At 43.5% G+C, this 468,402-nt stretch overlaps 7 protein-coding genes across 13 annotated transcripts; 3 read left to right on the plus strand and 4 right to left on the minus strand.

The window, feature by feature from the left end:
* Positions 1-21,719: 21,719 nt before the first annotated feature.
* Positions 21,720-33,282, minus strand: LOC119656187 (fas apoptotic inhibitory molecule 1). Of its 6 annotated transcripts, XM_038062543.1 has the most exons (8): positions 32,949-33,282; positions 32,814-32,893; positions 23,507-23,642; positions 23,123-23,454; positions 22,626-22,706; positions 22,365-22,512; positions 22,148-22,197; positions 21,720-21,903 (listed from the first exon to the last, which is right to left on the minus strand). In XM_038062543.1, exons 4-8 carry the CDS (start codon positions 23,327-23,329, stop codon positions 21,751-21,753), a joined length of 639 nt encoding a protein of 212 aa, XP_037918471.1. In that variant the 5' UTR covers positions 23,330-23,454; positions 23,507-23,642; positions 32,814-32,893; positions 32,949-33,282; the 3' UTR covers positions 21,720-21,750. The 6 variants fall into 6 exon arrangements, with proteins under 6 accessions (XP_037918471.1, XP_037918466.1, XP_037918465.1 ...); XM_038062538.1 differs by having other exon boundaries at positions 23,123-23,642; positions 32,814-32,882; XM_038062537.1 differs by having other exon boundaries at positions 23,123-23,642.
* Positions 33,283-41,898: 8,616 nt separating this feature from the next.
* LOC119655754 lies at positions 41,899-42,511 on the plus strand. The gene is made up of 2 exons (XM_038061811.1): positions 41,899-42,036; positions 42,115-42,511. Exons 1-2 carry the CDS (start codon positions 41,920-41,922, stop codon positions 42,454-42,456), a joined length of 459 nt encoding a protein of 152 aa, XP_037917739.1. The 5' UTR covers positions 41,899-41,919; the 3' UTR covers positions 42,457-42,511.
* A 52,744-nt stretch (positions 42,512-95,255) lies between these two features.
* LOC119654233 (protein unzipped) lies at positions 95,256-433,131 on the minus strand. 2 transcript variants are annotated; one of them, XM_038059458.1, is made up of 4 exons: positions 432,431-433,131; positions 108,244-109,041; positions 107,837-108,183; positions 95,256-96,181 (listed from the first exon to the last, which is right to left on the minus strand). In XM_038059458.1, the coding sequence occupies exons 2-4, from the start codon at positions 108,980-108,982 to the stop codon at positions 95,711-95,713; spliced, it is 1,557 nt and encodes a 518-aa protein (XP_037915386.1). In that variant the 5' UTR covers positions 108,983-109,041; positions 432,431-433,131; the 3' UTR covers positions 95,256-95,710. The 2 variants fall into 2 exon arrangements, with proteins under 2 accessions (XP_037915386.1, XP_037915387.1); XM_038059459.1 differs by lacking the exon at positions 432,431-433,131 and adding an exon at positions 159,226-159,262.
* Positions 433,132-433,411: 280 nt separating this feature from the next.
* LOC119654234 (enhancer of yellow 2 transcription factor) lies at positions 433,412-434,154 on the plus strand. The gene is made up of 2 exons (XM_038059461.1): positions 433,412-433,578; positions 433,783-434,154. Exons 1-2 carry the CDS (start codon positions 433,523-433,525, stop codon positions 434,006-434,008), a joined length of 282 nt encoding a protein of 93 aa, XP_037915389.1. The 5' UTR covers positions 433,412-433,522; the 3' UTR covers positions 434,009-434,154.
* A 6,707-nt stretch (positions 434,155-440,861) lies between these two features.
* LOC119655749 (60S ribosomal protein L27) lies at positions 440,862-441,976 on the plus strand. The gene is made up of 2 exons (XM_038061801.1): positions 440,862-440,980; positions 441,470-441,976. Exon 2 carries the CDS (start codon positions 441,478-441,480, stop codon positions 441,883-441,885), a length of 408 nt encoding a protein of 135 aa, XP_037917729.1. The 5' UTR covers positions 440,862-440,980; positions 441,470-441,477; the 3' UTR covers positions 441,886-441,976.
* A 7,303-nt stretch (positions 441,977-449,279) lies between these two features.
* On the minus strand, positions 449,280-456,527 carry LOC119653863 (probable histone-lysine N-methyltransferase CG1716). The gene is made up of 7 exons (XM_038058920.1): positions 452,009-456,527; positions 451,728-451,910; positions 451,269-451,641; positions 451,111-451,208; positions 450,600-451,039; positions 450,343-450,529; positions 449,280-450,279 (listed from the first exon to the last, which is right to left on the minus strand). Exons 1-7 carry the CDS (start codon positions 456,383-456,385, stop codon positions 450,100-450,102), a joined length of 5,838 nt encoding a protein of 1,945 aa, XP_037914848.1. The 5' UTR covers positions 456,386-456,527; the 3' UTR covers positions 449,280-450,099.
* A 34-nt stretch (positions 456,528-456,561) lies between these two features.
* LOC119654119 (probable histone-lysine N-methyltransferase CG1716) lies at positions 456,562-467,511 on the minus strand. The gene is made up of 4 exons (XM_038059282.1): positions 467,137-467,511; positions 466,745-467,004; positions 456,671-459,124; positions 456,562-456,594 (listed from the first exon to the last, which is right to left on the minus strand). Exons 2-4 carry the CDS (start codon positions 466,949-466,951, stop codon positions 456,562-456,564), a joined length of 2,694 nt encoding a protein of 897 aa, XP_037915210.1. The 5' UTR covers positions 466,952-467,004; positions 467,137-467,511.
* Between the last annotated feature and the right edge of the window lie 891 nt (positions 467,512-468,402).

Genomic DNA, 468,402 nt, shown 5'->3' on the forward strand with positions numbered 1-468,402 from the left:
TTTCTTAAAGTAGTTATTGCATTACTTATTCTAATTATTAAAGGATATATTGTATTAATTAGTATAAATTTGTGTTTATGCTTCTTTCAATTGTACTTTTTCAATATATTTTTCCTACAATTGTTTCCACCAGAATTTTTCTATTTGAAAATGAAATAAATGAAGTTAAAAAGTATAAAAACTCTTGGTCTTTCATTCAATTTCTTATGCAACATCTTTCTTTATTAACCGACGACATTCAGATATTTCAGATAGACCTAAATGAGGATATTCTATGCCTTGTCTTAATGGACGCAATATTTTTTAAAAGCAAGCCTACCCATTTCTGGTATACTCTTATTTCTGTGCGCCACGAGGGGAAAACATGTCAAGACAGAATGAATGAATAAGAATTGTCGTTTTGTATCATTATAGCGGCTTTCGACGTCTTATGCCATCTTTCAAGTATCCCATTAGACTGCGGGTATGAAACTCCGCCATGCTATTAACGTGGCATGCTAGTTCCAAGCTCAGTTAAAGAAGGAGGTCCTGAGCCAACCTGCTTTGTACTATCCTCAGCAAAACAAAAATAAAATGCAGAGATCAGTGGAAGAGATAAATAAAGTATAGTCGGAGTTATTCCCCTATGTTAAATCCTTCTTGATGACAGGCCGACCAAGAAAATGCATCCAATGTCGATAGAAACAAGATGATCGTATCGAGCAACAAGCCTCAGATAAATGCTAGGGCGTCCATCTCAATCGACGCGGTAGAACGGGTCCCGGTCCTATCGAGAAATGGGCAAGGGTTCTTCACGCATGGGCGGCGTCAAGACGTAAGTAAGTTCGTCCGAGCAAAACAAATATGTGTCTAGACATTAAATATTGGCACCCTCACTGAAAAGACCGAGGAACCCGCAAGTGCCTTCGGAAAAGGCGCATTAATATTTGCGCTCTGCAAGAAACCCCATGTTCTGGTGCCAAAAACTGCAACATTGAACACGAATGCGGTAAAAATGACTATAAACTTCTCTATTTTGGTAATCCACACATTCAATATGGTGTTGACATTGCCATCTCAGATAGTTTCCGTGATACCAAGAAGTCAACCGATTTGATGATTGGAAGCTCACCATTGTGTCAGCTGATCGCACTATTCACTTCTTCACCGCAACTTCTCGACGAAAAGATTTGCGTGCTTGCTGATGACTATATTATCATTGCCGGCGACCTTAATGGTCATGTAGGCGAAAAGACAGATGGTAACAGGTTCCATATGGGAAAAAGGTTTGAAGCGCGCAATGAGGGTGGCGAGCGTATAATGTCTCATCTTCCTACATTTTATAGTGGGAACACCACCAACATCGCGCGTTGATTGCCGTTTTGCGAGTCAAGCCACCGGTAACACAGGGTGGGGGAGCGCACTGGCGCCATAAATCGTAAAACGAAGTCACAAATCTCTCGATTATCCCGTAAGGGATGGTAGCGGCCGACTCCTCATCGATGACGACGAACTTAAGAATTGGAAGGAATATTTCACCGCGGTTCTCTACCGTATAACATCTGGTGAAGTTCCTTGGCTTGTGGATGAAGTGGCTAGTCACCGCAACGTGCAGATACGGACTACTTTTCCAGACAAAAAAGAAATCACCTCGGCCAACAAAGCGCCCAAGGGGGTCCAGGCCACTGCGCTTGAAGATCTCTGCGCGAAACTATTCATCCTAACTCCTATTGTCGCTCCAAAGTCTCTTTTTCCACTCATCCGCAAATTCTAGAAATCTAAGATGTTTCCAAAAAAGTGGATGAAGGAAATATTCGTTATTATTCCGAAGAAGGGAGCCCGTCTTGAGAGCGATAATTGTAGGGGTATTTGTGTGCTATATGCCGTCAATAAGATAATAGCTAAAATTATCTTGGAAGACATTAAAGGACATATCGAAGGCATAATCGAATTAGAGCAGACTCATCATCAGCACTCTTTCGATTATTTTAAAGCAAGATGCGGAGTTCGGATCTCCGCTTCAACTGGTTTTCAACCATTTCCATTCCAGGGATTCCTGAAAAGCTAATAGCTGTTATCAGAGAGACAAATATGGCGCGATATTACGTTTCTTCTGGACGACATGGAAGGTTTCAGTGGAACATGACATCTTTCCTCAAGCACCTCAGCTACGCTGATGACATTTGTTGGCTCCCTCGGCAAATCATGAGCCTTAGCTTCGCTGCTTTGTCTAAAACCAGAAAATGCAGATACCTCAAAATGGACATCAAGTTGAGGTTGCTCCACACCAATGTTCTCTCTGTTCTTTTATATATAGCAGCACAGGAAAAGTGATCACTATTGTAACTAATAAGGTTAGAGTTAGGTGATTGTGTTGATTACGGGGCAGAATTAGCTGTGGATAAGTCATAATTTAAGAAAATGCGATAATAGCGTTACTCGCTATACCATGCAATGGAATCCATTGTCATGCTGACAAGTGGGTCGTTCCAGGAATAAGTGACGCAGAACTGTTAAGAAGAAGTGTAGGCTTCTCATGAAGACCTGAAGAGAACTTAGGCGTATTTCTCGAACCGTAACGATCGCGTATATCCGCGGTGGACGGGCTACTGTATGTATGTGTATGAGTTAAATATGAATACGCGAAAAGGGAACATTACCTTGTAATCAATCAATCAACACAAAAAGCAAGTTAGTCCGCACACAACGAACAAAACAAATACGTGTCTGCACGCTAAATGTTGGTACCCTAACTGGAAAGACGGAGGAACTCGCAAGAGCCCTTCGGAAAAGGCGCATTGACATCTGCGCTCTGCAAGAAACCCGATGGTCTGGTGTCAAAAGCTGCGACATTAAACGCGAACGCGGTAAAAATGGCTACAAACTTCTCTATTTTGGTAACCCACACACTCAATATGGTGTTGGCATTGCCATCTCAGAGGGTTTCCGTGATGCCATTAAAGAAGTCGAACGATTTGATGATCGGCTGATGAAGCTCACCATTATATCAGCTGATCGCACTATTCACTTCTTCACCGCGTATGCACCACAGACAGGTCGACCAGATGCCGAGAAAGATGCCTTCTCGATGGCAACTTCTCGATGAAAAGACTTGTCACGTGCCTGCTGACGATTACATAATCATTGCCGGCGACCTTAATGGTCATATGGGTGAAAAGGCAGACGGTAACAGGTGTCATGGGGGAAAGGGGTTCGGAGCGCGCAATGAAGGTGGCGAGCGTATAATTGATTTTGCGGACACCCATGACCTTGTGCTTATGAATATATGGTTCATCAAACGATTGTCTCATCTTCCCACATTTTATAGTGGGAACAATAAAACGCAAATCGACTATATTCTCATAAGACGCCAACATTTTACCACTGTCACTGATTGCAAAGTCGTTCCCTATGAGACCATCGCACCTCAACATCGGCCGTTGATTACTGTCCTGCGAATTAAGCCACCGATAAAACAGCGTGAGGAACGCACTGGCCCGCCGCGCATTAAATGGTGGCGATTTGGTGAGAAGAAAGAAGAAACGGTCTCACTCATACAATTGCCAACCATTACGAATGTGGAAGAATCATGGAACCAAATGAAAGACACGATCCACAAAGCGGCCTCTGCAACCCTCGGGGTCACCAAGCCGGGTAAACGGTACATCAACCGAGATACTTGGCTTTGGAATGATGATGTTGAAATGAAGGTCCCTGAAAAGAAACGCCTCTACCACAAATTTCTCGACGATAAAACACCTGCTAATTGGCAAATTTATAAGAATGCCAACCGGGAAGCAAAGAAAGCGGTCGCTGTCACCCGAGCAAACCATTTCAAAAATCTTTACGATAAACTGGACACTCGGGATGGCGAGAGAGATCTTTATCGACTTGCTAAAAGCCGTGATGAACGCACACAGGATATCGAACATTTCTGTTGTGTTAATGATAAGAACGGTACTTTGCTTACCAACCGTCGAGCCGCAACGGATAGATGGCGAGAATACTTCGAGCAGATTTCAACTGAAGAATTTGCTCATCCTCCACTTCCACAATCATTGCCGACATTTGGAGCAGTTCCACCAGGAGGCAATAAAACAAATGAAATCGGGGAAAGCAACAGGACCTGACGACATCGCATCTGAGCTCTGGAAAGCGAAGAGCTGGGACCCAACACTGTGGCTCAGTGAATTCTTTAACCGGGTTATTCAGGAAGGAAGAACACCATCTGACTGGCAAGAAAGTACCACTGTTCCAATATGGAAAAAGAAAGGTAGCCCAGCAGAATGTTCAAATTACCGTCCGATCCGGTTACTTTCCCATACCATGAAGATTTTTGAACGCATTCTTGACAACCGTATTCGCGAAATCGTTGAAATAACCGTGAATCAAGCCGGATTTGTCAAGAACTGCGGAACTACTGACGCAATACACGCTGCGTGGTTACTCATGGAGAAACACCGTGAGAAGCTTCGCCCTCTTTACATTGCCTTTCTGGATCTAGAGAAAGCGTTTGACCGTGTACCACACGAACTCATCTGGTATGCTTTACGACAACACTTCGTGCCAGAAGAACTCGTGCGCTGGGTTCAATTGCTCTACCACGATCCGAAAAGTAAAGTTCGAAGTATGGCGGGTGTATCAAAACCGCTTCGTGTCACTGTTGGTGTTCATCAAGGAAGTGCCCTCTCACCACTCCTCTTTGTCCTTGTTGTGGACACCGTCACACGGGATATCCAACGTCCAGCGCCCTACACACTGCTTTATGCAGATGATGTTTTCCTAGCATCTGATAGCAAAAATGATCTCGAGCAACTTGTTCAAAAATGGAATGATCGCCTCATGCAACACGGTCTCAGATTAAATTTAAACAAAACTGAATTTTTGACGACCGATCCCCATGAAACAGGCACAATCACTGTCAGCGGCAGTGATCTGCCCAGAACTGAGCGATTTAAATACCTCGAGTCAACGCTATCAGCCAATGGAGAGCTGCGTTATGAAATTGCTTCACGCATTAACGCAACCTGGATGAAGTGGCGTTCCACAACTGGTGTCCTTTGTGATCGACGTATCAACGAACGTCTCAAATCTAAAATTTACCGCAATGTCGTTCGTCCAGTCGCGCTCTATGGTTCTGAGTATTGGCCGACCATAAAAGACAATGAACGGCGTCTTGCGGTGATGGAGACGAAGATGCTACGTTGGACTAGTGGCGTGACACGTTTAGATCACATCCGAAATGAGGATATCCGCGATCGTTATGGGGTTGCACCGATCGTGGAAAAGTTGCGAGAGAGGCGTCTTCGATGGTATGGGCACGCAGTTCGTGCAAACGAGAATTCACTTGCCAAGATTGGTCTGAACATCGAAGTCGATGGCAAACGACCAAAAGGCAGACCTAAGCAACGGTGGCTTGATACGCTGGATGGCGATTTGAAAGCCTCGAGATTGCACCCAGATCAGGCATTCGATAGAGCCAAATGGCGAAGCCTATCACGACGGGCCGACCCCGCTTGTGAACGGGACAAAGGCTGAAGAAAAAGAAGAAGAATCAATCAACACAAATATAAATAAGACCCCATAGATACTAAAGACAAGCTGCATTACCGCTGATCATCTTGCTCAAAGTAGCAAAAGCAGAGGGGATAACTCGAACATTCCATCTGCCTACTCTCTCTGAATCAGTGATATTCATGAAGAAGGGCAAATATAAAGCTACCCTCTTTCTGCTTTAATGCGGTGTAGAAATATAAGTAACTATAGTTTTATTCGATTACTGGAAGAGATCCAAGTCGAAATTCAAGACGGTGGAAAAGCGTATTTCCATTCAGGAATCCACTGTTACCTCTGGTAATAGATATTGTAAAAGAATAATAAAAAAATGCCTCAGTGGGCCGCACATGGCCACGAGAGCATTTACCAAATTCATCGATGACCTATTCCTCATCCTCCCTGGAATAGAAGTGAACAACATTTTCCAGGACTAGAAAGTCCATGATAAATTACAATTCACTCTAGAAATTAAATCAAACCATCAATGACCATATTTAGGCATGCTTGCATGCATAAAGTTAAGCTGCCAACGACAAAAACCGCAGCAAGCCGATTAATTCACTTCAGATCCTTCCATGCTAAAAAGGAGAAAATTAATGTCGCTTACAATCTAATTCTCAGAGCATTCGTACTGAGCGACGTGCAGTTCCATGGTTCAATTGAACCCTCATCACTAGTCTCCCTTTTTTCGCTTTCCATGTTGAAGGAGGAACAGGAGGTTCTGACAAGCTAGGTTAACCCTATTATTCCCCTTCTTACTGAATAAAGCTTACTTCTACATTGCGTTTCTCTTCCGTTTTCTCTGATATTTAGACAATAATACTAGATGAGCCAGCCGTATCCGAGTTATTCTTTTAGAAGAGTTACTGTAGTCACCTTTTCGGCTGGCTGCACCATCCTTCTCTCTCTCTCTTCCTTCAGGCCTGGATTTTCTTCAGATTTGTAGAGAAATGTTCACTTTCGAGCCCCTGCACCTTCCTTTCCTACAAATGTAAAAACCGATACTGTTTCCGAAAAGTACTAATCGAGACCTTTCATTTGATATCCAACATGACTATATTCGATGAACAAAAATGTACGCCCTCTCTTGCATGTATGAGGACCCCTCCCCCCTTAAGGAAAGGAAATCTATCGCGTAGATACTGAAAAAGGTGAAATCTGATTCCGACCGAAAAGACCTCGGCGGAAATGTCAGCAAAATCCGGAAGAACCAGGGCAGGGCACCCGCACCCTGGAACCCGAAATCCAAAAGAAGACCAGGATGGTATGCAAAAGCGGTAGATGAACCGACATTCATGGAAGTGTGGCCAGACCTGCCTAGCAAAGCAGGCACCTACACGAATAGAGCTCTCCGTGCCACACAAAGCATCTCTAAAGCATGCGATGCACTGACGCCTAGAAGATCCTCATTCCCCACTGGAAAATCCACTTATTGGTGGAATAATGAAGTTGCCAGCCTTCGATCGATTTACCACCAATTCAGACGAACGGCTCAGAGAGCAATAGGTAGGATCGATCAAGGGCAAAAGGAGCATGCCTATACGGAAGCCCGCAAGAATCTCATGCTCGCCATCCAGCGGAGTAATCGGGAATGTTTTGAGAAGCTCTGTTCGGAAGCGGATGTAAATCCTTGGGGTCGCGCCCATAAAATCGTATCACGACGATTCAGAGATCAGATCTCCGCAGATCACGTGCCGTATGCTGTTGTTAAAAAGAATTCAGTGATTACTTTCCCGGGAAGAGGGCGATACTCACCCCGCGCGCCGATTGCACCAGTCACCAGAGACGAACTTTAGCAGATCTGCAGTCCAACAGGCGATAGCAAAACCCCGGGTTTAGATGGAGTACCAAATAAAGCCCTTAAGCTTATCGTCAAATGTAAATTGGATATGTTCGCGGAGTTGTTCGAAGCGTACTATACCATGGAAGCGGCAGAGGCTTATGCTGCTGCGTAAGGCGTCAAACCTCCAGACCCATATGTCTCATAGACACTATAGAGAAAATGTTGAAGCGTTTAATTTATAATAGATCATTCTCGGGGGCCTTTCAGATTGGCTAAGACCATTGGAGACCATTGAAGCCATCAAAATTGCTACTGGCTTGACCAAAAATGCAATTCACGGAAGGGGGTTGTACTATCTAATATTGCGTGGTGGTGCCCCTGAATGTGAGGAATGCATTCAACTCGGCCAATTGGAACCTTATACGAAAGTCTCTGACGACGATTGGTGTTCCCACCTAAATCGCTGCTATTGTTGATAGCTACTTACAAGAGTGCACGCCCTGGTATCATAACGATGATTGACTCAAGGAGTACATTATCTCCGCGGGTGTCCCACAGGGCTCTGTACTGGGCCCACTACTGTGGAACATCATGTATAATGTGCTTAATCTTGCAGTTCCGGAGAAGGCCACGGTGGTGAGTTACGCCGACGACATAGCACTGGTTGTGCATCTCAAAGATGCTGAGTTGTACTCAGGTGAAGCAATCAGCGCTGTAAAGGCTTGGTTGGAGAGTGCCGGACTTGGAAAAGACGGAAGCGGTCCTCATTGCTAAGGGCCGTAAGAGAAATCACGCATGTATTAGAATTGAGAATCATATCATCACTTTCAATTCGGCCATCAAACACTTAGGAGTGATGATAGAAGAAAAACTCAATTTTAATTAGCAAATAGTAATCTTGGGTAAAAGCATTTGGGTATGGCTCTGGCAACGATGATACAGAACGTAGGAGGACCGCGGTATACTTCCAAGCTGCTCATAGCCAGGCTGGTGAGTTCTATCTTGTTGTATGCAATCCCAGTTTGGGGAAAAAGCGCAGCATGTTTTAGGTAATGCACATAAATTGAGTACGCTCTACAGAGGAACAGCCTTAACAGCGTGTTCTACTTTCAACACCGTCTCAGATGATGCAGCGTTCATCATCTCGGGAACGATGCCAATTGACACCCTCGCAACCGAGATGATGTGTAGCACCACCAGGTTCATCTTTTCTTTATCGCAGATGAAAAAACCGAAAGGGAGAGGTCCATCAGCAGATGGCAACAGCGTTGGGACCAGTCAGAAAAGGGTCGTTGGACTTACAGGTTGATCCCTTCCATCCATCCGTCAACACTTGTGCATGTTTAAATTGGACACCTCACCTGATTGTCCACAGGACCAACGCACATATTCTTCCAATGTCCTACGTTCGTGGAAGAAAGCAGGAAACTAAAGGAAATTCTAGGTAAAGTGCTACCAGGCTCAGTACTCGGGCCAGAGTCTTTTGAAGATTTCTGTAAGAAAAGGACAGACAGACATTGAACCGATTTTAATAAGATTTTGTTTGTAAAACCACAAACAACAAAAAGTTTGCTATTTAATTGTTTTTCTCTATTACTGCATTTACCTTTCATTCCATTCCTATTTCACTGAATTCGTAGCCAATTTCGAATAAATCTATGTTTTTTACATTTAGGCACTTCTAGCCTGGGAAAACCTTTCCATCCCCATAAGCTGTGCGAAGGTACTTTCATCAGCTTAAAGCTGCTCCACTAAATTTAAAAGCCGTGATTTAATATGAAATTATATAAAGCTGGTCCACCGGGGAAAATATTTTATTCCTCTATCGTGGATTTCTGCATTTGTAAAATTATGCTTTAATTATTCAGGAAATATTCCGTTCAATAATATTCAAACAATTGTTGCATTAATCCGCTACACTCAGTAACGCCCAACATATGTATTCCCTTCCTATTAACAGCGTTATACCTGCGTTTCCACCTGGGGGACAGGTGGGAGGCTTATTTTCACATCTGCATCGTATTATGAACAATCCCTCCTTGGAAAATTGGAAAAGCGGACAGATGTAATCATATTTTTTGTTAAATTGTCAGTTGCAAGCTGCAAGGATTAATAAATTTTTCAATATGCCCCACGGGATATTTTTTTATTTGCATTACAACAGCCTTTACGCCGATGATCAGTTTATCACATTTCCACCCACGCAAAATGTAATTATGGAGAGGTAGTGGGCCATGTATTCGATTATTTAATTTTTAATTATTTCATTAATAAGTTTCTTTCTGGGTTCTTTCAGGTGAAGGGAATCCTGATTAAAATTCGTATTGTACTCAGGTGCTCACGTAGTGCTTTCGGTCAATTTGTCAGTTTTAATCATGTCGGCAGTATGTGTCCATGTGTATTAATATGATTAAAATGATTTCTCGATGGACAATACCTTGCACTTTCAGATTGGCCCAAAAGTAGATGAATAATGTTGTAATGTAGGAGTGGATTCACCAGAAATGATGAATGGGTTATTGACATATTTGCTTTGTGTAAAGATATTGCTTCAGAAAGTATACGTAGGAAGGAATAAATCGACTGTATTTTCGGCCTCCCACTATCACAGGAAAAAATATTACATTTTCCGTTATCAAGATGATATAATACGGAGCGAATTTTAAAAATCGATTGGTTAATTCAAAAATATGAAATAGTACGAATCTGCTAAAGTACAAAAAGCACGCCCATTTGTGTGTTCATACCTCCTGAGGTAGCAGCCAAGAAGTTCATTCAACCGAGGCAACCTAAACCAAACCTGTATTGAAGACGATTACAAACACTTTTTAGTCAGTAGTTCACCAGGGGAATCGGAGGATGTGTAATTACTAAATGGATATTGCGGTGGTCAAAGATGGTCATCCTAAGTGGCCGGAGACGACCAAGAGGGGAGAATTCTCCCAAAAACCTAAAAAGTGGGCGAAATTGATCATGAAGGTTGGCCCGCAAATTTTGAAGCTCCACTGAAGTGCTCCATCGACACGTGCTTGCACGCCTCTGTGCTAGCCAGGCACGGGAATGTGAAGTCCTTTGAGCGCTTTGTATAGAAGCACAACTTTTACCTATGATAACTTTGTTTATAATAGTGCGATTTTCACCAAACTTGTTCCATGTTCTATATTAGAAACTACATTGCTGCAATTTCATGATTCTAGAAAGAACTTAAGGGGTGTCTTACAGTCAATCATAGTAATATACTACTATTAACTTTATTTGAACAAATATCGGTATGGAGGGTATTTCGAAGCCTAGGTGCCATACAGTGACAGCCTCTTGATTTTTTTCAGATTTTTCGGTTGGGTAGTTTCAGAGAACCGGTCCGTTTGACTCCCCATCTTTTCAATAAATGTCAAACCTATCGGCTTCGAAAAGCACTATCTGAGACCTTTCATTTGATATCCTACATGACTATATTTGGTGAAAAAACATTACACCTCCCTTCTGCATGTATCGCGACCTTCCCTTAAATTCGACGTAGAATAATGTAACTCACTGTATCCGTGAGCGTTCACAGTTCGCACCTTTCCATCAGTTTTGGTGTCAATGGCTATAACCGTTTACGAGAAAAATGCATGTGACCAACACACAGGCCTGTGAGGAGTTGCCAGATCTTCCATCAGGCACGACCCCAGTTGACGGATAGCGGCGTACCTATTGATGTGTAAATATGTGTTCATGCACTTTCTTTTCTGACAGTGTATGGCCTAGTGTTTGCTCATCTCTCGTGCGCGGACCAAAATGACTATGTTCAAGATGCGGGAGGTATTCCAGGACCAAAAACGGGGTCCATTCAAAAGAATCTCGCCAACTATGAGATCTCCACCAATGTCAAAGACGATAAAAGATAAGGTACAAGCAAGGCCAATAAACGCCCAAAATGAAGAAGGCGTAATCCTGTCGGGGCTTATAGAGAGCAGAGTCCCGATTCGGAGGAATAACCCTTCACCCAGCTCTGGGAAAAAATAGTTTGAGCTGTCCGAATTTATCAAGGAGAAGCACAATGTGCACCAAGCCATAAAGAATATGATGAGGGCTATTAGATTCCTTTATAATAGATCAGACATATACGATAAGAATACTAAGGATACGCCGAACCCGGTGCGCCAACAGTGTCACAAGCGACCCAAGTGGCGCATAACCATATTACCATCAAATCACGGCAAAATGAACGAACGGCAACCCTTCTTTCTGGCCTGAAGCGGGTAAATTTCAGGGCAACCCGCCTGCCTCGCCGAGCTATATAACTGGATGCATGTTCACTGTCCGTCTGTTTTATCAGAATGTCAGGGGTTTAAGAACCAAGCTGGGGGCCTTCAATTTATCCGCGCTGGCTCAGCAACACCATGCCATCTGTATCTCCGAAACCTGGCTAGACGATGCCATATTATACTCCGAGCTCCCCGAAGGGTACTCCACTTTCCGTTGTGACAGGGACCGGGATGCTTCTCGTAAGTCCACTGGCGGTGGAGTCCTAATTGCTATAAAAGATTCACTCCCCGCTGAACTCGTCTTCTCCTCCTCTGGCTTTCCTTTTGATTGTGTTGCTCCTCGTGTCTCCTCGCTCAACTTCCTCCCGTTCATTGTTTCTTGTGTATATGTCCCCTGTGCTAGCCCTTCTCGCCTGTATGAAGAATTGTTTGACAGTTTGTCTGAACTCCTTACCGTCAGATTCCCTTCCCTCCCTTTCTTCCTTTGTGGAGATTTCAACCTCCCCATGCTCAACTGGCCTAATCATCCTAGTCTTCCAATTCCTTCCAACAACCTCTCCCATTCTTCCCTCCCACTTTCTTCCTTTATGTATACTTGCTCTGCCCTGAATTTCTATACCACCAGAAACTCCTTGGGCCGCACTCTCGATCTCATCCTTTCCAACCTCCCCGAGCGCCACCTCTCTTTATTTCCTGACACATCCCCGTATGTAAAAACCGGCGTTCACCATCCCGCGGTTGAATTTGAAGCGGAGCTCCCTCGTTCAAAACCCAAAACCAAGCGTAAACCCACTAAGTTCAACTTTCGCAAAGCCAATTTTGACGGTCTGAACTCAGCTTTAGCGTCTTTCAACTGGGTACATATATTAAGTAATTCATCGTGTGATCAAGCTCTTAACACCTTCTACAATATCCTCTCTGATCTCCTCTCCTGTTATGTCCCTTCTTCCCCTCCCTGCCTACGTTCTTACCCAACTTGGTTCACAACGGAACTTCAAACATACACTGCGGAAGAAGTTTCGGGCTTCTAAAAATGACGCCGACCTTGCTCACTTTAAAGCTATACGATCTACTGTGAAGTCAATGGTCAGAAAAGCGCGTAAAAGGTACCTATTGAGCGTCGAAGCCGCCCTTGCCCGCGGTAATTTAAAACCCTTTTGGTCTCACGCTCGCAACTCTCGTAATCGAACTCAATCTGTCCCTTCTATCAGCTTCGATGACTCCACTGCCAACTCCCCACAACAATCCTGCGACCTTCTCTGCACCTACTTCTCTTCAGTATTTTCTCCCTCGAGCCCTTCATCCTCTACACCTTTCATAACCACAGACTCCTCCGAATCACTAGCCATTCCTCTTCTTACGCCTTCCTTCGTTGAGTTCCTCATTGGTAACCTTGACCCCAATGTCGGACCTGGCCCCGATGGGCTTCCTAATCTCTTCCTCCTTAACTGTAGAAAACACATTTCCCTCCCCCTGTGTATAATCTACAACAAAAGTCTAGACGAATGCTAGTTTCCCCGTCTCTGGAAAGAGGCCCTTATCATTCCTATCCTCAAGAGCGGAGACCCTTCCCTTGCTGTGAACTACCGCCCCATTTCCCTTCTCTTCTCTTGCTCCAAAATCCTAGAAAGATACGTCAACGACTGGTTGACCGCGCACTTCGGCCACCTCATTGTCAAAGAGCAGCATGGTTTCGTGAAACATAGATCAACGGCTTCAAATCTTCTGGTCTTTACCAACTTTGTTGCTAAACGCTTGAATTCACGACAGGAAGTACATGCTGTTTATACTGATTTCTCCAAAGCCTTTGAGACCGTTGACCATAACATTCTCCTCTTTAAACTTTCTTCGCTAGACTTCCCTCCCTCAGCCATCTCCTGGCTTTCTTCCTAATCTCATACCGTTCCTGCAAAGTTTCTTTTCATGGTCACTCATCTGGTTCCTTCTCTCCTTCCTCTGGTGTTCCCCAAGGCTCTACACTTGGCCCCCTACTCTTCCTGTTTTTTATCAATGACCTCGCCTCCATCCTCACCTGTCCGTATTTGCTTTACGCAGACGACCTTAAATTGTTTGCCTCTGTTTCGTCTCCATTGGACTGTGCTCTCTTACAATCCAACCTTGATAATTTAGCCCGTTGGTGTTTGGTCAACAAGCTAACACTGAATGTCAACAAATGCCACTGGATGCGCTATTCCCTCCCCTCCCCATCATCCTTTTCCTATTCTCTCAATGGTCAACCCCTTTCACTACTGACCTCCTTCAAAGACCTGGGTGTAATATTCGACGATAAACTTCGTTTCAATTCCCACTTCGTTGACATCATCAATAGAGCTTCCAAAATGTTTGGTTTTATCCTACGTTCCTCCTCCGACTTTACCTCAATCCAGCCCTCCTTAACACTCTTCAATTCCCTTGTCAAAAACATCCTTGAATATTGCTGTGTAGTCTGGTCTCCCTACCGCATCCGTGACGGCCGCGCTCTTGAAGCTGTACAACGCAAATTCACCCGGACCCTCTTTTACAAAAAGAACCTTCCACGGGTTGATTTTCCGTCACGACTCCGCACCCTCAATCTCCCCTCCCTACAGCAACGCCGTATCTTCCTTGATATGTGTACTCTTTTTAAACTCTGCAATGGTCTGATGGACTGCTCCGCCAACTCGGATATTACTTTCCGTATCGCCTCGTCTCATAACACACGTAATGCGGAGCTCGAGATTTACTTTCACTCTCCGATCCCGAGGTTTTGCCGGTCCTACAATGCCCTACAGCTTGGTTCCTTTGACTCTATGTCCCTCTCTAGCTTTAATATGCCGTTTACTTGCTCTTGGACCCTCTGAATAATCAGCGGGCAGAGAAAAAAAGAAGGACAGACAATTCTGAAGACAAGCACGAATAGTTCAGAAAGAGGAAAGAATACAGTGAATGTAGTAAAGTTGGCCAGCGTTGTGAAGATCAAGACGAATGAAAACGATGGATGGACTAAAGTTACCAGCAAAAAGGGGAAAGGAAAAGTGTGAATTTGTCCAAATGCGATTGTCATCTCCAGTAAGGGCAATCTGTCCTAAGCGGAGATAATCAGAAAGGTAAGCTGATCTCGACTTAAAAGATCTGAGCGGAAATGTGAACAAAAAACCGAAGAACGCAGAAAGGGGATCTCATGTTCGAACTGAAAAGGTCCAGTGTAGGCAAAACTGATGACTTTCGCACTCAAGTCAATAACTCACGTGGGAAGAATGATGCAGTGCGTGCCCAAAACATGAGATCTGTATATACAATGTAAGGATCTCGGTGAAGTGAAGGCAGAAATTTGGACTACTCTGATGGAACAATTCAAGTTGTAAGAACTTACCGAGGAGTCTGTTATGGGTTTACGAAAAGCCTATAGCGGTACTCAAACGGCGACAATACGAGTAGCAGCGGGGGCAGCGCAGATGTTGTTGGCGGCCGGAAAAGTTTGGATTGGGTGGGTTGCCTGCCGTTTAAGAGAACAAACTTCACTAAAGAGATGTTTTAAATGCTTCATATTTGAGTACTTCGTGAAGGTTTGGACCAACAGAATTGAGCGATCCGATCAATGCAGAAGCTGTGGGGAGAAAGGCCATATTACCAGTTAGTGCAATAGGGACCCCGAATGCCTATTGTACGAAGTAAAAGAAGGACAGGATAACCGGTACATTGCCGGAAGTGGTAAATGTCCGGAATTTAGGAAGGTGCTCACTGCAATGAGAAAATGAGGTTTATTCAAATAAACGTCAATCATTGCAGGATCGCTCAGGATTTACTTGAGCAGACCACTTTCGAATCTGAGATCACGGTGGCATATGGTTCACAGATTCGACTGGTGGAGCGGGGTTATGGGTTTGCGGTCAGCAGGCCATGCAATGTACGCCGAGTCAGGCAGCCAGTCGCTTTGTATGAGCAAAAATAAGTGGTGAATATGTATACAGCTGCTACGTCCCACCAAGTTTGACACTGTCTGAATTGGAGCAAATGCTTGATAATCTCGTTCTCGATGCAAGGGGATGAAGTTCAAAGGTTTTTGCTGGTGATTTCAACGCTTGGGCCCCAGAGTGGGTTATCAGGGAATCAAATGCCCTGGGGGCAGTTTATTAGAAGCTTTTGTGCAGATGCACATAGCTTTAGCTAACGAAGGTGCCGTAAGCACTTTTTAGAAAGGGGGTCAGGTTCAGTTGTAGACCTAACTTTTGTCAGCCATGCGCTGGCGCGTGGTATGTCCTGGTGCAGCAAGCGCTACACCCACAGCGATCACCAAGCAATCTTCTTTGAGACATGCGTCGAGCCACAGGGCAAATCACGCTTCAAACCGAGAAAGATTTCAGGCTGTTCAAGAAAAGCTTTGGATGACCCTACTGGTGGAATACAAAACTGGCCAGCCTTCGATCCGCCTGCCACCGAGCCAGAAGAGCGGCTCGGAAGGCGGCTGGTAGAGTCGATCAGGGGCAAAAAGAGTGCGCCCGCAAAACCCTCAAGCTCGCCATCCAGCGAAGCAAGAGGAAATGCTCTCGGCAGGTCACGGGTCCTACACTCTTTGCTGAAAATCACCCAGGGGTTATTCCCCCAGCAAGAGGAGCGCAACGAAACATTCCAAACGCCTCTAAATGTGCCGCCGTGCATGTCCCAGGGGATTTTTCCAGCAAAGTTGGTGTTCTTGCCCAAGCCTGGTAAACCTCCGGGTAAACCATCCTCATACAGACCGATATGTCTTTTCAACACTGTGGGAAAAATGTTAGAGCGGGTAATCTATAATAGATTATTCCCGGTTGTTGATAGCCAAGGCAGCCTTTCAAATCGGCAGTATAGGTTATTGGCTTGGCCGAAGATGCAATTCACGGAAATATTGCGTGGTGGTAACCCTGGACGTGGAAAATGTTGTACATTCAGTGCGGCCAATTGGCATCTAATACGCAAATCCCTATCGAAGGTTTGTATTCCCACATATCTCGCTGCTATCGTTGATAGTTATTTAACTGAAAGGAGGCACTGGTATGACGCCGATGATGGATCCCAGGAGCACATGGTTCCCGAGGGTGCCCCGTAGGGGTCCGTATTGGGTCATCATGTACACCGATGTAGTTAATTTTCCCTTTTCGGGGGAAGCCACGGTGGTGGGTTACGCTGACGACATAGCACCGATTGTTGTCGCAAAGCATCTCCAAGATGCGGAGTTATACTCAGGCGAGGCAATCGGTGCTGGTAAAAGTTAGCTAGAGAGCTCTGGTCTGACACTTGCGGAGGAAAAATCAGAAGCGGTCCTCATCACAAAGCGCCGGAAGAGAAATTATGCCTGTATTAGATTTGGAAATCATATCATCATCATATCATCATATCATCATATCAGCCAACTATCAAATACTTGGGGGTGGTGGTAGATACGAAGCTCAGTTATAGGCAATACGTGCAGTATGTTTGCGGCAAATCATCTCTTACAAGTATGGCCCCGGCAGGGATGATGCCGATGGTGGGGAGGGACACGGTATGCCTCTAGGTTGCTTATAGCCAGGGTGGTGACCTCAATCATGCTCTATATGACCCCGGCTTGGAGGGAGGCGTTGCGGATGTCAGTTAACGCTAACAAACTGGGTGCAGTCTACAGGAGGATAGCCCTGAGGGTATGATCTGCCTTCAGGACTGTCTCAGATGATGCAGCGTTCGTCATCCCTATAATGATGCCGATTGACATCTTAGCAGAAGAGATGGCCAACATATACAATGCGAATCGCAGACGAAGAACGCTGAAAGGGAGAGATCGGTAAATACTTGTCAAGAGCGGTGAGAATGATCGGGAAAGAGTCGATGGGCTCAAGGTCTCATTCCTGCCATCAAGGAGTGATTGGAGAGACGACAGGGCGAGATTAATTATAATCTCACCCAGTCCCCAGCAAAAATCCCGCACACTAGCGTATTCAGACCAGTGTCATTTGAAGATTTCCACCTCCTCAAAAAAAAAATGACAGACAGAGAGTAAAGTGAATTTAACACCAAATTTCGGACCCGAGTGCCGCGATCGAAAAGAAGGATCCACCACGGATCATGTCCTTGACCCATGCTTCGTCTGCCTAAGATTTTTTGTGAGACGCGACCTCTGAACTTTCCGCCCAGCCTTGACATCCTCAAGCCATGATATTGAAGAACGTCCCTTTTGAAATAAGACTTTTACTGGGTTAAGGAGGAAAAGGGAAGAAGTGAGGCCGCAAATTGTTGTGAGAATTAGTTCATATTCAAAATTATATTCACGCAATAAATAAATAAATAAATAAATGGTCATGCAATTTCAATTTGAAATAAATTAAAATAACCAAAAATAGAATATGGACAAGTTAAAAAAATATATAAATGGAAAAATAACTGATTTGAAATTAAATAAATAAAATAAAAGAAAATACTACTAATGAAAGAAAACAAATAAATGAATAGAGAAAAACATAAAATGCCTTACCGAGAGCTCTGTGTGATCACAATTTTTTCCCAGTAATCTCCCTACAGATTCTATATATAATAACAACAAATGGCAGAAGTTGACAATTTATACTCGAAATATTCCGAAATTTGTCAACTTTAAAGCACACAATTTATGAAAAAAAGTCACTTCCTCCGTCTTAGCGAAAATAAATGGCAATTCTTCCGTTTTGTATGCCGGTCGTACGGAAATTCTGCAAAAAAGGATCTTTGGACGATCCGTTTCTCATGCGACCAAGGACTTTTAAGGAACTCAGCATTTCTCGTTGGTTACTTTTGGCTTTTTTTTTCGGTTTACTACAATAAATATCACATGAAAACACTTAAATTTGTTAATTCTCCAACTTGGATATTTCAATCTGAATCGCGGTGGTTACACTTCTGCTTTACCTCCTTCTTTTTGCGTTTCTTAAGGAATTCCTGCAAAATGTTAGTAGCCTGTCCCACTTGAATTTGAATTCTTACTTGCAAAATTGAGCATGCCATGCTTGCTTTGGTGAAACGAATTAGTCTTCCTGGAATGCCAAACTGGAGCATAACTTCCTATAGTACGTTTCGATAGGTGTTGTTGCATATGGCTGCCCTTCACCCCTTGGTGAGGTAATCAACCATACCTACGCGTCATTGCTCGCGTTTTCCTGAAATACGCCTCAGCTTACCCCACGACTTTCTGAGATGCTCCCACTCGTCCCCTACTATTTTACGCCAAGTGCGTTGGGGGCAACCTTGGGAGAGTGGATTATACTGCACGGCATAACCCGCAATGCAATTGTCGCCCCTCTTCAATGTGTGACCTATCCGCTGCCACTTCCCCTTCCGATCACATGGCGTACGAGTGCCAAGCCTGTACGCGACCAAGCTCGTTTGAAGTAGTGTCAGGTCAGCGTACTCCGATGATACGACGCAAACAGGTACTGACGAAAGCTTGGAGCTTTTGAGTAACAGTGGAGTTCACTTTCCATGTGCCACTTCTATATAGCAACACAGAAGGAACACTAGCATAGAACAGTCTCTGCTCGGTCTTGGTGTTGAGATAACTGCATTTCCAGATTTTAAGCAGGGGAGCGAGAACGGATCTAGCACTGTGAATGCGTCGGCCAACGTCTAGTTCTGTGCCACTGTCAGCAGAAACCACGCTTCCTAGGTATACAAATTAATCGACGATTTCGATGCTTTGTAAATTAAGGCATAGGGAGAGCTCGACGACCCGTCAGAGTGAGAATCTTGGTTTTTTTTGTAGTGTTTATTTTCAGTCCAACTGCACTTACCTCTATTTCCAAATCCAGACCCATTTGGTCAAGGTCCATGACCTCGCGAGAGAGCATACAGATATTATCAGCGTAGTCGAGATGTTTGAGGAAAGATGTCATCGTTCATTGAATTCCTCTACGTCTTCCGGACAAGACAGCATGAAAAACGTTAAGGATAATAAGAAGAAATAACATCGGTTACAGGATGCAACCTTGACGGACTCCGCTTTGGACCTCAAAGTCCTCCGAGATTTTACTGTCTGCGGTTTGATTTTACACTCTGGTGATAACTATTAAGTTCTCCGCAATGCCCCTCCTGCGCAGAACACTCCAGATACACTCCCTATTCATGCTATCGAAAGCTTTCTTGAAATCGATGAAGAGCAGGTCCAACGAAGATCTATATTGTGCGCACTGTTCCAAAATGATCAGTAGGGTGTCGATGTGGTCAATGCAGGAAGATCCGGAGCGGAAACCAGCCTGCTCTCTGCCGATCAGCTTTTCGAGATGTTCTTTGATTTGTTTCAGGATTATTTTAACTATTATGCTATTGCGCCGGCAGTGAGCACGCAGATACCCCTCCAACTGTCATACTCAAAACAGGTGCCGTTTTTTGGAATCATAACGATCATCTCATTCTTCCACTCTCTGGGAAAGGTTTCGGATTCCCAAGATTTCCGTATGTATGTTGTTGTATGCTAATTTGAAATCGAAGAGTTGCTTATTCGAAATGCAAGAATATTTAGTTGGGATCGACACTGAACTTACCGCGTCCCCTCCTGAAGTCACCCAGGTATTCCTCGATGATCTTTTTGTATAAGGCTTCAGCCTGTGTTCCAGTATTTTGGTGAAAAAACATCGAGACGCCCTTGTGATTGTAGCATGCTTCGCTTTTGAAGCCTCCAAATATGATTTGACTTTACTTCACGATCGGGTTCCAGGGTTCGGTCTACTGCCCCAATATCGCAGCCTTCCTCTGTAGCGATATGAAAGTTTACGAAGCTGATGGCTCGAGATTTGCCTCACAGGCACAGAGTACATAACCACTCACTTATATTTCAAAGCCGATGGACAGAGATCTAATTTGTTGGCTGATTAGGAAACCAGGTAGCGGTCCTTGTCCTGTAATACAGATATATCAGCCTCATATTGGAACAAGCAGTTGGCTAGTTTCCGAGCGAATCTTTATATAGGCTAAACGTTCCATGAGAAAATGTGCAAAGATTTGTCCTATTTCTTCGTCAGGTCTGTCCTTCCATACCCATTCAAGTCCATTTCATGACAATTTTTCCCGGATATGGTCGACAGTTCTGCACTACCCCTCCACGCTGACAATCAGTTGGCGTAGTTTTCCCGATTTTAAATAGGTGATATTCGGACGGCCCAACTATCAGCCTACGCTGACGATATTGACATAATGGGAAGAACAACCCGAGATGTACAGGCAACCTTCATCCAGTTCGAGCAGGCGGCGCGAGATCTTGGGCTGCACATTATTGAAGGCAAGACGAAGTCCATGGCGAAACGAAAACAATCAAAATAGGAGACAACAACTTTGAGACCGTGGAAAATTTCTCCTATCTAGAGTCGAAAATCACAACCGATAACAGCTATAACGATAAAATCCGCGTACGGTTGTTAGATGCCAACAGAGCCTATTTCAGCTTACAAAACCTGTTCCGCTCGAAACGTCTCACCATAGGGTCAGCTCTTACTGTACAAAACTATGATCTTGCCAGTCCTTATGTATTCCTCGGAGACTTGGGTTCTTACCAAAAAAAATTGCGACCTCTTGGCTGCGTTCAAGAGAAAAATCCTCCGAAGAATTTTTTGGCCCCCTACATGAGGATGGACTATGCCGACGATTCCGTAGTCTACATAACGACGAAATCTATGAGTGATATCACGACCGTCAGGTTGTGGATAAAATCCGGGTCAATAGGTTCCGGTAATCGGGTCACTTAATCCGTATGGATGAAGATGATCCTGCCCGAAATGTCTATAAGGGCAATATCTATGGTAGAAGAAGAAGACGAGGGAGACCCTGCCTGAAATGGAACGATGGCGTATGTCAGGACACAAGGCAGTTTTTAGGAATATCGAATTGGTGGGTCTCGGCTCAAAACCGGGAATTTTTTAAGGGGGGAGTTCCTTATTAAGGCAGGCCTAGAGTGGATACCGGTTGTTGCGCCGTTGGTGATGATGATGATTCAATTTTGGAGAAAGTTTGAACCTCTGGCCCACAACTGTAATCAGTGCAAGATATTCACCATTTTGGAGCAGCATGTGTTGGGAGTGGAAGAAAAACCACTGAAGAGTTTCTTAATATTGCTAATTCAGAAATTAAAGGAAAAAATCATTTTCTGGATTTAAATCGATTATATTACGTATATCATAGGTCAAAATTCATACTCCACTAACATAACAATTTTTACAATTCACATACATTTCGTCACTCAGCGGTGTGCTCTGAAACTTCTTCTCCGTTCGCGGTTAGGGTATAAATCATAGTGTCCTTTTTATTCCCACTGGCTCGCGCACTTAGAATAAATGTGATTCCGTCCTCACTGAACTCTGTGTCAGTGCCTCCATCAACAAACTCACCCTGAAAAGAATGTATCATAATACATCCGCTTTCACTGCTTCGCAATAATCAAATGAAATTATAGACTATGAAAAGCAATCAATGATAACTCCTTGCGATGAACTCCTCTCAGGAGATTATTGTCCTCCACCACCTTCTAAGACTACTCGACTGCAGATAATCGAAGCAACAATTTGCATGCTTGTTACGAAACCAACCAGCATAACCTGCAACCCCTTAGGCTAGATTACGTTCAATTGCTTACCACTTCCTCTCGCAAGTTCCCATTCAAGAATATGTTTAAGGACTCTCTCTCTATGTTCCAAGTAGTCAGTTATTTGTCCAATTACATCGCAGTCAAGATGGGTCAGATTGCACAGAGGCATGAAACGAAAGACAGACACCGAAGAATAAAGAACATTTCAAAGTCTAATTAATCTTAAAAGTGCATTGATAGGGATATCGAACGTGCACCCACTTACCGAGAACAATTCTGTATTCCTTGCCATCATCGTCAGCTCTAACGAGCCATGTTTTGAGTACCCGAGCCTGGTGCTCTGTGAACTGCTCAAAAGGATGCCCATCGACGAACAACTGATAATAGTACTTGAAGCCAGGTGCCGGATCGACCTGAACAATTTCAATTTTCATTAGTCAGGGCAGACCAGGCGAGCCCGGATGTAACTCGACACAAATTGCTACTCTTTGCTTGGTATGCTTGGACGGACTTTGAACAATCTTACCCGAATGATGCATCGAAGACCCTCCAGTGTGAAGAAGTCCTCACCCACCAACTTGAACATCCATTCACGTCGAGTGACCTCCTATGAAAGATCAGATTGCTGCTTAGTTGATTGGAAAAGAACTTCCATTGGAAAATAGAGCCTTTTTGAGAATTGCTACTTTAACTGTTCTTCACTCCTCCATGACCACCTCATCTAACACAATGGAATGAGATGAATATGCAGTTGCAAAATAGATATGCCGAACTCATTAGCTTCCCGAAAGTCAGCGAGCAATGAGCGCCATTAACCATCTGCTCCATTCCTCGATGCATTTGATTCCGCCATATCTCCATTAAGCCAATAAAACCGCTCTGAGTGTCCTTTCATTTTATGGCCTCAGGTAACTTTTCAAAAACTTTTCGAATATCCCCTCACCCAGTGAATTTCTGCACCATCTGTTCCATGCAAAGCATCGATTCTCTGGCTTTCATTAAGGATTAAGCTCTAAAACTCACCTGCCCGTCGACCCAAATGACACGTTTCCCGCTCGTGGTACCGTGCTCGAACTCAATACGATGCACTTTGCCATGCATCGGGACTCTCCATTCCGCCACAACTTCTCGCCGTTCGTAGCGCTTGGCCTCGGTGTCCTCGGAAGGGTCTGGCACGGGACCCGCCAATATATTGTCTACTCCTAAATTGGGCGAAAGCCACGACATCATGAAAATCCGAGCAGGATCTTAACTGCTTATGGCTGCTTTATTTGAATTCTGTTTCGTGATTAAAATGAAGCCAGAAGCGAACGTGGATAAGGATGAGGTTCGGATCCTTGTTAGAGATTGCGGTTCTGAAATTTCAGTTTTTAATTTCTGGTCACTACGTGACCGGAAGATGAGTACCGAGTACTTTTCAGGATGCGCTTCGAGTTGAGTCCTGTAGTTGTTTAGTATTCCAAACAGAAATTGATTGAAGGGATCCAATCAAGGCGGCGAACTTCAAAACAATTTGTGTTCAACTCTGCTTAGTTCATCGCATCTGAAAATAAAGGATGGTTCGATTTCATTAGCACAAGTTTAATTAGTAATGAAGAAGTATTCAATTTTGAGAACTTTAAATTGAACCTGCAATTTCGGGCAAGTGAGGCTTCTTCGAATAATACTGAAGTGAAATTTATATAAGGAAGCATATTTTTTGGTCTTCATTGATGACATCCGCGGAGAAAAATGGTTTCTTGTTAAGTGTACTCAAAAAGATCATTAAATTTAGCCAACTCCTTTGAACCACGATATATGTGAAAGATTCATCATCATCACAGGCGCAACAACTGGTATCCGGTCTAGGCCTGCCTTAGTATGGAACTTCAGATATCCCGATTTTGCGCCGAGGTCCTCCAATTTTATAAAAGCTGTCTGGCGTCCTGACCTACGCCATCGCTCCATCTCAGGCACGGTTTGCCACGTCTTCTTTTTCTACCATAGATATTACCCTTATAGACTTTCCAGGCTTGATCATCCTCATCCATACGGATTAGGTGACCCCCCCACCGCAACCTGTTAACCCAAAAATTCTTAGAAGGATCCTTCTCTCGAACGCGGCCAAGAGTTCGCAATTTCTTTTCCTTCTTCTTCTTTTGCATCAGCCTTTGTTCCTTTCACAAGCGCGGTCTGCTCGTCGTGATCAAGCCACCGTTGTTTCTGCCGGCATCTTGATCGCTTACCATTGACTTAGATGTTCAAATCAATCTTGCCAAGTGAATTCGCGTTAGCATGAATTGCATGATCATACCATCGAAGACGCCTCTCGCAGTTTTTCCACGAGCGATGCAATCCCATTTCCATCACGGATATCCTAATTTCGGATGTGATTAAAACGTGTCACGCTACTAGTCCAACGCCATCTTCGACTCCATTACCGCAAGACGCCGTTCATTGTCTTTTATAGTTGGCCAACACTCGGAACCATAGAGAGCGACAGGACAGACGACATTGCGGTAAATTTCAGATGTGAGATGTTCGTTTATACGTCGATCACAAAGAACACCAGTTGTGGAACGCCACCTCATCCAATTCTCCATTGGCTTATAGCATTGATCCGAAATATTCAAATTGCTCAGTTCTGGGCAGGTTACTTCCGCTGACACATGATTGTGCTTATTTCGTGAGGATCGGTCGTCGTGTTGCATGAGGCCATCCATTTTTGGACAAGTTGCTCGAGATCATTTTTGCTATGAGACGCTAGGGAAACATCATCTGCATAAAGCAGGGTATAGGACGCTGGACGTTAGGTGTCCCGTGTGACGGTGTCCATAACAAAAGCAAAGAGGGGTGATGAGAGGGCGTTTCCTTGATGAACACCAACAGATACACGACGCGGTTTTGATATACCCGCCAAACTTCGAACTTTACTTTTCGAATCATGGTAGAACATGGCGCACCAGTTCCTCTGGCACTAGGTGTTGTCGTAGAGCATACTAGATTAGTTCGTCGGGCATACCGTCAAACGCTTTCTCTAGATCGAGAAATGCTATGTAAAGAGGGCGATGCTCCGGACGGTGTTTCTCCATGAGTAGCCGTTCCGCAGTTTTTGGCAAATCCCACTTGATTCAAGGTTATTTCAACGATTTTGCGAACACGGTTATCAAGAATGTGTTCAAAAATCTTCATCGTATGGAAAAGAAACCAGATGGGACCGTAATTTGAACATTCTGTTGGACTACCTTTCTTTTTCCCAGCTCTTCGCTTTCTAGAGCTCTGATGCAATGTCGTCAGGTCCTGTTGCTTTCCCCGATTTCATTCGTTTTATTTCTTCCTCGACTTCAGTTGCGCTGACAGGTGGAACTACTCGAAATGTCGGCAATGGATTCGGATGAATAAATTCTTCAGTTGAAATCTGGTCGAAATATTCTCGCCAACTATCTGTAGTGATTCGACGACCGGTAAGCAATGTTCCGTTCTTATCATTATCGCAACAGAAGTGTTCGACATCGTGTGTGCGTTCTTGTCGGCTTTTGACAAGTCGATACAGATCTCTCTCGCCATCTCGAGTGTCCAGTTTATCGTAAAAATTTCTGTAATGGACCCCTCGGGTGACAGCGGTCGCTTTCTTTCCTTCTCGGTTGGCATTCTTATAAATTTGCCAATTGATCGAAAAATTTGTGGTAGAGGCGTTTCTTTTCACGGACTTGGGCTTGGTGACCCCGAGGGTTGTTGCTTTTATCTGCCCTACCACACATGAATCCCTCCATTTCAGTAAAGAGCTCCCCAGCACACAGCCATCTGTTCGACAAATGCAAACCGACAAATGGTTTCCAAAGACAATTCACGTATTTACCTTGCATTATCTTTGACTTCCATTCATCGATTCGCTCTTGGTCCGACTTCACCCCACTCAGAGGATTGAAAGATCGATCCTTCAAGTTAAGTGGAATCAGTCTACATTCTGCCTTACAAACAGCCGCATTCGAAGGACTCGCCTGCTCTTTGTTGTAAAAATAGGCGCGCAGCGAGTTGACTTGGCGATGATATTGTGCCGCCATGTCAACCACACCACGACCTTCGATGTCACGTGGTAGGTTCATCCGCTCCACACGCATTCCAAATTTGGACATAGTAGTCAGTATCCGGTTTTTTTTCACGGCAATATTCCGAATGCATCAGCCAGTGAAGCGATAGCGAATACATTCAATGCGCTTATCTTATTCTTCCCCGACAAATGCGATTTCAATACCAGCTTTACACTCGCAGAAATTCAGCCAGCAGAGAAACATTCAGATCATCAACTCGAGCATGGGTCCCTTGCAGAATTCTTAGGTACTTGTAGAAGCCTGCCTCGAATATAGCTTGGTTGTGGAGATCACTATGTGTTACTTTGTCCGGCACGCGGCTCGTGATGACCTTTGCAGATGGCTTGGATCCGACACTTGTTTAATCCAAATTCCATCCGAATATCACGGCAGATCACGTCCATTATTCGCAACAGACTTTTAAGATGGTCGTCAGTATCAGCATACACCTTGTGTATCAACTCGCACTTAGCACGTCATATTTGATTGCAAAATCATGTCATCTGGCATCATTTAGTAGTCAGGAAAGGGATTAGCTGCCACGCAAAACCAAAGGGGACTAAAATCCGTATATGGATGGGCTCTGAGGTATTAGCACCCTCAGATAAACGCCCTGATAAGGTGGTATGCCACCCTTCCATGACTATCATCAAGAACTTTATTAGTTTGAGATCAACGGGATACACATGCAGGACATCGATTAGCTAGGTAGGCGGTACGCTGTCGAAAGCCTTGGCATAATCGATATAGCAAGTAAAGAGATTTCTTAGGGCTCTAGTTCCTTGTCCTGCAACTACCGAGTGGACAATGAGTCGATCATTTTTTTTTTGTTTTTGGGGTAAGGTAGGTGAATGCATTTAGGCACACAGTGTTGGACTCCCGATTCGGTACGTCGTCGGACTACCAACTAAACACTTCCCCGTCTTCAGAGAGCTAGCCTGGAACCGTTTGTCACATTACTTCGGTCCAGCCCCCGAACTCTCCCGCCTTGCGGAGCCTTCAAATCAGGGAATTCCTTTCACGAACGGGAGGGGAGAGGAGGAAGGGAACTATCAGTTCAAGGAACCCCCTGCCATCCGGCTCCTCCACCGGTCGAGTTCTATCTTCTTAGCAACGAGAAGGGCCCGAACGTAATGGGCAACACGGTTCCAGCTGTCAGCAGTCCTCAGCATCTCTTCCACAATGTTGTCTGGAGAGAGATCCCCTGTGTTTAAATAGAGCTGCTGACGAACCCCATCCCACCTTCCACAAGAAAAAAAAGTGTGGTGGGCATCGTCCACAACTCCATTGCAAAACGCACAATCCGGAGAACGCGTCTTTCCAATCTTGTGCAGGTAAGACTGAAAACTTCCATCCCCACTTAAAAATTGGGTAAGGAAATAGTCAGTCTCACCATGCTTCCGATTCAGCCACGCACCTAAGTTGCCGATGAGCCGCGCAGTCCATCTGCCTCTAGTTTCATTTTGCCAAGAGAGCTACCACTCGTCTAGAGTGTGTTGCCGAGTCGATAATGAGTTGGTCTTTGCAACCCGTTGACTCAGCTCGCAGCCCTTCTGCTCCTCGGACAGAATGTTGTTGGTCTCGAGGTGCGTCTTGACTCTCCACTAATAATGGACATTTGTAGAGGGTTGGTAAGCAGTCTTGCGCCAGTGGGGTTCTGCACAGTGTCTTTTTTTGGGACAAGGTAGGTAATTTCCGGAGTGGCAAAAGGTGGAAATTCTTCCGGCCGGCTTATAACCTGATGTATGCTTTGTACCAACCGACTGTGTATACTGGTAAATTTCTTCAACTAGAAATTTTGCACACGATCCAGACCAGGGCCCCTCCAGTTTTTTTCAGCTGTTTTTGGCTCGTCGAACTCCCTCTTCGGTAATATTCGCGAAATTCATGCCGGGCGTAGGGGCATGCCGGATGCCTTCGGCGATGATCCACTTAGCATGCTGGGCGGGAAACCTCCAAAGCCCACTCCAAAACTGTACGGTCTGGAAGCTCTGTTGGCATTTCCTAAGTGATCTGAAAAAACTTCGCTGGTTCCTCGCGTATGTTGAATTCTGTACACGTCTGGAGTGACTTTCGTCATACACATATTACCCATCGCAACATGCTACACAGGATCGAATCTGGAATGTCATTTTAAGGGAAGAAATCAGAAAACGGAGAAGGGGAGCTTAGAAAAAATGATAAGAGCTAGATACCTGGTGTGTAGGAGTGGTGATAATAACTATATTTCGGTGGCTGACAGATGATCAGCCGGTAAGTCCGAAATCATAACGGAATCCCCCGGGGATGTTATGTGGGAAGTAGTAAAAAGGGTTGACCACATTCCGCTAGCGCACGCCCTTGAGTATTGGGGAAACCTTCCCACAAGTTTCCCGATTGAGGATATGTTTCGTCGTGGATCATCCTTCTCGACCGCTGCATTCGTGTCCCCAGATTCGTAGCTCACCTCTACGTTAACTGACTGCATATGATAGGAAGTTTCTGCTTTAGTGTGTTCAGAATTTCAACTATGGATGTCTCACTGGAGATGGCATAGTTCCTGTAAACCCTCTGCAATTTATTCTTCACCCCAGAACTGATCTGAATCAGCCTAGCAATGTCCTGCCTTGGTGAGTCCCACCGATGTTCCAGACGAATTTTCTATGGTGGACCTCGTCGGTCACTCAAACCACTAACACGATAGCGAGTCTTCTGACCGTGCAATCTGACAACCGTAACTGCACCGCGATACACAAGTGATTGTAGTTGTAACAGCGACATATCAGTACATTGCCGATATGCCATCTCATCATTGATTTGAGATATAATTCTTGAAGTTTCTGGAGATTCATAAAGCCGGGGAATACCTGGTCTATGCAAAGGATCCATTTCCGTGAATTCTATAAGCGCACTTTGTAATTCGACCCGACAGTGCTTCGGTAAGTATTGAAACTGTTATCTGCAGTACAGCGTGGTGTTATTGATGCCGCCGTCTCTGCCCCCATTGTTCACCAGTTTCTGCGATGACCTCAAGTCAGACACGCTCCCTGATGATGGCCGGGATTGTGTCACTGCGAGTTATAAAGCGGTACTCGTCTGCGACTCGCTGCACAGTCAAGTGCGCGAATTGCGGGAAACACTCGACGAATATCTGGTGCAACAAGGTGCGGTAAGATGTTGTACCCTTCCCCGCCGTCATTTCTAATTATTGCTTGGATTATTCTAATTTTGTTAAGTTATTTTTTTTTTATTTTTTTCCATTTCTTCATTTCGTATGATATGAATATATTGCCATAAAACCAAGCTAATTCTTTTTGATTTAAAGACCCCGTTTCCCCCTCCTCCTCTCTAGTCTAGCAAAACTCTCTTTTATAAAGAAAAATCTCCAATATCATGAGGATGCCAAGGCAGGGTGAGTAACGCAATGGTCAGTTCGGTAGTAGTAAGTGGGATACTCTCTTAGAGCATGAAAGCATGAAAGCTTGAAAGCGTTATCATGCTGTCTCACTCTAGCACACAGAACCCATTGGAAGAGTATCCCACTTACTACTACCGAACTGACCATTGCGTTACTCACCCTGCCTTGACATCCTCATGATATTGGAGATTTTTCTTTATAAAAGAGAGTTTTGCTGGACTAGAGAAGAGGAGGAGGAAACGAAAGCTTGAAAGCTTTATCATGCTATCTCACTCTAACACACAGAACCTATTGGGAGAGTATCCCACTTACTACCAAGGTGAGAACCTCAAAGGACGCTTCTCACAGTATATCGAGCTGCGAATCTAGGGACACGAGTGCCGCGGTCGAGAGGGAAGATCTACGACGAATCATATCCTCAATCGGGAAATTTGCACGAAGGTTCCCCAATGCTCGGCTACGTGCGCTCGCGAAATGTGGTTAACCCTTTACTGGACAATTCCAATGATCCAATATTGATTGGTCTACTTTGTTATTAGCCTCGAATATAGGCTGGATTTTGATAGACGACGAGTTGAATTATTAACACGCACACTTCTTTGATTAAATCAGTAAAAAGTTTTTATTTTTCAAAATAAGAAAATACCCGAGCTTTTATGCTTGAGTCCAAGTTTCATCCAATCGACTTAACCTTTTTTTTATCACAAGTGTTACCTTCCACGGTTGGAGACAGAAGAGACCGGCTTATTTCCATGCGGTCCTTTCTGTCCCAACCAACGGCTCTTTCTCACCGCTAATCCTCCACTCTCGTGGCGAGTTCTAAAATGAGTGGCGAGTTGTAAAGTGAGCGGAGAGTTCCGCGCCATCTACCCGTCCGCATCCGCAACATTCGAAATAAATTTCGAATACTGCGGATCCTGCCGCGCCACATCACTCCGCCCCCAGACGAAACCTAAGGGGTTTCGGCGACCGATCCCAGAACTCCGTTCCCCGTTAAACCACAAAGCGGACACGACGCTGCTTCGGGGCGCACACGGGTTTCAGTCTGGACAAAGAGACCGCCTTTTTGTGTCCCCCGATCTCGAGCTGGAAGAAATGTTCTCCCCTCTCGAGAACGCGGTACGGGCCCTCATATGGAGGCTGCAGCGGCTTCCGGACGGCATCCGTCCTGACCAGAACGTGCGTGCAAGTGTCCAGTTCCTTAGGCGAACAGGCAGGTGTGGGCGAGTGTCGCTGGTGGCGCTTTGATGCGTCGGAGATTGTCCCTCAGCAGACGCACCAACCCCGACTCTGTGAGACCCGATCTCTTGTCGAAGACCGGATCGCTTGGGAGTCTTGGGTTCTCCCCGTATACCAGCTCCGCGGGGCTGGCAGCAAATTCCTCTCGGCGGATTGTACGTATGCCGAGTAGGACGAGAGGTAAGACTTTAGTCCAGGACGGATCGTCGCGTGCCATAATGGCGGCTTTCAGCGTCCGGTGCCAACGTTCTAGTATCCCATTGGATTGCGGGTGGTATGCAGCAGTCCGCTGGCGTTTAAAACCCAGGAGTTTGCCTAACTCCGAGAAAAAGGTGGATTCAAATTGCATTCCCTGGTCAGTGATGACCACTGCAGGGACGCCAAAGCGAGGTATCCACTCTCGGCAGAGGGCTTCGGCACAAGATTGCGCCGTAACGTCTTTCAGAGGTATTGTCTCAGGCCACCGCGTGAACCTGTCGATGATTGTGAGGCAATACTTGTAACCGTGCGAGTCTCGCAAAGGCCCTACTATGTCGAGGTGTATCGTGTGGAAACGCTTGGTAGTGCGGGGGAATGAGCCCACTTCTTTCCTTACATGCCTGGAGACCTTACACTTCTGGCATGCGATGCACCCTCTGGCCCAGAAATTGATATCCTTGTTCATGGAGGGCCAGAAGTATTTTCCGGTGACTAACCGATTTGTTGTCCTGATGCCGGGATGCGCCAAGTCGTGAACTGCGTGGAACACTTCCTTGCGAAATGTGGCCGGAATGTATGGCTGAGGTCCCTTTTCCGAGTCTTCGCAGCAGTCCCACATAACGGTGGGGAATTCCGTTAAGATTTCAGACTTACCGGCTGATCATCTGTCAGCCACCGAAATATAGTTATTATCACCACTCCTACACATCAGGTATCTAGCTCTTATCATTTTTTCTAAGCTCCCCTTCTCCGTTTTCTGATTTCTTCCCTTAAAATGACATTCCAGATTCGATTCTGTGTAGCCTGTTGCGATGGGTAATGTGTGAATATCTGGATGGGAAGTAGAAAGTAGAAACGAGAGTAATGGAAGTAGTGTTGAAAGTAAAGGTAAAAGTATAAGGGAATATGCTGCATACAAAGAAATGAATCTCTTGGCAGCCCGTCACAGGACAATGCAAATGAAATGATGCACATTGTTAATTTGATTTCACTGCACTAAAGATCGATGTTACTATAATTTACTATTAGAACGGGCGGTACAAAGATCATAGTACCTCAGCAGAGAGTATACGGAATCCTCGTAAAAGAGATCACACAGGTATCTTTCTATTAGATTCAAACAAACTGAGTAAATACATATCACATCTGGATTCATCTTCTCTCATTGGCCATAACAGAGTTCACCTTCCCAATTTCCAAATAATAATTGTCGACGCGTTCTTCATTTGAAAGTTCTGCTAGGACTTTCATGGACACTTTGTACAGGAACCTTGTGCTAATGAGCTATCGCGATCTATGAACTCCTTGTTGAGTGGGAAATTCAACAAGATTGAACACCTTGTGAGTAATTGGTACATACACGGGCGCTACAGTAGTAGCGAGGTAGTCCGTAGTGGGACATGACGGGAACGTAGGCTAGTTCGCTTCTTTAATGAATAACTCCGCGTCCTGTTTCTTTTTTCACTTTAGGATCCTTACCAGTTACAGATCCCAAATTACCATTAAGGAAAATGCAACTAAAACCACAACAACAGATTACATTATTCCAGGGCTTAACACTTAACACTTCTCGAAATAAGACTCTCCTTCAGACTGATCCAAACCGAGCCATTAACACCATTTGCTTCTCACTTTGTGCCTTGCACAAAAACACTTTTCCGCATTCAAAACAAATTATGAGAAAATATGGCCAATTCCATGTAAAAAAATATCAATCTCCAATGCAGAGGTAACACGCGATGTGGGTGCCAAATAGGGAAACGTTCTTGATTTGATTGGTAGCGAAAAACCTATCAACAGGAGCACTTACCTCGAAGTATGAAAGAAGTCATTCTGGGAAGAATGATGAGCGTCTTTGGCATTCAATCGTGTCCTAGACCTGGAAAAAAACTAACGTGAACACGTATTATACCGTGAACTTGTTCTTGAAAGCCTAGTGCCTTACCCGTCTGCTCGTTGGCCGTGATAAAATTGTCGGACCAGGACTGACCCTGAAGTGGAACCGATATTCCTCCTTGGCAGCCGTTACAAGGTAGTCGGAGTCTTGTATTGTAATGTTGTGTTTCGGTAGTAATGGGGCTGTTAGGCCAAAAAGGAACAGTGTAGGTGGAGCCTTTGAACACACTCGTTTTATCGCCAGTTATTGGTTGAAACTAGGAAAAGCCTCAACAGGGAAAGAGTATGAAAGAATAGTTTCAGATATTCCAAAAATTATAACTCGTTTGAACTTTATCCTGGAACTATTTTGCTTACATCCAAAATAATGGTCAATAGTTGTATTGCGCACCAATAAATGTGTTCCAATAGCCGCCCATTTCTGCCCCCACCGCCACTTGGCAATCAAGGCCAAAGTTGATGATATTTACCCTTATTAGAAAAAATACGCCTTTCATACGATTGACCTATTAATGTGGAAGAAAATCATTAAATCGAACCAAACGTGGCTTAGCTATTGCAAGGTAATCGCTTCCGATGCCCCCTGATTACAAAGCCACAAGCCACTCTGCCCCCTCCTTACTAATTTGTGTCATATCTATGGAGATAGACTGACCAAAACAAAATCACTAAAGTGGGCACAACCAAATTGCCCGCAATTTCCTATATTTGAATTCAGGGAGCGGCGGGGGGCGCCCATAATCGCAGTACAACTGAAATCAATGCAATAAGGAAGACAATAAGCAGTCAAGGACTGCATATGCAAGTTTTCTTGAACGGTTGCCTTCTAAGCGTTCTTGTTCCTTGAAAACGGCGAGGTCACGATACAAACTGTGTTTAGAGCTTCATTAAGGACCGTGGGGTGAATCAACTGCACAACACACCCGATAATGGGGTTGTGAGTGGTAGTCTAGGCACACTTTTCGGAGTAGTTCGAAGTAGGTTGGTGAATGTGGAAGTGGTTGGTGTATGAATCAAGAAATGGGTCAAGTATGAAACGGATAGATGGTTCGTGTGTAAAAAGTTCGGTAGTTTAGCACACAACCATTTCGAAACTGAAGTCACCGTACTAAGAAGAATCGTTGGGAAGGGGGTGAAGTTCGTAATTCGAGAACTCTTAATGAGAATTGTAAACTACAGTGGCTCCCAGATTATTTGATAAAGTCATTGTTTTTAATTTAACATCACTGTAATATCAAAACTAGGAGATTTATGGATAAATTTGAATGCAGATCTGTAGGTGCATATCAAATAAACGAGTTTCGAATAAGGGGAATCACACAAAATTATGGTTCATGGATACTGGACTGGTGTTATAGTCGTTGTATATTTCAAATATTGGTTTATTTGATTTTTTTTCGACTGCTGTCCGATCTATTGTATAAATCAATTTTTTGATTGAATTGAATATTTCTCGACTTTTGTCGGATCTTTGGCTGTAACTTCCAGACTCACTTATTCTCGGTTTTCGGTTTTAAAATCATTTATTGAAAAAACGAGTGACTTACATTGAATACGTAGCGTTTGTTTTCTATTTCTAGCCTAAATATAGCTTATGTATCATAATTAAATATTTAAACAAGTCGGGAAACCGGAAGCTTGACGCTTCGCGTATAAAAGGTTTTGTGTTTCCCTATGTGAGGAACATAACGTAGTTCTCCATTGGCTTATAGCATTGACTCCGCTTGTGAACTGAAGTGGATGAGTGGATTGGAGTGATTCTCTGTTCTTTCGAAGAATCTTTCTAACAGGTTGAGAGTGAACTCTCGAAGAGGTTTAACTTTTGCTCGCCTGTATACCGACGCAGTGTTCCAAAATTCTGCGCTCGAAGGACTCGCACTTCTTCATAGCTTTGGTCGAGCAAAAGATCCATATAGGGGCTCCGTAGCAAAGAATCGGTCTTATGAGGACTTTGTATAGAGTCAGCTTAGATTTAGTGCAAAGTACTACTTTTTTACGAATAATAGAGTAGATATTACTTAGTGCATCGCGTGCTCTGCTGAGAGCAAGATTAAGGTAGGGGTCAAATCGTAGGTGTTCTTGTAATAGCATTCCCAAGTATTTCGTTTTTTGTGAACTGTTTACTACGGTATTCCCGATGCATAGTTATAAGCGTTTAGCTTTTCTGTGTATCCCAAGTATCTGGATTTTCTCCGAAGAGTAATAACCTGTGTTTTGGCCTCGTTGATTCTTATCCCTAGGTCTGGTAGATCTTTTAAGTATTTCTTTATAGCATTAGCTGCCTTACCAAGGCTCGACGAAAAGATAAGCGTGTCGTCAGCGAACTATAATAATTCTGTGCCGCTATTTGGGATTGGAGCGTCGGCCGTGAAGATTTTGTAGAGTGTAGGTCCTGAAACGGATCCCTGCGGTACTCCAGAAGTGACCAGTAAGAGATCGGAATAATCATTTCTCACGCTGACGTATAAATGCCTATCTTCAATGAAACTTATTATAAGTCTGATCACCGGGATAGGGAAATCAAGGCTGATTAGTTTGAAAATGAGTCCGTTGACCCACACGGAATCAAATGTCTTTTCAAGATCTAATGCACACACTACTGTGGGTTTGTTATTGACGTTAAATCTGCTACTCACTGAGTAGTGAAGATACCTTAATGCGTGTTGGGTCCCGGGCTTTGCCCGGAACCCAAATTGATGGTTCGGAATAATGTTTTTCCGATCGCAATGTTGGACTAATCCCACTGCCCATGCTTTTTCGAAGAGTTTGCCCAAGTTGTAGAGAAAAGAGACGAACCTGAAGTTTTGTGGTTCGTGAGAGCCGCCTTTTTTCTTAATGGCGATTACCTTTGCTACTTTCCAAGTAGTGGGAAAGTAACCATTATTGATGCAGTTGTTGAAGACTGCAAGAGGGAACTTCATTGATGCCCTAGGGAGGTTTTTGCTGACAATAGTTGCTATGTCATCTGGTCCGGTTGATTTTTTGCCGTTAAGGCTTTTAGAGAGAGCTGCGAGCTGTGATAAGCTCAAAAAGGTTTTTGAGTCATTTGGTTTGTAGGATGTGTTAGAGGTGGAGACGGTAGTTAATTTGAGTGAATGCTCATGAAGAAAGCCTTTGATTGTTGTGTCTACAACCGAACTGGCGGTCTGTTTGTTACTAGACGAAGGAGAGTTTAGTTGATTTAGGAAAGACTCCGCGAGTATTTGAGCTTTCCTAGCGTCGATGCCGATGTTTGTATTTATGTGGTCAAACATATTCACATATGCTAGATTGCAGGTGAGTTCCTTGCTATGGAATTGTTCCACCGCTTGACGGATTAATGTACTGTGGCATTTAATCCGAGAAATTAACACTTTTTATTCCGTGTTAGCTCTGTTGCCATTTTTGTGGAAGTTTCGCTTGAGATTTCTGCGCCAGATTTGCTTGAATTTCAGGTGTTTTATTATCTCGTGCGGCAGTTTATTGAACTGAATCTCATCGATTTTGAGGAGCTTTGTGTTTCTGCGTGTAGCAGACATGATGGCATCAGTAGTCAAGATGACGGCCTCATCGATTTCTTTGTCCGTTGATTTGGCGAGACGGCTTGACTTTCTCAAGCGAAATTTTCTGGTGGAGAATATACTTCACCTTAAACGCTTCATTTAGCTCTTGTTCTGGCTCGAAAGTAGCCATGTGGTCCTCTTATGACATTTTAGATATCAAATGTAGATGAATATAATCATACCGGATGTCACAATAAAGAGAGGTTTGCTATACCCATGGCGTCGTACCTGGTTCCAGATAGGTTCTTCTATACTGATTATGTCCTCTTCTTCGAGAAGGTACGAAAACAAATGGCTCTGATGCTGGGATGATTATAGGAGCGACCAGCTCGGGGCCTTTCCCGGATGTATCGAAGCATTGATTGTCTAAGGCATGGGTTTAATGTATACAGTAAAATTCGATGAGGGTCTGCTTTGATCAATAGATAGTATAAAGTCGTTCCTAATTAAACTGCATTCTTCCTGGTACCGTTGAGAACGATGTTAGTTCCATGGCCCTGGCACGCAGTTTGGCATGGTACTGCGTGTGGTGTTACAAACATCCATGTTTAGACTTGATATAACTTGAGCAGCAAAGAAAGTCTATTGACGATTTACTGGGTGAAGACTAGGGGTCGAGAAATACTGAGCTTAGACTGCTTCGTAGAAATCTCCAATATCGTCAAATTTTACTCTCAAGATAGCTGAACCTTTTGAAGTCACGGTTGGCCTTTTTAAAATAAACGTAAAAAGCACAGTTTAAATAATTTTATTAATATAAAATTAACGAAAAACTTCACAACTTTTTATCATCTGTTCTCTTCATTGAAAATCAAATGTCAATATTAATTTCCTAACTTCCATTATTTTTTTGCGATTAAATCCGCCCCTAGATGAAACCTAGGGGTTTCAGCGACTGAACTCGGAACTGCGTTCCTCATCATTCGGCGAAGCGAACGCGACGTTGATTTCGGGCGCAAACGGGCTTCAGCCTGGATAAGGAGACAGCCTTTTTATGTCCCCCGATTTCGAGCTGGAAGAAATGCTCTCCCTGCTCGAGAACACTGTACGGGCGTTCGTATGGAGGTTGCAGCGGCTTCCGGGCACCATCCGTCCTGACCAGGACGTGCGTGTACGTGTCGAGCTCTTGTGGAGACGCTGGCAGCTGCGGCCGATAATGTGAGCGCGCGTCCAACTATAGCGGCCGTTCAGCAGTCTTCTGACAAATTTTGCGGGCTGAAGCGCGAGATGGCCGCATTAGTGGCCAGTATGGCTGAAATGCGGGCGACCCTGGATGCTCAGCGTTCGGGCGGCAGGTCGCGAGCTCGCTCGCGGTCTGCTACCTGAAAAGGGCGATGGGGTAGCAGCTCGTCAGGATGGATCGAAGTATTTGTTGGTACCATCGTAGATTCTGCGATAAAGCTACCAGATGTAGGATCTCATGTAAATTCGCGCCTACCACAAAAAACTAGGTCCGTGGGGGGTCCTGGCGACGGCCACCTACAACGCAACGCCACGTCGTGTAACAATTTATGACCCTCTCAGCAGGCGCAGTTATCTTGTAGATACTGGTGCGGAGGTTTCGGTTATTCCCGTACCCCGGCATCATCGGATATTCCCTAAACCTTTGAAACTTGTGGCGGCGAATTCCCCGCGCATTAAAACCTACGAGTACAGGCAAGTGGATGTGAGTCTTGGCTTACGTAGGACGTTTCCGTGGCGATTCATCCTGGCGGATGTCAGCTTCCTCATTTTAGGCGCAGAGTTCTTGTGTCACTATGGGCTGCTGGTGGACTTGCAGAACAGGTCCCTTATAGACTCCACAACCAACCTTAATTCGTCAGGTCAAATCTCATCTCTTCCCAACAACAATCTTTCTGTACTTTTGGAGGACATTACTGACTCTCGTGTTCGGCACACCTCCAAAATTCAGCCAGATTACTACCGGATGTAGTCCCTGACATGAGGCAATCGATATGCGAACTTCATCAGCGACTTCTCTGGTGGTGATTCGGTGATCGTTCATAACCATTTTCTTTCACCGATTGCTCATGTGCTGCGGCGTCTGGGCTGTTCTTTGTAAACTTTTGTTTTACTCATAGTAAACTCACCATCGGCCTTTTTAACATTTCACATACTTTACTACATTGTTCGTAACCGCGCCTTTGCTCACTTCTTCTGCTTTTCGCAGTTTATCCTGGATCACTGCGATCATGGAATTGATCGCATCCCGGACCTCCTGGGAAGCATTCTCCAGACAAAATTTTCCGGTGATAGCACTTCACCTAGAGTTTCCTCTAGGTTCCTCTTTTCTTCCACGAACATAGGACATTAGAAGAATACGTGTGGGCTACGCTGGGTCTTCTGGGACTCCGTCGCAGTTTGGACAATTAGGCGAGGTATCGAATTTAAACCTTTACAGGTATTGACGGTATCCTCTATGGCCCGTGAGAAACTGGGTGAGATTATAATTGATCTCCTCATGCTTTCTCTCCAGCCAGTCCCCGATGGTATGGATCAACCAACGACCCTTTTCTGACTGGTCCCGTCGCTGTTGCCATCTGCTTATGGATCTGTTCCTCTCGCCTTTTTTTCTCCTGCGATAAGGGAGAGATGGACCTGGTGTTATAAATGTTTATCGTTTCGGTTGACAGGATGTCAATCGGCATCATTCCCGAAGTGACGAACGCTGCATCATCTGAGACGGTCCTGAAGGCAGAACACACCCTTAAGGCTATTGTTCTGTAAACCGTACTCAATTTATGTGCATTGCCTAAAACATGCAGCGCTTTTCCCCAAACTGGGACTGTATACAGCATGATAGAACTCACCACCCTGGCTATGAGCAGCCTGTAAGTACGCCGCGGTTCTCCTACGTTCGGTATCATCCTTGTCAGTATGCTTTATGTGCTGCTGAAAATTGAGTTCTTCGTCTATCATCACCCCCATGTATTTGATGGCCAGATTGGAAGTGATGATGTGATTTACGATTCTAACGCAGGAGTAATTTCTCTTGCGGCGCTTAATGATGAGGACCACCTCCGTTTTTCCTTTGCGAGTGCCGGTCCAGTACTCTCTAACCAAGCCTTAACAACACTGATTGCTTCGCTTGAGTACAACTCAGCATTTTCTACCTTAGCTCCATCATCGGTATTATGCCAGAGTGTCCGCTGTTGCAAGTAGCTATCGATAATAGCAGCGAAGTACGTAGGAACACCAATCGTCGCCAGAGACTTTCGTATAAGGTTCCAATTGGCGTGTTGAATACATTCCTCAAATCCAGGGTCACCACCACACAATATTTGCTGGTACAACCCCTTCCGTGAATTGCATTTTCGGCCAAGCCATCTAGCTATTATAAATGACCTGCTCCAACATTTTCCCCATAGTGTCTAGAAGACATATGGGTCTATAGGAGGACGATTCCCCTGGAGGTTTGCCAGCCTTAGGCAACAGCACCAGCTTCTGCCGCTTCGATGGTGCAGGAAAGAAGTTTCCAACAGTTCCACGAACATTGTTCGGTATGCCGTCAAGATCCGGGGCTTTGCTGTCGCCTATTCGACTGCAGATCTCCAGCAACTCGTTCCTGGTGACTAGTAGAATCGGCGTTACGTTCAAGAGGCGCTAGAAGGTGTCAGTAACCCCTCTTGCTGGGGAAATAACTCCTGGATTATTTTCAACAAGAGCATAGGGCACGTAATCTGCGGAAATGATCGGTCTCTGAATCGTCCTGTCACGATTTTATAAACTTCGCTTCCAAAAAGAGCTTCTTAAAACATTCTCTCTTACTCCGCTGGATGGCGAGCTTGAGGTTCTTCCGCGCTTCCCTATAGGCATGCTTCTTTTGCCCTTGATCGATCCTACACATTGCCCTCTGAACCGTTCGTCTGGCTCTGTGACAAATTGATCGAAGGCTGGGAAGTTCACTATTCCACTAATAATTGGGTCTTCTAGTGGGGAATGAGCATCTTCTAGGCATCGACGCGTCACATGCTTTAGCTCTATTCGCGGAGGTGCCTGCTGGGCTAGGCAGGTCTAACGACACCTCCATGAATGTTTGCTCATCCATCGCTTTTGCAAACCATCCTGGTGTTCTTTTAGATTTCGGCTTCCGGGGTGCGAGTCTCCTGCCTTCTGGCTGCATCGTTAGTTCAAAGGTGATTGCCTGGTGGTCGCTATACGTGAAGTCCTCGCTAACTTGCCAGAACATGTCACTTGTTAGCGTAGGGCTGACAAAAGTTAGATCTGCAAGGTCGGGGCAATAATAATAATAATCGTTGGCGGAACAACCCATATTGGATCAGGGCCTTGAAGTGTGTTAGAGCATTTCATTCAAGACCGTAACGATACACGACAATAGACTGTAGGAGACATTGCGGTCAGCATTGTGCTTGCCTACGATTATTACCCTGATTTGACGCAAGTGGATCGATTGGTATCCGACATCTAGTCACGATAAAATACCTACCTACCGGGATTCGTCGCTATTTACTTAATCCAGTTAGAGGCTTTATTTTTGACTTCCTAACAGATTGTCAGCCCTATACTAGCCGCCAATTTGGAAAACCAATTAGCACAGTTTTACGCGCTTTTGGGTGCTGCAGGTTGGCCTTCGTTTTTCTTCGTCTACAGTTTTTTCTTAAAAAAGGAACTCTCAGTGATCAAGACGAGGAGATGACGATAAGGTTTGAGAGCAAAGCTGTTGATGTTTGTTCAGCAGGAATGCCAATCCACGCCTTGGAGCCTATTTCAACCTGTAACCAAGCTAAACTTATCTGTTTATGATAGCACACCTCCCTTCATGAGGATGAACGATTCCGTAGCCTACAAAACGACGAAATCTATGAGCGATACCATGACCGTCAGATTGTGGATAAAATCCGGCTCAATATGTTCCGGTGGGCGGGACACTTAATCCGTATGGATGAGAATGATCCAGCCCGAAAATTCTATAAGGGTGATATCTATGGTAGAAAAAGAAGACTGCATGAGATGGAACGATGGCGTAGGTCAGGACGCCAATCAGCTTTTAGGGATATCGAATTCGTGGACCTTGGCGCAAACCTGGATATCTGAATGTCTTTATTAAAGTAGGCCTAGACCGGATACCGGTTGTTGCGCCGTTGATGATGATGACGATAGCATTTTGGTTGTTTTCTAACGGATCGTTTTGTGGTGAGATAGTTGAAGTGATTACAAATACGCGAATTCCAATGAGGATGTATATTCAGTCCCCACTCTCTAAACAATCTTCAATGAATATTCAGAAAATGGAATGTCTCCTACATACTATTTCATTATGCTTAACAAATATTCCAATTTTGTTATCTATGCATGTTTCGATTATCACATATTGCGTACTTATGCTATAAAAGATACAAGCATGAGCTTTGGAATGCATAGCTCTGCTTGCACAAATCGTAACCAAAATCATAAAGAAATAATACATATGTTAACCCTGAAATACCTTACATTCAACAACTATTTCCTGGTAAATCGATGGGTATAAATTCTGTACTGAGACAGGATTGGTCATCAGTTGAAGTCAACTACCTTATCACAAACTTCAGGATGAATTCTGCGACAGTTCTCCTACTTATCGTTTTGGTTTCTGCGGTATAACTCATAAGAAATTATTCTCCTTCTTCTCTAAAACAAGTTGCAACCAAATACCAATTTTATTATACATTTCAGGGTTGCGCTCTTTCAAATCCCGCCACGCCTCCAACAACCCTTGAAGAGGATTTCGACAAAATTTTCTCGATTTTCAAAAGACTCAACAGTGGCACCAAGAATAATATGCTCGTCCATGAACTCATTACGGGGGTTGATTGCCTGATGAGAAGACTTTATTACAATTGGCCTGGGCCCCAAGTTCGCGAGGGTCGAAATGCAGATCTATCGGATGAAAAGTGTACTATTTGCGTTCTATGGAGTCATTTCATAGATCTTGTCGATGCTCTAAAAGGAGCTCTCCCTAATAATACAGGACCAACCAGCACAACCAACGCAACCAGCACAACTGTGGATGGATAGGGATCACGGAAATCGGGTTTATCTGGTTTTTGAATAAAATTGTTGCATCGATAAAGTATTGTTTTAATTTGCGTCGAGAATATACTATAGCAATGGTGGTGCATTATAATGATCGCTAATAAGTTAAGAGCTGCATAAAAAGCGCAGGGCCGTCTCCTCCTCCTTCTAACATCGGCTCCACATAGCCGAAACCACCACCCCAATCTTTTCCATATGGTAGTCTAAGGAGCAGCGTCCCGTTAAAAGCGCTACTATGATTTTCATGTCCTACTTCTTAAGGAACAACAAAAATGCCGCTATAGCGACGCCAGGTTCTTTCACAAGAATTTTCGCCTGCCGGCAAGAATTCAAATTTCTCCTCTCGCCTGCGTGAATTTTTGCAATTTCACCCTTAAGAGTAGACTTGACAGTGTATGGCCGGATTCTAAAAACTGGTTCTGGCCCCACCATTGTGGATCCAGACCCTCGACAAGCCAGTCTGTCAGCTTCCTCATTACCAGCGATATTAGAGTGCCCCGGTACTCACATCAGGAATGTTTCGTTCAGTCGGCCAAGTTTCAGCAGCACCTATCGACACCTCCACACCAACTGGCTTGACTTGTCGTTGCTGTTCATTGCTGATAATGCCGCCCGACTGTCTGAACAGATTCGAATGGTGCGACCCCTCCATTTTTGTCGCAGACATTCTTCTGCTGCCCATGAAATGGCATATATCTCCGCCTGAAATATGGTCGTCATTTTTCCAAGAGTTCGAGTCAGTTCCAAAATCGGATTCTCCAAGAACACCCCTGTGCCCGATCCGTCCTCCATAACTGACCCGTCGGTGAAGATTATTAAGTCTGAAATCTGAAAAGACTCATGACCATTTATCGACCATTCTTCTCTTTTGGTGATTACGACAGTGTATGTCTTTTCAAAGACGAATCAGGAAACCATATGATCGGCCAGCATCAGAGCTACCAGATGTTTGTCAAGGAATTTCCAGATAAAGGCATGACCGTGTGATTGTCCTCCTTTCCACGCTCCAATGGTATGGAGTCTATATGTGTCGTTGGCTACTTTCCGTTTTTTCTACGAGTGAATGGGGGGTAGATTTAGGGTAGCTTCAAGTGCCGCAGTTGGCGTAGTACTCATTGCTGCAGTTATACTTAGGTAACCCTCTGAATCTGCGTTAGCAGTTCCCTGCTGTTAGCAAAGTTCAGTCTTGGCCACCAGACGATACATGCATAAATCAAAATGGGCTTTATTATAGATGTATACAACCAATGCATTCATTTTGGTGAAAGTCCCCAGATCTTACCTATCGCAGTTCTGCAACACAAGAGCAGTCTGCAGGATTTCTGATATTGTTCCTGGATGTGCTACTTCCACTGGGACTGATTGTGCCAGCTGGATTTACGCGCCTGCTAAAGTGGGTAGCGTATAGCTGCCCCCTGACGTTCCTAGTAAACATAACTAGTCCAGTCTTCCTAGCATTCACCGTGAGTCCATTGCGGAGGCTGTGGATTTCATGCAGAGTAGCATTCCAGCGATCACATACTGTATCCGCAAACTAGATCGACAGCAAATGCTAGCGCGAAGTCTTTTTGGGCCTCCAGCAGCCATAGCAGGGTATCCATTACCAGGGGCCACAACAAAGGGGAGAGAACCCCTCCCTGTGGGCAGCCCCTAAGACATCCGGCCTCAATAGACTTCTGGCCGATCAAAACGTGGATTTTTCTCCACTCTAGCATGTGAAGGATCCAACTAATTAATATCGGTTCTTCTTGCAGCATCACAAATTGCTGCGAATGAGGCATAATCGAAGGCACCTTCGATGTTCACGAATGCACCTAAGGCGTATTCTTTTTCGAACATGGCCTTTTCAGCTTTTGCCGAGAGTTCATGAAGTGCGGTCATCGTGGATTTGCCTTTCTGGTAGGCGTATTGCCTATGATGAAGTGCCCAGTTAGGAATGTGTGTATCCCTTAGGAACTGATCTACTAGTCTTTCTAATCCTTTTAGCAGAAAGGATGTTACACTAATCGATCGGAAGCTTTTTGCTTTTTTGGTTTCCCTGGTTTGGAAATGAATAACACCTTCACATCATGCAATTTAATTGGAATATAAGCATGCGCTAGGCATGCGCGAGATATATAACCGAATATGTATACCCAGGGCATCTGTGGAACGAGTTAAATGCCTATTTTACGCGCTCTGGTGATACTACTTTGCACGCCAGATTCCAGTTTCTCAGTTGAGGGCTGTATGCACCTGTCGGCTCGCAGATGAGATTTTGGTTGCTGCCTAGAAAGTGAACTTCAAGTAAATGGTTTGCCGTTTCTTCATCGCTTTTATGCTCTTCTTTAGAGCCCTCTGTGCATCTTTATAGCGATTCCAGCCTGCGGCTGAATCACACTTCAGAGCATGATTGAGGAACACCCTTGTTGTTCACCTCTGTTTTGCCAAAACTAAGTACCACCATGGTGTTTTACCCTTGTTTGGCATCTTGAGTGGACAGCTTTCTACGAAGGCTTCTCTCATGCTAGTTGTGATCATCTGGGTTGTCTTCTCAATTCCAGCAATGGATTTGATGCGCTTCCCAGGGATCGTGACTCGGACGCCCAATTCTATTTTATACATCACCCAATCTGTCTTCCTCGGATTCAGAAATGGGGTGGGTGGAGGTGGATCCATGCCCATTACGAAATCAATGCGTTTGTGATCCGAGAGTGTGATATCGTTTGATACTCTCCACTCTCCGACCAGAGCCGCGATGTCAGGGGATGCCACCATGATGTCGATGACCTCTCCCCTGACCACGTTCAAGAAAATGGGTTCATTACCCAAATTAAGGATCTGCAAATCGGTTCATATTAGATACTTCAGTAATCTCGATCCTCTTGTATTGGTGTTGAAACTTCCTCAGCATATGTGGTGAGCGTTGACTTCATATCCTGCTATTACCCCCATGCTTCTACTTTTTGCATATTGGATAGCTCTGATGAATGTTCCACTGGGAACGTCTTCTGCGCCATAGGGGAAATATGCAGAGCACCATAGTATCTCTTTATGTTATCTCCCTGTTCACTTTTCATGGTTAGCCGATGTGGTGTCGTTATCCCATAGGTCGTTAACCAAATTAGCCTGGAAGTCTTTTAAGACTATTATGCAGGAGCTAGGTCGATCATTTCCATTGGCATACAACAGGTCAGCATGTTGGAAGTTTAGGCCCCTGACTACCCCACCAACAACCCACGGTATATAAATTTCTTGCAGCTATTGATCCGACGACTGATAAGTGCAGTCGCCGCTTTATAGTGCTGCAAATTTATTTGCGAAATGTGGCACCTCATCTACGCTCCAAATAAAGATGCCGAGGGCTGCACGTCCCCTTCAATAGTTTTAGGAGCCGACACTTGTAACGTGACAGTCCCTAGCTCGCAATAGAGCGGGCAACCCGATTTCTCCCGTAACTAAGTCCTGGGAACAGAACTGTCTCAGCATGGTTGCCCCTAACCATCTTAACATCAGGACACAAGCTCTCGGTCCCTTCACTGATCCAAAGCCACTGATTCTGTTAAATCGAACCCACGACTCTTGTACCAGAAAGATGTAGGGGAAGTCTTGCAGCTTTGTCAGCCTCTCTGCCTACAGATAGGAAGAGGCTTCGCATGCTGCAGGTTGATTTGACTAATCTTTATGTTTTTCAACATAAACTTACTATAATTTGTTATGGAAAGCAGTCCGCGTGCGACGGGGTTGCCCCCACACCGTACCGCTAGAGATTCGATCCCATCGTGTTTGATTTCTCTGAGGAAATCCGCACTTGGAGATACCGCAGTTCTCATGTCCTAATCCATGCAAAATCTCATCTCATCCCGCAGAGCATTCGTCAGTTTTCCACTTATCACCTTGATTGGTTTGCGTAGATTCGATCACTTGAACTGGCATCAAGTCAGTTCCGTTCACGTCTCTGGTTTCCCTTTCTTCCGCCTGTTCCTTGGAAGGTGTAGAAGAAGTTACTAGCAGGTAGGATTCACTCTGTAGTCCCTTCACCAGTGTGAACCCTCATTTGGGGGTTCCGCCCTTGTATGCACTGTCCTCTGCGCGCAACTCCATATGGGAGAGCGCACCGAAAATGGTTCAATTTGCCCTATATTGTGTGAGTCGAAGACCATCATTGTTCTTCGTTCTCAAAATGTTTGTAGATTTGTCCTTCCTGGCATTCATAAACTTTAATCTCCAGTGTCCAAAGTCCATGGCCGGGTTCTGTTCACCCAGCATGATGATGCCCTCTGTCTTCCTTCGAGGGCCCAGTAATCAACATCCGATATGTTCTGTCCTGCGTAGCAATAGTGAACTTGGGCCGTCCGCCGGAACTCAAAGCCCAGATTGCCTGCTGGAGTCAGTTTAAGGCAGCCTCGTCAGTGCACTCCAAATGGGGAACCCCATCGCGAAAACCTTGATTGTTAAATCGTGGCTTCGTTCCGGGCTCCATAATTTTTTTCCACAGGCATTCCCGAAGGATGGTAAATTGTCCCTCTGACATTTTGCCATCTTAGGAGGAAACTCCAACGGCAGCAGTCAGAACAGAGGCTGCAGCTTGCGCATACGTCCTCTTCCTTTCCGCCTTCGTATCCGTATTCCTATGGGAGGGACCAGTTTCATTGAGATCTCTTTCGCTGATTTGATCATCTCCTGGTACACCGGTCCTAATCCCCAAGGGACGCGTAGAAGTAAGCCCTGATTCGAAACACAATAAAGCGTTGGCTACAACAGAGCTGTTGGTCTTACGCTTCTTGCGCACATTACCGCTGACAGAAGAATCTGATGCGTCCAGTGTGGATCTCGCCGAGGTTTCCAGTTTATCCCCACCTTCCGCTGAAGATTCCGCTTCCTTGCGTCCGATTTCTCTGGACGTTACTGCAACTAGTGGTACAGCCACGTCCATGTCCTCATTCACAAGGAGCTTCATCTTCCATCACAGTGCCCTCTTCTGCCGCCGGCTTGAGGTCTTTTCAGGTTCACGGTGTCCAGGCCGCTTGGATCCATTTCTTCCGCTCTTCCCGGTAAGGTTGAAGGATAAGGTTCTGACAGGGAGGATTCAGCCTGTAGTCCTCCTCCTTAGTGGCCGAAATTCCCTTCTACCTAGCCTTCCTCTTCCGTTTTCGGGTAAATTTGGGCTTTAGTACCGTGGGCGGGCCGACCGTAGTCGAATTTCCAGTTTCTCCCAAATTGAGAGTTACCATACTTTCCTTTCTGGCTAATTTCGCCGTAGGCACTAAATACAAGTCGAAAAGCATGCCTTCCACAGATTTATCTACAGGGGGGTATGAATGTGGTGAGACTTCCAAAATCCACACCTCGGCCGCGACACGATGCTCTTGGTCCCGGGTGGATTCGAAGTCTGTGACTTCTTATCACTTGGAGAGTTTAAATCCTTCGTTTCCATATTCATGTTTTGGACACCGTTAGTGGAGTAGTAAACTACTATAGGTTCCCCCACCACGGCAAGGTGGTGTCCGAGGGGGAGTCAGTGACAGGTAGTTTTTCATGTAATTATCATCAGGTAGTCGAAAGGTAGTATAGGTCCCAGGGCGAAACGTGGATGGGTACCCACGATGGAGCATAAAACCTGGGAAACGTCTGCTGAACCAACACCAACAGCTCTACTCCCAAACCCTATCTCCACCTCCACGTGGTGACTGCTGGGAGTTATTTCTTAACGAAAAGCTGCAGGTGGAGGCGGATGAAGGCAAGTCTCCCGCGCCTGGAAAAGGGACAAAATGCACCAACTGGTCCTCCAGGTTGGGGGTTGGGTAGGGCTGATAACCCTACATGGAAAACCGATGTTACGAAGCCACGAAAGGAACCTCGGACAGGATGGATCTTACAACTACGAACCCGGCAACGACATCGAAATAACGATTTGCGCATTTTCCCATGGAACGTGCGCTCCCTGTACAGACCGAATGCTGCTCAGTAGCTAGCCGATACCCTGTTCCAATATAAGGCTGATGTAACACCGTTGCAAGAGATGCGATGGACAGGGACCAGTTTCCTGGAGAAGAGCCGCTACACCATATATTATAGCGGCCATCCAGTAAACCTCCGAGCCCATGGTTTACTGGATGGCCGCTTAGGTTTCTTAGTCAACCAAAAAATGAAGCCTACTGTTATCGGCTTTGAAAATATAAGCGAAAGGCTATGCACTCTGCGTTTGCGAGGCAAGTTTAGAAATATAAGCCTAATAAACGTTCACACCCCTACAGAGGAGACTGCAGAGTCGGAGAAAGATACCTTCTACGAGGCAGTTGAGCGGACTCTCGAAGCCTGTCCCAAGTATGATATCAAAATCATACCTGGAGATTTCAACAGTCAAGTAAGGATGGAGCCCGTATTCAGGCGATACGTTGGCTCGCAAAGCTTACATAGGGATACCAATGATAACGGATTGGGCGTTATGAAATGGTTGTTGGAAGTACCTGGTTTGCGCAGAAAGCAGCCCACAAACAAACGTGGGCCTCTCCAGACGGGACCACTTTCAACCAAATTGACCACGTGCTGATTGAACGCCGCCACCTCACAGCCTTGATGAATGTCAGAACATATAGGGGGGCAAATATAGACTCGGACCATTATCTCGTTGGTATGGTGCTCCGAGCTCGAATTACGACACTATATACAATCCCCTCTGACAATCAGATGAGAGTGAATACTGAAGCCATCCACAACATAGCCCTCCGCACACCTATAAGAGGGAAATAGATGCCGCAATAACCACAGTCAACAGAGGTCCTGGAGATGAAGCATCAACAAATGATCTTCACAACCATCTGAAGAACGTTATCATTGATACGTTCACAAAGATACTTAGCCCCAGTCGCAAAAAAAGTCGGAACGGCTGGTTTGACGATGAATGTAAGCTAGTAACGGAACGGAAGAATGCCGTATACCGAGTAATGCTGCATTCTCAGAGAACGCGGGCATGCGCAGAGACTTATCACGAACTCCGTCGAGTGGAGAAGCGACTTCACAGACGGAAAAAGGAAGCCTGGGAGAACCAACAAGTCTGTGAACTGGAAAAGTACAGGAAGCAACTGCACCAGGCGTGGAAGTTTTACCAACAAGTCAGCAGGATGAAGCTTTATACACTTCGATGCTCATCCTGCCGAGATAAAGAGGGAAATCTGATTTCCGACAGAATGGGCATATTGGAGTGATGGGTTGAGTACTTTGATGAGCTACTGAACAACCAGAACATTGGCGAGTTGGAGATCCCGCCAACTGAAGACGACGGACAAATACTGCTACCACTAAGTATAGGAGACACAATCCGTGGAATTACAGCCGAATTGATTAAATATGGAGGCAACCAATTACACCAAGTGGTTCACCAACTGATGCTCAAGGTATGGGACAGCGAATCAATGCCTGGCGATTGGCAACGAGGCATTATCTGTCCCATACATAAAAAGGGAGATATCACATAGTGCGGCGATTATAGAGGTATTACGTTGCTGAGTACCATCTATAAGATATTCTCCGCTATCTTGCTAGGTCGGATAGCCCTATACGCCCAGAACATCATTGGCCCATACCAAAGAGGGTTCACTCCAGGCAAATCAGCAACAGATCAGATTTTCTCTCTGCGGCAAGCGATGGAAAAACTGTTGGAATATGGACAACAGTTGCACCATCTGTTCATCGACTTTAAAGCCGCCTATGATAGCATAGCCAGGGTAAAACTGTACACGGCCATGAGAGAATTCGAATTCGACGAAATTGATAAGAGTAACTAGGATGACCCTGACCAATATGCGAGGCCAGATAAAAGCAGCAGGATCACTCTCAAGACCATTCGATATGAACAACGGTCTACGACAAGCGGATGCCCTATCGTGCGTCATCTTTAACCTGACCCTCGAGAAAGTGATCCGTGATGCTGAGGTAAATGCAAGAGGTACGATCCTCTTTAAGTCTACCCAACTACTGGCCTATGCTGACGATATCGACATCATGGGAAGAACCACCCGAGACGTGCAAATCGCCTTCATCCAGATCGAGCAGACGGCGCGAGATCTTGGGCTGCACATCAGTGAAGGCAAGACAAAGTATATCATGGCAACGTCAGCACCGAAGACGAATCAACCAACAACATCAAATCGCACTGGTCAAACCGGAAGAATAAAGATAGGAGATTACAACTTTGAGACCGTTGATAATTTCTCAGCTACAATGATGAAATCCGCGCACAGTTGTTGTCAGCCAACAGAGCCTATTTCAGCTTACAAAAATGGTTCCGCTCGAAACGTCTCACCATAGGGTCCAAGCTCTTACTGTACAAGACAATGACAGTCCTCATGTATTTCTCGGAGACTTGGGTTCGAAAGAAGAATCCTCCGAAGAATTTTTGGCCCTCTACACGAGGATGGACGATTCCATAGCCTACATAACGATGAAATCTATGAGCGATACCATGACCGTCTGGTTGTGGATAATATCCGGCTCAATAGATTACGGTGGGCGGGTCACTTAATCCGTATGGATGACGATGATCCAGTCCGGAAAGTCTATAAGGGAAATATCTATGGTAGAAAAAGAAGACAAGGCAGACCCTGCCTAAGATGGAGCTATGGTGTAGGTCAGGACGCCAGACAGCTTTTAGGGATATCGAATTGGTGGACCTCGGCGTAAAACCGGGATGTCTGGAGTTCCTTATTAAGGCAGGCCTAGACCGGATACCGGTTGTTGCGGCGTTGATGATGATGATGATGATCAGCCTTATACAACTCTCAACCTAGACCAATTGATCCACTTTTTTCCGGAAGGTTCCACTTCGTCCTTCCCCGTTTGTGGTCTTCCATTAAAAAATAATTTCCAGTGACCACAACGTGGTCCAGTCCACTCTTTCATCATGGAACCTGTGCCACCCTTTGCACTGTTATTGCATAACTCAATGTAGAAACGATAATTGGATTGAACAACAAATCGGTTACTGCTTCGTCACTTGTGTCTCAACTAGTTGTAATTATAACTACTAATTCTATATTGTAATATGTACATGTAGAAATATCTCAGATCTTTGCCGTAATCGGACGTACTTGTGATTAACTCCAATCAGTCAGTTTGTTATATTCATATTCCAACTTTCACTTCCTCTGAACTAGAAATAATTATAGTGCAGCAGGGAAAAAACCTAACTAATTGGAAAAAGAAATCAATCAAAGCAAATCAGAACTCTTGCTTTCATCTACGATATACATATATCTTGTTTGCCTATTAACACTCCTTACCTAGCTTGACTTATTTCTCACTATCATTCCACATCTATCGTAATCATTCGAGGTACTGCTCGTATGTATTGCATGCATCGCCAGAAGCATTAAACTATTGCAGGTAGGTCTAATTTGCGTATTACACCGGATAAGCACGCATCTAACAGAAAGCCATGACTACACTTAATTTGCAACCAAAGACTCTAATCTGTAACTCATCATTATGCAACGCTGCCCCGGAGAGTAACTTGTAAAACAGTAAATTGCATGGTTGCATCAGGGACGGCTTATCAGCGCATGGAATCACAATAAAAGTATGGAAAGTGTTAACGGCGGCTACAACAATCTACGAGCAGTCCATAAACCTGACACCTTGGATATAGTTGCAACAATGCGTAATGCATGTGCAACATTTTGCCTTCCATAGGGCGAATCCGCCGAGTTTGGAGTAGGAGAAATAGGAGGTGCTTCCCATAGCAAAGGCTGAAAAAAACCATCAGAGCCTTTTTTAAAATGATCCCATAGGATATACCGGAGAATATCTTTTCTTGGAATTACATGGGAAAGCAGTCATTTGGTATTCTACTACATAATTGCTGCAGCAACCTATAAAATAACAAGATTGCAAAAGCAGAAGAAAAAGACTCTAGTAAGGGATCCCAAGTTCCAGGTTCCCCACCATTGTCCTCAGAAGAAGTAGATGATGCAGATACAAATCCAGATTGTATGACAGATTCTAATAACTGCTTTGAACCCAGTTTTCTCTATGCAAGCGCCGGCGAAAATCAAATGAGTTTCCTTGTCGGGACAAACGTAATAAGCTGCAAACTGTTCCGTATCAGATTACCTAGTCTGTGCACCCACAACTCAAGCAACGTCTTTGTCCCTATTTTAATTAAAATGCGCCGGCCATGACGTGATTTGTCCACGTACTGGTCCGTGGACTTTTCCTGACAACTTCAGACCAGACTAGCATGCAGAATATTAATAACTGCAGCACAGAGAGTAATTCATATATCACTTTGCTTTCCACTCCAAAAAATGCATCATGAAATCTCAGTTACATGCACGGGTCCCTGCCTTCTTGGATGCAGTTAGTTTGCATGTGCATTTCTTTTGTCTGCAACGATCTGAAAGTTCCTCTACAGTGTACTAGCATTTAAGATGCAAATGAAGATATCCATTGTTGAGATCTTCATCCATTCATACTTGACCTAAAAACCACGAAAACATGATGAGCATTTTTCATTAAATCCGCAACAAAACCGCAATTACTCGCGGTCATCGCACATTCATATGAGTCCAAGTCATGAAATCAGCTTCAATTTAGACAATAACCTCCCGCTGTCCACAGTGGGTTCATCCTAAAGATTTTGATAAACCATCGTCGGCCCCACACGACTCCTACAGATTGGGAGCCGTTTTGTCGAGATTCTGAGCAACTCAATTAGTTTTCTCTGGGCGAAGTGTGGAGTCTGTTCGACTCATCAATCCCTCCCAAATGTAGATTGGGTGTCTACAGGAGAGTGAGAATTCCGTACATCAATAGGACTTGGAATCCAGGCCAACGGAAAATCGATACAGAAACGCAAACCATATCCTAGATGGACTTTATCTTGTCAAGGACGTACGACGACGTGAGAGAAATGAAATGAAGTCTAGCGGCGCCTTGCGTACATAAGGCTCATTTACATTGGGTTTAAACACGATGGCGGCCCCACAATAAAAATGCCAATAAAAGTTTTGTTTGTTTTCAGATCCTTTTATGGGTTGCCGTAACAAAGAAGATAAAGGACCAAAACAGGGATACACATTTCGGTACTCAGTGAAGCTTGCAGAGATCGCAAAACTGATTAAAAAATACAACTAGATGCTCAGCATAGCTGGGATTACTTCACCATACTAAATCCTACCTGATCACACCTCTTCGCCAAGGAGATTAGCAAAATACTTTCTTGGGTAGGCTGGGTGAATGCATTTACGCATTGAGTATTGGGCTCCCACAACAGCAAGCTGTCGGACGGTTCATGGAAACCTTCCCATCATGATAGGCACTTTACTTTGACTATGTTGTCCGAAGAGAGTTTCCCCTCCCTTCCACAAGAAAAAAAGTGTGATCAGCGCCGTCCACCCCATTGCCAAACACGCAGTCAAGTGTTCCTGTCCTCCCAACCTTGTAGAGGCATGACTTAAAACCTGCGTGCTCACTTAGGCAAAAGTGTATGTTTCTGTTCTCCACAAGGACTTTCATTGAGTTCTCTCCCTTGTGCATTCCTTAACAAGGAAGTCATCAGGAATCATTTCCGCAATCACCACCACAGCCGGCTTTGAGACAGTGCAATAGGCAGATACCACTCGCTAACCTACCGATCTCTGGACTTAAGCAAGACGCTTACGATATACCACTTTGTCAAAAACTTCAGCCCATATCTCCGCGTATACCACTCATGAGAAAACATCTCCTGTTTGAGGCAGAGCTATAAACTTTTACTATTAGCCGACTTAAGACCGAAGCTCCTGCTACCATCTTGTCTGCTGCGGTATTCTCTTTTTAGTTGGTTCGCTTTTTTCCAGTCCAATGCTGAAACCATAAGCAGTCATCCATCCGCTTACCCGTGGTATCAGTATGCCCAGTCTGCTTTGCACTTGTTCTACAGTACATCCGTTTTGAGTTAGGAGATTATTTGTTAGCCTGAAGTTAATTAAAATTAAATATGTATCGCTAAGAAACACTTAGGAACTCCCCGTCTTCAATGTATTCTCTTCTCTGATCACGAATGCCGTAAAACCATATGCATAATCGACCAAGCGCCACTTTCCTGGCATGTCGAATGTTAGGAAGATAACTATCATAGGAAGCATTCCTGGGACCCGCGCCTAGGATAGATCCCCGCGCTACCCTGAACATGATTTCCGATCTCCTCTAGCCTTTCAGCGTCTCATAGATAATCCCTCAATATTTGCAAGAAACAGCCGAACATATCTGACTATCATACGAAATTGAAGATATACATATCTGGCATCGATAAACCTTATCCATGACCCTCATGAGAAAATCCATTGTCACACAGGATAAGTCTTCGGCAGCACGCATCGCTTTGGTGAGTCTACTGCTGATGAGTTTTTCAGCTGGGTCAAACATATAGAGTGATCAATATCCAATCGCAGTTCAGAGTTTCCCTTACCTTTACTGATCAGCGGCAACTTCATCACCTTCCGGCGGTAAGAAGAAATACCCTCCTCCAGGCAAGCATTGAATCTACCGATCAAGGATCATCATCATCATAAACGGTGCAACAACCGGTATTTGACGTAGGTATGCCTTAATAAGGAACTCTAGATATTCCGGTTTTGCACCGAGGTCCACCAATTCGACATGCCAAAAGACTGTCTGGTGTTCTGGCCTACCCCATCGCCCCATCAAGTGTCTGCCACATCTTTTTTTCCTACCATAGATATTGTCCGTATAAACTCTCCGGCAGGATCATCTCCACCCATATGGATTAAATGACCCACCCATCACAACCTATTAAGCCGGATTTTGTCAACGACCAAGCGATTATGATATCACTTATAGGTTCCCTCATTACAGAGACTTCCGAATCGTTCACCCCCATGTAGAAGACCGACAACTCTTCTGAGGATTCTTCTCTCGAACACGGCCAAGAGTAAACAATTTTTCTTGCTAAGAACCCCATAAGGACTGGTAAGATCGTTGTTTTGTACAGTAATAGCTTTGACCCTATGGTGAGTTGGAATAGGTTTCGTGAGTTGAAATAGGCCCTGTTGGCTGCCAGCAAGCGTGCTCGGATTTCGTCGTCCCTAGATAGGAGAAGCTATCAAAGGTTTCAAAGTTATAGTCTCCTATCTTTATTGTTCTTATTTGACCAGCGCTATTTGATGTTGTTGACTCTTTGGTTTTTGGTGCTGACGTTGCCATCACATATGCCGTCTTACTCTCACATGATACAGAGTCGAAGATCTAGCACCGTTTCTTCAATCTGAAATAAGACAGTTTGTACATCTCTGGCTGTTCTTTCCATGATGTTGATATCGTCAGCATAGGCCAGTAGTTGGGTAGACTTGAAGAAATTGGTGCCTCTCGCATTTACCTCAGAATCACGGATCACTTTTTACAGGGTCAGGTTAAAAAAAGTGCACAATAGGGCATCTCCTAGCCTTAGACCGTTGTTGACATTGAGTGGTTTTGAGAGTGATCTTGCTGCTTTTTTCTGACCTCGCACATAAGTCATGGTTAACTCAGTCCTCCTTATCAGTTTCGTTGGGATATCGAACTCCCTCATGGCCGTGTACAGTTTTACCCCAGCTATGCTATCGTAGACGGCCTTGAATTCGGTGAAAAAATGGTGTAACTGATGGTCATATTCCAACAGTTTTTTCACCGCTTGCCACAGAAAGAAAATCAAATCGTTATGCTCGTTTAGCTGGAGTGAAGCCTCTTTGGTATGGGTCAGTGATGTTCTGGGCGTATGGGGCTATCCGGCCTAGCAAGATAGCGAAGAATATCTTATAGATGGTACTCTGCAATATGATACATTTATAATTGCTGCACTGCGTGATATCACCCTTTTTATGTATGGGACAAATAATGCTTCTTTGCCAGTTATCAGGCATTGATTTGCTGTCCTACACTTTGAGCATCTGCACCCCTTCGTTTAGTTGGTTTTTAAGCATATGAATTGCACGGACTGTTTCTTCTATGTTTGGCGGTGGCAGCATTTGTCCGTCGTCTTCAGTTGACGGGACCTCTATCTTGCCGATATTTCGATTGTTGAGCAGTTCATCGAAACAGTTAACCCGTCGTTCGAATATACAGCATCGAGGTGCTCGAGTGTAAGTTGTTGTGTTGCTTCTCCCAGGCTTCCATATTCTTTCTTTGAAGTCACATTTCCACTTGACAGAGTTCGTCATAGGGGTGCCCGCATTCTTTGAAAGTGCAGCATACCCCAGTATGCGGCATTCTTCCTTTCCGTTGCTAGTTTACATTCATCGTCGAACCAGTCCTTTAGATTTTTTGCGACTGGGGCTAAGTATGCCTGCGGCGTATCAATTATTACGTTCTTCAGGTGTTTGTGAAGATCATTTGTCGATGCTTCATTTCCAGGAGCTCTGTAAACTGCGGTGATGGCGGCATCCATTTGCCCCTTATAGGTGTTACGGAGGGCTTTGTTATGGATACCTTCAGTATTCACTAGTCGGTCACCACCCCGTTGCAAGACATCCAGTCTGGAGATCGTGCATTCCCAATTTTGTGCAGGTAAGACTTCAGACCTCCATGCGCACTTACAAACTGGGTAATGAAATATTCAATCTCACCATGCTTTCGGTTCATCCGCTGACCTATGTTGCCGATGAGCCGCGCAATTCGTCTGCCTCTTGACGTTCTCTTCACGAGCACCTCAACCCCCCCCCCCCCCCCCGCAACGACACAAGTCGGGATTCTCTGTGTAGTCGGTCCGGTTTTTTCTACCGCAAAGCTGAAATTATGATCAGTCACCCATCTGCCGGTTTAAATTAGGAGGTTGTTTGTTAACCCAAAATTAAACAGAATTAAAATGGTTGTAGCGAATATTTCCTTCATTTGTGAAATTGTATCGCGAACAAACATATGTACAGCATTTCCAGAATCCAATGTCCCCTTCTTCTCTGCGCTCTATTATCTGGTGACAAGTACCGCAACATCATCTGCATAATCTACCGCCTCTAAGATAGACCCCTGCTATGCCCCGGACGTCATCTCCCTCTTTCTCTTGCTCTACAGAGTTTTATAAAACAGGGAACTATATTTCAGATTTTCTTTTTCTTTAGCCTTTATCCCGTTTATTCGGTTGCGTTGTTTTACTCGGTCAAAGATCTGATCTAAATGCAGTTGCGAGGCTTTCAAATCACCATTCAGTCTATCAGTTCAGACCAACTTTGGCGAGTGAATTCTCGTTAGCACGAATTACATGACTATACCATTGGTGCAACCCCATATCGATCGCGAATATCCTCATTTCGGATGTGATCTTTGCGTGTTGCGCTACTATTCCAACATAATATCTTCACCTCCATTGCAGCCAGGCGCCATTGACTGTCTTTTATATTTAGCCAACACTCAGAACCTTAGAGAGCGACAGGGTGAACGACGCTGCGGTAAATTTGATTTGAGACGTACGTTGATATGTCGATCAGGAAGAAATCCAGTTGTGGAACTCCACTTCATCCAGGTTGAACTAATGGGTGAAGCTATTTCATTACGTATTAGCTGATAGCATTGATCCGAGATACTAAATCGCTCAGTTTGGCAAGTGACTGCCACTGACAATGATAGTCCCTGTCTCATTGGGATCGAACGTCAAAAATTCAGTTTTATTCAGATTTAATCTGACACTGTGTTGCATGTGGCGATCATTCCAACGGTAACGACCTCAAGCCGACCAATTATTATGTTGGAACCTGGAATATGTGTACACAACAACGTACCACTCACAAAAAAAGTCAACAAACTAGTATGCGAAAAATACAGAGTCAATTTTCGAGAAGACGCTCAGACCTTACACCGAAAATATGATGAGCCAATATCAAGGTGGTTTTAAAGCTGAGTGATCTGCAACAGACCAACTATTTATCGGGGAATGGGCTTTTGAGAAACACAGGAATGACAGTGCTAGCATGTACCAAATATATATTTGTACATTTGAAATGGGCTTATGACGACATTAACCGCTGAGCAGTGTAAAAAACATTCCTACAATTTGACACTCCCACGAAACTAGTCCGATAAAATCAACGATGGCATGAAGTTCCTGGAATTTAACATGAGTACCTGCCGCGTAGGCATAATCCCACGGTCTTCTTCAGACACGGATTGAGGAAAGTCACAGTGCGCTAATTGGCACATTCATCACTCAAAAGCGTTAAGTCAAGGAGGCAGCTGGTCTTTCTGCTTTTCAATTTAGTCAGTGAGGAAGCTCTCCATCGACAGAACACGAACACAAGAAATTGACGAAATAAAGACAAGATCCATCTGGCGAAAAACGTTAATTTTGAGTAACAACTTGTTCCTTCCTCGTAGAGTATGGAGCCCCTTTTTAAGGTTTTGTGTAAACACAAAACCTTATTAAAATCGGTTTACTGTCTGTCTGTCCGTCTGTCTGTCTGTCTGTCTGCCAGTCTGTCTGTCTGCCAGTCTGTCTGTCTGTCCGTCACACGCATTTTTCTCGGAGACGGTTATAGCGATTGACACCAAATTTGGTAGAAAGGTGGGAACTGTGAACGCTCACGCATACAGTGAATTACATCCTTTTACGTCGAATTTAAGGGGGGGTCCCCATACATCCAAACGCGGGGTGTACAATTTTTTTTCATCAAATATAGTCATGTGGGGTATCAAATTAAAGGTCTCGATTAGTACTTTTCAAAGCCGATCTTAGCTTTGTCAATCGTTGGAAGGGTGGGGAGTGCGGAGGGTTGAAAGTGATCACTTATTTAAGGGGGCCATTCTCAGAAACTACCAAACCGAAAAATCTGAAAAAAATCAGGAGGCAGCCACTATATGGTGGCTGGGCTCCGAAATACCTTCCATGCCGATATCTGTTTAAATAAAGTTAATAATAGTATATTACTACAATTTTTTGTAATTGGTTAGAAACCCCTCTTAAGTTCATCCTAGTACCATGAAATTTTGCAGTGATATAGGCTATAATATAGAGCCTGATCTTACCAAGTTTGGTGGAAATCGCACTATTACTAACAAAGATATAATACCTCAAATTTGTTGCTTCTTTGAAAATTGAAGACTATGAATGTCAACATCACCCGAAAGTGGATACTCTCACATAATATATGGATATATTACGTGCTACGTACTAAGAAATACACAAAACCTTTCGTACCTGAAGCGTCCAGCTTCTGGTTTCCCGACTTGTTCTTAGATGAATACCCAGGTTTCCAAAAAAGTTTCTTGGCAAAGGCAACTCATCAAACGCTGCCTCGCTTCTACCCCGGTAACACTGTTCGGCAGGGGGGAAGCAAGACAGCGTTTGATGACCCCTGCCTTGCCTGGAATGAAAAGATAGGAACCTGCATTCATCGCCGTCAGCGAAATCCTATTAGGCCCCTTACAATAATACCGCTACCGCATCCGGCATTTGTCTGACCTAATGAGCCACAGCTTGTTGTCATAAATCATTCTATGACCTCAGACAACTCAAGACGTTATCCTTAGCATCGGAAAACCCTACATTAACAATGCTTATTCTGTTTCTCATCTAATGGAGGGGATATGGTTTTTAATTGTAAAAAAATGATAAGATATTGTTCAGCACTGCCTTATAGAAATCTAATGGCAAAAATGCTTTGAAATTATACGAATAGCTGCAAACTACCCATCGCACTGGACCTCTGTCTACTCTACTGCTGCGTATCTGTTGATAGGTCTTACTATTAAAGATTTGTAATAAACCGAAAATTTGGGGATGATCAAATGATCAACCCGAGGAAAATTTGGGAATTGTGCCCGTATCTAAGTGATACTCCAACGAAGTGGTCGGCGTTACAAGAGCCCTGCTTAGGATGTAGATTTGTTGTACTCACTGATAATAAGGGAAAGAACTTCATCTACAATAGGCTTTAACCGATCACACACTGTCAAATAGGCAGTTCAGATTCCGAAAGACAAGATCTACTGTCAATGCCATCAGTACGGTGACGAAAACTGCTGAGGAAGCAGTCTCGACGTGAAGAATGCGTTCAATACGGCAAAAAAGAGCAAAATAATTGCAGCTTCAGCCAAAGCTGCTCCTAAATATCTAGTGCACATAGTCATGGAATTTCTCCGAGAGAGGCTATTGTATTACGGTTCGAACGATGAACCTAAGACGCATAGAATAACTTGCGGGGTTCCAAGAGGATCAGTCGTCGGTCCTCCCTGCGGATAATGCGGTACGATGGAATTTTAAAGCTGCAACTGCCCAAAGGAGTGACAATCATTGGGTTCGCAGACGATATCGAAGTGACTATCGTGGCACCAGATATTGTGGACATCGAAGCCCTCATAATCGAGGCAATTTTTGAAATAACATCTTGGCTAGAAGACGCTTGTCTGATGCACGCAGAGCATAAAAGCGAAGTAGTTTTGATCACCAAGCGAAAGAAGCAAACGTCGATAAAGATCAGAATTGGCGAACACATCATACATTCGCAACCAACGCTTAAATACCTAGGAGCCATGACCAAAGGCTGAAATTCAAATCCCATTTTAAGAATTTGACAACAAAGGTTTCCGGAGTTGGCATTGTTGTTACCGAATTCAGGTGACTCTAGGCAAAACCGAGTAGCAACAGCGAGAGTTGCCAGCTCCACCTTGCTTTATGCAACTCCTGTCTGGACATCGGCATTAAAGCTAGAGGCAAATAGCAAAAAAAATCGCAGCCCCATATCGATTGAATGCATTTCCAACGTCGTCGACCCCTCTATGATCCATCTTATGCAATCGAGAAGTCCTATACCTATCGTCGGCAGTTAGCACCACGTAAAACTATTTTCGTGTGGCAAAAAGATGGGATGATTCAACTAAAGGACGCTGAACTCATAGGATTATTCCTGATGTCTCAGAATGGATCACACGAAGGCACGATAAAGTTAGCTGTGAACTTACTCAATTCCTAAGCGGATACGGAAGGTATCGTACATACCTTTATCGCTTCGGACGTGACGACTCGCCATATTGTCCGATGTGGAGGATGATTCCGGAGGGTGCGGAGCATGTTGTTTTTAACTACCCGAGGTCACGGACAGACAAATATTGACCCGACCTTAATAAGGTTTTCTTTTACACAAACTCTTAGAAGGAAGTTCCCTTTCCTCTTCAGACAAATTGGGCAGTGAAAGGTTGGTGGTGACCAGTTACACTTGGAAGTCGCCTGTTGGCTCAAATCCTGAATGTTTTTTGTGCTTTTGTAAATCCTACTGTGATATTATCACTTCTTGGTCAGTGTTGATTGAGGAGAGGGGGCAGACCATGAATAATGTGAATGTTCTGGCAACCGTGTTGAAGGAACAGAAAATGCACGTTTAAGTAAGCTTCAGACATAAGTGGAGATAAGAACCCACCTCTTGTGTCATCTTGTTGCTTTACGCCGAACCCAAAGTAACCAATTATGTGACGGGCTGTAGTGGAGCGGAATATTTTGTCATTGGTGAAGAAAATTTTTTTAGTGATTTATGGAAAATGGCTAACAGCTACAACTAATTGAACCACCCTCATTTCTTCCAAAAATGACTATGACAACTCAGGACACAACAAGAATTTAGTAACAACTTCCTTCCGACAAAGCACACATATAACTTACAAGTCATAATATCCAAGCTATAAATGGATCGCTTCCTACCCAAACTCCCCCATGGGGACACAGTTGGTGAAAGCGTCCTTGGGATAGGAATGTTTTCCCATGGGGTGTATGTTATGCTTGTAATTGCGGTTCGGTCACGATGTGAATTTTAATAGGATTCTCTACAATCGAGGAAATAGGACTCAATCGGATTTTAATTGGCTATTTTGTGGGCCCGGGTTGAAAGAATATAAGGAAATATGCCCTCGCTCAGAGGACATTACCCTACGGAAGAAAATATGAGAGAATCAGAAACAAATAAAAACTTAGAAAGTCCTGTTTTTCTGGTGAAATTTTTGAATGAAAAGTTTTCAAATACGTTTAAAATCTCAAAAACGAAAATGGGAAAGAATGGTTAAAACAATAGATGGAGAGTAATTGTATCGAAGGAAATGAAGTTAAAGTTTCTAATCAAGTTCTCGTCAAAGGAACGAGAGATCCTTTAGATTCAAAATTATTTACGAGGTAAGTTCCTTATAACAGGCACTAATTTCCTTCCCTCTGCCACACTCTTCCAGTCCGCTCTATTACTCTGCGACGTTTTAAATTACGAAATGAAACTTCATTGTCAAACTTGGTATCATTAACCTAAAATACCGCCTAGAATGAGTGCCAATTTTTTATTTAATTTGACAACAAAGGTTTCCGGAGTTGGCATTGTTGTTACCGAATTCAGGTGACTCTAGGCAAAACCGAGTAGCAACAGCGAGAGTTGCCAGCTCCACCTTGCTTTATGCAACTCCTGTCTGGACATCGGCATTAAAGCTAGAGGCAAATAGCAAAAAAAATCGCAGCCCCATATCGATTGAATGCATTTCCAACGTCGTCGACCCCTCTATGATCCATCTTATGCAATCGAGAAGTCCTATACCTATCGTCGGCAGTTAGCACCACGTAAAACTATTTTCGTGTGGCAAAAAGATGGGATGATTCAACTAAAGGACGCTGAACTCATAGGATTATTCCTGATGTCTCAGAATGGATCACACGAAGGCACGATAAAGTTAGCTGTGAACTTACTCAATTCCTAAGCGGATACGGAAGGTATCGTACATACCTTTATCGCTTCGGACGTGACGACTCGCCATATTGTCCGATGTGGAGGATGATTCCGGAGGGTGCGGAGCATGTTGTTTTTAACTACCCGAGGTCACGGACAGACAAATATTGACCCGACCTTAATAAGGTTTTCTTTTACACAAACTCTTAGAAGGAAGTTCCCTTTCCTCTTCAGACAAATTGGGCAGTGAAAGGTTGGTGGTGACCAGTTACACTTGGAAGTCGCCTGTTGGCTCAAATCCTGAATGTTTTTTGTGCTTTTGTAAATCCTACTGTGATATTATCACTTCTTGGTCAGTGTTGATTGAGGAGAGGGGGCAGACCATGAATAATGTGAATGTTCTGGCAACCGTGTTGAAGGAACAGAAAATGCACGTTTAAGTAAGCTTCAGACATAAGTGGAGATAAGAACCCACCTCTTGTGTCATCTTGTTGCTTTACGCCGAACCCAAAGTAACCAATTATGTGACGGGCTGTAGTGGAGCGGAATATTTTGTCATTGGTGAAGAAAATTTTTTTAGTGATTTATGGAAAATGGCTAACAGCTACAACTAATTGAACCACCCTCATTTCTTCCAAAAATGACTATGACAACTCAGGACACAACAAGAATTTAGTAACAACTTCCTTCCGACAAAGCACACATATAACTTACAAGTCATAATATCCAAGCTATAAATGGATCGCTTCCTACCCAAACTCCCCCATGGGGACACAGTTGGTGAAAGCGTCCTTGGGATAGGAATGTTTTCCCATGGGGTGTATGTTATGCTTGTAATTGCGGTTCGGTCACGATGTGAATTTTAATAGGATTCTCTACAATCGAGGAAATAGGACTCAATCGGATTTTAATTGGCTATTTTGTGGGCCCGGGTTGAAAGAATATAAGGAAATATGCCCTCGCTCAGAGGACATTACCCTACGGAAGAAAATATGAGAGAATCAGAAACAAATAAAAACTTAGAAAGTCCTGTTTTTCTGGTGAAATTTTTGAATGAAAAGTTTTCAAATACGTTTAAAATCTCAAAAACGAAAATGGGAAAGAATGGTTAAAACAATAGATGGAGAGTAATTGTATCGAAGGAAATGAAGTTAAAGTTTCTAATCAAGTTCTCGTCAAAGGAACGAGAGATCCTTTAGATTCAAAATTATTTACGAGGTAAGTTCCTTATAACAGGCACTAATTTCCTTCCCTCTGCCACACTCTTCCAGTCCGCTCTATTACTCTGCGACGTTTTAAATTACGAAATGAAACTTCATTGTCAAACTTGGTATCATTAACCTAAAATACCGCCTAGAATGAGTGCCAATTTTTTATTTAATTTAGGCAGCTCTCTGCTGCTTCCTACAAATTTGGATGCCTCGGATAAGGAATGCTTTGTTCAACTATCGTAGATGAACACTAGTAGGATTTCCAAAACCATCTTGTGTACTCCTCGACAACGGTACCTTTCTCCACATTGAAGAAGATTTCCAGCGTTACAAACTGGACATTGTGGGATCAAGGAAGATTAGATGGTGGGACTCTGGAGAACTCCCCTCTCCCTCCTTTGACACTGTGCTATTATAGCCTGGCGGAAGTAAATGTTAACCCAGTGCCAGACTAATGCTTGCGGCAATCGCAAGGCGTGTCCTCATTACTTGGGAGGCAGTTTCTGACAGGATACTGGCAACCAGATTCCGGTCCAGAATGAGGAAGAAACAGAAGGCTCTATTAAACGTTGTGAAGGGTAGCAAGTGTGACTCACTCTAGTTCCGATACCGTAACAAATAACAGGGAATACAAGGTAATACGCACCTAAACAAATGCTTATTATTAAACCAACCAAGAAAGCAGAAGCTGCCGAAACTGATAACGATTTCGGAACCGTATTGTTTTGTGTAAACACAAAACCTTATTAAAATCGGTTTACTGTCTGTCTGTCTGTCTGTCGGTCTGTCTGTCTGTCCGTCACACACATTTTTCTCGGAGACGGTTATAGCGATTAACACCAAATTTGGTAGAAAGGTGGGAACTGTGAACGCTCACGCATACAGTGAATTACATCCTTTTACGTTGAATCTAAGGGGGGTCCCCATATATACAAAAGGGGGGTGTAAAATTTTTTTTCATCAAATATAGTCATTAATTGTCATAATTTCATACCCCATCAAATTAAAGGTCTCGATTAGTACTTTTCAAAGCCGATCTTAGTTTTGACATTTGTTGGAAGGGTGGGGAGCGCGGGGGGTTGAAAGTGATCACTTCTTTAAGGGGGCCATTCTCAGAAACTACCAAACCGAAAAATCTGAGGCTGCCACTATATGGTGCCTGGGCTCCGAAATACCTTCCATGCCGATATCTGTTTAAATAAAGTTAATAATAGTATATTACTTCAATTTTTTGTAATTGGCTGGAAACCCCCCTTAAGTTCATGCTAGTGCCATGAAATTTTGCAGTGATATAATATAAAGCATGATCTTACCAAGTTTGGTGGAAATCGCACTATTACTAACAAAGTTATAATACCTCAAATTTGTTGCTTCTTTGAAAATTGAAGACTATGAATGTCAATATCACCCGAAAGTGGATACTCTCACATAATATATGGATATATTACGTGCTACGTACTAAGAATTACACAAAATCTTTCGTACCTGAAGCGTCCAGCTTCCGGTTTCCCGACTTGTTTTTCTACTCTATTTGATCGATGATTGAGTAACAATGTCGCCGAATATTGAACCCCGTTGGAATAGACGGAACAAAATAGAGTAGACTTCCCGTCATGGATTGATAGTTGGGGAGGGTCCTTCCCGCAAAAAGTCTTGGATTTTCGAAATTATTATCAAAGCGACATATGATGACGCAAAACGTCACATGCTGCACCGAGGTCAAATTGCGGAGGATTTTGTGGTCTCAAGCGGAGTTCGGCAGGGTTGCATCCTACCCCCGATATTATGTCTTCTTGTCATCAGCGACGTTCTTCATGCTTCCCTGTCCGTAGGAGGTGGAGAAATTCAATGGTCAATAACGTGTTTTCCCACACACCTCGACTACGATGATGACATTTGTTTGCTCGCTCACCGGGTCATGGACCTTGACCAAATGGCTGGATGTGAAAAGAGAGGCAAGTAGAATTGGAGTGAAGATAAACACCAACAAAACTAAGGTTCTCAGTCTGACGGATCATCGCGCTCTCCTACACCACATATGATAGGAAGGCGGAAGTGGCAGTGGATAGATGACACATGAAGGAGGACGACAATTCTTCTTCTTTTTCTTCAGCCTTTGTCCCGTTCACAAACGGGGTCGGTTCGTCGTGATCGGTTTCGCCATTTGGCGCTATCGAATGCCTGATCTGGGTGCAATCTCGAGGCTCTCAAATCCCCATCCAGCGTATCAAGCCACCGTTGTTTAGGTCTGCCTTTTGGTCGTTTACCATCGACTTCGATGTTCAGACCAATCTTGGCAAGTGAATTCTCGTTTGCACGAATTGGGTGACCATACCATCAAAGACGCCTCTCTCGCAACTTTTCCACGATCGGTGCAACCACATAACGATCGCGGATATCCTCATTTCGGATGTGATCTAAACGTGTGACGCCACTATCCCAACGTAGCATCTTCGTTTCCATTACCGCAAGACGCCGTTCATTGTCTTTTATGGTCGGCCAACACTCAGAACCATAGAGAGCGACTGGACGGACAACATTGCGGTAAATTTTAGATTTGAGACGTTCGTTGATACGTCGATCACAAAGAACACCAGTTGTGGAACGCCACTTCATCCAGGTTGCGTTAATGCGTGAAGCAATTTCATAACGCAGTTCTCCATTGGCTGATACCGTTGACCCGAGGTATTTAAATCGCTCAGTTCTGGGCAGATCACTGTCGCTGACAGTGATTGTGCCTGTTTCATGGGGATCGGTCGTCAAAAATTCAGTTTTGTTTAAATTCAATCTGAGACCGTGTTGCATGAGCCGATCATTCCATTTTTGAACAAGTTGCTCGTGATCATTTTTGCTATCAGATGCTAGGAAAACATCATCTGCATAAAGCAGTGTGTAGGGCGCTGGACGTTGGATATCCCGTGTGACGGTATCCATAACAAGGACAAAGAGGAGTGGTGAGAGGGCACTTCCTTGATGAACACCAGCAGAGACACGAAGCGGTTTTGATACACCCGCCATACTTCGAACTTTACTTTTCGGATCGTGGTAGAGCAATTGAACCCAGCGCACGAGTTCTTCTGGCACGAAGTGTTGTCGTAAAGCATACCAGATGAGTTCGTGTGGTACACGGTCAAACGCTTTCTGCAGATCCAGAAATGCAATGTAAAAAGGGCGATGTTTCTCACGGTGTTTGTGCATAAGTAACCGCGCAGCGTGTATTGCGTCAGTAGTTCCGCATTTCTTGACAAATCCGGCTTGATTCACGGTTATTTCAACGATTTCACGAATACGGTTGTCAAGAATGCGTTCAAAAATCTTCATGGTATGGGAAAGTAACCGGATCGGGTGGTAATTTGGACATTCTGCTGGGCTACCTTTCTTTTCCCATATTGGAACAGTGGTAGTTTCTGGCCAGTCAGATGGTGTTCTTCCTTCCTGAATAACCCGGTTAAAGAATTCACTGAGCCACAGTGTTGGGTCCCAGCTCTTCGCTTTCCAGAGCTCAGATGCGATGTCGTCAGGTCCTGTTGCTTTCCCCGATTTCATTTGTTTTATTGCCTCCTCGACTTCAGTTGCGTTGACTGGTGGAAATGCTCCAAATGTCGGCAATGATTGTGGAAGTGGAGGATGAGCAAATTCTTTAGTTGAAATCTGCACGAAGTATTCTCGCCATCTATCCGTTGCGGCTCGACGGTTGGTAAGCAAAGTAGCGTTCTTGTCATTAACACAACAGAAGTGTTCGATATCCTGTGTGCGTTCATCACGGCTTTTAGCAAGTCGATACAGATCTCTCTCGCCATCCCGAATGTCCAGTTTATCGTAAAGATTTTTGAAATGGTTCGCTCGGGTGACAGCGACCGCTTTCTTTGCTTCCCGGTTGGCATTCTTATAAATTTGCCAATTAGCAGGCGACAATTGCATTGCAGGTTATGCCATGCAGTAGAATCCACTTTCCCAAGATGGCCGACGAGTAGGTAGACCAAGGGCGCTTGGCGAGTAGAAGTAGCGAACGAGTGCAAGCGCCTCTGGATATCATAATGAGGGGGGGAGGGGGGAGCTGAAACGCATTTCAGGTAACCGCGAGCGCTATGACCCACCAAAGGGTGAAAGCGAACCATATAACTAAGGATAGGATGAAACAAAGAAGGATGAATTTCATAGCACTTTAGAATGGGCATGCTATGCATTGCTTTCGAACAACATAAAATTGGTACAAAGGAATTTGAACTCAAAGTAGACGAAGGGCACAGTCTCTACGAAACAAATAAGTATGGTCAGCGGTTGGTCGACTTTCCTAGCAGCAACAAAAGTTAAAAGCTTATAACCTCGAATTTAATGTCCGAGTTTTTCGTGGAGCAAACTGTGACTCGGACCACTATCTACCTAAAAAGGGCTAAAAATCGCTGCTGTGTTGGGAAAAGGTTTTAATTATCAGAGAAGCCGAACAAGAATGGGTGGTGTGGACAACTGGTTAGCGACGGAATATGTATCAAAACTTACAACACACTTCGAAAATGTCCCCTGAATAGAGACCGAGAAGACTAAATACAGGAGGAGCAAATCAAGTGTCTAGGAAACACGAAATGCCATTGCGCATCCGTAGCGTAGGGACGATGGCCGCTAACTGGCCGGTGACCCTTGTGGTTTTGATGATCCTCTTCAAGTCCACCCAACTACTGGCCTATGCTGACGATATCGACATCATGGGAAGAACCACCCGAGACGTTCAAACTGCCTTCATCCAGATCGAGCAGGCGGCGCGAGGTCTTGGGCTGCACATCAATGAAGGCAAGACAAAATACATGGTGGCAACGTCAGCACCGAAGACGAATCAACCAACAACATCAAACCGCACTGGTCAAACACAAGCACGAACAAGAATAAGGATAGGGGAATACAACTTTGAGACCGTTGACAATTTCTCCTATCTAGGGTCGAAAATCACAACCGATAACAACTACGATGATGAAATCCGCGCACGGTTGTTGTCAGCCAACAGAGCCTACTTCAGCTTACAAAGACTGTTCCGCTCGAAACGTCTCACCATAGGGTCAAAGCTCTTACTGTACAAGACTATGATCTTGCCAGTCCTCATGTATACCTCGGAAACTTGGGTTCTTAGCAAGAAAAATTGCGAACTCTTGGCCGCGTTCGAGAGAAGAATCTTCCGAAGAATTTTTGGCTCCCTACATGAGGATGGACGATTCCGTAGCCTACACAATGACGAAATCTATGAGCGATACCATGACCGTCCGGTTATGGATAAAATCCGGCTCAATAGGTTACGGTGGGCGGGTCACTTAATCCGTATGGATGAAGATGACCCCACCCGGAAAGTCTATAAGGGCAATATCTATGGTAGGAAAAGAAGACGAGGCAGACCCTGCCTAAGATGGAGCGATGGCGTGGGCCAGGACGCCAGACAGCTTTTAGGGATATCGAATTGGTGGACCTCGGCGCAAAACCGGGATGTCTGGATTTCCTTATTAAGGCAGGCCTAGACCGGATACCGGTTGTTGCGCCGTTGATGATGATGATGATGATGAATGTGTCTGTGGCACCTATATCGTTTCTTGTGTTTATTTCTCCATATCACATGGCAAGCTTTAAACAAATGTACAATACCACATTCTCGAAACCACGTGGTCGCACATTAGTGTACTGCATCGCATACACGACACTTACACCAGACCTGATGGGCGGAATTTTTCTCGCACATTTACCATATAAGGTAGAACATGCGCAATGATTTTTTCCTATCATAAAATTTCGAATAATGCGCTGGCAGGTGGATCTACTGTGCTTAGTTTTTCTGGTTGAGACAGACACATCATAACTTAGGGACAACCGTGAACGCATATCAGGCACTAAACCACAGGTAGATATCGTCAGATTTTAAAGGCCTATGATGTGTACGGATGAACTTCCCCAATACATTCGAAAGTCCGGTCCATTGAGTGTGGCTCCTACCAATTAGATATACTCTGATAATGACGTTCATACTGCACAGACAAGGACGTAGGCAACACACATGCCTCTTTTTAGTACAGGTACACAGACCTTCCCCTGGAAAAAAGGGATACAATATTAGTAGCCTAGCCGATACAAATCTCGGGATGAATTCAAATCTTTCAAAGAGTTGCTGAGCGTGGAAATAACATAGTTCAGTCACGACCGCCATCGTTAAGTGAGGCTGAATCCGCCCTAATGATCAAAGCAGTAACAAAGCCTCTATATCGACGGGACTATAGAAAAAAGGCGGAGTCATGATAGAATACATAATGAATGGCCCATTATATAAGAAAAGAGGGTTGTGTCCGTCATACTGGCGAAAATGATTGAAAAAAACTTAGAAAGATCTTTTTCGACCAAGGGCGACCTGCGTTGATCTACTTTTCTCAGTAAAATAGGTGCTTGAAAAGTGTTTGGAGTTTAACATTGACGTGCATTATATGTAATTTCAACAAGCTCACGACACGTCGAATGACGAAACTGACTATGGACACCACACAAAAGGCTGCCAAAATCCAAAGAGGACTCTCACAGAATACAAGTTTGGATTTAAAGCAAGGAGATAGTCTCGCATCACTCTATTCAATATGGTTCTGGGCCATGTCAACCGCAGAATAACTGTCAACACAAAAGGTATGCTACTAGTCGAACACAATCAATGCAACTAGCAGTATCTCCGTACGATTTTAACATCATCGCATGCTCGATACCCGAAGCCAAAGCCACTTTTCTAGATCTGGAGTCAGCAGCAAAGGAAGTTTGATTAAGGTGCAACGAGACCGAAACAAAATCTATGATGCAAACAAGAAACACAGTAGTAACTGACAAAACATGACAGTAGGGGGAACGCAACCTCGCAAATATGGACAGTTTCATATATCTTGGAGTGGACCTAAGACAGGACCACAAGGCAAACGATGCAATTTAGAGGCGTCAAAAACAAGTAAGGATTCTCATGATTCTGAAATCAAAAACGAACACAAGAATGACAAATTCCACATATGCATATATGTATATCACCAGAACTGTGTTTCTATTTAGGTATGAAACCTGGACCATGACAAAAGCATCTGAAAATATCTGTAACATCTTAGAGCGAGTCGTGCGATATTTGGTCCGATACGGAAAAGATCACATAGGCAAACCAAGTACAAAGTCTCCAAGTGCTCGTTAAAGGTGACACTGAAGGCACATGACCACAAGCAAACTACGAAAAAAATGGAAGGACACGATACACGCCTACAGCAGGTTTTTGTTAGGATTTGACAATTGGAAGACGAAATGGGTGGATCGACATTTTTGAAAGCAGTCTATTCTGGGGGTCAAAATTCGATTTGAGCTGATGGGGATGAGGATGAGGATGCTGATGTGTTGTGACAGTTTTTTCTTCAAGCTACCCCAAAAATGTTATCCATGAAGCTAAAAAAGGACGTGCCCACCGTGGGATTACTACTTGATCTATCTTTTTTGGATAACAACCCGGCGCTGGTATAAATATACGTAGTATTTAGGACAAATTCCATCCAAGCAGCTCTATTTTGGCCACCATCCACGACCAGACCGGCCTATCAATTACAGATGAATAGGCCGGAGTTGGCCGTCGACTGGAATGGGAACCTTGTTTCGATATTCATTGTTCCAAAAACTTATTCTAAAGGGAAAGTTTCTTTGTCCAACCACTTAGATTGGCCAAGATTACTTCAACTCAAATTAACCAACCAAAATAATGATAAGAAAGGCTGTAATAATGGCCTCGTGGACCGACTTCCTGATCATTCTAGAAAAAGGCTCTTGAAATTTTAAGTTTTCCACTTCAGAAATATCTAGTTCGGAGGATATTCAGCTCTTCCCTTTTCTTCCCTATTATATTGTAATTAGCTAATCCACTACAGAAGCTGTGCCAGACCCAGATTCAGAATTACGTACCAGTACATTTTAATATTTAAGAATCCTGAATTATTCAGAAAAAAAGTCCTTTAAATGGTTCAATTCAATCAACTTCAATTGAAAGGCAGCGAAAACAATTGCATTAAACCATACACCGGTAGTGATAGTGAATTAATAATGAAACCCACAATTGCCACCAAAACTCCATCCACCCGCTATGGAGGTTCAATTCACCTTCATTCTTAGTCAATTAGTTTCCAACTTTGCCAGCCTCCACTCAATTAACTACACAGAAGCCTGGAATAATGGAAAGGATCAAGTTTTGTTTCAAGGGCACGTTGCCTGGCTGTCTTCGTTTATGGCTCAATTAAAAGCGGAAATTGCGTGTAACCGAGCGGGAGGAAATCAAACCATGAACATTGTACTTTATGAAAGGACGAAATATGAAACGTTTTTAAAAATGCACATCAAGTTGACGCCGATCAAACTTTATCAGTCGTTAAGGGCCCACTCGTAACCTTTATCTCGAAATTCATGTCAGAGGAACGAGTTTCATATCATTTTTAACCTTTACCGGAATCTCCTCCATAAAATTCGCTGACAGGGTAAAAGAGATGTGTGGTTGCATCCACTCGTATATTTTTGAAAACAATAAATTTCACATGGAAAAATCTGTAAACGAATGGATATTAGAGGAAAAAAGTATCCCACTTTCTCCCGCCATTGACGTCAGAGTGAAATTATCTGAGGTTGATGTCCGTTGAGGACCACTTGTTTGCGTGTGTTTTGGACATTTATCTCTCTGAGGTTGTTGGTCCATATGCAGCGCACGGCTCTCTAATTTTATTTTCTAATATGTGAAAAACGGATTCTTGTCAAATGCGTGGCGCACTTGGCTTTTGATCAAGGGGTATCTTCGGAATTTGAATTGTCTGACAAGTGGTTCATATCACACACCAAAATATCTCTGTGGAAAGAATTATTATCTATTTTTCACGTATAGATAAACGATTGGTTGATGGGAATAGATACCTTTTTTGAAGTAGAATTCAAAAAAGAAAAGAAATGTTGACTATTTTTTGGGTATGTTGAATTAGAACGAAATGAGGAATGGGGACTTATTCTGAACAATTTTCTTCGTTGTAAGAAAGCGCAATCCATGCGATATGCACTACTTTCTGAAACCTCTGGTAAATTCGAAATCTGATTGATGCCACCACAGCTACGAGAGCTTCTTGTACCGTGGAGGGAAATGTTACACAGTATTTTGATTGGTTAACTAAGTGAGCTTCGTAGTAGATTCCGGTTATGAGAAACTCAGTGCCGTGTCAAACAAGATTTTTGCAGGCCAAGGTTCTATGTGTTAGGTGATTGCGTTATTATTGTTGCGTAAATCGTGGATGCCGGATTTTCATACTCGAATTGGTTATGGTTTTATAAAGACTTCACACTTCCCACGCCCGTTTTGCTTCAAACCCCAAGACTGTTATCAGAATCCTTATAATTTGTCAACATTCATACAGATTGCATCCATCGCTTCATCCAGCCTTTGGGTCAGTTTGATCCAAATTGTAATTTCAATTACTTACAATTGAGTCAAAATATGATATCATCAAATTGACTTGAGATTTTGGCTCAACGAGTAAATTACGGCCTGTACAAAAAAAACCGTGTGTAATTTTCGATGCTTTGGATGTGTTGATCGTTTTTAGTGTTCATCACGAACGAGTGGTGCAGGCAGTACTGCTCCTCCCTCAGCGATGTGCAGGAGGGTGCGCGACTAACCCTGAAAAGGGTCTCTGCGCTGCCATCAACTTGGTGTCCAGAGTAACCTCAACACCACCACCTAGATGCTGCTAGGCAGCAAAACAGGAGAGAGAGCCGATAGACCGGGAACTTTTTTCACTATCGGCGTTCCCGAACCCGATGTTAAAAAGATTCGGGAACAATCGGGCTGCCGGCTCTACTACGGGCTAGGAACCGTCACGTTAGAAGCGTCGACTCATAAAACCATTTGCCGGGACGTGCAGCCCTCGGCATCTTCATCTGAAGCGTAGATGAGTAAAGCGGCGACTGCACTTATCAGTCGTTGGATCCAAAGCTGCAAGATATTTATATACCTCATACAAGAACCGTGGGTTGTTGGTGGGTTAGTCAGGGGCCTAAACTTCAACATGCTGACCTGTTGTATGGCAATGGAAGTGGTCGACCCTTCTCCTGCATGCTAGACTCAAAAGACTGTCTCTCAAGAGGCAGACTAGTCTGGTTGACGACCTATGTGATGACGACACCACATCGGCTAAACTAACCATAAAAAGTCAACAGGGAGATAAAGAGATACTAAGGTGCTCTGCATATTTACCCTATGACGCAGAAGAAATTTCCAGTGGAAGATTCATCAGAGCTAACCAATATGCCAAAAGTAAAGGCATGAGAATAATAATAAGATGTGGTGTTAACGCCCATCATATATCCTGGGGAAGTTCCAACATCAACCCGAGAAGATCGAGACTAATCGAGAATCTGGTAGGAACTGAATTGCAGATCCTCAATTTGTGTAAAGATCTATCCAATATGCCAAAAGTAAAGTCATGGGGCTAATAGCGGAATGTGATGTCAACGCTCACGACATATGCTGGAGTAGTACCAATATCAATACAAGAGGATCGAGATTACTGGGGTATCTAGTAGAAACCGATTTGCAGATCATTAATTTGGGTAATGAACCCACTTCCTTCAACATGGTGAGGCGGGAGGTTATCGAAATCACGGTGGCATCTCCTGACAGACGCATTGATTTCGTAATGGGCATGGATCCACCTCCACCCGCTCTATTTCGGAATCCGTGAAACACAGATTGGGCAACGTATAAAATAAAAATCGGCGTCTGAGTCACGATTCCTGGGAAGCGCATCAAATCCATTGCAGGAATGAAGAAGACAACCTAGATGAACACAATTAGCATGAGAGAAGCTTTCGAAGAAAGGTGTCCACTCAAGACGCCAAAGAAGGGTAAAACACCATGCAGGAACTCGAATTTGGCGAAACAGAGGAGAAAGACAAGAATGCTCTTCAATCTTACTTTGAAGTGTGATTTAGCTACTGGCTGGAATCACTATAAAGAGGCACAGGAGGCTCTAAAGAAGAGGATAACATCGGCTAAACGATTATCATTGAGACGCTTTTGCGAAGAGACTCACTCTCTTGAGGCAGCCTCAAAGCTGTAGCGGATTCTTGTTAAAGAACCTAGCCAGAAGCTGGGTTATTTACGTTTACAGAACGGGAGGTACAGAGAAAGCGATGAAGAAACAGCAAACCATTTGCTTGGAGTACATTTCGCAGGGAGCATCCAAAATCTAATCTGGGGGCCGAAAGGTGCATGCAGCCCTCCACCGAGAGACTGGAATCTGGCATGCAAAGCAGTATCACTGGAGCGAATAAAATGGGCATTTAACTCGTTCCTTAGATACAAGTCTCCAGGTCCGGATGGCATCATTCCTGCGCTAGTAATAGATGGAATGGATGCCCTGGGTCTACATATTGGGAATATATATCGTGCATGTCTAGCACACGGTTATATTCTAACCAGCTGACGTGATGTAAAGGTAATAGTTATTCCCAAACCAGGGAAACCCACCTGCAAAAAACTTCCGACCGATCAGTCTAACGTCCTTTCTACTAAAAAGATTAGTAGATCAGTTCATAAAGGATACCAGTTGAAGGTTAATGATTCCTTATCACTGGATCGCGTAACTTACTAACAGAAAGCAGTTCTGTAAATTGTATACAATCGATCTTTTCACAATTAATTAAATAATAATTAATTATATTTAAGGCGTATTTATAACCGACGAGTTTTACTTGGTTCCTCAAACTGAACTGATCCTGAGAAAACAGGCAGCCTGGTCTGACGTCAAACAAGAAAAGAAGAGGTGCATAGCGTGCAAGGGGTCAGACATCAAGCAACCTCTACAAACAACGAAGCAAAAATGCCTAGCCGATGGAGCACGCTCGGGAAATCCTGGAACGACGTGACCAAGAGTTACTTACGGGTGGCGTAGCCGAATGGTAATTCTCTTACTGGCAAATTGGCGCCGTAGGTGTGGACCACCGATGAGACCAGGCTGTCGCAGATAATCATCGAGCATATCCTCGGCGGCAAGAGGGAAAAGGGAGATGTATCCACTGCTTTGACTTCTCCCAGGTAGTCAGGGGGCATCACGTCAAAGCATGCGAGGACCGATTATACTAAGGACTTTCTCAGATCGGCGACGCCTGGGAGAACAGAAAGTTCAAGATTCTCCCATACGACGAGATTTCCAGGAGACTAGTGGCTTGCATCCGCATAGATGACGACAAGGTCGTCCAATCCTTAGAATCCGCATGGACACCTGGCTAGTAACAAAAGAGTAGAAATCGCAAGCGAGCATTGGGAAAGGTGAACTACAAAATGCAGTTTGGAATCGAAAACGCAAATGTGAAAGTATTTCACTTCGCCGCCAACGAACCCTTGGAGAATAAGTCAATCGACGGTCCAGGACTGATCTGCCTACGGAAGCAAATCATGCTGAAGGTAGTGCAGACAAATGTCGAAATGTACCGCAGCTAATGAACTGGTCTTCCCCATAGTAGCTCTGGATCGGAGGAGGCCAAACCATCAAATGGCTCCAAGGCAAGTCCGCAGCACAAGGGACGTTGATCAAGGCAGGTCCAGAGCATATGTTCCCACCAGAAAGAGCATACAAAGTTTTCTGTGTCCAAATCTGAGCTTCAACAACCTAAACATGGTTAGGCTGGAGAAGGCGCGAACGGTGAACTTGCGCCTTCCACAACTCACGACCGATTGCAGCGAGGAAGTTAGTCAACTTGTTGATGAGCTCCGAAACCACGCGAGGGCTTAAATACCGTAGACTCTCAAGGAATTCAGCTTATCTTCAATTTATATGAGAAAACCAGGTGTTGTTTTTATTGGTGTTTATATGAAAAATTCAGATAATTACATTATTTTGATCATATCTCTGTTATTATTTATCGCATTGACTTCATTTCATCTCCTCAACCTTTAGATAAATTTCCACTGAAAGTTGTTACTGGTTGTGTCTTATTTCACTTTCAAAGTTTTTTTTAGACCATTTAATCGATTTCTGTGGTTATTTCGGAATGAAAAGTGTACCACATCCCTCCAGGGGGAGGCGCGCCTCGGCGCTATATAACTTTTATTTCTTATGTCACCCTCTACCCCACCCTCAATTTCATGTCAATCGGTGTTAACTGAAATAATTCGGAGGTTGAACCCGATTTTCAGCTTTAATGACTGGACTAAGAGGAGAACCGTCATAGGTGCCTCTGATTACTTACGATATGATTCTTTGTGTCACCCGCTGTGAACGCTAAGCATATATGTTAGGGCAGTAGCAAATGCAATCCTAGAGGAGAGAAGCTGTTTGATTTTGTCACTTAAGCTGGTCTGATGATCGTGAACGTAGGATGCGCCCCAACGCTCGTTGGGCCAAGAAAAAATCAAGTAATTGACCTAACAATCTGCACTCCAAAGTTGTAAGAGTTGGTTAGATACTGGCGGGTACTAGATGAAGTCTCACTCTCAGATCTCCGTTACTTAGAATTTAGTCAGACGATTTCAGGCAAACGGTCTGAAATACAAAGACAGAATCCTAGGAAAATGGATTGGACAAAGTCCAATGTACTGATAAGCAACAAAATGGAGTTCCCTAGGCGAATGAGGACTTCTTCCTGGTAGAAGACCAATTGGAAACTATGAATCGAACATTTTTAGAGTGCTTTGAAGAGGCTTGTCCTTTTTGTCGAGGCCAAAGCAGTAAAATCGTTTCATGGTGGAACCAAAAACTACAAAGACTGAAGACTGAAGGAAATCAACCAAATGGCTTCTAAATCGTGCTTGCGAAAGCAATAAGGATTAACACTGGTAAAATTTCCGGTGCTCACTGCGTGAATATAAAAAGCGCGTAACACGTTTGAAATGAGACTACTTTAGAGCATACTGTGAGGAGAGTCCTTTATAAGGATAAGTCGGCCAAGTTGGAATGTCTTAGAAAACCGAACAGTAAATTCAAGAGCTCCAGAGTCGAGTCTAAACAGACCCTCTTGGAAATACGCCACTCGAGAGAACAGGTCTCAGAAGTAGGAGATAGAAAGTTGGCGGTTTCTGCAAACAAATAGCCGTTGCATGAGAAATTGGGAGACTGCGGGAGCGGTTGCTCCCAATGAGAAGGCAAAAGTTGCTATACTTTCCTTTGAACACTTCAAAGCACCTGGCGTGAATGGCATCTATCCAGTGATGCTAAAGGAGGGTATAGAGCACTTCCAACGAACTTTAGAAAAATCAGCTTAAACTCATTTTCCCTTGCATGTCTGGAGAGACCGGTTGAGAGTCACATTCACGAGAAAGCACTAAGGGCGCATCCACTAAATAAAAACCAACAAGCATACCAGCGTGAAAGTCTGCTCTTTAATCTTTGGTTTCAAAGATAGCGGACGGAACTCTGAAAGGCGAGTACGCGATAGGGGTGTTCGTGGACATTCCAAAGGCCCTGTGGTACCGCCGGAGAGCATGATGTAGATGAAATTTTAATTAAGTGGATCTATGCTATGTTAATCCAGAGTAACTGTACGCTGAAATAGGTGTTGATCGCTACCTACGAGTTATGCTATCGTCACATAATTTTGCGCCGAGGTCCACCAAATCGATATCCCTAAAGCTTCGTGACGTTCTGAGCTACGCGTTCCATCTCAGACAGGGTCTACCCCCTCTTCTGTTTCTGCCATAGATATTATCCGTTTAGAGTTTCCGTGCTGGATCATGTTCGTCTATACGGGTTAGGCCACCGTAATCTGTTGAGTCGAATTTTATCCACAACCAGACGGTGGTGGTATCGGTGATAGGCTACGAAATCGTCCATCCTCACGTAGGGGGCCAAAAATTCTTCGGAGGATTCTTTCTTCGAACGCGGCCAAGAGTTCGCAATTTTTAATGCTAAGGACCCAGGTCTCCGAGGCATATATGAGGACTGGCAAGATCATTGTCTTGTAGAGTAAGAGCTTTGACCCTATGGTGAGACGTTTCGAGCGGAACAGTTTTTGTAAACTGAAATAGGCTCTTCAGGCGGTTGTGAAGATCATTTGATCACTTGATGCTTCATCTCCAGGACATCTGTTACTGCGGTAATTGCCGCATCCATTTCCCCCTATAGGTGTTATGGAAGGCTGTGTTTTGAATAGCTGCAGTGTTCACTGTCACCTAATTGTCAGAGGGGATACTAAACGGTGTTATTATTCAAGTCCGGGGCACCATGCTAGTACTCTGAATCTATATTGGTCCCCCTATATGTTCTGACATTCATCAAGGTTGATAGGTGGCGACATTCAATCAGCACATGATTAATTTGGTTGAAAGTGGCTCCGTCTGGAGAGGCCCCCGTATGTTTGTGTGCCGATTTATGCGCAAACCAGGTACTTCCAACTGCTAACTGAATAATCCGCAGTTAGCATTGGTATCCTTATGTAAGCTGTAGGAGCCAACGTATCGTCTGAATACGGGCTCCGTCCCTACTTGACTGAAATTTCTAAGTATGATATTTATATCATAATTGGGACAGGCTTCGAGAGCTCGTTCAACTGCCCTATAAATGGTATCCTTCTTCGACCCTGCAGTCGCCTCTGTAGGGGCGTGAACGTTTATGAGGCTTATATTTCTAAATTTGCTTCGCAAACGCAGAGTGTATAGCCTTTCGCTTATATTTTCAAAGCCGATAACAGCAGGTTTCATTTTTTGGCTGACTAGGAAACCTGCTCCGAGCACATGATTTACTGGGTAGCCACTATAAAACGTATATGGTGTAGTGGCTCTTTTTCGGGAAACCGGTCCTGTTCAGCGCACCACTTGCAGCTCTGTTACATCAGCCTTATATTGGGACAGGGTATTGGCTGTTGACCAGCATTCGGTCTGAACAATGAGCGCACATTCCATGAGAAAATGCGAAAATAGTTATTCCATTGTCGTTGCCGAGTTTGTCGTTGTAAAGTCCATCCTATCCGAAGTTCCTTCTGTGGTTTCGTAACGTCCGTCCCTACCTAACCCCGAACCTGGTGGACCAGTTGGTACAATTTGTCCCTTTTTAGGCGCGGGAGACTCGCTTTCATCCTTCCTCGTCTATAGTTTTTCATTAAGAAGGAACTCTCAGTGATCGCTACATGGAGGGAAGATAGGATTTGGTAGTAGAGCCGTTGGTTCAGCAGTTGTTTCCTAGGTTTTATGCTCCATCGTGGATACCAATCTACGTTTTTCCCTGGGCCCTATACTACCCTTTGACCGCCTGAGTGGTCTTTACTTTCCAGAAATGAGGGATATAGCCGGTCAACTCTCCGAAGAAATGAAGTATCTGGGAGTTATTCAAGACAGGAAGCTTTTTAGGAGGAAGCATGTAGAGGTAAAGATGAAACGAGCTTCACAGCTTATGGGCTGTGTAGGCGGACCTTTGCCTCGACATGGGGACTTAGGCTTGGGTAGTAATATAGATATGTATTGATATCATTAGGCCGATGTTCTCTTATATATCCATAGTGTGGTGGGTTAAGATGAAACAAAAGAGTTTTCCTTGCAAACTAGCCACACTGCAAAGAATTGCAGAATTTGCAGCCCCTAGATTTATTTTGCTCTCACTGCAATGAGAGCAGGTCATAGACTAATTCGAATAGATTTATGGGGAAACAATGGACGTGAGCGGCACAGGGCATTGGAAGAATTATTGGGATAACTGGATCCAGTTTTCGGAATGCCATCTGATTCTTGAACTAAAAAAGAAACTTCAACGAAATATTCAAGATTTAACTAACTTCTCTTATGAAAGCATCTAAAAGTGGGCGGTAAAACCAAGTGTTGATCCATCTCTAAAATGCTACTCACCCGGGCGTTAGCCATCAGCCGTTGCCCTCAAACAGGATTTCAACCAAACAGCGATCCAAATAGATCTCGACATATACACAATGTTTTTCTTTAGACAGAAGCAAGCGATAGGATTGCATTTAATAATATGCAGCATGAGCAAGCCTATGTGAAAGCAAGAGGTCAACGATCATTCCGTAATATTAGAAAATTATTTAAATGTTCTTCGATTTTAAAGCTTTGGAGAAAGGTACAAGGTAATACTGATATGAAAAGAAAGAAAATTAATCATTCTGAAAATCAAGTGAACGTCGGGATGGAAATTATGAAACTGGAAGTAGTGTATTGGAGAAGCTAAGGGCTATCGTGATAAAAAGAAGGAAAGCAGCAGCTTTAACTAGGCCTATCCTGTGGCAAAAATCATTCTAATAAAGAACTTTTCTTCCAATCTACATTCAAACATACAATTCTTTTCGAATTATAATCAATTTTATTTTTTCTTAGATCCTTCACATATATAAAGTTTATTATTATATCTGAACATCGTTTATTGTACGAGTACAAGATTTTGTATTTGATTCGTTTGTGATATTCAATAAGAATTAAATATGTAACAAAACTAATGAAGCCTTTCTTATTATTTGCTTCATTTTCTTCACATGCTTCAAGATAAATCTTTACAGAAAGGGGGTTTGATAATGAACCGAATATTGCAATATCTAACTATATATTGATTAGGAAAACAAAACTTTTTCACTTTTAGCGAGAAAGATATTTTCCACGATCTGGTGAGATAAAATCAAAGCATTTAAATGAAAATTTATGAATTACAAAACACAGATTTCTCATTTGTCGTTTTTTTTTTTTAAATTTCTGTTAAGCGTGGAAAAAGAAAAAAACTATCATTTCATAGAATTATATTTGAATGATTAATGAATTGATTTAATAAAAATTTTGATTTTTTCTTGAATGAAATTTCCATATTTGCTTTCATATTGATTTAACTATATTTCAAGAATATCAGATTTATATAAAAAGCTATAAAAAGCTACAGAGCTTGGAAAATGGACAGTTAGAATAGAGGTACAACAATCAATTTACAATTCTCCAATTATCATTTATTTGGGTATCTTCATTCCGCTGTTAATTTAGTCAATCTATGGGGGCCGAGCTGTTGACTGCAAAAAACCTGGACCATAGAATAAATTTTATGTATAATGATGGATCTGAGTCCTTGTTTTTGATTCTCAAGTGTCATCTACAGATATAATGGTTTGTTTTTGATTGTTTGAAATTGTTCTAGAGTTCCTACGAAGAGTGGTGAAAAGACAGACAGGGCAGCAGGATAATATTGTTTTTCGGAGTATTGGTTAATTTTTTTCACTTCTCGTTACTTCACATTCAATAATTATGGGAATATTTTAATGTATATTTGGTTGAACTACATTTAATCTCAAATTACGTTTATAAGATCTTACATATTGCAGATTACAAAAATAGTTTACTCTCTCGATCTCTTTGTTTTACTATTTATTTCATGTACACTTTTGCAATATTTTCTCCCTATTTCTGTGTTATTTTCTTCTAGCCCACGATTTACATAAATCTGTTTCGTTCCGTGCTATCCATAACTGTTTTGTCATTCTTGCTACTTTTCCTAAAAAGATAGTGTATCAAAAATAAGGGTATAATTCATGCAACACAAATTTGATTTTCCTCCCTTAACTATACAGTTAAAACTAATCGCGTGTCACAATCTGAACTTTGTCATACAAGCATACATAGAACTCATGCTCTGGGGCGTGATTTTATTCTGTGATGAAAACTAAGATTCTGTCGATTACACGCTTGCATTGAAAAAATTACATCAATGAGAAGGTCATCTAAATGCTCTCCCCAAAATTTGTTGATGCATATGTGCTCAATATTTACTTCTATAATTTCTACGCAGAAAATCAACAACGCAGTACTTAACCAAGTTTCTCGGGAATTAGAAAGTAAAACTGACAATCTAAATTGCAGGTGGATTTGTTGAAGTTCGCATGTTCAATGCCAATCTAAAGTCTGCTCCTCACTTTACCTCAATCTACATGTTTTCTTATCCCCCTCGGACTTGTCGTGGTGGGGGAGCCTGTAGTAGTTTACACCTACACTAAGGGTGTCAAAAATACGAATACGGAAACGAAGGATATACCAGGTGTACTCCTAATTAATTTCCGGTTTTTTTTTCGATAGATGGCGTTCTATACTTGGTGTCGCTGTTGGTCACACATACCTGTCATTTTGTTTAGTTGTCGAATGTCTAAACCGCGTTGACGTTTCCCCAAAAAGTTCCTCCAGCAAGTTTTTATTGCGTGTCAAAAATGTCGGCATTCGTACCGAAGCGCCACGCATTGCTTTTCATGTTCAATCAAGGAAAAACAGTGTCACTGTGCACTTGCGGAAGTTTATGGCGATCATGCATTAACACTTCGAGCATGTGAAACGTGGTTTCGACAATTCAAAAATGGAGATTTCGACCTGAACGACGCCGCACGCTCCGGCAAGCGAAAATCGATTGATGACGGCGAATTGTAAGCATTATTGGATGAAGACAACACACAAACGCAACGATAGCTTGCAGATACGTTGGGAGTTCAGGTGAAGCATCGACATCGACAGCACGACCAAATCGTTACGGTCGGAAGGTCATGCTGTGTGTGTGGTGGGACCAGATCGGTGTGATCTACTTTGAACTGCTGAAGCCTAGTGAAACTGTGAACCCCGTTCGCTACAAAGAACAAATGAAAGATTTAAGCCGAACGATTGCGGAGAACCGACCAGAATATCAAGAAACCCACCCACCATCGCATAAGTCGGAAGTCGTTCGCGACACGCTGGAAAAACTCAAGTGGGAGGTGCTTAACCATGCGGCCTACTCACCAGACCTGACCCCATCAGATTACCACCTCTTTGCCTGATTGGGCCACGCACTTTCTGAGGAGCGCTTCGACTCCTACGAAAATTTACGGAAATGGCTCACTGAGTGATTCACCTCCAAAGACAGCCAATTCTGCTGGCGTGGTATTCACAAATTACCAGAAAGAGGGGAAAATTTGTACAAAGCGACGGTAAATATTTGGAATAAAATAACTATTACGATTCCTTTGGAATTATGTGTTTTATTCAAAAAAAAAAAAACCGGAAATTAAGTAGGAGTGCACCTAGTAATTGGTAAGAAGTCACAAATTACAACTCCAATCCTCACCAACTTTTTACCGCCCAAGTCCCAACCTAAACTTTCTCCCTCAACCCCTTATCCATGCCGATGTACACGATGACGTTTCTCCCATCCACTTTGTCAGCCCAAGTTCAGCGGAAGCTGTAATTGTAGCCTCCAAGAACAAAAAGTCAATGGGTCTCGAAAAAATCCCTTCCATAGTGTTGAAAAAATGCGCTCCCAACCTTTCCACCACACTTTCCTCTATTATTAATCATTGCCTCCTGAACGCCTATTTCCCCACCGATTGGAAAAATGCTCGCATTGTACCCATCCCAAAAAAGAACCTTAATCCACTTAATCCTGATAGCTGCAGGCCTATCTCTATCCTATCTTCCTCCATCAAAATGTTCGAGCGGGTCATTAAATCCCTCATAGACGAGCACTGTATTTCGAACAAAACACTACCTGAGATCCAATTCCCCAACCGAGCTAAGCATTCCGTTGGGTACGCGCTTCTTATCCTCAAGACTGATATCCTTTTAGGTATCAATCGGAGGACACCCACCATAGCCCGTCTTCTTGACCTAAGGGAAAGCTTTCGACTCCGTATGGCAATATGGACTCGCGTATAAGCTTTCCGAAATCCTCAATTTTTATCCGCACCTTTGTGAGCTAATTCTTAGCTTTCTAGATGGGCGTCAATCCTTAGTCAACATCCAACAGCACCTTTCCTCGTCCCATACTTGCCCCGCCCGCATTCCTCAGGTTTCAGTCCTTTCTGCAACCCTTTTCTCCCTGTTCACCGCAGACATTCCCAAACCAACTCTTGACACGTGTCATATCCGGATGCTTCAATACGCGGATGACCTAATCCTTTATACCGCCACTAAAGGCATCTCCCACGGTGAAGCGCGTCTGAATTCTTATTTAGACGAACTTTACCATTATTTCACCCGTTGGAAACTCTCCTTAAATCCCGACAAATGCGAGACCATTGTCTTCCAAGGAAACATGAGAATGACACCGAAAATGTGGATTGACAGTAGATCTTTGCCTCTTACAATCCACGACGATCACATTCCTACTGTAAAAGAAGTCACTTACCTCGGAGTGACAATGAATTCCCGCCTCCCCCACGTCCCTCATATAACGAAGGCGCTAGGCCGTGCAACTGATGCCCTCATATTCTTGTATCCTATCCTTAAATACAATATCTCTACTTCAAAAAGGATTAAGCTGTTTTGTTACAAGCACCCTAGGGAAATGAATTGGACAAAGTTCAATGAACTTATTGGCAATAAAGTATAGTTCCCTAGGCTACTAAGGACGCTGGAAGATGAATTGAAAACTCTGAACTGCACACTTTTAGAGTGTAGAGAGTAAAACGGTTCCTTGGTGGAAGCGGGAACTGCAAAAACTCAGGAAAACAACCAGGCGACATTTGAACCGTGCTTGCAAAAGTAATAAGAACGAAGACTGGTTAAATTTCAGGAACTCACAGCGTGAATATAAGAGGCTCGTTAGGTGTTCGAAACGAGACTCTTTTAGAGCGTACTGGGAGGAACTGGACGGCGAAAGAGAGACTTCAAGGCTGTGCAGAGTCCTCAAAAGGGGTGAGTCGGCCAAGTTGGACTCTTTTTGAAAACCCGATGGTACTTCCACAAGCTCCAGACTGGATTCAGTACAGACTTTCCTGGGAATACACCACCCGGGAGAACAGGTGAGAGAAGTGGCAGGGGGAGAGTTGACGGTTCTTGCAACCCCTTCAACACGCAAGTGCTGTAATGGGAACTGGAACACTGCGAAAGCCGCTGTTATCCATAAAAAGGTGAGAGCTGCCATACTGTCCTTTGAACATTTCAAAGCACCTGGCATGGATGGCATCTATCCGGCAATGCTAAAGGAGGGTATGGAGCACTTAGAGCAACCTCTAGGAAATATTTTTCGATGATGTCTTGCTCTGGGCTACGTGCCTTCCTCTTGGCAAAATGTTAAGGTAGTCTTCATATCGAAACCTGGGAAAGACGACTATTCTAATCCAAAGAACTTCAGACAGATCAGCTTGATTTCATTCTTGCTGAAAGGTTTGAAGTGGCCGGTGGAGCGTCACATTCGTGGAAATGCACTTAGGTCGCACCCACTTAATGAAAACCAACATGATTACCAACGTGGAAAGTCCTGTGAGTCTGCTCTTCATTCTTTGATCACAAAGATAGAGGATGCAACTTTGAATGGTGAGTTCGCGATAGGGGTGTTCGTGGACATTGAAGGGGCTTTTGACTGTGCACCTTTTCAAAAACTTTGTGATGCCGCCAGAGCGCATGGTGTTGATGATGCTTTAATTAAGTGGATCCACGCTATGCTAACGCAGAGATTGCTGTGCGTTGAGGGTGAGTGTCGATCGCTATCTGACTGCAGAAGCAACGAAGGACTGCCCCCAAGGAGGTGTGCTTTCGCCACTTCTGTGGAGTATGCTGATCGACTCACTACTATGCGAACTACAAAATTTGCCAATACACGCTCAAACTTATGCTGATGACGTGGCTGTGCTTGCTGTTGGTCGGGATCTTGGAATGGTGTGTAGGAATATACAATGGACCGTTGATTTGATAGACAGTTGGTGCTTCAGACATGGTCTTTCAGTTAATCCAAATAAAACCACAATGGTATTATTCACAAAAAGGAGAAAACTGGATGGACTTTGCCTCCCTGAGATGAGGAGTACTACCCTTCAACTCTCCGAAGAAGTGAAATATCTGGGGGTCACTCTAGATAAAAAAATTCTTTGGAACAAACTTGTAGATGTAAAGATGAAACAAATTTTCACAGCTTATGGTCTGTGCAGACGGACCTTTGCCTCGACATGGGAACTCAGGCCTCATGTGGTAATGTGGATATATGTTGCCATCATTAGGCCGATTTTCGTATATGCATCCGTAGTGTGGTTGCTTCAATGAGAGCAGCTCATAGACTGATTCGATTAGATTTATGGGGAAACAACGGATGCGGGGGACACAGAGCATTGGAAGAGTTACTGAGAGAACTGAATCCACTTCTTACAATGCCTTCCGATTCTCGTCTCCCCATACATCCGTTTGGAGGAACTGGGAACTCCCAGAGGAATGCGTGGGGGTATATACGGAAGTCTTCTACACCGATGGCTCAAAAACAGAACAGGGTTCGTGAGCGGGATCCTTCCTCTCAAATAAAAACGAGAAGTAGGCTTTTCCTTTGGAACAATATGCAGCGGCAGGCGCATCGCAATCTGCAGTGATAGCTCAACTGTATTGAGGGCGTTGAGTGTCCTTTAATCACCTCGAAAATCGTTCAGGAATGCAGAATCCGTTTGAACTCTATCTCTAGATTCGATACGGTGGAACTACTCTGGATACCTGGTCACTGTGGCGTAGAGGAGAATGAAATCTTGGATGCCTTTGCGAAAGAGGGGTCAATCTCCCCTATGCCGAGACCGGAACCAGCAATTGGAGTATCAGTAGCATTGGTTAAGTCTGTTTTTAAAAACTGGAAACAAGCTCCCCACAATGACAGGTGGCAGAGCCTAGCCCCCGCAAAGTTTATCCTGTCGAAAAGCAGGAGGACTTGCAGGTGTATTGTGGGCATTCTGACAGGCCATAATTCACTAGCTGGACATATGTTCAGAATAGAAATTACCCAAGATGATACGTGTCCCTCCTGTAATGAGGAAGCAAAATCCACGGAGCATTTCCTATGTGAATGCCCCGCCTATGGACGCCTCATCAGATCTTTGGTGCCGATGTTCTCCTGTTGCGACGGAGGACCAATACATATTCCATTAGACGGGGGTGGCGAGTACAATGAGCCTGAATGCTCAGAAGCTGTAGCATCCCCCACCCCACACACACGCATGTTTTCTTGAAAATATGACTCCAGCGTTTTCATGCGCAATAGTTAGTGGACACTCAATCCATCATTTCCTTCGAATATTCTCCAAAATAAACAGAATCATTGACCATTGCATCTGCATTGCTTAGTGTGCACTCAGCATCAATTTTATTTTTCCAAATGAAATTGTCCTAGACAGCAAGGTGACCTTAATACGCGTCTGAATTGAAATTAACTCGGCGTCGTCGCCCAGAAATATCGCCACCCTCATCGGGCTCAATGGATGGCTGTTTGCGTTGTTCGCTATGCTATGCTATCTGATGCTAACAATGCAATTTTCATTTCAGATTAATGTTTAAAATGTGGATGACATAATCCAATGAAGCTCTGGAGCTGTGAATGTGGCCTTTTGTAAAATCGTTAAATATTCTCGCAAGCTTCGTTAATAAATGGAGACGAGACCCCACGTTTAATCGAAATCAGAATGATTTGTTGGTGCTTTATGATTCTGCGTGAAACAGCTTGGAATTGTATCTTAATAGGCAAATAGATTGTTTGGAACGCAAATATGCAATCTTTCTTTAATTTCTGATGGAATATTTCAAACCAAACCAAATTTTTTTGACCAAAAACGGAAGGAGCTCTTTTTTGCAGGCTCGATCAAAACATACCTGGGACCATTCAAAAGTATAATGACCCCAATCCAAAAACATTCCTGCCGAAACCATAAAAGATTATGCAACCGTTGGCTATAGTATCAAGTTCAAAACCATTGGCAAAATGCCCAACATTTTCTATTCTTCCGTTCATATGAACTTCCAAATGATGTCGCTCTAACATAGACCATCCGAGATAGCCTCTAGAATCTTCTCTTGATTTATGCACAATTTTTTGGATTGTTCTGCTACTGAATGTTATGAATGAGCTATTATTATTATTATGCAAATCGAGTGTGGAGACAGCTTGCCGGTATCGTACTCGTGCATACTAGATAGTTTTAGTGAGACAGAATGTGCATGAAATTAATGGGATACTGGAGTCTGATGGCCCTGGAAGCATGCTGCCAGCAATATGTAACACGACAATGCGTTATATAAGGTTGTGATACATAAAAACGAGCACTAATGAGTAATTTATTATTCAGAAATATGCGGTCAACTTAATTTGCATTCATCCTTCATAGGCAATGTGCAATTTTGGTGCATGTGCTTACCGTAATGGCAGCGGAGATATGTACCTTGGACTATCTCAATGGAGCTATTTTTGCACCATGAAAGTAAAGTCATAGATTTTGTTATTCTCTTACAAGCGACTTCTATTGACTTCTACTGAAATCTTCCACGCTGATGGCTCAAAAACACAACGATTTACCAATATCTTTCAGGCTAAGGTATATATGGGACCCTAAGAGTAGCAATCTAAGCGATTAAAGAACGAGCGCATCGCAATCTGCAACGATAGCCAACTACCCTTAATGATTCTTCCATTATCTCAAAAATCAGAAATCGGCGGTCAAAGGGTAGGTCCCATGGCGAAACCGCCAGCCGGGAAAACGCCTACGGAACCACCACCAACAGTTTCTCTACCAAACTGAACTTGGTGACCTCTGGCAGTCCTTTCTTGGTCAAAAGGATGAAAACGAATCTCTCACGCCTTGAAACAGGGCAAACTTTGCAAACTAGTTTGGTAGGGCTGATAACCTACGGAAAATGACGACGACGAAGGAGCCTCAGAACGGACTAACAACGTAACGACGGACCTGACATAGGAAAGGGATTTGCGGATTTCCCAATGAAACGTGCACTCTCTGTGCAGATCAAGGTTATTGCGTTGCAAGAAAAGCGCTAGATAGCGACCGGTTTCTAGTCTAGCGGCTATTTAGTAAGCCATATGCTCTGAATGGGTTTTCCAGTCAGTCAAAAAGTCAAAATTTATAATTTTTTTGACGTTCATGCCTGTGCAGAGGACATGGTAGAGTCGAAGAAAGTTATCTTCTATGAGGCCATAGAACGAAGCCTGGTCCAACTGTGAGATAATTATCGTTCTTGTAGACTTAGCCAAGTAGGGACGGAGCCCATATTCAAGCCATATATCCACTCCCATGGCTTGTATAAAATTACCAACGCTTACGGACTGCGTATCCAACTAGCAGTGTCACACAAAATGATCTTTGGATATATCAGCTTTCGCAGAAAAGGACTCCACGCAAATTTCGGTCCCACCAACCAGGATACTTTCAACCAAAGTGACTACGTGCTAATCAAATATCGCCACCTCTTAGCCTTGTTTAATGTCAGGATACTTAAAAGGACCAATATATATTCTAATCATCTCATTGGCATGGTGCTACAGTCTCCTAGAGTGACAACACCACCTCTGAACACCTCCGTACCACCCTAAGGCGAAATGAATCCTGCAAAAACTGCAACTATCCGATTTTTTAGAGCTGAATTACTGGCAAATGACTTCCGCAACCACATGGATAACATTGTCATTTGTACGGCCACAAACATATTCGACTCCAGACGTAAAAAGGCGGAACAACTGTTTCAACGATGATTGATGGTTAGCTACCGAACGGAAAAATGCCGCATACCGGGAAATGCAAGAATCCCAAGAATGTCGCAGTGACTTATCACGAAATCCGTTGAGCAGAGAAGCGACTTAAAAGACCCAAGGAGGAATCAACAGATTTGTAAGAAGTACAGGACCAACCGCACCGGGCACGGAAATTTTACCCACAAGTCACAAGATAGAGCCATATACACCTCGACGTATATCCTGTCGAGACAACGAGCGAAATGGTTTTTGTTTTGGAATTAAGGAAGCCCTGGATCCGCCATCTACTTCTTAGGGGACCGGACCAATCATAGAGAAAATTTGTCCCACTTTTCTGTTCCATAGACGAATTCTAACCGAAAAGCTTCAGCTTCGGCCGACTTCTATGCGATTTTTAAATTGAATATAATCCGCACTCATCGCGTGTTAACCAATTAAAATAAGGGAGTGAACAACACTCTTGAACCACTTGTGGCACACTGCCCCAGAGTAGAGGCGAGGCAGCGTTTGATAAGTTTCCTCTATCGTAGATGAAATTCTAATCGTCTGTTCTTTTTCACGGACGCAAATTTCGTTCGAATGGGCATATTGGTTAAATATGGAGGCGATCAAGTTCACCAAACGGTTCATCAACTTATGCTCAAGGTTTGGGGCATTTGGGGAATTAATGCTTGATAACTAGCAACGAGACTGGATACGGCTACGAAATCCGTGCACGAGGTTTAACACCCAACGGAGCTTGTTTCAGCTTAAAAAATCCAGTTCCGCTCGAACAGTCTCACCATGGGGCCCAAACTCTACTGTAAGAGGAGAAACCTCCGTCGAATTTTCAGCCCCTTTAAAAGAATGGATGATTATATATAAGGAAAAAAATTATAAAGGGCTCAATTTGGCTGAGGTGGGCGCGTCATTTAATCGTATGAGTGTGGATGATCCAGTGCGCAAAGTCTGTAGGAGCAATATCTATGATAGAAACAGCAGACCTAATCTCTCTTGGTGACAGGTCCTGCGGCATGCCGACCAAGAAAATGCATCCAATGTCATTAGAAACAAGATGATCGAATTAAGTAACAAGCCTGGGAAAGACGCTATGGCGTCCACTTCGGTCGACGCGGCAGGACGGGCCCCGGTCCTTTCGAGAAATAGGTAAAGGTTTTTGACGCATGGACGGCATCAGGCCGTAAGTAAGTTAGTCGGAACAAAACAAACACGTGTCTGCACGCTAAATGTTGGCACCCTAACGCTCTGCAAGAAACCCGATGGTCTGGTGCCAAAAGCTGCGACATTGAACGCAAGCTCGGTAAAAATGGCTATAAACTTCTCTATTTTGGTAACCCACACACTCAATATGGTGTTGGTATTTCCATCTCAGAGGCTTTCCATGATGCCATTAAATAGATCGAACGATTTGAAGATCGACTGATGAAGCTCACCATTATATCAGCTGATCGTACTATTCAGTTCTTCACCGCGTACGCACTACAGACACGTCGACCTGATGCCGAGAAAGATGCCTTCTGGCAACTTCTCGATGAAAAGACTTGTCACGTGCCTGCTGACAACTATATCATCATTGCCGACGACCTTAATGGTCATGTGAGTGAAAAGGCAGACAATAACAGGTGCCGTGGGGGAAAGCGGTTTGGAGCGCGCAATGACGGTGGCGAGCGTATAATCGATTTTGCCAACACCCATGACCTTGTACTTATGAATAAATGGTGAAATAATGGTTCGATTGTCTCACCTTCCTACATTTTATAGTGGGAATAGTAAAACGCAAATCGACTATTTCCTCATAAGATGCTGACATTTTACCACCGTCACTGATTGCAAAGCCGTTCCCTGTGAAACCATCGCACCACAACATCGGCCGTTGATTGCCGTCCTGTGAATTAAGTCACCGATAAAACAACGTGAGGGACGCACTGGCCCGCCGCGCATTAAATGGTCACGATTTTGTGAGAAGAAAGAAGAAATGATTTCACTTACGCGATTACCAACCATTACGAATGTGGAAAAATCATAGAACCAAATGATGGGGTCACCAAGCTAGGTAAGCGGTACATCAACCAAGATGCTTGTTAAAATGAAGGTCCGTGAAAAGAAACGCCTCTACCACAAGTTTCTCGATGGATAGATGGCGAGAATACTTCGAGCAGATTTCAACTGAAGAATTTGTTCTTCCTCCATTTCCACAGTCATTGCCGACATTTGGAGCAGTTCCACCTGTCAGCGCAACTGAAGTCGAGGAGGCAATAAAACGAATGAAATCGGGCAAAGCCAGAGGACCTGCTGACATCGCATCTGAGCTCTGGAAAACGAAGAGCTGGGACCCAATACTGTGCCTCAGTGAAGTCTTTATTCAGGAAGGTAAAACACTGGCAAGAAAGTACCACAGTTCCAATATAGAAAAAAAAAGATAGTCCAGCAGAACGTTCAAATTACCGTCCGATCCGGTTACTTTCCCATAGCATCAACATTTTTGAACGCATTCTTGACAACCGTATTCGCGAAATCTTTGAAGTAATCGCGAATCAGGCCGCATTTGTCAAGAAATGCGGAACTACTGACGCAATACACGCTGCGCGGTTTCTTATGCACAAACACCGTGAGAAACATCGCCCTCTTTACATTGCATTTCTGGATCTGCAGAAAGCGTTTGACCGTGTGCCACACGAACTCATCTGGTATGCTCTACGACAACACTTAGTGTCAGAAAAACTCGTGCGCTGGGTTCAATTGCTCTCCCACGATCCGAAAAGTATGGCGAAGTTCGAAGTGTTTCGAAGTATGGCGGGTGTATCAAAACCGCTTCGTGTCTCTGTTGGTGTTCATCAAGCAAGCACCCTCTCACCACTTCTCTCTCTTCTTGTTATGGATACCATCACCCGAAACATCCAATGTCCAGCACCCCATATACTGCTTTATCCAGATGATCTTTTCGTAGCATCTGATAGCAAAAATTATCTCGAGCAACTTGTCCAAAAATGGAATGATCACCTCATGCACCACGGTCTCAGATTGAATCTAAACAAAACTGAATTTTTGACAACCGATCCCCGTGAAACAGGCACAATCACTGTCAGCGGCAGTGACCTGCCCAGGACTGAGCCATTTAAATATCTCGCGTCAATGTTATCAGCCAATGAAGAATTGCGTTATGAAAAGACAATCAACGGCGTCTTGCGGTAATAGAAACGAAAATGTTCCGTTGGACTTGTGGCGTGACACGTTATGATCATATTCGAAATAGGATATCCGTGATTGCTATGGAGCTGCACCGACCGTGAAAAAATTGCGAGAGAGGCGTCTTCGATGGTATGGTCACGTAATTCGCGCTAACGAGAATTCACTCACTCAACTCGAGGAAATGCATCAAAAATTTAGTATTTAACGACCGAGATTGGTCAACAGAGATGGTGTGATATTCCTTCACGACAATGCACGACCTCATGTATCCAGAACCACGGTTCAAAAGTTGAACGAATTGCAGTATGAGACTCTGCCTCATCCACCATATTCACCGGACCTTTCGTCAACCGACTACCACTTTCTTAAGCATTTGGATCATTTTTTAGCGGAAAAACAATTTAGGAACGAAGAGGCTGTCAAAATTGTCTTCGACAAATTTATCAACACCCGACAGTTGGACTTCTACGAAACTGGCATACATGCTCATGAATCTCGCTGGGAGAAGTGTGTTGAATCGACTGGCACCTTTGATTAAATAAATAAATTTTTGTAAGCTTTACAATCGTTTCAAATTTTAGTACCAAAACGGCCATTTCATTTGCAACAACCTAATACAAGTTTTATTTCTTCTCGAATTTTTAAATAAAAACAACCGGCATTTTCGCACTCGGTATAAAGAAAAATATAGATTTGAAAACTCCAAAAGGCCCCCCAAATATTAACCGGCGTACGACTGGCTCTTACTCCATCTTTGCTGCTATCTGCATCGAAAAAAGCGATTCATATCGACGCAGTCTATATCTAAGATTCGTGCATTAGAACAGTATTCGTAGAGAATCATGAAAGTTAGTAGCTGTATCCAAATGTTTGTAGCTTTTATATACTTCCTTTTAGATAGAGCCCTTATTATTCTCTTCTTTGACCAACGATCAAAATTATTTTTTCCCCGGAAAGCTACTGTTAACATATTCAGGTTAAATGGGAAGATAATGGAAATGGCAATGATTTTTTGTTAATAGCTAAAAATAAATAAACAAACGCCTTTTAAGATAATTCAAGGTAATATACAATTTGAGGAGCAGATGAATTTCCGTTTTCAATAGATAACTAGAACTGATTATCAAAACTTGATCTATTTATGGAAAGTAAGAATAATTCAGGCTTACCTTTCTCTCCAACAAATCCATCAGCAAACCTCTTTCTTCAGAAAACATTCCCGCGACTGTACATTTCTATAAAAAGCAGCCAAACCGAACTACAAACATGTCCGTGTACGAATGCATCTAATAAGAACAATATTCCTCTCACATCTCATGTATCTTATTTCTCTTAATCTTTCACTATTACATATTACAGCTTTCATTAAATGTTTTTTTTTTTTCGTTATTTTTATATTTCATATTTCATTTGACCTTACTATCAACTTTATAAACTAGAGAAATTATAATATTACATACTTCAATATTATTACAAAAAATAATAGAAATAGAATATTTTTACAAAATATTTGAAAAAAAATAGATGTTCATATCTTTACTTTCTTCTTAAAAATTAAGGAATATTGGAATAAGAAATTGTTTAATTTTACAACTTTAATAATTTAAAAAAAATATAAGACAAAATAGAGTACAAGGATTTATATCATATAATGCATCCTTATATCGTTTGTAAATATAAAAAAAAGAATTGAAAGGACCTAAAACTAAAGAGCTTTTCTGCTTTATTTATATTTAAATGCGGACAACAACAGTAACTAGTTCAATGAGGTCACGGAAGTAAGAAAAAAAATCAATGACGTCATTAAACTGCAACCCAAAAGTGTAACTAAAGATTGTTGTTGTCTACTGTTGGCGCTATCTTTTGCCAAATTCGCAGGATTCTGCTCTACATTGGTGAGTTTTAGGCTATCCCCACCAGTGTTGGTGACAGGACTTGCGTCACCATTCAATGCATTGCCTGCTTGCATGTCTTCGATGTCGTTAGGATTTTTCTTGGATTCAGCTACCGAAGCGTCATTGTGGCCACCATCATTGGATGATCTTGCCGAATCAGCAACATGTATAAGAGGTGGTACAACAGGTTCAGGCTCTCGGGTTGATGTGGTTGTCGGTTCAGTTGTAGTTGTGGTCGTTGTCGTTGTAGTAGTTGGTAACAGGGTTCCATTCTCAAGCCAATACACGGGGCTGAATTCGAATTTGATGTCCTGCATGTAGTACTTTTGAACCTGAGAGAAAAAGAAAGGATATTTATTAGATTTGAGCGATAAGCGGTTAAATTGCTAAATATTATAATATTTCTAGAATCTTACAACACTATAAATGAATAAAATTGAACTACAAAAAAAAAGATGTCAGACGGGAGCAGAAGTCACAAGAAAGGAGTCCCTCCAATAGGATCCTGGCAGCAACTATTATTGGTCAGTATCCATCCCTGCTTTGAACACATCAATCAGATGAAAAATTAATACCGTATTTACGGCCTTTTACGTATTTACGGACGTTTGTTTATAGCGAGCGTAAGACAATATTTCCCAATCAGATTATTGTATAATTCTTCCGCCTTTTTATGTACGCTGAAATCTTCTTTTTCTTCAGCCTTTGTCCCGTTCACAAGCGGGGTCGGCTCGTCGTGATCGGTTTCGCCAGGACCAGATCAGGCATTCGATAGAGCCAATCGAATGCCTGATCTGAGTGCAATCCCGAGGCTTTTAAATCCTCATCCAGCGTATGAAGCCACCGTTGTTTCGACCAGCCTTTTGGTCGCTTACCATTGACTTCGATGTCCAGACCAATTTTGACAAGTGAATTCTCGTTAGCTCGAATTACGTGACCATACCATCGACGCCTCTCGTAGTTTTTCCACGATCGGTGCAACACCATATCGATCGCAAATATCCTCATTTCGGACGTGATCAAAATGTGTCACGCCACCAACACAACATCTTCGTCTCCATTACCGAAAGACACCGTTCATTGTCTTTTATAGTCGGCCAACACACAGAACCGTAGAGAGCGACAGAACGGAGGACATTGCGGTAAATTTTATATTTGAGACGCTCGTTGATACATCCATCACAAAAATACCAGTTGTAGAACGCCACTTTATCCAGGTTGCGTTAATGCGTGAGGCCTTTCTTTGCTTCCCGATTGGCATTCTTATAAATTTGCCAATTTAGCGTTTTATCGTGGAGAAACTTGTGGTAAGGGCGTTTCTTTTCACGGACCTTCATTTCAACATCGTCATTCCAGAGCCAAGTATCTCGGTTGATGTACCGCTTACCTGGCTTGGTGACCCCGTTGCAGAGGTCGTTTTATGGATCGTGTCTTTCATTTGGTTCCACGATTTTTCTACATTCGTAATGGTTGGTAACCGGGTAAGTGAGATCATTTCTTCTTTCTTCTCACCAAATCGCCACCATTTAATGCGCGGCGGGCCATTGCGTTCCTCACGCTGTTTTATCGGTGGCTTAATTCGCAGGACGGCAATCATTGGCCGATGTTGAGGTGCGATTGTCTCATAAGGAACGACTTTGCAATCAGTGACGGTGGTAAAATGTTGGCGTCTTATGAGAATATAGTTGATTTGCGTTTTACTGTTCCTACTTTAAAATGTAGGAAGATGAGACAATCGTTTGATGAATCATGTATTCATAAGTACAAAGTCATGGGTGTCTGCAAAATCGAGTATACGCTCGCCACTCTCATTGCACGCTCCAGACCCCTTTCCCCCATGGCATTTGTTACCGTCTGCCTTTTCACGCACATGAACATTAAGGTTAATTAATACAAGGGAGCAAATACCAGCTTGTCACCACTTCGGTGACGCTGCTCCGAGGGTAGAGGTGAGGTAACGTCTGATAAGTTGCCTCTGCCCTTGGACGAAACCGTAAGTCATATGTATAATAAATGCTTGTCCAAGGATGAGGGCTCCGTGGACCACAACCGAGAAAGTATGTTGCTTTCCAACTGCTCCATTTCGCCAATAGGTGGATGGCGGACTTAGGAATCCCTCGATTCTCAAACAAAAATTTTACCACCACAAAATATTACACTGCGGGGTGGATTTAGTTGTAGCTACCTCTACTATCATCCACAAGGATTTCTTCACCAGTGGTTAACCGCATTCTAATTTTCCTGGCATGCGAGGATTTTCACGACTAGTTTTTCCGATCCTACCCAATATATTCTTCAGATCCTTTTTTCTCGATGATTCTAAAACAATGGAAGAAGGGGTGATGCAACTGGGACAGTAAAGCGAACTGGCAGCATCCTCATGAATTATGAGAAATTATAGTTTATCTCTCCATGCCTTCTCTGCGCCCAAACCTTGATGCTGGAAATTAATCTATGTGTCCATCGACCCATTCCGGCCAGCCTCTTCCTCCATTGGATAGATGCGCGCCATCTCATCGGCCGTCTTGTCAATCAGTATCATTCCAACAATCACGCGTGTCGCATCGTTCGACACAACCCTGAAATTTGAAAACCGGCCAAGGTTCTCTCATCACTCAAAGCTTTTTAATTGCTGGTTTTGAAGTTTTAATATGGTTCTCTATTCTCATGCGAGCATTTGTTTTCTACTACGCTTCGGGTGCTCAGAGGTGGCGGTGAGGAAGATGGGGCGGCAACCCTGTCGGCTGAACCAAAACCAAGTGGACGAGGAGGATCTCCATAATGGTGGCACCGGGAGACGCTGTCTTCGCTTTGGCTTGCCGGCCGTGATGCAGTAGGCGAATGCTCCAAATGCTTAGTCAGGGCGATCAGACCCGAGTCTGCACGGGGACTCATCTAAGGTGGCAATTGGTCACGAAACCTTACCAGGGGTATACTGGTACCATGGCAACCGGGATAGCCCCTGGACTCTCATACTTCGGGAGAATCGCTGTTGTATGTGAAAACAGCTCGGTTATTTGCGGTGGCCCCCTAGTGGGAGTTTCATGGGGGTTGTGGTTATGCTCAAGCGAGAAGAGACCTTCGGGCCTCGGCGTGGTGTTGCGTTTCAACACGGGTGCCGTACTCCTTAGTTCGGTAGAGATTTAGGTGGGTCTTGCATCCACCAGTATGAATGCTAAGACATGCACTTTGAATAGATTGGTACCGTTGATGCTTGTCACAGCGGGGCTCTGATTGTGGTCACAAAATCAATCCGTGTCTTAAGAAGACCGTGGGATTATGTCTCCCTGACAGGTGCTCACGTAAAACCCTCATGGACTCTACTACGCTTCGCGATTATTACCACCTCCGTTTTGTCCTCTACGGATACCAGGCTTACATTTTTCAACCACTCCCCTGCAATAGTGATTGCTTCAGATAAATACAACTCGATATTCATGAGCTGATTTGCGAATTATAACACTGCTACCTGCGTTATCATGGCATAGAAAATTAATGATATCATTAAAAATGACGATCTACAATAGCCAGATAATTAGGCGCTCAGCGAACTCCTTTACTAGTTTGATAGCTTCAATGGTTTATTTAGTGATATGGAAGCTGAACCGATTTGATCTGATAAGCCTCCCAACCTCTCTGTGGATTATTCACTTTTTCATTTCATTTTTTCATAGTTTCAATATTTATATAGATCTGCTCGATGATGATTCATCAGGATTTTACTAGCTTTAAAAAAGAACAATAACCTCTGGCTTTTGCTTCATGTAAGGAAAAATCCCTTTCACCAAACATCTTCCCTTTCTTCAGCCTTTGTCCCGTTTACAGGCGGGGTGTCTCGTCATGATCGATTTCGCCATTTTATTTTATCAAATGCCTGATCTGGAAGCAATCTCAAGGCTTTTAAATCCCCATCCAGCGTAACAAGCCACCGTTGTTTTGGCCTACCTTTTGGTGGTTTACCATCGACTTCGATGTTCAGACTAATTTTGGCAAGTGAATTCTCATTAGCGCGAATTGCGTGACCATACCATCGAAGACGCCTATCTCGTAGTTTTTCCACGATCGGTGTAACCCCATATCGATCGTGGATATCATCATTTCGGATGTGATCAAAACGTGTTACGCCACTAGTCGAACGCTACATCTTTGTCTCCATTACCGCGAGACGCCGTTCATTGTCTCAAATAGTCGGCCCTCAGAACCATAGAGAGCGACATGACGGACCACATTGCGATAAATTTTAGACTTGAGACGTTCTTTGACACTTCGATCACACAGAACACCAGTTGTGGAACGCCACTTCATCCAGGTTGCGTTAATGGGTGAAGCAATTCCATAGCGCAGTTGTTCATTGGTTGATAGCGTTGACCCGAGGTATTTAAATCGCTCAGTTCTAGGCATATCACTGCCGCTGACAGTGATTGTGTCCGTTTCATGGGGATCGGTCGTCAAAAAATCAGTTTTACTCAAAGTCAATCTGAGACCGTTTTGCATGAGGCGATCATTCCATTTTTGGACAAGTTGCTCGAGATCATCTTTGCTATTAGATGCTAGGAAAACATCTGCATAAAGTATATCCGGCCTTGAGTTAATAGCCAAATAAGGAGATTGGTATATCATCAAAGTTTCATGCCCCTCTGTGAAACTGAGGAAGTAATCCCTAAACTATTTTCAGGAGATTAGGATATATGATTCGCATAGATTCTTGGCCTGAATCTTGCTATTACAGCTCTATTAGTGCTTACCCATTAGTTTATAATCGCCTCTGCCCAGAGTTATTTCAAGCAGTTGTTGATGCTGCGATGCATAGCTAGCTTGGAGTTTCTTTGAGATTTCTTGTAACAATATCTGGTTAATCATACCTCCTGCCCTCTGTCAAATGAGCGGCCATTTGGCGTGGCGACACGATGATGGAAGATCAAGCAATTCCCTTGTCCACCATCAATTGGGTCTTCTACTGGCGAAAATATAACGTTTTGATATTGATGAGTCTCATACCGTGCCGATGTACTCTGTGATAAGGGAGACTCTTTCGAGGGTCAACCTGATATTGTGACTTGATCCAACCACACCCCCATACATTTTTATCCGTCAACTGCTTGTGCAGACCAACCTGATGAGCCCCTAACCTAACCAGGCTCTTCTTTCAAGTAGCCTGATCATTGTTAGTCAATATGATGTCTAACTGCGGATTCGTCGTGTACGCGATGTACTGCATTTAGACGCCTCTTTTTCTGAGCTGCTTGTAGCATTAGATGTCATGATGGGCTCCACCACCGATGTATGGTAACAGAGAGATATCAGTAACCGGAAGCTTGTTTCCCCACTCACAAAAGTTGACTGTGATGTGGTTCGGAGTCCCCTTCTCTCGTCTTCCATATTGGTTTATTGTTCTGACTGTCTTTTCATAGAAATTTTTGTGTAGCAATCTAGCATTTCTTCACAAGTTTCTCTATCTGCCTATTTGTCACACGCACTTTTCTTGGATATCATCACATCTGTTGACACGAAATTTGGCAGGGATATTGGAACTGGGAGCAACCACTACCGACATATAAAAAAGGTGTTTAAAAATTTCTTTTCCGAATATAGCCATGAAGGGTATTCAATTAAAGGTTTCAATTGTAACTTTTTAGCTGATCTTAAATACAATCTGGCCGGATAGCTTAGTGGTTAAAACACAAGCCTGTCGTACAGAAGGTCGCAGTTCAAATCTCACTGGTAGCAGTGGGCTTCAGATACCAGTCGATTCAGTTGTAAATTGATACCGGAGTCAAATCAGGATAATAATCTCGGGCGAGCGTAATGCCACCCACATTGCGTCCTACAAGGTACTGTAATCCTGTAGTGTAGTGTTCATTTTGAATGAAGTGCTCCAACACACTTCAAGACCTTGACCCAATTGAATTGTTGCGCAAAGGATTATTATTATTGTTAAATACAAATTCCGCAGCCATCATAGACAACAGCGTAGAAACTGATACGAGACAGATTGGTGGAAATCCCACTATGTTTAACAAACTTGTAGTACGAGGGTAGTTCAATAAGTCCTTAGAATGACCAACGGATGGCGCGCGAATCGCCCTAAATCATTTGCTTTCAGTCAGCGCCACTCCCGACTAGATATATAGTGCAGTCACAGTCCACATCTTCTGAGTTTACGTGTTTTTATAATCAATTGAAAAAAAAATTGCTTGTTAAAAAAATGGAAAAAAACGAGTTCAGAGCGGTAATAAAACATTTTCATTTAAAGGGCTTAACTCCATATGAGATAAAAAATGAATTATACTCGGTTCATGGCACATCTGCCCCCGCCTTAGCAACGGTTTATAGTTGGGTAAATGAATTGAAGTGTGGTCGTAAATCAACAAGTGATCACGTTCGTGATGGAAGGCCCGTAGAAGTGACTACTGCCGAAATCATCAATAAAATCCACGATATGGTGTTGAAGGATAAAAAATTAAAAGTGCGCGAGTTAGCTGTGGCCACAGGGATATCAATAGGTACAGTTTTTTCAATTATACATGAAAAATTAGGCGAGAAAGCTGTCAGCAAGATGGGTTTGCTCTCAGCTGCGAATAAACGAAATAGAGTGGTCACCTCTGAGGCTTTTTTGGCGCGCATAAGTCGGAATCCTGAGGAATTTTTTCGTCGGTTTGTGACTGTGGATGAAACATGGATACGCCACTAGACTCCTGAGACGAAGGAACAGTCAAAACAGTGGATCGGCACAGGTGAACCAGCTCCAAAGAAGGCGAAGACCGTAAAGTCAGCTGGTAAGGTTATGGCTACAGTTTTTTGGAATGCCCGTGGAATTATCCTTATTCACTACTTGGAAATGGGTAACACAATTACTAGTGAGTATTATGCATCATTTTAGGGCAGCTGAAAGAAGAAATTAAAAAAAACGATCACATTTGGCGAAAAAAAAATCCTTTTTCATCACGACAACACCCGAGTTCACACATGCTTCGTTTCAATGGCTAAAATTGAAGAATTAAACTTTCAATTGGTCGAACACCCACCGTATTCACCAGATTTAACCCCCAGTGACTTCTTCTTATTCCCAAACTTGAAAAAATGGCTAGGTGGACAGAGATTTACGGACAACGAAGACGTCATTGCCTCTGTAAGTGCTTATTTTGAGGAACTTCCGAAAACGCACTTTTCTGAAGGATTAAAAAAAACTTGAAAAACGATTGATTAAGTGTATAGAGCTCCAAGGAGATTATGTTCAAAAATAAAAAAAAAAAATTACTCAAAAAAAATTGGTTTTTCCACTTTATTCTAAAGACTTATTGAACTACCCTCGTAGGACAAAGTTATCTCTGAGATATTCCTCTTGTTTGGTTGGTTTTTTGTCGATATTTCTCATTATATGCTCCTAAAAATTAATCAAATACTAATCGTCAACTAATGATAGAGACGTTCGTCCTTAATTAGATACAGTTAGAATTTGCAGGTCACTGGTCAACAGATTTCCATTCCTTTAATTAAACCTTTGTTACTAAAAGGGGAATATTGTAAAATAATTTTAATTTTATCATTTAATGCCTACAACAGCTGGACAGGCACAAAGATGAACACAAACATACATGACAAATCGATATTCAAACCTTGTGCAGCAAGATTGAGATATTAAGGTTCAACTAACTCGCTTATCGGTATTACATCCGAGTTACTAATATCCAGCATTCGTTGCACCTACATTTAATCATAACTACTTCCAGGAAAACCCGTTTTTCCTCGGTCATTCAGTTTAGGTAGGTGAGAGTGGTGGGGGCAACCGTAGTTCCAAATACTCAGTGCCTAATACATCTATTCAGAGAGTTCCATGCCTGTTATGGATCGGAGGTATCCAGAAAACTGCATACGAAATGCAGAATTGTCTGCTCTTTTTATCAGATAGGTTACAGATAGTCAAAGCCACCATACCCATGTCCTCAAGGTTTTCAATTCTCTATATTCTCTTTTAACTGAATTTTGGGTCGCTTTTGGCAAAGTTAGCGAATGGCTACTGTAAATAAAGTATTGTCTAAGGTACACTTAACGATGCATGTCACAGTGGCAGACGGAGTGCAACCGCTCACCAGTTGTTAGACATCTCGCTGCGGAAGTAAATGCTGATCTAGTGCTGATTAGCGAGCAATACCGAAACAAGGACCCGTCCTCATGGCATCTCGACTTATCGGGCACCGCTGCCATCTGGGTTCGGGACGACGTTCGACTTCGTGTTCTTGCCGAAGGCCGGGGGGACGGATTTGTCTGGATCCGGTGTTTAGGGATAACGTTTTTTAGCGTTTACCTGACGCCGAATGAGTCGATTCCGGACTTTCGGCGCCGGCTTGATGCTTTGGAGGACGCCGTTTCGAGCATGGAGGGACGAATCCTGGTTGGCGGTGATTTTAATGCCAGGGCTCTTGAATGGGACATGCCTCAATCAGACTCCAGAGGGAAACGGATTCTGGAAATGGCATCGAGAACCGGGCTCGTAGTTTTAAACACCGGATCCACGCCAACGTTTCGGCGCCTAGGTTGTGAAGGAAGCATTCCTGACATCACTTTCGCGTCGGAATCTCTGGCATCATCGGTGGACGGGTGGCGAGTCCTAGAAGACTTCTCGGCAAGTGATCATCAGTACATTGCGTTCGAAGTGTTTGACGCTACTTGCCGGCGAGCACCAACACGACGTTCCCCCTGCGTGTGGAAAGCCGCGAGGGTGAACATCGGAAGGTTCGTCGAAGCTCTTGGAGCAGGTAGGGCCGCGCTGGGGGGCACTCCGGGGGGTGGTGGTGTCGCAGCTGACACCGTCGTAAATTCGGTGATGAATCTGATAACGACGGCGTGCGAGGCTTCCATGCCCCGGAGAGGCCCCAGGCGCGACAAGTCTTCTATGTACTGGTGGACGGCAGAAATTGCCGACCTACGGAAGGAGTGTCATAAGCTCCGCCGTTTGGCACAACATTTGTACGCCAACGAGGAAGCATGTGCCATAAAGGCACAATATAGATCAGCAAAAAGGAAACTCCGCAGCGCTATAAATAAAAGCAAAGCTCGCGGCTGGCAAAATCTTGTTAATGACGTGAATGATGACCCGTGGGGACTTGGCTATAAGCTTGTCACTCGGAAAATCGGGGCTCTGCGGAAGCCATGCATATTGAGCACCGACCAGATGGACCGCATTGCGCGCGCATTGTTCCCCAGACACCCTGTACGGGTTGATGTAAATAGCGCGGAAAGCGTCGTGGATTGCCCCTTTTCACAATGGGAGAACTCGAAGAAGCGGTTTTCACTATGAAAAACAGGAAGGCGCCAGGTCCTGATGGCATCCCGGCGGAAGTTTACAAACTGGTGTTCCGCCAACGGCCAGAATTGCTGCTGGAAGTGTTCAACGCGTGCTTGAAGGAGGGCATTTTTCCTTGTCGCTGGAAAATGACCAGACTCGCGTTGATCAGTAAGGGTAAAGGAGACCCGGAGCTCACGTCTGCATACCGACCGCTGTGTATGCTTGACACGGCCGGAAAAGTGCTCGAGAAGTTCATCAGGGGTAGACTCGCTGAAGCGATCCGTGCTACCGGGGACTTATCCGCAAGGCAGTTCGGGTTTAGAACAGGGACATCTACAATGGATGCTGTTATGGAGGTCGTAGATGCGTTTAATCGAGCCGAGGCACACAGCCGCCGATCTCGACGGATAGTGCTCCTCATAACGCTTGATGTCAAAAATGCCTTCAATTCCGTAAGATGGACAGATATGCTAGGCACACTAGAGAACTCCTTTCATGTGCCAAGCTATCTCTTGCGGATATTGAGGGATTATCTGAAAGACCGCTCCCTGTTCTATGAGACGCTAGAGGGGCAGAGGAGGATGGAAATCACGTCGGGAGTAGCGCAGGGATCCATTCTAGGACCGGACCTCTGGAACGCTTCCTAAGATAGTCTGCTGAGACCCGATATGCCCGAAGAGTCGCGCCTGGTCGGTTATGCAGACGACGTTGCGGCACTTGTTGCCGGATGCACTGCTGAACAGGCGCAAAGCAGACTTGGCATATTGATGCGACGGGTAAGCGGATGGATGACTGCTCACGGTTTCAACCTTGCGCTGGAAAAAACCGAAGTAGTCATCCTGACCAGAAGGAGAATCCCGACCTTGCGTCCTATATCGATCGGCGAATTGACTATAGAGTCAAAACCAGCGATTAAATACCTTGGTTTAATGCTCGACTCGAACAAGAGCTTCTTCGAGCAAATCAAAGCAGCCGCGGACAGGGCTGCAGCAGGAGTCGCGGCCTTGAGTTGGCTAATGGCGAATGTCGGCGGTCCTATATCAACTAGGAGACGTCTCCTCATGGGAGCAACGCAGTCCGTCCTTCTCTATGGTGCGGAGGTATGGGCTGATACCCTTGACAAGGAGGTGCATCGTAAACGCCTCGCTCAAGTGCAGAGGCGGGGAGCTTTGCGAGTGGCGTCTGCTTATCGCACCGTCTCCGAACCGGCTGTGATGGTGATTGCGGGAGTGATCCCCGTTGCCCTCCTTGTCAAGGAGCGCAAAGCTATCTATCGCCGTAAGGACGAAAACTTAAGAGAAGTAGTTGCCCGTGAAGAACGTCAACGCACCCTTAGCGAGTGACAACTTTCTTAGCAAAATGAGCCAAAGGGCAAGTGGACTGCGCGGCTCATCGACAAATTCGACCCATGGTTAAACAGAAAGCACGGTGAGATTGAATACTTCCTTACCCAACTTCTAAGTGGGCATGGAGGTTTTCAGTCTTACCTGCACAGGGTTGGGAAGGCGCGATCTCCTGATTGTGTGTTCTGCAATAGAGTGGCGGATGACGCTGAACACACCTTTTTCTCTTGCGAGAGGTGGGACGGCCTCCGCCAGCAGCTTTATGTAGACACAGGGGAGCTCTCTCCAGACAACATTATCAGAGAGATGCTGAAGAGCGCTGGCAGCTGGAATCGTATTGCGCATTATGTTCGGGCTCTTCTTACTACGAAGAAGATTGAACTCGACCGGCGGAGGGATCGGACGGTAAGGGGTTCCCTGAACTAACAACAACTCCCTTCCTCCCCTCCCCTGCCGTTGGTGAAAGGAATTCCCTGACTTGAAGGCTCCCAAGCCCGAGTCCAACACTCTGTGCGTAAACGCATTCACCTACCCTACTCCCAGAAAAAAAAAAACCATTTCCATGTCCACAAGGTTTTCAATTCTCTATATTCTCTTTTGACTGAATTTTATTTTGGGTCGCTTTTGGCAAAGTTAGCGAATGACTACTGCGAATAAAGTATTCTCTAAGGTACACTTAACGATGCATGTCACAGTGGCAGACGTCCTAAACTTCTTGTCTTCGTTTATTAAGATAATCAATATTACGGCGTTATATATAACTTCTCAAGTAAAATTAAAAATAATATTAAAATAGTAATATTAAAAACCAAATAAAAGCAACAAACAACTGCAAGAAAGAAACTGTTACAGTTTTCCTTAAAGATTCTCACGCATTATAGCCTTCGAAGCTTCAACAGTTTTCTTCAATCAGATCGAAAAACAAACAGCCATAAATAAAACGACAACGAGCAATAATTTCGATATATATGGGAAGGGCTATCTCTTCCAAAACAAGGAACCATTATCAGTAATTCTTCTCATCAATTCTACTTTATCGTCCTTTATACCGCAAATGTTCCCTTCAAATCTCATCATTTCATTCATGTCATTGATATAATCGAAGTGCTTTTATTATCATTTGCCGCTCATCTTCCTTTCAATAGTTCCCTGAAGTGTTTCCTCTTGAACCATCACTGAAACTACTTGACCCATTTCGACAACCATTGTACTGATTCAATTCCCTTTGCATTGGATCATCATAACTTATCATAATCTCAAGGAATCTAAGGACTTCCAAAAGGCCTTCAAAGTTCTATCCAGCAACAATCAGACTCCGAGGAATACCAAACAAAAAGTGAATGAATAAAAGTACTTACATTAGCTGAAATCTTCCTTGAAATGCTGTCATCATTGTCCGCATAGTAAGCAACAAGGGTAGCTTTGTAAGGAGCATCCAATGTTGTATAGTTTCCTTTTAATGTGACGTTGAGTGCTGTTCCTGGTTTCAATGTCGTGCTGACGGTCTTCACATCGACCACCTTATCGCTGTCTTTCAGGCCCCAACGAATCTCGTTGACTGGTTGCCCAACCTCATACACTTTTGTGGGCAGTCCACGTGCGACCCCATCATGAACACCCCAAATTTGAACTTTGTCATATGTGAATGAGATGACCGTCTCCACTAATCTTGGCAAATCGTCTGTGTTAGATAGAACAGCCGAACCTGGGGGAGGAGGGAAAATAATTTTAGAAGCTGTGAAAATAGAAAAGAGAGAGTGCATACCTAAATATGTTTGGTTTACTTTTATGTCGGTCCTCCATTTATCGATCTTGATTTCACGCAGTTCATACCGGACTGGTTCGATTTCAACTAAAATTTCACCATCTTCATACTCCTTCTCTGAGTTTCCTTCGCTGACGACAATTTTTCCCAAACGGTTATGAGGATCTAACCATCCTAAATTATAGTCTGGTCCATGTTGTACTGCGCCGTTTGTCTCTTGGTAAAGCTTAGTCTTATGCCGGGCAACGAAGAAGGCTTCAGTCAACTGCCCTCCGCAACTGACTGCTCCCGTCGGAATGTAAGGAGTGAATTTCGTCCATGACATCCAAATCAATTTTGCTCCTTGTCCTTTGTTAATCAGTATATCAAAAGCATGATGCGACTTCACTTCACTATGCATGGACACCAAGCACAAAGTTCGTTGTTGCCTTTTCTCAGTGTGACCACTTGTATAAATCCCATCTATTATTGCTCTACAAACGTAGATGGGATAGTGCTCTTCATCCGTGAGATATTTCCCACCATGAACGGCATATTCTAGCTGCTTGGAATCACCCACGAAAGTTTCCCATACTAGGATACTCGATGTGACTCCTTGACTCAATAGGTCTGACACATGTTTGTAAGTTTGGACACTTTTAACGTTTGCTATGACTTGTGTTACAAGGGAACATGTTAAAAATAGCGCGAGGACTAAATGGGTGCGGAATGTTTTCGATAATCGAGGTGGTAGAACCATTTTGTCCTTATTAAGATTTGTACTAGTTAATTTTGGCTGAAATTTTTTTGGTGACCGTTCTGGAAAGAGATAAGATTAATAAGCAATTAGTTTTTGGAAGTACAGAAAACAATTTGTTTAATGTATAATGGGAGCTGGTTTCGAGTCCTTTAAGTGTCCTTTCATTCAACTTAAATTCCTCAGTTCAAAAAAGAGGAACGTCCTGGAAACATATCCTTTGCAACAAACAATGACAACTATAACTATCATAAACTGACAAAGCAATAAATCATACCCTCCTCGACATATCTAAACCATAAAATCCGAATATATCCTTCCAGTGTTATAAAAAAACTGTTCTCCACAAAACAAATTTATTCCAAAATATTCGTTCATTCGCTTCCCTCAAATCATGTTTTATGGGGTTCGTTACTGCTTCGTGGAGAAAGTTTAAAAAGGATCCCATTTTTATTACTTCCCCATTACCATATACATGTATATGTATATTAGATTCGAGAATTTGAAGAGGAACAACAATGGTACTAAATAGCTTTGCATAATGCGACAAGGGACCAGAAATTATCAAAGACTCCAGTTTTATTTCATCACCGTAAAAACGATTCGTTTCCTGGCCGCTCTATTAAAACAAACTTTAACAAAATATCCTAATAAGGATTTACATTGATGGAAGGCAGGGCGAACAGTGAAGCGGGAAAATATTAGTGTTGAAATAGGTGACGATAATACATATGAGCCACACCTCAGAGTTGAAAAGGGCAGAAGACACTAGACACCTTGCATTTCATAAAATTTTACATTTCATTACGTTCTGGTGCTGCCTGTTTTCAGACAGTGCATACCTTTATCAAATTTGCTACAAACGACACCAAATGCAATCTTGCACTCGTGGACCTGGATGAAGAGTCAGATGTTCTCGTCACCGATATTTTGGGCGACGACTCCAACGCTCGACGCAGAAGCAGCTCATCTCTTCGCGTAGCAGTGTGCGACTCCCTTAGCAGGCATAATTTTCTGGTAAACACAGCTGCAGAAGCCTTGGTCCTCCTTGCCGTGAGTTACAAGAAATTAATTCCGCAAGTAGATTTGAGTCTGGGCTTGCTTAGGACCTTTTTATCGCGCTTCATTTTAGCGGCCATCAGCGTCCCCATATTAGGCGCAACCTTCCCGTGGGTTGCTGGTGGATATGCAGCATAGGTCCCTGATAAACCTTATAACCGCTGTTAGGTCGTTAGGGAAAATTTCAACCTACTAGAACAACAACACTCGTATTCGCGCCCTCCTCCAAAAATACTGCAACAGTACAATCGAATCTGGTATATCCCAGCCACTACTAGCTCCCCAATTTTCTCAACGGTGCGTGCTTCACCATCCCAGAAGGTCATCTTCACTTCATATGGTTCCGAAGCCTAATGGGGAATGCCAGCCTTGTGGAAATTACAGACTCTTCAATGTTCAGACGATTCCAGACCGATAACCCACAATATTGCCATCATCCAAGACTGCATTTTTTTGCAAACTATCGTGTTTTGTCGACCTTGGATCCCGCCAAGGCTCTCGACTGAATCCCTGAAGCTCCCGAGGATATTTCAAACTCAGCAATTTGCACATATTTCGGATTCTTCGATTATACACAGATGACTTTTTTCCTGTGCAATGCGGCACAAACGTTCCGGAGATTCATCTACTCTGAACTACGAAACTTAGATCTCTGTTTCATCTATTTGGATGATGAACTGGTCGCTTCCGCCAATAAATACAAGCATTTGACACATCATTTTTCGACAGCTCCTTTACAATGGCCTAGTTTTCAGCATTGAAAAATGCAGATTCTTCCAGCAACATTTTTAGGCCATTCCATGACTCTTGCCTAAGTCAGTTAAAAATCGGGAGGTCTTGTGGTCTACAGAAGCTATACTGGTGTTTGAAACCAATAATCGCAATAAATAGATGGCGAACGATAAACTTTTGGCATTTCTTCACCAGGAAGCACCCCTAGCCGCGTTCGTCGATGCCTCAAACCTCTTCACCAGACAGTAACCAACGCTCGTTGGGTTTTTTTTTCGAAGCAGTTAAATCTCGATCAGCAGAACTACACCACTTACGATTGTGAACAATTAGCCCGTATCTATACATCGAATATTTTCGTTTTTGTTTTAGGCCATTTACCTTGTTCAGGGACCATAATTTCTCACTTTTGCCTCGCAAAAACCCGACAAAGCGTCCCCGCGCCAACTTTGACACTTCATTAGCTATTAGCTAGTTCGAACATTCACCATGTGTCCGGTAAAGACAACTTAATCGCTGACGCTCAACTGTTAACTTCTCCCAAAATCCTAACATTCATTTAAATATTTCCAAATTTTAGTAGAGCTATCTTCCAATATTCCGAAAACGATCATTAACCTTTTTGTTGTTGCTTTCACATAGGTCTGTTTACGTTCTTCTTTTTCTTCAGCCTTTGTCCCATTCACAAGCGGAGTTGGCTCGTCGTGATAGGTTTCCCTATTTTATTTTATCAAATGCGTGATCTGGACGCAATTTAGAGGCTTTTAAATCCATTGTCTTTTATAGTCGGCCAGCACTAGAGCCGACAGGATGAACGACATTACGGTAAGTTTTAGCTTTGAGGTGTTCCTTGATACGTCCATTACAAAGAACACCAGTTGTGGAACACTACTTCATCCAGGTTGCGTTAATGCGTGAAGCAATTTTATGGCGTAGTTCTCTGGTCGTCAAAAATTCAGTTTTATTCAAATTCAATCTGAAACCGTGTTGCATGAGGCGATCATTCCATTTTTGGACAAGTTGCTCGAGTTCATTTTTGCTATCAGATGCTAGGAAAACATCATCTGCGTAAAGCAGTGTATAGGGCGCTGGACGTTGGATGTCCCGTGTGACGGCGTCCGTAACTAGAACAAAGAGGAGATGTGAGAGGGCCTTTCCTTGATGAACACCAATAGAGACCAGAAGTGGGTTTGATACACCCGCCAAACTTCGAACTTGACTTTTCGATAAAGCAACTGAACCCAGCACACGAGTTCTTCTGGCACTAAGTGTTGTCGTACATCTCGAGCTCCGCGAAGGGTACTTAAAAATGTCCGCACTACGTTTGTTATGAAAAGCGGTGCGGAAAGTAATATCCGAGTTAGCAGGGCAGTTCATCAGGCAATTGCAGAGTTTGAAAAAAAGGACACATATCATGGTAGGTACGGCGTCGCTGCAGCGAGGGGAGATTGAGGGTGCAAAGTCGTGACGGATAGTCAAGGTTCTTTTTGTAAAAGAGGGTCCGGGTGAATTTGCGTTGTACAACTTCAAGAGTGCGACAGTTACGAATGACAAGGGAGTTCAAGAATGTTAAGCAGGACTGAATTGCGGTAAGTCGGAGGAGGATCTTAGGATAAAACGGAACATTTTGCAAGCTCCATTGATGATGTCAACGAAGTGAGAATTGAAACGAAGTTTGCCGTCGAATATTACACCAAGGTCTTAGGAGGTCAGTAGAGGTTATCCACTAAGAGAATAGGAAAAGGATGTTGGGGAGGGTTTAGGCGAATAGCACACCCAGCGGCATTTGTTGACATTCAGTGTTAGCTTGTTGACCGAACACCAACGGACCAAATTATCAAGGTTGGACTGCAAGAGAGCACAGTCCAGCGGAGACGAAACAGAGGCAAATAATTTAAGGTCGTTTGCGTTAAGCAAACACAGGTAGGTGAGGATGGAGGCGAGGTCATTGATAAAAACCAGGAAGAGTAGCGAGCCAAGTACAGAGCCTTGGGGTATGCCAGAAGATAGTTTTCTATAGTTAACAAGGAAGAGGTTAGGAAGGCCATCGGAGCCGACAAAACTGATAGAAGAAGGGAGAGATTGAGTGGGATTACGAGAATTGCAAGCGTGAGACCAAAAGGGTTTCAAGTTACCGTGGATACGGGCGACGCTCAATAAGGACTTTTTATGCGCTTCTTTAATCACTGACTTCACAGTAGAGCGCATGACCTTAAACTAAGCAAGGTCGGCGTCATTCTTAGAAGCCCGAAACTTCTTCCGCAGGCGAATGTTATTAAAAATCTCCTGCGAACAAAATTGGGTACGAACGTAGGCAAACAAGGGAAGAAGGGACTTAACAGGAGAGGAAATCGGACAGGATATTGTAAAAGGTGTTTAGGGTTTGATCACACGTTGAGTTGCTTAATATATGTACCCAGTTGAAAGATGCTGAAGCTGAGTTGAGATGACCGTCAAAGTTTGCATCGTGGAAATCCAGCTGACGCAAACAGTCAAGTACTTAGGAGTACATTTCGACTCCAAGTTAACGTGGAAGCATCATATCCAGGAACAATATTAGAAATCATGCAGATTCCTCTGGTGCTGTAGGAATGCGATAGGTAAGACCTGGGGACTTTCACCTAAACGGATATACTGGATGTATACATCCATAATAAAACCCATTTTGATGTATGCATGCATCGTCTGGTGGTCAAGACTGAACTTTGCTAACAGCAGGAAGCTGCTAACGCAGATTCAGAGACTTGGTTGCCTAAGTATTACTGGAGCAATGAGTACTACGCCGACTGCGGCACTTGAAGTTATCCTAAATTTACCCCCCATTCACTTGGAAGTGAAACGGAAAGCGGCCAACGCCGCATATAGGCTACGATAGGACGATACCATTGGGGCGTGAAAAGGCGGCCAATCAAACGGTCATGCGTCTATCTGGAAATTCCATGAAAAACATCCCGTAGCTCTGATGCCGACCGATCATATGGTTTCCAGATTCGTCTTTGAAAAGACATACACTGTCGTAATCACCGAAAGAGAAGAATGGTCGAGAAGTGGCCATGAGTCTTTTCAGATTACAGACCTAATTATCTTCACCGACCGGTCAGTCATGGAGGATGAATCGGGCGCAGGGGTGTTCTCGGAGAATCCGATTATAGAACTGGCCCGACCCCTCGGAAAAATGACGACCATAATCCAGGCGGAGATATATGCCATTTCATTGGCAGCAGAAGAATGTCTGCGACAAAAATGGAGGGATCGCACCATTCGAATCTGTTCCGACAGTCGGGCGGCATTATCAGCACTAAATGGCAACAGCATATCAAGCCAGTTGGTGTGGAGTTGTCATCAGGTGCTGCTGAAACTTGGCCGACTGAACGAAACATTCCTGATGTGGGTGCCGGGGCACTCTAACATTGCCAGTAATAAGGAGGCTGACAGACTGGCTCGACGGGGGTCTGAATCCACAATGGTGGGGCCAGAACCAGCTCTTGGAATCCGACCATCTACTGTCAAGTCTACTCTGAAGGGTGAAATTACAAAGATTCACGCAACCGAGTGGAGAAATTCGGACTCTTGCCGGCAAGCGAAAATCCTTGTGAAAGAGCATAGCGCCACTAAAGCGGCATTTTTGTTGTCCCTTAAGAAGTGGGACACGAAAACCCTAGTAGGGCTTTTGACGGAACACTGTCCCTTAAACTACCATATGGAAAAGATTGGGGTAGTGGTTTCGGCTGTGTGCAGCCATTGGGAGGAGGAGACGGCCCTGCACTTTTTATGCAGCTGCCCGGCATCCTCAGATCTCAGACGAAGACACCTTGGCAAGGTTTTCTTCAATGAAGAATCTGCACACTCTCTGCCCCTGGAGAATGTTCTAAGATTCGCTAAAGCCTGCGAACACCGTAGGCGAGAAGCCATTGAATAGGCAAGTTACAGGGATAGTACAATGGGCCTAACAATGGCCTGAGTGCTCGGAGTTGCGGCGCCCCCCAGTTAACTAAACTAACTGGCTTTGTGGAAGTTGAACTTAGTAGACTGGTGTGCGGTTTGCAAGTTTGAACGAGGGAGCACCGCTTCAAATTCAAGCGCGGGGAACTTGACACTCCACCTAATGTATGGTTTCTAACGTTGAACTTTTTTGTTGTCCTTAGTGTTTCAATGAAACGAAAAGTTTGCTTTTTGACTAGGGACAATCTAGATTATAAGCACTGAGGAAGGGAGCAAATGGCTCCCGAAATACTGATATCCTCAAATAAATACAATAAGATTGACTCCACTTTAATGATATATAAATCAGCGAAAATTTTGTTGAAAAAAATGCTGGCTCGTAGTGTGATAAATAGTCCTTCGACTAACATAAAAGAATATTTCAAGGCATTTTGTTTATAATGCGTTAATTCCAATTGAAAAAAATACGGCCTTGGCTTATTGAACCCAAATAATGAATAATCAATGGAAATAGGGCGACTAACCAAGGAATGTCTATAAAATTCAAATGTCAAAACGTCCTCTGGATAAAGTAAAGGAACTGATCCGTTCCTACATTGAAGTATATCCCCATACTTTCAGTTACCACTTTGTGTAGAAGACAAATTACCATAGCTCCTCTTTTCAACCACTGAGACAGTAAATAAATGCATGTAAAGTTTCCCTGGAAGAAAATCGATATTTCAGGAACACGAAGCCTGAAAGTCACAAAAAGTGTCTGTATTCAGTACAAGCCAGGACAGGGTCAATCTTCTAAGTTTGCAAGATAAGTGAGGTGCATGAAAGCATTTGCTTCTAAAGGAAACTGAAGCATATCCGAGCATAGGAGGTGTGGCAGTTTGCTTACCCTGAACCCCTTTGCTGATGCTGTCCAATATCTCCTGACCATAAAATCTTTTTTTAGTCTCATTCATTGATTTCGCCTAGATTTCTTCTTACCCTACCTTTTCCTATTTATAGTCACTAAGCGAAAGGCCTCAAAGGACGTTTACCTTTCAAAAAGATTATGGTCCACTTTAGCTAAAGAGGCCTCTTGGAATCGTTTTATTTTGGGATATTGTGGATTTGTGCAAATTGCTTGACTTTCTTCCTGGCGGTGGTTTCGTGAGGATAGTTTGGTGTCGCATTTTAAAGGGTCTAAATATTGGTATTCTTTAATAGGGGAGACGTAGGATTGCATTGACAAAATATTAAATTCTATGACATTTTGAGTTCGGGGAATTCTGGAGATAAAAGATACAATGACAATCTTAATTACAACAGGTAGAATCTTTCATACAGTTCTGTTCTTCTCTCATTGAGTGGTCAAATTGGCTGCAATCAATCAACCAAATTTCTGTTGTCGCACAAATCTAGATATATTTCCGCTGGTAAGAGGAAATTCAGCTCCATATTCATGCTGGTTACCATTTCCAACAATGGACGTTAAGGACCAACTAAGCTTCCAAGCAAAGTACTTACCGTGACCCATAATTCCTACTTTCCTCTAAGCAACCGTAGCCGGTCAAATGGTGAACGTGATATTTTCTCAATAAGGAAAAGCGTTATTGCCATTAAGCACGTTTTGCACTTTACATGAGAACGACATCGCTTGGAACAACGGCGACCACTTCTTTATTGAATGCGTAAAGCATGACAGGCTGGAACTGAAGGAATGTTGCACTATATAAAAAACAATTTAGCGGGCACGGGCTGAATTAAGTGGATTTGTCATCAGACTTCAGATGGAATGGTTGCATTCAATATTTTCCTTGTGGTCTTTTGGATGGAAATGACGACGTGACATCATTTGTTGCTACTGGAATTGCTTGAACTGAGATTGTTTTTATTGTTGGGATATGATTTCATTTGCGATTGGATCTAGGTTGTTGTGTTTTGGAGTATATTTGAATAACTAAAAATTTGGAAACATGATAGAATTTTAATTAGCATTTGACCTTCCTATTTTGGAGATCATCTCAGAATATTTTAGAGCCGAAAAAGGTGATAAGCTAATATGGTCTGTCTACGGACTTTTAAATTATTCGATTGATTCACAGGTCCCACCTTCCTACCAAATTTCGTATCAATAGTAGTAACCGTTTCTAGGATATAAGTTGTGGCCAACAGACAAACAGACAGACGGACGGACAGACAGGCAGACAGACCTGTGAGGAGTGGCTAGGTCTCCCATCAGGCGCGACCCCAGCTGGACGAAAATGGCTATGGGAAGGATACCTAGAACATAAAACCACTATGGAAGACGTGAGAAGGAGGAAACTTACGGTGCAGGGGCTCGGAAATCCCAGTACCGGCGGCTTTTATGAGTGAGCAAGAGGGCTTCCGGTCGTCGATATCCCTCGCAGTGCCTCGATGGCGGACAACTTGGCCACCGTGGCATCTAATGCTACAAGTGTTTTAGATTTAGAAAAAGAAGTGTTTAAGCGGCGTACCACTCTGCCGAGAACACCAGTAACAAAATCGAAGAAATATGAGTTGAAAGCAGATCGCTGGATGACAAAAACGGCGACAACACCGACCGCACATATTCAAGATGAAAGATAGCAGGAGGTACTCCAGGACCAGGAAAAGGACCCATTCAGAAGAAGTTCGTCAACTTTGAGATCTCCGCCAATGCCAAACAACAAGATAAAACGGGGGCAAAGTCAATGAATGCCAAATGTGGAGGACTATTTAAAAGTGGTAATCTGTTTAGGAGGAGGAATTACCCTTTACACAGTATGGTCCAACAATAGGGTAGCTGTCCGAGTTTATCAAGGATAAGCATAACGTGCACGAAGCCATAAAAATTATGGTGATAGCTATTAGAATGCTCTACAACAAATCGCAGCAGGAGGAACGAAATTCCAAAGACAAATCGAAATCTGCTGCGTCAACATGGCGACCCAAGTGATACCTATCGTATTCCAATCAACCTGCCACCAAACAAGAGAATGCGGAAAAAAGATGTGGATCTTCTGGGAAATCAGCAGACGCCTAAGAGAAAAAAGGCCATACAAATAGTTCCAAAAAACAGAACTAAAGGCACCGAAAAGAGAAAGCAGGTCCCCCCGTGCAAGCTCCGGCAATCGAATTGGCAAAACCCAAGGGAAATGAAAACCGTAGATGGACCAAGGTAGTTAGTAAAAAGGCGAAGAAAAAGGCAAAAGTGCGAATTCGCCCAGAAGCAATTGTGATACCCAGCAAAGAAAATTTCTCCTATGCGGAGATATTGAAAAAGGTCAAAGCTGACCCCGACTTAAAAAATTTAGGCGGAAATGTCAGCAAGATTCGAAGGACCCAGAAGGGCGATCTCATATTCGAGCTGAAAAACTGATGGCTTCCGAACTCAAGTTAAGAACTCACTTGCGGAGAACGGACCCAAAAGGTAAGGTCTATATATCGCGCAAGGATCTCGATGAAGTGACATCCAAACGAGAAATTTATACTGCCTTGATGGAACAGTTCAAGTTAGACAAGCTTGCCAAGGAGTCCATTGTGAGCTTTCGGAAAGCCTACGGAAATACTCAAACGGTCACATTGCGATTACTAGTGCCGTCTGAGAGAGCAGATTTTTCTAAAGAGGTGATCGGTTCGATCAATACGGAAGTTGTGGAGAGAAAGGCCATATTGCCAGGGAGTGCAATAAGGACCCCAAATGCTTATTATGCGAAAGACGAAATAAACCTTAATCATTGCAGGATCGCTCAAGATTTACTCGAGCAGACCACTTGAGCGAACCCTACAGAAACCGGTGGTGAATGGTTTACAGATTCGACTGGTGGAGCGGCGATGTGGGCATGCCGTCAACAAGCCATCTAATGTACTGGGAGTAAGACAGCCAGCGGCCGCGGTTACGCCCCACCAAGTCTGACACTGTTCAAATTCGAGGAAATGCTTGACAGTCTTGTTCTCGACGAAAGGGGTCGTAGTCCAAAGGTGACTGCTGGTGACTTCAATGCTTGGGCCCGTGAGTCGGGTAGCAGAGACAAATGCAAGAGGACGCAGTCTAGTAGACGCTTCTGCACAGTTGGATATAATTCTGGCGAAGGTTATGTAAACACCTTCCAGAAAGGGAGGTCTCCCTCAATCGTAGACCTAATTTTTGTCAGCCCTGCACTGGCAGATGGTTTGTCTTCTTTGGACTATGAGTGGAGTCACCGGGCAGAAGACCATCATGTCCGAAACCGGGAAAGATATCAGACTGGTCTGCTAACGCTCTGCATGAGCAGAAGTTCATAGAAGTGTGGCTAGACCAACCTAATAAAGCAAAACCGTCAAGCTCGCTATCCAACGGAGCAAGAGGGAATGCTTTAAGGAGCTCTGTTCAGAAGCGGACGTAAACCCGTGGCGAAGCGCGTATAGAATCGTGATGGGCCGATTCAGAGGCCGTTATTCTCCGCAATCACGTGTATTTGTTAAAAATTATTCAGGGGCTATTCCTCCAGCAAGAAGAGGGAACTGACAGCTTTCAACGACCTCTAAACGTGACGGCAGTACCACCAGTCACCAGTCGTAAGCTGCTGGAGATCTGCCCTAAAATAGGAGATAACAAAGTTCCGGGTGCAGATGGCGTACTGAATAGGGCCCTTAAGCTTACCGTGAAATCCAGACCGGATATTCTCGCTGAGTTGTCCGAAGCGTCCATGGCTGAGTGGATATTTCTCGCATCATGGAAGCGACAGAAGTTAATATTACTGCCTAAGGCTGGTAAACCTCCAGGTGAGCCAACCTCTTACAGACCTATTTCGACACTGTGAGGAAAATGCTAGAGCGAGTAATCTATAATAGATTACTCCCGGTTGCCAGAAGCCAGGAATGTGGTCTCTTAGATCGGCAGTATGGGTTCCGTAAGACCAGATCAACCATTGATGCCATCAAAATGGTTACTAGCTTGGCCGAAAATGCAATCCCCGGAAAGCAAATATTGCGTGAAGGTGACCCTAGATGTGAGAAATGCATTCAATTCGGTCAATTGGAACCTAATACGGAAATCTCTGGCGAAGATTGGTATTCCCGCTTATCTTGCAGCTATTTACAAGAACGGAGGCTTCGGTGCGACACTGATGACGGATCCCAGAAGTAGGTTGTCTCTGCGGGTGTCCCACAGAGCTCCATACCGGGCCCACTGCTGTGGAACATCATGTACAACGATGTACTTAATTTCCCCCTTCCGGAGGAAGTCACGGTGGTGGGCTATGCCGACGATGTAGCGCTGGTTGTGGTAGCAAAGGATCTCGAAGACGATGAGTTATAATCATGCGAAGCGATCAGTGCTGTTAAGGGTTGGCTACAGAGTTCTGGTCTGACACTTGCGGAGAAAAAAACGGAAGCGGTCCTCATCACCAAGCGCCCGCATTCAAATTGGGAATGACATCATCACTTCTAAGCCTGCCAGCAAATACATAGCAATGATGATAGACGGGAAGCTCAGCTATAAGCAACACGTGCAGCATGCACGACAAGGCATCCACCGCAAGTGTGGCCATGACAAGGATGATGCCGAACGTGGGGACACACCAATATATATATTAAATATAATCTTCGAAGGGTCAAAGATGGACGGCAGGATTTTTACTATTGAACGTAATGTATAATGGTGTTTTACTGCTTCCAGTAGCTAAACAAGCCGTTGTCGTCGGATTTTAAGATGATGTTGGAGTGGTCATAAAATCCAACTACCCCGACGAAGTACAGATATGCAAACGGACGATCAAGTCTTGGCTTAACGACCACAGGCTGGAGCTTGCTAAACACAAGACGGAGTTGGTGCTCTTTACAAAGCGGCGGAAATAGAAAACTGTTAAAATTTGCATGGGGGCACATGTTGTTAGCTCTCAGTCATCGCTGAAATACCTGGGAGTAACATTCGACTCCAAACTGACCTTTAAACCCCACTTAAAGTTTACTGGTTAGAAAGCGGCGACTATCAGCTCATCACTGGTAAGGATATTTCCAAATGTACAGCTTCAAGCTGCATATCGACTAAGCGCTCTCCGAACATGTTGCGCCTACCGAACAACATCTTATGAGGCAGCATGCGTGATGGTGAATATTCTAACCGATGAGGCAAGTCGTCTGTACGAGTATCAGGAAGCAAGCCTAAAGAAGCAAAATGAGCATATACGGTCATTACCTGTATGGCAAACAGCATGGGACCTGGCGGAGAATGGCCGGTGGACACACAGGCTTATTCCAGACATAAGTATGTGGACTATGCGGAACCGCGGTGAGACGAGTTACGATCTGACTCAATTCTTAACCGGCCACGATGGATACAGAAATTACCTCTATAGGTTCAGTCTAGATGAATCGCCCGATTGTCCTACATGTGAAGGTGCAGCCGAATGTGGAATACGTCTTCTTCACTTGCCCAAGACTTAAGGTGGTAGTCTGGTAACTTGAGTTCAAAAAATCGAAAATTTTTTTTTTGCTTAATTTGAAAGTGCAATGTCTTGAGAATATACTGTGAAAATTTCAGACAGAAATTCGAAATATTTCGGGAGTTATAACGAGTTTCCTAGAGCGCCTCGGAGTCCAACCTTTCAAATTGACCCACAGCTGCAACCGCTTGGACCCTTCTTTTGTTTGCGCGCATTTTTATACCTGGGTTAGTAGTACCTCGTAGTAGTTAGTATACCTCGTTAGTATTTGATCGTGCGTTGACACGTAAGCATCTAAGATGGATAGGAAAGGAAAAAAACGTGGTACGAAAAGTCCTGGAGATCCAGGCATCAAGCGAAAATTTCACGGTAATAGATACACTGCTGAAAAAGATGTAACATGTGTGAGCAAGTCTGCTGAAAAATTAAAAAATGAAGAAGATATTGAAGTAGCCATTGATGAGAGCTCAACTTACGCTCTTTTAAGTTTTACTTTAGTATTCAGTGCTTTAGAAAGTGTTCTGATTTGTAAAGCTTGCAAGAGTGATATAAAATTTCTAAAAAAATCTCAAGTTGGATTGGGATTTAACTTGTGTATAAAGTGTAAGTGCAATGAATTCACTACTATTAATTCTTGCCCAAAAGTGAGGAATGCGTTTGAGGTCAACAGACATCTTACTTTTGTTATGCGACTACTCGGTGTTGGTTTATCGGGTATAAACATTTTTTGTGCCATGATGGATTTGGGACCAGGGTTAAGTAAGAGCGGATACTACAGTATCCTTGATACAATACATATTGCTGTTAAAAGTGTTGCTAAAGTTTTATTTCGTAAAGCAGCACAAGAAGAAAAAAAAGCAAATGAGCAAGAAGGAAATATTGCAGATGAAGTAACAGTTTCGGGTGATGGTTCATGGGCAAAACGTGGCTTTACGTCACTACTAGGTATCGTTTCTTTAATCGGAAAGTACTCTAATAAAGTTATAGACGTTATGGTTAAATCTAAAGTTTGTAAAGCTTGTGAAAAGTGGGTGGGTAAAGAAAATAAAGATGAATATTTAGAATGGTACGAGGATCATCAGACTGAGTGTACGGCGAATCACGAAGGAAGTTCTGGTAAGATGGAGGTTGACGGAGTTATTGAAATGTTTCGACGATCCGTTGAAGAGCTCGGTGTAAAATATAAAAAATATATTGGTGATGGGGACTCCAAAACTTATAAAAATTTACTAGAAGCAAATATTTACAACAATGATCCTAAAGTTGAAAAAAATGAGTGCGTTTTACATGTGAAAAGGCGTATGTACAGACGAGTCAAAGAAGCTAAAAAAACTTTAACGCAGCTCCAAAAAGCTAAAAAAAAAATAGAAGCTGCTGAAGAAAAATCTAAAAAAACGAAGAAAAATTATAAAGAAGAAAAAGAAGTAACAGCAAAGAAAGGAGTAACTCCGAAGAAAGGGACGACACCAAAAAAAAAAAAGAACACCAAAGAAGGATACCATTGATACCGAGAGCACCAAAGCTACCAAAAGTCTGACACTAACTAATAAAAAACATTGTTTTTCTTGTCGGCCCGGGTCCTAACTTTTTTTCTACTGAACCGATTGCTTTCAAATTTTAACAGGCTGTTCTACACAGGTATAGTTCTCGTCGGTACTAAAGAGAATTTTTTCCACCCCTAACTTTTTATTTTACAACCCTTTCTTTGCTAAAATAAAAGGACTTTTTTTTCAAAGTCCGCCATTTTGTGATTTACGCTTGAAATTTAACTTCGGTAGATCCGACCAGAATGAGATGTCTATAGATTAAGAATAATCAAGAATATTTGATTTCAGATGACATCAAGAGCCAAAATCACCCGGGCCACCCATGTGCATTTTTTTTGAGGTTCCAACTTCGAGTGACAATAATAATAGTTATAAACTATTAAATTTTTTCAAATAAATTTTTTTTTATATTTTCAATATGTAAATAAAAACACTCTAAATATTCAAGATAATTCATTTTCATTTTCCTATAAAAAACCAGCCTCCAAAAAAGTCATGAAAATAGGCATAAGTTACCAGACTACTACCTTAAATGCTCAAGAAGAAAGCTTGAAATATACATGTTTAACGGTGCAAAATCTGATAAGGTACATGGTGCAATCAAATACAGCAGGGGACGCAGCGCAACGGAAACATAGAAGCGAAGCTACTGTAATTAACACCTCGCAAAGCGGTAGCAGCTCACTTAGAGTGAACAGCCCCGCGAAGCAATACCAGAGCGGTGGTCCCGCGGGGAGAGTGTGGAGAAAATAGAGGAGGTTTTTGTCGATAAGAGTCCGGCATGCATGTCCTGGATTCCAAATACGTATCCATGATCGATTTTCCCAAGCCAAAAAAACGGACGGACAGATAGACAAATGGACAGATAGACAGACGGACAGTAAACCGATTTTAATAAGGTTTCGTTTCACACAAAATTTTAAAAACAGTGTACATGCTTCACCACTGCTCGGCAGTAAAGAGTCAACCATGGTTGCCATTCAACCTACTTCCTTTTCTTTTTCTTCAGCCTTTATCCCGTTCACAAGCGGGGTCGGCTCGTCGTGATCGGTTTCACCATTTGGCTCTATCGAATGCCTGATCTGGGTGCAATTTCGACGCTTTTATGTCCCCATCTAGCGTATCAAGCCACCTTTGTCTAGGCGAACCTTTCGATCCTTTACCATCGACTTCGCTGTTCAGACCGATCTTGGCAAATGAATTTTCGTTACCACGAATTGCGTGACCATACCATCGAAGACGTCTCACTCGCAATTATTCCACGATCGATGCAACCCCATAACGATCGCGGATATCCTCATTTCGGATGTGATCAAAACGTGTCACGCCACTAGTCCAACGCAACATTTCATTGTCTTTTATAGTCGGCCAACACTCAGAACCATAGAGTTGTGGAATGCCAAATTGTCGCGTTACATGGCTGGGGAATTGGTTTTTTTTCGAAGAAGGAAAAAAAAAGAAGAGGAAGAAGGTGATGAATGCGGAGTGGGCCGTGCACGTTTTTTAAGGTTTCGTATAAAACGAAACCTTATTAAAACTGGTTTACCGTCCGTCCGTCTCTCTGTCTGTCACACGAATTTCCGCACACCAAATTCAGTGAGAAGGTGGGAACTGTGAATGCTCACGCATACAGTGAGTTGCATCATTCCACGTCAAATTTAAGGGGGGAGGGGTCCTCAAACATGCAAAGGGAGGGGGGGGGGGGTGTACATTTTTTTTCCTTCAAATATAGTAATATGGGATACCAAATGAAAGGTTTCCAACGCGTATCCTAGTTTTGGCATTCGTTGGAAAAGTGGGGAATGCGGGGGATCGAAGATGATCATTTCTTTAACAGACCCATTCTCAGAAACTACCCAACCCAAAAATCTGAAAAAAAAATCGGGAGGCTTCCACTATATGGTGTCTAGGCTCCGTTCAAATAAAGTTAATAATAGTATGTGACTATAATTTTCTGTAATTGACTGCAAAACCCCCCTTAGGATCAAACTATTACTGAAAATTAATCAAGAATCAAGCTTGTCATTCCCTCATGAGACTATGATTCAGTTACATTGTGATTGCATTGAATGCTGTACAAATAGAAAGCCTAGAGCAGCCGAACAAACGCAATGAATGCAACCAGGATTTGAACAAATCAGAAGTTGTAAGATAAAAGCTTCTCTCATTACAAATTCTTCTTTCATTGCAGCAGAATTTCACAAGATAGAAGAATCAATGTTTGAAGCGCCTAGCTCTCATTGAGAACGAAAAAGAGCCTGACTCATCGCTTATTTTGTATGTGAATCCTGCAGCTCTACTAAGTACTGTCGAAAATGTGTTAATTCAATAATGACTGAAACGGCGGAAAAGTAGATAAGACTTAAATTCGAGATAGTATCTTACATACCTATTTATATCCGACAACTCCCATACGTTCCTCTGCGTAGCTTTACAGAGTCAAAAAGCAATCAGCATTAACACAATAAATGCATAAACCACAAACAACATCAATATTGTTAACAAAGTGTTTATTTCAACACATTTCAGTGTTTTTCAATTAAATTGTTCATTCAATGTCTAGCCGAACGGTACAATACCAGTATCCGGAAATTCAGAGCGCTAATCTGATAGACAACGTGTTTCGCTCCAGCACCTATGGCCAAACATATTCATTCCTCTGCGGCCTAACTAAAAGTCTGCTAACTAAGCGTCCGTTCACTGAATTGATTTTCCATTATTTGAAATCATATAACCGTGAAGAGATTGATACCAGCCAAGCGGTACATGAAAACAATACTCCACTAGATACTATCTATCTACACTATTATGTCGAGATAGAGATTGTTCTAAGCAAAAAGCAGTGAAGCTGAAATGTTATTGCGCTCGCCATAAAACGGACAATTTGTAGACTGCATGTGCTGCAAATTTAATTTATGATACTCTGGGATTACTGGTAATTCGATGCTATAATATACTATGCGGTCGTAAAGAGCAGTTTATTAAAATTTTAATTTGAAAATTTATTGGACTTACAGCACTCTCTGAGTGGGAGGTGCATAGAGAAATCATGGGCATTTTCTCATTTTATAACTATGCCCATATTTGTGAATCATCACTCGTGGTAAACGTAATTCCAGTGGCCCAGACCAGAGAACAGAAGCTATTATGGTCAAAACCTGTTGACCTGTTAAGTGTCATCAAAAAGAAACCAACATTTGGACATCCAAAAACAAACTGAGCATGACAGACCACCACAATACAATTGATCGTTTACTAAGAAATTTACTACTCACTGAAAACTACCGCAGCCATGAGGGACATAACATGCGCTTTCAGTTTCCTGAAACAATTAGACAATAGCCCGCTTTTGTAATTAATCTAACAATAGTATCTGGAATGCAAATAAATATTTAAAACCACCCGAAATTACCATTAGCATATAAAGATTGTAAAACCATTGCCAAAATAAGAAGTGACAATATCATTCTCCATATGCTCATATCCATACGTTGATTGCTTCTCAATTTAATTTGGCGCCCATGTCATTTGTTCAGCGTTCCAGCCACACCTTGGTATTCTTTTCAAAAGAGCCACTTTTTTATTTCTCATACTTCTTGGCTAGCCGCCATAATCTTTCACATTATCATCACTAACCGCCCACCACGATTTCGCCTGTTTCTCCGGTTGGGTTGCATAACCGGAAAACATGGTATATTGGGCCAGAACTAAGGTAGTGCTTCCACTTCTCCGGTCGCACATATGAACTAATTTAAATATTGGTGAAAAGGTTGATTTCGAAATTCTTCAGACTAAATTGCCTTACTTAGTTTTAAAGGAAAACTGCATGAAAAGGATTAATGGATCTGCATTTTGGATGCTCAAATCTGGGTCATCCACAGGAAAGTGAATTCGGGCCAATGCTCTTCAGGATATTAATCCAACATTAAATCCCAGAAGCTGGAAATGCTGAGGAAATAAAGAAGTTTGGAATTAATGTTCTGTCATATCCTTGATTGTAGCCAAAAAATCTTGTAAAGGTCAAATTCATGTTTTTTGGATAACTGTTGACTACTTGAAACTTGCTAGTTTTAACTTTTATTTTTTAGGAAAATATTTATTTTATTTATTTGTATTAGAAAGATTGGATTTCAGATTCATCCGTTTTTTTGCCACTGTGCCTTCCCTGGTATATCGTCTAGGGTGATCCATTTTGACATGGCGTTTCTCGGCTAGTTCCAAAAGTAATACATGACTCTCATTCAATCAGTTATGAGCCAGCGTCCTTTTAAGCCCTTTCTTGTTCTTTAGATCTGATTTATGTCCTTATCTTCTAATCATACTCATTAAAATTGATTGGTTATTCCCAAATAAACGAGCTCACATTGTTTGTTGATTTTTCCTCGCGATGGTATCTTGTAGACCCCATTGGCACTGCTGAGGATTGACTCCGGGTGTTCCAATTTCAAGAGTATCTCCCCACCTTATGTGGAGCTCTGTAACATACTTTTTGTCAGTGGAATCATCTATGATTTTCTCCAATTTGTTCGAGATCGCTGGCACGTATTTGGTATGGAGGTAATGGTTGTTTACTGTATTCCTGTGGTCTCTTCGAAAGCGTTGGGTAGGGTTTTCGATATCAGACATTTAATTTTTTTCGGAAAGGCATTGTTGATTAGATTTCGAAATAGCCTTCTTTGCGCCAAGAAACTTCATGTCACGTTTTGCCTCCTGGGATGGGAGTATCGAAAGTGAGTTTAGCTACTGGATAATGTTGTCTACTTACGTTTTTTGGAAGATCATGAGGAATATCACCACCACCACGGATGGAAGTGGGTTCCCCATCGGAAGTCCAAATACTTGTTTGTGTATATTCTTGTTTAAAAAATTTAGTTTTAGAAACTTTGGTGTCATTAGTAATGAGCGGTCACTTTTCGGTGATGATTACCAATGCTAATTTGATGGGGACGTTGATAAACGATCTTCTCGCGTCGAAAGGCACCATTATTTCATCAGCTCTGATGAATAAGTTTCTCATTTTCTCTCGGAATTCGCTGGAATTCCTAATGTTAAAATTCAAGTCCGTCATTACATAGTTGAGAATTTGCGCGATGACTTTTGACAGGCCATATGTGGGGTCTGCGTAAGCCTAATACAATTAGTCTTAATTGGCAGCCTACCTTCTGAACTTTTGGAAATGCATCAATTTTGGGCATAACAGCTGTGTAGTTTTATGCTGTTGTTCTTTTCTATACCTCCTGCCAAGATTTAATACAGGAACTGCTTCTTGTTTGCAGTTCGATTATTGGATCGCATTTTATATTGTTCTATAAAGGTTGGTCGTCAAAAAGCATTTTGACATGTATTCGCTCTCGCCCCACGAAAATGGCCCCCGTGTTATTTTCGTGAGGTTTTTGTACTAATAACTAGTACTCTACAACAAATCGCAACAGGAAGAACGAAGTTCCAAGGACAAACCGAAACCTGCTGTCCCAACAGTGTCACAGGCGACCCAAGTGACACCTAATCGTATTGCAATCAACCTCCCACCAAAGAAGAGAGTGCCTAACAGCATCGGAGCCAGAATGCAGGTCGCGCAAGTGCGAGCTCCGGCAATCGAATCGGTAAAATCCAAGGAGAGTGAAAACGGTGGATGGACTAAGGTAGCTTATAAAAAGGCAAAGAAGAGAGTAAAAATGCAAATTCGCCCAGAGGCAATTGTGATCTCCAGCAAGGGAAATTGCTCCTACGCGGATATTGAAAAAAGTTGATCCCGACATAAAAGATCTAGGCGGAAATGTCAGCAAAATTCGAGGGAACTAGAAGGGTGCCTCATGTTTGAGCTGAAAAATCCAGTTTTGGAAAGACTGATGGCTTTTGAACTCAAGTTAAAAACTCACTTGGGGAGAATGTCACAATGCGGCCGAAAAACATGAGGCCTTTATGCATTGCAAGAATCTCGATAAAGTGACATCCAAAGGAGAAATTTGCTCTGCCTTGAAGGAACAGTTCAAATTGGAGGAACTTGTCTAGGAGTCCATTGTGAGTTTGCGAAAAGCTAATGGGAATACTCAAATAGCCACATTGCGGTTACCAGTGGACGCAGCGAGGAAGTTATTAGCGGCTGGGAAAGTTCGAACCGGATGGGTTGTCTGCCGTCTGAGAGAACAGACTTCTCTAAAGATGTGCTTAAAGTGCCTCATGTTTGGTCATTTCGCGAAGGCGAAGGCAGCATTGATAGGTTCGATCAATGCAGAAGGTTTGGGAGAAAGACCGTATTGCCAAAGAGTGCGATAGGGACCCTAAATCCTTATTGCGAGAAGGAAAGGTGGGATGGGATAGCCGGCATATTGTCGGAAGTGGTAAAAGCCCGCTAACTTCAATAACAAAATGAGGTTTATTCAGATAAACCTGAATCATTCCAGGGTCGCTAAGGATTTTCTCGAGCAGACCACATACGAATCCGAAGTGGAAATTGCCATCATTAACAAACCCTATGGAAGCCATCACAGTGGCTTATGGGTTACAAACTCGACTGTTGGAGTAGCGATATGGGCACGCGTTCGACAAGCCATACAATGTACTAGCGAAAAAAAACAGGGTATATGTATACAGCTGTTACACCCCACCAAGTTTGACTCTGTCCGAATTCGAGAAAATGCTTCACAGTCTTGTTCTTGACGCAAATGGCCGTAGTCCAAGGGTGATTGCCGGTGACTTCAACGCTTGGGCCCTTGAATGGGATAGCAGAGAGACAAATGCAAGGGGCTGCAGTCTATTAGACGCTTCTGCACAGTCAATTATAATTCTTGCCAACGGAGGCTATGTAAACACCTTTCAGAAAGGGGGTTTCTGCTGTTAGGATTACCTAACCTTTGTCAGCCCTACACTGTTGCGTCAACGAGGACTACATCCACAGCGATTACCAGACAATCTTCTTTGAGCATGGATGGAGCCACAGGGCAGAAGATCATCATGCTCGAAATCGAAAAAGATGTCAGACTGGTCTACAAAAACTGTAGATGAGCAGACCTTCATAGAGCTGTGACTAGGCTAACCTAAAAAAGCAGAAGCCTCCACGAAAAGAGCAGTCAATGTGACCCATCGACAAAGAATGTGACACGTCCACGCTTAGGAGGTGCTCATTCCCCCAGTAGAAGACCAAACTACTGGTGAAAGGGTAAGCTGTCCAGCCTTTGATCAGCCTGCCACCGATCCAGAAGAGCGGCCCAGAGGGCGGTAGGCAGAATCGACCAAGGGAAAAAAGAGCGCACCTATAAGGAAGCCCGGAGAACCCACAAGTTCGCCATCAAATGAAGCAATAGGAAATATTTTAAGGAGCTCCTTTCGGAAGTGGACATAAATCCGTGGGGGAGCGCCTATAGAATCGTGATGGGGAGATTCAGAGCCCATTCAACTCCGTAAATCACGTGCTTTCCCTCTTGTCAAAAATCATCCAGAGTTATTCCCCCAGCAAAAGGGAGGACACTGACAGCTTGCGCCAGTCGCAAATGACCAGTTGCTGGAGATCTTCAGTAGAATAGGATATAACAAACTTTCGGGTCTGAATGGCGTACCGAACAGGGCTCTTAAGCTTGCGTTAAAATCCAGACGGAATATGTTCGCTGAGTAGCTCGAAGCGTACATGAGAGGCAGAAGTTACTACTACGGCCTAAAGCTGATAAACCTCTAGGTGTGCCAACCACCTCCAGACCTACACGTCTTTTGGACATTGTGCGGAAAATCCTAGAGCGAGTAATCTACAAAAGATTAAAGATGCCTCTCAGATCGACAGTATGGATTCTTTAAAGCCAAATCAACCATTGATGCCATCAAAATGGTTACTGGCTTGGTGGAAGATACAATTCACGGAAAGGGTAGTACTAGCAAATATTGAGTGGTGGTGGCCCTGGACCTGAGAAATACATTCAATTCGGAACCTAATACGGAAATATCTAGCGAAAGTTGGTATTCTCGCCTATCTCACAGCTATTTACAAGAACGAAGGCTCTAGTATGACACTGATGACGGACCCCAGGAGTACGTTGTCTCCGCGGGTGTCCCACAGGGCTCCGTACTGGGTCCACTCAACATCATGTACAACGATGTTGTTAATCTTACGGGGTCAGAGGAAGCCACGATGGTGGGTTAGGCCGATCTCGAAGATGCTGAGTTATACTCATACGAAGCGATTAGTGTTGTTAAGGGTTGGCTAGAGAGTTTTGGTATGACCCTTGCAGAAGAAAAAACGGAAGCGGTCCTCATTACCAAGCGCCGTGAAAGAAATTATGCACGTATTCGAATTGGGGGTCATATCATCACTTCTAAGCCTGCCATCAAATACTTGGGAGTGATGATAGACGGGAAGCTCAGTTATAAGCAACACGCACAGTATGCTTATGGCAAACAGTCGCACCGCAAGTGTGACCCTGGCAAAGATGATGCCGAACATGGGAGGGCCGCGGCATGCTTCCAGGTTGCTTACAGCTAGGGTAGTGAGCTCGATTTTGGCCTATGCAGCTCCAATTTGGCGAAAGGCATTGCAGGTCATATTTAACGCTAACAAATCGAATGCAGTCTACAGAGGAGCAGCTCCGATGGACATACAGGCTCATTCCTGCCATGAAGGAGTAGTTCGAGAGACGGCACGATGAGATTAATTAAAATCTTACCCAGTTTCTCACGGGGAATGAACGATCAGTACCTGTACAGATTTAAACTGGATACCTCACCCAATTGTCTACAATGTAGTTCCAGGGCACCCAGAGCACGAATTTTTCCTACTGTCCTGGCCTTAACCTCCAAAATAAAAGTCGCAGCGCCTCGTTATTTTCGCTAGTAGAACCCTCCTTACTTATTCCCATATTTTGCAAACATATTATCCTCTTCATTAACATTTTGTTTTGATTTTGATTTTCTAAGATAACATTCAATCTTACTTCTTTACTTTCGGATAGAACTCTAGAGGAACTGTCTTACCAATGGTTCCTTTACCCTATTCAGCTCTCTATTAACATTCTTTTATGAATGATTTTCTTACTATAGAGATCACGGCACTATGCATATATTTTATGACATAGAACTAGTGCCATTCAACCTCATCCTCAACTCAAAAGGAAAAATATTTCATTCGTTTCTTTATTTCTTTTCTAATGATTTAGTTTATAACTTCCACCATAAACACATTTACTTACTTGCTTGGAACAAGAAAAGTTGTGGAGACAGAAATCCAGGTGAACAGGATTTTAATGAATTCATGATAAATGATGGGATGATCTTTTGGTCTACATATAACACAATGTTTGTGTATGTATTTTATGGACTATTTCCAAGAAAAACGGAGAATCGAAATGAGTTGTTGGTAAAGGATACTTTTTCAAAATATATGACAAAAGATATATTTTGCATAGTTCAATATTGCCACTTTTTTTTTGCAGAAAAGTTGAATAATTTAAAGATTTTAACTGAGAAAGGAAATTTGAGAATTGCAAAAAATGCTGCTTTAATGACGGGAAGCAAGAATGAATAATTCCCAAGGCTATATACAGAATTCTACATTGAAAGTTAGTATGAGTATGTAAAAAAAGATATTTGACATCATACTCACCAAGGAAAGCATCCAAAAGCAGGTGAAATGCTATAAACCTATACTGTTGCCGAATCTATACTGAGTGCGCGTAATTTCAATTCGACATCATATTGCCAACGATAAATTATTGTGACTACACGGTACAACATTTTGCATCTTTAGCTTTCCTGTCTCTGTATCCCAAATCCCTTTTTCAAATTTATTATGACAACTTCCTCGTCGACTTAAGGTACTCTGATGCAATTCAACTGCTGCATCAACACACGGCGACTTTAGCGTCGATTCAACATGATGTTTCAAAATCACTGTCAATTCTGCTCCCTCAAGCTGACTGGCTCTGCTTATACCCTGCCGGCGACTGCGGCCAAAAATACGCCATACCTAAGTCACCCCAGTCGACTAATTCTCTACCTCTATCTGCCACTGTGTCTATAAAAGATTGTATCAGGCTGACGACGTCCGCAAACCAACTCCTCCATCCGAGGGACATGTTCCCTAATCAGCATCGGCTGCGATACGCACTTCTGCCGATTGCCCCACTGTCGCTGTATTAGCACCACCTTCCTGTGCATCATCGACGCCCGCGACCGCTGAATCGTAGGCCCTTCCGACTTCATGTCACCCGAGCGGGCCCCAATTGAACGTCGCCTCGCCGACGAAACGGCTGTTCGGGAGAAGGCTAGCGTACTCCACTACGTCCGACGAAATTCTGGTCTATATCAGAAGCAAAGCCAACTCAATTTTGTCACCGCTCTCATGTGTGAAGCTGACGAAGGATGGGTCGCCTGACCGAGTGATAGCTTCCTTCAAGGTGACATATCCCCACGACTTCGATGCTATCGTCTAATCTTCCTTTTGGCCACAGGGGTTCCTCGTCAGGCCTTATCAGAGAACTAAGCTTCGTGAAAATTTTCGGCCCGCCCGCCTACCTCGCCGAACATAAAGGATTCCCATTACAATCTTTTATCAAAATGTAAGGGGTTTAAGGACCAAGCTGTCGGATTTCAAACTGTCTGCCTTAGCATTCCAACATCATGTCATCTGCATTCTGAAATCTGGCTGGAAGACTGGATTTTAGATTCGAAGCTCCTCGAAGGTAACTCTGTCTTTCGTTGTGAGAGAGACTGCACTGCGCTTGGCAAGACAACCGGCGGTGGTGGTCTATTAGCGATTAAGTTCCCTCTCCGTGCCGAAATCATCTTTCTATCCTCCATTTACGATTCTGTCACCAGTCATTCCACCAAACGTATGCCCCTTTATCATATCGTGTGTATATTTTGCCTGCCTAAGCCCGCCTTCTCTGTACGAGGATTTCTTCAACAGGTTATCAAAATTCCTAATCGTTTTGTTTCCCTCACTTCCTTTCATCCTCTGTGGTGATTTTAATTTTCCCATGCTCTCCTGGCCTTCCCTCCCTCCCTAATAACTCCAACCACACTTCCCTTCCTCTATCCACTTTCATGTACACCTGTGGCGCCCTCCAGTTTAACCTGTCTAGAAACCATTTAGGTCGCACTCTTGACCTTGTCCTCTCTAACCTTCCTATGCGTTGCCTTTCCCAATGCCTTCATGCCCCGTCTTACGTTGCCTCGGACACCCATCATCCTGCTCTCGAGTTCGATGCTCAGATATCCCGACTTCCCTCTCCTGTCACTCGCAAGCCTACCAAGTTCAACTTTCGTATGGCGAACTTCAAAGGTCTGAACTTTCTGCCCTGACGGCAATCAACTGGGTTTCCCTCCTCTCTCCATTTACGTGTGACCAAGCACTCAACACCTTCTACACCATTTTATCTGATATTCTTCCTTGTTACGTCCCCTCCTCTCTTAAGTACTTACGCTCTTATCCCGTCCGGTTTACCACTGAAGTCCACTACGTGAAAACATACTGTGAAGACGAAGTTCCTGTCTTCTAGAACCTATGCTGACTTGGTTTTTTCAAATCTCTACGTTCCTCGGTGAAATTCCTAATACGTAAATCCAGAAACGAATATTTGACCAGTGTTGAAGACTCACTAAAGGGCGGAAGCCTCAAACCTTTCTGGTCCCACATTCGCAACTCCCGCTGCCCTACCCAGTTATCCCCTCCGTCCATTAAATTCTCTGGCTCCTCAGCTAATTCCCCCAACTATCTTGTGATTTACTCTGCCACTACTTTTCCTCAGCCTATGTTGCCCCTCCTTCCTCTGAATCCCTCCCGATAGTGGATGTAGCGTACCCCGCATCGCCTCCCATTCCCCTTCTTACCCCTTTCCTTGTCGACTACCTCAATAGCAACCTTGATACCAATGCCGAACCTAGCTACGATGGTCTTTCAAACCTCCGTTGATGTAAATAGCGCGGAAATCGTCGAGGATTGCCCCTTTTCACAGTGAGAGAGCTCGAAGGAGCAGTTTTCACTATGAAAAACAAGAAGGCGCCAAGTCCTGATGGCATCCCGGCGGAAGTTTATAAACTGATGTTCCGCCAACGACCAGAATTGCTGCTTCAAGTGTTCAACGCTTGTCTGAAGGAGGGCATTTTTCCTTGTCGCTTGAAAGTGGTCAGACTCGCGCTGATTAGCAAAGGTAAAGGAGACCCGGAGCTCCCGTCTGCATACCGACCGCTGTGTATGCTTGACGAGGCCGGAAAAGTGGTCAAGAAGCTCATCAGGAGTAGACTCGCTGAAGCGATCCGCGCTGCCGGGGACTTATCCCCAAGGCAGTTCGGGTTCAGAACAGGGAGATCTACAGTGGATGCTGTTATGGAGGTCGTAGATGCGATTCATCGAACCGAGGCACACAGCCGCCGATCTCGTCGGATAGTGCTCCTCATAACGCTTGCAAAAGGAGGATGGAAATCACGTCGTGAGTAGGACAGGGATCCATCCTAGGACCGGACCTCTGGAACACTTCCTACGATAGTCTTCTGAACCGCGAGTTGACTATAGATTCGAAACCAGCGGCTAAATAACTTGGTTTAATGCTCGACTCGAAGATGAGCTTCTTCGAACAAATCAAAGTAACAGTGGAGTCGCTTGAGTCGCGGTCTTGAGTCGGCTAATGGCGAATGTCGGGAGTCCTATATCAACTAGGAGACGTCTCCTTATGGGAGCAACGCAGTCGGTTCTGCTCTATGGCACAGAGGTATCGGCTGATGCTCTTGACAAAGAGGCGCATCGTAAACGCCTTGCTCAAGTGCAGAACCGGGGAGCTTTGCGAGTGGCGTCTGCTTATCGCACCGTCTCCGAACCAGCTGGGATTGTGATCGCGGGAGTAATCCCCGTTGCCCTCCTTAACAAGGAGCACAAAGCTATCTACCGCCGTAAGGGCGAAAACTTAAGACAGGGGGTTGCCCGTGAAGAACGTCAACGCACCCTTATCGAGTGGCAACTTTCTTGGCCAAATGAGCCAAGGGGCAGATAGACTGCGCGGCTCATCGACAAATTAGACCCGGGGTTGAACAGAAGGCACGTTGAAATTGATTACTTCCTTACCCAACTTCTAAGCAGGCATGGAGGTTTTCAGTCCTACTTGCATAGGATGGGGAAGGCGCGATCTCCTGATTGTGTGTTCTGCAATGGAGTGGTTGACGACGCCCATCATATTTTATTCTCTTGTGAGAGGTGGGACGGATTTCATCAGCACCTTTATGCAGACACAGGGGAGCTCTCTCCAGGCAACATTGTCAGAGAGGTGCTGAAGAGCGCTGGCAACTGGAATCGTATTGCGCATTATGTTCGGGCTCTTCCTCTTGCGAAGAAGATAGAACTCGACCGGCGGAGGGATCGGACGATAAGGGGTTCGCTGAACTAACAACTCCCTTCCTCCCCTACTCTCCCGTTGGTGAAAGGAATTTCCTGACTTGAAGGCTTCCAAAGCCGGGAGAGCTGGAGGGCTAACCCGAAGTAATTTGTCAAACGGTTCTAGGCTAGTTCCTTGATGACAGGGAGGTGCTTAGCTGGTAGTCCGATAGCGTGCTGTTGCGGGAATCCAACACTCTGTGCGTAAACCCATTCACCTAGCCTATTCCCAAAAAAAAACCTCTTTTTGATCAAAACTGGTAAGTCCATCTCTCTTCCTCTATCCGTTATTTTCAACAAAAGCCATGAAGAGAATCATTTTGCCAGCTTTTGGAAAAAGGCTCTCATCATCCCCATACACAAAAGTAGCGATCGTACGCTTGCCGACAATTATCATTCCATTTCCCTCTTCTCCTCCAGTTCCAAAATCATGGCAAGATATGTCAGCGACTGGTTGTCCGCCCGCTTTGGCCACCACGTAGGGAAAAAGCAACACGGCTTTGTTAAGTGTAGATCCACTGCCTCCAACCTGCTTGACTTTACCAACTTGGTCCCCAAATGTCGAAATTCACGGCAAGAAGTACATACCATTTGCACTAATTTCGCTAAAGCCTTCGACACTATAAATCAGAAGATACTTCTATCCAAACTCTCGTCTCTAAGCGTTCCCATACCACATGTTTTATGGCTTGCCTCTTACCTTTCCAACCGATCCTGCCGCGTCTCTTTTGACGGCCGCACTTCCCGCTCCTTCTCCCCCTCTTCCGGCATCCCACGGGGATCCATTGCCTCGAAGTCACCAATCGAGCAGCAAAATTGTCAGGCTTTATACTTCGCTCCTCCTCTTATTTTGACTCGATCCAACCTTCCTTGGTTCTCTTCAATTCCCTCGTGAGGAATACCCTCGAGTACTGCTCCGTGATCTGGTCACCCTCCCGTAACTGTGATTGTCTTGCCCTTGAAAATATGCAATGTAAATTCACCCGTTCATTCTTCTTTAAGAAAAACTTCCCTCGTGTGGACTGCCCCTCGCGCCCTTGATTTCTGAACCTTTCTTTCCTACAACAGCGTAGATCCTATCTGGATCTATGCATATTTTTTATACTATCCTTGGGTCTGATGGACTGCTCCGCCGCTAACGGCATCAACTGCCGTCCTGCGTCTTATAACACTCGTAACGCAGACATTTTCAACGTGCCCTTCGCAAAGCTCGAAGTCTACTTCCATTCCCCGAATCCTAGGCTTTTTACAGCTTGGTCCTTTTAATTTCGCTAAGTAGTTTTAAGCACAGAATAAGATTTTTGCTTTCTCCTTCTCTTGAGGACAATAAATTGGAGTTTACTCTGGTTGTTGTCCTTAAATTAAATAAATAAAAACTTCCTCAGCTGTGGTACTAGGAGGTTACTCCATTGAATATTGTTCTTACATTAGCCCCAATTTATGGAAATATATAAACTGAGCTAGTTGGTGAGAAATTAATGATTCATGCAATCTCCCACTGAACATTATATAATATTCCCAGAACACGTTCCAATAACAGCCTCCACACCCTCAAATGCCTGCCATCTAAATGAATTGACGCAATGTAATTCTGAAAGGAACGATTGACGCTTCAATCAAAACTAGTCCACTATTTGCCTGATACTAATGACATGATGGTGGTTTGTCGGTCCAGAACAAAACCCTGCCCGCCTAGTCCAGCACAAAGCTCAATAATGACATTACATCAGTTTAACAATTCCATCAATTTGGATGGTGAGAGCACCATGGAAGCATCTCGACCGTCCTTCGTATTCACATCCACCATATAAATAGTTCAGATTATTCAAATAGTCGTTTAATTGCGGAGACATGCTTCCATCTGAGATAATTGTGTGTGGGAAATGGTGAAAAGGGCATACTTAAGCCACGAAGGTTTCAAGTTCAAACACTTGATTATGATTTTCTGCCACAATGCGTGCTCGGGACCCCAGAAAGAACAACGAGGGCATGAAATCATCGCCAGATTAAGTCAGATTATGACATAGTAGTTGCCTGCGGAAAGGCACTTGTTGAGATAATTAGGATTCATAACCATTCGTAGCATTCCGATGAGAGCAGAAGCGTACTTGATCCAAAATTAAATCATTCCCTACTTCACATTGTTTTTGAAGTACTCCATACTATTTGATTTAGTTGTACGAGTACGAACTGAAATCAAGATTCTGCAAGGTTGAGTACGTGCCCGTTAAAAATAACCCAGTAATGAGGTTGGAAAATATAAGGTGGAACTCTCAATCACACTTTGAAAAGCGCATATCCCATGGAAATTGTCATGACCATTGACCATGAATTTTTGGAAAATTTGGTGGGTTGTGAAATGTAAGGCGATGTACGGAAAACTTCAGTGCAATCAGATTTGGAACGATTTATCGTAGTGATCATCATAGCGGGGATTTTTTCCTCGTAGGGCGTAAAGCAGAAAGCTGTTTCAGACGAAATTTCCAGGAGCCAGGTGGCTCGTCCAATCGTTGCGGCTTCAAATACCAGGATTCCCATGAATGACCGATCAAGGAGGCACAAATATTTTCAACTTGGTGTAAATGGACCGATTATAAAGTGCAATTCGAAGTCAGGAACGCAAAGGTGAAAGTGCTCCATGAAACCGGACGATAACCTGGACCCAGTCGATGCGGCCAGCAAACTGTTGGGAGCGACCAAAACCCGACGATCCGACGGGGACTGACGATCCCCTCAAGCAAGTAGATCATGCTAAGGGTAGCGCACATAAATCTGCAGTACTCGATGTGGGCCTCAGTTAATCTGCTGGTGCTTCCAGCGGAAGATATTGACATCACGGATCGGAAGAGGCCGAATCATCAAAGGACTTACAATTTATTCCACATTACCTGGGACGCTGATCTTAACAGACTTTGACCGTATATCTTCACTAGAAAGAGCCCGCACGGCTTTGTGTGTCCGGACCTGAGGTCCAGCGGCCTAATCATAGTCAAACTGAAACAGGCAGTAACGGAGAATGTGTATACCATCGCGGCTTACATAGCGCATAGCGCATAGGTGACCGGGCCAGCCAGGGTGGACATTCTTCCCGGACTACTCGTGGGACCAAGACATGGACTCAATTAATAAAAAAACCAAAACGACGATAGAAGAGGAGGCGATGATGCCAGGCGCATCATCGGAGGACGAGCTGCTGGCCTCCAGCCAGGAGACAGTGGCAGTCGAGAGCAGTACACTCGGTGCCAGCCGTAGCACCGTTATGCTGAAACCAACCGTAGGGACCTCCCGGAGCGAGGCGTCAGACGGACTAGTGGCTTCTAGCCTGGAACCCACTGCCGTCAGGATGGGTGTAGCGAGTACCAGACATAGTACTCCTGACCCGAAGCCCTCAGCGTCGGGGGATCCCTCGAAAGCGAAAACCGACAAGAATCGCCGGAAACCGGCTAAGAAGCGAAGGTCCACGGGTGTCCTGCTCAAGAGTCAGCACCAGAAGGCCATGCATATTCTCGGCAAGATTGCCAAGAATAAGGAGGCCGGTACTGTCGACGAGCGGGATGAAAAAGACCTCGCTAAATACCAGGCGATTGTTGATGAATACAACAGCAAACGCCGGGCTGACGAGCAGAAGGCGAAGCCCATCGCTCTAAAACGCAACCGATCTCAAGACGAGGTTGAACAAGATAAAAAGCGGAGTAGAGTGGGCAAGAGCGCAGACGCCAAGCAACATACGAAGGAAATTGTACAGCAACCGTCAGCCGGCGGGCCACGTACTGCGAAGACCTTCAGCGATGTGGCCAGGAGTCACTTATGGGTGGCGCTGGCGGATGGCAATTCTGCTAGCGGCAAACTAACGCTGGAGGTGTGGACCAGTGTTGAGACTAGGCTGTCGGGCATGGTCTATGAACATCTCGTGGAAACCGGAGGCAAACACCCGGGACTCACTCCCCACTTTGATTCATCTCATGTGGTCCGTGGGTTCTACGTAATAGCTTGCATGGACCAGTTCTCTAAGGACTTTCTCGGCTCGTGCGTCGCTAAGATCAGCGACGCTTGGGAGGGCGTTAAGCTCAAGACTATCCCTTACGACGAGATTCCCAGGAGACCGGTCGCTCGCATTTGGTTGCCGAAGATCCGCATGGAGAAGGACAAGCTGGTCCATTTCCTGCGCCTTCACAACCCCGGGATTCCCATGGACGACTGGGTTGTTATAAACGAGGAGGAACCTCAGATAAACAGCCAGCCCGTACTACTCCGCATAAACGAGGAGTGCCTGGAGGCACTGAAAAAGGCCGATTACAAAGTGTGGTTCGGAGTCAGGAATGCCAAAGTAAAAGTGTTCCGCTCTGCAAAACCGGACGACGACCTTGACCCAATCGACGCCGCCAACGAGCTGTTGGAGGAGATGACGATCGACGGTCCGACGGGGGCTGACGAACCCCCCACGCAAGCAGATCATGCTGAGGGTAACGCAGATAAATCTGCAGCACTCGAAGTGTGCCTCGGCTAATCTGCTCGTCTTCCTCTTAGAGGAAGACATCGACATCGCATTAATACAGGAGCCCTGGGTCGGAAGCGACCGAACCATCAAAGGGCTCCAAAGCAAATATTTTAATTTATTCCACAGCACAGGAGACGCTGATCAGGCTAAACCTAGAGCATGTATTCTTGCGAGGAAGAGTCTGCACGCTTTTCTGTGCCCGGACCTGAGTTCCAGTGACCTAGTTGTGGTCAAGCTGGAGCAGGTGGGGGCAGAGAACATGTATATTTCCTCGGCGTACATGGCTCACGACCGATCAGCTCCGCCAGAAGAACTACAACATCTGACGAACACCATAACACCAAAGAAAGCCAACCTGCTGATAGGCTGCGACGCAAATGCAAGGCATACGCTTTGGGGCAGCTCTGAAATCAACGAAAGAGGTGAGTAACAGGGGCAGTACACCAACTTTTCATTTCCCCTGCTCGGAGAACTGTGACGGTTGGGAGGAGGTCCTTGATATCACCCTAATAATCGACAACGGGATTCTTAGGGTGGAGGACTGGAGAGTGTCTGACCAGAGATCCTTCTCTGACCACAGTTGGATACTCTTCAGTCTAGACCTCGCCGCAGAGGTCTCCAAGCCCTTTAGAGACCCCAGGAGGATCGACTGGAGAAAGTTTGGTCAGGTAATTAAGAACAAACTCTCCGGTGCGCAAATTGGTAGGATTGGCACGACAGACGAACTGGAGTCAAAATTCGGGGCTCTGGAGAAGGCTTTTGATACCGCCTTCAAAGTCTCGTGCCCTGCTAAGTACAGCAAAAAGACCCTGCCACCGTGGTGGAATGAAGATCTCTCTAGTCTCAGGAAGTTGACCAGAGAAATCTTCAACATCTGCTACAGGCAAAAATACTGGCAGCCATACAAGGACTGCCTAAAGAAGTATTATACAAGTCGGCCATCAGGACCGCCAAGAGGCGGTCTTGGCTAGACTATTGTCAGAACATTGAAAGCACTAGTGAATCCGCGAGGCTCAATAAGATTCTGTCCAAGGAACATAAGAGTCCATCCTTCCTTAAAAAGTCGGAAGGCTCCTGGACGGAATCTTCTAGTGAAACCTTGGAGCTGCTGGTGCAAACGCACTTTCCCTCCAGCGAGGAGGACTGTGAGTCAGAACCTCGCTTGGAGGGTTTGCGGCAACCCCAGCTGTGCGAGACTATCAAATCGGTAATTACCGGGGATAGGATCGGCTGGGCTATAAACAGCTTCTCCGCATACAAATCTCCTGGCCCAGATGGCATAATGCCAGTCATGCTACAGAAGCAGCAGGAAAGGGTTGTGCCGTGGCTTGTTGAGATTTACCGGAGCTGCATCACTTTAGGATACGTACCGCAGTCCTGGAGGCGCACGGGTGGTTTTCATACCGAAAGCGGGCAGGCGCGGTCATGAGTCCGCGAAGGACTTTCGGCCAATCAGCCTGACCTCATTCGTGCTGAAGACCCTAGAACGCGTCTTGGACATTCACTTAAGGACGATTATGGAGAGAACGCCTTTCTCTAAGTCCCAGCATGCCTACCTCAAAGGAAAATCCACAGAAACCGCCCTTCACGAGGTAATTGGCACGGTTGAGCGGTCGCTGCAGTACAAGCAGTATACCCTTGCTGCCTTCTTGGATATAGAAGGAGCCTTCAACAACGTCAGTACCAACGCCATCTAGGAAGCCGTGACCGGTGTTGGATTGGAGGGGTATCTCACGCATTGGATTATATCCATGCTGAGTACCAGGATAATCCAATCCGATCTGGGAGGCAACCACTTGACCAGAGCTGTGAACAGAGGCACGCCCCAGGGTGGTGCTATCTCACCGGTGCTCTGGTTAATAGTAATGGACAAAATTTTACGTACATTAGACAGCAGCGGGGTGAAGGTGGTGGCGTATGCCGACGACTTGGTGATACTAGTATCTGGGATGTTTCCTTCCATTATGAGCGACATCATGGAAGGAGCGTTGCGAAAGGTGTGCCTGTGGGCCGCAAGATGCGGACTCAGCATAAACCCAACCAAAACGCAACTGATGCTATTCACCACCAAGACAAGGATACCTGAATTCCATCTACCACGGCTGAATGAACAAAGATTGGTTCTTTCCTCTAATGTGAAGTATCTGGGTGTAATCCTGGATCCTAAGCTAAATTGGAGGTTGAACATAGAACTGAGGGTTAAGAAGGCCTGTATAGCCTTCTATGCCTGTAAGAGAACCTTTGCAAAGAAATGGGGTCTCCGGCCGAGGATGGTTCTCTGGATGTACACCGCTGTAGTGCGTCCGATCCTGACGTACGGATCTATTGTATGGTGGCAGGCTTTGAAGAAGAAATACAATAGAACGAAGCTTAATAGGATTCAAAGAACCGCGTGTGCAGGTGCTACGGGGGCTCTGCAGTCTTGCCCGGCAGATGCTCTCAATGTACTCCTGCATCTCCTCCCCCTTGACCTCCACATCAAATATGTTGCAGCGTGCAGTGCCGTCAGACTACGTGAGTCCGGATGCTGGGCAGCGAAGTCCTACGGCCACAGCAACATTCTAGATGAAATACCTCGAGAAATCTGGGCATCCCCCACGGACTATGTCACACGCAAGCTGAACTTCACGAGAAACTTTGCTGTGGACCTTCCAACCAGGGCAAAGTGGAAGACCGGCGGCGTGTTGCAAGACTACGACACGGTATTCTTTACGGACGGATCAAAGATGGCCTATGGAGTCGGCGCGGGGGTTTTCTCGAATACACACGCATTGCCGAAGCTGCGGAGAAGGAAGGGAAACCCTCATGCACTTTCTCTGCGATTGCCCGGCTCTGGCTCGAGTCAGGCTGCGGACACTGGGTAAACCATTCTTTGGGGACCTCAGTGAGATTTCTGGTTGCAGGGTCGGAGAGCTGCTTTCCTTCGTGAATGCTACGGGCTGGCTCTGAAGATCCGAGCCAGCTGGACTCCGCTTCCCTGTTCCTATAACAACAGTCACGGTCTTAGGAGATTGTGGCATCAAAACGGCGCACCAAAGCGCTAATTGGGCTCCTCGGAGCGGCCACTGATACCTACCTACCTAATGTCCATTATTACAGGGAAGAACGTCAAACTGATGTCCGACCAAATAAACAGCTTCTATTTCCCTTTTTGTCAATGATTTATATTTATTTTCCCGAATACTATTTCGGCAGCCACTTGCTGTCTTCTTGAGTGGAATAATTTCAAAATTGTCCTTAATCTAAATAGATATACAAATTATATCTTAACTAACATATCCCCTTTGTGGTATCAGTGAATACAAATATGAGTGCGCGTTACCCATATCTATATTCAACCGGTGCTTCTGAGGGTCTTTTCCAATGAAGAAACTCTCGTAAGGGTCCAATTTGTTGGGCTTCACTTCTTTTAGCAACGCAACCCTCGCCATTTGAAGGTCATGTTCTAAAATATGCCAGACGACTGCAGAACTGCCCCGTTTTATAAGCTCAGCTTTATTTAAATGTTCCCTCACCCGAGGGACAGGCAATCTTCACAAGATATCTTGTAGATGCCGCTTTTTCCCTCTTCCTTCTTCCGATCTTTTTCATTGCCTAATTGCGTTTCGAGGGTGTGAATCCTGCTCGATCCTACTGCTTCGATGACTTCTTTGGCCAAAATTCGTCGCAAAGCTGGGAACATTTACATTGAATATGTTATGCTGGCTCGTTGTGGATCCATCTTAATCCTCTTTTGTTCGAACAAAATTGTTAGACGATATCGTTCCTTCGTACCTTATATCTCCGTAATCAAATCTGGATTAGAGTTGGCCGAAATCCATTTTTTTGGGCCTGTATCCACAATGTATGAATTTTCTTTTCGAAGCCTTTCTTTAGTAAGTGGTATAGACAAAAGTCTGTGCACCATGGATCCGTAGGCGGACACTTTATGCTGATGTGAGTGGTTAGCCGTCCTGAGGACATATATAGGAAGCCATCGAATACACAATGTACCATTGCCATTGAATTTTGGCCAACTCTAATCCAGAGCTTAATTAGGTAGATGCAAGGTACGAAGGAACGAAATCGCCTAACAACTTTGTTCGAACAAGGGAGGATTAAAATGGACATACAACCAACCAGCATAACATACTCAACGGACATGTTCCCAGCTTTGCGGCGAATCTTGGGCAAAAAATCGGCATCGAAATTCTGGGATTATTTCGCTGAAGAAGGCAGCAAGTGGCTGCCGAAATACGTATTCGGGAAAATAAACAAAGATCATTGACAAAAAGGAAAGTATGTATCTGTTTATTTGTTCGGACATGAATTCTGCCAATGCAAATACGCTGGACGCTACTCGCAATACCGTCAAGCTGATGATAGGATGCGACGCCAAAGCAAGACATACATTTGAGGCCGGTCGGAAATCAACGAAATAGGCATCTTTAATTTAATTTAACACTTAATTTAATTTTTAACACAACCCCAGCTCCGAAAACTGTGATGGTTGAGAAGAGGTCTTTGTCTCCCGGTGGAGAACTAAAGAATCTCTAACCAGAGTTCCTTCTTGGTCACAGTTGGAAGCTTTCCAGTCTAAATCTCGTTGTAAAAGCCTCCCACCCTTTCAGAGACCCGAGGAAGAGCTGCTGGAGGAAGTTCGATTAATTTATCAAGAACAAAATCTCCGGTGGGCGGTGAGTGGTAACATCGGCACGACACACGAACTGAAGTCAAAGGTCGGGCTCTGGAAAAGGCATTTAAAACCGTCTTCAAAATATCGCGCCGTTCAAAATTCAGCAAAAAGTGATTGCCGCCATGGTGGAATGAAGATTTGACTTGAGGAAGCAAATATTGGCAACCATACGGGAACTGTCTGAAGAGTTATAAATCGGCCATCGAGACTAGTAAAACTCCTATCAAAACATTAAAAACACTAGCAAGTCTGCGAGACTCAGTAAGATTCTGGCCAAGCCCATTCTTTCTTAAGAAGTCGGAACGCTCCTAGAAGCAATCTTCTGGTGAGACCCTGGAGTTTCTAGCCTATACGCATTTCCTGCCAGCTTATTTGGAGGGTATGCAACCCCAATCGTATAATATCACCGAATCAGTACTAACCACAAATAAAATCAGCTGGGCTATAAAGAGCTTTTTCCCATATAAATCTCCGGATCCACTACCCACTACCCCGGTGGCATAAGTGACTGGATGCCAGTGACTGGAATACCAGTCGACTCAGCTGTGAATGAGTACCTGAGTTAAATCACTGGCAAGTGCATTGCTAACCCCATTGCGTCCTACGATGTAGTAGTTTTCTAGTGTATCGTTATGCTCTTGAATGAGGTGCTAGAATACGCTTAAGGCCCAGATCTAAGCCTCTTCGAGAATTCAGTTGCCGCGCCAACGATTACTATTACTGTTTTGGGGAGGGCAAAATACAAAAGGTGCCATCCTTGTCAAACCCGCCGAACTATTTTCCCATGCTGACAATATTGACACTATGAGAAGAACAGCCCGAGAAATGCAGTCTACTTTCATCCAGATCGAACAGGCGGCGAATCGCACGAGATTTTGGGCTGTACATTAAGGAAGTCAAAACGAAACACATGGTGGCAGCGTCAGCACCAAAAACCAAAGAACCAACAATATCAAATGGCACTGGTCAAATCAGAGCAATGAAGATAGGAGCCTTCACCTTTGACAACGTTACTTTCTCCTACCTATCTCTATCTCGTTGGTAAGTCTGACTAGGCTGATCCTAACCAATTTGCGAGGCCAGATAAAAGCAACAAGATCACTCTCAAGACTATTCAACATTAATAACGGTCTAAGACAAGGGGATGCCCTGTCATGCGTCCTCTTTAACCTCGCCCTAGAAAAAGTGATCCGCGACGCTGATGCTATTCCAAGAGGCACCATCCTCTTCAAGTCCACCCAACTACTAGCCTATGCTGACAATATTGATATTATTGGAAGAACAACCAGAGATGTACAGTCTACCTTCATCCAGATCAAGTAGGTAGCGCAAGATTTTGGCTATACATTAATGAAGGCAAAACAAAGTATATGGTGATAATGTCAGCACCAAAAACAGAACCAACAAAATCGAATCAAATCAATATAAGACTAACTTTGAGACCGTTAATAATTTCTGATAATAACTCGTAATCCGCGTATTGGCTATTCTTGGTATCAACAGAGACTACTTTAGCTTGAGTGAGGCTGATCCAGCCCGAGAAGTCTATAAGGATAATATTGATGGTAGAAAAAGAAGACGACGCAGAACCTGTCTTTGAAGGAGCGATGGATGGCGTAGACCAGGGCGGTAGATATCGAATTGGTGGACCTCGGCGCAAAACAGGGATGTCTGGAGTTCCTTAGTAAGGCAGACCTAGACCGAATACCGGTTATTGCGCCGTTGATGATGAAACACATCCATAAAATGTATTTTGGGGTCTCGATTTTATATAGGTGCTGGACAGGATGAGAAGTGAAAACGAGGAGATGGTGCGTCAGCCATCACAACATTCAGCACACTTGCGCCTGCCTGTATTTTTTCCAAGCGAGCCTAAACTATAGTAACTTTGCAATCCAACGTGACAGCGGGGAAGAACTGCGTTTTAACTAAGTCGTTGCTGCTCTCGACGCAAAGTTCGATTACCAGACTTAGCCAGATCCGCAATGGATGACCTTGTGCACACATTGTGGATGAGCTCATTGAAAACCAACACCAACCAACCAAGATATTCCCGCCACCCAAAGAGACGTCGCACTCAGCCAAGTAGCCGACGCTACCTCACACTGCATGTATTCAATCGATCCTGGTGCCAATTTTTGTGTTTTTTCTTTTTGCGGATGCTTGGAGTCCTGAGTCCGTATACACTTGGTGATGGACCGGAGCACTTGGGGAGCAACTTACTTCCTCTATTGTGGTCCACGGACTTTTGAACACGCAAGTTCAAAAAGAAAAGAAGGTGCGCCGAAAATGCGGAACCCCTTCAACTTGTATTTGGAGTCCGACTTCAGGCTCTAAAGAACTGCTCCATCCTTCTGGGTTACAGCGTTTGCTGAAAAATTGACTACGGCTGGGAGCAGTGAGCGGTTTTAGGTAAAAGTTTACGATGTCCACGAACCTTCTAAGGTCTTTGACAATCTTTGGCCTAGGAATTCTGCACTTTCAATCTTGAGAATTAAGCCGTTGAAATTGTTCGCGACCGCTCTCTCTAGCGGAAAGCATTTATCCCCACCGTCAGTGTGACGACGTTTGTCGTAAGCGCGCCATTTACTTTCCCAGTTCCGCTACGTTAGTGGTCTCGCAGGACACTTCGGCGACCACAGAGCTCACGTGCTCCTCGTAGATTCTGTTCGGGGTCGTGGGCAAAACTTCTAGAAAACCGTCGTCAGTATGCCGACGCTAGTATAGCTCCCGTTCCCTCCCAACTGTGCAATAGTCGAATTGTAGCCGCCCAGTGCTCGGCTCAATCGTATCAATTGAAATCCATACCAGTGATGCTTTCGCTGGGTTCGTGCCGCTTAAGTAGGGGAAAACAGGCAAAAAACCACACAAGGAACCCAAGCTTTTTATATTTTAATCATTGCCAAGGCATTTAGCATGAATCCTCGTCGAGCAGAGCCTCCAATTCAGCATTTCCGAAGTTTTTTAAAGTTCTTCACGCGGGCGTCCGTCAACATCTTTTTGAGGGGGATGGCTACCGCAATTTTTTAACGGAGCTAGAGAAAGGGGGGGGCTTTCCCTCTCTATCCTCTTTCCTTGAAGAGGTAGGGTTGAAAATTTGCTATGATGATATTAAAAAAACCCACTTTGAAGGTCCATACCTTTTTAAGGGGGGCGCCAAGAGTTTCCATTGGGTTTCAGGAGACAAGAAACCCCTCTTCCCTTCTCCTCACATTCTCCAGCGATGGGTTGGAAATTCAATATGTACCTGAAGTCAGAATTATCACTTATTTTAATCAATGTATCAAGCACTAGCCGAGCAGCGCTTTGCTTCATACAATGACATGAAAAAATGAGTTGATGAATGGTTCACGAAGAAGATGAAAGATTGGCGTGGTGTCCACAAATTGTTGACAAATATATAACTAGGAATAGAGATTACTTTGAATAAACCAGCCAATGTGAATGCATTCTTCCGGAATTGAAATCTTTTTGGAAAAAATCCATATTTTAAAAAACGATATTTAAAAATGGTATACCTCCTTATTCATCCCCTGTACGGGACTCTTCATAATTAACCCAGTATTGACAGGGTCAAAGCAAATAAATATTACAAAAAGAAGTTTAAATTAAGAACTGCTAACCAAATATAATGCGAAAAACAGAATGATAATCCAAATAATTTGCGGCCAGAAAATTTTTTTGTAAACAAACAAATGATAAGGAACATCATAGCTAAAGGTCGGAAGACATCAAGTCCAATTTGTGATACTGGTTTTCCCAACTTGTGCATAATCTGACGTTTTCCATATTTTCGAGGCCAGGGAACACTTCAACAACTTTAAATGTAGTTATGTAATAATTTAGCTACTTTTTTCTCATCTCCTTTTTAATTTTTCGATCTTCGAAGACTGAAAATCATTTAAGATAAGCTTAAAGAAAGCTTAGCCAGGCATTCAGGGAATTACCCAAAGATCTAGATGAGTTGACCATTGCCAGATCAGTGATTCATGATGTGCTCATTGTGGTTTACTCGAAACTGCCTCTAAAGCCGTCATCACCGATAACAGTGACAAATAACAATCCTTAGGATTTGATGACCAATATTATATCAAAACACATCATTCTGAGGGTCTAAAAAAATTAAGTAAACCTTTATATGTATCATCCATTTCTGAACTTCAAACGAAAAGAAAAATATCACCAATACTTTTGTCATACTTTTAGCCTCCACTATTCCATTATTCACCCATTAATCATTCTACAGTAATCAATCGAAAATAAGAAAAGCTGGGAAATTTGAGTAAACAATTTATTTACATGTGCCGCCCTGAAATTAGAATAATTGCTTCTAATTTCCAAGCTTAGAATTTCGTTTTATGTTTTCAAGGTATTTTCTTAGGTTTTATTTCCCACTTTTCCCACATGTGGCCATATTTCTATTCTAGCGAGCCTCGAGGAGCCTTAAAATCAGGGAATTCCTTCCACCCAAGGGTTCGCTTCAGAACTTGGCAATCTGGTCTCTTCACCGGTCGAGCTCAACCTTCTTCGCGAAAATAAGTACCCGAACGTAATGTGCATACGGGTTCATCTGTCAGTGCTCCTCAGCAGGTCTCTGGTAATGTTGCGCAGAGCTGGCTACCTCCATTGTTGTTGGCGAATCCCATACCACCTTCCACAAGAAAGAAAGATGTGATCGGTGTCGTTCGCCACCCCAAGCATAACACATAATCAGCGAATCGTGCCTTCCCTTGTGAAGGTAATATGGAAAACCTCCATGCCCGCTTACATGCTAGGTAAGGGAAATAATCAATCTTAGCATACTTTCGGATCTGCGACGGACCTAAGTTGCCGATGAGCCGCGCTGACCATCTGTCTGTTGATTCATTTTCCCTTATGGATGTTTGACGTTCCTTAGCAAGGAGACAAACGGCGATCACTTCTACGTCACTGTCACCCTCGGTCCTACAGCAGCCAAAGGTGACTCGTAACATTCATCATTTTTGTATCTGTACAAGATGCACAAACTCAAAACTTGGCGGAATAGTCTAGACCAGACCGTGTTGCACTCATAAGAAGATATTTTTGACATCAAGTGTTAAGGGAATCACTACTCGTCGAGACCAACTATTGGTGCCCCACCTTACTGAACAGCAATCACAACCTCCATGATATCCTCCCCTGCGGATCTCCCTCTCTCAAACTGAACTATGGTTTCTTGGCGGACGATATCAAGCAAACTTGGAGACTACAAAAGATCGAAGTTGTCCCAATGGTAATTTCCGCGACGGAATTCATCATTATCTATACATGGGGATGCAAAAAGCGGTCATCCTTGTGATCTGTGCTCCGAAGTCCGAAGAGTCCTGCCCAACAACAGTCTGACTTAAGGGGGTCCAGTTCAAATTCTGCTATCTAGCTAACCTGGCTATTCCCAAAATGGTGACCCCGAATTTAAAAAAGGAAAATTGCAGGGTTCAAGGTAATCGTTAAAGAAGTGGCAACGAGATAACTAGAACACACAAGACGTTTGCAGACAAGGTTATAATTGCGACGGCATTAGATTGGATGCCAAGTTTTTCCGACTTCAATCCCGATGACCCTGAGATTTTGTTTAAAATAGTAGAGGCAAACTTTGTGACGTATAACATAAAACACCCACAACATTAATATTTGCAAGTAATGGCGGCGTTGCTACTGCAATATGTCACCGAAGTCCGCTACATAGTTACAGAGTCCGTGACAGATAGCTCATATAACAGCTTACGCGAGGAATTAATAAAGCGGTTGTGTGCCAGTCAGGAGGAGAAAATGATACAATTTATGGAGGATATATATATGGGTTACAAGAAACTCTCTCACTTCCTCCGCCGCCTGCAGTGTCTCGCGATACTACAGTTCCGGAACCACTGGTGAGAAGTCTATGGTTAAGACGTCTGCCATCTCCTCTTCAATAATTATGGCGACGACGGATGGTCAGCCACTACAAACTGCACCCGACATAGCTGATAAGATCTATGTCAGACTTCCGTCAAGTATCGTAGAAACATCCTCGCCTTTAGCAAGGGAAACCAGTTTAACGCAACTAGTCCAGCAATTGTCAAGTCATCTTGCAGAGCGTGTAACTGGACGTCATCGGGAGCCGGTAAAGTTAGCAAACGGCTCCGTTTCATCATCTTCATGCTGCCTGTTAATATTCGACAAAAATACGAGAACACGGTTCCCCATAGACACAGGTTCCGATTAATGCGTTTATCCACGCTTAAAATTCCAAGGACCATATAGAAAGACATATTTCGAGCGTTTGGCTGCTAATGGAACACCAACTGCCACATACGGAATCGCTAACCTCACGCTCAACCACGGCCTTCGTCGGGATTTCCAATGGAGATTTGTTGTAGCGGACGTTTCTAAATCCATACTTGGATCAGATTTTTTTGCACATTACAGACTCCAGACTTCAGCACGGTTGTCTTCGCGATTCAACAACTCACCCGCCAAAGAGAGATGACAGAGTGTACAATCCCGACTATCACAACAATTACTGGAGGAACCCCTTATCATGATATCCTACATGAGTTTCGAGAAATTAGCCGTCCAGACGGAACTGGAAAAATGGCGTGTCACCGAACGAAGTATCAAATAGTGACAACACCAGCGCCACCGGTTGCTTTAAAATCCAGACGATTAGCTCGGAACAAGCTGAACATCGCGAAAAAAGAATTCAATACCATGATCCAGCTAGGATTAACGCGTCCATCAAATAGTCCGTGGGCTACACCGTTGCATATCCTGCCTCAAAAGAATAACGAGTGGAGACCGTCCGGAGATAATCGGAACATCCAAGATTTCGCCCAAACGCTCTGTGGTAAAAGCGTCTTTTCAATAATAGACCTGGTAAGAGCATCCAACTAGATCCTTGAAGCTGAAGAAAATATACCTAAGAATGCCATCACAGCACCGTTCGGCCTTCATGAGTTTCCATTTATGACATTCGACCTACGGAATGCGGCGCAAACGTTCCAATGATTCATCAACGAGAGTTTGAGGGTTTTGAACTTCTGCTATCTCTACATCGATTATATTTTAGCCGCTTCATCTTCGCGTGAAGAGCACGCCTGCAACTTAAGAACTCTGTTCCAAAGGTTGAAACAATATGGAGTAGTCGTGAATCCAAGCGAATGCTATTTTGAGCAACAGATCGTCTCGAAGGAGGGGACACGTCCCTTGCCAATCAAAGTCAAAGCGATTCAATCATACCCCGAACCAGCCGACGCGAAGTAGCTTACAGTATTCTTGGATATGTTAAATTTTTACAGAAAGTTCATACCCAAAGCAGCAGCAGTACAGGCACCACTCAACGAGGTTCTTCACGGCAAAATTAAAGGAAATTCACCAATAAACTGGATCAGCAAATCTTCGATTGGAGGAGTCCTCCAACAGCGGATTAATTGTTGCTGACAACCATTGGTTTTATCTTCGAGAAAGCCAGCGGAATATATGAACATCATATGCTTGAAGTAAGGGAGTTCACCATCTTCATGGATCACAAGCCATTAATCTTCGCCTTCCACAAAAAGAACGAGTGCTCATCACGTCAATTTCACCATCTAGATAATATTGGGCAGTTTACCATCGATATCCAGTGCATATCCGGTTGTGACAACGTTATCGCGGACGCATTATTGCGCATTGAGGATTTGCAATCAATTATCGCTGACAAAAAGGTTGCAGCATATCAGTCTGCGGACAAAGAACTCAAAATGTTACAACAAGGAAACACAGGGTTTCGACTGAAGCAATAACCAGGTTCCAGGGGACTGCTGCAAGCTATGTTGTGATGTATCCACGGTACCATCCCAGCTTGCATCACTTAACCATTCCGAAAAACTGTTTTCAACAGTTCACATTACTTATCCCACCCAGGAACAAACGCCACCGTTAAACCAGTAACACAGAAGAATGTTTGGCCATCTATCAAACCGATTGCCAGAATTGGACGCGTGGTTGCAATAATTTCCAGCGATCGAAAGTGACTACACCAGTTGAGACCTTTGCGCCACCATCATCTAGTTTCGAGCACGTTCATCTGGATCTTATCGTTATGCCGTATTGCGAGAGGCAACGCTACTGCCTGACGATGGTAGACCGTTTCTCATATTGGTCGGGGGTAGCACCAATCCCCGATTGAGAAACCATCACAGTTGCCAGAACGTTGCTTGACACACGAATCTCCAGGTGCGCATACCACTTCGGATCACCAGAAATCAAGGAAAACAGTTTGAATTAAGGTCGTTTCAAGAACTCAGCAACCTTATTGGTGGAACCCATATCAGAACTACAGCATACATCAATCGACTCAAATCTGCTTACGCGATGGCCGACGATATCGAAGAGAACCCGATCTCAGACCAACAACAGGAAGCCTCCTTGGCAATGCCCACTCCCGAAGGAGACATCCGAAAAATCGTTCAAGCTGAACAACCTGAAGTGGCAAACTCAACGAAATCTGGCAGAAGGGTTAGATTTCCTAATCGTTACCAGGCAGACCTTCAAAAAGTTTTCAAAGTTTTTCTTTTGTAATCATTCCGTCAGGTGCTTAACATTAACTACAAAACGCAACGTGTCAGATCAATGTCTAAAAAGTAAGGACTCTGACGCCCAACACTACTCCATAGTTTCGAAAGCACAATTAACACCAAAATCTCCGATTTCACGAAAAATCTCAGCCTGGCCCCTTAAAAAGATTGTCAACATCCAATCTATAGTAAGAAGATATAAAGTTGTATGTTGCACACGAATTGCACATAAAAGCAATCCGCTCCCGGTCATACGCCGTCAATGAAAGAATGAATTATTAAACAGACAACTCTACATTTCGAGATTTTGCACGAACTTTTAGTTATTTTAGATTCAAGTGGTTTCCACGAAAATTTATGACTACCCAATTTGGTGGTGAAAAGAATGGCAATTAGGCAGCTTTATTCGATAATAAAACATATTGAAAATATTTTCATTTCGATTGTTGGGAGAAAATTTTTTTTGGAGAATAATTTCAAATCTGCATATTTCATAATACCAATTATAAGCGAAGCGTTGACGAGAACTTTGTTGAAAAAGGAACATATTTGGGATATGTTATTGTAAGGCCGAGATGCCCTTTGGTTCTTTCAGAGAATTTTTTTCCATTTTGGTTCATTCTTGGTCTACTGTTCGCTAGATTGTTGGACAATTTCAAAATCGTATTCATTAGTCCACATCTCGATACCAGTAATAATGAGTTTGATGAATATAGGGTCTTAGCTATTTGACAAATCTCTCTTTTGCGACCTCTTCTTAATGTTTTTCTGCGAAAAATTGAAGCCTTCCGGTAGGAGTGTGACGACGACACACTCAAAACATCAACCATAACGTGTCAATTTGAATCATAATAGATGTTGAGAGCTTCTGCATGAGCCATGTATGTGCCGCAGTAGTGTATAAGTGTGACACTATATACAATCTTAAATGCTATAAAGTTTAAGTTAAAAAATTGTCTACATCTCCGCCATCAAATCCTATCATTATCTCCACGAAACTACTGAGAGTAGTCAGTCAGAAGACGTGGAGGAGTGACAATGGGTATTCTCGAACATAAAACAGAACCTCGTCATATTGGTGCTTCAGAGTGAGTGTTGGCCAAGAAAGTAATGACCAGCCCTCGTAGAAAACGATTTTTACGCACCCAGGAAAACGACCTAGAACTAGGCGAATTTAACGACAATTACTTCAACAACGGAAAATAGTTTGAACTTGGTATATTCACTCATTGAATAGGACCGGAGTCCTGAAAAAAAATTTCAAGATATAATATCAACATTCCATTGGTCTCCAAGGAGAAAATAATTGAGACATTGCCGGATGGACGCACATTTGGTCATATCTTAATCGAAAACCTGGTACGGATATAAGGCCACTTAAATTGTGATTCTTGCTCCTTCTGCTAGTAAGGATAAGGGTTCAGTGGCGAGTCATGAAAACGTACCACGCAAAACAGAGCAGGTTTGATTAGTAAGTTTAAAAGTAGGCGACAGCATAAATTGCAGAACTACCAAAGTACTTATTACATCATTACCCTAACTTGTAATCAAACAAACATGGTCAAAACTAACAGACAACTATCTATAATAATACAAAAACCGTGGGTTCTTGGTGGGGTAGTCGGGGGCCTAAACTTCAAACATACTAACCTGTTGTATGCCAATGGAAGCGATCGACCCCGCTCCTGCATGGTAGTCTCAAAAGACTTCCAGGCTAATTTGGTGATGGCGACACCACATCGGTTAAACTAACCATAAAAAGCCAACAGGGAGATAAAGACATACCATGGTGCTCTGCATATTTCCCCTATGACACAGAAGACGTTCCCAGTGGATCAGAGCTATCCAATATGCCAAAAGTAGAGGCATGGGGGTAATAGCAGGATATGATGTCAATGCTCACCTCATATGCTGAGGAAGTTCCAACATCAATGCAAGAGGATCGAGACTACTGGAGTATCTATTATAGTAGGAACCGATTTGCAGATCCTTAATTTGGGTAATGAGCCCATTTTCTTCAACGTGGTCTGGCGAGAGGTCATCGACATCACGATGGCATCTCCTGCCTGCGGCTCTGGTCAGAGGGTGGAGAGTATCAAACGATATCACACTCTCGGATCACAGACGCATTGATTTCGTAATGGGCATGAATCCACCTTCACTCACTCCTTTTCGGAATCCGCGGAAGACAGATTGGGCGGCGTATAAAATAGAATTGAGCGCCCGAGTCACTATCCCTGGAAAGCGCATCAAATCTATTGCTGGAATTGAGAAGACAACCCAGATGATCATAACTAGCATGAGAGAAACTTTCGAAGAAAGTTGTCCACTCAAGATGCCAAAGAAGGGTAAAATACCATAGTGGAGCTCGGATTTGGCAAAACAGAGGAGAACGACAAGGATGGTCTTTAATCGGGCTCTGAAGCGTGATTCAGGCGCAAGCTGGAATCGCTACAAAGAGGCACAGAAGGCTCCAAAGGAGAGCATAAGATCGGATCATCATGGAGTCGCTTTTGCGAAGAGACTAACTCTCGTGAGGCAACCTCAAAGCTAAGGCGGATTCTAATTAAAGAACGTAGCCAGAAACTGGGTTATTTACGTTTACAGAAAGGGAGGTATACCGAAAACGATGAAAAAACGGCAAACCATTTGCTTGAAGCGCACTTCCCAGGCAGCGTCCAAAATCTAATCTTGCTTATATTCCAATTACATGGCGTCATTCCCAAACCAGGGAAACCCACCTAGACAGACGCAAAAAGCTTACGATCGATCATTCTAACGTCCTTTCTACTAAAAGGACTAGAAAGACTGGTAGATCGTTTCATAAGGGATACATACATTCCTAAGTGCCACTTCACCATAGGCAAAACGCCTACCAGAAAGGCAAATCCACGGGAACAGAACTCCATGAACTTACGGAAAAAATTGAAAAGGCGATGTTCGAAAAAGAATACGCCTTAAGCGCATTCATTGACATCGAAGGTGCCTTTAATTATGCCTCATTCGCAGCAATTTGTGATGCGGCTATTGAAGCAGGATGTCTCAGGGGCTGCCCATAGGCAGGGGTTCTCTCTCGACTGTTATGGCTCTTGGTAATGGATACTCTGCTGCCGCTCTTGGAGGACAAAAAAAACTTCGCACAAGCATTTGCGGACGACCTAGTCGTAATAATTACACATACACAGTATGTGACTGCTTGAATGCAACTCGCATGAAATCCACAGTTGGTGACTCCGCAATGGACTCACGGTGGATGCTAGGAAGACGGGAACGCCAAGTGGAACAGCTATATGCTACCCACCTTAGCAGAGTCAGAAATCCAGCTGGCACAAACAGTCAAGTATTTAGGAGTACATTTCGACTCCAAGGACACACCAACATATCCAGGAACAATATCAGAAATCCTGCAGATTTCTATAGGTAAGACCTGGGGGCTTTCACCCAAACGGATATACTGGATGTATACGTCCATAATAAAACCCATTTTGATGTATGCATGCATCGTCTGGTGATCAAGACTGAACTTTGCTAACAGCAGCAAGCTGCTAACGCAGATTCAGAGACTTCGTTGCCTAAATGTTACTGGAGCAATGAGTACTACGCCGACTGCGGCACTTGAAGCTATCCTAAATTTACCTCCCATTCACTGGGAGATGCAACGGTTTACAAAATCTACAGACAGTGTCCGTAGATATCCTTAGCTTCCTCAGGTGATAGTGTAGCCTGCAATGATCAGTGAGTATTCCCACTCTGATCGAGAGGCTCTTCGTAGTGAGGTTTAAACAATCTTTCGAGCGCTTGAGCTCGTATCCCCCCATGACCACTCTAGACTATTCCATTGATGTTAAGTCCACTTAGTACATCTTTTCTTCGCTTTTTAGCATAGTAGCCATTTTCGACTGCACATTATGACTTTGGCCCGTATACCGGTGTCGCTTCTCCTTTCCTGACCAGCTAGTCCGCCGCCTCATTACCTTCTAACCCAATGTAGCCTGAAACCCAGAGCATTTTGAGCGAGCCGAGCGTGTTCAGTATGTTAAGACATGCCCATACCAGTTTCGAATTTGCCTGGTAGAACTTAAGTGCCTTAATAGACACTTGTCTGTCGTTAGAATAGCAATGTTCTGCTCCTAGTAGTTTCTTTCGAGGTTAAAGGAGGCATATTTATCTGGCATATATTGGGTTGGGGAAAAAGAAATGTCGTATTTTGTCAATAGATGGCGACACTTAAACATATCTTGTGTTGTACTTATCGCATCGGGTCATACTATACAGTGATTTGAACACGACAATCTTTGCTACAAGTGTCTCTTTGACAGTGTTGTGATCGTACTTTTCAGTGTCAAGTTATAGCGCATCAAAAATTGAGTCAAACAAGCAAGAAATTCGTCATATTTTACGTTTTTACTACCTGAGAGGTAAAAATGCAACGAAGGCGGCCGAAAAAATTAGTGACGTTTATGGGCCCGATACTGTAACGATTCTCATAGCACAGCGTTGATTCGATCGATTTCGTTCTGGTGTAGTGGATGTGGAAGATACACCCCGTACTGGTAGGCCAATCGTCGCAGAAACCGATAAAATCGTCGAAATCATCCAAGTAAACCGGCATGTGTGCATTCGCTCGATTGGCCAGGAACTGGGTATAGACCATAAAACCGTTTGGAACCATTCGCAGAAGATTGGATTCCAAAAAAAGCTGGATGTTTGGGTGGCACACGAGTTGAAGCAAAAAAATCTCTTGGACCGAATCAACGCCTGCGATGCACTGCTGAAACGGAACGAATTCGACCCATTTTTGAAGCGGATGGTGACTGGTGACGAAAAGTGGATCGAGTACGACAACCTCAAGACAAAAAGATCGTGGTTGAAGCGCAGCGAGCCGGTCCAAACCATCAGCAAGCCCGGATTGATGGCCAGGAAGGTTTTGCTGTGTGTTTGGTGGGATTGGAAGGGAATTCAGTCCTCTACTGAGAGCAACTCGACCGTTTGAAGCAGACGATTGACCGGAACCGGCCAGAATTGGTCAATAGGAATGGTGTTGTATTCCACCAGCATAACGTTCGGCCTCACAAATCTTTGATGACCCGCCAGAAGCTACGGGAGCTCGGATGGGATGTCCTATTGCACCCACCGTATAGTCCGGGCCTGGCATCAAATGATTTCCATCTCTTCCGGTCCATGCAAAACGCTCTTGGTGGCACTAAATTGGCCCCAAAAGAGGCTTGCGAAAAATTGCTGTCTGAATTTTTTGCAAATAAGGAAGGGGGGATAATGAACTCGCCTTCTAAATGGCAACAAGTTTGCGAACAAAACGGGGCATATTTGACTTAAATCGGATAATTCCAAGTATGTTAAATGGAGCGTCAAATTTCGATCACAAATACGACATTTCTTTTTTCCAAACCCAATACAATCGAATACAAATAAACAACAAATATCCACAATGGAAGCTAAAAGTTCCCTGTTCCTATTATATTTTATCTCACCTGTACCCGGAATAAAGATAAACTTTTTTCAATTCACCTGAAAGAGAAAGAAAAAAACTTGATTAAAATTTTTTTTTCTTGTAATATAAAAATTTCAATTTTTTGACAGGAACATAACTCTTTAAAGATAGTCAATTTTGGGGAACAATAGTTCTTTAAGGACGCGGTGCGACTTTCGCTTAACAGAATAATAATAATAATAGTCAATTTTGCAACAACGCTTAAATTTCACATGCCATAATAGAAAATTGTTAAGTGAAAATAAAAGAGGAAAATTGGCATTAAAAATGGAATGAGACCTTTATGATACGAAACTTTTGATCAAAAAATTTAAAAAACAAAAAAAAAATCTTAAGTAGTTTGGTATTAATATGATGGATTTCTCGCTTGAATTAGCAAATACACATGATTTGCTCTTGTCCTTGCGCATCCTTCGTAAGGTAGAATCGATATTTGTCAAACCTCAAGCATGGTTCGTCTTGCATACAGAACAAACATACACTTATTTTTCAGTGGCCTTTTTTTACCACCAACTCAATTCATAAAGCAGGCAACTACCCTTTCCACGCATCCACCACCTTCAAATTTAGAAAAATCCTAGCATTGGCGGGAAAATTGAACACCTTTTTCCCGGTGTCAAAGGTGAGAGAGATCTAACTTACTCGCAAAAAACAACAGCACCTATCATCCCCTTGAATTATGCTCGTTAGTAATGAAAGCCCTGAGGAAGTGGGTAAAAGGGAAATGTTCAACACGAGTGATAAATTATTCAATGCAGGCCTTGGTACTAAAAGCGAAGCATTTTCTCAATCTGCTTTCCACCGTTTTTTTTGTTTGAATCATAAACGTATGTATGCATGAATTCATATGTGTGTACTATTATTTCCTCCCCCTTTTGGTAAGCATTGCACTTGAATCTCCCTCTCGACGTACTGTGCATATATTTGCGAACATGAAGATGATGATGATGGCAATGGGTTTTCATCATTATGGGGTAATTTTCCGCCGATCCCTATCCTACCCATAAGTGTTTCCTTTTTCCCAACTTTTGTTCATCTAGAAATATTGCAGTTCGCAGAATGCAGGATCAGGAGAAATGTTATTTACATTTTATCAATGATTTCCCTTCAACAAACATTTTCAAATGAATCAATCATTTTTCAGTTCAGGTCTCCCACGTAGAGCTTAAGGGGATGCGCAATGCTTCTCGGCAAAAAATAAAAATCACTTTCAATGGAAGTTAAATAAATAAGAATATCTAAAATCTTAGAAGTGAAGAAAGCCCAATCAGAAATCAGATACAAGACCATTTCATATTTGTTTCAATTAAAAACTTAGTATCGCGTGGTTCATATTCAATAGGCGAATAATTCCTTTAAAGCCGTGAATCTTATCTTTCTTATTCAAAGTCGAAAATGCCAAAAAACTTCGCTGCTCCTTGAATAAACTTTGAAATTCAACTTAAACCATAAAATTAAAATTTCATAAGAATTTTGCGTCCACAATAGAATTTTCCTCCTATTAGGAGCCCGTAATATCTTTTCAAAAATAGCAGCAAAATGATTTCCATTTTTCATGGAGAAGCAACACCACATGCGGGAATTGGTTAAAGGTTTTAGGGGAAGGAGACCACTCTCAACACAGAGGGATTTATTATAGCGACTCTCGACCTTTTTCGTAAACTTTTAACAGATGAAATACGGGTTCAGTGGTATTGGGCTCTCGTGAAATTGTTCTTTGAAATAGGATACGTTATAAATCAAACGATGATACTTATCCTTATATTGGAATGTGATAAAGGGTTGAATTTCGGTTAATTTTGAATAAACTACGGATATTCAATGGGAATAGGGAAATTGATTTATTGTATTGTTCCACTTTATGGTTAAGTCGGAACAATCTATGCAAAAAATGCGTCGAAGACAGGAGTTAATATTCAAACGCTAAGAAGTTTTAGTCATAGTGCAAGTAAAGGCTCTTCTAAGATTAAATAAATAAAATATTAACCGACCTCCGATTTTCTTTTCAATGGAGAATATCAAGGTTACCTTTCTTGTCATAAAAGTCGATTAAAAGAGATAGAAATTTGTGGGCTTATGATCTGAAACTTTTGAAATCTTACTTCAATCGAAACGTCAACAGATACCTTAGATAAGGACTCACTTTATGGCTGGGTACTTTAGCTTTAGAAAATAGTTTGAATTAGGACGTAGTTTGGTAGCCGAAGTCTTACAATGAAAGATTGCGTTGGAAGATATTTTTCCTTTTTATTGGCTAAAAGTATCTAATTTATACAAATACGTACGACAGAAGATAACGTCCACGACAGACAGCAGTTAATTTTCCGTCGCAAAAAGGACAATTTCTTATTAGAATTTTTTTTTGTGAGATATTTTATGTGCATTTCGGTGTAATTTTTGTAAAGTGAAATAACATATTTAACATCCGGAAGAGTCAGCGTTAATTTTTTTTTGCAAAAAGAAAAATAATCCTCCGCTCGGCTCCCGTAATATGGTCACGTCCGCTTTGGCAAATATTAAAAAATTACATTATAGGGTCTGCGCAAGCAGGCGTCCGCTGTGTGGGGTTATAGTGGAGGTGTCCGTTTTCGATTTTCTCCACTTTTCGCGTCTTTAGTGTTTTGGATTCAGTCCGTGCGAACTGCGTACGGCCTGCGGTGTCGTGTTGTTTTTGGGGGGAAGGAAGCATTATTGCTTGAAATCTTTGTAAGACACTTCCGTGACTCATCGCGTGTCGAAGTAGTAGTTTTCGAAAAATGTCTGCGGAGCAGAAAGACACGGCTGGCCCATCAGACCCGCAGATAACAGCACTGGCCGTGTGTGTTCCCCCATTCTGCCGATCGAACCCGGAATTTTGATAAGAGGCACAATTTCAAATATCGGGAATTACAGCAGACGCGACCCGGTTTAACTACGCAGCGATGGGCCTAGATGAGGAGACCATCGTCCTCACCTCCGACATAGTCAAAGATGCCTCGTATATTAAACTCACGAGCGAATTGACCAAACGCCTGTCAGTAGGTGAGTCAGCAAAACTGGATCACTCGCTGGCAAGCTTAACATTGGGCGACCGAACCCCCAGCCAATTGCTTCATAAAATGAGGCAATTGGGCGGGAGTAAAATCGACGACGACTTGCTAAAATCACTCTGGCTGCTGCGCCTTCCGGAAGGCAGGAAGGCGGTCCTCACGTATGTTGCAGGCTCTGGCTGCCGCCACTGACAAAGTGCCCGAGGTGCACGCGCGTCCAGCATTATCTGCCATAGAGCAGCCCACCGAGGAATTGATATCATTAAAACGCGAAATGGCCGAAATGAGGCATATGTTGGCACCATCGTAGATTGGGGGATAAAGCTACAAGATGTACACTACCGTGCAACTTCGCGACTTCTACAGGAAACTAGGTCCTCGGGGGGTCCTAGCGACGGCAACCCAGAATGCACTGCCACGTCGCCTCACGATCCAAGACCCTCTCAACAGACGCAGTTACCTTGTGAATGCCGGCGCGGAGGTTTCGGTTCTTCTTATGTCCCGGAACCACCGAGTGTGGTTTGTAGCGCTCAACTTTTGTTGGGCTGTGTTTCAATGAAACGAAAGGATTGTTTTTTGATTAGGGACAATCCTATTGCGTTTATTTACAGATATCGATATTTCGGGAGGCAGTCACTCCCTTCCTCATTATTTACAAATTGTCAAAATTCTCCCTTCTGGTTCATCTATTGGTGTGTCGGTGTATCGATAGCGCCTTGTATGTATTTCCCCATCCCATGTGGCGATCACAGTCATGTGATCGCAACTACATGGCTGCACACAAATGATTTGTATCGCATACACAGCACTAACCCTAAAGCAAAAGCGTGAAATTTTTCATGCGCAAATGGTCCAAGAACGTCGAATATCTGCAATGCTTTTCTTCCAACATACAAATTTAAGCAATGCGTCGGGATACAAATCTCCTCTGTGTACTTTTCTTGCATCCAGCTGCCGCTCGACAATCGCCTTTATGAGTCACGCAAATTGGGCCTATCTAGCTTCTTCATTGCTCTTCACAGGGAATGAAGCACTGAGGAAGGGAGCAACTGGCTCCCGATATATCGATATCTGTCGCTAATCAAAAACAATCTTTTTATTTCATTGAAGGTTTGCAAGATTTTTTTAATGGAGTGAATTAAGCAAAAACCATACTCTATCCGATATAATCGAAGTTATTTCTTGGTTTGTCATTGTAATACTTCCTTTGAGGTTCGGAAGAGCGATTGCTGAAAGACTAAGGACATTCAATAGTTTCGACTATTTCCCTCATTCCGTATATGGGAAATAGAAAAATAAATTTCTAGTACTTTAAAACCAACAAAAAATGTTCTCATTGCGTCATGCTTTTCGATAGTGAGTTTCGGTTATTTGTTTTCATTGCATTACATTTATTTTTGGATGTCTGCAACGTACATCTATCAGGCAGAAGGCTCAAGACACTTCCTTGTAATACCCCACTTTGATGTTGGATTCCCGTAAGGTGAAGCTTCTTTGTTCAAAACAATGTGAACCACGAATTTTATCGGCATCCGTAGGCAGCTTTTTGTTGATTTTGTCGACGAAGCCTTCATGCCAAGTCAGTCGAATGCCTATGTAATATCAAGGAATCATCAGTACCTTCTACCTTTCAAAGCACAGCTTATCACAGAATCTAACTAATGAACTTGTTCGAAAGATCCATGGTTTCTTTTGAATCCGACCTGGTAAGAAAAGATATGTTCGCGTTTACCCAGCTTCGTGATCATCGGCAAACTAGCCAAGGCGTAAGATATATATTTTGGATGATGGCACATATTGGCAGTTCTTGGATCATTTTCGTATTATAAGGTCGAAACTGCGAGCCTTTTAGGGATCGATATAGTCTTGCGAGAATTTTAGCAATTTAGCAACTTTGAACCGAACCGGTAGGGATGTATCTTGGGCAAGCGAAAGTGGTACTTCTTCCTGCATTAGCTGTGAGTTGGGTCGAAAAATGCCTCTCAAGTATTGAACAAAGATTAAATCCTTCTCCGCATCACGCATCGCAGAGGATACTACACACACGAGGAATAAATCAAATTTCTAGGAGACACAGAATATCATTGCGTATTTATGGGGTAAGTGTGGAGTAGCTAACTATCCCGTGACCCTTATGGCTCATATATTCGTGTGGCTGTGTATTCATGGCGCCTAGATGCTTTTCTTGTATGTGTTTCCACATCCCATGTGGCAGAACATAAACAGCTGCGATCATAGCCATGAGCGTGCAACCACGTGGGGATACACTAATTCTTTGCATCACATATACGGCACTAACACCACAGTAAAAGCGCGAAATTTTTTTCACGCACAAATGATCCACGAACGAAAAATATATGCAATGTTTTTCTCCACCATACAAATTCAAGCAATGAGGCGGAAGGTGTAGTTTTCTTCCTCCTCGCCCAGCTACCGCCCGACAATCGCATTGATGAATCATTTAGGATTGAGCTTTTGAGGTTTTTCTTCATCACTCTTCAAAAGGAGTGAGTTATGAGTGGAAAAGGGATTAAGTTATCATGGAAGCATTATAAATCCATATGTTCCTTCTTTTCAATGTATGTTGTAGCACTATACTAGCTGCCGTCAGATTCTTTTTCGCCATTCACACTTCCGCTGCTATTTTTAAGATTTTGTGTGAAACGAAACCTTTCCAATATCGGTTCAATGTCTGTTTGTCCGTGTGTCTGTCTTTCCATCTGTCAGACGAGATTTACTATGAAACACTGACATTCAATCAGAATATGTAATCTGTGAAACGCTACATGTATATGGGATCATTTTGTGGTACCTTTAAGGGAAGCCCCCCATATATATGAAAGGGGGGAGCAATTTTTTTTACAGAATATGGTCATGTCGGGTACCAAACGAAAGTGTTCAATTAGTACTTTTCAAAAAAGATATTTTTTCTTACATTGAGTTAAACACAGTGGACTGAAAACTCAAAAGTGAAATAGGTATCGTTCTTAAAACGTACCCAACCACAAAAAATCTAAAATCTGAAACAAGTCGGGATACCGGAAACTGGACGCTTCGGGTATAAAGGTTTTGTACTGATCTTATATGAGAAACTCTCTATGCACGATTTTCCATACGTACATAGCTAAGAATACAAAATATTCCGTCATATTTTACCAGACTCCAGGATACACATATGTACATACATATCAACGACATAAATACTGTGTTCATTCTAAATAAACAAACATTGTCTATTAACGAATGACGATGCCTACATATGTATATATGTACATAAAACCGCAAAAATCACAGTAATGCATCGATACAAAATCTAGGCCTCAATACCAGCCATTACGATATAATATTCGAAATATTATCCATCATTAGTCACTACTTTCTTCCATCTTTCTGCCGCGGAAAAGCTTTCATCTTTTGAAGCCAAGAATGAACCGAGCCAATTTGAATTGCTTCTGAAGTGAAGCATATTCCCGTCAAAGTATTTTGCGTAGATCGAAATGGTAGTTGAAAGATCTGGACTATAAGACGGGTGAGTCGGAACTTCGTTTGATGGTAAAATATTTTGGACTTGGTGTCTGGTTGCATATTCCGGACGATTTCCAACTATAACTTTTCCTAAACGGAACGCGTGTAGAAGTCCTTCGTAATGGGTTTGACCAACCTGCCCTAAAGCGTAAGCAGGCTGCTGGAGACACTCAAAACCTCCAGCCTCGACAAGCAGGCAACCCTCGGGGATGAGCTCTTCTCTGCACACCTTTCCGTCCACGCCGTCGATGCGCGCTTGCCTCCACCTTCATCCTTTGCCCAAACAAACGGGGACCCGCTAGCCGAAGAACTAGCAGCGCTCTGTCTCGACATAGCGCAGCTTATCTTGCTGACTAGGCAGTTGATCCAGAGCCAATCCGCCGGTTTCGTCTATAAACAAAGAAGCCGCTTAAGATCAAGACAACGTCTACTGAGAGGCTGTCCCAATTCGCCAGCAACCAACCCAAGCTGGCGCAGGTATCATCAAGTATATGGTCCTCAAGCAAGAGAAATTCATAAAGTCACCTCCGATCTAGGTGGTAGAGGTTGGCGCTACAGTCTCTGTAGAAAACCAAACCATATCCACATCCACATTACAAAGCTGCCACTAGTTCAGGGGATGCAATACTGCCTAACGATCATCGACAGATACTCCGGGTGGCTGCTCGCCATCCCTCTGCCGGATCAACGAGCTGTAACTCAATGGATCTGCACTTTCGGCTCGTCGGTCCTGCTCACGCTCACTTCTGACCAAGGAACGCAATTTGAATCAGCGGTTTTCTCCGAGCTATCATAACTTTTCGACACCAGCCTGATTCGAACAACGACGTATCACCCGCAATCAAACGGGATGGTTAAGCACCTCCATCGAAAGCTCAAAACCGGACTGATGTGCAACCAAAGCCAATCTACTGCCAACAGTCCTTCTCGATCTCCGAACGGAATTTAAGGAGGACCTTCAGACATCACCAGCCGAAATGCTGTTTGGGAGCTACACGAATTCTTTTTCGTGGAAAACTTGCACCACCTCGCTAGGGCCATAAAAACCCCATCAGCAGCTAGACACATCGCGGCGAAGAAACTCCTTATTTTTAAAGATCTGCGGAATTGCTTCCACGTCTTCAAGCCCGTCGAGGCGATTCGGAAGCCACTGGAGTAGCATATACTAATCGTTTTCCCGTCGGCTCACAAAACTTCCAGAATATTGCATGAAAGTTACTTCCTTCGAAATTTTTGTATGGTATGGTATCCCCGTAGAAATTTGTAGTTTTCTCCCCGCATTCTAAATTCAGCTCGTTTTAATTTGACCCTTTCTTAAAGCTCTTCTGCATCCTTCTCCTTACTTTTGATTCATCTAAACTTCAGAGCCCCTTACAAGATTCTCGGACTTCATAAGTTCTATATTTTATTGGGTTTATGTATGTGCGGAGTAGTGATGGGTCATTTAGCCGCCTTGAACTTTTTTTAATAAGGAGGCAAAACCCGCATCATTTGCTAGAATTCAAAGAATATGAACTCTAGCCAATACTCTCTCTTATCTAAAAACTAAGCACATTCTACGAACTGGAGTGACATTGTCAGAACGGCTGCTGAAACCATATATGAATATGGTTGGCATACAAATGGGGTGCGAAAAGCATTAACTTGCACGCAAAGACCACGTTATAAGTTACCGGTCGCTCTCCATAAATAAGTCGTCCATCTTACGTACTATTTACGTTTACTGTGCAATAAAGTTAAACGACAAAGTACTCCGTTGCCCTTTACCACCATTCGTATTAGCAACCATAAACTTTTTAACTGTTGCCTGTGTAAACTATTTGTAGGTTACCACCCAGAGTGAGTCAGTCTCTTCTGCGATGCCCTTTATGTAAAAATGGCTTCAGAGCAACAGAAAAAGTTTACTCGTAACGTGAAGCCCATCCAACCATCAAGGCGCTCCCGGTCGGGTAGTGATGGTATTAAAACTATAAAATATTCATGTGGTCAGCAGTTTGGTAAGCTCCTCACGATTATGACTTATTAAGGAATGCATTAAGTGCTTACAATTTCTGTTTCACTGAGTTCCACCTGAGAACGACTGCTGTCTGGACTGGATTCACATTTCAATTGGGCACTCGCTATAGACCCCATTCCCGAAGTAGCCATATGGGGTTGTTGGATGGAGATCCTGGTTGTCCACGTTTGTTTTGTAGTACCGCCTAATGCAAATATATGTTATGTTGCTATTTCGTGTGTTTGCGGAAGCAGACGACTTTTGGGGGGAATTACAATACAATGTACTGTTCTACGGAGATAATTGATTAAGTCTCAAGGGAGCAATTATAGAAGCATCAAAACAGAAGCCAACACTTTGGCAGTCATGTTTATGATGTTTGGTTTGTTGAAGGGTATGTTTCGAAAAATGTCATTTTAATCAATGATAGATCCATGCATTTAGTCTAGACGAAATGGCTTGCACACGTTGTGAACTACCTAATTATCAAGCACCAAACTTGAAATCGAGGACTTAGAAATTGATGATGATTTATGAACCTTGTCAAGAAAGGATGCCGTCTTTTGCTACCGCTTTTCAAGGGGTAGTAATCAGCACTTGCACCAAGATGTGCTCGAAGGATTTGAAGGATTTATTTTGCAATAAATGGCAATTTAACAATGAAATGCTTGGGCGAAGAAAGGGACAAACGAGGAAATGACTCGAAGAGACTAGATTCCGGAGTGGAGTGACTAATCCTTTATTTCCACCAAAAAAGTGACCAGTTGACATGTGACTATTATAAAAGTATCTCATTACTTTGCACGTTCTATCAAATCTTCACAAAAATTCTGGAGACAAGAATCATACTGCATGCCGATAAGAGACTAGTGAATACCAAGGAGGTTTTGGGACTGGAAGATCGGCCATTGCTCAGTTATTTACGTCAAACAGGTCCTAGAAAAATGCTGGGAATTCAACATCGATGTCCATCAAATATTCGTGGACTTCAAGCAGGCATACGACAGTACTGATCGGAATGTACTATACAAAGTAATACTTGGCCTGTGAAGATCACCAAAACTGGTAAGCCTTACCAGAATGACAAAGTCCGATGCAACAGCACAGGTCATAGTCAATAATAGCCTGACAGATGCGTTTGAGAAAAATGCCTGATTAAAACAACGAGCTGGGCTGGCACCTCTACTATTCAATCTAGCTGTGGACAAAGCACGCTGCTCTATAAGTCCTGCCAAATCGTCGCATACACGATCTTTCACATCAGCAAAAGAGATTTTTATAAATCTCTATAAAATAGCAACCGAAGTTGGTCCACAAATTAATGAAAATAAAACAAAAACTATGACACAAATAAGAATAAGTCGGGAAACCGGACATTGGACATTAGGATATTGCTCTTATAGACTTTTTAGGCTGGATCATCCTCATCCATACGGATTAGGTGACCCGCCCACCGTAATCTGTTAAGCCGAATTTTCTCCGCAATCGTGGTGTCGTTCACTGATTTCGTCGTTATGTAGGCTACGGAATCGGATGCATGCTTGCAATAACCCACCTTGCTCACTGATACATTGGCTTCTATCCGCAAATTCAGCACCTTTTTAGTGCATCTACTTTACGCTTTTTGGTAAAGGAGCAGCGTAGCGTTCTACTATACAGGGATAAAAAAAACCATCACTAAAGGCAAATACTAACCAATATCACCCTCTACAATCCCAAGGCTCAATTTTATTAGTCACACAGACAAATTTGTGCTTGGCCAATGGTAGGCTTGGTCTTTAGAATGGGAACTCAGAGTACTTTGAGCACCTTCAGTTTCAAATAAAACCCCTGCCCTGGTGGCCGGGTTAGTCAGAGTGGACATTTTTCCACATTTCTCGTGGGAACATAGCATGGGCACAACAAACATACAAAAAAACGAACCATAGAAGAACAAATGGTGATGCCAGCCGCATCATCGGAGGACGAGCTGCTAGCATCCAGCCAGAAGATCGGTACAATCGGTACCAACCGTTGCACCGCTATGCTGAAATCAACCACAGAATCCTCCGGGAACAAGGCGGCAGGCAAGTTAGTAGTATCCAGCTTTGAATCCGCTGTCATTGAGCTGCGAGAAGTGAGTGCCAAGCATAGCACTCGAAACCGTCAACATGGACCTTCAAAAGCGAGGGCTGACAAGAATGTTGGAAACCAGCTGCAAAGCGGAGGTGTACTGGAATCTGCCATTATCATAGGACCATAGATATTCTCAGCAAGATTGCGAAGAATAAGGAGGCCGATGGCCGTGCGCCATGAAGAAGATCTCGCTAAATACCAGGCCATCGTCGAAGAATATAACAGTAAACGCCTGGGGAACGAGCGAAAAGCAAAGTTCACCGCCTTCAAGCGCAATCGAGTTGGAAAAACAACACAAGCGTAGCATGGTGTGCTAGGGCTCGGACACCAAGCAATCTCTACAAACGGGTAAGCAACAACAGCGGCCGACGATGCACGAACTGCGAAATCCTTCAGCAATGCGACCAGGAGTCACTTAGGTGGCGCTCTATCGGATGGCAACTCCATTACCGGCAAAATAGCATAAAACTAGTGTAAACCAATGTTTAAGCCAGGCTCTCGGAGACCGTCATCGATCATGGCAAAGACGAACAGGGGGATTTCTTCTCAGATAGTCCATGGGTTCCACATGAGGATTAAATCACAGAGAACTTTCCCAGTTCGTACGTTGCTAAGACCAGCAACGCCTGTGAGGACGTAAAGCTCAAAGTCATTTCCTACGAGGAGATCACCCAGGGACCGGTCGCTCACACCTGATTGCGAAAATTCGCAAGGATAAGGAGAAGCTCGTCCAATCCCTACACCCTCAAAGCTCCAGGATTCCCATAGTTTGCACGCTTTTTCCATCGACCTAGTCGTGATCAAACTGGGGCAGCTGAGAGCGGTGAACGTGTATATTTTCTCGACTTACATTGCTCACAGCAGATCAGCTCAACCAGAGGGGGTAATGTGTGGCAATACTATAAAGGACCGATGATGTCGAAATAGATGGAGAGGAATGGAAGGAATACGCCTACTTCCTTTTTTACGTGTTGTTGATTTCACACTTCTGACACGCGATGGACTGTATGGCTCAAGAGCTTACGTCCTTGTTCAGGGACGGGCTGAAGTATTTTCCAGTGGCTAACCGGTTCATCGTCCTGGTGCCTAGGTGCCCAAGATCGTGTGCGGCGTCAAATACTTCCTTGAGAAAATCGGCCGGAATGAATAGCCTAGATCCCCTGCCTGAGGTCTCGCAGAATAAATTTGTCCAATTGAACAGTCCCATTTGTCCCTTTAGTACGTAGCACGTAATATATGCATATATTATGTGAAAATATCCACTTTCGGGTGATATTGACACTCATAGTCTTGAATTTGCAGCTTTGACTTTGTTAGTAATAGTGCGATTTCCACCAAACTTGGTAGGACGATGATCTATGTTATAGCGTACATCATTGCAATTTCGTGGTACTAGGATGACCTTAAGGGGGTTTTGCAGTCAATCACCAAAAATTATAGTAATATACTACTATATATTAACTTTATTTGAATAGATATCGGTATGGAAGGTATTTCGGAACCCAGGCACCATATAGTGACAGCCTCCTGATTTTCTTTCAGATTTTTCGATTGGGTAGTTTCTGAGAATGAGTCCGTTAAAGAAATGATCATGTTCGACCCCCCACACTCCCCAGCTAGCGAACAAATGTCAAAATTAAGACCAGCTTCGAAAAGTACTACGTGACTATATTTGGTGAAAAAAAATTGACACCCTCCTTTTGCATGTCTGGGACCTCCCTTAAATTCGACATAAAAGAATGTAACTCACTGTATGCGTGAGCGCTCACAGTTCCCACCTTTCCACCAAATATTGTGTCAATCGCTACAACAGTCTTCGAGAAAAATGCGTGTGACGGACAGACAGACAGACGGACAGGACGGACGGATTTTAATAAGGTTTTGTTTTACACAAAACTTTAAAAATGACAAAAATAACGATACAACTTGGAAAATGTAAACAATTTTATATACTTAGACGAACAACTGACGGAAAATCGAAGTGAACTTGAAACGACGAATCCAGCTCGCAAATAGAGCCTTCTATTTGGTCCTTTCGATTTTAGAAGCCCGTTGTATACACAGGAAAGCGAAGCTCCGAGCATACTAAACTGTGTGCTATGCTGCAGATGTGAAACATGGACCCTAACCCAAACTTCCGAAAAACTGGTCAATACCTTCAAGCCGAGATCCTGAGGAGAATAAATGGAGCTACATGAGAGGGCGACCAATGACGAATCAGATGCAACCATGAATTGTGTCAAATATTTGATAACTCTGAAGTTTCCAAATCAATAAAACTTCGAAAGTTGGAATGGCCTGACCACGTTCAGTGTATGGACAACATTCAGATATCTAAAAGGGTATTCAAAGGAAGGGCAAAAGGACGAAGACCGGAAAACCCTGAAAGGCCTGCCCTGAAGGGGTAGATTCAGTTGATGAAGACAGCGCATCACTGCTCGGATTTCAACATTGAAAGACGCGATCGATGGATTGAGATGGTTGAAAGAAGGACATCCTGAAGGCCAAAACCCGAAATGGGCTGTAGTGGCTCGACGACGACGAATTCTTTATTTTACATAAGAATTTATACAATTTCTGCGACAATTGTTATTTGAATCTAAACTTTCTTTCAACGGCTTCATCTTTCATTATGCTAATTGTTGTATCAATTAACGAAGCTTGGTTTTTGGCCTTGCTAAGTAGATTATCTTCGTTGTCCTTAACTTCGAATATAATCTTTGAATTTCATTTTTATTGTGAATTTAAAATATTTCCGAAAAGGTTTAGGGCACCCCATGTCCATTTTCGTTGACAGCAATCTGTTGTCCAAGCATATTTCCTCGTTGATATGGTCTAGCTGATTGGTGACGGGAATGCACAGGTTTCGTTGCTGAAATTGCTCCTATAATTCTTACAATATTCTTGTATTGTTTCGTTTAAGTTTCTTGTCAATATGGTTTCAGACCGTAATACACAACCAGATTCCATTCGGTGGTGACGAAACTGATCATACCAATATTTTCGAAGTAGAATCCAATGTTTCTCTGCCTATAGGGCTGCCTTGACTAAGCAGCATATTACATTAAACACTGGAGCATTAGTACCATGAATAAGGTTGCGATGAGAGCGTCTGCCAACATCTTCCTTTTCTTTCACAGCTGATGACTGTCCGGTTTCTACTGGTGTTGATTTATGCTGGTTCCCAAGAAGGTCTGAGTATGCTGCTTCTGTAGCTCGCATCCAATGATGACGTCTCCTCTTCACTTTCATGTTGCTTTGTATCCTGGTCCGCATCTTCTATTAATGGGAAAACTACAAGCCGGTGTACCACCCTTTTCAATGTGCTTGTGGCGGGTTTCACATCTAGTACGTGAATTAGACCATTGCCGCCTTTGTAAGTCCTGACGATTCTTCCAAGGAGCCACTGCATCACAGATATTGGAGTTCACTCGCGTGACCATCGATTCCAAAATTCTAATTTTAAATGGCACACTAAATGCCATCTTATGGTTAAAAGCACTGACTGTAATCTACCTGAACCAATAGAGCTTCCCCAATCAGAAAATGCGCTAACATCAGGGCGCACTTAAACCATGGAGGTCAGCCGACATGGGTGTTAGCAGTATTGAGTTGAGAACAACTTCGATTTCGATGACCACAGTTCCTAATCCTTCGTCCGTTAAAAAAGCGGTTGAGACACTTCGGAATAATAAGTGCTTAGCTGATTTCACAGTTGCTCCCCAGTGGCCACCGAAACGCGGTGCTTTTGGTGGAACGAAATGAAAAGGATGCCTTTGTTAGTGCAATTTTTCTATTCACTTCTATCCACTTCTTGATTCCGAGCTCCTACCAAATTAGTTGTGTTATCACAGCATAAATTTCAGCAATGCCTTCGTCTGCCAACATCACGCTTGAGGGCTCCGACAAATAGTTCCGCTGAAAGGTGACAGTTCCATATCAACTACCTTTGTTGCAAAGAAGCAAAAAATCACAACGTATGTTTTGTTAGGCCGAAGTTTGTAGTGGACGTGGGTCCAAATGTGGATTTGACTCCCCAGTTGGTGAAGTATCTTGTCGGTATTATCCTGTTAAATTCCCCATCATTTGCTTCTTTGGTTTTGTTCTGACACATCGAACGCAGTGTTGAACTATTGATCTCTCTCTTGATTGACCAGAATCGTTGTCTCGATTGTCAGGGTTGTAGGCAGCCAACAGATCCTATTTCGGCTTACAAAAACTGTTCCGCTCGAAACGTCTCACCATAGGGTCAATAGTCACCTAATCCATATGGATGAGGATGAACCCACCTGAAAAGTCTATAAGGGCAATATCTATGGTAGAAAAAGAAGACTAGGCAGACGCTGCCTGAGATGAAAAGATGGCGAAGGCCAGGACGCCAGACAGCTTTTAGGGATATCGAATTGGTGGACCTCAGCACAAAACTGGAACCTCTGGAGTTGCTTATTAAAGCAGGCCTAGACTAGGCCAGAACCATGGGAAAATGCGTGAATTTGAATTCCTTTTGGCATTTCTTGTGCGAATATATGTCATGGAAGTTGTATATCATTAAGTGGTAGTAACTTAGTCCGAAATTAAATTCACTCGGTGTGTAATTTCAGTGGTAAAGCCTCATCAGAGTCAAACTAAAATTTTCAAAGTTCCTTAGTGAAGAGCTTTTCTGTGACAACTACCGGTGCCATTATGCTTAAAGGATCGAAGAGTTGTGCTAATTCGAAGACTACAATGCGTTTCGTAACTCGGTTATTGTTAAAGGAGGGACGAAGACGGCTACGGCTTGGTACCAGGGCAGGGGCAACTCATCAGACGCTGCCTCACCTCTGCCCTGAGAACAGCGTGACCGAAGCGGTTTGCAGGTCTTATACTACATGTTCCCTTTTCGCAAAACACGACAAGGGTGCAAATTATATCCAACATAAATGCACTCATAGTTCGGACCAAAGCTTGCCCGGAGCTAGATAATTTTTATTTAGGGATTGAGGAGTCTTAAGTCCGCATCCAACCGTAGTCGTCTTCGTCCTTCTTTTAATTTTTGAAATTTGCGGGTTAAATCCAAAAAGAGGAGTCCGTAGACCATACTCTCCATTCGGTCTGGTCCGACATGCGAACTCAATCCCTAAACAAAAATCCGTTATTGTTGCTAACTTTAATCTTAACAGAAGTGCCTTTACTCTGTCTTCTAATCCTTGTCCAAAATCTAGTTGAGGAGGATGAAAGTAATGTGCAGATGTCGATGTTGATGATGTCGACCTCAGCTATATGACCTAGCTTTATATATGCTGCCTTCAATTCCAGCCCCTTCGTTAGCTTCTTTTCTAAAGCCAAAAATCTGTTATAGACGATTTGTTGAGTATCGCTAACGTTTACTTGCTCGCTAAATGGTAATGGTACAACCAAACCCCCACTGCTGTCTCGTTGAACTTTCTGTGCAAAGTGATTTTCACATTGTTCCTCTGACCCTCTACCTCTTCCAATTTTCAGAATTTCTAGATTATGCGACATGTTTCTTCGTCATCTTCATTACAACTTCCCTATTACTATCCACCCCAACACAGTGTTTTGTGGTATTGGCAATTCAGGTGCTAAATAGATTTGACCAATTGACAGCAGTCACTGATAAAATTCAGCTCCCAGCAGAATGTGAAATCTCGGGTCAGCCAATGTAATGTTGCCTGGTATGGTCCAATTTGAAATATCCAGCTAACGATTTGGTTGAGGCGGAACAATTTTAACTAACGCAAAAGACTTCCAGCCACGTAGAAAACTCGTTCATCCTAGAATGAAGGTTTACGTTGACGTGACGCTACGATACCTTGGTTCCTTGACCAATTCTATGGATAAGTATTCGATCCGAGTAGTTTGTTGATTATATTTTCGGCTATCAAATTGAGGAGCACTTGGCATTCTAGCTCGCGGCCCCTATTTGAGCTTACTTTTAATATTATTGTACCTAGTACCATATGTATATCCTCGTAGCTATTGATCCTTAGCTAATGCAGTGCGCTAATGCAAAGGGGCTGCTGTTGCCTTTCGATGATTTGATCTCTTTTGGTGGATTGATACGTTTGTGTTCATCCATATTTCTGGTTGTACATTATTTTCGACTTCAGGTGACAAATGTAGGTTGTGATGTGTAGTTGGAGAGCACATTTCTCAGCATTATGACCAGCCTTCAAACAGTTGAAACACAATTTATGCTGTTTTACCAACCTAAGGCGATGGTTTAAACCTATTTCGATGAAGGTTTTGCAAGAGAACAATGGGTGTTACCAGCAGGTAGTCCTTTGTGGTTTCGTGAAGTGCTGTCAGATTATTGGCCGAAGGACTGTCGCTGGAGCAGCTTGGCTGAGATAAAATTTTCCTCACCAATGCTGAAACTTGAAGATTGGTGTTGGCATACCTGTCTTACAGGATTTGCCAGGCCATAATTTAAGTCTCCTCTGATAACTTAAAATGGCTCAACAACTTTTCAGCCTCTCCTGTCAAATTGGTTTTTAAATAACACATCTTTTGGCACTTTGGTATTTGTTATTGAGGCACCAGCAGGACATACAAACCTTAAGACAATCACCACTGAAAGTAGTCATCGAACTTAGAAAGGGTTAACTTTAGCAACCTTGCCAAGTCCTTTCCATTCGTTGGTTAAATTGACGTTTATGGGTGTTCGGATGCTTTGCTACTTTTTTCGTCACATCCTGCTCGTGTATGCCACAAGATTGTAGCCTTTCGTGTCGGTACATGGCATGACTCCCAAACTGTTTTATCATAGGCTTCAAGTTGAAGCCAATAGTAATGGAAGGTTTTCAATCTAACCTCATAATACGACTTCGACTGACTGTCGTCATGTATTGTACCCAGCACCGGCCTTAGTACTTCCATTGCTCATTTTTGGCCACGGATCAGGATCAGCTTTAGACTGGCTATGTCATCCTCAGATGGTGCCCAAGATACTCGCTCGATGGCCATTTCCCGAATTTTTTTCCCACTGGATACTGCTGGTTGTTCGTCTAGTGCCGGGCTTAACTTTATTTGTGCGGTCAGCGGTGAAATAGGCGTTCGAGAGCTGTAAGTTGAATGTACGCGACTTGCTGAGTGCGTCTCCTAAAATCTGTTCCATGCTTCCTCCAGACGCCACAATCTCTCCTTGTAGCACTAGTGACTTCCTTGCCGCTCCATCCTTCCGGAAATTTGCAATCACTTGCTGGATCGCTGTTCCATTGACTCGTTGTTGTTCGTTAGTCCGTCATATACAAAATATCAATCACCACATGTGGCGTCAAACCATATATTCCCCATTGAATGCGTATTAGCGCAAACAAATTGTTCACAGACAGTGATGATAAGTACACAATCAATCGCCTGCGTAATTATTTTCGAGGGACTGCCACAATCCAACCAAATATACGCACTACAATTGACAATAAATACAATCAATATAATCGTATCTTAATCCGAACTGATTTCCGATATTATCTCCCAAATATAGTATGAAACCATAAAGTGATTAGCGAAAAGAAAAATCTGGCGTGGGTTGCTTGAAATCCGTATTAATTTGTTAATGGATCTGTACTTGGTTATTCTGGGAAAAACAAACCATTTTTAACCCTACGTTAAGGTGCGTTCTAGATAAAGATCTAAAATTTGAATAAAACTTTGGTTAAACATTATTTTTGAAAGTACGCATATCATCCTCATCTGGCATAATTATACGAAATGAATGTCAGCATTTGGAATTCCAAGTGTTTGCCTTCTATATTTTAATCGGCTTTTGTAAGGGAATCCATAGACTCCCATATATGCTAGATTCTTATATAAGATACATTAGTCTACATATGGGGCTCTTAGATAAGATACTTTTGTGTACATTATAGCAGGCAATGGAAATTTAACATATCTTGAAAAGTTCTAACAACTCCAAGGATCTGAAATATTGAGTACTATTTGAAGAAAATGCTTCTAAGATTAAAATCTATCTTACAGATTCAAATCTACCTTGTCTTCTGGTGTTCATTGTAACTCAACTCAAATTAATTTCTCCAGCCATCCGAGCCTGCTGACCCAATTTCTCCTGTGTCGTGTTATTAAAATCAGTGGTTCGTACTTAGATCACACAATGATTAGTCATTGAACGGAACGACAGACGCGGCCAGATAAAGCAGTTTAGTCTCAGCTGGTGACAATTTAAGTCTAATTGATATCTAATTCGATTCTCCTCTTCTCTCTGTTCATCTATATCTTCATTTCGGATTTGTTTTGCTCTATGAGGTGTGAAATGCGAAATGCATGGACTATTTGTTTTGATCTGAATTGATATTGATATTTTATGACTTTAAGATTGAAAAAAATTATCTGGAAGAGTACTCCTGGAGCGATTTCGGAATGTAGGTGGATAGATGGATAAATAGCAAATATCAGATATCACACTCTTTCCAATCTTCTCAAATTAGCAACAGACAACTGACTGAATGCATTTGGAAATGTTTTGATTATGTATGATGTGTTGGGGTACAGCAAATTCATACGAAAAGCATGAATATGATTTGGTGTAATTCTGCTAATTATAATAAGATCTGCAGGAAATTGTTCGATACTGTTCGCTATGTTGAAAATTGTATTTGTACAAAGTTGAATTCGTCTGGTTTGAACTTGAGAACGATATCGAGTAAATGAAGTTAAAGTCAGAGGATGAGCAAAGCCCGACAATTTTGCAGCCCGATTGGTGACTTCGAGGCAGTGAACGTCAAAGCGGAGCTTATTGTCGAAAGTACCTCCGATGTGTTGATAGTAGTTCCGATTTGATCGGAATGTCCGTCAAAAGAGTAGGAGAAGAAAGTGGGTGAGAATTTAAGCGAATAGCACATAGTGTGAAACTTTTTAACGTTCAACACTAGACGCAGAGCGTCAGCGAACCAGGGAGGCACAGTCCATAAGCATAGAGTAAACAGGAACAAGTAAGGAGAGAAGGAAGGTCGCTCATAAACAATAAAAATAATAAAAGTGGCCAGAATAGAGCCTTGTGGGATCCCAGAGGAGGGGAAGAAGGAACGGGATGTGCAGCCATCAAAACAGACGTGGTAGGATCGGTTGGAAAGATAACAAGCAAGTCATGTTACAAGTGATATGATAACGTTAAGAGAGATGACCTTGTGATTTACAATTTAGCAGGCTTGAGCAAAGTTAACCTAGATAGTATGCACTCCCAACCGTGAATTTAGATATTTGGCCACAAAGTTAGTGAAGTCGACCAGGTTGAAGATAGTGGACCTACGTTTAAAAAAAGCCGCCTTGCTCTTTCACTATGAGGTGGCCAAAGTGGGCAGACCACCAGTAGCTGACATATTATATCTTTCCAAGATTTTCGAATGGGAAGAGAGGAGCGAAATGCTTCGGTAATTTTCGGCAATGATCGCCAATTTTGTAAATGGGAATGATGAAAGTCTATTCCCACAGGCTCAAAAGATCATTCTATTCGAGGCTCTTGTAAAACAGTGGAGACAATAAGGGAAACAGGCTGACTGCTTTTAATCAAAAAAGGTTAGGATGACCGTCGTAATTTAATTTAATTTAATGAAAGGAAGAGATAGCTGGGCGGGATTGCGGGAGTTGCGAATATGGGACCAACATTTTTTAGATTACTGCGGTACAGTGGGATTTCAACACTGACCAGATACTCCTTCCTGGACTTAGGTATTACCGATTTGACCAAAGAACACAGAGTTTTGAATAAAAATGAAGTTAGCGTAGGTTCTAAAAGACAGCATGTTCTACCTAATAGTAAGTTTTTGGCGGAGTTTTTCCTGGATTTCAATAGTAACCCAGACTGGCATACTGTAGTGTCTGCAGTTTCGCAGCAGGTGTATAATTTCTTTCGTTTCGTCCTGTGACGAGTTGACGAGCGATTTATTCACTAGAATGTAGCATTTTCCCTTTTTCTCCATTTAGCACCCCACTCCTCTCAATATTCTTAATCCCATCTCGACATTCACTTTTTTAAAATATTAATTTAATTGATTTTATTCATTTTTATTTTTTAAAACTTTTCGAAACCCTAAACATGATATTTGATCATTTTGTTGTAGTTTTCACCAAAGACGTGATAATGTTGCAAAATATTAAATGCATTTCTGACGCTTGTTTCAGACTAAGACGAAATGCTATGCATGCAAATACAATTGCCGGCAGAAACAATAATCTAAATCAGGCCTTTGACAAGTCGCTCCACATCTGAACAGGACAAAGACTGAAGAAAGGACAAATGCTACTGCGGAGATTTCGCAGAGATCTTACTTTTGTAAGGAGGTTCGGATCAGGATGTTAGTTGTGAATTTTGGGCTCGTTGTCTGTGCCAGAAAAACTCCGGGGGGATTGGCCAGCTATTATCTGAGACTTGGTTCGTGCCTGTTATGGGGGTAATGTCTTGAAATTTATACAAATTCAAAAAAAAATTGTTTAAATTTGAAAAAGTAGTAGCAGGAAATTACTTGGGATTTCGAAGGTAATAAATCGAAAAAGAAAAGAGGAAGGGGTTTTATTCATGTCTGCTGCTAGTCTAGCAAGCATTTTTGAATTTTTCAGTTTTAAAATCCGGGAACGAAGAAAATTAAGTGATTTAAGTTAATTTTAATTTTTTATTTAAGTGATTTAAGTTGGTTTGAAGACAAAACGACTTTCAGCCATTTGGTTTATTTCAACATGAATCATTAGGGTACCTGACAACGGAATATCTTGGGCAGTTCGGATCTATTGCCGGAGTAATGAAGTACAATTCTGTTTGCTCAGATCGGTTGCTGGAATAGCATAATCACCGTGATTTCCCAGCTTTTAAACTCTGAAAATAAAGGAGATAAATGGCATTTCCCGAGTATGTTAAAGAGTTCTTATGGGTTCTGTGGAAGAAATCTGAATCAGCAGAAGATGAGGAGCTAATCCGCCCCCCAAAGGCAATTTTCTGAGGTCAGAGAGAATATTTTAATCAATTTTGAAAAATTTTTCAACTTTCAATCAACTGACCTTAGGTTATATGGTGAGTGTGCTGCTACGGCGAGAATTACCAGCCGTTTTTTTTTAAACTAGGTCCCTCTCGGACGCCCGTACTTATGCTCCACCTGAAGCAGGAGCAACTTAATTAGTAGCGTATGAATTTACATAGGCCATATTTGAATCATAAGACTTTAAATTGACCTCAGAAACTTTAGTCGTTTAGAAAAACTTCAAGCAATTACTGACACCACTTAATTAGGCACTTGATATCTTTTACAATTTAAGCAAATTTAGTGAGAGATTCGACCATTCAGAATAATCTATATATAGTAGTATGAAGATGAACCATTTGAGGACTCATTCTTCACCTTCTTTGCTCTAACTTCTGCGAAGCTTCCAATCGTCCTCCTATATTATAGTCTGAGGTTGCCAGGCCCAAAGACCGCGCCTCTCGAATATCTAACCCAAAAAAAGCATCGATAAAGGATGTGATCCGTTGTGGATCTTTTCTCTTAATCGAGGCACCGCTGGTCCGACGTTTTACAACGCTAGGGACTAAGGAGTGGGGCATCAGCCTCTCAATTTCGCTGCTCTAGGTTCGAACCCCAGTTGTCATACTGAGAACCTTGGTTTCGTTGGTGTTTATTTTCAGTGCAGCTCTATTTGCTTATCTTTCTAAATTCAGAGCCATGTGGCCGAGATCCATGATCTGAGGAAACAGCAAACAGATGTCATCAGCCTAATCGAGGTGTTTTAGGAAGGATGTCATCGCTCATTCATTGAATTCCTCCACGTCCTCCGGACAAGGCAGCATGAAGAACATCACCGATGACAAGAAGAAATAATATCGATGACAAGCAACCCTGGCCGGCTCCGCTTTGAACCTCAAAATTCTCCGAGATTTTACCAGCACATGACATTTTGCGCAATCAAATGTCGCTCACTCTAATAATAGCTATAACTCCAGAAATCTGAGTGAAATTATACGCTATTTCCAACGATTCCCGAAATATTGGTATTTGCAAGAATAAATATTCACACCAATGAAAAAGAAACAACAAGTTTTTATTATTTCAGAACTCCAGATATACTCCCTGTTCACGCTATCGAAAGTTTTCTCGAAATCGATGAAGAGCAGCTGAAGTGCAGATCAAAACTCCGCGCACTGTTAAAAAATAATCCCTAAGGTGTTGACGCGGTCAATACAGAATGATCCGGAACGGAAACCAACCTGCTCTCTTTCGATCAAGCGTTCAAGATGTTTTTTGATGCGTTCCAGGATTATTTTAGTTATTATCTTTCAGACGGAAGGGAGCACGTAGAGATGCCCCCCTCCCCACTCCCCGCACTCAAAGCGGGCCTCCTCCTTTGGAATCTTGACGATCATTCTCTTTTTCCATTCTTTGGAAAAGGTCTCGGATTCCCAAAATTCCCGTACCAGTCAAAGCAGCAAGTTAGGACCATCGGAAAATTTGTGACCACTTGCAAGCTCTGGTGTACACTTCTGAAATCATTGCGTTCTGTGGGATTTTCCGTTTCGTTGATGAGTGCAATAGCAAATGCACTATTGTCACAGCACACACTACACTGAACTTCTCGAGATTTCGGTCTCTACTGGGGTTCGAGCGTGTCGCACCCGCTATCACTCACAGCGGTCAGTAGAGCCTTCGACGCCGTTCATTGATCCGCTTCCACGATTCCGCAGTCAGTCAGGTCTCATGTCAACGTAGTCGATGACCTGTGTAGCACTCGAGAATAGAGCATTTTTGATATCGACTCAATGCTCATCGACATTGTCAGGTGGGTTACTCAGTATATCCGTCGCTCGATTAACAAGATAACGAACATAAACGACCACCATCCCTTTCGAGGCCGATATCAGCGCCTCTCTTGTTACGCAAATCCAGAAAACAACTCCTAAATCTACTGCTGATGGCGAAGTGTCAGCTTTAAGAAGCCTCCTTCTAACTGCGTTTAATTGCTCATAGAAAGCCTCCACTATATCAGAAGTCTCCGTTGGTGCGTAGCATTATATGATTGTGGCGCTCCTTAACCTAGACCGAAATCTTGCAGTTAGAAGTCTGCCAGAAACCGACCCTCAGGACAAGAGAGCGCGCTTGCGGTCCCTGCCAGGTTCAACCCGTCACCAGATTGGCATCTGCTATCACTTGGCTGCTTTAGAGATTGCTAGCCCACAAATGTCTATCGCTTTTAGTCTGCTCTTACGACCAACAGAAATTATGGTCCATCAAATTGGGTAAAGTTTAAGTTTTAAATCCCAACTCTTGAGAGACAAAGGATGGAGAAGATAAATATGAAGAAAATGAAGATACCCTCTCTGAGCTCGTTAAAGAATTGCGGTAGCCCTCCCCCTTAAAAAATTATGGAGCAAGAAGTTTGAGAAATCCATGGAAACATAACGTTGTGGCACTAGCCACGCGCATTGTCATGGATATTACAAGGCAGTTTACAACGAGCAGCAAAGACAATTAAATATGTGCTCATCATTATGGACTAGTTCCCAATCATTTCGATCCACTAATCGCATCCTCCAATGTCGAAATTCGACCAGCGAAACGCTGTCTTTGCCAACAGAATCTGCCCAGTACTAAGAAAGTAAGAAAGACCACCTAGAGTTCTCAAAAAATAAGTGAAGTCATTTACTGGATACAAAGGGAGGAGAATAACAGGGTGGAATTGAAAGTAGTACCTGTAGAGACCGACCCATTTTAAAACATTAGGAAGATAGTGGATAGGTGATGTATGTCATATACCTGGAAATGTAGCATGACATTACTATTACAGGGCATAATCCAAACATTACCAAACATCCCAACATAACTTAATATCACCGCATCATAGACATGTGGTGATAATATTACTCTTGTGGTAAATAATGTTTTGTAGTGTCCGTGCAGATATGATATCACAATACAAGATATCATGAAACATCACCAAAAGAAACATCTAATGTATCGTTCGTGGGGATTCTTACTTAGTACTGTTGTGATTTCCTGTTCTCTTGGCATCTCTGGCATGGAAAAATGATTTCGAATTAGTGTGAATAATTTTTACTTATGGGTATTATTTGGAATGTGATGCCGTACAATTTACGTTTCGAATCTGATAAATGCAGAGCTCTAGTGATAAGTAAAATATGGTGATATTTAGACTATGAAATCAATTCACATAAAAAGGTGCCGCAATATTCAATCAATAGGGTCAATAGTCATATTGCTTTGATTGGTCGGAATTAGTTCTCATACGAATACTCTGTTGATTAGCATAGTTTCTTTGATCAATCAGAATATTATCCTTTAAATATTGGAAACGCAAAAATCCATATTAACTATCCTGCTTCTGTAGTAAAGAATTATTCACTCATTTATATATACCTAAATGATTATGGTATCTATAAGCACAAACCTCTTTATTATTCCATCTTTTCATGTGACAATTCAGGTCAGAAACAATACTTTAATTGCAAATATTTTCAACAATTTTTTTGATAGTCAAACAATTGTGAATCCAGGTGTTTTCAGATGGAAGCAGGTTACCCAGTTTTAATGGTGATATGCAAATGAGTCGAATCTATTAAATATTTTCAAAATTTTTAGGTATAAAAGCTGCAAATTAATTTTCAACCCCATCACAACAGTTCTAAACTCCAACGAAATATATTTCCAAATATCATGAGGACAACCTGGCTCTTCGTTTTGGTTGCATTTTCAATTGCAATTGTTTCATCCAAATTTGCCGATGAGTATGAAGATCCTGAATTAAGTCCAGATGTTCATGGCAGTAAGGGAAGTCTTATTGATTTTTTCAATGAAGACGTCGAAAGATCCCCAAGATCCGCTGGAGGTAATGACGATAATAACTCGGGTAATGATTTAGAATTTGGTTTGTTTTATTATTAATTTTATATTATTTATTTCGTCTAGGTAATTCAAAACCGCAGCGTCCTAATAAAAGGCCGAACAAAAAGAAGCCAAACAAAAAGAAACCTAATAAGAAGAAGCCAAATAAAAAACCAAACCGTTCATAAGGAAACTGCTTGAAGGACAGGGATTGATTGAAACTACTTTCTACGAGTATTGCTCATCTTTTCATATAAAAAAAGTACTAATTCATATCACAAAGAATTATCATATGTTATTCCTAGGATATACTATTTAAATACCAAATATAAAAACATTTTTTGCATGCTTTATATGCGTTGAATGATTTATTATAATTTCGATTAAGAGGGTAGGAAAGAATGGAATACCGAGTTCCCACTTGCTCGAATTGAGTTTCCGTGTCTGCCGCGAAGTGAGAAAGAGTTCTAGGAATGGGCACCTCCTAAAAGTGGTTGGGAAATCGGTGGTAGTTCACAACTACACTAAGAATGTCCAAAACATGAATATAGAGTCTCTGGGTATATTTCTCCAAGTGATAAGAAGTCGTAGAATTCGAATTCACCCGCCATCTTCGTCGGACCCTAAGTGACTACGGCGCAATCAACCAAAAACGAGGGTACAGAAACAAATGTGGACATAACTGGTTTGTTATCGCTATATGAAAGTAGGTCTATGCAGACCGGGAACTGGGAACGTGGGAAACTTTCAGCTAACAGAAGAGATAGACACTGTAGAAGAAAGCGAACCTGCTTGCTTCTATACCACCAGGCATGGTATTATCCAAAGGAAAACGGACACAAAGAAGCGGGACCTTTGGAAGAAAGTGGGGACATCAGTTGGTAAGTCCGGTGAGAGTCACATCAGATGCGAGTCTTTTCGATAAGCGACGATTGTGGGTAATCGGCCCAAAATCGACAAACCTGTGGTAGTTAACGGTTTGAAGTTTCCTCTAAAGTTGTTGAAATGTCAGAGGACCAATTTGTCGTCTTGCAAGAGAGTCTATTGAAAAAAATAATAAATCCTAGGCAGATGACATGACTTAATAACCCAAGTTTTCACAATGGGTTCCAACATTTGGAGTGTACTAATAATGATGGCTTAAGGTGGTTCCATGAATAAGCCAACAGTACACTAGGCAGAAAAAAACTTTTCGAAAATCGGACCCTCAGCCCTCGATGAAAGGCGATGGATACCGCTCGTATGTTTGATGAAGAGAACACGAGCATAGATTTCGGACTTTGCACGGTAAAATTCATGAGCAGCAAGGAGAGGTCCACAGACGTGGAGGGGTTCAGCTGGTGATTTGAACTGAGCCTAGACGGCAGGAAAGGGACCACCGTACATTTTTAGGCTATAAGCAGTGACGGTGGTGGAGTTAATCATGCTCTATATCCTATATTTTCAGTTTGGGGAAAATAGATGTAGATCTCATTTAACGCTACGCTAAGGCTACGGGCACAAATCCAATACTTGCGGTTTGACCGCAGTCGAAGAGGGCCAAAAGCGATAGATTTACAAATAGACGGCAAGAGCGATGGGAACACCCGAAGAGGGTCGTGGACACATAAAATGACGAAACGGCATGTTGAAATCAATTACAGAATCAACCAGTTTTTCACGGGTCATGGAGGATATCGTGGATAGTGGTTGCCTTTGGAAGGCAGACGGAGAGGCGTAAAGGTCCTGGGAATCTGACGGAAGCACCTGGCTTATACGGACACGGACTGAATTTGAGACCACAATCGGAACCGGAAAAAATAGCAAGTATCGCTGCCTCACCCTGCCCTGGGAGCAGCGTGACCGAACCGGCTCACAGGTGTTCTACGTTCTCTTTTATAATTCGAAAAACACGACAAGAGTGCGAATCCAACGTAGATCCGCCCACACAACTCTCCGGCCACGCTGTTCCCAAGGCAAAAGTGAGATAGCGTCTGATCAGTTGCCTCTGTCTTGTTTATAACTAGTCAAGAAGTTACGAGGAAGCGCCTTCAATCGATGATCATTTTATCGGTGCTAGCTAGCTAAGATTCATCTAAACATCCAAATTGATGAGAAATTACCTAGAGACTGACCGAAAAAGTGACTTCTACTGACCATGATTGGTTTCAAAATAATAAAAACCAGTTTTTCCTATTCGCTAGTGTTGATTTATTGGTCTTGCAAATACCGATATTTCGGGAACTACTTGTTCCCTTCATCAGTGCTAAAAATTCTACTTGACGAGTGGTTCCCGAAATACCGGTTTCTGCAAGACCAATAAATCCGGTGGTGGCTAGAATGGCTAGTCACCGTAACATGCGGATGCGGACTGTTGCTCCATGCAAAAGAGAAATAATTTCGCTCATTAATGTACTGAAACGGAGCAAAGCTGCTGGCCTTAACGGCTGGTTTTCGTTCCGGATCTTCCTGCATTTACCACATCAATACCCTACGGATGATTTTTGAAACAGTGCACGGAATTGACCAAAGAGAGGCAAGCAGAGTTGGACTGAAGACAAACACGAACAACACCATGGTTATCAGTTTGACATCACACATCACACATCGCATGAATGTTGGGGTAAATATGTCCTTTCACTCATGACGCAGCCAAAAAGTCGTCGTCCCATGCCTTGCATGAGTGTTCCTGAATGGCCTTCAGAACATCAACAGGGAAGGGCTTGACCATTTGCTGGCTTCTACATGGGCAAGTTCATTTAATGCGTGCCCCTCATGGGCCGGGCACCAGATAATTTTCAATGACTTAAAACAGGGGTCAGAAGCCAGGGCATGTATTTTACAAACTAGGAAGTGTGATCGCGAAGTTTCTTTGAGGAATTTACAAGTCTGGAGAGAGTCTGAACTAACATTCAAGGAAAGGCGTGAGACCCGAGTCCCGTCGGGACCAACCACTGCACAGACTGAACAATCACGCCTGAAGCTGGCATACGACGCCAGGACCAGAAAACCTTTAGATTTACATAAGCAGCCGCCACGTGGGCCCTGCCACAACTTCCTCCCAAATCATAAGACAAGACGACCTAAACCATATCTGAAATCACGGGAACATCATAAGGAATTAAAGTGTCAAACACATTCTGGAACGACCTATAGTTCGAGAACAGACCATTGTCAGCATCCGGGTTTCGTACCACCAAATTATAGGTTTTGGGATTCCTTTTCTTCAGTTTGAGAAATCCTTTGGTCGCCAAGAGGAATCTTCTAAAACGGAGCGGCGGCTCCTTAGCCAAAGCAAAAATCTGGTGCGGGGGTGGTTCTGGTCAGAACCAGGCATCTTCTCAAAATACAAGCCGATATAGAGTCTAGCTTGTTATTTTGCAGGGATGTTGTATAAATAATAATAATCGTTGGTGCAAAAATCCATATTGGATCAGAACCTTGAAGTGTGTTAGAGCACTTCATTCAAGACCGTAACGGTACACTACAGGATTACAGTACACTGTAGGAGGCAATGTGATCAGTATTGCGCTCGCCCGAGATTATTACCCTGATTTGACTCAGGTACTCATTCACAGCTGAGTCGACTAGTATCATATCGTCAAATTACGATACAAATCCCACTGGTTGGTTGGACAATATTGGACTTAAAACGCATCGTTTGAGGATGCCATTGGCAACTTGAACGCTGTCCAAGCCTAGCTGACGCCGTTGATTGGACATTATCCTTGACGCCCATAGAACAATTTCAGCAGGGAAACGGAAACGTGACATTATGTCATACAAAGTAACAAGACCTACTTTCTCGTAGGCATTCTTTACATCCAGCACCACAATCAAAACCGGCTGACCCCCCCCGTATCTACCGAGAGTAAAACAGAACATCATTAATGCAAGCAGATGTAGATGTACCTGCAGAATAGGCGTAAGAGTTGGCCGGTAGAACTTTGTATTCATCAATGAAATTATTGATACGAACCTTCATCATCGAATTTAATAGTTTGGCAAACACATTAATGAGGGCGATAGGACAGTAACTAGTCAAAAATTTAGGGTCCTTAAGAGCTTTGGGGATGGGTACCACCCGAATAATGGATCAATCCCAGGTAGGATCAAATTGCTCCAGATGAAGTTAAGCCCCTGTAGGAAAGCCGAGAGGGATTTAGGCGTCAACCAGCGTACATATTGATAAGTGATGTTGTCAGCACCAGGGACAGAGGCATGCTTGTGCTTAAGCGAAACGGCAGTAAGCTCCTCTAGAGAAAAAAGCAAATTCACTGTGGGATATCTGAGAACATCAAAAAAAAGGGAGGGGAGAGGTTGTATCGCCCAGCTATCTGATCAAGAATACCTCAATACCCGCCTGCGTCGTATCATCAGAGTACCCTGTCCTGACATATCTCAAACGAAGAACTAGGTCGGCGCACAGGCTTAGCACTCGTACGCACTGTGATCGGAAGACGGAAGTAGCAGTGGATAGGTCACACATTAAGCAGAGGCGACAATTGCATTGCGGGCTACGCCATGCAGTGGAATCCATTCTCCCAAGATAGTCGAAGAGTTGGTCGACCAAGAACACTTGGTGCAGAACGGTAGAGGATAAGTACAAGCGCCTCGGGAAATCGTGGTGGGAGTTGAAGGGTGTTTCTGGTAATCGTGATCGAAGGCGTGTAGACGTAGTTGTCGTGCTATACCCCACCAAGAGGTGAAGGACAACTGGGAGCAAATTCCAGTAAATTGGAGAATATATACTTATAATTCTCGGCATAAAGTTCAGGCATGCATTCACAGTGTGACACCATAACACATGATTTAGGGATGGTAGTATCAGTAACCACCTCATATGAGTGTTTTACACAGTTTTATTCATGCGAAAATTAATCTCAAAATGATGAACGTAAAAACGAGTAGAATTTCAAAGAGATCACTTGAAAATAACTGTATCCCATAGTACACACAATAATGTCTGTGGCATCATCATGAATGCCATTTACGCTGTTCCAGTGGTTGAACTTCGAATTACACATTCCATTTTCATTATGAAATCCCTCGCTTTTGTGCCATATTGTATTGTATTGTAATGCGATCCAGCCCATGAAAACATAAGCACTCGCGTTTAAGCTTTATCACCCAACCATAAATATATTTATCTTTAATGTTGCAGCATTTTTTTTTCTTTTTTAATCGTTCCTGTCGCCTCTCAACCTTGCACTATTTATCCACATAGACCTTTTCCCATTCAAACTGTTGCTACCATTTTCTGTTGATGATATGGTGAATTGTGTGGGGGTAAATATCTCCTGTGCGTTTGTGAAAAGGTAAACGCAGATACAATGGCCGCAAACAGAGTACAGTATTAATAATGTTTATATTGGATAACTTTTAGAGATTGGCAGTTGTCAACTGTTGACTGAAGCAATATTTGAACTCGCTCCAGCGTAATTGCCTCGGTACAGCGGACTGTGCTCCACTTCTCATTGGATATTAAATCAGATACTTTAAGAACTGAATCAATCAGCACGAATCTCTCCCAATCTGTTGTTTCTTCTCGCAAACTAGGCCATAATAAAATATATCCAATTAACTTCCGAACAGTATCTTTCATTTAAGATATATTTTATAAATTATGTGCACATGCACTCCTCTCGAGAGTTTTCAGTTAATGGAAACTTTGGAAAATGTATTGCACAACTATGCGCTATGGTATCCAGTACAACTGAAACTGAATAAAATATCTTGGGAAAAACTCATGATATGAGCGGGTGAAAGTATCGTAAATTGTGAAATACGAGGCTATATGAATGTCTAGAGGGAAATTCAGTCCGCATATCTGCTAGTCTTCGCCATGCCGTTGAACAACATCCTAGTCGGGACTATCTAGCCAATATCAGAATTCCATGTAGTTTCCCTCTGACTGAATCTTATGTTTGCGACTCCATTATCACTGCACCACCCCCTATCAGTTCGCACATATGTGCAAAACATCAGCAATGAATATTAAATGCTTTACGGTCGCTTTACAGACTCAGCGAGCCTTGTAATTATTTCTACACATACCGCAATGTAGGTGCAACTCCAGCAGAGGACTTTGAAAACAACAAAGGAACATTCAGGCTGCAATGGATCACTGTGCGGCAGGGGTGAGAGGATTTACTCACGGGAACGAATATTGATTATCCACAAAGTGTTGGGTACTTCGTAAAATTATGAGGAGACTCGAGGAGGAGAGCTTAATAGAGTCGCATAGTTTATAGTATATCCCGGGGATAAGTCACATCGGGAAATATTGTTCCACCCTTGCAGAAATCGAACCATGCGGTTCGTTTCCATTCCATGAGGAAATCAAGACAGGAACTGAGGTTCGAATTTAATCTGATTTATGTTTGGTGAATATATACGACCGTGTATAGTCAATGCCACAGATTTTGGCTTTTGGGAGTTTGAATGCCAGAGATCCCCTCGGAGGTTCTTGCGAATCCATGAAAAATCATTCGACTCTCCTGAGTATCAAAAAAATGTTTGTCTTGGAAAAATAGGTATGCCCTAGTATAATATCTACCAGTACTCCTTCAGGAGGCGGTGTGAAAATATAACTTTTTGGAACTGCCTATATCTTTTAGTGACTAGGCCAACCTGTACTCCAGGTGTAGGTTTGTAGTTTCCGCGGCTATGCCGCTTGTGATGAGAAAATGCAGTTGTCAATATGCAGTATTTCCTTTTTCTAGCTTCCTCAACAGACTCCTTCCAACTTCCTAATTTACATACAATTTTTTAAATGATCAATTTGATTTTATATACAAAATTCTATTACCTTGTACTTTTCTCCAAAGCACAAAAACCCATCTCCATTTGAATATTCCAACTTTTCACATAACAATTTTCTAATATTGCGAAATGATCGCTGACCTTGCGCTTTCACATAGGCTTGATCATGCTGCATATCATTAAGTGTATATCCAACGTTTGTTTCTGGCAAGGAGATGAACTAGCGCTTGATTTTATGGGATTTCAGCGTAAGAGAAAGGTGATTAAACAACTTATGGAATCGTTGACCGTCGATGCGCGTGAATTAAAAAAAAAGGTTCCAATGATCGCTCAATCATTTTGCGACATCGCTAACCATTAAGTGCAAGGGTTCTCATGACACAACTTTTTTTGGAGTAGAGTACGTGAATGCGTTTACACACAGAGTGTTGGGCTCCCTCAACAGTACGCTGTTGGACCTCCAACTAAACAGGTCTCTATCATCAGAGAACTAGCCTGGAACTGTTTAATACATTAGTTTGGGCTAGCCCCCTGCCCCCCCCCCCCTCTTTCCCGGATTTGGGAGCCTTCAATTCTTTTCACCAATGGGAGGGGAGGATGGGAGCTGTTAGTTGAGGGAACACCTTGCCATCCACACCCAACATTAACGGCTGCTCCAAATTATCCCACGGTTCGCTCTCCTTTCGAGAGCTTGACTTTATAGATAGCATGGTCTCTGACTATACAATGCAATAGGAAAATCCAGATTGGGAAAATGTTCATTTCCAGCTGCATGAAGGTACTAATCCTAGACTATTTCTTCTAAGACCAAATGAGTCGTCCACGACTACGAAAATAAGCAACACTGGGGCATACCCATTAGCTTGATATCTTTACACACTTAACAAGGGTAGGAAAAGTGCTAAGGTGTCAACCTTAATTAACGCAGTAGGAAGGGACACCTCTAAGATATGCAGGTCCTGGGGTTTAAGGTGAACACTTGTCATGTAGGCATAACCCCATGGCCTCCTTCGGACACGCATTGATTTTGAACAGCGCAACTCCACACTTGAGCGCACAAGCAGCTCTGCCCGCGATATGGGCACAATCACCATGAAACTTCCACAACAAGGCCAACCGAAAATAACCGGACCGAAAGCAAATCCTCAGGAATTCTTGTTGAAACATATGCGCCCGGAGGGCAATTCCGGCTCCCATGGTACCAGATAACCTCCGGTGAGGCTTCGTGGCGAGAGCCACTTGATGAATCCTCTGCAGGCTCGAATCTGATCGCCCTCCTCGAGTACATGGGTAGAGTTAGGGTATTAGCAAATTAGTTAGGGCTACGCAAATCGGTGTTAACTCGGTAAATTTTGAGACCCTCACTGGGAAAATGGAGGACCTTTAAAGATGGAACAGCTGGGACATAGAATGCGAAAGCAGTCAAAATTGCTATGAACTTCTCTATTTTGGCAGCCCATGCACTTAGCGTGCTCACATCGCCACCACTCTCGTGTATGAAGCTGACGAAGTGTGGCTCTCCCGGACTAATATAGCCTCCTTTAAAGTGATATACTTGCACGACTTCGACGTTATCGCTTCAAGCTTCAAGAAAATTTCTTGCTCGCCCGCCTGCCTCGCCGACCTTGAATGATTTACCAAAATGTGAGGGGTTTAAAAGGGTCCATCTGTCGAATTTCAAATTATCTGCCTTTGCATTCCAACATCATCTCCGTTACTGAAACCTTATTGAACGATACAATTTTAGGCTCCAAGCTCCTCGGAAGTTACTGTTTTTCGTTGTAACAGAGACTCCACTTGATGAGTCAATCGGCGAACGTGCTCTTGTAGTTGGTAAGTCCCGTTTCCGTGCCAAAACCAAATTTTCCTCCTCTTCTTGTGTATATTTTTCCTACCTCAGCTCCAACTTCCTGATTTCTTAGACAGATTATCAGAGGTCCTAACCATTTTATTCACCTGTCTTCTTTTCATCCTCTACCACAACTTTAACTCTACTATGCTCTCTTGGCCTACTTTCCCCTTCCTTCCCTCCCCAATAACTTCTCCCACCTTTCGTTTCCTTTATCCACTTTCATAAACACCTGAGGCGCTTTCCAATTTGACCCTTCCAGAAACCACTTCAATCGCATTCTTGACATTCTGCGTGACTTTCCCCAATCCCCTCAACTCTCCTCATAAGTTGTCTTGGCAACAATCAGTTTGCGCCCCTCCTCTCTGCATTACTGTGCGACCAAGCACTCAGCACCTTCTATTACGTTGTTACGTACCCTCCCCTTGTAATTCCCTGCTGAAGTCCAGAAAGGACTATCTGCCCAGTGTTGAAGCCTCACTGAACCGCAGAATCGCATAGGATTATTCCAGACACCTGAACATGGAGCACATAATAGCGCGGTGAAGTTAGCTACGATCTAACTAAATTCCTAAGCGAACACGAAGGTTACCGTGCATACCTTTATCGCTTCGGGCGTGACGACTCCCCATATTGCCCGACATGCGACGCGGAGAATGTTGTTTTTAACTGCCTGAGGTTCGCCGCACACAGAGCGGAGACGGAAATTGACACCGCGCGCGGTTGTCGTCCGAAAATATGGTGGATGAAATGTTGGCCTCTGGAAAAACTTGGAGGGCAGTGGAAAAATTAAGGAAGGCGATCCACAATTTGCCGAGGAAGGAGGGGGTTTGGAGGAAAGTAGCAAATAACGACAGGTGCCGCAGTTTGTTTATATTGATCCTGCCTCGCGACGTAATACCGAAATGGCAGTCCCGCAGGGTAAGCGAAGGAAAAAGAGATGGTTTTAGTGAGTAAAAGTCTCATATAGCCGTATGGCAGGAGCCAGCGGTAAGTTTTTAAGTCCTTAAAAAATGATCAGAGTTGAGAGTGAACGTAAGAAATATCATAGTCATTTAGTTCACTCAATTACTGACCCATTTTGATGATATAATGTATAATATAAGTAGGAAGAAATCTACCGTGAGGAAAGCTTTCATCTTGATTGAGCAGGTGGCACAACATGTGGGACTGCATATCAATGAAACTAAAACTAGATTTGTAGTAGCTTACCGACACCGAAAACAACTGTTGGCAGTCAACAGAGCCTAATTCATTCTATCAAGATTATTCCGCTAAGGCTTCTTCATAGGTTTTTACGGCTTTTATTACGCAAGACCATCATCTTGACAGTTCTCATGTATGTACATTTCAAAAACTTAGGTTACATGTAAGCAAACAAAATTGGAAATCCTCTAGAGAAACTTCCGCGCCCTACATAAGGGTGGACGATTCCGACGCTTTTGACAGTTGTAAAATCAGACTCAACAGGATAAGAAGAACAAATGATTTGGTCCAGGGAGGAAGAGGGTCTATAAGGACAATATTTATGGTAAGAGGCGACGAGGTAGCCTCTCCCTTCCGTAGACTGATTATTTATGTGAAGATACAATGAATTTGTTGGAAATAATGAACTGGGCGACGCTAACGAGATACAGGAGCATATGAAGCTTTCAATTATGGAAGATCCAGGCCGGGCACTGCTGTCGCTCCACTAATGATGATGATGATGAATAAAAATGAAATCGAACAATGGTTTCTTAGATAGTCCACTAGGTTGTTAGGTCACTCATAAGTATTTCCCTACTACATTAAACCATATGTATTTTTCAATTAATTAATGAAAAGAGAGAGAGTACAACTTTTTTCTCTCCCTCGACGATTACCTACCTTGTCGTGGTGAGGGAGCTCAGTAAGGAAGATCCTCCAAGAAACGGGAGGTGACACCTGAAGCCAAACGATAATCAAAACCCCAAGCCAAAGTGTGACTACCGTGCCGAAGGCTGAATGGTCACAGGGGTTGAGATGTAGCCGTCAACGGTGAATTCTGGATACCAGACGACCCCCAGTTTCAACTAGCCTTTTCTCGGCAAAAAGGGGCTCTGCCGAGATCGATCTACTTTCCCCGATAAAACTGAGGCCATGGCAGCCAATTATGAAAAAACAAAAACATAAACCTGTTAAAGAAACACAATTAAACCTCGATCGTGACGATCCAACCCCGAGTGAAGGGGCAACCCTAAGCTCATCGATGGAGAACCTGAGTCTAGACTCAAATTGTCCACTTACTCAGGTAGGAACCAATCTAATTGGGACCCAGTCCTTAGCGGACCAGCCGAAGCAGCACTCCTGATCCTAGCTCTTCGACACAAAAGACAGCAAAGAGAACTTGGCCGGCAACGGCTAGGCGTTCATTTGCAGCCAAGGCTATCGAAGCCGATGGATGGATCCTGTATGACGACTCCGGTTACGATACTGAGCAGTGCGAACAGCTTAGGAGGAAACTCCTCCTCCTCCGGCATCCTCGCAAGGCATTAAGCTTTGCTTTGAGTCGGTAGGTGTATACTGTAAAATGTTACGACTAAACTTTGCCAACGAAGACACGAACGAGTGGCTCAGGCAGTACTGCTCCTCCCTCAACAATGTGTGCAGAAGATGTGTGCAGAAGAAGGAAGCACCATATGCAGGAACAATATTAGAAATCCTGCAGATTGCTCTGGTGCTGTAGGAATGCAATAGGTAAAATCTGGGGACTTTCTCAAAAACGGATATACTGGATGTATACATCCATAATAAAACCCATTTTGATGTATGTATGCATCGTCTGGTGGCCAAGACTGAAATTTGCTAACAGCAGGAAGCTGCTAACGCAGATTCAGAGACTTGGTTGCCTAAGTATTACTGGAGCAATGAGTACTACGCCGACTGCGCGACTTGAAGCTATCCTAAATTTATCCCTCATTCATCTGGAGGTGAAATGGAAAGCAGCCAATGACGCATATAGACTCGATACCATTGGGGCGTGGAAAGGCAGCCAATAAAACAGTCATGCGTCTATCTGGAAATTCCTTGACAAACATCCGGTAGCCCTCATGCTGACCGACCAAAGGGTTTCCAGATTCGTCTTTGAAAAGACATACACTGTCGTAATCACCGAAAGGGAAGAGTGGTCGACAAGTGGCCTGAGTTCTTCCAGATTACAGACTTAATAATCTTCATCGACGGGTCAGTCAGACCCTTCGGAAAAATGGCAACCATATTCCAGGCGGAGATATATGTCATTTCATGGGCAGCAGAAGAATGTCTGCGACAAAAATGGAGGGGTCAAACTATTCGAATCTGTTCCGACAGTCGGGCGGGATTACCAGCACTAAATATAATAGTAACGACATATCAAGCCAGTTGGTGTGGAGTTGTCATCAGGTGCTGCTGAAACTTGGCCGACTGAACGAAACATTCCTGATGTGGATGCCGGGGCACTTTAACATCGCTGATAATGAGGAGGCTGACAGACTGGCTCGCTGAGGGTCTGGATCCACAATGGTGGGGCCAGAACCAGCTCTTGGAATCCGACCATCTACTGTTAAGTGTACTTTGGAGGGTGAAATTGCAAGGATCCACACAGCCGAGTGGAAAGATTTGGACTCTTGCCGGCAAGCGAAAATCCTTGTGAAAGAGCCTATGGCCACTAGAGCGGCATTTTTGTTGTCCCTTAAGAAGTGGGATATGAAAGCCCTAGTACGGCTTTTAACGGGACACTGTTCCTTAAACTACCATATGGAAAAGTTTGGGGTAGTGGTTTCGACTATGTGCAGCCAATGTGAGGAGAAGGAGGAAACGGCCCTGCACTTTTTATGCAGCTGCCCGGCCTTCTCAGATCTCAGAGGAAGACACCTTGGCAAGGCTTTCTTCAATGAAGAATCTGCACACTCTCTGCTTTGGAGAATGTGCTTAGATTCGCTAAAGCCTGCGAACGCTGTAGGCGTAGGGGAAAGAATCCGAAATGTCATCTGCCTAAATACACAGTGCTCATAAGCTTCAAAATTTTCGTTAATCCTATCTCTTTTCCTAGAGCAATACTATAAAAGTTTTGACAGCTCTGGAGTAACTAGTGCTGTGAATCCACATTCTGCTATTATCCATTCCAGTACGCTCTACCACCTTTCCATCCCAACCAACAAAATGCCCCTCGAGTGAATAGTAGTAAGCTAATATCAGATGGAGTAAACAGGACGGATTATGATAGAGGCGTTCATTCAGATAATTTGATTCCCATTATCTGTTGCAACGTTCCGATGTAATGGGAGATGAGTGTGCAGGACCGTAAATAGGATTAAAATTTGTCAGGATAAAATGATAATAATGGAAAAAGATTAAAATGGTTTTATTCTTTAGTGCTGCTCCGATGTGGAATTATCATGTTCTGCCGGTGTCAGACCAACATGAACTCGTAATGTCATAATGCAATTTCCATAGGTACCGTATCATTATTTCGCTAGAGATGCAATTTCAGGGATAAATTATAGTATCCTTCGTGCATTATTTCATGGTAACACATAATCTGTGAATTTGAGATTTCATATTTCTCGGAGCATGATGTCGGTGGTTATGGATGCAACTCTATGGTAGTGCAGAAATGTGTGCGTCCTATAGGTTTGCATCTTTTTTCTTAGTGTTGTGATACAAGGGATTAGATATTGTTTGCAAACCGTATTTGATAACATTGTTTTCTTGATTTTGAATGCTTCTTTTTTCATCCCACTCAATTTCATTTATTAATTCTTAAAAAGAATGAAGGACCCATTCAAGATCATAACTTCATTATGATTCTTTTATGATAGTAATATTCTGTGGCCTAATCTAGATGAGGCGACCGACCGGAACAAAGACTAAACAAAAGGAAGAAGATTCTGGAACCAATCAAGATTATGAGCTGCTCTCCATTTCTCCGAAAATCCTCTCTATAAATGAGGATAATACGGAAAACTGACAAATCTTTTGGAAGATTCCTGCGAAAAATATCCTAAGTACTTACTTTTCATCAATTTATTACTTTTCCACGTGACCCATCTTATGGCAGAATAACAGCATTTTGACCTCCAAACCATATTGTTCCTTCCATGCAAAAAAAAATGAACCTCTCCGAAAAGTCTCCATCATTCTCCCGACATTTCATTCAGTCCATTCGTGCTTATTGTAATAAATTATCTGACTTGGCGCCACATGTATATTTAACCAGTCACGGAAAAAATTAGAAGGACGCGCTTTTCTTCCTTTTCCGTCGTCCTAAATGCCTTAAACGTGCACCACGTATATATGAGCGTATGTACATTAGTAATATACGAGTGTGTATAGGAAGGACTCCGACACTTTATGAACAACCTTCAGAAGAAGCATGAATTGAGTGCGACTTGGGGACTGAGCAAATTATTCTTCGGTAAAGTTGCCAAGAATTCTTTCAGTACGATGACTTGAGAATAGTTTGTGATAAGGAATTATTGGAATGTATAGCGTCTATTAAGGATGTTATTTATGGGCTTTATGTAATGGAGATTCTGTAGTTTTGAGTAAACAAAATGCCAAACCGTTCTAGGAATGTCAGTGCTGAAAGAAGGTCAAACCAATTTCAATATTGATTTTCGTAGTACTTGGCAGATGTTATCATGGCTGCCTCGGTTCCTTCAGGGGATGACAGCAAAAAGAACTTATTCTTTCTTCCAGCTCTCTGTTATTCATGTGGGCATATTTACAATATCAACAAAAACGAAAAAAATCCAGGGCTAAGTAAATCTACTCAGGGAGAAATCGAAGCAAAGCCGGGAGACCGTCTTCCCTCCATTGTACGGGCGCGAATAGGATTTCAACCCAAGGCGGAACAGCACAAGCTAGGAGTTCCGCGGCCAAGGGGAACTTAGTGTCTAGTATATGGACTTTAGGTACCTTGAGCACCTTAAGTGGCCGGACTCGCCAGAATGAACATTTTCCTGGACGTGAAACTAAGACATGGGTGTTGATGCCAGGCACATTATCAAAGCTGCTGGCATCCAGCCAGAAGACAGTAGCCGCTGCGTGCAGCACAGTCAGTAAAAGGTGTGAAGGAATGGACTGCAGGATATACTGATATTGAATACCACCTCTAGCAGCTAACCTATATCTACGTGGTTCTCCAGGAGCCAAGCCTCCTGTCTACTAAGACCGTTAATGGACGATGACAGCCACAGCCTGTATAAAGTGACCCTACTATTAACGCGACACTAAGGATCTAAACTGAGGAGTTGGAAAACACGCCCCCAATACAGGGTACACAACTATGCCCATTGGGAAGTTTGCAATCGAGGGTAGCTGACTATATTCGTACGGAGCCTCAATTATACCTGGTCGCCTCAGTGACCAAGCTTAATTTTAGCGTGCTACAAAGGTGCTCCCAACTACCACACTCGTGATATTCAAATGAGTACACCTGTTATAAAAAAAACAAACAATAAACAAACAGGACCCCGTACCACGCACCAACTAGTCCACCAAGGGGAGGCACACCACCGAACACTAAAAGCCTGGTGACTACACCTAATAGAGGAGAAATTGGGAAGCCAACCACTAGAGTCAAGATCAACATTGGCCTACTGCGAAGACCGCTCAAAAGCAAGGTCCAGCGCGGGTACGTATGAGCTCAGCATATCGGACACCATGAAGGAGACAGGCCTCAGAGACGCAGGTATGAAACGGTGGGATCAACCCACAATTCTTGTTCACAAGAAACACAAATCCAAGCTCAAGAGATGGATAATCCCAAAAAGGTCAGGGGTGAAGGTAGGTATCTGAAGACTCGCCGTTAACTATGCTATTGCAGTAAAGAGTATTCGACTGGCCATACTGTCGAAAGTATTTCCGGAGCAAATTCTCACTCGTGAGAAGCAGGAAATACTTGAAAAACTCGTCGGTATGTGATGTGTGAGGGATGAAATAAGAAGCTTCTTTTTATTAGCATACGCTTTCCACTAGGTCTTATACTAGTAGACTGCACGACGGGGACACCGTGAACTGGCTTAGAACTACAGACCCAAAATTGCCAAGATGGAAGGGAGCGGAACTGTGAATATGTGCTGAGGATCATATACCAGGAGCATACATGGTAATGGTCTACCTTCCCAAAGCCACAGCGATTAAGATGGGGAAGCTTCTCCTTACCACTCAAAACATGGATCTCACACATGATTATGAAGAAGAAGCAAGAAAGAGGGCAAAGGCAAACTACTCACGATTGGCATAGATGACCGACCTTTCCAGGCAATTAAATGTCGTAATTACTTCATCAATTATAGATTTGGCGGCACATCTGTGCATGCGCACAAAGGAAAATCAAGGAGGAACACTTCGGAGGACACACTGGATGGGAAGCTTGCTGAGCTTCTCGAAGGAACTCCGGAAGCCATAGAGGCTGATAGGGTGGGACCGAGCAGGGAAGTGGATCTGCTACCCACAGATGAACAGAAACTAGATGACCTAAGCCCTTTTAGAGTTCAGATCTGACAAGGAAAGACAGGGAAATACCATGTTGAAAGAGGAGGATGATACTCTGACTCTGACTGGAGAAGAGCTCCAAACACTAATGGAGCCAATGGCTAACACTAAACTAACCCAAGTAAACCTCAACTATGCAAAAACTGCATCTGTAGTAATTGCAAAGAACTTGCCTCCAAGGATTGAAATAGTACTGGCTCAAAACCCCTGAGTGTACCGGGTACAGATTCGCAATCTTAAAGGAAAAGGCATACAAGTAATTTGGGAGTCCTTTTGTAAAAAACCAAGTGCTTGCATCACTCTCAAACTTAAAATATGTATGTTTTTCAGAGTTTCTAACCGGGGACCTCATGACTGTCCAAGCAACCAGACAAGCAAAACGAAACAGCGTCTGCCTGAAGAAAGAAGATCGGATATTTACTGAGAATGAAGAGAACAGGGTACATCTGCTTCTCAGAACTCATTTCCTTTGGTCCTGCCCCACGCCGCAAGATAGTAGCATTCTGTCTGACACCTCAACCCACAACGAAAAAGGTATGTTTGGAAGCTAGATTAAGACGGGTAATGGGGGGGACCTCTAAGTCACTGAAATCACCCGCAGTAGATGGCATTTTCAGAGCACTATTCCAGAGAGATCTAGAAATCTTCTTAGGATCTCTCTTAAGGTGAGGATCTATACCAAGGGCATGGAAGCGATATTGGCGGTTTTATTTTGAAAGCGGGTAAAAAATTTCCCTTTCACCTTAAATCTTACAAACCAATCTGCTTGACAACGTTCGTACGTAAAAAGGTTTAGAAGGTCATACACAACTATAATAGAACTAACGTTCTAAAGCAAAATCCCCTAAATCCATGCCAGCACTCCGAAAATGCTACACTGCATATACACTGCAACACTAAGGTCAATGATTACCTATGGGGCGGTAATCTGGGCCAATAGAACCCAACTCAGCACAACAGCCATGGAGTTCTGCAATCTTCAAAAACTGGCCTGCGTGTGCATCAGTGGGGCAATGAGAACATGCGGAAAAGCATCCCTAGAGGTCCTTCTGGGATTGACTCCTCTCCATGTGCACATACAGATATCAGTACGATCTGGATATTCTGGGCTCCAGGCCACATACGGTAAGAAGGCAATGAGGCAGTGGGCGAGCAGGTCAGGAAAGGAACAGAGTCGCCGCTACATGGGCCAGAGTCATTCTGTGGAGTGGGAAATGGGTTTATGGAAACTACGCTGAAAAACGTTGAGGAACAGCTGGGGGAACTGTACTGGGGAACTTACCAGAAATGGAACAATTCAGGGGAAACCCAAGTGTTCGAAAGGTTGTTTAAACGTCGGTTTATTATAACCAGTAAAGGGGTACAGTAGTTCTTTTAGCACGGAACGCGACGTTCCTTGACAATATTATTAGGCAGTATAGTCAGCTGTAGCACCCTTAAGCTACAACTAACAACAAGCCTGCTACCTCCGAGAGCGAATCAGACTAGTGCTTGGCATTCTGGAAATAAATATCGTCGAAGCGAGTACCAGACATAATACTCCTACCATGAAACCGTCGACGTCGAGAGTCCTCCAAAGAACAGAATGCCAGCTGCCAAAAGCAAGCGAAACGGCGGAAGTACACTAATCCTACTCAAGGGTCAATATCAAAAAGCTATCCATATTCTGAAGAAAATTCTGCAAAGTAAGGCGGTCGGTGCTGTCAACGAGCGGGATGCAAAGGACCTCACTAAGTTTTAGATGATTTTCGAAGAATATAACAACAAACGCTTACTTCAGATGACTCGAGCTCACCACCTGAACTAAGTCAAGTAGACTGCGTCGCGAGTGCTTTTGGAACAGACCGGCATAAATACATACAGGATTACAGCCATTTTTGCAGGATACTACCTTGTAGAGGACCATACCAATAGATACAGTGCACTCTATAACTCGCATTGCCGAAGTTGTGAAGAGGAGACTAGGACACTTGCTATACAATTACCGAGCTCTAGCTAGGACTACGCTGCGGACACAACATAAACAATTCTTTGAAGACATCAAATGGATCTTTGCTTGTAGCTTAGAGGAGTTGCTATTCTTCATAAATACTACGGGCTAGCTATGAAAATTTGGGTCGTCTGAATTCTGTTCTCCTTTCGCACAGCAATCACGGACTTAAGCTCGTAGAATCAAAAACGGTGCACCACAGCGCTAACTGAACTCCTCAGAGCAGCCACTGGTTCCTGCCTGATAAAGTAGAGGCCAATGTCGTTGGTTCGCTGAAATGGATTTCAACTTTCTCCAGGCATTCCACTGGGGTTAAAAACTTCCGGGATGATCTAGATGTCGATCTTCTTCTTGGGAGCGCGCAAGTCGGTCTTTGGCCCTTCAAGTTCTCGTTGGAATCCTTCCCTCGCCGTCTTTCAATACTGTCTGAACAGAAGCCATTGTTAGGTCATAAATCCTTCCTGTCCTTAAGGCCTTCTTTGGTCTATTCCGTGGTTGATGTTTGAAAAAGTTTTCAATATATTCTAGAGTACTTCAAATGAATTCGGTACAATGCGACCACTAATAATATGAAATTAACACTATTCTCTAAGGACTTACTTTTGAAAGTTTGGGACTGCTTTGAATACCGGTGATTATTAGTAATTTAAGGTACTGGTACTTTACTCAGATGATGACTATATTCAACTGACCTGGAAAGAAAAGGAAAAAGAAAGGTAAATTTTCTGTAACTCTCATTTTGCTTGAAAATAGAAAGCATGTTCTCAGACATTCGTAGAATCGACATCAATTTGGAATTTCCATATGCTGGGAATTATAGCTCTATACGAAAAGCAGGGATAGCTGTATTCCAAAGGTTCTAATGCAAAAGGCACGGTTTACGGTTTGTTAAAATCTGTTTCAGTTGCCTTTGCGTCTTCCTCCACTATTCTGCGATCCCCTTATTGGCCATCTTAGGATAGTGAGCTCCATTGCAAGACGTTATCAGCAATGGAGTTGTCGCCCGTCCTTTATGCCTGACCTATCCACTGTCACCTGCGCTGTCTCATCAACACGTCAACGGGTAACTGGCCACTACCCGGCGATGATCTTTGTTCGAAATTTTATTAGGTCAGCATACCACGATGACACTACGCAAACACATGTTGACGAAGGTTTGGAGCTTCTAAGTAACCGTGGAATTCACTCTCTAAACTTAATGTCGTGTTAAAATGACAGAATTTCCAGATTTTGGACAGAGCAATAAAGGAGAATTAGTGTTGATAATGCGTCAAGTAACATCAAGTTCAATGCTACCGCCGGCAGAAAAAGGGCTTCCGAGATATCTAAATTGACCAAACCATCCATGCTCTACCTGCAAATAGGAAGGGTGTGACCCCCACTTAGCTGAGAACCTTGGTGTTGTTGGTGTTTACCTTTAGTACTACTCTGTGTGGTCCAACTTAGCGCTTTGGCCAACGTCCATGACTCGGTGAGAGATCATAGATAAGCCACCAAGATGTTTGAGGAAAGCTGATATGATCCACTGAAGGCCTTGATGTCAGCATGAAGAGCGTTACCGATAACAAGAAAAAAATAGATCGGTGACAAGAATCCACTTTGGTCGACCCCATTTTGGACTTCAAATTCCCCTGAGGGCACGTGATATTTTGCACTCTGAAAGTAGCCATTATTTTTTTAGAATGCTCCTCCTGCCTAGACCATTTTAGATATACTACCTGTTCACGCTGTTGAAAGCGTTTTTGAAATCGATGAAGAGCAGGTGAGCCGGGAATCTGATTCTAAACGTTGTGCAAGGTGTTAATATGTCGATGTTGCGAGATCCGAAGCAGAAACCAGGTTTCTCTCTTTCGATCGAACCTTCCAGATGTTTTTTGACGCGCTCCAGAATCATTTTAACTATTAATTTCGCGACGGCAGAGAGCACGTAAATACCCCGGCAGCAGCTCCGATGAATGGCTCTGCGGGGAGACCGTCAAGCTCAACGGGTTTACTCCGTTTAAGAAGTAGACTGATGGACAAGATGACATCACTTCTGTTTGGATGAGCAGTCCGTATCTGCATGTTAAATACCATTCCCGTACCGGCAAGCCGCAACATCATAAGTTCCACTCTGGACGTGGAAACTCTTGAGACGAGAATTTGGGATATTTTTGTGTGAGGATCATGTGAGCATTTATCAGAAATGTTAATTAGCGATAAAGGTCCCCATAAAATTCTCAATCACAGTCTACACAAACATGAAATCCTTGCTGACATCCTAAACAAACATGTCTGGCCGGTTGGTCGAATCATTTTTCATTGGTTCGCCGACCGCCTGAACAGTAAAAACTGACAGACCAAATGCATGCCATCCACGTTACGGCCGCCGGTCAAATGCGGACTATTCAGACATAACTGTTGGACCGAACTACGTTAAACTTCACGGGATTTCGTATAATATCGGAGCTCGGACGCGCCACACTCGAATCATTCGCGGCGATCAATTAAGCCCTCAATCCCTTCCGTTCGTTGTTCTGCTTATATGATTCCATAGTCAGCCAAATCTTGTGGCCTTCAGAATGTAGCCGACAACCAACATTCCTACCGGAAAAGAGAACTTGAGATGGCGGCCCAATGCTCATCGATATTCTCAGTTGGGCTGCTCACGGTATCCGCCGTCCTATCAGCAAGATAGTTCTCCCACTATCGAACGATAGCTGGATCATACAAGGGATCGATGTTGAACTTGGAAGTTGAAACCCAACTGACCTTATGGCAAGCTCTGTGGTCGAACAATGTACCACCAATGGCAAGGTGGTGGGAGCTGCAGAAATCCATGAACCTCCCAAAGTTACCGTTACGTCACACCAAAACAACCACATATCCAAGTAAGATGTTGTTCGAGCCCGTCACGATCACAATGTCACCTTTAGGAAGCCTGCCCTGGACTGCGTTCAATTGCTCTTACAAAATCTCCTTTTCCCCTGTTTCAGAAGTCTCCGTTGATGTGTAAGGCTATATTGTTGGGATATTCCTCGTATTAGAACGAAATTTCGCAGGCAGTATCGGGCTTTCCGAGGTACAATAGCACAGTGCCGCAAGAGGGAGAGGAGTGCTCTCCCGAGTCCCAGTAAGATTTAAGCCCAGAATATCCAGCTTATAATACAGAAACGCTCGCTCACGTTGGAGAAAACGAGCATCCTGAGGTCCCCAATACCGCTGTCTAGAAGCGCGCGCACGTTATGAAAAGCAACTCCTATCCGATAACTAAAGACCGTTACCGTCAAATGAATCCTTATCCGAGGCATGAATGACATTTCATTTGCAAAAAGAGGAATTAAAATTTGAAAATTGCTAAGCTCTCTCTTTTAGTCAGCTTTCACATCAATTGAATTTTTAATCCCTACCTCGTAGGAGAGAGTTTTAGTCGGGAAAGGGTCATCATCAATAGTACCCCAACGGTATCTGATCTATGGCCTTAGTAAAGAACTCCAGACATCTCGGTTTAGCGCCAAGGGTCCACCAATTATATATCCCGGAAAACGGTCAGGCATTCTAGCTTACGCTATCGCTCCATCTGAGGCGAGCCTGTCTAGTCTTTTTTTTAGCATAGATCATCCTCCACCTCACCCTCACGGATTAAGTAACTCGTCCACCGCAACCTATTGAGCCGGATTTTGTCCACAATTAGATGGTCTTGGTAGGCTACGGAATCGTCCATCCTCTTATAAGGGTCCAACAATTTTTCTTCTGAGGAGAATTCTTCTTCTGAACACGGACAGCAGTTCGCAACTTTGCTTGCTTACAACCCTAATCTCCTAGAAATATATGATGACGAGCAAGATCAATGTCTTGTAAGCTGAGGGAGACTGCATTGGTTGCCAACTGCCTTAATACCACCGTTTGGGATTTAGGGTCCTAGATAGGAGAAATTATCAACGGCTTCCAAGCCGTGTTCTCGTATCTCTTTTGCCCTCAGTTGGCCTGCGCTATTTGATGGTGTTTTTTCGTTTTCGGTACTGACGCTGCCACCATGTATTTCGTATTAATTACTGTACAGGGCAAGTTCTTATGCGGCCTGCCCAATATGGATGAAGAAAATTTGCACTTCTCGGGTTTTTCTCCCATAATGCCGATATGGTCACCATAGGTCACTAGTTGGGTGGACTTGTAGAGAATAGTGTCTCTCGCATTTGCATCAGCATCACAGATCAGTTACGTTAAAAAAAAGATGGTACATCCACTTGCCTTAGACTGTTGTTGATGGTGAATGGTCTCAAGAGTGATCCTGCTGCTTTTATAGAAGGCGATCTTAAAATCGAGGAAGAGATGGCGCAACTGACGGCCATATTTCAACAGTTTTTCCATTGCTTGCCGCAGAGAGAAAATCTGATCTGTGTTGATTTGCCTGGAGTGAAACCTCGTTGGTATGGGCCGATGACGTTCTGAGCGTATGCTATCCGGACTAGCAAGATAGTGAAAAATATCTTGTAGATGGGACTCAGCAATATGATACCTCTATAATTTCTGCACTACGTGATACTCCCTTTTTATGTACGGAACAGATAATGTCTCGTTGCCAGTCATCAAGCATTGATTGCCCCAAAGGTCAAGGACAGGTTGACGAACCGCTTGGGAGAGTTGATTGCCTCCGGTTTTAATTAGGCGAGTTATGATTCCTAAATTGATGAATTGCACGGAATATTTCAGCCATGTTTTGTAAGGGTAGCATTTGTCCGTAGTTTTCAGTTGGCAGCGCCTTCAATTCGCCGATATTCTGTTCATCAAAATACTCAACCTATTGACCTTATATGCTGCTATATCGAAATCATATTTGCCTCTTTGTCGCGGGTGGATGAGTATCTAGGTTTATATGGATTCATCTTGTTGACTGGTTCCGCCTGAAGAAATATTTTAGTACCATCAATGGAACATCAGGTCTAATTGTTTCAAGCAGTATAAAAATTGCATATTGGTCGTTGCTGTTCTGGCTAGCATTTAATTTATTAAAATAAATCCCGTATTTCGGGAACCAGTTGTTTCCTTTTTCAGTATTCATGTTAGAAAAATGAACTCTGAGAGGAACAACTGATTCCCGACATACGGTTCTTGTTTTGGTGATTCTTCAACAACACTTTATGCTACAATTGCAATGTTCTCAACAGCATGAGCCATTTTTCATCAGCCAAACCTTTTTATAATAACTCGTCTATGATGATGAGTGTACATTGGAGGAGGCTCCCTTCCGTTCCTGACTAAATACATAGATACTGCACTTCGGGAACCAACCGCAGAAATTTGAGAAATTGCATGCTGAAAATGAAAATTATTAAGGGTCCATTTTATTTCCAATTGTTCAAATCTACAAAATCACCTCTTTCACTTCAATATCTCCTCCACAAGTTTGAATATCGTTAACTAAGAATGAAAATCTTAATTACGTAACATAGAATTCAATTAAACATTTTGTGTGAATTTGTCTAGCTAACAAACACACTCTCTATCGCAAAGATATAATGAAAACGGATCTTCTGTTTTATCGTTAATCCGTTACTGAGCATCTTCCTGCCAAGCATTCTCAACGAACACAAGTGGGAACCCATTAAATTTAACTGAAAATGCTTTGAATTCTTCAGCAGTTTATGCCGGATTCAAAATGGGTCCTTGTCTGTTTATTTAGGATCACTTTACTATATAAATACTTGACTTGAATGTTGTTCTTTCGTCCAGAATTCAGCATCCTAGATCCAAACTTTCCCCTGCCTATCTTGAAATATTCTTCTGTGTGTGGGATTCTGTTTGAATAGTTATCCAAATCTGGAGACAGTGTGAGATGAATAAAGGAGCTCAGAAGGGTTCTGTTGAGAAATCAACTGATTTTCAAAATGGACTGCATCCTTGATGCTTGTAGTACCGCGAGAGGTGTAACAGCTGGAGAGTCCTGTGGAGTCGGATGATACCTAAACTTACCACAAGCCATTTGAATCACCAAAAACTATTTCTCGATATTGAATCTGTATCTTTTTTGCAGTGTTCCGTTCATATAAAATCCAGAGGTGTATTCATTCACTTTCCTCTCACTTTACAATGTAGCTGAAACGCTCCAACTCCTTGTCATCATTTGCAACAGATGCGAGCTGTCCTGAATCAAATCTGCTTCGTGCAGTTTACCAAACCAAAGGGAAAATTTCAAATTTCCTTGAAACTTGCTCAAGGCGATTTGCAGCGATTCAAACAAGGAACAAAGCCATCTGACGATATACAATCAGACAAATCCAACGTGGAAACATAAAGCAAGTGAACGCGACCCTCAAAGACGCCCTTCCTCAAATCCATCTGAATAAATCACTTTTTACCTTTTCATTTCGGAAAGCTCCTTGAAATTCGTAAGTCCTGTGCGATACCTACGAGGGCAAGAGCAAACATTTAAATCGTAATTTTCCTACAAATCTTCTAAACGGAGGGAACCGAACAGTATTGTATCCTTCTTCTCTCAGGTAACTGTTAGACGAAGCCTGGATCTGGATTCAAAAAGCAAATTGCTTATCAAAAACGATTATATGCACACAAATTGAATTAAATCGAAACGTGAAATGTGCTTTCATACAATACTCGTATAAAGCCAAAGGAAAAAGACGATTAGATTGTTCAATCAAGTGAACATCTATTCGTGATTTATACGAGAATGGCAACGACAGAAACCAGCAGGATAATATGAAAACATGGTGGCACGCGCCCAACCATTAGAGTGACTGCAATAATATTTTGATTGAATACGAATGTAATGTTTCCGGGGGAAAAAGTAGCCAAAATCAAAATGGAAACGTCCTGGGAGGATTTAAGTTGAAAGCAAGGGAGGATTTTTAGGGAGAATTTAATCGGGTAGGAGGCTTACCCACGTGGACTGAATAAGAAGAGCTTTATCCACATTCTACCCGATTTGATGAATATCTGATATAACAAACTTTAATTCAAGCGATTTCAGAGGAGGAACCGTTTGTTGTTGTATCGATAAATTGCATGGTAGGTAGGTAGGTATCAGTGACCGCTCCAAGGAATTAAATTAGCGCTGTGGTGCGCCGTTTTGATGCTACAAACTTCTAAGACCGTGACTGCTGCTATGAGAGCAGGGAAGCAGAGTCCAGCCGACTCGGATCTTCAGAGCCAGCCCATAGCATTCACGAAAGAAAGCAGTTCTCCCACCCTGCAGCTGAGTCCGCAGCCTGACTCTAGCCAAAGCTGGGCAATCGCAGAGAAAGTGCATGAGGGTGTCCCTTCCTTCTCCGCAGCTTCAGCAATGCGAATTGTAGGGTATGCCGAGCTTAGCGGCATGGTCTCCTATGGACCAGTGTCCCGTGAAGACCGCCGTAATCTTGAATCCATTTGCACGCATCTGGCACAGGAGCTCTCGGGATCGGGCTATGTTATAAGCGGGCCAAATTCGCATTGATTTGGAAGAGCGGCTGCTAGGTAGTGCGAGTAGACTCCGCCTCTAACAGCCGCCAGCGTAACACCGACTGTATTCACCGAAGGACTGCCAAAAGAAGAGCCTTGCCTGGCCAATTCGTCAGCCCCCTCATTCCCCTCTATGTTCCTATACCCGGGAACCCAGAGGAGGGTGACCTTCAGCGTGCCGCCCAGACGAGTCAGTGCGCCTTGATGGCTGCTTGGCTGTCGGTCAGAATGGCTATGTTACGCTTGGGGCTCGAATCTCGCTCCAGCCATCGACAGACTTTCAATATCGCCAGTACTTCCGCCTGGAATACACTGTGTGTTTTCGACAAAACCCCCCCGCCGACTCCACAGGCCATCTTTGATCCGTCCGTAAAGAATACTGTGTCATAATCTTGCAACACGCCGCCGGTCTTCCACTTTGCCCTGGTTGGAAGGTCCACAGCAAAGTTTCTCGTGAAGTTCAGCTTGCATGTGGCATAGTCCGTAGGGGATGCCCAGATTTCCCGAGGTATTTCACCTAGGACGTTGCTGTGGCCGTAGGACTTCGGTGCCCAACATCCGGACCAGCACCACCCTCGGGCGTACTTCTGTTCACAGCTCTAGTCAAGTGGTTGCCTCCAGATCCGACTGGATTATCGTGGTACTTAGCATGGATATAATCCAATGCGTGATATATCCCTCCAATCCAATACCGGTTGGTACTGACGTTGTTAAAAGCTCCCTCTATATCAAAGAAGGCAGCTAGGGTATACTGCTTGTATTGCAGCTCAACAGTACCAATTACCTCGTGGAGGGTGGTTTCAGTGGATTTTCCTTTGAGGTAGGCATGCTGGGACTTAGAAAAAGGCGTTCTCTCCATAATCGTCCTTAAGTGAATGTCCAGGACGCGTTCTAGGGTCTTCAGCATGAAAGAGGTCAGGCTGATTGCTCGAAAGTCCTTCGTGGACTCATGAACGCGCCTGCCCGATTTCGGTATCGCCTTCAGGACTGCGGTACATATCCTAAAGAAATGCAGCTCCGGTAAATCTCAACAAGTCACGGCACAACTCTACCTTTTCCTGCTGCTTCCGTAGCATGACTGGCATTATGCTTAAGTAATCCAATTAAATAATTATGATTACTTATTATTTTTATTGAAATATTTAAGCGAACTCAATGCGAATTTTATACAGCAAACTCAACGCGAATTCTATACAGTAAACTCAACTCAAATTCTATTTTCAAAAAAAGGACTTCCATATTCTTTAGCAATTTTCAACTTAATAATTAAATTTTAGTGACAGGTCTCAAAAAACAAAACTACTCATCGCACACTTTTCTGAGATCTTCCACTCCATTGGCGTGCTACGCAAAGTGGATAGATCCGCACCATCTATTCGCTCGCACTCGCAACATTCGAAATAAATTTCGAATGCTGCGAATCCTGCCGCGCCACAATGCCATCTGGGCCTGGAGATTTGTATGCGGAAAAGCTGTTTATAGCTCAATCGATCTTATCCTCGGTAATTACCAATTTGATAGTTTCGCACAGCTGGGGGTTTGCCGCAAACCCTCCAAGCAAGGTTCTGACTCACAGTCCTCCTTACGGACGGGAAAGTGCGTTTGAACCAGCAGCTCGAGGGTTTCGATAGAAGATTCCATCCAGGAGTCTTCCGACTTTTTACGAAAGGATGGGCTCTTCATGTTCCTTGGACAAAATCTTACTGAGCCTCGCGGATTCACTTGTGCTTTCGGTGTTCTGACAATAGTCCAACCAAGACTGCCTCTTGGTGGTCCTGATGGTCGACTTGTACTTCTTCAGGCAGTCCTTGTATGGCTGCCAGTATTTTTGCCTATAGCAGATGTTGAAAATTTCTCTGGTCAGCTTCCTGAGGCTGGAGAGATCTTCATTCCACCACGGTGACAGGGTCTTTTTGCTGTAAGTAGTAGGGCACGAAACTTTAAAGGCGGTATCGAATACCTTTTCCAGAGCCCCGACCTTTGACCCCAGTTCGTCTGTCGTGCCAATCTTACCAATTTGCGCACCGTAGAGTTGTCAGACACTCTCCAGTCCTCCACCCTAAGAATCCCATTGTCAGTTATTAGGGTGATATCAAGGACCTCCTCCCAACCGTCACAGTTCTGCGAGCAGGGAAGCAGCTTGGTGTACTGCCTCTGTTACACACCGATAAATTTGAAGTAATAATAATATAAAAGAATGACTCACCTCTTTCGTTGATTTCGATAAATTGCATGAGTCTTACCAAAACTTAACATGAATAAATAGAAAGGACAATTTTTTAAAAAAGTTGTAATCATTATCACAGTGCTCCTAGGACAAAGTTGATACAGCGTCTGATGAGTTTTTTTTGCAACCTGGGTGCATGCCGAAGGATAAGGGTTCTGTGGACGACAACCGAGGAAGTATGTTGCTTTCCAACTGGCCCGGTCCGGCATTAAGTGGATGGAATCCCTCGATTTCCAAACAAAGTTCTAGTTTAGTCTCGGCCGACTTAGGCCAGAATTCTACAAAGCGGTTTTTTGTCGTCATTATAATTCATACTCATGAATTAATATAAGGGAAAAAATGCCAACATGTAATCGCTTCAGCCAGACTGCGTCTGGTGAGTTGCCGGACGAAACCGCAAGTCATAGCTATTATTTGTTTTTCGTTCTAGCAGATAAATGAAAATACACTGTCAAAAGTAAAGGCATAACTATCTCATGCAAAAAAGCAGTAAAGTATTAACCCAATTAGGAAGGGACAAGCCTAGTGTTCTACTGCACATGAGCCATTGAAGGTACCTAAGCCTCGCGGCCAAACCCCCCTCTCTTATGGGACGGCTTATTGTTTAACGTAGGATTAATCCTAGGGTCCTCTTAAGACACGGATTGAATTTGTGACCACAATCAGAGCCCCACTGCGACAAGCAAACAACGGTACCAGTCTATACCAAGTGCATGACTTAGCATTCATACTGGTGGATGCAAGAATTACCTAAATCTCTACCGAACTATGGAGTACGGCACCCGTGTTGATAAGCAACACCACGTCGAGGCCCGAAGGTCCCTTCTCGCTTGAGCACAACCACAGCCCCCATGAAACTCCCACAAGGGGGCCAACCGCAAACAACCGAGCTGTACTCAGATACGACAGGATTTCCCCTGAAGTATAAGAGTTCAGGGGCTACCCCGGTTCCCATGGTTCTTCTGGGCCACTTGGTTTTGGTTCAGCCGATAGGGTTGCCGCCCCGTCTTCCTCCCCTCTACCTCGGAGCATCATTAGGAAGGGACAATCTAATCAAGGCCATCCTTTCTAAATGAGTCCTTTTAGAAAATGAATTGAATGAATGGACATGCCATAAAAAAATGCTCAACAGGCCACGGACGACTCTATAAGTTTACACGGGTTAGCTTTTCTTTCTCCGGAACTACTCAAAAATGCGCATATGTAGCATGTCTAACAAATCTCGAAACATGCTGCTCTCGTCACCATTGACCACTGACCCTAAATTAGCTATGAACTGCCGAACTATTTTACTCCGCTCCGCTTGTTCCGATAGATACGTCGACGACTGGTCGACAGAGAGTCCCTGTTTCGTCTCTGTTGGACGGTGCTCTCTTGCAAACTCGCTTAGATACTCTGGTACGTACGTGCTCGGTGAACAAATGGCCACTAATTATCAGCAAATGCCACTCACTTCAATCTTCTCCAATTTCCTTTACTTAGTCTCTTGGTAGACATTCCCAACATTTCTGACCTGCTTTCAAGAGCTGAACCTTCGACGACAGATTTCCTTTCAATTCACCCTTCGTTCACATCGCCAGTCGCGCTTTCAAAATATCTGGCTTTATTCTACCTCTCTCTTCCGAGTTCACCTCAATCCAGCCCTCAACACTTTTCAAATCTGTCGTTAGAAACATCCTTGAACGATGCTTTGTAATATGGCCTTCCTTCCGCAACTATAACTGCTTCGCTGCTGAAGCTGTACGAGGCAAATTCCCCCGAAGTAGGCTAATTCTTGAAAAAGGACTTCCCCCGTTTAAACTATCCATCCGCCTTCGCATTCTCAACCTTATCTTACCTGCAACAAGGTCGAATCTTCCTTGATATGTGTACTCATTTCAAGCTCTACAGCAGATTATTTATCGCATTGCTTCCCAATGCGCCCCATTTTTTGAAGCTCCCTTCACGGAGCACGACAACTGCTGTCACTCCCCAATGGTCATTCTAAGCTCTAGAGCAAGTAGGGTTTTTTAGTTTTAAGCGCAGAAAATGCTATTTACTGGTCCTATCCTGCGAGGCTATTGCATGATTGGCAATTCAATTTGCTCCCTTAAATCAATTATATCTAGGTCTCAAGTTAAAGCAAACACCTGTCTTAATTGAAATATGAAGTAACCAAAAATTGATAGACAATAGCTTCCTCCAAACTACAAATTTTTAGTTTTCAATGTAGATATATAATATATTTCGGGACCAACTCACCCCCTTCATCAGTACAAACCTACTTGCTCGGTGATTTCCGCTTCAGGAATTTACAAAAGTGATACCCGTTGAGCGTTGGTTGGCTTGACGGTCTCCTTCATTTTTATTCCGCAAGCTTTCGCTTTCCGAATGAAAGACACCGTGTTGGCTTTATCATATACCAGATTTCACTGAGAGATTTACGGCTTCCATCGAACGTCCAAATCTAAAATTTACCGCAATGTTGTCCGCCGTGTCGCTCTCTATGATTCTGAGTGTTGGTCGACTATAAAAGACAATGAACCGCGTCTTGCGGTAATGGAGACGAAGATGTTGCGTTGGACTCTTTGAGGAAGGGGCTTAAAATCTCGGTAGGCTGGTAAATAGTACCCAAAATACTAGCGCCGCCAAGGGATCTGATATCCAATCAAAAATTACACGAAAGGCTAAAAAGAAGATCCATCCCAAGGCGATCATCATTTCAAACATCAGTAGTACTACTGTGAACGAAAAATAGTAAGACAATTGAATTGAATTTTCCCGGGCATTAGGGATATGGATATTTTTTTTCCTTAAGTTTATAAGACCTTAACTGTCGAATTTTGAGACCATACCATCAGTGGTTAATGAGGCACGCGTCTTTTTAGTCAACAGCAAAATAACATTTTTCGATTTTTACAATGAATGAAAAGATTCAACGAAGGAGTTGCATAAAACTTTGTTTTAAAAATGTTCATTTCGGCTACCCAAACATTGGATATGTTAAAAAAGGTATTTGGTGACAATGTTTTGCCCAGGGCCAATGTTTTTTGGTTGGTACAAATTGTTCAACGAAGGCAGACAGCGCGTTGAGGACGATGAGCGCTTTGGTCGTCCTTCCACGTCTAAGAACCATGTCAACCAAATCAAGAATTTAGTGCTCAAAAATCGTCACTTGTCAATTAGAGGCCTTATAGACGTCACCAACATATCATTTGGCTCAATTCAATCGATTTTGAAGGACCAAGTAGGCCTCAGACGCATCTCATCTCATTTGGTCTTCACCACGATAATACACCTTCGCACACAGAATTGGTTCTCCGTGATTTTTTCATCAAAAATTCAACGCATATCGTATCGCAGCCGCCCTATTCGCCTGATTTGGCTCCGTCTGATTTCTGGCTATTCCCCAAACTGAAATTGCCACTTCGTAGACATCGTTTTGGCTCGAATGAGGAGATTCAAACCGCATCGAAGAAGGTCCTAAAGGTGATTCAGGAAATCGATTTTAACAACTATTTCGAGGACCGGAAAAAAACGTTGGCATAAAAGCATTATATCCGGAGAGGATTACTTTGAAAGCGACAAAATAAATTGGGAAAAATAAATAAACCGTTTTTGTTTTATTTAAAAAGTCTTACTATTTTTTTACCACAGTAGTATGTCCTACGCAGACGTGTTACTAAATATAAAAACTAATCCTGATTTCAAACATTCTGAAGGAAATGTCAGTAGGATCCGGAGTATGCAAAGGTCCGAAGGGAGCAAAGCCTGCAATGAACGAAAAAGTATGAAATCGCTATACAGTGCCAGAACTTAGATGAAGTCATTACCAAGACAGAAATCTGCACCGACTTAACAGAGCAGTTCAATCTGCACCAATTACAGAAGGCATCCACTTTAGAAAGGAGGCACACAGACGCGATCATCTGCGCACCAAATTGCTAGACGTCGGGAAGGTCTGATTGGATGGGTAATCTATCGACCTAGAAGGCAGTTCTCTCTGAATAGGTGCTTCGAGTGTCTCTTATATGGATGTATCGCGATGGCACGTACAAGTACGGTTGATCTGACTGATCGATGAAGACGGTGTGAGGAATGTGACAAGGATCTCAAATGGATACTGTGCAATGGAAAGGAGGGTCTAGATAGCAGGCATACTGCCAGAAGTGGCAAATGTCCTGCGGTCAAAAAGGAGCTAACTGCGGTAGGAGAGCTGAGGCAGGATGTAAACCCTATAGAAATCCTGACAATAATATATGGATATGGGGAAAGGCCGCCATAAAAGAATGTCTGAGGAAACCTGCAACTGGGTTTGCCTGGGCAAACACGGACGGCATGTTCGTACAGTTGACATGCTGTTCCAAGGCTGACATTGGCTGAATTCAAGGATATGTTGAACTTAGGCCAAAAGCCCAAAAGTCCAAAGGTTAATAATTACCGGTTCGATTTGTTTGTAGATCTGACTTTTGATAATCCATTATAAGCTTGCGATATGTTCTGGAACATCAGTGAACAATACACTAAGTGATCGCCACGCAATCGTTTTCGACCTCAAAAACAAGCCGGGGATTCAAATGTCAAGCAGCTCTTCAAATTACATGTCCCGGTCTCCTACTGAAAATTGTTCTAGGTTTGATTCACAGGTAAAAAGAAGAGTCTAGAGGAGACACTTGGAACATTACTAGCACTGATAAGTCTATTTGAGGAAATGCTTACCCGCGGGGGGCGGTTTCAGTGCAGGCTCAGAGAGGCAGAGGAAACGAGAAAGGCGCGCTTGCCAATGTAATCGACATAATACTTCTGCGAGGAAGAGGACAAGCGTTAGGGGGTGGTTTTGGTGGGTAAAAATCCCTCCAGTGTGTTTTAAATTTCCACCTCCCAGACAAAAAGCCAGGCAAGTAGCCAGTGAAACAATTTTGAAAAAATGTAATGAAAACTGGTGGTTTTTAACGGCGAAAATCATTTAATGAAATGCCTAGCCTAGCAACGTGAAACTACCACCAGAAGTGGAGAGTAACCATCTGTTGGAAAATAGCAGTAAAGTATCAGTTAGCATTACGCGTACCGGTAATTATTAGTCTGATTTGATTCTGGTATTCATTCACAGCTAAGTCAACTGGCATCCGACAACCTGTCAAGATATAAACCCTTTTGTCACCAGTGGGATTTGAACCGCGACCGTCTGTTCCGGACACTCTCCTGACTAAATAAATCCAACTAAAAAATTGACTGAAGAATCTAAGAATTCTAAAGTCTTAATGAAGATGTGCAATAACTCATGGACGATCTTACAAATTTCCAGTCGGATTTAAGTCTGGACTTTAAGCTGGCCAGTCAAGACATTGCTTCTCGAGCTGTATGCCAAATACAGCATTTTGTTGAAACCAAAGCTGACTAAGGTCAAGTTAGTAAGCAATCCATTATTATGATCCGTGGTCACATTGACAATTCTCTCCCGGCAAATTTTTGAAATATCGACCGACCATTTTATCTGACTATGAATCACACCAAAGCGGTGTTTTCTATGGGCGTAATCGCCACTCTTGGAACTCTTTGGGCTATTCATCAGCGCAAATATACCCATCCAGTTTATTAACGTAACCATTGAGCCAGAAGTGCGCCACATCACTGACGATACTTTCACTAAAGAACAGAATTTTTAATGGTGTATCCACTGAAAACATGTCGCAAACCTAAGTCGCTCAACTTCGGCTCATGGACCAGGTGAATTTTGAAAATGTTAAGGGCAAGATCCTTACTTAAAATATTTAAAGTTGTTGAATACGATAAATCAAACTGACGAAATCGCGTCAAATGGATTCATCGCAAACACTTTCAACTTCTACTCTCTTCACTGCCGACTGGATGCGCTCTCTCGGATATTATCCTGTAATATAGACTGGGTTACAAATTTTGGGATGATATTAGCAAAAGTGGGTTCGTTTTTAACACTGAATAAAAACAGTACGACAGCTTGGTATGGATCACACGATCTGCCAAAGGAAAACTTAATTTACAAAAAGGTACAACTGAATCGCCCACCAATTTTTGATTTGGTAGTGAATGTCCAAATTTCAATCAAAGTAATACACTGTGGATTTATCAAAATGCGGATGCAGTCCATAGATGATTTCTCCACTCTCGATGGCGGTATTCGGGTAGCGAGTTATTCAAATCCACGCGCGTAGCCAGGCCATTTAAGTTATTTCTTCTTTTACTTTTGCCATCCAATGGTAAAGTGCTATTTCTCAATTTTGATCAATAGTTGGATTACCGATCCTAAATCTCCCAAACTTATATGGTTGCCATTCACCCTTTAATAGGGTACAGCGCATCAACCACACCTATGCGACATCGTTCGCGGTTACCTGAAATGACGTCCCACGACTTCACGAGACGCTGACACTCCTCCTCGGCCATTCTGCGACAAGTGCCCTTGGAACGACCCACCCGTCACCCATCTTGGGAGAGTGGATTCCACTCTACGGCGTAGCCCGTAATGCAACTGTCGCCCATCCTTAAAGTGTGATCTCTCCACTGTCACTTTCGCCTTCCGATGACAAAACCACCATTTCGAACTGACTCGGAAAGAAGCAAATAAACACATACCAACAAATGCATCATTTGAGCTCTTCTTAACAGTTAAAATTCGCCTTAATTTCGATTTGCATATTTGGAGCATCTTCAACCTGCCATGCTTATTATCTTTATTAACAGCCAAAACGTTAGTACTACTCTTACTAACGTAACGTAACGAGATCGTTACTTAACCGCTCTGGTTTTATTGACCTCTCGTTTTCCGATTATTCTCTATTCCTCCTTCGTTTAGGGCTTAGCACCCAAACTTTCAAAATATTAGCCGATGACGGCTTTACGGTTTCTTACCAAGGCAGAGGCAAATCGTCAGACACTGCCTCACCTCTGCCCTGGGAGCAGCGTAACCGAAGCGGCTCGCAGATGTTAAGTGCTCCTTTATATAATTCGCAGAACACAACATACTACGAATTATATTGAGCGCAAATCCGCCTTATTGACCAGAGTTTGGCCATAGCTGAAAATAATTTTTTGAGAATTGTGGTGTCCTAAGTCCGCATCAACTTAATGCCGTAGTCATGTTGTGTTCTGCAAATTATATAAAGGAGCACTTAACATCTGCGAGCCGCTTCGGCCACGATGCTCCCAGGGCAGAGGTGAGGTAGCGTCTGACGATTTGCCTCTGGCTTGTTAAGAAACCGTAAAGCCGTCATCGCCTAATATTTTGAAAGTTTGGATGCTAAGCCCTAAACGAGGGGTCCATGAATCAAAAAAAGAGGGAATAATTGGCTCCCCATTTGGTCCGGTCCGGCATTACGTTGATGCGGAATTAGGGCCCCACAATTCTCAAAAAAATATTTTATGTTAGTTTCGAATTAGATTTGCCATCATATTCTAGTGAATATCGTATTGGCCCTGAATAGCCGATTTATTCTTTTAGTTTCCCTTTCAATGCCCAGTAAATCCTCTTACAATGAGCAGTAACTCCTACAAAAATCACTGACCTGTTTTTTAAGAATTTACTTCGTGTACATACTTTTCTTGTGCTATTTTTATTTATCTTGAGGATTTTCTTTCAAGTGTCCTTCAAATATTCAACACAATATAGGATACGAGTTTAGAGCATACCCAAACTTCCAAAATTATACGAACCCTTACATTTCAACGTACCAAATTTTCATATTTTTTTCATAGGGCTGTTGTCTCGAAGGATGAAGTTCTTACAAAAAAATTTTCAGTTACGACTTTTGCAAAGGGAGTTATATTCGTTCGTATCTAAGAAGATTATGCGATATGTAATCCACTTGAATGGAAGCTTTATATAATCCAAAAGACAGATCACTAAAAGACATCATCATCCCACAGAAGAGGCAGGGATTCCTGGGACATCTTCCTCACTACCGAGACTGAAAGATAATCCTTAATTTTATCCTCGTCTCTAATTAAAGTTATTACATCATATGTTAATATTGTCATGAAACCTAAAGTATTCTTAAACCGTACGCAGAAATAGTATCTTATGTTATACGAGCATGTAGTATGCATTTGTCCCCTATCGTCGCATTTGTAAAAAGCCACACCATATGCACATAGTCGTCAACTTATCACGAATTTCTGTTTATAAAACCCTCCTTTATTTATGCAAACGTTCTTGGCGAGAAAATCAACACTTTTCCTTCACGTAAACGAAATATAAGTTTTACAATTCATTACTGAGATATTGTTTACACAAACAATGCCAATGTATGCATATTACGCTGTTAAATTGCAATATTACTGCCGCACAATAATCGTGGAGGCTTAAATGGGTTTACACGTTTTTGTGAGTAATTCGTCACTTTTAGTACGCAATTCTTGGAGTTCGTGTGCTAAGGCATGTCTAAGCTGTGATATACTTTTTGAAATTTAAGTATAAAATGATGTACAACGCTCGTTTTCTTAGAATTCGAGGAAGAGAATCTTAGATATTCGCTGATTAGCTAATATCGCATAAAACGAACTCTATAGAACGTAATTAAATTACGGAAATAAACCGCTAAATATGATAGATGGTTCTTATCTTATAATTAGAAGTAGAAAAGTAGAAAAATTCCCATAAACTCCAATTACAAAAATAATGAGAGAAATACTTTCCCCGTCTTGCATTATAAATAGCTATCAAGGTCAGTCCTATTTTTGCTGCCTACCGGCAAACTAGAGTTCCACTATGTTGTATTTTGAAGTGAAAGGGCTCAATGCTCGGCTGAAATCTCATCCCCATACCACTTCGATCTAGCGATGACAGGTGTCATGAAGAGAAAACAATGACAGGAAAATCATATACTGAACAAACTGAAACATGAAACCTCGACATCTAAATTAGATCTAAAAATTTAAACGATCTTCTCAATATATACTCAGCTCCTCAGAGTTTTTCAGAGCAAACGATGACAAATGGTATCTGTAATAAAGCCACAATAATGGGACCAGAATTTGGGCATTCCATGGGTGAAAGATTCTGTTGTTCTCTGATGCAGAAAGGAAACAAACCTCTATGATATAATTGTAACCACGAATGCAACTGAGAGATCATTTAAATTGAATTAATTCCCCACTAGAGATAAAATTTCAACTTCTTGCTATTACTCTACAAAGGCCAGGAGAATCTGCAACGAATTTTTCAGTTCAGAACTAATATCCAAATAAATTGCAAAAGATCAAATTTAATAAAAATACCTCATATATAGAAACCAGCTTATTTTTATTTGGTGTTTTCATACCGAGATAGCGGGCGTCAGAACGGATACCACGCGTTTTAACCACGTCCTCATCGGTATCGACGAGGAGACCATCGGGTTAGTCTCGGACGTGCTGGAGGATTGCTCCTACGCTCTGCTGAAGGAGGAGCTTATACGAAGGCTTTCAGTAAGTGAGAAAGCGAAGTTAAATCCCTTACCTAATGAGTTAGCACTAGGGGACCGTAGCCCCAGTCAATTATCTGAAGGTGTTGTCAGCCACGGCCGATAAGGTAAGCGAGGTGTACGAGCGCCCCGGGATCGCGAAGGTTTTTCGAGACGCATCTTGGGAAATCGACGAACTGTGGACAATGGTGACGACACTGGCCGACGCAGTCACAAAGCTCACAGCGACGGTAGGTACTTTGCGTTCGGGGGGTAGATCTCGATCGCAGTCACGGTCGAACTCTGCTTTCCGGGAGAGGCGTTTGGATAGTCGCACACCGGGACCCTCATCGGCCCTGTAAATACGGAGCTCAAGCGACTAAATGTACCACAGGATGCAATTTCAACACGTCAAAAAACAAGACTCACTGGATGCCTCGGCAACGGTTACCCGAAGCACAGTACCATGTCGCCTTACAATTTTCGACCCTCTGAGCGGGCATTGCTTCCTGGTCGACACGGACGCTGAGATGTCGGTTTTCTTGTATTCCGTCCGAACGCATTAATACCGCAGAACCTACGACCGGCTGCCGCAAACTCCTCTCCCATCCGCATCTATGTGTACCGTTACGGGCTTGAATGAAGTGCTCTAACATGCTTCAAGGCCTTCATCTAATTGGGTTGTAACGCCAACGATTATTATTATTATTTCTTACAAACTACCGTATTTTCATGACCTTGGATCTAGCCATCAGGACAGGATCAAATTCCTGTCGTTCCCGAAGACATACAAAAAACGGTTATCTGCACACCTTTCAGATTCATCGAATTCATCAGAATGACCTTCGGTTTGTGCAACGCTGCACACACATTCCAGAGATTCATCCAGTCTATCCTGCGTAACTGAAACTTCCGAATCTGAGCACTTGGACCATCTCGACTGCATTTTTCAATATCCCCTTGAGGCTGGACTCGTTCTAAACATTGAAAAATGCAGATTCCAACAGAAGCAGGCAAAATTTCTCGACCACATGATTACCGCCGGACAGAATCTAACCTGACCCAGACAAGGTTAAAGCAATTAGGAACTTTCGCCTGCCAATAACGGTGAGGGATCTGCGAAGGTTCTTGGACATGTCAAATTTCTATAGTCGTTTTTTGTAAAAGGCCGCTTATCACCAAGCGATCCTCAACGCTTACTTGTCTGAGTCCAAAACCGAAAACTCTTGCGAGGTTGCGTGGTCTACCGAGGCCAACCAGACGTTTGAGACGCTCAAATAGCTTGTTGATGCAACGCTGCTGGCATTTCCTCGACCAGATGCACAGCGGTAGGCGCCGCTCTTCACCAACGTGGCAATAGTTAAGTTTTTTTTCGAAGCCACTCAACCCAGCCCAGCGTAACTACAGCGCCTACGATCGTGAACTACTCGCCGTGTACCTTGCCATAAAATACTTCCGTTTCTCCCTTGAGGGCAGGCCGTTCACCGTGGTCACGGACCACAAGCCCGTTACTTTCGCACTTAAACAAAAGGCCGACAAAGCGTCCACTCGCCAACTTCGACACTTGTGTTTTATCAGCCAGTTCCCTTCTAATATCCAACACGTATCTAGAAAAGACAACGTTGCTGCAGAAGCTTTGTCTCAAGTCTCAGAGGTCACAGCCCCCGCCGCGGTCGATTATATGGCAATCTCCGAGCAAACTCCAAATACAAGTTCGAGGAGTTTCCTATCTTCGGCTCGAATTCCTACTTACTCTACGAGACCTCAGACAACGGCCTAGGCCATTCATTCCGAACGATTTTCGTGGGGAAGTATTTAACGCAATACACGATCTTGCGCATCCAGGCATCAGGACGACGAACCGGTAAGTCGCGGAAAATACTTCTGGACGTCCATGAACAAGGACGTAAACGCTTCGGTCAAACAGTGCATCGCGTGTCAGAAGTGAAAAAACAACAAGCACATAAGCGAGGAAGTAGGATTACTTAGGTCGACCAAGGGCTTCCACACCATCCATCTCAACATCATTGGCCCTTTGCGAGACTCGCGCGGTAGCCTAAATCAAGATCTCTGATTAACATTACGGCACAATCATGTGCCGAGGCCCTCTATCGAGAATGGATTCGACGCTTTAGTGCACCGGTGGTGATCATCACGAACCAGAGAATCCAGTTTGCGTCTACTCTTTTCTCACAGTTAGTCAAGCTCCTTGGTATCAAACGGCACAGGACTACTGTATACCATACACAGTCCAAATACGGTGCTGGAATGTTGGCACCGGACACTAAAGGTCGCTTTAATAACTCGCGACGACCGGTCGGGATCACAATCCTTGCCTTTCGCACAGCACCCCAGAAGAGTTCACAACCAGCCCCGCGGATATGATGTACGGAGAGAATCAACGCCTCCCCGCTGACCCTCTGCCCGGCATCAGAGCAGGGTTAAGCGACTCCGCAATATTGCTCAGAGACGCGGTTACGAAGCTGCAGTCGACTCCACCGTCCCGACACACGGCAACGAAGGTCAAAACTTGCAGGAAACTCGAGACGTGTTCACAGGTTCTCATTCGGGGAATCGCTCCCCGAAGACCGCTGCACCCACCATACGAGGGCCCCTTAAGAGTTCTGAAACGAAGTGAGAACTCGTTTAAGCTGGACGTCCGAGGCGGGCCCAGGTGGGTCTCCTTTTCTAGGCCGAAAGCGGCGAAATCGACGAGCCGACGGTCACTTCAAAAAGGCGAAGGGTCAGATTCGCTCAGTGACCCCTTTGATGGGATTACGTGGGCGGTTTGCTTTGCTGATTCCGCGCGGTTTCAGCTAGGATGAAGTGATGTAGCGGCACATCGGGGGTGCGGAACGTAGGAAAATGTAACTCCCTGCATTTGGGCTTGAGGGTTTCCACCTTCTCATTGAATTTCATGTCAATCGATGTAAAAGTTTCGGAGAAAAGGGTGTGTGATAGACAGGCACATTGAACCCATTTTAGTAAGGTTTTGTTTTAAGCCAAGAAACAGAATATCCACCGTACCCCAACCACTGAGACCTAATATATTATGGCCATTCCTTTTAAATTTCATAGATTACCAATAGCACCTATAACTCTTTTGCGGATATATGTATGTTCTGTTACTCTTAGCTGTTTTGGCAGCAAACAAGCGCCCCTTTACCCAAAATTACTGGAAGACATATTTCAGCCAGATTTGGATTGTTCCGGAGTATAATTTTTACTTGAAAATGTTTCCACCATTTTTGACAAATAGTAAAGTCACAGGAAAGAACTAAGGCTGTTCTATACGTCACATGGCTATATTCCTAGAGGTTTATTCGTTACTATCTAGGATTTATAGATCCCCCTACAGCAAAATCATCATCATGATCTTTAGGAAATTTTAATAAACGCCCAGAAAGATACCAGGATATTAATATATTGGCATCTTTTCGGGCACTCAGGAACGACCAAAATCAACTGTATGAATAGTCCTCTACCCTCAATTGAAGCACTCACCCCTTCATATCCAAAGCGAGATATTTGTTCCGCTCAACTAGACTTCGTAATGAAAATCTTTATGGAATGCAGACCAAATAATCCTCTCCGCATGCAAAATTGAATAATCCCATCCATCCCATGTCCGCTGATACACTGGTCCTCCTCCCCACTAGCATTTTTATGTCTTCCCCCCTTCATTTCTACGTGTTTCAATAAACAGCTTACCGTGAATTCAATAGGTGAAATCCCTCCACTGCAATTTTGAAATTCCCCCACCTTTTTAATATGGAACATTTTCAAAATTTCATCAGAAACGAAGACAGATCTTGACAAGGACCCTTTCCAAAACTTTAATTTTAAATACAAAACTTGGACGTCCAACAATCTGTACATATTCAAATATAAATTCCAAATATTATTTATGGATTTTTTTAATGTTTCAACGAACTTAAGGAAGTTATGTCCTAACTTCATTTTACGGTCAATTTGAAGGAGCTCTGTTTTAGGCGTGCTTCCGTATTTTCTCTAAAACTTCAAAAAAGAACTCCCCCAACTACACTTTCCCCCAAAAGTAATTCTGGTTCACTTTATAAGCTTCTCGCATTTCACGCTCTTATCGCCTGGCGCCAGTTCCACGGTCCCTCCATCTTCCAGCTTAATTAGCTTTAGTCGCGTGATAACATAAAAAAGTCAAGAAATTTACAGCATTACGTTCGCTCCGCTGAACTTATTATCTTGAATAGCCCAAAAGGGCGGAGAAAAAATCTTTTCCAATGGGAAAAGTTTATGGAGCCACCTTGGGAGGTTTTTCAACGTTGACGGTCATCTTATTGTCGCTCCGAGAAAATTCAAAGGAATTAATGGCTGAACGGGAAGAAAGGAGAGAGTCACGTTGTAAAGAAATACACAGAATCGGTTTGGTGAGAATTAATTTTTATCCGAATAAAGGTAAAGCACCCCCATGGTGTGAAAAGGGAAAGGTCTAAATCTTCTTTTTACATTTGGGTGGTTGTTACTCGGTTCCTGTGGTGCAATCCGATTGTCATGAGATAATTAGTTAATTGAGGGAAAAGAGATGTCTTCGCTGTAATTAAAATGGAATTATTAGGGTAAAATTACACTGAATTTCATTGTGGTGTTAAGCTAGTTAATTTGTGTCAAATTTAGGATATCGGTAATAAAGGCATTGACACGATCTTAACTTGGAACCGGAGATGAGATACTAACCACAAGTAGGAGGCGTATTGAAATATATCGTTAGCCATTGCATGTAAGCGCGTTTAATCTAGTAGATAGTAAGACCGCCGAATGGCTTTTTTTAAATAAAATGGCAAAACTTTTTAGCTTTCAGGAAGCATTCGCCATGAATATTCGGAATATTCATGGATGAAAGAAATATTACAAACAAAATACTAAATCACTTTCAAGCCCCGAAAAAGTAAGGAATTTTCGGTATCCTGGAGAGAACTCACTTGACAAGAAGCTTCCGGGGTGAAACCACTTTCATTACCTCTTGCAGTGTCACCAAGGAGCTTATGACCAAAAGGATAAAAACCTCAATTCCTGTGCTACACATATGTAGACCAAAAGATCCGTGTCTGTAAAACAATTATAAGGCTTGTGTGATGTTGCGGCCCTAAAAGGATATTAATCCAATAATAATTGTAGGTGCGACAATCCAATTGAATCATGGCCTTAAAGCGTGTTAGAGCATTTCATTCAATGTAATCAGCATTGCGGTTGCCCGAAATGATTACCCTCTTTCACAGCTGAGTCGACTGGTATCCTGCACCCAGTCCAGAAGCGCCAGTGAGATTTGATTCCGCAGCGACATCCAAGCGTTCTAACTACGGAGCCATCCAGATCCGCCAAATAGATGCGGTCATTAAAAGGGTTGGAAACCACGCTTTCTCCCCTTTTTCTACATGAACTATAAAATGAGAGGTCGTAATATATGCTTTTTTGAAAGTATTTGTTAAAAAGTAATAAAGTCAGAGGTTAAAAAATGAGAGCCTTAAAATGAAGCGAATTTCTTCTCTAGATCTTAACCGAAAATATAACATACTCCATACCCCACACTCCACAATAATTAGCAAATTCTTCAAAGTGAAGTGCTACTTTATTGTAAAAATGATGGCTATGTGTAATATCCGACTATTGAGCAATTAAATGCCTTTTGCCCAAGGGGTATGTATGTATGTGAACATTGCTTTAAATCTAGCGGATATAGTGGATTGTAACTAAATAAACTGTTGCACTTATGTTTTAAGATCATCAATCGGATCGGCAAAATATTTATTGATGAGTATGGTTTTAACTTACATCTGCGACGTCGTCAGGCTCGATAAAAAAAAGAAACTCGAGCTCGAAGAGTACTGCCAACAGTACGGGGCCGCAATGCGACACTCATTGCCGCTATGACGAGCGACGAATGAAACCTGCAATGGCGAAAGATTCTGCTCCTTCATCAGGGAATTGTTGGAGAAGCTTGGTCCATCTTGGCAGAAAGCATTGGTGACTATGGATAACGTAAAAATCCACAAGGGCCGAGAAGTCGCTGAAGTTATATGTACTGTCGGTTTGTTGATCTTATTTTTGCCTCCATACTCTCCAATGCTGAACCCAATCGAAAAGGTTTTTTCGAAAGTAAAGAAACACGCACCCGAAGGCTTGGCAGATGACTTACAAGAACATAGACTCCAGGACCTGATTCTTCTTAAAACTTTAATTTCATTTGATAAAGCATTAATTTCAATTATTAAAGCGTTAATTTCATTTGTTGGAGCGTTTATTTCATTTGTAAGAGCGTAAATTTCATTTGTAGGAGCGTTAATTGCATTTGTCTTGCAAATGGTATATGATATATAAAAGTCATATGAAGGAACTTGTTCAGATCCATTCTTTCACCATCCCAATACACAATGTATGTATACATATGGCATGTGAAGTTTTGCACAAAACGTGAGAGGCACTGAACTATCCAAAAAGACTCTCCCGCATTTCAAGGCCTGGCTAATACAGAGCCATGCACAAGTCACTTCAATGGAACTGCACAGTCACCTTCCATCACTTTTCCGATTCAGGGATAGCTCTGCCCTCGTAATCGACCATAGTCAACTCGGATGATCTTTCTGGATTTCCACTGTAGTAAAGTGTGAAATCATAATGAGTGTAGGGTTAACACTACTAAGCATAATCCAGTATTCCGCAATAAAGTCAATTTTCCGTGGTGAAAGTTGTTGCTTATATCTATCTAAGTATATCTACCTAATATCTATGGTAGAAAAAGAAGATGAGGCAGGCCCTGCCTGAGATGGAGCGATGGCGTAGGTCAGGACGCCAGACAGCTTTTAGGGATATCGAATTGGTGGACCTCGGCGCAAAACCGGGATGTCTGGAGTACCTTATTAAGGCAATCCTAGACCGGATACCGGTTGCTGAACCGTTGATGATGATGATAATGAAAGTTTTTGCTTATTGGCCTTGGCCAGCAAATCATGACGATAAGCATTTAGCAAAGTCGGAATTTTCAACCCCATCTCCAAAGGGGCCTGTATATAGGAGGAACAATTAGGTCTTCTCTTCTAAACCCCATTTAAAAATCCCGGCAGCTATCCTTTTAAAATGTTATAGTGCCTCAAGGTTAGATTATTTTAATATTTTTATTTTTGATTTTTCCTCCAAGGTAACACATCCCCACAATCTGACGCAACAAATTATTACATTTTATAAATTTCAGTGGAACCCGCCTACCTCGCCGAACAACATAAATGAATCGTTCTTTGACTTCAAACTCTTCTATCAAAATATTAGAGGTCTAAGAACCATGCTATTGCCCTTCAATCTATCTGCCTTGGCTGACTGAGAGATGATAAAATTCTAGATTCTGAGCTCCTCGAAGGCTACTCAGACAGACATCGCGTTTTGGATAATGCCAAATTCCATTCCTCACTTCCCTTATGCACATTCATGAATATCTGTGTCACTCTTCAAAAATTACTCTTGATTATGTTCGCTCCCGCTTTTTCCCGTGTTCCGAGTAAGCCTGTTAGGTTTAATTTTCGAAAGGCCAATTTCGAAGGTTTGAATTCACTCCTAGTGAATATCAACTAGGATCTCACTCATCTAACATGCGATCAAGACCTCGACTTTTTCATACCATTCTATCGAACCTGCTTCCCTGTTACGTCGCTTCCTCCCCCATACTTCCGCACCCTAACCTATTCTGATTGACCGCTAACATCCATAAGAAACATCATCGAAGCAAAGAAAAATTGTAAGCTTTCTGGAAGCCATGCTGATATCAGCCACTTTAAAGCTATGCTAATTTCAGCGCAATGCTGACCACATTGCCTCCTAGTGTACCGTTACGGTCTCGAATGAAGTGCTCTAACACACTTCAAAGCCCTGATCCAACATGGATTGTTACGCCAACGATTATTATTATTAATTTCAGTTACGTCACCGATAGCTATGCCCAAGAGGGTAGTTTTTGGCTAAGTGCCGAGGCCGCATTGACATCCGGAAACTTTAAGCCTTCTGATCTCGCATCAACAACATCCACACTTCCATCGAGCTTGAAGGTTCCCCTACTCCTCTACTCGACGCAATTATCGTGTCATTTCCTTCCTTCCTTCCTTCCTTTCACCCTTCTACCTTCCTCACCGACTGGATGCAGCCTGCCCCCCATCTTCTGAAATAATCCATCTTATTCCCCTCTGTTTTGCTGCTATCCTGACGGTCACTTTTATCATATTTCGGTGTAACTTTCGATAATAAGCTCCGTTTTGACAGACACAGCCTGGATGTCAGAATTTGACTTCCAAGAAAACCTGGGCGCTTCAGGTATGAAAGGTTTTCTTTGCTTCTTCTGTGAGTATATTTGAGTGTAGAACTATCCCATTTGTACGTAGCCTGTTATATATATGTATTTAGTATGTCAGATTTAATACTTCGGGTTGTAAATTTACGGGGTAAAGACAACTTTGAGTTACTATAACTTCGTTACTAATAGTATGATTTTGATCAAACTTAATTTGAACAGATATCGATATGGTGTATTTTGAAGCCTGGGCATCATATAGAGACAGCTTAATTGATTTCTTTCAGATTTTTCGGTCGGGTAGTTTCTGAGAACGAGTCCGTTAAATAAATCATCACTTTCCACCCCTCCCACTCCCCGTCTTTTTAAGAAATCTCAAAACTAAGGCCGGCTTCGAAAAGTACTAATCGAGACCTTTCATTTGATACTCCACATGACTATATCCCATGAAACAAATGTTTACACTCCCTTTTACGTGTATGGGGACCCCCCCCCCCCCACACTTTCCCTAAATCTTAATGTAGGATACCACTCACTGCATGTCTGGGCGTTCGCAGTTCCCAACTTCTCACTAAATTTCGTGTCAATTGGTAAAGCCGTTTCTGAGAAAAGTGCGTGTGATAGACAGACAAACCTGTGAGGAGTGGCCAGATCTTCCATCAGGCGCGACCTCAGCTGGCGGATTGGGGCATACCTATTGATGTGTAAATATTTGTTCATGCACTTTTCTTTTCTGACTGTGCATGGGCTAGTGTTTGCTCATCTCTAGTGCGTGGACCGAAATGGCTATGGGAAGGACACTCAGAAAATAAAACCAAGATGGACGAATTGAGAAGGAGTAAAGTTACGGTGCAGGGGCTCGGAACCCCAGTACCAGCGGCTTTTGCGAGTGAGCAAGCGGGCTCTCGACCGTCGATATCCCTCGACCGCAGTGCCTCGGTGGTGGACAACTTGGTCACCGTTGCCTCTAATACTACAAGTGTTTTAGATTTGGAGAAGGAGGTGTTCAAACGAAGCACAACTCTGGCAAGAACACCAATTGCAAAGGCAAAGAATGATGGGCTAAAAGGAGATAGCTGGCCAAAAAAGGCAATTTCGACACCCATCGAATTTAATCAAGAGGTACTCCAGCAGCAGTAAATAGATCCATTCAGGAGAAGCTCATCAATTTTACGATCTCCTCCAAAACCAAAGTCGGCAAAGGAGTAATCTGGCCGAGACACAACGAGAAGAAGAACTACCTTTTATGCAGCTTGGGACTAAAATAGTTGAGCTGTCCGAATTCATCAAGCACAAGCACAACGTGCACCAAGCCATTAAGAACATGGTGAGAACCATCAACAGTGTCAACAGTGTCACAGGCGACCCAAGTGACACCAAAGCACAAGGTCATCGGTCTTCGATCAAGTAAGCGAGTGCAAGACAAAGAGGGCGAAGCTTTGGGAAATCAACGGGAACCAAAAAGGAAAAAAGGAGTCTCGGCCAATCCAACAAACGGAACTAAAAGTTCAGAAGGACCGAAAGTAGGAACGTCGGCTAGCGAAGCGAAACCGAAAGAAAATAAGAGTGGTGGTTCGACTAAGGTCGTGAACAAGAAAAGAGACAAGAAACCAAAGATACGAATTCGCCCGGAAGCAATTGTAATCTCCAGCAGAGGACATCTAACGTATGCGGAGATACTGAAGAAGGGGAAATCTGATCCCGACCTAAAAGACCTAGGCGGAAATGTTAGCAAAATCTGGAGGACCCAGAAAGGGGATCTCATGTTTGAACTGAAAAAATCCAGCGTGGGGAAAACTGACGGCTTTCGTAACCAAGTTTTAAACTCACTTGGGGAGAATGTCGCGGTTCGTTCCCAAAGTCATGAGATCTAGATCCAGTGCAAGGATCTCGATGAGGTAACATCCAGAGAAGAGATCTGCACTGCCTTGAAGCAACAATTCAAGTTGGAGGAATTTAGCAAACGGCCACAATGCGACTGCCAGTGGAGTCAGCGCAGTTGTTGGTCGTGGGGAAGGTTCGAATTGGATGGGTTGTTTGCCGACTAAGGGAGCAGATCTCTTTAAAGAAGTGCTTGAAATACCTAATGTTTGCACACTTCGCGAAGGCATGCACTAGCGGCATCGATCGGTCCGATCGATGTCGAAGGTGTGAGGAGAAAGGACATATTGCCAAGAAGTGCAATAGAGGCCGCAAATGCATTTTGTGCGAAGGAAAGGAGGGACGGGATAACCGGCATATTGCCGGAAGTGGTATATGCCCTGAATTTAGAAAGGCGTTAACTGCTGTGAAAAAATTAGGTTAATATGAATAAACCTTAATCATTGCAGGGTCGCACAAGATTTGCTTGCGCAGACCACTTACGAATCCGCGATGGAGGTTGCTATCATTAGTGAACCGTACAGAAATCTCTACGGTGATGTATGAGTCACAGATTCGACTGGTGGAGCGGCGATATGGGCGTGCGATCGTCAAGCCATACAATATAGAATGCGTCAGGCGGTTAGTGGCTTTATGTGGGCAAAAATAAGCGGTATATTCGTATACAGCTGCTACGCTTCACCGAGCCTCACACTTCCTGAGTTTGAAGAACTGTTAGACGATCTTGTTCACGACGCAAGAGGACGAACTCCAAAGGTGATAACCGGTGACTTTAATGTGTGGGCTATCGAATGGGGCAGCAAAGAGACTAACGCAAGGGGGCGGTGCTGATTAGAAGCATTTGCCCAGTTAGATGTAGTTCTGGCCAACGAAGGCGATGTAAACACTTATCGGAAAGGGGGGACTGATTCAATTGTAGATCTGACTTTTGTTAGCCATGCGCTGGCACGTGACATGTCCTGGCAAGTTAGCGAGGACTTCACGTGCAGTGACCACTAGGCAATCACCTTTGAACTGAGGACGGAGCCACAAAGCAGGATACCCGTACCCCGAAAGCCGAAATCCAAAAGAACACCAGAATGGTCTACAAAAACGATGGATGAGCAAACATTCATGGGGGGTTGTTTTAGAGCGTAAAAATCCCACATTCTGGCGTGTCCAGGCCAGAGTCTTTTGAAGATCCTTCAAAAAAAAAAAAAAAAAAGACACAAACAGACATTGAACCGATTTTAATAAGGTTTTATTTCGCGTTTCGTTTGGCGAAAAGAGGCTCAATATATTCTCATTTTTTTTTTGTGCAAGGTCCTTCGATAATAGCAAGCATTAGAAAGCGTCCAACGAACCTGTCATGCAAATGAGAACGAAAATCAATAGTCAGTCCCTTGAGAAAATGCCATGTTACAATGATTACAAAATATCTAATATGTATTTGACCAATTAAGAGGATTTTAAAATACAATCTAAACTAACATCTTATGCATCAAGCCAACATTTAAGAATTATTAGTCTGTAATTATTTCACCGACAGTCTGGTGCAGGCTAGGTATCGTGGAAAATGCATGATATATTGCAATCAACGTATAATTGACGACAATAGCGCAAATACCATTCAGCAATTAATCTTTTCTACACGTTCTACGGAAACCATCTATATGAATGGTCGACACATTTATTCATTCATTTACCGGACCAGTTCATTACATAAACGGATGCCTCTGATCAAGACTTTATTCGTATCTTTCCTTGCTATTTTTTTTTTGTATCTTTTTTTAACTGTCTCCACAACCTAGTCATATCTCTGCCTGCTATCTATCTAACTATGGAGAATAGTCAATACATTTCCACATGGCGAACTCGTTTAAACCGCATCCTATCTTTTATTTCAGATTGGCTGAGTTATGTAGATATACATTCACCTCGGCGTTGATACCGCGAGCAACAAGTATTGAAACTTGTTTTGTGAATTTATAGGATGCATGGAATATATCGAGCATGAATTAATTAAAGTGGCGTCCAATGAATGGGAGTAGTATCCTCATAGTAATTAGCGCCAACTCGTATGAGAACGAAAAGATCAAAAGGTTTTCCACCCAATTCGATTTTCAACTTTACAAATTTCGCAAATTGTTACTTATGTGATGCGGAAATTATACGAACCAGGAAATTTGCATTAACATTATGGAATGGCGGATGTCATATGCAAATAATTTCCTTTTTACCGACGATAATTTTCACCATAAAAAGATACTTTATATCAATATTTGCAGATGACTACAGCGACCACCCTCCATGGGCCGGAATTGCAGACGATTAAAATCTACATCGCATCCCATCTTTCCGGTGGCCACTATCCTTATTGCTCAAGTATAACAAATATCTTTATTCCTTTACGAATTTGACAAATTTTCCAAGCTTATTATCTTAATGAAATCTTTATAAGAAGCAGACTGTTGCTCTGCCGACGTCCCTAAAATGGGAGCAAGGGTATGTGGTGCGACTGTGACAAATCCCCTCCCGACAATGGATACGATCCTTGAACCCTTATTAGTCTCACTCAAATATTTATTCAGCCGTTATATTATAACCGATGCTCATTTGTCATCATCTCGAATCCTCCGAGGGAATGAAAAGGATGCCGAATAGATGAGACCAAAAAGTGATAGGAAACATGACCCCGGATGGAAAGGAAGAATGACAATTTATAGTATCTCAGTACCGTGGGGTGGCTTTATCAAAATAGTTCGCAGATAGCGAAACATTGCATTGAATTTATACTTACTCTCGTTTTTCATATCCCCTTTTGTTATTAGGGTACTATCATGGAACGAATTGAGAAAAGATGCAGCAGATACGCCACGTGGCAGATTTAATTCTTTTAAAACCACACAACCGGAAGAGCATCAACAATATTGACGCGACAGAATTGTATTATCGTCGCTTTCCCGGAGGTAAGGACAACGGGGAGTATGACGCTATTAAGAGATTCGAAATGATTAAACTGTGAACGCAGAAACCCTATCGAACGGGTTAAGATTGATTGCATTGCTTCAGATGAAATGTAGTAGTGCAAGGACTCAGTTTGAAGTAAGGAAAGAAAATTGCACTTTGGTAATTGGATATTAAAAAATCCAGATATAATTAAAAGTAATAACCTGAACAAGTCAGAATACTGGATGGTGGGCACTTTGAATATAAACGTTTGGTGTTCATCTCATGTGAGATGAAGTCTTTGCATGCCGTCCTGGAATGTACCGCGGGAGTATAAAATGGCTGGAGGTCCACCCATAAAGTTTCGTTCGCTTCGAGCTCTCGAAGCTTTTCTTTACAATTCAGATTCAGATTTCAGATCCGCGTACAAAACCAGGTATGGGCTTGGGGGCAAGATGCCCGCGAAGAGTTGTAAGATTATACTCCGGGAGGAGTAACTATCAGAAAAAGAAGGAAACACGAACCCTTCGGAACTGAAGAAGTAAACGCGAGCCTCCTCGAAAAATTGAGGAACTAAAACAGAAGAAGGTTGCCATGGCCCAGCAACTGCATTACCAGCAGAGCATCATCAAACAATTGGAAGAGCACCTCTCGAAGCAGCAACAACAACGTCAGCAACAACATCAACGCCAGCATCAACAACAACAAAATTCCCTCGATCGCTGGGTACAAAATTAATGTACCTCAGTTCCTTCGAATTTTTAAAACAAAAAAGGTTGAAAGCAACCCTAAAGAATGCGAGGGCCGACAGGAACCTCGTCTTTGCGCAGAGCAACGAAGATCATGCGGCGATCTTGAAGCTTATCATAGAAAAGGGGCTGCACGCCACAACTAGCCCCCCTCCCGGCCTTAAGGACTCAGTCCTTGGTAATCCGCGGTCTCCATAGACAGACAGACCCGGCTGACATAATGCGAAAGCTCAATGAAGAGTACCCGCGCTTGAAAATCAACCTGGTCACGCGAGCCAACAACCCAACCCATTGAAGCCGGAATCGGAGCTGCTCCTGACTACCTTCAAGGCCTCTCAAGAGATCAATGAAGCATTCATTCATTCATACTCCACCAAAAAATTTCGCTTGAGAAAGTCAAGCTTATCCAGAAAGTGCAGTGCTACAACTGCCAAAACTTCTGGCACATCGCCCTCTATTGCTCCATTGTGCACAGGTGCGTGAAGTGCACAAAAACTCATGGGCGAGGGGAATACCCAAAACACGGGGCAGGCACACCAACCTGCTGCAATCACGGTCGGACCGGATATCCCGCCAACTACCGCGGATGCCTGGGCAGACCAAAAAAGAATGTTGATGCTATGAGAGCCAAACGGGCGATGATTCAGATGTCACAAAGCTTGCCCCAACCAGGCGTATCTCATAATCAAGCAGTCAGGAATACTCTTCCTTGACCTGCAGCTCCTCAAGTTCCGCAAGGCAACAAGTTAGCCTTCAGAAACTTGGTCGAAACGCTCGCTTCGGCCCAAACTAACGAATAGCGACAATTCGCTACTATCCAACTGATAGTGAGTCTATGGAGTTAACAATTATCAATCTAATTCCGCGTCCTTGGTCTCACCGGCCCAACGTGCCACCATACAAGAGTTGGTAGATTCTCTGATATTATCCGCAGCGACGCCAGCTGCGGTACCGCCCTATTAGTCAGAAAAGACTATGAATTTGAGGAATTTGCCATCGAAAACCTGCAAACCTGTTCCGCGGCAGCGGCTTTAGTTAAAACCAGTAGTAACCACGTCTTAATAACTGCAGTCTACATCAAATGTAACTCTCCAGTCAAAATCTAAGTACCTGACTATTTCCTAATCTCCACAGAAGCTACCCTACCAGGCATGTCCGACCACTTTGCACTTCAGCTCAAACTTTCCTTCGCCTCTCAACTGCAGAAGCGAGTACCCAATAAAATTAGATCCATAACTTTGATAAGTTCAGGTCAGAATCAGCACCACAGCTGAACCTGAAAAAACTCAGAGTCTCGCCAAACCTACGGACAAATCGATGAGGCCATCACTTTGGCTACTGATGCCATCAGCTCTCAACACTCAGAAACACAAAGCTCCTCAAAGACGATAAGATTCAGTTTAATAGATTGACGCATGAAATAATGAAACATCTGAAAGTCAGGCAGATTTGGCGCAGAAATCTCAAGCGCAACAGAATTAACACCAAATATAAGGTATTAATTTTTCGGCTGGTTGAACAATTCTGTAACAAGGAACCCACTCGGAAGCTAGCAGATGTGAAGCCCGGGCCTAACATGTTTGGACACACGCAGAAACAGGTCCAGAAACTTCGTTCTCGCTAAGAACATCGAAAATATCTGCAGCGACGCTAGGAAAGCTCAAGTACTTGAGGAGTCTTTCCTCACCCAAACAACCCGGCCGTCACTTCGATTGTAGACTCGACAATCAAAGACTTCCTTCATGAGCATTCACTTAAATTGACTACCTTCTCCGCCTCCAACTCATCCTGCAAACCAACGGAGCCAACAACATTTTTGAGGTTATCACAGCTCGCAGCTATCACAAAAAATCTTAACGATAAAAAATCAACCGGGCCAGATCATCATCATCAACGGTGCAACAACCGGTATCCGGTCTAAGCCTGCCTTAATAAGGAACTCCAGACATCCCGGTTTTGCGCCGAGGTCCACCAATTCGATATCCCTAAAAGCTGTCTGGCGTCCTGACCTACGCCATCGCTCCAACTCAGACAGGATCTGCCTCGTCTTCTTTTTCGACCATAGATATTGCCCTTATAGACTTTCCGAGCTGGATCACTCTCACCCATACGGATTAAATGCCCGCCCACCGTAACCTGTTGATCGGATTTTATCCACAACCTGACAGTCGTGGTATCGCTCATAGATTTCGTCGTTATGTAGGCTACGGAATCGTCCATCCTCATGAAGGGGGCCAAAAATTCTTCGGAGGATTCTTCTCTCGAAAGCGACCAAGAGTTCGCAATTCTTCTTGCAAAAACCCCAAGTTTCCGAGGAATACATGAGGACTGGTAAGATCTTTGTCTTGTACAGTAAGAGCTTTGACCCTATGGTGAGACGTTTCGAGCGGAACAGTTTTTGCAAGCTGAAATAGGGTCTGTTGGCTGACAAGAACCGTGCGCGGATTTCCTCATCCCCCTCAGGCCAAAGAAAAAGAAGACAGAGTCGATTAGGTTATCTGTCAACTCCGCAAAAATATATCGCTAAGAAAATGCTTCAAATGTCTGAAATTCAAACACATATCAAAAAACTGCACCAACCAGCAAAGCAGATCTGACTTATGTCGAAGTTGCGAAGGGGAAGGACATTTCGCCAAATATTGTGAAGAGAAGCCTATGTGCTCTGTAGAGGCTCAAATAGTAATGATAGTAATGTGGTCATGTGACATGAGCAGTCGGGTGTCCGGTGTTTAAGAAGGCGCGATATGCAATGCGGAAATGAAGATCATGCAACCTTAACTATTGCCAAGCGACACAGGATTTACTTAGTCAGAGCGTATATAAGAATAAGGTCGACGTTGCGGTTGTTTGTGAACCATATAAGGATATGCAATTCGGCGTATGGACAGCCAACAAAACTGGCAAAGCTGTGACTTGAGTTTGTGAAAATCGTCCTATTGGGGGAACACATGTGAATGCAAAAAACGGATGTACTTGAGCTAAGATAGCGCGATTTATAGTTGCTACGCTGGGGCAAACCTCACACAAGATGAGTACAAATGCACTTCAAGCAGCTCTATAGGGAAGCTTACTGTAATCCTTAAAGTGGCACATACAAAACAGTTGTGCCATCAATCAAGACAAAGCATTCCCCCGGAATATCTGCCCGAAGTCGCTAGTGCTCTGAAGTGGCTACGAGGAAGACGGCCCAACTACCCTATCGGCCAAATCAAAACCAAATGGCCGAGGAAAACCTCCATGCGGTGACACCGGGAAACGCTTTACTCACTTTGGCTTGTTGGCTGTGATGCTGAAGGGGAAGGAAGTCAGACCCGAGTCTGCATGGGGACTCACCTGAAGTAGCTTCGACCACGAAACCTTACCAGGGGCATACCGGTACCATGTGAACCGGGATAACCCTCTGAATTTAAATGTATCAGAAGAATCTTTGATTCATGTACTTTCAGACCGGTAGGAATGGTTGCCCATCTAGTGGGAGTTTGATGGGGGTTACGCTTACGTCGAAGCGGATAAAGATTCCTTCGGGACTAGGGTGCCGCAGTCCTTAGCTCGGTAGAGATTTAGATAGGTCTTGTATGAATGTATGAATGATGAGCCATGCACAGATTGGTACCGTTCTGCTTACTTCAACGATACTCCGATTGTTACCACAAAATCAATCCGAGTCTTAAAAAGACCGTTCCAAGCATTCAAATCGGCCTAGTACCAGAAATAAGCTACGAAGAGGTATTGAGATATTAGAAACGGCCAAGAACATCAAAGTCGACGAAGCTCATAGCTGTGAATTGGTAGTAGGGATAGCAGTATCAAAAACTCTCACACAAGTATTTATTGGAAAGAAGGTATCTTCCTTGTACTTGATACTCATCCGCAAGCAGCACAAGCCACTAGGCAAAACTTCGTCGTATAGGCCAACTGGCCTCCTAAATACAATCGCCAAAATTTTCGAGTGGGTAATCTATAATAGATTGCTCCCAATTGGGGAAAGGGAAAGCGGTCTATCAGGGAAGCAGTTTGGATTGTGGAAAACGAAATAAACGAACTCGGCGGGGAGGAGAGAAATCATTGAGGGGCTTGTCAGGCCGGGCACCGCGGCGTACCTTATATGTATTGTTCCCGAGTTTCTAATAGAAAACTAGGTTTATTGCGACTCATATCAGGGGCCCAAAGAATATCGAACAACCGGTGATCTACCACAAAGATCTGTCTTCGGCCCTTTGCTCTGGAACAGAATGTATAACGGAGTGGTAACTTTTGCCTGGCGGGGTCACCTCCATTGGATTCGTAAATGACATTGGAATTGCAATCGTAAATATACGCCAATGAAGCAATCTGGCAGATAAAGTCGTGGTTGGAAAAAGTTGGACTATCACTAGCAGAGCACAAAACAGAATTAGTGCTAATCACAAAGTGCATTCCCAACCTGCTCTCAAAAATCTCGGAGGGATTTTCCATCAGAAGTTGAACTTCAAGGAACATCTGCAATATCCAGCTACAAAGGCGTCTAACATCAGCGGGTTGACAGCTAGAATGCTACGAAACGAGGGGACAGGAAGAAAGGACACATATACCGAACGTTAAGAGCTGGATCAAATGAACGTAGGCTAAGACTTGACTTAGTTCTTAGGTGGAGTGGAGGAGATAATTAAATCGAAGATACCTCCATCGATCTGGTCATGATGGTTCAGCAAATTGTCCGAGCTGCCAGTGCGTAACGAAGGATGCGGAGCATGCACCGTTTATTTGCTCAAGGCTCCCATCATACAGAACGAAAATGGAAGCGATAATCAATACCCACCATAACGAATAACAGTTAAATAGGATCCAGCCCCGAGGCGTAATACCATATGGCTGTCCTACGGGGAGAATGGATGGAAAACGAAATAGGGAAAAGTCCTACATAACCGTCTGACAGGAGTCAATGATATCTTTTGAATTTTAATAATAAATAAATAAATAAACCTTAAAAACCACAGTTAATGGAAGGATCCCGAAGCCACCCCCCAATCTTCTTACACTACTACCGCAGATATAAATCCACTAAATCCTGATTTTATTTTTGAGATACTAATCCCACCTGGATTATGCCGCTCTTCCGCTTCAAAACGTTTTAATTTACTCAAGTGAAAATTTATGATTATTGCTGGTGGAAGAGCCAGATGAACTGAGCTCCATTGTCGGGGTTGAGCGTCCTCAATTTTTTCATGTTTCACCAAATGTGACAAACAACTGACAAAGGAAATTGTTGTTCCTAGCGTGACTATAGCAATATCTTTAGACATGAATATATGTATAATACCCACAATTTTGCAACGAAATAATAGCATCAATTCAACACCAGACATCCAAACCCATGCAGGCTGGGTCATAGCAAGATTTACGCTACATGCTCACTTATGTAGCTTTTGTTGACGCTATAGCAATGTGATTTGCAACACTTCGTCACGGACAATTAATTACTGAAATTGAGAAATTGTGGCGAAATATTGCGGACACATACCTCATATCCTGAATATGGCAAATTGCGGAACATTGCAAACCCCAGGATTCCAGAATGATGTGTGTTCTGTAGACCCACAGGGAGGGTGGAATTCTATAAAGTTTTATAACCGTGAATTTTTTGGAAGTGTCCATCAGTCATTTTGGAGTGGAAAATAAAACGAAGAAGAGTCATATAGGAAGCATAGTGCCAACAAATATAGCCAAGCATTACGTAACACTTTAATTGGATAGTGCATTGCGGTTCGGTGTTTGAATCTTTTGTGAGGATCTTGTTGTCGGTGAGCGGAGTCCATAGTGGTGGACACAAGTTGACTCCGACTAATAAATTCGCAACGAGTTGTTCGAGAGAAAAGTTGTTTAATTGGGCCTAGTGTAAACGTAAATGATCCAGTGAAACTAGCCAAAATCTGTGGAGCATAAATGTTTTCATTGAACTTAGAAAGAAATAGAACCGGGCGAAGTCCCCTCTCTTCCTACAGAAAATTATGGACCTTCAAAATGCTAAACTTTGAATTTTTGACTGCACCTTGGAGAGTAGGGAATGGAGACGGTATGTAAAGAGAAAAAATGCGTATGACAGACAGGCAGACGGCTCGATATACAAAGTCATCAAAAATGTGTTCAGTCCAGCCAGCTGTAAGTGGATAAAAAGCTCATTGGCTAAAAGGGGTGCCCCTAATTACTTGACTAAGCTCCTCGAAAGTTATCTCCCGGAAAAGGCACTTTGCTTCAACACGGATGGGGGACCCAAGTAGTACACCATCACAGCAAGAGTGCCACAGGGTTCAGTGTTGGGTCCTCCCTTGCGGAATGTGATGTACAATGGGTCCCTTCCGTGCCAAAGGAGGCCGCGATAATCGGTTTCGTAAATGATTTAGCCGTGGTTGTCGTCACGAGACAACGTGAAGACGTTGAAATATACGCTAATGAAACCATTATCGCCATAAAAGCATGGCGGGACACGGTTCAGCTTGACCTTGCGGAACAAAAGATGGAGGCGATCTTGATTGCCAACTGTAGGAAGAGGTCGCAGTCGCAGATTACTTATGGCTTACTATTATATTCGGCATCAGTTTAGGATGAAGCACTAACACGTAAGAGCAATTGAAGGAGAGTAAACATGACTTACCGCTTAGTGGTGTTAAGGGCGTCCAGTTCCTTCAGAACAATCTCAGGCAAGTGAGCCTGTGCTATTGCAGGAATGCTCCCCCCTGGACATTCTGGCAAATGAGGCACGCTATCTTTACGAGAGAGAATGAATCCATCTGAAAAGGATACAGAATACCAAAAGGGGCAAGGTGGGAGTCGCTGGAAAAGTGGTAACAAATGGTGAGATGGCTCACATAGGGATCGCTAGACCCATGCATTGATTCCCCATATCAACACCGCGGGATTACCTGCCTCCTGGCCCAATTTCTGTCAAGGTATGGCGGTTAGAGGAAGTATCTGCACGCCAAGCCAACTGCTGCGTAAGATGAAGCAGTTAGGCGGTGACAACATCGGCACCGAGCTGCTGCAGTTTTTGTGGCTGCAGAGACTTCCAGAGAGCATACAGGCCATCCTTACGTGTGCGGATTCGGAGTCTTTGAATACGGTAGCGCGGCGCAAATCTTTTATTGACTCTGTGCTGCGAAACTTCCACTTCTGTTTCGTTCCTATGGATGATGTTCTGGTCGCGTCTTCCTCTGAGTTCCAGCATTTAGAGCACCTCGAGTACATTTTTCACCATCTCCTTGAGGCGGGTATAGTTCTTGCCATTAAAAAATGCCACCTGATTACCCCCGAAAGGATCCAAACGGACTCATTCAAATTGCAAGCGATTCGACCTGCTTTCAAAAACCGTTAAGGTTCTTGGGCATGTTAAACTTCTATCGTCGTTTCAATCCTTAATGCCTTCTTGTCTGGGCCGAAAACCAGACTCCCGTCTGATAGTGTGGTTCCCAGAGGCTGTCCAAGCGTTTGAGACCACCAAGCAATAGCTGGTGGATGCTACACTTCTAGGATTTCCTCAGCAAGATGCACCCCTAGCCGTATTCGTCAAAGCCTCCGACATTGCCGTCGATGCTGCTATTCATCAAAAAATGAATCAAAACTGGTAGCCGTTGAGCTTCTTCTCCAAACAGCTCAATATCGCTCAACGGAACTACAACACTTATGATCATGAGTTACTCGCCGCGTACCTTGCAATTAAATACTTCCGGTATTCCCTTGAAGGCAGACCGTTCACATTATTCACGGACCATAAGCCTCTCACCTTTGATTTAAAACAAAAGCCCCACAAAGCATCTCCTCGCCAACTTCGGCACTTCAGCTTTATCAGCCAATTCACTTCCGACATTCAACATATAGAAAAGATAACGTGGTTGCTGACGCTTTGTCATGAGTTGCAGAGGTTAAGATCGCCACCACCGTCGATTTTCCGGGAATCGCCGAGGTGCAAAAGGACGACGCAGTTCTTCAGAGCTTAAGGACCAACTCCAAATACATATTCAGAGAGTTTCCTATCTTCGGCTCAACATCCAGTATATACTGCGAGACCTCAGACAAGGGACCAAGGCCATATATTTCGGGCGATTCCGAAAAGGAAGTATTTCACGTTGTTCACGATCTGGCACACCCAGCTATTCGGACAACGAATCGGTTAGTCACCGTGAAGTGTTTCTGGCCGTTCATGAACTTAGACATTAATAGTTAGGCCAGAAATGCAAAACAACAAAGTATGTGAGGAAAGAGGTAGGAATGTTCTCTCGGTCCACCAAGCGTCTCCACACAATCTACCTCAACATCATTGTTCCTTGGCGTGGCTCGCACGGTTTCAGGTATTGTTTCACAATCATCGATAGGCTCACACTGGGGGCTGAGGCAATACCTCTGAAAGACATTATTGCACAGTCTTATGCAAAGGCCCTCTGTCGAGAATGGATTCTATGCTTTTATAATCACCGGCCGGGGAATGCAGTTTGAGTCCTCCCTTTTCTCAGAGTTGGACAAACTCCTCCGCTTTAAACGCTACCGGACAACTGTTTACCACCCACAGGCCAATGGGATACTCGATAAGTGGCATAGGACGCTGAAAGCCGCTATAATTGCCTCGTTCTTCTTGGCCTCCCAACAGCCAATCGCGAAGAGTTTGCTGGAAGTTCGCGGAACTGGTATAGTGGGAGAACCTGAGACTCCCCAGCGACCCTGTTCTCAATACCAGGTCGGGACTTAACGCTACCGGTCTGTTACGTCGGCTCAAAGACACAGTGCCAAAACTGTAGCCGCCACCACCCGCCAACTACGCAGAAACCGTGCCTGACGTGCCCAAGGATCTTGAATTCTGTACGCCAATCTTAATTAGGGTGGACGGTCCTCGGAAGCCGCGGCAGCCACCTTATGAGAGCCATTTCGAAGTCCTCGAACGAGGCCGACATTATTATAGCCTTAACGTCGGGGCACGACCAAACAGATCTCCTTGGATCGGCTAAAGCCCTTCCCTTAGCAGGAAAACACAGCCAGGACGAGAGACACGGGACGCGTCCGCTTCGACTTGCGGCAGCCGAGTTGAGAAAGCTTTGCGTCTAGTTCCTCACTGAAACCCCCTTTTAGTTTCACCTGGGAATGGAGCGTTGTGGTCGAACGAACAAATTGCGTGTCGTATGTGCGCAAGTGCGAACCAAGTTGACAGATTGGGACAAGCCGGCGCACATCGAGGTCGAGGAAAAATGGCGGAGGTTACGAGCTCAATTGTCAGCATTGGAAGAGTTATCTACCCCTTGATTGTTAAATTACACAAGCGGGAAAAGCATCCAAATCCACGGATTTTGCGACGCATCTCAAGCTGCTTACGCAGCAGTCATTTAGATACGCATAGATTGGCCAGAAGAAAAATTCGTCGTCAGACTCCTTACGTCCAAGTCAAGGGTAGCTCCAATTTGATTACCGAGAATGCTGCAGCTGATATCGAAATACGAACCGACAACATGTGCCTCGTGAGCATCAAAAGTATAAATAGCTCGCACATCACCCAGAAGTTCTCATCGTTCACGAAGTTTGTCAGGGTCATAGCATATTAGCGTAGATGGAAGAATAAGCTGAATACTTCATTTTTATCTGCCTCAGAGCTGAAGGAAGCGGAAACTTGTTGTATCCGAATGATCCAACATGAGGCATTTCCAACGAAAATCGATTTCCTTGCCAATGACAGACCATTGCCTAATTCTAGCCATCTTATAAGGCTGGCACCATTCCTGGATACTGAGTGGATACTCAGAGTAGGTGGGAGAATAGAGAAAAGTGCAGTGAGGCCCGACATGAAGCATCAAATGATTTTACCACGGGGACACCTAGCCAACTTGATCATCAAACATTACCACAAACTCACCTTACATGGAGGACAGTAGTTAGTTCATGCTACTATTCGAACGAAATTTTGGATTCTGGATGGAGCCACAGCAGTCAAATCAGTTATCAGGAAATGCATGACGTGCTATAAAGTCAACGCGAGACGGAGTCATCAAATGATGGGCCAACTACCACAGGAGCTAATTTCACCCTTCGTTCAAACGGGTATACATTACGCCGGTCCCATCATTGGAGCAGCGGACGAGGCGCCAAAACCACAAAGGCCTAGATTGCTGTGTTTATTTGCCTATCCACGAAAGCCTTATATCTCGAGTTGGGGAGTGACTTGGCATCAAAAGCTTACATTGCGGCCATAAGAAGATTTATAGCAGGTATGTGCTACACCGTACTTAGCGACACTGGTACCAATTTCGTTGGAGGAGATAGACTTTTGAAGGAAGCAACCAAAAAAATGACTGAAGAAGCGCAAGCAACGTTTGCTGTTAACAACATAGAATGGAAGTTTATCCCGCCAGGAAGTCGACATTTCGGGGAAATTTAGGAGGCCGCTGGTAAATCAATGAAACGACATTTAATGAAGGTGATCAGCTTTCATCTGCTCAATGTTGAAGAGATGTATACTCTACTAGTCCAGATCGAGGCCTGCTTAAATTCAAGACCTCTGACTACGTTAAGCATAAACCCAAACGACTTAAACGCTTTGACGCCTGGACATTTTCTCGCGATAGAAAATTTGTTCAAATTACCCGATGGAAATACATAAGATAATGTGACGAAGAAGTGGCAACTCGTTCAAAAATACCTAACACAGCTGCAACAATGAGCAAAGTGGTTTAGCAAAGATGGAAGCATGAAGACTGATGACTTGGTACTCGTTAAACTTGAAAATTATTTTACCCAATGGTCGCTAGGGAGAATCTTAGCGTTTCACCCCGAAGAAGATGGATTAACGAGAGTGGTAACAACAATCAGGACCAATGAAGGCGTTCTGAAACGACCGATAACGAAGATCTGCCCATTACCAAAAGAGGATGGACGACACGAGTCGGAACCAACCCAACCACTCGTTACCAAGTTCCGAATAAGGAATAGAGAAAGAAACCTTTGGAACTCCAAAGGGATTTCAAACTTATCAAAGGCTATCGTCACCTTACTTGCAGAGCTCGTTTGCATAACACCAGGGGCAGCAAATTACACTATCAAGCATCCCAAGTCAGGTGTATATGTGGAACTCGTCGGCAAAGTGAATTGAATAAAAAGAAAAGAAAAAGAAATTTCAGAAGGCTCGGCTAATGTACGACATTTGTATAAGAACATATCCGATATTTGCGAAGAACACACACTACATAACGAAATCTATGAGCGATACCATAACCGTCAGATTGTGGATAAAATCCGGCTCAATAGGTGACGGTGGGGGAGGTCACTTAATCCGTATGGATGAGGATGATCCAGCCCGGAAAGTCTATAAGGGCAATATCTATGGTAGAAAAAGAAGACGAGGCAGACCCTGCCTGAGATGAAACGATGGCGTAGGTCAGGACGCCAGATAACTTTTAGGGATGTGCCAGGCTCGGCATACCCTGCAATTCTCTGCGGAGAAGGAAGGGAAACGCTGATGCAGTTTCTCTGCGGTTGCCCAGATCTAGCTAGAATCAGGTTACGGACACTGAGTAAACCACTCTTTGGAGACCTCAGAGAGATTTCTAACTGCAGGGTGGAGGACCTGCTTTCCTTCGTGAATGCTACGGGCTGACTCTGAAGATCCGAGCTGGCTAGATTCTGTCTCCCTACTCTCATAACAGCAGTCACGGTCTTAGGAGTTGGTAGCATCAAAACAGCACACCACAGCGCTAATTGAGCTCCTCGGAGCAGTCACTGCTACCTACCTACCTACCTATGGGAGCAGTAAATTATATAAATAGAAATCGACGAAATAAATTACACACCTTACTACAGAATCGTAACCTTAACTCGTTCATTCGTTACTATAATACTAAAGAACAACCATCCATATTCGTATCTGATCTTGACCACCACCAAGGCTACTACGTCTACGAATTCCCACGCCTCTTGATTCTGACTACTCCGAGTTGTAAGAATTTGCAAATACCATTCACAATACCAAATCATTTTAATCGATACCCCAATGAACAATCGAATTGCAAGTGGGAGTATTGTGTTGTAATTTCATTGATTTGCAATTCAACTCTCCCCTTTTATCCCCTTGTAGTAAATATGAACTTGAACGATTCAATAAAGTCCCGATTTACATAATCGTATCTTGCTATGGATGTGAGATTCACGTTTTGCTTTCATGGGGCTTATATGGGCCACGTCATTTGCATAAAAATTCTCCACGGCTATACCCGTATATTAAACTAAATTTTATTGGCTTTTATTTTTTATGTTTTCAACCAAATTTAGGATGATGCCGGGTTTAGATTATTTTTGAGGAGGACACCAGCCGAGAACTAGGGAAAATTTATGGGTAAGATTAGAATATTGATATAAATCTTTAGGGGAGGAATTTTTCAGTTTATTTCATGGCAACTATGGTCCTCATTGTTTACTGGAAATAATTGGTAAACCCAAGCCAAAAACACATTCTAAACATATCTTTTCCAATTAGCATCTACTTCACTACCATCGCTCAGCATCTACCAGAAACATAGATGATGAGATTTCATTAGCACTTACAAGTTTTTAATCACATGCAAATTTATGTTTGGTGATAAAACCAGTTATCACCTCATCGGACTAGATATCCTCGACGAGTGTACGCAAAATCATAGAATTCGCCAGTCAATATTCATTCAATACGTCTTTCAGTTTTGCCTCCGGCCCCTTCAGGCCATGATGTCATTATATAATCACTCGATTTAAATTCACATGATATCATGGTCTTTGCGATGTCGATACAATTTCTTAGCTTATCATTTATCGTTTACTTAAATATTATGTTCTTATCCTGGAGGCAAAACTCACATTGAAGGGGGACCTACATTGACACTAACTCCTCAGTGGAAAGGATGCACTGGTGTTGGCGAATATTTTACAGTTTTAAATGAGTTAATTCTGACGTGAAAACTTTGATGGTTTAAGAAACGTGAATCGGCATTGACACGGTGGGAGGCCAACAAGACTATTAGAACGAAGGTTTTATCTATAAATTATCTGTAACGTTTCCTGCCTCCACACACTCCGTTGAATGGTCAAACGTTTCGATTTTCGATAATCCTTTCAAGAAAACTGGATCCATGATAATAAACTAGGCAACACTAGGCCAAATAACAACATTATCCAACAACCTTGTCGACAAGAACTTTAACAACACATCAACAATGCCAATGAATAGCGACGCCCAGGGAACCTGATAGTCATTGGCGTTATAGGTCCAGAGTCAGAACGAAAACGTCCATTAGTGTCAGAATATCACCTTTCATGGTTACCATAACGGCTTTGAAACCCTTTTTTAAATTACCTCTAGAATGTGCAGCCATGAGGTTCGTCCAAGCAATCAACTAACAATAGGTTGCACGTGTAGATTATTTTCTATTAGAGACACCTACGGCAGTGGTAGGTAGTACGTGATATCTTGCAGGGCAATGGAATCGCGTGATAACGTAGCGAGCGTCTGGTTAAATAATAGGCAGATTACAGGGAAGGTTACTGACTACTCCTATCTCGGAGTAGTTGGGAACTTTACAACTGGAAAGAAAAACCACATTACACGAAAAAACCAGGAGTGTTTGGTGAGCAGCGGCTTCGAAACCATCTTAAGATGTTACGACGACGGATGACTGGATGCTGGATCATGTTGCAAGATGTAAACCTTCACAATGTCAGATGCGTAGAACAATAATTATTACTATTGAGATGTAAGCTCGAGGTCTCCTACTTCATATTAACGGCATCGTAATGTTTTAAGTGTGGTAAACCGGGCCACATCAACAGGTTTTGCAAGGCCCGAACGTCCAGATGTCTTAATAATCTTAATTGTGCTCCGGAAAAATTCTCAGAACCTTGTGAAGCCAAAAAATGCCTATTGTACATATGGGAGGGTTTCTCACAACGCTAGAGATAGAGATGCCCTAAATGGGTAGAATATATCAAAACAAGCCGGGAAACCGGATGCTTGACGCTTCAGGTATAAAAGGTTTTGTGTTTCCATATGTGAGGAGCATAACGCAGTTCTCCATTGGCTGATAGCATTGACTCCAGATATTTAAATCCCTAAATTCTGGCAATGGCACTAACCTGCCCAGAACTGAGCAACTTAAATATCTCGAGTCAATGCTATCAGCCAATGGAGAACTGCGTAATGAAATTGCTTCCCGCACTGGTGTTCTTTGCGATCGACGTATCAGCGAACGTCTCAAAACTAAAATTTACCGCAATGTCGTCCGTCTGCCGCTCTCTATAGTTCTGAGTGTTGGCCGAATATAAACGACACGACACGTCTTGTGGTAATGAAGACGAAAATGTTTTATTGCATTGGTGGCGTGACACGTTTTAATCACGTCCGAAATGAGGATATCCGCGATCGATATGGACTTGCACCGATCGTGAAAAAACTGTGAGTGAGGCGTTTTCGATGGTGTGGTCACGTAATTCACGCTAACGAGAATTCATTTACCAATATTGGTCTGAACATCGAAGTCAATGGTAAGTCGGCCGGTTTGATACGCTGGATGGGGATTTAAAGACCTCGCGATTACATCCTGATCAGGCATTTGATAAAATAAAATGTCGACCCCGCTTATGAACGGAACAAAGGCCGAAGAGAAAGAAGATGTGAGAAGCGACAAGTGCACGACAGCTCCGTGTCACATAGCTAAAAATGTTATTGTCCTCTATTTTTTAGAAAGCGATTTAAATAAATTATTTGATGGAAAGCCCTGTATTGATAATAGTCAACCTTGAGCAGTTTCTGAGAATAGCCCCGTTAAATAAATGGTCACTTTCGACCACCCGAACTCCCCACCTTTCCAACAAATGTCAAAACTAACTAATCGAGACCTTTCATTTGATACCCCACATGACCATATTTAGGGGGAAAAAATGTACACCCTCCTTTTGCATGTATGGGGAGTGGGAAGCATGGTGAGACTGAGTATTTCCCAACCCAATTCTTAAATAGGAATGGAGGTTTTCAGTCTTACCTGCACAAGATCGAAAAGGCACGATATCCGGCTTGTGTGTTTTGCAATGCAGTTGTGGACGACGCCCATCACTTTTTTTTTTCTTGTGGAAGGTGGGATTCGTCAGCAGCTCTATTTAAACACAGGGTATCTCTCTCCAGACAACATTGTCCAGGACATGTTGAGTAGTGCTGACAGGTGGAGTCGTGTTTCCCATTACGTTCGGGACCCGTGCAAGAGCCGGATGGTAGGGGGTTCCTTGAACTGACAGTTTCCTTCATCCTCTCCCCTTCCGTTGCTGAAAGGAATTCCAACATTTGACGGCTCCGCAGGGCAGGAGATTTCGGGGACTAGCCCGAAGTAATGCGACAAACGATTCCAGGCTAGCTCTCTGTCGATGGGAAGGTGTTTAGTTGGTAGTCGCGGGAATCCAACACTCCCTGCGTAAGTGCAATCAGTTACCAGATGTTCTCAATGTACTCCAATCTCCTCCCCTTAGACCTTCAAATTAAATACGCTATGGCGTGCAGTGCCGACTACGTGAGTCCGAATACCGGACAGCGAAGCCCCATGACCACAGTAAAATACTAGACGAGGTGCCTTTTGTAATCTAGACATTCCTCACGGATTATGCCACACACAAGCTGAACTTCACGAGAAACTTTGCTGTGGAGTTTCCAACTAAGGCAGAGTGGAAGACCGGCGGCGTGTTGCAAGATTATGTCGCAGTAGTCTTCACCGATGGATCAAAGATGGTCTGTGAAGTCGGTGCGGGGGTCTTCTCGAATACACACAGTGTATCCAAGTCGTATGGTCTCCCAGGTTTCGCCAGTGTATTCCAAGCGGAAGTACTGACGATATAAAAGGATGTAACTCACTGTATGCGTGAGCGTTCACAGTTCCCACATTTTCAGCAAATTTAGTGTCAATCGCTACTATAGTCTCCGAGAAAAATGCGTGTGACGGACAGACAGACAGACAGACAGGAGTGGAGTTTATGTTGGAATCAAATGGTAATTGAGCTGAAATTGATTCATCAACAGTTAAGGCATGAAGAACTGCGAAGAAAGCAAGAAAAGGAGCGAACAATAACGAGCCGCAGTTAAGAACTGATCCAGCCCCACGATGCAATGCTTATAGCAGTCCCGTGGGGAGAGTGGAAGAAGTAGGTGGTTTTTGTGAGTAGGAGTCTCACAGAACTGCATGGCAGGAGCTAGCAGTAGGTTTTGAACCTTTCCACCTTCCAACGATGAAAAAAAAGACAGACAGACAGTAAACCGATTTTAGTAAGGTTTTGTTTTACTTTACTTGTTTTTTATTCTCGTTAATTAGGACGTCAGCATCCTGTTTGTATGGCTTAGGATGCTGTTAATTCGCACGACTATATTCGGTGAACAAATTTTTTGAATCCTCCTTTGCATGTGTGGGGAGCCCCTTCAAACTCCACCTAAATTTATGCCACTCACTGTATGCATGGGATTTCATAGCTCCCATTTGTCCACCAAATTTCGTTCGGATCAGTTTAGTCGTTTTGGAGAAAAGTGCGTGTGACAGACAGACAGACAAAGAGACTAACAGTGAATCGATTTTAATAAGGTTTTGTTTTGCACAAAACCTTAAAAAAGTAGAAATTACTTCGATTAGAAACATAACTGTTACAGAAGCTGATCGGGAGTCAACCAATTATTATAGCCCACTGCGAGGTTCGGATAGCTATGATAGGTTAGGTAGGATAGATTCCCCTCTCTTCCCAGTAAAGGGAACTTCTGTACCAAAAGCAAAAATCTGGACCTGGATCTGATAGCGGAGGGGGAGGTTGTTATTCCTCTCACTTGCTATCTGACATCAATTTTTGGCTCTGACCAGATACCGGTCGCTATCGCAGTTTGCTCCGCGGTATAAGCGTACGTCTGGGATGTCAGATGCAGCTCGTTTCTCAATGGGACGTAATCAATCTGGTAGCACGTCGTCTCATCTTGAAAGGTCCAAGGTTCTACAAGGTTCTCTTGTAGATCCTGCAATGAAGGAAACCAATCGACGAAATTAACTTGTTCCTACTGAAGTCAACGGTGCGGTGAAGTCGCCGAGTACTATCTTCACGTCATTCGAGGGTAGTGAATTAAATACTGGTTCAAGGCGACTATATAATTCGTCTTGTACTGAGTCAACCTTGTCTTTCGTTTGGCTAACGTTAAAACGTGTTTACTCAAAGCGCACCAATATTCCATTGTTTAGTCTAAAATCTATGATATTGCGATAATGTAAATGTACTTTCCCAAAAGACGGCAACAAATTGTACTTTGTTCATTTACAAAAACCAGGAATTTGAAGCCCCGATGAGCTAGTGACTCTCCAGTGGGCTGGGGATTGAAAATCACCTGCTTGTCTCTGGGAATTGACTGATTTTTGAGTTACTGTCTTGTTCTTTCTTTAACGATTTATAATTAAATTCTGGAATGTACAAACGATCCTCGACGACGGTATGGACACTCCACTCCACCTGCCTGACGACCTAGACATTGTTGGGTTACGCGAGGTAGGCTAGTGAGACTTTGAGAACTATGACGCCGTACTGGCGGAAGTAAGCGTTTCCTCCGATTGACCACGCTGCCATCAGCAGCGAATTTAATAATTGCGTTCTGGATATTGGTAACAAGAGAGGGCTGGAACCGGCTTAGATATGGGTCATCATCTAATGATTGCCTGCTTTCGCTGTCGTGTTGCGTCCGCCACTTCTCGTAGGGTTGAAGACCTGCGACAATACAATATCGATTGCTTATATGATCCAGGAGTTGCCAAAGGTTCCGCCAAGTTTAGTACTGTTTTAAAGAATAAAAGTCCGGGCTTGACCCAGCAGAAGGCCCAGCAATACCTCCGCCCCATACTTTCAAACCACCTTTACTGTAGGGCCTACAAATAAGTTCTGTCGGTTTTTTCTTTAAATTTGAAGCTTTATTGTGAAAAATTGGTTATACATTCATTGTTCAAAGTATTGCCCATCGCTAGCCACAACTTTCTTCCATCTTTCAGACAATTCATAGTTACCATCGCGCCAAAAATTGGCCTGCTTGGCCGCTATCCACTCATCGAGCCATTTTTTGAGTTCGTCGTAATTGGAGAAGTGCTGGTCAGCCAAGCCATGCTGCATCGACCGGAACAAATGGTAATCAGAAGGAGCAATGTCTGGAGAGTACAGCGGGTGGGGTAGAACTTCCCATTTCAACGTTTCTAGATATGTTTTAACGGGCTGTGCAATATGTGGACGAGCATTGTCATGTTGCAAAATAACTTTATCATGCCTTTGCTGGTATTGCGGCCGTTTTTTCTTGAATTCGCGGCTCAAACGCATCATTTGACGTCGGTAAAGTTTGCCCGTGACCGTTTCGTTCGGTTTTAGCAGCTCATAGTATACCACACCCAGCTGGTCCCACCATATACACGGCATGATCCTCTCACCATGAATATTCGCTTTGGCCGTCGATGATGAGGCATGGCCGGGGTATCCCCACGTTGCCCGACGCTTGGGATTATCGTAATGGATCCACTTTTCATCGCCAGTAACTATTCGATGCAGAAAACCCTTCCTTTCTTGTCGTTGGAGCAGATGTTCGCACGTGAAAAAACGGCGTTCGACGTCTCTTGGCTTCAGTTTATACGGAACCCAACTTCCGACCTTTCGGATCATTCCCGTTGCTTTTAAACGGTTGGAAATGGCTTGCTGAGTAACTCCAAGTGTTTTTCCAAGTTCTTCTTCCATTTGCGATGGATCTTGGTCGAGCAATGTCTCTAATTCTTCATCTTCAAAAATTGTTGGCCGTCCGGCGCGCTCTTCGCCTTCCAAGTCAAAATTGCCACTTTTAAACCGTCCAAACCACCTCTGACACGTTCGTTCAGATAGAGCATGGTCACCATAAACTTCCACCAAAATGCGATGACTTTCGGTTGCTTTTTTCTTCACATTGAAATAATGAAGTAGAACTCCCCGCAAAAACACATTATTTGGTACAAAATTGGCCATTTTCGTTGATGAAAAAAGTATTGTTGTTTACACTTCAATTAAATAATTTATACTGACGTTTGTGCCTATTGACAGTAGCTTTCCGATGAATGTTTGGAAATGTGGATCAATGGAATAAAAAACAAGCTACCCCATCTATTGTGAAAACCGACAGAACTTATTTGTAGGCCTAATACTTTAAAATGAAAAACAAATCGCGTATAGGCGATTTAGGGCTAGATCAAGTATCGCAAATTTTCTCCTGTTTGATAAGGCCAAACGTCTGTGGAAAAGAATCGTTGCTGACGCGAAGCCAAAGCGTTGGTGTGAAGTTTGGTTTGACTTATCTATGACAAAAGATGTCAAGTCCTCCTGGAAATCCATCATATATATATCGAGTTTCTGGCTGGGAAGTACAGCCACCCTTCCCCCTCTTTTCCGGCTATCCTTAGATATCCCACAATTTCTCAACCCTCCTCTCTAGAAGAGCTGACTGTTGCTTTGCAAAGACAGAAGCGTACCTGCGCCCCTGGTATGGATAATATCACTTATCAGCATGTATACTGGTTGGCGCCAAAAACATTCTCTACGTTACTACAGGGGCTCAATCTCATCTGGTGCATGTTGAGTCCTCCTGAGGACTAGTCAATTATTTGGGTGGTACTCATCCCAAAAACACTTAAGGACCTAGAACTTTTGACTAGTTACCGCCCTATTACTCTCATGAATGTATTTGCCAGACTGCTTAACTCTATGATCAAGGTTCGTATCAATAATTTCATTGATGAGTATGGTACAAAGTCATGCCTGCTAAGTGCTATGCTTATTCGGCGTCTGTTTGCATCAATGATATCCTTTTAACCATTTCGATACCAAAAAGGAAAAGGTCAGCAGGTGTTGCCTGTGGTGCTGGATGTGAAGAACGTCTATGAGAAGGTTGATCTGGCTACCCTCAGCGACATAATGTCGCATTTTCGTTTTCCTGCTGAGATTGTTCTATAAGTGTCAAAAATAACATCCATTTGACGCCTACAACTTGGACTGAACAGCGTTCAAGTTTGAAATGGCATTCCCCAAAGATGCGTTTTAAGTAAAATCTTGTTTAACATCTATATAATATCCTTGCATAATAAATGCTCTGATAGCATCGAAATTTTCCAATATGGGGACGATTTCCTCATTTTGGCCACTGGGGACGATTAGTTATCGACTTCCAAATATTTGTAAAGCCAGGTAAATGCGTTTGTTGATGAATCCCGAAGATTGGACCTAACAATCAACATAACCAAATCTCAATCTTGATGAGAAGCAGGGTAACACGACAGCTCACTAAAATTAATAATCCTGTCCTTGCATATGTCAAATCCATCACCTTTTTAGCAGGGATATAATGAGAACGAGTTCGGTCAGAGACCATTAGAACTCCATAATTCCTAAAACCGTAAAGGCAGGCAGGTTGATTAATTTTTCAACTGGTTTCTGTTGGGCTGTCACACCCCGCAAGGTCATCAATCTCTATAGATCTGTGGTAAGGCCTGTTATAGAGTATACCGCTACGTTCACTATGAATCCGACAAAATACTTTGAAAACAAGCTCAACTCCATATTTGGTTGTATCCTGAGAAGATGTTAGGGGATGACCAAAACCACCCCCTTTTACCAGATTTTTGCTTTAGCAAACGAACCATCTTTCCGTTTCAGAAGGTCCCTCCTGGCAGCTAAATAACTTCTCAGATTAAAGGAAAGAAATCCCAAAACCGATCATTTGGTGGTTCAGAACCCGGATGCTGAAAATGGTCTCCCCCCCGATCTATAGGTCGTTCCGTAGCTTATTTGATAGTATTTCCCAATGTTATCTCCGCAACCTCTAATAAGATTCACGTTATCCTGTCGTATGATTTGGCGGGCCACCTGTGGCAGAGCCTAGATGGTGGCAGCGTGTAACAGGGTGGTGGAGGGCCTCAAATTAAGGGGTTTTCTGGTCCTGGCGTCTGATGCTGCATTCATGCGTGGTGGGTCTGCCTGCACGGCAGTTGATCTAGATGGGACGCAACTCTTACATTTTTCCTTGGATGTCTCGATTTTGGCGGCTGAACTTTTTACTGTGCTTCAGATCATTAAGGTGGCTTTCAGGATGGGTGAGGAGAAGGTTGCTATTATTACAGACTCTCTCCATACTTGTAAATTACTCAAACAAACTACGTCATCGCATCACCTTTTTTAAGTCTTAAAAAGTCTTTAAAAGTTCTTTCTACCATTAAATGAACTCGGCCATGTGGAGCCCGTGAGGGTCTAGGCTCTACTCCCACAAGTTTGGTCGAACCCTCCCCTGTAGATGTTCTGAAAGCAGTTCGGAAAACTCCTATAGAGAGTGGGAGGATGACTTTTAGGCGGTATCATGTGTCATAGGGCCATTTTTTTATAACATTCACGCTGGTTCACCCATAATAGAAGCGGAGGCTACTTTTAGGCTTACGGCTTCCGAAGAAAAATTATTGAATGGTCTTCAAACCAATCACATATATAGCAAAGTTTTTCTCAAAAGGTTTGGAAACATAGATTCCGACAAATGTAAACTTGCATGATTAGAGAAACTAATGAAGACATAATATTCAGATATAAGGACTATGCCCGGTTTCGGGTTAAGTGTAGAAGGTATAATAATTAGTACGATCGCGGAGAAGTACCTGATCCACACGGTATCAGATACTTTTAAACTACCGAGCAGCCTCTATGTGTTCGTACATCAATTTGCTACCGGCTTTCTGGTCTGGGCTGGGGGCCGTGCGGATGGAGGATAGACAACCTGTTGGTTCACTGGAAGGAATACTGAAGCTTGATTTTCCGGACCTCAGCCCCTCTCGATTCTACAATGCATCCTGTTTTTCCTCTTAAATGTTCGTAAAATGCAAAAGTTTCTTCGCCAATAACTTTGTTAAAAATAGTAGGATTTCATTCACACTTCCCAAAGTTATGCCTTATATTATCCCTTATACCAACGCCACTTGCACTTTTAAGATCAAAATAAGGTGTGTTTTCGGGTAAATTTCCAAAATATAGTCATATGCTATTATTAACTTTATTTGAGAAGATATCGGAATCGTGACTTTTTTGAAATTTTTTGGCTGGATAGGTTCTGAGAACGAGACCTGCTTCACTTTTTGGGACACATATTTTTAGCCCTCACTCCCCCATGTTCCACCTAATATCAGAAATAAGATAAGTTTCGAAAAGTATTGATTGAGCCCTTTGATTTGATACCCCACATGACCATATTCTATGAACAAAATTTTACACTTTCCTATCGCATGTATGGGGAGCCAACACAAAATGGCGCCACTAGCCATATGTAAAGGGGAGACCACACTGTTTCCAAGTAAATCGGGTTTGACAGACAGACAGACAGACAATGAATCAAAAACAACAACAGGGATATAGACTCATATAATTAGAGTCCAAAGCGACTCCCCATCCCCCAGTAATTCTGAAAAGAAAGGAATGCAATACCTGTTCAAGCTAAAGTGATTCTCATTGAGGAAGACTACCTCAACTTTCTTCTAAAATGAACAGTTCTCCGCAATCACTTCCCGCCCATGTAATCAATTGTACTTGTACTACGTCCATTCACATCGTGCTGAATTGCGGCTTAAATTATATTTTTTCATCTGTACAGATCAGGAAGACATGATCAAAATGATCGCGATGATACTCTCATCGTCATTGATAAAGACCACTTGATTATGCATTTGATTAAGATCTTCCGGTGTAATGTTCTTGCTCAACGACAAGTGACGTTCCTTTTCCTTGAGTAGTCTGCGCATTTCTCGGTCACATAGTAAAAAAAAAGTACAATCAAATTGACGACGGTATGTAAATTGTCTTAATCTGAGGATAGTAGACTTGAATCTCATTTTGTATCTGTATATTCGAAAAATCAAGAAAACAACGAGGGAAAGGCATCTTATTTACTTTAGTCATCGAAAAAAATAGTACTGCTTACAAATTCAGTTTTGGGTTATGCTTCTCTTGGGAGACAGAAGGAGAATGTTGCACGATGATGAGAGAGAAATTAAGATTTTTCTAATGAATGAAACTTCTTTTCAACCGCATCTAAGGCATAAAAACCACAGCAGATTAAGTCCAATTATATTCGATCGTGAAAAAAGTCATGTAAAAAGATGGGATCTACTGGAGTCAAACCCAACTTTACATAGTAAAATAGGTTACCGAAAATGTGTACGCATTATACCGCTCACTTTGCCCAGTGACAAGCGGACGAAAAAAATCATTTGCTAATATGCAGCATAATTCTCTTTCACGTTTAGTCCCTTTAGCGTCTCCATTACACTTCTTCCAATTTCCTATTTCTCATGTCAATATCCACTTTAAAATATTAAACTAATAATTAAATATGGCTTAATTGCACTCCAAGAACCATGTCTGCCGAAGAAACAAATCGTCATCGACCCTGAGGCAGGCATTCAATTTGAAAAAAGCAATCCGCAATAATGTGGCTAGCATCCTTTCCTCGCATAAAAAACCTACTACGGATAACGCAAAGACAAGGAAAAGTCATGAAGGAACTAAAAGAAAAAACGATTTTTTATTTAAAAGCCGAAAAAGAAATGCGGTCGTAATAGTGCAAAAGACGGACTATGACGCGGCAATGTTCGAAAAACTTCAAACGGGAGGATGCTTTGAATTGAAGAAAGACCCTTTGCCGGAGTCAATTAAACGGATGCAAAGAGTGTTAAAGGAATGCCGTTACATGATTAAGAATCCAGCCAAACTTCGGATGCCCAACCCTATGCTGCCAAAAATAAAGGGTCTACCTAACATCCACAAACACAAAATATCACCAAGTGGCTGTTGAGTAAATTTAAGGAACTAGGGAAGTACCCACTGGAAAAAAACATCAAGAATAGAGAGGACCTAATCAAGAAGCTAAAGGATGTGGTACATCATTCGACATGGAGACGTTGTTTCGAAGTTCCCGGTGAAGGAGGCGTTTCTGCATCTGGAGTAGTGGCTACTAAGTAAAAATCCCACATCCTTGGCGTTGAAAAGGGGAACAGGGAAGCTCAATAAATCGCCTGGTTCAAAGGAATTTGCCTTGTGCTCCTACAGCTGAGGATCCTATTCATGTACATTACAGCAAGTAGAGAACATATGTATATAGCGCGAGTGGAGACGGAACGGAAGCAAGTTAGAATGACCTCCCTCGCTTTGCTAAACCCATGCCAATAACATTGACTTGCTTATTTGCCAACATTTTATAGAAGTTCTGTGGTTCAAAATCGTTCATCCAAACGAGTTTAGGAGTTGTTTGGCAGCATTGGCCGGGTATGATCTGGAATTGTCGGAATTCGGACTCTCTTTGTCATGTTGATTTAATTTTTTTAAGCTCCGTTAATGGTCCTGGGACAGAGACAGTCCACTGAAACAGATTATACAATATATTTATGGTCTCAAAAGACGAATGTTTTGGGTTTTGAATTTTTGGCGTTTTTAGGTTTCAGATATATAATGGGCAACCCACATAAACAGTTTTGATCTCATCAAAAATATCAATTGGAGTTTCTCCCTTCACAACGAGGTACCGATTTACAGCGCAGATTTCCTACTTGATCGAAAATTGGATCGACATTTTTCGCAAGAGATGATCTTGGATCACGGTTTTCAACATACTAACTTCAAATTGGTCTCATTTCGAAGGGAACGAGCCAGGATTCAAAGTAGTTTTGCCAATATGTCAAAAAACCATTCCCTACGGTCGTTAGAGTTCCAGTACACTTACTTTCTGGACGCGTCTGATATTAGCTGCTAGAAGGCATACAGTAAAAAGTACTATATATTAGCGTACTATGCTCATTGTTGGAAGGCAGGCTGGCTCAGGGGCACTTTTATGGTTAGACCATGTACGCCTTTATACGGAAGAAATGTCCACAGAGAGGAGTTCTGGGCTCATCATTGTAGACCATGCTTACTAGATAAGCCAAGATATTTCGAACAGGGATATGCTGATATCAGTATCCATAGCAATAATATGCTGAGAACAGGAAAAAAGATAACTAAGATATGTGAGTAATTGTAATGACTCTACTATGGTCAATATCTTACCTAGTCTTTCTTTCACGCTACAGGACGACTCAGAAAGCCCATGAATATCGTTATAAGAATCGATGCGAAACGATCAAAAGCCCCATGGAAATGGTGACGGCTTAATATGTTGGATGGTGATTTGAAAGTCTGTTGACTCGGTACTGAGAATGTATACGACCGAGGAAAGCCTGTTCAGCAAATTCTGCGTTTGGTGGAAGGCTGATGTAGTCGGGAAAATCTTACGACAAACCCGAAAAATCAATTTCCTAGCTTGTGCCAGAAATAGGACGCTGGGTTAATTCGAGCTTCAATACCTTTCAGGAAAAAGTTTCGGCTGATGAATGAGCTAAAGTACCTAGGAGTGTACACTGGATATATTGTGGCCAAAGGTAGAGCAGCGGTGAAAGGGTAGTATAGGTCCCAGGGCGAAATGTAGATTGATACCCACGATGTAGCATAAAACCTAGGAAACACCTGCTGAACCAACACCAACAGCTCTACTACCAAACCCTATCTCCACCTCCACGTGGTGACCGCTGGGAGCTCTTTCTTAACGAAAAGCTGCAGACAGAGAGGGATGAAGGCGAGCCTCCCTATCTGTACAGAGATGGAACTGCCAAGCAGCTAGCCAATACCCTGTCCCAATATAGTAGGGCTGATGTAAGCAAGCAACGTAACGGAAGAATGCGGACTTAAGTCGCGAGGAGCTGAAGCAATTACAGTCGAACTGGTTAAATATGGAAGCGATTAACTACACTAAGCGGTTCATCAACTTATGTTCAAGGTGTGAGACAGTGAATCAATGCCGGACTGTCTTTGTTCCATATATAAAAAGGGAGATATCACGCAGTGCAGCAATGATAGAGATATCACGTTGCTGAGTACCATCTATAAGATATTCTCAGAACATCATTGGTCCATACAAAAAGTGCTTCGCTCCAGCAAATCAGCAACAGATCAGATTTTCTCCCTACGGCAAGCGATAGGAAAACTGTTGGAATATGGACATCAGTTGCACCATCTTCTCATCGACTTTAAGACCGCCTGTGATAGCGTAGCCAGGGTAAAATTAAAACGACCATGGAAGAATTCGGTATTGATGACGGAATTGATAAGAGTGACTAGGCTGACCCTGACTAATGTGAGAGGCCAGAGAAAAGCAGCAGGATCTCCCTCGAGACCAATCAACAAAGATCTAAGACAAGGGGATGGCCTATCATGCGTCCTCTTCAACCTGGCCCTGGAAAAAGTGGTTAGCGATGCAGACATCCATGCGAGAGGGACCATCCTCTTCAAGTCCACCCAACTCTAGGCCTATGCTGATGAGAGTCGAAAATCACAACCGATAACAGTATGACGACGAAGTCCGCGCACGGTTGTTGTCAGCCAACAGAGCCTATTTCAGCTTACAAACACAGTTTCGCTCGAATCGTCTCACCGTAGGGTCAAAACTCTTACTGTACAATGATCTTGCCAGTCCTTATGTATTCCTCGAAAACCTGGGTTCTTAGCAAAAAAAATTGCGTACTCTTGGCCGCGTTCGGGCGAAGAATCCTCCGAAGAATGTTTGGCCTCTTACACGGGGATGGACTATTCCGTAGTCTACATAACAACAAAATCTATGAGCGATACCATAATCGTCTGGTTTTAGATAAAATCGGGCTCAACAGGCGAATCTACCTGCTCAAATCATGACGAAGAATCTCAACCTGCGCACCCAACAACCTTTCTATCGTTTTGAAAACGTTGCTGACCCATGTATTCGCTCACTTGCGCAAAAATACCGCCATATCACCACCGAACGTGGTCTTTTAGAGCCAAATAAGTATGACATTCTGCACCACATCAGCACTACTGATTTCCATCTTTTCTGAGGTCTGTCCATTACCGCCGCAGAAGCTCGTAGTTAGACGGAAATAATTCGAAGAACTTCTTAACCAGGGTATTTGCAAACATTTAGGCAGCTGTTGATTTTCACAACTTCACATGGTACCTAAACTCAATGCCAAACGGAAAGCTTATGGCGATTGCAGATGTTTAAATGCCCAAACGATTCCAAGACATTCCGAAAATCGCAATATACAGAAATTTCGAGTTCGCTAGGATGACTTTTGGGGTGTGCTATGTTTCAGAATACTCTGTGCTACGCAAGATCTAGTTTTGCTTTGCTTATTTGGATGATGTTTTTGTCGCGTCTTCCTCTGAGTCTGATGATTTACAGTACCTCAAGAGGATTTTCCAGTGCCCTGTTGAGGCTGGTCTAGTATTCAACGTTGACAAATACAAATTCTTGCAACCGCAATTGATATTCTAGGACACCGAATAACCCCTGGAAGCATCCAACCCCACAAAAAAAAGCAAGTGATTTTTGGCTGTCTCGGCGGAAGACCACTCTCGTCTAATCGCATGATCCAAGTGTTCGAGATCACCAAGTAACAGCTGGTGGAAGCTACACTTCTGGCATTCCTTCAGCATGCAACCTTAGCCGTGTGCATCGGTACCTCACCAATAGATGAAACAAATCTGGCAACCTTTGAGCTTCTTTTCCAAGCAACTGAACCATGCTTAACGAAGCTACATTATATTCGATCGTGAGTTATTGACCGCGTATCTAGCAATTTAATACTTCCGGTATTCCGTTAAAGGTAGGCCGTGTTCAAGGAACAAAAGCACTTACTTTTGCTTTGAAACCGAAGCCTGACAAAGCATCCTATTGACAACTTCGGCAGCTAAGTTTTACCAACCAGCACACATTCGACTTTCAATACCGTAGTTGCCGACACTTTGTCACGTGCTGCAACTTCCAATATAGTATATATCTGTGGACTTCAGACATTTGTCGGCCCATTCCGAAAGGAAGTATTTCAGGCCGTTCACAATTTAATACACCCAGGCATCCAGTTAGTTAGTCACCGCAAAATATTTTTGGCCATCCATGAATAGGGACATTAATTCGTGGGCCAAAAGTGAAAAACTACAAAACATGTGAGGAGAGAGATAGGCATACCCTTCACGGTCCATCAAGCCCTTCCACACAATCGGTCCTAGCATAATCGACCCTTTGGGAAACTCATACGGTTTCAGATATTGCCTCAGAGTTATTAATAGGTTGAATCGGTGGCTTGAGGCGATACTCCTGACAGACATTTCTACACAATCTTCGAATCCTTCCTTTTCTTGGGGTTGGGCAAATTGCTCGGTTTCAAACGCCACCGGGTAATTGCATTCGCAGTCGAATAGGATGCCTGAAAAATGGCACAGGATGCTGAAAACTGGCATAATGGCCCAGGAGGACCTTCCATGACCACAAGTCATGCCACTCATTTTGCTTGGTCTTCGGACAGCCAATCGCGAAGCATTTGCTGCAGGTACTATGGAGTTGGTATACGGGAAGCGGCCCTGTACTAGACATTAAGTCTAGCCATGACACCAGATATCATTGTTCCAATTTACCCAACTCGCAATTAATTAAATTGGGTTTAACATAGGTTTTAGTTTTTCAAAAAACCTCTCGGAAACTAGAAAAATCTAACTCAAAAATTAGCAACTAAACTCAAACCTTTTAATTTCATAACATAAATCTTCCAAGAAAAGATGTAGTAATCAGCTAGAATTTCACGTCCTTCGAGCGTGCTTATCGTTCAACGACATTTCATCAAAGCTTAATGATAAAATTTGATTTTTCGTGAAGAAAGGACATCGTGACACACTGCCAGACCAAGAATATTAAGCCAACTCAGCCTTAGTCAAATGAGTATTGGGCTGCAAATGAAAAGCAATAGATGAGTCGTCAGCAATAGATATCTTCCTTTGATTAATCTAAAATCCAAATCCGATTACGAATTATGTATGCTTGCAAAGGAAACCATAAAATTAGATTTTGCTTATAAAACCTATTTCTGCAATAAAATTGATTTCGTCCCAACTCACCCCCGATACGCTTTTATTCTTATTAATGCAATTAACATCGAGTAATTTGCAGCTTAATGATCCTCGTACTGTAATTGGATTATGCATGTAGTGAAGAGCGCATGTTGCGAAAAAGTGCGAATAATATAGATTTTGTGGAGGGGTTCAGGTCAACTGAAGGAGAATAAATCTGCTAAGACCTTAAAAGAAATTCCGCGAAAGTATGTTTAGAAATTGCTTCTCAGTTGCTTGGTATAAGGTAAACACCATAATGTGCGTAACGCAATACTCGAGTTTACATTCTATGGAACAATTCAAGTGAAAAGGCTTAAAAATACCCGCAATTCATATGAAGTTGAATATGAAGATATTCAGAAAGCATGTCCAGGAAGTATTTCAGAGCACAACGTATGGAGAAAGGCAATAAGTCCACTACGGAACCTAAGCGCGTAAATAGTCTTTTTTTGTAATTCATCTCTATCACAATAAGGAAATCTGATGAATGCATAGAGCAATCTTGTTTATATAGAAGTACTTACACAGATTTCAAGTCTGGTTCAGGTTGATAGCACTGTACAAGATACTTCGACTATAGTCCGTATAAACACCCACCTTTAAATAAAAGAAATAGTTAATAGTTAAATTCAATTTATTATAAAAACGGATGTGAAATTATAAGGATAAATTCTTGGAAAGTATTGCTTGAAAAAAGGAGTAGTGGACTCATAGCTGACAAAAATCCAAAGACGTCGAAATGAAAAGTGGGGTCCAAGAAAGATATTCTACCTACTCACAGAAAACTAGCAAAAAAGCTCTTGAAGACACTGTCAACTGCAATCAACGGCCTCCAGCAGCCTTCCAACAAATCATTTCATCTTTTTCCCTGCACGGAGGGAACATAATTAAGACGTCCGAATTTATAAAGAACAAGTCGGGAAACCGGAAGCTGGGCGCTTCAGGTATGAAAGGTTTTGTTTACTTCTTGTGTGAGTATATTTGAGTGTAGAACTATCCCATTTGTACGTAGCCCGTTCAGAATATGCATTTAGCATATCAGATTTAGTACTTCGGGTTGTATATTTACACGGTAAGGCAACTTTGAGCTACTGTAATTTTGTTAATAATAGTATGATTTTGATCAAACTTGGAGATAATATGCTTCATATTATATTTTATACTACTACCAACTTTTATAACTCTGACATAAACTTAAGAGGGGTTTTACTCAATTTTCCCAAAAATATCGATATGGAGAGTACTTTGAGGCCTGGGTACCGTATAGAGGCAGCTTCATGATTTTTTTCAGATTTTTCGGTTGGGTAGTTTCTGAGAATAGCTCCGTTAAAGAAATCATCACTTTGCACCCCTCCCACTGCCCGCCTTTTTAACAAATCTCAAAACTAAGACCGGCTTCGAAAAGTACTAAGACCTTTCATTTGATATCCCACATGACTATATTTGGTGAAAAAAATTTTTACACCCCCCTTTTACATGTATGGGGACCCCCCCTAAATCTCAACGTAGGAGGATATTACTCACTGCATGTCTGGGGGTCCACAGTTCCCACCTTCTCACCAAATTTCGTGTCAATCGATATAGCCGTTTCTGAGAAAAGTGCCTGTGACAGACAGACAGACAGACAGACAGACAGACGGACAGACAGACAGACGGACAGACAAACAGACAGACGGACAGACAGATCTTGTTCTCGATGCAAGGGGACGAAGTCCAAAGGTGATTTCAATGCTTGGGCCCTAGAGTGGGGTAGCAGAAAATCAAATGCTAGGGGGCGCAGTTTATTAGAAGCTGTCCATCTGGTCTTGGCTAACGAAGGTGCTGTAAATACCTTTTAGAAAGGGGGGTCAGGCTCGGTTGTAGACCTGACCTTTGTCAGCCCTGCGCTAGCACGTGGTATGTCCTGGTGCGTCAGTGAACGCTACACCCACAGCGATCACCAGGCAATCTTCTTTGAGGCATGTGTCGAGCCACGTCCGAGGGAATATTTCCAGCGGTATGGAAGCGGCAGAAGTTGGTGCTTCTGCCTAAGCCTGATAAACCTCCAGGTGAACCATCCTCATACCGACCCATATGTCTTTTGGACACAGTGGGGAAGATGTTAGTGCGGGTAATCTATAATAGATTACTCCCGGTAGTTGAGAGCCAAGGCGGCCTTTCAGATCGGCAGTATGGGTTCCGGAAAGCCAGATCAACCATTGATGCCATCAAATTGGTTACTGGCTTGGCCGAAGATGCAATCCACGAAAAGGGTGGTACAAGCAAATATTGCATGGTAGTAACCCTTGATGTGAAAAATGCAAATATTGCGTGGTAGTAACCCTGGATGTGAAAAATGCATTCAATTTGGCCAATTGGAATCTAATTCGAAAATCCCTAGCAAAGGTTGATATTCCCGCCTATCTCGCCGCAATTGTCGATAGTTATGTAACTGAAAGGAGGCTCTGGTACGACACTGATGAGGGACCGCAGGAGTACGTCGTTTCCGCGGGTGTCCCGCAGGGCTCCGTATTGGGCCCACTACTGTGGAACATTATGTAAAACGATGTACTTAATCTTCCCCTTCTGGAGGAAGCCACAGTGGTGGGTTACGCTGACGACATTGCACTGGTTGTTGTCGCAAAGCATCTCGAAGATGCTGAGTTATACTCAAGCGAAGCAATCAGTGCTGTTAAAAGTTGGCTAAAGAGCTCAGGTCTGACACTGGCGGAAGAAAAAACAGAAGCGGTCCTCATCACGAAGCGACGGAAGAGAAACTACGCCTGAATAAGAATCGGGAATCATATCATCACTTCCAAGCCGACCATCAAATACTTGGGGGTGGTGATAGACAAGAAGCTCACTTATAGGCAACACGTGCAGTATGTTTGCGATAGATCGTCCACTGCTAGTATGGCCCTGGCAAGGATGATGCCGAACATGGGAGGGCCACGGCATACCTCTAGGTTGTTTATAGCCAGGGTGGTGACCTCAATCATGCTCTATGCGACCCCAGTTTGGAGGGAGGCACTGCAGATGTCAGTTAACACTAACAAACTGACTGCAGTATTCAGGAGGACAGCCTTGAGGGTATGCTCTGCCTTCAGGACTGTCTCAGATGATGCAGCATTCATCATCTCTGGAATGATGCCGATTGACATCTTGGCAGATGAGATGGCGAATATATACAATGCGAAGCCAACCTCTCCCTTATTACAGACGAAGAACACTGAGAGGGAGAGATCCATAAATAAATGGCAAGAGTGGTGGGAACGCTCGGGAAAGGGTCGGTGGACTCACAGGCTCCTTCCTGCCATCAAGGAGTGGTTGGAGAGACGACACGGTGAGATTAATTATAATCTCACCCAGTTTCTCACGGGACATGGAGGATATCTCCAATACCTTCACAGGTTTAAATTGGAGACCTAACCCGACTGTCCAAATTGTGATGGAGTCCCAGAGGAACCATAGCATGTATTCTTCCACTGTCCGAGTTTTGTGGAAGAAAGGAGGAATCTAGAGGAGACTCTAGGAGAGGTGCTGGTACCAGAAAATCTGGTGCCGAAAATGCTAGCACTTCAAGAGAATTGGAATGCGGTCAACTCCATGATCGCATCTATTCAAGATAAATTGCGAAAGGCAGAGGAAAGGAGAAAAGCGCGGTCACGTGCGCCGCGTGTGGAAGAAAGGTGACAAAGCTAGAGTGAGTTGACTCCGCCCCGTGATGTAATACCTTATGGTGGTTCCGCGGAGCAGGGAGGGAGTCGGGGGTGGTTTTAGTGGGTAAAAATCCCACACGCTGGTGTGTGCAGACCAGTGTCTTTTGAAGATTTCCACCTCCTGAAAAAAAAAAAAAGACGGACAGACAGGCAGACATTGAACCGATTTTAATAAAGTTTTGTTCTACAAGCAAAACCTTAAAAAGGACGATGTGCACAGGACCAATAAAAATATGATGGTATGAGTGAGTATGGCAAGGACGTCGTGAAAAGATTAACAAATCGGGAAACCGGAAGCTCGGCGCATCAGGTATGAAAGGTTTTGTTTGTATTTTGATGCCTGGACATCATATAAAGGCAGCTTCATGATTATTTTCAGATTTTTCGGTTGAGTAGTTTCTGGGAATGGATCCGTTCAAGAAATCATTACTTTCAACCCCTCCCAATCTTCGCCTTTCTAACAAATCTCAAAACTAACACCGACTTCGAAAAGTACTAATCGAGGCCTTGATATCCAACAAAACTATATTCTGTAAAAAAAAAAAATTACACCCCCTTTCTGCATGTATAGGGACCCCCCTAAATCTTAACGTAGAAGGATATTACTCACTGCATGGCTGGGTGTTCACAGTTCCCACCTTCTCACCAAATTTCGTGTCAATGGGTACAGCCGTTTCTAAGAAAAGTGCGTGTGACAGACGGACAGACATATTTCTTGCCCTATTTGGGTCTTGTGATTGACACCTCTCAAGGCAGTTCTCCGCGTATCTGGCCAGGAAAGTATCAATGCGTGATGTTTTCGAGGTTTCGTAGAGGATCTGGTTGGATATGTATTTCATACAATCATCGTTTTTCAATATGGCGTGATACAGTGATACAGTGATGGAGGATTTATCTTTCCTTGAGGTGTAGCCTCTCCATGTCACACGGGGAGCTGTCGGCCCAGCAAATGAAATTGAAAGTGGTTAGAGATCGGATTAACTGCTTATAGCAGCAAATCTTAGCTTCTGATGGAGTGGGCTTATTGAAGGGAGGGTGCAATGATTTGAAGGCGCCGTTGAATGGTTTAGCGCCTTATTGACGTGAGGGATATTGGACATCTTTGAGTTTATAGTGATGTTTGGATAGTTCATTGTTGGAATAGGAAGCCCGGTTTCTAATGTCAGACAAACTATCTTTATTTTTCCTTCAAACCACTGCTGCTTGGAATTTTTGCGTTAGAGCTCGTCTAAATATGAAAGCAGACGACATTGTGGTGATGTAAATGATGAAGCCATCCACACATTCTGGCGAAGGTTGGAAAAATAGAAGTAGGATTCCTAGGAGATTTGATCTGAGCACGATTGTAGCTCGAAAGAAAATGCAAGTTGAACTTGTTGAAGCTTGTTAGCACTGATGAAGGGAACAAGTGGTTCCCGAAATATCGATATTTGCAAGAATAAATATCCACACCAACGAAAAAGAAACAAGTTTTTTATTATTTCAGATAATTAATCATTGGAAACACCGCATAATTACACTCAGATTAAAAATCATGTTTTTTGTGAGTGATTATTCATGAGATAAACAAAAAAAAATCAGATATTCTACGCGCACCCACGCAAACCGGGAGATAGAAAGCGCTAAAGACACGTATCTTAGAAGCTGGAGACCATATTGAATCGACTGGAGCTCGCAGTTCGCAGTTATACAGGCAAATGGCAGATCTGGCAGGTATGAATGCCTCAGAAGACCTCCTCAAAGTCAAATGGCTCGCCCTGCTCCCGCAAAATGTACGCAATATTCTGATAATATTTAAAGCGGACAGCCGACAAGAACCTCTGGATGCAGCTGATACCATCGTTGCCTCTCCGATTTCGCCCTCCTCTTTCGCTGTGAGTGCACAAATGTTCTCGGGATACAGAATCGCTCATCAGAGTTATCGGAGATAAAGGAGTTGGTATCTCAACTCATTGTTGTTTCGAGAGAGATCTTGGCACGCGTTAACGAGTCCAATAACAGTTTGCAGCGTCAGAACAGATCATCAGATCGTGATAGGCCACGGAGAAGGGAACGCTCGTCTACGGCCACTCACAAATGGAGTGTACTTTTACCACAACCGCTTTGGCGCCGCTGCAAACCGATGCAACCTACCACCAAATAAAGCTGCTTCCTGGCCAGGCACCAAATAGCAGCGCGCCGTTGCCCAAAACTCACTCAACCAGCCTTGGAGAGAAAATCGACTTGACGTCTAGGATCGATCTTCTAATATATGCTTCCTGGTCGACAGCAGTGTCATCGTATCCATCTTAACGAAAAGGCGAACATTGACAAAGAAGCATTCGGATTCTAAACTTGCAGCCGCAAACGGATCACTCATACATACTTTCGGACGCAAGGAAGCGCAGCTCAACCATGGTCGTTTGCCCTTGCAGATGGGAAACTGCCAATTTTAGGCGCTGATTTGCTTTCACATTACTGTCTGCTATCTAACTTAAAAAGACGACGCCTCATCGATGAAACTACTTTCTGCTCCATAGCTGGGGAAGTCAAGCAAGCTGTCGTCCATTCAATTTTAGCAGTATCGCAGATCCAAACAAGCGTAGACAGCCAGCAGAAGGAAACTGAAGCCCTCGTCGCGGAGTACTACAAGAATTTTGTCGGCATCGAAGGTCCTATCACAGGGCCAACCGCCACAATCAAGCAGCACGTATTGCCCACCGGTCCGCCTGTCTTCTTCAGACCTAATCCTAAAGCTGCTAAAGCGGAGTTCAAATTGTTGCATGAGCTAGGCACCGTCAGACCTTCAAGCAGCCCGTATGCAAGTCCCTTGTACATGGCTTTGTCGAAGTCCGGAAAATTCCGTCTTACAGGCGATTACAGTACCGAATAGATATCCAATTCCTCGCATCTACCAACCACATGGAAAAACAGTTTTCTCTACGATAAATTTGAAAAGAGCATACTTTCAAATCTCGGTTGCAGAAGAAAATATCCCAAAGACCGCAATGACAACCCCATTTGGGCTTTTTGAGTTCGTCGGGGTGCCTCTAAGTCTTAAAAATACGACACAAACATTCCAAAGGTACATGCACGTCCAAGAATGCTGGACACCTAAATTTCATCACTATTTACTTGGACGATCTTCTCATCGTCTTCGCATCGTCTTCAATATCCTCTTGGCAAGCAGATTTTGAATCAACTGGGGAGAGTGTGTCTTTGTGAAAATTGAAATCAATTTCCTGGGATTCACAGTTAGTGCACATGGATTCAAGCCACCACAGGGAAAAGTCGAAGCCATCCTGTCCTGCCCCATACCGAAAATTCTCAAACGCTACCTCTGAACTGTCAGAACACACATCCCAAACGTAGCTCAAACACAAACTCTGCTCAACGACCAGCTTCGAAATGCAAAGAAGTAAGATAAAAGACAGATCGATTGGACACTGCAGCTTATAGAAGCTGTTCAAACGACGAAAAAAACCTTTGGCAAACGCCACAATGTCGAGTTTTCTCAATCCAGACGCAAAAATCATTCTTTCTGCAGAGGTATCTTCAACGGCGATAGGCGGTTCATTCGAGCAGTTAACAGGTCGAAAGTGCCATCCAGTTGGTTTTTTTTTTCAAACTTTTGGCAATTTGAGGTCTTCTCCACGGCAGATGCAACAGCTTGATTATATAAGTCAGTTCAGCACGAGTATCGTTCACATTCCAAGCTCCACGATTACTACGCCGACCAGACTTAATGCGAAGACTAATAGCGAGCTCAAGCTGAACCTGATACAGACTCGCCGATTGATGACTCTACATCGCTCAATATCCAGTCGCTGCAGATTGAAGGAATTTGAGTCCTCTGCGACATCTCTTCTAAGGTAATTCGTCCTTACCTACCACCATAACTACGGAGGGTAGCTTTTGAAGTCGTCTATGGACCATAGAACCCAAACGGCCGGGAAATATACCGGCAGTTAAAAGAAAAAATGCATGCGGTCCGGTATCAGAAAAGATGTACTACGCTAAGCACGCGAATGTATCCCATGCCAAAGAGCCAAGATCCACAGGCACACGCGCAATCAGCCTAACGGCATCGAAGTTTCGGGGGTACGTTTCAGCCACATCGACTTAGACCTCATCACGTTGCTGCTGATAAATGAGTATAGGTATTATCTAACAGTAATTGATAGATTTACCAGATGACCTCAGGCGGTACCTCTAAAAAATATAACGATAGACACAGTTGCAGCAGCATTTTACTACGGATGAATCGCGTTTTTCGGGACGCCACTCAGCAATACAACCGACCAAGGCCCGCCGCTCAAGGCAGCACTTTTTACATATTTGGCAAAGCTGATGGACGCTGAACGAATTCGCACAACGCGTGCGCTTATATGTCACCATTGCACGCCCTGGACCGAGATTCTGCCAACCGTTCTATTGGGACCCAGAACTGCATACAAAGAGGACATCAAAGCTTCTCCATCAGAACTCTTGCTGGGAACCTGCATAAAAGTTCCAGGAGGATTTTTCAGTTCGGAGGATTTACTGACTTCGTCCGTTTCTTCTCTAGACCATCTACGAAGCCACTTTCGAGCCCTACAACCAAGACCTACACCACATTAAGTCGAAGATCCTTCAACAAAATCTGCGCGCCTGCACACATGTCCGCAAACTCGTTGCAGCTGTCAAACCGCCATAACTCGTCCATATACAGGACCACATAAGGTGATTCGGAGGCTAGACATCGACGACAGACCAGCCATCGAATCAACAAGTTTGTTAGTAACAGGTAATTTCACTATCGACACCCTTTCACAGCAGAAGGAAGACAACGTTAAGCCACCGCGTGAGGTCCATTTCGATCTGCAAGAGCCGCATGATAGAAATGTTGAACCAGATGATACTGTTCTTGAATTGCCTTCAGATCAGGCAACTTCCAGAGGGGGAGTGGCTGTGGCACCCCTGCCGAATCGTATACTCTCGTCAACAGGGTGGCCTGGTCTGATTATGATTCAGGTTAAAGTTACATAATCCGGCAAGTCCTCACACGACCTCCGCGTGGTGGCCGCTGGAAACCGTCTTCGGGCGGGCCAAGAGTGTGTAGGGCCGGGCTGGGAGTAGGCCCATCCAACTGACGAGTATCTGCTTGTCTTCTGGTCATGTGTTAGGGGCAAGTAGATCTGGCGGAGGGATGGACTGAAGCAACAGCCCGGGGATCGTCCTCCCTGCACCGGAGAAGGTGCTAATAGGACCCCAAGCCAAGGTGGAACAGCATACGCCGAGGGCTGCGTGGCCAATGGGGAGCTTGGTCCTTAGTATGCGAACTCTGAATACCTTCGGCACCTTCAGTTTCAAATAAGACCCTTACCCTGGTGTCCGGGCCAGCCAGGGTGGACATTCTTCCCGGACTATTCGTGGGACCAAGACATGGACTCAATTAACAAAAAAACTAAAACGACGATAGAAGAGGAGGAGATGATGCCAGGCGCATCATCGGAGGACGAGCTGCTGGCCTCCAGCCAGGAGACAGTGGCCGTCGAGAGCAGTACACTCGGTGCCAGCCGTAGCACCGTTATGCTGAAACCAACCGCAGGGACCTCCCGGAGCGAGGCGTCAGACGGACTAGTGGCTTCCAGCCTAGAACCCACTGCCGTCAAGCTGGGTGTAGCGAGTACCAGACACAGTACTCCTGACCCGAAGCCCTCAGCGTCGGGGGATCCCTCGAAAGCGAAAACCGACAAGAATGTCGGTCGCCGGAAACCGGCTAAGAAGCGAAGGTCCGCGGGTGTCCTGCTCAAGAGCCAGTACCAGAAGGCCATGCATATTCTCGGCAAGATTGCCAAGAATAAGGAGGCCGGTACTGTCGACGAGCGGGATGAAAAAGACTTCGCTAAATACCAGGCGATTGTTGATGAATACAACAGCAAACGCCGGGCTGACGAGCAGAAGGCGAAACCCATCGCTCTAAAACGCAACCGATCTCAAGACGAGGTCGAACAAGATAAGAAGCGGAGCAAAGTGGGCAAGAGCGCAGACGCCAAGCAACATACGGAAGAAATTGTACAGCAACCGTCAGCCGGCGGGCCACGTACTGCGAAGCCCTTCAGCGACGTGGCCAGGAGTCACTTACGTCTGGCGCTGGCGGATGGCAATTCTGCTAGCGGCAAACTAACGCTGGAGCTGTGGACCAGTGTGGAGGCTAGGCTGTCGGGCATGGTCTATGAACATCTCGTGGAGACCGGAGGCAAGCACCCGGGACTCACTCCCCACTTTGATTCATCTCAGGTGGTCCGTGGGTTCCACGTAATAGCTTGCATGGACCAGTTCTCCAAGGACTTTCTCGGCTCGTGTGTCGCTAAGATCAGCGACGCCTGGGAGGGCGTTAAGCTCAAGATTCCCAGGAGACCGGTCGCTCGCATCTGGTTGCCGAAGATCCGCATGGAGAAGGACAAGCTCGTCCATTTCCTGCGCCTTCACAACCCCGGGATTCCCATGGACGACTGGGTTGTTATAAAGGAGGAGGAACCTCAGATAAACAGCCAGCCCGTACTACTCCGCATAAACGAGGAGTGCCTGGAGGCACTGAAAAAGGCTGATTATAAAGTGTGGTTCGGAGTCAGGAATGCCAAAGTAAAAGTGTTCCGATCTGCGAAACCGGACGACGACCTTGACCCAATCGACGCCGCCAACGAGCTGTTGGAGGAGATGACGATCGACGGTCCGACGGGGGCTGACAACCCCCCCACGCAAGCAGATCATGCTGAGGGTAACGCAGATAAATCTGCAGCACTCGAAGTGCGCCTCGGCTAATCTGCTCGTCTTCCTCTTAGAGGAAGACATCGACATCGCATTAATACAGGAGCCCTGGGTCGGAAGCGACCGAACCATCAAAGGGCTCCAAAGCAAATATTTTAATTTATTCCACAGCACAGGAGACGCTGATCAGGATAGACCTAGAGCATGTATTCTTGTGAGGAAGAGTCTGCACGCTTTCCTGTGCCCGGACCTGAGTTCCAGTGACCTAGATGTGGTCAAGCTGGAGCAGGTGGGGGCAGAGAACGTGTATATTTCCTCGGCGTACATGGCTCATGACCGATCAGCTCCGCCAGAAGAACTACAACATCTGACGAACACCATAACAGCAAAGAAAGCCAACCTGCTGATAGGCTGCGCCGCAAATGCAAGGCATACGCTTTGGGGCAGCTCCGAAATCAACGAAAGAGGTGAGTCATTCTTTGATTTTATTATTACTTCAAATCTATCGGTGTGTAACAGGGGCGGTACACCAACCTTTCATTTCCCCTGCTCGGAGAACTGTGACGGTTGAGAGGAGGTCCTTGATATCACCCTAATAACAGACAACGGGATTCTTAGGGTGGAGGACTGGAGAGTGTCTGACCAGAGATCCTTCTCTGGCCACAGTTGGATACTCTTCAGTCTAGATCTCGCCGCAGAGGTTCCCAAGCCCTTTAGAGACCCCCGGAGGATCGACTGGAGAAAGTTTGGTCAGGCAATTAAGAACAAACTCTCCGGTGCGCAAATTGGTAGGATTGGCACGACAGACGAACTGGAGTCAAAGGTCGGGGCTCTGGAGAAGGCTTTTGATACCGCCTTCAAAGTCTCATGCCCTGCTAAGTACAGCAAAAAGACCTTGCCACCGTGGTGGAACGAAGATCTCTCTAGTCTCAGGAAGCTGACAAGAGAAATCTTCAACATCTGCTACAGGCAAAAATACTGGTAGCCATATAAGGACTGCCTAAAGAAGTACAAGTCGGCCATCAGGACCGCCAAGAGGCGGTCTTGGCTAGACTATTGTCAGAGCATTGAAAGCACTAGTGAATCCGCGAGGCTCAATAAGATTCTGTCCAAGGAACATAAGAGTCCATCCTTCCTTAAAAAGTCGGAAGGCTCCTGGACGGAATCTTCTAGTGAAACCTTGGAGCTGCTGGTGCAAACGCACTTTCCCTCCAGCGAGGAGGACTGTGAGTCAGAACCTCGCTTGGAGGGTTTGCGGCAACCCCAGTTGTGCGAGACTATCAAATCGGTAATTACCGGGGATCGGATCGGCTGGGCTATAAACAGCTTCTCCGCATACAAATCTCCAGGCCCAGATGGCATAATGCCAGTCATGCTACAGAAGCAGCAGGAAAGGGTTGTGCTGTGGCTTGTTGAGATTTACCGGAGCTGCATCACTTTAGGATACGTACCGCAGTCCTGGAGGCGCGCACGAGTGGTTTTCATACCGAAAGCCGGCAGGCGAGGTCATGAGTCCGCGAAGGACTTTCGGCCAATCAGTCTGACCTCTTTCGTGCTGAAGACCCTAGAACGCGTCCTGGACATTCACTTAAGGACGATTATGGAGAGAACGCCTTTCTCTAAGTCCCAGCATGCCTACCTCAAAGGAAAATCCACAGAAACCGCCCTTCACGAGGTAACTGGCATGGTTGAGCGGTCGCTGCAGTACAAGCAGTATACCCTTGCTGCTTTCTTGGATATAGAAGGAGCTTTCAACAACGTCAGTACCAACGCCATCAAGGAAGCCTTGGCCGGTATTGGATTGGAGGGGTATCTCACGCATTGGATTATATCCATGCTGAGTACCAGGATAATCCAGTCCGATCTGGGAGGCAACCACTTGACCAGAGCGGTGAACAGAGGCACGCCCCAGGGTGGTGCTATCTCACCGGTGCTCTGGTTAATAGTAATGGACAAAATTTTACGTACATTGGACAGCAGCAGGGTGAAGGTAGTGGCGTATGCCGACGACTTGGTTATATTAGTACCAGGGAGGTTTCTGTCCATTATGAGCGACATCATGGAAGGAGCGTTGCGAAAGGTGTGCCTGTGGGCCGCAAGATGCGGACTCAGCATAAACCCAACCAAAACGCAACTGATGCTATTCACCACTAAGACAAGGATACCTGAATTCCATCTACCACGGCTGAATGAACAAAGATTGGTTCTTTCCTCTAATGTAAAGTATCTGGGTGTAATCCTGGATCCTAAGCTAAATTGGAGGTTGAACATAGAACTGAGGGTTAAGAAGGCCTGTATAGCCTTCTATGCCTGTAAGAGAACCTTTGCGAAGAAATGGGGTCTCCGGCCGAAGATGGTTCTCTGGATGTACACCGCTGTAGTGCGTCCGATCCTCACGTACGGATCTATTGTATGGTGGCAGGCTTTGAAGAAGAAATACAATAGAACGAAGCTTAATAGGATTCAGAGAACCGCGTGTGCAGGTGCTACGGGGGCTCTGCAGTCCTGCCCGGCAGATGCTCTCAATGTACTCCTGCATCTCCTCCCCCTAGACCTCCACATCAAATATGTTGCAGCGTGCAGTGCCGTGAGACTACGTGAGTCCGGATGCTGGGCAGCGAAGTCCTACGGCCACAGCAACATTCTAGATGAAATACCTCGAGAAATCTGGGCATCCCCCACGGACTATGTCACACGCAAGCTGAACTTCAGAAACTTTGCTGTGGACCTTCCAACCAGGGTAAAGTGAAAAACCGGCGGCGTGTTGCAAGACTATGACACGGTATTCGGACGGATCAAAGATGGCCTATGGAGTCGGCGCGGGGGTTTTCTCGAATACACACGGTGTATCCAAGTCGTATGGTCTCCCAGGTTTCGCCAGTGTATTCGAGGCGGAAGTACTGGCGATATTGGAAGTCTGTCGATGACTGGAGCGTGATTCGAGCCCCAAGCGTAACATAGCCATTCTGACCGACAGCCAAGCGGCCATCAAGGCCTTGTACTCAACGACGACATCTTCCCGGTTGGTGGGACAGTGCAGAGACACGCTCAACCATCTGGGCGGCACGCTCAAGATCACTCTCCTCTGGGTTCCCGGGCATAGGAACATAGAGGGGAATGAGCGGGCTGACGGATTGGCCAGGCAAGGCTCTGCTCTTGGCAGCCCCTCGGGGAATACAGTCGGTGTTCCGCTGGCGGCTGTCGGGGGCCGAGTCTACTCGCACTGCCTAGCAGCCGCGGGCCTGAGATGGCGAAGGCTTACAAGCTGTGCCAAATCAAGGAGAATTTGGCCCGCTTATAACACAGCCCGATCACGAGAGCTCCTGTGCCAGACGCGTGCAAATGCATTCAAGATTACGGCGGTCTGCACGGGGCACTGGCCCATAGGGGACCATGCCGCTAGGCTCGGCTTACCCCACAACTCGCATTGCCGAAGCTGCGGAGAAGGAAGGGAAACCCTCATGCACTTTCTCTGCGATTGCCCAGCTCTGGCTCGAGTCAGGCTGCGGACACTGGGTAAACCATTCTTTGGGGACCTCAGTGAGATTTCTAGCTGCAGGGTCGGAGAGCTGTTTTCCTTCGTGAATGCTACGGGCTCTGAAGATCCGAGCCAGCTGGACTCTGCTTCCCTGTTCCTATAACAACAGTCACGGTCTTAGGAGTTTGTGGCATCAAAACGGCGCACCAAAGCCCTAATTGGGCTCCTCGGAGCGGCCACTGATACCTACCCTACCCTACCCTCGTCAACAGATGTGCAACGAACTTCACGTCGCTCATGCAAGCAAATGTTGTTGCCGCGTGCTGTTTTCTAGCTCGAGCATTTCTTCTTCTCGTTTCATCAGTCGTCCTGAGCGGACCCCCCGCTTACATTCTTGTAGCTCGAGTTGGGCGATGTCCAAGAATCACACACACAGATATTTACAATAAATTGTACTTTCTAGAAAACATTTGCTTTTTCTTTTTCTCTTGCGAGCACGCGTGTGAGGCTCATGGAGGTCCTCGGGCACTTAGGCACTTAGGAACAAATTGATGTTGTCCCTCCGAACCCGAACGACTATACGGTTGATGATTGATAACATCCATCTTTAGAAGGCAAAAAATATAAAAGCAAATTGCAACATACATAGTGAGGAGTAATGTCGCATCACCTAAGAATAAAGTTTCATTTGGGCATTTCCAAAGAGCAACATTATACTGGCATCTATTTAAGTTTATGGACTAACAGACATATACAGATGCATTCAAATAAGAAGATACATGTAAATAACAAGATGCATACAACTGATTTTTTGTGTTCATTATTGCACCATTGAAATAACAAACAAAATTAATGTCGTTATTTGCATCGAAATAACAAAGGCAGATATTTTATTGAAGCAACGAATATTGATTCATTTTTCAAGGATGTCAACTTTTTGTTAACATGCAACGCTTGTAAACTAAGTTTCGCATGATATCATGTCTAAGTAGTTTAGAAAATTAATAGTTTTCGCTAAAACCAACAACATATACATATGTATATATATCGAAATCCAGCATTCACTTGCTGATGCTTATCTTATAGTCTTGTCGTTGATATAGTAAGTCATCAGAATTGCTATGATAAAATGATTCAAATGATATTAATTCGTATTTTCTGTTTTAAGGTCATGGGAAAGATACATCTTACTTCATAAGCCGGAGATGAAGTTGTTAACAAATGCAAGCTCCAAAAAAACCGCAAACTATTGCTGTGAACTTTCACATTCTATGCATTTTAATTTATGCATGAATGCACCGAAACTTAGCTCCAGTGAAGGGCACAAAGATTTTTGCAGCGATTAATAAAACTTAACAGATTGAAATTGAACTGTCTGTTATATGTCTGCATTAAAGCTTAAACTGGATGCAATGGAAATTAAATTGATATTTTCTACTTTCAATAGATCTGGCACAGAGTCAAGAGCACTCGCATGGCGCAATATTGTTGAGATAGGCGCAACCTTTTATATTGCAAACATTCATTGTCGTTGCATTATAGTTTCTACGTTATGAATTTAGTAATTTGCACAAGTTATGGATGTCAAGTACAACGTATTATTTCAAGCGGGGTTTAAACACTTACAGTAGAAGAGGGAAATTGTAGAACCACCATTAGACGTCGCTATAACACAGGGGGCCTCTTTGGATATACTCCTAAATATGTATATGGACGGTTCAGAAATAGGGCGATATCTAGAAACTTGCTTAACCTTCAAATTCCGCCTTGAAAAATATACATAGGTTATTCGGACAATGGGTAAAAATGACCTCCACAGATTAATTTAGAAATAATTAAAGTTTTGAACCAAGTGAACCCTTTAATTGAAAAGATGCTGAGAGAACGGAGGGAATGGGTCCAGGTAACCGGAGCCAATAGATAGTAATGGAAACTAGTAATGCAGGTAATTTTTACTTACATTGGAATTTTAGGATTCAGGTAGATTTGCTAACATTATTGCTTTCTATTAGTATTATATCAATTGGTTTTGCAACTTGAGTTGAGAACGGTTAATTCTTTTTTTCCATGACAGATTTTTTGTAGCATGAACCGACGTACCAACTGATGAAGTTTCCTTGATTTATTTTTTAGCAAAATTTGTTATGATTTTCAGCCGACATATTGAATTTACTCTTGTGAATTACAGTTATGAAGATACTTTTCATTTCTTAAAATACACGTTGTGAAATACATTACCACACGAGTTTAACCTCAACTTCCCAAGAGTCCCACAATTGGTGCCGATACCCTGGACGTTGAGGTTAAGGTACCACGTGCAGCAATGGCACTCCAACAAGATGCCACGAGCTCCGACTACGACGAAATGCGGCAGACCTTCGTGCGATTGAAGAGAGTGTCAGACTTCTGCAGCAACAACTGGAGAAAGCGCACAGTAGGCAATCGGACCGAAACCCCTCCGGAACACAGTTCGTGTCCGGAGGTGCAGGCAAGGATCGTCAAATTTCCGGTATTTTACAAAGCTGACATACGATTTTGGTTCACGCAGGTATAAGCGACGTTTAATATATGCGCGAACAAACAAAGTTCGAGTATGTGGTCTAACACGCGAACCAAGAGTTCTTACCGCTAACCGTACTGATTGCGAGAGACCTACCGGGGGTGAACCTTTATCAGGCAATCAAGAGCTGGATCATAGCGGCGTTCGAAGAGTCGAAGGAAACGCGCCTCTGACCACTCTTACAAAGGCACAACGTGGGAAAAAAGCCTTCACACTATTTACAGAACTGCCCGAGTACCCACGATGTGTTCTAACAGTCGTTGACAAGGACGCCGACTTGGACAAGTTGCGGAAGCCGCAGACCGTATCCTTGAGGTCCAGCAGCCACCAACAATCGCATCAGTGCAGCCAACGGCTGACAAGCAGCCCGTTCATAACAGAGTTCAGGAGACGTCAGTAGAACCCTTGCAGGAAGTGATTTACCAATTATCTCGGTTGGGATTAGGACGGATTCATAGGCCAACAGCCCGCGAGGAGCAGCGAGGTCGGACCGCTCCCAGTCGCAGACCCATCGGAAATCATTTTGCCTTTACCATCGCAAATTCGGCGCTAAAGCGCGAAAATATGAGCTGCCTTGTGAATGGCAAAATCGGCGGTAGCAGGAAAACTATGAAGGCCGAATTTCCCCGACAAACCCGCCTAGTAGTGAAAGATAGGAGGACAAATTATCCATTCCTTGTCAACACAAGGGCAGATGTTTCGCTAATTCCGCGAACGTAAAGCTATACCAGGCGAACGCAACAATAATCAAAACCTATGGCTGCAAACTATTACTTTTTTATCTCGAACTAAGACGAGACTTCGGATGGTTCTGCACAGCAGACGCCGAACAACCTATTTTGGGGGCAGATATAATAATAGTATAGGTTAATAGTCGACCTGCGTAAGCGGCGACCCATTGATGAAATGGGGTGCCTTGAGGTGAATGCCACCGGCATTTCCAGGGGAATAGAACTCATTTTCACTATCTCGCACGGCACACAATATCTCCATATTTTACGAGAGTTCGTGGACGTGATCGTCCTTTCTGGTCAGGACAACGTGGGCAACAATGGTGTATGGCACTATATCACAACGGCGGGATCACCAGTGGCATAACGCGCACGCAGATTGCATCCATCCATCCATCCGAAAACATGATGGCGTAAGGGATCTGTGGACCCTTAAATAGCCAGTGGGCCAGCTCACTGCACCTAGTCCTCAAGAAGGATGGAGCCTGGCGTCTTTGCGGCGAATCGTCGAATAAATGAAGTAACTGTGCCAGACAAATACTCCATAGTACAAGCAGGCTTCGAAGCTGCAAGTTTTTTACAACGCTGGATCTTACCCAAGCCTACTTTCAAACACGGGTAGCACCCGAAGATGTACCCAAGACAGCGGTGATCATCTCCTTCGGCTTGTTTGAATTTAAAGTAATGACTTTCGGCCTAAAAAATGCAGTGCAGACGTTCCAGCGCTACATTGACACCGCCCCTATTGAACTATAATACAATGCTTTTCCGCGTAAATCGACGATATACTCATCGCTTCAGAAACTGCAAACAGCGTTTGTGCGCCGTGTTTGGACGTCTCCGAAAGTTCGGGTTACAAATCAATGTCATTAGATGTGTCTTCGGGACTACGACGGTCAAATTTCTAGGGTACGAAATAGATGAAACGCCAGATAAGGTCGCAACATTACACAAATTCAAACAGGTCAGAAAACCGGAAGCTGGCGCTTTAGATACAAAGGTTTTGTGTTCATCTTATGTGAGAAAGTTAATTCATATTTTTTTTTCAAAACTAGAAGAAATACGTACATATTACAGACGTAGATATTATGCTCACCCTAAACAAACAAACATTGCCAAATAAAACGAAATGTTTCCCTACGACCTCCCATTCACGTGAGCCTTTTTTTTTGTTGTGGTTTTGACGAATTGATGTGTTATGATGACGTCATATACGTTTTACAATGCACGACATTCACACAAAATGTAAAAGTTTCACCTTCTATACCTTTGCTAATCATAGTTGGATTTTCTTCAAACTTCCCAAGGTTATGCTTTATGCTATGCCAAAATTTAATAGTTCTAGCATGAACTTAAGGGGGGTGTCCGGCCAAATGTCTGAAATATGCTACTGTACTATTATTAACTTTATTTGTGCAGATCTTGGAACGAGATATATTCTGAGGCCTGGATTTCGGTTAGATGCACCACTGTGATTTTTTTCAAATTTTTCAGGTGGATAGGTTCTGAGAACGAGACCTGTTACACTTCTTGGGGGTCATATTTTGAGGTATCACTCTCTACGCTTCACCTGATATCAAATATGGGATCAGTTTCAAAAAGTACCAATTGAGCCTTTTCATTTGATACCCCACACAAACACATTCTATGAAAAAAAAATGACTCTGCACCCTAATGATAGTCCGGGTTTTCTTTCACACAAAATATCCTGCATCGCTCCATCGAAATCTTTTTTTCAAGAAGTAGAATGTCTTGTCACTGAGTACAAGAGATATTGTCTGACCAATTGCCTACGACGCTGTACACCTATTGACACCACATGTTTTCATAGAAATATTCTACAAGATACAAACTCGGTAATTTTTTTGTTCCAAATTGGAACTTCTTTTGATATTCTGATGAAATTAGTGTGAATTCTGTAGTCATTTGTTCATGACGTGGAAGGTTTGTCTGGCAATTTTTACTATGAAGAAAAAATTGAACAGGAAAATTGCGTGAAATTTCGGGTTTCCAGTGGAATTGCGGTTACAGAATTTTAAGGAGCCTACTCTATCAAGAGAATGGCTCAAAAGCGTTCAGTGAGGGTTTTCGAAGCAAGTCGTCCATGCATGCTAGTGAACAATGATAACATCGAAAATGTCAAGCACACTGTCTTCAAAAATCATTGTTTTGAAATAAAAGAGATAGCAGAGGTTCTCAATATCTCCTATGGATCAACTGGAGAAATTGTTATAGATGTTTTGGGTATGAAGCGTATCACCACTAGGCTCGTGCCTAAAGGCCCATGAGTTTTTCCAAAAAAACCTCGTCGCTAGTGACACTACATTCATCAAACACATTAATATTGGTTACAAGGCATGAGTTTATGAATATAATATCGAAACTGTGCAACATCTGCGAGTGGCGCACCTAAAATGAACCGAAACAGAAAAGAAAACATACCAAAATCATTCGAAAATCGCTATGAACTCATTCCAGAAGGTCAAACGATTAAGTAGAAATGAAGGTCCTGGGGGTTTAATGTGAGTACCTACCGTGTAGGCATAATCCCACGGTCCTCTTCGAACACAGATTGATATGAAGACTGCAAACAAAACCCCACCGTGACTAACACCGCGGAACTGGTTTATACGGAGGCAGGCTCCGCACTCTTACCAGTGGACAGCCTACCTAACACCTCTACTCGAACAGGTGCCTGAGTTGCACAGCGTAACTTCACGCTTAAGCCCACAAGCAGCTCTGTCCCCTACATAGGCACAACCACAATGAAACTCCCACAAGGGTGCCGAGAGCACATCCTAAAGGAGTTCTCCTGGATCATATGCCCTCCGAGAGCCATCCCAGCTCCCATGGTACCAGAGAACCTTCGGTGGGGCTTCGTGGCAAGAGCCACTTTAGATAAGTTCCTTGCAGACTCGGGTTTGATAGCTATCCCGGAGTACGAGGGGGTTAATAAGGAGCGCTAGGTCTGGTCTATCTTCGGGCATAGAACGCCCAATCACCATCATCAATTTAATTGAAAGTCCAAAATTAATTAGCTTAGACAGCATCAATATTTCAAGTGAAGTTCAATGTTTTGCTCTTCGTTTCTACAAATTAAAAAAATGAAAGCCAAGCGGATGGCAAATAATCTCAAAGTAACTTTCAGATGACCAGATTAAAAACTTCATTTCAGTTATTACGATTAAGATTATCGGTGAAGGATAGGTTTATTGCATTCAAAATAGTTCGCTTCTATGCGACGCTGTGATTGTGTTTACAATCATATGTATCGTTATAAGCGTTAATGCAAAAAGTAACTGAAAAAGCTGAAAATAATGAAAAAATGTGCCATCTGGCCTCAATCTAACTACTAATCATTTCCAGCAACGCTTAACCTCGACCGGTTTTTTAACTGTTCTTCACCTAATTAGAGTTTTTCAGTGATTGATAATGTATTATAGTGGTACGTCGTGGATAATTATGTAATGTTACGTCATGGTTTTTTGATTTTTAATAATAAAACTTGTTTTTCCTATTCGCTAGTATTGATATTTTTATTTTGCAAATACCGATATTTCGGGAACCACTTCTTCCATTCCTTGTCCTTGTTAGGAATTGTTAGCACTGATGTCGTTAGGACTTGTTAGCATTGATGAAGGGAAGAAGTGGTTCCGAAAGTATCGGTATTTGCAAAATAAAAATATCAACAACAGCGAATAGGAAAAACAAGTTTTATTATTAAAAATCAAAAAACCAAAAAAGGATTAACGGTTTCGTCCAAGAGCAGAGGCAACTCTTCAGACGCTGCCTCCCCTCTGCCCTAGGAACAGCGTAACCGAAAGTGCCAACAGGTGGAAAAACGCTCCTTTATATCATCGCAAAAACACGACAAGGTTGAGAATTATATTAAACTAAACCGACAGTTTAGGATATGATCCGGTCCAACATCATGTGGATGTGGACTTGGGATCCCGCATATCCTAAACAACTAAGTTTTATTATTTCAAAAAATTTAAGGATAATTTAAATATAAAACTAGATATAAAAGATAAAGATAATAATGATCCGCTTCAATGTTCTGCTACATATAATAGGAGCAAAAGTTTCTATAGCACATCCAAAACCGGTCAAAATTCTCCGTCAATTCTCATCTGCCCTTCATGGTGAAGGTTTTCTATCTCAAGGCGACCTATTTCGTGGTGCAGTTCGGATCGTGGATATAAACAATGGACGAAATACTATAAATAATACCATAATGATGACCAGAATTTATACAATCCACTATCTACTTTCATAGCAAAGGCCGACTATTGCAAAGAATAAAACAGTTGGAAGTTAAACTTTTGTGCTTGCCAAATTTACTTAGCATACTACGCTACGCACACGCTCCAGTACAGATACAAACTAATAAGATATATTTCTAATGGAACTGAGAAAAAATAAGCTAATTCGGTCACGCTACTCCCAGGGCTCTGACTCTACCCTGGAAGTCAGTCGTCCTTTTTGAAAACTTGGGAAGTCAGCCCAAAAGAAGGGACCATGGATCACAGAAGTGGATTTCGCAAACAAAATTTCCCTTCAGCTTAGTTTAGATTGGAATGTAAGAAAGATTAATATCCCCGTCATGTTTACACATTCTGTCACGATGCTCCCCGGGCAGAAGTGAGGCAACTAATCAGACCTCACCTCTGCTTTGGACGAAACGGCTAATTGTCCTTCTTGAAAACTTGGGAATTCATCCCAAAAAGTAAAGCCGTGGACCACAAAATTGAAAGAAAGTTTTCTTTCCCAGTTGTTCGGGTCCATTATGAACTGGTTACAGCCCCAGGACTCCCTCATTTACCAAACAAAGTAATGAGTTAATCTCTTCCCCATTCTCTTAACGTCAACTTCTGTACAGGCGAAATATGTTTCTCCTTATTTTTAACCAAAAAAACGTTTATGATGCGGTCAGGTTATTCACTCTAACAGTAATTCACAAGCCAAGATTGATCTGAACATCCTACTCAATAGAAAACGATCCAAGATCGACCAAAAAATCTTGTGTTGACAAACTTGAAAGTAATTTGAAAAACCCTCGAGTAAACCGTGACCCCTATACTGAACGGGGCAAACCCTAAGGAAAAAGAACTGTTTTATAGGTGAAGTTTTTCTTGGTAGTTTTCTCTATATAGTGTTAAGGCAAATGATCCGTGATCTCAAGTTCAGTAATACGAAGACTAGCGCCAGCTTCAGGTTGCTGAAATCGATTTTCATTTGTTCCATAAGAAGGAAGGAAGGTGTCATCCCCACGTATTCGAGGAGGGCCATCAGACCCGAGTCTGAAATGGGACTCATCTGGAGGATTTGCTCTGGATCCAGTTATTTGTGGTTCGCCTCCTTGTACGAGGCTTACGGTGGTTGCTCTTGCGCATATGTCACAGACAGCGATCCTTGCGGGCTTAAGTGTAGCTAGTTTAGACCCCCTGAACCTCCATGCTCCAAAAAATTCTTTCCGGCGTGCCTAGCAGTGAACAAATGGAAAGTGTTAAGATAGTTAATTGTATGTCTGCCAAAGGGAGCTCTATTGTAAACTCTTGACTCCTGACTGAACATTGCCTCCAGTTAGGGTCGTACGGAACAGATTCAAAGGACTGGTTACATGTCTTTTGTCCTTGTTAGCAGTGATACGCTTCAAGACGCTTATGAATAAGCATGTGCTGCCTTTCGGCGAAGGAGGGAGTACCTCAGTACTACTTCATCTGCCGTATGATAGACGAATGGCCACAATGGCCGTGGTAGACGACCAATATCAACTCGGTGCTCTTTAGTATTGCCTTGTGATGTCGTATGTGTTGTATTGAACGCAGAGTGCCATATAACTAGTGGAAAGTCTTTGTTGTGGTTCTCCACACTAAGTTGATTCCAAACCGCTGGGAAAAACCAGGTACCCATTTTGTCGAAACAGCAAAAGACTCAACTGATGAGGCTCTTACCATGAAGCCTTGCCGCAGGTTATTCGGTACCATGGGAGCCAGGTTAGCCTTTCCAGAGCATATGCTCAATAAGGATTCCTGCAGAATATGTTTGCAGCCCGGTTTCTTTCGGTTGGTCCCCTTGTGCGGATTTCATGGTTGCATTGTGGTTACGCTCATATCGCGGGTTCCCTATGGGCTCAAGCGTGGAGTTGGGTTGTAAATAAATAAATACTAACCACTACTAAATAATTACTAAAACTTTCGTTAGAATTAAATAAAACATGGGATCTCGCCATTGCTAAAAGTGAAGTGCACTTCAAATATAAATCCATAAAAGAAGTTTTCCTTTTGATCAAACATTACTACCTAAACGATATTTCGGGAACCACTTTTTTACCCAGATCTTACATTGACGAAAGCTGCAATTGGTTTCCAAAATACTGTATTTTGAAAATAGAGAAAGAAATGGAGCAACAACAGGCATTTCATTTCGCAAGTATACTTATTTTCATTTGATATACCGAAATTTCAGGAACCACTTGTTCCCTTCCTCGCTGATCGATATTTAGCTGAACGCTTTTAATTCACTCGAAATTTTTATTTTTATTTAATCAGTAGAAACGCGTCAAATACTTCTTCTGTTGATTTTCATTTGAAATACAGAATTTTTTAGAAGCTTAAGGGGGTCATCCCGTTCGTCGGGTTGGAGAAATCGATTTTTTTTGCATGAATTGTATCTATATGTAGTGGAGAATATGTGGGCAAAGGGATTTTGCGAATTCCGAGTCGTTCAGAAATTACAGTGCAAAACAGGTAAGGAGTTTGCAGCCGCGGCTAGAGTACTCGATGCGAAAGAGCATCGAATCATTTTTTACCTGCTAGTTTTTTACCTGGGCCCTATAAATTCCAATACAGGTATAAATATAAAAAGATGGAAAACCAATCAATTGTCTAAACTTATTTGCTGTTTGGAATAAAAAGGATAATCCAGTCTAGAGTGAGCACTGAAAGGCTTTCAAGCTATACTCAGTTATATTTTGTTGTAAGTATTGTACTGTTTGTGTGTTCAGTGATTTTTTAAAATGGATCGTACGAAGGGAGATTGCTTTAACGTTCAACGTCATGCTCGCACTAAAAAACGAGTATTTCATGGAAATCGATACATATCAGAGAAGAAAAAGGACTTCACATCAACATCAACAAAGAAACTTTTAGCAAGCATGAACATGGATGTTCCAATTGCGAGTTTTGTATATAGTATATTGGATTTTGCTGGAGTTTTCTCCGGTATCTCTGCAAATTTCTGCAAATATTAAATATACGTAGTATTAAAAAAAGAATGCGTAGGACATGTCGAGAAAAGAATGGGAACACGGCTTAGAAATGCAAAGAAGAATCAGAGAGGCATTGGTGGAAAGGGGGCTGGAAAACTTACTGATAAGGTTATTAACGACCTCACTACATTTTTTAGGCTAGCTATTCGTCGACACGCAAATTCGACAGAAGGAATGAAGCAAGAAATTTGGCAACTTTCTTCTATAAATATTCTACAGACGAAAATCCTCAGTATCAAAATTGTTCAGCAGGCGAGGACAGTTGGTGCAAATGACGCAAATCGGAAGCTAAAGGAGAACTGGATAGTTTCCACCACGAGAAGGCATCTTTGACTGAAGGAGTTCAAACAGTCATCAAACCAATCTACGAAGATTTGTCACGAGATGATCTCTTGAACAGATGTTTAGGAGCAGAGACCCAGAATAACAATGAGTCGTTAAATCATCTGGACTTTCGTTCCTAAACACCTTCATTCTGGGGCCAAGGTCATAGACATAACCACTTTTCTGGCTGTAATTATTTTCAATGAAGGATTCAATGGCATTCTCAAAATCCTAGTGACAATGGGATGTCAAGTTGGTCATATATCTCAGGTTTATGCCGACTGCCGTAATGAAGCGCGAATTTGGCGGTCCGAACGACGATCGACTGACCTCGCTAAAAGAGCCAGAATTGAAACCAGAGAGCCAAAATCGGCCTTACAAGACTTTTTTAAGAAACGGGTGCTCTCTATGGACCAGGTATAGCAGATTAATGGTGAGTTAAAATTTTACTGTTGATAATCACATTTAAATTTTCAAATGCGTTTTTCTCGAAACTGCATCTTGAAAATCGGCTGCCAATATAGGTCAAAATCTATCCAACCAAATTCTTTGAAATTTTCACGACTTCTTTAATACATATTTCTACGGTCCGCAAACTAGGATAACTGCAATCGGATGAGTCGTTTTTTTTTATTCATAAAAAAAGCCGTAAAAAACACCAAAATCCAAAATATTAGGTTTAAAAGGCCACCATCAAATTTACCTTTTAATATTTTCTAATTATCCTACCCAACGCCCTCCAGCGTGGCAGCAGAAAAACACCTTTTTTTGGAGATGGGTGCATAAACTGACACGTATTCCGAAAACTAGCTACGATATCAAGCTGAAAAATATACATATACTAGAGATATCAATAAACATATGATGAAAAAATCACGTTTCTATCTTTACCCAGTTCTCCAAAATAATTTTTCAAAAAAAGACAAAAAAAAACGGCCTTCACACGGGATGACCCCCTTAATCCGTATGGATGAGGATGATCCAGCCCCGAAAGTCTGCAAGGGCAATATCTATGGTAGAAAAAAAAGACGAGGCAGACCCTGCCTAAGATGGAGCGGTGGCACAGCTTTTGGGGATATCGAATTGGTGGACCTCGGCGCAAAACCGGGATGTCTGGAGTTCCTTATTAAGGCAGGCCTAGAACGGATACCGGTTGTTGCGCCGTTGATGATGATGATGATGAATTTTTTAGAAGCTTAAGCTACCCCAAGAGAACATAATATTATTCCATGATATATGGCCAATTGTCTAATTTATAAATTTAATATGAACGTTCAAATTTATCTCATTAATAATATAATGACGGACTATTTGAAAACTACAACGCTTAAATCATAATTACTCGCTTGACCGAATAACATACATTCCTCCCTCATATCTCGTGCAAAAAATTTTACGATCCACCAACTAAATCACTTCAATTACTCCAAAAATTTCAATTAAATTCACGAGTCGCCAAATCAAAATGACATCACCCCCTAAATTACAGGCAATCCACCACTTCCCCTACTACTTTCCTTATCTAAATATTCATGCAAAAACGCAATAACTGTCATTTCTCAGATTGATTGACAACACAGACGTCGACTATTTAGCATGTCGATTAGCCACCCCCTTTTCAGAATGTATTCTTGTCTTTCTTCTTTTCACTTTGATAGCAGTAGAGCCACGTAACATTATACGACAATGCCGGAAGTTCAAGAGCAAACCAATTGTGCGAATAGGCCAGGCAAATCTATGTGTTATGACACTGAATAGCGCGCCAGAATAGTGGAAAGCCACCCACCTAATGACCTCGTGCAGCATCCATTCGGGTACCACAGTGGCATGGAACCTTTCCCCCAATGGCAGCGGATGAGGATATGGAATGTGTTATCTACATTCAAATTTATGGTTGCAAAAATTGCATAGAAAACTTTTATCTGTGGCAGTTTCGCATAATCTGAGGGGAATAATTGCGGCAGATACACCCAGTCCAACACCATCGATCGCAGGGTTGATTACCGCGATAAGGAAAAACCTATCTATGTGCTTTCTAAGTAATTATTGTCATAAAGGTCATTTATAATCGTTCCCAATGGAAATAGTTTAAGTCAGAAACATTGAACTGGTAGCCCCCAGTTGGTTGTGAAGCACTAGTGGAAACCAATGGACCATTCGCAAAGCAGACATAATAAAGACCAGAATTGCACCTCATAAAACTACGTCAATAGGCGTACAAACAAGGCAGCAAAACCACCCCTTTTACCTGTTCCGTCAACATTGCCGGTTATTCCTGTAGATTGCACTCCCTAGCCTTGATGGCATCATTTCGAATTAACATTGAAGCGTATGGAAAACAACAAGGGACATTACCACATCACACACAGCTGCGGCTTCCCCGGGAACGTTGATAACAGGCTAAAATGCCAGCTAAGGTGATGCAGGAGCGTGCTTAATGGCATCCCCTGTTCAGGTATTAAAAGGGCGGAGGTAGTTGCACCTTGAATTCCAACACCAAAAGCTACTACATCCACCCTGTCTACTCTATATCCTACGTCGCTTTATCGGAGCCTTTGCTTCCTTGTACGGAAGTTGGTGAATTAAAGGAATACGACTCCAACAACAAAGTCGCTGTACACAACGTGAGCAAGGAAAAAAAATTTGAAATAAATTCGTGCGGAATCCAAAAGGACTTGATTCCCGGGAAAAAAAATGGGATTTTCAGATGTTCCACAAACGAAGGTTAAGATATTACCCATATATAGCAGCAGGATGTTGCTGGTCGTCCTTTTAAAAGAGGGTGTTGCTATGACGACGTGGATACTACAAGCATCGCTATTCCATAGAGGAAGTAGTAGCACATGGTTTAATGTCTTGCACATGGTATATACTGGGGCACATAAATAAGTTTCCAATTGTTCTGATTGTGTTCAGAAATGTTTTATGAAATTATTCGCCATTTTGACTGCTTTGAAATTGATAAGAACGCTTAGTATTGGCGAGGATTTGACAATTTGATATGATTTCAGGATTAAAATGTTTTGCAGAATTGATTCCTTTGAATTCTTCAAGGTCGCCAAATGAATAGCGCGGACGATCGATGTATAACTACAAAGGAAATGAATATTTCTGTACTTCCTTTTACTTCCGGTCCTTCCCCATCCTTGATTTCCATCAATTGTGGCTGCGCAACTTGAAAAGTCTAAATTTTAGAGCTAAACAAAAAACCGACTTCTTTAAGCTTTTGCTGTCTGGCTCTCTGAACAGACTCGAATCTGCAAGAGACTCATCTGACATGACTCTTACCTCGAATCCTCACTGGCGGTTGTCTGACAATATGGGAACTTCGATACTTTTCTGGAAGGTATGAAGTTGAAACCACTCTCAGCTCTGTTATTTGCGGTTAGCTCTCTCGTAGGAGCTTCATGGTGGATCTGGTTATGCCGACATCGTGGAAAGAGCTCACTGTAGCCTCAAAGTGTGAAGTTGTACATTTCATGTCGCTTAATTGTGACAGAAGTGTTAAACAGATCCTCCATCTTGAACTATGAATTCCTCTCAACCAAATAAACTCGGTATTGTTCAAATGAACTGAACTGTGAATTAAATCCATCTTTTTTTAAACCTTTTGTAAGCTCTTTACACTCTCATCTATCCTCCTTAAACAACTACAAACATCGACGATCGTGGCCGGAACAGAAACTCGGGGTGCAATGTCGAGATTGCCAAATTGATGGCTTAACTATCTCATCCATCGCACAGTCCTTACTGCACATTAATATATAATATATGTCCGGCCAATGTGTAGTATAGGTCCTAGGGGGAAACATGAATTGGTACCCACGATGAAGCATAAAACCTGGAAAACGCCTTCTGAACCAACACCAACAGCTCTGGGAGTTCTTTCTTCATGAAAAGCTGCAGACGGAGCAGGATGAAGGCGAGTCTCCTGCACCTAAAAACGGCAAAAATGTACCAACTCGTCCTCCAGGTTGGGGATTGGGTAGGGCTGACAACCCTACATGGAAAACCGATGTTAGGAAGCCACGGAAAGGGCCTCGGACAGGATGGATTTTACAACGTGCGGTCTTCTGTACAGACCTAATGCTGCTGAGCAGCTAACCGACACCCTGACCCAATATAAGGCTGATGTAACAGCGTTACAAGAGATGCGATGGACAGGGACCGGTTTCTTAGAGAAGAGCCGCAACACCATATATTATAGCGGCCATCCAGTAAACCATGTGCTCGGAGTAGGTTTCTTAGTCAGCCGAAAACTGAAACCTATTCAGTTAACAGTATCGCACGAAATGGTACCTGGTTTGCGCGGAAAGCGCTCCACAAACATACATGGGCCTCTCCAGGCGGGACCACTTTCAACCAAATTGACCACGTGCTGATTGAACGCCGCCACCTCTCCGTCTTGTAGAATGTCAAAACATATAGGGGGGCCAATATAGACTTGGATCACTATCTCGTTGGCATAGCGCTACCTACAATACCCTCTGACAATCAGGTGACAATGAATACTGAAGCCATTCACAATACAGCTCTCCACAACACCTATAAGGGCGAAATAGATGCCACAATAGCCGCAGTCAACAGAGATCTTCGAGATGAAACATCAACAAATGATCTTCAGAACCACCTGAAGAACTCATTGATATGGACACAAACATACTTGGCCCCAGCCGCAAAAGGAGTCGGAACGGCTGGTTTGACGATGAATGTAAGCTAACAACGGAACGGAAGAATGCCGCATATATTACAGCCGAATTGGTTAAATATGCAAGCGACCAATTACACCAAGTGATTCATCAACTGATGCTCAAAATATGGGACAGCGAATCAATGCCTGACGATTGACAACGAGGCATTATCTGTCTCATACATAAAAAAGGAGTATCACACAGTGCAGCAGTTATCGAGGTATCACGTTGTGAGTATGCTATGCTAGGCCGGATAGCCCCATACGCCCAGAACATCATTGGCCCATACCAAAGAAGCTTCACTCCAGGCAAATCAGCAACAGATCAGATTTTCTCTCTACGGCAAGCGATGGAAAAACTGTTGGAATATGGACAACAGTTGCACCATCTATTCATCGACTTTAAAGCCGCCTATGATAGCATAGCCAGGGTAAAACTGTACACGGCCATGAGAGAATTCGGTACCCCAACGAAATTGATAAGACTGACTAGGCTGACCCTGACCAATGTGCAAGGCCAGATAAAAGCAGCAGGATCACTCTCATGACCATTCGACCTCAACAACGGTCTAAGACAAGGGGATGCGCTATCATGCGTCGTATTTAACCTGGCCCTCGATAAAAGGATCCGTGATGCTGAGGTAAATGCAAGAGGTAGGATTGTCTTTAAGTCCAGCAACTACTGGCCTATGCTGTCGATATCGACATCATGGGAAGAACGACCCCAGACGTACAAAATGCCTTCATCCAGATCAAGCAGGCAGCGACCAACGCGAGATCTTGGGCTGCACATCAATGAGGGCAAGACAAATTATATAGTGGCAACGTCAGCACAGAAAACCAACCAGCCAACAACATCAAACCGCACTGGTCAAGCGGGAAGAATCAAGATAGGAGAATACAACTTTAAGACCGTTGTAATTTCTCCTATCTAGGGTCGAAAATCACAACCGATAACAGCTACGATGATGAAATCCGCGCACGGTTGTTGTCAGCCAACAGAACCTATTTCGACTTACAAAAACTATTCCGCTCGAAACGTCTTACCATAGGGTCAAAGCTCTTACTGTGCAAGACAATGATCTTGCCAGTCCTCATATATTCCTCGGAGACTTGGGTTCTTAGCAAGAAAAATTGCGAACCCTTAGCCGCGTTCGAGAGAAGAATCCTCCGAAGAGTTTTCGGCCCCCTACATGAGGATGGACGGATCCGTAGCCTACAAAACGACGAAATTTATGAGCGATACCATGACCGTCAGGTTGTGGATAAAATCCGGCTCAACAAGTTACGGTCACTTAATGGATGAGATAATTGGGGGGATTCATCACTGTAAAAAGCAAAACCATACAGTATTCCTTGGATGAAATTCAAATACCCTCCCAGGAACATCATCTCAAAAAAAGATTGACCTTAGAGATCCTCCATATTTGCTTAACAAATATATCAACAATAACTATTGTGATATTCCAGACAATTTCGCTACATCTTTTTAGATCTTTCGGATAGTTCTCCCATATAGGTTAAGTTCGGCCAACTAGGACAGACTTCGGCCTATCCAGTGAGTCCCCACAAATTACAAAAGATTGTATAAACGGGCGACGAATTAAAGTGAAAACAAAAAATTAGGGCCAGCCGAGCGCGTGGAGCTAGAGATCTCGAGACTCGTGGGTCGGGGGATTTCGATATAGGTTTGTAACTTCATAGGCCGCGTCTTAATCACACCTAACGCAAAAGGATAGAGACGCGCCTTATAATGATCAGGAAATCTAAATCGTCTACCAAATTTCAGTGAATTTGCCACTATAGGTTTATGAACGGAAACTTGAATGGTGTCCTTTTAAAGAGCAACTGTCATCGCGATAATGTCCTGCTAGTGGGAGATCGAATTCCTTCGATGCGTTCGACCTCCTGGTATGTGAGTTTAAGTAAATCAGGCGAGGATGTAGTGTTTTATCCGGCTTTCACCACCATCGTCAACGGCGCAACAACCAGTATCCGGTCTAGGCCTGCCTTAGTAAGGAACTACAGACTCCCGGTTTTACGCCGAGGTCCACCAATTTGATATTCCTAAAAGCTGTCTGGCGTCCTGACCTACGCCATCGTTCCATCTCAAGCAGGGTCTGCCTCATCTTCCTTTTCTACCATAGATATTACCCTCATAGACTTTCCGGGCTGGATCATCCTCAACCATACGGATTAGGTGACCCGCCCACCGCAACCTGTTGAGCCGGATTTTATCCACAACCAGACGGTTGTGGTATAGTTATGGTATATAACATATAGTTATGTAGGCTATCCCTCAATCTTAATGTAGGAGACCAAAAATTCTTCGGAGCAGTCTTCTCTCGGACGCGGCCAAGAGTTCGCAATTTTTCTTGCGAAGGACCCAAGTCTGCGAGGCATTCATAAGGACTGGCAAGATCATTGTCTTGTACTGTAAGAGCTTTGACCCTATGATGAGGTGTTTCGAGCGAAACAGTTTTTGTAAGCTGAAATAGGCTCTGTTGGCAGTCAACAACTGATTTTTGTTGATCATCCAATATGGGTCCTGGTACAGCTGTTGAAGCGGTTTCTTCCGACCATCATTGCGGATGAAGACATGTCTCCTTGAATATGAGAACTCGTTTGTAGACACGTCGAGTTCTGTTAACTACGCTGTAAATACGAATACGTTGCTGAAATTAGAGGCTCGTTGTTCGCTTAGGTGTGGAGATATTTACTGAGAGGTGCAGCTTTTGCACCCAGATCTTCCTTCCAGGTTGTGCATACGCTTACCAATACGACAGAGAATTTTCCATCCCGCTGCCCCTATCACTCAGTATCACTGCTTTGAGCTGACAATGAAAACCCTTGACCATACCATTAGCTACAGAATGGTATGTAATAGTTCCGAAGCGGGGTGTCCTGATCAGGTTGCTGAGCTCTTGAAAAAAATGATGATTCAAATCATTTTTCTTGGCCTGAGGCGATCTGAACTGGTATTCTAAATCTAGAAATCCATACAGGAATACTTTCCCACTTATGGTGGCTTCTTGATGGATGATGGGGCTATCTCCAACCAACATGGGAATGGTCTACCATCTTCAGACAGTAACATTGTTCCTTAGAATAAGCCATGACGATAAGAACCAGATGCATGCCTTTAAGATTGAATCATGATCCCCGAAAGTCTTGACTGGCATAGCTACGAAGAGTCAATGGTCACTGACAATCATTGCAACCATGAGTCCAATCCCTATATGATAGTCCATTGTGATTGATGGGTGCTATCAATTTACTGGGGACATTTGCTACGGAGTGGAATAAATGGTCTACACTATTGGAAAAGTTTCCCAGGAATGGGTGAGTGATACATGGTCGGATAATACCAATACATTATAGCGCACCTTGCTGCCGACGTATCTGGAATTCTTTCAGTCAAAGCCCTGAATTTCTGTGTCGCATGCTGGCTATCGGTGGTAAACTGCCGAATATATTCTAAATTGACTAAATTGATGTAGTCAGCACCAGTTCGGCTTGTAATCAGTAAAGATATTGAACTATTGTACATTGGTTCAACATTGTGGCGAAAACGTGTTATCGCCAAGTACATAGTCAGTAGTTTTCTGTCCCGGTAGTAATCTATTTCAGGCAGGGCGCTTCAATCCCGAAGTCAGATGCATCGATGGAGATAGCGAAAAGTGAATCGAGATCCGAAGAGGACGATCTGACCCGAAACTACACTCACCTGCCGTGGCTCTTGTCACGAAGCCTCACTGGAAGTTATCTGGTAACATGGGAACCGAAATGACCCTCTGAAACTATATTACTTAGAAGAATTCCAATTCCGTTGGCTCCATTGCGGAAGCCTCATGGTGGTTGTGGTTACGTCCATAAGGGAGAGCTCTATCACTCACTGTAAATCAGTACCGCTATACTAGTCACGGCGGCATTTGATTGGGAGATTTGTCAAGCAACTGTGCCGAATGCACCGCTACACCCGGGATCCCGGGGTATTTTATAAACCGTTGCACGAGATTTGAGGAAGAAAGGGTAAGTTTGAATGATATCCTCAACATAATAATATGCTGAGGTCAGAAGCAAATTGGAGCGCGCGAAACCCAAAAGTAACCGTGATGCAAAAATAGATCCAGGAAATGGATTGCGCCTGGAAAATGCGACTAATACTTCACGGTTATCCCACGGTGGTATGGGCAGAGAAGTGGGTATAATATCAATGAGTGAGAATACCACACATTACAACCTGGCATAGCAGCATCATGTAAGATCGACTGGAAAAATTGGAAAATATTCAAGAGAGGGAAGACCACATATTGAAAAACCACGGATGTTCCTAGGCAGATGAGCCACATCAGATTACCTTCCATATGGAAGTATAACCCAACCTCGCAGAATCCTTATTTTTGGATTTCACATATTTTCGTTTATAATGACATTAACCAAAAGTATGAGCAGTAGATTTCAGAAAGCTTCCTTCAATATAATAAAGGATGAAGGCGAGTCTCCCGCGACTAAAAACGGGACAAATTGTACCAACTGGTCCTCCAGGTTGGGAGTTGGATAAGGTTGACCACCCTGTACGGAAAACCGAAGCTATGAAGCTACAGAAGAAGTCTCGGACAGGATGGAAAACGCTGAATACTGATTTTAAACGCCAGCTGCATTACCCAGGAAAACGAGACGCCGAGCATACAAAACAATCATAAGACCTGTGTGATATGGAACATGAACCCTAACATAAACTTCCGAAAAACTGGTCAATACCTTCGAAAGAGGGCCCTGAGGAGAATAATAGGAGCCAAACAAGAGGGAGACCAATGGCGAATCAGATATATTGCATGAGTTGTATCAAATATTTGACGACCCTTAAGTCTCCAAATTAATAAAACTTCGGAAGTTGCCACGGACTAGCCTAAACGGGTATTCGAAGCGAGAATAAAAGGACGAGGACTGGTAGGGAACCCCAAAAGCGCTGTTCAGATTCTGTTGCCCAAGACAGTGCGTCGCTGCTGGGATTTCAAAGTTGGAGGACGCGATCAATGGAATGAAATGGTTGTAGAGTAGACATCCTGAAGGCCAAAACCCGAAACGATCTGTAGAGCCTCAACGACGACGACGTTTAGCTAGTCGGATCTAGTCGCCCGGAGTTTAGAACAACTGGTTACCCCGGCCTTGTAAATATATAGTGAAGAGTTTCCTGACACACCATTCAACAAAACTATTTTGAAGATATGAAAGAAGTCCGTAGTGGAGGGGAAAATCTTTTCCAAATATGGGTTTAGAAACGCCCGACATTTTCAATCTTCAAGGGATTTCACATTGAACGTCGCGGTTGGCGGTTCCGTATGTAGCAGTTTCTGTGCTATATACCCGAACCTTGGCTCCAATAGTTTAAACCTCATTTCTGAGTGGTGGGATTTAATTCTGGACGTATCAGCGTGAAGTTCACCACGGTCGCCTTCATGCTCGTGTCTATTGGCGTATTACATATCCTTGGTATCCTCATTGGTACTGCGTTATATTGGGTTGGGGGAAAAGAAATGTCGTATTTGTGATTGAAATTTGACGCTTTAGCATTTAGAAGGCAACTTCATTATATCCCCCCCCCTCCTTATTTACAAAAAACTCAGACAGCCAGTTTTCGCAAGCCTTTTTTGAGGCCAACTTAGTAGCACCAAGCGCGTTTTGCATGGACCGGAAAAGATGGTAAACACTTGGTGCCAGGTCCGGACTATAGGATGGGCGCGATAGGACACCCCATCCGAGCTCCCATAGCTTCTAGCGGGTCATCAAAGATGTATGAGGCCGAGCGTTGTCCTAGTGGAACACAACACCATTCCTATTCACCAATTCTGGCCACTTCTGGTCAATCGCCTGCTTCAAACGGTCGACTTGTTCACAGGAGAGGACCGAATTGAGGGTCTAACCATAGTTGAGCAGCGCTCATGGTGGATGATTTCCTTCCAATCCCACCAAACACACAGTAAAACCTTCCTGGCCGTCAATCCGAGCTTGGCGATGATTTGGCCCGGCTCGCCGCGCTTCGACCACGATCTTTTCCGCTTGAGGTTGTTGTACTCGATCCACTTTTCATCACCAGTCACCATCCGCTTAAAAAATGGATCGAATTCGTTCCGTTTCAGCAGTGCAAAGCATTTTTACCTCTCAGGTAATAAAAACGTAAAATATGATGAATTTCTTGCATGGTGGACTCCATTTTTGACGCGCCATAACTTGAGACTGAAACATACGATCACAACACTGTCAAAGAGACACTTGTAGCACAGATTGTCGCCTTCAAATTGCAAGATATGTTTAAGTGTCGCTATCTATTGACAAAATACATTTCTTTTCCCCCAACCCAATATTTTGAACCTAGTATTAGCATTTTAAATCGAAGTCACCACTTTGGGAATCATTAGGTGTTGCAAATGAGCTGTCAAGATTTGATTTTGAGATTTTTGCATCCCATCAAGCGAATAGCTTGGAAAGATTGGGAGATATTCAAAAGAAGTAAGACCACATTTTGAAAGACCAGCAACGTTTCTACGCAGGTTAGCCATATCCATTATCTCCCATATTCAGTTCATAATTACACTAGCCAATAGTATGGTTGATTATACCTCCATTCTATTTTCGATCTATCAGAAGCAGATTCCCAAAAACCTTTTGAATATAGGATTACATCCCCCGAACATTAATTTACCATACCCACTGTAAATTCCAATTCGTCCTAGATAGATTCATGTAAACACAACGGCACAGGATTCATCTGTTCCGGACTCTACTCAGCAATATTCGTTTTGTTGTTGGTATCATTTAAGGAAGGACTGGAGCTCTCATTGGGGAGGCATTTCGGAAGACATCACCTCTGTCACTGTACACGGATATACAAGTTATACTTATATCCACACAATCACTTTAACGTGCACAAAGCCTTGTAGACAAGATTACAGGGAGTGGAATGTCAGTAGTAGACCTTTTCCACTTTATCGCCCTCGTCACCACCAAGCACCATCAAAAGAAAGGTGCGGTAAGCGGCATTGTTTCGTACTTTTGTTTTCGTAAAAATTTTATGTGATTTTTACTTTCCAAGTTATTTTAAGGTATACTAAGTTAATTCATAGGCTAAACTGATTAACTCTGTTAAACAATTTTAGGACGAAATGAAGATGGTTCTTTTCATGAATATAAATTCAGTAATGAGTCGGAAAAGGCTGAGATTTCAACACGACCGTGGATCATTATTGAAATCTCATTCATTCATGAAAATTATTTTTGAAAGCAGAAATTTCTACATCTCTTTATGAGCATCACTCATTCTTTCGAAGTCCTCGGTTTTCATTTGCTTTTGAATGAACCTTTCATTTTTTGAATACAAACAAATAAAAAAGAAGATTGCATAGAGCCACCCGGTAAATAATGGATAAAAATTCGAAGCAAAACCATCCTTCTTTGGCAGAGAAATATGAAAGAAAATTACAACTCTTTTGGGGTCAAACAGTGCACTGCAGGATAGACTGACGCGAAACATAACTCCCTGAGGCCAACCTATCCCTCTCTGAGAATGAGATCTCTCTCCTCTAGGACGATGCATGATTTTTCAGGGGCCAAGCCTCTCGTCTACCAAAACCGTTAGTGAGTGGTGATAGCCACACCCTGTACGTAGTGACCCTACTATTAACAAAACGATACGGATCTAGACTAGGGAGTCGAAAAACACCTCCCCCAATCCAGGATGTCATGCGAACCGTGCCCATTGGATAGTTTGCAGTCGGGGGTAACTGACTGTATTCGAACTGATACCTGGTCGCCTCAGTGTGTAAGTTAGACCTCAGCGTGTTACGGGGGGCTATGGCACGGCAGACCTCCTAACCCCCATACTCGAATCAAATGAGTACCAGCAATAAAGATAAAAAAAACGAAAACCAATAAAGCGGGGCCCCGTACTGCACACAAACTGGTTAATCAGGCGGAGGCACATCTCCGAAATACTGAGAGCCAGGTGATTACATCCAAGAATCCTAAAAAATCCAAACCTGAGCCCAAGGGGAGAGAAAACCCGAGCAGGTCAGGGGTGAAGGCAAGACTCAGGAAGCCCGCCATTAGCAATGCTAGTGCGGTCAAGGGCATTCGACTGGCCATACTGCCAAAAATCTTTCCCGAGCAAATACTCACTCGTACGGAGCAGGAAACCATTGAAGACCTTATCATCAGGCAGATGTGCAAGAGATTGGCTTCGAAAGTTGTGTTCACCGGGATACGCTTCGACCAGGTCTTATACTGGTGGACTGGGCGACGGAAAACGCTGCAGAGTGGATTCGAACCATAGTTCCTAAATTAGAACTCTCAACATGTGCTGGGGATGATATACCAGGAGCACACATGGAGACAGTTTTTTCCCAAAAGCCGCAACAATAGAAACGGAAGATATTATGGGCCTCCTAATAGCTCAGAATGAGGATCTCCATACGCGATTATGGAGAGTTTTCAGAAGCAAGGTGGAGGGAAAGGGTAAACTCCTCACGATCGGGGTAGATGACCGATCCCTGGAGACAATCAAGCGTCGCAGTTGCCATATCAACTATCGATTTGGCAACATACCCGTGCATGTCCACAGAGAAAAGCCGAGGAAAGACACCTCGGAGGAGACACCGGGTGAAAAGCATACCGAGGTCCCCGAAGAAGTCTTGAAAGCCATAGAGGCGGAAAGGGCTGGATCAACCAGGGAAGTAGACCTGCTGCCCAGTGAAGACCAGAAGCTGGACGACCTTGACCTAGGACTTCTAGGGCTCAAGGTGGACAGCGACGCGCATGAAAGTGCCATTTCGGAGGAGGAGGGCGATACTCCGACAGCGGAGAAGAGCTCCAAACAATAACGGAGCTAATGACCAGCACTAAGATAGCTCAGATAAACCTCAATCATGCGTAAGCTGCATCTGCGGTAATTGCAAGGGCAAGTTCTAAAGAGAACATTGGAATAATGCTGAAAGGAGGAAACATGCAGGTAATTTGAGATACCTCTTGCGAAAAACCAAGAGCTTGCATGATTCTTAAGCATAATTTAAAATACATATGTCTTTCAGAGTTCCTAACCGGGGACCTTGTGGCTATTTAAGTCTCATTGGAAGCCGGGATGAGCACTGGAGAGGCAGTCGTGGCACCGGGATACTTTCCAGGGGACGATATCCGGGCTCCACCGGGACAACTAGTGAAGTATTGTGAGAAGAGGGCGTTGCATTTTCTCCTCGGCTACGAGGCCAATGCCCACCACGAAGTCTGGGGCAGCAGCGAATTTATTCTTAGCAATAAGCAAGAAATATATAACTTAGGGAACACTCCAACATTTGTGACCAGCACTAGACAGGAGGTGCTAGACATAACTCTAGGAAAAACTCTAATGAGCGGGATGGAGAGAGTCGAATGAACCCTCTATGCCTGATCACAGAATAATCAGATTCGACATTGAGGATAACTCCGAAATAAAAAGAATAATAAGGAATCCCAGGAGAATGGATTGGGAATCCCATGCAAAGCACTTGAGCAACAACATTGCCCACCTCTAAGGAGGCGGTGACATCAGGAGCGAACTGAAACTGGAAACAGTAGTGGAAAACCTCAACACAGTCGTCATTGACGCTTATGAGGCCAGCTGTCGAACAGATCACAGAAGCAACCAGGCGTTACAAGGCTATAACCAAAGACGGGGCAATATCTTCAGTCTGTTTGAAAAAGGAAGATGAGACATTTACCGAGAATGAGGACAGGGTACACTTGCTTCTCAGAACTCATTTCCCGGGGTCCTACCCCACGGTGGCAGGTGACAACATCCCGCCTGACACCCCAACAACGAATAAAAGGAGAAGAAAGGAGAATTGGAAACTAGCAAAAGAGGTATGCTCAGAAGCTAGGCTTAGGGGGGGCAGTGGGAACTTTTAAACCACTGAAATCACCCGTAGTAGATGGCATTTTCCCAGCACTAATCCAGAGAGGCTTAGAAATCATCTTAGAGTCTCTTCTGAGGGTGGTAAGGGGGAGTATAGCACTGGGATACATACCATTCCGAAAGCGGATAAAAAGGACTCGTTTCACCCCAAATCTTTCAGGCCAATTTGCCTAACAGCTTTCGTACTCAAAATGGTCGAGAAGGTCATAGACAACTATATTAGAACCAACGTTCTAAAGCGTAATCCCCTACATCAGTGTCAACACGCTTATCGAACACTACGGTCAACTGAAACTGCTCTGTATCAGCTGACAGATGTATTACGGATGCTATAGAAACAAAAGAAATAGCACTGTGTGCGTTTTTGGATATTGAAGGAGCATTCCACAACACATCGCATACAGAGATACAAGATGCCCTGAGCCGCAAGGGAGTGGGAAACACCGTGGCTTTCTGGGTGGGCAAAATGCTAGAAAGCAGGCAAATAGAAGTACCGACAAGTACAAATTCTATTGTCATGAACAATACTTAAGGTTGTCCATAGGGCGGGGTAGTATCGCAACTGATGTGGAGTACGGTAGTGGACGAACTCCTGGACGTGCTAACAAATACTGGAATACAAGTCCAGGGTTACGCGGACGACATTGTTTTAATTTGTAGGGGCCAATATGAAGATACCCTATGTGACCAACTGGACTAAGGGTTACTAGTGCTTGGTGCAGGAAGGTGGGACTGCGGATCAATCCAGCCAAAACCACCATAGAACCATTCATTAGGAGACGTAAACTTGATCACCTGAGAGCCATAAGATTACATAATATGCAGGTGAAACGAGAAACAGAGGTCAAATATTTGCGAATTAAGTTAAACCAAAAATTACTATGGAAGACACATGTCGGAAAGTCACGAGAATTCTGATGACTTGTAGGTCCATAGCAGGAAAAAAATGGGGTTGCAGCCCGAAGATACTACTTTGGATATATACTGCAATAGTAAGGCCAATGATGGCCTATGGAATAATCTGGGCAGAAAGAACTGAACTCAGCACACAAGCCAGGGAATAACACAAACTCCAAAGACTGGCTTGCGTGTTTAGCAGTGGGGCAATGAGGACATGCCCAACAGCATCCCCGGAGGTCCTTCTCGGATTAACCGGGGAGAGCATCTGCACATACAGATGTAGGCAAGGAGAACAATATTCAGAATGGCCGGGAGTATCAATGAGGCGGGGAGCTGCCTCAATCGAAGGAAGATTGATATTCTTTCTTGGGGGTATCGGACGACCGGCATGTTCCGGGAAGCAGCAAATGTCCGGCATATAGGAGGGAGCTGAACCGCACAGGAGATTGATACAGGACCTGCTTTCGGAAACCATTCGAGAGTCGAATGTACAGAAACCACGACAATGCGACTTGGGCGGTGGATCCGTCTGGCAACGCGTGCGAAAGACAGGCCATTCAGGAAGTAATACCTCCCCCCCCCCCCCCCCCCCCCCGACCTACCCTGACACTAAGAAATGAAGAGGAGCGGTTGAGGGAACTATACTCGGCATAGTCCAGGGTGCTTATTGGGGATACGAACCCATACGCACAAAGGATTGCTTAAACCTCACCAAAAAGAACCTCCGAATCATAGTTGGAACTCTCACTAGTCACTGTCGGCTAAACTATCACCTAAGGAAGCTAGGGATATCTACGGACACTGCCTGCAGGTTTTGTGAAGAGTGTGACGAAACACGTCCTGAGACAGTGTCCGGCACTTGTGCAAAGTAGGTCGAGTCATCTAATACCAGATGTAAAATTGAAATATCTGTGAGCAAACTTCATTTATTTGGATGAAACAGAGAATCGTCCGTTAAATGGAAACATAGAAAACTTACCAAGCAAATTGCGACTATTCAGGTAGAACATGAACGAATTTCTCCTTCCACTAACCTGAAAAGAAAAATGATTGGATTAGAAAATGAATTATGTAAATATGGAAGAGATATATAGAATACATAGAATAGACAATGAAAGGTTTCTTTGGAGTCACACGGACATCGGACGGAATCTAAACTGGCTTTCCATATTGCTGACCCCAAATCAAATTTTGTACAATGGATAAATAATGATTCCCAATGAAAGAGTATGAGCAAACTACTACCTAATAAATTACACTATTACTATCATAGCTCTCAAATCAAAAAGCGAGTCATAATTCACGTCTCGAACCTTGATCCTCACTATAAGAAACGAAGTACAACATTAAAGTCAAATGATTCAAATCGAACGTTAACATATGACCCAAACCCTCGACAACCTCTCGACTGACCCCAATTATTCCACCAACAAACTCCAGCCACTTCTCACAACTCCAAAGAAGTTGTTTGTCATTCCACGAGATTTACATTTCTTTCAATTGAGAAAAATAAGAAAAGAAAAAAAATCAGAATACTTCAAAAAGATACTTCCGTAAACGGAAACTATTCCCCACCTGGGAGACGACTTCTCTGCATCAGAACCAGTAGGTCAAAAACGTGAGAACAAGTAAATACACTTATCATGATTTCATAATCAACCTTCATCTTGCATCTATTCCTGGGTATATAGTGCTTCGAGCTAGGCGATCCAGACAATACATTTCTTTATCTTTTTCGCTTTCAGGTAGTATCTGCACGCAAGCATAGGTTTTCCTTTCTCAAGAGCATAAATCATAAAATTAAGAAGAGAACAAACTGGGAACTGACACTGGCAAACCGCACCAGGCAACTGTTCACTTTTCAAGAGTTCATCGGAAAGTACTGGAGAGATTGTTGTGAGGTCAGAAATGTTAAAAAGATGAAAAATTCAAATGAGAAGATCGTTAAAGATGCTGGAAATATGTCTGTAGTATTGCAGTACTAAAGAGCAGCTCGCCAATCATATTAGTCATGAATGTTGAATCACTGAAGCATTTAAAAATATTCATGGCGCCTAAAGTAGACTTTTATTTAGGTAGATTAAGCCGGCTGACTCAGCTTTTTTGACGAATTCCAATAGAGGAAGTGCGTTTAGATGAATTACTCACTATATCATCTCATCAAGAACAGTTATTCGGACCATGAGTTAGAACTAAAAGGAGAAAACAATTTGCTTCTTACAAGGAGAACGCTTATAGAACGGAAACAGGCACATATCTGATTGGGAATAATCACTCATCTGAAACGAAAAACCCCTTCAAATAGAAGTACTAAAGTGCTGAATCTATATCTGCTTCCAATTTTTTGCTTTCACGAAGATATATTTTTTCATTGTTCAAAATTAAGAATTTTTTGTGTTTCGTTATCAAATCAATCATTTCAAACTATTTGGGGAGAAATGAAATCCGGTTTCGTCCAAGACAGAGGCAAGTTTTTCAGATACAGAAGCGGGATGAACCCAAGCGCCAAGATGTTAGTAGTTTTTCATTCACTCAAAGCTCGGGCCTGCGTCCTCAATTGATAAGGTCTGAGATCAATAGATGCGGATCCAAGACTCCCTCAATGACATAAACATAAAATATCTTAAACCATTAGAAATAGAGATGTAGATATTGTTCTTCGTGCATCTTTACTAGGCTCAGTGCATTGATAGCTTTTGCTTGGCGACGAAAACCGGCGCCTTAGTTATGAAACGTTTCGTGAATTTTTGGTATATGTATCTTAGAATAAAGCAATGTCTAAGGTTTCATCGTCATCATCAACGACGCAACAATCGGTATCCGGTTTAGGCCTGTCTTATCAAAAATCTCCAGACATGCGGGTTTTCCGCTGAGGTGCAACAATTCGATATCCTTAAAAGCTATCTGGGGTCCTGACGTACCCCATCGCTCCATCTGAGGCAGGGTCTGCCACGTCTTTTTTTCTACCATAGATACTGCCCTTATAGACTTTCTGGGGTGAATCATCCTTAGGTTTACTTACTTGTACTTACGCGAAATATACAAATTTGACCTTTTTTTTTAATTATAAAATAAGCCGAAAAAACGACACACACAACCGAAGAAAAAACTCCACTTCTCTTTCGAATATTTGGATACTGTTCTGGTCCTGTCCTGTCTGAGTCCGAGCATTTAGAGTACTTCGAGTGAATTTTTCAACGTCTCCTTCCGGCCGGTCTAGTACTTAACGTTGAAAAGTACAAATTTCTACAATCGCAGGTGAGATTCCTTGACCACCTGATTACCCTTGAAGGCATCAAACCGGACCCAGTCAAGGTGCAAGCCATTTCGAGCTTCTCGCTTCCGAAAGTTAAGGATCTCAGACGGTTCTTGGGCAATTTAAAATTCCATCGTCGTTTGTTGTCCCAAGCCGCCCACCATCAATCGATCCCTAACGCTTTCTTGTCTGAGCCGAAAACCAAGGACTCCCGTCTGATTTGGTGTTCCCAGAGGCTGTCCAGGTGTTTGAGACCACCAAGCAACAGCTGGTGAATGCTACACTTCTGGCATTCCCTCACAATCATCGTCAGTGGCCTGAAGAAATATTATACCTCTAAAAGACATTACTGCACAATCTTGTGCAGGATTCCTCTGTCAAGAATGGATTCCACGCTTTGGTGTGCCGGCAATTATAATCACCGACTAGGGAATGCAGTTTGAGTTCTCCCTTTTCTCAGAATTGGGCAAACTCCTCGGCTTTAAATGCCACCGGACAACCGCGTACCACCCGCAGTCCAATGGAATGCTCGAAAGCACAAGACGCTGGAGGCCACTATAATAGCCCAAGACGATCCTCCTTGGTCGCAGGTCCTACCACTCGTTCTTCTTGGCCTCCGAGCAATCAATCGAGACAAATTTGCTGCAAGTTCCGCAGAGCTGGTATACGGAGAGAACCTGAGACTCCCCAGAGACCCTGTTCTTGACATAAAACCTAACTACCTGACCTCAGACCTGCCTCGAGAAGTCGATACCTTCCATTTAATAAAGCCACGTGGTACTTATTTAGTGTTTCACAATTACTACTGTGCAAGTGATAAGCTCACAGCAGCGAGACAAACACAAGACGAACACAGACACCCATGACGACTGAGATTCGAGCCCACAGCAACGAGACTGACAGGCTGACGCTCTACCCCTGTAGCCATCGCTCCGTCGGTATTTATTTGGACAACAAATTATAGCCTGCGTGCATTTCCACCAATTTCGTGTCAAGAAGTGAAACGATTTCCGAATAAATTGTATCTCGCAAACTGATAAGCTGACCTGTGTAGAATTGTCAGATCTAGCATTAGGCGTCCTTTGTGCGATTGAGGGAATTCGCGACAGATGCATATGCAGACTTGACGAGAGGGGGTAGAAAGACGAGGGAGGGACTTTTCACGGAGGTGTGAAATGGAAACTTCAAAGGAGAAAGGATAATTTGAAAGCTGGCATAATTTTCACTCCAGACTTGTTTAATTTCCACCCCAGGCCCGGATTTCCTCTCTACGATAAAGAAGCAGAGAAAAGACAACTACAACTACGATAAAGAAGGAGAAAAGAAAATCCTGTCCACGTAAGTGACACCCAATCGCACAATTGCCAATGGGCGGACAGACCAAAACCCTAAACATACGTGAAAAGCAAGAAAGAAATCTCAAGCTGAGACTTAAAATGTTCGATGAGAGCACGACTGAAGGCTTTTGCAGCCAAGGTCCTCGTGCTTTACCAGTTCAAGCTCTCTTTACCGCCTTTGACTTAATCATCTTAAGCATCTTGTTAAGGTATTGTTTAGGATAGTGTTTAGTGTGTCTTGTTCAGGCTTCTCCTTTCGCTTCTAAAATAAAATGAAATATGATACCCTTCTTCTGACATTTTACCGCATTTAGGACAATTAGAGAACCATCCAATCCAAGCCGGTGCTAGGTACTAACACTGCCGGTAGAATTGGATAATATAGTATAGTAGTTGGTCCCTTCTGGGCTTCACTCAAGCCATTCCCGCATGTTAGAATAGAGCTTATGCATCCATCGATCCTACAAGCAATTAGGCGACTCTGGATTTGCTACATTCTTTCCTTCTGCTCTCTTACTACCAGCAGTGCATCAGCTGTTCTACAGACAAGCCTTTAGAGCCATCAAAGAGTAAACCAAATTCATCTGATTTCGTCTCTGCGAATTTGAAAGCGTCTCCGACCACACAGACGAAGCATATAGCAAGGTCGGCGATGAGTGAATTTGTCACGCCAGGTTGACCATCGTACTCATTGCTCGATAAGCAGTTTTTCAACAAATAAATCAGAAGATGTCGTGCTGGAAACCTAGGTGGATTATTGTTTTTTCCATTAAAAATGGAATATTCCTTCTTTTAGGCACACCTTGGAGGTGGAAGCGAATAAGTCGGAACTAATTTTCACTCCCAACCTCAAAGCTTTGTTGCGATGCCCTCCTAACGTCGTTGATTCCGCCACATATTTTCCTCAGTTCTTCCTCGGTAATCGGAGGTATAGCGTAGTCATTGGATTCGAAACCCGTTTGTCCTTGGTTCTTTGTTTTTGTCAGGAAGTGTAACAAAACTTCCAAGTGCATGATGGAAGTGGCCTTTGTAATTTTAGAGTATGATTTCAGTCAGGGCCAACCAAGAAATCAATCATACCATAGACGAACATACGAAGGTCAGTTAAATATAAACGGGATTGTTTCAGTGGTTTTTCTGAGTACGAAATAGCAAAACATTTTTTTTTTCCAATTTTTGTTTGGGAATCGAGGGAGTCCTAAGTCTTGCATCCACTTGATGGCGAGCAACATACTTCCACAGTTAGGGTCCGCGGACTCCTCATTTTTGGGCAAGTACCCAAGTTGCAAAAAATATATAATTTGCGATTTCGTTCAGGACTGAGGCGACTCATCAGATGCTGCCTTAACTTTTCCCTGGGAGCAGCATAACCCTGCCGAATGAGAAATACGTCTTTCGGGGTTCTATAAATTTCCAAACCTTTTGCCACATTTAACTTATTCGCATTGCTTCTGTGTTTCACCAATCTCATACTGTGAAGGCTCTCGCTCCATTTAGTGCTCCCCATTTTTCAAAGATTGCACAGATGGAGTCCCTCCCAAAACCTTGGCATTAGAGCGGCCAAAGTTAACTTCATTTCCAGAAATGTCAGGCGATGACGGCTTTACGGTTTCTCACCAGGACATTAAGTTGATGCGGACTTAGGACCCCAAAAATTCTCAAAAAAAATATTTTCATTTCCAGATTAGCCATAAAAGCTCGCTGATGACAGAGGAGAAGGGGTTCCCCATCAGGGCTCCTTTTATCTGTTTACAATACTCGTCCTAATTTTCCTCTACCTCTCTGACCAGGACATTCGGTAAAAGAGCCTTGACGTCAAAGGACACAAGACTTTGTCTTCCTTGATTTCTCCATCAATTGAAAAACCTTAGAGAACTTGCTTGAATTCTTGACCGATCTAGTCTGTAGGTGTTTTTCGATATTCTAGAATTTATTCTATAACAATTTGGCTATTTGATGCGTGGGAGATATTTCTTAAGCAACAATTTTTCTCATCTCCTTGCCTGGTTTATGGATCTTAAGGAGACCTTCCATCCTGGGGAGAACTGGGTTTGAGACCTGCTGGCTCCTAAAGTTGGTTGGCGTCCCCAGTAGGTCCGCTTCGAAGTAACAAAGATGAATTACTCAAGGAATTTTCCTCAAGCGATCACATACCCAGTCCACAAACTTTACTAAGGCTACTTTCCAGGAGAAGATCAGTCTACAAAGCTAGATTCCCGGGTTGCACTTCCAAAATATTGTATTAAGGCTCAGCTTATTGCAGACCGTATAGTACTTTTTGCAATGTGTTTGTAAAGATTATCTACTTTGCAAATCCTCATACAATACAATGAGGACGGCTTCTTTCAAATGAAAAAAATATCTCAATTCAAACCAATTGACCTTTTCTTTTGTAGAAACATTATTATTCCATGTCTGAATGACAGAAAAAAACCAGCTCATCAAGAAAACCTCAACAATCATACTAAACTGAACAAATCTTGTTACATTTAATCAATTTGTGCCCGACAATCCGTAAAATGATGGATTGATAAATTGCTCGAATAATCTTATATATGTCCTAGAAAATGACAGATTACTTATGCTCCCATAGCAACTGAACAAGACCTTTTCATCATGTCAATCATCTCATCGAACAGATGAACTCACGTTTCACTGATTGGAGGCAGGATATTTTTCCTAATGCACTGGTTGCACTGCAGTTGCCAGGACAAAGGGTGGCACATGTTCGAGACAAGAAAATCTGACATTGACTGACATAGTAACCACAAAACCTCTGATTTGTCCACAATAGACAATCCCAAGATTTTTCTCTTTATTACGGTAACGAAGGAAAAAGCAAAACTCATGATTTGGAGCAACGAATCCTATGCACCTGGCCACCTCCTAACAACCTCCGAGGAATTTCGATTTCAGCTCTTTCAGTTCGTTTCCTTTTATCGTTTTACTTCACGAGTTTCTGTTCGAATGCGGAACCCATATGTGCGATGTGTACTACACACAATGAATACATATCCGGATAATTCACAAGACAAAGGTACCAGAGCTCGGCAATTTTCCGCTTACCTTGGTCTGAATAACGACACATTTCTGTCCATACCCCACATACGCGTACATTTCTTGTTCTCGTCCTCCTCTTCAGATAAGGCTTCATTGTTCACTGTCATGGGCGTCTACTGAACGCGCCAGGAAAGACCTCGTGTAGTTGCAGATATTTTCGCGACACAAATACATTATCCTGTCGGATGACTTTAGGTTGCTTCCGTGATCTCCTTATGTTAACTTTTTAGGAAAAAAATTGTTGAAATCATGTAGAGGTGCATGTTCCTGTTGTATAGACAGCAGAAATGTCGGCACTGGCGTTGTTTACATCTTGGAGGTGTACAACGGAGGAGTGTAGTTGCAACCATTATTTGTTCAGAGAAATTCGCATCTCAGTCTCGACATCGAATGGAAATGTACTTTTCTAGGTACATTCCATTGGTGGAAATTGCTACCGTCAGGATTCCGTATTCTGGCGATTGTCCCCAATATGTTTTTCTTCCTTACTTCTTCCGAATCAGATAATCAGATAATCTTGTTATCTACAATAGTATTCCTTCTCGTCATACCCACCACCATCTAGTCTCTAAACCTAAACGTGGTATTCGTAATTTCACTTCATTTCAAAATGGAAGATTTATGATTACAACTTCCCGATTTCCCATTATCCCACAACTTCCATCTTTCTTGATTAAAACTTAGCTCATATTTGTAACCTAGATACCAACTTGCTGGCATTTCTGCGAAAACTTTTAGTACACTTCCGATGAACTTCATTTCCTAAACTCATTTCCTTGAGCACTTTCCGTTATCGGAAGTTTTAAACAGGAAGGACGAGTACGGATTCCATGTTTTCCAATTGGGGAAAATCGATAGAAATCTATCATGAATGAGAAACGTGCAATTCTAGAGGGAACGGTGCCGCCCCGGGTTCATAGAGTTAAGGTAAATCGTTAATCAATGACAAGTGCTGACTCTTACATCCCCATCTCCGCCTTCCCCCACATATGCTGGATAGGCGAATCGATTCAATGGTGTGAGACTTTCTCAAATCGAATTTCATGTCAATGCGATTGTTATTTACGGAAACATTTACCATTAAATCGAATCGCTAGAGACTGGCTGGATACAATTCACTTCAAGATTAGCGCTCGTCAGCTAAATGATGATAGTTTCGCCCTAGGTTGGATAAAAGAATCTTTCAATGCAAAGATTGATTTTTGGTTGCGAAAATATTACACGTAGGCAACCTATGAGAATATTTTTAATTTTGGAGGGTGTGTTTGCTTAACGAACCGGTAACGCCGTTGGTTCTAGAATAGGTGAAGCCATATTGAAGAGACCGCTAAGGTAAGGGTAGTTGACACTTAGTCTTAGTTTTGAATCAAGTGCGAAGTTTTCTGCATTCAAATACAGAAAAAAATTGGAAGGTTTTCCTTCCTATGTGTTGATTAGGGTTGCGAAATGGGTTCTTTGCAAAAATGTACAACCCCACAGAACCGTTTCCAAAAAGAATGAAACACTCCCCTCGACATCAAAAACAAGATTTGACCCTTGTAAGGACATATTATCTGGACAAATAGCACTGAACTCCCTCACGGGCCACGACAATGCCCAAAGAAGCAGGAAGAAAATCCATCCTGCATCGACTGCGGAGCCAACACTCATCCGGCTAGTTATCGCAACTGCCCGATATTCGTGCAAGCCCGTGCCCGCCAAACACAACAATCCCCCCCACAAAGCATAACCCTGCTCCACCAACCAAACCCGGTCCCCAACCAAAACCCGTGCAGGTCCCCGCCCCGTACAACCCTACGTCCCCACCTCTTTCTTACGATGCGATGGCCAGGAACGCCTCGCGCCCAGTCCCCACCTTTGACCTCAACTCCGAGATCCACTCCCTCTTCAACACCTCCACCACCCAACTAGCCTCCCAACTCACCTCATTCCTCCCCACATACAACTCGCTTTCCTCGCCGATGGAGAAGAGACTCGCTCTCCTCTCCTTCCTCTGCCAAGTGTCCCCCAGTAATGTCCACTAAAGTGGTATTACTGAACATAAATTCGGTGGTCAGTCGACAAAAACGTCACGAACAAACTAATTTCTTGTCCGTCCACAAACCTAACCTACTCCTCCGCACTGAATCCAAACTGCACCCAAGGCATAAGCTGCACATCCCCAACTATACCACCTTCCGCTCCGACCGTGTTGACCGCCCAGGCGGAGGCACAGCCATACTAGTGGCAAATCCCCTAGACGCTCAACGGGTCTACATCCCAAACACTATTGCCCCATCCATGGAGCTAACCGTTGTCTCCATCGCCACACCTTCCTCCATCACATTCCTAGGTAGCCTCTACTGCCCCGACCAAACTCTCAATTCCGCTGACATCTCCAACCTTACACAACACCTCAAAGCCTTCCCAGTCAGCCGAAACAAGCGTTTCTCCCTTGTACTAGGGGGCGACGTAAATGCCAAACATAACACCACTATAAATGCCAATGGCAATAGGTTAGCCAACTGGTACACACAACACTCCCACCCTCTACAGCTCACCCTCCTCCCCACCAACCAACCCACCTACCACAGGCAAAATACCCACTCCTTCATCGGCCTCTTCCTGGTAAGCAACCACCTTCTCGTACACCCCAGCACGCCTACCTCCCCCCAAGACCTCCCCACCATCCCCGGCTTGAGCGACCATGACGGAGTGGTTCTCCACTTCAATATCACCGACCGCCTCCCCAAATCCCAGCCTAAATTCCTTCCCAACTACGCCCCCACTAACTGGCAACGCCTCAACTACAACCTAGCCGACAAACTCTCGACCATCCGCCTCCCGTCCAATCCGTCTCCTACCGAAATCGATTCAGCCGTGGAAAAGCTCACGGAATCCACACAAAAGGCTTGCAACGAAACCATCCCTCTCAGACCACTAAACTACCAGGGCCTAATCACCCTGCCACCACACATCCTAGACCTCATCAAACAAAAATCAACCCTACGACGCCAACTCCACAGACACAGGTACGCTCCTCAATTTAACTTCCTCAAGTGACAAATCCACTCCCTCACACAACGCATCCAATCCCAGATCCAGACGCTATACGCTAATCACTACGCGATAAAGCATGCAAACATCTCGCTTAATCAGCAAACATGCAATAAACTCCGGGGTACCTGCCCCCGACTAGCCAAACCCCGTTCAGCCAGCGTCCTCCCACACAACACCTCACCCAAAGCCCACGCCGACCTGATTGCTAACAGCTTTCTAGCCGCCCACCACACCACCCGACATTTGTCCGACCCACCCACAGAAACAGCGGTGCGCCAACACATACACAACCTCACTACCACGCCAGCCATCCACACCCAATTCCCGATCCCACCATCCGAACCTACAATACTCCACTGCTTACCAATACAAGCCGTCACACCCCAAACAGTTGAATCCATCATCCTCTCCCGAAATAACAAAAAATCTACCGGACCCGACCGCATCCCCATCATCATCCTCAAAAAATGCGCCAAAACCCTAAGCCCCTTTCTCGCCCAACTCTTCAATCAATGCCTCCTCTCTGCACACTTTCCCACCCCATGGAAACGAGCCCACATCGTCCCAATCCTAAAAAAGGACCAGCCTTCAGCTTCCCCGGGCAGCTACCGCCCCATCTCCCTCCTCAACGTGACATCGAACATTTTCGAACACGTCATCCACGATATCATGCTCCAACACATCACCGACCACGCCATTATCCCCCCCTTCCAGTTTGCCAACAGGCGCGGCCACGGCACCTCACACGCCCTCCTAGTCCTCAAAACCGACATCCTATCCCAACTAAACAACAACATCCCCACCACAGCTTGCCTCCTCGATATCCAGAAAGCCTTCGACGCGGTCTGGCACGACGGCCTCACCTACAAACTCTCCCACACTTTCAAATTCCACCCACAATTATGCAAACTCATCCTTAACTACCTGTCTGATCGCCAATCCTTAATCCGTATCCACGATACCCTGTCCGACCCTTACAGTCCTCCCGCAGGCATCCCCCAAGGCTCAGTTCTGTCAGCAACCCTATACAAACTATACACCGCCGATATCCCACTCCAGCACCCTACCAACTCCCCCCAAACAGTCAAAACCATCCAATACGCTGACGACTTGATCCTCTACACCCAAAACCGCATCAATACCTCAATCCAAACCCTCAACAAATTCCTCCAATCCTGGAAACTCCTACTCAACCCCTGCAAATGCGAAGCCATCGTCTTCCGCAGTAGAGCCACCTTTACCCGCAAGATGCTGGCCGACACCCGCAACTTCACTATCAAGATCGGACCTTCCACCATTCCCTCCGTCCAATCCACTAAATACCTGGGAATAACCCTCAATACCCGCCTGTCACCCGTACCCCAGGTAAATTCCATCATTTCAAAGACCCTAACAGGACTAAAAACCCTATGGCCCATCCTTAAGAAAGACTCCGCCATCCTCCCCAAAGTCAAACTCTACTGCTATAAGCAGCTAATCCGTCCCTTAATTACATATGGATTCGTCGCATGGTGTGACGTCTCCTCAGCTCAAATGGAGCGCCTTCGGGTACGCGAAAGGAGGTTCTTCCGCCTCTCCCTTTCCCAGTCCAATATCCACTCCAACCAAGCTGTCTACGACGAGGTAAAGTGCTCCCGCATAGACCAGATCCTCCTTACCTCACTAACCAAATTCCTCATCAAATGTCAAGCCCATGAAAACAACCTCATCCAGTTTTACTCCCACATACGCAGCCATAACACTAACCCCACATACCGCCACCATCCCCTCCCTTCAGACCTCCTAACCCTTTCCTCCCAAAGCAGCAGTTATCGCAGCGGGAAGATGATCATATTCAACCGCCCATACGATCGACATCGCCCTGGCCTCGTCTACTCCACAGCCCAATAACACCACCTTCCCCTATATGTATCCTTCCTCCATCCATTCATGCAACACAATTATCCACCGAACAAACAACAACATAAGAGGGGTTTTTCCTGACTTTCCCCTCTCAATTTTCAAAATGTCCGGAAGTATCAGCGAGCAAGGAAGCTGTGTAAACCAAAAGATGATTGACATTGTATCTTGATGGCATTTACAAATATTGAGGTTAATGGTTATTGAGTCAAGGGAAAAGACACTGCGAACCAATGCCACATTTCAAGTGCCACAGATAAGTATACCTAATTTAACCTTCAAAGGAACGTTCAACTTTATGGTTTCTGGCCTACGACGTTCGCATTGTCTAGCGAATCTGAGAACATTCTCCAAAGACAGAGAGTGTGCAGATTCTTCATAGAAGTAAACGTTACCAAGGTATTTTCGTCTGAAATTTGAAGAGGACGGGCAGCTGCATATGAAGTATAGGGCTGTCTCTTCCTCCCCCACCATTGGTTGCATATAGCCCAAACCACTACCCCAATCTTTTCCATATGGTAGTGTACGGAGCAGTGTCTCGTTAAATCCCTACTAGGGTTTTCATGTCCCAGTTTTAGATAGATAACAAAAACGCCGCTCTAACAGGCCCAGGTTCTACCACAAGAATTTTTGCCTGTCGGCAAGAGTTCAGATTTCTCCACCCAGCTGCGTGAAACCTTGCAATTTCACCCTTCAGAGTAGACCTGACAGTCGACACCCGGATGACAAAAGCTGATTCTGGCCCCCCATTGTGGATCCAGACCGTTGGCGAGCCAGTCTATCAGGATCTTTATTAGCAAAGATGTTTGAGTGCCCTGGCATGCACATCAGAAATGTTTCGTTCAGTCCTTCAAGTTCCAGCAGCCCCTGATGACAACTTCACACCAACTGGCTTGATATATCATTGCTCTTTAGTGCTGATAATGCTGCCCGACTGTCGGAACAGACTCGAATGGTACGACTACACCATTTTTGTCGCAGACACTCTTTTGTTGCCAAAGTAATGGCATATATCTCGGCCTGCAATATGTCATCATTTTTCCGAGGGGTCGGGCCTGTTCCATAATCGGATTAATCGAGATCACCCCTACGCCCGATCCGTGTTCCGTGATTGACCCGTCGGAAAAGATTACTAAGTCTGTAATCCCAAAAGACTACGGTATTGTGTGTTGCGCCTGATTTGTTTGCGTTCACAGAATTCATGTTCGAAAAAAAAGGCAGATTCTACCTTTCTTATTGTCAATGATTTTCGTTTATTTCCCTGAATACGTATTTCGGCAGCCACTTGCTGTCTTCTTCAGCGGAATTGAATTCTAGGTGAGGCAGCATCTGATGAGTTGCCTCTGCACTGGACGAAACCGTCAGTCATGCCTTTATTTTTGGCATATTGGATAGCTTTGATGAATATTCCCCTGCGAACTTCTTCAACGTCATTGGGGAAATATGCAGAACAACATAGAATCTCTTTATCTCCCTTAGCTGTCAATGAGCACCTGGGTCAAATCAGGATAACAATCTCGGACGAGTGCAATGCTGACCGCATTGCCCCCTACAGTGTACTGTACTGGCTTTCAAATACCTGATGTGATTAATGCAAAACTGAACTTGAGGAAACACCTAAAGCATGCATGTTAAAAGGAACCTAGTGTCAACATGCTACTGGAAAAAATGTTGCTGAATATTAGCGGGCCGAAACGCATTCTACTTTACACGCTGCTTATATGAGCGGAGGCACTTGCAACTTTCAGAGAAGCAAGCAGGTGAATACGCTTTACCAGCTGATGGATCTGAAGGCTTACAGAGCTTTTAAAATATCAGGTGAGGCAATACTGGTAGTGGCAAGCATGATCGCAGTCGACATTCTGGCGAAAGAAATCATGCAAGATGTATGAAGGGCACATAGGATGCAGTCGTATGATCTCTGGCAACGCAGATTGGATAAGTCTGTGAACGGTCGCTGGACCCACAGGTTCATTCCCAAGAGTAAGGTGTGAGCGGAACCCCGGGGAAGGCAACTACCACATTACCCAGTTCCTCGCGGAACAAAGTAATTGTTAAAGGCAGTATCTGCAACGCTTTGAGTTAGATGATTCGTCGAATTATCTTAAATGCGATGACATACCGGAGGATTCAGAACATGCGATGTTCGCTATAAGAGAAGGAAACTGAACACTTGGAAAGAGCGTGAGCCCGCAGAACATAGTTACGAAGATGCTGAGCTCGAAGGAAGGTAAAATTATAGAACAAGCTGCTCAAGGAAGTAAAAAGAATGAAAGCAGAAGAGACCAGAGGCAAAGTAATCATAAATGGTGTTCCCGCGAGGCTGGAGAGATCTGTGGTTTTAGTGGATGCAAATTCCACACGCGTCCACTCTAGTCGCGTCGTGGAGCTAGGGCGGCAGTGTCTTTCGAAAATTTCTGCACCTACGTGTACGAACAAAAAAGGTTGCTCGGCTTGCAAAATAAAGACTAGATGCTCTGGGTTCCAGGCCATACTGGATTAGAAAACAATGAAGCTGCGGATGAGCAGACCGGGGAAGGGGTAGAAACGCGGATATATGGACTAGAATCCTTTTATATAATCAGGAAGGGATCCATGGCTATGACCCTAAGAAATGAAGAGGACCGCCTGTGAAAACTATACTGGGCGAACATACCACGGATGGAGTAGTCCAGGCTGTTCATAGAAGAATACGAACTAAAGCGCTCATAAGATTGTTTGAACAAAAAAAGGGGCTACAGGATCATAATAGGCCTACTCAGTGATCATTACAGGCTAAATTGTCACCCGGGGAAGCTACAGATTGTGTTAGTATAATAATGAAACCTCAATACATGTTCTACACTGCACTGTCTAGCACTTGCACCAAATAGATAAAGGCACTTGGAAGAATACTTAATACCAGGCTGAACATTTTAAAATTTCTGTCGACTATTAACTTGACACTACTAATATTATTATTAGCACGCAACTAAACCATAAAACCAGAAGTATACTCTGCTCAGCTAGAGCCTTTCCAGACAGCATTGAAAGAAAAATGCCCATCCCTGGTGAATAGAGGTGACGCCGTATTTCACCATGACAATGGTAGACCTCACACTCCAGAACTCAGAGAAAAATTACGGAATGAGGCTGGTAGTAATTGGTCTCACCCTGACCTTGTCATACTTGTTTCGCTCCTTGGCCAATCTTTTGTATATTTTGAAGAATAATTATTCCGTGATACTTTTTTACTTTTCTCTTTCCAGATTCTGTCTCTTGGCTAGCCAGTTCAGTCGGTCGGACGCTTGGTGGATCCCTGCCTCACAAGCAATTGGCCCGTAGACTACCCTGTTGACACGATGCAGATAAAAATTAGTGAAAACTTGGGGCTTCTGAGTTACATCAATGATAAGTTTCTTTGTACTACTCCGATATTGGAGGACAAATAGACAGACAGATAGATAGATATATGAAAATGATAGATGGAATAAGTACATTTCCAGATTTTGGTCAAAACAGCGAAAGGAAGAACCTGGAAATCATTCGTGTGAGATTATTGAATTGCCAATTACCGAGGACAAAATCAGCTGGGCTATAAAAAGGTTTCCTGTTTCAAACCTCCGCAAAAGGCATATTGCCATTCATGCTCCAAAAACAGCCAGGAAGGTTTGCGCCAGGGCTTGTAGAGATTTATCGCGGCTGCAATTTCGTCCGGATATGTTTTCATGCCGAAAGCAGTGAGGCGTGACCATGAGCTCGCGAAAGACTTTCGCCCAATCAACCTCAGCTAGAGCCGTTCTTTAAATCTCAGCATACCTTCCTCAAAGGCAAATCCAAAAAAAATTGGGGGATTGAAGGGGCATTTTGTAAATTGTGTAGTATCCATGATAAGAATCAGAATCCAAGTCTATCTGATCTGAGAGGTAGCCACTTGACCCAAACTATGAGCAGAGGAGCCCCGGACATCGCCATCTCTTCGGTGCTCTAATTGATAATGCTGGATGAAATTCTACAGATGTTGGACAGGTGCGGACTGGAGGCGTATGCCGATGACTTGGTGACATTTGTGTCAGGGATGTTCCCCTCCGTTATGACTGAAATTATGGAGGACGTGAATGTGATCCTGGATCCTAAATTAAATTGGAGGCAAAACATAGAAACACTTGTGTCCGGATTTTAAACCGCGCATAGTAATATCCCGGACGATGTATCTTAAGAGATTTGGGCATTCCCATTGGATTGCGCCACATACAAGCCAAGCTCCAAGAGGAATTTCGCTGTGGGTTTTCCAACAAAGTCCCAGTAAAAAATCGGCGATAATTTGCAAATTTATGAGACAGTACTCTACTGACGGATCAAAGATGGCCTGTAGAGTAGGTGCGGGAGTTTTCTCGGATACGCAAAGTTTACTCGAGAAATACGGTCTGTCGGAGGTACTGGTGATACAAATAGCCTGTAAATGGCTAGAGTATAATCCAAACCTCAAGCGAAGCTCATTCTGACCAACAGCCAGGCAATCATTAAGGTTTTGTACTCAGTGACGACATTCTCCAAGGTTTGGACGGTATGCACAAAGTCATTCTCATCTGGGTTCACGATCATAGGAACATAAAAAGAAATCAGGGGTCGACGGACTAAGCAGGTGGAGTTCGGCTCTTGACAGTCCCTTGGTAGACACTGCCGATTGTGAAGAGTGCATTAACTCGAGGAGGATTTGGCTCTCCTACAACAGGACCCAATTATAAGGCGGCAAAATTTGCAGGAATGTACAAACTGTTCACAGTTATTATGCATATTATCGATCACAATAACAATGTCATCTTCGAAAAGCCTCTCCTGAGGGTTGCTTCGCTTTCCTATTTTATGGGGAGGGCTAAACGCGTCCGTTATATATCCTCCCTTCTAGTCCAGGCACATTCCAATACAGAAGCAAGAATTAACGACCTGAAAAATGAGGTACTATTACAGCTTCTTTTATGTTAGAAAACACGACTCTTACAAACCAAGCTCTGATCAAAACGACTAAAATGATTTTCTTTCAAATTATAATGATATTAAATTAACCTAGATCGCAATGAAAATAACCCTTGTAAATTACATGCGGTTCTTTTTATTCAATTTCTGAAGCCAGCAATAGTACCGGAAGCTTCTAGATATGTATTATAGTAAGGAAGAGTCACGTAACATCCAGATGACCATTTCATATCTTCTTCATGGCCTCCAGCAGCTCCAAAGTATAATAACAAGAAAATTACCAATCTTCAAATAAAACGAATGACAAAAGTCAGATTCAGCTAACCTAGATGATAAACAGGAAAAAGTAAAACGTTCTTCAGGTCCGAAACTAACGAAGATACATTTACTATCTCGCATCTATGAGACCATTACATAATAATCTAACTTTCGCAAAAACGAGACCTTGTGCTAGGCAAAATGAGAAAATAACACACTTCCGAGGTCAGCCAAACTTAGAACATCAAACGGAGCAGAGATAGTACTCGTATGTCATAACATGGCAGTTGTTCAAACTCAAGCTAGATTGTCTATTTTTGGCAATTAGCATGACAAGACATTTAAATAGCTTTTATGATGTTAATTTTCCCGGGTACATCTCATCCCGCTCTCCCTCTCCCGGCGGATTCACCCTTTTCATGGCATCTGCTTAATGGAACCACTTGCGTTCTGGCTGGTGTGATTGGTGACGGTACGCTATCTATCATTCCTACGACCATAGTAGCAAACGCCAACAAACGTCCGTCACTAATTGAACATCATTTTGCTTAATTTTTAATGCAAATGATGTCACGCGAGCTTGTTTTCGAGCTTAATCTGTATATCATTTGTTAGCACTGTCCAGAAATTAAGATAGATTGCCCGACATAGGAATTCGGGAATGTGGGCTAATTAATAGTGCATTGTACAAGTGTTAGTAACCTAGCATGGGAAGGACACATTAACGGCTCTTAAGGGATGGCGCAAGATCCTTCTCAAAGTTTCTGTTGAAATAGACATTCCTTGCTTCATAGATAGTATTCAGGATACGAAGTGAAGCATCTTGGAGGAAGCCCTGAATGCGAGTATTAATTATTCATTTCAGACAAATGCTTTTGTAGATATCTCTTCACGAATTTCTCTTTGTCCTCGCCGCTCGTAAGATACTTTAATTCGAAGAATTCATGGAAATTAATCTGATTATTATTATATACCAGTCAATTAGGCTCGAAATATCTCCAATTTTCAGGTAATAACCGTATCTTCGATAAGAAGACCTTATTGACGTATCCCACGATTAAGTTATAGATACATCAAACACTGTATCTTCGGAAAGGTGTTAGAAGAAATATCAAATACTATACATAACAGCCAATGTCAAGTTGGATACATTGTGCACCTCAAACATCAAATATTGACGGATCATGTTTTTATAATCTAATCGACTTGTTTCAGTACATTCCGAATGGTAATGGAAAGTGTTTTTGGTCTTTGTATCTATCTTAAATATTTGATGATTACTTTTGTAGGTAAACAGATCAATGTGTAAAAAGAAAACTGTAACTTGACTAACTCAACTTTTCCAGGTGTCTTTCATTTTGGGTAGACTTTTATCTTGACAAAAAAGGAACAGCAGCATTGGTCTGTGTATGTTTAGGACTAGGTTAAATATCCAGTGTAGGTTAATACAAATAAACTCACGTGCTATTTATCTGCCTTTGATCTAATTAATTATGATAATAATATCGTCAAGGGATGTCACCCTAGACCTAAACGGGTTCGGACAGCGGCGACAACGACGGCGACTTATGACTTCGCAAACGATTCGGAATAGGTTGCATATGAGCTGACAGTTGTGGCATTCTATCAACTTAGTATACGAGAGTACCACCTCATGGAAACGGCTTCCAGATTAATGTTACAGTTGTCTCCGTCCCGATAAAAACCTTGACAGGACTACATTCCAAGCTATGATACCATTAAGTTGGCAATGCAGGCTCAGTTGAAATGAACTCCTGACTAGCGCCTGATCCCGGCTCTACACGCAAACTCTGAAAAGGATTTGTGCCAACCCACGCGTGACTTTCCTACTCCCATAGACAATCAGGGGATCATTAAAGGCGATTGCACTTTCTACCAAAGATAGCGGCTTGCAGCTTGGACCCAAATTAAACTGACAACATAAACCGTAATAGCAAACACGACGACACAACCGGCAGCTAAAATGGGAGATTCCACTATAAATCCCTTTACAGGAAGCGCGAAGAAGAAAAAGGAGAGACGACATCGAATTCAAGTTCGGAGAAGGAGCCACAAGAAAAGATGGCAACTCCTGGCACCCCTTTGTCGGGAAAAAAGGGTGATAAACTCTCCAATCAGGCGGAAATGCAAGTCATCACACCGGAGAGGATGGACCTCATTTGAAAGACAAAAGTAGAAGAAGAAAAGCCACTCAAGAAATGCGGGGTGGTCCTATACTGTCTCTGCGGTCATTGAATGTAGCGGCGGACGCGAATTCATAATGGCATCTAGATTCGCGCCTCCGATGTGCCGCCACATCATTCCACCCCCAGCTGAAACCGCGCTAGTTCAGCGGAGGAAACCGACCACGTGATCCCGTCAATGAGAGTCACTGGGCGAATGTCACGCTTTGCGGCCACCGGCTCATCGGCCGCTTTCAGACTCAACAAAAAGACCCACTTGGGCCCGCTTCGTACGTCAAGTTTGAACGAGTGGTCGCCTCGCTCGAGGACTTTAAAGTGGCCCTCGGATTGTGTTTGCAGCGGTCTCCGATGAGCGTCCACCCGAGTGAGGAGCCGCGTAGACTCCTCAAGGTCCCTGGGGGTGTTGACCTCCACTGTCGTGTGTCGGGATTGTGGAGTTGGCCACATCTTCGAAATTGCGCCTTTGAGCAGACGCAGCATTCTTGAGTCGCTTAATCCTGCTCTGATGTCCAGCAAAGGGTCGGCGGGGAGGCGCAAATTGTCCTCGTACACCATCCCCACGGAGCTGGCCGTGAACAATTCTCTCATTGGGCTGTACGGACGCCGAGGGAAACGAAAGGCAAGGACCACGGCGGATCGTCGCGAACCATTAAGGCGGCCGTCAGCGTCCAGTGCCAACTTTCCAGCATACCATTGAACTGTGGATGGTTTGCAGCAGCCCTATGCCGTTTGAAACCAAGGAGCTTTCCTAACTCCGATGGATAGTGTAGAAGCCCTTGGTCGACCTAGGGAATACACCTACTTCCTTTCGTATGTGTTTCTTGAACTTGCATTTCTGGCACGCGATGCACTGTTTGACCCAAGAGTTTACGTCCTTGTTCATGGACGACCAGAAGTATTTTTCGATGACTAACCAGGTCGCCGTCCTGATGCCCAGGTGCGTCAGCTGGTGTATTGCGTGAAATACTTTGCTGCGAAAATCGGCCGGAATGAATGGCCAGGGTCCATTATTTGAAGCCCCGCAGAGTAAATAAGAGTTTGAGCGGAAAATAGGAAACTTCTTGAAGTTGTATTTAGAGTTGCCCTGCAGGCGCTGAAGTTCTGCGCCGCCTTTTTTGTGCCTCGGAGATTGCCGTATAATCGACCGCGGCGTGGACTGTGACCTACGAGATTCGGGTCAAAGCGTCTGCAACAACATTGTCTTTTCCAGACACGTGTTGAATATCAAGCAAACTGGCTGATATAATTCAAGTGCCGAAGTTGGCAAGGGGACGCTTTGTCAGGCTTTTGTCTAAGCGCGAAATTAAGGGGCATGTGGTCCGTGAACAACGGTTGCCAGATTTGATTCACCCGTTGATGAAGAACAGTGCCTACCGCTATATCCGAGGCATCGATCAAGACAGCTGGGGGTGCATTTGGCTGAGATAATGCCAGTAGGGTTGGATCAACAAGCTGTTGTTTGACTGTCCCAAACGCATGGGCGGCCTCACCAGACCACGAAACCTCGCAAGTCTTTAGTTTTGGCCCCAAACAAATAGGTGTTCAGGCGACGATAGAAGTTTAGCATGCTCAGGAACCTTCGAAGATCCTTTACCGTGGTTAGTAGGGGAAAGCTCTTTATCGCCTCAAACTTGTCTGCGTTAGGTTGGATATTGTCAGAGGTTATCAAGTGGCCGAGAAATTTTACCTGCCTCTGGACAAATCTGCATTTTTCAACGTTTGGGACAAATCCGGCCTCAAGGAGACGTTGAAAAAACCCACTAGAGGAATTCCAGGTGCTCAGATTCAGATGAAGAAGAAGCGACCAAAACATCATCTATGCAAACGAAACAAGACAGAGTGGATGAACCTCTGGAAAATCTGCGCAGCATTGCATAAGCTGAAAGTCATCCTGGCGAACAGGAAGAGCCCGAAAGGTGGGCAGATTGTCGTCTTCGGAATGTCATCGCGAGCGACAGGGATTTGGTAGTACGCCTTGGCTAGATCTAAGGTCGTAAAGACACGGTAGTTCGTAGCGAGTGCGCAAAATCATGGATAAGTGGAATGGGGTATTGATCTGGAACTGTCTGAGCATATAACAATATAATCTCCGCATGGCCGCCATTCGCTGTTTGGCTTAGGGACCAAATGGTCTGTAGATACCCTGTTTCAATAAGTCTTCAAACTCTCTCTACGCAACAGCAAGCTTCTGGGGTGAAAGTGGACACATTTTCAAGAATATTGGAGAGCCGATAGTGTTGCTGTGGTGCTGCACATCGTAGTTAACCGGCTGGTAGAAACCATTTTCCGTAGTAATGTTGTGATACTTTCTGAGAAGTGCGCGATTGCGGTGGTCGGCAACGTCCTCGAAAATTATAGAAAGAGTATCATCTTGACTGGTAGACATTTTCCATAACATCTGTAATAAGGTTGCGGAGTCTACCAAAGCCTTGTTCTGCAAGTCCATCAACAGCCCATAGTGGCACAGGAAGACTGCGCTTAACATGGGGATGCTAATGTTTGCCAGAACAAAACGCCACGAAAACGTCGCCAGTCGTAGATTTTGCGGAATCAGGGTGTTCAGCTAGCCGTAGCCGAGGCACCCAGCGAGCCTAGCTTTTTATTGCGCTAAACGTGCATCCGGTGGTCCAGTTAGTCGCTCGAGCTCTAGGCCGATGAGGGTCCCGACGTGTAACTACCCGAACGTCCTTTTCCGTCTCCTGTCCGGCTGTCAACTAATTCCATGGTCATTGAATACAGCGGCAGAGGCGAACTCACAATGGCCCTTAGATTCGCGACTCCGATGTGCTGCCAGATATTGCCCAATGGTATTGGGACGCCAATGCTGTGGAACATAATGTATAGCATAGTGCATTGTCTTCGGACGAGGCAACGTTGATCGGTTATGCAAACGAACTGGCGGTGGTGGTGCTTGCGAAGCACCCCGAGGACGAGGGACTTTATGGAAGTGAAACCATTCATTACCAATTATTACCAATTTCAGAAAAAATAATACTGTCAAAATCCGGGTTGGTAATCACGAGGTCGTTTCAAAATCGATCGATAGGGTAATGATCGAGCTTCAAGGGGCACCTTGACTACACGCGGGAAAACGCAGCAAAGGCTAGTTCAACTCTAGCAAGGGTGATACTTAATACTAGGGACCAAAATATAGTCGCCCGTTTCTTATGCCAAGAGTGGTGAAACCCATCATCCTACCCAACGCCATATCAGCCAATCGCGCTAAGGGTGTACAGTGCATATAGGAAAACATCCGGTGAGACAGTGCGTGTCATGGCGGGAATGATTCCCTTGGGTCTTCTAGCGAATGAGGCACATTGTCATTAGGAAGGAGCTGTGCAGAAGATGATGGCAACGATGGCGTAATTCTGGAAAAGGTCGCTGGACTCATACACTGATCTCGTGTATTGAGAGACGAATTGAGTGAAAACACAGAGAATTGATTTACTGAGTAATGTAATTTCTTACGGACACAATGGTTACCGGAAATATTAGCATCGCTTCGGATTGGCGAATCCCCGAATTGTCCCGGATGGGTTGCAACACCCGAACACCCAGAGCATGTTATGTTCCATTGCCCGAGACTCACGAAGAGAAAGGTGAGGTCAAACGGCGTCCACAACGTAGGTATATGCTTTTCGATTGATTCTATTTCTTTCGAATCAGATTGAGTTACCTCAGAGCTTCCATTGCCGGCAATATTCAACCCGTTTTCCCCATTCAGAGTTTACGCTCTTCACTATGGCACACCTCGTTATCTCATTGTTTAGATTAGATTGAGGATGAGCCTCATTAAAAGAGCACGCGATGTCAATGGTATTGTACTTCCTTGCTTGCCATAGATTCCACAGCATTATCAGCACAGCGCAAAGGAAATGTGAAAAAGAAAAACATAATAGGAATCAGTTATCAAATCCCAGCAACATCAACTCATTACTCATTGTTACCATCAAAAGATCTTAGCAATTTCTATCTGCTTTTCGCTAAATCACTTCAAATTTTTCACCGGCAGGATGTCCGCCACTTGTAATGTCTCAATTTTACGATAAGAACCTACAAATTGGATAATATCCGGTCACCAATGCAGAACTTTTCGCATGTCTAGACACATTTATTTTTCAGGACTACCTTTTACCATGCAACCTCACTACCGATGCTGATGGAAGGTCCACACGAAAATCTATGAAAATTTGATAGTAATTGATCAAAGAAGTCCTTTATAAAAGACCTAGATTTTATTGCATCTCATTTTCAGGATGAGCACACAATTCAGTGATTTTCTAAGGAGAGGAAAGTAAATTGAATCAGAAATGTCCTTGAGAGAAATGTGAAAGAGAATGTGTTGTGATTTCGATCACGGTCTCGAATCAGATGACGGTGTTGGATCACTTTAAACGATACCATTCGGTTGAGGGGTTTCATCCGCACTCCTTGATTGAGTGAATTGTTAGGAAAGTGCACGATATTTGATTCATGTGATAACAATGTTGGAGACGTATAAGACAATAATCTATCTCGAACCATACATCGATGTTTTGAAGAGAAACATTTAGTAAAACTTCAGTAGATATTTTTCAAATTAAAGTTTTATTTCACCCACCCTCTATCTATAAACAAGTCGGAATACCGGACGCTTCAGGTATAAAGGCTTTGTGTTTATCTTGTGTGAGAAATTTTCTATTCAGGTTTTTCCTTCCGTATATACCTCAACTCAAAATATTCCTTGATATATGTACGTATCTATTTCCCAACTCCGCCGTTCATATGAGTTCACTTTAACAAATATGATAGCGACGTCATACACGCCTTAGAGTCCGATGAATTCACGTAAAATACATAATTTTGACCTTCTATAATTTTGTTAATAATAATTGGATTTTTGCGAAACTTTCCAAAATTGCGTGCGGAGGTTTTCGGATAAATTTCAAAAATTTAGTAATACACAATGATTAACTTAATTTAAGCAGATATCGGAATGAAATGTATTTTGAGGCCTAGATTTCGTATGGATGCACCATTGTGATTCTTCACAGATTTTATCGGATACGTTCTGAGAACGAGACCTGTTACGCTTTTTGGGGCACACATTTTGAACCCCTCCCCTATGTTTCACCAAGCATCAAAAATATTATCGTCATCAATTTGATACCCTACACGACTATATTCTGTGAAGAAAAAACTCAACAGAAGATGGCGCCGTTCATTGCTTTTCTTAATCGGTCAGCGTGGTCGTGGGCTCCGTTCATTGCCTTTCTTAGTCGATCCCTGCCACTGGCAGTAAAAGTGCCTACTTCATTGGAATCGGTGGACAAAATTTCTGTTTGATTCAGAGGGCAATGGCGATGCTTCTTACAGTGTTTTCAGTGAGTAACAGCACAGTGTTTATTGCATCAGCAGTTCTTGACAACAATGTGTTGAAAAATCGTCATGGCATGAAACAGCAACCTGATCGAACAGTTATTTGAACCTTCTGCTAGACTACCTTCGTTTTTACAGATTAGAACGGCCATAGTTTCTTCCCAGTCAGACAAAATTCTACCTCATAAACTGATTGAAGAACACTTACCTACAAGCTCTTCGCTTTTTAGAGCTCAGCCCCGATATATTACAGTAATGGCCCTGTTGCTTACCCCGATTTCATTCATTTGATTGATTCTCGAAGCCTTAACGTTACTTTACGTGAGTGCCTCCGATGTTGGCCTAACCCGATGGTTCTCTTGGGACACAGATTAATTTGGAGACGACAGTCAGAGCCCTACTCTGACTGGCACAATGGTACCGTAAATACAGACTTAACATTCATACTGATGCTTGTAAGACCTACCTATCTTTACAGCAGCTTCGGATAGGACACCTTAATTGTATAACGCAGCTCCGCGCTTGAACCCATAAGAACCTCTACCAGCGAAGTGGTCGCCACCATTGCCACTATGAAATTCTCACAAAGGGATCAAACGAAAATAACCGAGCCGAGAACAAACACCCCAGGACATGTCGCAGTTTTTGATCCTACACCAATGACTTTCCTGTAGAGTGCAGGAATATCAATGCGACTTTTCCAAATGACTCTTCGGCTTCGAAAAGTACTAATCGAGACCTTTCATTTGATACCCAACCTGACTATATTTGGTGAAAAAAAATTCTACACCCTCCTTTTGTATGTACGGATATCCCCCCCCCCCCCTTAATCTTGACGTAGAAAAAGATCACTCACTACATGTCTGGCCGTTCACAGTTCCCACCAAATTTTGTGTCAATCGATATAGCCGTTTCTGAGAAAAGTGCGTGTGATGGACAGACGGACGGACAGGGAAGGCAAACACCAAAATCGTAGAAACTGCGGCGCCGGCTCCAAACGACCCAAGGGAGGCAAAGCCCCAAAAAGGAACCAAGGAAGCATGAACCAAGGTTGGCGGAAAGAAAAATGCAACACAGAAAAGAAGATTACGGCCCGAATTAATTATCATCTCCAAAAAAGGTGATATGACTAACGCCGATATCCTCAGAAAGGTCAAATCCGATCCTAAGTTGATGGACCTTTGAAAAGCGTCAACTGAATCAGACGCTCCCAAAAAGGAGATTTTATGCTGGAGCTGAAGCAGTCTCCGGGCAAAACGGTAGAAAATTTTCTCGGCAAGGTGGAGAAGTCCTTAGGAGAAAAAGCAGTGCGGGTCAGAAAGCAGGAGATTGTTATACAATGTAAGAACATTGATGAAATCACGACCAAGGAAAATATCCGCGACGCCTTAGAAAAGCAGTTCGGATCACTTGGTTTGCAAGATTCCGCAATCAGGGGACTGAGGAAGGCATACGGAGGCGGTAATCATAAGCTTACCAGCTGAAGCAGCGTTTAAATTGCTGGCGGCTGCTAAAGTAAAAATAGGTTGGGTCGTTTGCCGACTCAGGGAGCAGTTGTCCCTCAAGCGCTGCTTTAGATGCCTGGAATTTGGCCACATAGCGGCGAAATGCACCAATGACCATGACCGATCAAAAAAGTGGAGAAAATCTGGGGGAGACACATGTTCAGGGAGTGCAAGGCTGAGCCTGAATGTATGCTTTGCAAAGAGAAAAAGGGCGTCGATTGTCGGCACGTTACAGGTAGCAGCAGATGCCCAGTGTTTAGGAGAGCCTTGAATGCAGTAAAGAAATGAGGTTGATACAAATCAACATCAACCATTGCCAAACAGCGCAAGACCTTCTTGCGCAGACCATCTATGAGAAGGGAATCGAAGCTGCCATAATCACTACTTGCGTGTGGAAATCAAGCCATTCTAGAAGTGATGGAGTTTCCATAAATTGGATTCGTCAGGGCAAAAATAGCTGATATCTATATATAGTTGCTATGCTCCACCAAGCGCGACGATAGCAAAATTCGAAGGAATGCTAGGTATCCGATGCAGAAAGCCAAAACCCCAAGATCATAGCGGGTGATTTGAACGCGTGGGCCGTGGATTGAGGCAGTCGCACTACGAACACCAGGGGCCGTATCCTGCTCGAAGCTTTCGCGCAGATAAACTTAGTGCTTGCCAATACGGAAAATGTCCCTACTTTTCGTGGGACAGGGTCGGGCTCAATAGTCGATCTGACATATGTGAGTACCACATTGGCGGGGAGAATGGTTGTCAGTGAGCGTCATACTCACAGCGACCACCAGGCAATTTTCTTTCAGATCGAATATGCTTCATGCATCGATGTGCGTTCCCGTGAAGCTGGAAACCAGGGCTGGTCCGTAAAAAGGTTTGAAAAGGATGCATTCATAGAGGTGCTATTGGGAGGCCAAAATTCCGGTGGTGCGACTACAGCAAAGGTAGAGCAAATGATAGGACGCATAACGAGAGCATGCGATGCTGCTATGCCGAGGCGACGAGTTCTCGCAAAAAGGCCCTCTAACTATTGGTGGAATGAAGAGATCGCGGTGTTACGGGATGCATGTTTTCAAGCTAGAAGGATCTGCCAACGATCTAGAGGAAGACCGGACTTCGATGAGAAACGGCAAGTATATGTGAATCTTCGAGGTAAGCTTAAGCAGGCTATAGGGACCAACAAGCGGTAACTGAGGAGAAACTTGCCCAAATTTGCCGAAGAATTGGTGATAACAAACCACCCGGTCTGGATGCTGTTCCCAATAGAGCTCTTAAACTCGCTGTTAAAACCAGACCCGACTGGTTTATCAGCGTTTTTGAAACATGCATGGTAGAAAGAGTTTTCCCCGACCGGTGGCTGAGGCAAAACTAGTTTTGCTCCCGAGCCGAATAAGCACCCAGGACACCCATCATCACACCCACCGATTTGCCTCATCAACACGGCAGGAAAGATGCTCGAAAGGGTCATCTACAACAGACTACTCCCTAACATTGAATATAAGAATGGACTATCGGAGCAACAATTTGGATTTCGTCAAGCCCACTCAACGATCGACGCCGTAGACGTTGTTTTGAAACTGGCTCGAGACGCGATGTCGTCTAAAAACGGCTGTGCCGTGGTGACGTTGGACATAAAAAATGCGTTCAATTCCGCAAGTTGGGAGTGGATAAAAAACTCAGTGGCTAAAATGGGTGTCCTTAGTTATTTGACTAAGCTCCTCGACAGTTTCCTTTCGGAGAGGACACTTTGGTACGACACGGATGAGGGATCCAAGCAGTACACCGTCGCCGTAGGAGTACCACAGGGCTTAGTATTGGGTCACTCTACCAGTGGAACGTCATGTACAATGGGTTCCTTGTCCTTCCCGTGCCAAAGGAAGCCACAAGTGTCGGTTGTTGTCGCGAAATAACCTGAAGTCGTTAAAATGTACGCTAACGAAACCATTAGCGCTATAAAAACGTGGGTGAAGATGGTTGGTGAGCTTGACTTTGCGGAACAAAAGACTCAGGCAATCTTGATTACCAATCGTAGGAAGAGGAATACGGTTAATATTCGTGTTGGTGGTCACGTCATCACTTCGAAACCGATTATCAAATACCTAGGGGTGATGGTTGACGCTAAAATCAATTTCAAGGGACACCTGGACTATGCCTGTGAGAAAGCGGCAAATACAACCGTATCATTAGCACGGATGCCTTACATTGGAAGCCTAAGATACAGTCGCAGATTACTTGGCCAGAGTGATTCGCTCCACACTATTATACGCGGCACCAGTTTAGGAGGAAGCACTAGCGTGTGAGATTCATCGGAGGGAGGTAAATATGACTTACCGCCTAGTTGCGCTAAAGGTCTACAGCGCCTTCATCAGGCGACGCAGCGTGTGTTATTGCGGGAATGATCCCGATAGACATTCTGACAAATGAGACACGCTGCCTGTACGAGAAAAGGAAAATGCAAACAAAACCTTCAAAAATGTACGTCCCAGCTCGGCGACCATATCAGGTTTAGATTTTACAGCGAGCCTTAAGATCTTATTCGGTATACCACCATCTAGGCTCGGGATTTTGCTATGACTTTTTCTACCCCGGATTTTTCGACAGCTCTTCTCTCGTGACTGCAAAAATTGGCGTCAGAACCAGACGTTTAAGGCTCTTGCTGGGGGTTCAGGATCTACAGAAATGAACGTCGTCTGAGATGTCCTCTTACAATTAAATAGGGACTCTCCTGAGGGTTCACACCCGCTCCTCAACAAAGTTCCGAGAGCTATCACAAAAAGAATGCAATATTAAAGTGAGGCATTTTCGTTGTTCATAATAAATAATTATCGAATCACCCTAGCATATTCACTATAAAACCCAATTTCAATCCCCCAAATCCAGATACAAAATGAACAAGTCGGAATTACGGAAGCTTGCGCTTCGGGTATAAGGGTTTTGTGTTCATCTTATGTGAGAAACTTCTACGCACATTGTTTCTTCCGTATATAGCAACATGGATGTATTTTGAGGCCTAGATTTTGTTTAGATACACCATTCTAATTTTTTTCAGATTTTTCGGTTGGATAGGTTCTGAGAACGAGACGTGTTACACTTTTTCGGGGTCATATTTTGAGTCCTCACTCCCCTTCGTTTCACCCGACATCAAATATGGGACCAGTTTCGAAAGCCCTTTCATTTGATACCTCACATGACTACATTCTGTAAAAAAAATAATTGCAGCCTTCATTCACACGTATGGGGAGCCCCCCTCCCCGCCTTAACCTTAACACAAAATGGCGCTACTTGCTGTAGGTAAAGCGAACATCAGACCACACGCTCTCACCAATTTTCGTGGCAATCGATCCAACCGTGTCCGAATAAATCGGGTGTGACAGACAGAGAGTTAGACAGACGGACAGACAGACATCGAATCGATTCTAATAAGGTTTTATTTCACACAAAACCCTAAAAAAGTCAGTTTTCATTACTAATTGTCCACTGTCTTTTCTTCCAAATATGTTTCGAAATACAAACCTAAAAAAACCCAAGCCTCGGACACTTGTGTGGACATTTCATTGAGTTTAATTTGATACGACGGCTGGTCAATTCAAGAGGGTCGACAAAATTCATGTTGTAGATATATGCGTACTATATTCGTTGACGAGGCTGAGTTTTTCTGTCTTCCCATAGTTCTAGCATTCAAACTAAGAGCAAACACTCTTTTCGATAGTATCTGAATTAAAAAACTGCCTTTAAAAACTTAATGAACGGATGAATGAATGGGTGAAAAGATCTTCAAAATAAAGATGAAAGTTCAAGTGCTTGTGTACATAAAAGACAAAAAAACCTCGCTCAAGAAAATGATGTCGTGTCTGCAACGGAGTCGATTTCAACGTCATTGTCAAGGCGAACCAGAGGCAAATGTGTATTGCTCAACACAATGTAGCGCTAGTATATTCACAGGTCTGAATTTTTGTACACGGAATGGCATGGGTAGAGTATCTAAAGATCTATTTCTTGCTAGGGAAGGTTAACACAGTGTTCATTTTCTTCCCTGAATTAAAGGATTTGTGTTAGGAAGCAGTTACGTATGGGGGAGAATAGGATCCTACTTTACAATTACAACATGTTGAGGGTCTTGAGGGTCCCAGCATCTTTTTTGGCACCTCCTTGTACTGACTTGGAACTAACTTCCTTACTAAGTCTATATCTTCTGTTCATGCAATTCATTACAATATTCACCAGACATACTGTACTCGCACCCATGTTATCCCACTCGTTAACAAATTCCTCTGCAAAGTGAACTTTGAAGCGAGATGAAAAAGCAGAAAAACATCCAAGATATTTGGACATCACTTCTTGCCATTTACAAGAGACCTCTCCATGTTATTTTCCTTGAAAACTATGTAAAGATTCCACTCTTTCCATAATTTCTTCAATGTTAGCATAAAATGTTCGCATCATTCTCAACATATATATTTGTGTGCAAGCATTCGCAATGGGGCTTGAAAGAGATTTTGCAAAAGAACTCCTTCAATATTTGCCGACAAAAAACTGTGTCTTCCAGTTGTCGTCAAGATTATTATGTACATACATTGGGTACGTATGCTACTCCCTTTCAGTGCCAAGAAATTCCTTGTTAGGCGTTTCCGTTTTATTAAGTTGTGTTGCGGATGATTCTCTTTTCAATTTAACGAATTGTTGCCTGATTACTTTGACTATCACCGACATGCTAAGAAAATTTTGTTGTGCGTGCTAAATAAATATAATATTAAGGGGATATCGTGATTCATACCATCAAATCCGCAACACATATTAAATTCTTGGCGGATAAAAACTGTAAAAGATTCTCTAGATAATTCGTCTAAATCCGGACTAGATAGATAGATCAAACTAACTACGAAGATACGAATCAGGGCATCACCATATTGGAAGCAAGAATTCACGTCGAAAAATACAACCTAAAAAAATCACAACTTGATCTCACATATTGTTCCGATCCTAGTGAAACAGGCACTATCACCTTCAATCCCAGTGACCTGCTCAGAACTGAGCGATTTGAATATCTCGGATCAGTGCTATCAGCGTTCCACAACTGACGTTCTTTGTGATCGTCATGTCACCGAACTTCTTAAATACAAAATTTATCTCAGTGTCGTCCACCCTCTATGGTTCTTAGTGTTAGCCAACTATATAAGACAATGAACGGCGCCTCGCGGTAATGAAGACGAAGATATTGGGTCGGACTAGTGGCGTAACACATTACGATTCACATCCAAAATGAGGACTGTAGATTTTTAAGATGTCAAGTACGCACTGTGCAATTTTGGAGCTATTTCGTTAGAGAAAATGTCAATATGATGTGGTGGAGCCGAGAGCGCTGACGGGTGGAAAGAAAATGGTCGGTCACGGTGAACGCATTTCAATAGCTGGCCGTGAAATAAATGGCAGAATAATTTTCCTTAATTTTTTTTAGAGGGCTTGCGTATACTATGGGAGTTGACGCGTGGCAGTTGTACCTCGAACTCAAGAGCAGGATGATGGGCATTAGGCGCAACATAGGGAAAAGCAAGAGAAGGTTGAGAAAGGAGCCGTTCTGGCAAGTTGGAGAGGACTATATCGAGAATGCGATTTAGATGGTTTGTGGTACGGTTGAACTGAAGAGTAGCACAGACGTTTCTTACCAGGGCAGAGGCAAATCGTCAGACGCTGTCTCACCTCAGCCCTGGAAGTAGCATGACCGAAGTGGCTCGCAGATGGTAAGTGCTCCTTTATATAATTCGCAGGACACGATATGACTACGAATTTTATTGAGCGCAAATCCGCCTTATTAACCAGAGCTTGGCCAGAGCTGAAAATTTCAGAATTGTATGGTCCTAAGTCCGCATCAACTTAATGCTGGACTAGACCAAATAGAAAGCAACTTACACTCTCTTTTTTTTGCTCCACGGACCCCTCGTTTAGGGTTTAACACACAAACGGACGTAAGGAACAAATTGGAAGTTGAGGCGGGCCGGGAATGTTAGGCCAGGAGAGCAAAGGGAGGTTAAAGTCACCACAGACAATGAAGAGAAGGGACAGTTACAATAAGGACTTCTGAAAGACTGTCGTGCAAATAGGAGGGGCTGAAGCAAGGGAAGTATACGCGACATATAACAAGTCGGGAAACCGGTATGAAAGGTTTTGTTTGTTTCTTCTGTGAGTATATTAGAGTGCAGAACTATCCCATTTGTACGTAGCCCGTTATGTATATGCATTTAACATGTCAGATTACTCACTTTAGTGTGGTATTGATATTTAGTTGCAGTAAATTTACACAGTAAAGTCAACTTTGAGGTACTGTAACTTTGTTAGTAATAGTATTATCTTGATCTTGATCTTGGGGATAATACGCTTCATACTATATTCTATACTACTACTAATTTTTGTAACTCTGGGATAAACCTAAGGGGAGTATTTTGAGGCCTGGACACCATATAGAGGCAGTTTCATGATTTTTTTCAGATTTTTCGGTTGGGTAGTTTCTGAGGTCCGTTAAAGAAATCATCACTTTCCACCCCTCCCACTCCCCGCCTTTCTAACAAATCTGAAAACTAAGACCGGCTTCGAAAAGTACTAATCGAGACCTTTCATTTGATATCCAACATGATTATATTCGGTGAAAAAAATGTTTACACCCCCCTTTTCCATGTATGGGGACCCCCCCGCAGTTCCCACCTTCTCACCAAATTTCGTGTCAACTGGTACAGCCCTTTCTGAGAAAAGTGCGTGTGACAGACAGACGGACAGACAGACATTGAACCTATTTTAATAATAAAAGGACCGGCATTGGGAGGGAAACCACGTAAGGTGATACAATCATTGTGGGTAGAAGATGAAGAAAAGATAAATTCGGCTCGCAGGGGGGGCTTAACCGCGATTAAGGCACCTCCACCAGCTTACATACCTGAAACTACACGATCTCTGTCACAGCGAAAGACAGAGAAGCCCTCGATGAGGTCAGAGCCTAAAATCCTATCATCCAACCACGTTTCAGTGATACAGATTAGATGATGTTGGAAAGTCAAAGTAGAAAGATTGAAACACGACAGCTTGGGGCGTAGGCCTCTCACATCTTCATAATAAAGACTTAAGCTTCTGACAAGTTGTTTATGCTGGTCGGCGAGGCAGGCGGACGACACGGAAATTTGTTCGTAATTTATCCCGCTAGTAAGACTTAATGACTACTCCTTGCGCCCAAAAGGAGGGTTGGGCGACGGCATCGAAGTCATATGGATATGTCACTTTGAAGGATGCAATTACGCGGTCGGAGGAGCTATCCTTTGTCAGTTTCACGCACGAAAAAAGTGACGGAGATAAACCAGCTTTACTTCTGATGCAATTTAGAACTTCATCAGAAGAAGTAGAATAGGCAAGTCTGGTAATGAAAAGTTGCTTAGGCGGTGCTGCAACTTGCAGTAGAGGGTCACCCGAGTGCGTAAAAGAGAAGCTCGGAATGAAGGCGACTGATGTCAGGTGCACTGCAGCGGAAGGCATTGATAATCCTGTGGGAAGATGGGTTAGCTGCTACTGGAAAAGCAATGGAGCTCCCTATTATCCCTATCGGCGGATGAACAGCAGCCTCTCCTGATGAAGCACGTTCGACGGTAGAAGTTTTTTGCGTAACTTTTGTGGGAATGCTAGCCGAAGCGCGTAGCGGGGATGATCTAGTGACCGGTGATATATTGACGCCAGATAAAGCCCGGAGATGCACCTGGTGGCTGCAGATTGGAGTTAACCGTTCCAACTATTTGCTGGATCGCCGCTAACGCCACTATGTGCTGATACAGAAGCACGAATGTCGAGGAAAGCGGCGGAAATGCCAAGACATTTAGTGTGGTAAGATTTACCACAGTATCCATCGCATTCAACGAATTTTGAGCGAATTGATTCAAGCTCATTACAAATAGCGCAGCGACTGTCCTAGATTGGCGAATACGACGCCATAATACTAATGATGATACGTAAAGATCCATAGGTAAAAAAGTGCAGAAATAAGTTAGGTGGCCTTTAATGTATTGTAAAACCACTCCGCGGAATAGACTGTAATATTATAAATACACTTTTCACGCGCTTGCAGAATTAAGGCAGATATCAAAAAGCGACAAAAAGAAGAAAAGTCAGAGCCAGCGAGAGTCGAACTCTGGCCCTCTCGGCTGCTGGCCCCACACGATATCACTGACCTATATGAACAATCTCCCGTCATGATTCTAAGCGTTGACCCTATATAAAAGACAATGAACGGCGCCTCGCGGCAATGGAAACGAAGATGTTGCGTTGGACTAGTGGCTTAAAACACCATGATCGCATCCCAAATGAGGATTATGGGTTTTTAAGTGTCAAGTATGCTTTATGGAATTTTGGAGCTATTTCGTTAGAGAAAATTCCAATATGATATGGCGAAGCCGTGCGCGTTGACGACCGGAAAGAAAATGATCGACCACGTGGCCGGTGAAAGAATTCCAATAGTTGGCTCTGAAACAAACGGCAGAATAATTTCCTCTAATTTTTGACCATCACCAGAAGGCTGACATGTGTGGTACATATTCGAATTAATTTTAATTTTCTCATTTGATTCCAATTTTGATGGTCGAAGAGTGGTATAGATCTCAGGGCGAAACGTGAGTTGGTACCCACGATGGAGCATAAAACCTGGGAAACGCCTGCTGAGCCAACACCAACAGTTCTACTACCAAAGTATATTTCTGGTCCTCTAGGTTGGGCTTGAATAACAACACTACTTAGCATTTCCTCTGACAACCAGGTAAGATTTAACACTGAAGCCATCTACGGCACAGCCCTCCACAACACCTATAAGGGGAAAATGGAATGGAATGGAACGGCTGGTTCGACAATGAATGTAAGCTAGCAACGAAACGGAATGCTGCATCTTCAACGGACGCGCAGAGATCTATCACGAACTCCGGCGAGCGGAGAAGCAACTTCACAGTCAGAAAAAGGAAGCCTGGGAGAAACAAAAGGCCTGTTAACTCGAAAAGTACAGGGACCAACCGCATCAGACGCGCAGGTTTTACCAGCAAGTCAGCAGAATGAAGCCTTATACACCTCAATGCTCGTTCTGCCGAGACAAAGAGGGTAATTCGATTTCCGAGAATGAGCAGATTGGAAGCGATGGCAAGATTCATGCGCTAACTGTTCTTTATCACGGTGCGCAAGAAAAACAGACCCGAATCGTCAATTTTTTGTCTGGGTCAAACTCTACAATTTTGATCCGGAAATTGTCAGCTATCGGGTTTCAAAGAGTCGCTACCGCGCTGGAGCGGTCTCCGAATCGAAGAATCGTTGCAGCACAGAATGGAATTAAGCCGTGGATATGTTGGATACTAACGTCGTGGCTTCCGCTGACTGGATAGGAACCTTGCCTGAAAGTAGCCAGCCTAATTGTGCCATCAATCGATTTCCCTTCTTTATTCGTAATTGAACAATTTCTTCAAATATCATACCTCGGCTGCCAATACCAAGTCGATACCCGCCTTGACACTATAGTTCGGGTCGCCTAGCTGCAGACTTCTTGCCCATCCCATTTCGATCTCAGCCAAATTCTCATTTGGCAAATATGTCGTAAATGACTGCACCGTTATCTCGAATTTCGACGGAAAGTTAGGTATAATGCTGACCTCAACTATATTCCGAATCATCGCCGCTTGAATGCCACCGATCCCGGATATCGATGCCAATACATTCCTTTTCTTTACGCCTAATTTGTTTGCCGCATCCAAGGCGATGAACAATGTCTGGGATCCAGGGTCAATCAGTGCCCTAAGAACTAAAGACTTGTCCGTTTGGCTTGTTGCTCTTACCAGAGCAGTTTCCTAGTAGTACGGTTGTCTTGTCTGATTTTCCCATCGATTGGCAGGCTGATTTCGCACTTATTGCCTTTTTAAGGTGTAGCAGAGTATGATGTTCTTTGTTGCACTCCAAACATCGCACTTTGCTTTTGCCCTTCCATGTGTCACTGTGTGATAGACTATTCTGAGATACTTTGGATGGTCTTACAAAGTCGTTTCTTTCCTCAACCGCCAGTTTCCTGAATTCGTCACAAGAAAACATAGGTTGCTCTCCATGGTATTATATGCAGCCACCTTTTTCTTCGGAGGCTGAGCTGAAGAATGCTGGGCTTGGATGGATATAAACAGCTTATACCTCTTCAGGAGGAATTCGCATAACTTGCCCACAGGAGGCAACCCTTGCTACCCCCAATGTATTCTTCAAAACAGCGAAGCGTGTCGCTCTCTAACTTCTGCATTATTATTCGAATTATCATGGGTTCCCAGTGAGAGATCGTGTACTCCAGGTTGCTTAATGCAGCCAAGCAGTTCCATATCGTGTTGTACATCGCTATTACGTCGTAAACAGATTTGTAGCCAAGTTTAGTCACGTCAGAGATTGTGTCCAGGTATTCACAGGCCGCTTGGCGATTATCCGAAAATCACTTCTCCAGTATCTGAAGGCAGACCGTGCCTGAGATTGAGTGATGCTGTAGGTCAGGAGGCCAGACGTCTTTTAGGGATATCGAATTGGTGGACCTCGGCGCAAAACCGGGGTGCCTGGAGTTCCTTATTTAGGCAGGCCTAGACCAGATACCGGTTGTTACGCCGTTGATGATGATGATGATGATAAATTGGCACCATTCCTTGCTGATGCCAGAGAAGCTAGGAATTTGTATTGGTGACAGTTTTGGCAGGTGGTCAGGGAGGATATGTGGGAGACGTTTCCTCGCGAATGTTTGATGTGATCGCACCACTGCTCCTCCATTATCGGCGGACCCACCGCGGAACCACCTTCTTCGTTCTTCGATGCTGATCTACGTGCCTGGACTTGATCGTTTTCGATCATGTTCCTAATTGCCCTAAACTTTGCGTCCACTTCTTCTTGTACATCGAAATACGGGTTTATCCGCTTTGCGCAGACCAAGAAGTTTGCGATGATTCACTCGGAACATGGTCTTTAAGGCTTCTAACCTCTTCAGTTTCCTAACCAGGCACCCCTCAGACTTCTGTGATGCTGCATCCTTTCTTAAATTCCTTTCGAAAGTCTCCAGTTGCTTCAAGATCTCTGTTTGGTCTTTCAGGATGGTTTCGGCCATGTTTTACAATTGATTGATTGGAAACTTGGATTGTTAGGAGACTTTGGAACTGGGATGCCAAAGGAAATGAAATTGTACCAGGGTTATATCTTATAACCGCTATTTACAATTATAGACTCAACGGACCAATTGTTGAAAGCTGGTCTTTGTACTGCTGTGGTATGTTGACCATGCTTGAGAATAATAATATTACTTCCAATGGTTGTAGGAAGTAATATTACTTTGAAGGGGTTTGGAAGGGAATGTAGTTAAAGGCAGTGTTTCCAACGTTAGTGCTTTATTCCAACTTCGAAAGGGAGTTCTGGCTCATAACAGTGTGACACTCATTTTTCCTTGAGTATCAACTGATTTGACATTGGTGACCGCAGCGTACGCCGACTCAGACGCATCACAAAACCATGTAACTCGATTATGTTCGCGTTTCCATTGATTCAACAGATCCTTCAATGGAGTGTCATCCCAGCCGATTCCAGTCTCCCATATATTCCGCTAACTATTGTCAAATATTGCGGCCATATACGATCTACTGCAATGGTTGGATCCAATGACTGTTGGCGCCAAAATCCTGATGCGAAAAATATGAGACACTGGAATCGGCTGAGATGGCACTTCATCCAAGCACCTGTTGAATCAATGGGAACACTTGGAAGCCGAGTTACCGATATCAGGATCAATTGGGATCCCTCGATGGGTTCAGTACTCAAAGACGAACATCGAGTTACATGGGTATTGTCATGCGTCTGAGTCGGCGTATGCTGCGGTTATCTATAAAATGTCAAATCAGTTGACACCCAAGGAAAAATAAGTATCACACTGTTATGCGCCAGAATTGCGTCAAGTCGTTGAAGGCGAAGATAACTCTTCCGCAGTTGGAATAAAGCACTAACGGTGGAAACTTTGGCTTTAACTACATTCCCTTCCAACCCCCTTCAAAGTAATATTACTTCCTACAACCATTGGAAGTAATATTATTATCCTCAAGCGTGGTCAAGATACCGAAACGGTACAAAGACCAGCTTTCAACACCTGGATGTTGGTCGCTGAAGAGAAAAGAAAGCACACGCGATACCTTCCTCCCGTAGTGGGCCGAAATTTTCATTGAACTTGGGACAACAAGAATTCCAGAAGCAGCCTGCGTTCAGTTGTTTCCTCGTAGTACACCAATAAATAGATGTTTCGCAATTGCCTAAACCGATCCGCTAGGCAAAAATAATGACAACGCTAACAGATTCTATGAAGATAGGAAAAACGCCGCATACAAGCAAAGGGTTCTTTCATCAGGTCGGCGCAGGACAAAGACAAAAGGAACATATCTGAATGTCGGAAAACCCCGTATACTGCAGTTTAGCTCATTATTAAATACCTTTAAAGAAAGAGAAATTGGTCTTTCTACGTTCACTGGCCTTATTTTGATGATATTGTGAATTTCAGAACAGATTTCAAGCTTATATACTCAAAGGCTACTGAAGTCTTATATTTTCCCTTCCTTCATCTCGAAATGAAATTATCTTTTCCCTTCAGAAAATCTTTTAGACTTAATTAAACACTTTTGCACCGAAGTTTGGAAAAGAACTCGTTTTCTCTCCATCTTACCGAGATAATTATTGGCAACTTATAAATCAAATTTTCTTATTTTCTCATCCCCCTTAACAAGTTTACGAGCATTACATTACACACTCAAGCAATTTGCGTTTTGCCTGGTTAATTGAAGGCTGTCAATCGGCTTCGATATGAACATAACAATGCAGAGCCGATTGTAATGATGGTATGATTTCGAGATGGGGCCATAAATGGGCGGCTTGAAGATTCAGTGTTGATGCTGCATAATTTCTACCCATGATGATGAGTTCAGACGTTATTTATACACACCTCCAAGATACTCTATCTGCCAATGTACGAATCCACAGAGATTATGTGTAAATTCTCCAACCAAATTCGGCATCTTGGAATTAAAGGGGGATCAAGAATGAATGATCTTACATTTCCTTATTGAAAATTTGCTCGTTATTGTTGGTTGGTATCACGTGCCATCCATGGTTTCGTTGTAGATACCGAGTCTTCGGATTGAACTTAATAACAAGGGTTGGTGAGAACAAGTGTTGATGTATTGTCTCTTAAGGCAGTATGTACTCATCTGATAAAAGATTTCGACGCAGTATTGACTGCTTGCTCATTTTATCTTATTCTACCATCATTACGTGCGTATCTTACTTTTTTTCACCATCCAAGCGACTGATTCCCAGAGACTTAATTATTGCGTGTCCTTGAGATGTAATTTGCTTCTCATGGCAAGCAAGCGTTATTAAAAATTTTCCTATTGCAGGGGTATGAATTTCAACTCCGAAAATATATTTCACCCTACCCCCTTCGTCTACAGCTCCAAGCGCGTCAGCACGTTTCAGATAAAATTTTACTCATCAAAATTTGCTCCTTTCATGTCACCCTCAGCGAACCTGATAAAGCTCAACTTAAAATAAGATTAGCAGTTTCATTTCGTTCTATTCATTGCAAAATGTTGCCTTCACTTCTCATTCATCCAGTTGTCAATGCGGTGTGAGTCTTTTACAAAACTTTCGACATCGATTTCTGACGTAAAAACACCCAGAACGCCTCCCTTCCTCTGGCTTAAGACAAACATTACACAGCTGAAAATAGAACCCACATTCGTCCTTGAGGTGTCACTCTAAGTTGATGTCAAAGCCAAGCTAACTGACTGACGAGCGTTTTCATCATAGAATCGGGAAAGGGCTCTTTCTCTCCAGTGGAAAATAGAACAGACATGAAAAGGAAAATTACTGTCTCTTGAAGAGACATGTGGATAAGGAAAATCGTTTTAGTGGCAACGTTTCAAGGTTGTCATTGGTTGTGGGAGCTATCAAAATGTCATGAAAAATTCAGTTAATTTTGTCAATTCGAATATCGATTGGGTCGTCACATTGTTATTTGGAGGAATGGATGTTGTCATAAAAAGATAGGAAACTTCATTATTTGGCAGCTGTCTCATTCCTAACATAAAAAGGATTAGACTTATGTCAACCGGGTTTTGATGTGAGCTATGAATTGGTTGATTCTATTCAACGATAACTAACATATGATAAGTATTCCCAGATGGTTGATTCCAAGCTAAGGTTTTGTATTTTCAGGCTTTTGTCTATCTCCTCTTTGTCGTCGGAAGGTGGAAAGGTTCAAAACCTATGCACCAATGGCTCCTGCCATACGGTTATATGAGACTTGTATTCACTTCTTCTTCGCTTACCCCGCAGGGCTGCCATTTCGACCAGGATCAGTTGCTCACATTGCTCCAAAGTCCCCCATTCTTCAGCATATTGCTAATCGCCTTCGTTAGTTTTTCCACCGACCTCCAAGGTATTTCAGAGGCTAATATGTGGTCCACGATATTCTCGGGTGTCAATTGTGCCCCAACGACAATTTCCACCTCTACACAATGCTCGGTGAATCCCGGACATTTAAAAACAACACGCTCTACAACATGGGGAGCAGTCATGTCAGAAGTGCTAAAAATATATGCAATACCCTTCGTGCCCGCTTAGACATTGGGATAGGTCGTAACTAACTTCTCTAGTCTTCTTTGAGACATCTGGGATAATTCTATGAGTCTAGCGTCCTTTAAGTGAATCGTCCCACCTCCTCTGCTACTCCAGTTCGTGCCAATTGCCGACGATAGATACAGGATTCGATCATAGGGGCGTCCGCTCTCGCTTACAGATATCGATAGGGACTATGCCTGCCATCACACATGCCCCTTCGTCTAATGTTGTACGGTAAGCAAACGATGTCCGCAATACATTTAATCGGTGTCAGCCCGCAATTTTTTTCCTCATTCGTTTTATGTTCCAATGCCGAAGACCAAAATCGAACTAATGACCCTCGAGATAAGGAGACGGCAGCTTTGCCTGAGGCCGCCTATATTCGGTAACATTTTCGGCAACAGTATGATAAGTTTGGATGCTTTTGTTGCTAAACTTTCAAGATGTGGCTTGAAGTTTAATTATTGGTCAATCATAACTCCTATGATGTGTTCGCAAATCTATATCTTTCTCGATGTTTGTTACCTTTGTTTGGTGATCACAACTACGTCGAAGCGCTCTGCAAGCGCCAGTCCAGCACTTTCTACCCAAGATTTCCCAAATTGCCTCGTTTGTCACTCCGATATCATCTGCGAAACGGATAACGGTCACCCCTTTGGGCAGTTGTAACATTAAAATTCTACCTGTCGGTTTATTATCAACAGGAGAGGACCGATCCTTGTGGAATCCCACAGGTTGTCCAAAGTGTCTTAGAACCATCGTCCGAATCGCAACAAACATCTGCCGGGGGAATTTGATGACGATGCGCACGAAGTATTTATATATATGGCTGCATTTATCCTCTGGTAAGGTATAGCGCGTCAATCAAACCTACACGTCATCGTTCGCGGTTACTTGAAATGTGCTTTAACTCCCCCAGGGCTTCCCGAGATGTCTGCACTCCTCTACTGTTCTGCACCAAATGCTCTTGAAGTGACCCACTCATTAGTCACCTTGAAAGAGTGGGTTCCACTGCACGGCAGCAACGCCTTCCATGCACTACCAATGCAGATCAAGAGAGAGCGATAATCCGTTAGAATGGCAACCTTAGTTTTGGTAGATTGCGCTTTCGACCTGAAATACCTTTGTGGTTCTACCTCGGCGCAGCACTTGGCATTTTACGCCATCATATGATGGTAGCTACTATTTTTTCCGGAATAGCCCTCTTGCGTAGAGCATTTCAGTTGAATAGGGAGTGTCCCCCGAAAGTTTCTGCTAAAACTGCAGGTGCACAAATAAATAACTCCGAGGAGAGACCGTCAAGCTCGGCGATTTTACTCCGTTTCGAGTAGTGCGAGAATGGTCCAGACGATTTCTCTTATGCATGGGGGAACATTCCTACGGTGACTAGCCATTTCATCCACAAGAGGTGGAACATCTCCGGACATGGTGCGGTTAAGAACAGTGGTGAAGTGTTCTTTCTACCTCTTTAGTTGCTCGTCATCGTGGATGAGGAGTCAACCGTTAACGTCCTTTACAGGACCATCGAAAAAATTGCGGCTACATGCAAAGTTCTTTCGTGATGCGGTAGACAGTTCTGAAATCATTGCGTTGCTGGGCGTCTTCTACTTCCCTGACCACCGCAATAACAAATTGGCTTTTGTTACGGACGCACACTACGTTGAACTTGCCGGGATTTCGTACTGTATCGGAGTTCGAGCACATCAGACTCGTCATTCCGCAATCAGCCAGATCTTATGATACCTCTTCGTGATGTGGTCGACGACTTACGCAGCAACCGAGCAAATAACATTTTTGATGGCAGACCAATACTTATAGATATTCTCAGGTGGGTTACTCAGTTTATCAGCCGTCCGATCAGCAAGATAGCTTTCCCAGTGCCGAGCGACAGCGGTTTATGTTAAAGTTGGAGGTCGCAGTTCTCCAACTCTACAAAAAGTGCCGGACGCAACGCGCGAGCGAACATAAGCGATCATTAGATGGTGATCCCCTTCGAGGCCGATATCAGCGCCTCTCACACCCAGGAGACAACTCTTAAATCTACTGCTGATCACAAAGTTGTCGATCTGATTGCTCGGACAGAACAGAGCAGTTGAAAACCAATTGATCTAATGGCAGGCTCCGTGCTCGAATAGTGTGTCACCAATGATCCTGGAGGAAGAAAGCAACCTTCTTCAGTATATCAGGAGTCTCCGGTTGCATAGCACTGTACAATTGTGATACTCCTTTACCTGGACCGGAATCTTGCAGTTAGAAGTCTGTTAGAAACCGGCTCGCAGGTAACGAGAGCGGACCTTGGGGTAGCCGTGACAAACAACTCGACACTGGATTCGCATTTGCTACCATTTGACTTTCCAGAGTGCAAAAGCATATTGCCATTAGTGTGCAAAGAGGTAGAGAAGTTCTCCACCATCACGTTTCGCTTGAGATCACGATGGCAAGCTTATATCGTTAAAATTCTCGCTCGAGTTGGGGAAACCGGGCATTCCGAAGACCCGCACTACCATTGTCGAGGACATGCATACTATAGCCCAAGGTCGTAGCCGTGAGGTCAGACCCTATCCGAGGCGCTTTTGTTGTTGACGTTTTGTTAGAAGTGAAGTTTCAAAATTTGCACAATTTTTAGTCGCCCCCTATGACAAGCAGGGAAAGCTTTTAGTGTATTCTTAAGCCCCAACTCGAGGTTAAGCAGTTACCCTTAATTGATGACATACCTTATGCTCGCCTCCCCATGTGACGGTTGCTGGTGCGTCAACACTGCCTTCTGACTTTAAGTCAGGCTTTACGACTTCCATTTCGGAATTTCACCGAAAGTTGGCCATTCGATTCTTCAACAGTGCGGCGAGGAGTGAAAGGGTCGCATACTTTCTGTATCTTTTCAACAACCGTCATCTTTTCTTTTGCGTTACTCACCGACATCGTCTCCAGTAATAATATTTCTTCGAACATTTGTTTATGAAGTTTCTTGGATGTCTAACCCAATACTGCAGTTTTCTTGGTATGTTTTGCTCACGCAGGAGCGCCTATAATATCTTGATGATCACTAAGCATTTATTCCTCGCTCAGCTGCTATTGAAAATTCTTAGACAATGTGCGTCTATCGCCGATCCCATATCCCGTCTCCGGAAAGTATTGTATTTTTCCTGTCCCCTCCCTCATAAAATAAAGGACATAGGTTTCAATGAAACCGTGTGTCAGTTTCATTATCATCACACTTAATGCTGTGCAAATGATAAGCCTACAACAGCAGGACAACATGAATACGAACACAAACAATCAAGACGACCAGGATTTGAACCCGAAGTGACATGTTCGAGAGACTGACGCTCAACCATCTCAATCACCGCACCCGTGAAAGTATATTAACTCCACCAATATTTACCAGAACAACGTTCGGTTGTCAAAATGCGTCGAGTAATATACGGCCTCTTGCATTTGTTTCTACCACAAAGCGTTAACACGGCCAACTATTATTATTGCACTATTGATCGAGTTTTCAATTGCTCGCTTTCCGCAGGTCCATAATGCCGCTATGCTACTTTTGTCTGATGCAAAAACACCATTGCGGAGATCTCTGTAATGTTTGCATATGATGGCAATGTCACTTTTGTTTTCAAGCACACTTTGAGGGAGCAAATCCTGAACTGCTTGGCAATGGTTTGAATTAGAGCTTCATTTACGAAAAGATCGCCTCCTTAGATGACGGACATCTGTAACTGCCTGTGATTAGGTTGATGCTACTCTCCTGTGTTTCTCTGTATTGCAGGCGTTTAGAATTCCCATTGCACTCTTTGACAATATGCCCTTTTTCTTCGCATCTTCGACAAAACTTAGACCAATCGTACTGAACAGTTTCTAGTAATGGGTCCAAATTACAGGTATCTGAAACGTCCCTTTGGACCTATCTGTCCTCGAAGTCGATAACTGACCCAGTCGACGTGAATTTCGCCAATGGCAATAGCTTTGCCTTGGTTGGGAATACGTTTGTGACTAACTCAGGACCACCATACGCATTAGGTAGTCTTATTACATTGCACGCAAGGATCAAATTTAGCCCCAGTTGTACCTTTAAGGCCTCGTAGATAACCGCTTTTGGGGTGATCTCATCTAAGTCCTTGCACTCAATTATCATTGAGTCCTAATTCACCTTTACCTGGGTTTTGCCTAGCGATGACTCGACTTTTTTATGGAGATCATGGGACTAACCCTCCCCTGGCCTAAGCTCAAAAGCAAATCGTCTTTCTGTGCGCGTCTTATCCGATTCACATGTTCGCCCAAGTCCAGAAGGGAACTGTCTGCCTTAACCTTCCCTAAGATTTCCCTGTATGTCAGCTCGCTTGTGGCTGTTGAAGCCAACGCATACGGCCGCATACTCTTTTAAAAGCTTTCCTTTTCTCTCCATTTCCCAAGGAGAGTCGCTGCTGCAAGTTTAGCAATTGCACCGGTCGTGCTTTCCCTTCTCTCTTTTTGTAGTTAGGGGATTCCCTATTAGTGTTTCAAAAAGGTTTCTGGGACTCTAATACAGTAGAACCCAGGTAATTGGTATCATCAAGGGACTGACGATTTGGTACGGAATATCGGGATTACCATCTATTGGAGGTAACAAAAAATAAAATTAACTCTGGGGAAAAGCAAAGTTATACGAATTAGCTGAAGATAAGAATAACTGATGTACCAATTATCGGGATTCTAAAGTATTTTATTTTTCGGCTCAAAAGCGATTCGCTGCTAAGCTATCATCTCTGGTTCGAATTCTTACCGGTAGTATTGATTTTGAGGACGTGAATGTTCCCACTTCTGCTGTTGATCACTTTTTTTGAAGCAGTTTAACTCGTCCCGTGCCTTAGAATACATTGAACTTAATGGACGTCATGGACTTGTTTTGAGGTCATTATCCTTAACTTTGTAAACGCATCGTTATCTATATCATTTGCAGCAAGCATTAACGCCACACCACTGCTGGATTTTTTGTTCAATCCTCTAGCGCTGTGCTTAAAAGTATTATTTGACGTTTTTAAACGGTTTTTCTTTAACATTCCCGACAGTGGATTGCTCGCCTGTTATCACGGTACCCTTCAACGAGGGGGTAGTAGATATTTCTCCTCTGCGTTAAATCCTGTACTCTATCTTTCAATGGTAAGTCCGCCTGTCTGTTCTTTAATATGTATATCTTGGTTTTTGTGAATTTTTAACTATGTATGAATGGAAAAACGTGGACAGAAAGCATCTGACATTAGATGAACACAAAACCTTTATACCAGAATCGTCCAGCTTCCGACATTCCACCTCGTTTTCAAATACAACTAGCAATTATTGCATTTCGGACAATTAAAATTCTATTCGTTATTGGAATGCACATTTCTCCCATAAACGACAATCATTCACTACAAAAGTTACTCCATTAACATCACTGTGGACCAACAAAGCGCATTAAATGCTGACAATACGGCCAAATTACACCATCCCTTACTGTTTGGTCCTCCTACATCCGCACCCGCTGTTTCACCGAAAAGATGACTCACCAGCATCGTCCTTCAGACATTACAATTTTCCAGCTGAAATACCACCATCTCCATCCAGCCCTGGTGCCAGCAGTTCCCGACGATAATTCTTTCAGGTTATAAAATATATGGGGTGTACATACATTATCACCCGCCAGAGCATTCGATGCGACTGGAACCTACCTCAACAAACACATTAACCATTTTCTGCATATAAGGCAAGGGAGAGAGACTCGGGAAAACTTTTTCATCCCGCTAGCTGGGGTACATATCTGCGATAGCTACTTGTTGTGGTTGTGGCAGTAAATTCACTTAATTAGATTCATACGTCTTAACTAGGACGACAATATACTTACTTAGCACCAACCACCCCCTCTTCGTTCTATTGTTACTGTTGTCGTGTGGATACACATAATATCAGACAATATATCAAATCACAGCCCCCTTGTTTTATGGGTACAGGAAATGAAAGGAACACCCCTATGTTTACCTGTAACAAGAAAAAAAGAAAAACAAGAAAACACAATTATTTTTAAAAGCCGAACAAGAATGGCATTAAATTAATTAAGACGCCTACAACTTCCGGCACCAGGTAAAGGTGGATAAGGAGGATCTACCAAAAACAAAAAAATAACAAAGAAAATAAACTGGGATAGTATTCAAAGTTGAGGTAATTTGAAACTATTTATGCAGAGTCTTTGTAATTTTCCCCGAAGGTTAGACGATACTGTTACCATCGGAATTCTATAGAGGACGGAAAACTTGGCCAGCTTTTCCATGGCATATATTACCATAAACAGAGAGACGAAATTGCTGGAAAAACATTATAGATACAATCAGCAGTGAGGGTGGTTTATTCTACGACTAAGGGTAAGGGCAAAGTTTTTGGTATACTATGAGCATTGTGCATACCATTAAACCCGCATATATACGTACATATGTACACACATATCAACCACCTGCGAATATTCAAGTAAGCAAATGTTTGCTCAAAGTAAGGAACGGTTGCCGTTTGGAGCACTTACTTTCATGTGGGAAAATGAAGTTCACTCCTTTAGAAAATAGCGAAAAGTTGCATATTTACAGAAGAATCAGAAACCGGAAGTTTAGCGAGAAGTTTTGTTGTTTTATTTCAGAACAGGATGATTCAATTTCTACATAGTTCCCATTGTATATGCATTTAGTATGTCAGACTCTTCACTCTTCTACAATGTGATACTGCCATTTAAATGTGACATCTCTGGGTGCAGCAAATTCAGTCGATAGAGGCAACTGTCACCTATCATAAATTTGTTAAAAATAACAGGAAATCCACCGAACTTTCCGAAATTTCGGTCCATATTATGGCCTACATTATGTAGAATGAATTATGAGTTTAGGATGAGTTTAAGGGGGTGACCAATCATATAATATATAATATGATTTCTGAGAATGGGTCCTTGATTCAAGGCCGCAATTCTCAATCCCCTTTACAATTAACGTCAAAACATAAGCTTGTTTCGAATAGTACTAACCGAGACCTTTCATTTGGCAAAAAAAATTGACACCCTCCTTTTGCATTTAAGGGGATGCTTCTTAAAATGTGTGTACAAAATTCACAACACCAGCATTTCTACCAAATTTTGTATCAATCGGTATAACAGTTTCCGACAAAAGAGCATGTGAGAAACAAACAGACAGATGCACAGACGGACAGGTAGACGAACGACTTTATGAGATTTAAAAACCGCCCCTATAATTACAGCTAATACGGTGCAACGAGTATGACAACGCTAGTGTAATGAATATGCTAGACGAACTAACGTAAGGCGCCAAACAGTATAACCTGAAGAGTATTGCCTGCGACGGCAACGGCTGGGAAAATCGAGAAACAAATGAGAGGAAAAGAATGTTACTCGAGGTTTCCTCCTGTTTAAACATCACTCTTCCCAATCACGGAGACGTAAACATATTTAGGCTAGAAGAACCAAGCTATATCGCGGATCTTACTTTCGTAAGTGATTCGTTGGTCAAGCATCTACCCTGGTATGTCAGTGAAAAGTATACGTATAGTGACCATTAAGCGATCTAAATATATCACGGTTGACAAGCGATTCAGAGCAATAAATTCGAACCCAACGAAACCAGAAATTGCTTAGTTACCAAAGTCAGTTGATGAATATACAGAACGGCTGTCGATAAGACGTCACAAATGGTCAAACAAATACCATCTGATCAAATTTGACTAAAAAAAGGGCTCTTTTATGTATTTTAATACAAATATTTATTATTGCCTTAAAATAGGCTCATTTCGAGCCAATATAAACATGCCAGTGGTTAATCCACTTTTCTTTAGGAACTTTAGTTCCTTTAGCGAATTTCCTTTTTTCGGTTTCGGCTCATTTTGAGCGCATCATTCGCTAAATTGTGGGGCATTTTCAACGTCATATTCAATAAAGCCACATCTTACTACCAGTAATAATGCAATTAATGAATTTAGGGTCACTAGCTACATTAGCAAGCGATGTCTTCCCGAGTTTTTGGCGACAAAATTCAGGTTTTTTGGTACGAGTTTCGTATAGATGCACTTGAAACCCGAAACGACAACCAGAGTGTATCGAGTCGATCTATAAGAGATCCTGTGAATCTGTGCTATCTCTTTAATGACAGTAGGACCATTTTCAAGTACGATTTGTTTCACTTTTTCCAAGTTATCATCGTTCCGTTCCGTTCGAAACATCTCACCATAGGGTCAAAGCTCTTACTGTACAAGACAATGATCTTGCCAGTGCTCATGTATTCCTCGGAAACCTGCGTTCTTAGCAAGAAAAATTCCGAACTCTTGGCCGCGTTCGAGAGAAGAATCCTCCGAAGAGTTTTTGGCCCCCTACATGAGGATGGACGATTCCGTAGCCTACACAATGACGAAATCTATAAGCGATACCATGACCGTCTGGTTATGGATCAAATCCGACTCAACAAGTTGCGGTGGGCGGGTCACTTAATCCTTGTGGATGAGGATAATCCAACCTGAAATTCTATAAGGGCAATATCTATGGTAGAAAAAGAAGACGAGGCAAATCCTGCCTGAGGTGGTGCGATGGCGTAGATTAGGGCGCAAGACAGCTTTTAGGGATATTGGATTGGTGGACCTCAGCGCAAAACCGGGATGTCTGGAGTTCCTTATTAAGGCAGGCCTAGACCGGATATCGGTTGTTACGCCGTTGATGATGATGATTCCGTGGTCGTAATTTCCCTGGAAACACAAAATTTCGAGCAAATTCGTTATTATAATTCGTTCTATCTGTAGTAAAACCCTCAAAACAAGCTTTTCTCATCATAAAAAAAATGACTGCCGAACCCACATGAATGGGCTACCCCGCACGGACGTCGAAGGAAGGTGAACCAACCTATAAAAAAAAGGACCGATCCATTTTACGAATGCAGTTTAAATAAGGCAGCCCCGGTCAAATTTAATCAGATGGTGTATCGACCGTGTGATGCTTCCATGCCAACAAGGGTGATCTTTGCAAAGCGCCACCCCCACAGCTGGTGGAACGCGGAAGTAGCAAACTTCCATGAGGAATACCTGTAAGCCAGAACGACAAAAAAAAACACGATATAGTATGAACAACAACTCCTCGTGCGTAAAAAAGTTCAATAGACCACCGCCAAAAGTAAAAGGGATTGCCTTCGCCAGCTTTGTGCGAGGCAGATTCAGAGCTCACATGTTGGTATTGTCGACAAAAAAGCAAAATGTTCCCCACCTATCACTTGCTCTAGATTACTGTGGAAGAGAGTTACGGCACTATATTGTTCCCCCGACATCAGAAAACTATCTTCCCAACGATATCAACGCAGGCGAAAATATCCCTCCCGTAACCGTTGACGAGGTTCTAGACGAGGCGAAAAGGCTCCGATATAAGGTGGTCCCCGGTATAGATCGGATCCTTAACAAGGCGCTTAAAATGTCAATTGAACGGCACCAAACATGTTTGCCCAGATCTCTCTCCGCACAGTGAAAATGGTAAAAATTTCTGCTGATTGTGAAGATGATAGGTGAACTAGCCTTCTACAGACCTGTGTTCTGAATTACAACAACCAAGGCTCTCGAGCCGATTATCTGTCACCGACTGTCCCCAATAATGAAGAGCGATAATTATTTATCAAATCGACAGTTTGACTTGGAAGGCGGAAGCGAGCTATTATATACAGTAGAATCTCGATAATTCGTTTCGTCAAGGGGCTGACAAAATATGGGGATTATAAATTATCGGGATTACAAAATAAAGAAAATTTACTCTGGTGATGGTGGCGGTCGGATACAGCGTTAACCGCGGAAGTTACAATGGTAAGAAGAATGTACCAACGACTAAGAGAAACAGAAATCAGTATTCATCCTCGCCACAGAACACTCCACCCCGCAGATAACAGGTAAGGGAAACTCAACTCCTAAATCACCTGACGAGGCCCATACGGTGCGTCTCACCAAGCGCCAAGTGAAGAGAGAATCGCCAAAAAACAGGTCTCCATCGTTGAACCAGCAGTTATCAGTAGCTAGCAAAACGCTAAAAAGGACTCTAAGATGGAGATTCGAGTCTTTACAAGTATCTGAGCCATTCGTCCGTTGCAATAGGGCCTGATTACTTACTTTCAAAAAACATTAAAAGAATAAAGGATTCACAATCAACCGTAAAACTCTAAGATAGCTTCTGGACAAGAAGAAGAAACAAGTAATGCCGGAAGGGGTACGACGTTTGCTATTTATTTAAAAACAGTTTTTAAGGATGCAATTTAATAGATAGAATGGCGACCTCAATTTCAATATGCCCCCAGATACCAACTCTCCCGAAAGATCGATTGATAAAAGGAAGTGAAAGGCTTCAATACCATGAGTATATCTTAATCATGACAAAGCTTGAAAAGCAAATTATTAGTTTTCTTAGAAAGTTATTCCGTACTCCTTCTTAAATTCGCTGTTGTCGTTCATGAAAGACTGAAACTTTCTCTGGAAGATAGCGTGATGGCAGTAATTCTTTTAAGAACTCCTCCTCCTCTTTCTAGTTCGAATTCGATAAATTGAGGCTTCTAGGATTTTCACGGAAATTCATAGTTTCAGATTACCATACGAGTGGATAAAAGATAATATTTGCATCGTCAACAACTTGCAACAATTTCAGACATACTGCTCCCACGGCAGAGATGAGGCACCGTCTGATGAGTGCCCTCTGCCATGGACAAAACCGCAAGTCATCTACACCAGTCGTCCACTTTCCAGTGATCTAGATCCCAGTGCCTCAGCGAACTAGGTATTTTAGGAGGGAGAGCTGCAGCCAGTTAAAAACTTGTCGAATTTCCAATTAAGTGTACGCCAGGGCGAATGACCGCCATATTCTTTTCCGCCGAAAAATGACCTCGTCCTCACATCTGTTTGTCCAACTACTGACAATACTGTTGTCACCCCAAAGTACTTTTCTGCGGTTGCAAGCATCAATTTCAGTCCTTTCAGAAGTTTGATCGAAAATTTTCCTTCGAATAGAGTATCCAGCTTTGTCGTCCTGCAATAGGGAACAACTACCTTTAAAATAAAAGGTGGCAAAACTCGATAACGGTAAAGGCCGCCTTCAATATTCAGTTCGACCTGTCAGTTATACTGGAAGAGCCGTCAGTTGAACTGAAAGCACTATGTGGCGGCCGAAAAATGGATAGGATTTGTTTGGACTCTTCATGCGGCCGGTGATCGAATGAAAAATGATTCGGTCAAACGGCGTTCGTGTGCGAGATACATTCTCCGAAAAAAAGTTCGCTCGCAATGGAACCCAGCTTCTCGTAATATCGTAAAATTGACGGTTTTAACAACGCTGCATAATAAAAAACGTGTATGAGATGCTCTTCTGAGGAATCTGGTGATTTTCATTAGAGACGCGCGAAAATGTGATATGACATCAGTTTTGACAAAAGTGATATTAATAAGTATTACAAAGTAACCCCACAAATTTCACCCCTAACCGTGCATGTGATACTAACACCACATACTAAACATGGCGGCAGTTAATATTATTAAATACTACTTATATAGTGATATTTGCCCTGCATTTTTCACATTCACAGCGCAAAATGTATGACAGCGGCAAATAAGTATGAATAAACACTGGAGCTTTCATGCAATAGAAGAAAATAAGTAAAAGATTTTATATACTATAAAAAAAGATATTTTCACACTATTGTTTTGCTCGGCATCGCGAAGAATTTCTCAAAGTTAGAAGCCACACAAACCCCTGAAATCATTTTCTACACCAAATAAAACCAAGTGAATGGCGAATCATAGCACAAACAGATTCGCAGCCGATAGTCGGCATTAGCACTCAACAGATGCTACCGCCACTTGTACTAAGAAAAACTGTGATGTTTGGTGATGTTTTGCATTGTAATAGGTGATATTACAATGGATGATATTACACGGCATGGAAATTAAAAAACATTGCTTATCGCAAGGGTAATATCATCGTCATTGGTTAGTGACAGGGTGATGTTCTGATGTTTGGTGTAGTTCGGTAATACAGTGGAATCCCGATAATTCGTACATCGATTATTCATATTTTCGGCTAATTTGTAAAAATTTGCCGGTCCCCAAAGTTAAATTTCTTGATTTTGCACTGTCGATGATTGGAAACTATTATATTTCGTACCAATTTGCACCACTGGATGGTAGAAACTTATGGAATGTGTGGTCATGTTGTTTTCATTTTATATTGAATTTTATTTGTTGAGAAAAATGGAGTACATATTTGTATTTAATAAGAAACCTTGCAAAAACTTGTGTAATGCCTTAATCGCACCATGGTTACCGCCAAGTTTTAACAGCAAATTTCGCCTCCTACAGGTAAGTGAGTGAAAACTTACGCGGTACGTTAAGTCCAACATGATTAGGGCTGTGGGGTTTAACCAGGCCGATGCATTGTATATTGTTTAGAATGTTTATTGTGTAGAAATTGCAGAATACGGGGATTTTGTATGCTAAATATTCGCCGAAGCTATGATAGGTCAACATGATCCGTACTCAGAACGACTCAAAATCTGGTGTACAATGCCATAGGAAGGAGCTCTTGATCCGTGCTTTTTTGAAAACGCGCTATCGGTATGTAGAGAACATTTCTACTAATAGAGATGAAAAAAGAGGGAAATTAGGGCGAACTATCTTTCCACAAGATGGCGATCTATTTTGAATTTTTATCATTTCTGTAACGTATATGTATAAGTCGCCTGTTCACTCTTTCGTGAAGTATTGGCCTTATTCATATGCCTTTTTAGCAATAGAATTGGGCTTAGTTTGAAGTGGAGGGGCAGAGTCACAACTCTTGTTATCGAAATTCAGGGGCTATTGCCTAATTAATTCGGCCATTGTACCGTCACAGAAGAGGCTAAAATCCCTATTTTGAATAGGGCCATCAATTCCGGACTCTTCAAGTGTAACTGTCAGGCCGAACTCAACATGGATGGCGGTCTTTAATTTTTGAACAGACTGCATGCAAATCTCGCCAAGAAAGTTCTTTCATGCAGGAGCGAGTTAAATTATTAGAAAATTATTTTAATCAAATCCACAAAAAAACCCTGTTATCCCATCCCATTCCATGCAAACTGGCGGTCATACTAAAGCATAAAATACTAGAAAATGTGGTAAGAATCGTACTATTATTAACAAATTTATAATAATTAAAGCTTGCATTATTTGTATGTACTATTCTAAGGCACGGTCAAATGTCATGATACGCTAAACGTCCATATACATTTCAAAAGTATTCTCACTATTTCTTTTTTTAGGGATGGGGGAGTCCTAAGTCCGCATCGACTTGATGCTGGACCGGACCAAATGGAGAGCAACTTGCTCCCACTCTTGATGGTCCACGGACTCTTTTTTTAGGTTTAACACCCAAGTTTCCAAAATTAAAAGAGGAACGAAGACGGCTAGGGTTTCTTACCAGGGCAGAGGCAACTCTTTAGACGCTGCCTCACCTCTGCCCTGGGGGCAGTGTATGTAACATCTGCGAGCTGCTTCGGTCACGCTGCTCCCAGGGCAGAGGTGAGGAAACGTCTGAAGAGTTGCCTCTGCCCTGGTAAGAAACCGTGGCCGTCTTCGCCCCTCTTTTAATATGGTTACTAGTTGCAGACTATCTGTAATCACTGCAAAAACTCACTAACTCAATAAGTGAAATTAATTTTGAAGGGAAAATTAGCTTTTATCTCCCAAGTATCTTACAATACAGAAAATACAAGACCTTTCATAGCTGGAATGCAAAACTTCCGGTTTCTAACTCCTTCACATATACTTAGGTTAGGTCAAGATTTTTCTTTGCATTCATTAATACCACTCAACGACTTTTATCAAACCGCAAAATTACACATTTTCCTTGGGTACACTGCTTGGAGAGAAGCATGCATGCTATGTTCCATACCCAGTTTATATACATATATAAACTCAGCAATGTTATACAACTAAAGGAAGGCCACAGTCCCATAGAATCCCTACAATACCATCCCTTGGAAAAGACATTGTCCTATCGATTTGAATACGTATCCACAGTGACTCGTGGCCTAACTATCTTCCATGTTGGTCATTTTCCATTCAACGCTTCCATATTCTAGGTGACATGGCGCCAGCGAGTCTTGTTTTTGATACTAGAACTTTTTATGGATTAATCGATAAAATAACAACCGTGCTAAGCTATTTGAACTTAACACATTTTTCTTGGCGTTGCTGACTAGCACAATTCCGTGTAGGAAGTCGCGATTAAGGCAGGGGGGATTATAATAAAATGTGAGTAAGCGTGCACCTTCGGCCAAAGAACAGAAAACTCTGCGTATCTTGCAAAGTTCTCCAACAAAAAAGATTGCAAACTATTATCGTAGCGTATTACGTAATCGAGTAAACCAGAAAAAGTTCTTTATCGGATCATGGCGTGGACTTATCGTGGAGCAGAAATATATTTCTAGTTTTGAATATTTTACTTTATTGGACTCAAATTTATTTCTTGGAATAAGAACTCATGCAGAATTCCACCTGCAAGAAAGATAGAAATGAAACTCAATTTAGAAAAATATGATGACTCAAATCAGATAAGATGACTCAAGGGTGAAGATTTGTTTATGATTCCCATCTGCTAATGTACATCAACACCCCCTTCGCATTGTCTTTTTTCACTCTCTTAAACTCCTTGCACCAATGCTTCATTGCATACATTTCACGGCTGATAAGATAGATATCTTCAAATGCTGTCAAGAATATACTCAGCTTTGTCACATGTTCCATTTATTTTCCCTGAAGGCAAGTGATTGGAATTAAATAAGTGGGGATTGAACATGTGTAATCTTCCTTGTGAAATATCTTTTACAAATCGGATTTCTCAGGTTACATGCCCCATATGTGCATGTATATTGAAAAGCCTATTTAGAAGAGGAACAATGTCTGCACATTTGAATTGAGGTAAGCATGACTTAGCAAAGAAGGATAGAAAAAATATATTAAAGAAATATTGATAAGAAAGTTGAAAGAAATGTATAAAGTAGTCCTGGAGTACATGTGCCCTAACTTCATACGGGTGTGGGACTAATTTATAGATTTGTTTCAACAACAGGCCGGGGATCGTTCTCCCTGCAATGCAGAAGGTGCTAATAGGACCCCAGCCAAGAAGGAACAGAATACGCCGAGGGATGCGTGGTCAATGGGGAGCTTGGTCTTTAGTATGCGAACTCTGAACACCTTGGACACCAGTCGGGCATCAGTTTCAAATAAGACCTTTACCCTGGCGGTCGGGTTAGCCAGGGTGGACATTCTTCCTGGACTACTCATGGGACCAAGACATGGACTCAATTATTAAAAATAAATAAACTGACGATATAAGAAGAGGTGGTGATGCCAGGTGCATCACCGGAGGAGGAGCTGCTGGCAGCCACCCAGGAGAGGGTAACTGTCGAGAGCAGGACGCTCGGTGCCAGCTGTAGCACCGCTGTGCTGAAACCAACCGCAGGGACCTTCCGGAGTGAGGCGGCAGACGGGCGAGTGGTTTCCAGCCTGAAATCCACTACCGTCAGGATGGGTGTAGCGAGTACCAGACATAGTACTCCTAACCCAAAACCCTCAACGTCGGCGAATCCCTCAAAAGTAAACCGATAAAAACGTCGATCAACGGAAACTGACTAAGAAGCGAAGGTCGCGACAAGCTCAAGAGCTAATAGCAGAAGGCCATGTATATTCTCAGCAAGATTGCAAAGAATAAGAAGGCCGGTACTGTCGACGAGCAGTAGGAAAACGACCTCGTTAAATACCAGGCGTTCAAAATATAACAGCAAATGCCTGGCAGACAAGCAGAAGAGAAAGCCCACTGCGCTCAAACGCAATCGATCTCAAGATGAGGTCAAACAAGATCACAAGCGCAGCAGAGTCGGCAAGAGCTCGGACGCTAAGCAACATCTGGAGAAAAGTATGCAGCAACAACGAGTCACGAACTGCGAGACCCTTCAGCGACGTGGCCAGGAGCCACTTACGGGTGGCGCTGGCCAATGGTAATTCCGCTAGCGGTAAATTAGCGCCGAAGGTGTGAACCAGTATTGAGGCCCGGCTGTCGGAGATTGTCATTGAGCATCTCCTGGACACCAAAGGCAAACCCACGGGATCCTCTTGCGTACGTCGCTAAGATTAGCGACGCCTAGAAGGGCGTAAAGCTCAAAGTCATTCCCCACGAGATTCCCAGGAAACCGGTCGCTCGCATCAGGTAGCCGAAGATCCGCATGGATTAGGACAAGCTCGTCCAAACAATGCGCCTTCAAAACCCCAAGATTCCCATGGACGACTGGGTGGTTATCAAGGAGGAGGAACCTCAGACAAATAGCCAACCTTTTCTGCTCCGTATAAATGGAGAGTGGCTGGAGGCACTGCAAAAAGGTCGACTATAAAGTCCGGTTCGGAACGCACGGTGAAAGTCTTCCGCACTACAAAACCGGACAACGATCTGGACCCAATCGACGCCGCCAACGAGCTGTTGGAGAAGATGAGAAACGACGGTCGGACGAGGACTGACGAACCTCCCACGCAAGCAGATCATGCTGAGGATAACGCAGATAAATTTGCAGCACTCGAAGTACGATTCGGCTAATCTGCTTGTCTTTCTCATAGAAGAAGACATCGACATCGCACTAATACAGGAGCCTTGGGTCAGAGGCGACTAAACCATCAAGAGGCTCCAAATATTATTATTATATTATAATTTATTCCACAGAATAGGAGACGCTGATCAGGACAAACCTAGAGCATGTGCCCTCGCGAGGAAGACTTTACACGCTTTTCTGTGTCCGGACCTGAGATCCAACAACGTAGTCGTGGTCAAACTGGAGCAGTCGGGGCTGAGATCGTGTATATTTCCTCGGCTTACAAGCCTCACGACGGATCAGCTCCGTCAGGAGAACTACAACATTTTACCAGCACTATAGCAACAAAGAAGGCCAACTTGCTCATAGGCTGCGACGCCAATGCAAGGCATACGCTTTGGCGCAGCTCGGAAATCAACGAGAGAAATGACTCATTCTTTAATTTTATTATTAATACAAATATATCGGTCTGTAGCAGGGGCAGTACAACAACCTTCCATTTCCCCAGCTCGGAGAACTGCGACGGTTGGGAGGAGCTTTTTGATATCACCCTACTACCCGACAATGGGATTCTTAGAGTGGAGAACTAAAGAGTGTCTGACCAGAGATCCTTCTCAGATCATAGTTGGATACTTTTCAGTTTAAATTTCGCCGCAGAGGGTCCCTAAACCCAGAAACCCCAGGAGGATCGACTGAAGGAAGTTTGATCAAGTAATCAAGAACAAACTCTCCGGGGCACAAATTGGCAAGATTGGCACGACAGGCGAACTGGAGTCAAAGGCCGGGGCTCTGGAAAAAGCAGGGAAATTGACTTTGGATAGCAGGGGGTTCCTTGAATTAACAAATTCTTTTAATCTTTCCGCTCGTTAATGACTTGAAAGTTGTCTAAGGCGGGAGAACGGGATTAATTCGAAATCAAGTATCAACCGGTTGCAGGCTAATTCTTTGACAACGGAAGGATGTTCAATTGGTAGCCGAACGGCTGACCGATGCGGGAGGCCAATTGTTAACGTTGCAGCTGACGCTGTCGTAAATTCAGTGATGAACTTTATAACGATAGTCTTTGAAGCTACCATCCCCCGAAAGTGCCCCAGCCATGGCCAAGTATTAGCCATCATCATTATCATCAACGTCGCAACAACCGGTACTCGGCCTAGGCCTGCCTTAATAAGAAACTCCAGACATCCCAGTTTTGCGCCGAAGTCCACCAACTCGATATCTCTAAAAACTGCCAGGCGTTCTGGTTTACGCCAGCGCTCCATCTCAGCCAGGGTCTGCCTCGTGTTCTTTTTCAACCGGGCTGAATCACTTTCATCCATACACCGTAACCTATTAAGACGAATTTTATTCACAACCAGACGGTCATGGTATCACTCATAGATTTCGTCTTTATATAGGCTACGTAATCATCCATCCTCAAGTAGGGGGATCAAAATTCTTCGGAGGATTCTTGTACTAGTGGGCGGCAGAAATTGCCAACCTAAGGAAACAGTGTCATAAGCTCCACCGTTTGACTCAAAGCTTCCACGCCCATGAAGAGGTATGTACCTCAAAAACAAAGAACAGATCAGCTCAAAGGATAGTCCACAACACAATAAATAAAAAATCTAAGCTCGCAGCTGGCAGAACCTACTCAATGAAATAAATGGGGGTCCGTGGAGAATTGGTTATACACTTGTCACCCCGGAAAATCAAGACCCTGCGAAAACCTTACTTACTTAGTACCGACTAGATCGACAGCATTGTACGGGCACTATTCCCGACATCCTGTACGGGTTTATGTCAACAGCGCGGAAGATGTCGTGAACTGCCCCCTTTTCGCCTTGAAAGAGATCAAAAACGCAGCTATCAACATAAAAAAAGAAGGCACCAGTCATGAAGTCAGTTTTTAAACTGGAATTGCGACGATGACCCGAAGGAGCGCAGTTTTCCTTGTGGCTAAAAAGTGGTGCGCTGCTGATCAAAAAAGAAGGAAATTCTAAGCTGTCATCTGGATAGATTCACTGAAATGATCCATGCTACTGGGGACTTAACCCCAAGACAGTTCAGTTTCAGAGCAGGCAGATCCGCGGTGGATCCTTTTATGCACGTTGTGAATGCTGTTCATCGAGCCAAGGGTTACAGCCGCCACTCTCAACGGATAGTGCTTCTCATAACGCTAGGTGTCAGAAATGCTTTCAGTTTCGGCAAGATGAAGAGATATGCTAGGCACATTAGAAAATTCATTCCATGTGCCGATCTATCTATCTCTATCTCGTTCGGAAATTGAGGGATTATCGGAGAGACCGATCCCTCTCTATCAAGCGTTAAAGGAGTAGATGGGGATAAAGATCTTGTCGGGAGTAGCACAAGGATCTATCCTAGGGCCGGACCTCTAGAAGGCAGCTTCTTACGATAGTCTGCTAGGACTCGACATGCCAGACGAGTCACGCTCGGTCGGGTATGTAGATGACGTTGCGGCACTTGTTCCCGAACGCATTGTTGAACAGGCATATTAATACGACGGGTAAGCGGATGGGTGATTTCAGCCTTGCGTTGGAAAAAATTAGAAGCAGTCATCTTGGCCAGAAGGAAGGTTTAATACACGACTCGAAGCTGAGTTTCTTCGAGCAAACCAAAGCAGGCTTCAGCTGGAGTCTTGGCCTTGTGTCTCCTAATGGCAAATGTTGGAGACCCATGTCTACAAGGAAACGTATTCTTATGGGAGCAACGCAGTCTGTTCTGCTCTACGGTGTGGAGGTATGCGCTGATGCCCTTGGCAAGAAGTTGTATCAAAAGCGCCATCCCCAAGTGCGAAGATGAGGAGCTTTGCAAGTGGTGTCTACTTATCGTACTGTTTCAGAACCGTCCGTGATGGGGATCGCAGGAGTAATCCCCGCTGCACTCCTTGGTAAGGAGCGTAAAGTATGTACAGCCGCATGAGCGTACACTTAAGAGAGGTGATTGCCCGTAAAAAACGGCGACCCACACTAACCGAGTAGTAACTCTCTTAGCAAAAGTAGCCAATAGGCGGGTACGCAGCTCATCAAAAATTTAGATTCATGGCTGAATCGAAAGCATGGTGAGATTGACTATTTCCTTAACCAACTTCTAAATTGGTATGCAAGTTTTCAGTATTACCTGTACAAGATTGGGAAGGCACTATCTCCTGATTATATATCCTGGAATATAGTGGCAGACAGCGCGGAACACACCATTTTCTCTTGTGAAAAATGGGGTCGGTTTCGTCAGCAGCTTTATGGAAACACAGGAGAGCTCTCTCCAGATAATGTTGTCAGGGAAATGTGCTAAGGAGCGCTGGCTCGTTGCGAAGAAAATGTAGCTCGACCGGTGGAGGGATCGGGTGGCAGAGGGTTCCTTGAACTAACAATTTAATTCGTCCTTTTCCCACCCGTTGGTGAAAGAAATTCCCTGAGTTAAAGTAAAGCGCCAAACGGTTCTAGGGTAGTTCTCGGATAACGAGGAGGTGTTTAGTCGGTAGTTCGATGGCGTACCGTTGCGCCTTCTTTAACGGTCGACTAAATTTCGAGCCTGCGATAATCGTCTCCAAATCCCATTCAGCTACTATGAAGATTAGAACCATGAACAAGGCCTTAATTAAACCCTCAAAGATCCGCCGTTTCTAGTTTTACAAAAAAAAAGTAAAAAAGTAACATTGCCTACTGCGCTCAGTCTGCAAAAAAAGTCCTTTCAATTCCTTCAAAATCCAACGCAAAATTTATATGCAAAACTTTCCTAATAGCAGCAAAAGGATTTATCCTAGAAATTTTCGAAATCATTTACCAAATCCTTTGGGATTTCTCAGCCAGTCAATAAACTATTTTCTTCACTCAGATGTCCTTCTTATTCCACCCTAGACTGCTCTGAGAATAGTTTGAAAACTTTCCCTCAAGTCTAACACCTCAAAGCAATCGATGCATCCTGTCTAAATCCTTCGACGTTCTAGACGGAAGAAGAAGAAGCAGAAACTCCTTTTCTCTCCTCCTTGCAACTTTTACTGTCTCAACATGGGCATTACAAAGAGTGACAAACAAATCATAAAGTACGAAGGAGTCTTTTATTAGCCCCGCGAGACGTGTTGTAGAGAAGGTTTCCTCGATATCCTTGCGGTGACGATGACATAAAACCCTTTCTTTTAGCATTAAAACCGAAAAAGAAATACGTAAAAGAAAATTGGATAACTTTTACCGTCACCGAGCTGTAATTGGTATTGGAATTCCCTTTGACTACGGTAAAGAAGGATCGAGAAGGATAAGTCGAAATAATTCTTCCTTCGTTTCAAATAGATGGGAAATGGTACTTTTAATTGGGGTTCGCTGCTAGTGATTAAACTGAATCCCTTTTCATTAGGAATTGCAAGGTGTAGTATGGACTAAGACCGAACAGAAGTGAATACCTTTGATGTAATGAAGCCAGTTCACCAGTCGATCAAAGTCAGTTGGACCCAACTCCTCACACAAAAACAAGCTAATTGAAAATTGCAAAATCATTTAACCAGCGAAAATCATATTAAGCGTTTCGATTCAGATTTCAAGCTTCTTAAATACTATCTCCTTGTCCCACCGTCTGTCTATTCGCATTCAATCTTAGAACGCAATTATCTGCCTATCAATCTCCAACTAGCAACGAAATTTGCGCTTATTATTGCACTCGAGTGAAATCAATCTTTTTTAGCACTTCATCATAATTTTCGATTATTGAAACGTCTACGAACGTTGATGTATGGGTACAAAAGTATCTGAATCAAAGAAGTACTAAGAAATCTGAAGCAAGACAAATATGTGCACAAGGTAGCCTCCGAAAATAAGATTGTTCAGGTTGGGGAAACAGGTTCTCGTCTACCTGTGTTTCGAGAAGTAGCTCACCACCGGCAAGTTTGAATTTGAATTTTGAATAGTCGCGTTCGTTAGACAGTGTCACTCTTCCTCATTCCCATGCCGGTCTTTTCTTTTAAAATGATAATTACGTTTAAATGGCACCTCAAAATAGATATGATGTCAACTTTAGAAAACATAAACTGAACCTTTCTGACAATGTGTAACGGACAGTAATCAAGATCACAACGTAAACTTAATTCAGAGTATTAAAGAGAGTTACCGTCTTGGAACGTGTGCGCCACAATTTGGGTAAATTTTTTCGAAGAAGTTGTTAGAAGTCTAGCTTTTCTAAAAAATATCTAACATCAAGAACTCGACGTTGAATATCAATATTCCAGCATTAATTACTGTCTGAATTTATCATAATAATGGACTGCGACAAAGGGGTTATCATCCACTTAATTCATCGTCCCTTTTGGACCATATTAAATTGTCATTGCCGTCATCGACCTTTACCGGGTCGCTTACGATACGGGGTGTGACGTCCCCGAGGTGTCCGAGTAAGTAGTTTTGACCCCCTAGCTGACGGCACACCTGTGTCCTAGGTAGTAGCCTTGAGAAAGCCCCTCGATGAAGAGCGAACTACGAATGACCGGTACACGTCGGGACACACTGGGAATCCCCGGAGCCGTCGATAGCTCTCTGCAGACTGTCTTAGCTAGAGCCGAAGAGAAAAGGCTGATCAGGAAATGCGCGGCAGTGGTGAAGCGTATGCGGTCGGAAACGTTCCTTCAGGGGAACGTCAGCAAAGGCATCAAAAATGGGCTGATGGAACTGGAGGAACTATTGGATCGGATCTCCTTCTACAGGCGAACGTGGAGAGCAGCAGAAGACGACTGGAAAGCAAAAACAGCCGTACTCTCCGCCAAGGAGACTTTATCAACGTAGTTTCCAGGGCCCAAAAAAGAAGACGAAAAAGAATAAAAGGAAAGAACTGACTACGCCGCCAGATACCCGTCTGTCCAAAGACAAGGAGGCTACAAACCGAAAGCCAGTAACAGAAGAGGCGAGGAAGCGAAGAAGAACTAAATCGTCGGTTCTGCTCATTAAGCCGACGGAGGGCGAGACATTTCCCGCAATCCTAAGTGAAGTCCGCTACAGGATGAAACCCGAATACAATGAAGCAGAGGTGTCTTCCATACGGAAAACGAGGGGTGGCGGAGTCCTCGTCGAACTAGACTCGAAGACGACTAGCAAGACTACGTCCTGCGAAGCGGTCAACGGGTTACTGGAGGAGAACGCCCTTGTTTCTAATCTAGAACCTATGTGCTCCCTAGAAATCCGGGATCTTGACTGCCTCACAGAAAAGGTCGAATTGGAGGAGACCATAAAGCGTGAATGTCCGTGAATGGCAACCAATGCCCGGATAGGTATCACCTCTGTAAATACTCGAGGCCGAAAACTCGCTGTGGTGGAAGTCGTCGAGCAATATGCAAGGAAACTCCTGGGAAAATCACAATTGAATGGGTAGTATGCAGGGTACGAATGCAAATAGTCCCCAACAAGTGCTACATTTCGCTGGACTATGGATGCAAGGGATCGGACAGAAGGACAGCAGTCACGAAGCGAAAACCTGCAATGAAAGCGAAAGTTGCGGTCTCTGCAGGGATCGTGGCGTGTTTGGTGAGAGCGTCGCACACACTGCGCGCTCGGGACGGTGTCCAATCTTTAGGGCAGAACTGGAAAGGGCTAGGGCACGAATGACATGATCCGCATTTTACAAATTAACATGAACCGGAGTGCAACCGCTCGCCAGTTGCTAGTGCAGTTCGCTGCGGAGGAAAATGCTGGTTTAATGCTAATCAGCGAGCAATACCGAAACAAAGACCCGGCTTCATGGAATCTCGACTTATAGGGCATCGCCGCTATTTGGGTTCGAGACGACGTTCGATTTCGTGTTCTTACCCAAGGCTGAGGAAACGGGTTTGGCTGGATTCGGTTTTTAGGAATAACGTCTTTTAACATTTACCTGATGCCGAATGAGACAATCCCGGACTTTCGGCGCTAGCTTCAAGCTCACGAGGACGCTGTTTCGGGCACGGAGGGGCAATTCCTGGTAGGCGGTGATTTTAATGCCAGGGCCGTTGAATGGGGTAGGCCTCAGCCAGACTGCAGAGGAAAACAGATCCTGGAAATGGCAGCGAGCACCGGGTTCGTAGTTTTAAATCCCGAATCCACGTCAACGTTTCGACGCCCAGGCTGTGAAAGAAACATTGCTGACATCGATTTTGTATCGGAATCTCTGGCATCATCGGTGGACGGATGGCGAGTCCTGGAAGACTTCTCACCAAGTGATCACCAGTACATCGCGTTCGAATTTAGTTGACGATACTTGACGACGAGCACCGACCCGACGCTTCCCCTGCCGGTGGAACATCGGGAAGCTCGTTGAAATTCTTGGAGCAGGCAGAGCCGCGCTGGAGGGCGCTTTAGGAGGTGGTAGCGTCGCAGCTGACACCATCGTAAATTCAGCGATGAACCTGATAACGATGGCGTGTGAGGCTTCCATGCCCCGGAGCGATCCCAGCCGTGACAAGCCTTCTATGTTCTGATGGACAGCAAAAATTACCGACCTACGGAGGGAGTGTCATAAGCCATAAAGGCAGAGTATAAATCAGTAAAAAGAAGACTCCACAGCGCCATAAATAAAAGCAAAGCTCGCGGTTGGTAGAACCTTGTCAACGAGGTGAATAAAGACTCGTGGGCACTTGGATATAAGCTTGTCACCGGCAAAATCGGGGCTCTGCGGAAGCCCTGCATACTAAATACGGACTAGATGGACCGAATTGTACGGACATTGTTCCCCAGACATTCTGTATGAGTTGATGCCAATAGCGCGGAAAGCGTCAAGAAATGCCCCTTTTCACAATGAGAGAGCTCGAAGAAGCGATTCTCACTATAAAAAACAAGAAAGCGCCAGGTCCTGATGGCATCCCGGCGGAAGTTTACAAACTGGTGTTCAGCTAACAGCCAGACTTGCTACTTGGGGCGTTCAACGCTTGCTTGAAAGAGGACATTTTTCCTTGTCGTAGGAAGATGGCCAGACTCGCGCTGATCAGCAAGGGTAAAGGAGACCCGGAGCTCCCGCCTGGATACCGACCGCTGCGTATGCTTGACACGGCCGGGAAAGTGCTCGAGAAGCTCATCAGAAGTAGACTCGCTGAAGCGATCCGCGCTTCCGGGGACTTATCTACAAGGCAGTTCGGGTTCAAAGCAGGGATATCCACAGAGGATAATATTATGGAGGTCGTAGATGCGGTTCATCGAGCAGCCGTCGATCTCGATGGAAAGTATTCCTCATAACGCTTGATGTCAGAAATGCCTTCAATTCCGTAAGATGGACAGATATGCTAGGCACATTAGAAAATTCATTTCACGTGCCAAGCTGCCTCTTGCGGATATTGAAGGATTACCTGAAAGACCGCTCCCTGCTCTATGAGACGCTAGAAGGTCAGAGGAGGATCGAAATTACGTCGAAAGCAGGGCAGGGATCCATCCTAGGGCCGGACCTCTGGAACGGTTTCTACGATAGTCTGCTGAGACTCAACATACCCGAAGAGTCGCACCTTGTCGGTTATGCAGACGACGTTGCGGCACTTGTTGCCGGAGGTACTGTTAAACAGGCGCAAAGCAGACTTGGCATATTGATGAATGGATGATTGCTCAGGGTTTCAACCCTGCGCTGGAAAAAAAAATAGTCTTCTTGACCAGAAGAAGAATCCCGACCCTGCGTCCCATATCGATCGACAAGCTGACTAGAGTCAAAACCAACCTTGATTTAATGCTGGACTCGATGAGCTTCCTCGAGCAAATCAAAGCAGCAGCGGACAGGGCTGCAGCTGGAGTTTCACCTTAAGTCGGTTAATGGGGATGTTGGGGACCCTATCCCCTAGGTCTACTAGGTGACGTCTCCATATGGGAACAACACAGTCAGACTATGTCCTATACTCCACCAAGGAGTGAACAGGAAACACTAAAACTTTATTTAAACAGATACTACGTGTATGGATCACCATATTTTTTTCAGATATTTGGATTGGGTAGTTTCCGAGAACGGGTCCTTGAAGTAACTGGTCCCTTTCAGAGCTTCGCACCCTTCCCCTTAGCAACCAATGCCAAAACTAGTATAATCGCAACCTTTCATTTGACACTCCACACGACTATACTCGCCGAACAAAAATTGTACACCCCGTTTTGCATATATGGGAAAACACCTTAAGCTCAACGTAGAAATATGTTACTGACTGCATGCAATGGGATTCACAGGTCCCACTTTTCTACCAAATTTCTTATCAATAGGAATAGCCGTTTCTGAAATAATAGACAAGCAAATGAAATTAACGCCCTAGTATATGAAGTTAAGGCTTTAATAAATGAAATTGACACTTCAACTAATGAAATTAACGATTTACAATAAGGCTTTGAAATAATAAAAAAATTGTTGTTTCTTTTTCATTGGTGTAGACATTTATTCTCGCAAATAGCGATATTTCGGGAACCACTTGTTCCCTTCATCAGTGCTAACAAGTCAGACTTTTTCAGAATTCCCTGGTGGATCATTTCTGAGAATAGCACAAAAGTTCGACCAGTTCGAAGATTACCGAAAAATTTGTCGAGAATTTAACTTTTATAACTTTTCTGGCAATAGTGCAATTTCTACCAAACTTGATAGGATTATGCTCTATATCATAACCTACATTACTGCAAAATTTTTCGGATTTTTTGGTTGGGTAGTTTCTGAGAATGAATCCGTTAAAGGGATGATCACTTTCGCCCCCCCCCCCCCCCCCGCACTCTACACCTTAGCAACAAATGCTAAAACTAAGATCGCCTTCGATTATATTTGGGGAAAAAAATGTACACCCCTCTTTTGCATGTATGAGGACCGATCCCCTTACGTAAAAAGATGTAACTAGCTGTATGCGTGAGTGTTCACAGTTCCCACCTTTCCACCAAATTTGGTATCAATCACTATAACCGTCTCCGAGAAAAATGCGTATGACGAACTGACAGACAGACAGACAGTTAAGCCAGATCAAGCATTGATGCCATCAAATTGTTTACTGGCTTGGCCGAAAATGTAATTGACGGAAAGGGTAGTGCCAGCAAATATTACGTAGTAGTAACCCTGGACTTGAAAAATGGAATTGGAATCTAATACGCAAATCCCTAGCGAAGGCTAGTATTCCCGCCTATTTCGCTGCTATCGTCAATAGTGATTTAGCTGAAAGGAGACTCTGGTACGACAGCGATGACGGGCCCCAGGAGTACGATTGTTTGCGCGGGTGTCCCGCAGGGCTCCGTATTGGGCCCACTACTGTGGAACATCATGTTCAACGATGTACCTAATCTTCCCCTCCCGGGGGAAGCCACAATGATGGGTTACGATGACCACATAGTGCTGGTTGTTGTCGCCGCAAAGCATCTCGAAAAAAAGACTTAAAGTTAGGTGAGGCAATCAGTGATGTTAAAAGTTGACAAGAGAGCTCTAGTCTGACACTTGCGGAGGAAAAAACGGAAGCGGTCCTCATCACTATGCGCCGGAAGGGAAATTACGCCTGTATTAGAATCGTGAATAATATTTTAGAAGCTTGTATTTAACAACGTTCAATACACAATTTCAAAAAAGTATTCCTATTATAAATCCGGAATATTAGAAATTATACTGATTTCCGTCCGTAACTATTTTCTTTCTGCACAAAACTCGTTCTTTTCACAATGACTGCCAACTATCTTCTTCACTCTTTTTTCTTATTATTATTTTTTTATATGACATTTCTCGCCACCTACTCTGTTCCTCACTCTTGTAGCGAGGTCTGAACTGAGTGGAGCGCCGGTGGCGTCATCTGTCCGCTGGTATTCGCGGCATTCGAAATTCGCCACAATATCATCACTTCCAAACCGACCATCAAAAACTTGGGAGTGGTGATAGACAAGTTCAGTTATAGGCAACACGTGCAGTATATTTATGACAAAGCATCCCATTGCAAGTATGGCCCTGGCGAGGATGATGCCGAACGTGGGAGGGCCACGGGATACCTCTAGGTTGCTTGTAGCCAGGATGGTAACCTCAATCATGCTCTATGCGACCCCATTTGGAAAGGAGGCGTTGCGGATATCAGTTAATGCTAGCAAACTGAGTGCAGTCTGCAGGAGGGTATGCTCTACCTTCAGGACTGTCTCAGATGATGCAGCATTCGTCATCTTTGGAATGATGCCGATTGACATCTTGTCAGATAAAATGGCGAATGCGAAGCCAATCTCTCCTCATCGCAGACGAAGAACGCTGAGAGGGAGAGATCCATAGATAGATGGCAAGAGCAGTGGGAGCGCTCGGGAAAGGTTCGGCGGATTCACAGGCTCATTCCTGCCATCAAGGAGTGGTTTTGTTTTACACAAAACCTTAATAAAGCAGAAAGCAGGAGCTGCGCTTTACAGGTATAATAGAAAATATTTAGATCCTCCGTAGTCCCAAACTCGTAGTGTCTAAATCTAACCATTCATTTTAAAAAGATGTTATATTTTACATTTTATGTACATATGGTGCTTTGGGATACAACAAATTTGTGTAAAATACACAACTTGGACCTACCATAACTTTGTTAGTAATACTGGAGTTTCTACCAAACTTTCCAATATAGTACTCTATTTGGTGATCTATATTACTGTACTGCATTTTCTGGCATGAACCTAAGAAGACTTTCCAGAGTATTTACAAAATATGTGTATTTACTAATATTAGCTTTATTTGAGCAGATATCGATATAAAGTGTATTGAATGCTGTGTGCAGTTTTCGGTTCTTTCCACAAAAATAAAAACGAACAACACACTTTTTTTCTACGGCAACCCAAATCCCCTTTCATTAAGAAGATTCCTTGGCGAAAACAAGGTCGTTAAAGACATTCTATTGATTATACAACATTTTTTCTTGAATCGTCCACAATCAAAACGTACACTATCGCTAAATGTTGTTCAAGCTACTCACAACGGTGACGTAATAATCTGCCTGAAAAATATTCTACTCATGGAATTTTCTTATCGCATTCCCACAAAAACCACGAATGAAAGTCGCGCGATATTCGTTAGGAATACAAGACAACAATTTGCATTTTAATGTTGGATCAAGTTTGAGTGATCTAACCGGGTGCCCATCAGTTCCCATAAATGATGTTAAAATGTCATATTACACCTTGGAGATTGGAACGTGTGATAGGAGGTAATTGATCGGTTGTCTTTGCTGATACCTTTGCGCATTCAGAGCGGGGCCTGTCTGTCTGTAACGACTAAATTCAAAAATTCCTAAGAGTCAAGCTACGTGTTGTTAGCATGCAAAAATTAATTACGTTAAAAAGATATTCTGTAGCCGTTTTAATGTAGGGAAGAGATAAAAACCTTGCACTCACTGCTTACTGCGTTCAATCACTTTTCCAAGGATCCCAGAGCTTCATGTAACATAAAATAGGGTCAAGTGAGCCACTTTATTATGCTGCGTTCTTAAATTAAATTCTAGCCCGCTACAGCCACTTCAGGGAAGAGGAAAGTACCCTTCTTTGTTAATGATCCGTTGCAAAGTCCTCATAAGTATCTTTTTATGACTGACTGGACTGGCTGGAATAATTGAAAATTTCGATTCATTACGAAAATGATCCCTTTCTCTTAATTTTACGACCTTTTCCAATGACGTATCAATGGTCTTTAAGTATCTCCTAAATTTTCTAAGAACACATTACTTTTCTCATAAACGTTATTTATAACCTGACATCCAACCTGCTCTATTTCAAAGAAATGGACTCAACTTAGTTTTTCAAGTGTAATGGGCAAAATATGGTATACTCCGGCATAAATAGATTTCGAATTCATAAGTTTTTTTTGTTAACCAAAAACAATGTATGGATAGAAACGCCAAAAGATGCCAGGAGCTAGAGGAACTTGAGGCTGACAAAGAACATCAGTCAGATACGTGCAGACACACAGGAAAGTATTCCAGCTGTATCTTAAGATGAAGCGATGACTACGGAATAATCGTCTTGAATATAATGCAAATGGTAAAGGTTCGTTAATTTCTGGTCAATTTTCTGCGTGGTAGAACTCGCAGACAAAAGATACAAGTTGGCTTCGCATGTTTAATAGTCCCGGGGATATGATTTGCCGTGAGTTATGACTAATGTCCTACTATTCTAGTTCACTATGTGGGTATTTCTATTTATGCGTTAACCACTTTATAGAGCTGTTTTTTGTTTGGTATATTTCACTTTGGAAGGTTAATTGTTCTGGTTTTTATTTATAGTTGATATAACGGTTCGAAGCTCTTGAATTTATGAGATGACTCAGCAATAAATCGACTAATGATTGTTTACTAATTTATAAATTTTAGATAAACAATCGAAATATCTTCAAAATGGCTTAATCAACTGACGTTGGACGACTGGACTAAATATTTTATACGAGGAGTATTTGGAGCACTTATTACCATCGAACTATGTCAGCCACAATGAAGAGTGTCGGAAGAATAAGCTTGCAACGCTCCAAATAATGAAAAGCCCAGGAAATCTTCCAAACAATCTTTCCAAGCTATCGTGGGTGTCCTGCTAATGAAGAGATGGTAGCCAGACGGGAAGCTGTCAAACTGGGAAGGCAATTGAGAAATCTTTAATCAAGCAAACAGTGAGTCCGCTTTCACAAAGTTGACCATCCCAGTCACAAGCTGCCAAGGAATCTCTTCCCAAAGCAGCGACGCAACTAAACAAAGGTTTCCGAGAATTGGTTTTGCTTTTATTTGGTTTTTAAGAATTATTTTTTTATTTCTAAGAAATAGGTAATAATAATATTTAGATTAGAAAAATTGACAAAAAAAAACCAATCTTTTAAACTAACAAAAATAACTTAAATCTAATGGCCACTGTGGGCTCTCAAAATTTTTCGATAACGATATACAATTGCTCTCGCTCTGGAGTATCTCCAGTCAAATTCCGGAGCCGCCACAGTCAAGTTCGGAGGATATTCTATCCTTTGTCCGTGGCCCGCCTAGGTATATGATACATAACCGGACCACAGGCAGAATCAAGAATTAGACCATTCCTGTCAAGCTACACGAACGCTTCGGGAGAAATGAAGCCTGTCGTGAGAGTTTTCTCGAAATACCCATCATTTAGGTAGAAAGGCTGCGAAACCCAATGGTTCCCGCCATACGAAAAAGATGCACTATATGATTCCGAATCAATTTGACGATAACTGTATCGACTCTCGGCACAGCAGCAACTGCGTACATCACTTCATTAGTTACATAATGCTCATAGCTTGACGAGGCAGTCCTATGAAGCCCCGTGCCAACACGCAGGCATTTCCTTTCAAAGATCCTTATTTTCTCCATTTGGCTAGCACTCAAATTAAACCAGATAGGACACCCGTAGGTACGCACCGGTCTAACCAAAGTAAGATAGCAAATAATCTTAACCTTCCGGCTAAGATGTGGAGCATAAAAGGGTCTTCGAAGAGACATGAATGCCTTGCCAGCGCTTTCTAGCGCGACTTTAAGGTATTTGTTAAGACACACATCCGGGTATCTAACGCACTTTCTTATGAGGAATGCGCTCAGAACTATCCTCGTTCACGATAATGTGGAAATCTGTCCAATTCCTTTTCAAGTTCCTACTAAAAGTCGCGTTGGCTCTAAGTGCGTTCTGGGCCGATGCTTGGTGCAATACCCTTTAACTTCTAGCGTCATTGGGAGTTCACTTCATTCATGTAATATTGGCAGATAAGATCCCGCGCGATCTTAAGAAGTGATTTGAACTCAACCAATATGGGATGATGATAGTCCCCATATCTCCGATAGATTTTGTTGACGCGAGTGAGCAGAGGGCTTTTCATTTTTTTTCAGCCATTTTATGGCTGCAGTTTCATATCCTTCCATATTATTATGAGGTTTAAGCTTAGGAACGACTTGTTCAATTGTAGCCAGCGTCAAGGTCTCCAGCTTGAGGAAATACTAAAGTATTTCCTCGTTGCTCAAATTCCTGTCACCTAGCGCAGTTGTACTATCGTTTTCCCCATCAAGAGGTAAGCATTCCTTTCGATATCCCCGAATAAACCTCCCTTGGAATTTCTTCCAATCTATTTCAGTTCCAATCTATTTCAGTTCAGCCTATGGACGCCACTGTCCATCGGCAGAAGGCGAACTCTTCGGCCATCAAACAGAACTTCAATAAGAATAGCGTTATGGTCGTAAGGGAGAGTCTGTAGTTTTCGTTGAGGATTCGTGAAATTAAAGTTCAAGCACGCGTCAGCAATGCACAAATCCAGATAGGAATTTACCCTGGGCCAGGTATTGCTCTATCCAAGATTTGAGGAATAGCCTTCTGGGATTGTTGGTGGCGTTTAGCCACAAGGTATGCTTAGCAATAATTATGCAGCCTGTTCAGTTCGAGTATCGTAAGCAGAGAATGGAATTCCTCCTTGAACTTGGCTCGATTATTTCCCACTACATAAACTGACAGAATGTAGAAATTTCCTCCCTCCTCTAGGCAGTGACAACAGAATACAAGAGACTTCCATACATCCAAACGGTTTCAAATTTAGGCCTATTAATATGCCTGAAACGATAATGGCGACCCACAAGTATTCCGGTACCACCTCCCCCATCACAATTCAAAATCCGTGAATGTTATCGAATACCTCGAACTGAGGTGAGTTTCTGGAATTAAAACAATGTCGGTGTGTTCATCCGGCCACTTGCATCTTGTTGGGGCTTCTTAGCTCCCCCTTGTCGAACTACTTCTGGAAACGAGTTCCCGGGGACGATTGGTGCCGAAGGGACGGAATCGTTCAACGCCTGCTGCCTTGTGGCTTTGACATTGGGGTATGCAGGACGTCCACGGTATGAAACCGGATGCCCTCCGCCTCCGCAGTTGACACAGAAGGTTTTTTCCTTGCCCTCTGCTTCAGTTAGCGAACATTCGGTTGCGGTATGACCTTTCCCGCACTTTACACATTACAAGGTCATTTGACAATTCACTTCGGCACTGGGCTATTTCACCCCTCAGCAGGCGCTTGAAACGAATCGCCTGGTAATTAAGCAACCTGATGCCGATCAGATCGCTTTTCCAGCTCTCTGCGCTTATCTGCAAGTTGTTACTGTTAGCACTGATAAAGGGAATAAGTAGTTCCCAAGATATCGGTATTTGCAAGAATAAATATTCACACCAACGAAAAAGAAACGACAAGTTTTTATTATTTCAGACTATTACCGTCTGCCTCTTCACCCACATGACCGTTAAGGTCGCCGCCAATTTTGATTTTAGTCGTCAGCAGGAACGTGACAAGTCTTTTCATCGAGAAGTTGCCAGAAGGCATCGTTCTCGGCATCAGATCGACCTGCCTGTGGTATGTACGCAATGAGGAAGTCAATAGTGCGACCAGTTGATATAATGGTAAGCTTCATCAACCAATCGTCAAATCGTTCGACTTCTTTAATGGTATCACGGGAACCCTCTGAGATGGCAAAGCCAACAGCGTATTGAGTGTGTGGGCTACCAAAATAAAGAAGTTTATAGCCATTTTTACCGCGTTCGCGTTCAAGGTCATACCTTTTGCCCCCAGACCATCAGGTTTCTTGCATAGTGCAGATATCAATGCGCCTTTTCCGAAGGGCTCTTGCGAGTTCCTCGGTCTATCCAGTTACGGTGCCAACATTTAGCGTGCAGACACGTATTTGTTTTGTTTGGACTAACTTGCTTACTTCCTGACGCCGTCCATGCGTCAAGAACCCTTGGCAATTTCTCGACAGGACTGAGGCCCATCCTACCGCGTCAACTGAGGTGGACGCCGTAGCATTTTTCCAAGGCTTGTTACTCGATCTGATCATGTTGTTTCTAACAACATTGGATGTATTTCCTTGATCGGCCCGTCGCGGGACCTATCATCAAAAATATCAGGAACGATTTTACATAGTGAAATAATTCTAACTATATTTTATTTATTTCTTTCCCTGATCTCAGCGTTTTACTTTTGTTTTTACTGAGGATAGTACAAGGCACGTTGCCTCAAACCCTATTGGCAAACGGACTCATATACAAACTAATCGAAAACAACTTCCAAATTCCAATTATCAGAATTGCCATTGCTTTTTCGAAGATAGGCTGTCCTATGTCAACGGGGGAAACAAATTTTCCGATCTCTTGCCAGCAACATCAGAAGTACCGCAAGGATCAATTTCAGGGCCTACCTTATATAATATTTTCATGGCCGACGTTCCTATTCCTGGGACCAGCACTGACATTATCCAATATGCCCCAACAAGGCCGCCAAATCAGTAGAAAAATACTTGCTACTTCTCTGCAAATACTTGCGCTTTTAAGACATTAGAATAAATGAGGCAAAAACGCAACCGTGTACTTTTAGAAGACAATCTAGATACTCAGGTTCTAGAAATATCCATAAAAATGCTAAGCGCTTGAAAATTAAAATCGAAAATACAACAGTGAGCAATTCACAGACGATCAAATGCTTGGCAGTTAAGTTTCACGAATTTCTCAAATTTAATCCGCACGTGGAACTCTCTATGAGTAAGGCACGCGGCGCAATTAGGAAGATCTACTATCTTTTTCGCAGGAAAATAGGTCTTAGTCCCAAAGCCAAACTGATTCCCTACAAGATGTTGATAACGCGAAGCGTTTGAAAGCCGAAAACTAAGATATTTCACCAGCCTATCTTATAACTGGAAAACTAGAAAAGTCGGGAAAAACGCCCAAGTACCATATATCGGCAAGCAAGAGTGAAACCACTTCGAGAATATGGTCTTGATGCAAAGGTTTTCCGAGAAAACGAAAGACCCCCCAAATCCATTGATTCGGCAACTTACCAAGAAGGTAGCACATCCCCAATGGGCATATTTCTCAGGCCCTGCCGAATTGCGGGTAATAACCGAAAACTTTCCATCTTTTCCCTCTTTGACACTCCTGGCCTGGTAGGGGCACATAGAAGATAAACATAACTTACTGTGATGTGCGATTGTATATAGTAGTTGTAACTATTCTTAGTTAGAATTAAGCGTATAAATAGTAGTTTTTTTTAAGTAAGTAAATGAAAGCCTTCTGGTGCTCTTAGTGCGACCGCCTAAGAAAATGTCAAGATTTATGTATGTATATGAAATACACAGAAAAGTAAATTTACATAGAAGCTTGGGTAGGCCAAACAAATATAATAGCATAGGATAGGTAAGTTCAATTGAAGCTAGCAATAAGCTACCAAAGTTGAGATATAACTCACCGTTGAAAATATAAAAAAAAAACTTCCAAACAATCAACAAACCAAAGCTTCATCAGATCAAGAAGTCAGATATGTACGCATCACGGTAATGAATGGTTTTCCAGTCGACCAAATCACAAAAACAACCTCCAAAAGAGCATATCATGAGGGTTTTATTCCTCCACCTCTAAGAACCATGCATTTTACGTATTTCCTGGATCTTTTCATCGTTCTAGTCTACTGACGAAATTGACTTTAATAACACTATAACATCCATTCGTCTGATGAGAATGGGAAGCAACATTTCACAGGTAAATATTGCACCATCATTACCGTCAACAGTTGCACCGCATCGGACGTTATGTCTTCAAAGGTGAATGCTTTAATTACTCCAAGAATGCACTACTAGTCTCTTTGGTTGGCTGTCTTACCTGTGCTCGGATATGCCACCGACAGAGAGGTTAGTGCACGAAATCAACAGACCATAGATAAAATCTTTTGAATAGTACTGCAGCAGATCCTATTGAAAAGAAGGTTTTCGGAATGTTTAATTTATTTTCCGGGAAGTTTGCTGACTGCTTGAAGTTGAAACAATCCAAAAGTTACGTAGGGTAAAGAAGGATATTGTGTAGGGGCTATCAGGAAATCGTAACAAATTAAATATTTCCATAAAGGACATGTTTGAATCGACTATTCGTTTCATTTCGATCCAAACAAGATCCTTAAATCGTTAAAAAGTAAGTGTATCCAAGAAGAGCTCCAGGGCATAACCAAAACACCGGGATCGCAATCATCCATGTGACTGATTCCTAAATGGGGGAAAATTTGTCCTAGGTTGCTTCGTACAGACCCATAAAGGTGCTACCCATCCTCTCAAAAATGCCTGAAAAACTGCGAGTTCAAAAATCACACCATATTTAGTGGAAAACAAAATGATTCTTCAACACCCGTTGGCCTTACGGGAGAATCAAAAAAGGATGGAAAATATGGCACACCTCCTGAACGCGACGTAAGCCTTCAACAAAGTGGTCTCCAAAAGAAAAGATTCCAAAATTCCATCCAACTATACTAGAATTAGAGAATTAGAGTTGCATGGAACCGTGGAATTTTTTCTGTATTACTAGCCTTTAGATAATCGTGCTACTGTTCCTTTCTGCTTTCCTCCTCCTTACTTCATTCTGTATTACGCGTACGGAAAAAACCGTAAACCTTCGACTTCGGCTTCTTAGCAACTATTTTCTCCGAACTCCCGCCCTCACTGCTTACCTTGGACAGTGAAACATTCAAGATAATTCGGCGAATCATCCAGCCTAAAGTGATGTAGATACTGGCTGTAGCAACCACCGTCTTCCGTGAAAAATATGGGATAATATGGTGGGTGGCCTCCCCATGTTTCCGCTCAAGATATTCCCCGATGTTGGGAGTGAGCCTGTGTGTCCAATGACCTTTCGTAGACGCTTCCCATCTATTTTGCCAGAGATAATATCAGATACATGGTAGAGCATATTCATTTTCTTCGCCAGAACTGTCAACTGAGATCACGCCCGCCACCACCATACTTGTCAGGGTGAGTCCAACTCTTTCTAGCCAAATCCTCTGCTGCAACAACTACGGCCAGATCATCCGCAAAGTTGACAAATGTGGCCTCTTCTGGGACAAAAGGAACAAGTATCCTGTGGGATCCCCGGTATGACGAGAGCCTCTTTCGAGCCTCTGTTAGTCCTACCCCCGATTATAATTTCTGAGAGATAATTCTCAGCCAGACTTACCAAATATCTAGGAAAACCTGTATTAGACGGTTTCGTGCACGGCAGAGGCAATTCATCAGACGCTGTCTCTGTCTTTGCCCTGGGAGCAGCGGTGTCGTTTACCCCCTTATATACAATTTATAACAAGCCATGGGTATGAATTATATTCTGCATATATTCTAAATTATATTTTTTAATTCGATTCCAGTTGGCGTAGTTCAACGCATTTTTAACATCCATCACCAACATTGCCTTCTATTATATATAAATAAAAATTATGACGCCAGTACAAACACTCTACTCTGCAAAGCCGCAACACTGCCAGTCTGGGCCTTCGGTATTCACCCCTGAAGTTCAGAGAGCCCAAACCAGGATACTACAAGAATCTTCGAGGCACCTCCACAGAGACTTCGAAATCATTCACATGGACCTCAAACGACAATATGAAAGGAGATTTCATTTCAGATAAGGAAATGCAAAGGTAGTCCAGCTTATCACCCTAGGCGCAAGCGGTAGGCACCTACCAGCAGCATGTGTCATATATATGGTTTCCATCCACCCCTTGATGGAATATTGTGCGTCAACCACACCTAGCCGCCATCGTTCGCGATTACCTGAAATGCCCAGTTCCCCCGGCGACTTGCCGAAACGCTTGGTTTCATCCTTTAGTGTTCTATGCTCCTGGGATGACTCACTCGTTGACCATCTTGGGAGAGTGGATTCCACTGCAATGTGTTGCCCGCAATGCAATTGTCGCCCCTTACTACTGCTACTTCCGATCACATCGAATACGAGTGGTAGGCCGGCGAGCCGACCAAGTCCTTTGTTTGAGATAGTGCCAGGCCAGCGTACTTCGATGATACGACGAAAGCTTAGAGCTTTCCAGTAACAGTGGACTTCACTTTCCATGTGCTACTCCCATATAGTAGCAGAGAAATAGCACTAGCACAGGATAGCCACAATTTGATCTTAGTGTTGGGATAACTGCATTCCCAGATTTTAGACAGGGCAGCCGGAGCGGATCTAGCGCTGTGGCAACATTCAGTTCAACGCCACCGTCGACAGAAACCACGCTTCCTGGACAAACAAACGACACCTTTAATGCTCTGTTCTTTAAGGCAGATAGGGAAAATGCGATAACCCGTCAGACTGAGAAACTTGATTTTGTTGGTGTTTATCTTCCGTCAAACTCTACTTGCAGGATTCCAGGATTATTTTAGCTGTTATCTTTGTGACGGCAGGGAGCATGCAAAATGGCTCTCTAAATGTCACACTTAACACCTATAGCGCCAAGCCAAAAAACAGGTCTATCCTTTAAGGCCGGTTTTTTTGTAGTAGGCCACACTCCCAGGCCAGGAGTGTTTTTTTTATTTCTCTATACTGTTGAGGAGTTTACAGATGATGTTGAATAAGCATTAGTATACATGTGGCCTTTACTCTGTTTCAGTGCATTGATGGCCGAAATGATTTCTCTTGAACAGTCCGTATCCAACTAGCCATTTCATCCATAAGAGGAGGAACCTCACCGGATGTGATACGGTTAAAAACTGTGGCGAAGTGTTCTTTCCACCTCTTCAGTTGTTCATCATCGTGGATGAGGAGTCGACTGTTGACGTCCTTCACAGAACCATCGAAAGATTTGCGACAACATGGAACCTCTTTCGTGATACGATATATATTTCTGAAATCAGTTCGATCGATGGCATCTTCCGCTTCCCTGACAAACGCAGGCGATCACAGCGTATACTACGCTGAACTTCTCGGGACTTCACTCGATATCGGAGTAGCTTATGCCTGATCAGCAAGATAATTTTCCTATTTCGAGCGACAGCTGGATCAGACAAGCGGTGGGTGTTGAGCTTAGGAGCTCGCAACTCCCCAAATCCGCGAGAAGTGGCGGACGCAACACGCAAGCGAACGTAAGCTACTGGTAGCGAGATCGATATCAGCGCCTCCCTTATTAGGCACATCTAGGAAGCAACTCCTAAATTTACTGATGGTCGATCTGATTGCTCATATGGCGACGATCAGCTATGTGCTCAAGCAATATGCCACCAATGATGAGGCGGTAGAAGTTACAGAAAACCCTGAACCTCCCACCATTACCGTTGTGGTTGCCAAGACCGTGTTTCCCCAGCACATGTCCGAGCAAGGTGTTGTCAGATCCCATTTTGATATTCAGATCACCCACCACGACCACGATTGTAATGACATGATTGCTCATAGAAAGCATTCTTTTCCACTATATCCGAACTCTCCGTTGGTGCGTAACATTGTACAATCGTGATGCCGTGATCTTGTTAGAAATCTGTCAGAAAACAACCCCACACTGACTTTGCGTCGAAAATTGGTTCTGTAAACAGAACTGGAACTCTACCAGACGTTCTCGATGAGGTTCCAAGTCTTGTGAGAGGAAGCAGAGCGGGAAACAACTGGGAACCACAGCCTTCACAAGACAACCACCAACCCCGCATCAAGATCGCCGAAAGTAAATCTATGACATTGAGGTCTATATGCTTCACAAGCAGTTGTTTTCAAAACCAGACCCATTCATAATGACTGATTTAACGAGATATGCCAGGACGCAATTAATGAAAAGGATGGAGCCGCCTGGCAACCGACCCATCAAACGAAAACTAGTACCTTATGATGAGGTTATGCGAATTTGGTATGTATAGGTAAAGCCAGCGATTACAACAATAATAAAATCCTTAAACCTGACAACGATATGAAAAATAAGAACATACGATTAAGAAGGAGTTACAAGCAACAGGTCAACTGACCAAAGGAATTTTTTAGGTACCACGATGTCAAGACAGGATCGATGGAGCACTTTAAAAGGGCACGTCTACCCGAGCGATCAAATGATGAAATATCAAGCACCCTCCACTTCAACCGAAAAGGGGGAAAAACAGCCATGTACCGAATTAATGGTATCCCAGCTGAATTTTTGCAGAATGCGGAGAACTGCCTTATTCTTTATTTTGAAAATTTGCATGAAGAAAAAACTACCAAGCAACTGACGCAAGAGCGAAATCTATAACAGGGGCTTTTCACTGTTGCACAGATTTCTAAGGTACGACAAACTGACAAGACTAACCAAAGCACATTGGCTAAAACTAAATCTCAAGTAAAGCTACCAGCTCTCAGCTACGACATCCGCATATAAACGATTCTCAAAGTCAACAAGTCGACCAAACGTAAACAGAGGTACCAATTCCATTCCTCACAATGGACGACTTAACCTGAAACGTGAACAAATTCATTTCCTTTGTCGTAAACCTGACGAATGATACTAGTGACAAAAACAGATTATGGCAAATAAAGCTCATTGTTCAACTTTTCAAATAATGAAGGGTAGAAAGGTGCACAGGCAAAGTAACATCCAGCATCGATCAATAAAATCATAAGAAAACCTGTGGTATCGCTGTGAAACGTGGGCTTTGACGCAGGCATTAGAGGAGTCTATTGACATATTACGACCTATGAAATATTCTGGAGCGGTGAAAGACAGAAGTACCACGCGTTATCTTAACTCTTTGACTATCCAGTGGTACCAATAGTCATTGAATAGTGAAGAGTATATATGTTATCTACAAGAATGTAGCTAACAACCTGCGGAGGAGGTGCCAGGGGTAGTAGTTTAACAAAGAGGCCAGCAAATTTAAACGTCTAAGGAAGCTAAAAGTGCGATGGTAGAGACTATAGTACCAGCCTAAGTTTGAATCCCAATAGTCATTGATATTTGTGTTGTTCTTTGTGCTTGTCTCACTGCTGTGAGCACATCATTAATTGAATTGAAAAAAACAATAACAACGAAGGTACTGTGAGGATGCTGATAATGCCGCTCGACTATCGAAACAAATTCGAATCATGCGACCCCTCCATTTTTGTCGTAGACATTCTTCTGCTGCCAATGAAACGGCATATATCTCCGCCTGGAATGGTCGTCATTTTTCCGAGGGAACAGGCCAGTTCTATGATCGGATTCCCCGAGAATACCTCGGCAACCGATCCGCGCTCCATGACTGACCCGTCGGTGAAGATTATTAAGCCTGTAATCTGAAAGGACTCATGGCCACTTGTCGACCATTCTTCTCTTTCGGTGATTACGACAGTGTATGTCTTTTCAAAGACGAATCTGAAAACCATATGATCGATTGGCATCGGAGCTACCGGATGTTTGTCAAGGAACTTCCAGATAGACGCATGACCGTGTGATTGGCCGCCTTTCCACGCCCCAATGGTATCGAGTCTATATGCGTCATTGGCTGCTTTCCGCTTCACCTCCAAGCGAATGGGGCTAGATTTAGGATAACTTAAAGTGCCGCCGTCGGCGTAGTACTTATTGCTCCAGTAATACTCAGGCAACCAAGCCTCTGAATCTGCGTTAGCAGCTTCCTGCTGTTAGCAAAATTCAGTCTCGGCCACCAGACGATGCATGCATACATCAAAATGAGTTTTATTATGGATGTATACACCCACTGTATCCACTTTGGTGAAAATCCCCAGGTCTTACCTATGGCATTCCTACCACCTGTGCCAGCTGGATTGCCGACCCTGCTAAGGTGGGTATCGCATAGCTGCCCCACCTGACGTTCCTAGTGAACATAACTAGTCCAGTCTTCCTAGCGTTCACCGTCAGTTCATTGGGGAGGCACCAACTGCGGATTTCATGCAGAGTTCATTCAAGCGGTTACATACTGTGTCCCAAAACTTGCCGGTAATTATTACGGCTAGATCGGCCGCAAATGGATGGGAGGTTACCCTATACTCTACAATCAAGTAAACAGGAGACATATAAGGAAGCTAAACAACGGACATTCAGTAGATTCAATATTTTTAAAGTCAAATTATATAAACATCAAGACTCATTTCCTAACACCACTGTCCCCTATACTTTATAGTTATTCACTATAGCCAACTTAGCATACTACCATCATTTGAGGACTTCCAGGGCCTCCTCCATCACATTCGGACGGGTTAAATGATTCCCTCAAGCATATGAGATTTATCGTTCGAATCTCTTCCCTATGTATCTAGAATCACTCGTAGATATGCATATAAGTCGAACTATACTACTATACTTCGGTTTTGGTCTGTTGGATAGAATTGATTTATAACGTCCTCTTCGACCAAACTAAATATAGTAACGAGGCACAGGTGACCCATCCGGCTGCGGACAATGCACAAACCTGCACTGACTGCTCTGACTCTCCCTTATGCAAGGAAATTGAAAAAATCTCTCAATAAATAGCCCAAATGTTCGACAATCCAATTTCCCCTTAAAATGATTGAAGATAGTGTTTGATTTTGGTGTCACAATTGGATAGCATCACGTTCACATGAATGGCGAACGTGTGAATGTATGTTGTGCTTCGGAAAATGATGTTTACTGTGAAAATTGATTTGGGTACTTTGGACCGGAAATTTCAGAGTTTTCCCTTAAAAGATAGATCTATTTTCGGACAAAGAGGAAGAGGTACAAGATAAGGATACTCTAGAAAATTGAAAGTGGTTCCAATGAGAATCCTTGGTGATAACCGAAGTGTCCGCAAAGGAAAAGCTACGTTCTGGTAGATTCTAGCCCCGTACATAGTCGATGGACATATGGGCACATATCACTGTTACGAAACATCTGCAGAAATGCTCCAAAGGCCGCTTTTGGTGCTGAACTTCATTCTTCAATAGATTCTCAACAATTCAGATCGGATAAGGAAAGGCATTACGCAAAAGGCGAGCGACTACTTCCTGTTTCTATTCTGGTTACTCGGCATACATGGAGAAACGATAACAATGTGCAGAATGTCTATTGTCAGTTCGAACTCTATCGGTTACAAACAATTTATCTCCCTTTCATAAATAAATAATAGCATCGCCATTGATAGCTCCACGTTCTACGAGCGATTGTTCGACTCATTCAGCAATTTTTATCGGTGCTAAGTCTACATTGTGGTCACTTTTAGTCTAACAAGCTCATTGAGTCACTCGATCTAAGATGGATAAATAACGAGCAAATCTTATATGAGATACTTGCAGTACTTATTTCAGAAAAGGTGACCTCCGCCAAATGCTTGGCTATATAAAAAGATAGTAGATACGTACGTAACTGCATCTTGTGGATTGTGTGGTTAGTTGTGCTCTTTTCTCTTAGCGACGCAACATTAATTTAACTCGGCAGCATTCCTGCGTTACAATTGCGTCCATGTGCAATGCTCAAATGCTTTGGAGTTTGTGGTACGAATGGGCTTGAAATGCATTACGCATTGGCAAAGAGTAATTTCTTACTTCTTACTGTCTACATGATTAGGTTTCTATACCGGTAAATAGTTAACAACCTTAAGCTTTATCTGTTAATTGCGGTGGAATGGTTGGAAGATTATTAATTGATAGGCAGATACTTTTCTATTCGTGGGAGTATCTCATAGTCGTCAATATCATAAGATAAAGTAGGGAAAGTTAAAAATGCTTTGCAACAGTAATCTACTACCGAGAAAAGTTTTATCGTTGATGCCATAATTTAGAAAGTTTTAATTAATTTTTTGATTTTCTACTACTCATTTTTTAATTGGGAGAGTGACGAAGACTAATAATGAAGTTGACTTCATTAAATGCAAGTTCATACGAGCATCTACCTTTTTACGAGTTCAATAAACAGTCCCTCGTGGTTTACTGCAGCACCATAGTATGAAAATGAATGAAGGCAGTGCTAACGTATCGTCCAGTTCAATATTTAAAAGTAAATTCACCATAAATATATTGAGGTTCGTATCTCCGGTGCTAGGTTCTTAAATCTCTACTGATTCTTCGATTGGAAAAATGAACGGGGAAATGTTCAGAAAAAAAGGACAAAAAGTTCAAATATGCTGCCAGAGTGACTCTTTTCCCACGAACTTCCAATAGAAGGATACCTTCTACGAAGCAGTTGAGCGGACCCTCGAAGCCTGTCCCAAGTATGATATGAAAATCATACTTGGAGATTTCAACAGTCAAGTAGGGACGGAGCCAGTATTCAGGCGATACGTTACATAGCTTACATAGGGATACCAATGTTAACGGACTGCGGATTATTCAATTAGCAGTATCGCACGAAATGGTTGTTGGAAGTACCTGGTTTGCGCGGAAAGCGGTGCATAAATATACGTGGGCCTCTTCAGACGAGACCACTTTCAACCAAACTGGTCACGTGATGATCGAACGCCGGCACCTCTCAGCCTCGATGAATGTTAGAACATATAGGGGGGCCAATATAGACTCGGACCCCTATCTCGTTGGCTTAGTGCTCCGAGCTCGAATTACGACACCACCTGCAATCCCTTCTGACAATCAGGTGCGAGTGAATACCGAACCTCCGCAACACCTATAAGGGCGAAATGGATGGCGAACCGTTTGTCACATTACTTCGAGCCAGCCCCCGAACTCTCCCGCTTTGCGGAGCCTTCAAATCAGGGAATTCCTTTCACCAACGGGAGGGGAGAGGAGGAGGAACTGTCAGTTCAAGGAACCCCCTGCCATCCGGCTCCTCCACCGGTCGAGTTCTATCTTCTTAGCAACGAGAAGGGCCCGAACGTAATGGGCAACACGGTTCCAGCTATCCGCAGTCCTCAGCATCTCTTCCACAATGTTGTCTGGAGAGAGATCCCCTGTGTTTAAATAGAGCTGCTGACGAACCCCATCCCACCTTCCACAAGAAAAAAAAGTGTGGTGGGCATCATCCACAACTCCATTGCAAACCACACAATCCGGAGAACGCGCCTTTCCAATCTTGTGCAGGTAAGACTGAAAATTTCCATGCCCACTTAAAAATTGGGTAAGGAAATAGTCAGTCTCACCATGCTTCCGATTCAGCCACGCACCTAAGTTGCCGATGAGCCGCGCAGTCCATCTGCCTCTAGTTTCATTTTGCCAAGAGAGCTGCCACTCGTCTAGAGTGTGTTGCCGTTCTTCGCGAGCAACCACCTCCCTTGGCTCATCTCCCTTGCGCTTGTATATGGCCTGACGTTCCCTAGCAAGAAGGGCAACGGGGATAACTCCCGCGATCACCATCACGGCCGGTTCAGAGACTGTGCGGTACGCAGACGCCACCCGTAAAGCTCCCCGTCTCTGTACTTGCGCGAGGCGTCTACGATATACCTCCTTGTTAAGAGCGCCAGCCCATACCTCTGCGCCGTAGAGCAGGGCAAACTGCGTAGAGCTCATCAGGAGACGTCGCCTACTAGACGTAGGACCCCCAATGTTTGCCATTAGCCTACTTAACGCCGAAACTCCAGCCGCAGCCTTGTTCGCTGCTGCTTGGATTTGCTCAGAAAAACTCATCTTTGAGTCAAGAGTCAACCCGAGATACTTTACCGCCGATTTTGACTCGATTATCGACTCACCGAACGATATGGGACGCAGGGTCGGAATTCTCTTCTTAGTCAGGATGACTACTTCGATTTTTTCCAGTGCAAGGTTAAAACCATGAGTAGTCATCCATCCGCTTACCCGTCGCATCAATATGCCGAGTCTGCTTTGCGCCTGTTCGACAGTGCGTCCAGCAACAAGCGCTGTGACATCATCTGCGTAGCCGACCAGGCGCGACTCTTCTGGCATGTCGAGTTTAAGCAGATTGTCATAGGTAGCGTTCCAGAGGTCCGGCCCTAGGATGGATCCCTGTGCTACCCCCGATGTGACCTCCATCCACCTTTGACCCTCTAATGCTTCATAGAGCAGGGAGCGGTTACTCAGATAGTCCCTCAAAATCCGTAAGAGATAGTTCGGCACGTTGAAGGTATTCTCTAGTGTGCCTAGAATGTCTTTCCATCTTACGGAATTGAAGGCGTTTCTGACGTCAAGCGTTACGAGGAGCACCACCCGTCGAGTTCTGCGGCTATGTGCCTCTGCTCGTCGAACGGCGTCCACGACCTGCATGACAGCACCAATTGTCGATCTTCCTGCCCTAAAACCAAACTGCCGGGGAGATAAATCTCCGGCAGCGCGTATCGCTTCAGCGAGTCTACTTCTGATGAGCTTTTCGAGCACTTTCCCAGCAGTATCAAGCATACATAGTGGGCGCTATGAAGACGGCAGTTCGGGATCGCCTTTCCCTTTAGGGATCAGCGCAAGCCTCGCAACTTTCCAACGAGCAGGGAAAATACCCTCTTTCAGACAAGCGTTGAATGCGCCGAGCAGTAGGTCTGGCCGGTGTTGGAATACCAGTTTGTACACCTCTGCTGGAATACCATCGGGTCCTGGCGCCTTCTTGTTTTTCATAGAGAGGACTGCCTGTTCCAACTCTTTTACAGAGAAAAGTGTCCTCTGCGCTCTCCGGCCCGACGTCACCATCCCATACGGGGTGTGCAGGGAAGAGTACCCTCACAATGCGGTCCATCTGCTCGGCCTTAAATGAACAGGGTTTCCGCAGAGCCCCGATTTTTCGGGTTACCAGTTTGTAACCGAGTCCCCACGGATCCCCATTCACCTCGTCGATCAGATCTTGCCAGCAGCGAGCTTTGCTCTTGTTTATTGCGCTGCGGAGTCTCCTTTTGGCTGATTTGTACTCCATCATTGTGGTACATGCCTCCTCCCGGTCGCCTAGACGTTGTGTTAAGCGGCGGAGCCTGTGACATTCCTTCCGGAGCTCTGCGATTTCCGCTGTCCACCAATACATGGAAGGTTTGCCGCGCCTCGATGTCTTCCTGGGCATGGAGGCTCCGCAGACCGTCGTTATCAGGTTCATAACTGAATTTACGACAGTGTCAGCAGCGGCGCCACCGCCCCCAGGAGTACTCTTCAGCGTGGCCCCACCTGTTCCCAGAGTTTCGACAAACTTCCCGGTGTTCACTTTCGCGACGTTCCATACACAGAAAGATCGCTGGGGTGGCGCACACCGAGAGTTTGTGTCCACCACTTCGAAAGCAATGTATTGGTGGTCACTTGCCGAAAAGTCTTCCAGAACTCGCCACCCGTCCACCAGCGACACCAGTGATTCCGATGCGAAGGTTACGTCTGGAATGCTTCCTTCGCAGCCCGGGCGCCGGAACGTTGGGGTGGATCCGGTGTTTAGAACTACCAGTCCTGTTCTCGCCGCCATTTCCAGAATTCGTTTCCCTCTGGAATCTGTGTGAGGCATGCCCCATTCAAGTGCCCTAGCATTGAAGTCACCTCCGACCAGGATCCGCCCATCCATGCTTAAGATAGCGTCCTCCAAAGCCTCAAGCCTCCGACGAAAGCCCGGCATCGTCTCATTCGGCGTAAGATAGACACTAAAAAACGTTATTCCTGAACACCGAATCCAGACAAAGCCGTCCCCTCGGCCTTGGGCAAGAACCCCCAGGAGGGTGCCGTCCCGAACCCAGATGGCAGCGGTACCTGATATGTCTGGGTGCCATGAAACTGGGCCCTTGTTTCGGTACTGCTCACTGATGAGTACTAAATCAGCTTTGGTCTCCGCAGCGAACTGCGCTAGCAACTCGTGAGCGGTTGCACTCCGGTGCATATTGATTTGTAGGATGCGAATCATGTTGACCGTATCCTAGCTCTTTCCAGTTCTGCTCTGAAAACTGGACACCGCCCCGATCCCGTAGTGTGCGCAATGCTCTCATCAGTCGCGCCACGGTCCCTGCATAGGACGCAGCTTTCCTTTTCATTGCAGCTGTTCGCTTTATGGCCATCCTGACCACATTTACGGCATGTTGCCCTTCTGTCAGGTCCCCGACAGTTTGCAGATGTGTGCCCATAGTCCAAACATCTGTAACATTTGGTTGGGGCGGCCCGAATTCGTATCCTACACACTACCCAACCAATTCTTATTTTCCCGCTGTTTAGAAGCTTCCTCGCGTATTGCTCGGCAACTTCCACCACAGCGAGTTTTTGCCCTCGGGAGTTTGCGGGGGTGATACCAATCCGGACATTGGTTACCTCCGGGCATTCGCGTTTGATGGCCTCTTCTACCTCGTTCTTTTCCGTGAGACAGTCAAGGTCTCGGATTTCTAAAGCACACATGGGTTCCAGGCTAGAAACCAAAGCTTTTTCTCCTAGAAGCCCCTTGACTGCTTCACAGAACGTGACTTTATTTATAGTCTTCGGGCCTAGTTCGACTAAGACTCCACCACCCTTCGTTTTACGTATGGAAGACACCTCCGCTCCGTTGTCTTCGGGTTTGATTTTGTAACGGATTTCACTGAGAACTTCCGCAACAGTTTTGCCTCCCGTCGGCTTAATAAGCAAAGCTGGCGGTCTAGTCCTCCTTCGTCTCCCCACCTTTTCTTTTGGCACTCCGTCCTTCGTGTCCGCCTTAGTTTTAGGCAGAGGTTTTTCTGATGGCGCGACGTGTTGTTGTCTTTTGATCCTCTTCGCCTTCTTCTTTTCAGCCCTGGAGAGTACCTGAGTGAAGTCTCCTTCAGATGCCCCTTCCTCCTTTCGTTTTTTACCAAGTTCGCTCTGCAATGGGCTGTCAGCGATCCGTTTGGTACTCGTGGTGTTCTCCTCGGGAAGCGCGCTTGTTTCTGCTTCCTGCGGATTTTGTCTTACTTTCCATGTTCGCCTATAGTATGAAATCCTGTCCAGGAGCTCTTCCAGTTCCATTAGCCCGTTTTTCACCCCCTTACCGACGTTTTTCTGAAGGAACGTCGAAGATCGCATGTGCTTCACAACTGCCGTGCATTTTTTAATAAGTCTTTCCTCTTCCGCTTGTGCCAGAGTAATCGACAGTCCCCCCACTCGGCTTATATTCGAAACCATTTTATTAGTTTCGGCAGTTTCCACTGTGCCTCTTTCCCCAATTACAGCACTGTGCTGTATGGTCTGGGTTCCTCCTATCTGTGTTGCAGGTGCTGCATCACTTTCCGAGTCTTTCTCTCCGTCTGCGCGTCCCGATGTCTCGTCGGGTATTTCAGCCCTTGTTGCGTCCTTCGCTGGGCGCTGGGGCGAACGGCGCATTTTCGTGCTGCGAATAAACGCAGCCAGCTCACTCTCCATTTCCACTATCTCCTCGTTTTGTTCGTTTTTTTTCTCCATTTGAGTTGTTTACCAGCGCATCGTGTGCAAGGGAGCGGGCCGCAATAGTCAGGAACGGGTATACCCTCGAGGACACAACCCCTACCCCAGTTCCCTGAGGCCTGACCTACGCTTAGCTGATCCCGGAAATCACGGACGGATCAGCGCTCGCTCGGGGCAACGCGATCTACTAACACCGGTTCAATGCACACTACCCGACCAGGGTCCCGAAGGGGCTAGCTCCTGATACACGCCACAACTACCACCTTGGCAGAGCTAGGCTCACATCACCCCATCGACGTCGACAGGGAGTTGTCGACGGCTCCGGGGACTCCCAGTGTGTCCCAGCGTGTATCGGTCATTAGCAGTTCGCTCTTCAACGAGAAACTTTCTCGTGGCTACTACCTAGGACGCAAGTATTATGCCAGCTAGGGGGTCAGAACTACTTGCTCGGGCACCTCGGGGACGCCACTCCCCGTATCGTAAACGACCCATGAAGGATCGTTGACGATCCCTGAATGGGCATATTGGAGCGATGGGTTGAGTACTTTGATGAACTACTGAACAACCAGAACATCGGCGAGTTGGAGGTCCCATCAACTGAAGACGACGGACAAACGCTACCACCACCAAGCATAGAAGAAACAGTCCCCGCAATTCATCGGCTTAAAAACCATAAGTCGCCAGGAGCCGATAGAATTACAGCCAAATTGGTTAAATATGGAGGCGACCAATTACATCAAGCGGTTCATCAACTGATGATCAAAGTATGGGACAGCGAATCAATGCCTGATGATTGGCAACGAGGCATTATCTGTCTCATACATAAAAAGGGAGATATCACACAGTGCAGCAATTATAGAGGTATCACGTTGCTGAGTACCATCAATAAGATATTCTCCGCTATCTTACTAGGCCGGATAGCGCCATACGCCGACAACATCATTGGTCCATACCAAAGAGGCTTCGCTCCAGGCAAATCAGCAACAGATCAAAGTTTCTCTCTGCGGCAAGCGATCGTTGCAATATGGACATTAGTTGCACCATCTTTTCATTGACTTTAAAACCGCCTATGACAAGGATAGCCAGGGTAAAAGTATACACGGCCATGAGAGAATTCGGTATCCCAACTAAATTGACAAGAATGACTAGGCTGACCCTGACCAATGTGCGAGGCCCGATAAAAGCAGCAGGATCACTCTCGAGACCATTCAACACCAACATCGGTCTAAGACAAGGGGATGCCCTATCATGCGTCCTCTTCAACCTGGCCCTGGAGAAAGTGATTCGTGATGCCGATGTAAATGCGAGAGGCACCATCCTCTTCAAGTCTGTAAGGGCAATATTTATGGTAGAAAAAGAAGACGACGCAGACCCTGCCTGAGATGGAGCGATGGCGTAGGCTAGGACGCCAGACAGCTTTTGAGGGATATCGAAGTAGTGAACCTCGGCGCAAAACCGGGGTGTCTGGAGTTCCGTATTAAGGCAGGCCTAGACCGGATACCGGTTGTTGCGCCGTTGATGATGATGATGATACAAGAACTTACGGGCTTAAGCGCCAAAGGAAATGCTAGACTCCGCTCTTAAATAATCGTTTTTAAAGGCCTCATAGCTATTTTGCTTAACGACCTATGGGATTGTGAAACCGTAATGGTCAAATTAACCATAAAAATTCCCAAGGAAGATAAGGAAATTATTTTAGGGTCTCTTCATTTATGAATTAACGCACAGCATATCTGTTGGAAAGTTATAACATCAGCCTGAGGGAATCCAGACGAATAGTCTAGAATAATTGCAGGTCCTCAACGTGGGTAATGAACCCACTTTCTTCGATACGATCACGGGAGAAGTCATCGCCATCACGCCGAGGCTGGTGAGGATCACACATCACGCTCTCAGACGCCTTGATTTCATAACGAGCATGGATCCATCTCCAACTATTCGCGTTCGGAATTCGCAGAAGAAAGATTAAGCGCCGTACAAAATAAAGCTGAGCCCCCGAGTTATAATCCCTGGAAGGCGCATCAAATCTATCGCTAGAATAGAGACAACAACTCAGATGATTACAACTAGTACAAGAAAAGCTTTCTCAGGAAGTCGTTCACTCAATGTTCCTAAGAAAGGTAAAACACCATGAATTTGGCAAAACAGAAGAGAGCGATAAAGGCACTCCTCACACAAACCTTGAAATATGATTCACCTATCGGCTGGAATCGGTACAAAGTAACTGAACAGCTCTGAAGAAGAGCATAAAGTCAGCCAAACAATGATCGTGTAGACACTTTTACTTTCGTAGACTATAAGTACTGTTCACCCAAATACTTTGCCCCAAAATAAGATACTTTTCGGCTACTTCTAACTAACTTTCCACCACTCAGGAAAATAATTAGCACCGCAAAAGAAGTCATTAAAGTTACAATACATTGGTCTAACATTAATTTTTAAAATCAAACTCCAGATTCCATACCAAAGTTGGTTTCCTTATTCTCTGATAGTAACAGTAACAGCGCTATATAGACACCGCTCTCAGAGGACTTCAATTTCATTTCACATACATTGATGATATGCTGGTAGTGTCGTTAACTTCAGGAGGATATCACTAGCACTTGTGTACTGTTTTCGAACGATTCCAGAAGTTTAGCCTGCACATCAACGTCTTCGGATATCTGAGATACCTAAGAGACGCATCAAGGTCGTTGCCGGAAAAAGTAACAACAATTCATGAATACGAAAATGCACTTAGAAAATTCTTCGAAATGGTGAATTCCTATAACGCCACCTGCCACCCACGTACAGTCGCCCCTACATCGACTGTTAGTCGGAGTCAAAAAAGGAGTTGAGTTCCAGAGCTGGAACAAACCTCTGCGTTGTTGATGCATCCGCCCAAATGCGTAATCCTCGTTACACATAGTGACGTTGGTGGAGCAACCTCAGGACCACAAGTGGGAATCACTTTTAAAAAAAAAATCAACGAAACAGATCTGTACCTAAGATTTCGAACTGCAAGCGATTTACCGAAGTTTTAAGTACTTTCTGGTCTTGGTAAAAGTTACAAAACTGGTAATTAAAATGGGCCATAAGTCAACGCAATTAAGCAAAAATTCGAGAAGGCTTCATCGAGACATTAGACCTCATAAGTCAATCCACTACTGAAATTTGTTACGTAGTAACAATAGGTGAGGAGTTACTCAAGATTATGGAATCTAAGAGGCTCGCACCGCAGTAATTCCAGGAATACAGCGGAGTCTCTGTGTACTACAATACGCAGATCAGTGAAATTTCCCCGTAGATCCGTACCGGCTTAAGAAAGCATGTGTCTAATATGGCCTACTAAATCGCACATCCGAAACATCGCCCTGCGAAATCCACCGAAAGTATGTCTGACCGACCAAACGTTGCTGACAAGACAAAATATAAAACTGGAAGATATACCAAATGACAAGAAGAACACATCAAGATTCCAGATATCAGGTCCCGACACATACACCTGAATATTGTCGGTCTCATACAGAAATTACATGTCGTACCAATGATAAACAAGTATGTCAGCTGGCCGACGGCTCTTTGCTGATTAAGGACATAACAGCCGACACAATTGCAGACGCGTTCTTCTCCGCTTGGTTCAAGAGGCTTTCCTTTCCAGGGATAATCACCAGTGATCAGGGATTGCTATTTGAAGCATCAGTTGGTCGGTTGCGAAAAAAATAAATCGACTCCTCTTTGACAGATGGTATCGATCGCTCAAGACAATAATAATGTACCACAATAGAAGCTACAACTGGGTCAGCATTCTCTCAATAGCACCCTTGGATCTCCGTAACACCCTCAAAAAGAACCTCTGAAAACTAACTGGAGAGATAGTATAGGATACTCCACTTCGGTTACCTGGAAAATTTTTCTTAGCAAAGGAAATGTCCTTCTTGGGCGATTCAGGGAACAACCATAAAAAATGGAAAGCTTCATCGCCGTATGTACCAGATACCTCTGAACGTGTTGATCAGAAATCGGAAGTGATAATGAATTAGTCACACATCGCGAGATATGCCCAAAAACACTTATCACAGAGCCGCAGTGCAGAAGGAAATCTATTATTACAATAAGCCAGTCAAAACGGGATACTCATCAGAATAATATTGGACATGGTCTTAGTGTTTGGAGTATGTTGGCAACAGCGGCTACTGAATATTAAGGAAGATTCTCTAAGCCTCAGTATCCGAATGTAAATGATTTCTGTAGACGTGGAATACGAGCAAGATTGACAAATGAAAGGTATACATTTCTTTCAACAGAAGAGAGCACTTCGACAGAGGTTACATACCTTCTTCTTACGACATAATCTGCACAATCAGGACCTAAGTAAAGTAAGGTGGTGGTACTTTGGATGGTTTGGTCCGAACACGCCGACTTAAAAAAAAATCAGTTTCAAAAATTGAGAGTGAAGACAATGCTCTTTTTTTCTATCGCAAAGAGATCATTCACTACGAATTTTTTCCCAAGGATCAGACTACCAATGCCGAGTTTATCAAACAAGTTTTGAACCGTTTGTGCAATCGTATCGTATGTGTGAGGCCAGAATTATGGAAAGACCGTAAATTTTTCGTCCTCCACCATAATGCCCGGGCGGATAGGATTAACAACCCTGGCGAAGTGTTTCTTCCATCTCTTTAGCTGCTCGTCATAGTGAGTCACCCGTGAACACCCTTTACAGGACCATCGAAAGATTTCGGACGACATTCAAATTCTTTCGTGATGCGCTATACCCTTCTGAGAACATTGCGTTCTGCGGCATCACTACTGATACTATTTCATAAAAAGAACTTGGTCGTCGCACACGTCAGTCACTCGTGGCTGATGTGATCGGAAGGCGGTAGTGGCAATGGAGGTCCAATGCAGTCCATCAGATAGCTACTTAGTATGCAGAACTTCCGGAGAGCCCCGATTTTCCGGGTGACAAGCTTATAGCCAAGTCCCCTCAGGTGCTCATTAGCCTCGTTGACAAGGTTCTGCCAGCCGCGAACTTTGTATTTATTTATCGCGCTGCGGAGTCTCCTTTATGCCGCATGCCTCCTCGCTGGCGTATAAACGTTGTGCCAAACGACGGAGCTTATCACACTACCTCCATAGACCGGCAATTTCTGCCTTCTACCAGTACATATAAGGCTTGTCACAGTTGGGGCTCCTGTGAGCATTGGAAGCCTTACAACCTGTCGTTATTAGGTCCATCACTGGGTTTGCGACGCTATCACTCCCGAAAGTGTCCTCGCGCCCGACTTTGCCTGTTCCTTCCCAATGTTCACACTCGCGACGTTCCACATCCAGGAAGAGCGCTGGGTTGACGCACGCCGGCAAGTAGCGTCAAACACTTCGAACGCGAGAAGTCTTCTAGAACTTGCCACGCGTCCACGGATGATGCCAGAAATTCTAACACAAAAGTGATATCAGTTCTCGCCGCTATTTCCAGAATCCGTTTCCCTCTGGAGTCTGACTGAGGGATGCCCCATTCAAGGGCCCTAGCGATCCATTTGACGCTAGCAGTGTTCTAAGCGGGAAGAATGGCCGTTTCTGCTTTCCACACGTCTTCCGCTGCTCTCTACGTCCACCTGTAGAAGGAGATGCGGTCCAGTAGTTCTTTCAGTTCCATCAACCCGTTTTTGATACCTTCGCTGATGTTCCTCTGGGGGAACGTTGCCAACCGCATACGTTTCACTACTGCCGCGCATTTTCTGATGAGCTTTTCCTCTTCAACTCTAGCTAGGACGATTTTGACTAGGCTTCCGTCTTTGAAATGATGTATAGGTTGGGGGGTCTAGGCGGCGGGAAAATGGCCTTAAATTGGGGGAATCTTATTGCAGTTGCCGTCAGTCGCACCACTGGGTAAGGCTTCCTCTTTATTTGGGCTCCCGGTGTCACTTCGGGTATTTCAGCTGCCTCTTTCTCTGGTCACTGCAACGCAATCAGCTCCTGACGGCCTTTTTTGAGAATTATAATGTTTACAGCAGCTGAAAGGATAAGAAATCGACTGTAGATCTTTTGTTTCGATTTACATAAGGAATCGCCCGGAAGATTGCCCGTCCGGTAGTTTTGAAACACTTTCTTTGGTCGACCCATACTTCATGTGAACGCGAAGAAAGCACATTTCTCAGCCATTTAAAATTTACGCTCGAAATTGCGATTCCCAAACTTTTCGCTCTCTAACCTAAGCTTACTCAATTCATTCCAAGATGAGGTAATTATTTTTTTCCGCAAAATAATAAACTCACCAATTCAATCTGTTTACCAAACTACGTTCCGTTTTAAAAATCCAGTCAGTGGCATAGCGAATTAATAAACTTACTACGGATTGAGGACGCAGCAATGCAATCATTCAAACTCGTTTTAGCGATGATTTCAATAACTTTGGAGGCGCCATCACACACAGAATTAAGCAAAATCAGAAAAAAATCTAAATGGGTGAACGGTTATAAGGTCAAAACATAATCGTTAAATATATATATAATTTACCAATGTCTGGAATTTTTAATCGCAAATTTTGCAACTGTTGATCTCGAAAGAATTTTAAACTTTTCTGACTTCAAAATATTTATTCAACGGGAGGACAGAATTTGAGCTGATGCAATATCAATCTATCCAATTAATTTTAATTGATCTTTTATGTTGAAGTACTTTGTATGTAGGGTTTGAAAAACAAACTAGTTTTCATTATACTGAAGTATGCAATTTAAATGTCATTCACTGATCAAAAGTAAATGATGCAGTTAAGTATTTTGATTGTAGTTACTCCGAAAGTACTAACCGAAATCTTTGATTTAACACCCCACATGACTATATTTGGTAAAAAAAAATGTACACCCCCCTTTTGCATGTATGGGGACCCCCCCTTAAATTCGACCTAGAATGGTGTATTTCACTGTATGCATGAGCGTTCACAGTTCCCACCTTTCCAGCAAAGTTGGTGTCAATCGCCATAGCCATTTTCGAGAAAAATGCATGTGACAGACAGACAGACGGAGAGACACCGTGGCATCTAATGCTACAAGCAGCTTAGAGTTTAAACCGAGCACATCGGTCCCTAGAGCAGCCATAGTCATCAGGGTTCTATACAACAAATCGCGGGAAGATAAGAAAGATTTGAAGGCGAGCCCTAAAATTACTCTTTCGACGATGGCGCAGCCGATGCAGGTGACACCCTACCGTATACTGGCGGATGAGCAGACGAAAAAGAGGGTTCGGGAAAAGGAAGACGAACATCCAGGACATCAGCAGATTCCCAAAAAACAAAAAGGGGTACCACCCGCTTTGAAGAAGGGGCCTAAAATCTAGGTAGGCGGGATAATAGTGCCTAAAACACCATGGGAGCCGATGTCTCAAAAGGTACACGACAGTTGGACCAAAGAAGCCAAAAAAGAAGAAGGAGAGAATGAGGATCCACCCCGAGGCAATTATTATTTCAAGCACGGTAGTATGCCCTATGCAGACATACTAAGAAGAGTGAAAGCTGACCTTAATCTCACAGACTTGGGAATGTAAGCAGGATCTAGAGGAACCAAAAGGGAAATCACATGTTGAAAAGGTCCGAAGAGAGCAAATCCGAAACCTTCGGCAGTCAAGTCAAAAATTTACTTGAGGAAAGTGCTGCCGTGCGTGCTCAGAAACATAAGATCGCTATACAATGCAAGGACCTAGATAAGGTCAATTCTAAGGCGGAAATCTGCACTGCCTTAGCGGAGCAGTTCAAGCTGCACGACTTGCAGGAGGCATCCATTGTAAGTCTTGGAAAAGCGTATGGAGGTACACAGACGGCGGCCATCGGACTGCCAGCAGAAGCAGCGCGCAAGCTGCTGCATGTCGGGAAGGTTCGTATTGGATGGGTAGTTTGTCGCCTTAAAGGACAAATCTCATTGAAGAGATGCTTCAAGTGTCTCTCGTACGGACATCTAGCGAGAGTGTGCACAAGTGAGGTTGATCGGTCTAGCCAATGCAGATGTGGTGAAACCGATCACATTGCTCGGGATTGAAACAAGGATCCCAAATGCATGTTGTGCGATGGAAAGGAAGCGCTGGAGAGCAGGAATATTGCTGGAAGCGGCAAGTGTCAAGAGTTCAAAAGGGCGCTGTGCAGCAAGAAAATGAGGTTGGTCCAAATCAGCCTCAATCACAGTAGAATCGCGCATGATCTGCTCTCGCAGACTACCCATGAATCAGAGGTACAAGTGGCTATAATAAGCGAACCCTATAGAAACCCTAACAATAATGTATGGACAGCCGATCTAACAGGTGGCGCGGCCTTGTGGGCATGCGGAGACCAAGCCATACAGAAATGTAGGAGGCAGTCCACAAATGGGTTCGTATGGGCAAAAATAGACGGCATATACCTCTGCAGTTGCTATGCTCATCCAAGCCTGACGTTGGCCGAATTCGAGGACATGCTGAACAGATTGGTGCTTGATGCAAAAGGATGGAAACCAAAAGTCATTGCCGATGATTTTGCATGGGACACAGAATACGGAAGTTTACTGACGAATGAAAGCTTTTATCACATTGGCTAACGATGGTCAGGTTAATACTTTTCGGAAAGGGGGATCCGATTCGGTTGTGGATCTGACTTTTGTTAGTCCTTCACTAGCTTACGATATGTCCTGAAACGTTAGTGAACAGTACAGTAGTGATCACCAGGCAATAGTCTTTGAAGTCTTGAAGTCTTGAAGAGCAAATCAAGCGGTTAGAAATCCGCTCGTCCAAAAATGAGGAGAACGTCAGGTTGGTCTACGAAAGCAATTGACGAGCATAGCTGTGTGGTTGGACCAGGACACTATACAAGGCACACCATCGGAAAAAGCCCTTGATATCACGAAGTCTATCGCGAAAGCTTGCGACTCATCGATGCCGAAACGTTACACTTTCCCAAGTAGAAGGCCCAACTGAGACATATTTAGATGTGGCTGTAATAGCCCCAGTAACGAAGGAGAAAGTACTGGAGATTTGCGTTAGGCTGGGAGACAACTAAGCTCACGGCCTTGACGGCATACCAAATAAAGCCCTTAAGCTGGCCGTGGATTTGAGGCCAGACATATTCATAGAGTTGTTTAAAGCATGCTTGGCGGATGGGATTTTTCCCGAGACATGGAAAAAACAAACAAACCTGGAAAGCCTCCTGGCAAACCATCTTTCTACAGGCCTATATGTCTGTTGGACACTATGGGGAAAATGTTGAAGAGAATAATCTACAACAGATAGCTCCCGGCTGTAGAAAGTCTGGGAGACTTATCAAACCGACAATTCGGCTTCCGTACGGCCAGATCAATGGTCGACGCTATCAAACTGGTCACTGATTTAGCTGAAAATGATATGCACGGAACGGGTGTCACTAGCAAGTATTGTGCTGCGATCACCCTTGACGTGCGAAATGCGTTCAACTCTGCCAGTTGGAGCCTTATAAGGAGGTCATTGACGGCGATTAATGTACCAAGTTACTTAACTGCGCTACTCGATAGCTACCAGATAGAAGGCTCTGGTACGAGACAGGCAATAGAACCAAAGAATACATTACCTCCGCACGGGACCGCTATTGTGGAAAATCATGTATAATGATGTCCTCAATGTCGCAGTTGCTAGCGAGATCACAATAGTGGGTTACGCCGATGACATAGCGGTGATTGACCGCGGATATGGAAATATATTCACATAATGCTCCTGAAGCAATCACTGCTATAAAGGAGTGGCTGAAAGATTCAGGTCTTGCACTCGCGGACGATAAAACAGAGGCGATGTTTATCAGAAAGCGGCAAAGGAAACCACTGCCCGTATCAGAATAGGAAAGCATATCATCATTTCAAAGCCAGCAATACAATACCTTGGAGTGATGATAGATGCGAGGCTTACAAAATGTTTGCGTCAAGGCGTCCAATGTTAGCATGGCCCTGGCAAGGATGATGCCAAATGTTGGAGGCCCGCGATGCACTCATGGACTGCTTATAGCTAGAGTGGTGAACTCTATACTCCTTTACGCAGCGCCAATTTGGTCAACTGCATTGCATACCGCATGCAATGCTCAAAAGATGAGCGCAGTGTATAAAAAGACCGCCCTAAGAGTGTACTGTGATTATAGAACCATCTCGAACGAAGCAGCCTATGCAGTAGCCGGAATGATGCCGATCGACATTTTGGTCGATGAGATGGCACATATCTAGGATGGAACCGATTCTTCCTCTGATCGGCACGTGAAAAACTCCGAAAGGGAGGAATCGTTAAGCAAGATGGACCCATGGATGGATTCCCAGCACCAAAATGTGGACACAGAGAACGCATGGTGCGTTAAACTATGATCTCATGCAGTTTTTCACGGGACATGGCGGTTACCGTAAATACCTCTATAGGTATAAACTGGACAGCTCACCCAACTGTCCCAGCTACGATGGTATTCCGGAGGACCCGGAGCATGTTTTCTTTCATTGTCCTAGATTCGTTGAGGAAAGGAAGAGTCTAGAGGAGACTTTTAAAGCAGGGTATTTGCAGACCATCAAATAGCTGCTGGTCTTCTTTACTACACATGGTTTCAAAGTCCTACAGCGATTGAGATCATGTGTCGATAACAGACGTCTGAATCCTCAGACCATTCCAGACCGCTGTTCTAAACAACCCATCTACGACTTTGCGCATAACCTCGCTAACTGCCGTGTTTTCACGACCTTGGACTTAGCCAAGGGGTACCATCAGATCCCTGTAGCTCCAGAAGATATTCCAAAAACGGCAATATGCACACCTTTCGCACTCTTCGACTTCACACGGCGCAAACTATTCAGAGGTTCATCCAGTCTGTCCTCAGAAACCTTAACTTTTGTTTCGTATACTTGAATGATTTTTTGGTCGTTTCTTCTTCTGAGTCTGAGCATTTCGAATTCGAGCATCTCGAATACATTTTTCAACGTCTCCTAGAGGCCGGTCTTGTACTGAACATCGAAAAGTGCAATTTTCTTCTACAGCAGGTGAAGTTTTTAGGCCACATGATTTCCCTTGAGGGAATCCAACCGGATCCAGACAAGGTTCAGGCCATCATCGACTTCTCACAACCTAGGACGGTTAAGGATCTGCGAAGGTTTTTGGGCATGTTAAATTTCGATAGTTGTTTCTTCCCCCCGCATAATATCCTCAATGCCTACTTGTCTGGACCCAAGCCTAAAGACGCACCCGTGATTCCGTGGTCGTTCAAGCTTTTTAGCTAGCCAAACCACAGCTGTCCGGATGGCTCAAGTGGTTAGAGCGCTGGATTGTCGTATATTCGTATAAAGAATTGCCTTGTCACAAGTAGATATTTCTGACTATCAATGAATAAGGATGTTAACTTCTGGGCCAGACAGTGGATCTCGTGCCAGAACTGTAAAGTCACCAAGCTCGTACAGAAAGAGGTAGGCTCATTTCCTCGGTCTACAAAGCGATCCACATCGACATTATTGCCCCCTTGCAAGATTCGCATGGCTTCAAGCATTGCCTCACAATCATCGATTGGTTCACGCGGTGGCCTGAAACAATACCTGTGGCCGATATTTCCGCACAATCGTTCGGTGCGGCTCTTTGTCGGGAATGGATTCCCACTTGGGATTTCCAGCCGAAATCATTACTGACCACGGAATACAGTTCGAGTTTATTCTGTTCTCGGAGTTGGGCAAACTCCTTGGCTTTAAACGCCGCCGGACGACTGCGCATCATCCGCAATCCAATGGGATGCTGGAACGCTGGCATAGGACACTGAAGGCCGCTATAATGGCACACGATGACTCCTCGTGGTCGCAAGTCCTGCCTTTCGTTTTACTTGGCCTACGTACAGCCCACCACGAGGAGTTTGCCGCCAGTTCCGCGGAGTTGGTATACGGGGAGAATTTTGAGACTCCCCAGAGATCCTGTGTTCAATACCAGGTAAACCCTTTCCACCACTAGGTTTACACAGTTTGAGGCCGGATCGTTTCGAGGTGGAGAGGTACTTAGCTGCGCCTCCAACGATTGGGCTTTTCAAGCGAACTAGAACTTAGTTTTGGGACTTGTGTCTACCCGTCAACCTGTGAACATATTAGGCTCGGGTTTTATGTGGGTAAAAATCCCACACACTGGAACATGTGTACCAGTGTCTTTGGAAAATTTCCACCTACGGAAAGGAAAGACAGACAGACAGTAAACCGATTCTAACAAGGTTTTATTACACAAAACCTTAAAAAGATCCGTCCAAATCTACGATTCAAATTGCAATAAAATCCGTTCGACAGAAATCAAAAATATCATTCAACTGCACAAAAAAAGTATAATATTCCCCAATTAGTCTAGAAGCTCAATTCGCTAGTCGATACCATCTAAATGGGAATCAAAACACAAAGTTCCTTCATTTCCGTTGAGCATTTTTCTGAAAACCGCCATTCCCTGTGGCGTGATATGTACAACTCCATTGATTTTTTTATGCATTTGCTGAACAGAAGGGTCCTTTTTCGCTTCAAATCATCATCTTCATGAATAGTTAAATTTACTTATCGCACGCAACGCCATGACGTGACATTTTTCCATGATCATCCGATTCAATCCGCTATACTTGGCCTCTGGCACCACCAACAACCTCTACATTTTCCACCCCCCATATTGCCTAACTAAGCCTTCAATTTAATACCTCATATATCTAATGTTAAATTGCTTCCTGCATTCGGTCCCCCTGATATGGTGTCCTTAATTTCAAGAACTAATTTTCCACTGCATATTGCACAGGCTCTGAGCAAGTCGAGTCTATAAAAGGTCAATTTTCTATATGTCTGGAATGTAACTCCAGACAAGGACAAGTGTTGGAGTGCAAAAGGAAAACGCTGTTTACTTTACTCTGTTATATAATTTCCTCTAAGAACATTCTTTCATGTTGCAGGGAAAAACTTATATGGGAAGTGCATGAAGCCCTCTGGGAAATGGGGAGCATGCAAGGAAGGGTTCAGCGACTGGAAAATCAATATTAACCTTTAATGAGAGATTTTAATAAAAAGTCACTGACGGATATTGGATATTGTCAGGGCTATGAAATTATAATAGTGCACGTTTAGGAGATTGGTTTTGGATTTGTGGATGCATGGAGTTATCCCGGAAACTCAATTACCTTAGCCTTCAGCAACTGGGACACTTTTAATACTACAGCTTCATTCACCTGTAACGAAAATAGAAGAGTTTATTATTTACTTAGAATCTTACATATCTTAGAAGGTGTAAAAAGGATGATAATGGTAAAAAATTTGAAGAAAAGATTATTCTGTTACTTAAGAAGGATAGAATTTTACCATAAACCCAACAACCAACGCCTTACTGAGCCAGAAATGTTGATATAGCTTCCAGAATCAGAGTAAATCAGTCCGAGGTTCTTGAAATGCTGAATAAAAAAGTCCTTCATAAGTCCTCTAGTACAAATGTTTCCATTTCAATTCAGGACGATGCCTGCATCCGAAATAATCGATATCAATGCACATGCCATACGTGTACTTCCACCCAAATGTTCAAAGCCATCAATAAAGGTTGGTCTGTGTACATACATTTTACTCTTCTCGACAGCGAATCCTTCACCCTTATAATGAACGACTATTTACCTAAAGCGCTACCCATCCCTTGGATTCACATTAACAACAATATCTTGTCCAGTCCCCCAATTTCATCCCTTCCAGAAACCCGAGTACAAAATTATGTATACGACAAACACTTAACCCCCTCCCCCTTAGCATTTGGAGTTGTCGGAAAGTCGAAAAAGTTTTGCCAAACGACAGAGCCGAGCGAGGTGAAGAGGAATGCGCTTCTCTGATGACTCTGCTCCGAACTACGGAGGAATTCAGTGTCTCCAGGCGAACGTAATAAGTTTCTAACATTTTCAGTTTTCCAAGTAGAATGTTAAGCCTTCAAGGAAGAATTAACAAAGTCTGGTGTTTCTGCATTGCATGAATTGGAAATGGAATTACCCGCGACATAAGGTTACTTCCGAAACGGGAAAACTTTCGAGGATATGTCTGCAGAGTGATTGATGATAATTCGCCTAAATGGGCCGTGTGGCTAATTGCATTCAGGAGCTTCGTTACGGATTATTTTGAATAAAGGGTATTTGAGTTAATCACAATATTAAACTTAACCGAGATGTCGCAAGAACAGCACCAAATCAATAGTTAACACTTAGAGCGCAGAAAAACTTTAAATAATAGAAAATTTAATTGACTCTCCCAAAATACAAAATTCTATTAAAACCGTTGACATTTTCACTCCTCTCAGGAACTTTCGAGAGGATTTAATTTTGCTGATTATTCCTGGAAAGGCAATCGACTTTAGACTTTGCAGTAGTTTTCGAATTAACCGAGGCTCTTCTTTTATTACGCTACATTTCGACGTAGGTCCTTGGCCTCCTGAAGTCTCTTCAATTCTGAAAACCAAGCAGCGTATAACTTTAGTTGTCTGCTGAGTCCTCCCATCGTTTCAGGGACACGCTTACAATCCAGCTTGCCTTTGAATAGGGGCCTAGGAATTCCTTTGTCGTCCATACGGTCTACATGGCCTGCCAAATGTAGCTTTCGAATCTTAATGTCGACCTCTGTTCCGTAGGATAATAGATACAGCTTCGTTCACTCTCACTTGGCCAAAGATTCTCCTTAAAGCTCGACGTGCGCAATATTGACCTTTTGCTTTCCAGCCTTGTTCATCATTCACATTTTACTGCCGTAACAAAAGGGCCGATTACCCTCAGGGGTCGTCAACAATCCTTAACTGGTCGCATACGATACGAGGAGTGGCATCCCCGAGGTGCCCGAGCAAGTAGTTCTGACCCCCAAGCTGGTATAATACCTGCGTCCTAGGTAGTAGCCTCGAGAAAGGTTCTTGATGAAGAGCGAACTGCTAATGATCGATACACGCCAAGACACATTGGGAGCCCCCAAAGCCGTCCTTGTCGTCGTCGATGGGATGCTGTGAGCCTAGCTCTGCCAAGATGGTAATTGTGGCGTGTATCAGGAGCGAGCCCCTTCGGAACCCTGGTCGGGTAGTGTGGATTGAACCGGTATTAATAGACCACGCTACCCCAAGCGAGCGCTGATCCTTCGGTAAGTTCCGGGATTAGCTAATCGTAGATCAGGCCTCAGGAAACTTGGGTAGGGGTTTTATCCCGGGTATACCCATACCCGTTCCTGACTATTGTGGCCCGCTTCCTTGCACACGATGCGCTGGTAAAAAACTTAACTGACGAACACAAACAAAACGAACGAGGAGATATTGGTAATGGAGATTGAGCTGGCTGCATTTATCCGCAGCACGAAAATGCGCCGTTCGCCCCAACGCTCAGCAAAGGGCGCAGCAGAGGCTGAAATACCCGACCAGACATCGGGATGCGCAAATGGAAGAGAAGACTCGCAAAGTGATGCGGCACCTGCGAAAAATACGGGAACCCAGACAGTACTATGCAGTGCTAGTTGCGAACTAACCAAATGGTTTCAAATATAAGCCGAGTCGGAGCGCTGTCGACTACTCTGGCGAAAGCTAAAGAGGAAAGGCTTATTAAAAAATGCGCGGCAGTTGTGAAGCGCATACCATCTATGACGTTCCTCCAGAAAAACATCTGTAAAGGAGTGAAAAACGGACTGATGGAGCTGGAGGAGCTCCTAGACAGAATTTCATATTATAGGCGGACATGGAGAGTAGGAAAAAATCCGCGAGAAACAGAAACAACCGCGCTTCCCGATGAGAACACTGTGAGCGCGAAACGGATCGCAGATAGCCCATTGCAGAGCTAACTGGGGAAAAAACGAAAGAAAGAAGGAGCATCTGAAGGGGACTTCACTGAGATACTCTCCAGGGCTCAAAAGAAGAAGACGAAGAGGGGCAAGAGACAACAACACACCGCGTCATCAGAAAAACAAACTCTTCTTAAAATTAAGGCGGACACGAGCCCCAAAATAATAGATGGGAAGACGAAAGAGGACTAGATCGCCACCCCTGCTTATTAAGCCGACGGAAGACAAGACTTTTGCGGAAATCCTCGGCGAAATACGTTACAAGATTAAATCCGAAGATAGCAGAACAGAAATCCAGTCTCTTCCATTCGTAAAACGAAGGGTGGTGGAGTCCTGGTTGAACTAGGCCCGAGGGCAACAAATAAAGTTACGTTCTGTGAAGCAGTCAAAGGGCTTCTGGGAACCCACGTGCTCTCTGGAAATCCGAGAACTTGGCTGCCTTATAGAAAAGAACGAGGTAGAAGAGGCCATCAAACGCGAATATCCGGAAGTAACCAATGTCCGGATTGGTATCACCTCTGCGAACTACCGAGGCCAAAAACTCGCTGGGAGTTGCAGAGCAATACGCGAGGAAACTTCTGAATAGTGGGAAAATCAGAATTGGTTCAGTAGTGTGTAGGATACGAATCCGGGCTGCCCCAGCAGATGGGCGCGCGCCTCATTGGCAACTTAGGTGCGTGGCTGAATCGGAAGCATAATGAGATTGACTATTTCCTTATCCAGTTCTTAAATAGGCATGAAGGTTTTCAGTCTTACCTGCGCAAAATTGGAAAGGTGACGATCTCCGGATTGTGTGTTTTGCAATGCAGTTGTGGACGACAACCATCACACTTTTTTCTTGTGAAAAGTGGGATGGGATTCGTCAGCAACTTTATTTAAGCACAGGAGATCCCTCTCCAGAGAACATTGTCGAGAAGATGCTGAGGAGCGCTGTCAGGTGTTGCTCATTACGTTCGGATTCTTCTCGTTGCAAAGAAGATAGAGCTCGACCGGTGGCAAGGTGTTCCTTGAACTGACAGTTCCCTTCCTCCTCTCCCCTTCAGTTGGTCAAGGAATTCCTTGATTTAAAGGCTCCGCAATGCGGGAGAGTTCGGGGACTAGCCCGAAGTAATGTGACAAACGGTTCCAGGGTAGCTCTATAACAATGGGTAGGTGTTTGGTTGGTAGTCGAACGACGTACCGTTACTGGAGTCCAACGTTCTATGCGTAAATGCATTCACCTACCCAACCCCCACCCAAAAAAAACACAGGGCCGGTTGAATCAAAGTATTATATATTAAAAGCTTTCGTTCCCCTGTGTACATTTTTATTCTTCAGACGTAGTACGAAATAGAATATTTTGTTGAAAAAAATGGTTGAACTGCTGGTTACACCTATTTCGTTGTCCTTGTTTGAAATTGTAATTGTATAGTGTTTTGTCTCATTGTCGCCTTTCCTTTGGTTGACATCATAATTTTGGTCTTCTCTTCATTTATTATTAAGCCGACTTCACTCACAACTTCGTCAATCATGTCTCGGCGGTAATCTTGATAATGATGTTACCATTGGGATGTCTCTATTAGTATAGTATGGTAGCCCAAGCCCAAGACAGGACGGGCACGGGTCCTATTGAGAAATGGGTAAAAGTTTTCGATGGACATGGACATGTCAGGACAGCGTCAGGACGTAAGTAAGTTAGTCCAAGCAATACATATACGTGCACACTAAATATTGGCACCCTAACTGGAAAGATCGAGAAACTCGCAAGAGTCCTTCGGAAAAGGCGCATTGCTATCTGCGCTCTGCAAGAAACCTTTTCTGCTGGCAGAAGCTGCGTCTTAGAACACGAAAGCGGTAAAAATGGCTAAAAAATTCTCTATTTTGGTAGCCCACACACTCAATACGATGTTAGCATTGCCATCTCAGAGGGTTTCCATGATGCCATTAAAGAACTTGAACGATTTGATGACCGGCTGATGAAGCTCACCATTAATCAGCTGATTGCACTATTTTCTTCTTGACCGTGTACGCACCACAGACAGGTCGACCTGGTCATGTGGGTGAAAAGGCGAAGGGTAATGGGGGGAGGGGCTCGGAGCGCGCAATAAAGGTGGCGAGCATATAATCGATTTTGCGAACACCCATGACCTTGTACTTATGAATACATGGTTCATCAAACGATTGTCTCATCTTCCTACATTTTATAGTGGGAATAGTAAAACGTAAATCGATTATATTCTCATAAGGCGTCGACATTTTACCGCCGTTGCTGAGTGTTCCCTATTAGACCATCGTACCTCAACATCGGCCGTTGATTGCCGTCTTGCGAATCAAGCCACCGATAAAACAGCGTGGGAAACGCATTGTCCGTCGCGCATTAAATGGTGACAATCTCGTGAGAACAAATGATCTCACTTACCCGATTACCAACTATTATATTACAAAGCGGCCTCTGCAGCCCTCGAGTCACCAACCCAGGTAAGCGGTTCATCAATCGAGATACTTGGCTTTGGAACGACGATGTTGAAATGAAGATCCATGAAAAGAAACGCCTCTACCACAAGTTTCTCGACGAGAAAACCCTATATCCCGAACCGAAAGCTGTAAAGACTCAGGAAATCAACCAGACCCTTATTGCAAAAGCACTGACTGATTAAACTTCTGGAACTTACATCGTGAATATAAGAGGCTCGTAAACGTTCAAAACGAAACTCCTTTAGAGCATACTGTGAGAAACTGGAAAGTGAAAGGGAGACTTCCATGCTGTGCAGAGTCCTTAACAAGGATGAGTCGGCCAAGTTGGACTCTTTTAGAAAACCGGATGGTACTTTCACGAACCCCAGAGTAGAGTCTGTGCAGACTCTCTTGGATGTACATCACCTGGGAGAACAGGTCTCAGAAATGGAGGAAAGAGAATTGGCGGTTTCTGCAAACTTTTTAGCACGAAGGTGTTATAAGGAGAATTGGAACACTGCGAGAGCGGTTGTTACCAATGAAAAGGCGAGAGCCGCTATACTACCATTTGAACTCTTCAAAACACTTGGCATGGATGGCATCTACCCAGCCATACTAAAGGAGGGTATAGAGCACTTAGAGCAACTTCTAAGAAATATCTTTAAGGATTTCTTGCTTTGAGCTGCGTGTCTCTTGGCAGAAGGTGAAGGTAGTCTTCATACCTAAGCCTAGAAAAAATGACTTTTCAAATCCAAAGAACTTCAGGGAAATGAACTGAATATCATTTTCGCTGCAATGCTTCGAGCGACTGGTTGAGCATCACATTCGCAAGAAGGCGCTAAGGTCGCGCCCACTAAATGAAAACCAACATGCTTACCAACGTCGAAAGTCCTTTGAGTCTGCTCTTCATTCATTGGTTTCAAAGATGTAGGACGCAGCTCTAAAAGGCGAGTACACGATGGTGGTGTCCGTGGACATTGAAGAAGTGTTTGACTGTGCGTGTAGAAATGCACAACGCGCCGTTGATTTGATTGACAGTTGGTGTCTCAGGCATGGAGTTTCATGATCTTTGCCTTCCAGAGATGAGGGTTGTAACTCTTCAATTCTCCAAAGAAGTGAAATATCTGGGAGTTATTCTAGACAAGAAGCTTCTTTGGAACAAACATGTAGAGGTAAAGATGAAACGAGCTCTCACAACTTATGGGCTGTGTAGGCGGACCTTTGCCTCGACATGGTGGCTTAAGTCTCAGGTAGTAATGTCGATATATGGTGCTATCATTAGGCCGATGTTCACTTATGCATCTATAGGTGAAACAAAAGAGTTTTTTCTGTAAACTCATCACACTGCAAAGAACTATGTGTGTGGGTATCACTGGTGCCATATCCGGCGCAGCTCTGGATGCATTACTTAATTTGCAGCATTTGGATTTGTTTATTCAGAGCACTGCAATGAGAGCAGCTCATAGGCTAATTCCATTAGATCTATGGGGAAACAATGGACGTCGAAGGCACAGAGCATTTACAGAGTTATTGGAAGAACTGAATCCAGTTTACATATTGCCTTCTCATTCTCGGATCCGCATAGTAGAAAATATGAGGTTAGCTTGAAACGAGAAGAAAACTGGAACGTACCAGAAGAATGCGTGTCAAGATATACACTACAACGGTGGCTCAAAAACAGAACAGGGTTCTAGGGTTCTGGAAGCGTGGGCTTTTCCCTTGCGACAAGATACAACGGTCTTTCAAGCTGAAGTGTATGTGATCCTAAGGGCGCAACCCGGATGATTGACGAGCGATTGAAGCTTCATTGAAAGCGTTGAACAGCCCTTTGATTCCTTCTAAAATCGTTAAGGAATGTAGAAATCGATTGAACTCTGCTTCTAATTTCAATACAGTGGAACTACTCTGGGTACTCGGTCATTGTGATGTAGAAGGAAATGAAATCTCGGATGCTTTAGCGAAAGAGGGTTCAATTTCTTCCATGTCCAGACTGGAACCAGCGATTGAGGTGTCAGTACCACTGGCTAGTGCCAAGCCCTCAGTTATGAAGCGTAGATCTGACCTAATTGACTCGTTATGCCTCAGGTCTTCCGAAGGTCCATCTGAAATGTTGGTAGTAGACCGCTCAGCCGCTATGATAGTATTTTTGTGAGATAGAGGAGACACTTCGTCATTACCAAACTTTATGCAGATATTTTACAAAACAAAGCATAAAACTGTGATAAAAAATAAATATGCTATCAGGTCTAGACTACTAGTTCCATTTAACAAAGGCTTTCAGGTTTCGAGTAAACTGATTGCGGCTTAAGCAAATGCAAAACTTTACAAACGTGATAAAGATTGAATACAAAATGACACATATATATACAGACTTTCCGATTCATCCAAACATAGTGAGCATAGTAAGGCATGCATTGAGGGCCAAACAAAATCCACTACTGCCTATCTTCCGTCAAGTATGTTACTCAACTCAGTCATTGAAAAAAAAGATAATCTTTACGGTACTTAAGCACCGACTATGTACGCCTACGATAGAGTACTTAGCGGCGTTCGGCTTCCAAGTACACACTTGATAAAGCCTGATAGCCTTTTAAAGGAGATATTCCGAGTATGCGAATAATATGCATGTCGCTCACAGCAAACACACATATGAGCGCCTGCAGGTTCTATGCACCTCTCATTCAAGCTCGGTTCCACTCCGTAAACTAATCAAATTAAACACCTTGCGGCCACTCTCTGAATAATTAATTACCACAATTTCGGCTTTAATTTCCGAGCACATTAAGTGCATGTCTGATCGGAATAGAACACATATCGAACGAGACATGGAAGACAAAGCGGACAGAATACAAGAATAAGGCGGCATGATGCGAACCATGAAGCGGAAGACTCTCGCACCTGAACACCTGGTTTACCTTTCGACATCACGAATCCATACCAGGTACGAATGAGATATGCTCATGTGCCGTTTACTGGAGTAACGCGATGGTAACCGAGACCGAAAAACAGACCAAAATGAAGTACTGAACCGTACCCAGTAATTACCGGGTATTTTATGCGGAATTAATTAGAGGAATTCGATATTTTTATTTAGTTTTACTCTGCTTCGGTGAGTCTTTCTTGTTTGTTATTCGTCCATCGGTTGGTTGACTGAGCGGACAAAAATTATGGGTTCCCTCTATTTAGGATAGATTTTACATTAAACTTAGATTTTCCCATAGAGCGTTGGCTACCTGGGCTGCGTATCAAGATTTCCCACCCAAGGTTAGTACCTGAACCTTTTCACGTATGGAATAATCACTGCTAACCAATTTCAGGTTTCCGGTCCAACAATTTCTCCTTTACTCCACATGAGACCACTGACCACCAGGTCCACACCCATATAACGCGGATGCAATTCGAGCTGCCAATCTACTTAATTGCATCCAAAGACCTCGGCACTTTCCAGAAAAGTCAAAAAAAGTTAAATAATTGCATCATCATAGATAAGACTTTCCCTATCACTCGTTCATTCATATGCTCAGTCATCGACACACTCAGCCATTCACATCAGTCAAGGAGTTCAACTGGTCAGGCGTGCATCACCAATTGAAGGAGCATTAGTCAAACGCAACACTTGTCATCTCAAAAGGTCACACACTTGGATCTCTCAGCCAAGGCGTCATTATATATCATTAGCATCTTTCGCCCACATAAAGTATCTTCACTGCAACAAACTCCAATCATCGCCTTGGCACTGTACGAGTACAGCAAGACAGTGAGTGCTTCAATTAACGTAACAAGACGTCATCGTGTTGTGCATCGTTGAACAAGTGAACCCATAAATTTCATTGTTGTTAGGGTTTCATAGCCCAACAGGATGACTCGACGCCCTTGTCCCGTGTAAAACGCGTGTTTTAGTTTTCCAACCAGACACAGGAAGCCATAGATTTCCATTGATGCAAGAAGGGGTTTTCGAAATTTCAGGTCCACAAAAGATTTTGATTTATTGTCTCTCCAATGCATGGAGCACATAAAAGACCAATTTAATTTGGACTACTTATGCTCAATGTAGGCTAGCTTTCGCGTGATTTATTCATTTGTTGATTTTGAGGTCAGATCTAGATTGATCTTTTGAATTGAATTCTATTAAACTATGCATATCTGTGGATCCACTATTCAAATTTAAGGGAGAATAACGATTGCTTCTGAGAAAGTCATCTAAGAAATTGCAATGCAAACGGCAAATTCACAAGAGCATGTGCACTTCATTTCAGTGTATCGAGTCACCCCAAGAGGGGTTCAAACAATGGAATACGAAGTGGAGTGATGCTAAATATATCTCTCCGGGGGCCAAGCCATAGCGATAAACCACAGCCGAACGAGGTGTTCCCATTCCCCTCCAAAACGCAAAAGACTCTAGACAGCGGATCGAAGAAACCTCCCCAATCCAAAGTGTTACTTGAACCATGCCCAGTGGTGCTCTGAGGTGGTTACGTCTCTATGGATCTACGTGAGTACCTGCCTCGTGGCTTTTGTGATCAGAATCATAGCCCCGCTGGGACAAGCACAACGGTACCAGTCATCCTGCTATGCAAGACCTACCTAAATCTCTACCGAACTATGGAGTATTGCACCCGTGTTGAAAGGCAACATCACGTTTGAGGCCCGAAGGTCTGTGTTCGCTTGAACGTAACCACAATCCCCATGAAGCTCCCACTAGGAGACCAACCGCACATGAAACAGGACAGGAATTCTCCTGAAACATATAAATTCAGGGATTATTCCGATTCCCATGGTACCAGTGTACCCCTGGTACGGTTTCGTGACCTACTGCCACTTCAGATGAGTGCTCGTATACACTCGAGTCTGATCGCCTTGATTACGCCTTTGGAGTATTCACCTACTGCATCACGGCCAGCAAACCAAAGTGATACAGCGTCTCCCGGTGCCACCACTATGAAGATTCTTCTCGGCTACTTGGTTTTGGTTCGGCCGACAGGGTTGCTGCCCACGTCTTCCTCAACGCCACCTCTAAGCATCTGCTCTGATGAGGAAGTAAACGGGGCTGCAACCCTATCGACTGAATCAACACCAACTGATTAAGGAGAACATCCATATGGTGGCATCGCCAAGCTCTGGATTTACATTGATTTGCTAATCGTGATGTCATAGACAAATGCTCCAAGGCCTTGGGTGATCAGACCCGAGTCTACACGGGATCTCATCTGAAGTGGCATCAATCACAGAGCCTCACCAGAGGTTATCTAATATCATCGCAATCGGACTAGCCCTCCAAGTTCATATGTCTCAGGAGAGTTTTTTCTCAGTCCGGTTATTTACGGTTGGTCCCCTAGTAGGTGTTTCATGGGGGTTGTGCTTACGCTCATATCGCATACAGAGACCTTCGGGTGCAGCATTCCTTAGTTAGAGACTTTAGATAGGTCTCGCGACATTAATCGAAGAGGTGAGTACCTTCTGGAATCCATCCTTAGTAACAACTTAGAAATATATAACGTGGGGTCAAGCAGTGCGCTGCAGGATAGACTGACGCAGAATATAGCTCCCTGGGGCCAACCTACCTCTCTTTGAGGGTGAGCTGTCTCTCCCCTAGGGTAATATGTGGCTTTCCAGGGGCCAAGCCTCTCGTCTACCAAGACCCTTAGTGAGTGCTGGTAGCCACACCCTGTACAAAGTAACCTTCCGTTAACGAAATGCTACGGATCAAGACGGGGGAATCGAAAAACACCTCCCCCAATCCAGGGTGTCATGCGAATCGTGCCCGTTGGACAGTTTGCAGTCGAGAGTAACTGACTGTATTTGAACGGAGCCTCACTGATACCTTTTTTTTTATGGATGGAGGTGGAAATCTTACTATGGCTATGGCACGACGGACCTTCTAGCCCCCATGTGTGTATGTGCGTGTGGTGGGGGAGAAGCTAAAGCTTCTGAGCACTCAGGCCGTGTTGGCCCATTGTACTCGCCACCCCCGTCTAGCCCCCATACTCGTGGGAATCAAATGAGTAATGTTACAAAAATAAAGAAAGCTACAAACAACCAAACGGGACTCCGTACCACATACAAATTGGCATAGGCACATGTCCAAAATACTGAGAGTCAGGTGATTACACCCAAGAAAGGAAAAGTTGGGCCGTCAAGCAGTAGAGCTAAGGTCAACATTGATATACTACGAGGACAACAACCAACGAACACCACTGCTAAAAAAAACAGGGACAAGCAAAAGCGCGTTTGAGATCAATATATCAGACGCCAGGAAGGAGACAGGTCTCAGTGGTGCAGGGGCTAAATGGTACGCGTGTTATCTGAAGGAAGGCCTGAAACCAGAAGGAGTAAAAAAAACTTGTTTTTCTTTTTTCGCTGGTGTAGATATTTATTCTTGCAAATACCGATATTTCGGAAACCACTTATTCCCTTCATCAGTGCTATAGACTTGTTGTAGCAATATCTACACCAGCGAAAAAGAAAAACACAAGTTTTTTATTATTTCAAATAATCAATCGCTGGAAACACTGCATAATTACACTCAGACAGAAGGAGCCCTTAAGAAGACTCAGGACAGACCTAAGCCATCTTTATCGGAGCCAAGAAAGTGGGGAACAGCGAAGATTAGCCCGCACGAAAAGAGTCCTCCCAAAAACTCAAAACCTGAACCCAACAGGGACTAAAACCCGAGCAGGTCAGGGGTGAAGACAGGAATCAGGAAGCCCGCCATAAGCTATGCTAGTGCGGTCAAGGGCATTGGTCTGGCCATACTGCCAAAAATGTTTCCCGAGCAAATACTCACTCAACAGTAAACTATCGAAGACCTTGTCGTCAGGCAGATATGCAAGGGATGGACTACGAAACTTGTGTTCACCGGGATACGCTTTCGACCAGGTCATATACTGGTGGACTGCGCGACGGAATACACTGCAGAGTGGCTTAGGATCATAGTTCCTAAATTGCCACACTGGGAAGGAGCAGAACTATCAACATGTGTTAGGGATGATATACCAGGAGTACACATGGTGACAGTGTTTCTCCCGAAAGCCACAACAATAGAAACGGAAGATCTCATGGACCTCCTAGTCACTTAGAATGAAATTCTCCATACGGGATTATGAAGAGTCTTGAGAAGAAGGGGGAGGGCAAGGGTAGACCCCGAGGTAGATGACCGATCTCTGGAGGGAATCAAACACCGGAATCACCATATCAACTATCGATTTGGCAACATACCTGTGCACGTGCACAAGGAAAAGCCGAGGAAAGACACCTCGGTGGAGACACCAGGTGAAAAGCATATCGAGGTACGCGAAGAACTCTCGAAAGCCATAGAGGCGGAATGGACTGGATCAGCCAAGGCAGTAGACCTATTGCCCAGTGAAGAGCAGAAGCTGGACAACCTAGGCCTAGATCTTCTTAGGCTTCACCATTCATTTTAGTATGACACTAACATTGAAAATCTTAGAATGCAATAAATTTGCACAAAAGTGGCAAGTTTGACCTATTAAAACCCTGTTAGTAATAGTGCGATTTCCACAAAACTTGAAAGTGTTGTGCTCCGTAGTATATCCTTTATTACTCCAAAAGCTGGTTCTTCTAGGACAAACTTAAAGGAGTTCCCAGTTAATTTCCAAAAAATATACTTATAAGAAATATGGTAATATACTGTTAACTTTAATTAAACCGATATCGATAAGGAGAGTACTTTGAGGTCTAGATACCATGTGCATAGATCTCCATATTCTTTTTCAGATATTTGGGTTAAGTAGTTTTGGAGAACGGGCCATTGAAGCAACTGAACCTTTTCCAACCATCGCACCCCTCCCACTTGCAACCAATGCCCCACACAACTATGCTCGATGGAAAAAAATACGATGGGATTCACAGGTCTCACCTTTCTACCAAATTTAGTATCAATATGAGTAACCGTTTCTGAGATATAAAGTGTGATAGACAGACGGATGAGCAGACAGACAGATAGTAAACCTATTTTACCAAGGATTTGTTTTAAACAAAACCTTAAAAAACCCTCATATCAAAGAAGAAAGAAGTTGAGAGCAGCAGAGGCATTCTCAAAATAGGCTTGTCGCGAAGACCACAATCTAAATGGATCAGACGTCAGAAGGACCGGTAAGAGTACATCCAAAGTTAAGCCACAGTGGACAGGAGCCAAATGGTATCTGCGCTATCTTAAGGAAGATCTAAAACCGGAGGAGCCACTTATTACTCAGGATAAAAGTAAGCATTCAACAGCAGGATCAAAGGAGACCAGCGCCAACTAGCCCAAAAAAGGAGAAGATTCACAAAAAACAAAGATGAAATGAGCAACGGGAAGATTTGGGGCGAAGATAGGAGCCAGGGTTTATCTATGCAAGCGCAGTCAGAACTATTAGGCTGGCTGTTCTACCCAAGTGATTTCTGGGGCAAATACTCACTCCTGACGAGCAAGAAAAATTAGGAACCTTATGACCGAAGAGATGTGTAGGGGAAAGAATACTAAGTTTGTGTTCGGCGGTATACGCTTTCGACTAGGTCTAAAACTAGTAAGCTGCGCGGCAGAGGACACGACAAAAGGCGTAGGATTACAGTCCCCAAATTGCCAGGTAGGGAAGGGGCGTACTTGCCGACATATGATGTTCAAGAGACATCATGGTGGCAGTCTATCTTCCTAAAGCCATAACAATGGAAAAAAATTCTAAACCAAACCAGATTTCCCAAAATGAAGGGTCTCCACGCGCAGCTGAAGAGAATGTCTAGAAGCAAGGCAGAAATCAAAGGAAAGTGGCTCACGATCGGATGATATTCCTGTCACATGTACAAGAAGTAATCGTAGGCTCCCCAAGGTGGAAAATCTACCGAGATTAGTGAAGAAATTATAAAGGGAAGCCAAAAGGGCAAGAGCAAGCAAGGGATTCCCAACGTTCAAGACGAACAGCGAATCATAGACGTGTTATATAAGAGGAGAAGGAGAAGGATGATACTCTAACATTGCAGAAGAGTTCTAAACAATAATGAAGCGAATGATCAACACAAAAATAGCTCAAATAAACCTCTACCAGTTAATTCCGCCATGGACGCTCCCAAGCCCATTTGAGAAAAGAGGAGGGAAGAGTCACTACAGTCTGAATGGCCATGTAACACCTTGGCATCTCAAGGAGTAGGTGGGGCTAACCACACTCGGACTAATGTCATTTTCTATTACGACGAGAACACGGTGCGAAAATGAGGTAGTGACGACCATGTGAGTTGGGATTTGTAGAATTCATTCAAAGTATAAAGAGATAGAAGTTTGTGGTTTGGCAACGTGCAACCTGCTTCGAATACGGCTACTACGCCTCAGAATCGGACTGATCTTTCGATTACGACCTTTTGCTTCCGCCAATGGCTTATGACGGGATTCTGAAATGTGAACTTATCGCCGTTCCCCATAATGCTCGCTTGCTCCAACTCTAGTGTTATATGCTAGCCTTTCTGGGCTTAAGCGAGGTATGATTGTGGGACTCTGGGGTACACCAGTCTCCCTCTTGCGGCACTGTCTTCTTGTATTTTGACAAGTCTGGCGAAAATAAGCGTGAATCGGATATCGGATTATCATATTCGCTAGACGCGCCTTCTTGCATTGGAGATCGGTTTGTGGCTTTCTGCCATTCAAAACGACTTGCATACGCGACCCAGCTACCGTTCAACAGTGGGAAAATTATCTTGCTAATCACACTTGCAGGTCCATACCAGGAAAGAAATGGGTACGACCAATAATTACTTCTATGATAGTGTGACAATCTGATCAGACAGAATCACATTCAGCACAAAAATTAAGAGTACAGAAAGTCCACAGACTGGCTTGTTTATGTTTCACTGGAGCAACCGTACTTATTGTGAGAGTATAGCATCGAACAAATGCAAGGGTCAGTGGCCCAAAAAGAGGAGTAGACAAGTATGAATACTTTAACTTCCAAAGGAACTTTAGGGGATAAAACATTCAAATTTAAATGACAACAAGACGATTATCAACACAGTTAAATTCAACTCTAAACTGATATATGAATGTTTGGTTAATTTAAATATGCTTAGCTCATACAATACATTCTGTATACTCTATGTTCCGAGCCAAATTATGACAGCCGGCGGACAAACTAGCCAGAAAAAGAACGCTTAACTGACCAGATACCTCCTGTGAAATCAGCAAGTAGTTAATGAGCATGATACAGAGGGAAGAGGGGCAACTGTTGAGGGCGACTATACTGGGCAAATTTAACAGAAGTGGAACAGTTCGAAGTGCTGTGGGAACATATGAACCAAAGCGCTTACAGGCTTGTTTCAACCTTCCCATGTGGGAAGCTTAGGTCCATAGTGGAAATAATCACAGGTTACTAGAAGTTAAACTACCACCTAGAGAACGGTGGAGGAGGTGTACAAGTCTCTCGGAAAATTGTGCGGATGCAGTTGACTAGCAGACAGAAAATCCAAATCATGAGTTGCGTCAAATATTTCAACCAACTCGAAGATACAGGAAACTAGAAAACAGCTATCTGGGGTCTTGATGACGAGAACGAGATTTCGAACGAAGAAATGTCAACTTAAAGGAAATCCTGCCGAAAATGCCCGACCACACATACCAAACAGTCCTGAAAATGACGCTTCGACAAGCTGCCAGAACACGAAAATATTGCGATAGGAACACCAACGAGACGACACCTAAGAAGACCTTCCCTCAAGAGAGCGCCCACGAAAACTTGAGCGATAATGTCTCAATCTCGAGCCCCGAGTTCGAATCTTGGTTGTGTTATGGATGGTTGTGTTCATCCCTGTGATTATACCATTGTTATAGGCCACATACACAAAAGAGTCATGGGAAAAAATTAAAAATTCCAAATAAGAAGATCAGTGAATGCCTTTCAACTTCACAAAGGAGTGCACAGGAGACAGATAGATGTACTCCCACTGAATTTGGTGACAATATTAACTCGAGTATGTCAGATAAACCTGGGTACACAGGTACGATTTGATAGAGCTATGTTTTCAACCAAATCGCAAGGTAATTTGAAACCGCAATTTGAACCTTTGAATACCCTTTGAGCTGGCCTTTGAAAATGATAAAAGGAAATACGGTTACCCTGATAAGATATTTCTAAAAGCATCATTGAACAGCCATCACCTACTTACTCGAAAAACTCTACAGCAAAAAAAGCCATCTACATAAAACGCCATTCCCCCTTTAAGAAAGCTCATCCCGTTTGCCATCATGATGATCTCAATCTACACAAATGAAGTGGATTGACCTCAGCTTCATTGATTTATAGCTTTCCAATCACATTCTTAAAATCGTGAAAATATAACGGAGCCTTCATTTATCTTTCCTACATCTCATACGTGTGCCTAAAAGTCTAGAGGAGGCGAGTCTGGGACTCTTGCATCCACCACCGCAGCATATCTTTATAATCCACGAAATATGTCTGATGCATGAACGATGATGCCCTTTTAATCAGAATGTCTTTTACATAGCCTACGACGATGGAATTACCATTCGATGGGCAAAAAAGGCCTAAAGTGTTCGATTCGGTTTTAATATGTGGAAAACAGATGGAGAAATGCATTAAGCAACTCCGCGGATGGGACGAAACGCTTGTTATGTTCATTAAACGGTCAACTGAAATTCTATGATGGAATTGAAGCGAGAATTAATGAGAGGGCAATTAGTGTCTGACAGTTTCTGTTCATACGCATTCCGGGGCCAGCACTTGTCTTCGGAGGATGCCTACGCTTATCTGGTACGCCATCTCGTAATCCGATTCAATTAATAACAGCAAAGTAAAACGGTAGAAAAATGGTTTTTGGTAGTGAAATGTTTGTTGGCAGATTACATGATATCTCAGAAAGAGATATGGAGTCGAAAACTACAAGGCCTCTATGCGAATGAGTGTATTTTTATTGAAGAATCTCGAAACTTCTCTTCTTGATACTTCAAATTGCGATAGACAACGGGGAATTGCAGCTGCTATGATCTAAAGAGCTGAGTCTCCTCCTATAAGCTGGGGGATTACCTTACTCGCCATTTTCTTCTATTTGTCACGTAGAGACAATTAGCTGTATAGAAATTTGCAGACCAACAACCTGCATTTTCCTAAAGACAATTTAGAAATAGGAAATCTCCAGTTCTACTCCCTGAGGAGAAAATATGTGCCTGTTTAGACTACTTCAGCCATTTATTCAGAGCCAAATCGCCCGCGGATCCCATCTGGAACTCGGCAGTCGCCACTGCTGTCAACGATAAAAGGTTGAGTTTGGAAGGGTCTTATCTTTGCTCCTTTTCCCCTAGCCGCCTGACTAACATAGTCAGAATCAGCCCTTTCGCCTCTTTCTTTACCTCCCAAGAAGAAGTTGAACTTGTTTACAACCGGTCCAATAATAAAAAATCATCGGGTCCTGCGCCGACCATCAGTGAACGTCTCGCCATCCTCTTGAACAACTGGCAGAATAGCGGGCACCTCCCTGTATCCTGGAAATTAGCTCTCGTAATAACAATTCCTAAGAAGGGTTGCTCTGGCAATCTCAATGAGGCCTACCTCTCCTCTATCCAATATTGGAAAATGTTCGAATGCATCCTACTAATTCCCCTCAGCAAGCACTACCCCTCCATCATTCCGCTTAATCAATTCGGCTTCGAAAACTTAAAATCCACCGAACAAGCAAATCCTTTCCTGCATGACCGCATCCTCAATCATCTGGGAAATAGGCAATGCACCGTAGCCTGTGCCGTAGACCTTGAAATGGCATTCGATTCAGTCTGGAAAAAAGGCTTGCTTTTCAAGCTAATCCAGACTAGTTGCCCCTCCCCCTATTTGGAATACTGGTAGACTTCCTCGCCAACAGAACTTGCCACGTGCGCTTCGACGGACTTGGCTCCATCGACTTCCCCGTAGACTCAGGCCCCAAACTTTTTAGCATCTTCCTCCACGATATTTCCCTAACTCCCGCAAGCTTCCTCCCTACGCCAACGGCAGCCCAGACTTCCCCACGCCCGCCCTTTCTTCTCGACGACAATGGTCCTCCCACATCAAAAGGGATGCTTTTCGCGGAAGACACCAACCTATACGCGGGTGGACTCAGGTCCCCATTAGCCTCTCTTTCTCCCAAACGCCTAACCAATAGGGTTATTACTTATTTTAGGCGATAAGCCCTCATAATTCAGGGGTTATTTGCTTTAGAAACCCCAGCCATAAGTGCCACTGGCGCACAGTACCAGAAAGTAAAATCCTAGAACTACGCTTTGCCAATCACACTCTTAACCCAAGATCAAACATTAAATACCCGGGAATCTCTCTCAACAACAAACTTGAATCCAACCCCCATGTCAGATCATCTATAGCCAGAGCTTCTAAGGCCTCAACTGCCTTACGAAACCTCCTCTCCTCGCGGGTCCTGTTTCCTGCCACTAAAACCCTAATTGGACCAATCCTGCGGTTTCCCAGCATGGGCTACCATGTCACCCAACGTAGCCGAACCCCTCCAAAGGTTCGAAACGACGATCCTTAGGAAATGCAAGGTCAAATATCCGAACCTAAAATTCCACAAAAATTCTCTCCTTTACGCCCTCGCCGTGGTTTGTCCCATAATTCCCATAACTGTCACGCGTCAGACTGAAGAAGTGTGTGCCCCACCCTAATCCAGTGATAAAAAATCTTGCTACGCGTAACGCCTCGTTGGGCGAGCGGGGGGCGTAGGTACTACGTGTCAAGGCTGACCCTCCTCTCAGACAGTAATTCTCCTCTCAACCATCACGCCTCCCCTCCTTTTATCAAATCTCTTCCCCGGACTTCGAAATAAGAAGGCTCCAGAATTGAAAAGGTTTCTGAGCAAGTCTCTCAAGTTGGTTGCAAAAAGTAGACCCGAGGGGCCCGCTTAATCGAAAGTTACCTATTGGAAAGGCTTCCCTGATGCGATACGGACGATAAACCGATAGAGTGCATTGTGATGGCGAGCGTTCTTTAAAATTACGTATTAAAACCCTTGCTGTAGAACGCCATCAAAGATTCAAAGTTGATTGGCTTTACGAAATGCCCCAAGGACGTGGAATTATATGCACGAGAAGCCACTCGTACCATCAAATGGTCAAACTGTATCTGACGGACGACGTTATCAACGCAAAGAAGACAATACTGCCAATATCCAGGGTAGTGAACATGAGCGTGTCACAAAGTTATTCGATCATTAAATACCTGGGGATAATAATCGGTACCAAACTGAACTTTACGGAAAGGCCAAAATATAGTCATAGGCTGCTTATCGCAGAGGCAGTGAAATCCATCCTGCTATATGCGGCTTCCCCCAAGCGAAATGGTTGGGCAATGCTGTAAACCGAAGTAGAGTGAGTTATCGTGCCGCAAGGCGCGCTCTTTTGACCTGGGAGCCGGTTTCTAATCAAATACTAACTGCAAGATTTCGGTCCAGGTTAAGGAGCATCACAACTGTACAATGCTACGCACCAACGGAAACTTCCGATGTAGTGGAGAAGGATGCTTTGTACGAGCAATTAAACGCAGTCCATGGGAGGCTTCCTAAAGGTGAAGGTAAAGGCTCTGATAACATCTTCCTCTGACATATGAAGGAAAAACATGGCGGATTTCAACAACTTGACCACCTCGTCATTGGTGGTACATTATTCGTGTACAGAGCCTGCCATTAGGTCAGTTGGGTTTCAACTTACCGACGCCGTACTCACTTCGCGATCAGCAGTACATTTCGGAGTTGTACACTGGATGTGTGTAACAAGAGAAGTGCAGACATCGGCCTCGAAAGGGATTGCCATCTAATGATCGCTTACGTTCGCTTTCATGTTGCGTCCGCTACTTCTTTCAAGGTTGGGAAGCTGCGACTCCCCAAGTTCAACAGCGACCACTTTCATGACCCAGCTGTCGCCCGACAGTGGAAGAGCTATCTTGCTGATCCAAGGGCAGATATAAAATGCTCTTTTCTCGGGAGCTACACAGGTCATCGGCTAGGCCCTGAAGGGATGTCAAAAGATCTGGCTGACTGCGGAATCGTGGAAACGAATCGATGAACAGAAGGGGTTGAAGGCTCTACTGATCGCTACGAGTAAGGGCGGGCGTGACGCGCTTGAGCTCCGATATCGAGCGAAATCCCGAGAAATTCAGCGTAGTGTACGCCGTGACAAGAGAGAATTTGATTTTGCGCTAGTCAGGGAAGCGGAAGATGCCGCAGATCGCAATGATTTCAGAACTGTATATCGTATTACGAAAGAGCTTGCATCATCATCAACGGCGCAACAACCGGTATCCGGTCTAGGCCTGCCTTAATAAGGAACTCCAGACATCCCGGTTTTGCGCCGAGGTCCACCAATTCGATATCCCTAAAAGCTGTCTGGCGTCCTGGCCCACGCCATCGCTCCATCTTAGGCAGGGTCTGCCTCGTCTTCTTTTCCTACCATAGATATTGCCCTTATAGACTTTCCGGGTGGGATCATCTTCATCCATACGGATTAAGTGACCCGCCCACCGTAACCTATTGAGCCGGATTTTCCTTATTAAGGCAGGCCTAGACCGGATACCGGTTGTTGCGCCGTTGATCATGATGTTATCGGTGATGTTTTTCATGCTGCCGTGTTCAGAGGACGTGGAAGAATTCAATAGACGATGACATCTTTCCTCAAAAACCTCGACTAAGCTGATGACATCTGTTTGCTCTCTCACCGGGCCATGGGCCTTAAGCAAATGGCTCTGAATTTAGAAAGAGACGCAAGTAGAGCTGAACTGAAGATAAGCAACAACAAAACCCAGGTTCTCAGTCTGACGGGTCATCTAAGTCACTAGATCCGCTTTCGCTGCCCTATCTAAAATTTGGAAATGCAATTATCTCAACACTAAAATCAAGTTCTTTGTTAGTGTTCTTTCCGTGTTGCTACTTAGGAGTAGCATATCAAAAGTTCCAAGCTTTCGTCAATACCTGCCTGCGTCGTACCATCGGGGTACGCTGGCGTGACACTATTTCAAACGAACAACTAGGTCGGCACACAGGCTTGGCACTTGTACACGATGTAATTGTAAGTAGCAGTGGATAGGGTACACATTGAGGAGGGGCGACAATTGTATTGCGGGTTAGCTGTGCCATGCAGTGGAATCCACTCTCCCAAAATCCCCGACGAATGGATCTCCCCAAGGGCACTTGGCGTAAAAGAGTAGAGGACGAGTACGAGCGTCTCGGGAAGTCGTGAGGGAAACTGAAGCGCATTTCAGGTAAAAGCGCGTAGGTGTGGTTGACGCATTATACCCCACCAAGGGGGGAAGGGTAACCATATAGACGAAACCGTCAGTTGTCCTTATATTTTCTCGCCTATTGAACATAATTGCCTACAATCAAACCTCGCCACTCTGCCTCCTTCATGCGCAGAGAACAAGTTAGCGCATAATGTCACCAAATATTGCTCGATAGTTTTTTCCCTGAAATCCAGCATCATCCTCCCTTCAGCCATTTATTACTCAGATGATCAGCCATTATTCCATCTTATAACGATTCTAGGGTAATATTCCAGAGCATGCTTTAATTAAAAATATGTTGACATCCTCAGTCGGACTTGCACCCAATTAAAGAATCATGACGACCTCCTTAAAAAATAATTATTTTGCTAAAAACTCTCACCAATCTTTCCCAGTTAGGAAATTACGGCGATCCAAAAAGGGCTACTTTCATAACATTAAGGTGGCTATTGGCACAAATGCAGAAGGAGTGGAGCGGGAAGGAGCCGATCCCCTCTTCGACCCTCTTGCAAATTGCAGCAATAATTACCCTACCTATAAAAATACCCCGTCTTTAGGGCGCTGTAACCTCTTAAGAAAGAGCTTTGATTCTTTAACCGTAAAGATGGGAACCATAGTTGAAGCACTGTTTACTAGGGAAGTCTTTACTAGGGCCATTATACTATATATCCATCCCCTTTAGTCAATCACAAACATCCATAACCGGAGCCGAAATTCGAACCTAACGATCTCGGTCATTACCCCATCGTGGGAGGCCTTTGTCATTCTCCTATATCCTCTCGTTATCCCTTCCTAGAATGGGATTTGCAAGTCAAAGTTCATGATTCCAAAACATCCCCAGTTTGAAGCACAATAAATTTTCAAGTGATGGTAACTTCTGCGAGATTGAAGAGACAGGATCTCTGGTTTCCTCCTCCATACCCTCTCTGATGATGAAATTCAAAATTAACCCCTACGGTTGTGGCATCACAATAAGCCCACTTTGAGGCGCATTATCTTTTTAAGGGGGGCTCAACGTCGGAAATTTTCAACAGCATTAGAGACTGAGACCTTCCTCTTTCTTTTACATGACCTCCCCATCCGCTCTCCATCAGGGACAGGGCTGGAAAACCAATCTTTTCCATGATAATATATATATAAAAAAGAAATAATTTTTGAAGCGCCATCACTTTTTAAGGATATGACTGCCATGAGTTTTCAACAGGATAAGTGGAGAACCTCCTCTTTCTCCCTCAATAAACTAGTCACCAGTTCCGGATATGGGATTGAAAATTTAACCATTACCACCAATAAATTAACGTTTTTCAACTTCCCCAAGACTTTCCGAGAAGCCCGCACTCCTTCTCAATTAGACTGAAAAGCCAAGCGCGGGGTGAAACTTATGCGGGCCCTCTAATATCCTTTTTTCAATGAAATTTCTGTTGCAGGGCCCCGAAAAATACTCCCTGCCCGAAATAATTCCCCTTTTCCAACTTTCGCCTGACAGACCTGGTGCCACGCGAAGCAATTTTAGCACGACCTGTACCTCGGTCAACCTTGAATAGAAGGTTTCATTACATGGCATAGCTTGGGATGTAACTGTCGCCCTTTTTCAAGGTGTAACTTATCCAATGCCACATCCGCCTTCAAATCAGTGCATAACTTAATCGTTAACTAGAAGAGGAGACTCTCCTCAATTCAAGCCTCCACGTCTATTCTACGTACACCTTCGACAAATACGACAGAATTAACTTCTCATTCTCTACGGGAACAAAGCGTACATAACTCCAAACCTATCAATTACATCCACGACCCTCATTTCGAGCCCCTTCACATCAAATTATCCAACGAGCATCTCATCTTCTGTAAACAACTCCTCCACCTTTTACACCTGAAAATCACAGCAATCTTTGCGCGCCAAAATTACTCAGTTTTCGGCCTCAACCTCTGCCAAGAACTTTTTTTTTTGCACATCGTGGAGGGTTCATGGGCCCCGTCACCGTCATCTCCATAATAATTTCAAGCAGCGAAACCTGCCGCCAAGCAAACAACTCATCCGACGACATGAGCTTCTCCGACTCCATCATCTTCATCGCTTCCATCAGCGCGGTGGCGTCTTTGGCATCCTCCTGCCAAAGCCATCACCCAGCGAACCACCATAACCTCATTAGTCCACGCTTCGCAAAGCAAATGCAAATCCACCTCATTCCCACTGTGAACTTCAATGCGTCGAGTGGAATCCGAGTGACTAATCCGAATGCTGGGATGCTGGGCACTTGGACCAGGAGACTGAGTTGGTCGCAAGCCAGTCGGGAAGGTGGTGACGTCATGCTTGTGACCTTTCCAGTTCCAGTCGCAAGGAAAAATGCCATCATCCCTTGCAGTGTCTCCTTCTCATTGTGACCCTGTCCCGTGTGTGTGTTTTCGCTTCCAACCCTCGTCGAGCGAGTCATCACATCGACAGGATCGAGGACACCGAGAACAAGTTTTTCGACACGTTCTTCTGCACACAACGGACAAGGCGCCCTCAAGGCAACTTTGACCAGCCAAACACCACCCAACCCGTGGGCGCCTTCGTTAAGCAACAACGCCGGGAGCAGAATATGAGCATCAATCAAGTGGGAGACGGTGACGCTGGGGCTGAAAGGGAGCCAAAGAATAATATCACGGGAAATGCAATCAACAGAGCCAAAAACCCGTAGTCACTGGACTACCTCAAACTGGGAGAAGGATCCTCCAGACGCGCGGAATACGTGTCCTCGCAACCATGACGTCATCGCCCATTCAGTCGACTCGACTCGGAAATCAGGGTCACAAGCGAGGACGGCAGGAATGGACGAGGACACATAGTGGGCAGATGCCCCCAACTCACCTTTTTTCGATCTAATCCGCCACACAATTCCTCAGCTGCAAGTGTTAATCCAGGGATCGGAGCACTTCTCCTGCGTGAACTTCTCGCAGCACAGGACACTGAACGACTTTCGCAAAAGCCAGAAATCACTGCAAGAAACTACGCAAAACACACACTGGACCTTGGATTTTTTTTCCTAACGACTTTCGATTTTGTATTTCAACTGAATTTCCAAGTATTATATTTTGGCTGCGTCGTTCTGTATTCGCTCGAATATTCGAAAAAATCAAATTAAACACAAAAACATGAAAACAACACACGAAACCGTAATTCGGTGAGCTTCCATCAAGCTACCATCGTGGAATTCGTTTCTTTTTTAAGATAGAAAATTTTGCAAATCCGCGAAACTGCAGTTTGAAATTCGCTCAACGTTTTCCGACTGGGCCGAACCGTTGCAAGTCGAATTTTCGTTTGGGGTGGAAATTTGACGCGCAATTATCTCTCAAACAGCATGCAAATCGCCTCTGCCGCTGATAGTCAGTTGCCGTGCAAAACGTACGCGAAACACGAACAAATCAAACAAGACACCACTCTCCAATTGGACGCCGTGTTTACAACTGAAAAACTCTTCATTGGATTTTGTAGAATTTCTTCTGCAGGCGACGGCGCCGCACCACCACTGGAAAATTGGCGAAAAGGGGAAATCTCTCAAGAACGTTGGAAAGTTAAATTGGAATGTGAGGATTTGTCATCGTGAAAAATTCGTCGTGTAAGCTTCAGAGGAGAGTGTTTTCCGGTTTCAACAATTTTAGAAGCCAAGAGCACACCCCGATAATCAGCTAATCGAATTTAATGAGAATATTATTTGAATTACTTTCTCCTTCCAAGATTTTCCGCAACCGTCATTTTGTTAAGTATGTTTCCCATTTCCACCATTAACTGACCAGCAGATGTCACAATAACGTACTAAATCTGGCCCTTATAAAAGCACTGCGTAAGCTGTCAGATTGACAGTTTTCTAACAATCGACAAGGAACGGTAAACAATAGTGGGTGTTTTTACGTGCTGCGGTGCTGAATCCTAGTTTTTTGACGACCGTCCGAACAATTTAAAATGACACTGACAAAGTCTGTAGATCAAGTAACAATCTTGAAAGGCGACAGATCCAAGTAAGTATATAAAATGTTCGCCAAAAGGCGTTGACGTGGTCTTAAAATTGCCTGAAGCATTTCAGAGACCATTTTTTCCTCGATCGATAATTTCACTCTGGAGTAATCATTCAAAAAATAGTTATCATCTATGAAAAAATGCTCCTTCTTAACAACGATCCATTAAATCAATCTATCTATTTTCTTCCATTCATATCATTTCAGACTCAAAGATCTTCTGCGTTCACGCCTGATAGAATGCGGCTGGCGTGATGAAGTGCGTCTTCTGTGTCACAACACGATCAAGGAGAAAGGCTTCAACCTTACTGTTGAGCAAATTGTCCAGGACGTGACTCCCAAGGCGCGGGCCCGCGTTCCCGACTCACTCAAGAAGGAGCTACTGATGAAAATCAAGTCCAGTTTGGCCGCACAGGAGGGCATCGAACTATAGATCCAACAAATTAGTTACTGTCCACCAATAATAGAACCATTTCAGCAGTTATCATGGAAAAGAACGTTATTTAAATCTCTCAAGTAATTTTTTGTATGAGTTTTGTGTGAAATAAAATTAGCCAATTTTTAAGTTTTACATGTGAATGCTTATTTGAAAATGAAGTCTTTTTCTTCAGCCTTTGTCCCGTCCACAAGCGGGGTCGGCTCGTCGTGATCGGTTTCGCCATTTGGCTCTATCTCGGGGCTTTTGAATCCTCATCCAGCATATCAAGCCACCGTTGTTTGGGCCGGCCTTTTGGTCGTTCACCATCGACTTCGATCTTCAGACCGATCTTGGCAAGTGAATTCTCGTTAGGGCGAATTACGTGACCGTACCATCGAAAACGCCTCTCTCGCAACTTTTCCACGATCGGTGCAACCCCATAACGATTGCGGATATCCTCATTTCGAATGTGATCTAAACGTGTGTCGCTACTAGTCTAACGAAGCATCTTCGTCTCCATTATCGCAAGACGCCGTTCATTGTCTTTTATAGTTGGCCAACACTCAGAACCATACAGAGCGACAGGACGGACGACATTGCCTTAAATTTTAGATTTGACACATTCGTTGATACGTCGATCACAAAGAACACCAGTTTTGAAATACCACTTGATCCCGGCTGCGTTAATGCGTGAAGCAATTTCAATTCTCCAGTTTTCCATTGGCTGATAGCGTTGACCCGAGGTATTTAAATCGCTCAGTTCTGGGCAGATCACTGCCGCTGACAGTGATGGTGCTTGTATCATGGGGATCGGTCGTCAAAAATTCAGTTTTGTTTAGATTCAATCTGAGACCGTGTTTCATGAGGCGATCATTCCATTTTTGAACAAGTTGCTCAAGATCATTTTTGCTACCAGATGCTAGGAAAACATCATTTGCATAAAGCAGTGTGTAGGGCGCTGGACGTTGGATATCCCGTGTGACGGTGTCCATAACAAGAACAAAGAGGAGTGGTGAGATGGAGAGTGGTGATGAACACCAACAGATACACGAAGCGCTTTTGATACACCCGCCATACTTCGAACTTTACTTTTTGGATCGTGGTAGAAGAATTGAACCCAGCGCGCGAGTTCTTCTGGCGCTAAGTGTTGTGGTTAAGCATACCAGATGAGTTCGTGTGGCACACGGTCAAAGGCTTTCTCTAGATCCAGAAATGCAATATAAAGAAGGCGATGCTTCTCACGGTGTTTCTCCATGAGTAACTGCGCAGCGTGTATTGCGTCAGTAGCTCCGCAGTTTTTGACAAATCCGACTTGATTCACGATTATTTCAACGATTTCGCGAATACGGTTGTCAAGAATGCGTTCAAAAATCTTCATGGTATGGGAAAGTAACCGGATCGGACGGTAATTTGAACATTCTGCTGGACTACCTTTCTTTTTCCATATTGGAACTGTAGTACTTTCTTGCCGGGCAGATGGTGTTTTTCCTTCCTAAATAACCCGATTAAAGAATTCACTGAGCCACAGTGTTGGGTCCCAGTTCTTCGCTTTCCAGAGCTCAGATTCGATCTCGTTAGGTCCTGTAGCTTTCCCCAATTTCATTCGTTTTATTGCCTCCTCGACTTCAGTTGCGCTGACAAATGGAACTGCTCAAAATGTCGACAATGATTGTGGAGGATGAGCAAATTCTTCAGTTGAAATCTGCTCGAAGTATTCTCGACAGGCCAGTGCGTTCCTTACGCTGTTTTATCGGTGTCTTAATTCGCAGGACGGCAATCAACGATCGATGTCGAGGTGCGATGATCTCATAAGGAACGGCTTTGCAATCAGTGACGGTAGTAAAATTTCGGGGTCGATTTGCGTTTCACTATTCCCATTATAAAATGTAGGAAGATGAGACAATCGTTTAATGAACCATGTATTTATAAGTACAAGGTCATGGGTGTCCGCAAAATTTTTTATACGCTCGCCATCCTCATTGCGTGCTCCGAACCCCTTTCCCCCATGGCACCGTCTGCCTTTTCACCCACATGACCATTGATATAGTCGTCAGCAAGCACGTGACGGGTCTTTTCGTCGAGAAGTCGCCAGAAGGCATCTTTCTCGGCATCAGGTCGACCTGTGAGCAGTGCGATTAGCTGACATAATGGAGAGCTTCATCAACCAATCATCAAATCGTTCCACTTCTTTAATGGCATCACGAAAACCTTTGAGATGACAATGCCAATATCGTATTGAGTGTGTGGGCTACCAAAATAAAGAAGTTTATAGCAACTTTTACCGTGTTCGCGTTCAATGTGGCAGCTTTTGGCACCAGACCATCAGGTTTATTGCAGAGCGCAGATATCAATGCACCTTTTCCGGAGGACTCTTGCGAGTATCTTGGTCTTTCCAGTTAGGGTGCCGACATTTAGCATGTAGACAAGCCTTGTGGATATTTGCAACAACTGCGCATATTTTTAGGTACTGGAAGACGTAACCAATATGAATCAGCCTGCCTTTTCGCTCTGAATATAATTCAATTTCGCCATTCCCCAAATTGCAAGTATTTCGTGCACATTTGCGAATTTTTTTTAGTTTGCACAGAAACCTAAAAAAATATTAACCACACACAATAGACGCTCCTCGCTGGAGAGCCGGGGAAGCGATCTGGTCGCTTAATTGCCAGGCAATTCATTTTGAGCGCGTGCTGAGGGGTCCAAGGAAAATGTACTTTGAGCCAATGGGCAGGTACATTAGCAAATTCCAAGCGGAAATATACGCCATACACAGATGTGCCTTCTTTAATCTCCAAATGAACTACAGGAGGCAGAACAATGCTATTCTCACCGATAGCCAAGCAGCGATCAACGCACTTAGGTCCAACCAGGTGAACTCTAAAACTTGTATGGCAATGCCTTTAGATACTGAATACATTCGGCTCGTCCAACAAGGTTTGGATACTTTGGGTTCCAGGCCATGCTGAGTTGGAAGGCAACAAGGCAGCGGAAGAACTAGCCAAGAAGGGAGCAGGGACGATTTTGCACGGGCCAGAACCCTTCTATGGAATTGAAAGCGGCTTCATAGCTATGACACTAAGAAATGAAGAGGAACGGTTGAGGGAAGTATACTGGGCGGGCCTTCTTGGGATGGAGCAGCCCAGGGTGCTTATTGGGGGATACGAACCCATGCGCACAAAGGATTGCTTAAACCTCACCAAAAATAACCTCCGAATCATAGTGAGAATTTTCACTGGTCATTGTCAGCTGAACTATCACTTAGGGAAGCTAGGGATATCTACGGACACTGCCTGCAGGTTTTGTGCGGAGTGTGACGAAACCTCTATACACGTCCTGAGACAGTATCCGGCACTTGTGCAAAGTAGATCGAGGCATCTGGGAGAACACTTAATACCAGATACAAAATTGAAAAATCTGGAAATAAGGAACATACTAAAATTCCTGAGATTGCTTGAGATACTATGATCAATATTACCAGTAAAAAGGGGCAAAATAGTTCTTTCAGAACGTGGTGCGACTTTCCCTTAACAGAATAATAATAATAATAATAACATCTTAGACGAAGTACCTACCTCGGGAACTCAAGGAATTGCCAGTTTACCGTGCATTGCCTTCGACTTCCATTCATCGATTCGCTCTTGGTCCGACTTCACCCCACTCTGAGGGTTGAAAGATCGATCCTTCAAGTCAAGTGGAGTCAGCCCACAGTTTGCTTTACAGACAGCCCCAAGGGACTCGCCTGCTCTAAAAATGTAGTTGTGCCGCCACGTCAACCACGCCCCTACCTCTGATGTCACGAGACAGTTTCGTCCGTACCACTGCAGAGTTTGGATGATGCATGCGGAATTTGGACATAATTGTCCGTATCCGCCGCTGGACGTTTTCTAGATCGGTTTTTGTCTACGGCGATATTCCGACTGCATAAGCCAGTGAAGGGATAGCGAATACATTCAATGCGCTTATTTTATTCTTTCCCGAGAAATGCGGTTTCAGCACCAACTTCATACGTGGCGGAAATTCGGACAACAGAGCATCCTTCAGATCACCAACTCGAGCATGCTTTCCTTGCAGAATTCCTAGGTACTTTTAGAAGTCTGTCTCGGTCATAGCTACGATGTGGAGGTCACCAATGCTATATCCTGCGGATGGCTTGGAGTCGACACTTATCTAATCGAAACTCCATCCGAATATCATTCTAATTCTAAGATGTTAGTCCCAGCATACAGCTTGATGTCATCTAAGTACATCAAGGGTGTCAGTTCACACTTAGCACGTAGGCCATGCTTTATTGCAAAACCATACCCTCTAACTTCATTCAGTAGCCATGAAAGCAGGTTCAGTGCCATACAAAACCAAAGGGGACTCAATGAGTCCTCCTGGAAGATGCCCCTCCATTTACGGATGGGCTCTGAGGTATTAGCACCCTCAGATGTACGCACTGATAAGATGACATGCCACCTTCCATGACTGTCGCCAAAAACTTTATTAGTTTCGGATCAATGAGATACAGATTTAGGATATCGATTATCCAGGTATGCGGAACGCTATCAAAAGCCTTGGCATAATCGATATAGCAACTAAAGAGGTTTCTAGTTCTAGAGGTTCTAGTTTCTTGTCTTACAACTACCGAGTCGATAATGAGTTGCTCTTTGCAACCCCTTGTCCCAACTCGGCAGCTCTTCTGCTCCTCGGACAGAATGCTGTTGGTCTTATTATATAACATTATTATTATTATTATACAACAAAACCTGATCACAAGAGCTTTTGACGGAGACACAAGAAAATTTGTACTCGATTACGGCGGCATGGGACAGATCTTGCAATTCCAGTGTACACAGACTAGACAAGGTAATATCATCCGAACATCATGTTTGCCATTATTTAATTTGGCTTGGGTTGTGATTATCAAGTAGTCCGTTTCGGTTTGAAAATCGTTGTGGTTTTAAGTTCTTTATTAATATTGTTTGAGGCAAATCTTTGTGAAAAATTGAAAATGTTGGGGTGCGCGATAAATGGTTGTTATAGTTATCAAGGCAAAAGAGGAAGCACCTTGAGATTCTTTCGTTTTCGTGTGTGTTCAGAACATTTTGTGCAAGGCGATTATAAGCTCCAAGATACACCTCCGGAGACTGTGGAAAACGAAAGGCGGTTACAGGACGACGCCGTTCCGAGTCAATATTTACTGTAGTAGGGTAATGGAGGCGACCGGCCAAAAGAGCAAAGCTCAGGAGATAAAACAGGTGTTATAAAGTGCTGTAACATCTTTTGAGAGGTAAGATGTTATGCAATTTGAAGATGAAATTTAAATAATAGAAAAAGGATAAACGTTTTCATCCATGATGGAGGCATAATTCATCAGACGCTAACTCGCCTTCATCTTGTGAGCAGTGTGAACTAAAATCAGTAGCTAAGTATTGCTTTTTGCTTATATTTATTGGTCGTGCCTCCTTTTTGAACGAAACCATCTATCCTTTTTTCTTTCATTGGATTCTTGCCCGTGAACGAAGGGTCCACCCCAAAAAAGTGGCACAACAAGTAACTGTGCACTTAATTAAATTAATGGTGGGCTTAGCGCATCTCAAATAATTAAGTAAACCCAACTTTAATTTCTGATCATTGTATTAAAGGCAAGAAGAGATTGCAAGATTCAAAGCGAAGTAGAAAGCATTTCGCCCGTTCAATCGGCTCGACCAGACGCTGAGATTCAAACAGAGTAAGTTAACGTTAGGGTGGAAGTACGTTTGTTTCAATAACCTAAATAAAATGTTTAAAACAGGGTTGATCACGATTACAGCAAAGAATTGGAAATATAGGAGCTACAACGGAAAACAGGCACCTCAAAGCTCGCAATGAAAGATACTTAGACGTCTGCAAATAGCAGAACGTACTATTTCTTCACTCAAAGGTATTTTACGGAAGGGCAAATTCGGAAAATGGGAAATTCGACTAAAAAGATGCGTAGTGAGGATATCTCTCCTGCCATTTCTCTTTATTCTATTGGACCAGCAGCGGATTGCACATTATTGAAGGCAAGATAAAGTACTTGATGGCAACGTCGACATTAAAAAGGCAAAAACAACATTTCATAGCACTTTTCAATTGAAGAAATGAAAATAGGGGATTAAAAATTTGAGTTCGTAGAATTTTTTCCGACCGTTCAGCTGTGGATAAAATCTTTGGTTCCGTTTAAGTGAAAATAGGGGCAAATCTGTGATAAAAGAAGGGAACTTGATAGATCCTTCCTCAGATGAGGCGATGAAGTAGACCAGAATCCCAGGCAGTTGCTAGGGATATCAAATTGGTAAATTTCGGCGCAAAACTTTAATCAGTCTCTGATTAACCCAGGCCTAGACAAAACTTCGAAAAAAAGCTAATGAAAGGGCTGTAAAGAATGTTGAAAAAGACATCCTGCAGAAAACTACAACATTTCGAACATATCCCAAAATCGGATGAGGATTTTGCAAGAAAACAATTTGTAGATTCGTAATTAATAATTCAAAAGAAGCCAAAAGTCCAAATCTAGGTCTTAATCAGTTTTGGCCACCTTTTAAGGGGATTTGTAATTTGCTTTTAGGATTTTTTTTCTTTGCATTATAGAACCACCTCCGTATATTACGATCACAATGCTTTTCACATTCCGAGGACTTCCAGGTGTTGGTTTCCAACCCATCTTATCATTCAGTGAGTGTCTGAGAACACTGACACCCTACGTACTTTATATGGCTTGTCCACTGGAATTTACGAACCTTACCGTGATAGAGGATCGTCCGTAATTTGAATTAAATCAGCGAAAATTACTTGGCAAATATGGGAACGAGAAACTGAAAATTATTTGTTAAGAATTTAAATATTGCTCAATATAGAACGCCATCTATTAGTTTCCAGTTACTTTTCCCTGTCACTATCGAAACCAACTTCAGCTCAAGTAAACTGTCAAAGTCAAAACAATCCCAACTCGAGTTCTTTTTCCGGTCAGCCATAAGACCAGTAAGTGGTGACATTTACCTTACTTTGTTTATTATCGTTCATCGGCCGATTTCATGCGAATTTTTACTAAAATGAATGCGGAAAACAAGATGTAATGCTCCGGCGGATCGCAGGCTGTGTATATTTCGCACCGTTCCAAGGAAATTCCCATTGAAAATTCAAATGAAAGTTTGATGTTGACGAAAGAATCTCACCAGTAATAGCGAAGTGTCAAGTTCTGTGCAGTGCGTGCGGACGCTGTTTTTCCAATTTTCACTTGGCTCCTGGATATATTCCTTACTCAGTTTATTACATTTTATGCAGCTTCGAAATGCTTATATACTCTAGGGAGTGCCTGTGTGAATTGTGCGAAATAATCAGCTCGGAACCATGGAGAAGCTAACCTCGAAATATGTCGGCCTCGATACATTTTGTTTATCGCATGTCCAACTGAAATATTCTATGAAAACTGATATATAAATACTAACTGTCGATACCTTTCTATTTCAGATACCAAAATGAGGAAGATTATGAAAACTGGGAAAGTCGTAATCGTCCTAGCGGGACGTTACGCAGGACGTAAGGCAATCATCGTCAAAACCTTCGACGATGGCACATCTGAGAAGCAATTTGGACATGCCCTCATCGCTGGAATCGATCGGTACCCGCGCAAGGTGACCAAGAGCATGGGCAAAGCCAAGCTAAAGAAGAAGTCCAAGATCAAGCCTTTCATGAAGCTTCTCAACTACAATCACTTGATGCCAACACGTTACACAGTTCAAGATATTCAATTCGAGAAAGTGACAGTCAAGGACTTGAAGGATCCAATCAAGAGGAAAACACATCGTTTCCAGACCCGCGTGAAGTTCGAGGAAAGGTATAAGGCTGGCAAGAATAAATGGTTCTTCCAGAAGTTGCGTTTCTAAGCGGGAGAGCACACGACAGAAAGATCATTTTTAAGGATCCGATATGTTAAAAATCGAACACTAAGGAAAGTAATAAATAACGTAAAAATCATTTGGCAAGTGTTTTCTTGATTTCGCGATTGTGGTGGAAAACATTCGGTGTTGTTAGTGGAGAAGTAGTTGGTGGTTTATTGAGTCTCGGTTTATCCTAGGAGGAGAAACTATGACATCAAAAGAAAAAACCATTTGTAGACAATATACACATCCTCACTTCCTATATATAATTCGCATAGTCTGAAACGCGAATGTGGTATTCATTGGTGGCAAAGACGCTTGTTATTGTACAGATGCTGTTCCGCCCAAAACGTCTCAGGGTCAAGCTCTTACTGTACAAGACAATGATCTTGCCAGTCCTTACGTATTCCTCTGAGACTTGGGTTCTTAGCAAGAAGAATTGCGAACTCTTGGCCGCGTTCGAGAGAAGAATTTTTGGCCCCTTACATCTATGACCGATATCATGACCGTCTGGTTGGCGGGTCACAATCCGTATGGATGAGGATGATCCGGCCCGGAAAGTCTATAAGGGCAGTATCTATGGTAGAAAAAGAAGACGAGGCAGACCCTGCCTGAGATGGAACGATGGCGTAGGTCAGGATACCAGACAGCTTTTAGGGATATCGAATTGGAGGACCTCGGCACAAAACCGGGATGTCTGGAGTTCCCTATTAAGGCAGGCCTAGACCGGATACCGGTTGTTGGGCCATTGATGATGATGATAAAAAACAGCTCAATATTTTTCAATGATATAACATTTATTCAAAAGGCTGATTTATGACATTTATTTACGAAAAATAATTTCGGTCAAATGACCACCAAAGCTGATTTGGCGATGGCCTATCCGGTCCACCCAGTTTTTGAGTACATTTTCCATTGTTTCGAAGTTAGCAATAGCAGCTTGATATACACCGCTCCCAAAAGATAATAGTCAAATCTGCATCAAACAGTGACTCTTGGGTATACGAGGTTAGACAATTAAGTAATGAGACTGATTCCATAAAACCCTTTTTTTAAATTATTCTACAACTCTGCCGTCCCCTTCAAAGTAAACCGCTTGGGCAACTATACATCGATTCCAGCGCGTTTTCCCCTCTTCGTAACATTTCTGGAACTCTTCGACTGGGATGTCTGCGAGTACCCACGTCACGGCCGCTTGGATGTCCGTAATTGACCCAAAATGGGTTCCTTTGACCACCGATTTTGTTCTAGTGACAGGGTGACATATCAGCCGAACATGGCTGCTGTTGCAACACGGCGATCCCTTTAGAGGCTAAATATCGGGGCGCCTTGTCGTGATAAAGGATCCAGTTACGAGCGATGTCTAGGCACACTCTGTTTACTCGGTTTTGCAATCTTTCGAGTAATTGGCGATAGTAGAATTGATTTACGGTTTGCCCCGGTGGAACAAAAATTTTTTGTGGACGATTCCACGGCTATCAAAAGAGGTAATAATCATCGTTTTCAACTTCGACTTGTCCATGCGAGCCTTTTTTTCGGGCGGGGGGTGTGCGGAGACAACCATTGTGAGGTTTGGTTTCCGGGTCGTATTGGAAAAACCAGCTTTCATCGCCTATAATAACTCGATCAAGCAGCGTGGGATCGTTTTCCACTTGTTCCAAACAGCCTTCTGTGATGGTCATTCGATGCTGCTTTTGCTTCTCAGAAAGGTTCTTTGGGACCATAAAAAGGGTAGAAAAGGCGCTCAATGAAATTAGGAAAACACTAGGAAACATTGCAGACTTGAGGATGCCAAACCCGTCTTTAATGAAAATGAGGATTCAGCCGAAAATCTATAAGCAAGGTAATGAGACACGAGAAATCATAGCGGACACCAACTCTCCAAACTATAAAAGTGCAAAAACAGGATGGAGCTAGGGGAGAAACTTGTTGCACACAAATACCTGGAGGAAAACGGCTGTCTGGTATCATTCGATGTAAAAGCCTTATATCCGAGCATATCAAAAAAACACACCATTTGGAAACTCGAGGATTGGCTAACGGAACAATAAATGAAATTTTATGAGAGGAAAAAGGCAAAAGTGTACGCAAAACTAGCAGCTCTCTGCATGAATGAGAACTACTTCATCTGCAGAGACCAATTTTACAAAACCACCTCAGGAACTGCAATGTATTCCCCGTTATCTCCCTTGATAAGCGAAATCTTCATGAAAAGCATAGAAGAAGAAATTGAAAAACGGGGCATCATGCCAAAATTTTGGGTACGTTACGTAGACGACATATTGATTATAATACCAAACGAAGACATCGAGAAAACACTGGAAGCAATAAACAACATACACCGCAACATAACTTTCACAATGGAAAAGAAAGATGACAAACGGCTAGCGTTTTTGGACCTAGCAATAATAAGGAAGTGTCCGGATAGCTGAGTGGTTAGAGCACAAGTCTGTCGTACGGAAGGTTGCGGTTCAAATCTCACTGGTGGCAGTCGGATTTCGCATCGTGATTTGACGTCGGATACCAGTCGACTCAGCTGTGAATGAGTACCTGTGTCAAAGCAGGGTAATAATCTCGGGCGGACGCAATGCTGACCACATTGCCTCCTACAGTATACTGTAGTGTACCGTTACAGTCTTGAATAAAGTGCTCTAACACACTTCAAGGCCCTGATCCAATATGGATTGCTGCGCCAACGATTGTTATAATAATAAGAAACAACAATAAACTCGAGTTTGACATATTCTGAAAGAAAACTCATACAGCGTACCATGCCAAGGACATCGAAACATACATATGAGCAGAAAATGGCGGCTTACTGCAGCATAATACATCGGTTGCTAGTGACACCATTGACGGAAGAGCGCTTCAAAAAGGAAATAACTTACATAAAAGACAGCGGTGAAAAATGGATATAGTACGGAGGAAATAGACAGAATATTACATAAAAAACATAGTAAAATAAATAGGGACCAACTCACAACATTCTACAAACAGCAAAAGAGGGATTTTGCACCTATCAGAGCGCGCATTACATTTTCATCGTTAATGAGCAAAATAAGAAATACGCTTTCAAAACACAACATCGAAATAGTAAGTACAAGCGCTAACAGACAACTGAGGACTAAGCTAGGTTCAACCAAAGACAAATTGAAACAAGTCGGAATACCGGAAAGGTTTTGTGTTCATCTTATGTAAGAAACTTCAACGGGGAAGAGGAAAGGGATTTGAAGGTTGCAGGTTTACCACAAGCGCGGCAATAAAATCAGTCTCATTACTGAAGGGGGTCATCCCGTGTGAAGGCCGTTTTTTGGCTTTTTTTTTTGAAATTTTTTGTGAAGAATTGGATAAAGATACAAATACGAATTTTTCACCTTGGATTTATTAATATCTTGAGCGTTCATAGTAATTTTTCCAGCCCGATCACATAGTTCGTTATTGAAATACTGAGCAATTTATACACCCATTTTCAAAAACAGGTGTTTTTCTGTTGCCACGCTAGAGGGCGCTGTGATCATCTTAAAGAAAAAAGAAAATGGCATTTTAACGTACAGGCTTATCTGAAATAACTTGTTAGCACTGATGAAGGGAACAAGTGGTTCCCGAAATATCGCTATTTGCAAGAATAAATATTCACACCAACGAAAAAGAAACAAATTTTTATTATTCCAAATAATTAATCTTTGGAAACACCGCATAATTTCGCTCAGGTACAGACTTAACTACAGTCCGCAAACTAGGATTAATAAAAAATATTAAAAACTAAATTTTTGTGCCGTGTTAAACTTTTTTTTTTGTGAATGTTGGTGTTTTTTCATGAACGAATCGCAATTATCCTAGTTTGCGGACCGTAGAAATATGTTCTGAATCAGTCGTGAAAATTTCAAAGAATTTCGTTGGATAGATTTTGGGCTATGGTGGCAGCCGATTTTCAACATGCAGTTTCGAGAAAAACGCATTTAAAAAGTAGAATGCGATTTTCAGCCATAAAACCTTAACTGGCCATTAATCTGCTATACGTAATCCATTACACCGATAATGTATACACCCCACATGATGAATTACAAATATAATTATGAGAAGCTATTGCTAAAAGCAACTTTTTGACCGGTTGTGTGAATCATTTACATAACTCAAACTTAGTTTTTGAAAAAAAAACATCCGTCATACCGTCATTAGCTCCTTCTTGAATTTTGACTTAATCTCTAACTGCTTTTCATTTCGTGCTTTTGCTTTGCTTCTTTATACTCAATTATTAGAATTCTGTGTCAAACAAAGCGTTGTTAAAATCAATTTAATATTTATTATATGTGTCCGTCACAACTTGGGAAGTCAAACAAGAATGGATGGAAAAATTCCAAACAAACTAAACTGGTCCAGAAGAAATGGTTTCGTGGTTTATGCCACCGATGCAATAAAAATAAAAGAAGCCACGAGTTGTGCTGTGGTCTCAACATCTCCCGCGAGGGTTTTCTCTGCAGAACCCATAGGTATCAAACAGGCTACACTGCTGGCCAAAGATAGAGATTAAGAGAAAGTAGTCAATAAAACAGGCCTGTTCACTGGTCAAAAACCAAAATACCGACCATCCAATTATATGGAAGATCATCAGCGAAATTGAGCCTTCGTACATCCAAGAGATGAAAGTCATATGCATTTCGGCAAAAAGTGGAATCCAGCTAAATACAACGGCGCACTACGCGGCTAAAAGGACCATTTTTAGTGTGTCCCATTTAACAACCATATAATATGGCACGTTCAAAATAGGATCAACGAGGACTGGCAGTTAGAGTACCAGACCAGAAATCTCCAGACGAAAGGCAGGGTTTTTGCTAGCTTCTTCCCCACGCTATCTGCTAAAATACCAGAATCCATTGTTTCGCAAACAGCTACCACAATCAAAATCCTCAACAGACCCTATTCTTGACATGTATATTCCCAAGTTTTTTTCTCTTTAGAATTGGTAAATTAAGCGTTGAAATAAGCGATAGCTCTATTGCTTAGGAGATTGAGAGAGAGGGAGGCTAGTGAGGGCCTGAGATCACTCGCATATAGGATGGTGTTATCCGCGAAGAGGATCCCTCCTGATGCGGCAGGACCATTGTCGTTGGGAGAAAAGGGCGGGTGAAGAGCTGCCTGAGTTGCGGTTGGTGTGGGGAATAAGTTTACGGGAGGGAGGGGAATATCGTGGAGGAAGATGTCAAAAAGTTTGGAGCATAGAATAGACCCTTGAGGGACTCCTGCGTTTATCGGAAAGTTGATGGAACGAAGCCCATCGAAGCGCACGTGGCAAGTTCTGTTGGGAGATGAAGTCTCCGAGGATTCTGAATAAGGGGAGGGGGCAATTGGACTGAATTAGTTTGTAGAGCAAGCTATCTTTCTAAACTGGATCAAATGCCTTTTCGAGGTCTAAGGCGCAGGCTATGGCGCAATGCCTATTTTCCAGGTGATTGAGGATATGGTCTTGCAGATACAGGGTTGCCTGCTCGGTGAATCTGAGGTTTTCGAAGCCGAATTGATTAAGTGAAATGATAGTGAAGTAGTGTCTATTGAGGTGACTTAGTAGGAAACGTTCGAAGGTTTTTCGAATATTGAAAAGAAGAGATAGGCCTCATATCTTTAAGATCGCCCGAGCACCCCTTTTTAGGGATAGGTATGAGGAGTACCGATTTCCAAGATACCGGGAAGTGGCCGTTGTTGAAGAGGATGGCGAGACGTTCATTGATGATAGGCGCACACTTCCACAGAACAAAGTTAGAGATGCCATCGGGGCCCGAAGATTTTTTATTGTTGCACCGGGAGATTGCAAGTTCCACTTCTTCTAGGGAGGTAAACGGCGGAGGCGAACAAACCTGTTTTGACTATATCAGCCGGGCATCTGGGAAAAAAGGGGCAAAGGTAAGATCCTTCCAAGTTCAACCTTTTATCGCTGACAGTACTGGCGACCACCGAGTTCCAGATGGGGTCCGCTGGCGATTTGGCTCTAAATAAGTGGCTGAAATAGTCTACTCAGGCGGATATTTTTTTCTCAGGGGAGTGACACTGGAGGTTACCTATTTTTATCGGGATTTGGTCGAAGTTAATAGAAGATTTTTTTCTTTCAGCCAATCGATTAATTATTGAGAAAACTAGTGGGTCAGGTTTGAGGGATTTGATGAGTTTTTTGTAAGATGCATTCAGTTCGGACCGAATAGCTTCATTGATTTTGCTGGACGGGTCCTTGGTGATCTCGGAGAGGAGACGGTAGTCAGCGTTGCATCTGTTCCGTAACCGGTGAAATAATCGTTTCCTGCGGTGCGGTAGTCTTTTTCTACCGCGGACTAAGAGCAGGGTTGAGGGAGAAAGGCACCCGTATTTGTAGTAACCAGGTTCTGTAACTCGAGCGTGTTTGCCAATTGTAGTTTCGAAGGCAGAGTTCACTTTCCGGATGTATGTATCTAGTTAAAATTAGAGTGGATGTGGGATTTATCCAGGGGAGGGCCTAGCGCACTGGCTAAGTCGCATTGGTAGAGTGAAGGGAGAATTTGCTGTAGATGTAGAGAGAGGCTGAGGGCATGATGGTCCGAGTGGGCTGCTAAAGAGGGGCAGCTAGTGACACATGCTGAGAGATTGGACGAGATTATAAAACCGTCTAGGAAAGAAGACCCACGAGGAAAGGGTGGCATTCCCGTGTTAAGGAATGGGCTTGACTGGAACCAATCGAAGAGCACTTTGCCGTTTTCGTTGTTAACTGAGTCGCCCCAAGACACGTGCCTCGCGTTGAGGTCACCACCGAGGATGAAGGCATCGAAACTGGTCGCGGTTTCCCAGAGTTCGGCCAGAATGGGAATGAGGTGACGCCCTGTGCCGCCCGGGAAGTAGAGAGAACCGATTAGGACTCGGAGGACGCGACCACCCCTGACAGGAAGTCTGACTACTGCTAATAGGCAGTTTGATGCCAGTGCAGCCGATGGCATGCTATTTGCCCTTAGTCCCGCTTTGACTAGTATGGCTGTGCGTTTGCCCGCGTCGCAAGCATGTAATTTTACGTTGGGGGCTTCCTCCAGTCTAGTTTCGTTTAGGAGAGCGAGGTTAGGATCGGAATCCTCGAGGAGCTTGTGGAGAACGAAACGTTTGTCGTTAGAAATGAGCGAATTAGTGTTGAGTATGCGCACCTTCATTTTGGTTGTCTAGCAATTTGAAGAGGAATTATAAGTATGCTTCGGGTTTGTCTTCAGGGGGAGACGGAGGTAGTTGTGATAGAAGTTGGAGATTATGTTCCACAGCGAGGAGAAAGACATATTGAATAAGGACCTGGCTTCCATGAAGAAGCCCCTGGGAATGGAACTCTTTCAAGAGGCGCAAACTGCATCCCAATCTGTTGTCTCACGATACCTAGGATGAATGAAATGAAAGAGGGAACTTTTGAATTTCGTATATATTTAAAATATACATTTGTTTTCTGATGTTATTTACACTGATAATGCAATTACAATAAAAAAAATTTTCTTCAGCTTCATGATCTACCCTTCTTTCTCGAAACAATTACAAAATATAGGTACATTCGTTAGAATTGTTCACAAAAGAATCAAATCAATGAAATTTCGTAGCCTAACGTTTTTTTTTTTAATATAGAGATATTTATATATTTCCTAATTTTCTTTCAATTCTTTTTAAACAGTTTAATCTTTCCTCTTAAATATTTAGATTATGTATGTAGTAACACAGCCATTTCATTATTAATCTACTACACTAAATTAGAAACGAGATGAGAAATGTAAAGTTTGCAGTACTAGGAGATGGGGGAGGGGAAAAACTCGTCGTAAATTATATTTCAAATCATAATATCGAATCATCAAAAGGTCAAAAATTTCTTTTCTATGTCAACAGCGATAAAAATAACTGAAGAAAACACCTCTTTGTTCGTTCCTCAATCCTAGAAGGTAAAATCAATTTAATTAGCGAACACACTTGTGGTGTTATCAACTAAGAACACAATATCTAACAGTGCCTTTCACTTGAACGATGCGTTCTCTCCATAATCGAAAATAGTGGGAAGAAATTCATAATATAGTTAGCTCTATGAACAATACCTGTCATAGGTCTCTGATATTTACACGGCGAAGGATATCACCTACATACTTGCACTCCTCTTACTGTTGTACATGCTAACGGAGTACGCGTAACTTTCTATTCTCCTAGTCTTAATTTACAACCAAACAATCGACTTTCCCCTTGGGATTAGTGCGGTATATCCCTGAATTCAGGATCATTAGCTGGTCTTACGTAAACTTCTCCATATTTCGCCATGTATTTTTTGATAAACTCGCGGGACTTATTCTTAACCGATTCGGTTACTACCAAAGTTTGTCCAGTTGAGTCGCAATGTTTAAGTTCCTTAATTAGTACGAAGTGTGTTAACTGTAAAGAAAAGTTGGATATGTTCATCGACTGAACTGGAAAATAGTCTGAAAACGGATTTACTTTGCGTGCCAGATGTTTGAAGTCGTCATTATTAGTAATTCTGCCAATATGGCAGGAATCTCTACGGTACGGTGTGAGGTGATGAACAATAATTCCAGCAATATCACTGCGGAACTTCTCTCTGGCCCTACGTGATGTGTTTTTGTTACTTCCAGCTTCAGTTTTTCGAGACTTTATTGACTTATCACTGTCGTTGAAGGAGAAAATATTGAATTAGAATAATGGAAACCGCTAAACCGCTTCTAGATAATATTCACCTTTTGCTTCCCTCGGCGCGTTTCTTTTCATCCATTTTCATTCGTTTCTTCAAATCATGATCCTTTACAAACGGTAACGATCGCTTTAATGGCTTTTCTTTGGCGATTGCATCGAGCTCATCGACAATGTTGTCTCCATGCACAATTTTTTCGATCAACGAATTATCATAGTCAGATTTCTCGAGCTCATCCTCATCCGAAGACAATAGGTAATCCTGAATGGGTACTGAAACTTTTCCGCTTGATGACTTTGGTGAGGAAGGTTGTGACGGTTGCGAATTGGCATCTTTATTGCTTGTGCTTTGATCGTTTTCTGCTTCTCTTTTCAACTGCGCTTTCCGACGTTTTATCTCTTCTTTCCGTCGCCTGATTTTTTCTTTGTTCTCACGATAGCGTCTGGTCTCGATTTGATTATAGAGTCTGTCCTCCTCGCGTCGAGGCTGAAGGAAAAAATGTAATCGAAGAGATAGAGTCCCATCCTGCATGAACAAATCCTAAAGGTAATACTTACGCTAATAGTTCTTTCCTGCACTAATCGATTAAATCGCTTCCGTTTTCTACTTCGCTTCAATTGCTCTATCATATCCTTGCCTAGCTTCAACGGAACACCTGAGAGATACAATAAAATCATTTTGATTCACAGAAATCTAGGCTAATTTGTTTGTGTACCTTTCTTTAGACCTATAATCTCGCTACAACTAATATCAGAGTCCGTATCATCGGAACCGCTACTTGTATCACTAGTCGGCAAGGATTGTTTGCTGGTTCCTGGCTGCGGATCATCAACCTTCGAAGTGGACGTGGATGGCATCACATTAGTTGATCCTTCCTCAAGTGCCGTACTTTCCGTTGACGGATCTCTTGTTAGTGGTAATATTTTTATCGGAGGTTCCCATTGAGGTATTCTAATTTTAATGTGATAATAGTAGAGTCGACCGCGAGGATCCATGGCGAACTTCCACATGGGCGGCAAATCAACCTCTGGCATTTTATAGTCTTTTGGATCAGTTGATTGTGGCTTAGGCGGTACTTTTATATGAGCCTGAATAAAAAAAAATTGATTAAAACTATCCCTCGCTTCTAAAAATAGAGATATGAATGAGCGCGGAGGTGAAAAATGACCCTTACATGACTAGGAGGTGTTGGTATCTTATTTTTCTCCTTCGAGTACCACTGTCCCGTAGAAGGATTAACACAGAACGGCATGATATTGGGAGTCATATATCTCGGATCTAACCCATAAAATTTACATTTGAATTCAAATTCGCGACGTTCCTCGGCTAAACGTTTTTCTGCTTCATCTTTTGCGACCTGAGAATACGAAACCCAACAGAAGGTAGGCCATCAAAGACCCATCATTTTAATAGCTTTAGTAAAATTTCTCTTTAAAAGTTTTAAGCATGCCTTACCTTAGCTGCAAACAATTGGCGTCTTTGCAATTTAGTCAAATTTGCTTCAGCACTGGTCAATTTTTCTGTATCCTTTGTTAGCTCTTTTCTCTTCTCATACTTATCGCGAGCCCATTTATATGATTTCTTTGCTCCAAAACGTTCTTGACTTCGTAGTTGTTTGTTATATTGATCTTCATCCCCTAAATTTAAGGCCTTATATGATCGATCTGCTTCACGTTCATGTTCCTTCATTTGTTCGATTCTTTCTCGCTTCGGGATGCGGAACACTTCAGGCAGAACTTCCCATGTTGTCGTCAACTTATCAGCAATGTCTTTGATTTCCATGCGAATTTCTTGATAATTTCCATCGTCGATTTTCTGTTTTTTAAGTGGCGGTGACTGACGATCTGAACTATCAAGCGGCGTTTCAGATGATGAAATTTGTTGTTCCATTTCCGTGGACCAGCTCTGTACAACGTCGAAGACTTTGCTTTCTTTCAACATTGTTTTGTTTGGAATTGGCAAAAGCTCTAAGGTTTTAAGAGTTTTCTGGCGAAATTCGAGATCTTGTTCAATATCTGCGGTTTCATTTTCACTCATCCAACCATGCAATAGCCGCAAACCATGATAATCAAGAAACAGTCGCCTGCATGCCATTTCACCTTTTCGAAGAACACTTAGTAAACGCAATTTGCTGAGCACGGATTTCGCACGCACCATGCATCTGCTCAGTTTCAAAGTATGAGCTTGATTGATCAAACCGCTACTTTCTAAAGACACAATTTCCGCTTCAAGGTCCGGATCTTCCATAACCATTCGATTTTGTTGTTTAATACGTTCCCGCTCTTTCCGGGCTTTCATTTTCGCAGCAATCTTTGCGAATTTCTCCGCTGCTTTCAAAGCTTTACGTGCAGATTTGTCTTTGTCGGTTGGCGTCTCTATCGGGATGACTTTTTCAGCCTTTCCTTCTAGTATTTCTCCAGGAGATTTCTCAATAGCTGTTATCTCTTTGAGAATCTCAGCGTTGTCTCCCTCTTCCTGGATCGCCACTGTAGGCGTGACTTTCTCTTTTTCTGCCACTTTAAGTTCTAGTCTCTTATCCTTTTCCGCTTCCGCATCTTCTGGTGATTTTGCCTCGACTTCATCCTCACTTTCACTGCTTGAAACTTCCTCTTCTTCGTCTTCCGAATCAGGCTCCTCTCCGATCCATCCCCGACAGTTCACAGACTCACAAAAGCACTTCTGCGCCTCCTTCCCATACCGTTGAAACTGATAATCAAATGTAATCTCTTCACCTGCGTAGATTTTACGTTTACTGAAGAAACCTATTCTCAATTCACCGTTCACTGTCCACTTTTGAGTCTCAGCGTTTGGATCGCACGAATGATTGATGAATCTCGAAATGCTCCCCTTCATAGTGGCATCAATAATTGAATCGCCACGTAAGGCCATGAAGTAGTAATGTTTGTTTTTATCTTGTGAATAGATAGCGGCTCGTTTCTCGAATTGTTTTCCGTTCAAGACTTCTCCAACGTACTCCATAATGAATTCCCCGGCCGGAATTTCACCATCCGCCATTATGCCAAAACCTTTTTTCTCGGTACGAAACACTTTACAACGAGCGTGCTGATACTTCTGAAATCGCCGATTCGTGCAACGTTCCCCGACTGTGCACTTGGATGAGCACTCAATCATGAGAAGACGATTGAGACAATCTTCTCCGCATCCGAGCTCCCCACGCTCCTCCTCCTCCTTTGTCAAAAAACAATCGCAAGTCATTCGTTTGGCTTCTTTACTGATGATTCTTTCGCATTTATATTCGTTCTCTTTGATCATTTGAAACTGGCTTAGCCTCTCTTCCATATCCTTCAAAAAGCGAGCATTTTGAGCCTCCAAATCCAGAGCACTGGCACTGTTTTGGTTGCGATCGGATTTGTCACGAACTAATCCACGTCCAACAGTAGATTTTATTTGGGTTTTTATACGATGGGACCGCCGAATGTTGGCCGAAGAGTCCTGTGAATTTTGGTCAGTTTGCTCTGAGTCTGATGATTTCACTGAGAATTCTCCATCGGACGATTTGATAAGTCTCTTTATCTCTTGACTCAACTTGCTTTTGGTGATTAGTTCAGATTTCTCAGCAGACTCTGAATTATCAGCAAAATTATCTAAATCAATATCAAGTGTGCTGTTCATAAGTTCGGCGAGCATTTCTTTTGAAGTTTGTATTACCGCGGGATCTTTCGATGGGGTTGTAATAGTGTCCTTTTTCACGTCTTTATTCTGTGATTCCTTTGATTCATCCGGCGATTGTGTACTTTGTTTGCCTTGCTCAACCTCACAAAGGGAATCATTATTGTTGACTTTCGCTACGTCAGCTTTAACTGCCTCACTTTCAGCAGAATCCTGAATGCTTTCGCTTCTTTCCACATCATTTTTCAATGTTGAGGTTTCACGTTGATTCTGATCGATCGTGTCCTTTATTTGCAGTACTGTCTGCTTATTATTACAAGTCCATTCCAAAAGGTCATTCATAACAACCTTTGAGAGACCATTAAGGACTGATGAAAGATTCGAGGCGGGAGGTAAAGAATTATTTAATGATTGCGATAATGGGTCTTCCTTCTGATGACTTACAGACCCTTTTTCTGATTTGGCAGCATTCTCGGTGTTGTTTCGAATCGACTGTTTCGAGTCATTACTATCACTGCTGTAAGCGTCGCTAACTCCGTCTGATGTCGAAAGAGATTTTGAAAGACTTCGTTTGGTGCGTCCTTTTCTCGGCTGCTCGTTCCGTTTGTGACCCTTCATCATGGATGCCTGGATTTTAGCAAGCTTTTCATCAATTTTTTGTAAATCGACATCGATGGAATGACGGGATTGAATTTTTGTTGTGGTGACGTTGCCCTTAATGGAAGACTTTGATTTTGATTTAGCTTCGACGTAAGAGTCATCTAGTGAGGCTTCTATTTGCCTGTCTGCGTCGTTGAACTTTTTTCTACCCCGGATTGAAAGGGGTCTATTTGATGTTGTTCTGGGCTCAGCACTATTTTGACTTTTCGTCATTACTTCTTGCGTTACTGATGATGAATTTTCTGCAGAACTTTTCACAGTTGTTTGGGAAATAGCCGGCGTAATTTTCATCATTTCAGGTCTATCAAGCGAATTTTTCTCATTTTCTGGAAGCGTAACAACAGATCTTCCATCATCGCAAACTTCATGTTGTGGTTGGTTCGATGAAGATGGAGGAGTAGCAGCACCTGAACGGTCTGCAGCCTTTGAATTACTGTCGTGAGTGACTTTGTTTTCATCGGACGAATCTAAATGACTCCTTTCATATTCTGGCAGTGATTTTTTATCAACCATTTGTTCAACCTGAAAGACATCTTCATTACTGTTTTCTATATTCTTACAGTTTTCCGCTGAGCCACCGTTTCCTTTTGTTGTCATGACAACATTTGGTTCCATTAACAAACTGTTCGCAGTTTCCGGAGTCATGGTTTCTGATTCTGAAGCATTCGTTTCACTTTTCGAGACGTCTACACTTTTTAAGCTTGCTGCATGTGACGCATCCTTTTTCGAATTTTGACAGGTCATGGGGCTCAAAGGTTTATCATTGGAATCTGCCTTCAGGACTCTGGTCTTTGCTTCAATTTCTAGCTTGTCTGCTTTTGTAGCCCCTGTGGGTTCACACGAATTAACATCATTGTCCTTGCTACCCCCCTTAATTAATCTCTGGTCTAAAATGTTCGACTGCTCTTGTTTTGATCCTTCGTTCAAACTTTTTGTACCTAACGTAGAAGTGACGGTAACATTATCAAGACTGTTGCTGTAACGTTTTGCGGACGCTTTATTCTCCTTTTTAAGGGTAGACCTTCTCGATTCTTTGGATTTTCTAATTTTATCAGACGCTGTTGAATCCACTTCCTTTCCTGCGAATATATCAATATCTTCGAGCATACATAACTTTTCTGTACGTTTCTCCAATTCAAGCTTTTTAACTTTGGATTTTTCCGTAACGCCAACTTTCGAATCTTTCGATATAGCTGAAAGGCCAAGTTTCTCGACTTGAGTGCGTTCAGACTGACCAACTTCGGAAGCACCGGGAACAATCGAGGATAATTTCCTCTTCTTCGGATTTTTCTCTGAAAATTCGCGTGATTTATCCGAACGTTCAGATTCAGAAGTGGCGATGAGACTTGTCCTTTTAAGACTAGTCGTTTTCTGTTCCAATTCACTCTCTTTGGATTCGGATTCTTTCGAGCGCCCCGGAGGCTTTGATCCTTCTTTAGATCTACGCTTTGTATTTTCCATTTTCGCCACTGTTGGAACTTTATCTGAAATACTGCTTTCCGAGTCAATTGGACTATCAACTCTTTGCTCGATTAATTTCATTTCTGCTTTTGTCTTTGGCCGCTTCGAAGTTTGTTTCTTTTTCAAATCAGACTTTTTTCTATCTACTAAGTTCCCTCCTCCATCAGAAGTGTTTGAGTCGATAAGACTGTGACTTTCAGTCTGTTTTGGGGAGACCTCTGCCCTTTCACTTAAATCATCATTCAATTTTACTGAAGTCAATTTTTCATGAATTTCGGAGTTTTGACACTCTGTCGACACATTGGTTTCAGAAGATTCAACTCCCTTGACGGGTGCCCTTTTATTAGAAGAAATTGACAATTGAACCTCTTTCTCTTTGTCTTTTGTAACTTTTTCTTTCTTTTCGAGTGTTTCAGACTTTTCTGGGGTATTGACACTGTTGCCGTTCTTTGAAAGCGTCTGTGCTTTGGTAGATTTTCTCGATTTTTCATTACTGAGATTCCCTAGATTTTCAGCTTCGGCAGTTTCTTTAATACTCACAGATTTTTGTTCTAAGTCGGGGGTCCTTACTACTTCTTGTTCTGATTTGGGGGTTGTTCTCGATGCAGAATTTTCAGTTTTTGGTTCACTGTCAATCGTTAAATCAAGTTTCCTGGATTTGGATTTCGTTGTTTTTCTATTCTGTTTCGACTTTTCTTCGATTCCAACCGGAGAAGACTTTCCTTTTTTGGTTTGTGAATCAACCCGCCTTTGTTCGTCTTTTATTGCAGATGGAGTACTTTCACAGAGCTTTGGCGTGTCGAGATTTTCTTTCGAACCTTCTGCTTGCACATTTTCAATAAGACAATCGGTTGACGGTTGTGATTCATTAGAAGCCATTGCGATCGAGTTCAATTCTATCACTTCACTCTTTTGGTCTTTCATCGAAACTGTTGTAACGTCATTTTTCAAAGGAACTGTGGATCCTTCTGATGAACTTTCGGAAATTGTAGGCACGTTTTCCAATGATTTCACTGTATCACTTTTCTCGAGATCACATTGAATACTTGAACTTTTAAAAGCGAAGGAGATTCCTATTTCATCTTCCCTCGTGTCCTGAGCAAAAGAAAGATTTGATTTCACCTCGTCAGTTTTAGTGTTAGTGAAAAGTCCTACCTTCTCTGAATGGACACCTTTAGGACCCGAATCATGTTCATCACAACTTTTTGATTTACTTTTCGCTTGCTCAGGACTTTTCGCACTACTCGACGGAAATTGATCTTGACTGATGCATTCGTCAAGTAAATCTGCGATCTCTTCAGTTGATCGATTCAACAAAACTGTTTTTCGACGAGGTAATATTCGACTAGGTTTTTGCGGTTCCTTTTTGAGAGGAACTTTTGTAGTTTTCATGCGTTGTTGAGTTAGCATATCACCCGTAGTTACAGGAGATTTTCCAGAGGAAGAAGAATTTTGATCTGTATCATTCATTTGTATTGATCCTTTAAATTCGTCGACATCTGGTGTTTTACTGAGATTTGAATATTTTTCTGAAGTGTCTACTTTTGAAAATGCTTCATTTGCCTTAAGATCAAAAGGTGGGGGAGTAGGTGTTGCATTACTTTGCCGTGATAAGGGTCTTCTAGTGCATGACATGGGCGAAGAGGGGTCGTCTGTATCTGAGAATCCTTTAAAAGTTTGAGGGCTTGAGCTAACATCACTTCGCGGCGAGTCTCTGGAAAGTTTTTGTGAGGGAAGCGAACTCCGCGAATTTTTCGAATCAGATTGATTTCGACTTCCTTTCATATTAAATAGATCGCGTACGTCATATTTTATTACTCGTTGTCGTTGACTTCGACGACATTCTGTGACTTCCTGTTGATCCGCAGGTACCACCTTCTCATTTTTTGACTTGTCTGGTTCCTTTTCAGTGTTTGTTTTGTCTGTCCCTGAGTTGACCTGCAATTTATCAACATCTGCTGCTGCTGCTGCTTGGGTAGCGGCTTGGGTTTTCAAAGCTTCCATTTTCTGTTTTCGTTTGTTTTGATAGGTTCGGACTATCTTCGGTTTCGGCAAGTTGAAGAAATCAGGCGACGATAGTAAGCGTTCTTCAGGATCAGGTGTTTCATGCGGTGGTGTATTTTCAGGTTTCTTTGGGGTTTCCGCTTGAAAGGGAGCTGGATTTGAATTTGTTGCTTCGACTTCAAGTAAGCGGGGCGTGACGGACCGTCGCGAAGATCTATCAATTTTGGAAGCATCTTGTGTAGTAACTAAACACTTATTTGTTAAACTGTTTTCATTCGCTACAGAATTTTGTTCACTTTGCTTATCCACACTGTATGTTTGCATGCTGTTACTGTCTTCCTGGGATACAGCTATAATACTGCTGCTACGAGTTTGTGAGTCTTCACTGAAAACTGAACTTTCGGCTTCATCGTCAGCACTGCAAGTCGTTTCGTTACTGTCAGGAATCAATGAAGAGTCCGGTGTCAGTGTGTCAGTATCTAAAGACGCGTTATCAGTCTCGTCGGGAATTTCTGCTAAATTCATATTTTCGTTGCCTACTGCATCAGATGTCCTTTCTATTGTACTCTTGATATTGCTTGTGGCTATCTCATGATTAACATTAAATCTCGTTAAAATACCATCGCTTACAACTAATAATTCGTCAGTTCCTATTCCACTATTATTACTACTACTAAAATTAACATTCTTCTGGACTCTATTTTCAACTAAATTTAAGCTAGCGGTGTGATTTAATTGTGTACTTTTACGTAGACGACTTCGTATGTTTGAAGCTTTATCAGTTTGTTTTGGTATGATCGCGTTAGCGTTTTGTTCCTGAAAGAAAAATTGACCAAGTCACAAATTTCAATAGAAATTGTAAACATTTGAACTGTCTGCAAAAAATGTCAATTTGAAAAACGATTAGCCAAGGCACACAGCTACATAAAGGATCGAGACAATATCCGTCAAAAATTAAACGAGATCTCGGAGAAATATGGTTTCAGGCAACAAATTCGAAATCTCAACAAATATTAAAATCGTGCATAATTAAAAAATTCTAACAAGCTTATGATATGTAAATATGGGGAACGACGATGTGAGTAGTCAATAGTGCTGTTGTTGGCGATGACATATGTTTGGGGGAAACACATTAATTGTTACATGAAATTTATAGTGAAACTTTATCAATTCGGAGTGGAGAGCAACAAACTAGTTCAAAATTCCTATAAACATTAGATTTTTCGTTATGTTGGTATTTATGACCCTATTACATGTTGACATTATCAGTTATTTTGTATTCGTAGTTTTCCTTTTGGAATTGCTCAGTCTGCTAGCCGGAATTATTTTCTCGAAAAAGTGGATGAAAGAATTTGCATGAAATTTTACGTGAAAAGTGAAGTTAAATGCCGAAATGCATTTGAAGTATGGGCTGGAGTCTCCTTTAAGTAGAAAACGCTTTAAAGAACAAGGAGGAAAGATATTGTCTGCTATGGACGTCTAAGTAAGAGAAAAATTCTTGAATCACAAAGAAATCGCTGAGAATGTTGGCATATCATCCGGTTCATATTTTTTTGCGGACATGAAACATGTAGCCACGAAGTGTCGACAAAAGAAAAATATCGCACAAGCATCGCTCAGGTCAACGACGATCCAAATTTGCTTAAAGAAATCATAGCCCCTAATGGAAGCCATATGAGCCATGACCGAAAAAGCATACCAATCTCGGACAAATGTGAAGATTTTGTTCAGGAATTTGTACGGTCTAAACCGACCTTTAAGGCTGGCCGTGTAACACCTGTTTCAGGGAGTTGGTGTGGTAAACTTAGCTTCGACTAATAGTATTTACTATTAAGCTGATGCTCCATTGAGGCTGAGATGTGTGACCGAACAATCTGCAGATCTCAGATCTTGCAATGTTTCAAAAGCGGCTCCCATAACGTAGAGGCTATCTGATTTTCCGCTTCGTCAACATTGAAACTGCCGGAAAGTTTTTCCAGTTTTAGCGATACCCGGAGGAATTCTCCTCCTCCTCTTGTGGCACTGCGCTGTTGAGCTCTGGCAGGCTGCGGTCCGGAATTAGGAACATTTTTATAGTACAGTGCTATGCATCAAAGAAAACTTCCGATGCAAATAAGAGGGAACCGTAATTGGGTCGCTCAAGCCTTTACTAGATTCATTGTACTATTCCTATCCCATTTAGGCAATCACAAACATCCATAATCATGGCCAAGATTTAAACTGACCTTTCAACAATCTCGGCATTCGCACCTCCTTCAGAATCAATGACACCACTGAACAAGTTGGGAAAACGGAAGCTAGAGGCTCAAGGTATATAAGGTTTTGTGTTTCTCAATGCAAGGAATGATGAGTCCATGACAGTTCAATGTGTACATAGTTTAGGCAGACATCGGAATGGGACACTCACTTTAGGTGTGCACATTTTGACTCCTTATTCGCGCACTTTACAATCCAAGTCAAAATTGATATCAGTTTCAGAAAGTACTAATCGAGACCTTTCATTTGATACCCCGCATGACTATATCGGCCGAAAAAAATTTTTACATCCCCCATTTGTATATATAGGGACCCCTCTAAACTCTACGTAAAGTTATGTCACTTACTGTATGCGTGGGATTTCATAGTTCTCATCTGCCACCAAATTTCGTTCAGATCGGTTTTACAAAATACCCCGAAAAGTGCTGGCCAGTTCCAATCTTTTAATATCCCACATGGCTTTATTTGCGAGAAAAATTTGCATCTCCTCATGGCACCTATCAATTCATCATAGTTCTGATATCCATACCAAATTGCATATCAATAAGGGTAGATGCTTTTAAGAAAAGTAAAGGGTAAGAAGAGTAAAAAATAGCGAAACTAGAATAGTATCGGCTAGATATTAGTTTGCTTTGCATATGATAAGCTGGGTCCTGGAGAAGGCCGATTAAATGTGGATAAACTTTTTTAAGTTAGAGAAAAACATAACCAAGTTTGTTGATTTTGTGCCAAAGAGAAAAGGACGAAATGATGTTATTAAAAATTTACTACTCATCCAAGGATATCTTAAAGAGTCGGTGTGAATATGCTAGAAGGGATAATAAACAGAATAAGAGCATCTCCCCTGGTAAGAAACAGTAACCGTCTTCCTCCCTCTTTTCATTTTTGAAATTTGGATGTTAACTCAAAAAGAGGAATCCCTGGACTATAAAGAGTGGGAGCAAATTGCTCTCCATTTGATGCGGTCCGACATTAAATGGTTGCGGACTTAGGATTCTTCAATCTTTAAAAAAATTGTTAAACTCCGGTCAAGTTTTTGTCCCAGCTATGGGTGGATTTACGCTGAATATAATTCGTACCCTTGTTGTGTTTTACGAATTATAAAAGGGAGCGTACAACACCTGCGGGTCACTTCGATCACGCTGCTCCCAGGCAGAAGTGAGGCAGCTTTTGAGGATTTGCCTCTGCCCTGGTAAGAAACCGTAGCCGTCCTCGTCCCTCTTTTCAGAATAAGAGTTATCAAAATAATAAAAACATGTTCGAGCTTTCGACTATCATTTGCTGCAATGTGCTGGTTCCCCTACCCTCAAAGACAACTGTTAAAAGTTCTACCAGGATTTTCATGTCCCATTTCTGGAAAAACTCACTCTAGAGGCTCGTGCGTCGGCAAGAATTGGACTTTTTTTAATTTGATTGCATAAATTCTCAAACTTCCTCCTTAATAGCAGACTAAGCAGTTCATGCCTGATGCCAAATGTTTGCCTACTATTGCAGAGCCAGACCATCAGCGATGTTCAAGTGTCCTGAGGAACCAGTCTATCAGCGAGGTTCAAGTGCTTTGACATAGATTCCAGCAGAAACTGATGGCAACTCCCAACTCCAACAGGGCTGCATATGGTGTTGCTATTTCGGGTTCAAAACGTTGCCCGACTGTTGAAACAGATTTAAATAGTGCGATCTCGAATGTTTTCTCGCAAGCATTCTTCTACTGTCAATTATTGGTTGATATATCTTCACTTGGAATATGTTCGTCATTTTTCTGAGAGGTCGAGTCAGCCCCATACTTCGGTTTTTCAGGGACAGTCCTGAGCCCGATCCGCCTTGCACTATTTCCCGATGAGGAAGATTATTAAATCTGTAATCCCAAAAGAGCAGGAGCTATTGTCGCGGAGCAATATAAAATTTCAAGAAGAAGGAATGAACATTTTCACCTGTGAATGCAACAGGAACAATTTGGATGATAATGTGTTGTCTAATTTAACAAGTCGGAATACCGGAAGTTGGACGCTTCATGTATAACGGTTTTGTGATCATCATGTGTGAGATATTCCCTATTCAAGTTTCTCAATTCGCGTATACCTCCAATTCAAAATATTCCTTGATACACATATATATTTCCAAACTGCAACTCCGCCGTTCGTATGACTTCACTTTACATGATGATGACGGTATACATGTTTTAGAGTGCGATAAATTTACGTGAAATACACAATTTTGACTTTCTATAACTTTGTTAATAAGGTGGTCAAAGGGCGAAACGTGGATTGGTATCCACGATGAAGCATAAAACCTGGGAAACACCTGCTGAACCAACAAAAACTCTACTACCCAACCCTATCTCCACCTCCACGTGGTGACCGCTGGGAGCTCTTTCTTAACGAAAAGCTGCGAGTTTCCCTAAATTCGCCTAAAACTGGGACAAATTGTACCAACTGGTCCTCCAGGTTGGGGGTTGGGCAGGGCTGACAACCCTACACGGAAAATGTACGCCCCTATACAGAGATGGAGCTGCCAAGCAGCCGGCCGATACCCTGTCTAAATATAGAGTTGACGTAACAGCGTTGCAGGAGATGCGTTGGACAGGGACCGGTTTCCTGCAAAAGAGTAGCTACACCATATATTATAGCGCCCATCCAGTAAGTCATGTGTTCGGAGTAAGTTTCTTAGTCAGCCAAAATATAAAAGCTGCTGTTATCGGTTTTGAAAGCATAAGCGAACGGTTATGCAATATAAGCCTCATTAACGTTCACGCCCCTTCAGAGGAGACTACAGAGTCGAAGAAGGATACCTTCTACGAGGCAGTAGAAACCTGTCCTAGATATGATATTGGGGACTTTAACAGCCAATTAGGGACGGAGCTTGTACTCAGGCGATACGTTAGCTCCCATAGCTTCCATCAAAATACAAATGATAATGGACTGCGGATTATTAAATTAGAAGTGTCACACGAAATGGTTGTTGGAAGTACCTGGTTTGCGCGAAAAGCGTCCATAAACAAACGGGGGCCTCTCCAGACGGGACCACTTTCAACCAAATTGACCACGTATTGATCGAATGCCGCCACCTCTCAGCCTTGATGAATGTCAGAACACATAGGGGGGCCAATATCGACTCGGATCTCTATCTCGTTGGCATGGTGCTTCGAGCTCGAATACCAATACCACCCAGAATCCCCTCTGACAATCAGGTGAGAGTAACAGCGAAGCCATCCACAACACAGCCCTCCGCGACACCTATAAGAGGGAAATGGATGCCGCAATAACCACAGTCAACAGAGATCCTGGAGGTGAAGCATCAACAAATGATCTTCACAACCACCTGAAGAACATTATCATAAATACGGCCACAAACATACTTGACCCCAGCCGCAAAAAGAGTCGGAACGGCTGGTTTGACGATGAATGTAAGCTAGCAACAGAACGGAAGAATGCTGCATACCGGGTAATGTTCCATTCTCAAAGCACGCGCGGAGACTTATCACGAACTACGGCGAGCGGAGAAGCGACTTTACACACGGAAAAAGAAAGCCTGGGAGAGTCTGTGTTTCGTCTCGTCTGTGAACTCAAAAAGTATAGACAGCAACCGCACCAGGTGCGCAAGTTTTACCAACAAGTCAACAGAATGAAGCCTTACACATCTCCTGCCGAGACAAAGAGGGAAATTTGATTTCCGACAGAATGGGCTTACTGGAGCGATTGATGAGCTACTGGACAACCAGAACATCGGCGTGTTGGAGGTCCTGCCAAGTGAAGACGACGGACAAATACTGCCACCACAAAGTATAGAAGAAACAGTCCCGTCAAATTCATCGGCTTAAAAACCGTAAGCCGTCAGGAGCTGACTACCCCGAATTATAACCGAATTGGTTAAATATGGTGACCAATTACACCAAGTGGTTCATCAATTGATGCTCAAAGTATAGGACAGCGAATCAATGCCTGACGACGAGGCATTATCTGTCTCATACATAAAAAGGGAGATATCACACAGTGCAGCAACTATAGAGGTATCACGTTGCGTACCATCTAGAAGATATTCTCCGCTATCTTGTTAGGACGGATAGCCCCATACGCCAGCATCATTGGCCCATACCAAAGAGGCTTCACTCCAGTCAAATCAGCAACAGATTAGGCAAGCGATGGAAAAACTGTTGAAATATGGACAAAAGTTGCACCATCTTTTCATCGACTTTAAAGCCGCCTATGATAGCATAGCCAGGGTAAAACTGTACACGGCCATGAGAGAATTCGTTATCCCGACGAAATTGATAAGACTGACTAGGCTGGCCCTGACCAATGTGCGAGGCCAGATAAAAGCAGCAGGATCAGTCTCAAGACCATTCGACATCAACAACGGTCTACGACAAGGGATGCCCTATCATGCGTCCCCTTTAACCTGGCCCTCGAGAAAGTGATCCGTGATGCTAAGGTAAATCCAAGGAGTAAAATTCTGTTTAAGTCCACCCAACTACTGGCCTATGCTGACGATATCGCTACGATTATGAAATCCGCGCACGGTTGTTGGCAGCCAACAGAGCCTATTTCAGCTTACAAAAAGTGTTCCGCTCGAAACGTCTCACCATAGGGTCAACGCTCTTACTGTACAAGACAATGATCTTGCCAGTCCTCATGTATTCCTCGGAGACTTGGGTTCTTAGCAAAAAAAAATTGCGAACACGCGTTCGAGAGAAGAATCCTCCGAAGAATTTTTGGCCCCGACGACGGTTCCGTAGCCTACACAATGGCGAAATCTATGAGCGATACCATGACCGTCCGGTTGTGGATAAAATCCGGTTCAATTGGTTACGGTGGGCGGGTCACTTAATCCGTATAGATGGGGATGATCCAGCCCGGAAAGTCTATAAAGGCAATATCTATGGTAGAGAAAGAAGACGAGGCAGACCCTGCCTAAGATGGAGCGATGGCGTAGGCCAGGACGCTAAACAGCTTTTAGGGATATCGAATTGGTGTACCTCGGCGCAAAACCGGGATGTCTGGAGCAGGCCTAGACCGGATACCAGTTGTTGCGCCGTTGATAATGATGATTCTATGCGTCCACACATCTGTGGCTCCCAATTCCTTTGAAATTTCGATTCATTCAGTCCAGTCCTTCATCGCTGTTGAGAACAGAATAATTATCTTTCTCGCGATTATATATGGTCAAAACTTCTAAAGGAAAATTAAACACTCTAGCTTTTAGTGTGTTTCGAAAATTAGAGCAATTGAAGCAGCATGCATTGACCATTTTAAGGTAGAAAAATTCATTTTCTAATCTCCATATTTATATGGAAACACATTTGTATAACAGTTAGAGAGTTTCTAGGGCAACGACCATGGCAATTGTGTAATGACTAATTCAATGTTCAGAACAAGATTTTCACGTTTTTTTCGATTACCATAGAAATTGCGTCAATTAATTTGATTACATCTTTAAATGGAAAGCTAAAAAGAGAATTGGGATAAGTAAGGAGTTATAGGAATTCCTAATTAGCAATAGCGTGAGCTGATTCCCAAGAAATGTGTAAAAGAGACAGATGCGAACTCGTAAGTGAAATCTTTTTTCCGCGGATAATTTCAACTCCATCAGGTGGGATTTTGATTTTTAGCGCGAATAATGGGAGTTCTTCGGCAAAATAGTCGAGGATAAATAATTTATGCGATTTGTAAAGTTTGCCTTATTTGCAAATATTGTAAAGTCAACTGTTATACCGGCTTCCTTCTCAATGAGGTTTGTGTCATGGCTACACGTCATTGTTTGCAATTTCCTATTTCCATTTCGCGACAAATTTTCTGCGAAAAATATACAAAAATGTAGATAGAAAACTTAGGTATCAATCCAAAACAGATGTATTTAATCGAATATGAGGCTTCAATGATCTCCAGCCGGAGAAAAATGAATGAGAAAGTTACACATCATCCTTCACTTCTTCACATAAAATCGACTGTCCACCATGCAAATTATCGATGATTTCAAAGAAGATGCAAATTGGGGATTTATATCCTCTGAGAACGCAGCGTGCAATACAGAAATGATAAGGCTATTGTCACTCAAACTCTAGACTACTCGACCTCGGCAAAAAATCAAAATGGGTGCCAGAAACATAAGAGCGAAAAAAATCGAACAATGAAATCTTTGCGCGGAACTGTTATACGAATTTGTGGGGAACTAATGCAAACTAACCTTTGAAACTGGGAGGCTACGGCGGGTTCTGCGGACGCCTGAATCGTGCGAGCTGTCGTCGCTTTCATCGGGGGGCGGCGCTACCTGGTCCTTTCCATTCTTCTCCACAGGCTGCACGCTTTTCACACCACTTCTAGTTGCAGCCGGTGCACCCGTCGTTGCAGCCGCGCTCGCCGCTGCTGTTGCTGTACTCCGTCCACGACCCATTTCCAGTTTTCAGCGCACCAAAAACTCGCAAACAACTGATTTTGTCTTCCTCCCTAAATGATTAGCGGAGCTTTAAAAATGTGTTATTCTTCAACCTATGCTCACTAAGTAAGAATATTTCAAAAAAGTTACAAACTCCACTTAAAATCGAGTGGGAAAGTTCAGATAAGAAGAAATAAGTGTACCTCGTTGCTGCTGCTGAATGGCACATCCACCTCATGAAACACAATTGTGTATAACAGTCCAAGTGTAATATAAAGGGAGAGAGACGGCAATTAAAATACGAAAAAATGGGGGAAGACACAAAATTTTTCTTCCGACTTTCGCGCGAACGGAGCTAAACTGATTACTTCAAAAGTAGCGCATTTTGCGCATTACACTGGCTACGACACTTTTTCAATATGTATATGGCATTTTCCTTTGAGTTTTACACAAAAATCCCGTATTTGTACGCGGAACTTCCACTCAACTTATCGCCATTATACATTTGATGAACTGTCAATGGGATGTACTTTCCTACTTTTCTCTATTGAATTTCGCTTTGAAGTCTGTGCTGCCATCTTTTGTCGCGTATAACTTGCATGTTCCGCTGTAAAGTAGGACAAGACATAGATTTCTTTTATAATTTTCTATTATATCATATATTAGTTTAGAATGCTCTTGGAATAATATTGCAAATAAACATTACGTCGTAATGGAGATCTGTGAACCATGGGACAATTTTGAAAGACTTTGTCTAGTAAAGGCTACTTCGGGTAAATTCGTTAACACCGCAGTATAGAAATGTAGAAACTAGTGATCTATTTTGTAAGGCGTCCATATCTACAGCTGCTACGACCCCGTGGTCACGAGCCAATGACACCAATCTGAGCCTCTGCCAACCTTGCCAACAAAATATCCTACTTTATCATCGAATTAGTTGGGAGGAACTCAGAAACAGGGACGTCACCCAATGTTTCAATTGCCAACAATTTACCCACGTTTCTTCAAACTGTGGAAATGACCCCAGATGAGTCAAGTACGCGGGCCCACACGCCTCAGGGACTACCCCCGTACAAATGTACAAGACAATTCTGATAAGGAGTCGAGGGCGCCCCTCAAATGTGCAAACTTTGGTCAGATACGACCAGATTGTTCTAGATTCACTTTGCGCGGTAATTAATGAATGTACTTTCAAATACCGAAGTACCGGGAGAATGTTAGAAAAAAGCAAAAATGCATCACACTAAAAACACACTTTTATTTTTAACATTGCATCAAAATTATAACCTTTTCATTGAAAAAATTTCATGTCAAATCTATAATATTTCCTAACTTCCATTGTTTTTGCGACCTAATCTAGGCCTACTCCGCCACCGAGAACACCGGTGGTGGCAACTGTCAATCGAATTAACAACATTCGAAATAAATTTCGAATGTTGTTAACCTCGGTGCGCCACATCACTCCGCCC

This window comes from Hermetia illucens, chromosome 4 (genome assembly GCF_905115235.1).
Source record: "Hermetia illucens chromosome 4, iHerIll2.2.curated.20191125, whole genome shotgun sequence".
In the NCBI taxonomy this organism is placed as follows: Eukaryota; Metazoa; Arthropoda; class Insecta; order Diptera; family Stratiomyidae; genus Hermetia; species Hermetia illucens.

Excerpts from the sequence above, each read along its gene's own strand:
- LOC119656187 (XM_038062538.1), bottom strand. The coding sequence starts at position 23,329 with ATGATGTCGTGGCTTTCGCCCAATTTAGGAGTAGACAATATATTGGCG. Across the intron at positions 22,707-23,122 it reads TCATTTGGGTCGACGGGCAG|GAGGTCACTCGACGTGAATG; the intron begins GTGAGTTTTAGA and ends GATCTTTCATAG. Across the intron at positions 22,198-22,364 it reads GGAATACAGAATTGTTCTCG|AGAGAGAGTCCTTAAACATA; the intron begins GTAAGTGGGTGC and ends CTTGGAACATAG.
- LOC119655754 (XM_038061811.1), top strand. The coding sequence starts at position 41,920 with ATGGGTATAAATTCTGTACTGAGACAGGATTGGTCATCAGTTGAAGTC. Across the intron at positions 42,037-42,114 it reads TTATCGTTTTGGTTTCTGCG|GGTTGCGCTCTTTCAAATCC; the intron begins GTATAACTCATA and ends TATACATTTCAG.
- LOC119654233 (XM_038059458.1), bottom strand. The coding sequence starts at position 108,982 with ATGGTTCTACCACCTCGATTATCGAAAACATTCCGCACCCATTTAGTC. Across the intron at positions 108,184-108,243 it reads AGTAAACCAAACATATTTAG|GTTCGGCTGTTCTATCTAAC; the intron begins GTATGCACTCTC and ends CTCCTCCCCCAG. Across the intron at positions 96,182-107,836 it reads CAAGGAAGATTTCAGCTAAT|GTTCAAAAGTACTACATGCA; the intron begins GTAAGTACTTTT and ends TTTTTCTCTCAG.
- LOC119654234 (XM_038059461.1), top strand. The coding sequence starts at position 433,523 with ATGACACTGACAAAGTCTGTAGATCAAGTAACAATCTTGAAAGGCGAC. Across the intron at positions 433,579-433,782 it reads TTGAAAGGCGACAGATCCAA|ACTCAAAGATCTTCTGCGTT; the intron begins GTAAGTATATAA and ends ATATCATTTCAG.
- LOC119655749 (XM_038061801.1), top strand. The coding sequence starts at position 441,478 with ATGAGGAAGATTATGAAAACTGGGAAAGTCGTAATCGTCCTAGCGGGA.
- LOC119653863 (XM_038058920.1), bottom strand. The coding sequence starts at position 456,385 with ATGAAATTAATCGAGCAAAGAGTTGATAGTCCAATTGACTCGGAAAGC. Across the intron at positions 451,040-451,110 it reads TGCAGGAAAGAACTATTAGC|CCTCGACGCGAGGAGGACAG; the intron begins GTAAGTATTACC and ends TTTTTCCTTCAG. Across the intron at positions 450,280-450,342 it reads TCAAACATCTGGCACGCAAA|TTAACACACTTCGTACTAAT; the intron begins GTAAATCCGTTT and ends TTTTCTTTACAG.
- LOC119654119 (XM_038059282.1), bottom strand. The coding sequence starts at position 466,951 with ATGGGTCGTGGACGGAGTACAGCAACAGCAGCGGCGAGCGCGGCTGCA. Across the intron at positions 459,125-466,744 it reads GTAGCCTCCCAGTTTCAAAG|GAACAAAACGCTAACGCGAT; the intron begins GTTAGTTTGCAT and ends TTTTTCTTTCAG. Across the intron at positions 456,595-456,670 it reads CAAAAGACAAAGAGAAAGAG|AGTGTCAAAACTCCGAAATT; the intron begins GTTCAATTGTCA and ends ATGTGTCGACAG.